The following is a 576716-nucleotide window of genomic DNA, read 5'->3' as shown; positions in this document are numbered from 1 at the left end:
TTTTCTTGTCTACGCATAAGTACATTTACAAAAATATATAGGTGCCTATTAGGGTTGCCAGATGGTCGGGATTTGGCGGGATTCTCCTGATTTTTTTCTTCCCATGTGTTCCCGATTCCCGACAAAGTGAAAATTGTCCCGAAAAACAGCTTCACGTTAAATAGTGAAAAAGGCGAAAAAATTGTAAAATCGGTAAAAAGTAACATAAAATACATGTGGCAAGCGCAAGCTAAGAAATAAATTAGTTCCTTTTTTTTATTACTGATACCTAATAAGTATAAGTATGATAATATAGGTAGATAAAGAGAAGTCATTTTTTTGTTTGTTCAAGATCTCAAATAATTTATACTATTTTTATATAAAAACGCAGAGCAGCTGGCCTGACGTAGTGCCAATAATGTAAAATATCGTTGTTTTTGATACAATTACTGCTTTTTTCCCGACCTAAGTCCCAAAATCCCGAAAAATTGATATGAATTCCCGATAATAGCGCCTTTCGATCTGGCAACCCTGGTGGCCAGTAGCAAGAAGATAGGTTTTATAAAGAGTTAAATATTTCAGCACGACGCCATCTTCCTGTTCCTGTTACCTAATACGTTGAGTGAAAACAATGCCATCTAGTTAAAAATGCGTTAGTAATAGATGGCTTTGAAATCAGTGCCATCTAGTTGTTGGCATTAGGATGACTTGTGTATAACAGCGCCATCTATTAAAAAATGCTTGCAACACAATGAAGAGTCAGGAAGCTTATTATACGATTAGATCTATTCAACAAAAGGTGCCTCTAGTATAGGTGGCTTCGGTAAGTCGTTTATAAAACTAAAGCATTCTACTCGGCAACAGATGGCGTTAATATATCAAAATTTGTGTCCAAATGTTTCCATTGTACCTAACTAATCATATCATGATATCAGTAATTTGTCTGCTTCTGATTGTAATAAAATTAGAAAATTCTATATTTTTGTTGTTGTATAAAGCTCATCATTTTCAATACAATTCAATTCAAAATGTTTATAACAAACTAAAATGCCCATAGATAATACAAAAAATATACTTGCCTAACAATTAAATAAAGAATTATTTTTATGTTCGAGATAGGATAGGTTGTTGTTATAAAATTATTGAAATTATGTACCTATATACCTATTCGTTTAAGACCTAGGTATAGTAAGATTTAATGTAAGTTTACTGTAATCTAGTAGGTGGTAGCAGCAATTGGAACGGATAACCCGACTCAACAAATTTCCAAGTTAAGTACCACCTTTTTTTTTTACATATTTGTCCAAACGGCTGGTTGAGGTCACTGGGGACAAAAGAGCTGGCAGCTTCCTCGCTCAACGAATAAGCGTTGCAATTCAGCGAGGAAATGCTGCCAGTATCTTTGGTACTTTGGTACTATGCCCCAGGGGCCCTCTTTAGATATAGATTTTTAGTTTTCCTTTTTTAAGTAGTAGTTTTAGTTTTGTAGGTAGTTTTAATTTGATTTAGGTTACTTTATGTTGTTTATGTTGATATAATAAATAAATAGTACCTACTTAATTATTATATTATATCTATGTATGTAATTTAATAACGTAATAACCTACCTCAATTCGGAACCGTCGTACTAATAACGACACACGTTTATTTATTTGTGTACAATGGAAATGCGCCGTTAATCGTAGTAAAATAGTAGTGGGGCCGCCTTGCCGTCGGGGCTGCAGGGCAGGGCGAGTCAACTTCATTCATTCATTGGCGCTGTGCCGGCCGGCCGGTCACAAGCGAACGGAACGGAGCGACACGCGCGCGTGTAACGAACTTTTTCGACGTTTAAAAATAAACGAATTTGACAGTTTGAAAAATTGAATTTATATTCCATGTTTGTGCATTGACGTCCGTGGTTTTGAAGTGCCATGTGTTTGTTTTTGTGTAAAGATGTTTATTTTGAATATGTGCTGAGCTGAAATGCTTCTTGGAGAACAGTCACCGGCACCGCGAGTGGTGGCCGGCCTGAGGAAGTTACGTCCGGAGCTTACTCCAGGACCTTTTCCTACTCCTACGGACCCTAATTTAAGGATATCAGGTTTGTTTAATACGTTTGGTTTTTCTCAACCCAGCATTAAGTTGTTTTGAAATTTTTGTTGGTGGATCAGGTTACTGTTATATTTATTATTCAATTACCGGAATTACGGATTCAATCCAATTTTTAAAACTTCAAGGTGGGCAAATTTAAACCCCAAAAACGTTAAGCAAAAACAGCTCAAAGACACATAGGTATTACCTAAACCAGGGCTAAATAGTTATAGCTAGCCCCAATTCAGGCAATTTAAATCTTATTCTCTTTTAATCCCAATATTTATTATTATTATTCTTCTCTTTATTTATTTTTGGTCTTAAGTTAGGTTATTTTATAATATGGATATAAAAATAAAATACAAAAACACTTACAAAAACAATACAAAATACTTATAAACATATTATAAAAAACCTAACCTAGGGTGCCGCCAGCAGCGGGGCAAGGCCCAAGCTGCCGGTGGTCAGGGCTGCAGAGAGAGGAACCGGCGGACTATCCGCGCCGTGTCCAAGATCACCGCCTTCTGCATCTGACCCTTGATCCAACCACCTAGCGAGAGTCTCTCAAGATGTTGGTCGAGACTCTTCGCTATTAGACCGTTCACTGAAACGACTATCGGGACAATGATCGTCGAATCAACATCCCACATGGCGGTTATCTCGTGAGCCAAGTCTAGGTACTTGCTGGACTTGTCCTTCTCGGCTCTCACGAGATTCTCATCATGGGGGATGGTGATGTCAACGAGCACGGCCCGGCGTTGCGATCGATCTATTATCACAATGTCAGGCTTATTGGCTACAATAGTCCTGTCAGTGATGACAGATCGATCCCAATAGAGCGTGGCACGACCATTCTCGAGAACTGGCGCAGGTGAATACTTGTAGTACGGTACTTCGCGGTTCACAAGGCCGTATAGAAGAGCAAGCTGCTGGTGTATAATCCTGGCTACGAGATTATGTCTGTGCAAGTACTCGCCGTTCGCAAGATGAGAACAACCGGAAATGATATGCCTGAGTGACTCTCCAGGACGACGGCATGCCCGACAAATGTCGACCGTACCGTCCTTCAGGATATATTTCCGATAGTTGTTCGTCATCATTACTTCGTCCGCAATTGCACAGGCAAAACCCTCGGTTTCTCCGAAGAGGTCCCCGAATCGTAACCAGTTCACCGACGCGAGCAGGTCCACATCGGGTCCCGTGAGGGCCTTGTAGAACCGCCCGTGTAGCACCTTACTCTCCCATGCCGCCTTGCGATCCGCAGTACTTAGTACCACAGGTTTGCGCCAGTTCTCGTTTGCCAAGGAGAGCGGCGTGAGGTTCCTGTCTACTGCCACCACATCACGATGCATCCCACAGTCGTTGTTAAGGAAATAATTCCTGAGATTGTACACCTCGCGGTTGTGGAGATCCTTGGCGTTTAGGAAGCCTCGGCCTCCACATTTCCGTGGGATGTACAATCTCATAACTGACGAGCGTGGGTGTAGCATGCGATGCGCGGTGAGCAGTGATCGGACCCTCCGATCCAGGGCATCCAGCTCGGTCTGAGTCCACCTTAGTATGCCAAAGGAGTATATGAGCAGGGGCATTACCCAGGCGTTGAAGGCGCGCACTTTGTTGCCTCCTGACAAAAGACTGTTAAGGACTTTTGTGAGCCGACTGAAAAAGCGCTCCTTCACCGACCGTCTAATACCCTCGTCCTCAATACCCAACGACTGTGACATACCAAGGTATTTATAGGTTTCTGACTCAGAGATAGATCTGAAAGACATTGTCTCAGAAGGTTGTAAATTTGTTGAATTTACAACCCTCCCCCGCTGTACATGCATAACCGCACATTTATCGACACCAAACTCCATGTTGATGGCACTACTGAAGACGTCGGTGGTTTTCAGTAGCTCCAACAAGTCTCGGCTATTTGGTGCAAATAATTTGAGGTCATCCATGTACAGAAGGTGAGAAATGACTTCACCCCCACTCCGGAGCCGGCAACCTAGTCCCAAATCCTTCAGCAGGGTGCTGAGGGGATTCAAAGCTAGGCAGAACCACAGGGGACTCAGACTGTCGCCCTGAAAGATTCCTCGCTCAATCCTTATAAAATCCTGCGGGCCAGGGCGGTCATCTCCGCCTCCTGGTTGACGAAGGACTGTGGTCCACTGCCTCATACACGCGCTTAGGAAGGCTCTCAAAGCTGCATCAACTTTATAAAGCTCTAAGACCCTCCCCAGCCATGAATGAGGCACCGAATCATAGGCCTTCTTATAGTCAATCCAAGCGACTGAGAGGGCACCCCTGTTCCGCCGGACTTGTTGGCAGATGGTCATGTCTATGAGGAGGAGCTCTTTAGTACCACGGGACCCAACCCTACATCCATTTTGAGCGGAAGCCAGAATATTGTTTGCGACAATGTGCGCGTTGATTTTTGCTCTCAAAATGGATGTAAGGAGCTTGTATAGTGTAGGTAAGCATGTGATGGGTCTGTAGTTCTTCGCTTCCGTGGTACTACCGGACTTATAGAGCAGGAAGGTGACACCAGTTGTTAAGGAAGGTGGGAGAGAACCAAGCTCGAGGGCTTGTTGAAATTGTGCTGCCAAGCGCGAGTGCGAGCATCGGAACCACTTTAGCCAGAAGTTGTGCAATCCATCCGGCCCAGGACTTTTCCAGTTCTGGGCCGTGCGGATGGCACAACTCACGTCATCGGGGCTGATGGTGACTGCCCCCATGGATTCGATGGACTCGCACTCACGCTCGACAACACTCATCCAACCCCCCTCGGTGTGTCCGACAGGCACCGACCAGATGCTACGCCAGAAGTCAATCATGGCAGTAGCATCCGGTGGCTGCGTGTCGGACGCACGAAGGTTGGTTTCCTCCCACTTTCGGTATACCTTCCTTTGGTCACTTTGAAAACGGCGATTCTGCTGGAATCGATCCACACGCTCTCTGTAGCGGCGAATACGGTTTGCCCATGCATAGACTTTCTGCTTTAGAAAGTCGATGCGCTCTGTGACATTGGCCATGTAGTCGCGGGGCCTGATATCCGTCCCCACGAACGCCTGGTTCACAAAGCGCATTACTCGGGGGCGATTGTTGCCCCCCCTGAAGCAGATCAGCTTTGCGATGAGAGTCCTAAACGAGCTGATACGTCGCTCAATCCGCGCTTGCCATGCAGGGACACCTCCGACGGTCCTAGGTGCACGTTCAGCGTCCGGAAACTTGACTCGAGCAACACGGCACGCCGCGATGGCTCCGCAGTACATGATTGAGTGCGTATCATCTAAATCTTTACTAGTCCGTAAATGTGGCTCTAGTAAAGCGTTTAGGGCTCCCATTAGCGCTAGATTGCGTCTATTCATAGGCAGACGTGGTAATCGGGGCCTAGAGTTGGTTGTGGCACGATACTGCGTAATCGCCTCTTCCAAAGTCCTCCTCAGTTGCTCATTAGCAGTTGTACTCACATTCTGACTCGCAAAATCCCCCTCATCGGTGCAAAAATCAACCCGTGGCGCCCCCCGTGCCAGGTCGGGTGCGGGCACCGGATCCGGCGACATGGCGGGCAGATCTCGCACCGAGGTGGAGTCCGCGCGAGCAGAGAGAGCCTCCTGGCGAAGCCGATCAAGTGTCGCGTCATCCAGGCGCTTTAGCCTCTGAATGACGCGCACCTGATCCGATAATCGCTGCTCCGACACGGTGATGGTAGGTTCAAGAGCCTGAAACAGAGGCAGTATTCTTGAACGATAGGCGGATAGCTGTGTTCCCCCCTCTGTAGCCCCATAATAGGCGCGCATGACATTCTCGTTCATTTCTCGAGTCCATCGCATGCGTCGCACTATACCACCGGCAGCGGGAGCCGTGGGCGGGGCAGGATGTCCCGCAGGCCCCAAGCGTGCCGGCAGCGGTGGCCGCCCTCGTCGCGCAGGTGGTCGTGGCGGCGGCGGCGGCGGCCCGCTCTCATCACTGGACCCGTCTGTGTCAGGCGCCGTTGCGAACTCGTCGCCTGACGATGGTGTGGACGAGGAACTGGACGAGGCGGGCGGGGGTGGTGGGCGTGCGTTGTTGGTTGACTCCGCTGCACGTCTTTGACTCCTCGTAATCATTGTTTCATACGTTTTTTACCGTTTGCTGTAATATTGTGTTGACCGTTTTGTCAAACAAATGTCATGTCCGTGGCGTGTGAATATAATTTGAGTCACACGTATTTATAGTGGATATTTTATGTTTTCACATATTTAGCCAGGTCAAAGGTTCATTTGATGGCAAAGTACACAATAGTTTTAACAATAAAAACGTATAAAAATATAATTATAGCAAATAAAATTTACGAGACGTCTGTCATTGTCAGAGCGGTTTTTTTTTTTTTTTTTTTTTTTTTTTTTTTTTTATTATTATTATTCTCTTTATTTATTTTTGGTCTTAAGTTAGGTTATTTTATAATATGGATATAAAAATAAAATACAAAAACACTTACAAAAACAATACAAAATACTTATAAACATATTATAAAAAACCTAACCTAGGGTGCCGCCAGCAGCGGGGCAAGGCCCAAGCTGCCGGTGGTCAGGGCTGCAGAGAGAGGAACCGGCGGACTATCCGCGCCGTGTCCAAGATCACCGCCTTCTGCATCTGACCCTTGATCCAACCACCTAGCGAGAGTCTCTCAAGATGTTGGTCGAGACTCTTCGCTATTAGACCGTTCACTGAAACGACTATCGGGACAATGATCGTCGAATCAACATCCCACATGGCGGTTATCTCGTGAGCCAAGTCTAGGTACTTGCTGGACTTGTCCTTCTCGGCTTTCACGAGATTCTCATCATGGGGGATGGTGATGTCAACGAGCACGGCCCGGCGTTGCGATCGATCTATTATCACAATGTCAGGCTTATTGGCTACAATAGTCCTGTCAGTGATGACAGATCGATCCCAATAGAGCGTGGCACGACCATTCTCGAGAACTGGCGCAGGTGAATACTTGTAGTACGGTACTTCGCGGTCCACAAGGCCGTATAGAAGAGCAAGCTGCTGGTGTATAATCCTGGCTACGAGATTATGTCTGTGCAAGTACTCGCCGTTAGCAAGATGAGAACAACCGGAAATGATATGCCTGAGTGACTCTCCGGGACGACGGCATGCCCGACAAATGTCGACCGTACCGTCCTTCAGGATATATTTCCGATAGTTGTTCGTCATCATTACTTCGTCCGCAATTGCACAGGCAAAACCCTCGGTTTCTCCGAAGAGGTCCCCGAATCGTAACCAGTTCACCGACGCGAGCAGGTCCACATCGGGTCCCGTGAGGGCCTTGTAGAACCGCCCGTGTAGCACCTTACTCTCCCATGCCGCCTTGCGATCCGCAGTACTTAGTACCACAGGTTTGCGCCAGTTCTCGTTTGCCAAGGAGAGCGGCGTGAGGTTCCTGTCTACTGCCACCACATCACGATGCATCCCACAGTCGTTGTTAAGGAAATAATTCCTGAGATTGTACACCTCGCGGTTGTGGAGATCCTTGGCGTTTAGGAAGCCTCGGCCTCCACATTTCCGTGGGATGTACAATCTCATAACTGACGAGCGTGGGTGTAGCATGCGATGCGCGGTGAGCAGTGATCGGACCCTCCGATCCAGGGCATCCAGCTCGGTCTGAGTCCACCTTAGTATGCCAAAGGAGTATGTGAGCAGGGGCATTACCCAGGCGTTGAAGGCGCGCACTTTGTTGCCTCCTGACAAAAGACTGTTAAGGACTTTTGTGAGCCGACTGAAAAAGCGCTCCTTCACCGACCGTCTAATACCCTCGTCCTCAATACCCAACGACTGTGACATACCAAGGTATTTATAGGTTTCTGACTCAGAGATAGATCTGAAAGACATTGTCTCAGAAGGTTGTAAATTTGTTGAATTTACAACCCTCCCCCGCTGTACATGCATAACCGCACATTTATCGACACCAAACTCCATGTTGATGGCACTACTGAAGACTTCGGTGGTTTTCAGTAGCTCCAACAAGTCTCGGCTATTTGGTGCAAATAATTTGAGGTCATCCATGTACAGAAGGTGAGAAATGACTTCACCCCCACTCCGGAGCCGGCAACCTAGTCCCAAATCCTTCAGCAGGGTGCTGAGGGGATTCAAAGCTAGGCAGAACCACAGGGGACTCAGACTGTCGCCCTGAAAGATTCCTCGCTCAATCCTTATTATCCGTATTATTATTATTATTATTTATAAAGCAGGCAGGCAGTTGAAATAACTGATAATGCCTGTATCCAGAGTCATCAACAGAGTTTTCCGTGCTGAGTAGAATTTGCATGTAAGCCAATTACTAATCAGGTACCTGATAGTACCTACCTAACTAACACAAACTGCTTTCGGTATAATGATTACCTACACATTCTTAGTAGGGACCTATTCATATTCACCTATTAATGGGATTGAAACGGCCTCCTTTCATAGAAGTTCGTTGACTCAATGAACCGTGAAGATTAGAAGCCTTATTTGATAAGCTGATTCGATTTTATGGAGATTACCACTACCATTACAACCCTATATGCCTAAGCAGAAGCAATTACTTGCATTATATTATATATGTGCCTAGGTTGGATTATCATAATTGCCCCATGAACCTATTCTAGGTCCATGAATTGCCCTGTGATGTGCATAATAACATCAATAACATACCTACCCAGGTAACACACATAGATCTAGGAATGTCTTTCCTGTTCCCAAAAGTTAAGACCTTGTTCAAAATCATACTGAATGGAGTGAATGGAATGGCTTAGAAAAATCTTGTAGCTGCAAATCAATTGTAAATATGACGGTTGATAGGTTGTTCTTTTTAGACAGTACGAGGGTGAAATCTTCGAAAAATTTAATGAGTTTGTCCCCTGTCTCTTACAAGAGGACAGGAGTGACGGTCTGATCAATTGACTCATCAAATCCTTCATCTGAGTAGTCATCAACAGACTATTAGGGAATGACCAACCAAAGAGGTATATAACCTAGCTATCTATATTGTCTCTTATGATACGACCGCAAAAATTTCTTTGAAACACCAACCGAGTACACGGGATATAGTGAATCATAGATAAAAATTGAATAATGTGCAATGGTAGGTAGTACGTACCTACACCTCTAAGTTATAGGTGTACTATAGGCTATATCTAATCTAATACCTTTAAACGAGCAATTCTTGTTTATTTATATATATATATATATATATATATATATATATATATATATATATATTTCGGGGATCTCGGAAACGGCTCTAACGATTTCGATGAAATTTGCTATATGGGGGTTTTCGGGGGCGAAAAATCGATCTAGGTAGGTCTTATCTCTGGGAAAACGCGCATTTTCGAGTTTTTATACGTATTCCGAGCGAAGCTCGGTCACCCAGATATTAACCTATAACAGAGTAATTTTATATTAAAAACAAAATAAGTTCAACTTATTTCGCGTTTTTTATTAAGTGAAGGGTTATTATTTTTTCATCACACTCGCTCAGTAAATGTGGAATTGCACGCAGGCTTAGCGGGAGTAATAGAAAAAGCGTTTTCCCTAGGGAGTAATGAAGTTTCTAGTACCATAATTAACAGTTTTTTTGTCTTTATACTTCATTTTTGTATCGCAAGTGTGATGAAAAACATTGTGTATAACTCGGGGCGTAATAATATTGCAAACTCGAGTCTATAAGACAAGCCCGATATCGATATTGTCCGGCAAGCTGTCGCGATTTAACTTACTCTCGTTTGCAATATTTAACCTACGCCCCATGTTGCACAATGTACTATAACATGTCGGGAGTCAAATAAAAAGACGGGCGAACCGAGTCGAATCGTGTGTTTCTAGCAAGCTACCATAATACCATCGCTAATATCGCTATCATGTACAAATACAATATCCAATAGCCTTGCAAATGTGAATAAATTCGGCAACTCCTCTAACATAAGAACATACAGAAATCACGTCCTTTAAACATACCTAGCTTAACAAGTTAACCATGTTTATAGTATTGGCATAAAATGTAGGCGTTGTTTTCGCGGGAACTCATTGAACTTATTGGAAACTGATTGAAGTACTGTTAAACACAGTTTGTAGATCGCAGCCAAGATAAGGGGTTCCAAACATCTGTTGAACATTAGGAGCTGATGGGGTAACACATGCCCTCAGCCCGCCAATCCTGTGCCTGTCAGCCGTCAGCTGTTTTACCCACTCTGGTCTTTAATTACGATTCTCAGTCTTTGGGATAGCTGAATAAGATTCAAAGTTGCATTGACGAATAGCAAGCGGGGTTTATACATATATACTTGCCAGTGTTTATTCTAATGATACCTACCCAGTTAAATTATTATACGACATGGGTACTTATATGTCAAATGGGGTAGGACGTCAAATTAAGTCTTATTAATCTATGACTATAATTCAACTATAATTCAAAAAATTAGTCGAAATAAAAGGATATTTTATTTATTTTTATTTATTTTATTAATCTATGAGATGTTACGAAAACAATGTTAAAATAATACAAAATATAATGTACCTACTTGTTTCAATTTCAAATTAACTTCCGTAAGTTTTATAAGTATGTATGTACATATAATAGGTATTTAGGCTAGGTATTTCTGTTTTATTCTTACTTATTAATTTCAAAACATGAACATCCAAACTTATCGTATCAGGAATATAAATGCCGAAATTACTTATGTTTATGCCGATAATTTAAATGTCAAATATAAAACAGATGAAATTAGCGGTAATGGCGGAAAAATGTTACTTATTATGCGACTACCAAATATTACGTCGTGCACAAACAATTAATAAAGATAAATAAAATAATGATGGATCTATATCCGGTTCGAAAGACCAAAATTATAAAGTTCCTCAAAATTCTAAAAGTCAGTTACTTACGTACGACAAACTTTATAAGTATCAGTAGGTAGAAAGCTAAAAACTGGTAAAAACGGAAGGTGTCTACGTTTATTAAATTGTACAACGGGACTTAAGCGCGTAACTAAGTTTTTCTACTCGTCGACTGCAATGCTTGAATTAAGACTTCGTATACCAAAGTGAAATCGCATACTTTTTTCACTATGGGACCCAACTCAACTATAATATTCATTTCGATACAGTTTAGTCAACTATAATATTCATTTCGATACAGTTTAGTCAACTATAATGAAATTGACCAATCGAAAGCGCGGAGCAAGTACTAGGGCCTCATGAGTTACGAGAAGGTGTCGTTGACCAACCGGCCGGGGGCGCGGGGCGCGGGGGCCGGGTCGCGTACGAGTATGAAGGTATCGCGGCTGCTCGCGCATCTTAGCTGTATACTTTTGTTTTTTTTTACCTACAATATATGATTCTTCTACTAGTTTTTAGTTTTTTTTTTGTTGACTCGTAGAAAAAGTATTGTATACAATAGTGATATAATCAGCAAGCTTCGTTGCCTAAACACGGTACTCGACTGAAAAGCTCTCCATTATATCACAATTGTATAAAATACTAATTTAAGATTTACTTCCGACATTTCGAGGACGGCGTTGTCCCCGTAGTCTCGGAGAAGACTGGCTTAAGGTGACATCAGCATCTTCTAACCGCGCGAGTTTTTCGAACTACCCGCACTTGGTCTTGTTTATCAACTTGAACGTTTTGCGCACTAGGGATGTCACTCTATCGACACACAACACTAACTATATTCGATTAATGTGTAAAAATCGTGAAAGTTTAAATCAGTGTTGTGTCTACGTTTTACTTTCATATTTGTAAACAACGCAAAAAGTCACGGCCAAGCGGCCAGACCAGACCACACCAAAACAACTATTTGCACACCAACAAACAATACGTAATACCTGTTGATTGTGATCTATTTTTTTCCTTATCCTTAATGGTTGTTGACTATAAAATACTACCAATTTAGTTGTTTGTCGCATAGCGGTATTGGTGTATTCATCTATTATCGATTCAAATTAGTTAGTGGAATCGCATTAGGTAGGTAAATTATTTATTGTGCAACATGGTTTGAATTCTTCTTTAGTAATTAGGTATTATGCCTACTTGGGATGTCGCTATTTTAAGCTTTAAAGGTTCCGTCACACAGGCGTGTTATCCGGGCGGGGCGTGAGCGGGTTGTGAGCGTTTTATATGTAAAAGCGGTGCGCCCCGCTCACGCCCCGCCCGGAAAAGGTCTGTGCACACCGGCTGCGTGTGCGTGACGTGCACTGTTGGATGTTGGAGCCGCACACGCACACGTCACGCAAGCGGTGTGCCGTCTCTCATAAGGATCTGTATAAGTTTAAGTACTACAACGCCGCACGCGCACGTGCACGTCACGCACACGCAGCCAGTGTGCGTGACGTCAGGCCTTAAGGTCAAGGTACAAATCAGGGATGTTGCGGATGCCGATTTTTTGACATCCGCGGATGCGGATGCGGATGCGGATTTTTAAAGGCTCACATCCGCGGATGCGGATGCGGATGCGGATGTCAAGATAGGTACATAAAAAACGTCAAATATTACATTTTAGTAATTTTTATTTCAAAAACCCGGCCAAGTGCTAATCGGACTCGCGTTCCAAGGGTTCCGTACATTAAGTCCCACTCACGCTTGACTGCTCATTTCTAATAGGTTTTTTTGGCTAATGACTAAATTACCTAGCAGTCTAGCACTTACGCCGATGCTAAGACGTTCCTGTACCTACCGACTTGTTCGACATCCGCATCCGCATAAGCTCCGCATCGATTTTATGCGGATGCGGATGCAGATGCGGATGTTGAAAATAATGTGGATGTTCCGCGGTTGCGGATGCGGATGCGGATGTTCGCAACATCCCTGGTACAAATGACAGAAGGTTTAGAAGAAAGTTCTAGGTTGTCAGTGTAAATGTCTCTTTTATAATAAGTGCCTACACTACCTAATAGTGTACCTAATCCTGTTTCTGGCAAATAGGTAAAATTAATATGGCAAGCAAAGTCGCCGATTTTATACAGTACCAGCCAAATTTTCCACTGAATCTGGGGTGATCTGGGTTATCCAGTACGAATATGATTGTTTAGAAGGCCCAGTATAGCTCTTTATAAGTCGGGTTTTTTGTAGACCTTGCTCTCCGGTTGACACTTCTATAGAACGTGACAATTATAAGCAGCGTACAGCGTTTACCAAAACCAAGGTCATAGGCCGAAGCTGACAGACTACGGCGGTCAACCACAAAGAAACAGACAATAATCCCTTCTCTCTTCCGCAGGAGTCCTCCGCCAATACTATAACGATGACATGGACTCGTATGCCTGGGTGCGCGCCGCCGTCCGCGGCGGCTGCCTGCTGGCCTGGCGCGACGGCACCCTCCCCCGCCGCCCCGCCGCCCGCCTACCCCTCCGACACCTGCACCTGCGCCCGGCGCAGACGCTGCCCAACGCCTTCCAGCTGTCCAGATTGCGAGATGACGCTGCCGTCGCTACATTTCAGGTAAAACGAGATCCTAATCTGTTCCTAACTCTGAGTGTACTAAACTTGGTTGATCCTACTTCCTCTACAAAGGGGATCCACGACCAGATACAGGCTATAGTGCTTATAGTAGATTGCTAAGCTGAATGCAATGATTATGGTTTTCCTCGGTCCGGTCTGTGTTAGTTAATGGTCGTCTTCTAGCTGACGCGATTATGATATGATCCTACTGTCTGAACGCCGAACTCCTTCCAGCCTTTATAGCTTTTGGAAAGAGAGGGCGAGATTTTTTCTCCTGTGTTGAAGGCGCGTGAGTCGTGACACGTCTAATGACCCTAAGGGCTCATTTAGACGGTGCGAGAACTCGCATGCGAGTTTCATTACATTGCGTCATTTGATCGCTCGGCTGAATTGATGTCACCTCAATGGTCCGCAATGTAACTAAAATCGTATACGAGTTCGCGCGCCGTCTAAATGAGCCCTAACTCCTTAGGTATGCAAGGGTGAAACGGGTGCGAGAGAATGAGACGCTCCAGCCTTTACCTGAACTATAGCAATATTTGTGTCGTTTCGTTTCCAAGCAGAAAATCCCACTTTGTCGCTTGCCTTAAGGACGCTTTGACAGGTTATTCGTATCTGCCCCGCTGCACCTTATCACATTTTTATTACGACCAGGGGAACAGGTCCACGTACTGTAAACCAATATTGCGTATAAGTGTTATCGACAAGCAAACCTTGTCCTTATGGTAAGCGACAAAGTGGCACCTTTGACTAGAATTCGATACATTTATTACAAAGTGACTGGTAAACTCTGACACAATCAACCCCATACATGTCCTCAAGGATAAAAGTGAAATCAGCGCTTTAGGGAAACCGTGCCAATTACCTACTAGTCGGAAAGCCCGATTTCCTGGCGCTCGCCCTGTTGTTGATGGCGACATAAACTATAACTTCCTTCCTGGCCACTTATCTCGCTCGGTATGCGAGACACTTGGATTTTATGGTCTCCTTGAAATAAGTGTATAAATGGCCTTAAAGATACTCGGCCAAGGACCGTCCAAGTGTCCTACAATTTCGTTATTCCGATAATCAAATGAAAGTATAGGTACTACCTACTTTCAATATATGCTAAACTCTTCAGCTTTAGCCTACTCACACTTAAGTAGGCCAAGCTATAAGAGTGAGACATTATGTACCTGTTTGAGCTGTACAGATTATACCAGCACGTGCTAGGTTGACATAGACTTATTTACATAAACAATAGCATTCGTAAAATTGTTACCTATAAACAACATATAACTTATTCATATTAAACGCTATTATTTACCAAGATTTATTGTACTGGTTCGTAGTAAACAAGGAAGGTATTAACCATTAATGTTATAATTGATATCGATGTTGCATAATAATGTGGAATTATATGTCACGCCAGATTGTACAGCATTCCGACACATAATGCTTAATTATAAATTCAATTAGCACTCGTAAACTATAGGTAAATAATGACTTACCTTAAACAAGCATAATTAATCCTTAATATATAAAACAAGCATAATATGCTTGCAAGTTTAAGAGACTGAATCAAATCATAAAACTCGATGCTAACGAAGATTCGATCTCACGACTGCCAATTTCAAAATCGCACACCTATAGTTTTTCTTCTGTGATTGTAATACATGCCAACATACTATACTATGACTCGCGCGACATTATAGCAAGTCTCCAGCTGATTAATGGTTATTTTCGGCAACAAAAAAACTAGTTAAAGCTAGGACATTACGACCACAAAATCTCCGACGGTTTAGTTTTTGTATTCACAATGAGTATAATTACAGTAGTCACGTAGCCGGCCATTGTCCGACGACACAATGCTTTCATAAATAATTAACAACAGTTATTGTATACAATGTATACATATGTTATGTGACCATAGTGGCAAGGAACTAATGGAGAAGCGACACATTTTTTTACACGTTTACAAACAATTGAATTGTCGGAGATCAATCGCGCATGAAATAAGCTAATAATTACCGCTGATGCAGACCGTACGTTTGGCCTCTGGACTCAGAGTAACTACTACTTATAAAGCAAAGCAAAACATAGTAAAAAGCAGCAGCGGTTACTAAAACTAGTTCATCAATTACATTTTTAGGGTTCCGTACCCAAAGGGTAAAAACGGGACCCTATTACTAAGACTGTCACCAGGCTGTATCTCACGAACCGTGATAGCTAGATAGTTGAAATTTTCACAGATGAAGTATTTCTGTTGCCGCTATAACAGCAAATAGTAAAAGCGGCCAAGTGCGAGTCGGACTCGCCCATGAAGGGTTCCGTATTTAGGCGATTTATGACGTATAAAAAAAAAACTACTTACTAGATCTCGTTCATACCAATTTTCGGTGGAAGTTTACATGGTAGTACATCATATATTTTTGTTAGTTTTATCATTCTCTTATTTTAGAAGTTACAGGGAGGGGACACACATTTTAACACTTTGGAAGTGTCTCTCGCGCAAACTATTCAGTTTAGAAAAAAATGATATTAGAAACCTCAATATCATTTTTGATGACCTATCCATAGATACCCCACACGTATGGGTTTGATAAAAAAAAATTTTTGAGTTTCAGTTCGAAGTATGGGGAACCCCAAAAAATTTTTTTTTTTCTATTTTTGTGTGAAAATCTTAATGCGGTTTACAGAATACATCTACTTACCAAGTTTCAACAGTATAGTTCTTATAGTTTCGGAGAAAAGTGGCTGTGACATACGGACGGACAGACAGACGGACAGACAGACAGACATGACGAATCTATAAGGGTTCCGTTTTTTGCCATTTGGCTACGGAACCCTAATAAAAACAGAATAAAATAAAGATTTAAGTGGGGCTCCCATACAACAAACGTGATTTTTGACCGAAGTTAAGCAACGTCGGGCGGGGTCCGTTTTTTTGCCTGTTTTTTTTGCTTATTTTGCTCTATTTTTTGTTGATGGTGCGGAACCCTCCGTGCGCGAGTGCGACTCGCACTTGGCCGGTTTTTACTTAAGTACTTAACATAAGACGAAAGCCTTCGTTTCAACCAGTCAGTCCATCTCCAACCGATCAGTTCGGTGATGGTGCGTGGTGCAAGTGGTGCAACACATGCACAGAATAAATAAATTAAATAATAGTACTAAGTACAGAAGACTCACTCTCTAACAAAACGCGTCTGTTACGATCAGCACAGATATGGCCGCTAGGAGGAGCCAGCGCCACTCGCGGCTTATGGCTTTCCCCAAAATTGGGGCCGAACGGTTATACTTTTAGCTACCTGTAGCAAAGCGACGAAATCGCGAAGTGAGACACGCCTGCCCGATGTTAAAAAGTTGAAAAGTAAAGAGTGCAACCCGATATTATAAAGTTGAAAAGTTGAAAAAAGAGAGAAAGTGTAAATTTTATTGTGAAAACGTCGGTTATTATGACCATGATATTGTAATTTGTTATTTTGTACATTTAGAACAAGTATTTAATGCGGTATTGTCTTGGGTCGTCCCATTTTTTGCCAAGTTCATAAATTAGTCCTATTCTACTTTCTTCACCCATTCTACATTCGTCACGTTCGTCGGTGGTCATAATTCATAATTCATATATTTATTGCATCTATGGTAAGTAAATACAGGTGTTACATAGGTAATAGTAGTTTCACATGGGCCCAGGGTAGGGCACGACAATATTCTTAAATCTATTGAGTTTATTGGTTTCATTTTAAATATAGAAATATTATATCATTATTACTATCGTCAAATAATAAATTATCAAAATATATGTCACTAAAAATAAAAATATCATGCTTAAAAAATTGTTACAGTTTATGTCAAAAATATCAATAGGTATATAATGTTAATTTAATCTAATTTTTAAAATTCAAATTCATAATTGAGTCATATGTCCAATAAATATAACTACTAAACTACATAATAATTACATTTCATCTTCCAAGAAGTCATTAAGATTATAATAACATTTGTTAATTAAAAAGTCCTTCAACTGCTTATGAGTTCTTTCTCATCTTTGGTCATATTTGTTGTTTGCCTTTTTCTTATTCCGGCTCATTCCGGTATTCGTCATTATCTTCTTTGGGCATGTTCGATGTTAGTCTATCTCGTTTTCAGTCTCATTCGTTATTCGTCATTATTTTTCGACACGTTCGTTTTTGGTCCTATTCGGTTATTGACAAGTTCTTAATTTGTCTTATTCTATCATATTCTTCATTCTTTACTTTCACTGGTAGTCTTTGTCATCTTTGGCCATATTTGTAGATTGTCTTTTTCCCAGTGTGGTTATCAATTTCCTCCCGTTACTTTAGTTGACAAACTTATCAAGAAGGTTGACAGCAGTTACCAACGCTTTTATTAGTCTGAAACTGTCTAAGTAGCCATACTGCCGTGCCCTGCTCTAAGACCAGGCACGGCACGACGGAGTAAGACGGAATATATTTTAAGTAAAAAGATAATTGTTTATGGAATCAAAACAAAAAACGCGACAAAGAGTGAATGGGACGAATATCGAATGGGAAGAACTTGCCAAAAACGAATGGGATGACCCAAGACGATACCTTATAGGTTATAGGTATTCGCGGGCTTGGTTTCCGCAACTCGACGTCATATTATTGCGCCTATTTTGCGTGATGGGTTGGCGGCCTATTCCTGCCAACCCAGCTCTACCAGGAAGCCTAGCAGACCCTTGACGTTGCTGACGACTTCTGGGAGCGACCCCGGTGAGCCGAGGTGTTGTGCCCGGTATTCTGCCACCCCTGGGCATTCAAGAATGACGTGGGCGGCTGTCTCCTCTGTACCTTTACGACGATACCTTTAATGCCTAATAATACCGTTCTGCCTGCTTCACCTGTGGCGGAGTGTAATGTTTTGTACTACATCGAGTACCTATTGCTTTATTTAGTTTAGAATAACTTTGGCTGGTGCTGGTGCGTTGGAATTGGCATTCGTAATATAAAAGCCGCAGCCCGCGAAACTTACTTTTTTGTGCCCTAATGAGATTGTTGACCAATATTGGATACGTGCTCGTGCAATTTTACTCGAATCAACCAAGTAATTGACAGGCAGGATTGATCAATCCGTATCGTACCTTGCCAGTGCTGTTTGCAAACTAGGTATGATTAGGATTTCTACACGTTTTCTGTTGAAATATTAGCTTTGTTAGTGTGGACTAGAGTTACTGTATCGGTAAAAAACTTTAAAAGTGAGTTATTGGTATCTTCCCTACAAAGAGATCCACTTTATTGGTATTGAAGGTATTCTTAAGAATACAAATACAAAACATATTGGAATAACTAAGTAGTTATCAAGTAGCAGACTAAGTAAAGCCTAAATAGCTGGCTGTACGGGCTGGCATATTGACCTACAATCGCCGAGGTTATATCTTATGAATCATACTTATTTTATTGATTAATCCACGTCAGACAGTAGGTAGGTACTCGTTTGTTACTCCATATACAACATTAGGAGCTTTACTTTTTTAGGAATCGTAATTACTAGCTGGCCCGGTAACCGCCAGTTATAATAATTTCAATCCAACGGACTTTGCGTAACAAGCAGTTTTTTTACCTTTTAGAGGTCATAGTAAATACAAATCTTGTAAGACGTTCGGGTCCCCTTCGGGCCCGCCTTTCTCACGATTCGCTCTTTAATAGACCTCTATAAAGAGCATCACCCGTAAATCATGCTTTTGTGCCGAGCGACCTTTCATGTGACTATTACCATAAGAAGGGCTAGATGCGCGAAGGTGTTGACACGTAAAGGAAACACGTTTCGAACGTCTTGGCCAGACATAATAGATTGAATACTAGTAATGCGAGCCAGAAGTACCAGTAACTCTTCTATGAGATTTGCATATGAATTTTCGTAACTCGATATATTATAAAGTTGTAGCTGTCATCGTGAATCTTATTGCGAGAGCTAACGTCATGTTTCATTGTTACAGGCTTGCAACGCAACGGAGTACGCACGTTGGGTGCGCGCGTTGTGTGTCGAAATTCTCGGCCAAACGCCGCTCCCACAAGTCCGGTTTTTGGATGTGCTTTCCGCCGCGGACACCGCAATCCGGGAGCCGAAAAAACCCCCCCAGGATACGCCTTCATGCCCACCAAGACCGCCGCCGCGCGCCCGACGAAGGCTCATATCCTCGCCTGAGACACAGCTGCCCCGGGACCACTCCCCCGCTGCCACGGACGAGGGCATCGTCGTCGAGGACGACGACTACGACTCATCGTCCGACCGCAGCCTCGACCTCTCCCTCTCACTGTCCCTCGACGCCTTGAAGACCACGGACGTGGTCGATGCGCCCGTAAGGAAAGCGGAGGTCGTCAAATGCGACAATTGCAGCAAACTGAGCGCGCCGCAACATCACACGCTGCCGCGCGCTGCGCGATCCGGCGAAACGGAGCAAGGTCGCCACCGGTACCTCAAACGTTGGGAGGGGACGGCGGGCGGCGCAGAGCGGGGCCGCTACGCTTTGGAAGCGGCAAGGCGGAAAACTTCATCACTAGAGCACAGAGCGAGGTCCTGCTCACCTAACGCACACGAGGCTGTCACTCAGTATGTTCCAGTGAAGGAGCGTAAAGCGCTCTTCGAGTCTTTATCCCAAAGTGGAAACAGTTTAGCGAGGAGTACCGAACAGCTGACGCGATTAGTTGTAGTTCCAGAGACGACTCCTCGCAGGGCGGCGTCGTTGCACGACTTACAAGCCCCGCCGACTCGTTCCGTGAGCGATCTCAGGCAGTTCTTCGAAGCGGTAGCTCGAGGCTCTGGCTCCACACCTTGCGCTTTCATGCAAAGACACAGCGCACCGCCTAATCCTGGACCGAGGGGCTTTACGTCACTCACATGCGCCTGAGTTGACTTATTCGGCATCCCCGTGTAGTGTAACAGTGAAAGTCTTTTTCCGACAAAAGAACTGAAAGGATATTAAAAGTTACAAGTGCTCGGCCCCTTATCTCCTATTGTACATACTATTGTAGATAAACTCACGGCATTGACCGCCGGCTGTCTCACTAAGTCGTTCGTTTTAAGACTGTTAAAAGTATTGTTATAGAACTACCTAATATAAATAAATGAGATGTATCTATCATAACTTTTTATTTATTTTAGACTGAATACTACCTCCATATTTTATAGCTACGTGATTGCTTTACAACATCGAAAAATGCTCAATTTCCTGATATAACTAGGTAATGCTATGCCAACTTCGTAACTGTAGGAGAGAAAAACCCGAACTGCTGTATTCCATAATAGCGTAGCAAGCTAACGAAACTGATAGCCCGCGGCATCCAACACCAAGCTTACAGTAGTTGTGAAACTATTACAGTAACTGCTGCCAAGCATGCGAGACTTCTTTATTATGAAACTAGATAGCTTCATTCACTCATTTTACTGCAATTTCTACAGCATAGCCTACTCGTAGGTATTCAAAACTGTGCGAGTCTTCCCTTAAAGTTACTTGACTGCAAGATTTTTACTAGGTATACCTAGGTACAACTAATCTCACCTTTAGGTGGTAGACTGCCTAAACTTGCGAAAACTCACCAACAGCAATTCAACTTTTCAGCTTGAGTTAGATTTTTTTAGGTAGATAAGTACCATGAATATTTTTAGATCTTCAGAGGTCTTAGGCTGGTTGACATGATCACTATTGTCTATTATATTATTCTCTAAAATCTTTAAATCGAGCAACATTAGGAGTAAGTACTTACACACTGTACAGTAACAGCCTGGTGTGAGCTCCAAACATTTCGAAATTTGAAATGTCACTCGGATCGGCAAAGGTCGCTTCGGGTTTAACTCGTCCTCCACTTGCAAAACATTAAAGAGTAAAAACAACGTCTTAAAATAACCAAATTCTATCGTATTCTTAGGGATTAAGGATCAAATTGGGTTGACTGGTAATAAACCTAAACTTTTCTTTGGTATGCGCCTATCATACCAATATTGTTTGAAAATACTTCGTAAGATCTGTTCTTGCAACGAAATTTGTGCTCTATCGAAAACTTTCATGTTTTGAATAGTGTATACCACACAATACACATTAGGTAACACAGCTTTCGTAGGTACCGTACCTAAACTATTTTATTGTATAGGTACTTACTTCATAATCTAGAGCAAATGTACATAAATACTAAATACAAAAATATTAAAGATATCATTGTTTTGAAATTAAGCTTCTGTTTGTCATGTTCAAAAATTAATTATATTTATATTTCATATTTCTTTATTCATAAAATTACAAACTTTATATGTCAAAAATTGATACTTATAATTAGTCAATTTCAATTCATTAATATAATATTCATCAGTTACAGTAAATTTATTTATTTACTTTACTTTATTTCTTTCATAAAGTATCCATGCAATTTTGCAGGAATAGCGGGAAGTAGGCCATGTAGGTAACTAAATAGAAAAGATACATATATGTATCTTTTCTATCCTCTAATTATCAATGTCATATTACACTTCAGCTTCAAAACAAGGCATTTTACCATCGTTTCGAAATAATACCCAAACAAAATTCCTTAGCACTGATGACCCTAATTCTCTGTAAAAATATATAATGACACACATTCCAGAGCATAGGCAATAAAATACTAGACATCGAGTGTTGGACAATTGTGCCAACTAGACAATTAATTAGTGGGATCAGAGGTGACATAGCAGCTAATAAATCTTCAATTAATTCCATGGGCAGTGTCCCTAATAGCACTTCCATTACGATATCATGTAACTGCTGAGGATAAAAACAGAATTGCTGTAGATACAACTGAATACTCGTAAGAAGAATAAGAGAATCTGCATTCATTAGAAAACAGTATTGTAGGGGCTACTGTAAAAGGGAGAGACACACATGCGACACTTAACTGAAAACATGATATAATTGCTGACATTGTACCAGAAGCAGTTAACCTAATTTAGGGCTTAGAGTATTTAGACTTTATCCTGGCAGATAAATTGTATGTAGCAAAAGAGAGTAACTGAAAATAATATAAAATAAATGCATCGTAACATCAGCACTAATGTCCCGTAAAGTTTGACTACAACGCGTGATTATGATTACTGTGATCACTGAACAAACTTCATCATAGTCCAAAGTACTTACTCCAAAGAAAAACAGTAAGAATGTATGAGTTGCGTACAGAGATACTGCCTTTGAATGTTGTAGACAGTGTAGCAATTAACACATTACCTGATTACTCTGATGATGTAGACGTTACCACATTTTGTTCACATAACGGCATCAATTAAATACTTTGTACTTAATTTATGGCGCCTAATGCTTAAATAACCAAGAAACAAAAAATATGTAGTATTAAATATAGCTAATATGTACTTACATAAGTATTAGACAATCCAAACCCTAAAATCGATATAATGGTGCTTTGTAACTTCAAAACTAATGACTGACTTTTAAATTGTTCTTATATTATTATTTTTTTTATCAAGAGAATAACAACAAGGCTCTCCTATTGCAGCACAAAAATATATACAAGAATTTACGATATTTTTTACTTATTAGTACTTAGTAACAGGAAAGTTCGCAGTAAGTAAGTAATAACATTTAGAAAGCAAACGCAAAGCTGTAGTTAAAACGGCAGTAACTGTGTTATTTTTATGCTTTCCAAGATTACTCGTACTAGTGCAGTGTCAGGTGAAGACCGCAGTCCATCCGGTTGCGACCACATAATATCCTTACGTATTACTGGCAACCTTGATTCTGATCAAGGCATAACATTTAGAGCACGTACCTAACAGTAAATAGAACAAAATAAGGTAAAAGGTTTCATGTTTTTGTTTGATAGATCGTGACTTCGCTAATCTTGAAATAACTGCCTTATCACGAAATTGATTTCTTTGACGAAATGCGAATGATGGTCAGCCCGTAAAAAGTTGGAGCATAAGTACATACTTTGAAGACGAAGAATATTAGAAATTAAAGGTATCTGTCTGTATCACCTAATTGTATGTGTACCCAATCATCTATTTCCAAAAAAAATGCGATAATTATGTATTGGTTAATTCCAAGAAGAACGTAGTGAGTACCTATAGTTTGTCAAAGGACTGTCTCATTTCAAACATAGACAGAGAGAATCATACTATCTTTGTCTTACACTAGTACTAGTAGCACCCCAAAAGAAAAGGATGAGTATAGTTTTTTCTTCTTATTTACTGACAATTTGGTTTGACCAACTATATAGGTATTCTATTTGAATAAAAACGAACTATGAACATACATAACATGAAGTTCAATCTATCAATGCATCCATAATTCCATACTAATACAGAAAACATGACGTTTTTGACACAAAATATAGCGAAATAAAGGTCTCCGAACTGACTTCTTAGAGGCGGGCAACTATTGGTAGGTAGCTAGGTAGGTAAGAAAATAACTACCTATAGCAAAGTACTTGTTCGTGACCACATATCGGTTGCTTTTAAAAATGGGTTAAAGTTCAATACATACCAGTTATTTTATTCAATTCTCCGTTGTACAGTCAGCTGTTCCTCATTGTTAAATAACTCCTTTGTATAATCCCCTCCTCTCCCTTGTACACGTGTTTGTTTGATCCAACCAAATTATAGGAAGGAATGTGGCCGTGTCTAATAGTGGCTGCACCCTCACAACCCGTAATTTAATCGTAACAAAAAACTGGACAAAAGGAGATAGAAAGGCAAAAAATATCACAAAGGAGCCGGGGGATGATACAGGGGCCTTATTCGACATGCCACTTTTGACGTCGCATGTTGAAGTTCATTTGAATCTGAACAATCATGGGTTGTCGAATAGGTAAAGTGTGTCACCTGTCAGTGAATCTCATGTAAACAAATCATTTCATCGCTAGACTTGGTTGTCTATTGGTATGGCCGCCATGTTTGGATTTATGACATTTAAAAGGGGATTCTATGGCATAGAGTAAACTGCATTTCTATTTTCTATAGTTTTTTGATTCCCCTACTCGACGCAAGATGGAGTTAACAGTCAAATTTCGATCTTGGCGTTATAAAAATAAACCGCAAGAACATGACATGCAGTTGCGTTGGTGTAGATCTATCATGAAAACGAATATATGACAATTGTCCAGAATTAAAAAAAACTTGACAATAAACATACAGCAATACATATACCACTAAATGTCAAAAAGAAAACAGATTTAGTATAATTACTAGGTAACAAATTATATATAAAGTTTAAATTTTAAACCAATCGTCGTGGGTCCTAACCCCGGCTCTTAGCAATGAACTCTTGTAACTTGTGTGAAAAATATCATTTGATATTACACCAATTACTTTATGGTGAAGTAAAATATCATGAGTCATGAGGTAGACGGAGTAGCCAGTAGCCACAATAAGCTATATTTTTGTCCTCTGGGTTAGATGGCAGTGAAATAGGGAGAGATAGTGAAGAATGCGGCAAAATAAGCATTTATTGTGTTGTTAGTAGTTAGTAGACTAGTTTTTTTTTCTAAAAATGAAAATTGACGCAACAGCAAGCTCATAGCCCCCTATGAGCCAGTCTGTTAGGTGCAGGCTTAAGGGCTAATCCCGGGGGAAGCGGAGCGTCGGCGACTAGCTGGTGCATCTGCTTATTAACCTCTTCTCACTTTTACCTCAGGTCCTTTGATTAATAAATTAAGGTAAAATTCGTAAGAACTAGTGCCTGTGTCATATTCTAAATTGGACGCTATGCCTAATTAGTTGTTATAAATTAAATACAATAATTATTTATTTAATTAAATTTATAACAACGCAACGTAGGGTTATTCATGATGAATTTTAATGGCTTATATAAGACAGCGGTCGTATATTGCCTCAGAAATTTGGATTTTGTCAGTTTGAATGAACAGCAAACTGGAGACATTGAGATTAATTTTAAACTTATTATTTTAGGTGTTCGTAACAAATATGGTATTGACAGACATTGACGGAAAATCGCGAAAACCCGGCCAGGTGCGTCGGACCACGCAAAACGGAGGAGGATTCCATACTTACTTCTTCTACTATGTATCCATATGCCAAAATAGCAACAAAAAAGCCGAACAAAAATACCGTTTCTTCGCAGCACTAGATTTCAGTCCTTTTTTTTAGAAAAGTAATATGTTTAGGTACATAATATATATATATATGTAAGTAATTTTGTTATGTGAAACTTATATGTTGTGTTACGAGACTTACGAGTAGGTAACTTTAAACTTTAACAGCCTAACAGATCCCAATAAGGCCTAGTTTACCCTCTGGGTTGGAAGGTCAGATGGCAGTTGCTTTCGGAAAAACTAGTGCCTACGCCAATCCTTGGGATTAATTGTCAAGCGAACAATAGGTTCTCATGATCCGTGGCAAAATCGAGATAACGCGAGGAAGAATAACTTTGTCACAAGAATATTTGGCCAAATATAAATCCTTACTCTCGTGTATTTGACCTACCTACTCGTATTGAGTCGTATTTTGCCACCTAGTAGCCTCGAATTGGTTGTTATATGTGGCTTTCCATAAATTAAGGGTCCTTATGCTTCAATAAGGACGTTTTCATGGGGTCCCGTTGTTTCCCATAAAGTTTTAAGTCATAATAGATTTGTTTTATGGCAATCCTGAAAAGTGACGCGTTTCTGAACCAAATGAATTATGACTAACGAAAATTCGAGCAAACAATACATTATGGCTTAAAACTATTTGGGAAACAATAGAGACCCCGTTTTCATCTGAAGTTGCAATAGAAATTGAAAAAGCCACATTTTTCAAGCTTTTACTTAGTTTCATCTGTCCCGTTGGTTGTCTGTCTGTTCCAATGTGGTTCCAATCAAATCATGCAAATTAAATCCCAACAAAAACATAAATGTGAAATGAGAGCCAAGTTCAATATTCAGAATACGTGTCGTTGTTGACTCGCCGACAAAAGAATTGAGATCTATATGGGTGCCAAGTTCTGTGCTGTGTAGAAAATCCTGAAATTATAAAGGATTTGTCTTGGCAGCAGCAGTTTGCCTAAGCTGAAAAGGAGACCCTCGCTAACGCGCGGTTAATTGTCAAAAAGTTTCAGTTTCACATTTTTTCTTTTGTATACGCCTTATAGTCTACTTTCATTCCAAATATCAAGTTTCTAAGTAATCTAGAAGTGGGTTAGGTTTTTGGTCTATAAGTATTTTTTTTTTCCATCGATATATCAATAATTTCCAGTTTTCAGATTTTTCCCTCTATATGCACCTAATAGTCTACCTTGATGCCAAATATCAAGTTTCTAAGTCATCTAGAAGTGGGTTAGGTTTTTGGTCTATAAGTATTAATTATTTTTTTCCATCGAAATATCAATAATTTCCAGTTTTCACATTTTTCCTTCTATATGCACCTAATAGTCTACTTTGATGCCAAATATCAAGTTTCTAAGTGATCTAGAAGTGGGTTAGGTTTTTGGTCTATAAGTATTAATTATTTTTTTTCCATCAAAATATCAATCATTTCCAATTTTCACATTTTTCCTTCTATATATACACCTAATAGTCTACCTTGATGCCAAATTTCAAGTTTCTAGGTCACCTGGAAGTGGGTTAGGTTTTTGATCTATATGTCAGTCAGTCACAAAAATGCCGGTTTTTAAACGTTAATTTATCAATAACTGTTTGAGCTATGTTTATGAAATAGTGTATTTTGAACAAGCTAAGGGACTTGAATACATGTGCCAAATTTCATGTGTGTAGGTTAAGTAGGTTTCAAGTTGTGAAGGGGTCAAAAGTAGCTCGAAATGGTTCGTGTAATATTACACACGGTTGCTGCGTCGCCAGTTCCTTTTTCTTTGAACTTGGCTGGACACGCTACCGCGTGTCTAGTTTGACCCACTTCTCGGGTGTTCAATGAAGCTGAAAATTTACATAAGTACATAATATGTAATATGGGTGACAATACAATATTTTTATGGTTACCATCGAGCTGATCTGATGGTGATGATACAGACAGTGGTCTTTTAAGTCTTTTTAACTTTGTGATAAAACAACGCAACTTAATTATATTTGAAAATATTTAAAGAAAAATACAGTCAGAAATTAGAAATTTTGTTATCTAACCTCTCTATCACTCTTGCATATTCGAGCGATAAAGCAGGCAAATAGCTGAGTTTCGATTTTCGCACTTCCCGATAGGCCCCTTTGTAAACAAACCGCCTTGATGTGTCTATGTCAAATTATTAATTGTCTGTGAAAACTTGTTAAAAAAAAGTTTAAAACAAAGGCGTAGGCAAAGAGTAGTATAATATGTATATAGCTGGTCAACCAAATCTTGTCAGTAAAAAAAGGCACGAAATTCAAATCTTCCATGGGACGATTTCACTGGGGACGATATCCCTTCGCGCCTACATTTTTCAAAATTGCCGCCTTTTTCTACTGTCAAGATCTGGTTGACCAAGTATACCTATATAGCGCTGGCGGTACACCGAGAAATTCAGTAAAATGCTGCAAATGATGTTAAAGGTATGAAAATCGGTACGATTGATCTGTAGAACATTTGAAACAATTTGACCCGAAGCACCAACAAATAAAAAAAAAACGAGAGGAGTTATGACGTCATCTTTTTTTGTAAGGAATAAAAAAATATTGTTTAAAAACCTATCATGTTTGGTATTAAACGAAAGGGCTTTCTGAGCCGATTCCAAACATATATCACATCATTACATTTCAGTATTTTTTTTTTTAATTATAATATAAATAATTTTCAAAACATACCAATTAAGTTTGGGTTTCTCCAGATACAATACGGTAAGTTTTTTTTGTAAAATATACCTCTAATCTTATACCTAATATCCTCATATCTAACCCTAATAAAGCAATTTTGAAATTATATACATTTAGGTTTTTTTTATTTTTCAATTTTACATAGTGTGATCTATGAATCTCTCAATTAAATATTTAAAAAGAAAGCATAAAATTAATATATAACGGTTTTTTTCAGAAAGTCGCTTATATCTCGGAATCTATAAGTCGTAGTGAAAATTGTCTATGTAATAATTAAGAAAGAATTAACCGAAAAAACTCACCTTTAACGTCCCCCCTTTCCCGAGTTCTCCACCCCCCACTCATCAGAACTTTTTCTTACTTAAAGCTTAGATATTACCAAAGGAACATGTAATAGTATTTTATGCAACTGTTGTTTAAGAGAGGTCAAAAAAGGCGAGTGGCGTGAGTAACAATAACAACAAACAACAACCGAAAATTGTTAATAAAGACGCCACTAGTATTTTTTGACTCAGTTAAACAACGTTGCATACAATACTTTTTCTACGACCAAGCACTTACTTTGAAATGCAATGAAATAATAATAAAAATGGATGATGATGATTGTTTCATGTCCTAATGTGATAGGTTGTTCAGTGCGTGGGATTCTTAAGGGGAACGAAAATTTTATTATTTTTGCGCTACGACGCACGGTTTAGGAGATACAGCCCTATAAATATTTTTCTTCCTCTTTTTCTTTTTTTTTCTTTTTTTTTTCTTTTTTTGTGTTTTTTAAATCTTACTTAGGGGTTTCTTAAAGGGGAACGAAAATTTGATTATTTTTGCGCTACGACGCACGGTTTAGGAGATACAGCATTATAAAGTTTTTTTTTGTGTTTTTTAATCTCTTTTTTGTGTTTTTTTTTTAATATGAATTAGGGTTTCTTACAGAGGAATGAACATTTTAATATTTTTGCGCTACGACGCACGGTTTAGAAGATACAAAAAAAATTATGGTATTGTATCTGGAGAAGCCCAAACTTGGTATGTTTTGAAAACTATTTTTATTATAAATTATAATTTAAACAAAATGACTGAAATGTAACTATGTGATATATTTTTAGCATTGGCTCAGAAAGCCCTTTCGTTTAATACCATACACGATAGGTTTCTAAACATTTTTTTTTATTTCATACAAAAAAACTTGACGTCATAACTCCTCTCGTTTTTTTTATTTGTTGGCGCTTCGGGTCAAATTGTTTCAAATGTCCTAAAGATCAATCGTACCGATTTTCAGACCTTTAACACCATTTGCAGCATTTTACTGATTTTCGCGGTGTACCGCCAGCGCTAGAAGTGGGCAGCAAAGAGTAGTATAATATATAGAACAGTCGGCAGTCAACGTTTGTTCCTAATAAATATAACATTGATGAATCAAGGCGGTTTGTTTAAAGAGGGCCTGCCGCGATACCAATTTCGTTATCTGCCACCATTAAATTTCGCTCGTATATGCAAGAGTGATAGAGAGGCAGATAACGAAATTTCCCCCCACCCCCCTTTGGATGGTTCTTGTTTGAGTTATAATGTCACTGTATTGAGGACTCAACCTTTCCATTTTTAAAGTGTTTTTATATCGACATGACACTGGCTACTGTAGTAAATGCCAAAAAAGAAAAAAAAACGCTGTCATAGTAATCGTCAATCGAAATAAACAACGTAATATCCAAGAAAAATTTGCAAAATAGTATATGATAAATATGTAAAACATCATTAATTATCGAATTAAGATTACATACAACTTTGTGTAAAAAAAATTGAGGCAATTATACAGCCCGATTATACGGGTTACATTTTGAAAAAGATGATTATCTTGGAAAGAAGAGCAAATATACATAGGTGAACATAATGGTGAACAAAGGTATAGTAAAATAGGTAGGGACATAATTCAGGGTTTGCTTGTCTGGTCCACGCATGCTGTACCTATCACGACCACGGCACGGCCGTCTCCTGCTAACTTTTCGCTATAATAGTAAAATCATAGGTCTAATACCTATGATTTTAATATTATAGCGAACAATATTTCATGTTCATGATCTCGAATTTAAGACTTTAGCTTAGATTTATGGCGTGCGGCCTAACGCGCGTTGCCTCTATGAGGAGCTGTCAAAGCGCTTTATATCTGTATGCTTTTGATGATGCGGATCAGCATTCTTATCCAGCGGGGCAAGCGGCCAGCCTGCAGAAGGGCACCCTACCGCACTTGGTAGGTCACTACACTCACTACCAGGATTTAGGGCTAATAATTTATTTATAAGTTTTAATACCTTTAAACGAGCAATTCTTGTATATTTATTTATTTATTTATATGTATATATATTTCGGGGATCTCGGGAACGGCTCTAAACGGATTTAGATGAAATTTGCTATATGGAGGTTTACGGGGGCGCAAAATCGATCTAGCTAGGTTTTATCTCTGGGAAAACGCGCATTTTTGGGTTATTATATGTTTCCAGAGCAAAACTCGGTCTCCCAGACATTAAGTTTTTAATTTAAGTGTTTTTATCATGTTTCATATTTAAACTTACAGATGTGAATCACCAGCAGAGTTTTTGGAGAGGTGTGGTTTTCTTATTTCCTGTTACCAACCTGAAACACCATACCTACCTAAATATCAGAAAATAATAAAGTGAAGAAAATTAAATAAAGTTGAATGCTTAAAAACTTTAATGTTTTATTAAAATTAAACGAAAAAAAATGTGTAAACTGAAATAGATCTAATTTTTTTATTTGTAGTTGAATAACATATATTTTATGTATTTAATCTCCTTTAATTAAAAATCATCTCTGAGTAGATACATATTAAACAATAGGTACTTTTAGGTCTTGGTAGTAATGTTAGGTCTTATGACCTACTGTATTTGACTATATTACTTACCAAGACCGGAGCCTAACCTGTCAGTCACCAACTATTTTGATGCTCTTTGTAGGTAGCATCAAAATAGTTGGTGACTGACAAAGTTACCAAGTTACTAAGGTAGTAGGTACCTATATAGTAGGTAGCAGTAGCGCAATATTTAGTCAAAATATTTTGACTAATTTAGATTATTTTTATGCCAAAAAAGTAATACAAGCTATTCATGTTCCACTTAGTAATAAAATACGGACTTTTCTGAATATGTGGTTTACGAAATGTGTTAAGGTACAACTTGTGGTTTATTAACGTGGTTTAGAAATAGGCAGCTTGAGTTGAGAGAGGTGATGAGTAAATTGTTTCATTTTTTTACGATTTTGAGCGTTTATAGGAGAATGTGTGGAGCAAGCATTATTTGACGTGTAGGTGTGGGTTCAACAAAAAGATCGCTTGTCAATAAGGCATTCTTGCTGTTAAAATTCAATTATTAATAGCCTTTATCGACCATCAGCAATGTAGTCCCTTTTTGATTGATGGAAATTGTCACGTAAGTTCCACTACTCGCCGCCGCATCGCCTACAGCGCATTCGTTAGTCTATCGCTCACAAGATGTCATTAATTCATGTAAACTTACGTACTGAAAAAAAAAAGTTTTACTCTTTGCTATAAATTACCCTTTCGCACGTCAAAAACTCCAAGATGGAGCCGAAGGTCATAGAGAAAAAAGTCTACATTTGGAATCATTACTTGTCAAAATTTGACATTAGCAATCCACAGTTAGGTGACAACCAAACCAAACCATTATAAACCTTAAAGTAATAATAAAACAAAGTTGTTTTTTGTTAAATTATTGTTTGTACCAAATGAACTTCAGCACTTGATGAACTTCAAATGAACTTCAACAGTTGAATTTCAAATGACGCGAAATTTGACAGTTGCACATGTCGAATAGGGGCCCTGGTAGCCGCGATGTAAGAGAATTTTTGATTTGGACATGGTGTGTTAAATTAATATTACCAAGTATGTGTGAATTGAATGTGAAGAAAACCAGCATAATCGTGCTATTAGATTATAAGGAGTTTTGGCGGATCTTGAGACCATAGTTATCTGGTTTATATGAATGTTAGACTCGCTTGAGACCAGTCAGCAACTGAAATACACGACATCTGATATAATGCAAGCGGACGTCTTTGATGGTCATAAACTGACCATTTGGGAGAGTTAGCGTCAGAACTCAGGCGATCAACTTTGTAGTTTTATTATCCATTAATTAACTTCATCAAGGACTCCATTTTCATGTTTTACGACTACTTTCATTTCATCAGGGATGTCCGCTGTTCCCAATGGTTTTACATCAATTTGCACTTTGCAAATGAAAACTTTAGAAACAAGCTGTACATTAAGGTGGTATTTAGTTCACTGGAGCGTGTTGGCAGTCACATTTATGATATATCTAATGGTTAACTATTCCGTGCTAATGGTAGAGTAAGGAGATACAGCAATGCGCCCACTTCTGTTGTCGGAGTGCTTTTGCTGTTGGTAGAAAAGTTGTAATCGCTTGGCTTTAGAGTTTTGTTTCATGGTTGTTTTTCTACTGCACGTAACCGCATATCGGTATCTATCTCGGTTAGTGAATGCCTTGGCCTTGAACGTGACTGACCGATGTTTGGGTCCCGTTGATGCCTGGGCTTGTAACTATTACTTACCAAACACTTCTATGAACCAACATAAGAGTGATCTTCAATAAAGCTTACTTTTTATGGATCTTGAGGATATGTAAGTTGGTTAGCCTTAGACGAGTGCTTATTAAAAATAGGAATAATGCAATTGGGGTGATGCGTAATTAAATCAAGCGTGGGAAGACTTGATGACCCTAATGCGGCGGTTCAAAGGGTGCAGAGAAAAGTAAAAAAAAATAATGAATAGCATAAGAAAACACTGGCATAATACATACCTAGTATTAACAACTCATCAACTCAGCAGCGATGTAATGTAGTGTTTTTTTTTATCGAAATTTGTCAGATTATCATACCTTTTATTGGACAACGGTAACATTTTGTTAACAAGGTGTAAAATAAAAACAAAAAGGCATACCTAAACATAAAAAGAAAATTCTGTTAAAATTAAAAAGCGGTCCGTAAGTGGCGTAAGTACCTTTTATGAATTGATATCTATAGAGATAGGAGGTGCAAGGTAAATGTACTTGAAAGAGTTTTACTTGGAACAGATGCGCATGCAAAATACAGCATGACGTTTGACGTCCATACTGACGTACAAGTTGGGAAGTCGGTTTGTATCTCCTTACGCTACTAATGATGATTGCTGTAGTCCATTCTAGTATCACACGACTTTTAAGTAGCAACATAAAGTAGGTATACTTACAGTTACATCAGCCTACTTTGTATATCTGACGATCTGCGTATGATGATGTTAAAGGACACGTCGAAACAATAGACGATTTGTATAATGGTCATGCTCATCATGAGGCCTAATCACGCATCTCGAACTTGACCGGATTTTGGCCGGCGGCGGACAGAGTGCAAGGTCGCACTGAGGTTATGATTATGACGTTTCGTGATCGATTTTGTGAATGTAAAGCATGTACATTGAACTCTTTGTTAGGTTCTGTTTGGGATTTTCTACCTTATCATAATAGTCGTAAAGTCTATAGTACAAGAGTATTGCGCGAGAGCTATGTTTTAAATACTTACTGAATTTTCAAATTTTAGTTTGTAGTAAAGATGAAAAAATAACACCATTTTGTCAATAACAAATATAATTAATTCACCTATACTTACTTACCTGTTCTTTCCTCGTTTTGAAGGAAGGAATCTTTCGATATTTTTGTGATTGATTTTGTGAATGTAAACAAGTCTTTTGTTTTGATATCATTGCTGATAGACTCACTTATATATTATGTAATGTCCAAAACCAAATTGATTGGGAATTGAAAATCAGAGTACCTACAAAGGAACCAGTATATTTGCTCAAAATTGTAAAATTATTATTGAGAATAAGATCATATCGATTAGAATAGAGAACTAGAAATTACATCCAAAGGAAATAACACAAACTTGCAATGTTTCCTCCCTTTAACAAGCTTGTAGGTTTGCAGAGAAAGCTAATAATAATGCAAGAAGCGTTTTCGAAAGTATAATAAAATTATTACTATATCTGACCACGACGCGGTAGCTAAAATTACCACTTTTGTTATTTCGCACCCATTCAATGGGTGTTTAACCCAACAAATAAAGTATAAGCCCTCTCAAACGTGACCTATTCTTTGCAACATTTCACAGGGTGACCATTTCTCTCAAAGGATTCAGATAACCCGATTATACTCTTTCAATAGCATCCCTTTGCTGACCAATAGGTACATGTAACTAGATCTGCATTCTGAATTGACTTTCTCATAGTCACAAAGACAGCTGTATTTTTCTAGTTTACCGGTTCTTTCGTCTTATTACAAATCTATGAGTTGTAAACTCTACTGAGTCAGTATTAAGGGTTAATTTTGCTTAATCTTTTGCATCAAACTAGTCGTTGTAAGTAGTAAATGTATGAAAAAACGTATAAGTAACACCTTGTTACTAACAGGTTTGTAACAGCTGGTAAAACGAGCGAAGGCCTGCATTTGCTCTAAAAGTGTGTCATAATATACCTACAATAGTGTTTTCGCTGTAGTTAAGTAATTCGCGCGATTAAATTGTTGTGGTTACAATAATTAGTGACCGCGTTGGTCAAATTGAACATTTAGCATTGAGAAGAATTCAATAATATGTGAACATTTTTCCGTAGATAAATATTAAGGGATCATCCATTAATTACGTCACACGAACTTCTAGGTTTTTTTACCCCTCCCCCCCTCCTTGTCACACTTGGTCACATTTTGCAAAGACTCCCCCCCCCCCCGTGTGACGTCACATTTTAGGCAATTTTGTTTTCAACGAAATCGACAATTGTCTCGGCATTATTTTTTTAATAAAAAAATATTTTTGATATATAAATATTAGTAATTTTATAACACAACGAAAGTTACATCCAAAATCTCATTATTTAACTGTACAGCGAATAAAAAAATATAAATTAATTTTCGGTTACTGATGAAGTTAAAGTGACATCACAAATCACAATGTTTGTGACTCCCCCCTCCCCCATGTCACATTTTCTTGACCCCCTCCCTCCCCCTAAACGTGCGACGTAATTAATGGATGACCCCTAAGTGTACCTTAGGTTACGCCGTATCTTCAATTAGTTAATCTGCAAAGTCTATATTAGGCAAATAGGTCATACACAATTACACATACAGTACCTAATCGTAACTATGTAGAGTAGAACATCCTAAGGTTACTTCCAAATACATGCAAAAGGCATAAGGTCGATGTGGCTAATTCCGTCTACTAGCGTTTTTCACGAACAACGATCAAAATTAATAATTTCATCGCCTCAGGAAACCAAAGCAGATGTTTTTTTTCCTACGATTGAAAAAACAAAGAAATATACGCTCGTGGACGGAATAGTCCCTATGACGGAATTAGTCACATTGACCTCAGATTATTATGAATCGTTCTCAAAAATGATTTACAAGATGATTAATAGTAAGTGAGGTCTTTGTTTGAAATTCCCGTTAGGTAGGACAAAAACTGTTGTACAACAATGTAGGAGGTGCACCAAATTGCTAGCGGTACTTATTAAAGAAGCACAATGCTTTAGTTAATTAATATTATTTTTTTCGCAGTCAACCTGTTTTGCATGAGTTAATGTCATAGACCACCACTTGTAGGTTCCGCATTATGATCTATTGACGAAGCGAAGGCTCGCGTTCATCGTTCATGTACCTAATAGGCATTGGTGGGATGGAAAGCATGCCCCCGCGCGGATACGTAGCGGCTACTGCTAATGATATTTTCCGAACTTGCATCAATATGTACTTACACTTACTATTAATTATCTTTCAATTTGATATGTTTGCCAAAAGTTATCACACCGTTGCGAATCCGAACGCCCATCCAGTGTGTAAGTCTTGCTTGTAGGTACGTATATGTATAGCGAGGTCACACTCGCATACTGGATCGCTCACTATATTATAATATAATACAGGGTGTTTCCTGTAACAGGAGCAATAAATGTCTAGTATATAAGTACCATATACAAAAAAATGCATATAGGTATAAAAACATTCAACATGCAGTTTGAGCGTAGTAACTTTCATAAGTTTCTGTGGCGCATCTTAGTTCTAAGTTCTTTGTATTATGTTTTTGTGATGTGTAAAATAAATAAAAAAAACCGGCCAAGTGCGAGTCGGACTCGCGCACGGAGGGTTCCGCACCATCAACAAAAAATAGAGCAAAACAAGCAAAAAAACGGTCACCCATCCAAGTACTGACCCCGCCCGACGTTGCTTAACTTTGGTCAAAAATCACGTTTGTTGTATGGGAGCCCCACTTAAATCTTTATTTTATTCTGTTGTTATAGCGGCAACAGAAATACATCATCTGTGAAAATTTCAACTGTCTAGCTATCACGGTTCGTGAGATACAGCCTGGTGACAGACGGACGGACGGACGGACAGCGGAGTCTTAGTAATAGGGTCCCGTTTTTACCCTTTGGGTACGGAACCCTAAAAAAGAACTGTAGGCTGTACTCCTCAAACTGACCAACATTTGTTCAGCAACTTTTGAAAATAACTCATGTTTTGATTTTTATTACACTTTAAAGTTTATTCTAAGACGCAATGTCATGCAAATTTTGTTATGTTTAAAGCGTGACAAGCAACGTCAAACACACTGATGTCAGCGTACATTGAAGGCAATATTTATTTTGTATGAAAAAGAGGAAGTCTAAAGAATTCACAATTTTTAAAAGTTGCTGAACAAATGTTGGTCAGTTTGAGGAGTACAGCCTTTAGTTTAATTTATTGCTCCTGTTACAGGAGCACCCTGTATAATAAAGCCATTCCGAACAATATAAATCACAATTGAATATTTTAAAATTACAATACTCATACTCATACTCATTTATTGATAATATTCTTAAAATATTACATGTCAACATCAGAACATACATTTATATTGTTAAATCATTAAATTATCATAAAATAAATCTCTCAGTTCCATGTGCCGTAAAGCATAGGCCTGTGGCAGGCGTGGCTCACTCCGCGATTTCGTCGCTTTGCTACAGGTAGCTAAAAGTACATCCGCGTTCCACACCAATTTTGGTGGCTAGCCATAAGCCGCGCGTGGCGCTGTCGCCACCTAGCGGTCATATCTGTGCTGATCGTAACAGACGCGTTTTGTTAGAGAGTTTCTTGTGTACCTAGTACTATTATTTATTCTGTGCCTGTGGCCTTCTCCAACTCTCTCCATTGGGCTCTGTCTGCAGCAATCCTCATCCATTAAGGCTCACTATATTAATGCTCTGTATATTGGATCGCTCACAATAATGCTCCGTCTATTGGGTAAGTGATCAGTTGTTAATAATGAGATAATGGTTTTCTGCAGCTTGAATTGGCAGATGCTAGAGGCTATTTTTAATCGACGCACGTGGCCGTACTGAGTACTGTGAGTACTATCACAGAATAAGTAATAGTACTAGGTACAGAAGACTCACTCTCTAACAAAACGCGTCTGTTACGATCAGAACAGATATGGCCGCTAGGTGGCGACAGCGCCACACGCGGCTTATGGCTAGCCACCAAAATTGGTGTGGAACGGATGTACTTAAATTGTAGCTACTTAGCTGTTGCAAAGCGACGAAATCGCGGAGTGAGCCACGCCTGGTACTATTTATAAGAAATATACAAATAAAATTTGTGCAATATAGTTTAAATAAATGAATAAATATATAGGTAGGTAAGTGAGTTATGTATCTGAACTTCTTCCATGACCTCATTGGCCTCTGAATAAAAATACAATAAACATTCCTGGACAATTATGTATTAGTCCAAAAAGATAGGAGTAAATGGTAGGTATAAATAAAAAATAAAAATAAGTATGACTAATTAAATTTTTTCTAAGGTGAAAACTTTGTACAGTCGCCATCAGATATATGGAAGCGACCAATTGCCCGGCCCGGACCGGTATTGATAAAAAATTTGCTCAGATATTTCAGATATTTGTGAACTCATTGGCCGCTCCAATATATCTGATGGCGACTCTACCTATATTAAAACTAAAACACAAAAAACCTCTAGGTATATTCATACGTTGTCCTTATACGGCCTTGTATAGTGACGTGTAAAAATGTCCCAAAGCGGAAACGAGATTGAATCACAGGTTTAATTGTGAGTCTCAATAAATTAGCTCTTAGTGAGTCACTGGCCAGTTCACACAGTTACAAAGAAGTTTGAATTTGGATAGGCGTTAATAAATTAAAAGTTAACGGTATACCGTAATCAGTAACTGACAAGGGCTGTTGTTGTAGGTACAGTCACTATCAGACATATCGGAGCGGCCAAGGCGTTCACAATCACTCTAACGCCGTGACAATAGAGGCGTGCTCAGATATTTGTGAGCACCGTGGCCGCTCCGATATATCTGATGTGTACTAAGACTTACAGAGAGCGAAAACGCCAAGGATAGACAATCGATAGCTTACTCCTACGTACCATCGTCAACACTGTTAATTAAGGGCCGGTACAGACGGACTGCAACCTGACTTCAACTTGTATGCGAACTGGTTGCAGTTCCCATAGGTACAAGTCAGCAGCAGTCCGTCTTTACCGGCCCTAACAGATCGTAAACCTTACGTAATTTCCACTGATGGTCAGATAAGGCTGCCTTAAACACTGAGATGAGAGCTAAATTTTTGCTTGATTGATTCCTGCAATCCTTAGTACCTACGTAGAAACACATGAAAATTTTACTTACCTTTAGGGCGATTGTGCACTACAATTAATTTTACTGTCCGGCAGTCCGAGTTTTTACGATCCGATATGGCACGCCATTAAATGTATATAGTATCTTGTGCACTAGACGTAATTTTACCGTCCGACATTTTACTTTTCCCCATTCCGGACAGTTTTTTTCCGGTCCGAGATGACAGCCATGAAAAACGTGTTTATGCTTGTGCACTGCGTCTGGAATTAGTATAATTCATGACTTGGCCGAGCGGGGGCGGGCCTCTCTTTTAGTAAAAAGACGGACATCAAGTGCACAAGCCAATCATCCGTTTTTTTCATGACACTGCGCCACACCTGCGAGTAAAAAGACGGACAAGTCCACAAGCCAATCATCCGTTTTTTTCATGCCATATCGGACCATGAAAATTCGGACTGCCGGACAGTAAAATTTATTGTAGTGCACAATCGCCCTTACAGGTAGTCGGGTAGAATTAATACATTTGACGGCTTTTAGAATACAGAGAGCCTAGTTAATTGAAGACAAATAAAGGTCCGATGTACGCAATTAGGTTTGCCATAACATCTCCATTAGTTTTAGTGTATTTAGGACTTTTAAGTAAATGTTTATGTTTATTGTTTAGCCGCCTTGAAAACGATTGGCTGTGTCTTTTACAAGGGCGGAGGAGTTAAGATGACAATGTGATGAGTCATTCTGTAAAAAACATTATATTTTAATTATTAGTGTTAATTGAGGATCTATACCTATCTGAATCCCTAAAGTCTTTTCTCCTATCTTTGCATTCCCTAATATTGTTTGTCATAATGATCAGTTGTCCTAACACTAAAACCCTAATTTTGGTTTTCCTAATTATTGATTACTTATCCTAATGTTATTAAGCATATCTGGGGGCACGGTAGTGCCCCCGCCAAGACGAGCAAAGCGAAGCGCAAGGGCACTACCTACCTTTTCTCGAAGCGCTTCGTCGTTTTTTTGAACCCTCATAACTTGGGTTTGGATTATGCCAGATAAACAAAATTCTCGGGATATGATGTCAATAGTGGACTTATTAAACGGAAAAAATTTCAATTTCATAGCTCTTATACTTAAGATTTTATTAATATCTAAAATACCCCAATTTCGTCACTGACTCACTCACTCACTGTTGATCATCAAAACCTCTAGGGTACTTCCTGAAGTCCTAGGAAGCTGAAATTTGGTATGTGAGATAGTATTAGTACACAAACAACAAAATAATTCAAAAACTTGAAATTTTTTGCCCCTAAGGGGGGGAAAAGGGAGGTGGAAATTTGTATGGGAAATCAATAACCGCTGAACCGATTTAGTTGAAATTTGGTATGTAGATAGTTTTTGTAATGGGGAATGGCATTGAATAGTTTTCAACCCCAAAATCACCCCGTAAGGGTGAAAAGGGGGTGGAAAAGGCGTTAGGGGAAAAGGAGGGTTGAAGTTTGTATGGGGAATCAGTAAAAATCAGATTGTATAAAAGATGCCCCGAGGTACGTATTTCAGGATTTTTAATAGTACCTTAAATCACACGCGCAACCCTTTAAATTAGGGGATGGAAGCAACTTACAAAAAGAAGTGAAATCCCACCAAAAACATTTTCATGTAAAATGTTGCCAAGACGAAACCATAAGGCTCGCACTGACAAAAAGTTATCAGATCTCTTGTAGAGCCAAGCTTCTAACTCTACAAGCCCTAACTTCACAAATTATACACCTTAGTCAAAATATGTGGCTTGGCCGTTTCGTTACTCCAAGAACTATTGTATTATAAAAAATAATGAATAGTGAATACATTTTTCACCTTACGTCCATGTGACAATAGCGAAACGGTCAAGCCACATATTTTGACTAAGGTGTAGAGTTTGTGAAGTTAGGGCTTGTAGAGTTAGAAGCTTGGCTCTACAAGAGATCTGATAACTTTTTGTCAGTGCGAGCCTTATGGTTTCGTCTTGGCAACATTTTACATGAAAATGTTTTTGGTGGGATTTTCTTTTTTGCGAGGGTCGCAGTTCTAACCTAATCCAGTTTTGTGGCAGCAATTTCTAAAACCTAACCATTTTTCAGAACCTTACATTATGGAAAATAATCGTTATGACAATTGATCGTTAGGGCATGTGCCCATTAGGACAAACCAGTTATTAGCAGGGCCCTAGGCAGTGCAATGCTCGGGGCCCCCTTACAGTCAATTCTACATACATAATGTTCAGTTGTTCAGTACAAGGATGTAAGTTTGCGATTTTAATTTCAACCTTCAGGTGTCAGTTGAGCCGATCCGAATATGCCGAGCGACGTCTTTTTCGCTCTTATTGCGTGGATATAAAGCTTTTTTCTATCAGTTTTTGCCGATTCCTTTTTGCGTCATGTACAGAGTCAGCCTGAAAAGCAGCAAAAAACGCAAGCACGAAATTTTTTGTGAAATAATTGTGAAAGCGTGTTAAAAAGGCCGGGCCGGGCCTAAAAATCCGAAGTTCCCAAGTGAGGCGTGCTTTCATGTGAGGTCAAAGCCGTGTTTCAGGATAAGCTCGGCTAGAGCATAGACGCCAACCAATGTCCATTGTATTAAAAAGCGAGGCCGCAGGCCGAGCTTGGCACAGCGAGGCCAAAGGCTAAGCTGAAGAAGAGGAAATTTGGAAGACAAACCAAAAATTGAGGTAAAAAGTGAGGCTGAAGGTCGAGCTCAGCAATCTCCACATTACTGACTTTCCATTGATAACTTTCCATTCATAATCATCTAATGTTTCTGTGTCTGAGAAACTGATATTGGACATTAGGTATGAGTAGATACCATATTTTTTTTTTATGAATTTTGGCTATGTGGAACAAATATTTTTTTACGAGCGCAGGGCCGCCGGGGCCCCCTAGCCGAGGCGGGGCCCATAGGCAGTTGCCTACTCTGCCTTAGGGTTAATCCGGCCCTGGTTATTAGGGCAAGTGACTTTAGGACAAACGTTGTTAGGGATTCAGAATGACACGCGTTAATTGAGATCTCACCATTGATGTCGGTTCTGATGCCACACGGCACATCAGTAATTAGTTCCACTAATAATCACCCTAAAAATATTATTACCTTATTTATGAATGATTAAAAAAATAAGAACTCCTAAAATTCTAAGACTGGCTAAAGGCGGGTCATAATTATTAAGACTTAAGTATTCTTTAATAGTCTTTATAATCTAAAAGGTTTAAATTTCAGTTGACCAAATTGAAAATGTTCTAAATGTCTACTACATATTGGTATTCTTAAGTGCGTTACGTGCTTCATCTTTCAAAGTGGCCATAAATTCATATGCACCCCTTAACGTAAATATTTCTACATTAATGTGGAACAGGAAGCGAGTATTTATCCATGAACATTCTTATCGATGAGAAATAATATCGATCTATTTGTACCTGACCCCATTTAATGGACACTTCCTTTCTTTGTGTCGGCACTTGTATCACTTTTCTTTATTAACTTTCTGATAGGCCAGGCCTGTTTCATGGTACTAAGGTTTAATAGAAAATTAACAATAGGCACCAACAACAAAATTGCACTATCCAATAAAAATATATTTTAGAACTTTTAACTAAGTACAATATTCTTTGTTTAGCATTTTTCCCATACGATTTTTTGCTTTTATCTTATTGGGAAAGAATCTATCAATTATTTTACAAATTATTACGAACTCTCAACTTTCTAGGATTCTGATCGAACCACTACAGCTACCCTTACTAACTGAGCTACCATATTTTTCAAAATTTTAGTGAATATGTCCATAATATTCTTCATTCTTTACATGCCTCATAGTTAGTTACATACTAAACTCGCAGACAGTTCTGCTTAATTAGGTATCAATTAGTTATCTTTGCACCAGAACTGGACGCTACTTTCAGATGAATCCAACACACTTTCACATGACGAAGTAAAAGCATACAAAAGTTCTGATCAATACCCAATTATGTGCCGATGAGCTCTGCGCTGCCAAAAACAGTCTCTCCTTTATTGATCCCAATTTAACCAATCGTCTCGTGAGTCACCTCAAGTAGGAGTACCGCACATACTGCTTGCTGACGATACATAAACCTTATTGTAAACGCATAAGGTTCATCGATGATCAGTTAATTGTTTCTCCTACATTAATCCTGAGCGCGACAGACTGTAGATGGCATTCGGCGCCTGCTGATTACTCATTATGTACATTCATTCATTATTTTGACTCTTGAAAACCAAAACAAAGTCTGCCCACTCCCAACCTTCATTTGGAATGTAACGAATGTTTTATTGGTTTGCAGAGGGTTCTACTTTATACTTCATGTACTTTTATATCTTTCTATATTTGCATTGGTTCTGTAATAATTAGTGATTTAATTACTGAAAATTAATAAGCACAGTGTCCTAGGACCTCTAGCTTTGTAGGCAGGGTCACTACTGACTACGCTAGGAAGCCGTTCGTTAATTTCATAGATTATAGTCTTTATTATAACAAACACCCCGCTCCCATCATTATATTTTTATCAGTTTCTCAGAGGAAACTGCGTCAGTTGAGCTGCAACTGCAAGCTGCAGGAATTATTTCAAACGTACTTAGTACCTATTGACAAACGAGAAATTATTTATGAACTGACTTTTAGGCTAGTCCTAAATTACAGAATAATTTCATAGGTTCTAGTACCTTACCCTGCGGAACCCCACTTCCATCCCATTTGTACCAGTTCTCAAACAAGCACCATTTGGGTTCCAACTGGAGTTATGGGTTATTTCACGCGTATCAGTGACTAATGACAGGGAAAGTATATTTCGGTATAATGAAGTGGCTCGACAAAGACAAATGGCTCTTAGAGACATTGACCTTAACCATATCGGGACTGTTATTCCTAAAGCTGACAAAACGCTTTGAGCCGAACTAGTTTAATTAATGGTGATCTCGAGATGAGATGGTCTATGAGAACTGAAATATGGGCCTAGCCAAGATGACAATCGTTGAAAGGAAACGCCAATCTAAACTTAAAATATATATGAAAATTGTCACGTGACTTTTCATAGCACCTGCCATCCCGATACATTTTGTCGTTTCATTTGGCGTTTGTTGATGTACGATTGTCATCTAGTAGCAGGGCAGTCGATGGTAATAAAAGCCTGGTTAGGATTGTGGGAAATGCTAAATTACGTTTTCCATTAGGTAATCAATTTCCTCGAATTGAAATAGATTACGGAAATATATCTGCTGGAGAATGCTCCAGTTTACAGGAGATAATTCTCCAGCAAATATTCAGACTATCGACCAAACTATACTCAGATACTAAAATACAGATGTATGCAAGAGTAATTGCTCGGTACAAGCAAGCTAAACCGTATTCCACGTTACAATTAACGACAATTACGTTGCAACAACAATCACAATTAAACTTGTTTGCGTTAATTGTTGTGCTCGTGAGCCGGGATTAGTCACCGTTAATGAAGATTTAGATAATTGTTGAACTGGTTGAGAGGTTTTAGTACAAACACTATGTTACAATCATAAGTTAGTAGATTTACACTCAAGAGTAGGGTTTGTATAATATGTACATTACATCCCTAAGGCCGTAAAGTAAGAAATGCCTTTGCTTTGCCTCGGCCGACAATTACATGTAATCTGAGGCTTTCTTATTTACTGGCGTGTCTAATTTTCTGTTCGACGAAGTCGGAAAGCGATAACTTCGTTGAACTGACTCTTTCCGGTCGGAGGGCAGAACAATATTTATCATATTTTTAACACGCTTATTAGGTCGACCTGTATGTAACTATGTAGGTAATGCAGCGGTCGGCAACCCGCGGCCCGCGGGCCGCATGCGGCCCGTGAACCTGTCACTTGCGGCCCGCGAACCTCCCTGGCTATTTTGTATGTAATATTGACAAACGACAATGTCTAGTCTAGTCATAAATATTAATAAACTGCGGCCCGCGTCAACTTCGTTACCTACTATGTGGCCCTTGGCTGCTAAAAGACTGCCGACCGCTGATGTAATGGAATCTTGCAAGTTAAATTTGATCCACTTTTCGGTTTCCGATTGAGCTGAAATTTTGCATACACATGTAAGTCGGGTGACAATGCAATATTATGGTACCATCGAGCTGATCTGATGATGGAGACAGGAGGTGGCCATAGGAACTCTGTGATGAAATGAAACAACGCAACCTAATTGTGTTAGGGGTTTTTAGAATTGTCTCGATGAGTAGGTATTAGTTGTCTGTCGTACGAAAAGTACAGTCAGCGATAAAAGCTTGTACCAAAAATGAAATTTTTGCCAAAAACTTTTTTATGTTTGAAATTGACACTGCCTATTTTTAGGACAGAATTATTCTTATTACCTACCTCTGCTATTGCAGACATTATACTGGAACTTCTGTGCTATATCTTGTCGCTTCGTCACTGTTACTCATGTATTTTCGTCTTCCAAGTCATCGGCTCCTCCAACTTTAAGAAAGAGATCCTTCGTTACATCGAACTTGGAAACTTTAATATGGGAACGTTCCAAAATAACGCAGTATATCACAAAAAATAAAACAAATCTTTTACTGCTTGCGTTGTTACTGCTGCTAGTAATCGCATACGACACTGGGCTATAACCGCGAAAATCTAAGTTCACAAATTGCATTTTTCTCTGTCACTCTAATTACGCCTTCATTGGAGTAAAAGAGAAAGATCCCCGCAGTTTGTGAAAAACGGTTTTCGCGGTAGCCCCTCTGGACTGATTTGGATTGGGGCATGTAAAAGATTAGAAAAAGGTTATCTAGTTTCAAGAAGGGCCCTGATTTTTTGTCGCCTTTTTATGTATGCGGGATTAAAGAACATTCGATATGATACGAGTGAATACTTAGGAATTATCGAACCAATCTCGTTTCTCTTGGTCATCCTACTGCTGTCTATTATTAGTTTAATATAGTAGGCCACATTTGCACATGAAACCGTTTAACATAGTTATAGTTAGCCGAGCAATACCATTTCCATTTAATGTTTTCCTGCATCTCGTTCAAGAAAATAGTTGCAAAATTGTGTGGAATATAGTTATTTGTACAACAAGAGATCAAAGTTTGATATTTCTTCGAGTGCTTATTTTGAGTCCCGTGCAAGCGAAAGATTCTATAATAGATTCACGAGCGTAGCGAGTGAATCTAATTTAGAATCTTGAGCGTAATAAGGGACTCAAAAGTGCACGAGATGTAAATAACTTTGATCTCGTGTAGTACACAACATTTTTCACCTCAGCAGTGAGAACATATTAGAGAACCCGAAAAATGTATTCCTTCTTCATCACTTACCTCTATTCACTCATGTTTTCTTAAGATATACCAACAATTAAATTTTCACCTCAGCAGCTCGAACAAGGGTACTTTGCTACTTAAAAACAGTGAGCAAAATCGCATTTTGCTCATTTTGTCTCACTCAGTGAGCAAAATGCGATTTTGCTCACTGTTTTTAAGTAGCAAAGTACCCTTGTTCGAGCTGCTGAGGTGAAAAAATTATTTCAATTATGGAAATGTCTACTTTATACAGTTAGTTAGGTAAGTAGGTATGAGGTAAGATATGAAACATATTGGTACAGTTAGCTAGTGGGCGATCTAGTAAACAAGTAGCCTTTCATCGACTAATGTCAAGACAGTAATATTCACAAAGCTTGCTACTAATTCTCTACAGTCAAACCACTATAAATCAAGTGTCCGACAACACATAGTTATTAGGCTCAGAGTCAAACTGTATTAGAAACGCTTTTACAGTCGAGTAACTGATTATTTTGAATAGACAGACAGGCTTGCTCAACCGTTGGTGATGTGTGTTCACCCACGCCCGTACTTTAGGGAGCACTTGCAGGTATACACAACCATTGGTTCTATTTGGAAGCACAATGTGATACTTTGTGGGAACAACGGTGACCTATTTTGCTTAGTTTCACGTGGAGCTGTCAGGTTTAGTCAACCAATGGTGTTGTGTTTTCACACAGTCCCCGGTCTATAGTGAGAAGTTCCAGGTATAAACAACCATTGGCTCTGTAGGTGTTTCGTTTTATAATGATGCTTTGTTGTGGGAACAACAGTTAACGAGATGTATTAATTTTGTTTTGTTTCTTGTTAAACATATCCTCAACGGATGAATCTCCTCAATCACCGGTGTTGTTGCTCTTCCTGACCCTTCCTTTTCTTCGTGTCTTTCAGCACTCGATGTTAACACTGTCAGATTTCTGACAGTGTTAACATAACATTTGGACCTTACCTCTAGCTACCTAGTTTTTAAAGGTTATGTAGCATAATTTCGAAAATCAAAAATCCTATATACGATATTCCTAAAGACAGAACATCGAAAAACAAATTGTCTAATGTACGAAATTCCTATTTAATATCTTTAAATTGTCTAATAACCTTTTTAAATGATGTTTTTCCTTCAAACAAACTGCGTTCTAAAGAATATTTATGTCTAATCTAACGACTTAAGTAGCCAGAGTGGTGCAAGATTGCGTCCAAATTAAATAAAAGCGGATTAGGGCCCAGACGAATAATAAATTGCTTTGATATTTCGCGCAGTTCCCAATTGCCATAAAACGCGATTTCTGAGGCTCAATTTTCATACCTATATAAGTATAGGTGATAAATACGGGTAAGATGAAAATGTATATATACCTAACTACGTTTTGACTTTGACTCTTTCTCACGCTTAAGGTCTAATACATATATTTATTTTGCATAGAATATTGATTTACATACATTATGTCTGTTAACTACATAATACCAACCGGAAGGAAAAACACGTAACTCCAAATTTGGCCATCAAACGTGCGGAAACAAAAGCTAACACTATATAATTGGTAAAACCAACGAATTCTAATATCGTCGGCTAAGAGAATCAGCACACATATAGTGATGGGCCTACAAAAATAGATGTGCAATCTTCAATAATGGTTTTAAATTTTTGAAAATTTCAGGAACATTTTAAAGGAAATTAAAGAAACTTCCATTTTGGAACCGCAAAATTTCGACCCTCATACACAAATAGATATGAGTAGGTAGTTTCCGAAATTTTCAGTACCTAGGTATAGTAATTTCGGTAATTTAAGAAACTTTCCGACGGCACATCAGTAGTCGCCTTCCTTGAAGAAATATTATTGCCTTTCAATAGGCACAGTCGCCATCAGATATATCCGCGGCCATGGTGCTTAAAAATATCTGAACACGTGGATACTCTAACGCTTTGACAATAACGGCGTGTTCAGATATTTGTTGTTTGGCGGTTCCACGGCCGGCTCCCTGACACTGCGGGGTTGCGAACTGCATTGCAGCCATAATTGTGTGTTTTTTAGTCTAAAGATATATTTTATAATAATATGTAGGTATGCTAGTTTTAAGATATTTATCTATGGGCCAATAGTTGCCTGAAAATAAAGATTTTTATTTCATTTCATTTGTGAGAACCTTAGTTACTCCGATATATTTGATTGCGGCTGATGTACAATTTAATGTTTCTTGAAATTATAGACAAATTAACGGGCACATCACTACAACACCAATCGACGTAACATCAAAGAAACACGTAGGTTTATTATCTTTTGTGTCATGTCAATAATCATTTACATAATCACGCGTCATGCACTTTCGTCACACGCCTGTTCCAAGAAATCATTATGAGATACAATACGGTACTATAGTGACAGCTTTTTGAATACGCTTCATCAGGACTAGAAGGTTACATCTCTACTCGAATCTTTGAAATTATAGAATATTTGATACAAAATTGTTGGATATGAATAAATTTATGATCATCAGGTATATATTTAAATATGTAATTGTATTATTTGCTTGATATTAAATCATTAACAAAAGGCACTCACCTTGATATAACATTATCAAGCTAAATGTTATTGAGTCTGTCGTCCATTGGTTTCGTTCGTTAACATATCGGATGACGTAGAAAACGACTGTTGCTTGTGAGGTTATTGAACTAAAAATTACTTAAGTATCATTATGTTCGGCTTAATTTATGCAGATTATAATGAAAATATAATCGGCTTCGAAATGTACGAATTTTGAATAACAATGATGTATTGTAAGTATGGATTTGTCACAGACGCCTCGGCAACAGAGTATTATATAAATGTGTTGTCAAGTGCCAACAGGAGCTAAGATTTAAATATTTTAGGTAAATATACCCGTCTCGCTAACGGAAGCGGCTCCTAAAACTAGTGCGATAAGGACAAGGCGAAAAATCCTGCGTAAAAATATCAAAAATCGAGGTTTCGTACTCGACTGTTTCCTCCTCCAAAACTTAACCAATCGTAACCAAATTTGGAAATCTAAATGATTATGATATTATCTGTGTCAGACCGTTTTGCTTTTTTGACTAATTGATGTCAGTTTTGAATAGCACGCCTCTCATTGCGGCATAGTCAATTAGGCCATTTTGGCCATTTTTGAAGGGCTCTAGCGCCTTAAAAAACAAAAATATCAAAAAAAAGCAAAACGGTCCGACACAGATATTGACAATATTAATCTGTGTTGAAAAAATCATTGCTCTAGCTTTAAAACCCACGGAGGAAACAGTCGAGTACGTTTGTATGGAGAAATGAAGAGAATGTCATCAAAGCATTGTTTTAACTATTTGGTATGCATGTGTTAAGTTTTATATAGTACAACATAAACTGATGGAACTATGTTTCCAAGGTAAATTAAGCTAAATATCCAGTGAATAAGTAAGCACTAAAAACCTAAGGTAATAATTAACGTTACAGTACTAGGAAATATTTTGATGGAGTTTATATTGTTACTGTAAAAAACACGTTTTTAGTGAAAACGTGATTTCTCACTTAAAAAAAATATGGTTGTCTGTAAAGTCGGTTTATGGACGATAATTTTGCGTGATAACATCATAAGAAAACATTGATGAAAAATTGCATAACTTTATACGTTACCATGGAGATCCGTTCGCAACGTTACCATGGTTCTGTCCAGAACGTGACACTTTTTCGTGCATGCTACCGGTGTTCATCGATTTTTATCACGTTATCACGTCAAAAGAAATGTATAACTTAGTTTTAAATAATTTCGCTATGTAAGTGTCGGCGGCCGATCGTAAGACCAGGTAGATCGTAATGTTCCTGTGTAATGTTTTGAGGATAGTGACATTAAACCAATATATAGGTAGGATAGGTTCGTTAGGTTGCTTTAGATGCCCGAAGGGCCAACTGCCCAGAAATAGGAGCCCCGCGTATCGTCGACTCAGGGAACGGGTCAAAGATTTTCACGTTTCACGATATGCCTAGGAATTTCACGATATGCCTGATCTTACGATCGGCCGCCGACATAAGTAATACGTGAGTGTTCTATAGGGAAACCACTTGAACAGTAATCGGTCAATCACCACATCCACAACCTAACCTAACAATAATTACATTAGATAACATTCACGTCGGCTCAATACAACTAATGTACATACCGGTACATAATTGAGAACCCTTATTTACTTACGTTTAAGGTTTATTTTATATGAGCAGGGCTGTAAAGGATTTTGATAAGTATAGGAGACAGAGACACGCGGGACAGGAAGTTTCTGGAGAAACGCACATGTTGAGGACTGCCAACCACAGAACTATATTTCTGTGCTGCCAAGCATATACCTACTTAAGTGGTAAATTTTGATTATCTTGTTTATGTTACACATAAATACAGTTACAGATCGTACAGTTAGTATAACAAACTGCAAGTAACCACTTAAAAAATAATGTACACCTATATAAACTACCTCTAAAGTTCTAAACCTCTATTCAATTCGAGTAAAAGATTCAAGTACCGTGGTATTTAATGGCTCAGAACATAGTTTCGATACTTTTCTCATATACTAGAAGACAAAATATAGCGAAGCAAAAAACTACCATATTACTTGAAGACAAGATTTAATTTCGAAAGGTAAAAATAGACGCACAGAGCAAAGTTGCGTACAAAACGTAATAGTAATAAAAGAGTCATAAATCGCATATATATATAAACATAGTTTTACACGTCCGTCCGTCTATTCAGGACGCTGTCGTAAACGGTAAAGCATTATGAAAGCATTACAAAATGTACGGGAAGTGGCTAGACGTCTAGACAATGTAAAGTTGTAAATAGTACCTAAAGATGACTCTACAATTCTACATTGTCGTGAAAACCCAAGTTTTGTTTAGCTTTAGGCTTCCATTTGTCCAGTCATCTTTAACCTCTTCGACGCCGTGTCAAACACAAAAGCTGCCACGCTGACGCCACGTCACCGAAGTGTCAAGACTGAAATTGAACTTTATGCATATGCACGTAGCTCTATGTTGTTCTGTGGTCGGTCGGTCTTTGGCGTTGAACCTACGGATATATCGGTCATTGGCGTCCAAAAGGTTAAAGGCGTGGCGTATTTTGCTAAAACGTCCTAAATGCAATCAATTCGCGGTCTATTATCACGAACACAAGATCACTAGGTATTTAAGTAAACAACGATTTTTTTTTCTGCTCATCTTTGGCGATCAAAAATGCTATAAGTACATCTATTTATTAGAGACAGGTGGTTGTGCGTGATGAATGTTTGAGGTTTTGTGAGAAGATGGATGCACGTCCTTCTACAGTTTAAAATGGTACATTATCGTATGTTAATATTGTGTAATTTGTGAACCTGTCGAATCCCACGATATGACGTCACCCATAAGCGTTCTGGCTCATATATGAGCCACTGGGAGCTGACAGATTAATTGTATATTGTTTTCTTTTTCTTATAATATTCTGTGTAAGTTAGCAGTGGTTTGGTATTTATACTGTTATGCTGTTATGTTATAACTTGTTTTGAAATAAAAATAAAAATATAAAAAATAAATTACATATCTCCAGCGTTTTCCAGTCAGCTGATTACGTCAATTATAAAATTCTCATTCACTTTCAGTTTCATTGTCAGTTCATTACTCTCGATCGTTTTCCCATAGAGCAAGAAGCTGGCATTGTCACAGCATAATAGTAGGTACGATTGTGTACAATTGCGCAAAAATGCAGTAATGAGAACAATACTAAGCAATAATTACTGAGACGTGAAAGTGCAGATTTTCACGACACAAACTAGGCGCAGAATAGGTAGGACAAGGTAATGCACTATGTACTACATCATTATCACTGTCCACATCATCTATTGCAGAGGATTATTGCAGTGTCGGGTAGGATCAGGTTAAATGTTGCGGGCAGTGGCGTAGCTAGGCGTGGGCGAAGTGGTCCGTCGCCCACGGCCTCGCGCAACAAGGGGGCCTCGCGCCAGGCCCCTTCGGGCACAGTGAAATAAAAGGGCCTCGCAGATGCGATTTTGCCCACGGCTAGATTAGTTCATGCTACGCCACTGGTTGCGGGGAGGTTGATCGCAACGTCTGAGATGACTACAAAATCCTGTACCTCTACCTACCACAGGCAGCTGGTAGCAGATGGTCTGGCAGTTCGGAGCATACTTTTATTTTATTATTTGTGATAATCTAACTAATTTGGACTAGCTTTTTTGAACCACAAACCAACACATGTAACGGCATTCGGTTAAATAGAAAATATTCAAGCCAGTGTTTTCCTTTTCTCGAGTTTTTGATTCGGAAACTAAACTTACGATATAATTTGGTAAAATTGTGCGACTTTTTTTACTGCCTACTTGAATAAACTATCTTTTTATCTTTTTTATCTTTATCAGTCCTTTGATTTATGACCCGGAATAAACGATCCTGATATAATAGAAGGGCGTAGAAAAACTATAAGAAGCAAAATATGTAACATATCCTTGTTCTTTTGACCCCTACAATTGCCTAATTGCCTTAAGATGCCGTTCAAAACGTTTGACATTTACATGAGTGTCTCTCAAAATTCTTAAGTTCCGACACACAAAACACGATGTTTGGGATTTTTTTACATATTTCCAATTTCAATTTTTACCAGTAGGAAACTTATTTTGTGGTCAGCAAGTGATCCATCTGTTTTGTATGACAGCTGCGCCGGCGCCGGGGGCACGTAGAGGCACGATTGTAAACAAACCGAACCGCGAACAAACGTGCAATGTAGACTTAATAAATATTTAGTAGTGACAGAAAAAAAAAACAAATGATGAAGAAGTATCCTAAGATACCCATCTGAAGAGCAGTGGACTGTTGAAAACGATAGAAAATTGGAGAGGTAACAATTATCGTACACTTAAGGCTATTTCCCGAGTTGTTGAGGAGTACTCAGTGAAGTAATTAAGCAGTATTTCAGCTTACTGGGTTTATGCTTTTTTTTTACTATTATTATAGTTGTAGGTTTATGCTCAAGAGTAGGTCGCTTTTGCACCCTACCCTTGTCAACTTATCACAGGGAAAAACTTTTTTTGGTTTTGAATGTTCTTAAAATGCTTTGATTGTTTTATTTGTGGGCACTGCAGTTAAAAAGTCCACGACAATTTATTGCTCGTTACTTCACGCCATGTTGCAAAAATACCATTGTGGAGAAAACTGCTTTAAACCCTGGAACCTGACTAGGCTACGATAATCACTTACCATAAGGCGGGTGGACAGAAAACAGTGGCGTAGCTAGGCGTGGGCGAAGTGGGCCGTCGCCCACGGCCTCGCGCCCCAAGAGGGGCCTCGCTCAAGGCCCCTTCGGGCGCAGTGAAAGAAAAAGGTCCCGCAGATGCGATTTCGCCTACGGCTAGATTAGTTCACGCTACGCCACTGACAGAAAAGGTCAGTTCAATGTCTTATTTTTGTCTAGTCTGTACAGGAAACTTACTTTTATAAAAAACGAACACGCGCCCCTTTCCCAGAGGTTCCAAGGTCTGTACGCAGAAAGTGAGAGTATGAGATGCGCCGTCAATGGAGGCTGATTAGTGATTGACTAATCCTATACACCGTCATATCTGTAAACATGGTCCTTTGTTACAATGTACATGGATGTTGGACACTGAAAGGCACGATTATTAAAACTTTACCAAGATATGGAGGCTTGTTCTGATTATAACTCGTTATGCGTTTGATCAGGGTTATTTATGAAAATGGTCTGTTAGCTGCAATTAGTGACATTTTTCAACTACAAATGTCACTGTTGACAGCTAACAGATCACATCTAAAACAAAACTAATCCGGAGCAAATTCATAATAATCATAATCAGATAGGGTGGCATTGATGCTAACTGAATAGATACAAGTAAACCTAACAATAATTTTGATTACGTATACCATTTTTTTTATCTGTCACTTTAGAAATATAAATATGTAATCGTATTTTGACTGAATTTTCCAAGGTCGGTTTTCCGTAACTATGTTTTTAGGTTATAAATATTTTGGGGGGTAAAACAAAATAAACTCATTTCATTATACTATAATTGCGTTTACAACCATAATACGCAAGTACGCAGAATTAAAAAACTTATCTTAAAAATAAATTCGTTCCAAAGCATTGCTTCTACGAAATCATTTCCCGCCTACCTTATACCCTAAATTACGATCAAACTCCGTAACTACAGGTTTTAGTACAGCTTCTAGTATTTTTATAAACGACCATTAAACATCTTCACACATTAAACACCTTCCCTATTAGATCTTATTTTAACTTCTTCTGCTGATTTAGTCGATTCTTATGGACAGCTTAATGCTGCTGGTTTCTCGTGTCACGATTTAATATACGCGTCCTTTAAAATTCGTCCTCCCAAAAAAAGACATAAGATCGTAATGCGTCGGGACCTTCGAAATATTGATTTGCAGGGGCTCAATGTTGATATAGGCAATGCCGATTGGTCTAGAATCGATGGTGTAGCTGACGTCGACTTAAAGTTGGGGGCTTTTAATGACACATTGCTTGCGATTTTTGACAAACACGCTCCGCTGAAGCCAATGCGGGTGAGGCATTTTCCAGCTCCGTGGCTTACGCCAGATATCAAGTCACTCATGGCCAGGAGGAACAGAGCCCGGGTCAAGTATAGGGCAGTTCCTTCAGAGGAAAACCATCTCTGCTACATCAATTTGCGAAACCGCTGCAACAAATCCTGTAGGGACGCTAGGCGCCGTTATATTCATAAATCAATTAATGACTGCCCCCCATTCAAGTTGTGGAAGTTCTTGAGGTCGCTTGGGGTGGGCAAAGTTCCTCAGCGTTCCTCAAACGCTCTAGATCTGGACTCAATCAATCGGCATTTTAGCACATCCCCGGTGACGTTGGATCCTACCGTCAAGCAAGCAACTTTATCTTCACTTGCCAATAAATTTCGCTCTGACTCTGACTCTACCTTTGTACTGGACAATATTTCACCACATGAGGTTGTTACGATCCTAAAAAATGTTAAGACGAAGGCTGTCGGTGAGGATCGCCTTAGTCTGGACATGCTTATGCTCGTGGCGGATAGAATTGCTCCAATCCTATCCAAAATTATAAATTTTTCCTTTTCCTCTGGTACATTCCCAGATATGTGGAAACTTGCTCATGTTATTCCTCTTCCTAAAACTTCTAATCCCACATCTTTTTCCCAATATCGGCCCATCTCCATTCTCCCAGTTATGTCGAAAATCATAGAACACTTTGTTAATCGTCGTCTCCTTTCACACCTCCACAAGTATGATTTGTTGAATCGGTTTCAGTCAGGTTTCCGCCCCGGGCATAGCACTGTCTCAGCTTTGGTAAAGGTCACTGATGACATTCGTTTTAACATTGAAAATAAAAAGCTCACGGTCCTCGTACTTTTAGACTTTAGTAGTGCCTTTAATACGGTTGATTTTGATATTCTCCTTCATATCCTTCGTACGTTTAATGTTTCACATGCAGCTTTGTATTGGTTCCGTAGCTACCTCTTTGGGAGACGCCAGTGTGTCAAGGTTGACGACAAGGTCTCCGAATGGTGTGAGCTTTCTGCTGGTGTCCCCCAAGGAGGGATACTATCTCCTCTCCTTTTCTCAATCTTCATTAATGGCATTACTGAGTCTTTAAATTGTAGCTTCCACCTTTACGCGGATGATTTGCAGATTTACGCGGCGGCTAGCATCGATGATCTCCCATCTTTAGTTGATAAAATCAATGGCGACCTTGAGTCAATTCGTTGCTGGGCGAGTAATTTTGGTCTAAAAGTTAATGCAAAGAAATCGCAAGCGATTGTCATTGGTGGTCCCTACTTTGTGTCCAAATTGTCGGAGATAGTGGTACCCAAAGTGCTTTTTGACGGAACAATTATCCCTTTTTCTTCGACAGTTAAGAACCTGGGCATCATTTTTGATCAAACGTTGTCCTGGTCAGCTCATGTTTCTGACATTAGCAATAAACTGTTTGCATCTCTTCACTCATTGAAACGTCTTCAAAATTTCCTTCCTCTTCAAACTAAAATAACTCTTGCTTGTTCACTTTTACTTCCTTTGTTAGACTACGCTGATTCTGCTTTTTTGGACCTTAATGAGGAGCTACTAGACAAACTCGAGCGTTTGCAAAACATTTGTATTCGATACATTTTCGGTCTACGTAAGTTTGATCATGTATCCCAGTTCCGATCGCAGCTTGGCTGGCTTCCGATTCGTCGTCGAAGAGATGTGCATGTCCTGTCATTGCTTTTCAATGTACTATTTAATCCTGCTTCGCCACCTTACCTTTCCGAAAGATTTAGTTTCTTAGCTGCTGGTAGTGGTCACCGTCTTCGATCAAGCGCCAACCTTTCACTCGCAGTTCCACCCAATATGACGCGCACATACAAAAAATCCTTTACTGTCCACGCCGTAAAGCTATGGAACGAGATACCGGTGTCCGTGAGGCAATCCCAATCTGTAGCATCACTCAAGGAGAGGCTTAAAAAATTGTGGCTTTCCGATACATAAGTAGTTCGGTTTTCCTCGATTAGTACTTCTTTAGTTTCCTTTACTTTTCTGGTTCGAGCTCATATCTATTTGTTTTATGATATATATTGAGTATTTATTTATTTATTTAATTTAGGTTATATTTATATATGTACGCTTTATTTTTATTTATTTAAGTATTTCTATTTATGTTTATGTATATTATTTGTAACAATGTGTATTCAAAACTTGCATTTCATTAACTTTAGTGATTGTACACTATTGTTTTGTTTGTCATTCATCGTTACTTCTGTTTTGTTTTATTCGTTTCCTCAAAGGTTAACTGGAAGAGATCCCATACAGGGATAAGTTCGCCTTTGTTGTATTTAATTTACTCTGTAACTATGTTTCTCGTGTTTTTATTTCTATGTGCAATAAAGTATATACATACATAAACATCTGTAATAGCCGGACAGATGGGCAATTTAACAGTCACCGTGCTAAAGTTAAAAAGGGCTTAATGTGTACTGAAATGAAAGAGTACTTGTGTCGTTTTGAATTGGGTAGGTTAGAGGTAAACAAATGCATTGGGCATTATGAATGAGCCGGCTGGGCCACTTTCACTAGTGTGTTATTCTCTTACGATAGAGACGAGCAAATAGTAAAGACTAAATTGGTTCGCAATAATTCTAAATTTTTCATTTTAATTTCACCGCATATACGGTCATTAGATTATCTGATTTAAAATGTAATTTTTCCTACATTCCGGTAGGTTCATCTTTTGTAATAATGGTATGTATGATGTGTAATCAAATAGTTATGTATTAGTATTTTTATAATTTTGCTTGTTTTGCTTCCTTATTTGGCACATTTCTTTACATTCAGGAAATTTCGTTATATATTCTGCTATTGCATGCAGCGGATGCAGTCTCTAAATTGGGTACCTACTTATGTGTATAAAATGAATAGGTACTTAGGTGTCATTTCACCTCATTGCTTGGAACAATGAACGTAGTATATGTGAATGAATAAGAAGACTTCAAGTTTCACATTAATATGTACGAAAAGTAAGTATGCATTTGAAAATATGTTTATTTTCCTGCTTGTCAAGTTATAATTGATTTTTAAGTCGTAACGCAGTTACTCGTTGATTAGATTTTTTTTGTTTCTAAGAAAAATATAATTATATAGTGTATTTAATCTAGATCCTTTTGTTAAAACTACACAGGTAAATCGCAGGCAGTAAATAAAAGGCTCTTTAGGTACAAACATTCAAAATAGCGTTTTTCACAATTTATTATTTTTGTCTGAACTAAATTTAGTATTGTAAATTCTTAAATAAATGCTATGTTTATGGCTTTACTTTATAAAATACAGGGTGGTCTAAAGAAGCTAAGGAAACTACAATTGTTCACCTGTGATTAACGAAGTTCCACTCAGTAATTTCACAAAACTGATTCTCAACGTTGAAAGAAACGTCCATTACGAATCGCGATAAAAGTAGATTTTAACACAACAATACAATAAACGTATGAAAGCATAAAACGCGGATTTACGATCTTGAAAAGTATATGCAAAAACTTGACGGGAATTAACCGAGTTTTTGAAAGATGCAGTAATGAAAATATCAAGGTACAATAGAATAAGTTTAAAGAGCTTTTGAATATTCAATTTGGTTGAGAAAGATGGCCGATTAATGTGCTGGAACCGGTCCATGGGATTCAACAATGAGTACAATGCCAATATTTCCGAATCATTACCGGCCATTTGAGAGTGGGGTCGTTCTGTTCTCGACGAGGAAAAAAGAATTCTCAAAATAAAGATATTTGATATTTAAATATTGAAGTAAATAGGTACTTACCTATGATAAAAAATGTATTAACCAGGAAACTGAATAAGCGTAAATATTTGGCAAGCCAAGTTGCTAAAACCATACAGTAGAAATTGTACTTAATAGCTAAACAAATCTAATTGTCATCTATGTCTGAGGAGCATAACCCAATTCTTAATTAAAATTTCTCCTAATATTTTAACTGCCCGAAAATACTAAAATCTTAACTAAAGGTGAAATACGACGCGCTGTTGCATATTACATTCGTATTTATTACTAACTAAATAAGATGAGATGGAATTTATGATAAAATTCTAAATCAGTCCGTTTTCCTATTATTATTTCGGTTTCTGCCTTGGTCTACTTTCCTGCATTTTGTGCAATTACAGTCGTCGCCTCTCAAACCATATCGTTAAAATTAAATCTGACTGCACAAAGAAATTCTTTCAGCTCGACAATTACTAAACATTGGGTTGAAACCCGAATCACCCAAATCACTGCACGTTCTATCATCTATTCATCTACTGCGGGATGCAAATTCAACATTTCGGTCACATATTTAATTCCCAGGGCCCCCTCGTCCCGCATAAAGGGTGAGTCCCCTTAAAAAAAAACATTTTTTCAAACCACCGTCGTCGTTTTAATGATACCTTTGCTTTCTTGTTTACTTTGTGCGTTTATCTATGTCTTTGTGTGTCTTTTTAGGGTGGTGTCTTTGGACAAGGAATGAATGATGTTTTTTTTCTATAATTGTCTAGTTGTTCCTTTTGCCGTTACATCTCGTTTTGGTCTATTAGGGCTCCTCTTGGGCGGAAGGAAGCCGGTTATGTCCTTATTCTTAAATTCTCATTTTACTGACGTAAGAAATGGGAGGTGCTCTATTCGACACGTTCGTATTCATAGATGTACAACCGTTGGATTAATTTTTAGGCCCCTATTGGATTTGGAATGAGGAGTGTCTTTTCAAAAGGGTTTATTTTTTCTGGGAATCTATTTCTAAATTGGACCTTAAGTTTTCTTGAGCAAGGTTCTCTCTAGAAGTACCGCTAAGAAAAAGTAAACCCTTTTGAAAAGACACTCCTCGAATATAAAACATAATTTTAACTGTCATTTTTTTGTTTATCCTTATATTCAAATTTACTTAATCAGCGATTTTGTACATTGAGTCGAAAAATAGTGCGGATATATTCAGGAAATTCTACAAAAAATTAGGAATAGACTAGAGTTGTCGAACTTGATAACTGCACAGCATAGAAATTTTACGAATTTAACCACTTGTAACGTTTTAAGGATGACTCACGTTAGACCGGACCGGGGCAAGGCCGGAGCTTCCGGAGCTTCGTTTTCTAGACATAGACATAGACATAGACATTATTTATTGGTAATAAGGTATTACAGGTCACAATTTTCAAACATATTTCTGTACATCTTACATCTATTATTTACACTAATTCGGATAAGTATTACACTATTCTTTATAATTCTACGGCGGAAAAAATGACATCTCGGACGCTTCAGCCCGGACCGGGCGTGGTCTGGCGTGAGTAATCCTTTACTTTTATATTGTGAAATGATAGAATAAAAAGGTACCTACTTACTTTTCATCGTCTCACGTCTAATTATATTCTTCGAAAAAACATTAGTCACTAAACAATATTATATGACCGGTGTCATTACGACGTACGACGTACGAAATATAGATTTATCTAAACATTCCCACACATTCCAAGAAAATATTGTAAACTAGTAAACAAATTAGGAGCATTCCTAGCGTTACTTGACGTGACTAATATGGTCTCGTATTTTAAGAAGAGACGATTAGAACGAATGGTGAATGGATATATACATAAATTCACACAAAGATACACGAATATGATAAGAATTCCAAATTTCTAACTGTTTTACACACAGCTCGTACCAATAAGTGTCTCAGAACTTATACAGGGTGTCCCAAGAAGTAGTGATATACTGAAGCTGGGAGGTAGAGGACCTAGAGGGCTATCTGAATCACCCCCATGTACGTTCCGCGATTTTTAGTATTTTCGGAGTTATGATTTTTTTTAATTTTTCACCTATCGCCGAGTACGATGAGATTTTTATTTATGGTGACGTGAATTATTGCGGTAGATGCTTGATTTTTTTTGTGTGCTAAGCTGATAGATAGGCCAATTCAGTATGGTAACATTTACTATCGTTAGATCTTTGAATGGAATTAAAAAAAAAAATTAATGCCAAGAAAGATAAAATTACCCAGTATGTTCACAACTTCAAGGGCGCTTAAAAAAATAAAACATACTGGGTAATTTTATCTTTCTTGGCATTAATTTTTTTTTAATTCCATTCAAAGATCTAACGATGGTAAATGTTACCATACTGAATTGGCCTATCTATCAGCTTAGCACACAAAAAAAATCAAGCATCTACCGCAATAATTCACGTCACCATAAATAAAAATCTCATCGTACTCGGCGATAGGTGAAAAATTAAAAAAAATCATAACTCCGAAAATACGAAAAATCGCGGAACATACATGGGGGTGATTCAGATAGCCCTCTAGGTCCTCTACCTCCCAGCTTCAGTATATCACTACTTCTTGGGACACCCTGTATAAGAAATATCATTGCATATTTACCAGTTTTTGCTTTCCGGTAACGGAAAACACCATGTCGAAATCTGAATACATTCGCGAAGAAATTCAAAGGTGTATGTGAAGTCCCCAAACCCATTAGGGCCAGTAACATTAGTTAAATCACGTATTAAATATGTATAGGTAAATACTAAATATTTGACATAAAAATTGTGAGATAGGCCTGTAAAATTGCCGCACTTCCCTTGCTTTCCACGCAAAGTCGAACATCAAAGATTCCTAAAATTCAAATGCCTCACGCCCCATCACCAGAGTCACTCTGCTACGTATTGAACTCGAAAGTAGACCCACATTATCCTTAATGGGTCACACTGGCTTCATTCAATCAACCTTGCAACCTCGTATCTCCACAATTATTTACTTCATTTGCAACTTTGTTTAATACCAGATAGAGTGCATATTTCTAGAGGAGGACGATAGATTATGAGCTTGGGAAAAAGACATGTTTGATATCCTATTGTGTCCTCACTCGCCTGTCAATCCGCGTGATGCCCGTGAAATCTGTTGACGTTTGTACTTAAAGACCTACCGCACGATGGTTTATCTGAAAAGTTTAATGGATACGATAAGTGATTCCGTGATTGGGACACAGGATGGTTGAATACAGTGATGCACTGTTCGGTTTGAGATGGGTGAATAATCCGGGACCGTTATGGAACGAGATATGACATCAATCTTAGGCCGCTTGTACACTGGAAAGTCAATTAGGTGCTTATCAGTAAATATGACGTTTGCGACAGTCCCGATATCGGGAATAACAAATCCCAGAGTTAATTCCAATTATAATGCGAAACTGGCTTGAAATTGTACTTTCGCCATTTTTGCTCTACGCGACAACATTTCCATCTTCGATTAGGGCTGAGCTGAGCATAATGCTGAGAGTGCTGACACGCAGGCGACGCAATTTCACGCAGCGCAGGGGGCAGGGTACAAATTGCGGGCATTTTTCTCTGTCACTCTAATTACGCCTTCGTTAGAGTAAAAGAGAAAGATCCCCGCAATTTGCGAATTTCGGTTTTCGCGGTAGCCCCTCTGAGCAGATTTTAGCAACGCACGCTGCGGCGCACAGACATTCCATACTTTACAAAATCTACTGTCTGTTTTAAATGGCTTCTGTTATTGCCAGGCCGTGAGGCGATGTCCCCATGTCTTCATCCCATTGAAGAAGCATATGTGATCCTACATCAGTACACGGACACGCTCCTCTCTCCTCATCCCAACTCCTGCCAACTAGGGACTTGGCCCTGGTTGGTAACCTGAAACACAAATTATTTTATTAGGTACTCAAATAAGTAACACAGCATCAACATAAATAAGTATTTAACTCTGGGATACCTACACAAGGGCGCAAGTGTCCCGCGACACCTGTCGGCGACATGTCAAGCGAAGTCATACCTACGAGTTCTCGAAACTGACATATCTGGCGACATCGCACAACTTATGTATGAACACTGGCGACACGTGTCGCGCGGTCCTTCCAGACATGTCGAGCTACGTCGAGCATGTCACCCGACGTCACGGCGACACGTGTCGCGCGATCTTGCCAGACATGTCGAGCTACGTCGAGCATGTCACTCGACGTCACTGGCGACACATGTCGCGCGATCTTGCCAGACATGTCGAGCTACATCGAGCATGTCATCCGACGTCACTGGCGACACGTGTCGCGGAATATTTGTCGCCTAGTGCATCCCTGACTTTCTAGTACATATTGTATTGCTCTTAACTGTATATTCGCCTTATAATATGCAACCACATGTGACACTTGTGAGATGCTAAACATGTGCAAAGCTAATGCACACATGCTATGAGGTCAGCGAACAGTTAGTGTCAGCAAATATTGCAAATTCTGAGCTAATATTTACATGGATACCTAGCATTCATTGCGAGATTTAGAAAAAAAAACGCAAGTACATAAACAGACGAGTACCTACAGTTACAGAAATTGGCAGTTATCAGAACACACAAACACACTATTCAATGAATTTACGTAAACCTCAAGTATCGGTCGACAAGTTTTGAGTAGGTAAGTAAAAATAGGAGACCCTTATCCACATAAGCGTGTCCTTTTTAACTACCTACGTACGTACTTATTATATTTTTCCTAATTTATGAAAGAGCAAAAAAGAAAAACACTCAGCTGCTTTTGGCCGTATGTTTTTACAAATACATATCTACATGTGTAGATATGTATTTGTAATTGTAATTGTACCTATGTAGGTACAATAGGTAGGGTTAGTTGTTTATCAATGAAACACTAAAAGTTCAAGCCTTCCTATATCTGGTGTTTTTAAAGTTATGAGTGTGATATTTCGGATGAAGATAAACAATTTATTTGGCTATCATATGGCGTTCTTGGTTTCTACTTATTTTTAACAGTTTCTGTATTAAAGCTTTTTTTTGAAAAATGAGTTTTGTTTCATTGTGTACTTGTGCATGTTTTCAATGAAACACTCTAATTTTTACAGTGAAACAGATGTAATATATATAATCTACCATGAAACATCCTTAATAAACATTGAAACGTTGTAATAAATAAGTTACATTAATACATACATCCTTTCAATCAGTTAATGAGAAAGGAAAGGAGAAAATAGTGGTAGGCTGAAATTTGTTATTTAAAAGGTTTCCAAAATATGGAATCGTTATAAGATTGCTGAAATATCTAAAAGCGAAAGACTTGTTTCATTGTACGCACACCTAAGTTTCATTGTGAATCGAAAATCTGGTCGGCACTTACGGCATGCTGCGAGAAAGGCGCCTTTTATGTCCACGGAGCATGATTGCCAACTAGGTGGACGCGGAAGGGTTTTAAGCATCTCCATGCTTGATATCATACACTTTCTTGCAACATAGATAAACGACTGTTTCAATGTTAGACATGTGACCTTAACCTTGCCATCAATGAAACATTCAACATATAAACTATCCTATCTCAGCCATTTCTAAAGTTAAGTATCTTATATTTTGTCATATGATAGACAAATTATTATCAATTTTCATGGTATTTTAGTTTCACAAATTTCGCACATAGTCTTTATTTAATTAAAAAAATTATGAGTTTGTTTCATTGTGTACTAATACTGGTGTTCAGTAAACATCATGTTTCATTGTTTACTACATAAAAATGTTTCATTGTGAGACTAGGGGGTGTTTTTTGAAACAATTAAAAAAACTGCACCAAAGAGTGAAAGAAATTTAAAAATATTCAGCTCCAATAGTACATTATTGTCGAGGTTCGGAAGTAGCTACTTGCAGGCTGAGGATTCGTTTTAAACGAACGACCTTGGGAGTCCGTTTAATTGAATCCGAAGCCAGCAAGTAGCCTTCCAGCCGAGTCATATATAGTGCTTTTCTCAAAAATGGTGCAAGAAATAGAAATATTTTACAGAACTTACAGAAGCAACGTTCTAATTTTCACAGAAAAAAATACAACCATTAAAAAAATTGCTTGCCGCCTTTAAAAAAAAAGAAGTGTAATTTTCTGCTGAAAATACGCCAACCTATTTGAGACACCTAAATAGTCGCGGTACCGACATTAAGCCTGTAACAGACTATCGCACCGCACCGCGACCTTGGAGCGTCGCACCCATAAGTGAGAGCGAGAAAGAGATATCTGTTTCTCGCTCTCACTTATGGGTGCGACGCTCCAAGGTCGCGGTGCGCTGCGATAGTCTGTTATAGGCTTTATAATAATAAGTGCTGATCATCTGTTTGGCTGTTTAAGGGACCTATGCTTTCATTTGATATGGCCATTTAAAGTTTTAAAAAGTTTGGAACTCGTTAAATAATGGAATTTGTATGCGACATTGCAGTCCCGAAATCGAGACTGCAATGTTTTTAACTTTTTAATTTTTTGAATGACCATAAACTACGCACTTCGCGACCTATTTTTAACCGGCAACGTCGACTTTGCCGTCCATTTTTGAGAAAAGTAACTTTAATACACATAGAACACAACAAAAAATGAAATAACGCCAAACTAGACTCTATATCTTAGTAAAAAATTGCGAAACATAAATGAAAAATATTACTTTTGTCGCACGAATTCACAATAACGCTCGTAGCAACGTGCTCCTTCTCCGAGGCGCGCTCGCGTATTGGGGAGGTGCTGGGGGTCCCTGAGCCTGCCCTTGCTTGACAGACGGCACTAGCTGATAACACCTAGTTTCCGAGATATCGCAAAGTTTCACTGTGTACGATTGTTTCAATGTTCGACAAGTGACCCTACTTATATGTATTGTAATTGATTTATGAAGCATGAGGTGATATCTGCTGAAAAATAGCCTAACCATCATGTGTAGAATATAAAGTAATATCCAATTTTGCTAGTAAATGACAAATTAAGTATATCAATGATTTCGTGACAGCTAATGTATCGGTAGCGATTAACGGTATAATACTACTTTCCTAATTGCGCTTTTAATATGTTAGTAGCTAAACTTTCTACCGCAATTAGACTATTGCAACTGAAAGGAACTTGTTTGGATTAGAATTCCATTTTTTGCCATCATTAAGTAGTTGTACCATCTATTGATCCGGTATTGAAATATTATGATTGCGTTTTTTAAGTGTTATTTACTTGTGGTTTGAAGTGTTACTTTACATAGTTTCGGTTGCTCTTATGGTACCTCAATTGTAATGAATATTGTAGCATTAAGAGGAAAGTGGGCGGCCGCGCTTGTATGTCCCTTGTGTGACTGAAAATTATTTGAATTTGAAATCGAAAAAACCTGTTGGACACCTGTACTTACATATACATATTATGGTAAGTATGTGGTGCAAAGGCTCATGAACGGCATTTATATCAATTATCACAGCAACGCCAAAAGTGTCGGTATCGGAATGCTGATTGCCATCTTTTAATAGGTAATTAGCAAGTATCGAGTGTTGAACCGCAAGGTGCCCAATAACGATTATGTAATTAACGTTAACTACCTACATGTTAGCCGTAATAATGCCAAAACTGTTCGCCGGCTGAAGTAATGAAGAGAGAAATTGCGAAAAATAAACAATTGCTATTAACATAATCTATTTCAAAATCTACATGTCGGTGGGCGATCTTATTGCGAGATCTTGAAATTCGGAGGCATATATATCATGAAACGCCTCAATTTCACGGTGTGATTAGCGACCATCAGTCATATCATTCTAAATTCATCATTTAACAATTTTCCTAATAATCTACTCGTATTCTGTGCCCCGTGAATGTTTGTTTTGTTTTGGTTAGGATTAATTTATCTCAAATTCTAGCATATATGTATTTTCGACCACAAACAAACCCCCTAGAATTGTAGTGTAGGCTTCCATTGGAAACGGTCACAGTTTGTTGCTACCAGTCGGGCTGTAGGCTTGTTTACCACCGTTGTGTTGTAAAAAAAGATACAGCTCCCAACCTAATCTCCATGTAATGATTATAATTCGCGTAATGTTTTGTTGTACAATTTCATTGTTTTGTTTGCGACATGCGCCCGCGCGTGTAACTGCAACTCTTACGACAGCAACTAAAACGCTATTGTCGACGAGGGATCTAAATAAATTAGTTTAGTGTTTCTTTCCCATAACCGATTTCCATTTGATGATCCGATTTTACGGATGTTTTACGTTAATAGCGAGGCAAAGTGGAATCAACATTTTTGTTATTTAACGTAATTTAAGCAAGACTTTTTTAGCAGTACCCGTACCACTGACAGTGTCAAAAACTCAAAACTGACATATATACGCTAACGTCTACGTAATTTCCTTTCTATGCATCTCGCTCGCACTAATATGCGAGTACGAGCGAGATGCATAGAAAGCAAGTTACGTTCTCGATAGCGTTTATAGAAGTGCCAAACTGGTGATAGCCACACAAATAGGTACGTAACTATATCTACTACCATTTAAAATCTAATCCGATCGCTCTGGCTGAGCCATCGATGCTCACTCGAATTCAAAATCAATAAAACAATTTTCATATTTTAAAAACTATAAGTATAATCAATCAGCCATCTTCATTGCGGGCCTGCTGGTCTAAGTGATTGTTAGAAGTTTTATATAATCTAAAAAACAATTAAAATTATATCATAAAACAGTCACACACATAGTGCTAGTGTTTTTAGTGAAAGTGAGATACCTATCTGTTAATGCTCATGTTTCCCCGTCTATTTTCATTGCCTTTAGATTATCGTAACAAGTAGAGTGATAAGATACAGCAAGCCGACAAAGGGAAACATTTTATATTCATCACGTGCCTACGTCAACTAAAAGATAGGTATGTACGTTTTTGCGCTTAATATTTAAAATGTATTCTTGAATTTTGAACAGTCTGTCCGGTCGGTCTGGCTGTCCGTCGTGAACTGATCTTATTTTGTCGTGTCGTTGTCATGTCTAATTTTGAATTTAAATGTCCGTAGTTCCAAATATGTATGTCAGTCAGCCAGTCAGTCAGTCAGTCAGTTAGTCTATGTCAGGTCGCCACGGAGGTTGGAAGCCACGACAAATTTAAATAAAAAAGTAGCTGTGTGTTGTTCAATAGTGAAACTTTGTCATAAAACAACTAAACAGATAACAATGTCGGGATATAAACCTTCAGTACTTCATGTATGTAGGTTCATTGTAAGAACATTCAAATTTGAGTAATACCTACACTTACACTTTTTCAGTTTTCTTACAATTAGTTACATATTTTTGTGTATTTTCACTAAATTCCTACTAAATAAATCCCAATCTCTCAATTTAAAGGTACCTACCTAGGATCTTGGAAAATGGTATATTAGATTTGAATATAGATAGATATTAAAATTAGTATAGCATACACACTGCCGTATTCGAACTTCAAGATATTCACAAGGAACGACACGTATTAGATCCATTCTAGATACGTTATAGTTTAGATTTCAATTAGTTCTCTTTTGCAGCGCAATTCGGGCAACCAATGTCACTTTTACGATAGATCGTGTTAGATATCTATTAGATGTGAATTAGATCTCTAAGTAATATCTTGTGGAAATCGTTCAAGAGTATCTCCAGAATCGCGGAAATGTCAAATTTGACAGGTTAGTTCTTAAACATATCGTTATCGTATCTTGGCGATGTCTTAAAGATATCTAATAGATGTCTATTACAAAATCCGAATCGGGCCCACAATGTAAATACATGTCGTAAATATTTGCAAATTCACATGCCTACAGTATATGCACTGTGACAGCAAATTGAGCACATTGGTGTCTTTCTCTGTCCCCTCATACAAAACCCGGTTGTTTCCGGAATGTTCCCCCTTTCCTGACAAAATTAAGTGTTTATGATGAGTTGTTATCTGTAATAATAATTATATTTCTAATTACAATATCCCACACACTAAATTTTGAGAATACATGAGCTGTCTGCAATATGCTTTAATAGCAGTCAATGAAAAAATGAAAATGAAGGGAAAACCATAATTTTCAAAAGAATCATATTAAAGAATCATATAGCGTTGACTGTATTAAAGTTTCGTAAGTCTAAATATGCTATTAAGCCTTATCTCTAACCTTTTACGAGTAAGTACCTTGAAATTACTTGGTGAGATAATTTCAATTTGCATGAGCAAATTGAATGAAATGCAAATACTGAGCTATCACCGGCCTTGCACGCCCTCAAGGCTTTGCGTAAGATAGCAATTTAATTCAACGAAATTTTCGGTGAAGGTTTTTGTGACTTTTAGGGTTCCGTACCTCAAAAGGAACGGAACGGTGTCTGTCCGTCTGACAATCCCCCCCCCCCCCCTTTATCTCCAAAACTACAGGGTCTACAATTTTGAAAAAAAAAATACACAAAATAGTTCTTTACCTGACAGGAAAACCTATTAGAAATGTGCGTCAAACGTGAGTCGGACTTAGTGGACGCGACTCGCACTTGGCCGGTTTTTTAGAGGCTACCGTACTATGTAGGTACCTACACATATAGGAAGGATTTTCAACATGTTTTATTTATAATATTACAACTACATACGTATCTATTTTTGTTATATCGGACAATATGATGTAAAATGTATTGTTCTGACCTTCTACGTTGATTACAAAACACAAATTCTTGCACTGTGCATCGTCCAAACATAATTTCAACATAGGCATTCTTAGTACATCATTATCATTTTTGAAGTGAAAACTTCTTTAGTGGCGCTGGGCACTTTTTGAGGTGGGGAAAAAAAATGATAAACTCGAGACAGCGTAAGGCGATCACGTGACCGTAAGGGGCGTAAGGTGGCCAGTTGGCCACTCATAATTTAGATGGCATTTAAATCCATAAAGAAAAACTCAATGTTATTTGACATTTATGTTGCGGACTCCTTTTCAAGACTCTTTACCTAGTTCAAATAATTTGACGTTGTCATGGCAGTATGTAAATAAACATGTCAATGAAAAAGTGTGATCTTATTTGAGAATGATAATAATATGTAACAAATAAATAGAATACCTCCGCTAAACGTATGTATCGTATTACCGGGCGTCGGTAACTTAGTGAGGTGAGTTTTCACTTCTATCGGCACTCCCGGAGTGCAACCGTTGTTGCTTTTTATCCATATTTTTTAAGCCTATGCAGCATATCATTATTAGACTCTATTACATAATGTCAGTGCTGGACATAGCAGAAGATTTAGACTCGGTTTTAAATATTAGGTACTTGTCATGAGATGGACTCTCCTGAGGCGTGCACAGGTATACTTAAGCCTGCAAACTTTAATATAATAACTTTTAACATTCGTAGCATAAGTAAAAACCTCGATCAATTTCTATTATCTTTACATAGATTTCAGTCGACTTTTGATGTTATCATTTTGACCGAGTGTCGGTTGCAACCGCTAACCGTAATAGAACCTATTCCGGGTTATGTCTCTTACTGTTCTAAGCGTAATATTAACCAAAATGGGGGGGTAGTAGCCTATATAAAAACCTCTTGGAACGCTACCGTGTGCGAACCTCCATTCAATGAAGCCTGCTGCCTCCAAATTGACATACCTAATTGTTTAACTGTTCTGGGCTTATATAGGTCTCCTTCCTTTAAGAATACTGCCAACTTCTTGCTCGCTCTGGATGAATTAATAAGCAATTCTAATAATACGAAGCAATTATTATTGCTGGCGATATTAATATCGATATACTTTCAGATGATGTGCACAGAGCTAATGTTAGAGAATACTTGTGTCTCATGAGCGAACATGGGTTGGCGTCAGCTATAAGTAAACCCACTAGAGAGCGCGCTTGCTTAGACCACATTTTTGTCAGATCGAAATTTAAAGTAGTAGGTATGGTTTGCGAATCTGATATAACAGACCATAAGATGGTTGCCGTTGGTATCACCTTAACCCGACCCAGGCCATTAGTCAAGAATAAGCTCCGATCACTTATCGACTTTGGTGGCATTGCTGCTGAACTTTCATTGGTCAACTGGGCCCCGGTCTTGGAGGCAAAATACATGAATCTGGCTCTTGATATATTTATGTCAACCTTCGGATCTGTAGTTGCAAATAACACGCGGGAAGTAACTACAACCTTCTAAGGAAGCAAAAGCACGAACACGAACAAAGCCTTCTCTTGACCCATAACAAAAACCCCAAGAAGCTGTGGAGTACGATAAGAAACATATGCAACATCCCAAAGAAACCGACTCAACACGCTGACTTAATTGATCCTAGTGACCCCGAGCAGTCTTTGAATAGGTGTAATAACTTCTTTTCGTCGGCGGGTAAAAAGCTTGCAGATACATTTTTGGCTCAAACTGGGGATTGTGAGAAGACTTTAGCCGCCAAGGTAAATATAAGAGAAAGTCCCTCCGAATGCTTCTTCATGCACCCTACAAATGTCAATGAAATCAGGAATATTATTTCGCAGCTTAAAAATAACAGTGCGCCGGGCCTAGATGGTCTCAGCGGCGACCTGATCAAATCTGTTGGCCACTTATTATTGCAACCATTAGTACATATTTATAACCTAAGTTTAAGTACGGGTCACTTTCCAGAGCAGTGGAAAATAGCATCTATCACCCCCATATATAAGGACGGACCTAAGAATGAACCTTGTAACTATAGACCTATATCCCTACTCAGTGTACTCTCGAAGATTCTGGAAAAACTGGTCAATAACAGACTCATCAGGTTCCTAGAAAGGAGTGGAGTACTGTCTGAGAGACAATTCGGCTTTAGGGCACATAGGTCCACTGAGGATGCCATCTCGCTCTTGGCCAATCTAATTTCTGCCAACTTGGACAATAACATAAACTGTATCGGCGTCTTCTTGGACCTGGCCAAGGCCTTTGACACTGTGTCTAGACCAATACTCCTTAAAAAGCTTGAAAAATTGGGGATACGGGGCGTGTCACTGGCCTGGTTCGAAAGTTATCTATTGGACAGAAGGCAACTGGTTAAAGTGGATTGCCACAAGAGCGAGCTGGATAAAGTGGAATTTGGGGTCCCGCAGGGGAGCGTGCTTGGTCCTACATTATTGATAATCTACATCAATGACATTCACAACATTTCCCTTTCCCAAGCTGAAATAATATATGCATATAATATATGTGTATATAATATATGTGTATGCTGATGACACAGTGATCCTGTTTAAGGGTGATACTTGGGAGAGTGTTTTTGCTGCAGCTGAAAAGGGTATGAGTAACGTCGCCTGCTGGCTACGAGATAACCTTCTAACCCTAAATAGCAAAAAGACTAAATTCCTGTGTTTTCATAAATCTGCCGCTTCCAGCCCCTCTAAATCTAAACAATTAATCAAAATTCATAATTGCAATAATGTCAATAGCTTATTATCATGTTCATGTTGTTGTTGTTGTTGTCCGATTGTTGTGACGAACAATCGGACTTCTTCCCCGTTACGTGCGGGGTGAAGCAAGGTTGCGTCCTAGCACCCACTCTGTTCGCGTTGTATTTTTCGGTCGTAGTCAAAGAAGTCTTACTCACATGCTCTGAAGGTGTTCGCGTCCGCTATCGCACTAACGGCAACATTTTCAACCTGGCCAGGTTTAAAGCACGCACAAAAGTCTCATACGCAGTGATCACAGAGATCATGTATGCAGACGACTTGTGCTTTGTGACTGAGTCCCCGGAGGGCATGCAGCAGCTCATGTCCAGCTTCGACGAGTCCTGTCGCAGATTTGGGCTCAAGGTCAGTGTCAAGAAGACTGAGGTGATGTCGCTGGACATTGTCAGTCAACAGGCACTGGTCGTTAGACTCGGCGAGGACCAGCTGAAGCAGGTAGACAAGTTCCGCTATCTGGGGAGCACCATAACATCCAAGTGCGACCTTGATGCAGAGATTAACAGCCGGATCGGGGCTGCGGCTGCAGCTTTTGGCAAGTTAGACCACAAGGTCCTCAGCTCACACGACTTAAAACTGGCCACTAAAATATCCGTTTATATGGCAGTCGTGCTGCCCAACCTTCTATACTCCGCTGAAACGTGGACCGTTTATCGCCGCCATATTCGCATGCTGGATCGATTCCACCTCAGATGCCTACGCAAGATACTGAAGATCCGATGGTCTGATCGTGTTCGGAATACCGAAGTGCTGCGTAGAGCAAATGTGGGTGGTATCGAGGTATACCTCATGCGACGTCAGCTTCGGTGGTGCGGTCACGTTTCGCGGATGAACGACCAGCGTGTGGCTAAGCGCATCTTTTATTCCGAGCTTGAGGAGGGCAGGCGGAAACAGGGCGGCCAATTCCTCAGGTACAAAGATGTGCTTAAGCGGCACATGAAAAAGTGTCGTATAGAGCCCGCGCGATGGGAGCAGCAGGCAGCCACACGAGCGGAATGGCGGTCTGCAATAAATGCCAAAGTAACTGAATATGAATCGCGACGGTGCTTGGAGCTGGATGCCAAGCGCGACGAAATAAAAGCCAGACCACCTGCGGCAATACATTATAATTACACAAATGGTGTGCTCGCATGCCCGCAATGTTCGCGAACTTTTTGTAACAAGATCGGCTACGTCAGCCACTTGCGAGCACACCAGAGGCAGCAACGGAGTTGAAGCAGTCGCCGTGGCCGAATCGGCCGTGGAGTCATTAAGATTAAGATCATGTTCTTGTGAAGTAATATGTCGTACCGACTCTATCAAATATCTCGGCTTACTTATAGACGAAAACTTAAATTTCAAAGCCCATATAATATGTCTCTCTAACAGAACTAGGAAAACGATGTACATAAAGTCCGTCAACCAAATCTTGTCAGTAGTAAAAGGCGGCAAATTTGAAAAATCGCGGGTTAGCAACACTGTGTTCGAATAATTCCAAAATGCGTGTCATCTGTGTTTTATCTGTGGAATGTGGATCGTGAACGACAGCCGTCACCTTATTTGTTTTCATTTGGTTTTCATTCTGAATCGTTTCTATTTCAAGAGATATTTCTGCTGTCACCATTAAATACCAATACATTAAATAAGAATAAGCAATGCTAAGGGGCCTACAATGTACAATCATGCTCGTTGATGGTAAACATTACTAAAAATTGAGGTTATGACAAGTACATACTGGAAGAACTCTTTCGAACTTTTAAGATTATGTTCAGTTTTTTTGTTTTAGGGTTAAAAGGCATAAATAAAATTAAAACGTATGCCTAAATCTATCCAACAAGACCATAAATTGTGTCCTGGAAACCGTCCATAGGCCCACATGTCTAATATTTTCAGCAATCAGTTGTGACTATTTACAAAGGTAAACCTTTTAAACAGTATTAAGAGCCTTGATTATATCGCCGTTCTTTCGCAATATCTACCTAATCCATACATGTTTGTTGCAGGATTAAATCTTGCCCAATATAAGGCGTTCGTAGTAGAAAGTATCTCTTCAGACAATACTTACCTATGGCGGTTTATATACGTGTACAACGCAACCAAGTCGAAAAGTGCCCCTTATCTTATTTACCTTTAAATTAAATAAACACCCAAATATCAGTTGTTTTATTTTTAATATGTATATTGTACAATATATACCAATCAAAAAAATTACACAGGTATGTCATATTCATTCAGAACAGTACACTAATTTACATTAACAAGTGGCATATTATATTGTAAATAACAAATATATGCACTATCTAATTATCTGCATTTTGATATGATTTTATTTTAGTAAACTTAGAAGACATAGGGAACAAAGAGAATATAAGCACTACGATAGAGAGTTGTTTTTGATATCTTTAAATTTGTTCATCATTTTGATTAACATTGTTTTAACATCGCTTTTAAATTGTCCGTCCATGTTTCAATTTTTTTCAATAAACCGCGAGTGACAATTTGAATTGACGTACGCAGGGCGCGCTCAGCGGAAAAAAAATCTTATGGTTCGATGTACATTGCTGCTTTTCTTAGCGCAATACTGCTCTTTGAGTGTTGCCCTACTTTAGTTTGCTTTACATTGCTACTGACAAGATTTGGTTGACGGACTATATTTAAGAAACTAAGACATTCCGCAGACTTGAGACTCTTAAAAAAAATATATATCTCCCTATGTCAGTCTCTAATCACATACGCCATCTCAGTATGGGGCAGTGCCGCCAAGACGTCAATATTAATGGCTGAAAGAGCTCAACGTTCGGTCTTAAAGGTAATGCTCAAAAAGCCCTTCCGATATCCGACAAGCAGCCTCTACCAAGAAGCTAAAGTACTCACAGTCCGCCAGCTCTACATACATAAAGTCTGTCTTTCGATACATAAAAACGCGGCTAAGTCTGAAAATTATGCACGCAATTATTTCTAAACGCGTATTTAAATTACCTATCCCGAGGGTAAATTCCGCTTTTGGGAGACGATTTGGCGACGTCCTTAGTTCTTTGATCTATAATACGGCCGTAAAGTTCCGGAGCGAATTAATTAATTGCACTGTGCATGTAGCTAAAAGGTTACTTTTTAATTGGTTTTATAATGAGACTGAGATATTACTTCTAAAAATTGTTTAACACAATTCTCGAATAAATGTAAAACTAACTAAACTAGACTAAAATTGTATAACTCTAAAAACTGTTTAACTGAAAACTTTAATAGATATAAAAATAACTGATTAGACTGAGATATTACAACTGATACTAAAGGTGAACCTAGAACCTAGAAAAATTAGTAGTAATGTAATAACAGATAGACTTAAGTACATAGTTTACACAATTGTTAAAATTAGAGTTAGGTATCTTTCTCCTCTTAAGTTAACTTGCATGACATACAATGTACATCTGGTCTCCCGCGATACAGGCCTAGCCTAGTGCGGGGACTCCTGGAATTTCGGCATGTCAATTTAGTTATGCACAACTCTTACCAGTAACTCGTGTTGTAACCACTGTTGTATCCTTTCCGTGCAATAAAATATATTTTTTATCTTTTATCTATATACCAGTTTTTGTAAAGTTATTCATGACTGCAGATTTCCCTTGTGAACTGAAAGTAACAATGACCAGCAAAATCCTCCCGTTATTAATAATTTTCACATGAATTCCATCCCCTGACTAATTTCCCTATCAAATTCTCCCCATACTCGAATCACGAGTATGTGCTTTGTCTCATAAATAGTTCCCACTTTCCCACGTCACTTGCAGTACTCGCATACGTGTATAGATCATTTCCTGTAGACTCCGCATGAAACACTTTATACTGACCGCGAATTAATTTGCGTGGAACGTCTTTTCTCATATACACATAAGTAAACGGTTGCATCATACATCCTTTTATACTACCTAGTAAATACCTAGGTAACCCATTTTTACGTTGTTCCCCATAAAGTTTTAAGTCATAATGTATTGTTTATCATAATATTATCATTACTTAGTCATAAAACTGAAACCGTTAACATTTCAGGATTTTCGTTAGGTTATCCTATAGATAGGTTAGGTTAGGTTTGTTTTATGGCAATCCTGAAAAGTGACGTGTTTCTGAACCAAATGAATTATGACTAACGAAAATGCAGGCAAAACATTATGGCTTAAAACTATTTGAGAAACAATAGAGACCCTTTTACAAGTCCTATTAAAAAAGTCGCAAAGCAATCAACATAGCCCCAGGCCGGAAATATTTATCTGTTTAGCTATAGATATATACGTTACATCATATCATACTTTTTACTTTTCAATTATAGTTGGTTATCAGTAGTAACAGACAGAAAAGGGCCTTAAAATACGAGCATCAGCTCAAGGCCTTTTTCGACGTGGGTCTCATTGCTCCGTCTAGTGGCTAAGTGATCAGTGCTCACATTGGGTGACGTAGCACATAATTACTCTACGGGTGGTCCGGTAGCGAATGTATAACATCCCTCAAGTCGTAAAGGACTTGTGTTGGTAATTGATTTCGGAAGTTGATCGATTAAAGACTCTTCTAGGGGAATTGAACAAGTTAAAAGTTTTACTTTTATAGGAAAATGTATAACGTTCGGACTTCAAGATTCACATGAGACGACACGATCCATTATAGATAGGTCATATTTTAGATATCAACTAGTTCTCTTTTGCAGCGCAATTCGGGCAACCAATGTCACTTTTACGTTAGATAGAGTTAGATATCTATCAGATTTGAATATCTTGTGGAAATCGTTCAAGAGTATCTCCAGAATAGCGAAAATGTCAAATTTGACAGGTTAGATCTTAAACATATCGTTATCGTATCTTGGCTTGGAGGATATAATCAAACGGAGACGCCATGTCTGTAATTTTCTGTACAAAACAGTCTGCCGATTTTTGCGGGGGAGGGGAACGTCAAATGTATGCGTAACGTAAAAATAGCCATGTCAGATAAACGTCAGTCCATACATTGTGTATGACCGTTGGCCGCCTATTTTCGACAGAGGGGAAAGCCTGTTAATGGCTACTCCGTTTAGTTGTATCCTCCAAGTATCTTGGTGATGTCTAAAGGATATCTAATAGATGTGTATTTCAAAATCCGAATCGGGCCCAAAGTCAGTCGTAAAGGGCTTGCAAATTGCTAATTGATTTCGGGAATTGATTGATAAATACCCTGCTGGGAAATATTGAGTTTACTTATAAAACTTTTTAAAAGTTTAACACGAAAGAGTTTCTATGCGTCGTGAGTAACCTAACCTGGTTATTTTTTATCGCTTACACTTAGTCAGTTATTTATGCGGTCTTTAGATAGGTATACTTAATAATCTTATCGACATCGACTTCTTTAAGTTTCACTTGTCCTCGCACTTTTTAAACATCAAACCAAGTTGCACCCGTCAAACCGGGGTTGCATATACATACCGGGTGGTGCCTGTAACACGAGCAAATAATTAAAACATTTTGTACCATTTTGTACCATTTGGAGCTGAAACTCTAGGTCCATGGGGTCCCAGCGCGCATAAGTTGTTCGCAGAAATCACGAAGCGTCTGGTTGACGTAACTGGTGACCGAAGAGCTGGCGGCTACCTCGCACAACGTATCAGCATTGCGATACAGCGAGGAAATGTCGCCAGCATCTTTGGTATAATGCCTCAAGGGCCTATTTTAGATTTAAGCTAGTTTTTAATTTCTTTTAATAATACACTGTATATATCTTGTTTGTAAATAAATGATTATTTGTTTGTAAATTAATACATATTATATTATACTCCTCAAACTATAAAGGGGCCCACTGATTAACAGTCCGCCGGACGGTATCGGCCTGTCAGTTGTTCGGAACTGTTAAAATTTTGTTCTAACTGACAGGCCGATACCGTCCGGCGGACTGTTAATCAGTGGGGCCCTTAAAACTTTATATAGTTAAATAACTTTTAAAAATTATGAATCCCTTAGACTTCCTCTTTTTCATACAAAATAAATACTACCTTCAATGTACGCTGACATCAGTGTGTTTGAAGTTACTTGTCAGGCTTTAAACGTAACAAAATTTGCAATATATTGCGTCTTAGAATAAACTTTGAAGTGCAATAAAAATCAAAGCATAAGTTATTTTTAAATGTTTCTAAACAAATGTTGGTCAGTTTGAGGAGTACAGCCTACAGTTTAATTTATTGCTCCTGTTACGGGAAGCACCCTGTATAACTCAGTCTTCTGCAGTTAGCAGAATTATGCAATCCATGTAATAGGTAACCTAGTCCGTGCGTTATTATTTTGCGTGTCAATAGAACATGAAACTGCCGTAAGCGTAACATGTCCTACGTAACAAAATCCCGTGCTATCCTCTCGTGTTACGGTTATAAAACATGGTTTACTCTCAGTTTTGCTAAACGGTTTTTACTTTTACTTTCAAGTCGTGCCTGCGGGCGATTGTGATCTTACTCGGATATCCGTTAACTGCGCTAACAGACGGAAATTAATATCAATGAACTGATCAACGTTAATGTTAAACATGTTGGCGGCAGCTGATAATGTAGAGAGAATTACGATGTCGTTGACAAATGGTTTGGTTTGGTGCTACCGGCCAAGCATTGGTTTTCAATTGTTTTTTTTTTTTGGGAAATATTTTGTCTTAATATAAACATGCCTAAACGTTTGAAGTCACATGTGCGAATCACACCATACGATTTTTGGGAGCTTCTGTAGATGAAGTAAAATTTTCTAAAACGGTATATCTAGTATATGTACATACATATACGAGTAGATAGTAGATACCTTGTATAAAAAAGTCTTGCCTAAGACAGTAAAAGTTCAAAAATAACCCTTGATTTTCCACTTTTTTCGATAATTTAATACTCTTGAATAATTTACTACGTCTTTATATAAAGGTACTTATGGGTACTCTACAGGGTGTGAACCGCAAACCACACACTCAAATTGAGAGGGTTTGCTGAATAAATAATGACCCAAAATTCCTTCGCTCTTATATCAAATTCTTTAAGAACCAAATCATTACAATTACTCATCCACGTAGAAATGAGTCGAGTACCTCAAACACATCTAAAAGTATTATCTTACTTAGGTCATAGTTCAAAAGTCTACCCTATATCAATGCATTACAGTTTAATTTACAAAAGTGTTAATAAAGCATCGTGCAATACTATGAGCCTTCGACATACAATTGAATGAATCCTAAAAGCTTTGCGCATTCTCCTCAAACAATGAGCTTATGTAAGGGTTATTCGATTATAATTGCTGAACGATTATGTGTCTTATGTTGGTGGAAAAAAGATTATTTTCATTTGCTAGGTGCAATTCATTGAGATTTCAGAAATGTTTGCTTCAGCGCGCTTGTGTGGTCAGGGCTGGATTAGAAGCTTTACAGAAATGTAATGCGGCTTTCTGCACATGAATTAAGTGCTTATTCATAATAAGCACCATACACGTATACATATTATATTAATATTATGATTCACCTTCTTTAGGTAGACTATTTGGTATACCTGCAATCAAACCACATAGGTACACCTAAGATCTATCACACCAAGGCGGCGTGTAAATGCTTCTACTTATAACTACCAAACTCCCGTTGTCTGAATTTACTGACAAACACCAACTAAGTAGGACTCTTCAATGAAAGAGTTAATAGGTATACTAAACAAGTGAGATGTTCTGACGTTTGATTTGTACGAGCATTCTTTTGTTTTAAATTATTTTTCCTCTAAATAACATTATGCTCTATGGTTACATGTTGTTTATTATTCATTAAGTTATTTTATCTCCAGTGACGTTAGCGACCGGCCGCGGTCAGCCCCAAGGTTCTGTCGTCGGTCGCCACTTCCGTTGGTTACAGATTATATTTACTTTTATTTCTATACCTAAAGGCATATAGGGTAATTCGCCAGTAACTGGCCACTTTTAGTAACTGGCCGCCCTAAACAAAAAATGAATTCTATTCACCTATAAACAATTCATTTTAGTATAAGGCGGCTAGTTATTGAAGGCTGGTCAGTTATTGAAGCTATACTAAAATGAATTCTGTTTATAGGTCAATAGAATTCATTTGGTGGCCAATTACTTACAGTGGCCAGTTACTGGCGAATTACCCTATAAACTAAAAACTATACAGCTCTAGTGAAAAAATTCACTAGGGCTTATAACTCTTATAAGGAGTAAGTCCCGTTTCCGTAACTAATAATGAAGAAAAGATGAATCAGAAACTTAATCTGTGTATGACCTATATGTATATCCTATTCCGACCCTGGGCTGGGGGGGTGCGTATCATAATGAATACGCACTTTTGGTATAATTTCAGTTCACAAACGTTCAAAACGTATACTAATCTTATGTATAATGCACTAAATCTATATTTTCAATTAGTATAACATAAAAATAATATAACATACAATATACATACCGCTGTTTCGTATAACATACAAATAAATGAATTACATTTAATATAACATTCATTATGCATATAAATTAAAATAATGAATAACATCTCATATAAGTATTTGAACAAAACATCAGTAAAATTATTTGGATAGCTCAGTATTTCATAGGTCATCGAAACTAATTACTGTCAGAAAAGTAGGTTAGGTTAGGTTAGAACTGTGACTCCCCAGAAAAAGAAACTGCTACCAGAAAAGTAGGTTAGGTTAGGTTAGAACTGTGACTCCCCAGAAAAAGAAACTGCTACCAGAAAAGTAGGTTAGGTTAGGTTAGAACTGTGACCCCTCAAAGAAAGAAACTGCTACCAGAAAAGTAGGTTAGGTTAGAATTGTTACCCCACAGAAAAAGAAACTGCTACCATAAAAATAGGTTAGGTTAGGTTAGAACTGCTATGAAAAACTGCTATCAGAAAAGTAGGTTAGGTTAGGTTGGAACTGTGACCCCTCAGAGAAAGAAACTGTTACCAGAAAAGTAGGATAGGTTAGGTTAGAATTGTTACCCCCCAGAAAAATAAAAGGTTAGGTTTATTGAGTGGTATTTGTTTTGTATATTATATTATTTCAACGTTATACCTTTTTATACTTATCATAAACGATATTATATGTAAAGTTCATTAATCATTATAAAATTATAGAATTCATTGTTATACGTATCGCACGTTATACTTATTGCACGTTATGCCATTCAAAATTATACTAATTGAATGTATATATTCTGAGCTATATGTTATAGGTTTGTATACGTTCTATTACTTACCCGGGCTGGGGTACCAGGGCGCGCGATGTACGGAAAAGGTCGCAGACCACGTAAGGCTTTCACTATATGCACGTATGTGAATATGATAAACAGAACACTTATGACTTTATGAAAGCCTGTTAGCAATCGATACGACACCGTGTTGAAATTTTGATCCGGAAGGTATTGAGGTATCAATGTTACCAGTAAGTAGTATCGGGAGCACCCAAATATTCCGAAATATGTTTTTCCGACTTTCATAACCTCGATTTTCATAATCCCGATTTTTTATATGTCCGAAATATCGAAATTACGACTTTGAAAACCACGAAAGAAGAAAATCACGACTGTTTTATTTCCGAATACTTAAAATCCGATTTTCATATGGACGAAAGCTTAAAGTTCCGATTTAGAAAAAATCCGAAAATATTTTTTCCGAATTTGTCTATTCTGAAAAATCATTGACCGATCGGAAATAAAGTAATTCGGTATTCAGAAATTCGATCTTTTGTAAACTCGGAATAATGAAATTCGTGGTTTTCAAAATAAGACTTAAACGCACTTTTTTAAGTCTAACTAACCAAAATCCGAATCGGAGTACCCCACTATCCACGTGGTCTGTCCTACCCCTACACTGTATGTCCTCTGGAGGCGCGGAGGGGAAGCAGCCCTCGGCCGCCGTAGCAAAGCGCAGAGCATTAGTGCCTGCGCTTTGCTACGCAAGGGCGAAGAGGCTGCTATGCCCGTAGCGCCGGAGCAGATGCTCCGTAGATGTCCGTAGCGCCCAACAAAAAAATTGTTGCCAGAAAAGTGGCTTAGGTTAGGTTAGAACTGCAACCCCACGAAAACAAACTGTTGCCAGAAAAGTGGGTTAGGTTAGGTTAGAACTGCGACCTCACGAAAACAAACTGTTGCCAGAAAAGTGGGTTAGGTTAGGTTAAAACTGCGTCCCCCAAGAAAACGAACTGTTGTCTAAAAAGTGGGTTAGGTTAGAACTGCAACCCCCAATAAAACGAACTGTTGCCAGAAAAGTGGGTTAGGTTTGGTTAGAACTGCGACTCCACGAAAACAAACTGTTGCCTGAAAGGTGGGTTAGGTTAGGTTAGAACTGCGACCCCCAAGAAAACAAACTATTGCCATAAAAGTGGGTTAGGTTAGGTTAGAACTACGACCTCACGAAAACAAACTGTTGCCAAAAAAGTGGGTTAGGTTAGGTTAAAACTGCGTCCCCCAAGAAAACGAACTGTTGTCTGGAAAGTGGGTTAGGTTAGGTTAGAACTGCAACCCCCAAGAAAACGAACTGTTGCCAGAAAAGTGGGTTAGGTTAGGTTAGAACTGCGACCCCACGAAAACAAACTGTTGCCTGAAAGGTGGGTTAAGTTAGGTTAGAACTGCGACCCCCAAGAAAACGAACTGTTGCCAGAAAAGTGGGTTAGGTTAGGTTAGAACTGCGACCCCACGAAAACAAACTGTTGGTCGCCGAAGGCGACCAGCAAGCCGAAGCTGCGGAGGCGAGCATTTATTGTGCCTGCGCTTTGATACGCAAGGGCGAAGGGGCTGCTTTGCCCGTAGCGCCGGAGCAGTTGCGAAGCACGAATCGATAAATTCGGAATTTAAAAAATGGGGATATTTAAAATAGGAGTCACGTGGAATCGGAATTCAAATTTTCGGAATAATGGCATTTCGGAATTCGTGATTTCAAAAATCGTAAATGTTTAATTCGGTGTTTATCACTATCGGAATTTTTATATTCGGAATTATGTGGTTCGGAATTTAAAAAAATCGTCTTTTTTGCTATTCGGAAATATACGCTTTCGTGATTTTCGTCGTTCGTAATTACGACAGTCGGAATGTTGATGGGTCGAGCATTTAAAAAACGGAATAATAAAATTCGATATTCTAAAATTCGGCATAAAATATTTCGGAATTATGTAGTGTACCCAGTAGTATCATGTCGCAATCATAATCTTTAGTGTTTAGTTATATTTTTATAATAATATGTAAGCTAGTTTTAAGGTATTTATGTATGGGCCACTAGTTGCCTGAAATAAAGATTTCAAATTTAATTTCGTTTCATATATCACCAAAGTTCACTATAATCGGTTGAGAAATGCGACCTGTAGAGGAGAACATCCAGACAAACATAACTAATAGAAAAGTTTAAGTAGTTCATAATTTTATTAATTTATGTATAATTAATGGTCTCTAATTCTTTCAATAACGATTTCTTTAGTTTTTAACGCACCGCCTACAATCTTTTCTGCTTTGCCCTGAGGTTGACTGGTAGAGAATGCCTCATGGCATTAAGTTCGCCTTTTGTACATTAAGTTTGTGCAATAAAGTTTAAATAAATAAAGTAACTTGCCCAAGGTGAAACGGAGACCTTCGCTCCCGCGCTTCGACTGAGGCAGAGTCCCTATACCTAAATAACATTTTCCTAAAATTACTTATTGTTACGTGCAATCTCTCGCTTCCCGTATCTACTCCTCTTATTAGGAGCAATTTTTCTACATTACATAAGAATGAAGAAGTATGACGCTTATGGCATTATGTGAAATCCCGTCTGCACTTTGCAATGCATTGTGAATTGTCTCGGTGACCTTTCCGCTTTATATTTGTGTCGATGTGTGATTATGGTACGGGCTCTATAGAGAGAATGAAGTGGTTTTCTGTTTGATTTTAAGATCATTTTCTGGTTCTTAAAGATCCATATGAAATAATAAACTATACAGAAACACTGCAGAATTTGTCATGATCATGATCGTTAGCATACCTACCATACCGTGTTAAATATATTTGTAACAAAATAAACGGCGTGGAAAACTTTATTCACGGAGCACTTAAGAGCCCGTACTATGAGTCACTGACAGTGTCAAAACTGACATTTACGCTATCGAGAACGTAATTTACTTTCTATACATCTCGTTTGCACTAATAAGCGAGTACGAGCGAGATGTATAGAAAGTAAATTACGTTCTCGACAGCGTTTATGTCGGTGCCAAACTGATGGTAGCCGTACAGGGATCGCTTCGATCTTGTAAACAGAAGTTGATCTGTCGTCTAATCTGTCAGAAGAAAAATTAACGGTTCATGGTAGGAGGGCTTTATTATACTTAAGTGTGATGTTGTACCTAATCGTCAAACATCATTATATTAGAAAACAGGGGCTAAGCCTAATTTGATTGACAGTTAGTTAATCAGGAATTAAATCATACGTGACTAACGGTTGACTCGTATGTTGCACGCGCGATACTTCTTCGGCTTACGTTACTTTTGTAGATTACTTCCTATGGATGCCGCATTTAGGTATTTCAAAACAATAGGTACAATAACTCTTTATTGCACACTTCAAACTCCACTACTAGAGGTTATACTATACAACAGGCGGTCTTACCACTAAATAGCGATATCTTGCGTCTAAATAGCGTATACAACCATGAATGAACTTCGGCATCTACTAACCGCGTAACGATGAATATTTGAGATAGAATAGATACGCGTATTACTTACTTAGAAACTAGAAACCTACATCTACATGGCGCGACTATGCCTAATATGAGTTGTGAGCGCGTATCACTATGGTAGCTAGACATTATATTAAGTAGGTACCTACCCTTATCCTATAGCCGTCTAGACTTCAAAACTTGCCAAGACAAATAAAATCAAAATACAGATCAAAATAGAATTTAATGGTCCCTTTTAATGGATCTCTGGTCGGATATTAATTCTCTATCTAGTGAATAAGAGACCAGTTCAATGCAATTAATGTTGAAACGTCTATCGCCGTTGCGTAGTGTTGCGATGTGAACTATTATTGTTTCTTCAATATGAAGAAATGGGCTGTAAAGTTTTAATTTCCTTTCACATCATTAAACGGATTGTTAGGAAATGGTGGATGGAGAATGGATTCGCGTATGTAACTAAATACTGCACGAGGAACAAGTGTGCTATTGCAACATTCTAGTCTAGTAGCTTCTGCCCGCGACTTTGTCTGCGTGGGTTGATGATGATATGATATATTTTTTTTTTCGTGGGCCTCGAACTATCTTCATCCCAAATTTCATCTAAATTGGCTAAGCGATTTAAGCGACAGAGTCAAGCATGACTCACGTTGAGAGAAAAATTTTGTAGAATCAAGTAAAAAATATTAATCATTAGTAAAATTTTAGTGAATCCCATGACAAGTAGATTACTAACGGTTATGAACCAGTTTTACTAATTATATTTACTAACACCAAAAAAAAATTCCTTTTTGGAACAACAATAGGTACTGTTTACTAAATACAAGTAAACTTTACTAGAAATTACAAAAAAAAGTCATGGAATTTATAAAGCTGAGAAGTTTTTCTAGTGTTTTGTTTCTTGGTTTTACTAATCCCGTGACTAAAATTCACAATAGTTTGCTTGGAAACAATAAAGCAGCACTCTTATTTTCAGTAATATTTTTACTAGAAATTACAAATATATAATATAGAATAATTCATGGGATTCAGTAAGCACCTGAGCCTGATCCAAACGATCCAAACGCTATCGAAACGTACCAGACATATTTAGATCTCGTAAGGAACGATCACTTCTTACGTGATCTAAATTTGCGTGGCACGCTCCAATCGCGCTTGAATGGATTGGATCAGGATAAGGTACGGGTGCATCTGTAAATTGCAATTATGGTTACTTACAAGGGCCCTTGTCAGTGCCAAGATACCGTCGGTCCTCGAGCCCAACGGTCTGGCCAGGGACGATGGCAAGAGGCCTGACGGAATGACGCTGGTGCCTTGGAGTATGGGTCGGCCACTTGTCTGGGACGCTACCTGTGTAGATACCCTGGCGCCGTCCCATATTCCAAGCACCAAAGTTGGTGCTGGTGCGGCGGCATCCTCAGCCGAAAGCCTCAAACGCCGCAAATATGCGACACTAGGTAGTAGCTACATATTTACGGCGTTTGGGGTGGAAACCCTGGGGCCGTGGGGACCTAGCGCACGTAGCCTCTATAAGGAGCTCTCAAAGCGCCTTATAGAGGCTTCTGGCGACCAGAGGGCTGGCCAATATTTTGCCCAGCGGATCAGCATTGCCATCCAGCGAGGCAATGCGGCCAGCCTTCTGGGTACCCTACCGAGCGACCACGACCTAGGCCAATTTTTTTATTTATAAGTTTTTATTTTTTAAGTGTTATTAAGTTTTTCATTAATACTTACAAGTCGCTGGCCCAATTTTACAGGTTTCTTTGTTATATGTTCAACGAACTTCAACGTAGTAAAAACTAGACTTAGTCATAGTTCCATTCAACGACACACCACATGCACCAAACATAATTTCTCCGATGAGCTCCTTTCGCCGATGAGGTTACAAGCAAAATGGACGAGTCAAAGATGGATACGGAGTACGCGTGCGGGGGGAGGGGCGACTAGTGCGTTTAGGAATCTTGTTATTAGTACACTTTACTAATATCTATAAAGCTATTTACTATTTACGGAAATAAGAATAAAACTCATAAGAATAAGAAAGGGACTTGTTATTACAAGATTACCAAGTATAGAAATCAGAATTGACTTATAATTATTAATACTCATTTGTAGCCACCGATTTTAATAAATCCCATTTGTATTATCTAGTAATCTTTACGTACTGTAACTAGTACACCATTTATAAACTCAAGGAAAGTTTTATAGAATTTATACAAATGTGTTATTCCGAGTAAAGAATATTAATTTCACGATTAAGTAAAACCGTTTTGTATTTCCTATACTATGAAATTAATAAAACTTACTTGAAATTATATTATTTTCTATCGCCTAGAAAAAAAATGTAAAAAATAATAAAGTTTGATAATCCCGCCTTTTAGAAATGAGGTTTTTAATTCGAACAATATTTTTTTCTCTCCGTGATAGTTCGTTTTTTTAGCATTAGAAATAAGGTAAACAATCTTGATGTATCTTTTAATTGAAAAACACATTTTAAAAATAAGTTACGGCAAATATGTAACAATTATGAATCTGATACGATCATTTATATTCTTCTGCTTTCATAAGTAATCGTTTTTGATTTTTAAAAAGCGTTTTTCAATTAAAAGACATGTCAAGATCGCTTACCTTCTTGCAAGTTCTTTCTAATGCTAAAAAAAACGAACCCGGCCGGAGGTTCCAGCGCTTCGTTTTCTATGGAAAGCATCACGTGATCACGTGTCATCTGTCATAGAAAAGTAAGCGCCGGGTGCTCCGGCCCGGATGATCCGGTCTAACGCGTTATTCTTTATTTTCGCATTAGTACCTAATCTGCTACTAAAAATACTTATTCAAAATCATCGTTAATGTAAATAAGTACCTAAATATGCAAATGGCAGAACGGTATTCGTTAATATATTTAACAAGTTCATTTACATTTCTCCATTCCCCGAACGTCATCGACTCAAAAGTTTCCCAACTCAATGATCATAAGTTTTAATTGGAAAACTTTTCACTGAAAGTACCTACAAATTAGATAATAGAGATTAATTACTTATTCGCTAGAGATTGAGACAAGAGAAAATAAAACAACGTATCCAAACATTATTAATTTTATACATTATAAAAAACAAACTATCCTTACCTGTCAACGTGTCAACTCAACTATCATAGAGGGAATAGAGGTTCATGACATCAGACTATGCGTCAAAAGTATCTTACCATTCTCTAAGAACTTAACAAAAAGAGATAAATATGTCAGTTGTAGAACAAGTAGCTGTAATAGTTACCTTTGACCACGAACTGTAAAGATACTTATAATATTTAAATATTATAACTCTAATATTAGGTATTTGAAAGAGTGGTGCTACTATTTTCCGAAAATCGTTTTTTCTTAGTTGCGATTTCTGTCATTCGCAAATTTTACCACTTTTTAATTCCTCAATAGGTTCCTTTCCCGATAGCATCTCTAACCAATTCGCATATTTACCTATATATTTATTTTTCAATAGATGATTTCCCTTACAGGATTTCTAACCATTCGCATAATTTCCCGCTATATTTCATTTGTTAACAATCACTAAATCGAGTGTCATTTGACAGAGCCTAGTTAGGTACGACGACGAGCGAAGCGAGGAGGAGTGTGTTAGGTGAACTGCGACCAAAACAGTGCCAACATATTTTATTGAACAATATTGATTTACATTACAGATAATAAGAAAAGTTATCCAAATTATTCGAATGGTTTGAAAACGTATCAGGAAAATAAGCTATTGAAATATAATTATAATAGGAAAATATGCGACTTGGCTAAAAATGTTTCCGGGAAAGGAAGCTAGTGAGAAAGAATAGAATGGAAAATTTTGCGAATTGAAATATTTCTTCCAGTAAAATTCGATTTTCGGGAAATAATCGCTACTCTCATTTGAAAGAGTATTCCAGTGACGGATACTTTTAATAAAAATAAAAAAAAAATCATTTATTTCAGACTAACCATACATGGTTAGTGAACGTTAAAATCAAAATCTTATTACTAGTGTTAGTATGACATAAAAATAGACTAACTAAAACTAAAAACTAGGCGATGACTGCATGCAGTCTCTGCCAACGGCTGAGCATGGGGCCGTTTTCGCGCTCCATAAACACGCTCAGAATGCTGTTGCTAATGCGTTGTTGTAACTTTTATCCGCTACTACTGATGCTGACTGTATGTACAGTCAGCTGAAGTAAGAGGAGTTTGTTTTCAGAGAGTCACAGGTCACAACTACCTAAATACCTATCTTTACGAGCACTAAATTTGTCCGCTCATTTTTAGGGTTCCGTACCCAAAGGGTAAAAACGGGACCATTACTAAGACTCCGCTGTCCGTCCGTCCGTCTGTCACCAGGCTGTATCTCACGAACCGTGATAGCTAGACAGTTGAAATTTTCACAGATGATGTATTTCTGTTGCCGCTACAAAAACAGAATAAAATAAAGATTTAAGTGGGGCTCTCATACAATAAACGTGATTTTTGACCGAAGTTAAGCAACGTCGGGCGGGGTCAGTACTTGGATGGGTGACCGTTTTTTTGCTTGTTTTGCTCTATTTTTTGTTGATGGTGCGAAACCCTCCGTGCGCGAGTCCGACTCGCACTTGGCCGGTTTTTAGGTATAACATCTAAACAACTGAGTCATGCTTATTCATCACCATAATGCTCACTATATGGTGTGCTCCATATAGTGAGCATATGGTGATAAACCTGCCTTATCTTGCCTGACCTTATCGACCTGTCCTAGCCACCACGTGTCTATTGATTTAGATTATAGTTACTATAAATAAACCGAGATTCCTGGAAAGTAAAGTAAAAGATCGATAACCTATTACATTTATTATACTGACTGCTTATGCGTATCCGTATTTATGACTGATTACATAAATGAGACGTAAAGTCAATTGGTTAAGTATAATATTATTTATAATTATAACCAACTGTGGTGACCAAGCTAATGACGAAGTGATCCATGCGTGCGGTTTATAAACTATTTACTTATGTATCGTATGTCCTATTCCTGGCTTTTACCAATGAGATAGTTACAGTGGGATTGTGAATTAAATATTTAATTTTCACAATCAATTAATTGTCCAGTAAGAAAAATATCCGCTGCGAAGAAATGGCCAACATTCTGTTCCCTCACATTAAAAATACAAATATGATAACATAGACCAATATGATAGCCATTATCTTAAAAGTAGTAAGAGATATAACTACCGAATTTTAAGTCGATCGGAAAAGAGTGTTGGAAAATAGTTGCAAATCACTAACAAGCTACCAAATAAACTTAAAATAATAGCGGAAATACTTAATCGTATATAAATGCTTGTAAAAACATCCAGACTGTTTTGGTCACGTAACTTTGTATCAGTGTCTGACTTTGGATAACATTGGAATGTCGATGTCTTAGGCCCTTCTCTCACGAGACTATTCAAAAGCTACGCGACTGACATGCAAACCATGATCGCTTACTGGTATGCTGTATGCTACTCGTTTCCGCACACGGTGCTACGCAAATTAGACTATTTTGTATCATTTGCGGAACAACATTCGTGCGCCGATGTCTAGTGACTCCAGCGATGAAGACAATCTTCTTCTCTATTCTTAATTCTTTATTCGTCCAATTATTGTGTATACATTTAATTGAAATAAAAATATAATTCCTGACCTGTCAAATTGATTTTTTTTTCCAATCTCAAGCCACGCCTTTTCTGACACATCTTTTCTTACATAATCAGGCAGCTTATAATTATATAAGCATGGATACTTTTCCACCTCTTGAACGAAATTTATATTAAAAACTTGTTCCGCCGCCATCTTGAGTATACAACGCGTATACGACTCGAGTCGCGTGCGACCAGCAAGACAGTAGCGTGCGACTGATATCAAACGCGTCTCGTCGTGTGCGAAACGTAGGAAATAAATATGGCGGGTACTCACAAGCGACGCGTAGGATACGCGTACGAAACACAAATCGCTCGAGAGTAGCCTCATGAGAGAAGGGCCTTATTTTTATATTCGCATCCTGACCAGCCGGCTTAGCCAAGGTGACAATCGCTATCGCTTCGATAACGAAACGCTTTGGGTCTCTCTATCACTCTTCTGTATTAGTGTGACAGTGACAGTTGCGTTTCGATCGCTACGGAGCGTTAGCGATTGGCACGTTGGCTACGCGGCCAGAATACAATTATGTACTAATAAGGTCTAATCATTGTAAAATATTTAGTCAGACGTGAATGATGTGGTTTTTCTTCTTAGGATTTTTTACAGTCATCTATTCTTTTCTTGTATCTAATCAATAAATAAAACTTACAAAAAACGCAACCTCCTTTAGTCTGATTTTGTTCAAATCGTCTCAATAAGTTATTATTGACCGTTCAAAAATAGTTATTTGTTTTACGTCACCCTAGGCCCGTAAGTGGGATTTTCTCCCCGCTAGGCGAGGAGAAAATCTCACTTCCTGCCCAAGGCAAGACGTAAAACTTTAGACAAACCACGGGCGGTAATTCGTAAAGCCCCAGATCGCATATTTATGGCCTCACCTTCGGTTCGGGCCACAAACACCTGCGATCTGGAGCATTCACGAATTCACCTTCCTAGGTATGTAATGTACTAGAGATGGGTACCCGGGTAAATTCCTGAGAGCGGGTATTTACCCGGTATATACCCGATATTTACCTACCCGCGGGTACATACGCTGGTATTTTCATTTTTCTTCTAAATTTGTTGTGTTTAATGGTATGTGAGTATAAATAAGATTAATTTAAGTATTTTTTTATAATGTTACATAAAATGTATGTTCAAACGAATTACGAAAAGGTTGCTATGAGCTGAAGTTCGATTTTAACATATAAGTCAAATTATGAATATCGTGTAGAATCATTCCCTGGCTTCCGGAAATGTTTTATAACGCTTTTAATATACATTAGAAAGATGAAAATAAAGACTATTTATGAATGATAAGAAAAAAATAATTGTGCAGTGTCACAACTTGGGAAGCTCATAAGTCAAATACAGTTAGTTTTAGGACAAAAATGTGTATAACCTTTTTTGTAGGAAATTCTGTGTGATTTAGTTTGTACATACAACACTTTTCGATATTAATGACAGATTCCAAGAAATATGAAAAAGTTCACTTTTACCCCCCTCCCCCCAACCACACCCCCCGCCGACTGAAATTCGAATGTGTATTATCAACGTATAAGTACTCTTATGACGGTCTTTTTTTTTAATATTTATCAAAAGTGTACTAAAAAATCCTTAGTTACAACTGCAGGTTTCACTAAACCTTTTCATTTTAAATGACACACATTAATTACAACCATTAACTCGGTTTATATCTCCACTTTAACACAACTCGACATGTGCAATAAGAAATGAATCTACCCGTCCATTTGGGTAGATACGGGTAAATACCGGGTAGATGGGTATTTACCGGGTATTTACCTGGGTGGGTAAATTGGGTAAATACCCACGACCCATCTCTATAATGTACTATAACAAAGCAGCTGCTAGTAGCAGCCTAGGCTAAACTATATTTAAAAAAACGTATCCCTCACATACAGTTAAACTAAGTAATAACATAATAAGTAATATCAAGTTGCAAGTAATTAGCAACGCAAGTCCAGACGAAGGTTATCTCGGGGTCGGGCACTGCTATAATTGGTGCATCCAGCTGCGCCATTCATGCGTACGCGCAAGTAACTTGGCTTTTAGCTGTTCTTGATAGTGAAATGAAATGAAATGAAATGTATTTATTTGTCAGAATATGGTACATTGATGTGATCTTAAATTAGAATTAATGCAAGTTCCATCATATTCTACCGCGAAGACGGTGTACAAATATTTTTACTTATATCTATTTCTTACATCTATATCTTTGGTTTATTTACACAATATATTAAAATAACTAAGTACAATCAAACAGCTAAACTATGAAGCTAATCAATTTGATCCAGAAACTCTTTTACACTTTTAGTGTCCGGTTAGGCAGGGCATTTGACGTAATGCCCAGGGAAAAAAAAGTTGTATTTTCTGTTGGTTACTTACAAATCAATCTTAAGTTTGTTTTTATTTTTCTTTTGGTTAAGTTTTTGTTGCTTACAAAAATATAAAATTTACCAGCAGTTAAGCGGTTTCAATAGCCGTCGGTCCATTTTAGTTGATATTCGGCATATTCTCAAATATTATCGAGCTGAACATAGGTTTTGCACTGATGTTTTACAATAAGGCGTCAGGTTAACATTACAAATGTGTAAGTATATTATACACGTCATCCTCATCATCATATTCGCCGAAAGATGTTCTAGACACCCCAAGCTAATAGCTTCCCCAAGGATCTTCACAACAACCGGTCATGCGCTGCTCTCATCTAATGGTTCCCTACGATCTTAAACAGATCGTCATTCCATCTGGTTGGAATTTCTGCAGCGTCAGATGCGATCCTGTTCCATTATACACTTAGTGCTCTAAAAATAACTGTCAAGCCCATTGAACTTAAAGGAAAAGAAACTTCATGCCTGCACAAGAAAGCGAACTAACGCTAGGTTTCACTTTTGTTGACTTAGTGCAAGGGCTGACCCTAATGTGGACAAATGAACGCGCGTTCACTTTACTTTATTATGACAATGCTCAAAGAAAACGAAATTCAGTTCTGGGTTAATGTTCCACGGTGTCAACGTGGCCATGGTAAATGGATTTTATCATTTACCTACTGACTTTTTATTTCGATGTTTCTTTTTATGTTTCTTCCTAAATTTTCCTTTTGTGATCTTACAGCTTTCTTTTGTTAAACTTTTGGTAATATTATACTGACTATATTATAGCAATTATTAATGTATTTTTATACTTATCCTTTAGGATAGATCTCGGGGCAGAGGAAGTAAAGACCAAAACGGAGATGGCGGGACGACTTAAACACATATTGTGGACAGCGGCGCGAGTGTGCATTGGACAATTAGGTACCAAATGGTGGGAAAGAGGGGAGATCTTTGCCCAACAGTGGGACACTCTTATAGGCTAATACAAAAATACTAACAGCTCATAGTCTGGCCAACTAGTTTCGCCACCAATAATGCGCAAAATTATTTTTTTAAAGCGAAGAATGCGTAAGAAGAATCAATTTGAACTCTTCTTAGATAGATCATTTTCGCCTTTTTTGTGACGAAAATGGTCTGGCAGACTATACCAATAATGTAGCATACTAATTAATAGAGTGACTGGAACATAAATACAGAGGCAACACGCCCCATGATTCAGGCCTCTACAATGTAGCAATCTAGCAATACGGTGAAAGGAACATTGTCTGTAAGGGTCGGAAACTGTTCAACTGGACGTGTTATAGATAAAGGTATCGAGATAACTTCATTAACAGTCTTACTTAGTTGTGCTGACATGTTATTTACGATGAGTATTTTGCATCTATGTACCCATTTTTAAAAAGCTTTGCTCGATTAAGAACTTGTTATAATAAGTAAAAAACGCAAGTAGACTTCGTCAAATATAAATAGGCACAGTACATTGTAACGTTGAATTGCCAACTAGATTGCCCTGAGGCCTAGTCAAGTGACAATTTAAATGAATTGTAAAAATCGTGGTATATTAAGACCCTGCTTCCCTTACCATAAAGTGGTTTCAGCAAAGAGAAAAATTGCAATATTTATACTCAAAATCAAGAAGATTGTTAATCCTTAGCAATGAGAGAGCAAACAAGAAAAAACTGTCATCCTAGGGGGTCTAATCCACCCCAGATTGAACAATTCATCTTTACATGTCACAGGGGTGGGCGTAGTTACTTTACATAATAACGTTTAATATTCTCTAGCACATTATTTTATCCTAACAACAAAGCACTTCAAATTACTTAGCATAAATACATGACAAATAGCCATCGCATCCTTACAAAAGGTATAAATATGATCGGAATAGTAATGCTACTCATATGTCACTAGATTTTATTCAAGACCTCACGTTATACTTAATCTTGATTTCAACCTTAACACGTTTGATATAAAGTGCATTGTTGAATATAACTTTGAAAGGAGATACGAGGTTTGATAAGTTGCCAATAGACTTGATACGGTTTATTGTGATGGTGATAAAGTGTCGTGGCTGCGGCTAAGAGACGCATAGTTTAAGAGCTAGTTCTTTCAAAATACGATATATGCCTTATAGCATTAGCCTTTTGTACGATTGTATTTTCTTTTGTACAATAAAGATTACCTAAATAAATAAATATATAAGTTGCATTATGATAACTTCGAAAGCAGGGCTATAACCGCGAAAATCGAAGTTCGCAAATTGCGGGCATTTTTCCCTGTCACTCTAATTACGCCTTCATTGGAGTAAAAGACAAAGATCCCGCAATTCGGTTTTCGCGGTACTCAGGGTAATTTTGAAAATGGCAAAATATATAAACCCAGAAGCACTTCATGTTTTAGCAACACTTCAGGGTCGTTCTCGCATTTCGTGCAAATCGGTGTTTTCGGAAATTTACCAAAAATGTGGTGGCGTTTTCGAATATCTGTTAATGCAAGGTTGTAACATAGGGCCTAAAGTATATGTATCTCCAATGAACAATTCTAAAAAAGTTAGTATTTTCTTTATATGTACAATTAACACCCAATTTTTTCATTCATCTCTATATGTAACGCATGAAGATATAACTTTGACCTACATTTTAACCTTAAGATACTACAAATAGAAAATTCGTTGTTTGTGCAATAAATGACTTATTTAGTTATGTTTTAAATCGTATAATATTAGAAGCTAGAAATAAATAATAAAAACTATACAGCCTTATAAGTGTATGGTTCAAGTAATTTCTTCATTACCGACGCGAGAAATAGATTAGCTATATTTTGCTACATAGCGAGGGTATATAGCGCCTACCGCCGATGCAACACATTGTTCGTCAGTCAGTTGGCCGCATGATCTCGTAGCGGATGCCCGTGTGCCACTGTTAGCGAAAATATATACGATCTCTCGGGTCGGGAAGGAGTGTGGTTCTCGATAGTCTTCATCGCCATCGCGTGATTTATACAGTAAGTAGCAAGTGTACATTATTATAATTATACGTAATGAAGTGTTTTAGTGTCGCCTTTCAGATGGTTTATTCTGCAAAATTAAGGTCTGATGCCAACTGATGTAGGCGACAAAAACTTCCAAAACTTCATTCATATCGGTTTCATTCACTTCTTTTCCTTCCAATTTTACTGGGGAAGGTAATGAATGACTTAAGAAGGTAATGATAATATATTCGAGGCAATAGGGGAGCCTTTGTAGTCTAAGATGGTCGACCTTCACCGATATGTCTGACGGATGAAACTTACATATTATGAAAGAAAATATGTTCCTGAACATAAATAAATAGGGTTGCTTAAAGAAATATGGTCAAGACTATTTTTAATTATTTTTTGAAAAAAAATTTTTTTTTTCAAATTTCACCGATCTGTCTGACAAACAAAATAAGTTCCAATGGAAAGTATACAACTTGTACAATATAAATCAACTAGGTTGCCTATCTTTTCCTGGTCACTATTATGTGGTTATAGTGTTGCTTGAGAAAATCCGATCACAAATAAGGGTTGCCAGGCTTTTAAATAAAATAAGAAGGGAAGACTTTTAGCGATAACTCATAAACGGCTTAACTTATCAAGTTTGCTTTAATTTTGTTTGAATGAGTTTATTAAGCACTATTTTTATGATTTTTTTTTTCATATTTTTGGATCGATTTTTCAAAAGTTAGAAGGAATAACCGTTTTTTGTTCTTTCTAAATTATTATTTCCGAAATGATTCACTTTATGAAAAAATGTTGTTTGCAAACTCCTATTTATTTTTAAAGACCTATCCAACGACACCCCACACTATAGGGTTAAAACGATAAAAATAAATTACATAGGTACAAAACGCGAATGATTTAAATATATTTTGTCTATGCTAATTTTTGAAAATTTGAAAACTACGTTTTATGTGATATGGTGCGCAGATGTTCAAACCGACTTAACAAACACTTGGGGTTGACAATCTCGACTTATAATGATGATAAGTAAATGGTAAATGTACCATCTAGCTTGAACATTATAAGTTGAGATTGTCAACCCCAAGTGTATGTTAAGTCGGTTTGATCATCTCCACAGTGCTTAAGACACATGTTTTTAATATTGTCGATTTTAATTGGTGTTAATTTTCTTGAAATACAGTTTTTTTATGTTCGATTTCATAAGTTTGTTTCATTACCGTCCACAGATAAAATTACCATCTCGGCCGATTTCATTACCAGCGCGTAGTTCATTACCAGTAGCCTTATTAAATGAAAAGTAATAAGGTTACAAAGGTGCCTTTAGCAGAAAAATGTTAATAAATGAATCCACAAATTGACGAAACCCAAAAGTTTACCATTTAAAAGAAAAATTACAAATCGAGAGAATCTCACCGATTTGCACGAAATGAGAGAATGACCCTTCAACGCTTACCAGGGCACCTTGCTTACTGTTGCTACATTAAAGTGCCTCTAGTTTAGTAGATATTTGTAATTTTCATAATTAACCCGCTTTCGGACTTCGAAGTTATCCCAATGCACCCTAGATGGCATATTTAGTTAGTCATAAGAGGTTTTTGGTTTGATGGTTTGCTCGTTCTGTTTAAAGACAAATCTTGAAAGGGAACTGTCAAATCTATTGTCTATTCTATTCCATCACTGTCGAATTGCCTTAAAATCGCTTAAAAAGGCTTAATCATTAAGTTCATTAATTTAATAAACTTAAAAACAATAGTAATCAAAATATACTTGTCATTAACCTATTGACCACCAAATATGCCTCTGTCTCTCCGCCTATCAGGTATTAATTTACGAGTCTAGTACATTCCTAGGCGTAGTATCATGAATTATCCATGGAGTTACGCAACGAGACCTTGGTTGACCGCAGGTGGCTACGACATATTATGTGTTTATGACTAGGTTATAGATCTATAATATTAATATAGAATCAGGCGACTCTTTGAAATGTATACCCAGTAAATATCAAATCAAATCCAGCCATCTGCATCATCTTCCTCGCGTTTGTCCCGCTTTTCGCCACGGCTTATGGGAGCCTGGGGTTCGCTTTGCAACTAATCCCAAGAAATGGCGTAGGCACTAGTTTTTACGAAAGCGACGGCCATCTGGCCTTCTACCCGGAGGGGAAACTAGGCCAGCTTTAAATATTAATCCAACAAGATTTAGGCACCTCTGGAGTTGCAGGCGGCCATGGGATACGGTAACCGCTACCATCAGGCGGGTCGTATGTTTGTTTTCAACGGACGTGGTATAATAAGACAAAACCAGTAAAACCAAAAAGAGAAGATTATACTTAGGGACGGTACATTTCTTGTTTTACTTGACCCTATAAGGTAACTGGTGCTCGACGCGGTACCAGTACATGTCATCTTGAAACTTAAGTCATTGTCAATAGAGGTGACAGCAGGGTATCGTCTATTGGGCATTAGCATGTCGAGCACTAGTACGTTTACCTTAACAGTACTAAAACGTCATCATCATTTTTAAAGTAAGAACTTACTCAATATCACTTTCTCTAAAAAAATCTCAACCAAACAATTCTCCCACAAAATAAATTTGAATAAACTTCAGAAACAAACAGCTTTCCCTGGGAGATTAAATCAATTGTAATCCTTATTCATGATATAATCCGGTACGTACGGCTTTCATTGATAAATTAATAAGCGGTCATTCATAAGCGAGTCAACAAGTCAAGGTAGCTGGGAAAATGAAGGTGGGAAAGATTCCATTCATACAGTAGGTACGACTACGCAAGCTGTTTACGCATAGTAGGGATGGGCAAGGTTAAAAACGAGAATTTATGGTGATTGAACGTGGGGTGAGGTGAAAAGCGGTAAATAGGTAATATTTATGGAATGGAAAGTAGAACTTATTTTATATAAGTACTTATATAGAATTTTTGAATAGACACTTATACATAAATTGTTAAATACTATTCGTTGGACTCACATTAATTTAAAAATGACCCCAAAAATGGGAAAAATACCGGCTGATTGCTTGTCCGACCAAGTACAAAAGATTGTTTTAGTCGTATGCATAACGCAATCCGATAAAAGAGCATATCTACACGGATATTTAATTTAGCTTTTTGAAAGGGCAATTTTTCAGCGATTACTTACTCAAAAACAACAACAAAATCTATTCAAAACGATTCTCATCAAAAGTATTATGTATTTCAGTGATATTTTCTTAATATTTGTCTTTCTCCTAACAATATTGATAAAGAACCGCGACTATGCCACCAGGTCTAACCTCGCTTTCGTAATTCCCTGTAAGCCTTCGTGATCTGCTACTTTTAATATAATTATACCTGGCGAGCCTCGTGTGTGGTAGGTATTGGATAAGACGTCCATGTTGCAGACTCTTTAGTTTTTATTCTTTTTTCCGATTATAAATTCAAAAGAAGAAACTGACACATTAGATTTGTAGAGATTCATTGATTTGGTTGTCAAACGTGTGGTTTTCTGATCCTTGTAAATATTAACATAAAACGTAATTCAATATAGAAATATCAAAGGTAAAACTCGCTTTTATTCATTTCATACAGTCCACCAGTTCCATCCTTTTCAGTCCTCATAATCCGGCCTGGGAAACCACCTGTTAGCTTGTTAAATCGTGGATCCACACTTGTCGGATTACCGATGACATGAACTTCTAGTCCACTGTTTACTTTACAACTCGCAACTTTTTAAAACAGGCACAATCGTAAATGAATCTTAAGAGTATAACTTTTAAGTGTGAATTTAGAAACACGGAGATCTCATAAAAAATTTAAGTATGAAACAAATGTCACAGATTGATATTACGTGACTATGATCAAGTTTCTTTACTAAACTTAAAGGGATTTCGATATTGCGATTAGCGGCCCGATTCGGATTTTATAATAGGTAATAGACATCTGTTAGATATCTTTTAGACATCGCCAAGATACGATAACGATATGTTTAAGATCTAACCTGTCAAATTTGACATTTCCGCGATTCTGGAGATACTCTTGAACGATTTCCGCAAGATATTACTTAGAGATCTAATTCACATCTAATAGATATCTAACACGATCTATCGTAAAAGTGACATTGGTTGCCCGAATTGCGCTGCAAAAGAGAACTAGTTGAAATCTAAACTATAACGTATCTAGAATGGATCTAGTACGTGTCGTCTCTTGTGAATATCTTGAAGTTCGAATACGGCAGTAGCTATAGGTATCTGATTCTCGGTTTAAGCGGTTTCGAATCTGTAAAATGACGTATTCTTATTTGACCTAAATCTAGGTAAAACCCTTAACCACAAACAGGTTACCTTCTCGGCCGAATAACCGAATGATTCGGATGAATAATAAATTGTTTTGATTCGACTATCCCGCCCCGACTCAGGAATTACCTCTGACTCAAGAGTATTCACCACATATTTGTCTTGTTATACAACTGTTACGCATTGTCTAACGCACGGAATATAATAATTAATAATTACTTTTCTGTCTCGGTTATTAACTTGGTAATTAATTGGTTATTTAACTCAAGAATTGGTGCGTTACTATTTAATTTGTTAGGTTCATGTTTAGAGTTGCATGTGAGCTCGTCGATTTAATTGAAACAAATGCCAGTCTAATAAAAAAGTAAATATACTTAATGATAACCGCTTTCGCTAACACGAAATGATGAAGAACAGACGAAACTTTCATATACCTAAGAAGTATATGCCAAAAGTCTGAAGGGCCCGTAATAACCGGAACGAGCATGTAATAACCGCTTAATATTTTATTTATTTGGGCATTTATTTGGCATATGCCACCGAAGTGGTATAAAAATCAAAATAATTTAAATACTAGTGGCTCTATGAGCTGTAGACCTCGCGAGCAAAATACTAAATACATATATGAGAAACTAAATAAAATGTACATGGTCCGTTTTGAAAAAAAAAAAAACAAAAAAGTAAAAAAGTAGTTCGCAAAATTTTACGAAAATCTGGAATTGCGACTTGTAGAGGAGGACATCCGGACATAGGAAAGCATTTTTGCTCAAGCTGAAACGGGAACCTTCGCTAACGCCCGGTGGACCACAGGACTCTAAAAAAACTGGAAATTAATATTAATTATTATTTGAATTTCGATCCGATACGGTCTATTGAAGCCATTGAAGGCACACATGCATTTCCGTAAGGCCATGCCTCTTCACGCAAATAACAAAGACTTGGCCGTCGATAGCGAATTGGGCTAAACCAACAGCCTTCAGATATTGAGCGCATCGTGTTATTGTTCTACGCTAAACCAAAAGGACCAATGTACGTTTAAAATACCTATCTTGCCGTATCGATCGCAAGCGAAGCGAAGTCTTAGGTAAAGTGTAAGTAACCCCCGTATTCATAAACGTGCTACAAACCTCAATTAGCTAATAATAGTCGTTTGTCCTTATCTGTCATTTTGACTTATGTATTTATAAGAAAGAGATAAAACATAATATAACTAAATCAGGTCCGTAAAGTTTTATGAATAAGGGGGTCTGTTTGGCTACGAATAGCATCTGAACATTTAGTCAGGGGCATGTCAGGGGACAAAATATACCGACGCAATAGTCAATAGTTAGACACTCACACACCATCACTGAACTGGTCCTACTTATTTCAGCGCTCCCGCGGGCGTATAATAGAATAAAATTGATGGATGACTTTACGAGTATCTACATTATAAAATTCACCCATTTTCTCACAGTCATGAGAACTCATGATGGATTCACTCGCCCGCGCTTGGCAAGAAATTGCAATGATACATGTAAATAACATACATACTCGTATGTATATGACACCGTAAGATTGTGAACCCGTTAGTTTATAATCTAACGTAGGTTAGGTTAGATTATAATCTCCCTACCGTCAGTTTATAATGTAACTAGCGAGATTACAATATGACGAGTGTTTACAATTTTACGGTGACATATACACTACATAACACCTTCGTGAACCAGACGATGTTTAAGTTTGTTTTCAAATGACCTATGTTCTTACCTACATATATTTATTTGGAAGTTTAAATCAGGCACCAAGGCCGTATTACAAATACCTTACAGACTAACATACATATTTATTTTATAAGCTTAAAAAACTAAACACTATTTAGGCGACAAAACGGCGTGGCTCCGTTAATCGTCGGTCTTGTGTTGTGTAATATATGTATTGCACTTTGTAAAATATTAACCTTTTGAATTGAATCATCGCGGTAGTATCGGAATTGGAAAATTATACGTTATTCACGGTTTTGAAATAATGATTGGTTTTATTTCCGTAGTTTTGGAGGTAAACTGGTACAAACGATGCATTGCATGCATAATTAAAAGAGGATGCTACCGTTAACTAATACATATATTATGATATACCTACTTACCTACAGAATGTTTGGTGAACCTACACCTTCTTTTATATTTCCTTCTCTTTTAATAAAGTTGCATATTATACAATGCATAAACATTGCTACAACCATTTAGGTATCCATTGTTAACATAATATATAGTCGAAACGGCTAATATATAATTTCATCATCATCATTTGTAACAAAGGTTTTACTAATTATGTCAGCACATTGCATTATAATGTGTGTTCTCATACTAATTGACAGTTTAACGAAACACTACTATTGTATTCTTAACTGTGCTGATTTAATTAAGACGAGTAGATGAGGCAATTTCAGACACCCCTCTTTAAAATATTAGGTAAGTACCAGAAGATTTTGCATAGGTAGGTTTTGCAAAATTAACATTCAATAAAATGATTTACAACGCACAGCCACGTGAGACAGACGTCTAATGAATCAATCACGGATTTGTTCACACCCAGATCGTCGAAACAATGAACACATAATGTCAAGTTTGTTTAACGGTATAACAGATCCCAACTCAATCAAGCTCTACATAAATGATGTCTACAGTGAAAGAATTTAAATACTTGGGGTCGATAATCAGCAACGATGGTAAAATTGATAGAGACGTAACCCATAGAACCACAGTAGGCTGGATGAAGTGGAGGCAGTTGACCGGTGTTATGTGTGATAACATGTGTGAATGCCTTTAAAAATAAAGGGTAAATTATATAAAACCGCAGTACGACCCGCCATACTTTATGGAACTGAATGCTGGGCATCCACAAAACAACACGTTCAAAAACTGCATACAACAGAGATGCGCATACTTCGCTGGTCAGCTGGAGTCACCCGGAGGGATAGGATCCGCAACGAATACGTGAGAGGCAGTTTTAAAATCGCTCCTATTGAAGAAAAGCTAAAGGAAAAGCGACTACGCTGGTACGGCCACGTACTCAGACGGCCTTCTGATCACATGGTGCGAGTGGCATTGGATCTACCAATGACGAAACGGGGCCGTGGAAGACGCCCTGCTACTTGGCTGACAACGGTCCAAAATGACCTGAAAAACACAAATATTGACGCCGGAACTGCACAAAATCGTTCTGTGTGGAGAAAGAGGACAAGGAGAGCCGACCCCAGATAATGGGAAAAGGCTTAGGTAGAAGAAGAAGAAGTAGATATTGTACACGCATATGTATGTGAGGGATAAATGTTGATGGACAGAGATGGAGAGAGAATGCGGATGATGGAAGACCCAAAAAACGATGGATGGATTGTGTGAAAGAGGATATGAGAAAGAAAGGAGTGAGTGCTGAGGTGACGCAAGATAAAGGAGAATGGAAGAGAAAAACATGTTGTGCCGACCACACATAACGTGGGATAAGGGCTAGAGGAAGAACAGATATTGTACACGGATCACGCAGTAACAAACAAGTTCATATATCTCTACGGGCTAGTGTGTACGCAGCTTTAGCTGATCGCGGGGCCTCAATACATCGTGTCTTCATTTATCGCCAGTGCCATCCGACCTTTAGAACCTGTTGTTGCATCCTAGGACCACAGTTAAATGTGAGAAGTAGGGAACAATTTTCTGCTTTACCCTAGGGTTGACTGGTAGAGAATGCCGCATTGCATTATGTTCACGTTTTGTGCACCCAGCCGCAAAAGTATATACATGGCCACTTTATGAATAAACGAACACATCCCCAGAACAAATGCGAACCCTTTGAGCGATCTATTCCAATTAACCTTTGATTAGATGAGAGCAGAGAGTGATTTCGACATAAAAATAAACTTGCCCGTTTTTACAGGACACTTGAATGTAAATCGCTGATAGTATCAAAAAGTAAGAAACTGACATCAATTATTTATTTTTATTCATGTCAATTCAAATCCACATGACATGAACCAATTCCCAATGGATGCATATTAAATTATGATAATACGAGCAACTCACACGCAACAGGTGGCCTACTTTACTTACTACACTGCGAGCTCTTCACATTGCCCAACACGGGAGCTCCTTTATATTGCTTAAACATTTCAACAGTATCGGATTTAAGGTGTAAACTGAACGTTTACTTTGCTTCGTAGTTTATTTCAAAAGACGCTAATAATATATTAACTAATATAAGTAATATAAGCATTCTTAAGAGTAAACGCGAGCCGGCGTTCAGATCAAACAAACACTACAAGTACGAAATCCGTTTCGACTATTTTTTCTTCCAAATATGTGAATGATTTTCATGTACATCAAGTAGACATTTCAAAGGCTGGTAAATGTTGATATGATTTAATTTATAGTTCTTTAATTACTGAATTAGGGATGTTTATAATTTATGGCCAATTTTTTGCGATCACCTGTCTTAAAACTCAATAAATGGCCCCACCCATAGAGTAAAGTAAGTATATCACCATTTTGGAACACATCCAAAAACTAAATCGTAAAAAAACTACTTGATCATCGAACCTGGTCACAAAATTTCACGAGAATCGGATGACAATGGCGACCTGGAGGCCGATTTTTGAATTTCGACCGCTCGATTTCGTGTATTTCGTTCAGTAATATCTCCACTACTAGGCATATAAATTCTACTAATTGAATTGTAAACGAGTGGTCAATATCAATCGATTACAAATTTCTACCACTCGTATTTCAAAAATTAGCATTTCGCCGTTTTCCACCGATTTTCGAGTGACGAAATCGAGCGATCGAAATTCAAAAATCGGCCCCCTGTAGAGGAGAACATCCGGACATACGAAAGCATGTTTGTCCAAGCTGAAACGGAGACTTTCGCTTACGCTCGATCAATAAAATGGCCCCGCTAGGTTTCCCCTTAAGAATTGTACAAATATTTAAAGTTCATAGGTCATAGTCCTCCACAGATCGTGATCGCATTCATTACCAGCGCCATTTGTCAGTGTTAATGCAAATCGGCAAGTTATTTATTTGTTTTGGCATTATTTCGATACTTTAGGCATGCTAATCTGACCATTAAACGTGCTGTACAATGGCTTTAAATTCCCTTATAAGGATTTAATTATCATCTGTAAAGACGTTTTACAACTTGGATCACAATTAGGTATGTTGTACTCATACAATATATTTTGTGCCAGACCTGTCGCCATCAGTCTATTCGAAGAGAGAAATCTCATGAAAATATATATTCAGTACTTTTTTAGTCTATCGCGAATACATACAGATAGACAGACGTGGAGGGGAACTTTGTTTGATAATATGTCGTAAATTATGATTAATAAGTACCTAAGTGGGTAATATAGGTAGGTGGGTAGGTAGGTAGGCGTGGCGCGAGCTTGTGAAGGCCCTTAGCACAACCTCCGGGGTGCCATAGAACAACAACAACAACTAGAAGTATTACTTAAATGATTAATTGTAGACATAGCGCCTCTATGTACGTTTTTAGGCCAATTTAAGGTCCTTACCTTAGGATTTAGGTACTCAAATAACGTACTGTAATTTAGCTTCTAAAGTCGGCGATTGCATCGTAACTAGCTAACTAATAGTAGCAACGCGCAACGCTCCTTACGCGTTATAGAAAAGGCGTTCCACAAATTTCCACCAACTGTTTAGTACTTATTTACATTAAATTTAGCCTCGACAGTCGTGATACATTAATGAGTTATACAAGCCTCGTGATTCGCGAGTTACCCTCGGTGCAACGGCTGTTTTGACAGCCTCTTGATAAGTAGGTAATGTCAAGAGTAAGTCACGAGTTTTCAATCTGTTTAGCAGCTAATAGGTTAAGGAGATGATGTCTAGGCTGTATAAGTATTTACATAAGTTCCGTAGTATCTAATCATTGAATGACAAGCAAAACTTTGTTCACTCACAAACGTACCTGAACAAGTGAACACTTTAATCTGATTGAGAGGGTATTTTTTCACAAGTTCAATATTAGCGGTCTGGCTGGAGTTCCGAGTTCTGCATTCAGAGTTCTGCGTTCTTTCAAATGTACCTACTTACGTGAGTCTTTACGATAACGCACACAGCAGACGGTCAGAGAACGCTGTGTGCTCACGGACATTCGAAAGAACGCAGAACTCTGAACTCGCAACTCGGAACTCCAGACCGCTCTCTGTTTGCGCGGGCTCAGTTCACCAATATCATCTGGAAAGTTTTGAAACAGGTGGAATAACCCATCAATATTAACGTGTGTGGATGTATTCATTAAATACATTGAACAATTGACACGCGGCAAATTGTTTACAAGCCTACATTCGGTGTTGATCTCCTAAACAGCAATACATCAAATTGATTGAGCATCCCATACATCATATCCGAAGGTCACGGTCACGTTTCTGACATATTGACGGCTATGTAGATAATTCCTACCTACAATCGATAACTAGGCATAACTTTAGAAAGCTCGTACCTAAAATGTGATTCCTATCGGCATGAGGGCGTATAATACAGTAACTTTATAGGTACTTACCTACATTCACGTTTGCATCAAACCCGGCTGATTTTTTGCAGACTCGTTTATGCTGTTGGCCCAAATAATAATCCAAGTTTGGGACCTCTTTACGCCTATAATATATATGTAGTCGGTAGTAAAGACAATTTTAAAGTTATCTCTCAATATGTAGATACATGTGTGCAGATGATAGTAATCCTTGTCAGATATAGGTAGAGACAAACCAAAGAAAGTCTGCAGCGCTAGATTAAAAGTAGTTTTTAAAAATCAGTATGCGACAACACCACAGAAAATGGATTAAATAGTCTTGATACTTGTGAAATTTCTACCATATTTACCGTCTATGAAAAAATTAAGCTGTATGCACAGCTTAATTTTTATGGTAAAATAAATTTCATTCCAACAATAGATGTCGCTATTAATATGTAGACATATACTAATATTGATAAATAATATTGGGAGAATGTGACATTTGGCTTCATCAAAATTAATAAGCTTTTGTAATATCCGCGACGGCGGTAAATAGGTACAGAGGGCCTACCGCGAACTCCGAAGTTCTCAATATGCGAGCATCTTTCTCTTTTACTCCCATTAAGGCGTAATTAGATTGACAGAGCAATTGCCCGCAATTTGCGAACTAAAGTTTTCGGAAAAACGAAATAAACCATTAAAACAATAAACATATATTAAAAATTAATTTTAGCTTTAACTAGTAGGTACCCATGCCGTGAGCATAAGCATGGAGGTTGTGGGTTCGAGCTCAAAACCCTTGGAGGATACAACTAAACGGAGTAGCCATTAACAGACTTTCCCCTCTGTCGAAAATAGGCGGCCAATGGTCATACACAATGTATGGACTGACGTTTATCTGACATGGCTATTCTTACGTTACGCATACATTTGACGTTCCCCTCCCCCGCAAAAATCGGCAGACTGTTTTGTACAGAAAATTACAGACATGGCGTCTCCGTTTGATTATATCCTCCAAGTCAAAACCCGGCTAGTACCAATGAGTTTCTCGAAATGTTAGAGGAAGTTCATAAGTATGCCTATACCTATTAGGTGTGTTCAATTTGCTGTGAAACCTTAGTCTAAACCAATATTATATTATCTAAGTAGGTACATATGGTGAAGTATTAAGATGTTTCATTCCACTTACCCGTCATCAACTCCAAATTTTGTAAACATTGTCGTTTTTCAGCTTGAATCGCCTCGTGCTGACTTTTTACAAGTGTAAAATTATTCGTCATGCGGAAAAATAACTCCCGCACGCCGGTTTTGTAAGGTTTCACCATGTTTATTCCGTTCATCACAAAACACAATGAATATTTAAACGATTTTGACAAACACATACCATAGTGCATGACGTTTACTGACTGCTTAAAAAACATTGCCATATGTAGTTTTTTAATTCGATGTCAAATTATTGCGCTGCAGACTTTCTTTGGTTTGTCTCTACGCTATTTCATCTTCTGAGAAAAGTTTTGTTTGCGCCACGTATTAAATACTTAACCTATGAATTCTGACCTCCTTGTCGGGTTTTCAATATAGACGGCAAGGCGATAATAAAAAGAGAAAAAAATGTCACATGTCACATCAATACATGTAAAATAAAACTCGATTCGATATATTGTGTGTTGAAGAAAATTGAAACCAAAGGGATCCCTATAATTAAGTATAAATACAACAAAATAAAGTGCCGCCGAATCAGTGGAGACTGGAGACTCTATAAGGAGGAAAACGCAGAACCAGTGCATGTAAGTTTTTCCGCATCCCCATTTTTTGGCCTTTGAACCGGTTTCCAAATTTACCTTTAAAAATATTACATAATAACCTTGTTGCTCACTGAATCGCGTAGGTACAAAATATAATTTCGGATTTCCTTTCGGTTTCTTAATTTTCAAAAAAATGTTCCCGTCATAATTCTATTTCAAAGTACGGTCAGTAAACTAATTTATTTTTATTGTCTGTTATTTTTATTTCATATTTCATTTACGCGTAGCGTGTGGGATTATTCATCACGCTACCTTATAAATGCGTTACAAATAATTTTCGTATTTTGTAACTGTCATATTGTGACATAATTTTCACGGAACATTTTTGCACACCATATTCGTTAAGTATATAATTTCAGTGTATTTTAAGTTACTAAATACACTCTACTAAACTGAAAGCTACGGGTAAATTATTTCTAAAAGCCTCAGTTTTTCATAAACTGTAATTAACCTATTGCGAAGGTTACACTTGTATTAAGGTATTATACAAGCGTAACGTTCGTATTTACTTCATTTTCCTTCGACTTGCATTAAGGTATTATACAAGTTGAATATAATTTATAATTATTTGTGCATCTTAGCACAAATTGTTCATATTTTTTCGTGCTGTCATAGTAATAACTAGGTAACCATGGCAACGCGACTTAAGCTCGCGGAAGCAAAACGTGCTCAATGTTTCATGCGTTTACAAAATATTTATGACATGATTCCAAAGTTAAGCAGTGACAAGAAGGCTTTCTCGCAGTTCATCGCGCAAGCTCGATTGGTCGATCAACTGAGAAAAGAATTTATAGAGTTGATGGATGAAGTCAATCTTCTGAACTTGGAGTTGGACCCGGAGTACATCGTCAACTACAGCGCAATGAATGCGTTTGAAGATCTCTACTGCGTAATCAAATGTCAAATTTCGAAAATTGATGCACCTGTTCCGAGCCTCTCGGCATCCAGGGATTCGAGCCATTCATGTAAGGACGACTCCATTAAAATCCCTCGGATTGAACTTCCTTCTTTCGATGGAGATATTCAAAACTTCCCATTCTTCTATGAAACATTTAAGCGTGTCATACATGAGAATAAAAAACTTACGGATTCTGAGCGTGTTCATTATTTGTTTAGTCATTTGACAGGAAAGGCAAAGTCGATCTGTGCGGGAGTTATACCTGCCGCAGAAAATTACAACACAGTTTGGGAAGCATTGATCGCGAAATATGATGATAAACGCGCATTAGCTACGTCATATTTAAACCAGCTGTTTTCGATGAAACCTGTCAACATCAACGGTCCTTCGGCATCTAATTTAGAAAAAATAATTGATTCGTTTGCTGCTACTATTTCAGCAATAAGACAACTCAAGCTCGAAAACTTAAGTGACTTTATTTTCATTCACCTGGGTCTTAAGTTATTAGATTCAGATACCACAAAGAATTTCGAGATGTCTATTCGGAATTCTTCTACAATGCCTACATATGACGAATTCATTTGTTTCGTTAGGGAACAAGTGAAGATTTTATATCGGACATCGCAACGAACGCCAACTAAGGCTGAAAGCGGCTCCGCTGCCAACACTAGCAGCGTGCGAGCTCCCCTCCCTCGCACGCCCCAAGCGTATGTTAGCACGCAAGGGCATGACAACGGAAGTTCATGTGCTATGTGCAAGAGTAATGATCACTCGCAACTTTATAATTGCAATAATTTCATGAAACTCACGCCTAACGAAAAATTTAATTTCGTTAAGGAAACTCACGCGTGCACTAATTGTCTGAACACGCATCATACTGCATCGAAATGTTCCTCGAAGAAAACTTGTCGTAAATGTAAAGGCAAACATCATACAACGTTACACTTCGAAAACTCAAAACCTGCAATGAATAACAACGAGTCCAAGTCTTCATCTAAGGATGATAGTGAAGCTAGCACAAGTTCATCCGTAAAGGACAACGGTGCCTCTGTATGTACTCATTCGGCATCGGGACAGACTACATCACCCTTGACGGAAATTCTCGCCACTGCTCAGGTACTCGCTAGTGGGCGTAACGGCAAGGACAAGGTTTTGAGATGTCTGCTGGATCCAGGATCACAGAAACATTACGTTACATTGAAGTGCTGCAAGAATTTAGGTCTTCCTGTACACAGCAGCCCAGTGACGTCAATAAATGGATTAGGTGGAACAACGATAACACAACCCATCCGAGGAAATGTCAACTTAACATTTAGGTCAAGATATGATCCTAAACATCAATATACTATCGAAGCGCTTGTTTTAGATGAGATCACGCCTGATTTACCGACCTGTCATATTGATCAATCTGCAACTGATCTGTTTGATAATTTACATCTAGCAGATGACTCTTGGGCGATTCCAGGTGAAATTGACGTACTTCTTGGTGTTAAGTTATTCACCAAATTGTTAATGTCAGATAAAATTGAAAACGAGCCTGGTTTGCCTGACGCTTTAGAAACTACACTGGGGTACATCATACTAGGCGATGCTCCCGCAGTTAACGCTTCCTACTCAGCAGCTGGGTATTTTACTTCGGTTGATGTCGGAAATTTAATGCAAAAATTCTGGGAAATTGAAGATTTGGATGGAGGAGTGATTCATAGTCCAGACGAGAAAAAAGCTGAAGATATTTTCAAGAATACAATCAATCGTTTGGAAGACGGACGTTATGAAGTAGCACTTCCGTTTAAATTGGACCCAAGCAATTTAGGCGATTCTTACAAGACTGCTGAACGCAGATTTTTAGCGCTTGAAAGAAAATTCGTCAAGCAACCTGAATTAAAACCAGCTTATGATGAAGTTATCCGTGAACATATCGATAAAAAATATTTATCTGAGGTTCCAAATGATAAGTCAAATGATGCTTATCACATACCCCACCACGCAATTGTCAAAATTGACAGAATAACCACAAAGGTTAGAATTGTGCTGGACGCTAGTGCACAGACCACAAGCGGTTTATCGTTAAATGACATACTTCACGCAGGACCAAGTCTTCAAGCTGACTTGTTCTGCATTCTCCTAAACTTACGATTGTTTGGTATTGCTATCACGTCTGATGTACGTCAAATGTATCTGTGTATTGACGTACGGGGGGAGGATCGTCCTTATCAGCGTATACTTTATAGGTTTAATCCTGAAGAAACTATAAAGGTATTTCAGTATAATAGGGTAGCCTTCGGTCTACGTAGCAGTCCTTTTCTGGCACTGCGAACTGTTAAACAGTTAGTAGCTGATGAAGGTGATAAATACCCACTCGCAAAGGAAATTGCATCTCGTGATATTTATATGGATGATGTAGCCAGTTCCGTTATTGATGAAGACCAAGCTATGCAAGCGACTAAACAACTGCTGGATTTGTTCTTGAAAGGTGGATTCCAACTGGCAAAGTGGTCGTCAAATTCTGCAGCTGTTCTGAAAGAAATACCGAAAGGACTACATTTATCCCAAAGTGTCACCTTCGACGATGATACAACGTTGAAGATTTTAGGTCTGCGTTGGTATCCTGGTGAAGATGTATTCAAGTTCCAGGTTAGTCCCGACGATCGACCGTGTAGTAAAAGAAACATTCTTTCATCGGTAGCTCGACTATTCGATGTTCTGGGCCTAGTTGCCCCTGTAATTGTGTTCGCTAAGCTTCTAATAAAGGAGTTATGGCTTTTGAAAATTGATTGGGACGAATTGCCGCCTGATCATATTGTACGCCAATGGCAACAGTTCCAAGGTGAACTACCGCTACTATCTAACATTAGCATTCCCAGACATATTGGTGTCATTGAAAACTGTTCATTAACTATAGTCGGCTTTTCAGATGCTAGTGAAAGAGCTTATGGTGGAGTGGTTTATGCCTACGTCACTTTTCCTAATGATGACCGAGGTGTCATTAATTTAATTTGCGCTAAATCTAAGATAGCGCCCGTGAAGGTTGTCAGCCTAGCAAGACTGGAATTATGCGCAGCATTGCTATTGTCACAACTTATAAAAAGGGTGGTTGATACCTACTCAACCAGATACCCAATCGACTCTGTGTTGGCCTTCTCCGATTCAACAGTGACACTTTGTTGGATTCATTCGTCGCCTCATCGATGGCAAACTTTTGTGGCCAATCGAATTACCAAGATCCAAGATAACTTATCAAGCGATCATTTTTATCATATTAAGGGAACAGAAAATCCAAGCGACTGCCTGTCTAGAGGCTTAACTCCAGCTCAACTGGTGATCCATCCTCTATGGCTATCAGGCCCTCCATGGATGAAACTCCCGAAAAACGAATGGCCGATTCAGGCGTTTATACCAGACGAAGTCAACGTTCCTGAAGAAAAAACGGTTTCTTTAGTGACTTGTGACAATTCGAACGACAACTTAATTTATGATTTGTCTAAACGGTTCTCGTCATGGGTTAAATATGTACGCACAGTTGCCTATATCTTAAAATTTATAAAACGATTACCTAAAGGCCCTATTAGTGCTGATGACTTAACAGCAGCCGAATTAGAAATCGTACGAGCTCTACAAAGAGTTTATTTCAGTCAACATATTTTAGATATGACCCTGAAAAAAGGGTTTACAAAAGCTTTAGCAAGCCTGAAGCCATTTATTCAAGATGGAATCCTTCGCATCGGAGGACGTCTCAGTAATTCTGATGAAGATTACGATTATAAACATCCTTTGTTATTGCCACGTCGTGATCACATCATTAACCTACTGGTCGATTATTATCATCGACACCATTTACATGCAGGACCTGAAACTCTTATATCTATTATACGACATCGATTCTGGATCATAGCAGCTCGATGTATTATTCGTCATCGCATTCATTTATGCAATTACTGCTTCCGGACCAAGCCAAAGGCTAACTCCCCAATGATGGCAGATTTACCAGCGTGCAGGGTAAATCAAGTTGAGAAAGCCTTTATACATACTGGCTGTGATTACGCTGGTCCGTTGTATTGTACACCTGTTCGACGAAGAGGCGTGAAGAGTCAAAAGGTTTATTTGTGCTTATTCACATGTCTCACAACGCGAGCAATTCATTTAGAACTTGCAACTGACTTAAGTACAGCAAGCTTTATGTCAGCATTTAAGCGGTTTTTATCCAGACGTGGTCCTGTAAAATATATGTACAGCGATAACGGAACCAACTTCCAGGGAGCCAATACATATTTGCAAGAACTTCATAATTTCCTTGCGAATGAGTATCGAGACGCTTGGGAAACTGAACTATCAGCCAATAAAATAATTTGGCGATTTATTCCCCCCAGTGCTCCACATTTTGGAGGATGTTGGGAAAGTAACGTTAAATGCGTCAAATCACATTTGTTTCGTACGATAGGTAAACAAATCTTGTCATTTCAGGAATTAATGACAATTCTATGTGAAATTGAGGCTTTATTAAATTCTAGACCGCTATCCGTGTTAAGCTCTGATCCAGCTGAACCTTCCGCATTGACGCCAGCTCATTTTCTTAATGTTACTCCATTGAAATATCTTCCAGCTGCGTCTGTTGCGGAGGTAACATCTGATCATCTTTTGCAAAGATATCAATTATTAGATCGCTTAACGCAATCATTTTGGAAGAGGTGGCGCGATGAGTATTTGCACACGTTGCAAACCAGACAAAAATGGAATACTCCTTCTCAGCCTATTAAGGAAGGAACTGTTGTAGTCATCCTTCAAGATAATGTTATGCCTCTACATTGGCCGTTAGGTCTTATAACTCAACTCTTTCCAGGCAAGGACGGTATTGCCAGAGTTGCTTTGGTTAAAACAAAATCAGGCACACTTAAAAGACCTTTGGTCAAATTATGTCCTTTGCCTTCTCAATAATATAATTTCATATTTCTATTAGTATTTAGTTATCTCTCTCAAGTTATGGAGGCTTCATATGTTTATGTCAATTTAGTTTTCTCTGAGCAATAAGGATGCTATTATGTAGTAAATGATTTATTTTAAATAACTTTTTGAAAGCTATTCCTTTCAAGGCCGGGGGAATGTTTGCGCCACGTATTAAATACTTAACCTATGAATTCTGACCTCCTTGTCGGGTTTTCAATATAGACGGCAAGGCGATAATAAAAAGAGAAAAAAATGTCACATGTCACATCAATACATGTAAAATAAAACTCGATTCGATATATTGTGTGTTGAAGAAAATTGAAACCAAAGGGATCCCTATAATTAAGTATAAATACAACAAAATAAAGTGCCGCCGAATCAGTGGAGACTGGAGACTCTATAAGGAGGAAAACGCAGAACCAGTGCATGTAAGTTTTTCCGCATCCCCAAGTTTGATTGACATTATCCGTTGGTAAGAGGATGCGAGTGATTTTCTTTTGTGCTGTGACAGGCGTGTAAGCGGTTAGTTAGATACCTAAATACGTTAGGTAGATATTGTGGATTATAAATTCAACTAATTCAATTGATACTACTTTTTTTAGTTGGTTAAAAAGCGTTTGGACCGGTATTCCAAAATGTCACAAGTTTTCTTGCCCGAAGCGGTGAATTCTTTTGCATAACTAATTCCTTTATATTTTTAAGTCCAACTTAAGAGTACGAGTACAGAGATGTCATTTTTTGGCCACTGGTTAAATATAAAAAAAAAATAAGTCAGGGATTCTCAAACTTTATGTCACGCCTCCCTTGTGCTGTTAATCTACATCCCCCTTTACTTACTAATAAACATAAAATAATAATTAAACGAAATATATAGTTTGTCAAATGACTGTCTCATTTCAAACATAGACAGAAAATCATACTATCTTTGTCTTACACTAGTACTAGCACCCAAAAGAAAAGGATGAGTATAGTTTTTTTAAGTTCTTATTTACTGTAAAATTGGTTTGACCAACTATATCTACGTAACTAACAAACACACAGAAGAAAGTCCATACCACGAACCATGGTATGGGCTTAATCCTCCCGGTGTATGCCCAAAATACCCATAAGACTCCATATCAAACAATTTATAATCCTAAGTACAATGTTATCAGTGAAAGCATCTCCATAAAGGACCCGCAATAAATAAAAGTCAACATTTTGATCCGATCAGGCGCATGGACAATCGACAGATTCTAAGAAATACTTTCTTTTTGATAATATACGGTAGTCAAAACTTTTTGTCTGTGTCAGTAAATTTATGCTGGATGATCATGTCTCCCTATCTTATGTTAAGCAACGATGACTGAAATTAAGAAAGTTTTTATTCTTCACGATCATTACGAAGAGTCGAATACTTTATGTGAGTACAATATTATGGTTTTTTTTTAATAATAAAACAACCCTATCAAATATTTAATAATTTTTCGGTTTAGACTCACTTAATATGTGACTCACGAGTGACTAAAAACTCGCGCGATATGTTTCGGAGACAAGCGAGTCAAGTGAGTATGCATGATGTGCTTCTTAGTTGCTAAGTCCATCTTTTGTGCCATATTTTATGCTTTTATGCAAAATACAGATACCATTTGATAATTTTAACCCTAAAATTATTCAATGTTGGTATGTCTCATATCAAACATGCTACATGCTCAATACAATGGACCAGTGTGGATTGTAGTATTTCTACAAATTAAGCACACACATTGGTTACACTTTTGGTATAAAAATACGAAATTGTGTGTCGTTTTGTAATACATATAATTATAGCAAAATTGGCCTTAGGTACTTGGTCGTTTTTAAATCTTACCCAGGAGTAAACTTGTAAAATTACGTAACATAAAAAACATGCAGCCAAGTTTTGTCACCAAGTTATTGAATATAATATCTCGCGTAAGAACGGTGGTAAGATTAATTATAAATATTCTGTAGATATCACCATATAAATGCATATTATACAGAAAGCTTTAATTATTATCTCATTGGTAAATAATAAAACATTGGCCAGCTACAAAGGAGCTGTTTATAATGAGAAACAACCCTGTGAAAGCTCACGTTATCAGACTAATTGGCAACCGAGTGTAAACAACGTCACTATCTCGGAACAAAAGGCACTTTGAGAGTTTGAGAAGGGCTGGACATACACCTAATGAGCATTAGAAAGTTTATGATTTAGCTATAAAGATAGACTATTGAGACTTAGTATATGGCTTCGATTTGTTACGATATCTAATAAAATAAGTTAAAATATGTAAATATTTAAATTCAGTGTCTGTAGGTAGTTCTTTTTCTTTGCGGTTGTTACATGTATTTGAATATTCTATGATAAGTATTTTGACCGAACTTTGGGTTTTATTTACAACAAATTAGCCTAACATGCATACAATCATTAGTTACGTGGCTAGGGTTCGATGCTAGAACAAAGTGTGAAAGTGTCACTCTAAACGTCTTATTATTATAATCAATTAGCGCAGTGTTAGTGTAAGGCCTGAGTGGACGCTCGAGCCGGGCTTACAGCGGGGCGGGGCGTGCGGCGTGCATGTTAAACAAATGCAAATGTATAGTAGCGGCCTTAGTGCACGCTGCTCAAATTACTTGTGAGCCCGACGCCACGCTGCACGCCCCGCCGAACGCTCCGCTTCGAGCGTCCACTCAGGCCTTACTTAGTGGTCTGACTCTTGCTCTTTTTGAAAACCGAGTTAATAATATGCTTATTAAATTAATTTCCTATATAGGTACCTGTGCCAATAATGTTCATGTTCTATGTTTATATCATAGTATAATCATAAGCTACTGCGCAAGTGCGCATGATGGATAGCAATGATCTATAAGGCATTGAAACTGGCTTAGGACTTTCAAACAGGCTTCGACAATGGCATTTCTCTAGTTTCCCTGCCGGTCCCTCGCTAGGAATTCCTTTATCTCTTAATCAAGGCCAGCATGATTTAGAGTCGCAGATTGCGTCAGGAACCTGTATCTACGTAAAACGAGGTTGGAAATTGCATTCGTATCTCTTTTACGCTGAGCGCTGAGCGGTGGGAAAAGGATGGAAGGGCGGTTTCGCTTTTCGAGATGCGTTATTCTATTTAAGCGAAGGAGAGGTCACGTCGGCGTTAGTGCGACCAAAATAACTAAAACTTCTACACTATAAAGTGAAAGCCGATTTTTTGTCAATTGCATAGAGTCCGTCTACGCGAAGTCTGGACGCGGACGCCAAGTGCTAGTTCGAGTACGGTCATATATTCTTTCTGCGAAGCCTGTGCAGGCGTGCTCTAAAAAAAAATGGCCACAAGTAGGTACCACAGCTTCGAAAGCACCTAATGAAGAACGCCACAAAGAACGGGCTTACAATAAAATTGCACTGAGGGCCTACCAAAATTTAAGCAGATAAAGAAATTTCGATTATCCTTTTTCGCCGTAGGGCCTCTGGTTTCCCTAAGCATTGTACTCGCTTTCGCTCGGCGAGTGACAAGAATATTAGCTTACCTGTGCGCCGGCGCCGCGCCGTCTGCGATGCTCATTAGTTTTCATTAAAAACGCTATAAAATCAGCCCCGCATGAGCTTGCGCAATCTCACGGTCGGCCGGAGCCGGTTTTGTTCTTGTTTCACTCCCTTCATGAATATTCCGATAGCTACTTAATTCTATTTATGGTATGACTATTTAAGGATATATATATAATTTGACTGGTCCGAATGGTGTATAGAAATTCATTGTATTGATTTTTTTAGAGCACATTTACTGTCCTGCCTCAAAAATATGCAGTAAAACCTCCCAACTATGGTCCACAAGTTCAAAAGGAAATTAAGTATCAATACCAATGTTCCTTTTGGTATACCTACTTCGAGTTTTTTTATCCATTTATCCTTTGCCATAGAACTACAAAAAATACAGTAAAAGACACACCTGAAGGAAAAAAATTGTTACAGTTAATTTTGGACCATATTTGGGAGCTTTAGACTGTAGTTGGGAGGTTTTACGGCATTAGATTACTTTGCCACTTTTATGGATAAAATGCAACTTCTTTATACCTTACTACATAACTAGTAGTTACTTATAGTCTCAATTGCTAATCGTCCGTAAGCAAATAAATTACCATAGATGTTACGTTAGTCACTCACTATTATGTAGTTATGGGCACTTAAGTAAGTTAAGTAGGTATGCAGTCTTGAATCATGTATTGAATAATATTGGATGTTTGTTCCTATATCACGCAAACACAGCTGATGTGGGTGGATGTCCATTTAAAGTCGGCACACAGTTTTTAAGCTGAAAAGAACTAACGACATTTTTTTTATCTCGGAACTAACCCCCTAAGCAGCGAAACAGTCTCCTGGCAGTTTTGGGGTCCCAATACCATGCTATGGACACGTTGTCAGACGGGAGCTGGACAACCTTGAAAAGCGCATGATGGTTGACATGATGGATGGAGGACGGGGTAGTGGACATCCACCAACCCGCTGGGTGGACACTGTAAGTGTAAGGCCTGAGTGGACGATCGAAGCGAAGCGTTCGGCGGGGCGTGCAGCGTGGCGTCGGGCTCACAAGTAATTTGAGCAGCGTGCACTAAGGCCGCTCCTATACGTTGGCATTTGTTTAACATGCACGCCCCGCCCCGCTGGACGCCCATCTCGAGCGTCCACTCAGGCCAGGCCTTACACTAAAGAAGGCCTGCCAGGGATCTACACAGGAGGATCTACTTATGAGGAAGGCGGGAAATCGTGCAGAATGGAGAGCCTTGGTGCACGTTATTATAACGACCTCATGTGGTCGCGACCCTCAGTTATGAGGATTCGAGGAAGAAGAAGAATAACATATATGCCCATTACCATACTAAACTATCGGCTCTGAATTATCTCTTGAACCGTTTGACATAAGGCATAGAGGTAGGTTAGACTATTCAATTTAAATACACTATTGGCTTGTATGTCGTACCTAATAAATAGACTTTGTAATTGAAAGAGGAAATGACGTGGTGTAAATAACATGTTGACACCTCGACCATGAGCAAACAAAAAATCTTGATAACGTCACATTAAAACGAATAATTAATAAAACATAGATAACCCATCTGAAAAGTCCACGCCCCAATCAGTTACTAAATATAAACAGTCAAGTACGACGAGTTCGTTGCCCCGCGGGAGAGATATGTAAAGCAAAATAACTGGCAATTCGATTCTAGTAGTGTTGTACCTACAAAATACACATGGTAACTACCCGTATCCATTCCACTCATATACCTATACCTAGTGGTAAGTATTCTGAATAAGCTGAACTGTAGAAATATTTTCTATAAGGCAGACAAAAAAAGATAGCGGGATGACCTTGACTCTTTTTGCAGCGACTGGCGGGAACATACAACAAACCGTGATGAGTGGCGGAAGAAAGAGGAGGCCTTTGCCCATGCAGCAGTGGAACACGAAATAGGCTATAAAAAAATATTTTTTTGCAGTAAAATAAGCAACTGTCATAAAAAATGGGTTCAAAAATGTGGATTGAATTCAAGTGGATTTGATAAATTTATTATAGGTATTAGTTATTTCAACAGCGTGACAATTTACTCAATTTAGGTTACTTTTCAAGTAAAACGTATTTTTTTTACTACGCCGCAGTTCACAGTTTGTATTAACTTTGTATTAGTACTACCAGTTTAATTTTTAACAAGCAGAAACGTCTGTGAATGCTATTAAGCTTAGAATAAATTTAAAAGTGAAAAAATTACTGTCTTGGGTGAGACTTGAACACACGGCCTCTGGATCGATACTCCAGCGCTCTGCCATCTGAGCCACCAAGACCTCATCCATAGCCAGCAAATCTTTCCACACTATACCAGTCTTTACGCTTCAAAAGTCCCCGCCTCCAGTCAGATCCTAATTGGTTATCATTAATGAAGACGCCGACGATATTATTGTATGAACTATCTACCTATTATTGCATTCCACTGATGCCCTAATTTGTTCCATCGTCAACTATTCATAAACCTTATTGTAAGGACATAAGGTCCATTGATGGTCAGTGAAGTGCTGTTAGTTCCTAATGATGTGCAATGCTGCTGGGAAAAGTAAATAGATGAAATTAATGATTTAGGTGATATAGTGCGGCGCCTGTGATCTTATATAATAAAGACTGGGTTTGCTAGGTTTTTTTTTGTATGATATATAGGTGGTAACCAGGACTAGACCACCAGAGGGCGTTTAAGTTTGAAGTACGCTCTTTGTTGTGTGTTGTGAGTTGTGGTTTTTCCTATCTCATTTTGACGATTTTTTAGCCGTAAATATTAGGCTAAAAAATCTATATCTACATACAACTACAAAAATACATACCTACTTATAGTATTGTTTTGAAAGAAACTAAGAAGGAAAATATTTAGTAACCTCCTGAGGAAGGAAGGAAAGACGAATATTCTAAGTCATTCATCCCTGACGTTTTTCTGTGGTCAACAAGCCTAGTAATCTCATTTGGATACGAATATACTTACACATCGAGACCTCAAAGACCTTTTTTTATGTCAAGACGGTGGCAAACAAGTCTACGATATTCTGATGGGGTAGGACCTGGGGGACGATTTTTGAAATTCGATCGCTCGATTTTGTCACTCGAAAATCGGTGGAAAACGGCGATTATGCTGATTTTTGAAATACGAGCGATAGAAATTGGCAATCTAGTGGTATTGACCACTCGTTTTCAATTCTATCAGTAGAATTTACATGCCTAGTAGTGGAGATATTACTGAACGAAATACGCGAAATCGCGCAGTCGAATTTCAAAAATCGGCCCCCTGTTATTTATTTAATCTATGGCAAAAATATAAAAACGAAAATACATCAGTTATATGTCACAAATTCATTTTCATTGAGATGGACTTGTTGAATCCTATGACTAATAATAACTATAAATACGTAAGCATATAAATAAATAAATAAATAAATATTGGGGGACATCTTACACAGATCAACCTAGCCCCAAACTAAGCAAAGCTTGTACTATGGGTACTAGGCGACGATATACATACTTATATAGATAAATACATACTTATATACATAGAAAACATCCATGACTCCGGAACAAATATTAGTGTTTATCACACAAATAAATGCCCTTACCGGGATTCGAACCCAGGACCATCGGCTTAGCAGGCAGGGTCACTACCCACTAGGCCAGACCGGTATGTCATATGTGTTTAATCTGACACAAGGCAGCAGTAAAGCGGTCATTCACCCTTAAGGGCGAGATGATAGCGTGATTAATTTGGTTTTCACACCACCTATTCGGAAAACAGCTTTTTCTTCTGCTAGGAAGGATCAAAGTGCCACTTTTCCTCCCTGCTAGGAGGGATCAAAGTAACACTTTTCTGTTCTAGCACACTATTTTTACATTTTTTGCATATTATTTTTTTAGCTTAAATAATCTGTTTAAGCATGCTTAAACAGTCAGATTGTGTCAACACTAAGATTTTTTTATTTTCCTTATAGTTGATGTGAAAAGCAGTATGTGTAACACGGTATCAAAATTATTTCGTCTTGGGCGTTAACACTTGAATCCCTTATTACGCTCAGGATTCTACTTTAGAATCCATCGCTTCATTCAGTATTCAATGTACGCCCTTGACGGAAATATATCATTTTGATTGATTGTAACACAAACTACCTACTATTATTCGATATATCCATATCGGTTATAATGTACATTATACAACTTATCATCACGTATGTAGTACGTTAGTTGATCGTAAGTACGACTACTTACCACATGTATGGATACTTTTTACCAGATTCGAAAAAGATAAAGTAAGTAGTATGTATTTACCATTTTGGTAGATTATTTCAGTTCTGCCAAAATGTTAAATCATTCTACTTACAGTCCCTAACAAGTAATCGATGATGCTCTGTTGGAATTGTAATATTTTTACAAAGCCGTTAATTTCGCCAAGACCACATATTAAATATGTAGGAAAGTTTCTCTTAAGCCTTTCTCAACCTTTCCTTTTTATGATTTAACTTTATCTCTCAAAGTAGGTACTTATATAAACATTATATCTTACTTTTTATTGAGTATAATTACAAAATATAAACGAGTATCAAACGAGCACTTAATTTCTGCAAATGGTCCTTAACTAAGTTTTACTTTAGGTAAATACTTATATTAAAAGTTGGCTTTCTCCTCGGAAAGTAAAAATTAAGGCACAAATCTCCTTATTAATAAAGTAAACGTCCCCAATAATCATCATCCCTCAACTGTCATCACTATTGACAGTAACTTGAATTTAATGATGACCACTGATGATGACATGTAGGTACTGGGACAGATAAGAGGAAGAAAAAAATATATAATTAAAATTCTATGTATGATTTTGTCGCATCAAATTTCACGTTCCAAGGAATAGAGAAGAAGGGGAAAAAATCGTGAAAGAAAAATGGAGATTCTAGAGTACAAGTGTTGCGGGCGATAGTGGATATGGTACAGGCACGTAAGGGCCCGGCCACATGTCAGCGGTGCGGCGCCGCCGCCGCCGCGCGGCGCGGCACCGCAGAAATCTGCGGCACCGCAAACCGCTCTGCGGCGACGCCCGCCGCAACGCAAAATTTTGCGGTGCCGCGCTGCGGCGCCGCAAAGCGGTGCGCGGCGCCGCGCGCGGTGCCGCAAAGCGGTGAGTTTCGCCGCGCGCGGTGCCGCCAAGCGGCGTGCGGCGCCGCGTGCGATGCCACGCTGCATAGTAAAGAATAAAATTCGACTACCAGTTGTTTAATCAGACATGGATCCCTTCACACGTGTTCTGCTCTTGCTGTTGTTACAGCGATAGCGGTTCGCCAAAAAACGCTGCAAATGGTGTTAAAGGTATGAAAATCGGTACGATTGATCTTTAGGACATTTGAAACAATTTGACCCGAAGCACCAGCAAATAAAAAAAAAACCAGAGGAGTTATGACGTCATCTTTTTTTTTTATGAAATTTAAAAAAAAATTGTTTAGAAACCTATCGTGTGTAGTATTAAACGAAAGGGCTTTCTGAGCTGATTCCAAAAATATATCACGTCATTACATTTGAGTCATTTTTTTAAATTATAATAAAAATATTTTTCAAAACGTACCAAGTTTGTGTTTCTCCAGATACAATACCGTAAATTTTTTTTTGTTAAATATACCTCAAATTATACCTAATATCCTCATATCCATATCTATTTATTATGTATATTCATTGTATTTGTTTATAGCCTGACCAGTAATATATGATAATTGTCAAGAGGGCGCTGTTATTCTCATGTATAGGATGACAATTCAGTGTAGTATGAAAAAAATAATTCCAGTGAAATTCCGCAACATGGCGCACCCTCAATAGATCCTGGTTCACCTATAGTTGTGTATAAGTAGGTACCTACTTTGTTTTGTAATTATAACATGATATTGCACCGCCTACAAGTTATCTGATTTGCCCGAAGGTTGACTGGTAGAGAATGCATTTTAGCATTAAGTTCGCCTTTTGTACGTTTGTATTTTCATTTGTGCAATAAAGATTAAATAAATAAATAAATATCTAATTCTAATAAAGCAATTTTGAAAATATTTACATTTAGTATATTTGTTTTAATTTTTTCTACTCCCGTACCTTTATTTGTCATTTAAAAGGTCGTACACACACCTTTAAACCCCTATGTTATAGTTGTCAAGACAAGTCTTAAGTCTATTCCCCAAAAAAGTATTTGTGCATACACGCAGTATCTTTTTGGTACTTTTACGATACTTCGTGTAATCACCACTTAAAAAATATTGTATGAAATACATTGTTGCCAACCTAATTTTAATTGTCATCGCTGACAGATGAGTACTAAGTGCATTGCTGCTAATTTACAAAATATTCATTAGGTTCTATAGTAGAAACAATAAAATTCCTTCAGAAGTCAGAACGCGCATGTGACACCCGTAATATAGCAAGATCCATAGACTACGAACACCGCTTAGCGTTGCTTGTTAGTCTCCACAGGCTACTGTGGCCAAAATCGAGAAAAAAAACTATCCAAAATTGTAATTTAATTAAGAGCAAGTACCAGGGCCTCATGAGTTACTAGCTAGAAGGTGTCGCTGACCATACGGCCGTGGGGCGCGGGGCGCGGTGGCTGGGTCGCGTAGCTGTATACTTTTGGTTTGTTTACCTACATATATGTCCTATATGATTCCACTTGTTTAAAGTATTATTTTTTTGAATGAAAAATATTTGTTAAATTTACAATTTTTTTCAAAGTAAGTGCTTGGTCGTAGAAAAAGTATTGTATGCAACGTTGTTTAACTGAGTCAAAAAATACTCGTGGCGTCTTTATTAACAATTTTCGGCTTCGCCTCAAATTGTTACTCACGCCACTCGCCTTTTTTGACCCCTCTTAAACAACGGTTGCATAAAATACTATTTCAATTTTACAAAGTGTAATAATACCCCTGCCGAATTACTCATAATGTCATTCGGGTAAAATAAGAGTATTGAAACTTGGTTTACATGTTCCTTTGGTAATATCTAAGCTTTAAGTAAGAAAAAGTTCTCATGAGTGGGGGGTGGAAAACTCGGGGCAAGGGGGGGGGGGTTAAAGGTGAGTTTTTTCAGTTAATTCTTACATAGATAATTTTTACTACGACTTATAGATTCCGAGATATAAGCGACTTTCTGGAAAAACTATGCTTTCTATTTAAATATTTAATTGAGAGATTCATAGATCACACTTTGTAAAATTGAAAAATTAAAAAAAAAAACTTCATGTAATTATTTTCAAAATTGCTTTCTTATGGTTAGATATGAGGATATTAGGTATAATTTGAGGTATATTTTACAAAAAACAAAATTGAACGGTATTGTATCTGGAGAAGCCCAAACTTGGTATGTTTTGAAAATTATTTTTATTATAATTAAAAAAAATGACTGAAATTTAATGATATGATATTTTTGGAATCTGCTCAGAAAGCACTTTCGTTTAATACCACACACGATAGGTTTCAAGACAGTTTTTTTTTAATTCCATACAAAAAAAAGATAACTCATCTCGTTTTTTTTTATTTAATGGTGCTTCGGGTCAAATTGTTTCAAATGTCCTAAATATCAATCGTACCGATTTTCATACCTTTAACATCATTTGCAGCATTTTACTGAATTTCTCGGTGTACTGCCAGCGCTATTAAGAAGGCGCAGAAATAAAAAACAATTGAAAAGAAAATTTTGGGTGAACCCATATCTTCGTATAATGAATGAAGATGCAAATCATTTCAAAAGAAAATACCGGCGCGGCACCGCAGAAATCTGCGGCGCCGCACGCCGCTCGGCGGCACCGCGCGCGGCGAAACTCACCGCTTTGCGGCACCGCGCGCGGCGCTGCGTACCGCTTTGCGGCGCCGCAGCGCTGACATGTGGCCGGGCCTTAAGTACAGGATCACGTGAAAGGTCTCGGTATAAGCCAGATGAAGATTTAGTTTCGTTGCCTACTAGGTACTGTAGTAAGTAGTCAACGGTCATCAGTCATGAAATTCATTGGATTAATATAATTGTACAATTATATTAATGAAAGTATCTTAGAGTAATTTATTACATTAAAATCATTTTCAAAATAAAATGGGGACGGAGGAGCGTATGGGGTTTTATAACAAGTTCTAAGTCGCGGACAAAACCTAGTAAAGATATAAAACAGCAGTATTACAATAAAACGTTGTATTCAACGTGAGTAATCACATAATCATACGATAGACATGTTACATAGATGCACTCGTAAGACATCGTTCGTGTTATGCATAGTGCAACCCAGGAATGTGGAGCAAATGCGAATAATGTGCAAATAAGCTAAGACTAACAATCGTGAGAATGTAAATAAGTTTATACATATTAGCATGTAGGATTAGATTGATATATAAATGATAATTTTTAGGTGAGACACCTATAACTGGTGAACATTATGTGAAAACCTTTAACCATAGTAACGACTACAGCTGGCATTCTTCATAAACCTTTGTCAATAACAATCGTAAAAACTCAAACTATCTCTTTACCAAATTTCATCTAAATCTGTTCAGCGGTTTTAAGCGTGATGAGGTAACTGACAAACAGAGAGAGAAAATTACTTTCTCATTTATAATTTTGCAGTAGGGATTTGAAAAGCATATTATGGTTGGCAAGGTGGATGAAGGACGGGGTAGTGGACATCCACCAACCGCTATCCGCGAATCCGCTGGGTGGACACTGTAAAGAAGACCTGCCAGGGATCTACACAGGCGCCTATTATTAGGAAGGCGGAAAATCGTGCAGTATGGAGAGCTTTGGTGCACAAAATAACGACCTCATGTTGGTCGCGACCCTCAGTCATGAGGAATCGAGGAAGAAGAGTAGGGATTTACCGATATGGATCCAGATTTGGTATGGAGCAACCTCGTTGTGTATACATATATACATAAGTAATATATAGATAATGTAGTAGGCAATTAAAAAAGCACGTTCTCAATATGCGAAGAGCCATAACCGTGCACACTAACACCTATAGAGGTAATCTCATCATAAACTCACGAACAAGTCTATCCATGCCTTTATTACCCGAATGCCTATTCAATTACGTAAATAGCCAGTTTATTGCTAAGTTTAATTCAAGTTCTTGCATAAAATCGGTGTAAATCTCCATCGCCTTTATGAAGTGGGTTCAAGCGAGTCAAACCTGTCTGTATTTGATCATTTCAATGGTGTTATAACCAGTGATCGTTAATTTTACAGCAATTTTGGTGCGGCATTGTTGGTTAAAAGCATCTGTATGCCCTACTCTAGGTGGAATAGATAATTAGGGCTAATAACAGTAATATTAACCTTATCCAATCCTCTCCCTAAAAAAAATTGAAGAAAATCCTTTATTTTTACTATGCTGCACCAAAATTGTAGGAAAATTAACGATCACTGGTTATAACACATTATGTAGTACGTAAGCTTGAGTAAATAAAGATGTATTCAGCTGCGTGAATTTGTGTTTGTAGAAAGTATGCAAATACATTTATGTTGTGAAATATATTACACCGCTATACTGCTGGAACCGAAGTAAATTTAGCTACTTATCAATAATAATGTGAGCCTATATGCGTCCCACTGCTGGGCACAGGCCTCCTCTCATGCGCGAGAGGGCTTGGGCTATATAGTCCCCACGCTAGCCCAATGCGGATTGATACTTATCAATAATTCGAGTATAATTTTACGAGACATTATAATCGTAATATTTGAACTAGCGAATGTCGTTACTTTCACTCATGATTATTTACAGAAAAAGTAATTGTATTTTTTTATAAGTGCCGTTTTAAAGGAATTTCTTTCTGTATGTGTTCTTTACGCTTAATTGAATATTGTTTATCTGATAAAAATGGGAAACCTAAATCTAAAACATTTCAGTATTTAAATATGCTTCTCAGGTCAACGCTTCCTAGTAATAGTGTTTCACACATGTGTGATCTATATTTATACAAAACCACTAGGGAAGTTGCAGCAATCCTTTAAGTACACATACTAGTCCTAATCATAAATATGAGAAACCTAAATCTTAAACATTTCAGTATTTTACGAGTATGCTTCTCAAGACAATGCTTCCTAGTAGGAGTGTTTCACACATGTATGATTTATATCAGGGATGTTGCGAATATCCGCATCCGCATCCGCAACCGCGGAACTTCCGCATTATTTTCAACATCCGCATCTGCATCCGCATCCGCATAAAATCGATGCGGATTTAATGCGGATGCGGATGTGGATGTGGATGTGTGTGGTCGGTACAGGAACGTCTTAGCATCGGCGTAAGTGCTAGACTGCTAGGTAATTTAGTCATTAGCCAAAAAACCTATTAGAAATTAGCAGTCAAACGTGAGTGGGACTTAATGTACGGAACCCTTGGAACGCGAGTCCGACTCGCACTCAGTGGCGTAGCTAGAGGATATGGCGCCCGGGGCAGGCACCAAATTTGCGCCCCCCCCCCCCCCCAAACGAAATGAACTAACGAAAGGGTTACTTTTTACTTATTAAAGATTACTTTTGATTTAGACAAATAAGTGTTTTTTTAGTCCATCAGTGGCTAACAAGCTTACGACTCACCTGATGGTAAGCGGTCACCGCATCATATGGACGTCTACACTCCAGGGGCGTTACATGCACGTTGCCGACCATTTTAAAACTTATACACTTCTTTTTTGGAGATCTCCTTAGACTTGAAGATTCAATATCGCTTGTAAGTTTGGTATCGTAGACTATTCATAGTGCGCCTTTGGACTGATTTGAATGGACCAAGGTGGCATCTAGGTGCTCCTGCCCAAAGGTGACAGCAGTACTCATTATATGGGATCTGTCCATGGTCGTACGCAGCATTTTTTAAGGGGTGGGGCAGAAGTAGGGGAGGCTGGGGACGTTGTAATAGGGTACGGTTGAAACAGAGATTCTTAGCTTATGGTCAGAGACCAGGGTGGGACAACTGCCCCACCTTGCCCCACCGTGAGTACGCCTATGGATCTGTCTGCCCCAGAGTAAAGTATCGCCTCCCTTTATTGAGCACACCGAGTTTTTTGGATACGAGCGCAGCCTACCCAGCAAGGTGGCTACGAAATTATTGGACGTCACTGATGGAGATGTCAACACCGAGGCTCCCAATACTCCCTGACATGGGAAAAATATGGGAAAAATGAGGTTTTCTTAGCGGTAAACGCGCAAAATTGAGCCTTGGTGGGATTGAATTGGACTAAATTCTCCCGATCCCACACCGAAACTCTGGAAAGCATGCTCTCAATACCTGACACAGGTTTTTCACGGCATTCTAGTATCACAGAACGAGCGATGTTGGCACGGCATGTGTTATACAGGTTGGTCCAAACCTTGCCGTCCAAAAAATTTTTTTAGATTCCTCACGCTGTGGGCTATCAGAATATGTATGTTAGCCGACGTTTCGTAGTTTTCGAATTATGATTTTTATTTTTATTACTTTTAACTATTGTTGAGAAATTCCGGGGTGAAGCAATTATTTATTTAAAAAAACTATTGAACTTTTTTGAATATTTCTTTTTGTAACATACTTAATCCTACACAAACCGCGCAGTTGCTAAAAAAAATCAGGTTCCTCACTTGGCTGAGTTGGGAAAAAAAGACAAACTTTTACGTTCAAGCATGTCAAGCTTAGATTTTTCCCTTACCTAAATAAATAAAAAATACAAGCGATTTCAAGGACTTTTGGTTATTTTAGAAACTGCTAGACCCTACGTTTTTTTAAAAGGTCAAAAAAGTGATACCTACTTAATCTGGGGGCACGGTAGTGCCCCCGCCAAGACGAGCAAAGCGAAGCGCAAGGGCACTACCTACCTTTTCTCGAAGCGCTACGTCGTTTTATTGAACCCTCTTAACTTGGGTTTGGATTATACCAGATAAACAAAACTCTCGGGATATGATGTCAATAGTGGACTTATTAAGCATAAAAATTTTCAATTGCATAGCTCTTATACTTAAGATTTTATTAATGTCTAAAAAACCCCGATTTCGTCACTGACTCATTCACTCACTGTTGATCATCAAAACCTCTAAGGTACTTCCTGAAGTCCTAGGAGGCTGAAATTTGGTATGTGAGATAGTATTAGTCCACAAACAACAAAAAAATTCAAAAACTTTAAATTATTAGCCCCTAGGGAGGTGAAAAGGGGGGTGGAATTTTGTATGGGAAATCAATAACCGCGGAACCGATTTAGTTAAAATTTGGTAGGTAGATAGTTATTGTTATAGGGAAGGATATAAAAAAGTTTCAACCCCAAAATCACCCCGTAAGGGTGAAAAGGGGTGGAAAAAGGCGTTAGGGGAAAAAGGGGGTTGAAGTTTGTATGGGGAATCAGTAAAAAGCAGATTGTATGCCCCCAGGTACGTATTTCAGGATTTTTAATAGTAAATCACCCGCAACCCTTTAAATCAGAAGATTGTCATAAGCAACTTACAAAAAGATGTGAAATCCCACCAAAAACATTTTCATGTAAAATGTTGCCAAGACGAAACCATAAGGCTCGCACTGACAAAAAGTTATCAGATCTCTTGTAGAGCCAAGCTTCTAACTCTACAGGCCCTACCATCACAGACTCTACACCTTAGTCAAAATATGTGGCTTGGCCGTTTCATTATTACAAGAACTATTTTATAATAAAAAAATAATGAATATTTTTCACCTTACGCCCATGTTACGAAACGGTCAAGCCTGGTAGGGCCTGTAGAGTTAGAAGCTTGGCTCTACAAGAGATCTGATAACTTTTTGTCAGTGCGAGCCTTATGGTTTCGTCTTGGCAACATTTTACATGAAAATGTTTTTGGTGGGATAGTCATAATTTGTCAGAGTCGCCGGTCAAAGGAACTGAGGTTGAAAGCTTCCAAATTAGTAATGCATTACAAAAATCGTCTTTTGTTATTTCTACTATTATTTTATGGGGTCTCTTCCCCATCGCTATTTCATGTTATCAGTGCAAATACCACGAACAAATTATTAGAAGGCATAAAAGCAACGCAAAGCTTGACCCCGGAATTTCTTAACAAAAGTTAAACTCGAACAATGAAAAATCGGCTAACATACATGGGGTATATTCTGATAACCACCGACGAGGATTCTAAAAAAATTTTTTGGACGTCAAGGTTTGGACCACCTGTATACAGGGTGGCTAAAAAATAACTGCATTTCCGTTGCCAGGGAGGTTTTGGGATTATACTGAGCAATTTTTACTATGAGACCAACCTACATTCCTACATTCCTACGTTTTGGCTGGTCCATTTTCTATGGGAGGTCTCTTGCCCATTTTGGCGCCCCCCCCTTGAACGGCGCCCGGGGCACGTGCCCCCCCCAGCCCCCCCCTAGTTACGCCACTGCTCGCACTTGGCCGGTTTTTTGAAATAAAAATTACTAGAATTTAATATTTGACGTTTTTTATGTACATCCGCGGATGTGAGCCTTTAAAAATCCGCATCCGCAAATGTCAAAAAATCGGCATCCGCAACATCCCTGATTTATATTTATACAAAACCACTGGGGAAGTTGCAGTAATCCCCTAACCACTAGTCGCAACACTCGCAACTAAAGTGTCGCGTACCTTTGTTGCGGTATCTGATCATCTGATGGTTGCCGCAACCTTGCGGAGGCAGCTCAAGTGACATGATCACATGTAATAATTATGTTATCAAGGTACTCGCACCAAGCTGGTATCTGGTTAAGGGACTCCTACACTGGCGTTCAATCGTTTTGTTCGAAAACCATCAACTTAATTTTAATTGTTGATGGAGTTGATGAATTGTTGTAACCAACAAGCGTAACTATTGACACAAAAACAACCTAAACAACAGTTATTCATAACAAACATTTTTAGAATTTTTATTCTAGTCTAAAATCCATAAACATCCGTCAAATAAATATAACCAAAGTATTCAAAACATTTCCTAGCAAACCTAAAACAAACATAAACTATCAAGAAATTAGACCCATATGGCACGAAAATTAGTAGGTATTATAATACACATACCGGTCTCAATGAACTGATGCCTTATTTATAAAATATTTACAGTAAAAACCTAGCTTGATCATATAGACATATGTATAATCCTTGTCAAGATTGACTTCAAGTATGGAGTCGCGCGCGGTAACGCAAGTCACCCTAATTTGTCTCTGATATGATATGGTACCTAGCTACTCGTAATATTTGGTACCTAAAATTGGACATACCTAGTTAATAAACGGTAGTAGCGAGTTTAAGCCTCCTTAGCGCTCAATAGTCGTAATGGTTATGACTTTAAAAAAGTACAACAGAGGGTCAAAGTTTATGTCCAGTATTTTGTATGTTGTCAAGTTAATTAAGAATTAATATATGCGAAGGCAAATCTACCTATGTGTAACAAGCTTTACACTTGCTTTGTTATCTAACAGATGGGCAACCCAATCCGTCTGCACTTGTCGCCGGTGTCATGAACGATTGTCGTGGTATCGTTTGTATGGCAGGTTTGATGGATCGGCCAAAGGAAAGTAACGCAATTCAAATAATACTACTTGTTATTGGATTATATGTAACACATGGGTACATAAGTAAGGTTAGTTACATCACTTAACGAAACGAAGAGTGTTATTTAACTTTTCATTTCAGCCTATTATCATGCGCTGCTGAGCTGTGCACTTGTTTCGGTCCTGACTAATGATATTTCGTACCTGAGGAGCATAAAACATACTTCCATGTTTATTCCTGTGCCTACGAACAAATCTGTTATTTTTTATTAATGTTCGCATTCCATCCATCTTTGTCATACTCGTTGTTAAACATAAGCTCGTCTCTTTCTCTTTCGGTGTGCGGGAGCTCGTTGGCATGTACACATTGCTCGTGTGCCCAGGTGCGACTAAAGGCAACTTGTACAATTTGTCACAAGGTAAGCGCTTCAATTTTGGAACGCCTATAACCTATCTTGAGTTATAAATCATTGGTCCTGACCGAATCTGATTCAGAAATTGCCACAATTTTCCGAATGTCAATGCGACGCTACGCATATCTTTCTTCCGAAAGAAAGCGTCCACCCATTTGTCAATATTTTTATTAAATTTAAAGCAAACCAACGGAGTCGTATGTAGACTCTGACCACCATCATACCATTGCACAAACTTCTCTATCAGCTCCATAATTAACGTAGCTTTTGGCATGAAAACTCAGCATGGTGAAACTCTTGAAGGAAAGAATAAAAAGACTTTTACTGAACCTTTAAGTGAGCTTCATCTTAGGATTTCTCACTTTCTATGTGATTGGGTCAATAGCAGGGCAGTCTAGTAAAAATCAAATAATAATACCGAAACGTCTGAAGGAAAATACTAAAAAATTACAAAGTGACAAAAAATACGCGAACTCGATTAATGATGGTCATCAAAAAGTAATTAAGATCAGTGATCGATGTATTGTGGGAAGCGGAAATTAAGTAATCAATCGAGCTACCATGCAGATTTCTGCGAACGGGGAAAACTGATGCGAATTGTAATGTCATCCGTTTAATTTCAGTTTTAATTACTTACGTAATTAATCATTCTTGCATTGAAAGTTGTTTTCCGTCGTTCTTACTTAAAGGAATCTTGTTTACATTGATTTTTTAAATAGGTAAAGGCAATGCGGGAAGCTACCAGACCGATCACAATCATATGTCCTTTTTTCAGACCTCAAACTATCTCCATACAAAACCTAATCTAAAGCGGTTCAGCGGTTTAAGCGTGCAGAGGTAACAGACAGACCGACAGTTACTTTCACATGTATAATATTGGTAGAGTAGAGATGTAGGTACCTATCGATTTTTAGTGATTAAAATAAGTATGTTTAATTTCCATAGTTAACGCCCGCGCGGGGTGTTTCAAGGCATCTTTGATTACCTATTTGAACAAATAAAGGTTATCAATGTAGATCATAATTCACAACTTCCTTTAGTTACAAAGAACACCTTTGTTTCCGCTTCAACGTAAATTCTAAGCATCACTTGTAAGTGTGCATGAAACCTATCATTATTAGAACTAACTTTTTGTTCATCTACTCCCGCCTCCGCGTTATTTCGTCGACCTTCTAAATGAATGCTGAATCAAAGCAGCCATTCTCATAGCATACCCCTGAGAACCAAATTAAGTTTGATCTCGCGATCCGTAACAATTATTCGTACTCAGAGGTCCTACAAAATCTGGTTTTCTTAGATCCAGTGTTTGGTAATCAAATAGATGGTTAGAATAAAATTTTGTAAGACAAAGAGCGAGGTCGCCGAGTAATCTGCCATCATTACTGTCAAGTGTTGGTGGTTACCCCCAAACTCTCCAGACCCCCAATTCCTACAAGACATCCTACTTATATGGTTCTAGAAATATTGGATGCTGTGGATGCAATAAGCGCACATTACTATTGTTGTAGGTACACGAAAATATTAGATATCGTAATTTAAGACTACTTATTTGCCCACTCGAAGTGATAGTTAATTATGCGGTACGGAAAGTTGATTGCAAATAACTGTATTTAAATAGGTACTTACTGGAAGGGATTAGTTGGACAGTAAAAATATCAAATGTTAGGGTTCTCGATAGGATTAAAGAGAAAAGAAATATAATAAAAACAATAGAAAATAGAAGAGGAATACTAATTGGACATCTGCTAAGACACGACCTGTTCCTTCAGAACATCATCGAAGGAAAAATAGAGGGAAAGAGAAGGAGAGGGAGACCGAGGAAAAAATATTTCAACCAAATAAAAGAAAAGGTTCAGGTCGTGTCATACCAGAAGGTTAAGGAGTTGGCAGAGGACCGGATGAGTTGGAGATTGCTCCACCGACAATAGCACAGCTCTTAAATAACAAGAAGAAGAAAATAGGTACTTATACCAATCGGAGTACGGAATCGGTGGGGCTCTACATGATACCTCAGACACCCGATTTACATGATTCCTTTGGCCCAGCATCTGTCTGCACTAATCAGGACATAATACACGTAGGCACTTACAGCACGTTGCACAGATTCCTTAATGCCAAATCAGCAAGCCTCAGGATTTGTACTTGAAGATTAATGGTCTTACTAATATGCTAGTTTAAGATTCGGTACATATGTATTAGTATGTATTGACTAACCTACATGTACAAGGTTAAAATAACATTACCAAGATAAATTCCTTGTCCCTGTCCTTCCCGTAATTATGGAATCCTAAACATGGTCATTTTCTTCTTACTTTAAAAATTTGTTACTGGGCTTTCGGCTGTAATTATTTAAACTACAGTTCATAGGATAAGAAGTGAAGTGGCGCACAAACCAAATAGGAAATGAAAACTAAGTCTATTTAAATCAAACACTTACTAGGATGCTATCGCATCGCTGCTATATAATAAAATAGTAATTACCGCACTTCCAAAATCAGTCTAAGTGGCCTTAGTGCGTGTAGAAACTCCAAAAATAGTAAGTATTTCGGTTTCTGCTTTCTTCCGTAATAAAATTAGCCTCAAGATTTATAGGCGTTGTATTTATTTAGATCTATTAGTCACTTCGCGTCGGGACCGCGCCTGCGTTTAGCTGATTAGTGATTAGGTAATATCCGTTTATTTTCTAACTGTCGTATTTCGTTAATTAAAACACTGCTAAACTAAATATATATGCAAATTGACCTGTATTTGTTGTTGGTGGAAAATGCATTTCCGCAACCGTAAAATTTGTTAATTTTTGTTCCGTTTTTGTTCATTTATATTTATAAGTACCTACGAGTAAGTTATTAATCGTTTTAAAATGGTTCTCATATTTCTCTATTGGTTTCGAGGCTGTACCCGCTACTCTATAATTTCTGAGAGAACTAAATTAAACCATAAGAATGTTGCTATTACTAACATTACCTATTACATATATGACTATGGATAATTCCTGCCGCTGTATTCTGCAATATGAATTCGCAATAATAACTTAATTCTACAGATTATGATTACTAATAATACCTACATTACATCTGCGAGCCACTATGGCTTTTTGCAATTCAGCCCTCTCATCATTGTTTACATACTGTAGAATTACTTTAATGTTAAAATTACTAGACTAAGTTACATTACGCATATTCTCGTTACAAAAAATGTGAACTGGCACGTTTGGCCAAACACAGAGGGAAAAAAGCGGCCAAGTGCGAGTCGGACTCGCCCATGAAGGGTTCCGTATTTAGGCGATTTATGACGTATAAAAAAAAAACTACTTACTAGATCTCGTTCAAACTAATTTTCGGTGGAAGTTTACATGGAAATGTACATCATATATTTTTTTTAGTTTTATCATTCTCTTATTTTAGAAGTTACAGGGGGGGGGACACACATTTTACCACTTTGGAAGTGTCTCTCGCGCAAACTATTCAGTTTAGAAAAAAATGATATTAGAAACCTCAATATCATTTTTGAAGACCTATCCATAGATACCCCACACGTATGGGTTTGATGAAAAAAAAATTTTTGAGTTTCAGTTCGAAGTATGGGGAACCCCAAAAATTTTTCGTTTTTTTTCTATTTTTGTGTGAAAATCTTAATGCGGTTCACAGAATACATCTACTTACCAAGTTTCAACAGTATAGTTCTTATAGTTTCGGAGAAAAGTGGCTGTGACATACGGACGGACAGACAGACGGACAGACGGACAGACGGACAGACGGACAGACGGACAGACAGACAGACAGACATGACGAATCTATAAGGGTTCCGTTTTTTGCCATTTGGCTACGGAACCCTAAAAATGGCGCCGAAATGTGAAAGGCGCCGGCGGGGTTAGTGCAAGGTGCAAGTGTCTTCATTTTTTAATTTTTGACATTCGTTCCGGTGACATTCCAATCTCTAGCCGAGCTTAAAGATTCACTACCAGTATAAAAGCTCTACGTAGAAATGCTTCGGCCCGTGGGATCACATTATACTGGACACTAACTATGTATTTGACTTGCCTAAGCTCGTGCATCCAATGGGAACAAACTACCAGTGCTGTTCCATTTGCTTTGCTCAAAACAAAGAGGTTTTTATCTTTGGCGCCGGCGGACATATGCGATAGATTTGTCGCCTGTCAGTCGAAACTTTATCGCTACTTTGGAGGTCAGTTCGTCTGTTATATATTGCTGCTTCGGAATGACTGACACTTTTAATTTTAATATGTCTAATATTATTATGCTAAGCTCATAACTTTTTCTTAGACAGCGAAGGCGCGTATACATTTAACGGTAAGCGAAGGTCAATATAATTATTCAAATGAAAAATCTAACGCAACATATGTAATTTAATTTGATATGTTTTATTAATTTTAGTTGTAAATTATCTACACAATAAAATTAAAAAGCTTGCGCTTTTAAAGCTTGAGGGCTGCTGCAGAGATACTTATGAATTAATTTTTATTATACATATTATTAAACTTGTAGACCATCTTACCATTTTACAGTTAAATGCATAGACGATCTTATTATCCGTTAACGGTCAGCAACAATATTTTAATACCCTACTTAAATTTGAAGTCGTAAAATCCAAACGACTCACAATGAGATGTTTAATACTGCTCATATTTTATCCTATTACGATTATAACTATTATAAGGTCCAGCTTATTGCTGAAATTCATTGACAAAATGAAAGATTTAACGCCTGGTAATCAAACTGGGCCGTAAAAATCACAATAGAATAGAAAAATCCTGGAGATATAAATTATAAGGCTCGTAAAACGATCCCTTTTATACCTACAGCAGTTAAACCGGTTTCCTAGATTAAGTGTTAAATCGATTGTTACTTAATATTCAACAGAGTGAATTTGGTTTTTAATGTATGGCATCAGAAACACAATAATTTTAATGTACTCAATATCAGGGATCGAAACCGGTTTTTGCAAAAACTTCGAAATAACCCTATTTTTCGAATTATTTTATACCTACTTGAAATGTAGGACTCAGTTCTGTTTTTAGGTTACGACTTCGTATTATTAGATTGCCCAATTAGAAATGGAGTAATTAGCAAAGAACGAAATAATACCGTTTTCGTTCCCATACAAAAAATACCGGTATCCGATCCCTGTTCAATATATCTAACCTGAGCAACCTAACTAATACATAGTCCTAGTTTAACTGTTGTTTTGAGTTAAGAAACAGGTCTAAGTCAATTATGTAGGAGACGGTATAGTTGGTCAAACCAATTTGTCAGTAAATATTAAGAACCAAAAAGACTATAAGTACCTACTCATCCTTTTCTTTTGGGTGCTAGTACTAGTGTAAGACAAAGATAGTATGATTATCTCTGTCTATGTTTGAAATGAGACAGTCTTTTGATAAACTATAAATTGATATAAAATTGGGGAGCAAAAGCAATGGAAGCCAATAAGAGAGGTGCTGGAGGTGCAGAGAGCGACCGTTGTTCAAATGTGAACACACCCTTAGTTATACTAAACATTCTGGCTAAAAAATCTCAAGCTAATCTGTCACTTGTCTAAATTCAAAACAGATCCCAAATGGAAATCTATTTATTATCTATGCCCGTGTTGACATTTCTGACGATACTGGCTACTAACAAACTCCCAGGCTTAAAAAAAAAAGAAAACATGTCATATATCATCGGGGAATGGTAAAAAAAGAAAACATGAGGGGTCTAATCGCTTCGTTGCACTTCGGTCGCTACCTGATTTTTTAAAAATGGAATTTCTTAGGCGAGTAATGGAATGAATAAAACCGGAGACCTGTTACGTAATATTATAATCCTTAAGGAATATTTGGGAGGTTTCTAATATCAGGATATTTAATCCGTGGACAGAGATATTAGTGTGGACAAGTAGATAGGTAGAGATATGGCTGATTGTTTTTTACTCGTAATGTCAGCAAGGTCGTATATAATGCAGAATTATAGAAATTTCTAGCTGATAGATGTCTAAGGGGTCTACCGTGTAAATCGTAATTTCTTTATCTGCCTCTCTATCGCTCGAATATGCAAGAATGATAAAGAGTTTGATAACGAAATTTCCATAATAATATTCGAGGCAGAGCTTCTGAGATCTGCAGCACAGGATTTAAGTCCTTATGCTGTATAATGAGATATATGACTAATATGACTATAGCTTGCCATAGCTTTTCGAGCATTCAAAGTATTCCGACGCACTTCTTCACATAAACATTCCAAATGAAAATATTTTTAATTTATGAATCTTTAGCCTTCTGTTTTACGTTCCAAATATTATCATCTTTAAGAATAGGTAACCGAAACAAAAAGGAGAAAGTAAATGTTGAAAAGGGTGCGTATCTTTTTCCATTAGTTTAGACAGAATTCCAAAAAAAAACAAGCCACCGCTAATGCAATTACTCATAAGCCTAAGCCCACTTAAGTCCGTTTTGTGACAACTTCACACCTCGCATCAAATTAATCTTGTTTTTCAGGAAAAAACAAATAATCTTAAGATCTGAATGATTTCTAAGAAGGACTGGCTGTCAGCGGGATCAAAGTTTTAAGTTCTCAAATATATCCGAAGAACTACAATTTGAATCTTATATGAAACTTGATAGAGCTCATATTTTTTCAACACATCGTTGCACACATTTTTTTTCTGGTCGCGGGACATGTGTCTGGCAGTTAAGATTTGATCAACAATTTTTTGCAAGTTTTTAATCTTATGACATTGACATAAAGTCTATATTGTCTTCAATATAATTTTATAATTATAAAAGTGCAGTTTACGCACGATTTGCCACCCTCCATAACGCAAGGTCCACACGACACAAAATATAAAATTATGTCCTTGGGAACCGACCCTCACCTTAGGTGTCCCGGATAAAATAAAGTTAAAGAATAATGCGGTTTTTTTAATGGTTTGTATTTCTTTTCATTCAATACTTAGCGCTATTTACGACCTTGTATTTTATGGATTAATATTACAAGTCCCGACCTTTACTGAAAAAATGCAGGCTTAGTTTTTTTGAAACGAATAAAATTAGAAACGACGCAATAGTGCCTAACGATATTTATGGGTATTATTTTAGGACAGTGTCAGTTTGGGTCGGAATCATCTAGAAGGGAATCCTCCCACGTATCTTATTTCTGATCTTTTAGAAGATGTTTTAGTACTTAAAGTTAATGTAAGCGCATTCTAAATTTTAAGCTAATTTACTTACTTCTTACTTACTTCCGTTGGCGCTACAACCCTTTGTGGGTCTTGGCCTCCTCCACAATCTTCCTCCAGTTGTCGCGGTGCCTGCATGGCGGCCTTCTTCCAGTTGGTAAACTTTCTCATCTTCCTAAGATCTTCTTCTACACAATCCATCCAACGCTTCCTAGGCTTGCCTTTCGGTCTTTTTTGTTGCGGCGTCCACCTTGTCATGACTTTTGCTGCCCTCTTGTCCGGCATCCTTTCAAGGTGACCCGCCCATCTCAGCCGCTGCGACTTACAGAACCTGACGATGTTCTCGTGCTCTATGAGTACATCCAACTCGTGGTTCATGCTAATTTACTCGTAGCTTAAATTTTTTTCATTAACAGGTAGGTATCACTACATAGTATAAAACTGTCAGTCTGTCTGTCTGTATGTATGCTTAGATCTTTAAATCTACGCAACGGATTTAGATGCGGTTTTTTTAAATAGATAGAGTGATTCAAGGGGAAGGTTTACGTATAATTGGTTAACCCGTGCGAAGCCGGGGCGGGTCGCTAGTTTTGTATAATTAAAAGTTGTTAAGAACATATTACACTTGCACGAATTTTAATGTTTATATTATTGGCTATAAAAATTAAAAACCCATTTTAGGTACTTAATCCGGTCAATATTCTTTAGGAGGAGATGGTCAAAGTTTCTGATTGGCGGAAAATAGCGGAAAATAACTAGTCTATCTGGGGGCACGGTAGTGCCCCCGCCAAGACGAGCAAAGCGAAGCGCAACCTACCTTTTCTCGAAGCGCTTCGTCGTTTTTTTGAACCCTCTTAACTTGGGTTTGGATTATACCAGATAAACAAAACTCTCAGGATATGATGTCAATAGTGGATTTATTAAGCATAAAAAATTTCAATTGCATAGCTCTTATACTTTGGATTTTATTAATGTCTAAAAAACCCCGATTTCGTCACTGACTCATTCACTCACTGTTGATCATCAAAACCTCTAGGGTACTTCCTGAAGTCCTAGGAAGCTGAAATTTGGTATGTGAGATAGTATTAGTCCACAGACAACAAAATAATTCAAAAACTTGAAATTATTAGCCCCTAAGGGGGTGAAAAGGGGGGTGGAATTTTGTATGGGAAATCGATAACCGCGGAACCGATTTCGTTGAAATTTGGTATGTAGATAGTTATTGTTATGGGGAAGGATATAAAATAGTTTCAACCCCAAAATCCCCAAAAAGGGGTGGAAAAAGGCGTTAGGGGAAAAAGGGGGTTGAAGTTTGTATGGGGAATCAGTAAAAAGCAGATTGTATATAAAAGATGCCCCCCAAGTATTCGTATTTCAGGATTTTTAATAGTAAATCACCCGCAACCCTTTAAATCAGAAGATTGTCATAAGCAACTTACAAAAAGATGTGAAATCCCTCAAAAAACATTTTCATGTAAAATGTTGCCAAGACGAAACCATAAGGCTCGCACTGACAAAAAGTTATCAGATATCTTGTAGAGCCAAGCTTCTAACTCTACAGGCCCTACCTTCACAGACTCTACACCTTAGTCAAAATATGTGGCTTGGCCGTTTCATTATTACAAGAATTATTTTATAATAAAAAAAAATGAATAGTGAATACATATTTCACCTTACGCCCATGTGACGAAGCGGTCAAGCCACATATTTTGACTAAGGTGTAGTCTGTGAAGGTAGGGCCTGTAGAGTTAGAAGCTTGGCTCTACAAGATATCTGATAACTTTTTGTCAGTGCGAGCCTTATGGTTTCGTCTTGGCAACATTTTACATGAAAATGTTTTTGAGGGATAGATACTTTTTAAAAGGGTTAATCGTGGTATAATAGGATAAGCACATGGTGGGTTATAAATTATAATGGTAGGCTATAAGATGTTTATCGGATTAAAGTTCATTGTTTTCGTTTACTTTACAAAATAACGCTTTCACTTTAACAAAATGTACGTGATGATTAGCCCACATAAGGGACTGACTATATGTTCCCAAATCTGATTATAATTTTGATATCATATTACGCTTAACATACCTTATCATAAACATAATTGTAATGTAAACCGTAAGATGATAATTACAGGGTTGTATTCAGGAAAGTATTTTTAAATTTCAACTTAAACATAATATGTGACGTACAGTCAGCAGCAGAAGTTGCTAAGCGGACGGGGTGTTCAAAATTACCCTGACGCGACTTTATTGTTAAGAGAATAAGAGCGTGTCATGGTTTTTTTGAACACCTCGCCCGCTAATGAAATGAAAATGAAATGAAATTGTTTTATTTCGGAAATCGCTTCCATAAAATTACAATAATATAAAATTAAACTATTATTCTGTACAATAAAATGAAATTATTCACTAAAGTCTACAGATAAATACAAATTAAAACTTAATATTAACTAGACTTAGGGGCGTGTCGCCCCGACCCCATGGTGACAGGTTTGTGGTAGGTCCTCCAGCGCTCATGAAGCGGGCTACCGTCCCACTCCCTCACTGCGGACAGCAGCGTGTTGGAGGATGCATATATCGCCCTTCTGGCGGCGGCACTCCTCGCTCTTAGCAGCGCGGCCCAGCCCGGTGCGCGACCCTTCGCGAACATGGCGCTCGCGCTGCACCAGCGCGGCAGCCGGAACAGCGCCCGCCAGGCGTTATTATACTGTACGCGCATGTCTCCCACTGCTGCACAGGTGTAATCCGACCACAACTCCACTGTGTAGACGCAAGTACAAAAACTCAGGAATAGCTGCCGTTTCACGTCGTCGCTGCATTTGGCGAATCTTCTGGCTAGCATGTTCGCTCGTACTGCAATACTCGTAGCTCGTCTTTGCCTTTCAACGTCCCTGTGGTCTTTCAAACTAGACAGCAGAATGTGGCCTAGGTATTTAACCTCGTAGACTCTCCGCAGTTGAACTTCATCAAGTACCAGTGGCGGTACGGCTAACGGCATATTTGCCGCTTCCATGACCATAAATTCCTACTTGTCTGGATTATACTTCATGTTGTGCCGGCTGGCGTATTTTCCGCATTCCGCAAGTAAGTCTCGCATAGCGGCTACTGATGGAGCAAGCGGGACCATATCATCAGCATACGCTAGGTGGTTTGCCATTGTGCCGTTGATGGAGCAGCCGACCCCGGTTTTAGTCAAGGCCTGTGAAAGCCCATCCATGAAGACACTGAAGAGGGCTGCCCCCCTGCCTCACCCCGCAGTTTAGCCCAGTAGCGGCGGACAGAGTTGACTTCCAACGTACCATGTTCTTTTGTTGGGAATACCACTTTTCCAGTACCTTGATAATTGGTGGGGGCATTTTTCGCTCTTCTAATTTCTTCCAAAGGAGTTGGTGGTCAACTCTGTCGACAGGGGTAGACAGGGGTTTTCCTAGATTTGTAGTAACCTACTATCTGCTTAAATGCGTAGATGGCCGAGGTTGTTGATACGTTACTCTTAAATCCAAACTGGTTATCGGAAGTGTCCAGCTAAGCAACTTCTGCTGCTGACTGTACCGTACTAATTCCAGTTGCTTATTCAGATGTCACCCCTCTGTTCATAAATTAAGATTAAAGAAGCTTAAAGTACGTGATTAGTATGAAATGTGGGCGCTGCACATAGGTAATATATAATTAATAGTGTTATTAAATGGTAGTCAAACAAGCAGTTAACAAGCGGGTTATGGACTTAATCCTAAGTGCTGGATGCCGTCAATGGGATTTTGTTCAGGTATTCATGGATTTGTTGCATCACTTCCATCTATTCTCAAAAATGTTAAGTTGATCTGCACCTAATACTCAAAAATGTTAAGTATAATATTATGTAAGATAGCTAACATATGTGCGTTCTTAACTAATACAGCAACAAGTTGGGCTTACAAAGAGGGTTATAAGAGCATCTTACATTTTTTCGAAATTACAATACAATACAATACTCTTTATTGCACACCTCACATACACGTAGTTTACAATAAATGTACAATAACATAAACAAAGACAATAGAGGTAACAACAGGCGGTCTTATCGCTTAAGAGCGATCTCTTCCACCTCTTACCTTTACCTTTGGGTATCGGAGACAAAATAATTAGAATATACGGTAGGTGGCGCAAAGAAAAAATATGAAAAGTCGAATTGAATATAACCAAACAACACAAAACATTAATAAAGATAAACATACTTAAATATGTATAACTATAAACATACATCTAGACATACATACATACATACATAAAAACTATATATTAAATAAAGAAACAACAGTGTCAATTATTATAAAAATAAAAACTAAGGTAGGGAAAGATAGTATTCCTTAAGGTTTGATTTGAATTAGTGTAAGGTGATAAATTATCTTTTCACACCTCCTATTCAGAAAAGAGCTTTTTCTTCCCTGCTAGGAGGGATCAAAGTGGCACTTTTCCTCCCTGCTAGGAGGGATCAAAGTAACACTTTTCTGTTCTATTCTAGCACACTATTTTTAAATTTTTTTGCACATTATTTTTTTAGCTTAAATAATCTGTTTAAGCATCAGATTGTGTGTTTTATTTTCCTCATAGTTGATGTGAAAAGCAGTATGTGTCACACGCTATCAAAATTATTTCGTCTTGGGCGTTAACACTTGAATCCCTCATTACGCTCAGGATTCTATTGTAGGATCCATTCATGATTCAATGTACGCCCTTGACGGAAATATATCATTTTGATCCCTTGTAACACAAACTACTACGTATTTTGCTTGGGCGTAAGTTCAGGTTCCGAAGAATCTCAGTTCATGTGATACTTATATATTTGGTAGGTGTATTCATTGTTATAATATAAAACGAATAATCAAGTAATGATTTACAAATTATTGGATTTTTTGTCATGTAGACGCTGAACCTTTATTAAAAAGGTACTTTTGCCTTCACTTATTATGACAACAAAGGTACACTACCTACAGGTAACAAGGGCAACCATTAGTCCAACTTTTGTTCTATAAACCCGCTTTAGTTATTAAAGTAGTATGTATTACAAAGGTGAGCCAAATGCTCGACCTGACATACTTTTGGCAGCCCTAATCACATCGCTTGCCGTCCACATAAACAGTGACTGACCACTATACGTCTGATCTGCCTTTAGGCATATTTGTTAGATCTAGGGGTCAGAGGGCCTACCGCGAACCACGTTCGAAGTGTTACCTCCCTGTCACACTTACGTACGAATTTACAAGTGCGATAGAGAGGCAACACGTCGAACGTGGTTCGCGGTAGGCGCTCAGATTATATTAGATACGTGCTATAGGTTTGAGAGGTACGTTTTGTGAATGGTTAAATAGAAGCCCCCATTTTTTGACGTCGCGCGTCCATCGCGTGAACCATGGGTGTCTTACAACTCGGAAGCGAATTCAACATTAAAGTAGATCCAGTATAGTGCGTTCTCAGTCTCTGCATATTTTATATGGATGTAGAGGTCAATGTTATAATGGTATTTAGAGCCGTCGTATTTGTAAGCATTGGGAATACACGACCAGTGCCTGTCCCGAAATTAAACACGCACCAACATTTATTTACTGTCATTGTTATTGTAAAAATTACGCCTAAATTGTGATCAAAGTCGGTATGTGGTCCCTTGTATGAAGCATGTTTCACAATAGATCCAGAAACGATAATATGTTTTTTTCGGTGCGTAATATTTGGCACTGCATTGTAAGTCAACAAATTTTTAGTATTATTAGTACTTACATCGTCAACCCCTTTACGATTAAAACTACTATTGTAATTTTGTACGAAGTTGCTTTCAATGTTAGCGTGTACCTACATAAATACTCGTATTATATCATTAGCACACCAGGAACTATAGCACCAAAGATGTTATTAACTCTTTTGACATTGTAATAATTCATACTTGTAGCTTTATGAAATTGTTTCCATTACAACAAAGTCATGTTTACTTCTTTACTAACGGTGCCACTGGACGTAAATACGTATAGTTTTTTGTTACATTTCTTTCATTCATTGCTTATTGTATGACCATAATAAGCATTTACATATAAATGGCGTGGGCTCGAAAAGAAATTGTCTCCAATATCGCTCAGCAAAAGGTAGGCACAAATAAATTAAATTATTGCTTATTCATTCCAACATTCGCCATTGTAAGTGATCCCAATAAAAAAGAGCAAAGAAAGTAGGTACGGCAAGTCCAAATGGTACCTTCAAACTTTCTTGACAAAATAAGCGCAACTTCAAAATTAATCTTGAAACTTTGACAATAAAGTTCAAATTCCATAGTCAGAAGAAGAGAGATATGACATGTATAAAGGCAAGGATAAATGGAATCTGAATGTCAGACCTTAATGCGATTTATTGAGGCGATTGAAAGCTTGGGTCATGCTTCTGGGGGTATTCTTTCTCGGAAGTAATAGTATTTTGTGAAAGGATAATTTTGCCGACATAATAATATGCAAGTCGTAACATCGAAACGGTAACGGAACTTGAGTTGCCTATGTCAAAAATATACATTTAATATAAGAAATGATATTTCTGAAACAATTGTAAAAAATCTGTTGATTTCTAGCTAATTATGTATTTAATATAAATTTGTACTTTTTTCATAACTGAATTTTAAAATAATTAATGAATTTTAAATAATAGTTTCTCTTTATCATAATACATGAAAAAATTACTTATTATAGAAATCCGTACATGTTAACAAGCAGCTGGGACACTAATAGCGTTATTCATACCGCGTTACAAGCCTCAATTTAGATACGAGCATTATATATCTAATCATTTGTAATCTGTCATTTTGCAATGCTTGTAAAGTTTAATGGATAAAGGGGTAAATGTTTGGTTACAGAGGTCTCGTTTTGCAAAAGCTTGACTAATTTGAGAAAATGAGCATCTTTTCAGCAGTTTAAAAAAAAATCCAAATCATTATGTTGATACATTATAAAATAAGCTTGATTTTTAAGTCTTGAATACCATCGTCTATGTTATTAACAGACAATTGTAAACCTTATTGCAAAGATATAAGATCCACCAATGGTCAGTTAAGAGGTATCTCCCGTTATGTATGTCTAAACAGTGTATGCAGTTATTTATTCGATCCGTAACTGAGGGCAATATAACGAGTTTAAAAGAACATAATAAAAACCTCAGACATACCTCGTAAAGATCCATAACTATAAAATAAATAAAGTCTCAAGCGGCTGTCTTTTCCATATTTAAACTAATTAAACCCTCTCGGATATTAAATCTAACGTCTTTCATCGAAGGAAATTAAATATCCTGTTATCATCCATCCCATCTTAAGGATTAGAGAAAACGATATACGAATTATTGCTACAAAAAATCCTTTCAATTCAATTATTTTTATGGACTTCAAAAACCATAATTACTTGAGATACGATCTACCATGTTAACTGACGCTTTGAGGCGATGAGATAAAATGAAAAATATTTTTTTTTATGTTACTGATAAGGGAAGATAAATTGATACAGGTTTTAGCAAGATTTTATAGGTCCAGTTGTACTAAATTTATTTTTTAAGTTACGAAGAAAAGGCAGATATGGCATGTTTTAATGGCAAGTTTGTGACGGCTTTTATGAAATGCGAGTGTCAAGTTTTGTTGTCGACTTACGTTGACACGAGTAGTCAAAAAATTATGTTTCTCACTGAGCAGTCAAAAAACAAACTGCTATCTCGTGATATCAATATACTTAACTACATTATTTTGACCACATGTAGATGCATACAACAAAATTCTCCAAGGATGCCTTTTTCCTGGCCACAGTGTATGCACATATGATGTGTAAATCCAATATTTCAAAATGTTTTAATCAAAAACACGATCATAATCATATCGCGTACCATCATAATAATTTAACTGATAAGATATAAGTACATCAGTTAAATTTACACCTCCTTTGTTTTCAAGTACCTAGACTAAAAATAAAATGGCAAACTTTAACTTTTGGACGGTCATAACCCGACGTGGTGTGTCACACGACGTTATTTTTAACTGACCCAAATAAATACTACTCCTATTATATTATTCATTCACTTTGTGATTAGTTTTACAAAACATAAGTATTACATACCTTTTTTAATATAAGTACATCCTGACTGACGCATCATGACACATTTAGGCCACTGATATGCACTGAAGTAAATACTAAAATACATTTTCAGACGAAAATCAACAAATCGATAAATTCGTTATACATTGTGATGTTTCTACATAGCAACCGCTTGTACTGCCTAACAAGAGCAGCAGTGGTTATAGTTTTAGTAAATAAGTGGTGGTTTAGTGTCAAGTAACGATGCAGGGGGGATGCTGACTGGGGAACCACGCGTGGACATATTTTTAGACTCCCTATCTTTCGTTAGTCATTTTGTTACTGTCCATTTGTACTTGTTTGTTTTCGCTTTTAATAAATCTGGTTATAACTTTGTTTAATTAATGTCGAGACAGTTGTTTTAGAGAGCATTCTGTCGTTCTCTTTACACAAACTGAAAGACCGATACATATAAGGGTGCCTAAACCTCGAAGTGATACGAAGTCCCATACTACACAAAATTACCAATATTACTGACAAGTTAGTTTAATGAAAGGTAAAAAGCTAGGCCCTGGGAGTTACCTTGCCACGTGTAAAAGTAATATCCTTAAGCCGGTCTCTTAGTTTAGTCTAACCTAACTCCAAAGCCTTTCTGTAATCCATGATAATGTAAACTACTATCGGATCCCTACCATTACCTTATTCTAAGACTTCGGCTGTAACATCCTAGACAAAATCTCTCTCTCTCTCTCTCTCCTTGGCATTATTATTCCGATAATGAATAAAAAAATTCTAGAGTTATCGTGATCTCACTGTGATACGCCAAATGCATATCCAAGAATAAGTACGAATACGACCAATACAGAATATACAATGATTGACAAATAATTATGGTACCATCGACATCCCACATGTATCAAATAAACGGTCTCATCTCGCACTCGTCTTATTCTGTCTGGCGTATGTTTGTCCATCTGTCTGCCACGCCAATTGCACTCAACTATTAACCCTCTCTAAATGTCAGCTAAATTAAGACGGGCAAGAACTAACCCACTACTGACAGGAACAAATTGGAACTAGGGACATAAATCTTTATGCAACTTTGTAGACAATGCGTACTTAGATGTTCGAGATGCTGATCCTAGGTTTGATAACTGAATTATAGATAGTAACCATATTATCTTTATTTACATGTACTGGAGAAAAAGATGCAACACGAATATTTAGACATAACTACTTACTTTTAAAATTTTACCACACGTTAAACACTAATTAATACCGATAATAATTACACCTACTAATATTGACATAACACACTTCCTTTACCGTATTAGCACATAAAATATAATTTCCTACTCAGCTTTCTCCAATTTCCTCAAAACTTACGATTATATAAGATAAAGCTAGACTTTGCACCGATTTGGTAACTACAAGGCATACATATCCCGTAGGAGCGCCATACTTGGAACACTTGGCGTGAAAACTTAGCGTGGTCGGACTCAAGTGATTAGAGCCATGTGGCACGACGTGTGAAGCCGTTGCCAGTTTTTGCCTATCTTTTTTGTCCCGCATTCCATGTCCGAAGTAAGTATAAAAAATAACCGTCCGATTATGTCTCATCATTGTAATTGTGATCACGTCCTGTAGACCTCGTTTGGAAACGAAATTTTCAATACCAACATGTTTGTCACGCTCGCAATGTGCGCGTTCACTCTTTCCGCACAGACTCTATGTACCTACTTATTCCGATTATTGTTCCGAATAAACGGATCTGATGTTAAATCACAATTACTTACCGTAAAAATCCGGTTTTATTATTGGCTTACGTCAATATTGACAACGACTTTGTACCTGTTATTTTAATACTAATGATAATATACTAGCTGTCAAGACATTCTTCTTACGTACACAAGTACGTTCTTTAAATAAGTTTATGCGTCACTATTTGACATAACCTCCTTCCCCCTCCCCATCACCCAGTTGCTGTGACGTAATATGTGGATGAACCCTTACTTGCGAATTATATCGTCAATTTAATAGTGAAAATAAATAAATTAAGATCTATCTTAGTAAATAAGACTTAAGAAGATACCTATAGAATTAAAATAATGGAGGTTAGGAAAACCGAATAAAATTCCGATATAATTTTGATACGCCGAAACGTCTGTACGTGAATGAGGCTCTAGGTGTCGTTGTCGTTCATCGTAGACAAGCCCAAGGGCGGTGTGGACGAAGCTTTATGATAATGGATATAAAAATCGAATAGCTCACAGCCTTAGAATATTTGATCAGGCTGGTGTCAATGGCGTAACGATTCTAAGGCGTATTTGTAAGCTGAATCTAAACGTAACGTGCTTTAATAGAGGTGTTGTTAAGTCGTAAATTTACTCTGGTATTTTGCTACAAATACGTGGTTTGATATTTATGGCTTTTGTTTAAATAGACAATTGTGTAATCGCATTCTCGCAATAAAGGTATCCAGGTATATATAAGGTGCCTTAGTGGACTCTTTTGGGGTAGTGGGGCACACAATTGGGTACTTCAACCCTAACAATAAAAGTGGTCAAACTTGTTGTATTTTTTAGTAGCACATACCTATGAGATTAACAAGTCTTCTAAAGTATTTTGTTAGTGTTGTAAATTGTATTGAGATAAGATTAGGCAAAAACATCAATTTACAATATAACTAAACATATAACACGTATTTAAAAATATATTGTGAAAACCATTGTGAACTTTTGGTCTAACCTAACTAATATTGATGAACCAACACCACCATTCTTCCAAATATAAGAGTGGCGCCTAAAATTATCACAAAAAATCTTTTGAAATCAGTTCAACAATACATAATCCCTAATTCGAAGACGGTAACTCATAACCAAATTTTAACAGTCAGGTGCTAATATTTCACACAAAAGTAAAAAAATGGGGTCGAGCCACGCCCGACTTTAAAAAGCGGCACAACACAAAACTAACAAATTTGAAGCGATAATAGACAAACGTGCCGACTTAAGTTTGCGTAAAATGTAAATTTATAATTTTAAATACTAGCCCCCGCCTGCGAAATCTTTTTTTTAGACTACATATTCTAGTGCATTTCTCTATAAAAATGGTACAGTTACCCCAGAGAACGAAATTGCTCAAAGTGGCATTACCTTACCTGTTAAGCCAATTAGTTAGTATTTTTAACGCCCTTATGAAACAAGGCATCTACCCGTCCATCCTAAAGATGGTAAAGGTTGTACCTATTTACAAAGGCAAAGGACAAAATGATGACATTAAAAATTACAGACCTATAAGCATAATCCCGGCAGTTGGAAAACTGTTCGAACATTGTCTTTGTCAACGACTTACATCATTTTTAGAACGTTCCGGCTTAATCAGCGATAAGCAATATGCTTATAGAAAAAACAGATCGTGCATAAACGTAATACGCGAAACAATACAAAAAATCATGGTTGCTAAAGAAAAATCATCTCACGTAGCCATTTTACTATGTGACATGACTCGCGCCTTCGACTTATGTAACCATGATGTTTTGGCAAAAAAAATCCATCACTTAGGGATCCGTGGCCCTGCCTATCAACTGTTGCTAGAGTTTCTGAAAGATCGACAACAAGTGGTGTCCTTGCAAAACGGCCAGGTACAATCAGATTTAGGTGGCATCGACATAGGCGTCCCGCAGGGGTCGTCATTAGCTAATTTATGCTTTCTGATACAGGTCAATGACCTACCCTCAATCGTCCGTGGCGACATGTACCTATTTGCTGACGATGCATGTGACGTAATAACAGCCAATTCTGTACAAAGTCTGGAAGAACTCATAAGTGACGATATAAGACAGATGCAGTATTGGTTCACCAATAACGGCCTAGTTCTAAATTTATCAAAAACACAACTCCTACACATAAATCTCGGCGGCAAGCCTCCTAAGCCCCTAAACGTTCAGATCGACGACACAAATATCGGACAAGTACACAATACGAAATTTCTCGGTGTCACCCTAGACTCATCCCTTAAATGGGACAAGCACATAGATGCTATATGCGGCAAATTGTCAGGTGCATGTTTTGCGCTCGGAAGGTTAGCTCACGTGCTACCCCAGAAGCAACTGCGCACCAGCTACTTCTCCCTGTTCCACTCAACAATGTGCTACGGCCTTGAACTATGGGGTTCAGCAGCAGAATGGCATCGCGTGTTCGTCTTACAAAAACGTGCGGTCAGAATAATATCCATGTCCCCACCAGGATCACCAGCCAAACAACTTTTTATTGATAACAACATTCTAACGCTACCATCACAATACATTTTTAATATTGCCAAACACGTACACACATACAGACACACATTTAATACAAGCAAGCTCACCCGTACCCGTCTAGGAAGCAAAGAACGCCTACTCCCTGCCAGCCACCGACTGACTAAGTCCTCCAAGACCATGCAGGTACTGGGCCCAAAAGTATTTAACAAATTGCCCATAGACATTACTTTAATAGAATCGTCGAACTCATTTACGCGGGAATTGAAAAAATGGCTCTTCTCCCACGCTTTTTATAGCCTGAATGAATTTTACAATTTGAAATTATGACTCAATTTAGGTATATTCAACATAACATCATGGATCAAATTTAATTTTTATTTATATAACGCTTACTATTGTAAAATTAATTGACATATTTAACTATAACCGAAACTGTAATAATAATCTAATCTCTGTAACATTAAACAACCTAGTAATCTATCTCATGTAAATAAAATTGTGACGTGTATAATAATATTATGAATAAATGAGTATGAGTATGAGTATGAACCAGTCCGTATCTCAGTTGCGAGCTTACGTAACCATGGTAAGCAGTTTCGTCCGCGAGTATAGTTAGTCATTAAAACCTTCAACCCTTTCTGTTTTAATTAATACTTTCAAGTTCAATTAAAAAATCTTTTTTGTAGAGCTTTACAGCATTTGACTAGGACAATTCATCATTCATTATTTCCATCAAATACCTATGAGGCATAAAAAAATATTTTTATACGGTGTCTCATAAAATATTTTGGGGTTTTCTTGTTGGTTATAATAAAAGTGAAAAATGTACTGATATCTCCATTATTCTAAATAAACATTAAGTGAATGAATAGGAGCTAAACTTTTAAACCCAGCTACTATTAGCCCCTCAAGATTTTAGCGACAAGTTTCCGACCTTTAATTCCCCAGCGTGTTTTAAAGTAGGTCGCACTAGTGAAGACAAGCGTGCGCTTTGTTGCTAGCGCGAACATTCTCACATGTACGAATGCCTAGGTTTCATCAGAAGCTTACGAAGTCTGACAACACACAAGAGCTTCTTTGTAGTGTTTAGCTTGTATTTTTAGAAACTGTCTGTATATGCTTATACCTTTCCGTGCGTGTCTGTCCCGTAGTTTTTTCTGGTTAAGTATGAACAAAAGCTCCCAACTTTAGGTGTGTGTATTGTTCGAGTTTTGTATTGATACTTAATTAAATAATTACCCATTGAAGTTCGGGATGGTGGATCATAGTTGCAGTATTGAACTATACTTGGATGGTTTTACGGTAGTAAAGTTTGTATATACGTATCATAAAATGTTACCATTTCCATGATAGACTATACCTTATGCAATGCAGACCTCTGGATATTAGGTACCTAATTGTATCTGAATAAACAACATACTAATTAACAATCGCCCTATATTTAAATAACATACATATTAGGCCAGTTTTTTTGTTAGCCTGGCTAAAATTAGGTATGGTAAATTTCGTTCTAAATCTAACAAAAACGAGGTTAGGGCAGTTCACAAACACTAGTTTTAAGCTAGGGTTAAGTTCCACGGAACTTAACCTGAATAAACAAATTGAAAAAGTCATCTTAATAATAGGTAAGTGTCATTATACATCGGTAAACTTTGTGTAATGTCGACTAATCTAGCACCGAATTATACGAAATTACGTCTCGCCTCCATCGCCATTACGAGCCACAATCGTCACGCGAATCTTTTGACACAACGAATGTAGTCAAACTGGATGGGACAGGACTCACCGTCGTCAAAAACTAGAAATAGGCTAAAATAAGATACATTTTTCTAAAATATACACCGTGACTTACGATAAATTATTTTATCAAATAAAAGATGATTCCTCCTGACTCCTGATGACCTCAAGATTCACTACAGCGAATGACCCTTATCCAACAGTCCGTTGAGATTTTATCCTGGTCCTGAAAATAGAATATACTAGCGACCCGCCTGGCTTGGCACGGGTTAACAAATTATACATAAACCTTCCTCTTGAATCACGTTACTCTATCTATTAAAAAAACCGCATCAAAATCCGGTGAGTAGTTTTAAAGATCTAAGCATACATAGGGACAGACAGACAGCGGGAAGCGACTTTGTTTTATACTATTGACAATGCATGTGATTTTTAGGGTTCCGTAGCCAAATGGCAAAAAACGGAACCCTTATAGATTCGTCATGTCTGTCTGTCTGTCTGTCCGTCTGTCCGTGTATGTCACAGTCACTTTTCTCCGAAACTATAAGAACTATACTGTTGAAACTTGGTAAGTAGATGTATTCTTTGAACCGCATTAAGATTTTCACACAAAAATAGAAAAAAAACAATAAATTTTTGGGGTTCCCTATACTTAGAACTGAAACTCAAAATTTTTTTTTCATCAAACCTATACGTGTGGGGTATCTATGGATAGGTCTTCAAAAATGATATTGAGGTTTCTAATGTCATTTTTTTCTAAACTGAATAGTTTGCGCGAGAGACACTTCCAAAGTGGTAAAATGTGTGTCCCCCCCCCCCCTGTAACTTCTAAAATAACAGAATGATAAAACTAAAAAAAATATATGATGTACATTACCGTGTAAACTTCCACCGAAAATTGGTTTGAACGAGATCTAGTAAGTAGTTTTTTTTTAATACGTCATAAATCGCCTAAATACGGAACCCTTCATGGGCGAGTCCGACTCGCACTTGGCCGCTTTTTTTTACTATCAGGCGTGTCTCACTCCGCGGCTTATGGCGAAAGCCATAAGCCGCAAGTGGCGCTGTCGCCACCTAGCGGCATATCTGTGCTGATCGTAACAGACGCGTTTTGTTAGAGAGTGAGTCTTCTGTACTTAGTACTATTATTTATTCTGTGGTACTATATAAAGTACCTATTATATTGCAAGCCTTGTGGTATGGCACCTGTTTCGTGGTTATTTAAGCACAGATCTGTGGGTGCAAGCTGCAATTACTAATTTCGCACATATAAGTTAAAAACCAAAGTATTGCTTTTAATTCAACTTAAGCACTAAGTATGTATTAATTATGATCTTATGGATTTATATACAGGGGATTTCAATCTTCTTTATTGACCAATAGGCAAATTAGGTAAAGCATGTCTTATCTAGGAGTTTAGTTTCACGTTTTCTGAGACGTCCGAGCACCCTAAATAAGGACAATTACACACGAGACCGTCTGTAATGCGTCCTCTATTATTATGTCATTAAGGCCCGTTACACACGGTCTACATGTCTCCACATCAGGGATGGTGCAGATGCCGATGCGGATTTTATAAGGCTCACATCCGCGGATGCGGATGCGGATGCGGATGTCAAGATAGGTACATAAAAAACGTCAAATATTACATTTTAAATAGTAATTTTTATTTCAAAAAACCGGCCAAGTGCGAGTCGGACTCGCGTTCGAAGGGTTCCGTACATTAAGTCCCACTCACGCTTGACTGCTAATTTCTAATAGGTTTTTTTGGCTAATGACTAAATTACCTAGCAGTCTAGCACTTACGCCGATGCTAAGACGTTCCTGTACCGACCTGTTCCACATCCGCATCCGCATTAAATCCGCATCGATTTTATGCGGATGCGGATGCAGATTCGGATGTTGAAAACAATGCGGAAGTTCCGCGGTTGCGGATGCGGATGCGGATATTCGCAACATCCCTGCTCCACATCGCTGTGGTCAAATAATCTGCGGATATCGGTCAGATTTGCTGTGATTGCATGCGATCTGACTGCGCTTGCGTGATTAACCTACTTATTTGTAATGAATCTGGTCTGACTTTTACTATGTGTTTGGTCTCTTATTTCTAGAGAATACTAAGTCTAAGAGATAAATAAGTACAATTTAACTTAATACTTAATAAAATTGTGTTTCGCAAGCCTATCAAAAGACCGGGATTTATAGGCACGTGAATTCAAAAATGGAGAAACAAAATTGTGTTAAATACCTATAAGTATATCAAAATGCACTAATGCCTAACTCTAAAACAAAACCCAGTAGTTGCAATACTATGTATATATATACTTACTCGCCGTACTGCCAAAGTAGGCATGTTATGAACTTACATCATTTGCAATTCATTTTATTGTTTCTTTCACCAGTATTAGTATAAATACAACGCTAATTCAGTTCATACGTATGACTCGTATGAGCCATTATCTGGCGTATAGGTATCTGCGATACAAATTGATTGCTGATAATCAATCACCCGATATCTTGATAGACCACGCCTTTCAGTGGCCACACGTTCCTGGTGTTCAATTATAATCATCATTTTTAAAACGATTTAAGCAACTAATGACCAGTAACTGACATAGGATGTTATATTATAGGATTCTATTGTGTTTGTACTGATAGTGTTAGAATGCTGCCTCTGACTTATTTATTAGGTACTGGACAGGACATGTTGATAAATAACGTTCGTAATTTGCTATTGTATTTTTCCAGTTACAAGTTCAAATCAACCGATAGCGTTTTCTAGCCGATATACTTACCGCTCATTGTAGGGTGAGTAGATGATATAGGTTAATTAATATAAGTTTTCTTATAAAAATCGACAACATTCGAGAAATAATTATATGTATATTTGAAAGCCAAAAAAGTTGGCATAATTATGTTTTGTGTGTAAAATGCATCGAAAATGCCGAAATAACCATAAGTAAGTGGCAAATAATGTTGATACCTACAACTTTTCATGAAGAGTTGCCAAATTGATATTTTATACGTTATCATTTCATAGACTGATATTGATATCTCTCGGATACCGGGTGCATGGGTTATCCACTTCAATCCTCTCACAACAAGGTGAACTTGACATTCAAACCTCTTTACCTTGTTTTTCGCATACCAATAAACTGCCATTAAGTCCTTCGAGTTTCCTGCGTAAAAATCTCACCTTTAAAAAAACTAAGCTACAAGCAAAACATGCCATTCTAATTTGAATCTTGATCTTTTGTTATTAAGTGCGATATTTAAGTAGGGGTTTTGTTTTAATTCTTTTGGAGCGATGTTATCATGGACAGCATACGCATACCAAGCATTAAAGTGTAAACAAATACATATAAGTTGGAGTTGGTGCGTCCATGCGAAACCGACGTCCTTGGGGCCGCCACGTGCTCGCGTAAATAAACACAGGAGGAGGCTAGCATGGGCAGGCGTGGCTCACTCCGCGATTTCGTCGCGTCGCTACAAGTACCTAAAAGTACATGCGGCCCACGCCATTTTTGGTGTCCAACCATACCTAGTAGTTGCCGCGCACCGCTACGGAACGGAGTCGGACGCCTGCTCGCGCTTGCGCCACCTATCGGTCATATTTTTCGTAATAGACGATGTTTTGTTAGAGAGTGAATCTTCTGTAGGTACCTAGTACTTAATCTTTGGCATGGGCGAGAATAAAGAAGGCAGCTCAGGGAGCCTAGCCAAGATGACAATCGTTGATAGAAGACACCAATCGAAACTTAATTAATGTATGGAAGTAGTCACGTGACTATCTGTTATCACGATATATTTAATTTTTATTTAACATGCTCATCTATGAATCCTAGATTGATTACAAAATTTACAATACCTAAGCAGTTTTTTTGAAAAAGTTCTTGTATATACAATGCATGTCCCCTTGTAATCCTTGTATAGGTACCCTTGTAGGTATACTCTTATGTCATATTTTATACCTTTAAACGAGCAATTCTTGTATATTTTTCTACTCCAGCACTTAAATGTGTCAATTAAATGACTGACAGTGATATCTAAAGCAATGTCATTTGAATGCTTTGTCTATAGGCTCATAAGAAGACTGCTAGCAGTCATCTTATGAGCCTATAGAGTATAATACAACTGCTTTATTTTTTTTAAAGATACAAGTTCCGATCATCTTGATTGAAAGAGGTATGTTTTCATTTACAATAATAACTCTTTTTTTTTAAATAATAACTCAATTTTTTTTAAATAATAACTCTTTTTTTTTAATAATCTCTTTTTTTTTAATAATAACTCTTTTTTTTTTTTTTTTTTTTTTTTTTTTTTTTTTTTTTTTTTTTTTTTTTTTTTTTTTTTGCTGCAGCTGTCATAGAAAAAGTAATGTATGCAACAGCTCATAATTGGTTCTCAAAATTCTCGGGTCTTTTTTTACAAAACTCGACTACGTCTCGTTTTGTAACTTCGACCCTTGAATTTTAAGAACCCTTATTATATCACTGTTGCATAAACTACTATTATATATTTTGGGGATCTCGGAAACGGCTCTAACTAATACATACCTATAAATAAATTAAACATTTCCGTGATAAAAAAAACTTCGCTACAAATGATTTGAGAAGAATGTCCATAACCAGAGCATGCTAGGCCTCTCGAAGTGCGTTTCCATACCGGTCTGAACAGACACTCGCATACAAATGTGCGTTAAACACTTTTTTGCGCACACGCAGACCCAAGCCCATGCCATTTCACATCTTTGATTACCTATATAATAAAAAATGGAGTCCGTTTTGGGCAAAAAATTTCGGCGCCCATCTTTCATTGTCGCAGATTTGTAATAAAAGCTTTGTCCGAAATTTTCATGCCTCATTTAAAATTTATTAACATTCTAAAAGTTACAAAAACGTGGGACTAAAATAATATCTGATAAATATGAAGAGACTCATAATACAAGAAGCTAAAGTATACATAATCAAAATACAATAGGACATCCAAACATAAATACAATACAATACTCTTTCTTTATTGCACACCTCGCCATACTCGTAGTTTACAATAAATGTAAAAACATAAATATCTATATACTAAATTAATTTACACAACCTGTCTAGGTCTAGGTGTAAAGAAGATCGTGTTACAAATAAATTTACCTACATTTCTCTTAAACTACCGAAACCAGGTTTTTGGTTTTCTGCAGTATTAGGTACTTACTTATCCTCTTATGAATAGACATCCTTTTCTGAAGGAGTTTAAAGTCGGTTACGAAATTTCCATTTAAATGTTTAGGTACATATTTAATTATTTACCTGTTACCCGTAATAATGACTTCATTAACATTTTTTTCTACTCCAGCACTTAAATGTGTCAATTAAATGACTGACAGTGATATCTAAAGCAATTTCATTTGAATGCTTTGTCTATAGGCTCATAAGATGACTGCTAGCAGTCATCTTATGAGTATAATACAACTGCTTTATTTCTTTTTAAAGATACAAGTTCCGATCATCTTGATTGAAAGAGGTATGTTTTCATTTACAATAATAACTCTTTTTTTTTTTAAATAATAACTCAATTTTTTTTAAATAACTCTTTTTTTTAAATAATAACTCTTTTTTTTTAATAATAACTTTTTTTTTTTTTTTTTGCTGCAGCTGTCATAGAAAAAGTAATGTATGCAACAGCTCATAATTGGTTCTTAAAATTCTCGGGTCTTTTTTTACAAAACTCGACTACGTCTCGTTTTGTAACTTCGACCCTTGAATTTTAAGAACCCTTATTATATCACTGTTGCATAAACTACTATATTTAATCTGTTATAACAAACAGTCCAATCTATTTATTCTTAAACATTAGCAATCGTATTTGGCGTTACCTTGAATCGGCTTATGCAAATGTAAATAGTCAATAGTCTTAAAAATTGTCACAACGACCATGTGCGAAGACCATGGTTATTGGTAATAAAACTAATAAATCACAAATAATTTAATTGTTTTTACCTTTAATTCCGACGTTTCAGCTGAGTTGCACCAGCTGTGGTCACGGAAAGACTGACGTCCCAACGCGAGAGTTTATATGGGGGGGGGGGGCATTTCGTGACACTTTATTTTTCACTTTGTTATTTCTATGTATGTCTTTTGTCTGTGTGTTTACGAATAAAAAACTATTCTATTCTATTCTATTTAGGTTATCTAAACCAAACCGGGGATAGGTTCGGTATTTTACTGCTGTTTGTTTGGGTTATGTAGGTATGTTCCAGGATGAAACATTAACAAAACTTTAGGAACTACATATATATAGGTAATAAGAATAAGCAAGCTGTCAATATAATCATAATCTAAACTGTTTTTACTTTGAAATATTGGATCACGACATTGTAATTCATATCTAAGCAAAAAATATTTAAATACTGCCTATCCTATAAGTAGATTATAGCCTTATTACAAGCCACCGAATCGCCGACAAAAACTAAGTCGTAGTTAGTTATACATATTAAAAGTATAACAGATTAAATCGTATTTATAACATCTGTATCGGTTATAATATGGCGTAGTAATTCGTAGGTATATAATTGTTGTTTATTAGACGAATAACGTAACAGTTATTACTGAGGTAATATAGGAACTTTTTGCTCCAGTATGTAGGTACCTCTATTTATTAGGTTCGTGTACCTATGTAATAAGGTCCATATAATAGAACTGCACCTAGTTTGCTAACTGCTAATGTATTTTGTTAATAAATGATATACCAACGAGATTTCCTAATAAAATAGAATACCTACCTGTAAACTATATTAAATGAAGATATACCCATAAGGTAACGTTACTTCGACTTTAGAAATTGAAATAAATATTAAATAGAAGATAGCACAAAGACATCATACAACAACTATGCTCATCTGATACTATTCTCAGAAAACAACATTAACACAGAAAATAATAATAAAAAATAAAAACAAACCGAATAATCTATAAACAGCCCAGCGTCACGAAAAATGGAATAATATGCACTTTCACCTAATTTAACTGACACCTAGGTAAGGCAAGAAATGTACGATTCATAGATATATAATTGAAGATAGTTCCATGGGTCCTTTCACTGGTTAGAATCAATTTCATACTATAATTTTTTTTGGTTCTAATCCGAATTAGTTCCTCTTTCAATTCCAAATATTGCTTGTTCTTGAAACCTCACCTCGGAAGACGAGTGCGAGTCTAATCGCAAATCAGACCGATTAATTCAATTATTACCAATTTTGTGACCGGTTGTTGTGGATAGTCAAGTGCCTAGGAAATGCCTCGTGAAAGTGTGCCGGCACTAATGAGTCGAGCGTCGGGCACTGTCCTAGGTGATTGTTCCCATCGCATACTTAAAATTAGCCTCTGAAAGTTCCTGTGCTTGCTCCCAATTCCGATATGTGCTCGATGTTCGAAAACCGAAATGATACCTTGAAATGCATTCTCAAAATGAAATACTTTTCTTGACAGATCACATAACAGAAGTACACGGGTTTACTGTGAATCTCAGATTAAAAGTTATATTAGATCAAGCATAGTTGATACGAATCGCGAAGTAATGGGCTAGTGCGTAATTGGTTACCGATCGTAAATTATGTACTACCAATTGACACAGTTTCGTCGCATAAGATTAAATACACTAATACACTTACATAATTTCTAATCTAATCCTAGTTACAATCATACGAGCTTAGGAACAATTTTGCGCGATGAAATCTTATTAGGTACATATTATACGTACTCTATGTACGATAAAGGATAATGAGGATACGTCTTACACTGGTCTCCTTAAAGCAATCCTTCGCTTATAGGAATAACAGCCAACACGGTAGTTGTTCGCTTGAATCGCTTGACCACAGGTGAAAGGTGTAAGTGCACAACGACTAACTAACATTCTACTTAATCCAAAGGAAATTCTCCCTTATTCCGAAGACAGAAGATCGTATGCACAGGTCAAGGTGGCTGGACTTGCAGTAATCGTTCAAACGTAAAACAGCTATTGGCTGATCTAGTTCTAGCACGCGATACAGTTTAAGTCTATCATTGTTGTTTTTTGTGGTGTGGTATTTCGATTGGGTTATTATAAGCAACGCGAACAGTAGGTGTCTACTCTGTTTGAAATCAAATGAATTATATTTTTGGGGTCTCTATTGTTTCTCAAATTTTTTTAAGTCATAATGTATTGTTTGCCCGCATTTTCGTTAGTCATATTTCATTTGGTTCAGAAACGCGTCCCTTTTCAGGATTGCCATCAAACAAACCTAACCTAACCTATCTATAGGATAACCTTACGAAAATCCTAAAAAGTAAACGGTTTCGTTTTTATGACTGACATTATGATTTAAAACTTTATGGGATACAAAGGGACCCCACCCCATATTTTTGAGTTAAGTAATAAAAAAGAAAAACACAACTCTCAACTCAACTCTTTTCTGAGGAAAAGGAAAGAAAGTAAATCTTTCCTAATTAGATTTTATGACCAAATCCCATCAACAAAGATTGTATTTATCCACTCTATTTATCCACATGCTCGATGAAAAAAAGCGGCCAAGTGCGAGTCGGACTCGCCCATGAAGGGTTCCGTATTTAGGCGATTTATGACGTATAAAAAAAAAACTACTTACTAGATCTCGTTCAAACCAATTTTCGGTGGAAGTTTACATGGTAATGTACATCATATATTTTTTTTAGTTTTATCATTCTCTTATTTTAGAAGTTACAGGGGGGGACACACATTTTACCACTTTGGAAGTGTCTCTCGCGCAAACTATTCAGTTTAGAAAAAAATGATATTAGAAACCTCAATATCATTTTTGAAGACCTATCCATAGATACCCCACACGTATGGGTTTGATAAAAAAAAAATTTTTGAGTTTCAGTTCGAAGTATGGGGAACCCCAAAAATTTATTGTTTTTTTTCTATTTTTGTGTGAAAATCTTAATGCGGTTCACAGAATACATCTACTTACCAAGTTTCAACAGTATAGTTCTTATAGTTTCGGAGAAAAGTGGCTGTGACATACGGACGGACAGACGGACAGACGGACAGACGGACAGACAGACAGACATGACGAATCTATAAGGGTTCCGTTTTTTGCCATTTGGCTACGGAACCCTAAAAATTGACCTCGATTAAGATGAAAAAGCGAAGCTGTACAGAGAAAGGTATGTTTTGTTATAGGCTATGGCCATTAGTCGTTTGGGAGTCTCAAATGTTTAGGTAATATAGTTAATTAAAAGATAGAAATAAGTATTATGTAACGCATTAAGTCAGAGTAGTCAGACACAAATCGCTATTAATTTAGTTTAGGTCAACCACTATACAGGGTATTTCCTGTAATAGGAGCAATAAATTAAACTGTAGGCTGTACTCCTCAAACTGACCAACATTTGTTCAGCAACTTTTGAAAATACATATCTCATGTTTTGATTTTTATTACACTTTAAAGTTTATTCTAAGACGCAATGTATTGCAAATTTTGTTATGTTTAAAGCGTGACAAGCAACGTCAAACACACTGATCAGCGTACATTGAAGGCAATATTTATTTTGTGTGAAAAAGAGGAAGTCTAAAGGATTCATAATTTTTAAAAGTAGCTGAACAAATGTTTGCTCCTGTTACAGGAAACATCCTGTATAAAATATGTCCTATTTAAAAACAAAAGCCTCTCATAATTAAAAATTTAGGCAAAACAGCTATCAGTGCTAATACACGCCCACGAGCGATAAAGATAAGGTGGCGCAATTCCGACGGCGAAAGTGTTGATAACAGCTGACAACCGCATCTAATACTTTTTGGACTTTAATGTGTCGGTATTAAGATTCAAAATTGAATTTGTAGATTTTAACATATTGGCCCGCATGTTTGAACTGCCGCAAAGGATGTTATGAAAGATTCCGCAATATATGGGATTGGGTAAAGCTGATTTTATACACCTAAGGATATGGTGAACGGATTTAATGCAATAGGTATTTCTTATTACGAGTCTGTAATACAGTACTTCTATATGTCGGCGGCAAATCGTAAAATCGGCCATATCGAGATATTCCTAGGCATATCATGAAACGCCGCCATTTCATGATCTGACTAAGATTAACGCAGGCGTATCACGATCTGCCTTATAAAAGAGGCGGCAGATCGGTCAGACCAATGTATTCGTTGATATTCCTAGCTTCATACCGGGCGCATCGTTAAATAATTGATGAGATATTCCTAGGCATATCATGAAACGCCGCCATTTCATGATCTGACTAAAATTAACTCAGGCATATCACGATCTGTCTTATAAAAGATTCGGCAGATCGATGGGAGCAATGTATTCGTCGAATTCCTAGCTTCATTCATACTGATCGCATTGTAAAATAATTGCATTTTTTGCCACTGGTGGCGGCATTCTATATGGCGCTGCGTCCGAGTCCAGTGTTGCCAGATCGTACCTTTTAATACAAGTTTACGTTCCTTTTGAGCCTTGAGGTTTGCTCGATATGGCTGGTGGTCGCTAGGCAGATCATGAAATGCCGGCGTTTCATGATCTGCCTAGGAATATCGCCCCTTGAGGTTTGCACGATATGGCTGGTGGTAGCTAGGCAGATCATGAAATGCCGGCGTTTCATGATCTGCCTAGGAATATCACCCCTTGAGGTTTGCACGATATGGCTAGTCAACGCTAGGCAGATCATGAAATGCCGGCGTTTCATGATCTGCCTAGGAATATCACCCCTTGAGGTTTGCACGATATGGCTGGTCGTCGCTAGGCAGATCATGAAATGCCGGCGTTTCATGATCTGCCTAGGAATATCACCCCTTGAGGTTTGCACGATATGACTGGTCGTCGTTAGGCAGATCATGAAATGCCGGCGTTTCATGATCTGCCTAGGAATATCACCCCTTGAGGTTTGCACGATATGGCTGGTCGTCGCTAGGCAGATCATGAAATGCCGGCGTTTCATGATCTGCCTAGGAATATCACCCATAGAGGTTTGCACGATATGGCTGGTGGTAGCTAGGCAGATCATGAAATGCCGGCGTTTCATGATCTGCCTAGGAATATCACCCCTTGAGTTTGCACGATATGGCTGATGGTCGCGCTAGGCAGATCATGAAATGCCGGCATTTCATGATATCCCTAGGAATATCACACCCTACTTATTTGATATGCCTAAACGTCGCTAGGCAAATCGTCAAACGTTGATGTTTGAACGATATGGCTGGTATTCGCTAGTCAGATCATGAAATGGCGGCGTTTCATGGTATGCCTAGGAATATCTCGATATGGCCGATTTTACGATCTGCCTCCGACATATATACTCTGCTATTAATATTTAGGTAGGTACTCTTAGAAAGTATCATACACAAGAAGAAATGGTACCTACCGTTAAAAGAATAAGATATAAAAAGACCTAAATTTTTGATTTTTAATTGTCTTTAATAATGCAGCATATGTGATAAATTTTCTTTGCTTTGCTTTACTCACTTCAAGTGCCTATCGTAACCTACCTATTCTAAGCTGCTAGATCTTATCATGCTAACAAAACAAACAAACAAGTTTGATTGACATGAATTAGGTCACTGCCCCGATGGCAGATGATCAAAAAACTAACGTACCTATTGTTAACAAATGTGTAAAATTTAGAGCTAATCTGAGTTCCGACTCACAAGGCCAGTCGACGACCCTAGGCGGTTATTTTATTATCATCGCTGACATAGCACTCTCCTCAGGAAACACGACATTTAAACCAGAGTAAGTGCCATCTGCCATCAAAAACAATAGATATAATTTAAGCATTTTGACGTAGGAAGGGTATTGTTCAAATAGTCGTATCGATATCATAAGAGTATTTTCTTTTTGAGACATATTTACATAATAAATGGCAAAAAATGCAGAAAAATTGTATTGCTGGTTTAGGCGGTATTTAGATATTTAGTTTGTACTCGAGAATTGGTAGCCGAATTTCGTCAGCTTAGCTAAGAACTGTCATGGCGCATTTTGTAAACAATCGCTTTTTTTTGTTTGCACACAGAAAGTCTGGGTTCGATCCCCAGTAAGACATAACCTTTTGTATTTTTTTTCACTTAAACTTCGTATTTTTTTAATAAATTAAAATCTTTGTATTGTTGATTGATCAAACCGCTGTGTGGCGCTGTCATCGTGCACGATCCCAATAAGCTATGCTCACGAGGTCTACAGCTCACAGAGCCACTAGTTTATATAGGATATAGGTATGTTATAGAGGAGTCTAAAATAACAGACACATATTTTTTTAAGCTGCCCATACTTAACCTACTGGGAGAAATTGGCCTCTAACGTACTGAAAAGTGACTTCTGTAGAGAGTTTTGTTCAAGCAACGTAACGTAATTAGAGTAACAGAGAAAGATGCCCGCAATTTGCGAACTTCGATTTTCGCGGTCATAGAGATCTCAAAGTCACAGTAAGGCTGGTCCGTTTGAGATTATAGTTTTGTTGTAGGCAAGGCAGAGATATAATATCTAGCATCGCGATTCTAATGGTAATGTTATACCTAGCATAAGTTCACACAATTACACTCATTATGAAGACGAATGCTCTAAGTAATGATATCAAGGTAATATGAGGAAGAAATATCATGCACGTTTTCAGGATGTTAGTGACAAAAAACTTAATGGAACATCCTGTTGTTTTATTATACGGTCTTTAGTTTTTAGTACCTACAATGCCTACTTCCTGGGTGACTTATCATTGTACCCACTTTGCTTGTTCTTAGTAATTAGTTTTTAACCTATAATACTTTTATTAACCTATAATAAAAAAATAAGCCCCTGAGATACGGAAAAAATCACTAATAAAGCTGGTACGAATTCAGTCATCCAAAATATTAATAAATTGACCAAAATGTTTAAATCAATTTAATATTTTAAGTTACTAACCCGGATTTAGAAAGGCAACAAATATAAGTATTTAATAGATGAATCAGGTACTATTTTAGGTATTGTAAATAAGATATATATGACATTTGTTATAGAACAACAATATTCCACATCATCGTAAGTCTAGCAGACCAGTACCTGCAACAGCAGGAGGCTATTATCATACTAATGTCGAAAACAAACGTAGGTACTAAAAATCTCAATAGTTGGTTTTCAGTCTCTCACAAGTGTAGTGTTGGAAAGAATATCATTATAGGAACTGGAGGCCTAATAATCGAGATGAGAATAGTTGATAATAAACGCCAACTTGATTTTTTGTAGCATTTGTCATCCCGTTTGATATACGATTGTCATCTAGCCCCTGATCAGTCATTCATTTGTCTCGTCATCAAAACATGTTATCCGCGATTGCCTACTCACCAAATACCAGGGCAACCCGGTGGAGCTGTTCACCCTAGACAACAATGTCACCCAATGGATCCAGATCCTTTTTTCTGTAACTAGAAATGGTTAGTCCTATCACCAGAAAAAGAATCAGGCACTTTTAATATTTTCATCCATTCCCCATTGCGCGTACTGCTATAATATATATACCTGTTACCTATATCACAATGAACGATTCTATTTTTGCCATACGAATAAATAAATAAATCAAACCATGCACTATCACACGTGAAGTCGAGCAGGAAACGCGCGAGATTAGTGCGCGCGAAACGTGAAGGCCGCGGTTAAACGCTTCCGAGACACGTGGTTAGAATTAATGTGACCCTTTCTTTTTCCTTAATATCATCATCATAACAGCCAAAATACGCTTCATCATTCGCTTGCTCTTTTGGGGTCGGCACAGCATGTTTTTTACCTACTCTTATCTGCCGTTCGTCATCTCATCTCATTATTCACCCTGCTTTCTTTTCATATGAAAAAAAATATTATAGGGCTTATTACACCGGGCACCGTAAACCTCTCTTGTCAGCCTGTAGGTCATCATGTAGGTCGTAGGTCTCACTCACATCGGTATATTCAGCCATAAAAAAGTCGTCTTCCTGGTGTTAACCTATAAATCGTCTGCAATAGACGAAAGAGTCAATTATACTGTTGATGACGAATACATTTCTAATCGAAAATATTATTTTCTAGGCGACGGAGAGTTGGAGACAGTCCTACCCTAGGAAAGTATCTCCTCAACGACCGGTTGTACGACTCCACATACAAAAGTTCTCTACGATTTTGAAGAAGAATCTTTCTACCCCAGCGGCCTTCAACTCTACGAGTAATATGCAACAAGTGTATGTATCTTCGTCATTCAGCTTCCGTACGAGTAGGTTTAGGTATGTCGGATATAAGAGCTATCAGCATGGCTTATCACGGACAGCGGAGGATGAGTGACGGCTGCGAGATAATGCAAAAGTATTCATTGTGTTGGTGTTGGGACCGAAATGAATATTCATGTTGGTTGTACAATACTAACTCGCATTTTAGTTAATAATAATGTCTGCATTCCATGCCTTATGTTATAAAATTGGAAAATAGCTACCCATATTTTGTAATTTTATTATCTTTATTTCATTTGGGTCTTAAGTTAGGATTTTACAATGTGAGTATAAAAGTACAATAACAAAACACTTGTAATTTTATTATTATTAGATAAAACAATAATCTTTAATAGAAAAAAACCGACTTCTCTAACTACTAGCCTAACCCACTTACGGTGCTTATACTTTATTTGGTAATATGTATACATTTTATGGTAATCATAGTGGTTGATTTAGTTTAGGTATCATAGTGGTTTTCCGGGTCAAGGTCCGGGTCTGGGTCCGAGTCCGAGTACGGGCCCGAGTCCGGAGTCCGGGGCCCAATCCAAGTCAAAATCGAAATTGAAAATCACAAAACGTGTACTATGCGTCGTTGAGGAGTTCTGTTCTGATCATCATCAGCAGTTCCACTTCATCAAATGCCACAGTTTTTAATGTAAATGCTTGATTTTCTGATGAAAATATATAAAATTCTATACGGATGCCTTTAAGATTTGAGAAGTTCCCTCGATTCCTCATGGATACCATGTTCAGGACTTGAGATTGACATAAATGTGCCTAAAAACCTAACTTGCTTAACAAATATAACGAAAAGGACAAATCGCCAAATGCGAGCTATGCGTCGTTGAAGAGGTCCGTTATGATCATCATCAGCAGTTCCACTTCATCAAATGCGACAGTTTTTAATGAAAATGCTCGATTTTCTGATGAAAATACAAAAATCTCTATACGCATGCCTTTAAGATTGGAGGAGTTCCCTCGATTCCTCGTGGATCCCATCATCAGAACTCGAGCTTGACAAAATTGTGGCTTAAAAACTTAACTTGCTTAACAAACATAACGAAGAGGACAAATCGCCAAACGTGAACTATGCGTCGTTGAAGAGTTCTGTTCTGATCATCATTAGCAGTTCCACTTCATCAAATGTCACTTTTTTTTATGTATATGCTTGATTTGTTGATGAAAATACAAAAATCTCTATACGCATGCCTTTAAGATTTGAGGAGTTCCCTCGATTCCTCATGGATCCCATCATCAGCACTCGAGCTTGACAAAAATGTAGCTTAAAAACTTAACTTGCTTAACAAACATAACGAAGAGGACAAATCGTCAGACGTGTGCTATGCATCGTTGAAGAGTTCCGTTCTGATCATCATCAGCAGTTCCACTTCATCAAATGTCACTTTTTTGAATGTATATGCTTGATTTGTTGATAAAAATACAAAAATCACTATATGTGTGCCTTTAAGATTTGAGGAGTTCCCTCGATTCCTCATGGATCCCATCATCAGAACTGGGTGTTGACAAAAACGGGACCAATCTGTATGCATATACATACAATCAAAAAAATAATTTTCAAAATCGGTCCAGTAATGACGGAGATATGGAGTAACAAACATAAAAAAAAAAATAAAAAAAATAAAAAAAAACATACAACCGAATTGATAACCTCCTCCTTTTAGATTTGGAAGTCGGTTAAAAAAGAAAGAAAGATAGTTTATTTTGGCTGAAATAAGACTGTATTTTAATTTACTCGTACGTGTGATGAAAGTGAATGAAAAATGGTGTGCACGAGTGATAAAAATTGTATACCTACTCTTTTGGCAATATTGCTCTGTCCTTTTCTAATTAGGTTGTGTTATTCGAAAATTAGGTACTTATGCGGATTAAATTGTGTTTTACGATGAAATATGCAACAAATAGCTACAAGGAATGGAATAAACCCCAACTGTTCAGGCAAGCGCATGATATATTAAACACATCATTATATACTAATTTTGTGGTTGCATACATACATTACCACAATTATTTAATTACCTAATACATAGCGGTTAATAATGACCTACTCAATTAATAATACGCCGACCTTAAACTTTGGGTCAGCGGAATTGCACAATCAATCCCAGCTTGAATAGTAGGGTCAGTGGTCATATGACCCTAGAGGTAAAATAATTACAACTATCGCGTTACGTTGGTTTTAAAAACATGCGCACAAAGAATGCCGAAACCATTCGTAACCAGACCACACGTTCTGTTTATTTTACCCAAAGTGTACAGCACATTTCAGCGGCATTAAATTTCAAGGGACCGCTCGAGTCCCAATAGCATTATACCATTGACCCAACATGTGTTCCGCTTCACTTCTCAGAATGGCAAATTGTTGACCCTTGAATCTCCAAACTCATTTGTCATTACCGTTCGTGTTGTAACAGGTTTTGTCACTTTTGTTGAGCTGCAGACTATCGGTGGTGTTTCTCAGGGTTCGTAGGTTCGACGCTATGCTGTCACACAACCCGTCTGTGAAATTCCTTAAGAAATATACTTACTAAACGTATCTATAACTAGGTATGGGCGCCAGCACGCTGTACAGCGTACGAAAAAAAGGTTAAGCTAGAATGAGATAAAGTAAACTATTTCCTTGAGCTTGAGACAGTTATGTATTCTAAAAAAACTATCAGTTAGTATAAGAAGGTAGTACAAAGGATAACCTTACGCTATTATTATGTATCTAAGCTTAATGCTATTACAGTAGACTGGTTACGCAGTCTACATTAAAGTTTATCAATTTCTAATCACTGAAGTGTGCACCGAGCATTCAAAGTCTATAGAGAGGCCACTGTCGTGTTTGCTAAAGTTTTAAAATTAACTGAGAGATTAGATTGGACCACACCTGAGTCACGTGTCTGTAGCAGAAGGCAGTGGAGCCGTGGCCACGCTGTTCCAGTGGCGTGCCGAGGATGCAGCCAAAAGTCGCGGTGACACGCGTCGAAACCGTCGGCGCGCGTCCAGTTGGCTGACTCCCCAGTCACGCCAACGTCGCGGTGAGCAGCATGGACCACGAGCCCAAGGCTACAGCGGCATCCAGCATTGACACGTGCCCGGAGAAAGAGTAAGCGTGCCCAAGTAACGGAGTGGACCGATGGAGGGACGGATGGACCGGCATCAAAGCTAAAGAAAAGAATTATCATAAGAAACACGTCACACCTTGACTATGCATGTGCATTTCCTGCCATATCCTACAGAAATAAACCCAGCAATAATTAAAACTCCCATCTTACTTCAAGAATTTACAGGAAAACTTACAATCTGCCACGTGGTCATTTGCCACATATGTACAAAGACGGAAAAAGGAAAACTACACTTTCTACAATAAATATGCGAATTCTTACCCGGATTTTTATTGAAACTGTCGATACTAAAATCCCGACATATGTAAGAATGAGTTTTAACTTGACTTTCCTAAGGAATGACGGTACACGACGCCATGTGTGTGCTGTAACAAAAGGAATGGAAAATCAGTAACGTTGCAGAGACCGAATTACATTCTTGTAACACTAAACTTTCGAGTTGCTACTTACCTTGCTACAAGAAGTGTGGGTGCATGTTTTTAAGGGATGCCTCCCAGGACGAATTGACTCAATGACCACGACGCTGTTCGCTCACATGCCGCCGGATCTCAAGTGATGAGAGGATCGCGTTCGACAATCGATTTCCTTTCATTCTTTTTTAAAGCTTGCGTCTATGACGCGGAGTCGAGAAATTTTGCCATGTAGCAAGCGATGTCCCAAACAATATTTGAAAACAACAAATTAAAAGACTAATTATATTGCGTGTCAATATTTTCGAACTATTAAACCTAAATATTTAAACTCTAAAGAAGATATCTAAAGTTAAAATAATAACCATAAACAATATAGAAATATAGTTGACTTTCACCTGATCGAGTATCTCTGGATGCCAACAGATGGCGTTAAAATTAATCCGTGACGACAGCTATTCCGCCACTAGATGTCGATAGGAGTATCATAACGAGGTCAATATTACCATAGAATTTTGAACCGTTACATTACCACCTAACTTAGATAAAAAAAAATGTTTAACTTACATTTTTTTTTTTTTAATACCCTACTAACTATATTCACCATACCATGAGGCATATGCAACGCTAACTATCAAGTTAAAATATGTTTATACCTAACATGCAAGAAACTATTGACTAATGAGAAGATTGGGAGAGTAAATCTCGGCGGTGCAGCGAGCGAAGAAAATTCTAAGCGGGGTGCACGTCCGAGCTTCGCCTACACCACAACCACTAAAAGCTAAGAGTTGACTGCAGGAACACCACAGTGGGGCGTACAGACAGGAAGAAAACAAAATTTCGACCCTTGTCGACTTCATGGAGATGTGCATCAGAATAACACGAACTCCCCATGCACGGACCGCAAGCGAGAATCCAATGCATGAAATAAAGTAGACCGCGACTTAGCAGTCAAACCCGTTCCTAATTAAAAATAAACTACAAAATTATGCTAAGTGTCGAAACCGGTGATACATTTTTCCCTTATCTCCCCTTTTGTACCAAATGTGTAGAAACACACCGAAGACTTCCGTCCCCTATCAGAGATACAAAGAGAAGTATTCAGAGTCAAGTATTTTATCAAGAAATAAAGTTACGTAAGTATTTGTCCCTCAGAATTTGTCCCAGAAGTGGAAACAATATCCCCGTACACTGTTCATAGAGAGAGAAAACAGTGCACAACAAGCAGAACGTACCTACTCAGAAATCTTCAATTTCCAATTAAAGTTTAAAGTCATCACAAAAAATTAGAGTTTTAAAAGAGATGAGCACCGAATTGCCTCAGTCTCCCCTTTTCTAGTGTCAAAATGTGTAAGAACACACCATGAAATTATTTTCATAATATAAAACACAAGAATAACCCTTGATCACAGATGCAATTAGGTTTTTACGTGAAACGGAACGCATATAGCTTGACGTATAGGCTTCCCATTCCAAAAGGTCATAAGCGCCAAAAGAAACGGAAATGGAGGCTATATATAAGTGCTTAATGAAAAATTTCGCTCCAGATGGGACCGAAATTTCCTCCAATGTTCAAGGGAACATGGATAAACACATCACTGCACTTATAACCACCATTTTCACTTCACAAAGCACTTTATCACATCACTTTATTAAATGAACAACTGACCTTCAATTCAAGACAAGAATCCAGGAAATCAGCTGACGCCTTAAGCATCAAAAGACGAAGTCACATCCAAATCTCCTCAACAACGAAACATCGATGTCAAAAGCAATAGTTACAAGCCAGCAATATTCTCCCTATAGAAGAATTTAAAGTGAAATCCAACATAACAAAAACACTTTATTGAGTTATGGGGAATAAAAAAGTCAAGTTCTAGATATGTTTTGTAAACAGTGGGCTCCGTGCCAAACTATTCAAACATGTAGTGATATTAAAGTAACTAAATAACTTGCATTGTTGTTTTGTTTACAACCATGTTCATGGAACATTTAGATAGCAAAGTTATAAAGTTTAGTGAGACCTAACCTAACAGTATTCTAAGTAAACAGTATTTACAAGAGTAAGTAGGTATTTGTACTTTGCAGAGAGGCAATAGTACAGCGTTCATTTTAGAACAGAGAGAAATACCTATGCAATATTCCTTTGTTGAATATCGCTTAAAATAAAAGAGATAAGTTTCTTAAGAGAATAACTACACCTATAATTAATATTTAAGTTGTCTTGTTTACAGTATACCAACGACTTAGAAAATATGGTAAAATTATAACATACCTATTAAAGTAAGATAAAAATAATATCTAAAGCTAAGAGTAGGTATCGAGTACGGTTATGTTCATCGTTAGAACACAATAGAGATGAGTAACATTTTCTTTATAAATATTACTTCTAGTAGGAAAAAAAATAATTAGTTTCTTAGACCTAACTATAGTAAGTAAGTTCGGAGTATCAAGAAAAAGTAAGGCGGTAATGGAAATTACTTTAAGAACTAAGTTTCCTTAACAAAAAAATATAATTAAGTAGGCATTTGCATAAATGACTACAGTAGGTACTAGCAAATGGCTTGGTACAGAGTTCTTATGTTAGAACATAGAAAGTAGCTTCACTTTCAGTAAGTATTGGTAATAAAAATAGAACGCTTTAGCCCTAAATTGCAAGGCCTATAAAGCAATAAATAAATAAATATAAGAATAGTTATAGTGAGACAGAGCGAACTAACTTTGACCTTCGAGTGGAGATGACCTGTGCAGAGAAGACCAGAGACGGCTGCGAGACAACGATGAGAGGTATAACCCACCAACGACTTCTGCAGACCTGAAATTTACCAGCGACCAACAAACTTGAGGAAAAAAAGAAGCAGGTTAATTTTAGTGTTGTCGCTTGGTGCATTTTGAAAAAAATAATGTTTTTAAGTTTTACTTAACAGTGGTCTCTTTTTACATAAAAAAATAGTGCATCTTTGAGCAAACAGTAAGTAGTTATTTATATAAGTCTGTCTTACATACAGAGTTATTATTAAATCATTGAGATAAAATTTAGGTACAGATTGGTACAGAGTAGTCAATGTTTAGAGTTTCATAATCAAAATTTAAAGAAAAAATACAGTTTCTTGTTTTTAGCAAAAAAGTATCACAATTTATAAAGTTGTAGTATTAGAAAATAGCTTTATCAGCTTTTAATATATTATGTTGACATACATAGTCAAAGGTCAAAGTATTAAATAAGTTGTAGGCAAGCAAGCAGAACAAACCATGGCGTCTTAAGCTAAAATTGAAGGTGTGCACAGTGCATTAGTGAGCTCAAAAAAATAGCAAAAAAAAAGGATTTCTTTCAGAATCCACAGACTGCGACAGCAATATAAAAGCGAAAGCGTAGCCCCACGTTGGGCGCCAAAATTGTAACAGGTTTTGTCACTTTTGTTGAGCTGCAGACTATCGGTGGTGTTTCTCAGGGTTCGTAGGTTCGACGCTATGCTGTCACACAACCCGTCTGTGAAATTCCTTAAGAAATATACTTACTAAACGTATCTATAACTAGGTATGGGCGCCAGCACGCTGTACAGCGTACAAAAAAAAGGTTAAGCTAGAATGAGATAAAGTAAACTATTTCCTTGAGCTTGAGACAGTTATGTATTCTAAAAAAACTATCAGTTAGTATAAGAAGGTAGTACAAAGGATAACCTTACGCTATTATTATGTATCTAAGCTTAATGCTATTACAGTAGACTGGTTACGCAGTCTACATTAAAGTTTATCAATTTCTAATCACTGAAGTGTGCACCGAGCATTCAAAGTCTATAGAGAGGCCACTGTCGTGTTTGCTAAAGTTTTAAAATTAACTGAGAGATTAGATTGGACCACACCTGAGTCACGTGTCTGTAGCAGAAGGCAGTGGAGCCGTGGCCACGCTGTTCCAGTGGCGTGCCGAGGATGCAGCCAAAAGTCGCGGTGACACGCGTCGAAACCGTCGGCGCGCGTCCAGTTGGCTGACTCCCCAGTCACGCCAACGTCGCGGTGAGCAGCATGGACCACGAGCCCAAGGCTACAGCGGCATCCAGCATTGACACGTGCCCGGAGAAAGAGTAAGCGTGCCCAAGTAACGGAGTGGACCGATGGAGGGACGGATGGACCGGCATCAAAGCTAAAGAAAAGAATTATCATAAGAAACACGTCACACCTTGACTATGCATGTGCATTTCCTGCCATATCCTACAGAAATAAACCCAGCAATAATTAAAACTCCCATCTTACTTCAAGAATTTACAGGAAAACTTACAATCTGCCACGTGGTCATTTGCCACATATGTACAAAGACGGAAAAAGGAAAACTACACTTTCTACAATAAATATGCGAATTCTTACCCGGATTTTTATTGAAACTGTCGATACTAAAATCCCGACATATGTAAGAATGAGTTTTAACTTGACTTTCCTAAGGAATGACGGTACACGACGCCATGTGTGTGCTGTAACAAAAGGAATGGAAAATCAGTAACGTTGCAGAGACCGAATTACATTCTTGTAACACTAAACTTTCGAGTTGCTACTTACCTTGCTACAAGAAGTGTGGGTGCATGTTTTTAAGGGATGCCTCCCAGGACGAATTGACTCAATGACCACGACGCTGTTCGCTCACATGCCGCCGGATCTCAAGTGATGAGAGGATCGCGTTCGACAATCGATTTCCTTTCATTCTTTTTTAAAGCTTGCGTCTATGACGCGGAGTCGAGAAATTTTGCCATGTAGCAAGCGATGTCCCAAACAATATTTGAAAACAACAAATTAAAAGACTAATTATATTGCGTGTCAATATTTTCGAACTATTAAACCTAAATATTTAAACTCTAAAGAAGATATCTAAAGTTAAAATAATAACCATAAACAATATAGAAATATAGTTGACTTTCACCTGATCGAGTATCTCTGGATGCCAACAGATGGCGTTAAAATTAATCCGTGACGACAGCTATTCCGCCACTAGATGTCGATAGGAGTATCATAACGAGGTCAATATTACCATAGAATTTTGAACCGTTACAGTGTTACCATCTGATCATTATCTGGGTAAGGAAATATTTAGGTTTCAAGAAAGCTATAATTCAACGAAAGTCATCGCTTGTTGTAAATTACGAATGTATGCATCTTTTAACGAGTTGTATAATACTTTTTTTTACAGTTACACACATATTTTGTGGCTTTCGCGCACATTGTTGATCAATATCTTTATGACAAGGATGAGCGATGGCGAAAACGCTGTCAATCAGAAGGCGGAAGTTGTATCGTTTACATAAATATTTATTGTAATCATTACTTTGATTACGGAGTAATGGTAATGACGTGGGTATAATTTTCAATGAATTCCGTTAAGTTTGACGGACTCGCGTGCAATTACTGTGACATTTGCCTCGATGGTCCGCTAAAGTTCAGCGAGGCGTAATTTTTGCGAACGGTGAATGATTGCATGTGGTGTAATAATTGGGCTATATTGCAACCTGTGTTACTCTTCGGCAGAATAAAGTAAATAATTAAAACTACATATTATTTCAATGCCAAAGGTGATGATAAAGTAACTCCATTGTAAAATTATATTCGGGTCAAAAGATCAACTCCGACAGATTACAGAATACTAAGTAAATAGTTAATATGACACGTAATGACACGTAATTATAGTATTTATTATACAGGCTTGAATCAATATGCACAAGCACAACAGCGGAGTACCTATTAATTTTCTTGAAATAATTTCCAAATTTTTATTTTTTAGAATTAATTTGACAAACAGACTTAACCACTTGACCGTCCGGCCCGCGAGACTGTTTTCCTCTCAACCGTCCGGGTTTTTTTAGCGTCGCACGCCCCGCGCTGCATAGACGGAGTTTAGAGCAAATATTTCATGAAACCGATGCTACCAAAAATACGAGGGTGCGGGGGACGAGGTGAGCGAATCCCGTGCCGTGATTCACTGATCCGTGATTCATTGATCACGGCACGGGATTGACTCGAAGATGGAATAAAACTACCGTATAAGTGGCAGAGGGGGTAGCGTTACTATGCTCAGTCTAGAGGATATCTTGTCTGTATCTACGAAATACTGAACTTTAAAAAAATGTTTTGTTTCATTTTGTTTATAATTTGTCGAACTAGCCTCCTTCACCCAAAACCTCAAGTTTATAATTCTACATGTAACCAAAACAGTTTTACCTAGTTTCTGTCACAATGACGTAAATAAACGCAGTATTATAACTGTAATTTTCACGCAAATGCGAAACTGTTCAGACGACGCCCTGAATCGACACGGAAGTCTACTAGAGGTAAATATTTCGTCCAGTACACAGTTACATCCTCTTCTTTGTATTTTATACCACTCGGACACCGACCAAAAACGTCTTATAGTGCATATAATTCTGTCTGTGTTAGGTCATTCTAGTTCTAAAGCCAGTAGCCGGTCACCGACGTTCGGCTATTGTGTACCTTTAGGTATTTTGTAAACAGGACAAGATGTTCACATTATTATCAGACGATTTATTACGGGATCAAAGATGTTCCGACGAATTGCCGAACACAATTATTTTAATGTGAGACGTAATTTTCTTTAATTACGGGGAAGTTGAGTTGTAAATACTTACAACATTATTAAATAACGATTAAGCGCTATGAACGACCTGGCTTGGCTATGATCGTTCTGTACTTAACCAGTTGTACGGATTTTTCAATTTAATCAAAATCTGACCCTGCAACGGTACAGTCACCTGCAATAATATGTTACTCTTCGAAGGCCGCAAAAATATCTGAAATCACGATCTTATAAAATTTGTAGAGCGATAAGAGTGTCACATATTTTTGCGGCCTTCGAAGAGTAACATATGATTGCAACTACAGTCAGTTGACTTACGGGAAGAAATATGCCTCCTTGATTTCATATACTTCTTCTTTAGAATTATATTTACTTTCCTTGGATTAATTTAAAACAGTCAACCTCTCGCTTTCCTTTGTGTTTGCAGTATACAGTTTTCCAAAATAAAAGCCAGACCTATACGGCTCACATGCCCGCAATGTTCGCGAACTTTTTGTAACAAGATCGGCTACGTCAGCCACTTGCGAACACACCAGAGACAGCAATCTCTCATCGGAAGATCAGCTCTGGAAGTCGCCAGCAACATGCTGAGATGGGGCCATTTCGTGACACTTTATTTTTCACTATGTTATTTCTATGTATGTCTTTTGTCTGTGTGTTTACGAATAAAAAATTATTCTATTCTATTCTATTCAACGGAGTTGAAGCAGTCGCCGTGGCCGAATCGGCCTTATTATTACTACACAGTTTTCACGCAAATTTTCCTAGTTTCAGGCCTTGAATTTCAAGTTCAAGCAAGAGGCATGGCATGGGCAAGGGGTAAGCACAGTGGGAAGACAATGCCGCGGGGCAACGCTCGCCGTGGGAGGACGACGCTCATTACACACAAGCCTGGGTACTACAGTAGCTCGTAATTTGGAATTTAGTTATTTATCTGTAAAACATTTCAGGGGAGAGGGAAAAGTACCTAAACCTAAATAAGTTAGACCATCCATTTTAATTACCTATACCTATACACTGAAGCTTAATAAAACTGAAGGTTTGCTAACGTGCCATGGAGCGCAGCATTTTAGGTGTTAAAAGGACCGATTGCGTCCGGAACACGACGCTGCGTTCTAGAACTCGCATTGCTGACGTTGGCAAAAAAACCGCCAGGCTCAAAAGGGACTGGGCCGGCCAGGTCTATCGCATACATCCGGATAGGTGGGCTAACATAGCCACCAAGTGGATGCCGACGAAGAAGCGTGGGCGGGGCAGACCAAGGCAGAGATGGCGGGACGACTTTGACGCCTTCCTTAACATCTGGCCGGAAGAAGCGCTGAATCGGGAGTCGTGGAGAACCAGGGGAGAGGCCTTTGCCCAGCAGTGGGACACACAAATAGGCTAAGAAAAAAAAAAACCTATACACATTTTTTTGTAAATCGTTCGCGACTTGCCTGCAGACATCGCAAAGTGAAGAAAATCAAAAGGTAATTTTTACGTCACACCCTTAAATCTTTCCGTACTTGAAGCTCATATAAGAAAATCGTGCCATTTAACAGTTTTTTTTTAAAGATGTTTGATTTTGTGATGGTGCATGGTATGTTAATCTAAAGAGCTACTGGTTCGAATAAGTTCGGTTAAGTAGTTCGATGAAATATGTAGATGTTGATGTCAACTTTAGCCAGTCTTATCCGAGACCACGGAGACAAAGCCGTCCTCGTAACGTCGGAGGTATTTAAATTTAAAAACTTAATTATACGCGATTAAGCCCCGATTTTGCTAAATAATAATGAGTAAAAAGCGTGAAAGTTTAAATCCGACCTGATTTCCGTAAGTGTCCATATTTCGACACCATTATCGTACCAATTCAGCTAGCTCCCTCAACACCCATCAATTACTCACCAAACCTGCAAGCCTAGAGATTTTATCACTCTCATGCATGGTTTGCTAACCTAACCTACTGTTTCCCTTTCTCCAATACGGCTCACGACTCTAATTGTATTCAAACGCATCATGTGCTAAACATCCCAGATGTGGGTGCGAATCTATGGAAGGCTCAATACGCCATTAATCTTGGAATACCTCGCGCCTTTTAAGCGTTGTTTTGCAAAGGACTATTGTATAAAATCAACAATGCATTTTATTTACGGTACACAAGACGTGTGGAGGCGTCTGACTTAGGTATATTTCTAATGCTATTTACCTTGAGGATTTAAAAAATTCCGCATTCAGAAGCGCCCAATCAACTCAAATTCTTCGTCAGCTTCATGACTGCAAGTGTCTGTGTGCTGAAAGTGTCGTGGTACCTGCATGGCCGCGTAGCCAACCTTACGCTCCGTAGCGATCGAAACGCAACTGTCACTGTCACGCTAATATGGAAGAGTGATAGAGAGACACAAAGGGATTCGATCGCGAAGCGATAGCGATTGTCACCTTGGCTAGGCAGCCTGTACCCGTGTCCATCACCATTCCTCCCGGGGAAATCTGGCATAAGGCCACCCATGCGATGGACCGCCCAGATCAAATCAGCTGTGGGCGGACTCTTGGGCACTCAAGTGCATCAGCATGACCTCCAAACGCAAAAACAATGATCGATTATATTACAAGGTACATCTGTGCATGATAATATTCTACCGGTTGACTACGACACTAAAACAACAAAGACTGAGATGAAGAAAATATCTAAAAACTTGCCCAAACAAATTAAACGTTCTTATACAAAAACATGAGAAAATAACTTTAACCATATTTTAATAAAGCTTGAGATTTTTTTTAGTAGCATAATCTATACGAAATTTACTTCATTTCTACGGATTACTCACTAAACTACATTAGAACTAAATTACGTTACTCATTTTATATTATGGGGATTCCATATTAACAAGAAAGGCCTTCGAATAAATTATCTACTGGATTAGATCTAAGAACGACTGACATATTGGAGGTACCTAAGTATTGTAGAGTGAGTAAAGCACTGTCATAAAAAGCACCCATTTACTAAAGGTTAAGGCCCTCAAAAACCAGTTACATTTCATTAATACTCCAGTGACTATAACTGTGCCATTTTTTCACAAAATCAATTGCCCGCCTCATATCACTTGTGCCATCAAACAGAAGCAAATAATACCAGTTTTACAGTTATGAATCTACGATCTAATCATCAGATGTAACAGAATATACATGAGACCAACCGCAAACTAATCGATTTAATTACATACCTACCTGAGGTAATTACCTATTTTTCTTTGACCGTTGTCCGTTGGATGATTTAATGGTTGTTCTAGAATCGTATTACAAAAGAAAACATCAACTTCTCAGACAACTTACGTTCAATATAGATTCTTCTTAGTTAATCTCTGTCAAACAACACTAAGCTTTTAAACCGAAGACCTTCCTTTCCATAATTATCTCGTGTAAAACAGTTGAACTGTTGAAATTCTGTGAAAGATGCGTGTTGAGAAGATTTCACCTGCACGGCTAGCACATGATTACCCGCGGGATAGCTCGCGCCGCGAGAGACGGCAGTCGCCCGTCACAAATTTCTATCTCTATCTGTCAATTCCTCGATTTTGGCAGCATGAGTTCGCACATCGAGAAAAGAGTTCCACGAGAGAGAGCCATCCCGCGCGCGACTTAGCCAATGTGGCCATTTATACATGGAACAAACTTTTCATTCGTGGCAACACTGAATCGGTAAAATAATAATCGGATAAGTAATGAATAGTCAGCCTTAGAAACGGAGCGTCCCTAGTCACGATAACTTTGTCTCTTTCTCGCAGTATGAAGAATAAGAAATAGCAAATATTATTTTTAAGTCGAAAATGTCAGTGTCAATACTGTCAATCAAAATTTGATTCGCTTTGTCGTTACAAGTTGGAATATAAAATATTATTATAATTATCTAAAGATTACCTACCTAATCATTAAAATACAACTCCTTACGAATAATTGGCGTTTTGTTAAAAGTTTTGGCTAACAAAATACCATCTTTACGAAGAAGTCAAGTTGTAAGTACTTACGTACACAATTCAATCTTCATAAAGCTCTTTTCCGTTGTCTTTTGCAAAAAAATTACATTCCTTTTAAATCTTATTTACAGACTAAATATCTTATGCTAATCCCCGACATATCTCCCTTATGGCTGGCTAGCCGCTGCATTGCTGGCTTCGAAGATAGATTGAATGACAATCATGCACAAGCCTATCATCAAACACGGAGGTATTCTCTACACCTAAGCATGCTGCTGCTAACCGCAGCCCTCCTGCCATCACGGAGGACATAGAAGGGCTCAAGTTGGGAACCTACTCCGTGCAAGGACAGTCGAGTGTTGATAACACTTCTCAAATAATGTGACTTTTAAATAAATACTACCAAAAACTTTAAATGATTTTATTTACTTTGACCTTTTTGAGATAGGTACTCAGATTTAAGTACGATTCGTCGGAGTCGGAGCGCATTTCACATTTGTATGCCCAAAGCCGGTCGGCTGCTTGCAGATCGGATGGCTCCGGACGGATTCTATCGCTTCTGCCACACATTATGTAAATAGGTACACTGAAAAACGTTCCGGCGCGGCCCAACTCCAGCCGGTCGGTGGGAATCGTAACTTAAGGATTAGGCTAGTACCAACTCGTACACTACAAAGTAAGTATTACGGCTGTGGTCTTCTGTGAGGTGGAGTTTGAGTTGAGCTGCCAGATCATTATTTGCATTCTTTGTGGAATGTTGTTTCACAAAATTTCGTCTAAATCGGTTCGGCGGATTAAGCTTCAAGAGGTAACATATAGTCAGCAGCAATAGTTGCTAAGCGGGCGAGGTGTTCAAAATTACCTTGACGAATTACTCTTATTCTCTTAACAATAAAGTCGCGTCAAGATCATTTTGAACACCTCGCCCGCTTAGCAACTATTGCTGCTGACTGTACATAGGTATTACAGATTTACTTTTGCATTTACTTATTATAAGTGAGGTTGATCGCAATATTCAGGTCGGGATTGTGTTGTTTATATCCCACAATGAATGGAAACACCTAAGGAGCGACATAATATAGGTTGTCAACAATAATTGCATGTAAAAATACGCGTGTAAATATAACGGGTTAGCACTGATTGATAGCACGTAATTGTTTCCCGGATTAGCAATGTAATATTTTGGTATCAATTATTTATGTTTCTATTAATTATCCCCCAGTCAATTCGCCACCAAAGGTTTGCTTTGTTGATGTGGTCGTGATCGTACAATCTTAGGCTTAGATTTTTTTCTGCCGGATTTTCGTTTAACTTAAGAGAACAAACAAGTCATTGTGAAAAAATATAATAATTTTGATATTAATGGCATGATCATGAAACTCAAGATTCAAATTATACTTAAACAAAAAAGTGTTGTAGTATGAAATAAATATAAAATATGGAAAATTATCTTTCTTTTAGAACAAAAGTCAACAAAACTTCAACCAAATGCGCTTGTCGCCAAACTCAGTACCGGGAGCAAACCCTAGTCGCGACCCTCTAGCCTCGAAGACAATTTCTCTCATTTTGACGTTCAAACGCGGGACATTTTGTCTCCCATAGTACACTCGTGCTACGATTTTCGAGAGTATCCCGCGTGGAACTGTCAAACGACAAAATTATGTCGCTTTGACATTTGTCCGCGAGACAGCGGGTTGTCGCGCGGCTCTTATGCTACCGATTCGCGAGAGAGCTCTATGTCGCGGCATTTTCTCGCCTGTCGACTGTCGCGCCCATCATGTGCTAGCCGTGCTGGCGCGGTGCGCGATAACTCTGTATCATGCTTGCAAAGAATGTTTACTTACCATGACAACGGAGCTAGAGCTATCTCATACTTATTTTCATAGACAGCAGCTCACAGTAGCACTACAATCTCTCCATCGAATTTCTCTTTTGGTAAGTATATACCTACTATATACTTATGTAGGCAACTTATGTGTAGCAAAAAACCTCAAACCTATGTACATTGTGGAAAGTAAACCAAATACCAGGCAATGGAGTTCCGGTGATTTCTATCTGAAAGATGCTCCGATAAACGTTTAAATCGTTTGTAAGTAATACACAAAATTGATCGATCATACAAGCTCCACTTGCGTTTGTCGGCCTCATACACTTTTTACTCGCGTATCTACTTACCTACCTACAGTTAGTTTTTGCCTGCATTGTATATTCATCAGCTAAGTCGAGTCAATTAGCCGCGAGCATGATTTATCGTGTGCGCAATGACAACTGTGAAGACTTGGACTTGTATACGAGTACATCGCTCATCGAGATCTCATGATAACCAGTATAGTGTGATCTCCGATTAAGCGTAGTTGTTACTAACCCCGAGGTCATACGAAAACATGTCATTTGAAGCGATATGCAGACAGTGTCTGATCAATGATCATGCAATACGAATAGCCCAGGGGTGTTTTTCGTACCCAACCACATGCGAGTCGAATGATCAGAAAACCCAGTGTAAGAGATTTCTGATTACGTATAGTTATGATTACGGAGCTTCAGGTCAAAGTAAGCTGGTAACACTCGTTTTTTCTCTGCTCGCAATGGGAATAGAGCTATACTTTACAAGGGTTGCCAATCATTATGACAAATTGATCGCGGCAATATGTTCAAAGAGAGAAGATTCGTACATAAAAAATGTCTTTTTATTTTGTATGATTCGCATGTAACGTGTTGGACATAAGTGATAAAAGTTGTTCATCGATCATGAATTATGTTGCTAAATGCATTTGGGACATAATAGTTACCTATTGAACAATTTATATTGCTGACTACGAGTAAATCATACTGTTAATAAATTGACCAGCTAAACATATGCGCATTTTATTCTGCGTACTTTTCAATGTCCCATTCCAAAATTGGTAATAATGAAACACTTATGGCAACCTCTCGGTGTCTTTCCTTCTGCCATAGGCGTATTTTGTATAGGTAAGTACACAAAGTCATAGGCTAGTTAACAGTAAATCTAATCTTAATAAAAATTTCTAAAGAAAGCAATTCCATCAGGGTGTTGATACCACTTAAGCAAACTTCTACCTCATTAGGAATCCTAGGCTATAAATTAGATAGAGATAGTATCAAACTCCTAACAATTCGCTAGCAGGCTCGCCTGACACAGATACTTCTAGAAATTCTCCGCGTTCCGCCAATAGTCCTGGACACCGCTACAAGAACGTAACATCATTAATCATTGCAAGTATTTACAATGACATAATATCATCAATTATACGATGAATCAGATGTAATAAATAATAATAGTACATTTTCATTTGCTACATGATATATTACCGATTCATGTAATGTGTAAATGACACATAAAGGTGTGTAATATCATAGAGAAATATATTTTTCTCTATAAGTAGGTAGTCATATGTGGACATACCTATATTTCATAACATAAAACTTATAATTATTAAGAAAATAATATTGTCTTATCACCGGTTTGCCACCAAAATGCTAAAATGTTATTAAGTTAAGTGTTGATATTTTCAAAGGTTTTTGTATCTATATAATTTAGTTGGAAGGTGTTTATGTTGTGTCCTTTGTTGCCTAGTACATATTAAGAATATGTGTAGTTTATAATCGACTTCTTTTATATTGGTATTATTAGCACTTGGAAAAAAATAGATTAGAAATGACAAAACAGATGTGATATTAGACAAAAGGTCAGCACGAGGTTTCTATCAACCGATGAAATTAGTAAGCTGACCTGGTTCATTTCAGCCGCATGTTCAACTAGCAGCAGATGGGATTAGTACTGAATTGAATTGACAAATTTATTTAGCAAGGATCTAAAATGAAGTATCCAACAAGGTTGATTTTTTGCAACGGACGTGCAGTCTAAAATGACGTCTGGTTGATAAATGGCAACCCTGTGGAGTAAGATCAATTATGCGTGAGCTTAATAATGTTGTTTGATGACGCAATTCGCTCATTTTGCTCGAGGTCGATGACCGGTTAATATTTCTAAATGAAAGAAACATGCTAATGATAAGTTGATAACATAAAAAGTTAAAATATCAGTAGTGACATAGGTATTTAACAACTTAGATACATTTTATTATTAATATGAATAAAGCAAGTCACAATTTGATGTACGAAAACTTGCTAGAGTAAGACCAAAGAAAGTCTGCAGCGCTAGATTAAAAGTAGTTTTTAAAAATCAGTATGCGGCAACACCACAGAAAATGGATTAAATAGTCTTGAGACTTGTGAAATTTCTACCATATTTACCGTCTATGAAAAAATTAAGCTGTATGCACAGCTTAATTTTTATGGTAAAATAAATTTCATTCCAACAATAGATGTCACTATTAATATGTACCTAGACATATACTAATATTGATAAATAATATTGGGAGAATGTGACATTTGGCTTCATCAAAATTAATAAGCTTTTGTAATATCCGCGACGGCGGTAAATAGGTACAGAGGGCCTACCGCGAACACCGAAGTTCTCAATATGCGGGCATCTTTCTCTTTTACTCCTATTAAGGCGTAATTAGATTGACAGAGAAATTGCCCGCAATTTGCGAACTAAAGTTTTCGGAAAAACTAAATAAACCATTAAAACAATAAACATATTATTAAAAATAAATTGTAGCTTTAACTAGTAGGTACCCATGCCGTGAGCATAAGCATGGAGGTTGTGGGTTCGAGCACAAAACCAGGCTAGTACCAATGAGTTTCACGAAATGTTAGAGGAAGTTCATAAGTATGCCTATACCTATTAGGTGTGTTCAATTTGCTGTGAAACCTTAGTCTAAACCAATATTATATTATCTAAGTAGGTACATATGGTGAAGTATTAAGATGTTTCATTCCACTTACCCGTCATCAACTCCAAATTTTGTAAACATTGTCGTTTTTCAGCTTGAATCGCCTCGTGCTGACTTTTTACAAGTGTAAAATTATTCGTCATGCGGAAAAGTAACTCCCGCACGCCGGTTTTGTAAGGTTTCACCATGTTTATTCCGTTCATCACAAAACACAACGAATATTTAAACGATTTTGACAAACACATACCATAGTGCATGACGTTTACTGACTGCTAAAAAACATTGCCATATGTAGTTTTTTAATTCGCTGTCAAATTATTGCGCTGCAGACTTTCTTTGGTTTGACTCTATCCATCTTGTAAAGATTTTTTGTGAGGTTTTGTGAGAAGATTAGCAACATTTATAATATAATCATCACTGCTTTTGAATTCGGGTGCAAACCGATTTTGAAAGATTTTAGTACTATCACCTTGGTACAGTAAAACTTAGATTATCCGAATGTTGACGCGAATTTGTTGCTCACTGCTTCTGCGCATTGGTAGGTATTGGTTGGGCATACCTATTGAAACGCGTTTAGTTTCATCAAATGTCGTTTTAATATATGTACCTACTGTTTTTCCTGTAAAAAGTATTATTTTAATTTCATTTCGTCCAGACGATAACATATTTCGATTAACCGAACTTTGTTGATTATCCAAATTTCTTGTTTATTTATTTAAGATTTCTACAATATTTGTAAACGAGTATAGTTAGGGCAAACTTCATATTGTCTTCTACTAAGTATTTTAATATTCGCTGCTCATAGTTACCATGAATCCTATCCCAAGATCCATTATCCTTGATGTTATCGACCGTCACGGCAACTGGAGCAGCCTGGCAGCCGTCCAACCTATCACAGCAAACACATACAGGGTTAGTGAACTTTACACGGGTCTAGACTCCTGGACGGGTGCCATCCTCCACATTAAGTCAACTCAATAGGTACTTACTAAACGGTATAGAACGGTATACATAGTAGCTGCTAGTACAGTAGTTGTTCAGGTAAATATAAGTCACTACCAAAAATTCAAGTTCACTCCTTTGTTTTATCAAAAAGAAATAGCGTTTTTTTTTATTCTGCACCCATTCCTTATTCCTTAGGTGCTAAAGTTTGGAACAAACTAACAATGCTCTGACTTTAACGTGACAAACTGGGGACGTGCCATAATAAACGTGAAATTTTTATAGAAGCCAAGGTCACATTTTTAGTGACCTTTGCACCCTTTGTCATAGCAAAGTCTGTGCAGCTAGCTTGGTCCGACTCTATAAACACTTAAGGCATTCAATAGCATGAACTGAAGCTATCGAAATATCATTACACGTGGTCGCTTAATGGATTAGCCGTAATAGAGATAGATGAGCTGTTGATAATGCACTTTGTGACACGCATGCATAATTTAATTCACCTACCGTGGCGCCTTAATCGCTTTTCGCTATTAGTTTAATTAAAAAGATAGATGAGGGACAGAAATGAAGTTCATGCAATGCAATTGGTTTTTTGTAAGGTCAATTGAACTTAATTAGTTTCTAATATAATTATTTTGTTCTCGCAGAGGAACGGGACTACCTGTCACAAGTACCTGACACTTACAAGATGGCCCCAACGAAAATGTTATTTGCGATGTAAGTATCATTAAGGAAATATGTAAACTATTTTAATCTTTAGTAACTTATTATTTAGGTAGGTATATATTTACCTAATCTAAAATTGGGGGCACCAAATATTCTTTCCATCATTCATACGTTTCTGTTAGGAGATTTGTAGACCAAATTATTCTTGATGTGGAAATGAACTAAAAAAAATTGTAAAACGGCTTTCAACAGGCACCATTATAATAACAGACATTAATTTATTGTTACCAGATGCTTCTTTCCTTACTATCTACTAAATTTTTTGCAAGATTTGTTTAATAGTGTTTGACCTCCAACAAAAAGAAAAATTAAAACATTACTAATATTAACTCTCTACATCAATTAAATATTCTATTCATCTTTGCATTCATTAAAATTAATTTAGGCCTACTTGTTTGCTAAATCACTCCCAACACAATACATTCAATACAATACAGAGTACCTGCTCTCAATGTCACGTCGGGATTCAGAAAGTGCTGTGTCATTGACATTTGGCCGTTCACTTACAACTGTAGATATTATCGTAAAAGCTTTTAGCATTTCATAATAATTACTGTTATTTGAGTGATGAAAATACGATGAATCAAGTGCCGAATTACGGTGAGATACCGATACAGGTGCACAATGAATTGTATCTACGATACAAAACAGAGAGATGTCAATAATGCAAAGAAATGAATCGGTCAAGTGTAAAGTATAGGCCAAGCAACAAGAAAGTATACAGGGAAAATGGGACCTTTAAACCCCTTTTTTTCCCCCTCTGCTCAAGGGCTAGGGCCCGGGGACTTTTGATATGTTCACCTCCTAACTAGTCCAAATAAAGTTACGAAGTCAAAAATTGTTCGTTGCCCGGCCTAGTACGACTTGACAAATGAAAAGTTAATAGGTATGTAACTTATAGGGACCGCAAAAAAAGATAAAGTGGGTATTGATGTTACTTTTTGCTTTTTTATATGGATCAAAACTATGTTTAAAGCGAGCCAAACAACAAACATGTAAGTCGTAATAGACGACTTGACTTGACCGGATCAACCCTGAAATCGACAAAAAAATCATCGTCTAGATACTACGCCATAAGCAAATTAACTAAACAAAGCAAATTAAACTAATCTCATAATGGTACTTTATAACAATGAAGTTAGTCACGACGTTCTCAGAAGGATCACTATCGGAACGTTCTGCATGAGCCCTAAACACGCAGAACGCAGGTGCTTTTGACATTTCAACTTGCAGATGATTCAATTACCGCCAAATACACTTTAAAACTTATAATCTCAACCTTAAGGTGATATAAATTAAAATTACTAGAATGCAAAACTAAGTTATGTTTTTTGAAACCATAAATTTCGTTCTTGTTACCTACGACATAAGGATTATATTACTTAGTATATGTAATAAGGCGTGTTGTACACGGTTTTTCTTTGTGCCAAAGTGGCCAAAACAAAGGTCTTAGATGGTGTTTAAGTAATGATTAGTTTTTTCGGCTTCCTGATTAGATTTAATCGGATGACTATTAAATTTGAGGAGCGGAGTTCGGAAAAAATGAATTATACATTGTTACAATAACTATAGCAATAATTGACCCGGAAGCCTGTGTTTTTACCAGAAAAACATGCGTTTAGTTTAGTGTGAAGTCCATGCATTTCAGCTTTAATGAAGTACATAGAGCTCTTTTCCACTGACGTCCAGCTTTCTGATGATTCTTATTAGGTTCTTTTATGTTTTACCAATTATAACCTTCGTAGAATAAATAAATATTATGGGATAATCTTACACAAATCGACATAGCCCCACCCCCACGCACAGTAAGCTCAATAAGGCTTGTGTTGTGGGTACTAAGTTCTTTTTTTTTAATAACACATTTATTTTTAATCATATCAAAAATAAAGTTCTAATTTTCTACTCGAACATAACAAACACCATATATACTATCTAAAATTAAAAACTAAAATTAAAACTAAAATTAAAAATTAAACTATTTTAAATTAAAATAAATGTAATAAATACTTAGATACATAGAAAACATCCATAGCTCAGGGACAAATACGAGTATCTGTGATGAACACACAAATAAATGCCCTTACCAGGATTTGAACCCTCCTGCTATGTATAGGCAGGGTCTCTTCTCTACCAACAAGGCTAGGAGGCCGTTATAAACAAAAAATGTTTTTTTTTGTCAGTGTTCTAGGACATGATGACGAAAATCTTAGTTATCCAGTCTACACGCCACGCTATGGAGGCACCATGGTCGATTGTACATACATATAGAATTAGTTTCCTAAGTGCTAGTATGTAAACTCTGAGTCATCTTACACTTAACTAAAGAGCAATTCGAAATGCTCTGTTGCTCTTAAAAGTATGTTCCTAAAAATTACTTCCATTACAGCATCTGACATTTACAAATTCAAGACAATACCGTCTGCAAGAGACAGTCAATAGTCATCAACAAGCTTTAGAAATACCAATTACCTTTAAACAATGTAAGTACCCCACAGAAAACAATATGTTTGCGTAATCTTATCAGACATTGTTATCAGGTTTCCAAAAACCATTCATTATCTGGAGTGGACACTTCAATACATATTTGGACAACTACGTAACAGCAACCGAGATCTAAAAGGTGCCTTGTCTTTGTTATCTGACTGGATAAGGTTGATGCAAATATCTGTTTAGAATTGTATAGATGTACTTAGTCAGTATCAGTTGGACTGGATGTAAAACTATTACTTATTCTGTAACAAACCTAATAAATAGAAAAAATAATACTAATACTCCTGGACCGAATTGACAGCGACAAAGTTTGAGACGCCACTATTCATCATATAGGAGCCTTTTATGTTGGCGCTATCACACCCCGTTGTTTACTAAGACAGTGTAGAATTAACTTACATGTACGATTCTGAAGGTGACGTTTGGATGTCAACTGCAGCTGACGAGTGACGGAATGGACGTCATAATCAAGCCAGTAATGCGGCGGCGAACGTCACTCATTTTATCAAGGAAATTGACAGATACAGCGACGGAAAAAACGACACCGCTTATTGTAGGTATAAAAGAAGCAAATCAAAGACACGAGCCATCTCATTGTTCCCTTCACCGTATTGGCGATGCAGATGAAACAAATTGAAACTGTTGTTGAAAACGAAAGTCAATATATAATCTCGTGCGCTTCATGACTTCATCGCTCAGGTACTTTGAATCGAGTAGAATCGTTTAGGTACTTGGCCGTAATATTGAGTGATGTATTATATGGGTCGATTATTATTTACTATCGATTTCCTTTTTCGTTACATTTGAATAGTTTAAAGAGCTTCAATCTCTGCTCGGAATAAATATGAAATCCCAATTTGGGACAAAAAAAAAATACGTCATTTTCCGTTGGGCTACATTATCATCATCATCATAACTTAAGAGCTTTACTCTTGTCGGTGGAATAATCTACCATACATTATACGTTGTCCTAATCCAGTGGAAGATATTTTATAGCATAGGTACGGTACGGTGCGGTTGCGCTTATTAGGTATTATTAGACGAGAAAACACCATACATCATTAAATAAAGGATTTAATACATAAAAACATGGAAAACAGGCATAGCTTAGGTAAACCACACTCCTACGCCGTAATGGCGGTCGATCCACACTGACAGTTAGAGCCGCGCCAATCGTAGTCTTCCCATCGACACCGACCGTATAGGGTTGCACTCGAGCAAACCACATAATCGGTTATCAGTATGTACTAAAATAGGGAACTATCGAATATATCGATTCACCAAATTTTATAGAAATCTAAATGCCACTTTATTACCATAACTTGACAGCATGTAGACACAATGATGCGGAACCTGAGGGCCTACCGCGAACCACGTTCGACGTGTTGCCTCCCTGTCACACTTACGTACAAATTCACAAGTGCGACAGAGAGGCAACACGTCGAACGTGGTTCGCGGTAGGCCCTCTGTAAACGTCTCAAAAGTATTCAAGAAACGTAATTTATCGCCAAGATACCAATACGGCGGCGATCGAGCGTGCTTCCGACGAATCGATTCACTCTTACATTCCAGCATACAACTCATTTGCACGACCATTACGTTCGACACGTTTTGAAATATTTACATGCGATTTAAATGCTCTTAAATATGCAAAATTGATACAAAATTGCAACGGACAGCCTACACTTAAAGTGTCGTTTGCAATTACGGTGTATAACTGAATCCTTGGAATAAAGTTTGCATGACAAAGACGGTTTACGATAAAACGTGTAACTACTAATAACGTGAAATTATGATGATGGTTTACACTCTTTTCAATTACACTGTTCTTTAGGCTTCAAGTTCAAAATGATATGATGCTCCTATTTTATCTTCATCACATCATCCTATCATTATCGTTCCTTAAGATCTGAATTTATGATCCATACAGATACTGGCCGCGTAGCCAATATGCCAATCGCTTTACGTGGCTTTACGCTCCGTAGCGATCGAAACGCAACTGACACCATCATCTTCCTCGCGTTGTCCCGGCATTTTGCCACGGCTCATGGGAGCCTGGGGTCCGCTTGGCAACTAATCCCAGTAATTGGCGTGGGCACTAGTTTTACGAAAGCGACTGCCATCTGACCTTCCAACCCAGAGGGTAAACTAGGCCCGTATTGGGATTAGTCCGGTTTCCTCACGATGTTTTCCTTCACCGAAAAGCGACTGGTAAATATCAAATGATATTTCGTACATAAGTTCCGAAAAACTCATTGGTACGAGCCGGGGTTCGAACCCGCGACCTCCGGATTGCAAGTCGCACGCTCTTACCGCTAGGCCACCAGCGCTTCGCTGTCGAAGCGATAACTATTGTAACCTTGGCTAGGCCGGCTGGCCTATCAGGATTTCACTCTTGGCTTTGAAAAAAATTTAAGAAACACAACGAACGTTTCGTATTATGTTCTGACCTGTTTCTTCTGTAACCTGATAACGTCCTAGTTGGATGATGTAAAAGGTTGGGAACCCAGTGGTTCTTTCGTATGGGCGTACCTACCCATACGAAAACACGCAAGTTCATTAGTAGTATTAGTACCTAATTAGGTACTGCAAGTTCGTACATTTGCTACTTGCAGTAGCAGCAAGTTGTACATCTGAACTCAACCTAAACTTGCACTAATCGTAATCTATTCAAATTGCAATTGCAATTCAAAACTATTTTTCCTTCCAATCAAGCAAAACTTAAGCGATTATCAGTTGTATAACTTTAATTATCGATGATCTTAAACAGATTATCTTAATTTGTAAATTACTGGCACCTAACATTATGTACAAATGACTCTTGAACTGGTTTCCCTTAATTGGGATTCAGCAAAATTAGCGCCAAAAATTATAAAACCCGTTAAGACAATTCACTAACGTTTTGTTCAATTTATCGCAGTCTATGTGGGTTGATTACTCGTAAAACCTGACTTAATGATATCAAAAATACGCATTTTGTCACGTATTCTTTTATTTACTAAGTCAAACTTGCTGGCCTTAACTCAGTTCTTGAGGCAAATGTCATCGACTTATTTTGGACAATATATTCCATAATATCCATACTCATCAGAGGTAACAAGTTCGGAATGACATTGTGAGTAGCTATTTGCAAGTAAAATGGTTTGTATAAGTAAGCTCGTATACCAGTATTATGTAGTTAAGTGGTACCTTCAGTCAGACAATAGAACAAACCTCTTAATTATTTTTTCTGTACGCACATTGTTGATAGGTTACATACTTAGGTATGTTACTTTATCACTTTGTTACATATTTGACATATCTTTTAACGTCATATTTATAATGCTACTAAAAGAGTATTACGACAAGTTAAATAAAGACTAGATAAGTTATAAGAATCGATAGTTTGGTTAGTATATAATGCGGCTTGGTAAAAGTATAGGTAAGTACCTTCATCTTTTATTTTGAGTTAGTAGTGTAAAACATCAATACATTTTCTTACATATTGCCTTTATATTTTGATTACGGTTGTTTCTATAAAACAAACTGCTGGTTACAAATATAGTGACATAATTATGTGGTAAGCAAATAATTAACACATCAGTTCACATCACGTAGGTCCGTACGAAGATTATTTTATGTCAAGGTACAAGTGACAAGTGGTAACTCTCCACACCCCTAGGGTACAAAAGAAACAAACTTTGTAATTAATACGTATAAACTATATAAAGTATTACCTTTAGAAAAATACAGTTATGTAAATGTAGGTCAGAATACAACAAACACAGAACGCACTACGACTCGTACTATAATCATTAACTGCATTACATTCGAATATAGGGAATATCCTCTTTATTTACTTGCTAGGGTTGTTTTTGGGCGTTTTTAGGGTTCCGTAGCCAAATGGCAAAAAACGGAACCCTTATAGATTCGTCATGTCTGTCTGTCTGTCCGTCTGTCTGTCCGTCTGTCTGTCCGTCTGTCTGTCCGTCCGTATGTCACAGCCACTTTTCTCCGAAACTATAAGAACTATACTGTTGAAACTTGGTAAGTAGATGTATTCTGTGAACCGCATTAAGATTTTCACACAAAAATAGAAAAAAAACAATAAATGTTTGGGGTTCCCCATACTTCGAACTGAAACTCAAAAAATTTTTTTTCATCAAACCCATACGTGTGGGGTATCTATGGATAGGTCTTCAAAAATGATATTGAGGTTTCTAATATCATTTTTTTCTAAACTGAATAGTTTGCGCGAGAGACACTTCCAAAGTGGTAAAATGTGTGTCCCCCCCCCTGTAACTTCTAAAATAAGAGAATGATAATACTAAAAAAAATATATGATGTACATTACCATGTAAACTTCCACCGAAAATTGGTTTGAACGAGATCTAGTAAGTAGTTTTTTTTTTTATACGTCATAAATCGCCTAAATACGGAACCCTTCATGGGCGAGTCCGACTCGCACTTGGCCGCTTTTTTTTTTGTGTCCCTATACACTTTTTTTTTTCAAATTTGGGATTTTTTATGTTATTTCTACTAAGAATCACGAGCTCTTTCTATCCTAATAGGAGAAAAAAAGTGTCCTAAGGTTTTTATTTCCATTAGGTACGTCACCATTTTTCATAGACTTTGTATGGCGGTCGCGGAATGGAAAGATCGAATAATGTATGAAAATTTTGGGACACTTTTTTTCTCCTATTAGGATAGAACTCGTGATTCTGAGTAGAAATAACATAAAAAATCCCAAATTTGAAAAAAAAAGTGTAGGGGACAACAAAAAAAACGCCCTTCTGCGATTCACTAACCTCATACAGCCAAGGGCTGTATGTATTTATTGTTAGGTAATTCATGTGTGCCGGTTTCTGGGATTACATCCCAAAATCCAAGCGTGCTAGATCGTTCCCGGCCGTTTCACAATTATATTCAGAACACAGATGAAGTTGTAAAGAACTACCCAAGATGGCTTTCAGACCATTAAGCTCACGGGCTCATTGGAAATAGACGCGGCAGGTGCTTTCTTGGCATTTGGCACCCTCTATTAATTGGCTATTATTGGAACAGGTTCCTCTCTCTCTCTACCTGTTAACAACAGTTTTAATGTTACCTACCATGGATGTAATAGATAACGTCAGAGTTTAATCTTATTTATTACTAGTTACCTGTTCTATTTTTACGTTTTTACTTATGAAGTGTGGCAATTTTACTTAATTTAAGTCTTTATAGTACTTAAGTCTCGTCATCTATGGTTGAAACAACACTGTTAACGTAATGTTTTTAAAAGTATGAGCCTATATGTATGTTTGTTTACAATAGAAATAGGTTTTTACCATTATAGGATGAGTATCTTTAACCACTGTCATATTGTACAATAATTGGGAATTTACATACTCTACTCACATTGTGAATCATTTGGTTTAAATGAAGCATGTAACCAGTACGTAATTTATCTTTTATCTTCCATTTAAACTTTAGCTGCATGTTAAACTTGGGAGCATGTATTATCTTCAACTGGTTGGACAGTATCGAACACTATACATTATTCGATTGGTATTTAATGTAACATATACCTGCCTACCTAATTTCGTAGATGTCTCTACTCTGAACAATAAAATAAATTAATTAAAAATTAAAAAACACGACTGCAGTTTAAAAGCGAACTGAAAAGCTAAAAATAATTTTTAGTTATGTTAGGTACTCAACTTAATGAATGTAAAATATAATATATAAGTGTTCTGTCAGGGTCGTAAACAGCAAACGGAAAAGTTTAGGCTCATTTAGGATCGTGACTGTACCTGCATATTTTATTTCGATTGCAGTCGGGGACCTTGATATATTGAATTTTTCCCATTCACAGGTCCCCGACTGCATCGAAATAAAATATACAGGTACAGTCACGATCCTAAATGAGCCTAAACTTTTCCGTTTGCTGTTTACGACCCTGACAGAACACTTATATATTATATTTTACATTCATTAAGTTGAGTACCTAACATAACTAAAAATTATTTTTAGCTTTTCAGTTCGCTTTTAAACTGCAGTCGTGTTTTTTAATTTTTAATTAATTTATTTTATTTTATACATTTTAGTGACCATACAAACCAACCACATTTTTATACTTAAGTTGCTTCAAGGAGCTTTCATCATGTTGATATTTGATATTATGTTAGCATAAAACGTGCTTAAAAACCTAAATAGGTCGGACCCAAAAACCAGACGTATTGAAAAGTGCTATGGCTTAATATCTCTGCAACTACATAATTATTTCCCATTAGTTGGCTTTCGGCCTTCGCAATTAAGATACTTAGGGAAGCTGCAGAAAGCATGCACCTTTCTTACGTTCCCGGCCTTCGGCCCTACGTGAAGCTCGGCCTTCGGCCTTTGCAATTAAGAATCTTGGGGAAGCTACAGAAAGCGTGCACCTTTCTTATGCTCTGGGCCTTTGGCCCTACGCGAAGGTCGGCCTTCGGCCTTCGCAATTAAGAAACTTGGAAAAGCTGCAGAAAGCGTGCACCTTTCTTACGCTCCGGGCCTTCGGTTCTACGCGAAGCTCGGCCTTCGGCCTTCGCAATTAAGATACTTCGAGCTGCAGAAAGCGTGCACCTTTCTTTCGCTCCGGGCCTTCGGCCCTACGCGAAGCTCGGCCTTCGGCCTTCGCAATTAAGATTCTTGGGGAAGCTACAGAAAGCGTGCACCTTTCTTACGCTCTGGGCCTTCGGCCCTACGCGAAGGTCGGCATTCGGCCTTCGCAATTAAGATTCTTGGGGAAGCTGCAAAAAACGTGCACCTTTCTTAGGCTCCGGGCCTTCGGCCCTACGCGAACCTTCGGCCTTCGCAATTAAGATACTTGGGGAAGTTGCAGAAAGCATGCACCTCTCTTACGCTCCGGGCCTTCGGCCCTACGCGAAGCTCGGCCTTCGGTATTTACAATTAAGAAACGGGGAAACTGCAAAAAGCGTCCGCCTTTCTTACGCTCCGGGCCTTCGGCCCTACGCGTGCTCGGCCTTCGGCCCTACGCGTGCTCGGCCTTCGGCCTTCGCAATTAAGAAACTAGGGGAATTTACAGGAAGCACACACCTGCCTTACGCTTCGGAGCGTCGACCCTATGCGGAGTTCGGCCTTCGGCTTTCGTTTTTAAAATACTCGGGGAAGTTGCAGGAAGAGCCCATCTGTCTTAAGCTCCCAGTCTTTGCATCTCGTAAAATATTGTTTCACAAGAGTAGCACGTGTGCTCCGGAATTTGCAAAATTTGTCGGGAAAAATTAAAATCATCATCAAAGACCTGCCTTCTACAGTCATGGTAATAGTGTCGCATACCTGAGAGACTTTCTTCATGAGAAGAAGGTATCTCTTGTGAACGTCCTGACGCCGAGTACTCGCGGCTTTGCGTCAACCTCGTGTCACGTGCTGTGGGAGACTCTAGGTCCCGGACAAGTGATGCGTGTTCACGCATCTGAGTAAGTCTTGCCTCGTGTGCAGCATGAGACTCTATCTCCCTCATCATTGAAGCATACTCTCGCTTCTGTGCCAAACGCTTATCACGAGATTTGGGAGACTCATGCTCACGCATTAATGAAGCGTGTAGGCTCTTCTGAGTCAGCCTCTTAGAACGCGCAGACAAGGATTCCTCTTGTCGTCTTTGTGACATTTGTGAGCGATTTGTAGCTAATCTTGCTTCTGTTTGGTTGTCTATTCCACGCCTTACTAGGGAATACCTATTTTGGGCAGATTTTTTGGAAATACTCTGCTTTTGTTCGTTAGACAGTTAAGAATAATGTTTAGACATGTTTTCTTTCACGCTGTGTAGCCTATTTTTGCATGAACGCGGCGATTCATTCATACGCTTATCGATAGCTTTACGTGCCCTACTTGTTTTTTTCGAAAGAGCCATTTTCCATAGAAAACTGTTACATTCTATTCAAAGTCTCAAGTTAAATCTTATAATAAACAGCACAATATGTTTATTCAGAGTACCTGAGCATTTCTCAAATAATTTGTAAATTTCGATCACATCTTAAATTTCTATAAAAATTGGTATGCTGGTAAAGTACATGAAGCTGAACAATTTCCACCATATTTTCCAAAATGTCCAAGAATGTTTATATGAAACATTCCTTTTTTGTTACCAAATGTGTAAGGAAATCTGGTAACAAAAAAGGATGTTTCATACAAACTTTCTTTCAAAATCGTTCAAACCGTTCCTTTCGTATTTGACACTTTCGCAATTGAAAATAACGTAAGCGCCACGTATGACGTTGTCTGTATAGCTGCAAAGAGAAATGTCATTAGCGCGATGTAGAACATTTCGTATTTTCTCTACAACGATACAATTAAACATATAACTTATATATATTCGTATGATCGCCTTAAAAAATCCTTTCTTTTAATATCCCATTCAATAGATTTAGACAATTCATTTATCTTTGCGTTATACTTATATTTTGTAAAAGCTTGTCCTACCAAATGAATAGTTTAAACCATATTTTGTGTACAGTTTTAGAATCGTCTTTCAAAATCCTTTATTTTAATACCCAACTCGATAGGTTTATAAGGTTTATTTTTGTTTCGGTTGCACAATTTGCAGTGCATAATCCGCCATATTGGTTTTGTGATGACGTCACATAGCCTATGTTACTCGGGATGACATAAGGATTCCAATGATATCTCAAACACCTAAATCGGTTCAGGCACTTAGCTGTTATGGTGTAACAAAGAAACTTACATACCCACATACAAACATGAACCCTGAAAACAATACACTCTTTTTTTGGGGCAGTCGTGTAAAAAAGATTGTCCGCAAATTCTAAAACAACCAACTGAAGTGGTTCAAACAAATAGCTGTAATAGTTACATACTTAAAATCAATGTTATCACCAATGATTAGCTTATCGTGTTATGTTAACCCGTAAATGACTCACATTGAGATAGTGCATTGTTAATTAGGTTAACAAACAAACCGATTAACTTAATGCACTTGTTTATTCTCGAACCAATGCTTTTTATAGACGGTTATTTATAGATTGCATATTAATTATCTTGAATGACGTCTTTTCACAACATAAGCGAACAGCATTTATCCAATTTTACTTGATCCTGAATTACTTAATATTTTTATCTTCAATTAATATTTATTTGTGTAAAGCAGAGACACTAGAGACAGAGACATGAGAGACATATATCTGTTAAATGATACCGCAATCTTTGAAATAAAGGAAAAACGAAAAATTCAATACCTCGTGCAAGATTTGAACTCGTGTCTAAGTACGGGATACCAACTCTCCACTCTACCAACCGAAGCTACCAAGATGCGCTAATTTTTAGGGTTCCGTACCCAAAGGGTAAAAACGGGACCCTATTACTAAGACTCCGCTGTCCGTCCGTCCGTCTGTCACCAGGCTGTATCTCACGAACCGTGATAGCTAGACAGTTGAAATTTTCACAGATGATGTATTTCTGTCGCCGCTATAACAACAAATACTAAAAACAGAATAAAATAAAGATTTAAGTGGGGCTCCCATACAACAAACGTGATTTTTGACCGAAGTTAAGCAACGTCGGGCGGGGTCAGTACTTGGATAGGTGACCGTTTTTTTGCTTGTTTTGCTCTATTTTTTGTTGATGGTGCGGAACTCTCCGTGCGCGAGTCCGACTCGCACTTGGCCGGTTTCTTATTCTTTTCTTTATTTGTTACATTTCCTTTACATTTACGGTTTTCTCTCTAGGGTCATTCTCTGTGAGAATAAGTCTGTGGTTGCGTCTAATTTCCATGACTCGTTTCATACATTTTGTAAGAAAATACATGGGTCGCGGTCTAACCGCAGACATATTACTTGAGAATTACCCTCTAAAGAGTCTAAAGGCTTACCCATCTTAGCGTTTATTCTGTTGGTCGCATCCTCAGTTAGGTTAGGTACTACTTCGAGGCCCATATTTTGTACAAATGTTTATAAAAAACTGACATTCCTAAACATAGTAGGTATAAGCACCTACTACTACCAGCAAAGACAATAACAATTAACTGATTTGCTAGACCGAAGTGATCCCATAAGTGTTCCGCGAACAAAGTTTTTTACGGAACACTAAAATAAAAATACAGTCTCATCGTCAACCGTCCATCGGACACCGATGTGACGACAGGCGATTGTTTTCGGGAAGCGCGCGTGCGCATACGCGTTCACGTAGGCAGGAAGGAAAGTGGAAACCTGTCAATACGCACACAGCCATCTCCTTACAAAAGGTCGTAAGCGCCGGGCCATTCCTATAAACATGTCTTTTCTGTACACAGTGCCCAGTGTAGAAATGGCTAAACGCGTTGGAAACTCTTTTCCAGTTATGTCCTTTTCTGTACGCACTACGCTTAATAGATACAAGGTCGTAAGCGCCTAGTAATTCTTAAGAAGTTGGGTCGTTTTTCATAGAAAACAATGTGAAGCGTGTGCGAAACTGACGCCTCCGTAAAACGGAAACAATGATAATAAACTGCGTGTTGTTTAAGATCGCAACGCTGAAATTGATGACGCAATGCGAGTACCTACAGTCGGTTCGGGAAACTGGTGAGAGGCCTACATCTAAATTTCTAGGTTCTCGACGATGTGTGTCCAACCATGCTATGTTTTCACGGCACGCTGCCGTATTCGAACTTCAACATATTCACAAGAGACGACACGTACTAGATCCATTCCAGATACGTTATAGTTTAGATTTCTACTAGTTCTCTTTTGCAGCTCAATTCGGGCAACCAATGTCACTTTTACGTTAGATAGAGTTAGATATCTATTAGATGTGAATTGGATCTCTAAGTCATATCTTGTGGAAATCGTTCAAGAGTATCTCCAGAATCGTGCAAATGTCAAATTTGACAGGTTAGATCCTAAAAATATCTTTATCGTATATTGGTGATGTCTAAAAGATATCTTATAGATATCTATTTCAAAATCCGAATCGGGCCCACGGGCTGTCAAATATGGCGGTCTCATACCAGGTCTCTGCCAAGTCGATGCAAAGTTACCGTACCTTTTGGTGGTTCTTTGTATTGCCATTTACCATTAAGTGTAAGGCCTGAGTGAACGCTCGAGTTGGGCGTGCAGCGGGACGGGGCGTGCGCCGTGCATGTTAAACAAATGCAAACGTATAGGAGCGGCCTTAGTGCACGCTGCTCAAATCACTTGTGAGCCCGACGCCACACTGCACGCCCCGCCGAACGCTCCGCTTCGAGCGTCCACTCAGGCCTTACACTAAGAAATACTGTTAAATTTTAAAGACCAGCAGGCACGTGCTTCTATGACGTCATAATCCCGACAGGATCCGAAAAAAAATGGCGCCTAACCACTCACCTCATTCAACATTGCCACCGCTGCGATAACTTTAACAACTTATCGTTTATTGATTTATTATCCTTTGCAAACAAAAACCTACCTCAAAACGCATTTTATCACGACGCTAAAATACTTAAAGCTTTCAAACTATTTTAGAAATGTTTATTCGTTATCTATTCACTTTCGTTTTTAAAAGGTCTATGTTTATTGTCTGTGGGTTAGTAACTTTTTAAATTACCTTCACGCAGTAACTATAAAACGGTCGATGGTAAAAGTGGAGGATATAACCACCTCGTCTGTTAGTATGATCCTTAAATTTTTATACATACGATTTGTACAAAGTAAATGTGAGCACACAAGTGGTACAGTTTTATTTGTTAGCGATATTTTTGATAAAACTACATTCAAACAAATGACGGGAACAGAATTTGCCAGCAGTGTTGTAAACGGTAAAAGTTTGACCTGAGGTATCATCTTTTCAGGCGATCTGCAAATTAATGTTATGGTAAGTATAAATTAAACTTTCTTTATAACTAAAAGAAAGTTTAATTAAATTAAAAGAATATTTACTTAGACTACCTTGGGAACGCATAGACTTTCATTATAAACGAATATGCGTGGAAATGAGGTAACACGAAAAAGGTAAGTAGGTATTTTCATACACGTATCAGGTATAATTTTTTTTAATTTTTTATACACGTATGAACTAAAAATGGCAGCACTTTAGCCACCGCCTGTACGCTGAACTGTTTACGTTTCGTAAGCGACTCTAATGCACCTTTTACGACCTAACCTTACCCACTTTTGTTTTAACGTCCGTCCGTCTGTCCTTTACTGAGTCGTATCTACTAAAGTTTATGTTGTACACTTTTATTACTCACATCGGAGACCAGTGAATTAAAGACAGGTGGTCTCCATACGTATGAAGTAAACGAGAATGATATAAACCAGGAAATGTTCTACAAATGTGTACATTAAACAGGGCGCATATAAACAGTATTGATACAATTAAATGTACTTATTTTAATTACAGGAAATTAATATGAGAAATAAAGACAGCGCTTAGCTATAGTTCGTTTTTTTTTAGCAGTAGAAATAAGTTAAACAATCTTTACGTGTCTTTTTATTGAAAAACATTTTTGAAAAATAAGTCACGGCAAATATGTAACAATTATGAATCATATACGATTATTTAGGTACTTACTTACTTTATTTCGCTTTCATAAATAATAGTTACTGATTTTAAAAAAGCATTTTTCAATTAAAAGACACGTCAAGATCGCGTAGTCTTTTTCTAATGCTAAAAACGAACAATAATATGTGCTGCAAGCTGCAAGACTGCTTCTGCTAAGTGTCTACACTACAACACTGGTTTTCAGTTTCTGTATACATACTTATTAGTGTATAGATGGATAAAGAAACGCAACTTTACATGGATATTGACAGTCTTTATTACGATTTGTCTCTACTAACGCCTAGCAATGTTACAGCAGTAAAAGCTAAAGTCATGAGAAACGTTTTAAACTATTGGCTGTTGTTTGTGTTGGTAATGGCGAACACGTCTTAGGCTTAATATTATGACAGATTTATTCCTACAAGTTAGAACATTGCTTGTAGAAAGTGTTTAAGTTATCTGTTAAGTTAACCAGTGAAAGGATGCTTAAATTTAGTGTTAAGTAACACTAAATTAATAACAAACAAAGACCCATTGTTAGGCAATGAAACAAGAATAATATTCTAGTAAAATTAATAAATTAATACTTTAGTGACTGGTCAATACTTAAAATTGTGGTTAGGTAAGTACCTAAATGTTTAGATTTTATAATTTGCTACTGATTTTGTCAAATACATACTAGTAAAAATGTTTGTTGCAACAAACTATTTTTTCTTTGACGTTAAAGTTGTGAGTCATATAACGAACAAAAACTGCCCTTATTTTACGTATAATCTAAATAATATCATACCGATGGAAAACACGAATAAGTGACCATTATCTGTGAAAAATCTCGCCTTCCGCGCAGCACAAAAACTTAAGTGTTTGTTTACAATGTTTACCACGGAAAAAAACAGTGAATAGACAGTTTTCTTGTAGTTTAGTTTTGCAGTGTTTTGTGCTCTTTCATACAATTGAACTGATACCGTGAAGGTCGGGCTGGGTTTCCTGCCTGTGAAAAACTGCTAATTTAATTAGTATTAACTTTGTCCCTTAAAAATGTACCTACTTAATCGTTCTTCCAAAATTTTCATCAGCTAATATGTAATAGGGTGTCTGAGTGAACAAGATCCAAGGTAATATTCTAGAGAATCTGGCTAGAGTAATACAGGGTGGCCCAAAAATACGTATACCTACCTAACAAAAGATTTTAAACGCTTGTCCAGCAGAGGCTGTTACGTATAGGTAATTATAATTGATAATAGGGCAGGGTAAACCAAGATGCAGTAGATGCATGATGTAGAAGAGTAAGATGTGGGTAAGATCGTGCAAAAGCATCGGAAATAAAATTAACTAATCGCCACAGATGTCCTGAATCAGCTAATAAACAAGTCAAACCTTTAACTATAATTAACGACAAGTAATTATGGCAAGTAGCAGTCACTTTCCGCTGGCCATATTAGTCTCGTTTCCTCGAATAGAAAACGAGATGTATCTACGGCGGTGAAATACGGATCGGGTTTCTCTTGTCGCGTGACAATGTTGAACATCGGAAAAGTTTCAAGTAGAATCGAAACTCTAGGTAGTCTTTTTCAACCCTTAGGCAATATTTCGCTAGGTAATTTTTTTTGTAGAACATAATTTAATTATTTGTTACGTATGTAGAGACTGTGTGGAAACAGGAGAGTCGTAGAATGTAAGGAAGCCCATACATTTCATAACTTATATCATACATACATATTTCTAAAGAGATAAAAGATACGCACAGACTCTACACGTGAACTCCAACATCGCGAGAAAATATTGTCAGTTTCACACATTTCGCCAACTGGCTCTTGAAGTTGCTTATGGAGAACTTCACTAATCTAAACATCAAATATCTATTAAAATAATATGACGTTTGTTATGGCACTTCCACATTGTCATAATGTCACGTCAAAGTTGGTGCTGAGTTATAGGTAAGTATACCCTGAGATTTTTATCGTGTACCAAAAAAAAAGAAATTAAAGGGGGAATCGAACAAAATAACAATATTTTTAGTCATCAATAGGGATTCAACGAGGAAAAATCAAATCATTATCTAGCAGGATCTGACATTGTTCCGTGGTGGGCAAAATTCAATTTTGCTGACTGGTAACTAACTACACTCCCGTCTCGATTCTTGCATTGTGAGTTTGGTTGCACTTAGCCTATTAGTGTGTTCATTGATGCAATGCAAACGGCAACTTCGCCTTTGAGAATCACACCCTCTCTTACCGGCACTTACACGGGTTATAGGCTTATAAATACCGGAAACGTACTTCCTACAAAAGAAAGACCCTTCCAAACGCAGAAAGTTAAAGCTTTAAAACAGAGCAAGTATTATATTTAATTAGTTAATTCTACTTGATTTAAAAATCGGTTGTGCAAATTTTACTTTCTTTAATTTTTATTAACTTATCCATATTATTATTACTTATAGTTTCAACATTTAACTTTAATTATAATTTAGTTCGCACCTCGATGTGGATTGGTTTTATTATACGTGTATTTTAAGCAAAAGGCTTGACAATTTTTGTACCGATATATGTATCCATGAATTCCTAATTATACTTTACGTTGTCTCATTTGAAGTTGCCAGCGCCACCTAGTAGCGAGTAGCCAAACTAGGGCCATGCTCGTTACAGCGCCACCTAGTATCGACTTGCCAAACGCTCGCAAGTACACTCTTTTCAATCTTAGATATTTTTGTTAAAAATAAACATATGTGCAGTTGTTTTGAAAACTGTCAGATGTTTCAGACGTTTCAATTCGGAGCAGTTTGGTATCAGAATACTTATACCGAACCTTTCAATGATTTACAATAAAAGCGCATGACGTTCGCTTTATTACCGTGTACTGGTATTTTGGGATACTTATCAGCGTATTAATAATTTTACTGTTTACAAAGATTTGTTGATGTACAGTCATTTGTTGTAGTGTTGTAAACACCATCAACACCATAAAATAATGTTTATTGAAAGCGGTGAGATATTTCAGCCACCTTCTTATCAGCTGCGGTGTCCGAGTGGTTAAGGAGATGGACTTGAAATCCATTGGGTTCTACCCGCACAGGTTCGAATCCTGTCCGCAGCGTTCTTTTTGTTTTTTTTATTTATTTTCGTGATAAATATTACAAAAGATCAATAAAAAATAATCGTAGCGATGTTTGCGCAGGGAACTTTATCAGTCCTTACCGGTCAGACAAGAAAATACTCTCGATTTTTTTTAAATATATTTTAGTTTTTTTTCATTTTTGACTATGTGTTTGTGGATGACATTTAATTTAATGCTGGAATTTATTAAACAAACATGTGGTGAATGCGTTTCAATAATATACACAGTATATAATAGTTCTTAATAACCTTAATGTATTAATTACTATGAGGCTTACTATATTTATTAAAAAAAAAATACTTTAGTAAGGTAAAAAATAATATGAAAAAAAAAAAAACAAAAAGACTCCTTCGAACCGGATTTGAACCAGTGACCTATGGATGACAGTGATATACCTCTACAGTCCACCGCTCTACCAACTGAGCTATCGAAGGTTGATATCCTAGATCGAAATTATGGTACACTCTCCATATTCTTACACAACTAATGAAATTGTACAAGATAGTAGAATGCTAATTTGCTGAATTAACCATTGACTATTGCACAACTCACAGAGATGTTTTCGTTTTTAAAATATCAGTATGTTAGGTATTTAGTGTTTGGACTGTGAAGTATTTTTTTTCTCGATCAATTCTGTGTGTATTTATCAAATGGTTGACTGGGAGAAAATGCCTCAAGGCGTTAAGTCCGCCATTTGTACTATTTTTGTGTAAATTTGTAAAATACAGTTTAGCTAAATAAAAATAAATAGCGACAGAATGTTAATAATGGCACAGAATAAATAATAGTACTAAGTACAGAAGACTCACTCTCTAACAAAACGCATCTGTTACGATCAGCACAGATATGGCCGCTAGGTGGCGACAGCGCCACGCGCGGCTTATGGCTTTACCCAAATATGGGAATGCTGAATGGACACTTGCTATTCCGGCGTTACAAAAACCTACTTAATCGCCGCCGTCAGGCGTGGCTCACTCCGCGATTTCGTCGCTTTGCTAGAGGTAGCTAAAAGTACATCCGTTCCACACCAATTTTGGTGGCTATAATGCTATAGCCATAAGCCGCGCGTGGCGCTGTCGCCACCTAGCGGCCATATCTGTCCTGATCGTGACAGACGCGTTTTGTTAGAGAGTGAGTCTTCTATACTTAGTACTATTATTTATTCTGTGCCGCCGTACAATCGAATAAACCTTCTTATTTATAAATGAGGAAGAAATCACATGAAAGTTGGCATGAACATTCAAGTACTTCTAGGTCTGATACTGGTATTGTTTAGTCGCCATCAGATATATCGGAGCGGCCAAGGTGCTCAAAAACATCTGAACACGCACTCTAACGCCTTGACAATAGAGGCGTGTTCAGATATTTGTGAGCTCATTGGCCGCTCCGATATATCTGATGGCGACTGTACAAAGGAAATAGACTATAGAACGAGTAAAAGTGTTACATCCAAAACTTATATTATTAAACATTAATTCTGTGTTTTGGTTTCTAAATTCCAATATAGTTCTGTATCGAACTAATACAAACAAAAACTAACCAATTCCAAACCTAAGCACACTATTCTATTTCGAACGATGCCACAACGTTAGGTTCTTTATTAGACACGGTTCAAGAGCGCTGACCGATCGTATGCAAACAATGGAACGGAAATAGGCACCTTAAAATACCTTATCGTATCTGTGATTCCGAGATTCATACAAATCGAAACCGTAGTTCGACGGTACTTTTAGATATAGCAATTTTCGACTATTTTATTATTTGTCTGTTATTTAGGGCTACGAAATGGTAAAATACTGCATTGCAATTATTGCAAATGATGACACGAATACCTCTTGTGAATTTAAAAATGATATTCGCTTTTCTGCGCCCTCTGGCTCGTAGAACCATCTAAGAATGTGAAATATGGACGGAGTTTTAGATTTAACTGTAACAACCTCCTGCTTAATTTTGCTCATAAATAATATATGAGCAAAATTAAAATTAGCATCATTGTACATACTAAAATTACAGGCGCTATTTTCATCCCGTATAAGGTATTCGAGGGACGGGTAAAGAAAATACGTAAACATAGCCTTTGTAGATTTCACAATTGGTTTCCAGATGAGCGCGCGTTCATCTTCTTCAGCACATTGACGTCATCAGAACACAGCCGCTGGAGCCACTATTGTCAAACACATACAGCGTGTGCAGTGCGGCACACGCAACGCTCCACCAAAAACAATGCAACTAACTACCCTCTCCACGCCAAAATAGTCTCAAATACCTCTTAATAAGGCGTACTATCCTGGAGGGATACTACAGGGGTTGGTCCGTTCGGGAATCAAGTGTTTTTAGCCCAACCGATCCTGTTTTGAAGTACGCCTGCGCGAAATACACTCGACGCTCGGAAAGCGCTTTCAGTCAAAGTACGGCGGCGCGCCGGCTCGCGCGCTCGCTGCCTTGAGCCGAGCCTGGTACGAAGGTGTTCAATGAAAACCGGTTTTCATCACTAAAACGTGGCTCCTTAGAGCTTTATTGGCACCCATGCGTGTGTAAAACATGTCAATTCACCGCGCCGCAGATGGACGGTAGGCGAAACCTGCGGCAGTGTCTTCCGTTATACTTGTGAATGTGATTGACTGCTTTAAGAGTGTGCAGATATTTTGATGAGGTGAGTTCTAAGGTCGAAGGTTACCTTAATGTTCGTGTATGCGAACGGTCATGTGGCAAATTACAGAGTTCGCGTGACATTCAGCCTCGGAATCATTCAGCGATTTACATTTAGCCCCGGCGGGTTGCCCCCGTAATCACTGGCCCTGCACAAGGCTACAGTTTAAATTGGAATAAACAAAGGAATGCCAACACTTTTTAATTGCATGCATTTTTTATTTATGGCTACATGCATGTTGCATTATCATTTTACCTGATTGGAAAAGGGTAAACACGTGATTATTAAATAAGTACCTACTTACTCTATTGGCATAAGGATACCGATTGGGTCAAAAAAGTTCGTTTCGCATTTTCATAATATTAGTAGGGTTAAGAAATAGTAGGTTCAAACATGCCTATAGATAAGGGATTTACTTTATGATGTTCACAGGAAAGACGCATAACCTTTACTCATACTAAAAAAGGATTGACCCAACACTGGTTTAACCTACCAAAAAATCGCCTACTAACCTTGTTCCAATAAGATTACATAACTAAACTCCAGCTATTCCGTGGGTTAACCCACGAAGGTGGACATATTGATTCCGTGGACGTTTTGACCCTTGGACATTTTGGCACTTGGATATAGGTATTTACTAATTAGACTTGTTGACTCCTTGGACACATTGACTCTTTGGACATTTTGACATTTGGACATATTGACTCTTTGGACATTTTGACACTTGAGCATATTGACTCTTTGGACGTTTTAACTCCTTGGGTTTATTGACTCCTTGGACGTTTTGACCCTTGGACATATTGACTCCTTGGACGTTTTGACCCTTGGACATATTGACTCCTTGGACGTTTTGACCCTTGGACATATTGACTCCTTGGACGTTTTGACCCTTGGACATATTGACTCCTTGGACGTTTTGACCCTTGGACATATTGACTCCTTGGACGTTTTGACCTTTGGATATAGTGCCCTGGAAGGACTTTATCAGTTAAGTAATTAATAAATTATTTATTAATTACTTAAGTAAATAAGAACTGTAAAAGTACTGACATGTATGTGGGTTAGTAGCACATTGGTATTTTCATAATGTAATATTAAGAGACGATACTTATAAACACATTCATGTCAAAAAGCCCTAAAGTCGAACCAACCTAACTCTACATGGCATTTGCAATGACAAAGTGCGGCCATGTCAAACTTCTATGAATATATGGAATTTATAATAACGTTCCCACACTCGGTTGTCTACAAGTCGGTGCAAAGTTAGATTAGATGAACTCTAACACTACTTTATATTCACGAAAAAATAAGTAGGTACATTTACAGACGTTTCATGTTTTAGAGCAAAAATATGAGAATAAGGGCTCATTTAGACGGCGCGCGAACTCGTATTACGATTTTAGTTACATTGCGGACCATTGAGGTTACATCAATTCAGCCGACCGATCAAATGACGCAATGTAGTGTAACTCGCATGCGAGTTCTCGCACCGTCTAAATGAGCCCTAACCTCTAGCCGCCCAGAGACCTATAAAAAGGTCTCCTGTTCCATTCTAATTTGAACTTTGTGTTGACAAAATAAAATTTCATTTTGCTTGGCAAGGTTTGACGGTAGGCATAATGGTAGTAAAATTTCGCCCTCCCCGTCCACTCGGACCGGATGTAAATTGCTCCTCATCACGCTACTCTGTAGGCTAGACGGGCAAATTACTTTGAAAGGTTTACGATACTGCGATCAAAAGCTTGACAGTGCATTTCCATAATACACATTAGGGGGTTCAAAGGATTTTATGAGTAAAAAAGTACAAGGTCGTCTCGGGAAGAAATATATAGACTTTGATAGAACGGAATATCAACATTTTTCTTCATTGTCTTGTGACACAATACATGTGAATGCCGGTTGTCTATTCGTAGTCGCTTTCCTCTACAAAGCAGAAAAACGCGTAGCGCTACGAAAGCTTTAGCAGTGAATCAGGCGTATTCTGATTTTAATGACAGGTTATGAATTATTAGTTATGGATCTGATCTTTCAGTGTCAAAAGTGACGTTTTTGGTCCTACGGTCCTACCTACGGTAATGATTCTACGGAGGGTTTTCTTTTCACTACAAAGAGAGAAGTATCTGCTACGGGCTACGGCGGCGTAGCGCTATGAGAAAAGCTAGTTTAGCAGATGAGATACATGCATGTAGAAAAGATGATACCATACGTAGGCAGTATACGATAGGTACACTGATTTCTAATTTTCGGAGACTATAGAAATTCTTTACTTACAGGATATACTATCATAATCATAATCATTTTATTCATAAAACCAGTTTACATGTCACCTAAAATATACCTAATAATTTATCATAATTTTCGGTCTCTTATCGCTCTTCTTTCATTCTTCTAGTGCACCACTTATCCCCAGTCTTGAGCTTGATGTAATCTTACCTAGAAGGCCCACGATCTCCCGAATGTCGCCAATACGTTACGTACCCAATCTGTAATATGACGGCGATGACATAATGCATTTTCCATCGTATTATGCTCTTTCTGAAGTTAGCGTTATATGGAAGCGAGACGTGGACATTAACCCAGCGTGATAGAGACAGATTGAGCTCTTTTGAAATCTGGACATGGAGAAGAATGGAAGGTATAAGCTGGAAAGGAAAACAAATAGGTACGGAAGTATTAAATTTGGTAGGTGAGAAGAGATCTCTGCTGAGAACAATTGAAAACAGAAGGGGAACATGTTGGAGAACCTGATACGGCACGATACTTACATCAAGTGTATAATTGAAGAAAGAATAGAAAAAAAGAGAGGCAGAGGAAGACCGAGACGTGCGTTTTTGAACCAGGCCAAAGAGAAAATCAACAGTGACGTATCAGGAGCTCAAAACAGTGGCAGAGAGAAGAACGGAATGGCGGTTACTCCACCGACAAGAGCCAGGCTTTTAAGAATTATGATGATATGTACGATCCATCATAGTTTTGTCAAATACTTAGATTTTCGTGAGGAAACCGGACTAATCCTGTATATAATAAGGCCTAGTTTGCCCTCTGGGTTGGAAGGTCAGATGGCAGTCGCTTTCGTAAAAACTAGTGCCTACGCCAATTCTTGGGATTAGTTGTCAAGCGGACCTCAGGCTCCCAGGAGCCGTGGCTAAAATGCCGGGACAACGCGAGGAAGATGATGATGACTTAGATTTTACTGACAAACACACTTTTTCCTGTATTTCTTCTCTAACTAACACAATCTATATTCCATCGCATTTGCATCGAGTCATTAAATTACCATATACATAATTGCACTTAACTCTCTTTCCGGTCATATTTATTCAGAGGGGTTTTTCTTTGTCCATTCCTTTGTTGTTGTCAAAACACGTAAAGCTGTTGATACCTACAACAAGGATTGTTCATTACATAAATCATAATAGTTACAGGGTTCGGTTACCCATGGAACATGCTGAATAACAGTTATTATATAGCCATTAGCACATCGCACCTGAAAGTCAACACCCACGTAGAAAGCTTTTATAAGCTTGCTGTCGGTCTTGATATAATACTCATATAGGTTCTGAGAAATCGTATGAACAACATTTTGCAAACAAAGGTCGAGTAGTTGAATCATAAGGTAAAGGTTAGACATAATACGTACGAGTAGTAACTTTGCTTTACAAAGGGGCAAAGCTTTTTGCAACAGTGCAAATTGATACTCAGCAAAGCGAAAGATTCCAAAGTTGAAAAAAGAGCGTAGCGAGTGGTTAAACAAACTTTGCTATGGATTGAAACACAAAATGAAATCCAACTGAACGCTATTAAATATTAAATCATTCAAAATCATCATTTAGTTCTACGCAGTCAATTAATAATACCAGCCAAGATGAGGAAACGACTCAAAATCTGCATTAAGTACATTACTTTGCCACTTTTGTGGAAAAACTGCAACGTTCTCATTCGTTTTTAGGGTTCCGTACCCAAAGGGTAAAAACGGGACCCTATTACTAAGACTCCGCTGTCCGTCCGTCCGTCCGTCCGTCTGTCACCAGGCTGTATCTCACGAACCATGTATTTCTGTTGCCGCAATAACAACACTAAAAACAGAATAAAATAAAGATTTAAGTGGGGCTCCCATACAACAAACGTGATTTTTGACCGAAGTTAAACTTGTTTTTTTTTTTGCTTGTTTTGCTCTATTTTTGTTGATGGTGCGGAACCCTCCGTGCGCGAGTCCGACTCGCACTTGGCCGGTTTTTTGAAGATTTTACGAGCTAAAATGTGACGTTCCACGGCAAAAGGTACCTTATGGCACTTGGCGCTTACGTCGCATAGCGCCGCAATAATAATAGCGCGCGGCGGCGGAGCGGCGTTAATAATAGCGTAAGCGCCAACGGCCATTAGGTACCTTTACCCGTGGGACGTCACAAATATTATCTTGATGAAACTGTCGAGTAGAATCTCGGTACAAGTAAGTAGGCAATACATTATAAGAAAGCCGTTAGAAATCGGATTCAACAAAAGTCAGACAACAAATCCGTGATAAGATCTAATGCGATTTTATGTGATTCATTGATCTAATAGGCTTGTATATTGGTAATACTTACTTACTTTTTCGCGATGATTAAATACTGCGATGAATAAACTGATAAATTAAATTAAATAGGTAGGTCGGGAAAACATTTTCTCGGTACATAGACCAAGAAAGATGTATCTAAGTAAGCTGTATTTGGGTTAATTCCGAAAAGTTCAAAATGTCGGGTAATTCCAAAAATAGACTGTAATATGATGGACTATGGGTGCTTTTCGGAATTAGCTAACATTTAAATCCAAGTCACATAATAGGTACATGTACAGACAAGTACGGGCGAAATACACGATGACTACCTAAATGACGTCATTCAGATATCATTTTGATGTCAGTGTATGTTCGAATTGACCTGTAATTTTCTTTGTTTGAGCAAAAAAGCTTAATGGCGTTATTCAGGTTATTCATAAACCCGTTACAAGCCTGAATTAGCTATGAATCGTTTGTCTTTATCTGTCATTTTGACTTATATATTTGTAAGAAAGGGATAAAACTAAATCAGGCGGCCTAGCCAAGGTGACAATCGCTTGCTCGCTCTAGTCTGTTAAGTTTTACGAATAAGGGGGTACCTATCTACGTATATAAATAAATATCGTCCCAGTTACCTTGCACTTCGCAGTCACGAAGCGGACCAAGGGCTTATCCTTAATCGCCAGTAATTAACCTTCACAAAGGCGTCCGTGGGATTAACGGTAATTCTGTAAACCCGGGGACGTAGGTAGGTAGCTAGGTACCTATCATTGTTAAGCACGTTTCACGGATATTCGCGGTGACGTCTCTTTCTTTAGAGGGATTAGCTATAGCTAGGGTTTGCAATCCGGATCCGAAATGTATGAAATTATCCGGATCTGGATCCGGATCCGCGGATATTCCCATACATTTCGGATCCGTCGTGCAAACCCTAGCTATAGCTATACCACAGCTATACGTTATACATGAGTACGGGTTTTTTTAGCCTTGGCCAAATTTTGCGAGATGAATAGGTATAGGTCACGAAATTTTTTATTCACGATATTATAAATAACAATATCATACAATCCGCACTTAAACTGTTTAGAGCTTTAGACGACAACGGTTTCACTCACTTAGATTTTTAGTCGCTATTGCAAGTGCAGAAGCCGCGAGCACTCGAGCCTGAGGAAAGACCCCCGAAGGGCCCGAAACATTTCGCCAATAGCGACTAAAAATCTAAGTGAAACCGTCGTCGTTTAAACAGTACAGTCGCCATCAGATATATCGGAGCGGCCAAGGTGTTCACAATATCTGAACACGCAGGCTAACGGCTTGACAATAGAGGCGTGTTCAGATATTTGTGAGCGCCTTGACCGCTCCGATATATTTGATGGCGACTGTACTTATAGTTTTTTATCTACATGCCACTATGTTGTTACAAGGTCCTTGCAGAAATAGACTGCTTTAAAATAACAGTAAATTTCTATCCCGTTGGTGAGCTGCTTGATGTAAATGAATCCCACAGGCCACCTGTACAAACAGAAAGCCGCTTATTCGGATCCACCTGAAAGGTCAGGAGTAGAGACAGGTAAATAATAAAGACATCTAGTCTAATTCGAGATTCCGAGATTCAGAGTTAACTGTTAACTGCGAACAGTGCGAACTAAGTGCCTAATGAGAACGCAAGCTAATGGAGCCTACAGATTACCAGTTATCAGCCTGTCAGTTAAAGGCAAAAGGTGACAGTTCCGAATAACTGACAGGCTGATATCGTTCGGCGAGCTGGTAATCAATCTGTATGTAATTGTTAATCTTGACAAACAAGAACCGACTAGAGCTTTTTCTGAATGCCACATGAGCTCTTTAAAAACCTGTACACTCCCTTATTAGGATGAGATGAGAAGGATGATGGAGACATTATAATATCTCTCGTGATATTGACAGTCTTTCCTATTTACCTTTCTCTCGGCATCGACTAAAAGGATTTGCAAAAGGGCATGATGAATGACACGACTGACACCAGTGGCAGTGCGCCCTTTGTCTGTTGTGGTACCATCGCCCACACGTTAACTGACAATTCGTAAACCTTATTACAAAGGGCATAAGGTCCATCGATAGACTGTTAAGAGTGTACTTGTGGTCGATGACGAGCAGAGCTGCGGATTAGTGTCAGTTGGAATTGGATGAGTTATGTTAATTTCCCTTTGTACATTATTCTGATGTAATCGCTTGTTGCAGTTGGTTTGAGTTTGTTTTTGTTTATTAAATTACATTTACCAATCAATTAAATGTACTTTTATCTATCCGTGACGTAAAAAGCTAGATTAGCATGGCGACAGGTCACGGGAATTATCTCCGATACCCAAATGGCGGATATCACTTCGATTAACAAGAAGTGATGCAAATTATGAGATGACGGGCGACAGAGAGAACATAAAGACGTGCTGATTGAAAGATAAAGACATGCTGCGTCGAACCTTGTATGCTACATTTGTAATATTTACTTACTTACGTAAAAGTAGGGACAAAGTTATTTGTTAGAATGAGATAACGATATTTATCTTTCAATCTGTAGTATAGCTGTGTCCCTACTTACGTTACAAGTGTATCTTGGGCCTAAGGGCAAGTGAAGTGAGTGATGGTGAGGGTATTACTAAATCTTTACAAATAAATGCACAGTACAGTACAGAAATGATCGCATTGATCAGCACAAACTGCAGTTGTTGACAATGAACTCTGCGCCAAATTGGGATAATTTATAGCTGCCCACAGTACCGTAGCTAAAACGTAGTATGTGACAAGTGTACATTGGCAGATACGACTGTTTACAAATGAGAAACTGCTATCGTGCCCACCAGCAAGTGAGTTTGATTTGCTAGGCCGCGTGTGTTGTTGGACAAGGCAATATATTACATTTTCACAATAGATAGGCTAGACAATAGGGACAATTAATACCTAATGCTTATTAACTCACTAAACTAGAGACCCTAAATAGTCAAGGTAGGTACCTAGTCGACATATACATAGCTCAAAAAGTTACGATCCGAGTGAAGTGTAGCAAGAGTTAGAGGCTTAACGGACGAACTATAGAATGACGCCATACTTGATTTTAGAAGAAACATCCACGTTAGTCCGACTATTATTAGCCATGCATGTCCAAATTTATAAAAAAGACATATTATTAGGTATTGATACCAAATCCAATCTAGATTTCTATAACTTCAAGCGCGTTTTGTTCCAACTTTCCATGTAGGTACAACCAGGCGTGTCTCACTCCGCGATTTCGTCGCTTTGCTCACTTACTTTACCTACTCTTTGGCTTTGCTACAGGTAGGTAGCTAAAAGTACATCCGTTCGGCCCCAATTATGGGGAAAGCCATAAGCCGCGCGTGGCGCTGTCGCCACCTAGCGGCCATATCTGTGCTGATCGTAACAGACGCGTTTTGTTAGAGAGTGAGTCTTCTGTATTTAGTACTATTATTTATTCTGTGGTACTATATAAAGTACCTAGTACTAAGACTATTATTTATTCTGTGGTACAACTGAAAAGTTAGTTGGATCATGACATCCATGCCAACGAGTTCCCGTTTCAATCAACAGAATCGAGTCAACAATCAGACTCGTCTGACTACAGACAGAGACTAGTAAAAGACAAAGACTGGAGAGACAATAAGGTAGCACGGCTCAACTTTTGTAGGACTGTCACAACTGTCACAAGCGAGGTGTTAGTCATCTCATGTCTAATCCCCGCCAACATCGTTGAGATTCTAAAATGCCTCTATTTTCTAAAATGCTTGCACTTGGCGTATCTCCATTTATTTTAACACTCTCAGATTGTTCTATTGATGGACTTACGATGTGAAGACTACTTACTACTTTGACACCGTTTATACGTCTCGCCTAATGATTAAGCTAGCCTATGAACTCAACTTAATTTTATAGTTTATAGTTAGCTAGGTAGTAAATAATTATGTACCTATAAAGGTAGGTAATATAACACGAAATTTGGTAGTAAATAAATGATTTTTTTACTAACTTTTGGAGTGTTACCCACTTGATATTGCCAGTCCTTATAATTCAATTGTCTCCACCACAACTAATTACATCAACTGTTCCATTCAGTAGTTTCCACTTTGCCAACTAAAACGTTATTTCGTGAACCCATTCAAGTCAACTTTACTTAGGCCTACCATACAAACGAGGTTACAAATCGCGCACGCGATTGTGCCCCGTAAACATAATTAGGTTGGACCCAGATTTGCTTGCTTTGATTCAAACCTGTAATTTCTCGTTATTTTGTGAAGAATCTTGTGAATTAATTATCTGCTTCGAAAGCTAAGGGCTTTTAAATTTTACAATTAGGTTAGGGTGATGGTTTGAATGAATTTGTGAAATAGCTAACGTGCGCGTAAGTTACTTTCTATGCATAACGCTCGCATTCGCATATTAGTGAGAGTAAGATGTATAGAAAGTAAGTTACGCAGACGTTAGCGAATATGTTAATTTAACACTGCTAAGCCAGTCGTTATAAGGCTATTGTACAGACCTAACCTAACATATATATGTCGGCGACGGATGGTCCCGATGGCGGTGGGCGCGTGGGGGTAGTACCTAGATGTATTACTTCACAGCCAAAATAGTAGGTATGCTACAAACGCATGAAATAAACATTCGGACTCATTAACCATACTAGTGCCTACTATATTTCAGTACTAAATGATGAAAAGAACTAATTGCTATTAGAATGTTGACTGGTTAAATTGCAAATAAAAAGATCACATGAAATCGTTCAAATCTTTATTTCAGTCAAACTAAACCGGTTCCAACCCTACACCTCTGACCCGAGAAGATTTAACCCGGCAACAAACTCGGCGGGACACATCTTTTCAAAACAACACATAGTTTCTTTATTTTACAAAAGTAAGCTTCTAATGGCACATAAGAAATCAAAATAACACTTGGAATAAAACACTTAGCTAAACGGTTAAACAACGTGAGAATCTATAAGCTTTCAGAATAATCCTTCAGGTGTAAGCCTTCAGGAACGTAGCGAATTAGGCACGAGCTTGGCTAACGTCCGATCTCTAGCGCGGTCCGATCAAGAAGAAGGAAGCCAGTTCCAGCGGCGGAGCCAACCGCTCCCGCCTCCAAATTCAAGTTGGTAAACCTGCCTGACCAGTCTACCAACATAACGACAAAAATGCCTGCTCGTGCCTACGTTCACTCAAGATACCCCTCTTGACGTTCCAAAGCCTTCTACCTGTCATCTTAGTTCATCAATACGCCAATAGATGGTGGCGTTACTCTCTACGCAACTTTAGGATTCCGTTACAAGCAAATAATATGTAGCCAAACATTGCTAATCGATTTTATACAGGCGTTTAAAGCTATGAACTGTAACACTGCAATACGTCCTTCTGGTGTCTCGCTCCGACACGGCCGTCCTGCGCTACACACGTCCTCGTGTGTGGGTGTACGCATTTGATTCTGTAACAAAACATACAGCACAGTATCTCATCGCTCGGTCATTCCTGACCAACAAATTGGGTCTCACTCAAATTACTATTAAAATCAAACTTTGTTATCAATCAAACCAAAAAAAATAATTGTTCAAAATTACTTTGACAATCCTCAATTCTCAAGTCAAAAATAGTCCATCGAGCAACGACTAAATAAAAATAATCATCAGTAATCATCGCCGCTATCTAACGGATACACTCCAATAATCATCGCCTCCATCTGGCGGGTACTCTCAAATTTATGTAAAAACAGAACAATCCCAAACATCAAAAACAAATCACAACAGCTCTAATTCATTGCTCGACAGTATCACTACTATTGTCGTCAATACCAATTTACGAGGAAATTAATCTGGCATAAAAAAAAATTGGTCATATGTGATCTAAATTTTTGTAAGACATCTTAAAATAAATAAGATTTTGAATTGATAGTTCCAATTTTACTAATATGAACACAGTACATAAACGGGAATTCATTTTTAACAAAACAACACCAGTCCTTCGGTGCATTGCCAGTCCTTCGGCAGATACCAGACCCTCGTCAGAAGTAACCATCTCAGCCGCGTAAGTGCTACTCCTCGCAAAGAGCATTCTGCACATAAAAAGCAGACCACGTGCACCTCTTACATGCTCCGGCACTTCTGATGCGGTCACTAAACAATACCCAGTCCATCGGGCATACTTTCAGTCCATCGAAAGCAAAACAGTATTGCCCAGTCCATCGGGCGTGCCTTCAGTCCATCGAAAGCATGACAGTATTGTCCAGTCCATCGGGCGTGATTTCAGCCCATACGAAAGTACAAGCTTTCAGTCCGTCGAAAGCAAAACAATGTTAACAGTGAATTCCAAAAAAAAGAAAATAAAAACAGGTCTTTAAATCATGTTACTCAGAACCATTGGTACTATCAGCGTCAACTGATCAACTGAAACTGAACATTACTGATCAAAATCACTAAAGATAGCTTTCTTCTTTAGCTTTAACAACAGAAACTCGCTCAAGACTTCTATGCAGAAGTAAAACATCTCAAAATAATCCCAACAAAATGGGAACTGCTCACCAGCTTAACAAAGTATGATGCACGCGACCAAGTCAAAGGTGGTGGTGGTGAGGTCCAACCCAAGCACGGAGGCTGATCCTTTCCGCTTGCCGTTGCCGTTGCTGCGGCAGATTGCGAGAGACACGATGTGGTTCAACATAGCTGGCTGTTACTGAAATCATCATTTGCACGGTATCAGGTTTATCATGTATGCAGGCTAAACTCAAAAGGTTTATGAAATGCAAGGTAGCAGACACAAAACACATGTTTCCAATGTATACGGGACTTCAAAAATCTCAGAATAAAATTTAAACTTCAATGAGTGAGTTTTATTTAATTCCATGAACAAACAAACACGTGTTCCAAAAATAAGTAACACGGTAAAATGGGCCAATACGAAAAGTGACAGCTTATTAGTTACGTTCGACTGTTATGCTTCGCCATTACACTCAAAATAAAATTCACTAATAAACAATTAGAACGAAACCTGTCCTTTTATTTCCAAATCTCCAGCACAGAAGATACTGCACAGCTGCTTCTGTGTCACGGGCGTAATGGTGTCTGCAAAGTTCGCTCGGCTCTGGCTGCAGGACACTGTAACATTAATTTTCATATGCGTAGCTCATGTTGTGATCTATCACGGCATTACGAGCAATAATTTGTCGCAATTTTATTAATTACTAAACGTTACAGGGTAAAGATTACATAATCCTTGCATTGGCAAATCAGCAGGATCAATTTCTAACGGTGCATTGTATTTTCATGAAAAAAAATATTTTTTGAGGGTAGATGCACAAGTGAGCGATGAAATAATATCACGTCGCGACAGCCAATATTTGATTTTAATTAACAATATGGATTTCACATCAAAATAACTTAAGATCACTTAGATTTCAACGGATTTTAAAAATTAATTGTATTTTCAAATCAATTATTGAGGGTAGATTCACAAGTGAGCGATGAAATAATATCAGGTCGCGACAGCCAATATTTGATTTTAATTAACAATATGGATTTCACATCAAAATAACTTAAGATCACTTAGATTTCAACGGATTTTAAAAATTAATTGTATTTTCAAATCAATTATTGAGGGTAGATTCACAAGTGAGCGATGAAATAATATCACGTCGTGATAGCTAATACTTGGTTTTAATTAACAGTATCGATTTCAAATCAAAATAACTCAAGATCGCTTTGATTTAAATGGATTACAAAAATTAATTATAAAGAAACGTGGCGATACCAGAGATGACGTCACGTAACGACCGCTATGCTCGACTGCCTCAATCATAATTCACAATTTCACAATAATTCTCACCAAATAACAATGAATTACACTCACCTTTCAATGAAGGTTAGACACGTGAGCTTACCATTTACCACGTGTCCAGATTATGGAATATAGGTCACCAGAAATACACCACGCTCCCAGGTGGCTGTGTAAGCAATACATGAAACTCCGCATTCATCCCACTTGCTGATGTCGGCGACGGATGGTCCCGATGGCGGTGGGCGCGTGGGGGTAGTACCTAGATGTATTACTTCACAGCCAAAATAGTAGGTATGCTACAAACGCATGAAATAAACATTCGGACTCATTAACCATACTAGTGCCTACTATATTTCAGTACTAAATGATGAAAAGAACTAATTGCTATTAGAATGTTGACTGGTTAAATTGCAAATAAAAAGATCACATGAAATCGTTCAAATCTTTATTTCAGTCAAACTAAACCGGTTCCAACCCTACACCTCTGACCCGAGAAGATTTAACCCGGCAACAAACTCGGCGGGACACATCTTTTCAAAACAACACATAGTTTCTTTATTTTACAAAAGTAAGCTTCTAATGGCACATAAGAAATCAAAATAACACTTGGAATAAAACACTTAGCTAAACGGTTAAACAACGTGAGAATCTATAAGCTTTCAGAATAATCCTTCAGGTGTAAGCCTTCAGGAACGTAGCGAATTAGGCACGAGCTTGGCTAACGTCCGATCTCTAGCGCGGTCCGATCAAGAAGAAGGAAGCCAGTTCCAGCGGCGGAGCCAACCGCTCCCGCCTCCAAATTCAAGTTGGTAAACCTGCCTGACCAGTCTACCAACATAACGACAAAAATGCCTGCTCGTGCCTACGTTCACTCAAGATACCCCTCTTGACGTTCCAAAGCCTTCTACCTGTCATCTTAGTTCATCAATACGCCAATAGATGGTGGCGTTACTCTCTACGCAACTTTAGGATTCCGTTACAAGCAAATAATATGTAGCCAAACATTGCTAATCGATTTTATACAGGCGTTTAAAGCTATGAACTGTAACACTGCAATACGTCCTTCTGGTGTCTCGCTCCGACATATATGTATTGTGTTTTTAGGTAACGACTTCGTATTATTAGATTGTCCAATTTTATTACTATTATGAGCCCATATTGTCCCACTGCTGGGCAAAGGCCTCCCTCTTATTCTTCCACGTATCCCTATCCTCGGAACTCTCGGAAGTCTCCCACCAGTCTCCGTCAAAGAAGTCAAGCTCGTCCCGCCATCTCTGACGAGGTCTACCGTGACGCCTTACAATTAGTGGGATGAAATTATTAGCAAAGAAGAATTTGTGGGATGAAATTATTAGCAAAGAAGAATTTGTGGGATGAAATTATTAGAAATGAAATAATTAGCAAAGAACGAAAAAATACCGTTTTCGTTCCCATACAAAAAATACCGGTATCCGATCCCTGATGTAAATAATATATGTACATCTAGGTTCCTCGAAATCAGCGTACGGTCCGATTTCCACCGCTCCGTACCGTAATCTGAACAACGGTCGGTCCGTACTTCCGCAGAACTTCCTTGTTTACCCACTTTTGATTGGAGTTTGTGTTTGTTTTTTGATATTGCGTTGATACAAAGTTGGAAACTGGGGCCTTCGTGGTAATAGTTGCAGTTCCGCCTACTGAGGTAATATAAATAACTGTTGTTATGCTAATATTAAATTATAAACTGCATATTACTCAATCGCGTTGAAATGTATTAGAACAAGTAACGTTAGTCCACACTGAAACTCGTATCACTACTAATATAATACGCAAAGAAGAATCTAAAGACGCTAATAAGTATATTAAAATCAATCAAGATGTGCCAAAGGACAACACATGGCACACGAAAAGCGTTATCTTATCACTCTTCTATTGTATCTCTGTGTTTTGTTTCCAAAAAGTTTAGGTATGTTGGTACTACATATAATGGTATTTGTTTTATGTGTCTAGAGTTTAAAATCTTTCTCTTCTTTAGAATTCAAAATCAGCACTTGCTCAAGAAGCAACAAATGTCCAAAATTGTGCTCTTATCCACATAAAAAACCTACCTTACCGTACCTTTTGTTTCAGTACATCTTTTGTATTGTATTTTTGATATGTTTATATGACTGTTTGGTTTTCTTAATAAGTAATAAAAAAAAACGGTAATATCTAACATTCTTATGGGGAAAAAATTTACAACTTCCAAAATAGAAAGTTCTTTTACTCTTGTGATTTTGTCCAGAGATTACCGATGACATATGTAACTTTTTGCCTAAATGATCAGCATCTGTACCCATACCTACGCCATTAAGGCCACTATAACCACTTAAGGGATATCCCGATTACGTCATAAAACTACAAAAAACGAATAGCATGTCAAGTCACGCTCCAGTTCCCTGTCTTTATCGATTATCTCGGACTAGGTTTGTAATGCCAATTGGTAGGCTCTTCGATATATTTTCCATGAGGTCGCGATTCCCTTGAAGTGGGGGAGGTTAGTCTATGGAAGTGGGTGAGGGGTCGATGAACGTAACACTTGGTGTTAAGAGGTCATACGGTGTTAATCGTCGTAATTTGATTTGTTTCTTTCAAAACGCACGTAATTTCTTGGGTGACTGCTTATTTCATAAAACGTGAATTGATGTTGGTTAATACTTGAGGTACATATGTATAATTATTTAGATTGGTTTATCTACATAGACTGACATAAGCAATAGGAATACATCATCCTAACTTATTTTATGGTATGCGGTAAGCGATAATAGTGTCTTTGTCACTATTAATAAGAGTTATCACATAACCGTAGATAAATTAGTACTTTTCGCTGCCAAATTAAACTGCCAAGCGACAGTAGTCTCTCTGTCGGTGTGGTAAAACCTACAGACATGTAAAGCTAATTTGGTATTTCGGTTGACCGCTGTGGCGCGCTGCGGCAGCGGAAATTGTGACGTCATCGGACCGGACAGTGCAGTGGGAAGCCGTGGAACAAGTAAAAATGCCAAAAGTCGCTCTTAATAATGTTCAAAGTGAAATTACGATCCAAAGTGAAATTAAGATATTGATCGAAATTACATACCAAAGTGCTTACCTAAATTTCCACTATTTTCGTTGTATAATATTTTTTTTTGCAACGAAAACTAATACCAGTGCCCTGTTTATCAAAAGCTTGTACTTAACTTGTAATACAAGTGGAAGTCCCTTTCTAACAAAAGCTGACAAAAAGGGACTTCCACTTGTATTACAAGTTACAAGCTTTTCATAAACGGGGCACTGATATGATATCGATATATAGGTATGCACCTACATATATGTTACGTAAGTGTTCATGCCAAGTTTAATGTAATTTAATTTAAGCATGTCATTTTAAAATGAGAGCGTAGGTAAGTAACTCCAATAATTGTATGGGAGCGGTTTTGTCGGCCGAAATGTTACCATCGCGTCAATATTTAAAACACGTGTGACGTAGGTAAGTACCTACAATGTCTAATAATGTAATAAAATAACATTACCAATATCTAGAAAACCTTTTATACGGCAAACATGAAATAAATTGACAAGAGACACGTACAGTATTTAATAATATCACGAGAACAAAGGCCACCGTTTCCGAGGCGGGACCGAAGTAATAAGGGCGGTGAAAGCCTCATCTTGTCAGTGGAGTAAAGAAAGAGATCAGAGTAACAGCAACACGTTAAACTGACAGTTGTAGACTTAATACAAACAAATCAGATAACCGTGCTGTCGTGTGGGTGATGTGGGTATACCATAACTCCCAAGCATCATCTCTTTTCAGACATTCTAAAATAGGCAAGCTTTCTTATAGCTAGGTATACTTACACGTTTTTAACCTGTAACCGCCGACAAAGAAAACCTTGCCAAGACAAATGCAATTTTGACTTGTCAAAATAAAGATTTAAAGTACAATGTGATAGAAGGCTTTTTTATAGGTATTTGGGTGGCTACAAGTTAAATACTGGAGACAAAAGATAATGAGTATAAGTCAGGACTTCAGCTTGCCTCCTTCGGTTGGATTTCACCTCTGAACTAAACCACTCTGCTATTATGAATACGACTTATGCAAACTGCAGAGTACATTCTATAATCATTTCGCATCATCAATTGAGATGGATTAGAAGATTAGAACATACCTAATACAAATAATTAGCAGTTATTAGTTATACGTTGTCGTTACTCTGATGCTTTCTTTACTCCTGCATTGACTTTCGCCATTTTTGTTGAAAACAGGGAAAACAAAAGAAGACATTTCAGCTCGATGCTTTCAGCTCTCATGATGAACACTAAATTGTGATTGAGACCTCTCCAAGACCTATTAGAAGGTAGCGAAAACTAGGTATCCTAGTATTGGAAGATACCTAAAATAATATTTTCATAAATAGAGAAAACAATCGCGATACTGACAGACAAAGCACAGCCTAAACCATTTCATTTTCTTTCTTCAAATATTGCAGAACTAGAACTAGGTACCTACACTAAATAATTACCACGAATTAATTAACCAGACATTATTATTTGTAGATTTGTTATTCAGTGTATTTCAGCCTTTACACTTCCATATTATTGCAACCATAGTACTGTTACGCTAGCCATATGCTAAAAGATGGAAGATGGTAAGTATAGTAAGACTTTACTGAAATTAATTTTCTGTGGCCATGCAAGCCTGTTGATAGGACCTTTTTAATAAAATGTTTTAACAAATTTAAGCTTTATAAGAATATTTATAAATTGGATCAATGGAAATACAATATCGCCGTTTACCTCAGATCAACACAATTTGATCACCAACTCACCTAGTCAAACTGTCTCTGCTCAAAACAAACATCCATTTAAATATTCCTCGCTGCAAAGTAACGTGCAATACCCCTGAGCATAAAGTGCAAGAACAAAAGAATAAAAGCTTTGTAAAGAGAAGAATATTAAAAGAGTTCAGTTGGAGACAGCGCATCATGCCAGCTTTACCCACCGCTGTTTAAAAGTGAACTTTATTTCCCTAATCCTAAGGTAGCTTTTGCGATTGAATGAGATACGATCTAGGGTAGGTAAGGAGTTGGTTCTCCGCACTAGGGCCCCAAGTTCTTAGCTACAGCTTCTCGGGATTATTATTGCCATCTTTACTCGGAGACGCTGAATGTTAGCGTGGTTTAGTTTCAACGAGGTTTTATTTTAATGGAGGTGTAGAGCTGTTCGTAGTATTACTGATGGTAAAAAAGGGAGGTCATGTTTTTTATTTTATTTGTATACGAGTATTTTTATAGTCTTGTATATTATTTTAGCACACTCGAGAGTTCAAATGCCTTAGCGTATTAAGTACTAAATTAGCGCGTTAGATAGGTATACGGTACCTAATAAATATTTTGACTTCTGCTAAGTGTTATTATTACTTATTATATCGACGGCACAGTTAACTGACTAAGCACTCCAAGTCGTCCTTATAACGTGACAAAGTCTTCTAACAGGCACCTCTGCGTTTTCGTTTGAACATATCTGCTTTGATCATGTGAATAGTCGTCAAGATCAAACAAAGCTACGCTAGAAAGACATTCCAACGTCCCTAAGTAACCTCATTTGGCTCTATTCAACGCCTAATCAAAGGGTTGCTTTTAATAGATTAGCCTTTTTGAAGGTCTCTGTATGCTCTGGTTTGCGCCACAGCAAAATGGAAATGTGGAGCGGTTAAACCTTTTTTTTTCAAATGTCTCACTTTCCAACATTCCAAATGAGTAAAGTGGCTTTAAGGTAAGAAAATTGAGATTTTTACGTGCAATTGTGAGGGTAGCGCATGTCTTATTTATAGACTTTAGCGATATAGCAGCGATAATAAGTTAGCTGCTAACAATTAATAAAATCATAATAGCCAACTTACATTTGTCACAACTAGGCATAGCGTAATTTTGCTTAAAATATGTACGTTGATAATGAAAATAGTTAGCAGAGTTATACCTGAACCATATAAAACGTTTAGTAAGTTTTAATTAAAGCTCTTAATACAGCTCACACAATACAGAACACATACCTTGATATAGCTACAGTGAACCGCGTACAATCACCTGTATCAGAATCCCGAGAGACTGCCATATATTGCACACTATACCTGCGGGCTCAGCACGGTTCCATTTTTACCGACTATCACTATGCCCGTCACTTTCGCACTTACATACTTGTTAGAACGTGACAGGTATGGTGATAAACGATAAAAATGCGACCGTGCTACTAGGGCTGGACTTTAATTAAATATAAACTGGCAGTCTAGACCGGATAGTAACATTCCTATTATATCGTAACGTATGGCGTTATTCATAAACGGCTGCTAACTTAATGAGTTGATGATCGCCGTTTGTCCGATTGTCACCGTCGAGTTGACGATGATCATCAACTGATTAACTTAGCCAGGCCCGGATCTAGGGTAGAGCGAGTGGAGCGGCCGCTCTAGGCGCCGGATGGCAAGGGGGGCGCCAAAATGGCAAATGAGAAAAAAAAAGTTTTAAAAGACGCGAGACGCGACCCAAAATACGCTTGAAAACTTGAACGAAGGGCGCCAAAACCCGATTTCGCTCTACCCTGATCAAAGTGATCAAGGCTCGGGCCGGCACTGAACTTAGCAATACCTATCTCTGATACAATAAAATGAACCTTATGATCAAGATAAAGTAGCGAAGAGAGAGAAGTTCTAAAGTAAAAAGTAAGTATTCTAATGGGAAATACCAAAACCAGCGTGAATGACTTTTCACTCCGCACGCTCTATTCACTCCAAGCGTAGAATCGCAGGGGAAAAATCACAAGTCAACCATCGAAATAACAACGACGTATACGAGCATGGAGATTTAACACATAGAGCGCTGTTCTCCCAAAGGTGAACGGAATGGTAATAAACTGAAATCGTTATTTTCCGAGCGCCCGTTATTTTTAATTTCACGCTTTTTCAATTTCATTTCGAATGTGAATGAACAAGGTATTGGGATTTGAGTCACTGGATTACTTTTTTAACTGAGCATTCATGGATTTTATGTGTTTGAAAACTTTGAAATAAGGTTTCGAATTGTCATCTAACAGTGTGGAGTATATCAGTGAAGCAACATATTTAAAAGAGTTTTAGAGCAATACCAAAGTGGGCTATTTTGGTAAATGGATTACATCCTTTCCATCTTGGTTACCCATTTAACTTTAGCTTAAAAACTAAGCCGCCATCAGACATTAAGGCCAGCGATGTAACCACGGCAAAAACCACGTAACAGCCGAAATAGCGTTAAGCCTGTTATCCAACGATCCGATCAACGCGTTACTTCGAAAAAATCGGGATTGAACCTTGTCTTTATCACACTTTATGTTTCAAACTAAGGTGCAAAGGAGACGGAATTTTGAGAATCGCGAGAAAAGATATAAGTTATTTAGTTGCGAACTCCTTTTTGATAGTTCTTTAGAAGTGTTTGTTTTTGTTTGACCTTTGAGAAATGAGATTGGATGCGAAATAGTGTTTGCATCTTGGAGCTTTCATACTAATTGAACTCGAATTCGATTAAAATCGGGATCCTGTTTCCACGAGTTTGCAATTTTGTATTTATTCCCACAAAATTCTTGTCATTTAATCAATCTCCAATCTTTGTCCAATCTGTGTCCTTAGTTAAATAAGTTACGTACCTTTGTCCCATATTTTAGCAGCATTTTGATCTATACGTATAACTAAGTAAACCACGACAAACTTTGGAAATACATTATTGCTCTTACTTTTGTTCTCAACATTACCAATGAGCAGGCAATAGTACTTTTGTTCACATATTTAATTTATAAAACACCACTAAACTACCCGAAATTAGTTAATAAAAATGTTCAAATGTTGAAACCAGCGGATATATCTTCGGACCAGTGTGCGGATACTGTGAGTGTTGCGTGTCGTGCCGTGGACAATAAACATTAAACTTTGACGGGTAGCTGAAATTTCTTTGTCTACCCCGAACATTTTTATTAACTAATTTCGGGTAGTTTAGTGGTGTTTTATTAATATCTCCGTTGACATTTGTTGGGACGTCAGTCTTTCCGTGACCACAGCTGGTGCAACTCAGCTGAAACGTCGGAATTAAGAGGATAAGGGAGCTGAGATTTAAATATTTTAGGTAAACATACCCGTCTCGCTAATGGAAGCGGCTCCTAAAACTAGTGCGATAAGGACAAGGCGAAAAACCCTGCATAAAAATCTCAAAAAACGAGGTTTCGTACTCGACTGTTTCCTCCCCCAAAACTTAACCAAATGTGACGAAATTTTGAGATCTAATTGGTAATGAAATTATCTTTGTCGGACCGGTTTGCTTTTTTGGCTAATTGATATGACTCATATCAATTAGCCAAAAAAGCAAACCGGTCCGACAAAGATAATTTCATTACCAATTAGATTGAATACCACGCCTCTCATTGCGGCATAGTCAATTAGACCCTTTTGGCAATTTTTGAAGGGCTCTAGCGCCTTAAAAAACTAAAATATCAAAAAAAGGAAAACGGTCCAACACAGATATTGACAATATTAATCTGTGTTAAAAAAATCATTGCTCTAGCTTCAAAACCCACGGAGGAAACAGTCGAGTACGTTTGTATGGAGAAATGAGCACTCCTGTTGACTCTTAAAGCTAAAAACAATGAAATTATATCGCGGTAGACCCGTTTGTGTAATTAAATATGTGTACAAAACGCGTGAGTTTAAAGTGTTATAGTACTTTTGTTGTCAACATTTTACATTAATTGCTCTTACTTTTGTTCTCAACATTACCAATGAGCAGGCAATAGTACTTTTGTTGAAGTTTAGTTTTGTTCTTAACATTACCAATGAGCAGGCAATAGTACTTTTGTTGAAGTTTAGTTTTGTTCTTAACATTACCAATGAGCAGGCAATAGTACTTTTGTTGAAGTTTAGTTTTGTTCTTAACATTACCAATGAGCGGGCAATAATACTTTTGTTGAAGTTTAGTTTTGTTCTTAACATTACCAATGAGCAGGCAATAGTACTTTTGTTGAAGTTTAGTTTTGTTCTTAACATTACCAATGAGCAGGCAATAGTACTTTTGTTGAAGTTTAGTTTTATTCTTAACATTACCAATGAGCAGGCAATAATACTTTTGTTGAAGTTTAGTTTTGTTCTTAACATTACCAATGAGCAGGCAATAGTACTTTTGTTGAAGTTTAGTTTTGTTCTTAACATTACCAATGAGCAGGCAATAATACTTTTGTTCTCAACATTACCAATGAGCAGGCAATAGGCGATCGAACGTCACATGTCTTGCCACAACTCGACGTCGATGGTATCGCTCGGGTACCAGGGCGCTCTGGCACCAACTTCGGGTGCTTTCGATTTTCATGGGGGCTAAATATAGAATTATAATGTCTTTGCTATGCAAGCCAGGAAGCTTCAGCTACCTTTATATATTATAGTTAAATTTTGCGTGGACATTAAATTAAAGACCCACCAATTTGGAAGATTTTATTTTTCGAAAGTATTAAAATGAAAACTTCATGTAACGATAGCGAAACTGGGAGGGGAGGGGGGTTACTACCTTACTACAAACTTTTTCGACCATTCGTTCGTCGTCTATTTGAACCTCTAATATTGCTCTTGCAATTATTATAATTGGAGCGGTAAAGAGAATAGACGAACGAACAAAGTGGTTTGCAGTTATAGACCTGTGTCTTAGATTAGTCCTAAATGGTTTATATTTATTTGTATGTGTTCCGTCTTATTATTTATTGCTAGAAAGTTAAAGTCATACAATACCACTACCGTTTTTGTTTCTATCGCAAAACATAAAGATCAAATACATATAACGGCCGTAACACCGCAACAAATAACATTGATAGACAGCAACATTACATTTCCAGAACAATTGCGTTCCATTCGAGCAAATCCAATCATCCGTGGCTCGTCGCACGATAAAGGAAGCCTCGGAAAACTTGTTCCACATTAGGGGAGAGTAGGGCAATCACGAACGCTTTGCTGTAAACTAGTTAGCGAAAAACAAAACTTGCTACAGAAAATTTTAGTCACATGCCTAACTGAAATTACATAAGGATGTAACAAAATAATTGACCGAAGCGTAGCGAAGGTCTACGTTTTGACTCGGGCATTTTGCTTTTGTATGTCCGGATGTTCTCCTCTACAGGTCGCAATTCATAACCGATTTTCGTGAAATTTTGTAACCGAATTCTATGACTAAATAATTTTTTTTTGTCGATCCGGTTTTTGGAAATTTTTCAAAATGGCGGAGTCGTGATAGCTCCCGCCTAAACAAATAGTCGTATCGGTATCATAAGAGATTTTTCTTTTTGAGATATGTTTATAGATTAAATGGCCAAAAATTCAGAAAATTTGTATCGCTGGTTTTGGCGGTATTTAGATATTTAGTTTTTGCTTGAGAATGAGTAGCTAAATTCCGTCAGCTTTAGTAAGAACTATAATGGCGTATTTTGCAAACGTTCGCTTTTTTTGTTTGCATCGGGAGGTCCCTGGTTCAATCCCGAGTAATTGTATACTGCTACATAACTTTTTGTATTTTTTTTAATACTTAAATTTCGTATAGTTGTTTTTTATTTTATTTTTTTATTTTGAAAAAATGAAAAATTTCGTATTTTTTATTGATCAAGCGCGCGTTAAGCGTATTCGTTTAATTTTTGTTTGTAGCTTTATGTAGTTTTTAATTTTTTGTTTATATTACATGTACTATACCTATATTTTAATAAATATTTTTGCCATACATTTATTCAGTTTTAAGCTCTGCTCGCGAGGTCTACAGCTCACAGAGCCACTAGTGTAAGATTTTCCGAAGAGAGAATCCGGTGACAATGTCATGTAGGTATCTAAATATATGTTTTCTAACTTAAAAGCTAACTTGAAACATTATTAAAAAGAATAAAAACTATGTACCTAGAGTCTAGAGTTAGTAAAAATACGAATGGTTTTATAGTAATTAAAACGACTAGTTGCAATTTAACTCAAAATTACATTGAAATTTATAAACGTCATTGTCATTATACTACGGAAAAGTGACCACTTTTCCTTCACTCTTACGGCTGCGAAGTTGGATCTAACCAGATTTTTCTGATGGATATTTAAAAAGCCAAGGAAAACTACCACGATTTCTTCAATGTTATGCCCAGGCTCTAATTTATACTTTTTGTGTTATTTGAAAAGTCTCCTATCCTTTTCTATACCTGCCTAAACCTAATGTTCATAATTTATATTTGGAATACTCCCGGTACTGAGTTTGTATGGCGAGAACCGGGAATTCCCGGTACCGGTAGTGTATTTGTATAGAAACCCAGTACCGGGAGCATTCCTTCATATTTACCCGCTGGTCGTGATATCCCGTCTCTCCCGTATCGACACTGACAGCCGCGGAGCCAATTACTTCCCGGGACGATCCATCAACTCATTGCCTGCTCATTAGCTGTATTTCGGTCCAAATTGCCGTATTGGCAAGTTTGTTAAAAACTAATTTTCCGCGATAATCGAACGTTGCCGGCGTAATTGAAGGCTTCGAGGGGAAGGTCAAGTGGGTTACCGATAAATTGCAGCTAATATGATATAACAGGGCGGGGGAGTATTATATATTATGTAGGAAGGCGTAGGAGAATCTATGTTTAATGAATGCTCATCTTCAGAGCTAAAACATACTAACTAATCCAAACATCCACATCTCGCATTGAATATAATTATTAATTATGTTCGTAATATGATAAGGTCTAAGTATAAGTCTCAACTCGAAATTTGATAATGTCAAACAGGTCATAAATGTAATTAAAATGAGGAAATTACACAAATTAACAATTCACGTCGCTCGGAGCACTCGCTCCTGATACTCGACCGAATTGTTCAATATAATCGTCCACCGAATACGTTGTAATTACAATAACACGAGCCGTTTCTGTTTACATTATACATTCATAATTAAAATGTATTGTTTCATTGCAGGTGGCGCAACCGGAACGCTGTGTAAATATACTAAACATTGGTCTATTCAAGCAATAACTTAGAAACCCCGTAGTTCTAGACTAAGTCAAATTCTTCCATGCGTGTAAACTGTGTTGTGTCAAAATGTGTGTAAACTGTGTACTGTAGTGTAAAATGGTGGTAAAATGCCTGCGCGGTCGTCGTCGAGTTTGATGCGACCATTCGTGGTGCTGGCCCTGCCCGGGATGTATTTGCTGTACAAGTACAACCAGTACCGACAGCAGCAGATGGAGACCGCGCGGCGCCGCGTCACTGAGCGGGAGCTTATGCACCTTAACACCAAAATCGTGAGTACCTTAATTTTTTCCTTGTCTATGTCAATACCTAATTTTAGAAGGTCGTACGTACTGTAACGTACTACCATCAGTCGCTCTGTGTTGTTGTCCATACAAGCCGATTTTCTGCAGTTTTACGCGCGTAACCTTAATATGGCATCAAACCAGCGAGTGTGTATCTTTGCCACTCCCTACGATCACTCTCTACTTGATTGACGAGCAACAAGACTCACACCGAGCCAAATATCCAAAGAAATCCAGGAAGCCACGGCAGACAGTGAAGAGACGAGTTTAGATCTTGAAAGTTTACTAAATTAGTGCGATCCAACGTTAGAGCGGTTTACTTTGCTGTCCGATCATACCAGATGCTCACCAACACCACTCTCTATCAGCTGCTATTCTCCAAGGATCATCCGACAATTCCGACATCCGATTTTTGATCGGACAATGTGAAAACGCTCTTAGTCCGATCGCCGTTCAGAAGATTCCTAACATTACTCTAAACAACATAATGGAATGAAATCAAAAGAGAGCTAGTATTCTAATTCCAAACTTCACGTATTACCCCGACTTTTCACAGTCCGGAAGAGCTTTATCTTGCTCGAGCGATCTTATCGAACTGGATGGCTGCCATTCATGAGCTCGAGGGCTCGCAGCGTATCCGATTGTTGAACCACTCGGGTGCTTTTTATTTTATTGGATAAAGGAAAGCATTTGACCACAATCTCACCTTATGGTAAGTGAAGATGTTGTCTAGGATGGAGCACGCTTATTGCTTACCTCAGAGATGTCTATTCACTCTCAATTTGAAAAGATCCAAGTTATAGTGGGCTGGGAACGCTGGGAATAGGTTAGCAAGAAGTGAGTTACACGCCTCTTGTTTTCTTTGACGTTATTTATTTATGTAATAACCATGAGTAGGTAGGTACTTATGGTTACTACAATTGCTACAATTTTGCTAGCTACTTTTGGTTTCTTTTTCAAAAGTTAAGTGTACAATGTTTAGATGTAGGTAGTTTTATCATTATTTTGGGCATTATCTATGAAAAGGGACCTTATTGTCAATGGCGCTTACGCCGCACAGCGTCACGCGGCATTGTATTTATATCGGAGCATCGTTAATAATGGCGTAAGCGCCATCGACAATAAGGTCCCTTTTCATAGATAACGTCACATTTATGATGATTATTCACGATAAGCTGTTTACATAATAGTGTTGGGCCTACTGTGAAACTCCTCGGGCAATCATACGATTAAAGTTAAGCGAATCGGAGCGCAATGCGTGAAAACTATTAGGTACAACACTAAATGCGCTTTTCAACCCATCAATTAGCAGCGTTTACCGTAATTGGCGGCAACGAACCGGTTGCACTAGGGTTACCAATTACAATAATGGCTGCACTATCCTGTGGTAGCCGGATCGTTCAGGATCTGTCATTGAGCAGATTAGTGGGAGAGGAAAAGTGGAGCTCTGATATATAAACTAATATTACTTACTAATTTTTTTTTTTTCAATTTATTATTTAACAGGACCTTCATACATTTGTATATATCGGCCCTATGGTCCGCTTCCTATGAGTACTTCCAAAAATTACAAAATTCAGTGAATATTTAAAATAATTTAAATGTATTAAATAAAACAAATCTACCTAATTACTTACTTACTAATTAATTTCTCGCAACTATAAGTTGGTGAAGGTCCTTGTAGTAAAAATATATAGACATACCAAACACCATTTTTCGAACACCACCTGTGAGTATTACGAACACATTTGCAGTCAGTACATGGCCATCAATCTTGCTGGCATATTCTGCGAGTAATGGAAATTGGCAAGGTCAAGGCACCTACTCGTATAGTACTAATATTCTTACACAATTTCATACCAAAATTCTTTCACAAGTTTTAGTTCAATCTGGAAAATTGATTTCCTTCGAAATTTTCGTTTCAGTACGTATTTTCGAACTACAAAACGCAATAAATGAGGCTGACATGATCACCTAGAGTGTCCAAAGCCTTATTAAAAATCAGATTTAAAAAAACGCAATGAATATTATGTCAGTTAAGTACCTACATATAATTCCAAAATCTAAGTTTACCGAAATAATTGGGTTAATCAACTCTTTCTTGTTGTTATTCTGTCCCATCAGCGAGGAGACAATAGTAGCATAGATTGTTAGAAGAACTGCTGTACCATGTTCTACTAACATGCTCAGTAGAAAGGTCTTATAACTACCATAAAATGCAAGTTTGGTTCATTTAAATACGAAAAACCTAGAACTCAACATTTTTAAGAGAATTTTAAGAGTGACTCAGGAGACCGTAACCATAGCAACGTGTGACAAGAAAAAGTTGATTAACCCAATTAATGGATCCTCAAAAAACATTTGAAAAATGCTTATTATATCCTAGCCAAAAGATTACTAAAATGCATTGTTTAACATTAACACTTGATTCTTTCGCTACTTTTATCATATTTGTGACATTTTGAATTTTGTGAAAACAATTCTACTTACTTTCGAATTGATTCCTATTTATTCCTTTGTCTTATATCTAGCCCGCATCAGGAATACCGCCAAAAGCAAACCCGATCCGTATTCCTAACACGAGCTATCGTGTATCGGATTTCTGAAACACCTGACTCACTGGTAAATCCAGTATTGAGAAATCGCGTGCTGCCTAGCCCTCGGCCTTGATTCGTGACTACAGTGCCGTGTTTTACAGGCTAGTTCAGCGAATGACCTTACCAACAGTCAACTTATAAATATGTACATAATTTGCACTTTATTCCTCCGTGATAAGGTCCTAAAGTGCGTAGTTATTTATAGTGCATACTGAAATTACTGAACGCCAAAAGGTTTCCCTTAGGAAGTTTTATGTTGTAAGGACGAAGTCTGACACGTGACGACATGTGTTCGGGCTAATGTTGAGTCACATGTAAACCTAGAGTTAGTTGAAAAACTACCTTTGCTACTGAGCGCTCAAGAACATTTTCACACCGACTTTGATATTTCAATATACTTTCGGAGAATTTTGACGTTTAAAATAACCCTTGCACAGTCTGGGCTATCAAAATCGCTGCCAACTTAGCTTGGTCTAACTCTACCTTCCAGTGTCCTACACAGCAGAAAATTTCCTAAAAAATAAATTCAATTTCTGTGTTTTATTGACTCACTTTTTAGTCTTTAACGGCCTTCACTAGCCAAGAATTCGTGTGTCAATGGAAAGTGTAATCCTATGGGAAAATTCCCGAAAAGGGGTACCAAACCTAGTATAATAAGCGGCTTACAATTTCCGCGGCCATAGTGTAACGTTCTTCGGGAATATATATAACGAAGAAAGTGGAACCGCAAAATGTCGAGCGCGCTTACTTGTCCCATCTGCGAGATAAGTGATGTAATAGAATGGGCACGTTTCGAGCTTATAAATAATACGACCACATTTTCATCAATTAACCGCAAACTTAGGTACGGTCCAGCTGCTTATGTAATTGTAGGTGGGTTTGAACTTTGGACGATGACGAGGCATTATGAAACTTCTTCTTCTTCCTCCTGCCCTTATCCCACGTTATGTGGGGTCGGCACAACATGTTTTCCTCTTCCAATCTCCTCTATCTTGCGTCACCTCAGCACTCTGCACTCCTTTCTTTCTCATATCCTCTTTCACACAATCCATCCATCGTTTTTTGGGTCTTCCGTCCGCTCTGTCCATCAACATTCATCCCTAACATTCTTTTGCCTATATGGCATTCATCCCTCCTCATTACATGCCTATACCATGCTAACCTACTACTACTAGTATTATGAAACTTACTTTTCGTTTAAACTTCCAGTTATTCCCTCAGTAAAAGTTTTACCCTACTTTGTTCTTTAGAGCAAGTGTAACTCCATAAGATAGTGTAAGGGTAAATATAATAAGTTAATATGTATAGGTAGTTTGCGCAAGACTTACCTGGAACAAACAAGATGAAAAATATATAGAACGATATGTATATTTATACTTAAATACATAGTAGAAAACACCGATGACTTAGACAGCCATCACCCGTGATCCTTGTAAGTACCCACGTCACCAAACTAATTGTATAGAAAAGTGGATACTCATGTTAGGGCATATACCTTGTCGAAATTAAAATATCTTCGTTAATCCAAGTTAGTCTCACAAGTCTATTCTGCCCAAATACTACGAACAATTTTAGATAAGTGGCAAGGAAACCAATAGCAGATGAGTGAACTATAAATACAGCAATGTCAAGGCAGCACGTTGGCCGACCCCGGCCGCTTTCCCTCTCCGTTGTTCGACAAAGCCTATAAATAAGTCGGAAGCTCCATATTGCCTTTGCATTTATTAACTACAGTTATTGGAATGCATTCAGTCGGAATTGCAATGTTGCTTCAACTGAATGGCTGAGATAATTACGAAACGGAAGGGGTTGTATACCTTGCCTGCCGCATTCCTTTGTTGTTGTTGTAAGATTGTTGAGGAATTAAACACACACAATACAAGAGTCATTTTTTCGATATTTGTAGGAGCTGCCTCTATGTTAAGTAAGACTGTGGAAATCGAGCTATATTGGCAAATTGCAGGTGACACACACAGTATACATTGAGGGTATTTGTTGTATTTCAACTATATATCCGATTAGAAAGTTACAATTTTGCGATGTTACCGCTACGAACCGCTTGCTTACATACTCGATATAATATTTTGATGTTTGACATCGACATGACATCGACAAAAAAGACTAATCCTTGCCAGTATACGAAATGAGAACAAGAATTACCAAATCGAAATAGATAGGATTGAATGTTATATTTTACTTTTACTTCATCCTGTTTCGAACAATCCTGGCTAGTGGTAATTTTTTTTATACAACAAGAAGAATAAACTCCGAGAAAACGTCAAAAACTGTCAATAACAGAAAACTTTCACCGCAGCATGCCAAATTATCCAGCAACTGATAAAAATATTGCAAACCCGAAAACAAGATGATATCACTCACAGTATTAACCGGTTGGCAATCTTTGGCCAGCCTCAAGACCCGTTCGAATCTCGTCGTTTGGAGCGTATCCTCACTCCGGGGGTACGCGAGGCATAAGCCACCATGTGACCCTCTTAAAGAAAACCCTCCATGTAGAAGAGCGTATGATGATATACCACCAGCCGTAGACCCCAACTGTCCCGAACCTTGTGACCCGTACAAGAAAAAGAAAGGCATTTTGCATAAGATTAAATTACGGATAACTGAAGGAGGGACTAACTTTGGCAGTAAGTGTGGTTTCTAGTATTGTAGAGAGAGTTGAAAATAAGCTAGATATAAAATATGTAGTATGTAGTATCTGTAAGTATGTAGTATCTGTAAGTAGTTGGACGTCAATATACCTGATTTTGATAATAACCTATTTATTAAAGCACTAACCTGTCCCCTACAGAATGAAATATTATTAACAACCAAATGGCAAGGTTTGGTTACCACTGTTGACTATAAATTTAATAATTATTTAACTAAAAACACGACACCATGAAATGACCCAGCATGTGATAATTTATAAACGTCATAAATAATATATTTCCTGCAGCTCCATTCCGCTGGCTTGACTGCAAGCCATGCAAAGCCGAAAAAGAAGAGTCAGAAAAGGAAGAAACGACTAAAGCACTTGTGAAAAAGCCTAAGAAACAGCTTATTCCCTGTGAGGAGGAGAGACCAGGCCTGCAGGTGTCAGTGCTCGGCGCAGACACTGGGGTTGGGCAATATGTGGCGCTGTTGCTCAAGCAGTGCCCGTACATGAAAAAGTAAGTCGAGTTAGAGCAGCCTTTCAACCTCACCCCAATTTCACATCGGTGACAGGTGCGACAATTGTAAAACATCACTGTTGCTGACATCACAGGCATCCATGGGCTAAGCTACGATTACCGCTTACCATCGGGCGGGCCGTATTCCTGTTTGCCACCATCATTGTATTATTTTTAAAAACTTTATTATATCGGAAAAAAACAGATATTTCTCTTGCGAAGTTCATGACAATTGTCACAAGATTTAAAATAATTTTCGGTAATTCTTGACTTGAAATCAGTTCTATGTCGGAATTTCGTGGCGTTTCTTGTGACAATGACAACTTGTGGTAGGAATTTCATGTCCGGACTCCGGACCCAGTCAGCGCGACACTAAAACCAGCCTCAATGATACACGACATTCAACTGTTTGGAAGTTAATACTGTCGGATTCAGAGGGTGAGAAAAGAAGAGTAAATTTGGACACTTTCTTCCATGGACAGTGGTCCACGGACCACCGGTTAAGAGACTTAAGAGCCACGGTTTTCAATCTTCCGACGATGAGGCACCACTGAGTGGTCGTCTCTTGTTTAAATCATGCGTTATCGTGTTTAGAAAAAGTACTAGTCATTTAAACAGTTACAATCTCATTACAAAACTTTTTACAATCTCATTATTACTTATGTTTGGTTACCTAGACCTTATACTCAACCTACATAATGAAGAAGTGTAGGTAGCAGGGATGTTGCGAACATCCGCATCCGCATCCGCAACCGCGGAACATCCGCATTATTTTCAACATCCGCATCCGCATCCGCATCCGCATAAAATCGATGCGGAGCTTATGCGGATGCGGATGTCGAACAAGTCGGTACAGGAACATCTTAGCGGCGGCGTAAGTGCTAGGTAATTTCGTCATTACCTATAACGAAATCGTCTAGATCCAGAAAAGTCGGCGAAGTTACTGTTTATTAAATATAACGCACCTATATTCTTGCTCAAATACTAAACGTTTGGTTTTTTAAATAAAAAAATACTAAAAATGTAATATTTGACGTTTTCTAAGTACCTAATCTTGACATCCGCATCCGCATCCGCATCCGCGGATGTGAGCCTTTAAAAATCCGCATCCGCATCCGCATCCGCGGATGTCAAAAAATCTGCATCCGCAACATCCCTGGTAGGTAGAGTATTAAGCTCTAAATAGCTTAGTAATGTACCCGACAGCTTAACAACGTAAGTACTTGCCTTTCAAGTGGTCTATTTATACAAGGCATTTGACATTTCTGGACGCAATATAAACGTTAGCCATTACCGTCCCACCAACTTCCTAAATGTCACGTACTGCGAACATTTCCCTAAGGGTGTGCCCTGATTGAAGTAGGTAGCATATTCCAACAGAATTTTAGTGAAACCGACTTAACACTTTTAACCCTATAACATATGCATCCCCTAGGTATGTATGTTTCGTATTTTGTTTTATCTATTAGGTATGATGGATGTTCTAGTTTCATGCGTGCATTATTCAAGACTTTTCGTCTTTCTACATGTGTCAGTTTCCAAATTTGTAACAATATTCCCAGATATATTACCCAAGATAAGCTAATTTGCCAACAAACTGTTATGTCTTGTATAGTTATAGGTACCGCGCGGGGGCAGCGAGCCGTGACGTCACCGCTTCACGAAACAGGTCGCTTATTACCATTACACCCGCGAGGGCAGGCGAGTCTGTCTTATGCAAACCAGTGTAACGTGTCATCCGTAAAAACTATGCGTGATCGGAGAAAGCCCTTATAACACAAACATAACAAGATTTCCATCTTCCCCACTTAAATCGTTGGCAGTCCTCAACAGTGCATTTCTCAAGAAACTTCCTGTCTCGCACAGTTAGACTGTGCGAGAATGAACTATCGCCCCCGGTGTTTCAGGTCCGAGACGACCTTCAAGCCTTAAAAAAAGAGCGTACTCCCATTTTTAATGCCGGCTTGCAACAGTTGCAACACATTTGGTCTTGCAGTTGTCCATGGACGACGGTAATTGCTGGCGATTCGTCTGCTCATTTGCCTCGTATATCATAAAAATAGTGCTTCGCTAAAGTGGCAATGTTTCCCACGCTCGGTAAACGACTGGAATAAGGTGCCGTCCTGCTTGCCGGCCGCCACAAGGGACCGTTCCGCGCCGGTGTCAAAACATAATTTTGTACAGGACTGCGATAAAATTTATCTTGCTGTACAGGAACGTTTCTGCATTGCTTGAATCGATTGGGTGATTCTGAAATTTCAAAGTTACAGATTTGGCCATTTACGAAGATTTCAGTGTAGTACTTATGAGTTTTCCAATTTTTTAGTAAAATAAGAGGGTAATGCGCGAAAATTTTCTCGTATCCTACGGTACAGTCACCTGCAATAATATTTTACATAATAAAGGCCGCGAAAATATCGGACACGATCTTATTTGTAATTTGTAGAGCCATAGATTGAGTGTATCACATATTTTGCGACCTTCGAAGAGAGACATATTATTGCAGGTGACTGTACAACAAAAACCAACTTGACCAATAAAAATTAAAAATAATGATAGGTAATAAATATGTACCCATATGGGTACCCATATGGGAAGAATTATATTAGGAATATTTCTAATATAATTCTTTTAAAGGTACCAATGTTACGCTTGCTCAAATACCGGTATTTCCACCCAGGCAATAGTGTCTGCCTGCGCAAACACCAACGTAAGTTAAGTACATAAAATGAACTTTAAAAATGTAAGATTTGTATCCAGACGGGACGAAGTTAAAATACTGAAGACGCCTTATGAATCCGTGATGGTCTCTCGTGGGCGTCTGCCGTCGGCTTTTGTCTCTCGCTATTGATAATCTGTTGGTACCTATATTGCACCCGTAATGCTGCTTGCATTTGACGATTAATATTGGAAAAAAATATTTGCGGAAAAATGTCATGTTTAATTATTTCATTCGTTAGTTGTGATTGTTCTGTGTCATGCGAATGTTGCTGAAGTTTTCATATATGTATAATATACAAGACAACAGTGTTAACAGTACATTACTCTACAGCACTTTCATTGCTAGGATCTGAAAAATCGTTTAAAGTAAACAACACTGATCACACGTGGGTTGTACCTTTCATACCCAAACAATATTATGTATTGTGGTTTTATACAAGCCAAACAAATACGTTACTGCTCTCGCTTCATACGCGATACGCGATAACACTAACACTTAGATTCATAACGTTGCCGAGTGGTACTAGTGGTATAGGTTATTACTACTACATTCACTCGTAGGTATTAGAGCCGGCGACAAATCTGCCGTACGCTCGCGTGCTAGTGCTGGGCGTATATTTCTTCTCCATTTTTGCACAGTATTATCATAAAGCATTTCTCTCTCTCCGCCCTTTTTATTATTTATCACTCACAGTCACGCTACGACATGTTGCAGAGTCGGATATGATGGTCGTTCTTGTCTACGTGACAGCGTGATAAAACGGTGTCCGTCACTTTCTTTCCCACGGTGTTAAACAGTGACAGTTATTTTATCACGTGGATAAAGATGGATAAAGCTATCCATAATAGGCTGGCAGGGATGACCATAAACGGCATATGTATTGTATACTTACTGCTCGTTATAGGTAACACAATTAGGTTGCGCTGTTTTATCACACAGTTCCTATGGCCACCTCCTGTCTCTATGATCAGATCAGCTCGATGGTACCATAATATTGCATTGTCACCCGACTCTTCATCGCTTCAGCTCTTCATCGGAAACCGGGAAGTGGGTATTTAACTTGCAAGATTTGATTTTGATTTCAGACAGACCACGGTACAGGTGAAACTAAATAAAAGGTTGTAAAAACTTTCATTTCAGGCCAAACTTTGGTTAGTGCCGTTGCCGTGCCACGTCTATGCCGTTAATCAATTAAGTATAACATTTAATTACAAACACTGATTTGAAACAACTGTCATTAAAGACACTGCTTTACTTAAGCCAGCTATCCGCAAGCTACCTTTTCATAGATTACATATATGCGATACATGCTTAATAGTATAAAAGGCGGTAATAGCCATTTTCACAGCGTCATAAAGGATATACCCAACATTCCAACACTACGCTACACACACGCACCAGCCGTCATTTACGATTCGCACGGCGTTGCGATCGCGTAACTATTCGAGGACCATACATCAAACTTTAACAGAAGCCTTAGACATGCCTTTATATGGATCATTCGAGTGTACGTAATAAAAGGCGTTGAGATTTTACGAGCGGCCGTGACTCGCAGTCCCTGCTGTTTATCACATACTTTTTATTGCTAAACCTGGCTGTACATTCCCTTAACTTACCGATACCGACCACTCGGCTCAGATGTTCTTGTCATATTTACTCTTGATAGAGTGAAACATATATGTTTAGAACAGGCTATCCGGAAAAATATGTGAAGGAGCTAAACAAAAGAATCTAAAATAAAAATAAATCTAAAATAAATCTAAAATGTATTAATAAAATGCAAAACCATGTCCCTAATTCCAACGCTCATTGCAGAAAATTGAATATCGATTGTGCAGTGGTAACACTGATTTAATACCTATTTAGTATTACCTACGTAGGTAGAGGTACAACTGGAAGGTCCACTGCCCAACGAAACACTATTATTTCTATGATGAAGCGAGTAGGCGCCATTCATAAGTCATCATCATTAATCGCTAGTATCGCTACTCGCTAGTCACCTCATTTTCCTTTCACGTTGTTCGCCGCATTCTCGGCTCTAACCACTTGGCTCAGGTCTTTCTCATCTCTAATTGTTAAGAAGTCCCTCTAGCCCCAAAATTATTTCTAGCTTAGTAAACATTTGCACCACGGTGTTTGAGAATGTACTTTTAGATACGGAGACCTGCCCATAGAGGTTTTATCATTCTGCTAGAGTCCAAGATAATCCAAGTTTCTGCGTCTTACCATCACACCCCGCTTATATTTCAGATTGCGTCTGTATGAATCAAAATGTCCCGATGGCTGCACCCGATGCTTGGCAAGTGTAGTGCAAGATCTGCTGCACATTAACACCAACTGCCGCGTCCAGGCGTACAGTTGCCAAAACAATGAGCTGGAAAGATGTTTGCAGGTGTGTGATTCTTCTGTAGGTATTGTCACCCAGTCCACACGGGATTGATATGCAGTTTAGAGTTCTTGCTAAATTGGAAATTCTATAGCGTTAGTATTGAACAACCAATTTTGCAAGGACCTTAAATGGCGCAACAATCGCGAAGCGTGATGGTACATGTTTGGAGCGTTGGTAAACAGATGAAATATACAAGTAAATTTAAATTTTTAGAACGCAATCACTACACCTTATAAAACAAAGTCCACTGTCGCGTCTGTCTGTTTGTATATGTTCACGTACCTACAACTCAAAAACTCCTGAAGCGATTTTCATACGGTTTTCCCCTATCAATAGAGTGATTCTTGAGGAAGGTTTAGATGTACATTTGTTAAGGTTTTGTGCAACCCGTGCGAAGCCGGGCCGGGTCACTATAGTATCTAGTAAAGCAAACTCAAATAGCGTGTCCACGAGTTCAACTGCCAGGCCAGAACATTGAGCCGGTAAGGTGTTCCTGGTTTGCTTATTGTCCTATTGGTAGATATAGATTTAATAGATAGGTTAAATATTTATTGAATGCAAAATCTATCAAGCATCAAGCAAGCTTATCAAGCATTTAAATAATGAATATCTTCCTAATTTAAGAAAACCTGTGCAATACTATTGACATAAAAATGCAAAGCGTTTGAGCCGCAGATTCTAGGTTTTAATGCAGCTTGGGTTTTATGTTAAGCGGCTTCATGTAATCCTTATTAAAATCTGTCGTAAAATCTTCATATTCGACTCGATTAGGACGGCGTAGGGACCTACGACTTAGTTGACTGTCGGTACCGATTTATGGGTTCTGATTATTACAATAGACTCCCTGAGCTACACACTACGAGCTCTGTGAGAATCATAGGAGAATGATAACATAAAAAACCTTGAGCCTTTAGATACGCTTAACCGATTACTTATAATCTTAAATATCTCATAAATGTTTTTGCTTCCAAAATATATGTTTACTAATCAACCAAACCCTCCAATTAAAAAGAGACACAAACAGTATATGTAAAGACAGACAAGAATGAAACAAATTTGGAGGAGGCCTTTACCCTATATGGGGTTCCTAATTTCTATCAAATCTTAGTTTAAAATACACAAATATAAAAATTAAGTCTAACTAATTAAAATAAGCTTAAAAAAAAGAAAAAAGTTAGTAGATAAAATAAATTAAGAATTAATAGTATGTACCTAAACGATACCAAGTTTGTAAATAATTGATAAGGAAATAAAGAGGCTTTTTTATTTATTTTATTTAATCAACCAAAAACAGCTTTAATTCCGACAAAAGATGGCTCCGTTATATTTTAGGGTAAATATACTAGTTTTTTGGAGCAAGACCCAGTTGCGAAGCTAACTAATATAATACACAATCAAGTAGCGACTGAGGATGGGAAATACAGTGCTAACAAAAACCCGAATTTTTCGTTTTTTATACAAAACATGTAGGTATCGTTAGTATAAAGCTAACGTAGCTAGGTTATTGTATTGTTAAACCTTACCCGGCAATTTTTAGGGTTCCGTACCCAAAGGGTAAAAACGGGACCCTATTACTAAGACTCCGCTGTCCGTCCGTCCGTCCGTCCGTCTGTCACCAGGCTGTATCTCACGAACCGTGATAGCTAGACAGTTGAAATTTTCACAGATGATGTATTTCTGTTGCCGCTATAACAACAAATACTAAAAACAGAATAAAATAAAGATTTAAGTGGGGCTCCCATACAACAAACGTGATTTTTGACCGAAGTTAAGCAACGTCGGGCGGGGTCAGTACTTGGATGGGTGACCGTTTTTTTGCTTGTTTTGCTCTATTTTTTGTTGATGGTGCGGAACCCTCCGTGCGCGAGTCCGACTCGCACTTGGCCGGTTTTTTGAACGACGTGATTTCCTCGGTAAACTGCTGATTCAAATATTAATCGGCGCCCTAAAAGCGAACCCTTTTCCTGGGAATTTCACAATCTTTATCCCTTTTACGGTGTTTAAACAGATGGCACGTTTGCATGGTAAACGGGCCTAATTAATTAGCATAATATTCATAATATCTATTTTCAATTTAATTGGTCTTTTGTTTTTTTTTTACTTAACAAATTTCGATTAGATCTCGCTCATGATACAATATTTCCACATTGAAATTGTTATTATTTAGCATATCGTAAAGTTCGATTACTTTAAATCGCGAGAACCAATGTAACCGATTTTTGAGAAGTACCTAGTGAATTGATTTTTGAACTCAAGCTTAAGAATTGTGTGATGTGCTTGGCAATCTTAAGAGAAATATATTAAGTGATAAAATCGTTCAGAAACCAATTCCTTATAATTTAAATGTTTCCCCGCTATTAAAAAAGACGTGTCAACCGGGACATAAACTCTCTAGAACTAAAAAATATAATATTCAATCGTAATAAATCGTAATCGTAATCGTAATATGTAAATTACACAGGAATAACAAAATAAAACATTTTAAAATTAGGTTTTAGAAACTCATTATAAAGAAGAAGATTACAGCACATTGTGAGGTCACATGGTGTGTCTTAAAAATTTAAAGTAGCAAAATTAAATCGTCTAGATACTTCAGGTAACTATTAACGTATTATTAATTATTATGAGCTCGAGGAATCTCCTTTAAGATAAATTATTATTTTGCTAGAAAATAAGCTCTTAAGGGACCCACTGATTCCCAGTCCGCCGGACGATATCGACCTGTCAGTTATTCGGAGCTGTCAACTTTTTGTTCTAACTGACAGGCCGATATCGTCCGGCGGACTGTTAATCAGTGGGCCCCTTTAAAGAATGGCAGAAGTAGTATCCAATAAACAATAAGTAGTATTCGTTTGTTGGAGCATTATTCGCAGAAAGCCGTCGACCTCTGAGGGACAATCGATAGTACGTCCTACAGCAAATACCAGTCCACGCTCTTTATCGTTTGATCTACTTTACGCAAATATTGTTATTAGCTTTATTTTGTCAATATAATACTTATTTTACTGCCTGAATGATTCTGCTGTGTCTACTGATTTGCCGACGAACAAACGGAAAATCTTTAAATTTTTCGAAACGATTTTTTTCAATTTCCAATTTGGCAAGTGTTATTTTTTTGTGAAATTCCCAGTCCATGAGCTGTATTTTTTTTTAATATGCATGGTACATATCTAAACTACGTATCATTACAGAAGGCCTGCAATTGTAAAGTATATAAATATAGGTACCTATATTTTTACGTAGGTAATCTACCTAAAAGATACAGATAATTCAAAGGCCAAAATTCCTAGGTCTCGACAGGTTTCACGTTCCAAGATAAATCGGCGTGAAATGTTAAATAGTTTTAAAACGAGCTTAAATTGAGTGTACGGGCTAAAGTGGTTCGGCGCCAATCTGTCTGGCTGCGGCGGGGATAAATTCCCTTCTCTTGACACTCCCATACGAGACCCGAGGCACAGATTATTTTATACTATAACAGAAACACCACACGATAACAACATGTCTTCGCGGCAATTCTCGGCCATGAATCTTCCGTGCAACATCTTTTGAACAACGCTGGGAATAAATTCTGAGAAGAGGCTCCCGAATGTTAATCAAAAAGTGACGGCTATAACCAGATAATTTATGCAAATGACTAATAATGGAATTGTCTTTGAACGTCCGGCAAAAGTATTGTGGTATTCCAAAGGGCCTACTTGCGAAACAGAAATCATACATTTCGTTTTTGGTTTTTCGAGGTAGAACCTCTGCTATAGAATTTTCAAGTCCGTTAGATCACTTCGCTACGTTTACACGCATATGAGTACATTTTTATGCAGGGGGATAATTGGGGCAAACTTTTGTATGAAAGTGGCGCATCTGTCACAATATCTGTAATCTGCGGCCAGAGTGCTAGGCAATATTCAAATCGGACAGATTACGTCGGTACGTTTTGTCGGCTTGGAGAGTACGCAGCATTTTCATATGTGAGAGGAATAACAAAGGCGCAGAAGGCGCTACACTAACATACAAGGTTATAATGCTGCGGTTAGAATAGGGTTAAAATATTCGACAGGATTTCTTGTTAGAACAATTCGAAGTCGGGACAAAGTTTTATTTAAAGGAAAGGTATAGGTACTTGGTTAAAAACTTTTCGGGTTACATAGTAATAGGTAACTTCGCTCACCCCCGGTACTGGCAGTATGAATAATTGGTAAACGGACGAAGTGTTCAATATGATCTGAACACCCTCCAATATTTTTAACACACATAGGATAAGCGGAGCGCCATGCGGATCCACATCAGTGTTTAATTGCATTATTAGCCCGACCCCAATGCTTTGTGGCTCCTAAGTGCATTCATTTAAATATGATGATTAATCCTTACTTTAAAACTGTTTTAAACCCTAACTTTTTCACAGCAGTTTTAACCAGAAAATCATTACTTTGCAGCGGATTTGATCAGGTAATCATAACTTTTCACAGTTTTGACCAAAAAATTGTAACTTTGCACTTTTGTAGAACTCGGACATAGTGCTAATGTTGGACTCGGCCTATGTGACCAGAGACATGACACTAGAGGCCCGGTTCGCTGCGCAAGCGCCCCTGGTCAAGTGCTATACGGACGCTATTGCCACCGAGTGCCCGAAGGCGTTTATTATAGTTGCCGCTACGCCTATAGAGTGTATGGTGCCTATTATCGCTGAGGTATAGTTAATTTTTTTTTTATTATAGGAAATAACTTTTGTTTGATTTTTTTTAATCTTTTGTTCTAATTAAAAAAATATTACCGTTAGAGCATTTCTGAGAAGTAACCCTACGTGGGATTTTAGGGTTTGTCCAATGGCTAAGGTCACCCTGTATAAAGCAACTTTTACTCAGATTATAATTAAACGTAACACTAATTACTACTACTAATTACGATTTGGGGCTAAATGTATGGACAGAGTTTTTTACTTTTGGGCCCACTCGAAACTCCAAAAAGAAAAAGGTTATCTAGGCCACTCTCAAAAAAAGATCCGCGTTTGCATCTTAGGTTAGACCGCAAGCAGCAAGCACTTTTTGTGAATGATCGTTTTATGAAACGACTAGGTATTTTAATTACGATTTCTTAGGTTAAGTTAAATCATCTTAAGTTTCCGCCACGAAATAGCCCAAAGTACTAGATCTAATTTAAAGCAACCCGTATATAGATAACTATTAGTAAGAAAATATTTATATCATTTTCACCCATGCTCCATATGCAGTTACCTGAGCATTTTTTTTTTGCCATTTTTATATAGGTATTGTGACCTTTTTTTGCCACTTTTGTATTATTTCTACTCAGAATCACGAGCTCTTTCCATCCTAATGGGATAAAAAAATGTCCCAGAGTTTTTTCCCTATCGTGTTACCATTTCCAAGTATATGGATAAGTAGTAAAGTTGTATGGCGGTAACAAAAAGGAAAGTTTAAAAAATGTATGGAAATTTAAGGGCACTTATTTCTCCTATAAGGATGAAAAGGGCTTGCGATCCTGACTAGAAATAACACAAAAGTGGCAAAAAAGGTCACAATTTATAAAAATGGCAAAAAATAAAAGTAATGCTCACCTATGTTATGTACCAAACAACGCGTATAAAATCAAAAATATCTGGCTGGCTACTGGGCCTATTTGTGAACACCTTGGCCGCTCCAATATATCTGATGGCGACTGGACAACAAGAAACAGAAACCCTCAAATTCAGTAAAATATGATAGTCCTTATTTAAAATGCAATACGCATTATTCGCGCTCCAGTTTGCAATCTGAAATGGTTTCGTAAATCTAAAATCAATACAGTGGCGATGTCGTCTAACGATGACGAACCGCTTGCGTGACAAGGATACGTTTAATGAATTTAGCATCTGAATTTTTAGGGCGTTGACATTATATGTACTGAAAAAAATAGTTATTTGTTTTACAAGGGGGCAAAGTTGTTGTTTAACCGCTCGTGCTATATAATATTGATACCCGAGCAAGCGAAAAATTCCAAAATTAAACCACGAGCGTAGCGAGTGGTTCGAAAAATGGAATCTTGAGCGTTGCGAGGGTTTCAAAGCACGAGGGTTAAACAAAATTTCCCCCCCGAGTGAAACACAAAATTTTTCACCACACCAATCCGAAGCAAATATTAAATGTAAAATATCAAACAAAATAAAACCAAATCAAATCCAAATGAATATTATTAAATATTTATCATCCAAAATCATCATTTAAAAGTCAGTTCTACCAGCAAACATAAGAAAACAACTAAAAATTTGCATTTGATTACTTTGCCTCACATGTGAATAAAATGCAACTTTGCTATCAGTTTATGAAGTGCAAAGTAAGCCTTTCCGAGCTGGTGTGGTGTTTTTTTTTGCTACGGTTTTTACAAACTGAAAATAATAGGACACGTTATTGATGGCATTATATTGGAAAGGATCAACATCTCATATTCCGGTTTTTTGACAGGAATCACTGAAACTAATAACAGAAAAGAGGAACATACGATAGGTAGTCTTTTTCGCCCTGGGTTTTTCAAGTACCTATGCCAAATCCAGATGTTCTTCTTGCCCGGATCGATTTTCGTCTTAGCTCACTATATTTGATCGACCTAAGTAGAAAATTAGGGCGATATCTAGTTATCTATATGTACTTGTTTGTTCGCTAGGTTTTTAGAATTGTGTAGGTCCCTACAGGTAATATCGGTTTGGCATTTACTGACAAATCCAATTTCGCTTATGAAAGCATACTCAAATGTCACGACCCTTCAGTCAATATCGACGAAGAGCATCAAAAAGGTCGGAAAAGGTTACGCTCTTACAAATACGATTTCAGATGAATGAATAATCAATAACATTTTCTGCTCCTGTTTTCAAGGCTGATATTGTTCTCTTATCTTTGATATCGTTATGAATGCTATGATAAATAACCCTCTTCCTATTACCCCGGTCTTTCCATATCTGCCACATTTACAAACCTCTTTTTACTTTATTTCGTACCTAATACAAGATTAGCGCTTTTGTGGCCACAAAAGCGCTGGTCAGACGACATAGTTGAAGTAGTTGAAAAAACGGGAAAAAATTGGATGAAACTAGCTACAGACAGAGAACAATGGAAGGGACTCGAGGAGGCTTTTACCCAACAGGGATCAGTGAAATGAAATAATAAAACAACATAATAAAATAAACAAAAATTATATTATATCAAAACAAAAAAAAAACTGCTATATAACAAACTGTACACATTTCGCTGAAATAAATAAAGCTGTAAATAAAAATAAAATAAAAAAATACAAGATTAATTACAAAAGTGCCTATTATTTATCTACTTACCTATAACCCCTATACTACCTTATTTTTATTTATTTTATTAATTAACATTATTAACTAATTTGTAATTTAATGCTCGAATATTTATTATAATTTATGCAAGCCGTTATTATCTATTATATTTTGATTTAATTTCATTTCTTTTTAATTTCAATTTATTTATTTATATTTTGCTACAAAATGACATTGTATAGTTTATAGAGCATAATACTAACAATATTTTATAAGGCATAGTCGTAAGTACTAACAAAAATGATCCCTGATGGTCCTGTAATAAATGAATTTATTTATTATTATTTATAACGTTACCATATTTAACGTAACGTGTAACGTTATCATTTTTGTAGTTGACCAGGTAAAGAAATTTACAAAAGTTTCTTACAGACCTTTTTTTTGTAAATTAGGTACTTAATGCTTCAATTTATTAATTGAAACATGGTGATTTGCAAACTACACCGCAAAACTGTTATTTGTTTACCCGTGATAGCGAGCTAGTTACGGAGTCCGTAGGCAATAATATTTTTACCGCCTGGTAGTAGAATTCTTAGTTTATGAGCGATGCTACGAGCCGTAAAAATTCTAATATGCATGATTTCTGTTGGCCTATGTATTAACTGACCTATCTCGCTACACGCTAGTACAGAGCTAATATCTTGATGGCATTCTCTATTTTGCGTAGGTACTTTTAGTCTGCTAAATTATTCATTTACATAAACATACTCGTAATATACCTACACAATTATTGCTGGACCGCTAATCTGGTCTTTCTTTGAAAGCCAAACATTAAACTCTGAGGAACCAAACTCAACACAAACGCCTTCTTGGCTCTTTGAGCTCATACGGCTTTGCTAACTAGTAGTGTCTGATTATGAAATATAAACTTAATTATAATTAAACAAGTCGTATCCTTGTGGAGAACACTTGTATGCACTAATTTAGATGAGTTTTGTTTGACACTGAGCCAAAGATTACAGACGGGTTATTTTTCTTAAAGCAATCGTACCTAATCGCAGAAAGAGCGAAATCGAAGCAATTTTAGTATCCAAGCCCGGTTGAGGTGAACAAGATAACATAAATCATTAAGGAGAGGGAAAATTGGGATAAACCCCCGCAGAGGGTTCCCTTTTATCGCGAAACAAACGCAATCACTGGATGATAAATATTTTACACACCCAGTGGGCCGCGTTATTTCAATGTGTTGGGTTCCGACAGTTTGATCTGAACTATACAGATCCTAAATATTAACTGCTTCATTTATGTCAGAAAATTCCCTGGTCGTTTATTGTGCTAGCACAAATATAGCTCGCATGTAGCTCTATGCATTCGCAATTGCGATGAATCACGATTGGGCCTCAAGAGTTTTCCACCACCACCACTCTGCCACCTGGTCTGGTCTGGCCTGGTCTGTGCCACCGCTCTGTCCAATATGGACTTAACCGGCTCTGGCTTGGATTGTGGTGAATTGCACTATACGCCCCTATAGTGACCCTATTCCAGGTTTATTATAAAATTTATAAACTAGGTCTTATCGGAATCGTCGTTGGAACTTATTATTTTTATACTTCCTTCTTCCATCTCCATTCAGTTTTCTAAAGTCATGATTTTCTTGATAAAAAGAATCCTCCTTTTTTGAGTGATTGAGTAAATAATATCTTCATTTTCATATCTATAACATCACTAATGGGACTAGTAGGTAAATCAGATGAGAATCCCTTCACAATAATATTCCAATAACAGTCGAACCCCGATTGATGGTCGTGTAAACAGATCAATGATAAGGCAGGAGATAAAAGCGGACGGCGAACACGCTTATTGACCATCAGTCATAAATTCGCTGAGGTATCGGCGTTTTATGAGAGGAAGCTTATTCGAATGCAAGGTTATCTTCTAGGTGCCCGTGACTATCGTAAGTCTTATTAGGGTGATGCCTTTTACTCTAGGATTTTTAGGATTGTGAACGCATCTGTACCAAATCTTAGGTTTAGATAAATTGCGCTCCAAAAAAGTCCGAGTGGCCTAGCCAAGGTGACAATCGCTTGCGCTTCGGCGTCGAAACGCTTTGTGTCTCTTTATCACTCTTTCATATTAGTGTTGCAGTGACAGTTGCGTTTCGTTGTCTACGGAGCCAGTACAAAAATCTTTCAAAAATTCTTAAAGTAAATGTTGTTAGGTCCAAGAATACCACAATCTATTTTACAAGTTACCAAGAACATGAACTAAGTAGGTACTTAAGTTATACTAATAATCTTTACAGTACACATGGTGCTACTTTCCCGCACTAGTGCGTAAATAAGCACTTTTCGTTGCCAAATATTTCATGTCAAATATTTAAAGGGGCATATGTACTTACTGTAAAACATTGTACGATACACGTGCGAATAGGGAATTCGCAGCTCGTGTCGATTTAAAACACTCCATGCGGTCGTGTTTTAATATATCGCCACTCGTTTCGAATTTCCTCTTTTCCGCACTTGTATCGTAAATAACTATTATTATAAAATGCATCTCAATCATTTTAGGTATAGTCTAGAGAAGACAAGAAAAGAGTACCTACTACACTGTTGGAATGAGCATATTTTTTCATGATCATGTTGGAATACAAACTAAATAAAAAATAATCACAATTACAGACGCTAAGATCAACCGGCTTTTACGACCCAGCGAAAGTGCTGGGCTCGCTAGCCGTGCCCGAGATGAGGGCCAGCACCCTGGCCGCGAAGGCTCTTGGCCTAGAGCCCCGGTACACGAAGGTCCCGTGCGTTGGAGGAACGGAAGGAGAATCCTTAGTGCCGCTGTTTTCTAGGGCCGTCGACTACTATGAATTTTGTGAGGTAACAACTAATATTATTTTACAGAAGACTTTTAGGTTAGCATTGGGATATCAGAATCAATTAGCTTTAGGAGCTATCAAAAGAAAGAAAATAAATCAATATCCTCGAATTCAATTTAAGTACTGCTTTCCCGTTTCATTTGTGATCTGCTGCAACTCTGTCGTATTGAGAGCAAGATAACAACTTACCTTAATCCTTATATTTAGCAAGAATTTAAAACATAAAGTAATCGTTAAACCCACAATTATCAAATACTTACCATACCTTTCTTCCCATTTCCTTTTTCTTCCTAAACCCCACCTTCTTCCCAGCAAACCGCTGAGTACATGACAAACTGCGTCCGCTCAGCCGACGAAGACATACTGCGATGCGAGGGCCACTGCGCAAGAAGCTCAGACCTCAGCGAGGCGCATGCCCTGACCAGGCTAGTCAGCCAGGTTGCTCAAGCGTTGTTATGCATCGACATACCAAGAGTCACGGGTTTTGTTGAGACGAATTCCGTTCAACTTGTATCACCAGCTAAGTAAGTCCTATTGTGTCGCTACATGTAGAAATTTTTCCTAGTTATTAGTAGAATGAGACCTTTACTCTTGAGAGCTTGCAAGCTATCATAACAGTTATTGAGACAAATACCTACATACCAACTTTTTCACTTTGTGTGTTTTAGAACCCTCTGATCTCATTGCGTGGTATGGTATTTCCACTGGTATTTCCCACGTACAACTGTGACACCGATTTCGAGCCTCTAAGAACGTAATTGCATACCCGAATATTATTTCCAAGTTACAAATACTATCGTTGCTGTATTATAATAATAATAGAATCAAATTAATCCCTCGTCCCTCGGCGCTCAATTCAATAAACCTTCCTTCTTCCCCGCATAAATATACGGTTAGATTAAATCCTTCGTTAAAAAATACCTATCATTTCGTCTCTTCGTGGTGAACTGTTGAAATCAAGAATACATGAAGCCATTCTTCTGCCGCCAGATTCATCGCGAACCCAGTTGAAATCGGAGGTAGTGGTATCCGGAGAAGCCTGGGCTTGCAGAAGCTCACGGAGCGGGAGACGACGTCCGTGAATCTCGCTTTGGAAGTGATGTGGAGAAGGAACGCGATGGTCGAGAGCTGGTGCTGCAAGTATTGCAACTGGCCAAAGACTGATGCCTGCCAGAAAAACTTCTTCTACCCGAGATACCAAGACTATGCTTATGCTAATGTGTGCTGAAATATGATGTTTCGAAGAGATTGTAAAAATTTTGTGATTTTTTTACTTTGATTTTTGTAGCAAGTTCTGTTATGGGAAAATTAAGTGTTTTGTGCAACGTTCTATAAAATAAGCGAGTGTTTTTTTTTGGTGTACCTTGAATGTTGAGCAGTAAAAGTTTTCCATTAAGAAAATAGTTTTTCATTTTAAATGTAGAAAAAATACCTGTTCGCTGGATATTAATGAAAAGTAAAAATATCTTATTTTGTTTCTAAATGTTATATTTGTAACTGATGTCCTAGTATCAAGTGATAAAGTTACCATGATACTTCAAATAACTAAAACTTCTCTCACCTAGTTACCTCGCCGTCGAAGTCATCCTAAACAAACACGGGATTTGCCACCAGTTCGATTTCCCCCGCCATATGAACAACTACGAAATACTCCTCCTGGAGCACGCCATGGTCTACATAACGCACAACGTCAACGCGAGTAGATCGTGGATCTTCCAGAACCAGGAGGCAGAACTGAGGAACGGGAAGATGGGCATGATAACACAGTTTGGGTGGCACAGGAAGTATGATCATGTGTGCCGTTGCCGCTCTTGCATTCACTGAATCAAAAGTACTTATATTATATCATAGGTACGAATTAAAAAGAATTCGCTCGACAACTATTCAGAAATATCGGCAGGCGATGCTAAAAGCTTCAGAGTCGAGCAAATTTACTCCGAGCACTTTTTTCGCAGCGCTTGGATAAGAGTGATTCATAGGGTTGCCACGTGATTATATTACGAATTGCTTAATGCTTATACATATTTGAAAATCGCCAAGAACTTCGTTTGGTCACTCTTGCTTGTACGCAACTTGCTGTCAGTGAAACTTAAAAAAAAGGGAAAAATGTAACGTAATAATAAAAAAATTGGAAGCGATTTCGTATCTTTTATTGTTTTTCGATTTGTATAATATCACATAAATTCATTGGCATTAAGATCACTAACGATATCATATTACCTACTCAACCACAAAATTATTTGTGGAATATTAAAATACCATTCCATTTATACGCTTGTAACGACAGTAACTAAGCAGCAAAAGTTCACAAAAGTTCTTGATCCTTATTATTAGACTACTACGTACGTCTATACAATTCTTTAATAAGTATTTTCTAAGACACAGGGCGGCTGTTTCCTGAAGCTTATGGCCCGTTTCTCGCAAAAGGAGGGCTCTCATTAGTCTCCAAATACATTTTTCCGCTGAGGCTGAAAACATGAACATATTATGGCCTTATTTTTTTACCTAAATTACTCAAGTAAAAGATATTTTTAAAGCAGACTTAGAAAATCGACCAAATCTCTACAATTCTCCGGATTTTTCTAATCAATTAACCGCCCTCTGGTCTCAAGACGTACATCAAACGGCTCGTCCCGTCCACGCACACGTTTATGTCGAGCACGTTCCCGTTATTGCACTCCTAAATCGGCTCCTGAATCCACAGCGGGATTCATGCGCGCGACGTGACGCGTATAACGCTCGTAAACCCAGCGTTGCCAGTTTAATCAGACCCTTTGATTGCGATATTTGCGGTTGGGGATGAATTATAGATTTTTAGTGGTGAAATTTAAGATTTTGTTTTGTCCGTCTTCGTCGTCGGAATTCCGCAAGGACTGACTTCGAATGCGTTATTGTAGGAGATATTAGTAGTTATTTTTAACGGATTTTTAGGAATCCAACAGGAAGATGCTAAGAGGAGCTTGTTCCTCTTAAACATACAATCTCGATTGTTAAATTCTTAAAGGACATCTATTAGAAATATTTTGGGAAATCCAAATGATAATAGTCTTGTCAAAACTATCCGCCACCGTCAGTCAACGAAAAACTCTAAGTACCTACTCGTTGTTGCTATAGGCTCCTCAGCGATCCCCTTGTTTAAATAAAGCATGGCGCCTACCATAAGTACCAAGTCCGGTAAGCACCAAACAAGCTTCATCAACCTTCAAACTAATTTACTCACGGTGGGCGCGCTCCAAAACCCATGTATCCATCAACTCGAAAGCTACACAGACGTGGCGAGCCCCTCCACTGCCGGCACAGCGTCGCCGGGAACCCTCCTGGGTTTAACACTGATTCTGCATACAGACGCCAAGCTCGGTTGTGGCTGCATCCATCTGAAAATATACAAGATGAGCTTCATCAATTGATTAACTGCTAATGATTGTAGCATTTTCCCCCAAAAAGCGCCAATAACGAAGTTACTCTGGTAAATCATCGGAGACACCTTGTTCGGGTCTAACTATCTTGGTTCTTTATAGTTTCATTCTGAATTGCGTTCCTCACTTCTGGTCTTCTTATTTGCATGAATTCTGAATTTTAATCTGTTTAGAGTGGTTATTGGATAGATCTTGATTAGATTTGCATTTGAAACGACTGCCCACACACAAAAAATATGACGAAATGCAACACACGTTTCGACTGATGAGTATTTCATGCTCTAATATTTTTTTGCAGAATGGCTGCATACGTATGAACTATGAACTTTCATCGAAATGTTCAGCCTCCGGTCATCTGAAATTTTTACCTCTACCACATAGGTATTTACATCGCAATTATATGGTCAAACCAACATTTAACTGACAATAGCAGATTATTAACCAAAGGGTGAAAGGCACTCATTTCTGCCGAGGTAGTTTTGTGCTGGAACGCAGTGAGAGCGCCAATAGTCCGAGGCTGAAATGATGCATTTCACCCGAGTTAAACACTCTACTTTTCATTTCGAATACGAGGAAAGTAAAATGCATGTGATTTAAAAAAAAACATGACAGAGTTTAAATTTTTATACTGTTTCTTGAGGGTACATTCAATTAACAAAAGGTAAAAGAATCGTTATTCATGGAATACGGAGATAAAAATCAGAATGGAAATTGTAAAACAAATCAATTTAAAACCATATTTCAATTGTTTATCTTTAAAAAAATGAAAATAATTGTACTCGGAAAGTTAAATGCTCTAGTGCAGAAACGTATCACTTTCTGCACACCTTTTAGAACAACAATGACCCTCTTTCAGAGCATGAGAAATGAAAAAGCTTTTAATTTTACACTTGTTTTGATTAATTGGTTATATAATGCATTCAAGTCCGGTCGTTAATCAAAACTAGCACAAAAGCTTCCTTTGCGGTGGGATTGGAATGAATTCCCAATTCCATTGAACGCTCCCATTCGTTACGAGATGATTTAATTAAATGGCTTTTGATATATTTCATTGGTACCGATGATTGAATTTTGTGGGGCATGCGAGGGCGTTAATGAAAGGATATTAAGGTTAAAACTAATTGATTGTATGTACAGTACCTATCGATAAATATTGCACATCGAAATTTCGGCTTGGTAGAGCGTTGTCTCTTTCTCTCTCTCATTGTCTTCAATATTATTTTTCTAAAGACCGATTTAACAGCGGAACTATAGGTACCCCAATTGTAACTTATTTATTCGCAACGCAACCTACTAACATTTGCTTCGTGGTCTTATCGCTGGGAGCGATAGCTTATACGTAAGCTATTGACATTTTAGGTTGACGATCAATGTTTGGCAACGCGCCAGCAAGGCTTGAACTCAAGATATCGGTAACATCTACCTGACAGTCTTTCATTATAAATAAAATCGGTTCCACTTCCTATTTCGCGAGAAAAGTCGCTTATAAAATGGATTCGTTATTCGTTATTTTAAAACTTGAATAAATCGTTATTTGCATACTTTTTGAGACAAATGGTATAAGAAATAAGTCGTAATATTCCATGAATTGCAAGTAAACTGCAGAATACACTGCAATACGTATTTTCCAGACCACTGACTTTGTTCTGTTGTGAATTGTAAATGCAATTTATAACTTAAGACAATAATCCTTTGCCTTTAAATAGAACAAAGGATTGTCAGAAGAATGCATTCAGAACAATAGGTTACTAAGGATTATTTTTGAAGGGATTTACTGGACTTTCTTTACAGTAGTTTGTAAATGTTATACAAAACTGGGAATATTCGTGCCTTGTCGCGGTGAGTTTCCGAGCAAACGAGAACCTCAGGATCAGTTTGCTCATACATAGCTAGCTTACCAAACTCTGGACTCCGAGAACCAGTATAAGAACGTACCCTTTCCCATTAAGCCAGGGACAGAAGACAGGCAAATTCTAGGGGAGGCCTTGGCCAGAAGGCAAACTGACAAGGAAACATCAAGTTAAAAACACAATTTAATATATGTATATAGATTAAGTTTAAATGTCAGAAATAAAGGCTATATTGTTATTGTTGTTTCCCATTACGCTTAGTTCATACTGATTTAGAGATCAGGGCTCCACTGGTTTGTTCAAGAACTCGACTTGCTGAAGTTTTGTAAGCAATCAGAATACACAGTATACTGCCGTCGGCGGTTGTCGAAGTTTCCGCAGCTGATGCCGTTAACAATTGTAGAACTGTCTTTGTGATCTTTGGCTGCAACACTTGGCAAAGTCGTATCTTTTTTAATTGCTTTAATATCGACCTTAGGCCTTTCGAATAAAGCTGTATGTAGCAATAAGTAAAGTTGTAGCAATAATCTAATGCAGTATCAACGCGGAATTCCCAGCTAGAGTTAGATCAACAACAGGTATTTTACTTTCAAGATATCAATTGAAACGAGTTACTTTGAATTAGGCATAGAATAGGATTTACATATGTAACTGGTCGTATGCCTATTACAAAATATTAACCTAATTTGTTCATTACAAAACACACAAACTAGAAAGAAATACCTTGAATACTAAAATCCCTTTCAGTCGCGTATTTCATGCATGATTCCAATGAATAATGTCACAATTACAACTTGAAGTGCACGTTTCGTATTTCACCACTTGTGGTTTCATTAAATATATAACCCACTATAAATTTTTTGCTATTTAGATTAATAACTTGCGTAAAATAACCATCACAAGTTGAAACTAACCCAAATATGTGAACTTTTGGCATTAGAATGACAGTGACATTGACAGCGTGACGTTCGGTCGTATTGAAGTCTGAACTCCTAGTACAGAGTTAATACAAACAGTCCAAAACGCCTAAGATTTTAAACTTCCCGCTATGTTTTGAGTATGTTTGCTACTGGTGAACGTAAAATACTTCCACACAGGAGTGTTTTTCGGAAAGAGACTAAAAATATCCCAAAGTAAAATAATGCTTGCAGGTTCGTGCGTGTAGAGGGGCCATAAAGCGTTCCTTTTTATTACAATTTAGTCTACTCAAACTGACTACCCGATTATTGCCTGTGAATGTGTGCGTAGACGTCATTGAGAATATCTCCGTCTTTCTCTAAGACGCAAGCGTGAAAGGGATAGATCTTGGTAGCATCGAACTTTACGACTTTTGACCTCTTCCTCGGTTATGGTAGCCTGGTACTTTTGGTAAACATTTGTCTTAATAAATCACTGGTCGTCGGGTTGCATATCGCTAATAGGTACGGGGCAAATAACCTCTTCCTCAGTCATGGTATCCTGGTACTTTCTGATTAATGTTTGTCCCAGTATGTCGCCATTAAGTCGCCAGTATGTCGCCAGTATGTCGCCAGTATGTCGCCAGTATGTCGCCAGTATGTCGCCATTATGTCGCCATTGTGTCGCCAGTATGTCGCCATTATGTCGCCATTATGTCGCCAGTATGTCGCCATTATGTCGCCGTTGTGTCGCCAGTATGTCGCCGTTGTGTCGCCATTATGTCGCCGTTGTGTCGCCGTTGTGTCGCCATTATGTCGCCATTATGTCGCCGTTATGTCGCCGTTATGTCGCCGTTATGTCGCCGTTATGTCGCCAGTCGCCAGTATGTCGCCGTTATGTCGCCAGTATGTCGCCGTTATGTCGCCAGTATGTCGCCAGTAAAAGAGTATAAAAGGCAGGAGCGGACCGCCGGTATTGATTCATTCTTCAACCATCGGCTAGCAGTGACTCTGGTTCTCGGGCGTTTAAATATTCGGTGAGCAAAGTTCCTCTACTACTGTTACTATGTTTGTTTTTGCCGGGAATTATCCTGGTGAATTTAAACGTGGAAATGGTGTCTGTGTTTGGTTTTACGGGGACAATATCGTCGTAAAGCTGATCTTAGACTTTTGTGGAGATTCTTTGTTACCGTGTACGGGATTTAAATATAGTGAAGTTTCCTACGCAGTGTTTTTCTAAGTGCCGCCACGTTATGCAGGGACAATATCGTTGCATAGCAGGGGCTTGGAAAGCGTGTTTGTGTTTGGTTTTACGGGGACAATATCGTCGTAAAACTGAACTCAGGCTATTGCGGGGATTCTTTGCTACTGTGTGTAGTTATAGTGAAGTTTTCTACACTGTGTTTTCTAAGTGCCGCCACGTTATGCAGGGACAATATCGTTGCATAACAGGGCTTGGAAAGCGTGTCTGTGTTTGGTTTTGTGGGGACAATATCGTCATAAAACTGAACTTAGATAGCGGTGTTTAAGGGAATTTCACTTCTGTGTTTAGTTAGTTTGATTTTGTGAGTAGTTTGGTTCGTAAAATTGAACCTAGTTATTTTAGTGTTTCACTATGGGGTCTTTTGCTATATAGTTTAAAACCAGATCATTGTTTGGACTGACTGTTTGTCCGACTGGACCGCTCACCCCTTGCGGTGTTAAATGTGAGCTGTCTAGGAGTCTTTTTGCTCCAAGATGAGGGTTATCTTGGCACCTTCTCTTTACCAACATAGAAGATGAAAAACGTCTCCCTCCTTAGCTCTCCAATGTCCAGCTGTTAGATGAATAATGGGGATGTCACGTGCGCATCATCCGGAGTAATCTGGGCCCATTTGAAATCTACAGTATTTGGAGGCTTCGTATATAAAATATATTTATTTATACCACTTATATACATAATAGGGCCCTGTCTTACCCATGTTGCCACCCTGCCTCTGTGCAACCCGCCATGGGGGGAGACAAGACCACGAGCTGTTAGGTTGCATTCTCGGAATCGCTCGCCGAACTCTTACAGCTTCTTAGTAGGGATACACTTGCATATATTCCAAAGTACCAGGTCGATGGTAAGTACGAACTGTGCTTTGGTTATACTAGAGTAGGGACAAGGGTAGGTTTAGGGTAAATTCACACACTAATTATTCGGAATTTAGGGTTCGTTCTAGTCTTGGTCTGTAAAACTGATGTATTTCTCTTTTTAAGGGACTTCAACTACGGTCTTGCTAAACTAAAATTGTGCGTAAATAGGTATAGGGTTTCAACTGCTTAAATCTTCCAATATTTTAATTTATTTGGGGAAAATAATTAATGTAAAATCTTATCTCTATTTTTATTTATGAAATTCTGGTTTTCTGGTGTAAAGACGAGGTACTGAGTATTACAATCATGTTTCTAAGGTATTTACACAATAAAATCTTAAATATCAAGCTGGGATTAGGAACACAGTCTATTCGGAGATAGAAAATCGACGTCTAGCTGTTTTAGGGAACCTTTGGCAGGCATGAGTAATCCAAAGGATGATTTGAGTGAAATAATGCTCATCTTGATATTTCAGTCTCATAAAATATAGTATATTTTTAACAAATAAACTTAGTACTTCGTTTATACTTCTAAAAGACTAGAAATACAGTTTATATTTTAGTTCTGGGGAATGGAAATGGGATTCGCATCCCTAGCTTTTGAAATAAAAAAGAATAGTAATTTTGATGACTGATGGATACTTTGACACTTCTCTTCATAGTCATCTAGGCACGCATAGGTTCCGAAGTGTTGGTCATAGCCCGTCTGGCTAAAGAGTAGGGTAGGAGTTCCAATTGATCTTGCTGATTGGACTAGGAGCCCCCAATCCTGCATCGAGCGTATGGGTAGCATATTTCGTATAGAAGCTGTTAGTTAATAATATTAACTTGAAATGCTAGGGTGTAAATGGGCATACCCCAGGAGTGCTACTCATATGTTATCCCGGAGGCTTAATAGATTGTGGCAGGCTTTTACCAACCCCATTTTTAAACTCATTTTATCAAACATATTTCTTTTATATTCATATTATCATATATGCTGCATTTACCTAAATAACATTATTTGAAGTAAAATATAACAACATTTACATTACAATAATAAATTCTGGTAACTTTCAGTACTATTTCTGTATTTTAATAAATTATTCTAGTAAGTTACTCGTTAGCGTCATAATAAATGTGCTTCCAATATCATAATATACTTTTCCTAAAGTCCAGGTAATTGTAAATAAAATCAGAGTCCAAAATTTAGCTGATACTCATTAAAGAACCTAGGGTAACGCGGTTCACATCGAGGGGTCCTAACGCTAGACTAGACGATCACGACTAAATTACTTGGCCATATTTCAGGGGTAGATTAAAAGGGGGGTTTATATTATGGTTAGTTAAGTAAGTAAGTAAGTAGGTAGTGGGAGGTTACAGATACAAAGTACCCTGTTATCATTACCTACTTAAGTGTACATTAACGATTAAAGCGAAGATGTTACGGATAGATGTCTCAGATGTCTGTCTCTGTATAATAATTTGAAATTTATATTTTAGAAGAATCTGACAGATGAAACATGAAATTAAATCAAGTTATAAATAACGATAACCGTAAACAACGTGGGCAATTTTAAACAAACCTAGATGTCTCCCTATGTTTATTTTAAGTCTCATATGACATATATTTAAATATCGTCTCAGCTTTTTAGATTGAACGTGTTAGATATCATGAAATTATTCCTTAAGTAACGCACCTGCTCTGCTGCTGAATTGCTTTGATCTTGATACATTTGTAAAAAGGGAACGACGAATAAAGTCACTCTCACCCCAGGCACAGCCCCAAGGGCTTAACTCAACCGAAATACGAAGAAACGTCGCGCTTAACTTCTTTATTAAGTAACCTACTTGGGAGAGACTCGCAAAATGCTACCCTAGCTTATGAGTAATACAGTTTAAGGTGGACGTAATTTAGAGTGGATTGGATGAACAAAGTTGAACTGGCTTCTTAATTTTCGAAGTTTAAATTTAGTTTATAACAGTAAGAAAATAGTAAAATAATTAAATTAAGCCGCCACGTACAGTGCAGTGCAACAGCAAAGATGTCTAGTTTACACACGGGATCTTCATTTACAGTATGCACCAATATCGTTTCAAGCGCATAGAAATACGAGGTATTCCTTATATCTAGGTATTCCTTTTGAAGTGAACACTTCTTTAGCGGCGCTGTGCACTTTTTGTGATGGGGAAAAAATGTTAAAAATGTTAAACTCGTCGCAACCGTAAGACGTAAGACGGTCACGTGACCTGCTCGAAAAACTGTTACTTCAATGTCATTGAGTTTTTCTTTATTGATTTAAATGCCATCTAGTGAGTTTCGATCTAACTGATATTAATATAACTCGAGTACTAACAGTGATGTGCTTAGGGGTTTCAAGTAATGCGACTAAATAAAGCTAGATGGCGTTAACCTCAATTATACAAAGTGCTGCAGACATTTTGCAACAGTGATTGAGTTTTCACTTCTGCCAGCACTCCCGGAGTGCAACCCGTTGTTTTTTCTGTGTCCTGTGTGTTCTGTGGCTGTTTCTTTTACTTTGTTCCTCCTAGCAGCAAGGAAGATAGCAGAAAGTGGTCGGCGAAAGTTCTTATTCTCTTTTTCGTTGCCGGTGTCTTAAATGTCACGCTACCGCAATGTCTTAATCTTATTTGTCGCCGCACAGTTATAATGCTAACTGTACCTACAATTCTCGTGTACGTATGACAATGTAACATTAGGGCCATGGTGGGGCCATGCCACTAAAATATGTTAATAATTTTTGCGCAGAGCTTAAAATATGTGCGCGCGTGAGCTCATCTGTATTTATGAATTTTACGGAATATTTTTTTTTGTTTGAGCAACGTGTTCTCACTGCAGCTGTTTTGTTACTGTTCTCGTTTTGTGGATATGGGGCATCATAAGCTTAATTATGAACATGTAAGCTAGGCTAGTGTTCTGTATATAGCAGAAAAAACATGGACTTTTTCCCCGATGCTGAAAATTCAAGACCGCCTATTGTGGATTCAGGAAAAGTAGTATTAAATGCTGGCATCGTACTAAATAATAATAACTATGCCTTAAATGTTTTACGGAAATTTAAGTTAGGAAAATAAGTTACAGTGACATTATTTTAAAGTGGTAAAATAAAGATATTTTCTTGAATTATTAATATCCTCTTGTGGGAGTTGTAATAGGTGTATAGGAAACGCCTTTCGTTGTTTTCATGCACAATTTATTAATTATCAAGTACAATGATAAATGTAATAAATAAAGTGACGGATCGATGTTTTCAGAAAATGAATTTAGTAAAATCATGGATAAGTATATACATATAGGTAGGTATACTAGGTACATACTTTTTAAGACGACCGGTGCGGTGCAGTCACCTTCAGTCACACTACAAGGTCCATTAAAATTTCTGAACACTCCTTTCTAGTCAACGTCAAAGTGTGTGCTGTGTTCTAAAGCCTCTCTCTAAAATTCTATAGCTTCACGCTAAAGTATGTGAAAGATATCTGCTTTACATTCCTCAGTAAACGCGTCCGCCGTATGCAGGTTAAAGGACGCAAATATCCATAAACTCAACATAAAACAGATCTAAAAGGATATGCAAGGTACGAGATAACCCACCTCGTTATAAACCTGCCCTAACAGCCTCTAATAATAGCATTTTAAACGGCAATAATTTGGCCGATCCCCGCGTCCTTGGATGTGATTTCGATCCCTTACCAAGAACGACCGAATGCTCAGGATGAACAGTTTAATTGCCTCCGAATACGTATAACTGTTAGGGATCTTTAGGTCTTTTTACAGTGGTTTAAGCAAACATTTGTCCGCGATCACGCAACCAATTGGGATACACGGCCTTGGATGTTATTCATCGTTCCCCGCATGAAACCACCATAAGCGCGACCTCCAACTACGCAAAGCTGTTAAAGGTCCCTCGGTTGCAGTTAGACTGGTTTAGTTAGGATGGGGATACAAGGCCGCCTCCCAGCCTCCCTCTGACGTAACGCATCGATCGCACGAATATGCGGTTATTGCTGATGCAGCGTTTTAGAGTGATAAAGCGCTTTTTAAAGAGCTTAACTTTAATGATGCTTTTTATTTGGAGATAAGTCAACGAATTCCGACTAGAGCAGGGACAGACCAAAAAGGAGATTTCCTCCTATTTTTATAAGGTCGACTATAGAGGGAGAACCCGCGCTACACTAAGTAAGCTATTTCACCAAAATCGTTATGAGATTTAGAGTAAAGTAAAAATGTATTTGTGTTAGACTAAACCATTTCGACAGAGATACAAATTAACGTGATTGTGTAATTACTAAGTTAGACTGTGTTCTAGAGAACAATTGCCACATTAATTATACTGTAGTTTTATCTCTGCACAGACTTTTAAATTTATTCAAAGTACCGAGGCTGCAATAAAATACGATTTAGCAAACGAAGCGCCGGACTTGAGACATTACTTTAAAGCTTAAAGAAGAATAAATCATAAACTATACTACGTATGCATTGAAAATCGTAGTGCAACGGTCATTGAACGTAATGCAAGTGAAGACAAGGAAATACTAAGTCAGGTGTTGAGAAATCATACAACATGCTCGTAATCTCCCTCAAGTCTTCAGTAATCCTGTTTAACATCGCGCTACGTACGCAGGTGCATACTATTTCTTAAGATACAATTATATACGCAAACAAGGAGATTAAAAAAGTGTATGTTGCGCCATTTACCTTTCCTTGTTTTACTTCCTCCTTCCTTTCCTTTTATTTATCTTGTTTTGGAGGATCTGAAACTCCTAATTAAACCCACCAAAAATACGTAATAGGTACCAGCTATTCAGCCTCCATTTCCAGCCTTGCGAGTAGGTACAAATTGGCAGGTCTGTTTATTACATACCCAGTAGGGAAAACCTTGGCTTATCGGTGATACTTGGTAATTCGGTGATACTCCGTTATTATCTTACACAGTTCTCACCATGAGGAAATGCGAGCTATAAAATCGTTGGCAGCTGTCAGTTTTGATGCTTGCAGCAATTTAATTGCTTACATTTTAGCATTGTAAGCTCAGCGTAAGATAACAACGCATTAACACCGAATTACCTAGTATCACCGATAAGCCAAGGTTTGCCCTTCATGCTATTGAACGCAAAGTTACGACTGCAAAACAGTCCTGATCGTCACATTACCCCTTATGAATTTACCCTTTATGAATATTTATTTTATCAACTTACACATAAACCCGACCTCCCGGTTCCTGATGAGCTGGTCGACCCAGCAGCCCGGCTGCACCCAGCTCCCCGGGTTGGGGTAGAAATCCACGTCGCCTATTGGCCGGGGGAACCCGAAGACCCCAGGGTTCGTGTGCAGCACGTCCACGAAGGCTGCATCGCCTCTTGCAAGATGGCCGTCGCTGTTAGTTAAACCGTAGCCGGGGTAGGCGGGATCCAGGCCTGTGAAGGTGATTTGTAGGAATAGATTTTGAGAACCAGTGAAAGATGCAGTGATGGACTCCTAGCTCGATTATTATTCGACGTTCAGCTATGTAATGTAGCCGTGTTGCAAGATTGCATTATTTTGCCACTTACGAAAGAACGAGTATTTTCTTCTTATTCTATGAAAGTGCGCAGTGCTTGCTGGGCGGGGATGAGTATAAAGGCTTCGTCACACAGGCGCGTTTTCCAGGCGGGGCGTGAGCGGGGCGCGCGGGGCGCGCGCGCGCAGCTTTAACATATAAAACGCTCTCGCCCCGCTCACGCCCCGCCCGGAAAACGCGCCTGTGTGACGCAACCTTTAGGTAATCCTGCTTAGGATCTTGACGCGGTAACATTTTATTTCTCTTCCATGTCTAGCGCTGCACTGTCGCTAGCTATGTGAAAAGGATTTCAGTGCAGTCTCCGCATGTCTTAAGATAATACATTATTTTTTCTATACACATATATCTGGCCTTGTGAGCGGTATTTTGGTAAAGTATCTTCTCTACCAGAAGCAAGAGTTGATGTACGTTTCGAGCGCTATTTCGGTCTTGAAGTGTCAATAAACAAAACACTATCTCTTATTACCAGTAATCCTGCCCAGCAACAGCCCTCTCTTCCTCAATTCCTTCCCGCCGAAGCCAGCTGCCTCAGCTCCAAGCGAGAACCCGATGACATGTAACGAGGAAGCACGGACTCCTGCGCGCTCCAAAAACTGCACGAAATCCGCTAAGCGGGCTCCCATGTAGCGGGTGTTGCGGACTGCCGTTATATACCTGGAATGTTTTAGGATTCGGTTCAATAGAACCTGGAAATGCAATTAAAACTGGAAATGCATTTAAGAGAATGATAGTGGAAACATTTGACGCAGATCGCACAGGTCTGAACCCATAATACACGAGCCTACTCGTGGTAAGTTCATCAGGAGGCGTATTATGTAATCTACGACTATACGAGTCATTCCGGTATACGAGTTACGGAGGGGGGTATTGAAATTTTTTCTAGCCAAAAGTAGTCGCGTCATGGACACGGTTGAATATCACTGTTCTAGAGTATTTATACTTATTCAGTACCTAAGTAAACAACTAAAAACATTTGATACATCACAATTCACAGATAACGGTATTCTTCTGAATGCAACGATAAATTTCAAACTCTCCGTTAATCATGTGCTCTGAAACCTGACTGTAAACGTGTATTTGTATTGCGCTAGAACTTTCAACAGTTTCGACTATAGGTATTCCTCATGTGCATAATTCAACTACAGTTTACAAGTTCTATACAAGACTTAATTATGCGATCTACAGACGTAACTATCACAACATTGTACTGAGGTTTAGCTGAGCGACAATCGCGTGATGTCAGCTCTGTTAATATAAGTTAGAGAAGGTAAACTTAATTATTATGGTAATACATTAGTCAATTTCAATCTATTTATTTTCTTCTCTAAATCCATTTTTTTCCACCGTCTAAAAAAACTTGTTTTAAAATGCTCAAACTCTTTAAAATAATACTACTCTTGACCTAGTACGAGTAACAAGACTTTGAAATTATAATTAAAGCTGGATTTATTTTCAAACTAGGTACGCTACTCTGAGAACCACCTCGCTACCTTAGCAACCGATAGAGTAGTTGTAACACTGGTTGTAACTAATTGATCCACACAAAGAAAAGAGCCTTGTGAACACAGTACACATATCTCTTCCGTCCCACTAGCTTCAATTACTTGAAACAATCCGCTTACGTAGTTACCTACATAACCTTATGTGGGTGCATAAATCTGGAGCAAAACTTGGCACAATTCCATGAAGTTATAAACGTGCAGCTTAAAACCGTCCTGAAGAAAATAGGCGTGCGGTGTTCCCTAGTCTAGAGAAAATTTATGATACAGACTGTCAATGTTCATATATAGTTTCATTCAAAGAAAATATTCCATGATAGTTGCATTCCTCATTGATGTGGTAGTTGAGTTTGGCAGCTTAAAGTAATACTTCGGTTATTTATGCTGGAAATTGAGCAAGTTGTCAAAACTATATTTTATATGGCCCTTTGCTTAATTTTGTAACTGCTCCGTATAGTAGGTACATACTCATAAAGACCTAAAATTAGCTTTCGTTACGATTTATAATCGACGCTATTCAAAATATGTATAAGAATTGACCATAATTATGAGGTATGCAGTTTTGTATGAATACAACTCCTGTTGAACTCCCATCAAAGTAACATGACGTAACTACCTTCGCTTTCCTTATAATAAACTGCCACATTGACAAGTTGGAAACCTGTTGTCTGTACTATTTACAAGTCTCTGCTCTGTTTGCGACAAGCGTTTGCTTTTAAAAGCTTTTAATTCATGCCCGGCCATTTCCATCTGCTAAATGTTCTTGTTCATTGCTTGCGATGATGATTTGTAGCGCAGCCATACAAAACATTGTGCATTTATGTCGGAGAGATTTAACCTGTCGTGTGCTAGGTACTTACTGTAAATTTTTAGCTGTTCGAATATGATATTAGAGTCTGTGTGGCAAGAGAAGAGTCGTGGAATGTATGGGGCCCAATACATTCCACGACTCTTGTCTTTCTGAACAGCACAGACTCTAGTAAGTTTATGTTTCGAATAGCCAGCAAGATTATTAATAACATCATCAGCTTGGTAGTGAGCTTGTCATTCTAAAAAGTGAAATACAAAATCTGCTTCAGTTCCTATAATCTTGTGGTTTTTGCCGAGACATTAACTTGTTTTTTTTAAATACAAGATAATGGCGTGCTGACTGCAACTACTGCAACACTCTTAACAGTCTTATCTGTCAGTGGACCTTATATCTTAGCTATAAGGTATACTTACGAATTGAACCGGGGCGATAATAGTATCAATGCATAACTTACCACGGAAACGCCACGAGACGTGCCCAGTCGACCGACACGAAGTTGTAGTCTCCCCTAGATAGGTATGCTGCAACATTTTTGGTAATAGTCAATACAATATTTATATCACAGTTGTATTAAGCACCTATAAAATCGTTCAGAAACAATATAACCATTCATTACTTTCTTTATTCCTTTAAAACTCCAAAGAGAATAGAATAAGTTACGTAACCGGGATTTATTTTCCAATTATGATAACCTATTATTAAAACCATTGCTGCCTTTGTTAGTTAGCAGTTAGAATAGAGTAGGTACGTGTTTAACTAGTATTTATCTGTGATGCTTTAGGTAAACGCGTTTACGACTAAGATATTAATTTAATACTTTTATACTCACCTAATACATAAAAAATACGTACGTACTTAATCAAAAACATTTAAACAAATATTATAGTCACAATTTTTTTTTTCGAGTATTGATAGATGATCATCGGTTATTTTAATCCTGGTGCATTTTTTCGAGACTGATTCGTCTTAACGAGCTGTAACGATTGAATCAAACAGACTTCAGATACGTAAGATAAGTCAAGTTTACTGACAATCAAAAATTATGTGACTTTTCACACATTTATAACATGTTATATAAATATAAAGGTATCAACTACTTTATTAATTTCGAGCGTATAATATATGTATATCGTATTACGTTTACAATAGACCTGCATGTACGACACCTGCTCCCATTTATGCATATCCTACACATTTCGGGCAAGATTCTCGTTTGGCTCCATAAGTAATTGATAGCGCTATTATAATACCATCGTCAGGGTAATAAAGGCGCTCGTAAAGTAATATTACTACCCTCGCTTGCCCTATGGCTTCAGCTGGAATAATAATAAGTACATACCTATAATTTAAATACCTAGTGGAGGAAAATTTAAAACTCAGTGTGAACTCAGTGCTTGCGTCGAAAATCAGCTAAGTACTCAGGTTACAGGTGTATGTACCTAAAAGCAATCTCAATAAATGGTTATATACATATTATATTACTATACAAATTAATCCTACCTAAGTATATTGAATTCTGGCTATACCCTTTATAGGGTGCCATGTGATTCTATGATTTTACTAGCTGTTGCCCGCGACTTCGTACGCGTGGATTTGTATATTGGTGGTTATATATTTCTACATTAGCTTAGAACATTGTGCAGCAAGTGATTGCGGTAGGACGGTTAATCATTTGTTAATTATTAATATTATACAACGCATGAGACTTTGTCTTTCACAACCTACGAAGTTTCAAGCCCCTAACTGAATAAAATTGTCCTCGATATAATCCCTCTAAACCCCCTTAGAAGATTTTCATGTCCTCTATTTAATAAAACCTACTACCTAACTACCTATTTACGAAGTTTGAAGTTCCTAGCTTTAAATAAAATTTGAACCCTATACAAACTTTCAACCCCTTTTTAATCATTTTAGGGGATGATTTTTTAAAAGCTGAAATTATTTTTCTTGTATTCTAATAATATGCCTTTATACAACGATTCAAGTCCCGCACTCAAAAAAATGTTTGGCCTCCAAACAAATTTTCAACCCCTTTTTCACCACCTCGGGGGATGAATTATCAAAATCTCTGAAATTAGTTTTCTTCTCTTTTGATAAAATATATTTTTACAAAGTTTCAAGTTTGTAGCTTTAAATAAAATTTGAACCCTATACAAACTTTCAACCCCCTGTTTTAACCCTGTTAGGGGATTCATTTTACAAAACGCTAAAATAACTTTTCCTGTCTTCTAATAATATCCCCAAATAGAAAGATTCAAGTCGAGCGTTCGAAAAAATGTTTGATATCCATACAAACTTCCAACCCCTTTTTCACCACCTTAGGGGATGAATTTTCAAAAACGCTAAAATTAGTTTTCTTGTATCTTAATTTAATACCTTTTTGCAAAGTTTCAAGTTCCTAGCTTAAAATAAAATTTGCACCCTAAGACGAACTTTCATCCTCTTTTTATCCCCCTTAGGGGTTGAATTTCCAAAAAATAGCAATTACTTTCTTGTAATCGGCTATTATGCCTTTCTAAGAAGTTTCAAAGCATTTGTAATGGATTAAAACTTTCAACCCCTTTTTAATCCTGTTGGGGGATGAATTTTACAAAACGCTGAAATTATTTTTCCTGTATTTTAATAATATCCCGAAATACAAAGATTCAAGTCCCGCGTTCGAAAAAATGTTTGATATCCATACAAACTTTCAACCCCCTTTTTACCACCTTAGGGGATGATAATTCAAAAACGCTGAAATAAGTTTTCTTGTATTTTAATAACATATATTTTTACGAAGTTTCAAGTTCCTAACTTAAAATAAAATTTGAACTCCATACAATCTTTCATCCCCCTTTTAACCCTGTTAGGGGATGAATTTTACAAAACGCTGAAATAACTTTTCCTGTCTTCTAATAATATCCCCAAATACAAAGATTCAAGTCCCGTACTCTCAAAAATATTTGATTTCCGTACAAACTTTCAACCCCGTTTTTACCACCTCGGGGGAAGAAGTTTTAAAAACGCTGAAATTAGTTTTCTTGTTTTTTTAATTAATTATCTTTTTACGAAGTTTTAAGGTCCTAGCTTAAAATAAAATTTGCACCCCAGGACAAAGTTTCATCTCCTTTTTTACCCCCTTAGTGGTTGAATTACCTAAAACGTCGCAATTCCTGTTTTTTGTCATCGGCTATTATGTCTTTCTAAGAAGTTTCAAAGCATTTTTAATGGATTCAAACTTTCAACCCCTTTTTAACCCTGTTAGTGGATGAATTTTCAAAAACGCTGAAATTACTTTTCCCATCTTATAATAATATCCCCATATACAAAGTTTCAAGTCCAACACTCACAAAAATATTTGATCTCCATACAAACTTTCAACCCCTTTTTCACCACCTTGGGGGATGAATTTTCAAAAACGCTGAAATTACTTTTCCCGTCTTATAATAATATCCCCATATGCAAAGTTTCAAGTCCAACACTCACAAAAATATTTGATCTCCATACAAACTTTCAACCCCTTTTTCACCACCTTGGGGGATGAATTTTCGAAAACGCAGAAATTAGTTTTCTTGTTTTTTAATTTAATACCTTTTTACGAAGTTTCAAGGTCCTAGCTTAAAATAAAATTTGCACCCCAGGACAAAGTTTCATCCCCTTTTTTACCCCCTTAGGGGTTGTATTACCTAAAACGTCGCAATTCCTTTTTTTTTGTCATCGGCTATTATGTCTTTCTAAGAAGTTTCAAAGCATTTGTAATGGGTTCAAACTTTCAACCCCTTTTTAACCCTGTTAGGGGATGAATTTTCAAAAACGCTGAAATTACTTTTCCCGTCTTATAATAATATCCCCATATACAAAGTTTCAAGTCCAACACTCACAAAAATATTTGATCTCCATACAAACTTTCAACCCCTTTTTCACCACCTTGGGGGATGAATTTTCGAAAACGCAGAAATTAGTTTTCTTGTTTTTTAATATAGTACATTTTTACAAAGTTTCAAATTCCTAGCTTAAAATAAAACTTGCACCCCATACAACCTTTCATCCCCTTTTTAACCCCCTTAGGGGTTGAATTTCTCAAAATCGCTTCTTAGCTCTTATACATTTTATAAATGCAACCTAGTGTCCAAATTTCAACTTTCTAGCGTTTGTAGTTTCGGCTCTGCGTTGATGAGTCAGTCAGTCAGTCAGTCAGTCAGTCAATCAGTCAGGACACGTGCATTTATATATATAGAAGACTAGCTGTTGCCCGCGACTTCGTACGCGTGGATTTGTATATTGGTGGTTATATATTCTACATTAGCTTAGAACATTGTGCAGCAAGTGATTGCGGTAGGACGGTTAATCATTTGTTAATTATTACACAACGCATACAACATATATATATTATACAACGCATGAGACTTTGTCTTTCACAACCTACGAAGTTTCAAGCCCCTAACTGAATAAAATTGTCCTCGATATAATCCCTCTAAACCCCCTTAGAAGATTTTCATGTCCTCTATTTAATAAAACCTACTACCTAACTACCTATTTACGAAGTTTGAAGTTCCTAGCTTTAAATAAAATTTGAACCCTATACAAACTTTCAACCCCTTTTTAATCATTTTAGGGGATGATTTTTTAAAAGCTGAAATTATTTTTCTTGTATTCTAATAATATTCCTTTATACAACGATTCAAGTCCCGCACTCAAAAAAATGTTTGGCCTCCAAACAAATTTTCAACCCCTTTTTCACCACCTCGGGGGATGAATTATCAAAATCTCTGAAATTAGTTTTCTTCTCTTTTGATAAAATACATTTTTACGAAGTTTCAAGTTTGTAGCTTTAAATAAAATTTAAACCCTATACAAACTTTCAACCCCCTGTTTTAACCCTGTTAGAGGATGAATTTTACAAAACGCTAAAATAACTTTTCCTGTCTTCTAATAATATCCTCAAATAGAAAGATTCAAGTCACGCGTTCGAAAAAATGTTTGATATTCATACAAACTTCCAACCCCTTTTTCACCACCTTAGGGGATGAATTTTCAAAAACGCTGAAATTAGTTTTCTTGTATCTTAATTTAATACCTTTTTGCAAAGTTTCAAGTTCCTAGCTTAAAATAAAATTTGCACCCTAAGACGAACTTTCATCCTCTTTTTATCCCCCTTAGGGGTTGAATTTCCAAAAAATAGCAATTACTTTCTTGTAATCGGCTATTATGGCTTTCTAAGAAGTTTCAAAGCATTTGTAATGGATTAAAACTTTCAACCCCTTTTTAATCCTGTTGGGGGATGAATTTTACAAAACGCTGAAATTATTTTTCCTGTATTTTAATAATATCCCGAAATACAAAGATTCAAGTCCCGCGTTCGAAAAAATGTTTGATATCCATACAAACTTTCAACCCCCTTTTTACCACCTTAGGGGATGATAATTCAAAAACGCTGAAATGAGTTTTCTTGTATTTTAATAACATATATTTTTACGAAGTTTCAAGTTCCTAACTTAAAATAAAATTTGAACTCCATACAAACTTTCATCCCCCTTTTAACCCTTTTAGGGGATGAATTTTACAAAACCCTGAAATAACTTTTCCTGTCTTCTAATAATATCCCCAAATACAAAGATTCAAGTCCCGCACTCTCAAAAATATTTGATCTCCGTACAAACTTTCAACCCCGTTTTTACCACCTCGGGGGAAGAAGTTTTAAAAACGCTGAAATTAGTTTTCTTGTTTTTTTAATTAATTACCTTTATACGAAGTTTTAAGGTCCTAGCTTAAAATAAAATTTGCACCCCAGGACAAAGTTTCATCTCCTTTTTTACCCCCTTAGGGGTTGAATTACCTAAAACGTCGCAATTCCTGTTTTTTGTCATCGGCTATTATGTCTTTCTAAGAAGTTTCAAAGCATTTTTAATGGATTCAAACTTTCAACCCCTTTTTAACCCTGTTAGGGGATGAATTTTCAAAAACGCTGAAATTACTTTTCCCATCTTATAATAATATCTCCATATACAAAGTTTCAAGTCCAACACTCCCAAAAATATTTGATATCCATACAAACTTTCAACCCCTTTTTCACCACCTTGGGGGATGAATTTTCGAAAACGTAGAAATTAGTTTTCTTGTTTTTTAATATAGTACATTTTTACAAAGTTTTAAATTCCTAGCTTAAAATAAAACTTGCACCCCATACAACCTTTCATCCCCTTTTTAACCCCCTTAGGGGTTGAATTTTTCAAAATCGCTTCTTATCTCTTGTACACTTTATAAATTCAACCTAGTGTGCAAATTTCAACTTTCTAGCTTTTGTAGTTTCGGCTCTGCGTTGATGAATCAGTCAGTCAGTCAGTCAGTCAGTCAGTCAGGACACTTGCATTTATATATATAGATAGAAGATTGTAACAAATGCACCAATAATCGTTTACGTCGAAATAAATTATTCACATCTATCCCTTCACCTTGGTACGCAAGTTTAAAAAAAAACCGTTGAGGGTATTATGTTTTTACTTACCATCGCGCAGTGTAGTAGTGCTCCGGCCAGTACTGGCTTCAGTGAAGCCCATAAGATATATAATTGTCGGGTTGGACACGTTGAAGCGAGTCCGCCGCAGAGACGCTCTGTTGCCTACTGAGATCAGGTCGAAGGTGGTAGGATTTGATCTGCAAAGCATATAGTCCATAATTGTAACCCTTGTCTTAAATGCCAGAGGCGCGGCTCATGGGTCATTTCATTGGTCACAAATTATGAGTGAAAATCGTGAGTGTAAATCAACAGCACTAGAAACCTCCCCATTAGAAAACATATCTAAGCTATTACGTTGATGAGGTTTATTTAACCACATTAATTGACAAGGTTAAAGTTAATCCACTGCACGGCTTTGAGCGTATTAGGTCATGGTCAATTCATCATTATTCATTACCTAATAAAAATATATTCAACTACATATAAGTATTTACGAAGTACCTATTAGGTATGGATATATCGTAAAATGACGATCTAGATTTTATTTGGATGGAATAAATAGTTTATCAATCTATTTTGAATAAGTATTCAAGTTTTAAATAAAGCCGGTTATGTCAATAGAGAAATAAAGAGGTCAGGAAATGAGAGTTACCTATACGTAGTCAACCAGATCTTGACAGTAGAAAAAGGCGGCAAATTTGAAAAATGTAGGCGCGAAGGGATATCGTCCCATAGAAAATTTGAATTTCGCCTTTTTTTACTGACAAGATTTGGTTGACCAGCTATAAGTACCTAGTAAATAAATGTAGGTAGGCAGTTGGAGGATATGCCAGATATATGGCACCACTAAAATATGACTTTCTGTCTATGTTTGAAATAAGACAGTCCTTTGACAAACTATAAAAGTACTTACCTAGTGAACAGTTTGTACTGTATATCCTGCACGTCATCATGGGGGCAGCAGTAGTAGCACGGCCCCACAGGCGCGCTCATGAAACATATCTCCGAAACACCTACGACAAAATTATTATCCCCAACTGAACCAACTTTTACAGATGCTCCACAAAGCACTCGGGAAACGGCTGAGGGAGGCAACGGGCGACCCCCGCGCGGGCAGCTTTCTCGCGCAGAGAATTGCAATCGCAATCCAGCGCGGGAACGCTGCCTGCGTATTGAGCACCCTCCCGAGGGCACCAAATTTTGATAGGTACCTATTTTTAATTTTAGATATTTTAATGGTAGTTAGTTTTAGTTTTCTATTCCTGTCTATGTCTTTTAGTAATTTATAATAATTTTGGTTCGTATTTATCTCACAACAAAGCACTTTATACCATTTTGTGTTTCTGACGCGTAAAAACACATAAATACGAGTATGTTATATCGTAGGTAAACCAACTTTTACAGCTACTTTCACTCTAAAATAGACGTAATGTTTTTAAACAAACGGTTGGATTTAGAAGATATCGATGCTTGTGTGAAACTTCAACTAGATACCTACTGAAAGGAACGCTCAGAGGAGGTGCGGATGTTTTGTGACTTGGCGACTCGCCAAATTACTTTGACACAATTGATATAAATTTAATTGAAATTTCAATTGATATAAAATCAATTGCCATTAATAACTATGATCTAAGTATCTTCCAACTAATTAGTTCGGTACGAAAGTTATTGTTTTCATTCTGAAATATGTAGGTACTATACGTTAGGTACTTCTAATTGAGCACGCTTTCGCTCTATTAAAAAAAATTAAACATAGGTAAGGTTTCCTTCTACCTATTTAAGATTTGTCAAAGAAGCAATTAGGTAGACACGTGTTCCAATTACTGAAGAATGTTAACTAAACCCGAGCATGAAACTTGTATGAATTTCATCCGAATTTACAAGACTCACCAATGAAGAAGGTCGTCAGCCGACACGCGGACGAGCTCAGCAACATATTGCCGCTATTCAGCCGCTACCCCAACCCCAGCCCGCGACAAGTCGGAAAACATTAAAATTCATCTCGAAACACGCCGGTGCATTTTCTCGCGTAACGAGCCCGAAGCCCGGAATCCTAGGCACAATAGACGGGCACAATGCTTCGGAACTCGTTAAAAAACTTCCCCGAGAATTTTTTTATTAACCGCTACCGACTTATTGGTTTATTTTCACAGGCCACTGCAGATGCCGGTTAAACCTTGCGGTTAACCTTAAACTTGACTATGAATCTTCACTACGGTACATTGTTTTTCTTGCTGTCTACGCGGAGTGGAATAAACGACTGATTAGGTTTTGATCTTAACCATGGCGTGCTCGAACGACGGTGACGCAAACTATGTAACAATATCAATCGACGGAAATTTGGGCGTGAAATGATTGCGTTGCCGAAATTAAGGCTAATGCATAGACCCTTCAAACGGTTACATTACTTTGGCTTACGACAATTTCTTATGGCAATTTCGCAGCGTTTTTATCTAAGACTTGATACCTTCAGCGGAGATCAAAAGAATAACGTCTGTAAACATGTGACATATATTTATACTTCAGCCGCTTCACTTAACCTATCAGTTTCCTCATTTCATAGTTAACCACATTATTGATCCGGGCTCGCAAACTGAGTTAATTTAACGCGGTTGAAGTCTAAACCGAGACGTTATTAAATTAGGCACGTAAACGATATTGCAGGCTCCAGCACGGGCATTAAGCTGTCTCGGAAGAGTTTATGGAGGCTGTATAATCATTTCTTCCCTTAATGAATATTGGATGGTGATGGAAGCGAAACAATAATTTACAAGCAGACGAGGTGTCTCGCGCCTGTCTTACTAACACATCTTATCTTAGTGTTCATCCTTGACTTTAGAATCCAACAACACACTTTTTTACTCGCCATGGTTGTGTTTACCTCTGACACAGTAGCCACGACTTGGGCTAGTGAAGTAAGGTTAGCTGGTGATGAGAAGCACTTTTAAATTATTAATGGGAAATTCGCGAACCCTTCTCAGCTGGCCAAACGAGTGTTTTTCGCTGATGTTTTTATGTGATTATAATAAGTATGTCCCTTATGAGATCTTTTACAAGACCATCTCATTCGTACAGGAAATTAAAACGAGGTTTAATGTGTTTAACAATTATTACTCTCGGTAGGTACCTACCTTTATAAAATTGAAAGCGCATATCCATTTAACTTCAGTGTCTGCTACAGAAAGAACTTCATAAAAGTTAATAAAATCCCTAAGATATTTACGCAATTTAGTGTGCGGGTACCTACTCGTAAGTTAAATAAGCATCGGCTTAGCGCCACTTGCACCAATCCATTAATCCGGGGTTAACCGGTTAAACCTGTCGTTACCATGGTTACCAGTACTATTTGGCACTGGGTTAACCGATTAACCCCGGGTTAGTGGGTTGGTGCAAGTGGCGCGTACAAGTTTCCTGGACATTGGCAGCCGCGCCGCCGCACCCTAGCTGCTGAGCCGAGACATAAATAAGTCGGCGAACGCGAAATATGAATATTCTCTCCGACGATGCAAAAATACTCTTAAAAATTTAAATCCAATTTACCATAAATTTAGTTGAATAAATACAGTTCTAGTTTGCCAAGATATCTTACTTAGGAAGTTTGTATGCAGGAGTTCGTAGTCAGTATACCTATACCTACGCATAGGTACCTCACCTATAACAGTAATGAGTATTTTTATAGTAGTATTTCGAAATACTTAAACATTTTGATTGTTATATTGTGAATAAATTATTAGCCATAAGTGCATCAATTTGGAAAATAACTCGCATGCATCTAGATGAGACAATATAATTGCGGTAATCAGAATGACCTTTACTTACTTACTTGATTTTTATCGTATCGTATTTTCTAGTGGGTAACTGGGTACAAATCGGTCATGTAAAATGGTCTTATAATAGTCGTGTAAGCAATTTTCCACAAATAGGCACTTGTCTAAAGTGCAGCTGCAGTGATTCATACAAGTAATACCTAGAAGCTTACCTTTGCTTTACAGTGGAATTTTAAGCTGCACTTTTCTCTGTTAACCTTCTGTAGGTATAAGCTTATGCAGAATTTATTAAAGCTGTTTTTCTTTTGTTACAGGATAAGTTGCTCAATAAGCTAGAGGAGAATGAGCCAGAATTAGCATCATCGCCCGAAGAAGAGGTAAATATATATAATTTTCTACAGTTTAAAGTGACATTTTCAGTGCAGGTAGAGCCTAGTGTCACGCGCCACTTGCACCATCCCACTAGCCCGGGGTTAAGCGGTTAAACCGTTAACCCAGTGTCAAAATATACTGGTAACCATCATGGTAAATCCAGGCTTAACCAGTTAACCCCGGGTTGGTGAGATGGTGCAAATGGCGCTAACAGTTATTTTTGATCCTGTACGGGTACTATGAAATTCCCAGTAGTTGAAAAATATGCCTGGATATTTCGATATTTTCATTATAGGAACAAAATATCAGTTTTGTACACTATGATTTACAATATGATGTTACATAGTAAATGAAGCATTTGATCAAGCCATACCGTACATAAAATATCCGCCAGTTTGGGTCTGAAAACACTGATTAATAATAATATATCACGACCTTCGTCCAAGTTTGAAGGTTACAATTTCATTGTGATTCGGTCCGAAAGCGAGTCTGACCCTCATTGCGAAAGTTTCGTGATTACGTCTATCTACGCCGCGGACGGCTAAACGAAACGCAATCTTTTTATTTACCTACTTTTATTAGGTGTGCGAAACAATAGGCGCCAATCATAGACAAATCAATCTGCAGGTCTAGAACAAAAACGCCACTTTATGCGCGTAAAGTGGCGTTAAAATTTGTAAAAATTCAGGGAACTCTTCAAACGTAGACTCTCGGAAAACTAAATTTTGCCAAAGTGGGACAGCTAAAGATGACCATAATAAAGTAATAGAGTCTGCTCGGAAAAAGAAGAGTCGTGGAATGTATTGGGCTCCATTCCACGACTCTTCTCTTTCCGCACAGACTCTATATCTATTAAACAGTCTTTTTTTTAAGTCGTGCCAGGAAGCTCAACGAGTTCTCTGTTCTTATTAGTCGCTTACCTCTACCAAGCGGGAAAACGCTGAAATCGGCTACGAGCGTAGCGCTGCGAAAACGTTGGTAGCGTCTGGTAGCGTTAACCTTTTCCACGCCGTGTCCAACACAAAAGCTGTCACTCAGACGCCACATCATTGTAGTGTCAAAACTGAAGTTGAACTTTATGTATATGCACGTAGGTCGATGTTGCTCTGTGGTCTGTGACCGATTAATCGGTCTTTGGCGTTGAACCTACGGTGCGGATATATCGGTCATTGGCTTCCAAAAGGTTAAAGGTTATATGAGCATTTTCACTTAACTGAGCACCTTAAAGCGCGACTTAAGTCATGTTTCAGACTTCAGTAACATCTAACCGTTACATTCCTGACAAAATGTATGGGATCAGAGGGCCTACCGCGAACCACGTTCGACGTGTTGCCTCTCTGTCGCACTTGTAAATTCCTACGTAAGTGTGATAGGGAGGCAACACGTCGAACGTGGTTCGCGGTAGGCCCTCTGACATTGACCGTCAGTTTTGTAACGATTGCTAACCGGCCGTTAAAGGTGCACAGTTACTTAAGTGAAAATGCCCATATTTCCCAAATGCCCAATTTCACGTGTTCCATATTTTATTGTTCCAGTGTGTAATATGTGTGAACGCAAAAGCGACGATGCAGACCTCGCCGTGCGGGCACCGCGTGGTCTGCCGCCGCTGCTTCGTGAAGACCATCCAAATGGCCGTCAGCCAACGGTTGCTGCCGCTCCGCTGCGTCATTTGCCGCGCCAAGATACTGCGGCTGCGGCAGGCGCCGCGGCTGGTCACTAGCAAGAGCTGGCAGGTAAGAACATAATTGATAATTACTTGCTCTAGGTAGTCAAGCAATGTGGGTTGACAAGTACCATCCAAATGGCCGTCAGCCAACGGTTGCTGCCGCTCCGCTGCGTCATCTGCCGCGCCAAGATACTGCGGCTGCGGCAGGCGCCGCGGCTGGTCACTAGCAAGAGCTGGCAGGTAAGAACATAATTGATAATTACTTGCTCTAGGTAGTCAAGCAATGTGGGTTGACAAGTACCATCCAAATGGCCGTCAGCCAACGGTTGCTGCCGCTCCGCTGCGTCATCTGCCGCGCCAAGATACTGCGGCTGCGGCAGGCGCCGCGGCTGGTCACTAGCAAGAGCTGGCAGGTAACAACATTATTGATAATTACTTGCTCTAGGTAAGTAGTCAAGCAATGTGGGTTGACAAATAAGAAGGGGGGGGGGGGTGGAAGAAATACGCTTGAAAACTTCAACGAAGGGCGCCAAAACCCGATTTCGCTCTACCCTGATCAAGGGCTCGGGCCGGCACTGTTGTGCGCCCAATCACCCATACCGCCTATCAACTGTTCCTCTTCTCCCGAACAGGCATTTTATGTACCTATCCATAACGCATTTGCTTGTCACTGTTAGTAATTAACTCTTTGATACTTTCCCATCTTATTATCAAATAAATATACCTTTATTTTTGAACAAGCAGAAACGTCTGCAAAATTGAAACGTGGAAAAATTACTGGTCTTGGGTGAGACTTGAACTCACAGCCTTTGGATTGATTAATTTTTCCACTTTTAACCTATAACTTGCTGACGTACCTGTTTAAGAGAATTGTGTGTGCTTACAGGTGTCAAGCGGCAGCGGCAAATCATGGGGCGTGCCGGGCTCCGTCTCCAGTTACTCGGTGGGCGCGCGCTCCGTGCCCGCCTCCGCTTCGCTTTACTCTGTCACCAGCGGCGAGTCTTCCCTCTCTGGTCAGTATAACTGTAGTCAAGGGTTTCCCGTGTTCAAGCCCCATTTGCCTTTACTTCGTTAACTTTCATCCCTTTCCATCATCATCACTAAGTACCTTATATAAATCTAATAACCGCTTGTGAACACGGTAATGCTGATAATGAAATGAGTAGGTAGGTACCTAGTGAGAATGTTTTCCGGAACTTCCCTGTAGTTAACTACCAGCTATTTGATCAGTCTGCCGATCTTGACTTAATAATCATTTACAACTTGTAAACTTCCAGGAGTGTCTTCCGTATCGTCAAACAGCGGCGGCGTGAGCGTCGGCTGCTCGACGAAGCTTTGCGGGGGCGCCAAGTGCGGTGGAGCCTGCCTGGGCGCCGTGCCGCGTGCCTCGGCGCCCGCGACCGCCCCGCCGAGAGCTAGGCAGCCAGCGTCGAATTCGCTGCGGCGCTCGCAGCATCATAGCATGAAGGTATTGTAACTATACTATTGTTAGTAAGTATAACTAGCATGACAGTGTGATGGCCCGTGACCTACTCGCTGCGGGCCAAGCAGCATCATAGCATGAGGTAGAGGTTAGTAACTATGGTGTAAGGAACTAGGGTTATAGGAAGTTATCTATGGTCTTGTATTGGAAGCCAACTCATTTTTGGGTCGTCGCGCCAAACTAGTAAGTTAAGTAAGTATCTATACCTTGACGTGGCACTATGAAGTCTCATAGAAGTCATAGTCAGTGAAAACTACCTAGTCATAACAACAACTAGAATACAAATGACACCTGGGTATAAATTGCCAGTCAACATCTCAACCATCTTTACGAAAGCTCTAACCAGTATTGTCATGATTCCAGGCCCGCCTACAAGACTACCAAGTGCACAGCTACACGGGCGGGCCGGGGCCGGCGGGGGAGCCCTCGGGCCGGCTGCCCCCCATCCGCGAGTTCCAGCGCGAGTTCCGAGAGGGCCGCCGCGAGAGCGCCGCCGCCTCCGCCTCAACTAGGATAAGGTAACCAGAGTAACCAGTAACCACTGTACATATTTATGGGCCTTTCTAACTATCTCGACACTACAGGCGACCTAGCCAAGGTTACGATTACGGCACCGCCACTACTCGAGAGTACCTACCCATGGGACAACGAGTACAAAAAACAGAAACTCCATAGGCAGTAAAAATTCTATTTTTTTAAGTTTGAGCTTTGAAACTAGGTACGATATATGTAGTTGTGCTCCTCAACTCGGTCAACATTATTCTTTGAGAAGGTAGTTTGATACCTCCATCAATTTAAACTGTTTGCTTATTATTTTTATTGTTCCAGATGCGCCCAAAAAATAGTAACACAGTTAGAAACGTCACCACAAAAAAACAAGGACCACTTCTTTCGACCGCTCAAAGCGCCGAGCAAAGACGACCCGCCCAAATCCAGAGATCAAAGCAAAGAGACTGAACGGAAAAAAGATAACCCCAAAACTAAGCCCAAAAAAGAAGATAAGAAAAAGAAGGAGGAAGAGTCTACTAATCAAGAAGATAAGAACAAGAAAGATGAAACCACTGACAACAGAAAGAACGAGATAGCGGAGCGGAAGAAGGAAGAGAAACTAAGGCTTAAAGCGGAAAAGGAAGCTAAGAAAGAAGCGAACAGGCTGGCTAAAGAGGAAGAGAGACAAGCTAAACTCTTAGCCAAAGAAGAAGAGAGACAAGCTAAACTGTTAGCGAAGGAAGAGAAGAAGAAAGCCAAGAAGGAGGCAAAGCTCGCGGCGCAAGCGGAGAAGGAGAAAAACAAATGAAGAACAGTTTAAATTTTTACAACGTAGTGCATGTAGCCGTCTAGAAACTAGAGTATCGTTATTGGGGGAATCGTAAAACAATTTTAATAGAACGTATTCAACAATACTAATAGTCCATAATACACAATTATGATTAACTACAATAACAGATAGGACGTAAATAATAAACCGTGAATTTTTTTGACGTTACTTCGTTAGTCGTTGCTTTGATACTCATTAATAGGACTTTAATTTATTTATACTTTTTTTACAAGCAGAAACCTGTTGTTTAATTTAGGAATGTTTAGTTGTAAGACTTGTAAGATCTTTAATTATGAGAAGCAATCTAATGCATTAGTTGGGTCATAGTTGAAACTCTACAAACTGTGAAGACTGAACGAATGGGATAAAGCAATCATATCGTTATGTAATTTACTTGTGTAACAAAGTAGTTAAGAGCTTTGTGCATCCGGCGCCGCCAAATGTTTGTTTGTGACAATTGTGACGATCTCAGGGAAAGGGACCCAAGTGCGACAGATGCTTATACTCCGATATACACTCAAGAGTAATGAAATAGGTCGTTTTGCTTGATAAAATCCATGCAAAGTGACCCATTTTCATAACCCTTGAGTGTAAATTCGACGCTTACCTGTACCCAAGCCGCTCGAGACGATAATTATTGTTTAGCACGAGCCGTTCGAATGCGACTATTGAAAACACCCTTATCGTGCGCTAGTCGCACTTAGGGCGCGATTAGGCTGGGTTTACACCAGAGATGTGCGAGGATGTGTAGAAAAGGATGTGTTTATTAAAAACCAATAGAATCATTTCATTTCTATATCCTCGCACAACGCAGCTCTAGACGATACCCTATTCGGTTTAAATTAACAAACACATCCGCACGTCTCTGGTGGAAACGCAGCCTTACACTGGGTTGTCTTCGACTGTCTGTCGCATCACTCGCCTTTAGATCTCATTCCTCTAAGAATGACACATTTGATTACATAGGTACTAATTTCTTGTACTTAATTTGTCTGTAAGTAAAGCTTAAAATACGTATATTTAGTCAATTATTTTTTCATCATTTTAATATGAATTATGATCCACAAAGGATACAATAAAATGTATTATGGGAATATTTGTTATGAATAGTGATTTATATTTGTTTCAAAAAAATAATCAAACGACTCTATAAATATACACATACATTAAAAAAAGGATTAATTATCATTCATGCTATTGCCTAAAGCAGCGGTCGGCAACCCGCGGCCCGTGAACCTGTCACTTGCGGCCCGCGAAGCTCCCTGGCTATTTTGTATGTAATATTGACGACAATGTCTAGTCTAGTCATAAATATTAACAAAGTGCGGCCCGCGTCAACTTCGTTACCTACTATGTGGCCCTGGGCTGCTAAAAGGTTGCCGACCACTGGCCTAAAGTCAAATAGTCATAACAGACTCACTCATATATTTACCTCTTGTCATGATGGATTGAGACTTGAGAGCTGTGACAAGCAGGGATCGGATACCGGTATTTTTTGTATGGAAACGGAAACGGTATTTTTTCGTTCTTTGCTAATTACTTCATTTCTAATTGAGCAATCTAATAATACGAAGTCGTTACCTAAAAACACAACTGAGTCCTACATTTCGAGTTTAAAATAATTCGAAAAATATGGTTATTTCGATGTTTTTGCAAAAAACCGGTTCCGATCCCTGGTGACAAGTACTAATTATGCCAAAAAGGTGCCCTAGCTTTTGAACCACACTTCACTGTCTTGGAAGAATGGAACCTGCAACTGCTTGCCAATTATAATACTATGCGCCACTGCGGAACGAGAAAGATACCAGAAAAGAATTCATAAGGAAATTAACTACCATTAAACTCAAGAGTAGCGAACCTCAGTTAAATTTTGTCTTTGTCTAACAAATACAAATGTCAAAAAGACAGAAAAAGGCAATCTTTTTATTGACGGGATTTAACATTTAGGAATAACGCCGAAACTACACAGGACGCAAAAGTATGTTGCATAATCATTTGCCGGGTCTTGAAATGGCCCAGAAAGTGTTTTCTAAAACAAAGAAACATCAATGTAATTAGTGACAAAAATGGTACAATTTAAATTCTTACTATTCTCATTTTCATTTACAAATAAAATATCATCATATTTTAACCCATTGTAAGATTAAACGCGTAGAGAATCATATCAAACCACATGTAGCATTAAAATGCTAGGTAAGTGTTGAATATTAATTTTGTAAGGATTCCAACTGTTGGGATTTATTGTCAATCGTTAGAATTTTCCTGTAAAATAAATAACAATGTTACCATATTTATGCAGTTTTTTATTTGCCTAAAACTCGACAAATTATTGCAAAGTCTCATAAATTAAGTTACACAAGTCATAGTAAACCTGACTGTATCGACATGACATAATAAACTGGATGGGAGGCCCTTCACACTAGGCATGTATGCATGTCTAAGTCAAACAGGACTCGAAACTTTTTGGGACATTCTGAATGATTACATATCCATTAAATTAGTCAAAATATATGTTTTATCAGACATCTATATTTTATAGCTTCTGTATATTCCTGATAACCAAAACTGTCAAAACACCAGTTTAGTCTTTCATTGCATGTTATTTGTAAAATATGTCACCACTTTATAGAGTGTGATTAACAGAGGAGAACCGCTTTGGAGTTCTGCAGTGTCCAATTTAATGGATAATTTTGGATTATTTATAGCAGTATCCTTTCTTAAGCTTCCTTACGTCCTGTTTCAAATAGAGAGCCATACAAATCATGACACCATTTCACATTGAAACAGAAAATTAAGCAACAATTTATAGTTTATTAGGTATCTACATGTAACAAATCACTTGAACTAATATACTAACATCACTGAGTTGCTTAATCCTTGTAGTCATCACCGATGCGTTCCTGAAATTCTTCGCTGATCTTCTTCTCGATGCGGAGGTATTTGTTGACCATGGGGCGGTAGTAGTATGCCTGGTAATCTTGACGTTCGGCCATCTTGGCTTGGATTTCCGACTCTAGCTTACGGAGCTTGACCTTCTGCTGTTCCTCATCAACCCAGTGCATGAATTTTTCGTATTCCTGAAATATTAAATGAAAATAACATAATTAAACAGGGAATTAGAAACATAAGTTTGCTTCCTCTTTACTTGACATAGTAAAAAACTAGTTTGGATTTGCTAATTACTCTCCAATATTAGACAATCTTACATTTACCTTGCTATTAGGTTGCCAAAAAGGATTTAGACGTGATAAAATTTACACTTTGATACCCTACAAACTAAAAACACTTTCTTCACTGCATGAACGTCTCCCACCTCTTCGAATACTTTCAGAAACCTTAGAGAAATCAATGATAATGTTTAGACGTTAGGTTAGTTGTATGATGCTGCTGTTTACCTGCTGAGGGCTGTTGTGGATGTAACGCGCAATAAACCTCGTGATGGGATGGCGATGGTACTCCCAGTGCTTAGGGTTGTAGTCATCAGGGATCGGCTCCAGCTGCGCCGGCCCGATGAACACGTTCGTGTAGAATATGATCAGCCCCACGGGGATCAGCCCCACCAGGGTGTAGTAGTGGAACATATCCTTGAACTTGATGTATTGCCATCTGAAAATTTAGGTTATGTTTTTATTTTTTGACGGACAACCGCTAATTTCACGGAAAATATCAACTAGTTTTATAAGTATATGTTAATATTTCACATAGGTTTAAATTGCAGGTTGTGTTAAGCATTTGAACAATTCATAACAAATAGCAAATGGTTAGGTAATCACTGTCAGTGCGACCGTACCTTGATGGCTGCAGTGGCATTGTCTTGTGTTCATGGCCGCCAAATAGGACTTTGTTAGTTGATAGTTTCACATTTTGGACTACGATTGGCTTAGTGCCTTGATTTTTAAGTAAACTAATGCCGAAAGATCGGCCTAAAGCACTCCAAGATACCATTTTTATTGACTACTATTTTGACTTTAACATATAAACCGTAATGTTGCCAAAGTTGAAATCCGAGCCGGGAATAGCCATATGTCACAGGCACAGGGCAATAATCAAAATTGTGGTGACTGTCATGGATAAGCAATTATTTTTATTGTTAGTATAATATTCAGTTTTATTTATATTTTATATTACAACGATATTCAATAAAATAAATAACCATAGACAACGTATTTTTTTTAAACCATTGACATTTCAGTCTCAGTGTTCTCAGCCTCAGAAATCCGGTCAATATGAAGATTAATATAGTTGGTCAAACCAAATTGTCAGTAAATAAGAACAAAAAAAATAAACTCATCCTTTTCTTTTGGGTGCTAGTACTAGTGTAAGACAAAGATAGTATGATTCTCTCTGTCTATGTCTTAAATGAGACAGTCCTTTGACAAACTATAGTTGCTATATCTACTATCTAGCGCTATGTTGTATTATAGAAGGTCAAGCAAATCTTGTCAGTAGAAAAAGGAGCGAAATTCAAATTTTCTATGGGACGATATCACTTCGCGCCTACATTTTAAATGCGGTTTAGACTCTCGCGCAAGCCACGAGACGAGCCGCGAGCCGAGCCACGAGACGAGAGTGGAAGCGGTGGGCTCGCGGCTCGTCTCGTGGCTCGCAAGCTCGTCAAGCTAATATAATTTAAACACTAACGACACGGCATAAGGTTTATAACCGAATGACAAGTCGAACGCGAGTGTAAGCGGTGGACTCGCGTCTCGCGGCGCGGCTCGCGGTTCGTCTCGTGGCTCGCGCGAGAGTCTAAATCGACTATTACAAATTTGCCGCCTTTTTCTACTGACAAGATCTGCTTGACCATCTATATTTAGCGGTATATTATGGGATTTCCTTTTGCTCGTAGTTGCAACACTGGCAATGTCACCTGTCTGATACATGTCTGATTAATCATGGGCGGGTAAATTTAAATAATAAATGGTTTTATTTATATATTTCTTTTATACGTTGGTGATTATAATAATATTTAGGATTTAAATGAACATATACAAATTCATTGCTTTCGCCATACATTTTTGCACCAACTTTAGTTATTACAACTTCAGTAAACATGCACCCAAATTACGAAAGTATGTATCCCTTACAATCTTATATCAACTTATTGTAAATTTATTTAATTTGTATGTAATAATTATCGAATGCACTAGTAGTATTTTGCACCAACAATACCACCTGTTGATTCTACCATTTTCAATCGCAACCATCTGAGGCGAGATATTGATTTTTAAACGGAGCATGCTCGGCCGTACCTCAACCACGATAAGCAACACCCACACAAAAGCGCGCATGTAACGCACTTATTAACTAAAAATATTCCATTTTACTTATTAGTGATTGTGTTTGGTATTAACGTGTGTTATGCGTTCTGTGCAGTATGGAGGAACTGCTGCAAGACATTTTTAAAGAAGCAAACGGGCCCAAGTTGAACGCGCTAAGAAAAGCTTGCCAGGATGCATTAGGTAGGTAAATAAAAAGTTAACCAAATACACATTAAACGTCTCACGTACGTCAAATCAGGAAAAAAATAGATACTTAAAGACAAATATAGGTAGGGATGACCTTAGTGGAGAAGCGCAGTGTCTGCATATACTTAGCATATTTTATATGTACCTATGCATGCCTATGCGGTAGTTAACATATTGAGCAATGATTACAGGAAAACTCACTCAAGTGGTAAGCCTTATTAATTTGTGACGTCATACATTATGGTGACGTCTGTGCTGTGTGGGGCAGGCGGGAGCGGGAACTGAGTGAAAACAACGTGTTAGGACTACGTCTCTTTAATGACTGTCTTACATGGAGTCGCGTCTTATGCTTAAACTATATCTATACTTAACTTACTAGCTACATACCACTACACCTCTGGGGTGAAAAAGAAAAAGAAAAAAAAATAAAAGTTTTTTTTTTTTTTACATTAAGAAAATGCTATTATTCGAAATACTGTTTTATTCTATTTTTATGAACTAATTCCACTTTACCGTCCTTCAATATTTTAATATTAAGTCCACAATCTTCGACGACACTGTATGGTCCTTGAAACACTTTGTCCATTTTCGTGCCTTTTTCACTTCTTAACAAAACTAAACTGTCTTTTTCGTACACATTTGATTTAGCGTTTTTGTCATACACTTCTTTACGCTTAGTTTTATCTAAAATTAATTTTCTACGTGCGTCTTTATTAGCTAATTGTATCCTATATCTTAACTCTATAGCATAATTGTCAATATTGTAAACCGGTTCAACAATATCATTACTTAATCTACTTGGTAAAATACATTTCTTACCGAAAACAAGTTCAAAGGGTGCATAGGATGTTGAAGTATGTACAGTGTTGTTATATGAAAAACACCAAAACGGTAGCCATTGTCCCCAAGTATCTATATGTTCATCGCATTGTATGCGCAAGAAGTTACGTAAGCTTTTATGAGAGTTTTCGAGGGCACCCAAAGATTGGTGGTGATAAGCTGTGGAATACTGTTTGTCAATTTGCAATAACTTACATACCTCTACCATGACTGAAGACATGAATTCTGCTCCTCTATCAGTCGCTATTGCCTTGGGAACACCGTATCTTAGTATAAAATTACTTACGAACGCCTTTGCGACGGCCACGGTGTCCTTCGCGGGTAATGCATACGCCTCCACATACTTACTGAGCTCACATTGTATTGTAAGTATATATACATTACCGTCAATATCCTTATCTAAAGGGCCGACGATGTCTAAATATATTTTGTCAAATGCCGATTCAGCCGTTGACGTTATGGCCATTGGCTCCTTCAAAATAGGTGAGTGTTTCATTATTTGGCATTTGGAACATTTTTTTATAAACATTCTTACATCGTTCTCTAAAGTAGGCCAATAATATTTCCGTTTTATATTATTCGTCATTCGCCTTACACCCGCGTGCCCACTCGTAGGCAGCAAGTGATAGTCTTGTAATATAAATGTTTTCTCATCATTGTCGACAATTTTCCTAACACCTTCAACAATTAATAATTGAGGACCGGTCCATTCTTTTCTTGAATATATTTCAGTCGAAATTTCTTTTATAAATAACGCGTTTTTAATATCTTTTACTATGCATAGTTTTCTTATATTATTTTTTTCGCAAAAATCTTTCAATTCGCTCACAAATACGTCTCGCGTGAAATGTGACTGGAATTTTAGATTTATATATATCGTTTTTTCGACTGCTACAAACACTAAACATTTTTCTTCTGAAGTTACTTTATTTTGACGTCTTAACTCGTTTATAGTTTCTTCGTTCACAAACGTTAAATCGATTATATCGCTCGGCTTCCGTAATATATCTGCAACTCGAGGTTGATCAGGCCTCTCGTCCGAAGATATGTTAGGGTTACCTTGCGTATCCTTCCTTACATCATGTAATCTCTTTTTCTGTGCTCTAGTCAATACTGCTAAAACGTTATGGTTTATCTCTTTTAAATCATCGGAAGTTATAATTACTCTTGACAGTGCATCTGCTATTACGTTATCCTTTCCTTTTATATATTTTATCTGAAAATTGTATTCTTCTAGCTCTAAACGAAATTTTGTAAGTCTACTTGAGGGATCCTTCATCCCAAAAAGATACAATAATGGCCTGTGGTCGGTCATTATTGTAAATTTTCTACCATAAAGATAAGGTCGGAAATATTTTATACTCCACACTATAGCTAAAAGTTCTTTTTGTATTGTTGGATAGTTGAGTTCCGCTTTATTAAGGGGTCTGCTCGTATATGCTACTGGTCGCATATTTGAATTACATAGTACTGATGCAATTGCGTTACCGGAAGCGTCTGTCTGTAATATGAATTCGTTATTTTCACTGAAATCCGGGTACTGTAAAATTGGTGGAGTAACTAATGCATTCTTAAGATGTGTAAACGCTTCCTCACACTCCTTAGACCATACGAAAGGTACATGTTTTCTACTTAAATAATTTAATGGTAATGTTATTTCTGCAAACTTGGGTATAAATTTTCGGTAATAATTACAAAACGCTACGAATCTTCTTACTTCCTCTGCGTTTGTGGGTACTGGGTAATTTTGTAGTATTTTTGTTTTCGCTGGGTCGGGTAAAATTCCTTCGGCAGAAACAACATGGCCAAGGTACAAAATATTTTTCTTAAGAAAGTCGCACTTTAAGGGATTAAGCTTCAAATTAACTTGTCTGAATCGCTGAAATACCTTGATTAAATTTTTGTTATGCATTTCCAGATTTCTACCAAATACAATGACGTCGTCACAATATACGAAGCATTTTTCGTAAGTTAATCCTGACAGTGCAACTGACATTACCCTTGAAAACGCATTCGCTGATATCTTTAAACCCATCGGGAGACGCTTCATATGATATTGCCCTGTACTAGTGTTGAATGCTGTGATTTTCCTACTTTCCGGCTCTAGGCTTACTTGGTAAAACCCTTGACTTAAATCTAGATGACTGAAGTAAACACTTCCTGACAGTGCGTCGAGAATTTCCGTAATATTCGGGAGGGGAAATTTGTCATCCTGTATAGTTTCATTAACTTTTCTAAAATCCACTACTAATCTCCATTTTTTATTACCTGTGCTATCCTCTTTTTTTGGAACTAATAATATAGGACTTGACCATTCACTATTGGATTTTTCAATAATATCTTCTTGCAACATTTTATTAATTTGTTTATTTATTTCTGGTTTTAATGATTCTGGAAGCCTGTATGGTTTGGTATATACAGGTTGAGTATTGGGTTTTAAAGTTATGGATTGAGTCATGATATTTGTTGTAGTTAATTTATCTCCTTCTAAATAAAATATATCTGAGAATTTTGCGCATATTATTTCTATTGATTTCCTTTCTTCTAACGATAAGTGACTTAAATTTATAAGTGGTAATAATTGTTTCACCCTATTAACGTCCGGTTTAATTTTATTGTCCGCGAGTGTACATAATACAAAATTATCCAAAATATCCGTCTCTATGTCAAATACCGGTAATCGAATTTCTTTTTCACTTGTATTTAAAATTTGAACGGGGATTTTCCAATTTTTCGGTCTGACTATACCTCCTGCCAAAAATATATTTTCCATAAGGTGTTTATTTCTAACTACGTAATCGCATTGTTTATTCGTATGAAATGGTAGTAAATGCATTGATTCACTCCGCGCTGGAATTACTAAACAATCATAATCGCTACTCTTATGAATTGGTACCACACTCTCTCCCTCACTAGTAAACAAGGTTAAAGTATCGTTTTTATAGCTGATATCCGCAATGTAAGTTCTCATGAAATCTAAACCTATAATACCATCCTCTATAAATGGTAATTCGTCGAATAAGTGGAATTTATGTTCGAACACGTCCTGGTTCTCAAGCGTTATCATTATGTCAGCATAATTATTCGAGCGAAGCGGTCCACCTATGCCGTTAATTATAACAATGTCTTTGTTTACAATATCGGTCTCGGATATCACGTTTCGTTTTAATATAGATATACCTGCTCCAGTATCTAAAATTAAAGTTCGTTTCTTGTTGTTAATATAGATCGTAATGAAATCGTAACCGCCGTTATAAGCAAACACGTTAAAATCGAAAAAACTGGATCGATTCATTATTTTGTGAATGTTCCCTATTTACGTCGTTCGGCCTGGGGATTGCTGTTAAAATGGGTTTGCCTCGGCTGCCTCGGGAACCCCTATAATAGCCGTATCTCCCTCTAAAGTTTTGCGGATGTTGTAAACGAGGTTGTCGCACATACTGGTTACCTCGATGAGCGAAGGTTCCGCGGCCTGGCGCTGCACCTGGATACCTAATATCATAGCCTCGGTAGCCTCTGTTCGTGTAACCCTGATAAACGGGTCTGTGTCGGTTATAAAAATAGTTGGACTTACCTCTGCTTCCCACGGAGTTCAGAAATATGTTTTGCGATGGCTGCTGGGCCGATTCTTCGTCTTCGGCCGCTCGCACCGCGTCCTTGAGGCACTCGTAGTTCCGGGCTGAAATTATTGTTCCTAGCCTCCTATTTCGTAGGCCATCTGCAAATCGTTTAACCGCCATTTTCTCGTTTATAGGTCTCAAAATTTCGTAAGCGCTGTCATTGGAATCCGCTTGCGAAATCGTGAGATTTACAAACATTTCCTCGATTCTGTCACCGTATTCCTTTACCGACATTTCTTTCTGAGTGATATTGTTAAGCTGTGTTAAAATGGAACATGCCGATTTTTTTGTAAGCAGGTATTTTTTCATATCTGAAATTAAATCTGAAATCTTATCATAATTTTGTTTTAACTTAAGCTTTGCAGCTTTGTTGAGACGTGTTTTTAATACGAAAGAAATCAGCAATTTTTTACAACTATCATTTGTCAAACATGTTTCATACATTTCTACGCTTTCTATAATTTTTTCCGTAACTTCCTCCGTGCCATTCATTACGGGGATTAAAGTGGCTGCCGCTTTGATATCGAATTTATCCATTGTGGCTGTTTTACTAACAATTTCTTGATTCTCAAATGACAAGATTTTTTTATATATTAAATTTATATTTTCTATAACTAAATCTAAAATATACGCACTTTCGACGACTATCTCACTATCTAATAAGCTAACAATATTTTCATAACTATCGTAAAGTGATTTTGCTCTATCTATTTTCTGTCGTACATAATCTTTTCGCTTTAACCGTTTATCAATACCTAACTTTCGTAGATTAACATGGATTAACTGTAACTCACTGTAAATGTCCTGTAACCGTTGCTCCATCTACGATTATTTTAAACTTCCGCTTCTCCTTCTGGTTGCTCCGCCTTCCTTTTCCATGACAATCTTCTTTGCAGACCTTGTAACACCTCCGATCTAATCTGGCGCCTAATCCATTTCTTCTGTTGCTCCTTATATTTTCTGAATAAATACACAATTACGGCTAATCCAATAACAGCCAAAATTGTACCCAGAAGCCAGTTATTGATGTGTATTTGTTCTGACTGGTCCGTAGTTGCTGCATTACTCCCGGCTGCATTTTGAGTGATGATCACCTCCTTTTCTTCTTGTTTTGAATATGACTTGCCCATATTTTATAAAATAAATTATCCACGACGTTTGAAAATGCACCACAAGAATGAAAAGTTCATATAACACATAATTAATTTGAGTCCTGCACTTTTATATATCTGTTCATTTTTAGCACTTCCTTTTAATTACAATTAATGTCCTTGTAGCGAAGCGAAACGCGTTCGCGCGTCAATGGCAAGGTCGCCATGTGCTGTGTGGGGCAGGCGGGAGCGGGAACTGAGTGAAAACAACGTGTTAGGACTACGTCTCTTTAATGACTGTCTTACATGGAGTCGCGTCTTATGCTTAAACTATATCTATACTTAACTTACTAGCTACATACCACTACAACGTCATCGTTTGTCTGGCTATATAATATGCATATAAAATTCTATAAAGATATGATTAGGTATTGTAGGTACCTACATAGGTAGTGTACCTTGAATTTGTTGTTAATACTTTGAATTCTTGTATGTTTGTATAGGGTAGGTCTGGTAGGCCATACGTTTACTTGTCATCATCGAAGCTTAAAATCTTTAAAAATTTGCGCTGTATCGGATTGCATGTAAAACGTCTCACGTGATGAGGTCACCCTGGTACGTTTGTGTTAAAGTCTCTGCCTTATTTTTTTTACAGAAGCGTTATGCATACAAGAAAGCAGCGGGCGCCGCGCCTCCTACGAGCTACGACGAGTATGCCTGCTGCCTCTGCAAGTCGCGCTCGAAAGCAAGCGACCGCGCCTCGTCGCGCTCTCTCTGCAGGGCTTCCATGTACGTAGCGTTATGTATACAACTTATACAAGAAAGCAGCGGGCGTCGCGCCTCCTACGAGCTACGATAAGTATGCCTGCTGCCTCTGCAAGTCGCGTTCGAAAGCAAGCGACCGCGCATCGTCGCCCTCGCTCTGCAGGGCTTCCATGTACGTAGCGTAACGTTATGTATAGAGACCAGCGTCATACGAGTTGCATACTTGCTGCCTCTGAACTCTGGTCACGCCGCTCTTCGGAAAAGTGCTGAAATGGTCGAATGTTTGTCACATTTTCCGCCTTTGTGCGAAATTCATAAATTATAAGGTACCTAGTAGTCGTCATCATTGTCTAATCTCCGTTAGTATTTAATACACCTTTGAATACTGTAACCAACTGGAATTTTCCCTCCACCACATTAAAATAAAAATATATCATTTGTCTCATCAGAAAATACTCCGCGACGACCGGTTCCACCGCGGGATCGAGCCAGAAGACGACTCATTATGGATGCCTTCTCAGCTGTTATGTGCTACCGCTTCAGTGATGTACCACTTGCCGGATACTCAGGTAAGCTCGAAGAATCGGATTCGGAGTGGCACAAAAGAAAAACAGCGCGTAATGTGTATTATGTGTAGCCATGAGATGTGACGCATGTGTCACTGGGTAAGACTGTCTATTTTGGCAAATAAGGACAGCTATGTGATAACTTTTCTGTTGTCTACTGTTTCGAATAACGTAGAATTATATTCTCTGTATGAATATTCAGGATCCAGAGTGTTAGATTCAAAACTTTGATATAACTTGTGACTGATTTGTGTCAGGTCCAAATATTCCGCATGTACCTGTCTCTGGCTCTGTCTCCGCGACGCACGCTGAACGGGCGACTCTGCGTGTGGGCATGCGGGCGGTGCGCCGAGGCGGCGGGCGCCGCGCCGCATGTCGCTGCTGCCGCGAGGGCTGCGGCCGCGCAAGCCCTGAGAGCTTATTGCGCACAGCTCGGTAAGCACACGTTTAACTCACTGTCAGCCTATCGTATCTAAAGCGTTATGTTAAAGCTTTAAGCTTTGGATTCCTCCGAAAACGGTGCCGTCATATTACGGCCGCTATATAGCGTTGACTGACGTCACTAGAACGTTGTCTATGTAAACAAGATGGCGCGGTTTCCTAGACGGCGTTACGTTACGTTGATTGTCAACGTAACGTAAGATGACGGCCGTCATGACGGTGTCGATAGTTTCGTGAACGTTTTATTAGATAGCGGTGACGCCATTTTGAATAAATTACACGAGATTTGAAAAATGATTCCGTACTACGATTATTTTCCTCTTCTGATGATATTTCATCCTCCAAGTAAATTATAGATGATCAAGCAAATCTTGTCAGTAGGAAAAGGCGCGAAATTCAAATTTTCTATGGGACGTTATCCCATCGCGCCTACATTTTTCAAATTTGCCGCTTTGACCATGGTGGATGACGGTGTGTTATGACGCCGTGGTACTTTCCACATGCCGCCACCGTAAAGACCGCCGTCTTTTGCGGCCGCTATATGACGGCCGTCATATGACGGCACCGTTTTCGGAGGAATCCAAAGCTTAGCGAGACCCCACAGCCCCACACAAGCGTGTTTTGAGCGTCGTCTAGTCAGCGCTATTTAAAATAGCTGCGCCGTTGCTCTAACGTTGCGTCGAGCAGCAGCCATAGATTTTACCAGACTCCGACGCTCGGGAGAGGCTAGTGTGGGGTCTCTCTAACGCTGAATGGCTTTGCGGGTGTATTCATTTGTGAATGAATGATTCATATGAAAATACATATTCCCATCTGTGCCCTGCGCCCTGCGAGGCCTAATGGAAATACACCGAATATTCCTTTTGATTTCTAGCCTTGGTCTTTTCTTGTTCTCTTTCCTGGAACTATCTCTTGTTCACTTTCCTATGCCCTGAACATCAATCGTGCACAGGTTAGATGCTCAAAGACACATACTTACCTGAACAATGTTTCTGATTTTAGATGAAGAGTGCCAAGAGTTGTTATCTGACGGGTCCCCTCTGGGCCGCAACCATATTGTTGCTGTGGGCTGCTACAGCGAAGTAATACCCGTTATACAGTACCTATGCGGCCGACTCTCTGAGACACAGTTGTGAGTTCCAACATCGCTTGTATTTAAACAATAGTTTTACTGCTTTCCCGCGTATTTTTTTAGGGTTCCGTAGCCAAATGGCAAAAAACGGAACCCTTATAGATTCGTCATGTCTGTCTGTCTGTCTGTCTGTCTGTCCGTCTGTCCGTCCGTATGTCACAGTCACTTTTCTCCGAAACCATAAGAACTATACTGTTGAAACTTGGTAAGTAGATGTATTGAACCGCATTAAGATTTTCACACAAAAATAGAAAAAAAAACAATAAATTTTTGGGGTTCCCCATACTTAGAACTGAAACTCAAAAATTTTTTTTTTCATCAAACCCATACGTGTGGGTTATCTATGGATAGGTCTTCAAAAATGATATTGAAGTTTCTAATATAATTTTTTTCTAAACTGAATAGTTTGCGCGAGAGACACTTCCAAAGTGGTAAAATGTGTCCCCCCCCCCCCCCCCCCTGTAACTTCTAAAATAACAGAATGATAAAAAAAAAATAAGATGTACATTACCATGTAAACTTCCACCGAAAATTGGTTTGAACGAGATCTAGTAAGTAGTTTTTTTTTAATACGTCATAAATCGCCTAAATACGGAACCCTTCATGGGCGAGTCCGACTCGCACTTGGCCGCTTTTTAGTTAGGTACCTATGAGCAAAATGTTTCGGAGACCCGTAATCTATCTAAGCTCTGAGAAAGCTGTGCCCAGTCGTGAGAGCCTCCCGCCTCTGTTTGCGTTCCTTTCCAAGACGATTTCAAACCTATCCGCAACGTCTTGCATAATTTTCACCCCTGTACCGTTACTAAATAATAGCTGTTGTGACCTATAGTGTGAAAGTCATTCCTGTGATCCAATAGGTAACTTATTTATTCAGTCGGTTCTCTGAGATGGGTACTTTGTAAATGCGACTTGCCTTGTATTAAACATACCTACCCAAGAAATATGTTTAGTCCGGTCTTAAATAATAAATGACTTTGCTGATTTCAGGATACCAAAACAAAATCCAGTGGCTCTTTTCTTCTTGGACTGCTTGTTGACGCTGATGTCAAGTTTGTCTGAGAGAGTTAGTGGCAACTCTCATTTCATGACGTTCCTCTGGCAGAAGTTCTGCCCCTCGCTTATATCTTTTCTTGGGACTCCGAGAGTTGACAAGAATATAAAATCCAGGTAAGAATCCTTTTTAGTGTTCCGTACCCAAAGGGTAAAAACGGGACCCTATTACTAAGACTCCGCTGTCCGTCCGTCCGTCCGTCTGTCACCAGGCTGTATCTCACGAACCGTGATAGCTAGACAGTTGAAATTTTCACAGATGATGTATTTCTGTTGCCGCTATAACAACAAATACTAAAAATAGAATAAAATAAAGATTTAAGTGGGGCTCCCATACAAAAAACGTGATTTTTGACCGAAGTTAAGCAACGTCGGGCGGGGTCAGTACTTGGATGGGTGACCGTTTTTTTGCTTGTTTTGCTCTATTTTTTGTTGATGGTGCGGAACCCTCCGTGCGCGAGTCCGACTCGCACTTGGCCGGTTTTTTATTTAAATACAGTCAGTTATCAGGTACATATTTTTTTAAACAATGTTCGAGGATTCATTAAATATTTTATATGTTTTAGGGAACATGAAGGTCACCTGGTTGATGATTCAGGCAGGGGTTCTGGAGCCCTCGTGTGTGCTCCCAGCTTCAATAGCAAACAAGCTAAAGCTATTTACAGGTATTATATCTACATTTACATTTTCATTCAAACGTACCCATACGTGTGTATTGAAATAGGCAGAGTGCCAGGAGGGGAGTAGACACCAAACTCAGGTTACTGTGTTATAGTTTATCTCATGACACTATACAAGTCACCACCAATCGCCCCTAGTAATTCTAATGATCAACTATATATATTGTTAACTTACGTGTCTTGAAGAGGAAATCCCTTATCGGATGGAGAGGTGTTTTATCTGTTTATTAATTCGCTTAGTATCCACTACGTGGTTTACGTGTACTACGTGAGCTACGTGTAGATACGCGCATCTGCCTATCACACCTCCCCTGAAAAGGTAAGGGGTTCCCTCCCTCTGGAAATGGGTATCAGAGATATGTTGAGTAGCAAAGGGTGTGTACTCTTTGCTACTCAACATATGTCTGATATCAACCAGACGTCAGAAAATTACCAAAATTACGAAATTTCTCATATTTATGTATGGGGGATTGATATACTCCTTTTCCAAAATGAAAGTTTCCTTAATTGACGATGAAATTCTCCTAAAATTTCCGAGAACTTCGCCAACTTTTTTGCGACTTTTCGCAGCGAAATATATTATTAATCCTGGCGCGTCCTTAATTTTTTGGAGTCAAATCATCGATAGATGAGACTGTGCTTTATCTTCACAGCATAGCTAACCAGCTGATCCGCCTAGTGGGTTCCACCTCAAACCTCCGACCGGTTCTCGAAGCCCTATACCATCGGATGCTGCTCTACCCTCCCATATCGCACCGAGTGGAACCGCTGAGGAGTACAAGGGAACTGCTACAGAACCCGAAGAGGTTGTGCCAGCTGGTGCTGCTGAAGAAGGCTGAGATGGAGCGACATAGTGACGATATGGCGATCATACGATTGTGAGTATCTAATGTAAACACGTTGGTACCTATAATTTGAGACAATCATAATCTTTAACCAATTTAATCCGCCTGGTGGATTTTTCCTTAAATGTCCAGTTCTCGAAGCCCAATGCCATAGAATGCTGCTCTTCGCTCCCTTATCGCACCGAGTAGAACAAATATTAAATAAATAAATAAATAAATATATAAATATTGGGGGACATCTTACACAGATCAACCTAGCCCCAAACTAAGCAAAGCTTGTACAATGGGTACTAGGCGACGATATACATACTTATATAGATAAATACATACTTATATACATAGAATGACTCCGGAACAAATATTAGTGTTCATCACACAAATAAATGCCCTTACCGGGATTCGAACCCAGGACCATCGGCTTCGCAGGCAGGGTCACTACCCACTAGGCCAGACCGGTCGTCAAAACTTAAACAATGGTCAATTGGTTAATGGTTCAAAACTTGAACATAAAATATCCACATCGACCAAAGCAAAAAAGTATCTTGTTTTCAACGAATAAGCTTTCTTCTAAAAAGTACTTTATCAGCTATGTAGATTTTTCTATGCAATACACTTCTGCAAAAATTAAATAAATCTTAGGTAGGAGATTGAGATTGAGATTGAGATATTTATTTATAAAATCATAAATAATTTTACACGTCACAAAGCTATATACATAATTATTAATTTATCACTAGATTAAATAATATCATTTTTGGACATCGGCAGTTCTCAACATAAATTCACTTATAGTGTAACAAGCCAAACCAATTAACATTTTCTTAAGTCTACTTACAAATATTGCCTCACTAGCTGAGTTAATGACCTCTTTCGGAAGTGTGTTATAAATTTTTACACCCATGACACCGAGTGATTTCCGCACCTTGGCCAGTCGGCAGCGCGGGACTAGCAGAAGGTGCTCGCCGCGCGTGTTGCGGCCGTGGTTCTGCCCACGAGTTGTATATAGCCCGAGATTAGACCTTACATATTTGCAGGCTGTTAGTATGTAAACACATGGTAGCGTAAGTATTTTGTGTTCTATAAATAATGACTTAGCTGGATAATCATAGGGTTACTTTGAGATTATCCTTAGGGCACGTTTTTGTAATCTAAATAGTCTATCACATTCAGCTGCAGTAGCCCATAGTTCTACACCTTGAGTTAAAATTGAGTGGAAGTACCCACAGGTAGGTACATCATAGAACTTTTTCAGAATAATGGACGGCATAGAAGAATGTGGCCGCAGCGGGAACCCCGAAGTGGTCGGCGCGGCCGTAGAGTGCGTCGTGTCGCTCCTCGACGCGCTGGAGAAGCTCTGCTCCGGCACCGCCGAGCACCTGTCGCCAGAAGTCGCCGCTCTGATCCTGAAGAGCTGGCCGAGGTTGCAAGATGCCGATTATAGTGGCCCGCTCACGTATCAGACTTTGGCGCGGTTGCCTAGTCCCTACAGGTAAAGTTGGAATCACAGCATGTTCTAGTAATCATTAATCAAGTTTTTTTACTACGAGCATTTTTTTGTCTTATTTTTAAATTTGATGAACCAAATAATTGATAAAGAATTGATAAAATTATACTATTTGTATTTTTCATCTAATAGTATAGGTATTTCACTGAAAAATTTTATCTGCTACTGGGCGGAGGAACATTATCCAATCTGGTGATACCTACACGGAATTTTTTTAGACTAACTACTTTTCACTATCTAAGTTTTTGTGTATTGAACAGGGACGTGGTCGCAGTTCTTCAGAGTAACGAAGAAAAGGACCACGATTCCTCAGGTACATTTTCAATAAATATTCCTTATCAGTAATTTACTTCATTTGGTCTCAAAAATTACTTGACTTTTGTATTTCTGTAAAAGACAAATTATGGATTATTTATAGAATCATTTAAAAAAATTTTTTCATTATGTGCTTTGTAAACTACCTTTTTACTTTTGTGACATGTACTCATTGTATGACCACTACATCTCTCAGACACCTCCGGGCCTGAGAACATGAGTTCGGGAAGTGACGCCGAAGCTGATTCGGACGCTGATAACGTATTCCTACCCTCCCGAGCCAACCATCCTAACCCCGCCGCCGACACCGAAAGCGATTCACCCCACGAGAAGACCAAGACCATACCAAGGACGCTAAATCTTGGAAGGTAACTACAAATTTGAACGCCTGTAATATATTGTTACCATCACCTACTCATACTCGTACCAATCCCACCACCGACATCGTAAGCGACATGAAAAGAACAACGCCGGAACAGACGCAAAATTAGAAAAACAGTCGAATTTAAAGGAAAAGTCGGAAGGAAAATAACTATCTATTTTTCCATTGATCGCGCGAGTTTTCTCTCAAATTGTTCAACTTCAACTTCTGTTCCGACAATCTCGAAACTAAACAGCCAAGTTTTAAACTTTATTGCTATTAGCTTCTGGATAGCTTAAGATTTCACAGCTGCATTGAATCATTTCAGATACACCATGACTGAATGCAACGTAGATCTAGAGCGCCATAACGCAAGACAGTTCGTCAAAACCCTACAGAACTCCTTACTTCCTAAACTGTTAAATTTGCGAACCTGTATCGAAGTGGACGAAGCTATGCAAGAGTTCGCTTCCAAGTGCTGCCAACATAACGCAGCACAGCCACCGGCCACGGCTTGTATTATGAATGCTGATGGGGTTTATCTGGCCACTTATGCTGCTTTGCTTCTTACTTTGCGGCAGAGGCGGACTGATTACTACAGAGAACCTAGCGTGAGTTTAAAGACCAATACTTTCATAAGTATAGAAAGATTTCAAATTCCGAACTAGTAAAATTGATATTTGGTAACGAGATTAAATAATGAGGATCGCTTTGATAAAAATATAAAATAGTAAATTCCACGAGGGGCAATTAGATTTTTGAACGATAATAATTTGTTTATACAGAAAATTCAAGTGTCCTTGACAGAGGACGAGTTTGTCGAAGAGGTACAAGGCAGCGGAGTGCTAGTCTACCTTTCCGCAACGTGGCTTCGAGAGCTGTACCAGCAGGTCCTGAATAACGACCTATTGAAGGATGTCCCTAGCTCCGACCATCCGTTGGTACACTTATTGTCAGGTAAACATGTGAAGAAATGAATACAGTGGAGTTATAGTCGACCAAGTAGCTCAAAGCGCTGTATCAATTGAATTACGGGAAAGAATGATTGGTTTATGTCGTGTTTAGAAGCAAAAATGTTGATTTCCAAGGAGATACCAACAGTATGATCTCCTTTTTCAGACCTCGGTGGTTTGGATCAGAACCCCGTGATGTCAGACTGGCAAAAGTTGAAGGAAGTGTCAATGATGTACAACAACACTAACGATTCGACGCAACACCAGGCCAGCTTGCGATGGGCAAGAAGGTATATGAATCGCAATTCAATACATATGTGACGTTCCATGCCTAAAGGGTTTTTACGCTCCATGTGCTTAAGAACCCTTTAGGCATGGAATGTCGAACGTCACATATGGTAATAAGAAGTCATACTGTCACAGCACCAAAAAATCAATGCCAATATTCAAAGTATTCAAACCCACCATAATTGAACAATTATATGCGGTTGAACAACCGCTATTACAACAAGCTATCGAATCATCCATTCAAATCAACGATTTCTTCACACTTTTATATATCGACATCATTTCTTTTTTTGTCTTACAGAATTTTAACCTGCATCTGGGACTCAATGGTGACAGTTCTAAGCGTGCCTTTGACTGGATATAGGAATAGGAAGCAGAAACTGAATGTTATCATATCGAAGAAGATTAACACGTTCGGCAAGAGGAAGAGGATCGCGTGGGAAGGGCTTACTATACAATGTCTCGAGGGGTTGCACAAGGTACAACCATATTATTTTTAGCATCTAATGTAGTAGAGGTAAAAGTAATATCATTCTAATTTTGAAAGAAAGAAAAAAGAAATCTTAACTTCCCAATTTTGTCCCGATACCTTTTTGTCGCACTGAAATCATCAGATAGTTTCGCTACGTCTTATACGTATTCAATATTCAATAACAGATCACAAAAATGCTTACCCGGCATAACATAAGTGCTCCGTGAACAACGTTTTATACGGAACCCTAAAAACTGATTTTTACTAGAATTACTAGTACTAATGCTTTATAAATTAGCTTGGAAAGTGCAAATCGTTGTATCTTTTGGATTGTAAGATATTTCTGTGCTAAAATTTCAGGCCGCAAGAGTGAGCAATACATTGGGGCTTCAAAACCGGTGCAGCAGCATATTGGCGCTCTTGGCAAACTCAGCAATCTCACAGCCACCGAATGGAAAAATTCTCGCCACGCACGCTTTATCGTTGGATATTTTAATCACAGGTAAGGTTACTGCAGAATTTATTCGGTAATTGAAAATGTATATGGTAACAGATATGTTACATTATAATTCGCTACTTTGGCCGTCACTTTCTGGTTGATGCCAACTGTATAGGTACGTAACATTGACTCTCTCCTCGCAGACGTTATCTAGTCTAAGTCCTATGTTGGGCGCCATTTTTACTATCTATTGGCCTATCTATTGGACTATTGATGTAATCATAATATTGTTCTCATTACATCACGCATCTTATTTGATTGCAATAATGTTTACAAACAAACCTCGCACTGTGAAAATCCCACGTTGGGAGCCACAAATAAAATGGATTTTATTTTTATTTTCGTTTCTAGGTGGTCTGGAACTGGGTTCAAAGGCCCCCGAGTGCTGGGAACACATATTCGCAGCTTGCCAATACGTTTCCAGCTTCGAGCACTCGCTATTCGGACACCAGGGCAATAACGCCACCCCAATAGTGGCCATGCAGACTGGCAGGAATAAAACGGTGTCGATATTACAAGCTGATGCTAAACTGGGGTTGGATAGCCGGGATGATGAGACTTGGTAAGAAAATTATTAATTAACGATTACTAAAGATCGAACACTTGAGTGCTTGTATGAGTAAAACAAAACTAGCATACCTACTTTTCAAACGTCATTCTTGGAATATCATATATACCCCAGAAAAGTGGTAAACTAGTTACTTATTTTAATTGGTAACACTATGAAATTGATAAGATGTATTCAGGTACTTTCGTATGTCAGATAATTCCGATATCATAAGAGCCCCTTTTTTTGGAAATACTCAACGATTTTCAACTTTTTGTTTCCTTTCAGTGTGGATGTTTTTAATTACCTGCAACCGATGATGGAGAACAATCTGAATAACGATATGTCTGTTGCTAAAATAGTCGAAACTTGTCGCCAAGAGGTTAGTTACTTATTTTTTTGGTGCACAGAAAATCAATATTAAACAAAAACATTTTTTCACGGTCATTTCAAACTTCAAGTCCGACACCGAATTCATGAAGAGATGTGTCTATTTTCAGATATTAACTAAAAAAACTGTTGTACTCGGTACACTATTTAGTCTCAGGAGCAGTCAGAGGATTAACAGAGTACACTTGTATTTAATTTATTAAGAATTATTTTTTGGTCAGGGTGGCAACGTGATCTCAGGCGCGGGTGCAGCTCGCGTGTGCTGCGCCTTGTCTGCTGCAGGCGACGCGCTATTCACCCGTCTTGCTGCTACCACTACCCTGCCCACTCTTAAAGCTGCTCTGCAAAGGCTTGTAGCACATCATCATAGGCTGGTAAGATCTTGTGTATTTGCAATTGGTGCCGTGACCAGGATCCCACGCATGCAAAAAAAGTTATTGTAAGTAAGTAAGCTTTATTTGCGTTAAATGTGATTAAAAAAAGGTCTTACAAATTCAAAAAGCATCACACATTGAGCTGAATTGCAGTAGCATTGTGAAGTACTATAACTTTGTTTCATATTTTGTACGTAAGTACGAATAATACTCATAATTTAATGGTGTCTTTGTTTACCGCGATAGTTAATCATGAAATGAAACTATTTTAACATGTTAAAAATATCGCGTATAATGATTTTAAAATACATGGTTCAAACGCTCTACAGCTTTCGTGATCAATGGGAGACTGAGGTAGGTAAAATATGAGATGTAAATGATGTGGGTAATGCAAAAATAATAACCAAAAATTATAAATTTAAGTCTAGTTATACATGCCAAAATATGCTCATATGCATTACAACGGTATGACGTTCAACGGATATTTCTGTTAACATTATTCTTCTTCTAGTTATTCTCGTGTTGGGATCAAGACGTGGCCAACAATAACCTGCCGTGGTGGCGGCGTGGCAAACATTCCGGGTCAAGTAGCGGCGGTGAAGCGGCCAGAGCTTTGTGTCGTGCTGGGGACGTCGCCCTGCGATGTCTTAGAGCCGCTAGGCCTTTGGCTCATAGAATGTCTATATGGACTGTGGTTGGACCACATTTCATGCAGGTATGAGCTAAATATATTTTTGATGACCTACATCCTCGTAGCTTATCATTCTTTAAGTAAGACTTAGCTTCTTGATACTTGTTGTTCATTTTAAAAAAATTGATATCAGACAAGAGCCCAATTTGTCTGTAACAAGGGCAGTTAGAGTTACAGTATAAGGTTATATTCAAAATGTTCTAATGTTACGTAAGAGCTCATGCTATAGCCTAAAGAAGATTTAATGCGCAAAAAGTCTAACATAAATGATACCTGTTGTGTTTTAGGCGGCTTGTCACAAAGACATCCAGATCTCCAGCCTCGCGATCCAGTGCCTCCATGACTGCGCCACAGCGCTCCTCAATCAGCAGGTGGAACTGCCTCACTTCCATTTCAATGAAGCATTGCTGAAGCCCTTCGAGAATCTTTTGTGCTTGGAGTTGTGCGATGATGATATTCAGGTACCAGTGCACTCAATTCTGAGAATATGTTCATCACATCCCTTCATTATCTCTTACGTTATCTTCTAATAATGAACATTCAAATTTTATTTTCAGGAGCAAATTATATCTTGCATCTGTGAATTCGTGGAGACCAACAGAATGGAGATAAGATCAGGATGGCGACCTCTCTTCAACACGCTGCGTGCTGCTAACAACTCTAACCAGTACTCTGCCATTCTGGAAATTTTCAAAGTGTTCCTCAATACAGACAACACTTTAGTCTTCGCTAATGCTGCTTTAGACTGTATCCTCTGCCTTCTCAGTCACATAAAAGGTCTACACTACGATGAAACTCAAGCCACTGATGCCAAGCCAAAGAAAGCTACAAGCCCAACCCAGCCTAAACCGAGCTTAAGCCTCAAATTTTCTAAGAACAGCAAATTCATACCCTTGAGTGAAGAAAAAACGGAAAAGGTCATAGTTGACATGTGCAAAGAAGCTTTGTACCATTTAGAGAGCTGTGCCGATATCTTGACTATGATGTACAATATGCCAAAGTGCCCGATTTTCAACACAGGGAACAGGATAAAAGGAGACATGCCTTTAGCTGTTGTGGATCCCATAATTCCGAGCAACTCTCTTGATATAACCAAATACATATCAAACGAACATTGCGCAGAAGATTTAATTTCCTATAGAAAATTATCTACAAGTCTTTCTCCTGCACATACTACTAACAACTGCCTATTGAAGCTTGATAGACCTAGTAACATTTTGAAGGTGTGGTATATTTTAATTGAAGGCTTAATATCGGCCACTGTCGTGTGCTCAAAGAAAAACCAACCAGCAGCTATGGAAACCCTCTTCAAATTATTAAGAAATACAATAGATGTCCCCGGGACGCATTTTGGTCTTCATTGTATTAACCACTTGCTCCTACCTACAGTGCAGAATTGGCTGCGGCAAATCGCCATTACCAATACCAATTGGGATAGCGTAATGCCAAATTTTAAGCAGTGTTGCGGAATGACTACAGACACTATAGTCGTATACTTGCATCATTTACAACAAATAAACGTAGAACGTTCAACAGATGGCAGTTCTGATGATGAAATTGAGATGGTCGAAAGCAGAGAGGCCACATTTGCTCTGAAGCAGATTTTACTAATTTTGGTTGAATGCATTGCGCAACCTCAGGAACCAATCGCCAGACTAGGAGCATCGTGTATACGGCACATTATTCTAACATCAGGCCATCTGCTTACTGATAATCAATGGGAAATCGTGTGCACAAGTCTTCACAGAGCTTGCAACGTTTGCTTGACGCCATTGAAGCAACTTACACACGCATTCAAGGAGAACTCAAACAGCTTTTATGGAGATTTGGCCATGGTGAAAGTAGCTGCAAGACGTGACTGCTCTGTTAACGATAATGTAAGATTACATGCAATGGCCCAACAAGTGTTCCTCAACGAGCAGCTAAGGGGAGATGGTCATGCAAAACTGACCCCTAAGAATTCTTCCAACAACATGATGCTTATCGACGACAGGAGCTACATTTTCTTGATCTACCTTCAAGAGTCCACGAACTCTCAAAACCCTGAGCTATACACGGTTAGGATTCCTCATAGAGGCTTAGTTGTGGGTTTATTGGCGCATCAAATTTTAGTCCAAATTATTGCCACGGTGCTGATCCAGGCTTCTTCTGATGTCTTTCACGGTATAAACAGTATCCTACTAGAAAGTTTTAAAGCAGGTTCAAACATCTGCAATTACAGGTTCTTCCTAAATAATGATAACGTGGACTTGTTACTAAAAAGCTTAGAGCTATCTTACACGAGGGCGATGCAGTTTGACTCTCGACCCGGATTAAAGTTCCTTGTACAGAAAGTATCGAACCTCGACTACGCCGCCAATCTATACAAGCAGACAACATCATCCTGGCTCATAAAAATCATAGCCTTGACGGATGTATTTTTTACCGGAGTTCATTTATTCAAATTAAAGCCTACAGACGTGCCTATAATACTACATAATTACACGACGACATTAAACCTCACTCTGGAATATGATCGATTCATAATTAAAATATTTGATCTTAAAGCAACTTGGGAACTACTATGCAATAATTATGTGAAGCATTTGATAAATGTCTTCGATGAGCCTGAAGTAAAAGATAGAGCATCGTGTAGTTCAGTTGATACAGATTCATCAAATCACTTCGATGACTATTACGCACAAACCACTACCGAATCATCTGAGACGGCAAAACAAGAAGACTCAAACATTACATCAGAGAGTGACCGTCCTGATCAAAGTATGGAAAAACCAAAACCGTTTACATTCGCAGATTTTAAGGCAAATAGCACTGTAACGAAATCTGAAAACACTTATAGCGATGAGACCACTGAAGTTACTGGTAGTGAAACTGTTAATGAATCTGACACTGATATCGATAGGAACTCTGAAAAATCTGATCTTGATAAGGTAGTAACGAAGAAAGTAAGAATAATGGAAAGTGAAAGCAGTCCAGTGAAGGAAAAGAAAGTGAGCGTGTCTGATGAAAGCCATTTGGCAACGCGCAAGGTAAACATTACGATATGTGATGGACCAACGTACGAAAAGAATAAAACTGTTGAGCCGATCATCCCGCCTCAGCCGGTGCCGCCAGAAATTGAACAACAACGTGCTTTGAGCATTAGCAAGGTAGGTTAGCTTTTGAGCTTTGCGAATTTGCTAGTAAATATCACTTACATAAAATGAGCATTAAAATATTCCCAGTCACTTATTATTTAGCAAATTTAATGAAAAAAAAAGTTTCCACGTTGGGCGCCAAATATTATGAGCATATGGGATAAAGTTGGGTTCTTTTAGTATTATATTTTTTTTATCGAGCCTTAGGATAGTAATGAAAATAAAACGATTTCTCAATGAAGACGATTTTTCAGTGAGTTCAAAGATAAAAGTATATTATACGGTTCCACGTTGGGTGCCAATATATTTTCCCTTTTATGTTGCAGGATACGGAGGTGCAACGGCACTGTTTCCAGAACATCCTAATAGCATATCTGGAGTTGATCCTCACGTTCCCCCTGGAGAGGTTCCAGCTCATCAACCCCGTGCTGCAGGACGGCTTCGCTCAGCTCGCCAAGACAGTCACCGACCCTCAGCTACTCGACAGAATCAATATATTTTTCGACAAAAGAGACTTAACCGAATTTAATTATAAGTGATCAATTTAATGTGATAATATAAATTCACATTTTAAACGTATATTCCTCGATTATTCTGTGTTATGTGAGAAATAAAGAAATATTAAAGAATAATGTGTTTAAGACCTAGCGTGGTGGAGAGGTGGGAATTAGTTGGTTATCTATTAACCACGTCAGGATTCAATACCTAATTGTCAGGGTTTAGGACCTGAAATTATAAGATTAAACTTGGTATTTCTAAATATTCATTTAATTCTCTTTTGAGCTGTAGGGGATAATATTTCTCTTAATTCTAACATTAATATCATTTATTAAATTGGTTATATTGCAGATTTTTGGTTGGGTGACTACCTGACTAATACGTCATCATAAAATTGTCTTTCATGTAAAATGCTATATCAGTCTATCGGAATATTATTTATGTACAATCAACGTAACAAAATGGCACCATGAACTCACTAGTCACAATAAGGCATAATCTATTATAATGTGCCATAATATACAATATTAGATCAAAATGACAATATATCATTACAAGTAATCTCATAATGGCACTAATATTTGGTGTATTTCATTCACTTATTTACAATTAAAGTTACGTACATATTTACAATAACAACAATTTTTTTTTCAGTTTTATCTTAAAACAAAAATACTTATAGAAGAAATCATAACTGCTAACAGAGATACACTTAAACTAGATGCACCTTTGGTTGGATTCGTATGAACAGTTAACGCATACGACAACGCACTTAAACCTAAATCACTTGATATAATCGGACTCTCCCGATTTATAAGTTCCGCCAGTTTCTCAGCTTCTAATACACACACGCGCAACTGTAGATCAGTTGGATTCTCTAAAATCGTCTCAACGGTTACAAATATTTCCGTTTCAATAGTCAAGTAACCTCTTAAAGCGCATTCCGCTATTTTGACTTGCCTTTCCAAAGCGCTTAAGACATTCTTTAAGTTTATCACAGAAGATGATATGTTAGTGCCGTATAGGGCTCTGTCTATTTGCTTTTTCGAATAAAGAATCCTTAGAGCTCCTCCACATTTAGGGCAGCAAGCACCAGGAGGCGTGAAACCCAGACAGTTGGGATTTATCAAAGGTGGGCAGACTATCCTGTCGACCTGGCATTTAGGCTCCATGAGGTCGGATATAGGTCCTACCGCGAGACAGGGGCCGCGGTAGTCGACGCTAACGTACTCTGCCCACGCAGCACACTCCGATATGTACGTGATGCCATTTGCCCCGCAAACATGTCCAACCTGCAACACAAACAAAACATATTTTATATCTCCAAAGTAGCTGGACGAAGATTAAAAAAGATTATTCTGATAAGTTTGAAAGCTAGTAGGAGTTGTAGAAGAGTGACTAACTCTGTGTATGTAACTAATTTAAGCCAAATCCTCAACAGTATAGGTAGATTATACAACTGATCTGGAAAATGTAAGTGAATAGGTCGGGTCTATGATATACAGGGTGGATAATATACATATATCTGATGACTGGTGTGTGTGACATTTTATTACCTTTGAGCACCGCTCCAAACATTGTCCCCAGTAGGCAAACATGTTCCCGCTGAGGACGAGATGGCACGGGTTGTTGTGTGTTTGGCCATCAGTGTCACATACCGGCATTGGTGGCTGGGCGTTGCAGTGACTTGTGTTCACTATGGACAGAAAACAATGATTGAATATATATTTTTGATTAACCATCAGCGAACTGAGCCAATACGTTGGTCGCAATACGCAACTTCATTGCCCTAACAAGCCACCTAGCAGTAAGGTCTTACCGCAGACATGTTGCGGGCAACTAGCCTGCAGCCGGGACAGACACACGTTGCGCGCGGGCAGGCACGTGCGGCGGCCGCACGCCGCGCCCGCGCACGCGGAGCGGATCCCGAACTCGATCTCTGCGTCCGTTGCGCCCGCACATCTGTTATTCACATTTAAACATTTATTAGAAAGTGATATTCGATAAGTAACATCCATCAAAATGGTCGATTGAAGAATAGATAACTTAGCAAAAACAGGGTATTGCTATCTACATTTTCGGGTATACAATTAAAACGCTGGAACCTAAGAAAGATATCATTTACTTATAAATATATTATAGTATGTGGGTGGATCAACTATTTCTTGTTGTTAATCTGTCCGGTCAGCCAAGAGACAATAGTAGCATAGTTTGTTAGAAGACATTGTCCACCATTTTCTTTTGACACGGTTGGTAGACGACCCTCTATGGAAACGGTTTACAAGTTTCACAAAAAAGCGTGTTTGGAGTATTTAAATGCCTAAAAATCAGGTTTTAAAGAGTGACCCAGGGCCTCTACCTCTGTATTTTGATGGGCAGGTTCCAGGAGTAGGGTGAGGCTAACTCGGTCGTAGAATATAATGGTGTATTTCTATTCGTTCCAGGGACAGGTGGGAATGATTCATTTAAATGCACATAGGTGGGAATAGTCCCACTCGTGCCCGGTGGGGATAGATGAGAATACACCAATATGTATAATACCTACCGGGACCATAACCCATAGATGTTATTTAATGACGCAGGCACTAAATGCTACTCATTTTGTACAGCAGTCCGGTGTGTGCCGGCCCTAATCGAACGAGCGAGCGAAGCGAAGTGAAGTTCTTACATTCGACTTGGGACACGCGGCTGGCTAGGGGCGCGTCCCGGCATTTCGATGTTTTGAAGCTGAACTATCAGAGGATAGTTTGATACACAATAACTTAAGTAGATTTGGTCTAATTTAAATGAAATTGGGTAAACGTGTAGTTGAGGGCATTATATTTTAGTCATTAAATTATGAGCAGGCTCGATCAAGGGGTTATTGAGCTAGAAGAGCTTAGAAGACTAAAAAGCTATTTGTGAGGGGTCTTGCTATTCTGGTCATCTTATTTGCAAAAAAGTAGGGACCTATGGTCGAGTTTGGTATTAAATGAAAGTGCTCGGTTTAGATATTAGTAATATTATTATTTGCACGTGGTTTTCTATTGTTTTCGATCCTTTGCCGACTAAGTAGGTGCATTAAATTGATCTATCTTTTAGGCGAACCGCGAGTTCTCAGTTCGGGGCGAACTACTAGTACTTACTTGGCGAGGCAAGCGTTGGGATACCGGCGGCCGGGCGCGGCGACGGGCAGATGGTGCGGCGGGCAGTTGCAGGGCAGCCCGGTCAGCAGCGCCGCGCGCCCGCACGCGCGCCGCGCGCACACACGCTCGCCCAGCACGCAGGCGCACGCGTTGCACTCCATGTAGTATTTGTCACCTGAATATACGGTTATACGTTACATAAGGCAAATCAAGGAAGAACACGAGGAGGGCGAGGACACTTACTCGTACATGTATTTAGGAAAAATTCATCAACATTAAATCACGTAACAATTAACTGCAACCGGTACAAATCTTCCACCGACTCTTGCGAATCGATATGTTCTTAGAACGTATGCTATGTTTTACTCTTCGGAGCGGAGAAAGGAATGGAAAACGGAAATAAGTAGTAATCGGCAATAAAATATTACATATACTCGGTCAAGCAGATATTGTCAGTAGAAAAAGGCGGCAAATTTGAAAAATGTAGGCGCGAAGGGATATCGTTCCATAGAAAATTTGAATTTCGCGCCTTTTTTACTGACAAGATTTGCTTGACCAGCTATAGTTAAAATATACCAAACACTCAGAAAAGTAACAGGACATACTTATTCTATGTTATTGACAAGATTCTAAGAGCGGTGAAATCCAAGCAATGTTAGTCTTACCATGTGTGATAACTTTCTCATGAAGTCTGCAGTTATCCACCGCCACGCAGGGCAAAGGCTGACATTGCCCCAAGCCCTTGGCAGTGCAGTGGCATATCTTGAAGCAGGCCTTCCCCGACGGACCGGCCATCGGAACTCGAGCCCAAGACCCGAGCGGGACTAAAATTGGACTGCCATCACCTATAACAGTAATAATAAAATGTTTCAGATTGTTGGTTTATATTATCAATCCGATATATACAAACATTCCTTGCGATTTCTAAGAATACGAGTACCTATGTGACACTTTTATTGTAAATTTTACGACCAGAAAAAATAAAAACCAAGCGCATTATCGCACTGTCTTCGATTGTTTGTCTACATCATAGTCTTATTCTCATCACTTCCTACCGTTACAGGCCGCGTAGCCAACGTGCCATTCGCTAACGCTCCGTAGCGATCGAAACGCAACTGTCACTGTCGCACTATTATGGAAGAGTGATAGAGAGACACAAAGCGATTCGATGGCGAAGCGATAGCGATTGTCAGCTTGGCTAGGCCGGCTGATCTTAATAATGTCTACTTCTGCGGTGTTGTCAGAACCTATCAGTCCTATCACCATGGAATAGCATGACGCAATCCACGCAAATTCATACGTGGCAAGACGCGTGCTATTTCAGAAGACTAAATCAAATACCTAATTTAAAAAATTACAAGAAACTTACCCAATGGACAACCATCGATGCAAATGTACCGTGAGCAGTACCCGCCCTGCAGACAGTTCCTGTTCACCACGCACACTTGGCTCGCGTTACACGGCGACCCTGCACATGGCGACGTCACGGCTTCACGGGATGACAACAGCGGTGGGTGTGTGCCTGTAAAAGTGAGTTCAGTTTAATATTCAGGTAAGGTAGAATTCCATTCAAACTACCAGGAATTCGTGGGTGTGTAATTCATACCGCCCCATAATAGGGATGTTGACATGAATCGCGAATATATAACATGTTATGTTTTTACCATAGCAGGGAATATTAGAACGCGGAAAATCATATTTTGCAAGTGTAAATATGCGTAATAAATTAATTAAAAATAATCATAAGTATTTAAAATAATGCCCAGTATCACGTGACTGCAAACGCCAATCGCAGCGCGTGACGTAATCACAGTGGAATCACCAAAGACAAGTTATAAAACCTGCCTAAGTGTCTACAGATTATCGTACCGAAACGCGATCTTGGTGCGGTGCGGCGCACGAATCGATAGTGTGTAAGGTGTTGCGTTAAGGACGCAGCTATAAGTTAGAGCGAGAAAGAAGGTCGCTGTCCGATGCGGTAGTGTGTTAAGGCTTTAAAGAAAATTTGTCAGTTGCCATATAAAGAATTAAAAAAAATGACTGACAGCCGTTTGTTTAAAACGCCGTTACGTCATCAAGGTCACGTGACAGTTTGGAGCGTTTAGACGCGAAATTTAAACACGAAACTTATTATACATGATTTTTTTATTCAAAATTAATGAATATATTTTTTTAATATTCTTTTCTGTAATTATTACGTGTCTATCTACAAAATGAAACCAGTTCCAAAAAATTGTCAACATCCCTATTGCATACCCCATAGGTATTACCCCATTTGCCCCATCCATTATTTGGGTGCATCGATTCCCGAATACTCAGCGATTTTTTTCTAGCGTCAACATCTAATAATGATGCCGTGGACTTACTGGGTGACATGTAGTCTGTGAGCGCCACGCAGGGCGCGGCTGGGTCGGCGGGCGCGAGGCGCGCACAAAGCGCGGCGGCGTTGAGCGCGGGCGGCGCGCGCGACCACTCCACGCACGACGACACTAGCCGCGCGCAGTCTGCGGCGCACAGGAGGCTGACGTGGTCCTACGATAACACAACATCACATCGTTAACTATATATTGTTAGCAAAAAACCGGCCAAGTGCGAGTCGGACTCGCGCACGGAGGGTTCCGCACTATCAACAAAAAATACAGAAAAACAAGCAAAAAAACGGTCACCCATCCAAGTACTGACCCCTCCCGACGTTGCTTAACTTCGGTCAAAAATCACGTTTGTTGTATGGGAGTCCCACTTAAATGTTTATTTTATTCTGTTTTTAGTATTTGTTGTTATAGCGGTAACAGAAATACATCATCTGTGAAAATTTCAACTGTCTAGCTATCACGGTTCGTGAGATACAGCCTGGTGACAGACGGACGGACGGACAGCGTAGTCTTAGTAATAGGGTCCCGTTTTTACCCTTTGGGTACGGAACCCTAAAAACTATACTCATCCTTTTCTTTTGGGTGCTAGTACGAGTGTAAGACAATGATTGTATGATCCTCTCTGTCTATGTTTGAAATCAGACAGTCCTTTGACACACTATATATTTCGTCAGTAAAAATTGCGGCAAATATGAAAAATGTGGGTGGGTCGATCTCGCATAAATTGATGTCTAGGTATAGGTAAATTGTCTAGTCAAAGCCGATGAAATGGCCTTGCGAGGACGGCCTTCCAAGAGACCTGTGGGTCGACCAAGAGACAAGTCACATAGCGACCTTGCCAAGATTTGAACCTGTAATACCAGGTAATACTAAAGTCATACGGCAAGACCAGCCGAGTATTAGCCTAGAAGCCTTATGGTCAACCTGATCCCATATAATCCTACCCAGAAAATATTAGAATAGGATATGCTTACCTTAGCAGTGCAAGGTTTGACATGCAGTGCGCAAGCGACGTTTTTCCAAATATCGGTTGGACAATGCGAAGAGTTCTTTAATGGTAATGTCAACCCTGATACCTTTACAGACCTGCAACAATATAATAACATCAGAAATTTTCTTTTCAGAGATATAACTAGGTACCTAACATAACTTAGGCATGAGTAGTAATGCAAAGTTCTACATACCCACTGTCTTTTTGTTCTGCCACAGCCAAATGAGCATCAAGATCCGCTTGAGCTGAACAGGATCTAAATAGACTAGTCGGTCGGTTGTTAAGCTGACTACAGTACGTCAATCCAGCGCAGCCCAGCGAACATGGAGCTTCCACTGAAAAACAAAATAGTTGTTAAAAAATTACCTACACGTTTTTTCTTCTGACCCATTGAACAAATAATCAATGGGTATATTTGACAGTAAGTAGTATTCTAACCTTCTTCTATACATTGCGTCAAATCCGTCTCCTGTGGATTACCCAGGCACTCCGAGTCGAATTTCTCAAAATTGTTCGGCCAGTCTGTGTTAAATGTGTTGAAGCAAAGTCTTCGGCAGTTTATCGTTGTCGCCTAGAAGGAAATATTAGATACCAAAATAAATATACGAACGATCGAAATAAATACACACCACAGAAGCACATTTACAGAAAATAAAATATTTACCCTGCTGCAACAATGTAGTTTAGCAATATCGCGCGGTATGAGATCCTTGGTATCAGGCGGCTCAGCTCTCCTCAAGAAGCATTGCCAGAGTCCATCATGGATGGCCGGCGCCCCGCAGTCTTGGTTCAGAGCCTCAGCGATTTCTCCCGAATCTCCGGTACGACGGAGTACTGATTCGCAAGTTGACCTACACTCTTGGCTTGGAGATTCATGACAGCAAGGTAAATCTGGAAAATAACGTTAACGTTTAGAAGCATTAGAGCAGCCCGTCGAAATAGTAAGATTCCTGAAACAGTATAGCAGCAAGTCACCATTGCTCGCAAAGCAGTATGCATTCGCGTACTTAAGTTTCAGTCAATGTTAGGCGCGGTAACCTTTCGCCGTACCTATCACAGACATTTAACACATACATAGCCTATCAGAACTAAAGTGCCTAAGTGAAGGCTACCCAACTAAGCACATTAACTGTGTCATGAAACGGGAAATCTCAATTGAATGAGTAGTAAGGTATTCTCGCGCAAAATTGTTCAAATTCAAGTGGTCTTTCAATGTCTGTTACAGCTGTCGTGGTGGAGCAGAGTGGTGTCCTCGCACTTACATTTGGAAGCATCAGCGTGTACCGTTGAAGCAGTCAGATCCCTCAAACAGCGCAGCAGCGGCGGGGACTGCTCACAAGCTTCAACAGCACGCTCCCGGGCGTTTAGTTCCACGTGCGCGGTACCCACTCGCCAGAGCACGCGCTGGCAGGCTTCGTTACACGTCAGCGACTGCGTCTGCGCTGGAAATAGTAAACATACCTACTTAATCAAGGTTTATTTTGTAACAGAGCTTCGGTAGGTATTCATTTGGAATATCTTCTTATTTATTAACAAAAAGAAGGTCAAATTATATTTTATTGGAACATAGGTAATATAAAATATCATAGAGCAAAATCATTGCGACCAAGAATACAACTTCGAATTTGTCAAGTCGGATGATAAGTTATATGTTAATACTAACAGCAGCACGCTTGCGCCTCCTCCTGCCGTTTGACGCAGTTGAAAAAGGCGATCTCGTCGGACCGGCGGCAGACCGACGCCAACGCAGCGGTGCCGCCTGCAGTGGCGCATGCCTGCCTGCACGGCGTGGAGCGCCCGAGCGCGCAGCACGCTCGGCCCCACCAGCCTGACCCTGACACCACTTCTGTGAAATTAAGAAAGGTGTATTCTGGTGATACCTACCCAATACTTCAGAATGTATCAGAATCTATCATAGTAGAGTCCGTTTTAGCAATGACATTATGCAGCAAGTATTTGGAAAAACTCGAATTGTCCGACTGTGGTATTATTAAGGTCATGTGAGGTAAGAGAAACAATAAATGAGAATTTCCAACAAGTGTTTATAATATAACTAGCGACCCGCCCCGGCTTCGCACGGGTTAACAAATTATACATAAACCTTCCTCTTGAATCACTATATCTACTAAAAACTTCCGCTTCCAAATCCGTTGCGTAGTTTTAAAGATCTAAGCATACATACAGACAGACAGACAGCGGAAAGCGACATTGTTTTATACTATGTAGTGATGTTTCTCCTAATATATTATTAGTATCTATGACTCATAAAAGTTCGAAGTAATAGGTACTTAAATTACAGTCGGGTAATAAAAAGTTTATGCAATAATTACGTTGTGGATACCTAATATCGTTAGTTTGGGTGTTTCGTAGAAAAATATGAATATTCATGCAAAAATTCATAATTCCAAACAGCTTTGACGAATAAGGCAAAGTTCAATTTAAAAGCTATTTCGTCAAAAGCAGCATGTGAGTACTTAATTTGACAACTCACCTTGAATCGTCACGTTCATGCATATCCAGAATTCGGTCTGCAAAGCAATTTAATAGACAACATCAATCAATAAATTAAGGATCCGTTTTCATAAATGTCTTTTGTACATCCTTCGCATTATGTCAAGTAACTTGATACTGTGGTAATCTTAAACCATTTCAATTACAATACAATACTGGTGGGCGGTTTATTGATGAATGGGTCCCATAACCGCTGCGGGGAGTAGAAAAGGATCTTAATAATGGCGCGAGATATCACCTTACTACACGCGAGCCTAACGAATACCCGTAAGAAAAGGAATAATTTTGCGTTGGCAATAGATTTGTAAACGAAATCTGTCAGGTGTCTTGCTCATGCGACGGCGTAGGTATAGGGAACTTATATTTGATGTGCCCGTGACCGTGTGCACCTAGCAATAACTGAAGGTGACATTATTTGAAAAATAAAGAATCTTTAATTAGTTATGAGGAAAAACAAGTGCGAGTCGGACTCACGTTCCAAGGGTTCCTTACATTAAGTCCGACTGACGCTTGACTGCACATTTCTAATAGGTTTTCCAGTCATCTAAAGAACTATTATCTGGTAAAGAACTATTTTGTGTATTTTATTCAAAATTTTATACCCAGTAGTTTCGGAGATAAGGGGGGAATGGTAATTTTTGGCTATTTTCTTAAATAACTTCTAACCTGTGTATTTTAAAATTATAAGAAAAATATATTTGAAATTCTCAAAATGAGCTCTTTCATTTGATATATAACACGATATAGTTAGAAAAAAAATATTTTTTATCTTTCTCATTTATACGCAAAAAGTGGCCCCATGTATTAAATTCGTTTGTTTACGTTACATGTCATTATTGTTACCATTATCTACTTAGGGAATGCCAATCGGTTATTTTCGGTTATTTTTTGTATGGAAATAATCGATTATTAACCGAAACCGCAGTTATTTCCATACAAAAAATAACCGATTTGCATTCCCTCTACTTTAGTTTCAAGTATTTTACCGGTCTAGAACGCCAATGAAGTCAGTTATTAACAATATTATTGCTTCATGTAAGTAGGTACAGTACTTACTTACAGAATGATGAGTAGCTAGGTAATTAACAAGCTCCGATGTTATCATATAGCTTTACAAAAAGTGAATCCTTGGAATCATTCCTCTGAACTCTCTACTACTGCTAACTGGTCTTCATTAACTTAACGTTTACTCGCAACTAAGTAAAAGCAACTCAAGTAGGTACGTAACTCAATATATTTAGTTATGTGTTAGATAACAGAGACACAGGCGTACTTTACAAAGATGCAGAGATAAGATAGTTACCAGAGAAGGCGTACAGAACTTATAGATGTTTTGTATCCTTTCCTCCCTCATGGAGGCGTTGGACGCTATCTCGACGAGCGACATCTGAAATCAACACAGATTTATAGACAAGTGATTAAGGTAATCAAGGATTTGATCTAATACTAGTCCTTAATTAGTCAAATTCCCAAAAAGTTATTTATATTTTACTAGCGATCCGCCCCGGCTTCAAACGGGTTAAGAAATTATACATAAACCTTCCTCTTAAATCACTCTATTAAAAAAAACCGCATCAAAATCCGTTGCGTAGTTTTAAAGATCTAAACATACAGACAGACAGACAGCGGGAAGCGACTTTGTTTTATACTATGTAGTGATAAGAGTCAAGCCAAAATTATATCAATAATTTGGTGTTAACATTAATCCGTGGCTTGCTGTCAAAAATAATTTGAACAAGCCAGGGCTTGAGTTTTTTACTTATTCTGTGGTATAACTAATTATTTTCTCGGGCGTACAAAACAGTTCCAGTAAAGTAACATCTTCATCAAGTAGAAAATTAATAAGATAAGGATAACACATTAAACTGAACTTTTATTTCGACAAGTACCTACGCATAATAAAAATCATCTATGGTTACATTCGTTTTTATTAATTAGTATTAGATAATTTTGTTTATGTTTAGTTTATCATTACTGAAGTCAATGAACCAATAAAATAATTGGGTCACGAACATCTTTGAACTCCGCATCCAAAGAACCAAACGATATTTATTAATTAATCGTAATAATTTTACGACTAGTATTTTATATAGATTTATCTGATATCAAACGAGTAAATCTATCTAAAAGTAACTAACGAGTAATATAGTTTGTCCAACTGTATGTTTACGCAAACTGACGCATGACTTTCGCAAACTCTCATTCGGTCGTTCTGATTAATCTAAATTAGACTTTAATGGTATGAAACAAAGTAGCATTAAAGTAATCTACTGCTTAGATAAGAGCTTGCGGCTGCTATTCCAGGAACACGTGTTCCATTGGAGTCTTCATTAGTTTCTTTAAGGAATTAATTGACTCGGCAGCGCTACATTTACGATCCCCTTTTAAAATATCGCGTTACTGAGACTAGGTTACATTTGTTTTACATTTAAAGTTTTATTTAGACTTAAGGCTAAATAATGTACCTACAATCACTGACGTAAAAAGCTTTTGTTAGCTTAAAATACCTGAACAAGTGACAGGGGACGTCTTTACATTTATATTATAGGTAGCGTTGTTATTTTTGTATTAACACCATACTAAATACTAGCAGATACTAGGTACACTTTTCAGATGTGTGTATTTTTTTTAGACACGACAGCATAGACTTAATATCATCTAATATGTAGAGTAGACGATCTGTCTTATTCACAGAGCACCGATCTTTTTAGCGTGACAGTAGGCCCTTCATCTTTCAATTTCTTTTGGTAGAATTGCAAGACAGTTGGGTCATTTATGCAACATAACCTTAAGCTATGTTATTTTTTCAAGTCAAAAGGGCTCCACTCCAAGTTACGATACTATACACGTTGAACTATATAGTATACGCAGTTACGCACGCAACGGTATAAGTAGGTATTTATACCTAGCCAAGCCAAGCCACAGATTATATAATAGGCGAGCGATACGGTCATCTCTCTCTATCACTTTTCCATATATGTATGAGTGGGACAGAGACATTGACGTTTCGTTCGCTACGGAGCGTAAACGATTGGCATCTTGGCTAGGGACTCAGGTTATGTTAGACAACGAAAAATAATCCTTAAAACCATTATACTTATTTATGTAATGTCCAAATGCCGGCATAAATTATTACGACAATATAACTTGGTTAATTTCAGGATGTCGTGTCGTGACGAATGAAGACCAATATCATCCCGAGAAATATGCGGGCTGTATCGTCAATTAAATACTTGCTCCAGAATATAAAAAGAAAAGATACAGATGCAGGCGCTTTGCATTAAATATTAAATTGGTTCCAATCAACACGGCTGTTTTTTACGTGACTGGCGAAAAAGGGTTCTGCCAGCCTGTTATGGATAGCTTTATCCATCTTTATCCACGTGATAAAATAACTGTCACTGTTTAACACCGTGGGAAAGAAAGTGACGGACACCGTTTTATCACGCTGTCACGTAGACAAGAACGACCATCATATCCGTACTGGGTTGGGTATTCGAGTAAGAATCTTTATACATTTTACATCTCACCCTACTCGTAGGTACGTGCCGTGCGTAACAATGTAGGTAATACATAAACGAATTATCACATGGTCAAACGGTCAACAAAAACATAAGTTCGACAGATGCTGAAGCACCGCCTGAAATCTCGTAATCCACCATACGAGACGGCAAAAATACTGCGGGAATTTGGGTTCAATATAAATGAAGAATAGAGAAAGGACTGGAGGACAGATCCACCTAGACGGTGCCTATCGGACTTCGACCCTACAAAAAAACCAGGATGTTTTTCTGCTCCCAGAATGGAATGGTGCCAAGATCAATCGATTTCGAACTGAACATGGACGCTGTGCCGACTACATGTTCAAGTGCGGTTGGCGAGATTCGCCAGAGTGTGACTGCGGAGCCCCAAAGCAGACTATCCACCACATAATACACGACTGCCCGAAAAGCAAGTTTAATGGCAACCATACAGATCTACTCGAGCCTAATGAAGACGCAGCCCTATGGGCCAAGACATTGGATATATAGCTCTTTAATTTTAATTTTTTATATACTATAAGCGACTCAAATACTGCCATACAATTAAATAAATAAATAGTAAGATGCTTGTGCATTTAAGTAGGTACTAACTAGGTATACGAAAGCGAATGCATATTATACAAACATACAGTAAATATAATTCGGTCGATGGTGCAACTGACATTATCGCGCTGAAGGCGTCGCAAGTGCAGAGGTTATCACTGTTATCATTCAAGTCACTGATTGACAACTACTTAATTAACTTTGTTTTCTTGGTTAACTGCTTTGCACACAAAACAGGCTGTTTGCTTTTTGTTTTCAGTAGAACGCGGGCCGTATTTGTTTAGAATACTAAATCTCTTTAATTATTCCTAAGGCTAGGCGGGTAATAAATAGTACAGTTTTAAAAATTAATCCGCAAGAAATTAATGCCTACTATCCTACTAACGACTGATACCTATTCTTGATATTTACTTAATTATAAGTCGTAATCGTACTTTTGCAATAGAATGTATCTCTATCTGTTTTACAAACATGTTAAATTTACATAAATTTAATAATTACAGTCGAGGAAACTTGCCCTTATGGTCCCAAATTAGTAAGTAGGCAATCAATACTAAATTGCATAAAAAGCAACTGCCTCAAATTATATTCTTATATTACTTCCAATTTTGATAAATTGCTATTATGTACTTTCTCAACATTTCACTACAATTGTCATTTTGTTCTTACTGCAAACTATTGCTGATACAAATAAGTACGAGTCACTCAAGCTTGTCGAGAACACATAAGTGGACATGATTGCATCGTTCAGGCCAAGAGACAGTAACAATTCATAGACCGAGGAGCTTATTCACGAACGTGCTTTTGATGCAGCAATATAATATCGAAATTGTATTGATAATCTGCACTACGGTCTTAAGATATGGAGTGTAGTCACATGTGTGCGAGAGAAACGCGCTACGGTGTGCTACAGTCTTCTGTAAAGATCGGTTTTCCTAGGATAGCGGTGCCGTCATATAACGGCCGTCTCCATACTAAATAATACGGCTAAATATGGATGTCGTAGTATTTGTATGGAGACGGCCGCTATATGACGGCACCGCTTTCGAAGGAAACCAAAGCTTTATTCATGTGCCGTCAAAAAGTTTTCAAAATTACGAAACGCAACACCACACCTGCCGGCCTAGCCAAGGTGACGATCGCTTTCGCTTCGCTATCGAATCGCTTTGTGTCTCTCTATCATTGGGTCCCGTTGTTTCCCATAAAGGAAGTCATAATGCATTGTTTGTCATATTATCATTAGTCATAAAACTGAAACCGTTAACATTTCAGGATTTTCGTTAGGTTATGCTATAGATAGGTTAGGTTAGGTTTGTTTTATGGCAATCCTGAAAAGTGACGCGTTTCTGAACCAAATGAATTATGAGTAACGAAAATTCGGGCAAACAATACATTATGGCTTAAAACTATTTGGGAAACAATGGAGACCCCTCTATCACTCTTCCATATTAGTGCGAGAGTGCTACAGTGACAGGTTGCGTTGCGATCGCTACGAAGCGTAAGCGATTTGCATGTTGGCTACGCGGCCTGTTGAACCCACATCCATGTCCACATTATTGACTTTTGTGATGATTGGGATCTTCAAATTTATTGTGGATATAACAATTCTAACTATAAATAGTGGCTGTAACACTAGAGTTAGGCTAGGTATAGGTATCCTTTTTAGGGTTCCGTAGCCAAATGGCAAAAAACGGAACCCTTATAGATTCGTCATGTCTGTCTGTCTGTCCGTCTGTCTGTCCGTCCGTATGTCACAGCCACTTTTCTCCGAAACTATAAGAACTATACTGTTGAAACTTGGTAAGTACATGTATTCTGTGAACCGCATTAAGATTTTCACACAAAAATAGAAAAAAAAAACAATAAATTTTTGGGGTTCCCTATACTTAGAACTGAAACTCAAAATTTTTTTTTTCATCAAACCTATACGTGTGGGGTGTCTATGGATAGGTCTTCAAAAATGGTATTGAGGTTTCTAATATCATTTTTTTCTAAACTGAATAGTTTGCGCGAGAGACACTTCCAAAGTGGTAAAATGTGTGTCCCCCCCCCCCCCCTAACTTCTAAAATAAGAGAATGATAAAACTAAAAAAAATATATGATGTACATTACCATGTAAACTTCCACCGAAAATTGGTTTGAACGAGATCTAGCAAGTAGTTTTTTTTTAATACGTTTTAAATACGGAACCCTTCATGGGCGAGTCCGACTCGCACTTGGCCGCTTTTTTATTGTATACCGTAGACCGGTTGATTGTGACACTCACTAATCTAATAATTTTGTAACATCTGTAAACTGACATGCACAATCTGACAATAAATGATTACTTACTTACTTACTTTTCTCATAAAAGTCAATGAAAGATAAACCTGAACAAGACAAGTGAACAGGGGTCCTAGCCAAGATGCCAAACGTTTGCGCTACGATAACGAAACACTTGATGTCTCTCTATCACTGTTACATATCAGTGCGATACAGAGACAGATAGCGGTTCGTTGTCGCAACGCAAACGATTGGCATCTTGGCTGCCTAGTCAAACAAATTTGTGTAAAAGTTATGGTATCTGAATAGACCCATAGTCGCGTGCTTCAAACCCTGAATAAGTACAAAGGTCGTATCTACATCCAGCTCTTGCTAAAAGATTCATCAGTTGTTAGTGGTGTGGAACAAACAATGATCATTGTATACAAATAGGGCGCCATTAAACGGGTCTAATTCGGGCCACACCATCGGCGTTCTCGGTTATTGTTCGTGATTGCTTTGCCGATTTAAATTGACGCCTATTTCTATTGTTTGGCATGTTGGCAATGCAGATGTTAAAGTGTAAGAGGTCTTCGAGAGAGCAAAAATAGAAAAGTATTAAATAGTTTTATTGTTTATACTTATCATAATTTATTTTCAAACGTAGGGATGATAAATTGACGCAATAACTTTCGCAGTGATAAATAACCCTAATAAGTGAAAAAAGTATAACTTGCAGTTGTTTTTTTTACACACGCACTTGTCTTAGAGCAGAATAAAAGAACGCCACTTCCGCCCCGGCGTGTCAACTTGGCACCAATTACATGTTCTCGTGTTACTATTACAATTATATGAATGAATGTTTTATTTATATAGTTTAACTTTTTAGTATTTTTTACGAGTAGCTTTGAACCTTTGATAATTTTTCTTAAATTTCAGTTAGAATCGAATAGAGACGAAGAATCTAAGAGTGTTATGTAAGTATTAGCCAATAAGTTTATTGCGCTGAAATCTTTGTGATATAGGTACTTAATATGTATCCTAAGAAGTTAATAAAACATTAAGTACTAACATAAAAGCTTTTTAACTAACACGAAGCCCGTGACACGACAACGGAATCAAAGCAGCTAAAACTCAGCTTTAATTACAGCTTGCAAGATCTGTTTTGGGAAATGAAACAAATACCTAAGCATCTGCACGTAATTTCAATATTTCAAACGCTAAAGCAGTTCTCGGTATCGTCACAAAAGTCACAATGTGCCGAGCGATTCCGATGCGACTCCAGTCGCTACGACCCGGGGTATTTTTAATGCACTCGCCCCGAGCATTCGAAAACATCGCTTATTATTCAATCCGCGGCGACCGTTTGTCAATGGCGACAGAATAAAAAGTTCAGTTGAATCATAAGCATAACGATAAAGAGGAATTAGCATGGAGACAATCGCGGGAGGGGTTGACATCACCACCCATCATAGTTCACGTGTCCGCTGTTATACGTGGAAGGAATTCCTCGAGTGTTTTTATGACGGAATTATTCCTCACGCTTCCTCGAACGTACGGGTAGAACACCCCGCAGTCGAACTATGAAAATCGTTTCAAATGAACATCGCCGCATTCAAACTCGATTCCAGAGCCAGACTGCATAATCGAAATCTGAATAGCAAAAGCTTTTCTTAATGGAAACGAATCAACGGCGAAATCTGTGCGATATGTAAATGAAGTTCAAGAACCCAAGCAACTGTGACAAATTGAGACATTACAAGAAACCCGTACGACAATGAATCTATTAGGATTCAGAGCGCCGTCTGCAACCATTTTGCATGTAGGTCCTCGTACGAGCGTAGTAGTAATAGCTCTAATGAAATTTAACGGTCCTCTCTGCATTCGGGAGTCCGTACGCGACAGATGCAGTTTACACATTGTATTTGGTATTTAACCATCAAACAAATAGCCGAGCATCGACCGCTGGAACGCGCTGAAACTAAACTTTAAACTCCAGATTACACCAATAAAAGTTAATTAACGCTTCTCACAGCCGCAACACTCAATAAAGGAGCTGCCATTTCAGTGCTAATTAAAACACAAAGGGGCTTTCAGTTGACAAAATAAAATAACGCTGAAGAGCTCACCGTCAGACGCCCTAAATAGTTTAGCAACTACCCGCCGTAATTATTGTGGAGAGGCCGACAACTTCATCCAGAGGGTTGGCACGCGCGGGATTATTTACGAAGAAACACCGTTGTCGTGCGCTGTCGTCGCCTTGTCTTGATAAAGCGTCTGTGGAGAAATGATCGTGTATCCATTGTTTTGTTTTTATGAGTACATGTGGGTTATAAGAATAAACTTTAGCGACTGCACGGGGCAGCCCTGCGTGGCTCCTATAGGTGCGGTTCGGAAATAGCCGAGCGGACCGCGCGGCAATCAAAGGACAGAATCAAATCGCTACTCCATCACCGCTTTGATGTTTCTTTGTGAATTTGTCTGAATACCATTTCTCCCTCATTTCAATAACAAAACACTGTTTATATTCGTCTTGGTCTTTGATTGTGTTAGGATTGAGCGTTCATCTATTATTTTCTATGGTTTCAACACGTTTGAACAGTTTTCTTCGACTTTGTTCTTGACTTTGATTTAGCGAATAGTCCGTTTCAATAATTAACAAACGAAACAAATGGTTCCAAAATTGGGGCATCGTTCAAAAGTATCCAGATATTTTTAAACAATAACTTTGGTAAGTATAGGTAATTCAAAAGGAAAAATTCTAAGAGATAGAATAGATAATCTAAGCAGGGATCGGAACCGGTTTTTTGCAAAAACTTAGAAATAACCAAATTTTTCGAATTATTTTATACTCGAAATGTAGGACTCAGTTGTGTTTTTAGGTTACGACTTCGTATTATTAGATTGCTCAATTAGAAATGAAGTAATTAGCAAAGAACGAAAAAATACCGTTTCCGTTCCCATACAAAAAATACCGGTATCCGATCCCTGAATCTAAGAATTTCAGTTAATATGGTACTTTTTTGGGTGCGAAACCTACATTCAATTGCCTTTAGAAACCAGTCGTCATATCTCAGTGAGCTAGCGTGACGAGACAAGATTGGGCAAGGAGACATTCTTGGTGACAGCTTGATTAACGAGCAGAGCTGCTGACACCCTCCCACCCTCCGCGCGAGGAAATTACCCCCTCCAGGCCAGCGATAACGCTTCTCGGAACAGATAACACGAAGCGATATTTCGTAAACTGTAGTTCGTTTTCGCTAATGCGTTGTTTTATGCTCATACAGGGGAATAACCTATCAATTAAGCGTTGTTGAGCCATTATAAAATGTAGGCGTTATCTATTAGCCACTTCAAATTAAGCCGAATTTGGCCAATCTGCGGAAATAATTCGTGTAGTTTTGAAAATTGGTACAGGTATACCTTATGATGTCCAGATAAATATACTAAAAATCCTCGAGGGTAGGGGGTGTGCTGTTAATATTTTTGCTCATACATACAGATATTCGAGATATTATGAGCATAAATATGAAAAAAAGGCAAAACTACACGAATTATTTCCGCAGATTTATCTAATTTGCTTAGGCTATATGTCGCAATATTTTGTATCACATCTCATTATAGGTATATATAGCAAATTTATATAGAAAAGCGGTGTGATGCTAAATCAAAATTGTCTGTTTTGAGAAGGCGCTACTGCTATAATTATCAGCTTGCAATTAGAATTCGAAATCATGTAGATGATTGCACCTATTACACTATACAATAAAAAACCGGCCAAGTGCGAGTCGGACTCGCGCACGGAGGGTTCCGCACCATCAACAAAAAATAAAGCAAAACAAGCAAAAAAAAAAACAAGCAAAAAAACGGTCACCATCCTGACCCCGCCTGACGTTGCTTAACTTCGGTCAAAAATTACGTTTGTTGTATGGGAGCCCCACTTAAATCTTTATTTTATTCTGTTTTTAGTATTTGTTGTTATAGCGGCAACAGAAATACATCATCTGTGAAAATTTCAACTAGCTAGCTATCACGGTTCGTGAGATACAGCCTGGTGACAGACGGACGGACGGACGGACGGACGGACAGCGGAGTCTTAGTAATAGGGTCCCGTTTTTACCCTTTGGGTACGGGACCCTAAAAACAACGTGGTAAATATTGCCCCAAACCGTCGCAAATATTGAACGCATTCTCGTAATATTCTAAAAATTTCATTCCAATACTACATAGTACACTCAAGAAAAATGAAAATGGTAGTGGCTTCCCGCCCGCCCAAGAACGCATCTTATTAGAGCAGAGCAGCAGCTGATTACTTTTGCAAAATTTAGTACCAACTTACCTGTATTTTTTTGTTGTTGTTTAGAATTTAGTATTCATTAATTTAATACTGGATAAAAAACAGAAACAATTAGTTACGAAATGCCAGGAAAACATTAACATGTTAGGTACCTTATAGTTTTTTTTTTGCACAGCTGCGGATGTTTTATATTTTCCGACATCTACAAATGCTAGAAATTTAACACTGACAACGGTCATTTCAATCTTTTTGTAACAAAGTGTCATCCTCACGTAACTACTTGCGCGTTCCAGGGTTAGCAAACTAACTCTTATACAGTACAGTTTAACCCTGTATAAATGGTTAACTCCGAGTTAGTTGGCTGGGCTAACCCTGGAACGCGCAAGTGGCCCTAAGCCTACGTCTACATAGTGCTTCTAAACAGTAAGTAAGTAGGTATCTTGAGTTTTGACTTAACTTCGTACCTACAAAGGCAAAGCAGTAAATTCGTAATTATCTTTTTTAAGTATTTATACTATTTATACTCGAAATAAAACCCCGAGGTGTCGCGGACGTGGGAAGAGGCGGGACGGACATGAAAGGGTTCGACTTGTGTCTATTTCGGCCTCTTTGAACTGTCGCCGCTCGTGGTTGTTTGTTTTCGCGACTTAAAGGGAAAGTAACGTGAACTGGGTGTCCAAATTAATTTCCGTGTATTGGTTTACAGAATTATGGAGGCACCGAATTAAGCCCACTATTAAAGTAAAACAAGTGACTCGGTGGAGAATGTTGCCACGCAAATAAAGTGCTGTTTTTGTATGAGATCATTTTAAATATGCAGTTAAGGCGACAGATATGAAGATATATTGTATGAAGAATATTTTAAAAGTGAATGAACAGATATGCCGAGATTCTAGTAAGTGGAAATTTGTGATCGATATGTAGAACTACGTCTTATTTCACCTCGGTAACATTGATAGCGATTAGGTAAATTAAATTGCTTCAAATAATCTATGTGCTCAGATAGTGCCTGTCTAACCATATTAATCTCTCCCGTGTGTCTATTTACTTAATTAGAAATTGAGTTCAATATTAGCTAAGCAAACTAAGAACACATCGCGCACAAGTGATAAATCTACGTAAGATACGGGATAGTCTAGATACGGATAAGATAGGTACGGCTAGAGGCAAGTAATGCGATTAAGTTAGTCTCCGCCTGGAGCTGGCCGGGCTTTATGTATGGAATATCTTTCCTTCAAAATCAAGCGAATTGTTTTACTTAAAATGAGTAGAAAGCCTATTAAAATTAACAGTAAATTTTATTTGAATTAACTTTCAATCTTTGAATTCACAATGAATAGTCCTACATTTTCTCTATAAGAATAAAATGCTTTGTGCTTTATGGGTTAAAAAAAAGGTTCCAGGAAATTGATTACAAGTATTAGATTTTAGTTTTCCTATATAACAACATGAGAAATGATCATAAGCAGCTGTTTGTTACAATTTTACCACGTTCCACCTGAAAAGCGTAGCGACGTAAAGTTTCATGCCAAGTTGTCAACTCGAGTTACGACCACTACCGCAGCCGCTCTACCGCTATTACGTTTCAAAATCGTAACAATTTTTATATCGATAAATGGCTATTGAATTTTCAATCCGGCAGTTGAAGTTGAGGTAAAACGGCTGTGAGGCGCTGGCGCGTGTTTGGCGTGTAAACTGGGACGCTGTTCTCATAGCTTCTGAGTGTACGCGAGCATTCGGCTCAGGCGATCCAAAAAGTATCCGCTCCGTGCATGGCTATGGCGCCGCCCTAGTGGGTGTGGGACATATTGCTTATTTGACAGTTAGCAGCTGCCATACTAACAAAAAACCCTCGACTCGGCCATGTTTAGTGAGATACCTAGATAGCCCTAGAGCTAGCGTATTCGTACGCCACGCACGCCAGTCCCGAACGCCGTGATTATGACGTCGGAATGTCAATCGTGGTTAACGTGGACTGTAACGTGTCGTGGGTGAAGTAATGATGTCTGGCGGACGCGATGACTGTTGGTGTTAATTTATTTATACTTCGTTAATGCTAAAGTTATCCCTATCTCCAAGAATTACGATAATAACTGAGCCCTCGACTCGCCCCTTATTCGTTAAAGTAATACAAGGCCTGGCGTATTCGTACGCCACGCACGCTGTTCCCCGGACGCCGTGATTGTCACGTTGGACAGTGTCAAGCGCGGTTACGTGAAGCGTCGTGACGTGGGTGAGGCAATAATGTATGACTGGCACAAGGAGAGTAATGGTTTGAATTGATAGGCATGAATGTTGGACGGTAATGGTGTGAATTTTGACAGACACGACATAATATTGATCGCGAAGATTGTGACAATTGATGTGAAAATAAAAATTACATTTTCTAAACATTTGCTACATCCAAGCCCTATCAGTTTCGTTTTTCGGCATTACATTGTCCTCGACCACACCTATTCATAGTGTCCGCACCTATTCATATATAGAAACTTAATTGAACAGAACAAAGTGGGTTGTCATTATAAAAGTCATATTTTCATAGAAATTTGACTATAATGATGACATTACTACACTTTCTCATTGCAAATGCCACGCAGTGTTAGCTTGGTCTGACTCTAGCAAAACTATAAAAAAGCGCAATCAAAGAAAATTACATAAGAACGAAAACTTCAAACTTCGTATAAATAGATTACTTATTTATTAAAACAGTAGCATTATCATAATCCCTTTGATGTCTGCCGCGTGCGACCCATTTTTTCGCTCAACTCCACACGTGACGCGTCATGGCGTCATGTTGATCATGGAATAATTAGCACTGAAACTAGCGGATCAAAGGCGGCGGCTTGAACACTGAACCGCCGGTCACCGCATGCCATAAATACACATTGAAACTTGGAGTCAACAGCAAAGTTTTAACTAATGTGATCCCGTGAGACTAAAACATATTTAAATAAACGGCTCACTCAATTAACATTAGTTGTAGTAGTTTTAGGTAGAAATAGGATCGTATAGTTTCAAGAAATAACATTATGGAAAATTATTGTCTGACTGGAAAATTATGATCCACAATTCTCAATTACCTAATACCTGTGGGATACTGCTATGATGGTTTTCGCGTATGGTTAGGTATACCTTAGTAGCTGCCCTCAGGATGCATATTAAATATCCATTTAAGTAACTTTTAGGGTTCCGTAGTCAACTAGGAACCCTTATAATTTCGCCATGTCCATCTGTCTGTATGTCTCTCTGTCTGAGGTTTTTTCTATAGGTAGTAAGGTCTAAGTAAGCTAAGTAGGAACATTAAATTTTCTAAAAGCTAAGACCTAGACTTGTTTCAGATTACGCCTTAAATACTGCATTTTAAACAAAGTTTAAAATAAGTTACCTATGTATTTTATTTTTAACTAAGTAACTTCTAATTGTTAACGACAGGTAAGATTTTCGTTTCCAAATAAGAAATAGCTACCTACATTCTAATTCACTCCGTGTCTCCGAAGAAGGAAGCCCTAACGAGACGGCATTAAATAAGGATGTCCTAGCCCAACTGTCTCGTCTCCACACGTCCTAATCATTCGCTTTATTCCACAGAACTACTACTATTAGATAGGTTTTAGCTCAACGAAGGCACGTACAGTCGACGTTAAAATATTATGTTTACACTTATGCACCTTACTCCTTTGTAATAACTGTAATAATAAGGCGAAAAGTGTAAACATATCTGTGACGTCGACTGTATAATACAACACAAGCACGTTTAAAACATCATTTTCAAAAATCATACCGACTTTTAATTTGTTGCAAGATCTTGTACATAGTAAAATAGCGATAGCTATGTACGATGTGGTGTTCATAAGTGAACTAGGCAAACATTCCCTTGTCCCATAGAAAAGGCAAAATTCCTCCATCCTCAACTTTTCTTTTCATCCCTGAACTCAACTTCAATTTGTTACAGAAACCTCTATCCATCCATGTATAAATGATCATTTTCATCATAATTTTCATAAATATGAATTACTTATAGATGCCAGGGTCATCCCAACCTAACCGTTTGGATACCGTGAACAAGAATGGTGTAAAGTTACTTTAAAATGCGGCTTGTATAGGATGTAATCTATGCTTTATTCACTCAGCGCGTTCTTGGAACACCAGCCAGCCCCTGTCGTGTGACGTGATTTTTGATTAGAACATACATACGTGACGGCTCTATATTGTAATGTCATAAAATAACCAATACCACGGCGTAACAGGAAGAGCGTGAATCTCATAACAAAAGAAACTTATATTTGTTTTAGTAAGCTACATCAAAAGGGTATCCAGATTCAAAGAAATCTTTTGTAATATTCGTGATAGAGAGTACGAGAAAATATTGAATTACCGCGCTGGGCGACGACAGAAATATCCTGGAAATATCCGACCGAAGTTTTACGGAAGCGATAAATCCAGTTAATTAGTCAATTTGGCTTCCCACTGAAAAGTTTGATTGAAATCCTTGTAGACGATTAAGATTCCTTGGACACCAAGGTTTGATTGGATCGTAAAGGAACGCTGCGTTACTAGGTCACTCCCGGACATGGGAAAATGTGACTGATCGATTGGACATGAACCACTGATAATTGCATAAAACGAGCAAAACTAACCGCTGTTTTAACGCAATAAGGTCGAGGAGATGTGTAAGATAAGTTGGTACGAGTCGTCTTCAGTGCCATGTAGGTATTGTAGGTGCTTGCACATGTCGCAATGTCATTAACATATCGAGGATTCCGATCGGGGATGCCGCCGCGTAAATGATTCAGGCCCCCTTTACGCTATATTGGAAAATCTGGAAATGAATTAGTTGGTATGCCAATGAAAATAAAATAAAACCTATGATTGAAAAGAGATTGGCGTAGGTCGGTACTTTAGGAAACATCAACCTAAAATAAAACTATCCTACCTACTTACTTTGAAGGTAGCAAAAGCAACAGACAAAGGCGCCTACTCTAATTTGCCTTTGAGTAAGTAGGTACTCAATAAAAAATAATTAAAGCTGCCGGGGTCCCGTTGTTTCCCATAAAGTTTTAAGTCATAATGTATTAGTAAATATATTAATAAAATAAATTAATTAAAAATTAAAAAACACGACTGCAGTTTAAAAGCGAACTGAAAAGCTAAAAATAATTTTTAGTTATGTTAGGTACTCAACTTAATGAATGTAAAATATAATATATAAGTGTTCTGTCAGGGTCGTAAACAGCAAACGGAAAAGTTTAGGCTCATTTAGGATCGTGACTGTACCTGCATATTTTATTTCGATTGCAGTCGGGGACCTTGATATATTGAATTTTTCCCATTCACAGGTCCCCGACTGCATCGAAATAAAATATACAGGTACAGTCACGATCCTAAATGAGCCTAAACTTTTCCGTTTGCTGTTTACGACCCTGACAGAACACTTATATATTATATTTTACATTCATTAAGTTGAGTACCTAACATAACTAAAAATTATTTTTAGCTTTTCAGTTCGCTTTTAAACTGCAGTCGTGTTTTTTAATTTTTAATTAATTTATTTTATTTTATACATTTTAGTGACCATACAAACCAACCACATTTTTATACTTAAGTTGCTTCAAGGAGCTTTCATCATGTTGATATTTGATATTATGTTAGCATAAAACGTGCTTAAAAACCTAAATAGGTCGGACCCAAAAACCAGACGTATTGAAAAGTGCTATGGCTTAATATCTCTGCAACTACATAATTATTTCCCATTAGTTGGCTTTCGGCCTTCGCAATTAAGATACTTAGGGAAGCTGCAGAAAGCATGCACCTTTCTTACGTTCCCGGCCTTCGGCCCTACGTGAAGCTCGGCCTTCGGCCTTTGCAATTAAGAATCTTGGGGAAGCTACAGAAAGCGTGCACCTTTCTTATGCTCTGGGCCTTTGGCCCTACGCGAAGGTCGGCCTTCGGCCTTCGCAATTAAGAAACTTGGAAAAGCTGCAGAAAGCGTGCACCTTTCTTACGCTCCGGGCCTTCGGTTCTACGCGAAGCTCGGCCTTCGGCCTTCGCAATTAAGATACTTCGAGCTGCAGAAAGCGTGCACCTTTCTTTCGCTCCGGGCCTTCGGCCCTACGCGAAGCTCGGCCTTCGGCCTTCGCAATTAAGATTCTTGGGGAAGCTACAGAAAGCGTGCACCTTTCTTACGCTCTGGGCCTTCGGCCCTACGCGAAGGTCGGCATTCGGCCTTCGCAATTAAGATTCTTGGGGAAGCTGCAAAAAACGTGCACCTTTCTTAGGCTCCGGGCCTTCGGCCCTACGCGAACCTTCGGCCTTCGCAATTAAGATACTTGGGGAAGCTGCAGAAAGCATGCACCTCTCTTACGCTCCGGGCCTTCGGCCCTACGCGAAGCTCGGCCTTCGGTATTTACAATTAAGAAACGGGGAAACTGCAAAAAGCGTGCGCCTTTCTTACGCTCCGGGCCTTCGGCCCTACGCGTGCTCGGCCTTCGGCCCTACGCGTGCTCGGCCTTCGGCCTTCGCAATTAAGAAACTAGGGGAATTTACAGGAAGCACACACCTGCCTTACGCTTCGGAGCGTCGACCCTATGCGGAGTTCGGCCTTCGGCTTTCGTTTTTAAAATACTCGGGGAAGTTGCAGGAAGAGCCCATCTGTCTTAAGCTCCCAGTCTTTGCATCTCGTAAAATATTGTTTCACAACAGTAGCACGTGTGCTCCGGGATTTGCAAAATTTGTCGGGAAAAATTAAAATCATCATCAAAGACCTGCCTTCTACAGTCATGGTAATAGTGTCGCATACCTGAGAGACTTTCTTCATGAGAAGAAGGTATCTCTTGTGAACGTCCTGACGCCGAGTACTCGCGGCTTTGCGTCAACCTCGTGTCACGTGCTGTGGGAGACTCTAGGTCCCGGACAAGTGATGCGTGTTCACGCATCTGAGTAAGTCTTGCCTCGTGTGCAGCATGAGACTCTATCTCCCTCATCATTGAAGCATACTCTCGCTTCTGTGCCAAACGCTTATCACGAGATTTGGGAGACTCATGCTCACGCATTAATGAAGCGTGTAGGCTCTTCTGAGTCAGCCTCTTAGAACGCGCAGACAAGGATTCCTCTTGTCGTCTTTGTGACATTTGTGAGCGATTTGTAGCTAATCTTGCTTCTGTTTGGTTGTCTATTCCACGCCTTACTAGGGAATACCTATTTTGGGCAGATTTTTTGGAAATACTCTGCTTTTGTTCGTTAGACAGTTGAGAATAATGTTTAGACATGTTTTCTTTCACGCTGTGTAGCCTATTTTTGCATGAACGCGGCGATTCATTCATACGCTTATCGATAGCTTTACGTGCCCTACTTGTTTTTTTCGAAAGAGCCATTTTCCATAGAAAACTGTTACATTCTATTCAAAGTCTCAAGTTAAATCTTATAATAAACAGCACAATATGTTTATTCAGAGTACCTGAGCATTTCTCAAATAATTTGTAAATTTCGATCATATCTTAAATTTCTATAAAAATTGGTATGCTGGTAAAGTACATGAAGCTGAACAATTTCCACCATATTTTCCAAAATGTCCAAGAATGTTTATATGAAACATTCCTTTTTTGTTACCAAATGTGTAAGGAAATCTGGTAACAAAAAAGGATGTTTCATACAAACTTTCTTTCAAAATCGTTCAAACCGTTCCTTTCGTATTTGACACTTTCGCAATTGAAAATAACGTAAGCGCCACGTATGACGTTGTCTGTATAGCTGCAAAGAGAAATGTCATTAGCGCGATGTAGAACATTTCGTATTTTCTCTACAACGATACAATTAAACATATAACTTATATATATTCGTATGATCGCCTTAAAAAATCCTTTCTTTTAATATCCCATTCAATAGATTTAGACAATTCATTTATCTTTGCGTTATACTTATATTTTGTAAAAGCTTGTCCTACCAAATGAATAGTTTAAACCATATTTTGTGTACAGTTTTAGAATCGTCTTTCAAAATCCTTTATTTTAATGCCCAACTCGATAGGTTTATAAGGTTTATTTTTGTTTCGGTTGCACAATTTGCAGTGCATAATCCGCCATATTGGTTTTGTGATGACGTCACATAGCCTATGTTACTCGGGATGACATAAGGATTCCAATGATATCTCAAACACCTAAATCGGTTCAGGCACTTAGCTGTTATGGTGTAACAAAGAAACTTACATACCCACATACAAACATGAACCCTGAAAACAATACACTCTTTTTTTGGGGCAGTCGTGTAAAAACGGGTCACTCACGTATTTTAAGTCGAAAAACGCTCGACATGTTTCACTTCGTACCGACACAAGCAAGCAAGCTCCTGATGACACTTCTCGGTACGAAGTGAAACATGTCGAGCGTTTTTCGACTTAAAATACGTGAGTGACCCGTTTTTAATATATTTACTATGTCTTTGTCTCACGGAAGTTTTGTCATAATGTATTATTGTTTTTTTTTGTTTTTTTTTTGTTTTTTTATTGATAAAATATAATTTTACACGTTTTTTTATTGATAAAATATAATTTTTTTTTTTTATTGTTTGTCATATTATCATTAGTCATAAAACTGAAACCGTTCACATTTCAGGATTTTCGTTAGGTTATCCTATAGATAGGTTAGGTTAGGTTAGCTTTGTTTTATGGCAGTCCTGAAAAGTGACGCGTTTCTGAGCCAAATGAATTATGACGAACAATAGAGACCCAAATCTGCCAAATCAATCTAATTTCAACTCGTACTTTCCGTGTGTTTATTTTAAAATTAAATTTCATTATGTAAAACGAAGTAGCTCATTGACAGAGAGGTATATATTAAGTTGACACTTTCCTTTATTGAACGGCACGGAAATGAATAATAAGATGAACAACTTACATTAACTACCAGCATTCATTAAAAGCTGCCTACTTAAACACCCAATAAAGATAAACGCACCCCATGAACCCCATCGTTTATTTTAAGTAATTGGTTGAAACAAAAATAAAACATCTGTGACATTCATGAAACTCTCCAACACTTTTAAATTTTATACTTTTAAAACAGAGCATATTAAAGAGTATCCGGTTTGAACTTTAACTCTAAAAGTCTAAACTAAACTCGAATTAGTTACAATTTAAATTACCTATCTGTTACAGAGTTGCCTTGCCTACCTATCTATATTGTCTATATTGTGAGTCAATAAATTTAAAGTATAAAAGCTCCCAACCCCGCGTCACTTGTCGAAGCCAATCTAAATAAAGTGGCTCCTTGTTAAACCTACCATTAACTCTATTTAACCCCTTTGTACGGCCCTTTCAAGAATACATTCTACAAAATGAAAGCAATACTTACTGACGATTGTAATTAAAGATAGCGATACATTGACGTGTAATTAGAGAATGAACACGTTCGTATTGTTTGTCATATGTAATTGGCGCGACCTACTGTTATATCCCTAGAACTTTTCGAGTGCAGAAACGTTGGCTATATAAACGTGATCCCTAAGTACTATAGTTTATTTGCATCTTTAGGTCACAATATACTGGTTTGGCTAGAACAAGCGAAATGACAGCCCTGCCTGGATGACAGGGGAGGAAATAATGACTTAATGGCCGACGCCGTACTGCCGCGTGGACGGGTAATGACACTAGATAATTTCATAGCAGTTTTCCCTGAAACTGCTGAATAATACATAATGTGTGCTACTAAAACACTATCGACACAGATACACAGGAATAATAAGGTACACGAGTATAGGCTCGTGGAGACAGAAGAAGAAATACTAACATATTAAACAGGGGTAAAGTGGACGAGATACGAGATAGTTAAAATGGGAATGCTTACCTTAAGGTTCTGCTGCCAAATCGGAGAAAATACAATTGTTTCTAATAATCAGCGTAAAGTCCTGAATGTCATTGAGGAATATCATCAATTTTGCATTATTTCGACTTTTCTTGTAGGAGCGCTCTTAAGTATAGAACCGAAATGAGTAAAAGGCATACGCCAAAATCGTTGTACCACTTGTACCAAAAGTTAAAATAATAAAATCCGTGATTTACATGTAGTATGTATATGTATGTATTTTGAATAAGTCGATCTGTAGCGAAAATAGTTAGAAATGCGGTCAGATTGATAGTCGTTATACATCGTGGATCACTCTGGATTTATGTGAAGTAAGCCTAATCCAGTAACATTAGCAACTTCGTAGTTCGCTTTGCGTCATTTAAATTCAAACTTTCTCTCCTTGATATATGATTGCAAATAGTAGCTCGTAGATATGAGATAAGAGCTTTCTAAACAACATTTGCTTCTGTAGCTTGTTAGTAGGCCGCCTGCATCGGCTGCAGACCCTACATTCCCACCGCTATCATACTACGTTCGACTCCGATGTACCAGAATAATTATGACCTGGTGAACCGCAATTTTATCTAATCAGAGATCACTATTAACACTGGTTTACGAGATACCACTACTTGCGTGTTCTCGGAGAGCTATGAGAATAACCCAGAGGAATTCGTAAATAAAGTGTTCGTAATGTATTGGTGAGTGCGAGATAGGCGTGCGAGGAACATGCTGTTTGTAATCGTGACGTTATTATACTCGGTAATGTGTCTACGAATCAAGTGTCTGCGTAATGTAGATTTATAAGCTCATTTACTTTAAGGGTTGTTTGCTTGCGTGCATGAGAAGTCACACTTCCTGGTAGAGACAACACCGAATGCAGAATTCTTGTAGATGACACATACCGATTGATTTCAACATTAAATAGTAGGTATTACTGGTGCAACGAGTTTGCCCTAAATGCCCTAATCTAGTTGACCGAAGTGTGACACACTTTTTTTTGCAAAATCTGAATATGTCTTCGATATTTTATCGTAGTAAAAATAACCTGATACCACCTACTGGCGCCTGGTTTAGTTTTACATGTAGAGTATACGCCTCGAAGAATACAACAACCTAAGTCTTTAACATCCTAACTCAGCGTAAATACATACCTAAAGTGCACAAGAAAAATGCCACCAGACGCAAATCCACGGGGAGGGTGGTTTAGCCGAACCGAAAGGTAGTTTTTTAAGCGCCCACAGATCGATTTCAGATCTAGCCGACCGATTACTTCGTAATGGATGCCCTGCTTACTGAGCGAGGGATTCGCCTTCAGTCCAGAGATAAAGAACTGATTTAAATAGTTCCGGCGATAAAATAGACTTTACCCGGATATCTAGTTAAATTAGAGATTCGTAAAAGTTATAAATTAGACTAAAATGGCTGTTCAAATGGATGGTCCGCCAATTTCACAACTTATTTGATAAGAAATGGTTTAGTTTATGTACCTACTTTTTCACAGACGCTTCGGCAGGTCCCAGTCGCCTTGGCACAGCAGGCCGATATGTCTGAAACAGAAGAATTTGTCACCTGTGATATCGCAGACTATCTAGACAAGATCTTTAAGAATGAATATAAATAAATAAATGCATCTTTCCTTAAATTTCTCGTATTATGAAATGAAATGAAATGAAATGAAAATTATGAAGATTTAAAGTTTTTATTTCCATTCTCGTCGAATAGAGGCCCAATTTGATGCCCGTACAATAAACTCTACGACACTCTCATCGAGATGCCGTTTGATCTATTCCCGGTTTATCAACGCTTTAGCGTTACAACAATAGTCATTAAAATGATCATAAAAAAAGTATTTACGTTCTATTTGTCAAGCGTCATCGTTATAAGATTAAAGAAACTATATTTTATTCACACCCATATTTTTTTTTGCCTAATTATCATAATCATCATCATAACTTAAGAGCTAATTTGCTCTTGTCGGTGGAGTAATCGTCATCGCCAATCATTTCTTTCTTGTCTTATCTTATTAGTTATTATCATATATACTTAAGTTAATACTTAATTAGTTAGGGTCCGTACGTATAACGAACAGCTTTATGCCTAGATACCTAGGTATTAAAAAATACATTTGATGTTAAAATCTCATTTGCCACGTCAATACATTTTTTTGAGAACTAAAATTAAAACCAGAAAGGAAATGTGATGTGATGAATTTTAAGTAGACGACATTTTTTACACAGAAGATACCCACTTTAGCACAACTTTTGGTCGCCAATTTTCTAAACATCTGGTTTGTTGTTCACTTATGTGACTAAACAAGTGCGAGTGCGAGTCAAATCTTCGAGCAGAAACCAGTATAATAGGCTCTCCCGACTACGTATATTGCCATGGATATCAAAGTGCTATTTACCCATGAGCGATCGACTCGCTTTAGTTATATTAGCAAGGGAATACACGGCATGCCCCTTGTTCGCTCTCATTAAATGTGTTGTGTAGTGTATGTCATTACTGTCATTAGACGTAGACACTCTCAGCTGAGATAAGGACGGTAATCCAAATCGCTTACCGAAACTCTAACCATAGACAAACCAATATAAGTTTATCTGCGTTTACACATCCTTATTAAAGTCCTAAAGTGCCGCTTACACTGGCCATCATGAGGGTATTATAGAAAACACCTATAGTATACCTAGTAGTGTCTTGATAAAGTTTGACGACAACAAAGTTATACATCACGGGCTAAAGTAAACAGCGGCGACCAAAGTTGGAGTGAAACGATACATCATACTTGCGTGTACGGTCTGGTACAGTCAACAGGATATTCTTAGTAAGTAAACAACATGATCAACGAGGTTTTGAAGAGTTAGTAAAACTCAAGCAAGGTACTGTACTTAGTCAGATTTTTCTTGACTTGGAGAAGAGACCTATTCCCAACAGTAGGAAGAGACTTTTACTAATAACAACAGAAAAACTCTTATGAGGATATTTAATTTAAATTCATAATGGTTGGTAATGTACGAGTAATGTAGGTATAGTCGTAGAAGACACTGGAAAACTCATTTCATTTTTTACCGTAAGTATTATCAAACAAAATCAAACTTTTTTATACTTAAATGCGAGGCAGAGGGCAGTGGTAATGGTAATCCACTGTAACGTCAATAATTTCCGTACTAGTACCGACATATTATATTTTGTATAGAAATTTACTAAAATGTATGTGATCGCGACTGTACAATCAGGTACTGCATATTCCGCTCACCCGCTCACTTTCAAAGGTACCTACTTAATAACGGACAGACAAACTGCAGTATAATTTTAATAAAGGATTAAGGAGAAAGTAGGCAGATTACGCGAGCCCGTCCAATCAGAGCCCTCCAGCGGTTCTATGAAGTCAAATTATAATACAGAGTACTTCACAGTGATTACTGCAACCGGATCATACAGGGTGGAATAAGTTCCATCCAGTAATATATTACCCTCGTAATGTAGTAGGTATATTAATATCGTGAACTGTAATTTTGTTGTAGAATAGTGTTGAAATCTAGTTAAATACTTTCAGCGATATCTTTTCAGCGACCGCTTTGACCTGACCTGATTTGGACCAGGATTAGGGACCCTGGTCCTGCCTGTTTATTTCTTGAAGTTTGATTTCTGAATTATGTATTAATAATTATAAGTCATTCAGTTTGAGTATCATCGCCTAGTACATTTACATATAGCGCATGTTTTCTTTAGATATGGAACAAGTTGATGTATGAAAGACTGTCTTTAAATATTTGAAAACACAAAAAAAATTGCTTAAATTTTCTTTGTCCTTAAAGCCGCCACTATTTAAGACAGTCAGAGCACTCTTTTCTAATTTTACGTCTAAATAGTAATGGAGTTAAACATATAATCGTACTCACTATATAAATATCTCCCTGTATAGTCAACGTAGCAGGATTTGCATTATAAATCTATTAAACTAATGCCTTCATGTACTACCTAGATTACACCGTTTCACCAAGTAACTACACGATAATAATCCGCTCGAGTTGCATTGATAAATTAGACGGGTTACTTGAATCTTAAACGTCGCCATTAACTTTTCAAATTGGTATCCTTTTTATATTGGCAGAGATAGGGAAGACTGGTTCAAAGCGTGCAATTTAATGCTCAAAGTTATTACCAGTTTCTAGCTTTCTTGCTTTACTATTCGTAACTTGGTATGATTTTCTCCAGCTAGTATCATTTTCCCTGTTTTATACAACTTTAAATATTCAAAGACGTGATATTTTTTATTGCATGAAATGAGAAAACTAAGATAAGAATAAAGTTCTTCTAAGTCGTTATTCTAAGGGGTGCTTCGTTTTATTCATAGACTTTAAGGAAGTGACACACCCATTGGCTGTGAACTAATAGGTATTATTACGAGCTCCATTTATTTTTATTTACTCTTTTTGTTTAGCCGTATTGATGTTTGATTAGCTCGCAAAAAATATGTTATGTTAGATATACATAATATAACAAAGGATCATGGCTTACCCTGTGAATTAGCGCTGGCTATTGCGAGTGCGAGGAATAAGAGCCTCGACTTCCAGCAACGACCTCGCTTCGCACCCCTCCTTCTACGAGCTACGGCACTTGCCATTTTCTCTTCTTATCTTCCTCGCTGCTAGGGCATCTGCAAAAAAATTTAAAAACACTAAAAAAACTTTTAGACTGAGAGTGATTGCCGATTGCTCTATGGAATTACAGTAAGTCCGCCTTTAGCATTTATTGATCACACAATAAATTAAAAATTAAAAAAAAAACAACGCAATGAAACGGATGAACCAATTTTGATTAAGCATGTTTCTTTCAGCACTAGACAACATAATTTCATTAAAAAAAAATTGTATGTGAGGTACAATTTATTTAATTAACAATTTGCCTCCTGAATAAAAGGATCGTCTTGCCGTGAAGTACCTCGGACTTATCATGATTACCTTGTTATTGGTTGATCGAATTAAAATAAAACGAATCGCCAACATCAAATAATAATTAAGAATCAAATAAAATTAATTAAGTAGGTAACCTTAACATATTTCCACGAAAAAAGTTATTATACATAATGTTTGTTTGTAGCTTATTTATGAATAAATAATGAAATGTTAAACAGAAGCCGGTAATGTATCATATAGTTGTTATGTTTATTACGGCCGCTAATTAGATTGTTCGCCCGCTTTTACGGCGCCGTAACTTTTATAGCATTGTCCATGTGTTGAACATATTATGATGGACTAAGTATACACTTGTTTGTCGATGCCGAAATTTTACGACTTGTTTAATGTTGTTTAATAAAAATTTACACTTTTTCTAAGCCTTAATATGTCATTAATTAATTATCTACTCGTTTAAATATGTGCCTATGTAAGTTGTAAGTTATGTGTGTTCTAAAAGAAGGGTTCCTTATCTAAAATTCATGTCCCATAAATTCAATAACTTTAGAATTACCATACTTACTAAGTATTGATGCTGACTGTATCGCTGTAAGTCTGTGTATAATATAAATAATCGAATTTCATATAGTATTTCAGACTTGTGTATAACATTAAGTTGTGAGGAGAAATGGGCTCTTCAAAGCAGCGGCAGTGTCACGCGCGCAGCCCAGGAGCGGCAATCGAGCTTAAAAAGGCTGTTTTTGATCTGATAGAAATTTTCATTTCTCGCAGTGCATCTCCCTCGTACTTATATTTGTGCGAACGAAGGACAATGCTAGCGATATCTGATCAATTGCAAGTTCTTAACGCCCCAATGCCGCACCATGTTACGGCCAGCTCGTGCTTTCGAAACAGTTTTCAGCGATGTTCGCCCGCCCGATGGAATGCAATCTGCCTTTATGGCGCACGAGCAAATTTACAACTGATATAAAATTAAACGTTAATATCATTTGGGACACGGATCGTATATTATTTCGCTATTAGCCTCTACAGTCTACAGCGCTGTTACGGGCGTAACTCCAAAATGAACTTTTAAGCAGAGAACACACAGTGGTGCGACTCTGCTGCATGTATTTTCAAGTACCTACATTACTATCTGGGCCATAACCGCGAAAATCGAAGTTCGCAAAATTCGGGCATTTTTCTCTGTCACTCTAATTAAGCCTTCATTGGAGTAAACGAGAAAGATCCCCGCAATTTGCGAAAAACGGTTTTCGCGATAGCCCCTCAGTATGTATGTGCACACTGCACAATCGTGCAGTCAGTGCAAAAAGTCGCACAATTAATATATACCTACAGTCGGTGGCCTATTAAGTGTCACATTTTTGATAAAGTTAGTATGGCGACGTGGGTACTTAAGTTAGGCCACTTACTGTACACTGTACAGAGCCATAAACAAGCAACAACGGTTGCACTCCGGGAGTGCCGATAGAAGTGAAAACTCACTTCACTATGTTACCGACGCCCGGTAACACGATACATACGTTTAGCGGAGGTATTCTATTTATTTATTATATATTATTATCATTCTCAAATAAGATCACACTTTTTCATTGACATGTTTATTTACATACTGCCATGACAACGTCAAATTATTTGAACATAGGTAAAGAGTCTTGAAAAGGAGTCCGCAACACAAATGTCAAATAACATTGAGTTTTTCTTTATTGAATTAAATGCCATCTAAATTATAAGTGGTCACCTTACGACCCTTACGGTCACGTGATCGCCTTACGCTGTCTCGAGTTTATAATTTTTTCCCCCACCTGAAAAAGTGCCCAGCGCCGCTAAAGAAGTTTTCACTTCAAAAAAACTCAAAAAGCCAAATGTTCAAAGCAGCTCCTCCTAAAAGCCTTTCCCCGTTGATTATGCACATACAGAAAATGCAAGCCCCGACCACTTTTCACCGTAAAGGGTGCAATTCCCGTCCCGTAGTTTATAAAGTAATTTTCGCCGTTCGGGATAGCGCGTGGAAAATATAGTGAATATTTATTGGTCATAAACATCTGCGCTATGGGTTAGGTCTCGTTCGTTGGCGAAACTTTTTCTACAAATCACTGGGGAACGCAGACGGAGGGGTTTCGATAAAAAGTGCCGGCCCGCGGACGCTCCGAGTAAGTATGTTAGGAGTTCCCTTTTGAAAAGTTTGTGAGAAATATGCGCCGTGCCTAATAATTATTATCCGGGAATATGATTGGATTAGTTGTTTCCGTCTTTTAGCCGTGTCCAAAAGGGACGAAGTTCTCAATTCAGTGGGTATTTTTTGTCTGTATTTAAGCGATTATTTTATTAAGAAATTTAAATATTTTTTTTTCATGAAATTCATTTTCTGATTTCATTTATCTGTAGGTTAGAAGTAAGGTAAGTTTTTCGTATATAAAATATGAAACTGGATCTTTCATTCGATAATTTGCGCACATCGTGATCAAACGAAAATGATTAGCATTAAAGTCATTCAATTTCTTTGATGTTGATAAAATAAAATATTTTTACAGAAAAAACGAAAGAAATAATATATATTGGCTCATTAATGTCACCTAGTTTTCGGCTACTCTTTATTGTAATATGGGGTGATGAGATGTAGATCGCTGGCGCTGAATAAACATCGTTATGTACTCGTATGTAAAGGAACCGTGTAGATATTTATGAGACTATTGATGCATTGTATTCTGTAAGACTTATATTTCTGTAGAAAACAAAAAAATAATAAGCTTTTCCGAAAAATAAATGGGAATATCTTTATGTTCATAATTCGGCTAGGAAAATATATGTTGATGAGACAAAAAAATACTGCGAGATGAGACATAATATTGAGCGCAAGCTGCGCAAGTATCTTTTTGAAAAGTCTAAAGATTGAGTATCTTCATAGTAAATTTAGTAGCAGGTTTATATATATATATATTTATATATAATTATTGTATACATATACGTATATATTATTGTTGTATATATATTTATTATATCTTCACATTACATTTATATTTGTGCCTATTAATTTTAAGCATCAAGTTTTAGTGTTCTTTACATACCCCGCACCAACTATGTTTCTCTGTTTGGCCTAAAGGTTGACTGGTAGAGAATGCCGTGTAGCATTAAGTCCGCCTTTTGTCACTGTATATTTTTACTGTTAATGTTACTGTTTTTACTGTTTACTTTATTGCAAGTTTAAATAATAATAATATTGAACGATGTTTCCATCAGCTAATAAAGTAAAATTACTTACAAACAATTTAACCACTTTTTTAAATGTATTTTTTGTGTAGGTAAATATTTGCTACACTTACCTAAAACCTAAACTGACCTAAAGGAAGCGGGGAATCATAAGTATAATTTCAACGAGTGTCAAAAACGTTATAATATTTCCGAATAAAATGAAATAAATATTTCTGGCTGGTTAAAGGATAATAATTAGCTCCAACATCAACCCCTATAATAAAAGGATCCTTTTACTACTACCCTAACAATGTCTGCTATTGCTTAAACTGAAAATAAATAAAAGAATCTACTCACTCCGAAGACGAACATTAATCGTTACTTTTAACAACCTACCATAAGGGATTTCACTATCAATTAATTAAATAAATAAAATTATAGAAAAAGTAAATTAATTTGTACAAAATTAGTTACCGTTCTAAATATTGTGCAAGCTGTAGTTATTCTTGATATCTTGGCTATTTTCAGTTCCTCTCATGTCATGTATACGTAGCTTGCTCCCGGCATTCGTTATCTTCATGTGTTTTAATCTCCCAGTTCACACAAATAACACTACGACACTTATCCCGTTTATTAAAATAATAAAAGTAAATGAATAATATTTTAAAATTATTAACACAATATTTTTTCTAATGTTCCTTTATTATCCGCACCAAATTGTTTTCTTATTAGAAACACACACACGTACGTATATAAATTCGCGCGCTTTTACACGATTTGAGAATACCTCTACACACACGACCGTACTCGCGCCAAATTGACGCGTAACTAAATGGACCGGCGTAAATTCATTCAACTCCAAACTCTCATGCTTCCTTGTTACACCGATAGCTTTATATATAGGATGTCTCTTTTGCTCGCTTCCGCCTGATGAACTCTATTGAGCTCGTTAGTCATTAATTAATTCTGCATAAGAAAATTAGTTTTAATTTAAACGGTGCCGCAGATGGTACTGATTGGGAACATAAGCCATAAACTACGGTCCTGGGAGGCTAATAGCGAACTTTACAAGTCTACGAGAAGTTTATGAGACAGATTTAAGCCTATTTTATATCGACAGGAAAGATTTGCTTCGAGCTCTTGTAACAATTTATTACCTATATGTATTTAAGTGCATGGGTACTTACGTGGTGGAACTGGGATACAGGAGAACTGCCTATCTACTTTTTCACATATACTAGTATTTTTTAAACGCCTTAAAATGATTGTTATACATATTTAAACATTTATTTTAATTTTTAGGTATTTTTTGTGAATTTAGTGGCTGAGTGTGTGAATGGCTGAAAATAAGTTTGTTTAGATAAATATACTTGGTCAACCAGATCTTGACAGTAGAAAAAGGCGGCAAATTTGAAAAATGTAGGCGCGAAGGGATATCGTCCCATAGAAAATTTGAATTTCGCGCCTTTTTTTACTGACAAGATTTGGTTGACCAGCTTTATTTAATTTTTAATTTCAATTTTATTGTTTTATATTGTAATCTTTTAATAATCAATTAATTTTATTATTACCTATCAATAGGCTACATGACTAATTTTCATTTATGGTATCAATCAATCGGGTTTGTTTTTAGTATCAAATGTCTATACGGGACCCATTGCATTAAAGTAACACAAAAGCACACAAAAGTCAAAAATTGTAGGAAATTGGAGTCGCACTTCACTCGCGAAACGCCCTAAACAAAACGGTAAGGGAACGTGACGTCAAGGTCTCTGGGAGCCCATCTTGTAGTATGGACAAAACAAGAAAATTGCGTTTATGTCGGTGTAATATTGCGTTTATGTACATATATAGTTGCTATACAATATTTTTTTGGATGAAATGTAAGGAATCGAATGGTACCCTTAGTTTTATCGTTTTTGGAAGTTAAAAAAAAAACTTAAATTTTGAAACTTTCAGGTCCTGTATTTTTAATATTTTATTTTAATATCCACATTATTGTAATAAATTGCTCATTTGCTATCTATTTTACTAGATTTTGTTATAAAATTCAACATGTGTCATCATCCCTATTAAATCATTTTACAAGTCAATAAATAAACTCAACAACAACAATACAAGCAAACGAATGAAAACCAAACGATAGGTCCAAACCCGGTCCATATTCTTATGTAGGTAAGTACCTACTCTAGATATTAACTTTTACAACTAATAATGATGGGCCAAGTGGATGGAAAAAGAAGTGCGTAATATCCGGAAATTGAACAGAATCATCATTATCATCAACCAATCAAATGCCGATAAACTTGTCAAGCTCCACAGAAACGTGGAAAAGTCTGCCAAACTATGTAGAGGCATTAAAAAAATAATACAGTTAGACACAATTCCATGGTGGACGAAGATTAAATTCCGATTATAACCGATTTATTACCTTATAAAATACCTACGTCTACACTGTCTTGCATAAGAAACTAGAGGTAGAATAGTTTCCGAATCCGTATATCTCTCGTTGTGTCGAAGTCTCTACCAACTAAACACGGCAGGGTTATTTACGTCCAGCGTTTGAACTTACATTCGCATTAGTTTTGTTCTCGATCCGTACGTCTTCATTACGTCTTACATTTCGAATGAAGACAAACGCGGCCACCTTATCCTAGTACAGTCTTCAGATATATCGGAGCGGACACGGGGCTCAGAAATATCTGAACATGAACTTTAACGTCTTGATAATAGGCGCTTTGTTCAGATATTTGAGAACAACTTGGGTGCTTCGATATCTGGATATGACAAATCGGCCATTTTGTTTTATTACGCGAAAGCCTTTTAGATAAAGTCGGCTCTACCATCTCTACCTACGCCATAGAATGTTGAAATAATCTTGCGATCTTTTATTTGTAGGTATTCACTATTATTGACATAGACTCTATAACAGAGAGGAAAGCTTAATTCACTATGTAATAAAGATTTGCAAAAGTAGTTTTATTTTCAGTTTTAGTTGCCTACATTTTAAAAAGAAGTTGAAGAGTAACTTTTACAAGCTGAAATCCTTGGCCTTTACTCAAGGGAGTCTCTATGTTGCTTGGCGAATTTTATTTTGACGTATGTGCACCTACTAGAAAATAAAAATAGATAGAGTCTGTTCGGAAAGAGAAGAGTCGTGAAATGTATTGGGCCCCATACATTCTACGACTCTTCTCTTTCCGCACAGACTCTATAATTGTTTATTATGATTACAAGTAATTGTACATTCAAAAAATAAATAAACTAACTTATTTATAAAATAAAATACCTATCCCTAATCATAGAGAAAAAAATACATAGAGTGCTCACTCCATACATCAGTTTTAATTTCAATATCGGAACTATCAGTACTGCTACTTGACAATAGATGTAGCACCGACCGGAAAGTCTTATGCTGTTGAGATAAGGCTTTCCGGTCGGTGCTACATCTATTGTCAAGTAGCAGTACTGAAAGTTCCGCTACTCGATGCTAGATGTAGACACTGAAATTAATAGTCTGAACTGATGTATGGAGTGAGCACTCTTGTCTTACTATATTTCTCTATGCCCTAATAAATAAATATAGGTATCACAGGTAACAATATCAATAAGAGTTTTTACCTTGTAAATCATAAGGTACCGTTCGGATTCAAAACTACACCAGCATTACAGCAGCATGACATTACTCCCGCCGGTCGCATTGCTGCCGCAAATGTCAAAAGTCTGGTAGCAACGTCGATTTTGACATTTAGGGCAGTAAATGCAGTCGGCAGTAATGTCATGCTGCAATAATGCTGGTGTAGTTACCTTTAGTTTTCGTAACGTCGTAGCCGTGTCGTAGCTGTGCTTAATACTACCTATCCCACAGAATAGTTTCCAAGTTACTGCTTATAAAGTATTCTATACGAAAGTTTGGACACCATTTCGCTATTTTCAGTGTCCTTAAGGGGCCCATTCAGATCAGGTATCTTGGCCGCTGAAGCAGAACTGTCTCGTTTTCCCGAAACTAAATTGTTATGTGAAAAGTGAAGACCAAAGTTGGTCCATAACATCACTCGTAGTCAACGTTATCGTTTGCATGCTCGGATACTCGCTGCTTCTATAGTCAGGTACAAGTACAGGGTTTCCACCGGCAGACTTCCGATTTCAAATTGAAATAATTTTCAAACGCGAAATGCGTAGTGTTGGTTTAAATAAGTATATGTTTTCTTTTTTTCTTAATAAAAAGTTAAATTCTCAAATTTGCCGCTGGACATCCTGTATATTATGCCTTCCATATATCATCTTATCTCATAAGTAAAGTCACAACTTTTAACTTTAACCGCTTGTCTGTGATAGATGATAAAGGATCCTGACCGATATTTTTGTTATTTTCTGCTTTATACATATTTAAATCCACGTTACCCACGGTTTTTGACCACACACATATGAAACATTATAATAAGGTCTTGGAATACATTGAGAAAAAAATATATAGGCTATGAATTCCTATAGCGGTGCAGACAGGACAGTTTAGTATTCAATAGGTAGGTACCGCGATGACCATTTACGTTACGAAGGTTCTTTTTTGCATTTTTACTTGCTAATAGTTTTGTACAAATGAAAAGCGATATTTAAAAAACAAGCTACTATTCTCTCTCTACTAACTCGCAGGGGAAAATGTATAACAGACAATGTCGTATTACAGTCGAGCTTGTTAGGCAGTTCACTACCTGCCGCTCAAGTGGCAAGGGACCCGGTCAAGTGCTCGTGGCGCCTGCACTGTTCTATCGTGCACTCGTGAGTATACACCTAGGGTATTCAATTATGCACCTTGTTGTGTTTAAAATAAGTCAAATAGTTGAAATATGTGTGCTATTGCACTTCGCTAAACTTTTAACGGCTAGATTAGACCAAAATATGGGGAATTTATAATAAGATGAAGGGCAAGGTTGCACCAACCACAACTAATGGACTGATGAATGTCACAGTAAAATTTAACCCTTAGAACGTTTTAACTGTGACTGACTATTTAGTGTAATATTACATCGGAAACATCATTTATCGATTTTATCTCACCCGATGGGCGCTACCGGTTATTCCATGAGTTTATCTTGCACGTGATTTAAGACTAACATTAAACCTAACGCCCCTATTTGTCAGCCACCGAAGCCCCGAACCGATATGATATATTCGATTGGCAAGTCGGCGTGAGTGACATGTAAATTTATTCATGAAACAGAATCCCGCCTTGATGCGGACTACAGCCGTGTAGGTACCTACTAGGTACCTACTGAGCTTCACGTCTACAGTAATGGAATTTATTAAGCATCTAACGTGGCTGGATATGTAAAGATGGTTAAATAATGGTCCTACTCGTATTCGTCATAGATGTCGGCGGCCGATCGTAAGATCAGGCATATCGTGAAATTCCTAGGCATATCGTGAAACGTCAAAATCTTTGACACACATGCATGTTCTCCATAAGACATAAACTGTTGTAACTTAAACATAAATTACTTACTAAAGTTTATTTTTTTATTCGGTAGACTAAAATGACATTTCATTTTATGAAATTTTATTTTTTGTTCATATTATGAAATGTCATTTTAGTCTAGCGAATAAAAAAATAGACTTTAGGTATGACGCGTAGTTAAATTAAGAGATACTAAATTATTATTATTTATTTATACGGCTATCAGCAGTTCAGGACTTAGGTATTACTAAAATATCTTCTGTAGTGAAAATGAAAATGCTTTCTACAGAATTCCCATGCAAAATTCACCTGTTTCAATCGGTGGCAAGTGGTATGGTAACCTTTGTGAAAAAAAAAAACATTTTTAAAGTCGAGCTGACCCACTTCACTGCCAATAAAAATGTGTCCTCAAAAAGGTCGCCAAATTGCACAGTACGTATAAAAAACAACTCCGCTCTACATTTCTACAATGGCGCAGACCCGAGGTTTTATGGCGCCTTAGGTAGTCGTAACTTGGTGATTTGTATTTCCATTAAATTACCCAATTAGCCATAAGTATTTTCCTCGTATTGGTGTGGTGTAAAATGTTGTGTTTCTTTGCTTTCAAGTCTGTTTAACTTTTGTGCCTTGAAACCCTCGTGACGCTCAAAGATTCAACATTGCGAACCACTCGCTACGGTCGTGGTTAAATATTGGGTTCTTTCGCTTGGTCGTATTAATATTAGCACGAGGGGTTGAAGAAAAACTTTTATCGTTCTAAAAATAACTTTTGTTATTACTTAGTACCTACTTAGATCAATTAAAACAAGTGCCGCAGTGAGCTACCCTGGAACTATGTCAAATAAAAAATGTGAGTTATGATTATGAATCAAACCATCACATGATAATGCATATTATGCCTCCATTTGTGCAGCTTATATCCATTGCGACGCCAACAACTTGCAAGAATTTGCCAATGTCTAATAGAACCGAATGTTTTAGAAAAAATTACAAACAAAAGCCAAACATAGGAATACCCTATAGGTACAGCTTCGCTAATACGAGCTGAAACGTATATTAAACCGGTATGCCAACGTAAAATTCCTTCATTCGTTACAATTTCTCTCTGTCCATTCCTCGCCGTACTAGTTATTTTTATGCAAAAATATACTGCAAATAACGTCTCTGGCGACAGTGACGGATGGGCCGCGCCGCCTGAAATGGCGCGAGGCTTGCCCGTTGCCGCGCTCGATTTCCTATCTCACTCCATAAAGTTACTGTGCTTTTTTTTTAATTTGTGAAACAGCGCTGGCTGAAAACGAATCCATTAAGTTTTAATTTGCCGCATGTAGCGGATCGGATTAATAGGTTTTCCGGGAATCGAATTATTTGGTTCCATAACACAATAACCTAGTGCGGTAGGTATTAACAAAAACACCAGTACGTGAAATAATTTACTTAGTGTAAGTAAGGTTGTAAACAACATATGAAATCATCATATTACTGTAGCAATAACACCGCCTGCTGTTAGGTAATTTTATGTTACTTACATGTTTTCATGAATCGTGAATGTCAGACGATGTTTATCTAAATCCAGAGCCACATAGATTAATAAACAATACTTCATTACTATAATTTCAGACACATCTTGGAAAAAAACAGATTTCAACTGTAACTAAAACACTTATTAAATTATGGGACGCTTCGCGCCTTTACTGATTCCCATAAGCGAATGGGAGAGAATTAAAAGTCAAGCAAATCCAGAAACGGAACATAAAACGCCTTGCCATGTAGACATCGAATCTATGAACGCACAGTCCCGAAAATGGACCAGCACCTGGCCAGATTCCTCACAGGGGAAAGTCAATAAGATGACCAAGAAGAACAAGAAGGCTCGGTTGGAAGAAATGGTGGAACTCGAAGCTTTTTATAAGAAGGAGAAACGCGATAATGTGGCTGAAAACTTAAGACGGGCTAGGAATACGATTTTTGAAAGAACTGGTTACGGCAGGGAGTTGTTAAGGTGAGTCGCCCTATGGTGCTAATATTTACAATTTCAGTTTATTTGCTAAATGTCCATAACAACATATGTATAGGTATTACATAAACACTATACCAACTAACCGTAGGCGGTAACTGAATTAAACCAAGTTTTATTGCAGTGCTCTTGTAGAATCAAAAACGTTGGAGGAACGAGACATACAAATTAAATTTGTTAAAGACATACAAGAAAAGGAAAAGAAAATAGAAGATGCTAAATTAAAAGTAGACAATATTATGTACGCTGAATTTGAAAAACGAGAGAGCGATAGAGTTCTTAAGAAAAGGAAAGAAAGAGAAGATGCAGAATGCAATAAAATGATGTAAGAACTGTTCTCAATTTTTTTACGGACACTTTATAGAGAACAGAGAAGTACATTACATGTCTTTTTAAACATTGTATATTAAACTAATATAAATCATTCAATGGTGACGCTCTTGACGGGAGCGGGCTATCAAGACTAACTTATTTAGATTCTTATAATACCTAATTTATAAAATTAATTACATTATTCTACTTACTACATGATTGCTCATAACTTGCAGAGCAGAAATGAAAAGGGAAGACACTTTGAAAGCTGCTGAAATGGAGAAAAAGAATCGCCAAGAAGATGAAGCATTGATAGAAAAGTTTCGTCAGTTACAAATTGCAGAGGAGGTACCTCACATGTATTTTTTTTTTCTTAATGTGTATGCGCTATCTAGAAGATATGTCTGCATTAGTCAGAGTAGGCAACGCGCATGTGACACCCACTAAGCAAAATGCTGCTACAGTAACCACAACTACTAACCATAAAACGCACCATAATGGTGGGTATTTAAAAAAATATGACGTTTATTATTTCACAATTCTTTTTTTTTCAGAAACACGATCATTGCCTTGACAAGGAAGCCGATAAAATATATGAAGAACAAAACAAAGCCATCAAAGAGTGGAGAGAGAAAAGAGAGGCTCTGGATCAAAAGCTAGCCGACTCGTGGTGCAAGCACCAGGACAGGATCCGACGGAAGGAGAAACAAGTCTTCGACCAAGTATTGTTTTGTTTTAAATTAGAAGTTTTAGAACAGTGGGGAGCGCTCCTCTGATGTCGTCTGTCTGTATAAAATATCTGTATTTAGTTAACGAGAGAACTACAGCTAAAAGTGAACCTACCCTGGCTAGATAAATAGCTGATGATGATGATAGAGTGCGCCTCCTAGCTTCGTAAGGCCCAAGCTCCTACCTATAGTACTTCTTCAGGTCGATGAAATTTAAATCATATTCAATTGGAATAGAGTCGCTTTTGCATTGTTTCGTTCGGTTTTCAAACAGCGCAAAATCAACTCTATAGGTTCAAATTTCAGTGGCAAATTTTGTATTTTTTCTAGTGTCCGACCGAACCATGTTTTTTTGCCGAAACCGAAACCGAAACCGAATGTTCGGCTTTGGCTCTAGTTTCGGCCGAAACCGAAACCGAAACTTTTGTAGACTTGTTAAAATCGTTGAAAAAATGTCATAAAACCGCTTTTACACACATATTATGGGGCTGTCAACACCCAATGTCCTTGAAATTGATGTTACTTAAACAGTTTTTAATGAAAATTACTAGAGTTAGACCAAGATAATTCTGCAACGATTTTGATAAGTTGATAACACACGCAGTGCAAGTGTTATTTTAAACGTCAAAACTTCTATGAAATTATGACGTATAAAGAACATTTGCACTAGTTGCACTGCGTATGCTATCAAAATCATTGCAGAATTTTGTTGGTCTAACTCTATTCATTCACCAGTCAAGCTAACATGTAGACACAGGGTCAACCAAAAACGCGAGCGCAGCGAGCGCGAAATTTTTTGTTAACAATATCGCAAGGCCGGGTACCGATCTTCACCTGGGCCGAAAAGTCCGAAGTGCCCCATTGAGGCGAACTTTCATGCGAAGTCAAAGCCGTGCTTAAGGCTTAAGGATAAGTAGTTGAGCACAGACTCCAACCAATGTCCATTGTATTCAAAAGCGAGACCGCAGGCCGAGCATGGCGCAGCGAGGCCAAAGGCTAAGCTGAAGTAGAGGACATGTGGAACACAAACCAATGGTAAATTGAGGTAAAAAGTGAGGCTAGTTTTCTTATTATTATCTTGCCCAGGGCCCAGTAACATGCGACAGTGCTATCTCATTCACTTATAGGTATTGACAGCCTCTTAAGACTGCGTCAACCGTCCAGTGGCGCCCTCATTAGTGGAATTGTGTTTTATAATAAACCAATTAATGTCTGTACCTAATATACATGAATCAGTATATGTAGGTATTAATATTGTTGTCCTACTTATTCCCCAACTTTTGGTCTTTGTCCGAAGTACGATTTCGTAAGTTTCGGCCCGGCCGAAAGGTTCGGCCGTTTTTTGGCCGAAACCGAAACTACAGCCGAAACATGATTTTTTGGCCGAAACTGGCCGAAACCGAAACCGAACCTTCGGTCGGACACTAATTTTTTCATTTGTATGGCTGGGCCTTAGGCTAGGCTAGAGGATGACAAAGTAAGCATTTCCAACGACGAAACACACCTACAATTATACTTATTCCATCACGAAATTTAACAGGCAAGAGGAACCGTTTTATGAAAAAGAGGAGCTCGATGCAAGAAAAGTAACTCCAGATTAAAATATTGTCGTACTAAACTAGAGTGTTTACGACAATACCAATGGTTTGAAAAGTTTTCGACTAACAGTACTATAAGAAGGGCCTATAAAGATAGTATCATAGAAACCATGTTTTTAGATGCATAAAGAAAAACACAACTCCGGACACTTCAAAGAAAATTATGAATTGGTGCAACGCCTCCAAGAAGAAGAAGAGAAAAAATACAAAGATTTTGTGGATAAAGGAGTAAAGAAGTTAGAAAAACGGTAACGAGCGACATCTTCCATGACTTTTTCCACGATTTTTCGATCCACGTATTTTTCTTAGATTTCATACCTCCCGGAACTCCGGTCCAATCGCTGCTCCCTTACCAGAAGCGTTACATTCTTACGGGTAGATGTTGCTATGCGCCTCCCTAATTCGCACGCTTATTTATCGTAAGCCTCCGTAGCTCAGTTTATATCTTTTGTACTACTAATAAGTCGTTGATTCATTAAAGAAGAAGAAAGAAAGAAAAAAGAAAGCATTTATTAGCACAACAACATAACCTTAACCAAAATGAAAACTTGCGCTAAATGGTCCTCACTCAGCTAGGTGTCACGGTATGAGCCACATGGCACATTCCGCGACGTTGATTTTCAGTCATATTTAGTGAGTCATAGTGAGTCATGTATTAATTAATTATAGTTAGGAGAACACTGCCCTGGCCTTATTGCACTTGGATCCATAATTAATTAATCCACCATTTAATTAACCAGATTGCAAAAGAGGGAAAAGGTAGAACAACTGAAAAGAGACCAACAACGAAGTATGTTAACTTCTCAAGCTCAATCTTCGGAGCTGCCTCATCAGCAGAGGTGTGAAGAGTATCAGCGGAAAATCTGCGTCGACAAACTGAGCTTCCTACCCACGAGACGTGGGAAACATGACTCTAAACCAGGTTCACGCAAAGGTGAGAAAACATACATGAAATGTTGTTATATCTATCTATTGTGCGCGATATCAATGTGATAAGTATAAGTTCCACCGCCACCCATTTTGCATGTAATACGCAATATTAAAAATATCGATATCCATCGACTACCATCCAGTCCAAATCTCGTCATCAACTCTCATCATCATCAACTCTCCATAAACCCAGGCAAAACAGTGGTAATACCGTTTACCAGGAAAAAGACCCTTAATGGCATGAAGCAGCTGAAGCTTTATGGAAGGGTCCTGGAAATGTCCAATGAAGTGAAATATCTAGGCGTAACACTTGATAAAGAACTGAACTGGAGAAAGCATGTCGAACTCACAATCACCAAGGCACTTAGAGTGTTTGGAATGTGTAGATCGGCTTATGGCAAAACGTGGGGTCTAAACCCCAAGGTACTAAGATGGATCTATACCATGATGGTAAGACCAATCATCTTGTACGGATGCCTGGCATGGTGGCCAAGGACACTAAAGAGAACATGCAGGGATGCCCTTATGAAAATACAAAGAACGGCATGCATGGCTATTACTGGTGCGTTTAGAACGACGCCAACCGCGGCGATGGAGGTACTGCTAGACCTTCCACCGTTACACCTAGTGATACAATCTGAGGCGCGGAAATCGTTACACAGGTTGGCCCTAACAGGCCTCTGGAGCGATAGCAAGCCAAAGACCAAGCACACAAACATGGAATGCGACAATTTCGTGAAAAGGATTACGAACATGGGCTGCGATAAAATGCAACCCAAGTTTGTATTCCATAAGAATTTTAACGTTAAAATTCCAACAAGGGCAGAATGGACCGAAGGTCTTGAAGCACCAATCCCTGATGAAAACGACATCATATGGTACACAGATGGGTCTAAGACAGAATCTGGTACGGGAGCAGGCATTTATGCAAATGACTTTAGTAGTAGTATAAGCATGGGCAATTACGCCACTGTCTTCCAAGCTGAGACTTTCGCTATAATTGCCTGCGTGCATGAGAATATAGTTAGGCAAACCCAAGGGAAGAATATCTATATACTCAGCGACAGTCAGGCGGCACTCAAAGCGCTTGAATCGCACAGAGTGGACTCTAGACTGGTATATAATGGCGTCCAAGCTCTGAACCAGCTTGGAAGGCAAAACAGAGTGCAACTGGTATGGATCCCAGGGCACGAGGGATTCATAGGCAATGAAAATGCAGATGAACTTGCCAGAACCGGATCTGAAAGCAACTTTATAGGTCCGGAACCATTCGTGGGGCTCTCACAGGGAACCATCACAACGGCTATTAAAGACCATGCCAAGACCAAACATCAGGAAGAATGGAACAGTCTGACGGGTCTAAAGCATGCAAAGCTCTTCATGCAAGGAGTAGACTCCGGCTGGAGCAAAAAGCTTTGGAAACTTAGCAAAAGACAACTCCAAATCATAACGGGGGTGTTCACTGGTCATTACGGGGTCAAGGGAATTCTGACCAAGATGGGACATTCTGACAACACCGATTGTCGTATGTGTGGCGAAGAGGAAGAGACAGTGAAACACTTAATGTGTGAATGTCACGCCCTCGCCAGACAAAGAATGAAGGACTTTGGAGCAGGATATCTGGAACCAAAGGACTTTAAAACGCTACCCATGAGCTCCATCATCCGACACATGGATATGGTGGAAAAAGCTCTTGAGTAGCTGACGGATCTTCTCCAGGGGGTAATTGCACAAAAGATCCCTATGGGTCGAAGTGTATCCGTAAGGGCCCCCGAAAATAATAAGATAAGATAAGATAAGATAAGTCCAAATCTCGTAGTTACAGCGCTTAAGGCTGCGTTTCCAATGTGAAAGGATGCGTAGCGAGGGATGTGTTTGTTAAGAATCAATTGTCGCTGAGCGAGGATTGTGTTGGAAGTGGAGTGGAAGTGATTCAATAGGTTCTTAACAAACACATCCCTCATTACGCATTCTCGCACATCTCTGATGGATATGCAGCCTAAGTGAGTTCTATATGTACTTACTCGCTCAGAATGCCGCCGTATCCCGCCGCACCGAGATTTCACGCCAAGAGCTCGATAGCTGCATGAAATCAAAGGATACCGCCCCAGGATGTGACGATATTTCTTATTCTATGTTAAAGTGTTTACCCGATTGTGGCAAAGAAATCTTATTGCGTCTGTACAACATAATTTTTAAGAGTGGTTGTGTTCCGTATCAGTGGCGAGATATTGGGATAGTGCCTATTCCGAAACCTGGTCGTGACCTACAATCCGCTAATTCACTTCGCCCAATATCATTGATATCATGCATTTGTAAGATTTTTCATTCTATATTGAATAAACGTCTCGAATGGTACTTTGAAAAAAATCTGATGTTTACTGAGGTTACTACCGGGTTTAGGAAAGGTCGCTCATGTGTTGATAATTTGAGTCGCTTTGTGACTGACGCGCATTTGGGAAAAGCAAAGGGTCTCATGACTGTGGGGTGTTTTATAGATCTAGAAAATGCATACAATAATGTCGACATATCTTATTTGGTAAACACACTAGACAGTTATGAAATAGGAGCTCAAATATGTAATTATTTATGGAATTTCCTTAAGGAGCGTGTACTTAAATGTCTGATTTCAGACACTTATACCGCCAGACATACCGGTCGAGGCTTGGCACAGGGTGACCCCCTCTCGCCTTTGTTATTTAATATAGTGACGATTAATATCTGCAGAGAAATAACCAATGTAACAGTATCGCAATATGCTGATGATTTCGTTTTATACACTGCTGCCAAGAACGTCAATGATGGTATATTTGAGATACAATCGGCTTTAAACATGTTGAATAATCTATTAAAGGAAAAGGGGCTATCAATTTCAGGTTCTAAGAGCAAAATATGCATTTTTGGCAAGCTTATAAGGGCCGAGACAATAAACATTAGCGTAAACGATTCAGCCTTACAAGTAGTTGATAATGTTAAGTACTTGGGGTTGTGGCTTGATCGCGGATTGAGATGGAAGCGACATATAGATGAAATAACACAAAAATTGAATAAACTTATTAATATTCTTAAAGTTCTTACAGGACCGCGTTGGGGTGTACATCCAAAACACTTAAGGCGATTATATATAGCTCTTATACGTAGTCGATTGGATTACAGTAGTTTCCTTTATGACACGAGTGCAAAATGTCACTTATACAAATTAGATAAAATTCAAAACCAATGTATGCGAGTGATTGGTGGATTTATCAAAAGTTCCCCTATACATGTAATGGAAAATGAATTGCATATCCCCCCACTACACATTCGTAGATATTATCTGGCCAGTAAATACTATTTAAAATCTAAGTCCCTTTTGAATAATCCTACAATTGATTCAGTTTGCAATTTATCTGAAGTTCTTGGCTCTCGACAGTATGGCATTAAAATACCTCTTTTAGTTTCGATTCACAATTGGCTAAAGGATGTCCTAATTCAGTCAAAAGAGCAACTGGAAATGTTTACCTTAGATACTTGGGTTAGTAATATAAAAGTGTCTGATGTCATTAAAATAAATTTAGAACCCATTACACAAGCCAAAAGACTATACGACAAAAACCAACTTAAATCTAATTGCACACAATATTTGGACGAAACATATAGGTTGCACTACAAAATATTTACAGATGGTTCCAAAAATAAGGAAATATCCGGTGCTGCCTTTTATGACCCCCAGTGCAAGGTATCGGCTAAGTTTAAAATATCAGCCAATGTATCAATTATGCAGATCGAACTAGTTTCTATTTCAGAAGCATTATCTTGGATTGAATCAGTGGATGGAAAAGAATTTGTAATCCTGACAGATTCAAGAAGTGCCCTTCAGCACCTGGCTCGATGCACCTCGAATTATCGAGGAGCACCGATAGCCTATTCCATACTAAAAACAGTTCGCACGTTAAAACAATGCAATAAATCGATTACCCTTCAATGGATACCATCCCATATAGGTCTCACAGGTAATGAGGTGGCAGATACTTTAGCAAATGAGGCGGTTAGTGATGGAATCCCATTTAGTATTGTACCTACATTTATGAATAAAATTTACCTAGCCAAAAAACAATGTAGGCAAATGTGGAGTGAATATTTTGATTGTAGATCGGTAGATAAGGCGATATGGTATAAAACGATCCAGCCACAACTTTTAAGGAATCCATGGTTTGAAGACTCGGGCATGGGTCGACGCGAATTAGTTTTAGCATTTAGATTACGTTCCGGACACATCCCATTAAATAAGTTTGCGTTTTTGATGAAAAAGGTGCCGTCGCCAAACTGTGACGAATGTGACATTTTGGAGGATGCATACCATATCATCATGGAGTGTGTCCGGAATGAAAGTGAGAGAAAGGATATTATGAATGAAACCTTATTTGAAGTTGGGGGTTGCAACCAAATTTTGGGGCACCCACTATCTGAGGATGCAAAATGTATATATAAACTTGTTGCGGTAGGATTAAGTAGAAGATAAAGTTACATTTTTGTATACTTACAGAGCGACATTGTCACAAAAGTGACCAAGCTCTTTAAATAAAGATATAAAAAAAAAAAAAAAAAAAGTTTGTATTCCATAAGAATTTTAACGTTAAAATTCCAACAAGGGCAGAATGGACCGAAGGTCTTGAAGCACCAATCCCTGATGAAAACGACATCATATGGTACACAGATGGGTCTAAGACAGAATCTGGTACGGGAGCAGGCATTTATGCAAATGACTTTAGTAGTAGTATAAGCATGGGCAATTACGCCACTGTCTTCCAAGCTGAGACTTTCGCTATAATTGCCTGCGTGCATGAGAATATAGTTAGGCAAACCCAAGGGAAGAATATCTATATACTCAGCGACAGTCAGGCGGCACTCAAAGCGCTTGAATCGCACAGAGTGGACTCTAGACTGGTATATAATGGCGTCCAAGCTCTGAACCAGCTTGGAAGGCAAAACAGAGTGCAACTGGTATGGATCCCAGGGCACGAGGGATTCATAGGCAATGAAAATGCAGATGAACTTGCCAGAACCGGATCTGAAAGCAACTTTATAGGTCCGGAACCATTCGTGGGGCTCTCACAGGGAACCATCACAACGGCTATTAAAGACCATGCCAAGACCAAACATCAGGAAGAATGGAACAGTCTGACGGGTCTAAAGCATGCAAAGCTCTTCATGCAAGGAGTAGACTCCGGCTGGAGCAAAAAGCTTTGGAAACTTAGCAAAAGACAACTCCAAATCATAACGGGGGTGTTCACTGGTCATTACGGGGTCAAGGGAATTCTGACCAAGATGGGACATTCTGACAACACCGATTGTCGTATGTGTGGCGAAGAGGAAGAGACAGTGAAACACTTAATGTGTGAATGTCACGCCCTCGCCAGACAAAGAATGAAGGACTTTGGAGCAGGATATCTGGAACCAAAGGACTTTAAAACGCTACCCATGAGCTCCATCATCCGACACATGGATATGGTGGGAAAAGCTCTTGAGTAGCTGACGGATCTTCTCCAGGGGGTAATTGCACAAAAGATCCCTATGGGTCGAAGTGTATCCGTAAGGGCCCCCGAAAATAATAAGATAAGATAAGATAAGATAAGTCCAAATCTCGTAGTTACAGCGCTTAAGGCTGCGTTTCCAATGTGAAAGGATGCGTAGCGAGGGATGTGTTTGTTAAGAATCAATTGTCGCTGAGCGAGGATTGTGTTGGAAGTGGAGTGGAAGTGATTCAATAGGTTCTTAACAAACACATCCCTCATTACGCATTCTCGCACATCTCTGATGGATATGCAGCCTAAGTGAGTTCTATATGTACTTACTCGCTCAGAATGCCGCCGTATCCCGCCGCACCCGCCGCGACCGCAGTTCCTCTTGCCATATACCGCACTACGAGACGCGCTGATACAACGCCAAGCCCAGCCTGGCGGTTGGTCAGGGACAGAAGCCGCGCATAAGCAATTTGCAAGGCACGCTGCCGCAGCGCTGAAGGAAGCTGTGTATAAACGCCCTGTGCAAAAAGTCATTGAGGTATGTACATGTACAATACTGTCCTATTAGACTGCGGACTGGACGCAAGCGCGCGCACGCTCAATCAAATGTAAGACTCTCTGAGGCGCTGAGCCGCGCTCCGCTTGCGTCCGTGGCTCTCGTAAAAGTAGTAGCTCCGGTGAACGAAGTTCCGATCGCCATCAATCGCACTACAAGACGCGCTGGCGGTTGGTCAGGTACAGTGGGCCAAGAAAGTGGTCTACCAGTTTTGACAAAAGTTTCTGCGAGATCGCTAAGGTTGACAATTGTCACTGACATTCATGTCAAATCGACCTTGTTGTCTCATTACGTTCAAACGAACCTCAACCGTAGGTAAACCACATTTTTGGCCGACTGTACAAACGCAAACCACCGCCACGCTAAAAGATGCTGTGTATAAGCGGCCTGTGCAGAAAGTCATTGATGCATGTATAACACTTACCTAGTAACTTGTTCAGAAGGGTCTTGCCCTCTATCACTCGACAGGCTGTTCTGGTAATCGCCACAGATACAGTGATACACTAAACAGCGTCTTGTTATCTTTTTCAGAGTTACTGCAAAACGAATAATGTGAAGGCGCTGCGAATTCCAAATCTTTGAAACGCTTTATAAGTTTATATACACGTATAATTCTCGAAAAGGAGATGAAATAAAATAAAATTTCGACAATCATTATACTACGTTTATTTTATGCTACAATTGTTTACTATATACAATACAATAACCTGTTGTTACACGTCCGTTCTCAGTAGCATTTCGTTCGTTCCCTTTTACTATGTTTTATTTCATATAATTTGAGGTTGGAAAGTTTGGAAAGTTGAAAACACTAGTTTATCCTTACAATAAGAAAATAAATAGCTTCAAAATCACAATGTACATAGTCGAATTCACTAAAATTGCTCTTAGATAAAAGAATGAGTGAGTTAAGATTCAACTATAAGATGCTTTTCTGAAGTATTTTCTTCTAAAAAATGATTGCAGAAAGGCAAAATAAAAATTTGTTATTTTATTACCCTAGAAGATATCTGCCGCTCGATTGCTGTACTATAAACAATTAATAAATATAATAATCGAGCGGTAGATATCAGGAATATACTTATTAAATACGCCGCATTTGAAAGTCTAAGTCGGGTATTTTCTACCCTATTTTATGTAGAACTTTTTTCAAAGTGCAGAAAAAACGTTGATTATTAATTATTATTGATAATAAATATATTTTTAGATATTAAAACGTCACAGTTTCATCAGAACTACGCGATCGTTGCACCCTTTCTACTTACATCATAACGCGTACTAATGGCGCCCAACTTTTTTATTTAGCTGGCATATCAAACGTTTCGCTTCTCCGTTCAAAAATGTGCTCTAAGTTCTACAAAATAAGGTAGAAAGTACCGTAGTGCCGGTTTAATAAGGCGACGCCTTCTGCTTGATGACGGCCTGCACGCACTTGGCCATGGTGGGCGAGGCGCGCGAGATGGCGTCCGTCATGAAAAAGTCCTCCAGCGTCTTGAGTTGCACGTCCAGCTTGCCCGACACGGGCTTTTGGAGACTCTGTGGTGAGCGAGATAAGGGTCAATTTAGCACAAACTTTAAATTGGCTTTTATTATTATCTAGAAGGGAAAAAAGCACTATGTTTTCTTGATGGAAGATCTACGTGTACTGTTGAATGTCCCACGATATTTCGTACAGAGTTTTAGATTCGAATATGTAATCTCAGATTTTTTTACCGTAGACGGAATGGAGATGGTATATGCATTCATGAGAGGCAGTTTGTTTGTGCCCACGAATTAACGTTCCCGTTTAATTCTAAATTCCAAATTTTCGAAATATCAAAAACTCCCAGGAGTTAAAAGGATTTTAATATTTCGAAAGTGGTGGGATTTGAGGGTTGAGCAGGCTACGTATAGGCCCTATACATTTATACTATCCTCCTAAGGCCTAAGGTAGTACCTACAGTACTTCTTCAGTTCGATGAAATTTAAACCATATTCCATTGGAACAGAGTCGCTTTTGCTTTGTTTCGTTCAATTTTCAAACAACGCAAGACTCTAAATCAATTTTTTAACAAGCAGATACGTCTGCGAGCGATACTCCAAATTTTATATTAAAGGAAAAAATGGAAAAAAACGCAAGATTATTTCCTACACTACAGGATCGTAGCTTAGATTATTGATTAGTATGGTTACGCCTTAGGAGGCTATAGTATAGGGGATATAGTGCAATAAATAATGTTAATTGTGAACATATTGTATGGTATACCTGGTTGAGCGCACGCGCCTGCGCGAAGTAGTTGTTAGCCTGCACGTCGCCGTACGTGAGCAGCGCGGGGCTCGCCTCGCCGAGCCGCAAGCGCACCTCGTCTAGGTTGTCGTACGGCAGCCGCGCGCCTACCACCTCTGATAGGGCTCTGCAAGTGAAACAACAAGTCAGTAAGCGTTCGTGAACCTTATTGCAACGAGATAAGGTCTAACGGTGAAGGAGAGGTATTTTATACAAATTAGACACGTGCATAGAAGCGAAGGATTAAAAAGGCGCGCTAGACGTGGCGCTCTCTCAATATAGAAATAGAAATGGTTTATATGGTGTCAAATCTTAACCTATAATACAATATATATTATTCTAATACAAGACACCAAAATGGATGCCACTCAGCATCTGCCGATGACTATTGTTCTTAGCCATGGCGCTGGTTTTCAGGGCAACCAATTAAAATTAAAAACACAAATAATATTGAATAAAATTAAATGCAAAACTTAATATGTATGTACAATATGTGGAAGAGGAGGTGATAGATTTATTTGACAATAAATCTGTACATAATTCCGTGCTATAACAGTAATAATATCTAGCGCAGTACGTCAGCTCATGTGTTGGAAGTTTGAACATCGGTTAAATACTTTTTTATTTTACTTTTTAAAGTTGCTATTGACGTAGAATTTCTAATTGGAGGTGGCAGATTGTTCCAACACTTCGTGGCGGCGTATCGAAAGCTGCCACGAAAAGCAAACGTACTGTGCTTCGGGCCAACATCTAATGATCAAACTTCCTGAGTGGCACCAACGAGAGTCTAGCAGGCGTATTACGGATAACTTTATCTACGTGATTGAAAGAGACGGACGCTGTCATTATAACGCCGCTAGTCGTAGAGAAATACGAGCATCATATCCCTATAGGACGGGGCGGTTAATCAGCCTCGGGCGTTCACATAGCTGGCAATCTTCTCCGCGTACGCCGCGCCTGCCGGGCTAGCACAGGATTGGCGCGACAGTATCTCGCGGCAAGATAGGCTACCCGTCCCTCTTTTATTAACATAGTGAGTAAAAAACGGTTAGTCTATCTCGCCGCGAGATACTGTCGCGCCAACCATATGCCAGACCCAGGTGCCATAGGCTATGTTCCGAATCACGCTCACAACGCTTACAGTGCTGGCTGCCGATCCGAATCAGTTAGATAACTGAATATTTTTTCACGTCTCTCCTGTCATTGTCAAACGTCACCTTGACGTTTACGCTCAAGGTGCTCGCCTGGGAGTGTGAGCACCGTGAGCGCCGTCCATTGACTTCACCAATGACGTCACGATATCTCATGTAAGCGCTATGAACGTGAATCGGTCCGGTCGTGAGCGTGCTGTGAGCGCTGTGAGCGTAATTCGGAACATCCATGATGTCCGCGATCTCAACCCCAACTCTACCGTATTGTGCTGGCAAGTACCGAGTTTTCTTCCACTTATAAACATACCTAGCCTTAGAACTACAAAAAATACAGTACAAGATACACGTGAACGAAAAAATTACAGTTAATTTTGGGCCATAGAAGGAAGCTTTGGACTATAGTCGTGAGGTTTTACGGTACCTGATGATCTTCCAGTCCTCTCGGGCCTTGCCGGGCGGCGTGACGGCGGGCAGCGTCTGCTGCGCGCGCCCCTCCGCGTTCACGTACGTGGCGCGCTTCTCCGTGTACGCCGCGCCGGGGAGCACGATGTCTGCCATCTCTGCACCCGCGTCGCCGTGGTGACCTACACAAACCATGAATCTAGTATTTTAACTGGATCGGGCATGAGGGGTGGGGGGAAATGACCGAACGGGATAGTCTTATGTATCTTTCAGTAGGAGCAGCAGCGAAAGCGCTATTATTGTTTGTCCTTGTCACAGTCTCACATTTTTTTTTAGTCCCCACCGTAAATTAGTATGGATTATGGTGGGCAACAAATAAATTCGACCAATCATAGCGTCGCATTGCGTATGTTTTGTCCCTCACGGAGGCACGCGTATACCGCTTCTATAGTATCCTACCTTCTATGACACAAACAAATATACGTAATCAACAGGAGCGTATTAACACAATCCGGACTTCACGGCCAGTTTTGAGTGGCTGTGAGATGGCATACTTTACAAGCTCAGGGTCCCAAATCTTAAAAATACGCTCATTAACAATATCAATACGAAATAGTGTTGAGTCGCTCACTCGTGAGGCACCTCATTTGTACCACTCATTTTGTTAATTTGTCGCAATACTTCGTACCGCAAAAATGTCTTACTTCACTCCTCTATTCATTTTACTCATTCACTCGCGCGCATCACAAACAACTACCTATAATACTGTAGCGTATAACAATATATAGATAGATAGATAGATTTATTTATTTGTAAAGGAAGTGATGAATACATAACATGAATATACATTAAAAAAATTGTCGCTGTTGGAATTAATGGAATAGTCGACGCTGAAAAGATGCTAGTACCTCACCTCATTTGAAGTAAGACATTGTAACACCTCATTTTAGAAAATGAGGTACTCATACAAACTCATTTTAAATTGATGTCCTACCCATCACTAATACGAAATGCAACGATTTTAAGCCAGGGACCGGTAAACCGCAACCCGCGAGCCGCATGCAGCTTTTTGAAGGTAGTACAATTGCGGGTCTTCAAATCACCTAACAACAGGTTTAGGTAGGTGGTCTCACCACCTTCCTTCGGTCCAACGTGTTTATATAACGACAGCATCCTTGGGCAGCTTGTCGCGTGTGACGACCCCTGCGTCCGCGCCCAGCAGGTACACAACCTTCGGTCCGACTTATTGTCTCACCTTGATATATAACGACAGCATCCTTGGGCAGCTTGTCGCGTGTGACGACACCTGCGTCGGCGCCCAGCAGATACGCAACCTTCGGTCCAACGTGTTGTCTCACCTTGATATATAACGACAGCATCCTTGGGCAGCTTGTCGCGCGTGACGACCCCTGCGTCCGCGCCCAGCAGATACGCAACCTTCGGTCCGACTTGTTGTCTCACCTTGATATATAACGACAGCATCCTTGGGCAGCTTGTCGCGTGTGACGACCCCTGCGTCCGCGCCCAGCAGGTACACAACCTTTGGTCCGGCGGCCAGAGCTGCGTCTACGCCGGGTTGGTAGCCGATGTCTAAGGCCGCCACTTGTGACGCGGTCCTTTGAAGCACGTTCAGGACCTAAATACGACCAATAAATTAATGAAATGGTTATAGTAGAAAATCAGAATGGTTGCCACTTCGATTTCTGTTGTTATGCACTTTAAAAATGAACTTGTGACTCTGAATATGAAGGAATAATCTAGAAAGTATGCTCTGAAATAACTTTTTGGCAAAAATTTCCTTTTTGGTACAAGCTTTTACTGTAATTTTTACTTTTCTTTCCACATGAAACTTATATTCATCAAGACAGTTCTAACAAAGCTCAAACACAATTAGGTTGCGTTGTTGTATCACAGAGTTCCTGGCCACCTTCTATTTCCATGGTCAGATTAGCTCAAGGGTACCATAATATTGCATTGTAATCCGATTAACATATGTATGCAAATTTTCAGTTTCAGTTTCAGTTTAGAACATGACGATCATTAAGAGATACTCGTACTTAGTTATTCCCGTATTTTGTTTTGACATGAATTGATAAAATTGTTGACAGAAGATTGATTATTTTTAAGACATTTTTAATTTGTATCTAATAAATAATATCATGTTAATGTTAATGACGATCATAATATAAATTCATGTAGATTAGTTTAGCATAATTTATAATGTAATTTCATATTATGAGAATAAATATCTAAATCTAAATCTAAATCATCGGAAACCGGGAAGTGGGTTAATTTTAACTTGAAATATTTCATTACAAACAAACAGACAACAGCACAGATGAAACTAAATAAATATTCACCCACATCGATCCTACCACCGACTGCGCCAAGTTGATCGTCACTTTATCTTGTCACTTTTACCTTTACACATTCAGTGTCGAAAACCCGACTATCGGGTATTTTATTATTTCGTTCCCAGGCCGAAGGACCCGATAGTCGGGATCGTGGTACTACAGCTTTATATGAAGAATTTTTTGTGGCCTGGCGCGAGTGTCTTGTTTGGCTGGGTGGCAATGAATGTGTTAACTTGCAAGATTTGATTACAGACAGACAGACAACGGCACAGGTGAAACAAAATAAAAGCCTGTAAAATAGCAACGGATTTTCACCCACATAGATCCTACCATCGACCGCGCCAAGTTTTTTTTATTTATTTTTATTTTATTTTATTGATTCATAAAATTTACACAGCATTACAGCGGACTAATGCGCTGTGAAATTTAAAATAGACAGTATTTATACAAACAAGGTACATGATACAGTCTAGAAAGTCTGAAAGAGCTACGAATTTGTATGATTCCATGTACATATGTATGTGTATGTATATTTTCTAAATCAAATTTCTATTACACCTTATGTGTATAATTGCATGAATTCTATAGTAATTTAAATTGTATTTTTTCCCTTATTTTCTCGTAATGCATGTTAATTATAAGATGTAATTATTTTTGAAAAGATATGTCCCGCCGAGTTTGTTGCCGGTCCCATATTGGGATACCCTCCTCCAATTGAGGGGGGATTTAAATCTTCTCGGGGCAGAGGTGTAGGGTTGGAGCCGGTCTACCTAGCTTTATTTGACGTTCATAAGCGCATTGTAATTATGCCCACTTGAATAAACTATCTTTTATCTTTATCTTATCTTTTAAAAACAGAACAAATGTGGGAAAGAAAAACTAATAAAAGACAGAAGATTCACGCTTATCCATCGCCTCACAGAGTTCATACATTCTTTACACAGATCCAAGTTATTATCTTGTCACCTTTACCTTTTCAAAAATGAACCTATTCTGATGATTCTATGACCCACCTTCCAGTCCTTGTCAGCGAGTTTGTCCTGCAGCTTCAAGGCGAGCTCCTGCGTGTGCGCGAGCAGCGCAGCGCCGCGCTCAGCTGGTCAGCGCCGATGATGACTACAGGCCGCTGCGCGCGTTCTAGCCGCTTGAGGACCGGGTGCGAGGACGAACCGGACGCGAGCTCTTTCACGATCCTACCACTGACTGCGCCAAGTTGGTCGTCACTTTATCTTGGCACCTTGACCTTAATTCAAGAATGAAGCTATTCTGATGACCCTATGTCTCACCTTCCAGTCCTTGTCAGCCAGTTTGTCCTGCAGCTTCAAGGCGAGCTCCAGCGCGTGCGCGAGCAGCGCGGCGCCGCGCTCAGCTGGTCAGCGCCGATGATGACTACAGGCCGCTGCGCCTGCTCGAGCCGCTTGAGGACTGGGTGTGAGGACGAGCCTGACGCGAGCTCTTTCACGATCCTACCACTGACTGCGCCAAGTTGGTCGTCACTTTATCTTGGCACCTTTACCTTAATTCAAGAATGAAGCTATTCTGATGATTCTTTGACCCACCTTCCAGTCCTTGTCAGCGAGTTTGTCCTGCAGCTTCAAGGCGAGCTCCTGCGTGTGCGCGAGCAGCGCAGCGCCGCGCTCAGCTGGTCAGCGCCGATGATGACTACAGGCCGCTGTGCTTGATCCAGCCGTTTGAGAACCGGGTGCGAGGACGAACCGGACGCGAGCTCTTTCACGATCCTACCACCGACTGCGCCAAGTTGGTCGTCACTTCATCTTGGCACCTTTACCTTCATTCAAGAATGAAGCTATTCTGATGACCCTATGTCTCACCTTCCAGTCCTTGTCAGCGAGTTTGTCCTGCAGCTTCAAGGCGAGCTCCTGCGCGTGCGCGAGCAGCGCGGCGCCGTCCGCGCCGCTCAGCTGGTCGGCGCCGATGATGACTACAGGCCGCTGCGCTTGATCCAGCCGCTTGAGGACCGGGTGCGAGGACGAGCCTGACGCGAGCTCTTTCACGATCCTACCACCGACTGCGCCAAGTTGGTCGTCACTTCATCTTGGCACCTTTACCTTAATTCAAGAATGAAGCTATTCTGATGACCCTATGTCTCACCTTCCAGTCCTTGTCAGCGAGTTTGTCCTGCAGCTTCAAGGCGAGCTCCTGCGCGTGCGCGAGCAGTGCGGCGCCGTCCGCGCCGCTCAGCTGGTCGGCGCCGATGATGACTACAGGCCGCTGCGCGCGTTCTAGCCGCGCGAAGACCGGGTGCGAGGACGAGCCGGACGCGAGCTCTTTCACGATCCTACCACCGACTGCGCCAAGTTGGTCGTCACTTTATCTTGGCACCTTGACCTTAATTCAAGAATGAAGCTATTCTGATGATTCTTTGACCCACCTTCCAGTCCTTGTCAGCGAGTTTGTCCTGCAGCTTCAAGGCGAGCTCCTGCGTGTGCGCGAGCAGCGCGGCGCCGTCCGCGCCGCTCAGCTGGTCGGCGCCGATGATGACTACAGGCCGCTGCGCTTGATCCAGCCGCTTGAGGACCGGGTGCGAGGACGAGCCTGACGCGAGCTCTTTCACGATCCTACCACCGACTGCGCCAAGTTGGTCGTCACTTCATCTTGGCACCTTTACCTTAATTCAAGAATGAAGCTATTCTGATGACCCTATGTCTCACCTTCCAGTCCTTGTCAGCGAGTTTGTCCTGCAGCTTCAAGGCGAGCTCCTGCGCGTGCGCGAGCAGTGCGGCGCCGTCCGCGCCGCTCAGCTGGTCGGCGCCGATGATGACTACAGGCCGCTGCGCGCGTTCTAGCCGCGCGAAGACCGGGTGCGAGGACGAGCCGGACGCGAGCTCTTTCACGATCCTACCACCGACTGCGCCAAGTTGGTCGTCACTTTATCTTGGCACCTTGACCTTAATTCAAGAATGAAGCTATTCTGATGACCCTATGTCTCACCTTCCAGTCCTTGTCAGCCAGTTTGTCCTGCAGCTTCAAGGCGAGCTCCAGCGCGTGCGCGAGCAGCGCGGCGCCGCGCTCAGCTGGTCAGCGCCGATGATGACTACAGGCCGCTGTGCTTGATCCAGCCGCTTGAGGACCGTGTGCGAGGACGAACCGGACGCGAGCTCTTTCACGATCCTACCACTGACTGCGCCAAGTTGATCGTCACTTCATCTTGGCACCTTTACCTTAATTCAAGAATGAAGCTATTCTGATGATTCTTTGACCCACCTTCCAGTCCTTGTCAGCGAGCTTGTCCTGCAGCTTCAAGGCGAGCTCCTGCGTGTGCGCGAGCAGCGCGGCGCCGTCCGCGCCGCTCAGCTGGTCGGCGCCGATGATGACTACAGGCCGCTGCGCTTGATCCAGCCGCTTGAGGACCGGGTGCGAGGACGAGCCTGACGCGAGCTCTTTCACGATCCTACCACCGACTGCGCCAAGTTGGTCGTCACTTCATCTTGGCACCTTTACCTTAATTCAAGAATGAAGCTATTCTGATGACCCTATGTCTCACCTTCCAGTCCTTGTCAGCGAGCTTGTCCTGCAGCTTCAAGGCCAGCTCCTGCGTGTGCGCGAGCAGCGCGGCGCCGTCCGCACCACTCAGCTGGTCGGCGCCGATGATGACTACAGGCCGCTGTGCTTGATCCAGCCGCTTGAGGACCGGGTGCGAGGACGAGCCGGACGCGAGCTCTTTCACGATCGACGCGTCCTCGCCGACGTGCTAAAAGGATATTGATAACTGTTATTCCGATATTGCGATAGCAGTCCGCAAAGTGAATTTATATCGAACTAGCGACCCGGCGGCTTCGCACGGGTTAACAAATTATACATAAACCTTCCTCTTGAATCACTCTATCTATTGAGAAACCGCATCAAAATCCGATGCGTAGTTTTTTAGATTTAAGCATACATACAGACAGAGGGAAGCGACTTTGTTTTATACTATGTAGTGATATTAACAGTGTACCTAATATAATAGCAGTAGTAAAGAGATAATAATTACTAAAACTTATATTCTATTTTAGCTAATGCAACGATTATAACAGCAAACTTTGTAACACTTGTGGGGCAAATCGACCAAATACAATCGCGGCTCGAGATGCCGCCCAAAAAATTCAATTAAAATAAAATAAAACTGTAGTCCCATTCCTGATTCCTGAGACTGACGCTTTCTATGCGGTTGGCTTTTTCTTGTCAAAAGTTTGCCAACCCCTGTCCTAGTTTTAAAACACAAAAGAATGGCTGTGAAGTGGGCACTCACAATGTAATCATAGGTGAGATCGACCTTCGGCCCGATGAAGGCCACATCCGTGTCGCGGTGGATGAAGGCCTTGCGGATGCGCGCGTTGAGCAGGGGGGCCTCGAAACGGACGTTTGTGCCGACGAGTAGCACTAAGTCCGCCTCTTCAACGTCTGGGTAAAAAAATAGAGGTAATCGTTACAAGAAAAGGTTGTAAGACTCAATACAATTTAGATCTATTGATGTACAGATTGATCGAGCCAATCTAAGCTATGAAATTTGACGTTTATGTCTCAATAAACTCATTTTGTAATAGTTAGTACAGAGTTTAGTTTGCTTTGTCAGCCTCTTAGCGCCTTTTAGCGGCTGCAGCGAAGATATATCACTACTTGACAGAGTGTGCATTATTAAATTTTTTAGGTTATTTATTAGGTTACTCATTGTTACTAACATACTTAAAATCATACGCTATAACTAACAAATGTATGGACCATAATATATGTTGCCTTAAATAAAGAAATTTTAAATTTATATATCTCTGTGAGGCGATGGATAGGTGGCTCAACTGTTTCAACGTAATTTGTCTGTGCTAGTGTAATGTACTATTATTGTTGTTATAATTGTTGTTGTTATAAGTATTGTTATTGCTGTTAGTCTAAGTTTCGTGACGCATTGGTTTAACTGTAAAGTCATGTAAACATTTTTATCAATAAAATAAAATAAATTAAAAATATCTTCGTCAAGGTAAATTGAGGCTCTCTTTGGTTGCCAAAGTTGCAGTCCCTTAGTCTGTCTCTTAGTTTACAGATTTATAGAACTTATTTGTGGTATTTTCAAATCCTTGAATTGATTTTTTTTTTACTGTGACTGAATCTTTTTGCGCTAATATTGCCGGACCATATTATCCGACGATAGCCCGCTCCTATACTCACTGGCGATCTTAGTGTTGAGCAGGTAGGAGGAGCGCAGGTCGGTGCCGGCGCCGGCCGTGGGGAAGCCCTGCTCGGTGCAGGCCGCCTCGCTGCCCAGCTTGTTGGCGAGGTCCTTCAGACCAACGATAGCCTGGTCCCATACTCACTGGCGATCTTAGTGTTGAGCAGGTAGGAGGAGCGCAGGTCGGTGCCGGCGCCGGCCGTGGGGAAGCCCTGCTCGGTGCAGGCCGCCTCGCTGCCCAGCTTGTTGGCGAGGTCCTTCAGACCAACGATAGCCTGGTCCCATACTCACTGGCGATCTTAGTGTTGAGCAGGTAGGAGGAGCGCAGGTCGGTGCCGGCGCCGGCCGTGGGGAAGCCCTGCTCGGTGCAGGCCGCCTCGCTGCCCAGCTTGTTGGCGAGGTCCTTCAGACCAACGATAGCCTGGTCCCATACTCACTGGCGATCTTAGTGTTGAGCAGGTAGGAGGAGCGCAGGTCGGTGCCGGCGCCGGCCGTGGGGAAGCCCTGCTCGGTGCAGGCCGCCTCGCTGCCCAGCTTGTTGGCGAGGTCCTTCAGCGCCACCAGGGCTTCCGCGTCCGCCAGGGCGCCCGCCACCACCACCAGCTAACAACATGTATTCAGTAAGTGTAAAGCTTTGGATTCCTCCGAAAACGGTGCCGTGATATGACGGCCGTCATATAGCGGCAGCAAAAGACGGCCGTCTTTACGGTGGCGACATGTGGAAAGTACCACGGCGTCATAACACACCGTCATCCACCAAGGTCAAAGCGGCAAATTTGAAAAATGTAGGCGTGATGGGATAACGTCCCATAGAAAATTTGAATTTCGCGCCTTTTCCTACTGACAAGATTTGCTTGATCATCTACAGGGTGCTTCCTGTAACAGGAGCAATAAATTAAACTAAAGGCTGTACTCCTCAAACTGACCAACATTTGTTCAGCAACTTTTTAAAGTGATGAATCCTTTAGACTTCCTCTTTTTCATACAAAATAAATATTGCCTTCAATGTACGTTGACATCAGTGTGTTTGACGTTGCTTGTCACGCTTTAAACATAACAAAATTTGCAGTACATTGCGTTTTAGACTAAACTTTAAAGTGTAATAAAAATCAAAATATGAGTTATTTTCAAAAGTTGCTGAACAAATGTTGGTCAGTTTGAGGAGTACAGCCTACACTTTAATTTATTGCTCCTGTTACAGGAAGCACCCTGTATAATTTACTTGGGGGATGAAATATCATCAGAAGAGGAAAATAATCGTAGTACGGAATCATTTATTCAAATCTCGTGTCATTTATTCAAAATGGCGTCACCGCTATCTAATAAAACGTTCACGAAACTATCGACAAGGTCATGACGGCCGTCATCTTACGTTACGTTGACAATCAACGTAACGTAACGCCGTCTAGGAAACCGCTCCATTTTGTTTACATAGACAACGTTCTAGTGACGTCAGTCAACGCCAGAGATGTGACTTATTTGAAATACTTGTATTTAAAATGCAAATACTAAATGCAAAATACCTATTTTGTATTTTGTATTTAAATACCTTTTGAAGAAAACTATTTTGTATTTTATTTGAAATAGTTTTTGGGACCTATTTTCTATTTTCAAAATACAAAATACTTTATAGTAGGTAATGTAGGTGTTACAATGTTACAATTCTGATATTACAATCCTGGCAACTCTCTCATACTGTTGAATCTGTTTAGTAACGTCGCACATGACCACAAGCGTAGCGAGTGGTTAAAAAAGTGGAATCTTGAGTGTTGCGAGGGTTTCAAGGTACGAGAGGAGAACAAACTTTTCTGCCCTGATGAAACTTTTCTGCACAAACGAGACGTTTTCATCACACTAACGAGAGGCATTATACTAGCTGTAAAACATTACAAATCTAAATTAATGCTTTTAAAAATTGTCCGTTATAAACCATCATCCATCCATCCTTCCGGTTAATATGAGCAAAGAACTAGAAATTTGCACTTAGAGGACTGATTGACACACTGTTTTCAAAGAATGAAGAGAGTCTTTTCAATTCGGATATTTTGAGTAATACTTTTTAATTCAGACTAGGTATTCACTATTCAGAGTACCTTTTATCGCAAAGTATTTGTATTTTTAAAAAGTATTTTGAAAATACCTATTTCGTATTTTGTATTTTAAATACAAATTCAAAAACTATTTTGTATTTTGCATTTGAAATAGTATATCAAGGAAGTATTTGTATTTTGTATTTAAATACTTTTTATAAAGTATTTTTCACATCTCTGGTCAACGCTATATAGCGGCCGTAATATGACGGCACCGTTTTCGGAGGAATCCAAAGCTTAAGGCCTGAGTGGACGCTCGAGTTGGGCGTGCAGCGGGGCGGGGCGTACGGCGTGCATGTTAAACAAATGCAATAAACGTATAGGAGCGGCCTTAGTGCACGCTGCTAAAATCACTTGTGAGCCCGACGCCATGCTGCACGCCCCGCCGAACGCTCCGCTTCGATTGTCCACTCGGGCCTTACACTTAGTCTCAAGGATTCATCAATTTGAAAAAAAAAACCGCAAACAAGTTACACGAATTTTATGAATTTTTAACCCGTTGTTTGGCTGTATACTAATCTATGGGTTAAGCTTTGGTTTCCTCCGAAAGCGGTGCCGTCACATAGCGGCCGTCTCCATACAAATACTACGACATCCATATTTAGCCGTATTATTTAGTATGGAGACGGCCGCTATATGACGGCACCGCTATCCTAGGAAAACCGATCTTTACCCAATGCTTATTATATGGTAAAGGTTGCACCGTGCACGGTGGTTGGTGCGTAAGTTTCATAATTCATAAATATACTTGGTCAAGCAAATCTTGTCAGTATCATTTATATATTATCTGTGGAACTGTTTCGTTTACATTTCATCGTTGTTCAATGTACATTACTGCTTTTTGTTCGTTTCCTAGGGATACCATACTTTAATTTGCTTTACATTGCTACTGACATATCCGGCTTGACAGACTATAAGGCCCACTGGCACCATTTCACTAACCCGAGGCTAACCGGTTAAACCTGGAGTTACCATAGTACAATTTCACACTTGGTTAACGATTTAACCGCTTAACCCCGGGTTTGTGGGATGGTGCAAGTGGGCCTAAGTAACATTTAATACTGCGCTCTGCAACAAGCGCCATCTCCCGGACTGTCTTCGTACCTTGCACTGACAATCCAACCTCTAGACTGAGCTTAGGCCAATTCTTTAATGAAACCGATGCTGCCAAAAATACAGGGGTGCGGGGGGACGAGGTGAGCGAATCCCGTGCCGTGATTGGTCCGTTCAAAGACACGGACCAATCACGGCACGGGATTGACTCGAAGATGGAGTAACGTTACCGTATGTGTGGCAGAGGGGGTAGCGCGACTATGCTATGTCTAGAGCACAGAATAACTAATAGTACTACCGTACAGAAAATTCACTCCTTCACAAAAGTCAGATTAGGTATAAAATTACACCTATATCGCCGCCTGCAAGCAAAATTGAAACTTATAACCGCGCACGAACCGTGAATCTCCTTTGCGCGCCGCAGTTTTATGACCGAGCTGTGAGTGTCGGCACGGGGTTATCACTTGACAAGTTTTTATACCTATACCCACTGATTTATTATTTTTAAGATAAATATGTAGGAATTACAAACGTTGATTATGTAAACATACATATTTTATCCGGAGATAGTATGCCTGAATCTCACGTAAGTAAGTTTCGAAGCCATTGTGTATTTTTAATTTTGCGCGAGCGCCGCGTGACACGACTATCGTGCGCAAGAGCGGCAGCCCACTGCCATACGCCTGTCCGATGGGCGCGCCGGCCAAATGTACCTAAACTGCGGAGTGACACCCCCCTGTCTAGAGGTTGGATTGTCTGTGGTACCTTGTCTCCGGGGCAGTCCCTGAGCGCGCGGCCGGCCTCCACCAGAGCGTCCTCCCACTCGACGGGGGTCAGGTTGCCGCGCGAGTCCTTCAGCATGGGCGTCACGAGGCGCTGCCGCTTCAGCCCGTCGCACGCGAAGCGAGACTTGTCCGACAACCACTCTTCGTTGATCTCCTGAGGGCAAGATATGTTTTTTCACACCACCTATTCGGAAAAGAGCTTTTCCTTCCCTGATCAAAGTGGCACTTTTCCTCCCTGCTAGGAGGGATCAAAGGAACACTTTTCTGTTCTAGCCACAGACAAGACATCCTCTAGACTGAGCATAGTAACGCTACCCCCTCTGCCACTCATACGGTAGTTTTACTCCATCTTCGAGTCAATCCCGTACCGTGATTGGTCCGTGTCTTTGAACGGACCAATCACGGCACGGGATTCGCTCACCTCGTCCCCCCGCAACCCCGTATTTTTGGCAGCATCGGTTTCATGAAATAATTGCTCTAAACTCAGTCTAGAGGATTCCTAGTCTATGGTTCTAGCACACTATTTTTACATTTTTTTGCAGATTATTTTTTTAGCTTAAATAAACTGTTTAAGCATCAGATTGTGTCAACACTAAGATTTTTTTTATTTTCCTCATAGTTAATGTGAAAAGCAGTATGTGTCACACAGTATCAAACTTATTTCGTCTTGGGCGTTAACACTTGAATCCCTCATTACGCTCAGGATTCTATTTTAGATTCAATGTACGCCCTTGACGGAAATATATCATTTTGATCCCTTGTAACACAAACTACTATAGTTGTCATGCTTAGCTAAGGATGATATTTCACCTATCCAATTTCTTTGTCCAGTGTGCATTGTGTCTCACTCTCTTATTAGGCAAAATGTGAGATGCAAATCCACATTGGACCAAGAAATTGGACAGGTGGAATACCACCCTAATGAATGGATCTAGATTGAAATGGACATGTAAACCAATAGTACTCAGCCAGCTCACAACTTTGAAGCCACTATTGCACGTGTCTTAATGAAGACATTCAATGCCAGCGCTTGCTACGCGCTTCGATCTAAGCCGATAACATGGCAAAAACCGTATGTAGCGAAAAGCGACTACGGAATATAATGCACGCGTGCTGGCAGTGAATGCGTTAATTAAGACTTAAAATCTTAAAACAAAAATATTGTGTATAAAAAACCTAAACCTAAATTTATTTTAGGTTTACCAGTTGAAAATAACCTAGATTATTTTGTAGATATCAATTAGTACTTACAATAGTTATGAAAACACTAATTTACTTGCAAGACAGAGTGGGTTCCATTTTCACTTTGTCGAAACCACAGACAAGACATCCTCCAGACTGAGCATAGTAGCGCTACCCCCTCTGCCACAAATATACGGTAGTTTTACTCCATTTTCGAGTCAAAGAGTCGTCCATGTCTTTGAACGGACCAATCACGGCACGGGACTCGCTCACCTCGTCCCCCGCACCCCAGTATTTTTGGCAGCATCGGTTTCATGAAATAATTGCTCTAAACTCCGTCTAGAGGATTCCTAGTCTATGGTTGAAACCAAACAATAAAGTCCCATCAGCAATGTAAAAACGAAAAAGAAGTTACGACTCAGTGAACCTGGTGCTTCCTGCTGACGACAAGAAAACCAATAAATAAATCCATAGCAGTCCACTATGTCTAGCAAACTTCAAGGATATTTGGAGTTCTGTTTTGTTAAAGTACCTACGTCATTTTTAATACGATAAGCCAATGAAATCATGAGAAAATTGAGAGTTACCGATCGGATCGAAGGTCATTGGGACCAGGTAACCCATTAATGGAAGCCAGTTACTAGAGAAATTTAAGTTATTATAGCTATGCTATATTCATTTACAAACCCTATTTTACTCACAGTCTATTCAAAACAATACGTAGTTCATTGACCAGCAACCTGGATTGATAAAATTTTCAAGAAAAACAACAAATTAATGATTTTTCTTAAGAAAACTGAAATCAAGGTCACGCCGATTTCACGCCGAAAACACGCCGCCGCCGCCGATTTTTTGGCAAACGCCGCCGCCGATCATTTTTTAATCGGCGCACACGTTTAGTCCCAATTTTCACTTGAACTGAATAAGTGGGTTGTCAGGAATACGTGGTGTGATCATTTAGGTACCTCGTTGGTCCGGGGCAGGATGCGCAGCACCTCGTTGGTCCGCGTGGCCACCACGATGTTGCTGCCCAGCGGGTCCAGCACGTCCACCGAGTCGATCTACAACACACTCGTTATAATATAAAAAGAAAAAGCGGCCAAGTGCGAGTCGGACTCGCCCATGAAGGGTTCCGTATTTAGGCGATTTATGACGTATTAAAAAAAACTACTTACTAGATCCCGTTCAAACCAATTTTCGGTGGAAGTTTACATGGTTATGTACATCATATACTTTTTTTTAGTTTTATCATTCTCTTATTTTAGAAGTTACAGGGGGGGGGGGACACACATTTTACCACTTTGGAAGTGTCTCTCGCGCAAACTATTCAGTTTAGAAAAAAATGATATTAGAAACCCCAATATCATTTTTGAAGACCTATCCATAGATACCCCACACGTATGGGTTTGATGAAAAAAAAATTTTTGAGTTTCAGTTCGAAGTATGGGGAACCCCAAAAATTTATTGTTTTTTTTTTCTATTTTTGTGTGAAAATCTTAATGCGGTTCACAGAATACATCTACTTACCAAGTTCCAACAGTATAGTTCTTATAGTTTCGGAGAAAAGTGGCTGTGACATATGGACGGACAGACAGACGGACAGACGGACAGACAGACATGACGAATCTATAAGGGTTCCGTTTTTTGCCATTTGGCTACGGAACTCTAAAAATATATTCATGAAAAAAGTTGAATAATTATATTGTATTGGGATGCTAAAATGGAAAGTCCAAAAAATAATGCTATACAAATCACGGCTGCCTCACGTAAATATGGACAGGATTTAATTGACGAAGTATACAAATATGTTACACCCTTTCTACTCTTTTTAGGGTTCCGTAGTCAACTAAGGACCCATATAGTTTCGCCATGTCTATCTGTCTGTCTCTGTCCTGTGCTAGAAAGCTGCAATTTAGCATGGATGTAAATCAATAAATCCGACAAAGTCGTACAATAAAATCTAAAACAAAAAACATTTTTAGGGTACCGCTCCTACCCTACACGTAAAGTGGGGGTGTAATTTTTTTTCGCTTCAACCCTATAGTGTGGGGCAATCGTTGGATAGGTCTTTCAAAACGAATAGGGGTCTTCAACAAACATTTATTTGATAAAGTGCATATTTTCGGATATAATCGCTCCGAAAGAAAAAAACTTGTGTCTGTCCCCCCTAAATATCAGGTATGCCTGTTTAATAAATGTACGTTACCCTGCGCGTCTCCCAGGGCCGGGCCGCGAAGCTGTACGGCTTGGAGGTGAGCGCCCCGACGGGGCACAGGTCGATGATGTTGCCCGAAAGCTCCGACAGAAACATCTTCTCCACGTACGTGCCGACCTGACGACACAAACACCATGTACCATGTGGAACCGAACCATGTTCTTGCTTGTATTCTTACAAACTATCTGGGAAACCGAGCTCGACGAAAACTCAAAAATGCGCGTTTTCCCAGATCGATTTTTCGCCCCCGAAAACGCTTATATAGCAAATTTCATCGAAATCGTTAGAGCCGTGTCCGAGGTCCCCGAAATATATAAATATACATAATTATATACAGGCCCTATGCACCTCCGGGGTGCCCTAGGACAGACAACAACAATTATATACAAAAATTGCTTGTTCAAAGGTATAAGATATAAAGATGTGTTCTGAAACTCATGTAATTATTTGGTTATATTTATTAGGTTGAAATTTAGTGAGGAAAGCTTATTTTCCCACCTACATAATTGGTAAAGAAAGGTGGAAGACTTATTGTCCTCAAAACAGGGACGTGTGCGTTGGAAGGTCTGCCACTACATAAATCTAAAACTTAAAGTTGATAGTAAAACTTCACGTCAATGAAGGAGATGCAGACCACTACATTTCATGCACGTTCCCTTACGGCAGCGGTTCTCAATCTTTTTTTTTGCTTCAATAAGCAGGGTGCTGCCCCCTATTTGAACGCTGCCTATAAAAGAATGCTAAAATACAAGTTCATATTGCATTTGTAAAGTAACAGTATACCTGCATGTCACCACCACGGCCGGTCGTCCCGAAGTCATCGACGCCGGCGACTTCAGACGCGAAACGGATGCAACGCGTGCAGTGGATGCAACGCGTCATGATGGTTTTGATGAGAGGCCCGACATCCTTGTCCTCGACGGCCCTAGCAGGGAAAAACATGGTGTAAAACTAGTATTCGACCGAAACCGTATATTTAGCCTAAACCGAAATCGAAGATACTACATATTAGTAGAACAAATAGTTTTTTCGAAAATATTCTGAAGATTCGTTTTTTTCTAGTTTCGGCCGAAACATGTTTCGGCGAGGCCGCAAGGTTCGGCAGTTTTTTTTCGCCGAAACCGAACCTTCGGCCAAAATATGATTTTTAAGCAGAAACCGGCCTAAACCAGAAACAACACTTTGGTCGGAAATCTTTATGGGATATTTATTGTTTAGTTATGTTATTCGCCAAAGTAGAACTGTACAAATGCCATAAGAACACATTTAATAATAATAATATATTCTTTATTTTAGACCAGGTCCATTTAAGTCAAAAACTATTTGTTATCCAGGCTAATTTAATACTAGTTCATTGATTTGAATTTGAAAATTATCTGAGCCCCATTCATTAGAAACTCAATACTAACTGACATTCTAGGATTCAATAAATTCAACACAAACATACTTGCTGCAGCAATTAGTGTAAATTGTAGTTAAGCATACTTTATATTTTAGAATTTTCAGAACAGGACTGCAATATTTAAGTGTATGAAGAGTACCAACTTCTTACCTCTTTCCTGAGAAATGTATGTCAGTGAAGCGACTCTTATCAGATCCAAAAGCCATTGATTGATCCTGAAGATCACATTCTCCACCCTGGTCGCAGATGGGGCAATCCAGAGGATGGTTCACAAGTAGGAACTCCATGACACCTTCACGGGCCTTCCTGGTCAAGTCCGAGTTGGTTTTGATCCTCATGCCCTTCATGACCGGCATGGCACAAGCTGCCGCCGGCTTTGGGGACTTCTCTACTTCTACCAGGCACATTCTGCAATTGCCGGCTACGGCCAGCCGCTCATGGTAACAGAAACGAGGGATCTCTACGCCCACTTCTGCAGCAGCCTAAAATATTAAATATACTTACAATCAGTTATTCAGGTTGGCAAATAGAGGCAAGGTTTTCAAACTTTTTTTAAGATGTGTGTAATATGTATTGAAAGCAAACTTGAAATATTTTGCTGCTTCCACCAATTTATCAGAATTTTACCAGGAATTTATCTTAGGTGGAAATATTCATTTAACATAAATCATCTGACTTATCAAACACTTCACAATAAAAACGTGGAAATGAATGATATTATGGAAATGATGATAATGGAAGGGAAGCTCTTACTCTATGGTATATGACCGTTGGTCACATGTCACACACATGCAATAGGCATGATTTAAATCTAGGCCTAACAAGCAAACAACAAGGTTTAATCTTAAAGTTCCATTTGTGCATTTGTTTACCTTCTTTAATAATGTATACTGTAAGTACTGTGAAAAATGTAACTCTGTATGTAGGTTCTAGAATTACATTACTTTTAACTCATTTATAAAATTCTAAAATAGTATTAGAGCAAAATCATATGCGTAGTTGGCGCAACTCACCTGCAATATAGTGGTGCCAGGGAAGACATGTACAGGTTTGTCGTCAATGAAAACTTCTATCTTTTCCGGTTGTTTCTGAACCTGGTCGGCGTAGTGGCGCGCGACCGGAGCCACACGGGGCGCCGCGGTCAGCGCTAGCGCCCGAGACAGCGGCTGGCGCAGCATTTTCTGCACAAACACAACTCCCGTCAAACACTTACGCACAGCTTTCTGACCACTTTTGTACACTTAAAAACTTCTACACTGACTCCCACGGAGTGAGGCTAACTGAGATTAGGATAAAAGGCCCTAATAATTTATTATTTAGCAAGATAATTAGACAAAATTATCTGTTATTGTTACATAAGAACGGCTAACCTATATAGTAATTATTATTATAATCAATTATGGATTATTATAGCACAATATCTCCTAAATACCGTTTAGATAAATGATTTAATTGTAGAATTGCGTCGTTTCTTATAAAAATCGTACCTAAAAATACAAATTTCGATTAGTTGGATTGAAATGACAGCTCAGTCAGAAAACTGTCAAGGGGTAAGGGTGAGTTGGTTTCAGACATTAATTAGACCGATTATTTTATTGCAATGCAAAATTAAAAGTATTCAATTTATATTTTTACTGACTAAATATTTACAAATGAAAAAGAAACGTACGTGAATTTACTTCATATTACATTTTGTTCTAACGAGTTGGGTATAACGTAAACAAAATTGACTTAAACAGCTTGGAACAATAATTTAAACCGATAATCGATTCCATCTACTAAGAACATGTAATCGATTCAAAAATTACGTTAAAAAATGATTCAGTACAACTCTAACTAACGACATCTCTTTCTAAAAAAATTGTCTCTTTCTTTTTCTTTGCCGGCCGTGTGGTTGTGGTTGCTCGAACAAATCAGGCTAATCTATATAAAATGGCTTTCGGAGACGTTAAAACCGCCCAGGGTCTCAATGACCTGAACAAATATTTGGCTGAGAGGAGTTACGTATCCGGGTATGTGTTTACAATATTGAGCTATCTTCCTAACCTATAAAAGTCTACCACGTCAACCCCTGGCCTTACGACCTTGATTATTTTCTACTATCAAATGAACAGCTGTTATGTACTATCCACCTATTACATTGTAAAACTGCCGACAAAATGCTTCCAAAGTAATATTGTCGCCTAGTATTGATTGAGTGTTCACATTCCATAGGTGGGTGCCTTCTCAAGCTGATGTTCAGGTGTTCGAGCAGGTCGGCAAGGCGCCGGCCGGCAGCGTGCCGCACGCGCTGCGCTGGTACAACCACATCGCGTCGTACACGCCCGCCGAGCGCAAGGCCTGGGCGGCCGGCGTCAGCCCGCTGACCGCCGGCGGCAAGCCCACCGCCGCGCCCGCCAAGGTTGAGGATGATGATGATGATGTCGACCTGTTCGGATCTGGAGATGAGGAAGAGGTAACTCAATTTATCCATTATTTTACATATTAAGATAAGATTGCCAAATTAAAAGAGAAAGTCTACTAAGAATCCATCTTGAATACATTTATTTAAGTCTCATGATTTTGATGTCAAAAAAGCTATAAAGAAACATTTTTTCAATTCATTATGTACATAATTACATATTGAACAACTAAGTTAAGTTTCATAAATTATAAATATTAATATATTATATTGTTTTAGGATGCGGAAGCTGCCCGCATCAGGGAAGAGCGTCTTAAGGCGTATTCAGAGAAGAAATCCAAGAAACCAGCCCTCATCGCCAAGTCATCTATCCTCCTTGATGTCAAACCCTGGGATGACGAGACAGACATGAAGGAATTAGAGAAGCAAGTCCGCACTATAGAGATGGACGGTCTCCTGTGGGGTGCCTCCAAACTTGTCCCTGTAGGCTACGGTATCCACAAGCTGCAGATCATGTGTGTCATTGAAGACGACAAGGTCTCCGTCGATCTTCTCACTGAGAAAATCCAAGAATTTGAAGATTTCGTCCAGTCTGTTGACATTGCTGCCTTCAACAAGATCTAAATGAAATGTCTAAGCCAGTAAATTATTTCTAAGTTATGTTTTGAATTAAAATCACATTTTTCTAACATTCATAGTTTTATTTTAACCAGATGTTAAGTAACTACATACAAAAGCTATGTACTTAAGTTGTATTGTAACCAAGTAATTATTCAGTCAAAAGAACAATATGTAAAAGCCTGTTACACGTCTACATCTTAGTTCTATAAAACACACAGAAACGGTCCTATGTAAAACTATTCCTAATGATAAAAAATTATCACATTGATCTCTCAAAATAGCTCAACACTCCAATGAGACATGTGGTGCTGGAAATTACTTAGGGCCTTTAAATTCCTTGTCAAAACATTTGCTCCCTGTATGACTTACTGTCTGACTAGTTGTTTTGACAGAATGCCTATTACTCATTGCACTTGAACACTTTGTGGGGTTGGAATTGGAACATTGTCACCGACATTAGCCTGTAAGAACATGCTTGGAATATCATTGCCAAAGTATATCTTATTGTTAATAGCAAGTGCTTCATATCTCTTCAATTCCAAGTACTCTTTGGTTAGTAGTTGCTTATTGGCCTCTGCTTGTTTCTTGAGATTGTAGAACTCGGCCTCCGCTTTGGTCTGCTGCTTGGCTTTGTGGATGCTGTCCTCGATGAGTTCTATTTTCTGTAGAGATTCTTTTTCCATGATTTTCTGTTCGTACTGGATCTTGGCCACCTGCGCCTCTTTCTCGGCCTCGATGACCGCCTTGCGCCGAGCCGTCTCTGCTTCTTTTTCTACAACCTATAACAAGAGATTTTAGAAGTGTTATAAGATGTTATATTACTTGCTTTATTTACGCCGTCTAAGGGCTGAATTAGACGGCGCGCGAACTCGCATGCGATTTTAGTTACATTGCGGACCATTGAGGTTACAACAATTCAGCCGACCGATCGAACGACGCAATGTAGTGAAAGTCGCATGCGAGTTCTCGCACCGTCTAAATGAGCCCTAAATCGGCCCTATCTCTGTTAAGTCGCGCGCCGGCCAATTAGTCACAATGCAAATAACACTGCTATCTCGCGCGATTAACGATTGTGGACTTAACAGGCAGTCATATAGTACGACGTACTGGTTCAAATCTTGTAAACCAATGACAATTTAATACCTTCTGATGTTGGGCTGCAATTAGGAGCTTCGACTTCTCGGCCTCCATGAGCTCGTAGTTCTTGCGGATGGCCTCGGGGATCTTTGGTTTGGTGACGCGCACTGCCTGCACGCGTAGCCCTGGGGCCATCTCATTCAGGTCTTTTTGGAGAGCCTGTATAAAAAAGCACAGTTTAAGCCCAAATAGTTTCTTATGATCTTCGAAGTTTATAATCGAGTGATATTACCTACTTAAATTTACCGTTACAAATATTTCAAAATATCAATATCTCACAGGAACTTTTTATCTAATCATGATGCTCTATTTATAAGGCAAAAGCTCATATTTGTGATGTACTTACTGTCCTGAGGTTCTCGTCGATCTGGTCAAAAAGGTCGATGTAGACCTCGTGCAGGCTGTGTGCGCTGCAGAACTGGTTCAGCTCATGGTGCACCTTGTTGAAGATGAGTGTTTTGTCGTAGTCTGCGGTGAAGTTGCGCACTACGTCCAGAACTGTGACAATAAAACAAAATTCGTTCATCATCAATCTTTCAACCCATCCAGTTTGGTCTCATTAAAAAGGTTTTGATGAGAGAGGAAGTATTATGTATTTATAAATACTTATGAGAATACGTTCCTATACCTGTATTTGGTTCCAGCATGTTGACAACCTCAATCCTTTCGAAGTAGATCATCACGCCCCCACTGGTTCCACAGGGGACATTTTTCACCTCATCAGTCTGCAGAGTTGTCTAAAACAAACATTTTCACTCCTTTCAAACTTAGGATTTTACAATGAACACACTAATGGTTGACTGGTGGATAGTGCTCAGTGGCGGCGCGTCCATAAAAGCCGATTTCCACCGGCTTGCCTGTTTTTGGACGTTTGAGCAGAGTTGTAAAGGAAATATGTTAGCCAAATTAGCTCCGGTTTGCCTATGGATATGTTTGACGCGCTGCCACTGATAGTGCTAAAATGTAGTTATTATAGTTTTGTAACACATTACGAGTTGGAATTTATTTGAAGTGCAACTAAATTAAAATTTAGTTTATGATTTCATTATGTTGTTTCTCTTCAATTAAACTATTGATTGAAGATATTGACTAAGTACACAAGTTGCAATGATGGGATAAAATGATCAACATTTTCTTGTTTACCTTTGTACACATATTATTTACACAACTACCTACATAAGTAAATGAATACAGTTACCTGTATGGCTTTGTATGATGTGAGTAGGGGAACCATCATGTGGAACCCCGGCTGACTTGTCACTGGCAACAGAGCGCCCCCCTGGAAAATACATTGTAATTAAGAAATTTACAATAGATTAAAAAATATCATGAAGGTTAATTCTATATTTTAATTGAGTGATACTAATATAGGGCCTGCCACCATCAGACTCTAGTCTGATTACTGTTATGAGATAGAATAGATAAATTACTAATAAAAGACAATCAAAAGAAAAATTAAGTAATTACACATCTACTTTTCTTATAATACAACTGTTAGAAGGTCAATATCAGTTGAATGAGTTCATCAAACTGTTAATAGATTTAACAAATCTGTTAAAATGATTTTGAAAGTACAAGATTAGGTTTCAGATTCAGCAAAATTGTATACTATAGACTTACCCGGTAATAGACTCCGACATGGCCCTCCTCGACCTTGTGCAGCGAGAAATGCACAGTGACTCCGACCGCCAGGATCACGAGCGCCAACACCGACGTCTGATCAGCCATCCTCACACCAAAATCACTAATCCACTACTATAGCACAGTATAATAAAGAGTACTAGCGTGTGTACTATAGTGTCTCACGAACTACTATTCTGATGCTTAGTTATATTATTGCCGGATAATATTAGACATTATATGGAGCGACTAACGAGGAAAAGCCGAGCATTTAATTACAATAGTGAATTAATTTAACTAAATCGCTAGCGCACGTTCGAATGAACGTTCGATGTTCGGCGGAACTAAATTGAGTATTTTATTTTATGAGACTCGCAGGTTACGAAAGGGTAATTAACTAATTACTGATTAAATCATATTACAGAGGATGCCAATTTTTATTTTTATACGCCGGGAAAAGCAGGCGAAAATTTGACAGTTCCTTCATTTGACAAGAGACAGATAAGGAAACTGAAGATTGCGTTTAGTTATACTCAAAGTAAGTTTAAGCCGTATCCAGACGAGCTGGGCAAATCGACCGATTTGATCAGGAAAATAATTGGTGCCAATCTCATCTAGCGTCCACACGTACACAATTTAATCACCAATTTGCATTCCATAGATAGTAACTTCGAAAATTACCATTTTTGTGTCCGCACCTGCTGATTTGATCGGGAAATTAAATTGGGTTTTGCGTCCGCACGGCCTGATTCGATCGGACAATTTCATCAGATTGGCGAAAAATTGTATCGTCTGGACCCCACTTTACTTAAAATAGGTTTACGGGGTTTACCTCCTTTTGCAATAAATATTTTTAGGTAATTCCCCTCAATTTAATTTTCCATTCTTGTGAGAGCTGAATTCTGATTGAGCGGCTAATATTATTTAAACTGTTTGCCGTATGTGTGTGTATGAGTTTTCGGATAATTCTTATATATTTTGATAAACAATGCACCGAATGCTTAAGTTCTGACTATCTCTATCTAATTCTATATCTATATGATGATGATAGATCTTCCAATGTGTTTTTTTTGTTACCTTTTTAGGAACACGAGGAGGAGGTCAAATAAAACAAGATTTAGAAAAGGTCTTATAAAAGTATAATTGTATTTGTATAAATTTGCATTATAATGGTACCTAATACTAAAGTGTAATATTAACTACAGGAAATGTATATTTTCTTAGAGATTCTGGAATAAGTTTGACTAATAGTATATACTTGCACTCGATGCATGGTACGTACTTAGAGCAAGCACACTTTTACACCATTGTTTACACGAATATATAACCTGCACAAGTTTTCAACTTGCATAAGCTATTCGGCTTTATGCGCCGTAGCAACCCTTGTACAACGATCAGAAAGCATACGACATATTCAACCGAATGACTCTTTTACGGTTATGGAAACGGAAACATCTACAGAACATTCTTTAGAACACTTCACATGCTACTGAACAGTCGGACATGTCTGTGTCGCTTGTCCGTTCTGAGCCGCCGAGACGTAAGTCTTGCCATCAGCATGGATGCCGTCCAGCACGGTGCCCATGGTAGTCTTCAGAGCCCTGTATTCTTCTAACGCCTTCGCGCACAGCTCGCCCTCGGGCGAGTTGCCTGGCTCTATGAAAAGCATTTGAAGTGATCTCTTTAAGTATTTTTCCGCGCTGACTAGTTCATCCTGAAAATTAAATCTGTTAAATTCCGAGAAACCTATTTCTTTCAGACTTAAAACCTACCTATGTAACTTTCTGCCGACGTGGTATTGTGACGGTTAGAAATACAAATAAATACTATTCTGAGAGCTAAATATATAAGACAATTAATAAGTTTTTGTTTAGTTACCAAATATGCGGATCCCGTTATTTCTCGAGAGTCTAACTCCTTTTTAGCCAGTTGCACCATCGCGGCGTGAATCTCGTATAGGGCGATGGCTGAAAAGTATTAAAATAACATTATTTACATGTTACATGTAACTTTGTATGAGCAACATGTAGCTGACATCATGATGACAATGATGATCCCACGAAGGGATATAATACCAGGAGCCCAATACATTCATAGAACTAACCTTTGGCCCTGCTGATCCCCGGAGTAAGCACTTCCAGCACAGCTAATATCTCCCTGCACAAATGCAACTGCCTCCTTAGTAACCGTTTGGTGGGTCTCGGTTCGCGCGTGATGACGTCACGCAGCACTCCGGCTAGCCTCTGCTTCGCGTCCAGGAGGAGGTAGTGGTTCGGGGCCAGGACTAGGGAAACGTTCTTGATGTATTCTTCTAAGTCTTTCTCGTCCTTTTTGTCTGTGAAGTAAAACATACTTTTTAAGACGCTGTTGCTTTGGCAATAGAGCCTACAGCTCCGTAGCACCGACCGCACCGCTGGTCATAGCTGAGAAAATTTGATTAAAATATATAAACATTTCTGTTGATTGTTCGCGGCTTGGACTTCGATGATGTTGGCGGCTCGGACTCCCATACATTGCCTCGGATATAATGGGTTGTTTAATATTCTAGATGTTCCTGCAATTAACCATTTCTCTGACTTCTTTAACCTCCTTCCAGAACGAAGGGGGTTTTCTGTTTAAAAATGGACTCATTCGAATGTCGAAAAACGTGTGATTTGAATTTACAATCAGGTATTTAAAAAAAAAACATAAAAAGTGAGATCCTGACTCATATTTGGATTATCAACCGTGCTTTCTCTAGGTTATGATTTTTAGAGGCTTGTCACTATACTAACGTCCAATTTATCCGAGCAACATTGGACCTTATGCGCCATAGACGAAGCTTCAAATTTCTTGTCACACCCATTACCCCGTTACAACTCAAAGTGTCTCCCGAACTGGACATGTAGCCGCGACACTCGGAACATATAGCTGAGCCCATGAAGGTGCCGACCTCGATGGCATCGCATTTGAAGTATTCCCCGTTTAGTAAGTGATTTAAGGATACTCACTAATAACATCTAGTTTGTCCGAGCAACACTGAACCTTGTGCGCCATGACCGAAGCTTCAAATTTCTTGTCACACCCGTTACAAATCCAAGCGTCCCCTGTACTGGACACGTATCCGCGACACTCGGGACAGATGGCCGAGCTCATGAAGGTGCCGAGCTCGGTGGCATCGCATTTCTCATATTTCCTGTTTAGTAGGTAAGTTATTTAAGGATACTCACTAATAACGTCCAATTTATCCGAGAAACATTGAACCTTGTGCGCCATGACCGAAGCTTCAAATTTCTTGTCACACCCGTTACAACTCCAAGTGTCCCCTGTACTGGACACGTATCCGCGACACTCGGGACAGATGGCCGAGCTCATGAAGGTGCCGAGCTCGGTGGCATCGCATTTAAAGTATTTCCCGTTTAGTAAGTGATTTAAGGATACTCACTAATAACGTCCAATTTATCCGAGCAACATTGAACCTTGTGCGCCATGACCGAAGCTTAAAATTTCTTGTCACACCCGTTACAACTCCAAGCGTCCCCAGTACTGGACACGTATCCGCGACACTCGGGACAGATGGCCGAGCTCATGAAGGTGCCGAGCTCGGTGGCATCGCATTTAAAGTATTTCCCGTTTAGTAAGTGATTTAAGGATACTCACTAATAACGTCCAATTTATCCGAGCAACATTGAAACTTGTGCGCCATGACCGAAGCTTCAAATTTCTTGTCACACCCGTTACAACTCCAAGTGTCCCCTGTACTGGACACGTATCCGCGACACTCGGTACAGATGGCCGAGCTCATGAAGGTGCCGAGCTCGGTGGCATCGCATTTAAAGTATTTCCCGTTTAGTAAGTGATTTAAGGATACTCACTAATAACGTCCAATTTATCCGAGCAACATTGAACCTTGTGCGCCATGACCGAAGCTTCAAATTTCTTGTCACACCCGTTACAACTCCAAGCGTCCCCTGTACTGGACACGTATCCGCGACACTCGGGACAGATGGCCGAGCTCATGAAGGTGCCGAGCTCGGTGGCATCGCATTTAAAGTGTTTCCCGTTTAGTAAGTGATTTAAGGATACTCACTAATAATGTCCAATTTATCCGAGCAACATTGAACCTTGTGCGCCATGACCGAAGCTTCAAATTTCTTGTCACACCCGTTACAACTCCAAGTGTCCCCTGAACTGGACACGTATCCGCGACACTCGGGACAGATGGCCGAGCTCATGAAGGTGCCGAGCTCGGTGGCATCGCATTTAAAGTGTTTCCCGTTTAGTAAGTGATTTAAGGATACTCACTAATAACATCTAGTTTATCCGAGCAACATTGAACCTTGTGCGCCATGACCGAAGCTTCAAATTTCTTGTCACACCCGTTACAACTCCAAGCGTCCCCTGAACTGGACACGTATCCGCGACACTCGGGACAGATGACCGAGCTCATGAAGGTGCCGAGCTCGGTGGCGTCGCCGCAGCGCGCGCACGAGCATTTGAAGTATTTCCCGTTTAGTAAGTGCTCTTGGCGCAAAGCTGTGCCCTGGATGACAAAGACACACGATTACTACTTACAAGAAAACTTTAGTTTCAAATTGAATGCATGTGATGTGATGCTGATGATTTCTCTCCTGAGTGACTTAACCTCCTAAGGCCCAGCCATACAAACGAAACATCCAAAATTTGCCACTGAAATTTGAACCTAAATTGTAGGAAATAGAGCGAGGAAGGAAATAAAGGAAAAAGCGACTCGAACTGAATAGGTACTATAGGTATATAGGACCTTAGGAGGTTAATTGGAACTTGGTGCTCTTAAGAAGTGCAATGAAGCATTCCTACGGTAAGTGTCACTAGGCCCCCCAAGGCTTGTATAGCGTAGACAACCTCTCTAACTCAGACCCTTCACAGTTAGCAACCAATTGTCATTTAGACGTGTAAGAGCTAAAGAAAAACAAAATGTTTCTAACCGCGACTCACCTTCATAGGATCCGTGTAGTTGTAAAATATCGGCTCCCCCTTCTTGATATCGACGCTCACATGGCACACCAACAAATTATTATCATTTATAGACATATGCGTATTCCCCACGCAGTCATGCGCCAACAGAGCTGTTTTCAGATAGACTCCCCGCAGTGGCTCGCAGCCGAGCGGCGCGGGCGGGCCGCGCACGTCGAAGCTGTTGATGTCGATGGCGGCGCAGACTTGCTGCGCGAGCTCCGGGTCGTCGTCGGCTGCCAGCAGCCCGAGGGATTCGATGAACTGCAAGGATATTCAAAAGTTACAGTCTAGTTATTTAGCGATATGAACATGAAATGAGAGTGGGGTGCATGAACGCGTTAAGCGATCGTCAATCTTTTTCCATCAGTGGAAATGATAGAATCGAATTCTTACGGTGAAATGGTGAATATGCAGTGACTATAGGGTTTGCACGACGGATCCGAAATGCATGGGAATGTATGGGAAGATCGGCGAATCCGGATCCAGATCCGGATAATTTCATACATTCCGGATCCGGATTGCAAACCCTATTAAGTGACTAGTTAACTAAATCACGATAACTAAGTGGATGGAAAGTAAGTCCGGTCAGTCTGGTCTGGTGTCATCTCAAGAAAAATCTTGATAGCGCGATTCACGAATTTGATAATGCGATCCAGGATTTCCACCTCACGGAATAGCGCCATCCAACGTGAAATTGGTAAACTAACAACAACTGTACAAGTCTGGGTCTTACAAGGAAGAGCGACATCTAGCGTGCAATTTGGTAGCACCTACAAAGGAATTCGGGATATTTACGACAAGATACAGAACAGCGCGTGGTTTTGTTTGTTTACGTCTAAACATACATAGCATAAGTAGAACATAGAAATAAGTGCAAGGTAATACTCTATTCAATCAGACCTTGACAGTATGCTGATTGTAGTTATAAACGTCGGTCCCACGACGCTGGTCCATATGCGTCTCCAGTCTTGCAAACTCCTCCCAAGCCGGAGGGTAGTCGCGCCGACGTAGTAGAGCCCTTAGTACTGCCAAGGCCCCAACGTAAGGGACTACGGCCATTGCGCTGAGACCGCGGGACTCTCGCTGCAATTTGAATAGCTCGCATTCGGTCTTGCTGTGAAATTCTGAAAACGAAAAGGCGGTTGGATTTAGAGATAAATTAAACATGTTAAAAAAGCCCGAGGACTAAATTCGTTAAATTTTCTCCATGTATTTACACCCTACTGCCCCATATTTATATCAATACATAGAGGTCCCAGAACTACCACGTCACAGTGACACCGGAGGTAGGTCAACTCAAGAGCAACCTAACCAGCCTAACATGACCGAAAAATAACATGAATTTCAACTTTATGGTATGATAAGTTTTTTGGACAGCCTGTAGATTGGTACCTAACTACTTTGGAGAAGGCAAATCTTACCTAAATATTCTAGATAGGTATTATTCCTATACCTACCCACTACGTAACCGAGTTTAAGTAGGTATTATATACCTATTATACATTCGCTGCCCATGCAGATACCTACATATAAAAGTTGATTACGAGTATAGGTGAACATATAGCAGACTTAAAATTATAAAACTCACTAGCGAGATGTTGAGGGCAGTCAGGGCAGACCGGCGCCACGCCGCAGCCCCTGCACGGCACGAAGCGGCTGACCAGCGGCAGGTGGCAGGCGAAGCAGACGAGCGGCGAGTCGCTGTGCGGCGCCAGCAGGAACGGCTATAGGCGAACAGTATAACTGACTTTAAATTGTACAACTCACTAGCGAGATGTTGAGGGCAGTCAGGGCAGACCGGCGCCACGCCGCAGCCCCTGCACGGCACGAAGCGGCTGACCAGCGGCAGGTGGCAGGCGAAGCAGACGAGCGGCGAGTCGCTGTGTGGCGCCAGCAGGAACGGCTCCTCGGAGAGAACCGTGTCGCCGGCGCGCAGGTCCATCGCCGCCACCGCGTATCTACGCTTATGCAGCCGGGTTAGCACATGATTGGCGCGACAGTATCACGCGGCGAGATAAACTAACCGTGTTTTTTTTTTAAATAAATAAATATTATAGGACATTATTACACAAATTGACTAAGCCCCACGGTAAGCTCAAGAAAGCTTGTGTTGTGGGTACTCTGACAACGATATATATAATATACAAATACTTAAATACATAGAAAACAACCATGACAGGAACAAATATCTGTGCTCATCACACAAATAAATGCCCTTACTGGGATTCGAACCCAGGACCGCGGCTTCACAGGCAGGGTCACTACCCACTAGGCCAGACCGGTCGACAAATCTTTTACTATGTTAATTAAAGAGGCTACCCGTCCCTCTTTAATTAACATAGTAAAAGACGGATAGTTTATTGCTCGCCGCGTGATACTGTCGCGCCAATCATGTGCTAGGCCTACAGGTACAAATTTATTATTTAACAGGACCTTTGTACTGTATACTTATTATAGAGATTGATCCGTAGTCTGATATTAATAACGCACACATTTATCTGCCGTGTGCGACGACTTAATTAGAAATTGCGTTAAAAATGCAGTTTGTAAGTCATACTTGTTAAAGTTGTATGACGCCACGAACACACGAACTGGCACCTTTACCCATTGCAATGTAGTGATTATATTCTGATTCACGTAAAAATTTGTAGGTAGTATACTATACATCGAGAACGAAGTAAGAGGTTGACCTATTTGTAGGTAAATATGTACAGTCAGCAATACTATTCACTTAGCACCTTTGCATACAAACTTCTATGCAGAGGGGGTACCTTTTCTCTGCAGCTGACTGTACCTACATGTTTAATTCCTGAACATTTTACTTTGCCTTCGCGAATCTTCTGGAATGTAGTGCACCGCAACCAGCGAACACGGTACACGTAAAGTAGGTAATAACATTATTTAGGTATTTTTATAGTTTCTACCATCTCGTATAATTCCTAATAAGTAACAACCATAAGAAGGTATCTGTGGAATACTTTTAATTACCTAAACGGTTTAATTTAAATATTCATCTTAGCTCCAGGTTGCAAAGCCCAAACATTAAATTCTGTATTATAGACTGTGGAGTCTATAATACTAGTAGTAGTAGTAGTAGTAACTTAAACTAAGTGTGTAACGAGTGACCCACCTGCCAAGTTTCTCACATTGACGCACTTCGAACCGCGGATTCATGCTGTCAGCCGCGAGAAGCGATTAATAACGGCGCAGCACACGGAACTGCGGCCCGAAACTAACACGCGCCGTATTTATAGGAAACTCCCTACGCGGCTAAATATAGCCACAAGACAATATCCCATACCTACCTGTGATGTTCTTCCCAACGCCAAACTGGGTTACGAGTATGTATAAGCTAAACCTGCGACTTCGCAGAGTTATTAAGAATCGACGGGTCAAATTAGACTAGAAACGCAACAAGTGCAAACGTTTCTTTACGTGAATAAATGCAGATGATGTATTCGTGTAACTGTCATGTTCACTTACAGAAGACATCGCTTTAGGAAGACCTGCAGTTTGAGGATTCGCTGAAGCTTTGGATTCCTCCAAAAACGGTGCCGTCATATGACGGCCGTCATATAGCGGCCGCAAAAGACGGCCGTCTTTACGGTGGCGACATGTGGAAAGTACCACGGCGTCATAACACACCGTCATCCACCAAGGCCAAAGCGGCAAATTTGAAAAATCTATAACACGAGAATTGAACGAGAGATTGAAGAGAACGAATGACACGAGATTTGAATAAATGATTCCGTACTACGATTATTTTCCTCTTCTGATGATATTTCATCCTCCAAGTAAATTATAGATGATCAAGCAAATCTTGTCAGTAGGAAAAGGCGCGAAATTCAAATTTTCTATGGGACGTTATCCCATCGCGCCTACATTTTTCAAATTTGCCGCTTTGACCTTGGTGGATGACGGTGTGTTATGACGCCGTGGTACTTTCCACATGTCGCCACCGTAAAGACGGCCGTCTTTTGCTGCCGCTATATGACGGCCGTCATATGACGGCACCGTTTTCGGAGGAATCCAAAGCTTTACCGTGCGTATCTGTGGACATCCTTGGCGGTGAAAGAGGGATTAATAATTGGGCTTAATCGTAGGTCAGGCTTACACTCGCGTGGCGATGGTGTATAAATAGTATGCGCTAGTAGTAGTAATAGTTTTGTAAATTAATAACAAAAAGTTTACACTAATTGCAAACATCCTTTTTGGAGAACTGTTAAAAATGTAGTCTACGTTTGGTCTACGTGTCGAAGGTGAAGTAACGCTTGTGTGAGTTTGTCATTTTAGCTCTGTGATAAACAGATGAACGTCACCGCATTATTTGTTTTGTAATGAGGTCGTCGACTTATTTTCAGACGGTTGAATGCACCCGAATTGCTTGCAGGTAAGATGCCGCTTGTTATACGATATTTTTACATTTTAATTTCATTATCTTTACAGTCATCTCATAGCTGGTGGTGCCAGCTTTGGCAATCGAACAGCGGCTCTAGCGGCTGGCCGCCATAGCGGCCAGCCGCTATATCAACCGCGTCGGGCGGCTGGCCGCTCAAACGGACCGCCTAAGCGGCCAGCCGCTAGTGCGTATGGGGCCTAACTCAGCTGACTATGACATATGAAATGCACATTTTTCTCTCGTTTGACTTGGTGGGCGGTGGCAGGTTGTGCATGTCGGCTGTATTCAAGTAAAAAGACGAGGTATACATATAAACATTGCATTTATTATATTATTTCTATAAACATTTATTACCTTAGTCTAAAGGTATAAAATAGTTCTTATCGCTAGTAGGTATTTACAAACAGGCCTATACAAATCATTCATTTAAATTCCATAATATTCAACATGAGGTTTATAGACATTAAAAATGCAAAATAAAAATCTGATATTTGCCTACAGCTTTATTTTACTAATATTTACAAAGTTAGAAGTAATAATGCATTCCATTGCGTTTACACTACAAAATTCCACAGCAGTCTTCAAGTGACAATCAATAATAAAACCCAATTGCTAAGCAATCAGCAAAAGTTTTAAACTTGTATACATACTTTGATTCAAAATTATGCGATTTAATCCATTCGTACTTTATACATGATTGATTCGTTTATTGGCTGATTACAATATCACCACAGCCGCGTTTATACGCTTTGTTGGTATTAGTTAAAAAGTTAAGCAAAGTCACAGAATAAATAATAGTACTAAGTACAGAAGACTCACTCTCTAACAAAACGCGTCTGTTACGATCAGCACAGATATGGCCGCTAGGTGGCGACAGCGCCACGCGCGGCTTATGGCTTTCCCCAAAATTGGGGCCGAACGGATGTACTTTTAGCTATCTGTAGCAAAGCGACGAAATCGCGGAGTGAGACACGCCTGGCAAAGTTCAAAACGTTGCATTTAGGTACATTATAAATCTCCCTTACAGGAAAGGGTGTTTCGACACCACTGTCATGATCGTTTTATTCAGTAATGATTGGTCGTGACAAGTGCGCCCACGGCAAGGAAAAGGGAACTAACCCTTACCCTCTTCTTGGAAATTCAAGATAGCTACACAGTCAGCCTTTAACTAATTTTAAGACGAAATATTTCCAAACCGATTGCTATTATCAATTAAATATTGCGAGTTTGTAACTGCGACAACTGGGCGTAGCTCGCCTAAATTAGCAGTCTAAACTAGTAAGTAATGTTTAATGCACTCACGCCACGATCCTCACAGTTTGACTCGCGTCCACTCACACTTATCTTAATAACAAACAGTATCACGTTTCAAAATGGCCGCTAGCTCCGACTACGCCTCGCCCCCTCGAATATCACGCTCGACTCTGAAACAAAATTCCTATTTCAAATCTCTTATTCGGAAAACAATGTTAGCCTGTGCTGCCTGAAAAGGAATACGTATCATATTTATTTGACGGTGGCTAAGGGGTTAAAAAGAGACGAGCTTCCGTTACAAAATTAAAAAAAGCGGCCAAGTGCGAGTCGGACTCGCCCATGAAGGGTTCCGTATTTAGGCGATTTATGACGTATTAAAAAAAAACTACTTACTAGATCTCGTTCAAACCAATTTTCGGTGGAAGTTTACATGGTAATGTACATCATATATTTTTTTTAGTTTTATCATTCTGTTATTTTAGAAGTGGTAGACTATCCATAGATACCCCACACGTATGGGTTTGATGAAAAAAAAATTTTTTGAGTTTCAGTTCTAAGTATGGGGAACCCCAAAAATTTATTGTTTTTTTTTCTATTTTTGTATGAAAATCTTAATGCGGTTCACAGAATACATCTACTCACCAAGTTTCAACAGTATAGTTCTTATAGTTTCGGAGAAAAGTGACTGTGACATACGGACGGACAGACGGACAGACAGACAGACAGACATGACGAATCTATAAGGGTTCCGTTTTTTGCCATTTGGCTACGGAACCCTAAAAAAGGGAACGTTCGCCGTCGGCAAGACGTTCATTCAGAATGTGAACCCTGAAACCTGAGGCACATTATATGGTTAGAGTGAAAATTCCACCCGGAACCGCCTCATCTGTGGAAGGAACTTCCTTTCAAAGTTTTCTCGAGGAATTACAATGTCGAGTTCATGAAAAAAAGCTTTTTTAATAGTCGGCAACGCGCATGTGACACCTCTGGTGCTGCAGATATCCATAAGCTACGGTAACTGGTTGCCACCAGACTTCATAATTATATTATGCTTGTTAGGCACCAACTTGAATAAATAAACCGCATTAAATCACAGAGTGTGACATTCTATACGCCGTTCTGTTTGGTTTGGACTATCTAAATGCTACAAGTGTCTTGAAGTGTAATTGCGCGCGGAGTAAGTACCACTTCTACGCTTAATTTAACTATACGGCATTTTGATTGCGACGAAATTACAAATGCGTGCCGGTTACAAGCGAAATAAACTAAAAGGGACCTTAAGGATATAAACATAGAGTATGTTTGTAATTCTTTTAAAATACACACTAGAGAGAAACAAATAGAGAACTGAATGGACTTACTGTTGGCATTTTCCGAAGTCATGATTCATATGCTCATGTTTAGTCGCGTTATAAATCATTTAATTTTGTTTATACTTATTTAATTTATTCCAGTGAAAGCGCCACTTACATTTTTAAGTGTAATCTAAAGATGACATCCGAAGTTAACAAGGACTTAGAATGTATGTTCAACAAATGTCCATGTCACGCTTCTGCAGAGTGTTAGCTGTTAGCTGGCATCATTCCACGTGAATACTTCTGGGTGCTCATAAACGCCGTTGCAATTTTTAAGAGTCGTATAAAAATGCTATTTTATTGCAAGTACTTCATTTGTTGGATTGAAACACTGGATTGCGACTTAAATAGTACATTACATACCTAGGGAAGTGAATTCGTGAATGCTCCAGATCGCACGTGTTTGTGGCCCGAACCGAAGGTGAGGGCCTTAAATATGCGAATTACCGCCCGTGGTTTGGCTAAAGTTTTACGTCTTGCCTTGGCCAGGAAGTGAGATATTCGCCTCGCGTTGCGTAAATGTATTAATCACTGAAATCTCTGAATTGATATCGCAAATGGATACGCACAACTCTAGTCGATCCCAACAAGCTTAATTGCGTTCGTTTGTCATGATTGTACAATTCTGTCGCATTTATTAACGACTAGCGACCCGCCACGGCTTCGCGCGGGTTAACAAATTATACACCTAAACCTTCCTCAAGAATCACCTATTGATAGGTGAAAGCCGCATGAAAATCCGTTCAGTAGTTTTTGAGTTTATCGCAAACATACAAACAGACAGACGCGGCGGGGGACTTTGTTTTATAAGGTGTATTGATGTATATCACGTATGATGTAATGCAGGATCGTACGTAGCGTCCGTGTCACCGCACCCATTGCTGCGAGACGTGCATACCGTGGAGGGTTTAGTCGGTATTTAGCCCCTTGGCCACGAGTCCGACATATCCGTTCTAATTCCCCGGATACGCGGAATGCCTAATGTTACTTCATGTAAAAAAAACCGGCCAAGTGCGAGTCGGACTCCGCACCATCAACAAAAAATAGAGCAAAAAAAATCGTGTTTGTTGTATGGGAGCCCCCCTTAAATATTTATCTTATTTTTAGTATTTGTTGGTATAGCGGCAACAGATATACATCATTTGTGAAAATTTCAACTGTCTAGCTATCGCGGTTCATGAGATACAGCCTGGTGACAGACGGACGGACAGCGAAGTCTTAGTAATAGGGTCCCGTTTTTTACCCTTTGGGTACGGAACCCTAAAAAAGGATGGTACCTCGTCCAGCATGGGCGCGGAGTGGTGCGCGGCGTTGATGATGTCCTGCAGGCAGCGGCTGAACTCGTCGATGACGTCACGCACGGGGTCGGGCTCCAGCACCGCCAGCTCCGCGCCGCCGGGCTCCGCCGCCGCCGCGATCAGGCACTGCGTCACCGCCTCGATCACCTCCGTCGTCATGAAACTGGAAATGTCATGGATCACATTATATTGTCACTAAACTGGTTTGAAGAGACAGGGCGAGCAAAGCTGTTCTAATTTCTAATACGTTTTCCTGTCATCTATAAAGCTTTGGATTCCTCCGAAAACGGTGCCGTCATATTACGGCCGCTATATAGCGTTGACTGACGTCACTTGAACGTTGTCTATGTAAACAAGATGGCGCGGTTTCCTAGACGGCGTTACGTTACGTTGATTGTCAACGTAACGTAAAATGACGGCCGTCATGACGGTGTCGATAGTTTCGTGAACGTTTTATTAGATAGCGGTGACGCCATTTTGAATAAATGACACGAGATTTGAATAAATGATTCCGTACTACGATTATTTTCCTCTTCTGATGATATTTCATCCTCCAAGTAAATTATAGATGATCAAGCAAATCTTGTCAGTAGGAAAAGGCGCGAAATTCAAATTTTCTATGGGACGTTATCCCATTGCGCCTACATTTTTCAAATTTGCCGCTTTGACCTTGGTGGATGACGGTGTGTTATGACGCCGTGGTACTTTCCACATGTCGCCACCGTAAAGACGGCCGTCTTTTGCGGCCGCTATATGACGGCACCGTTTTCGGAGGAATCCAAAGCTTTAGGTAGGTATATAAAGTTAGTGGCAGCATATAAAGTAAGTGTAAGTACGTACTTGATGTGCGGCAGCGCCTGCGGGCGGAACACGGTGTCGCGGCGGTCGCGGCGGCGCGCCAGCGACTCCTCCACGTTGCGGCAGCCCACGCACTTGCACATGGCCGTGCACGCGATCTTCGCCTGGCGGGGAAGGGTACAACATCGTATACTTGAAGAGAAACGACTTACCGAACTAAACCGAACCTTCTACTTTGAAGCTACATTCGATATTTAACACATTCAGTACCGAAAACCCGACTATCGGGTATTTTAAGATTTTTTTCTCAGACCGGACGACCCGATAGTCGGGATTGTGGTACTACAGCTTTATATAAAGATTTTTTTGTGACCTGGCGCGGATATCTTGTTTAGCTGGGTGGCAATGAATGTGTTAAATAAAATATTAATCCTTTGACTCTAAAAGATACCTTATAACTTAACTCTAGCGACACTTCAAAATATAAGAATCTGAAACTCCCAGGCATTTTCTATAAAATTACTTGACTGGATATCGCAATGGTGGGAGTTAGAAGTAACTTTTTTGCCTACGCAATATCGCAACGATGGAAGTTGAACGATTAACAAAAACACTTAATGAAATTATTCAAACGTACTATAATGATAGCAATATAAAAAACAGTTGTTTTCTTAATTATTTCCTGACTCTTGGATACCACAGTGGATAAAACAGACCCCGTTATAATTTTAAATCCTGTTTGAATGTTTACATCTAAAAGTATAGCCTCCTAAAGCCCAGCCATACAAACGAAACATCCAAAATGTGCCACTGAAATTCGAAACCTAAACTGTAGGAAATAGAGTTGTTTTGCGTTGTTTGAAAATTGAACGAAACAAAGCAAAAGCGACTCTGTTCCAATTGAACATGGTTTAAATTACATCGAACTGAATAGGTACTATAGGTAGGACCTTGGACCTTAGGAGGATAGGTTATAAAAAAAAACCGGCCAAGTGCGAGTAGGACTCGCGCACGGAGGGTTCCGCACCATCAACAAAAAATAGAGCAAAACAAGCAAAAAAACGGTCACCCATCCAAGTACTGACCCCGCCCGACGTTGCTTAACTTCGGTCAAAAATCACGTTTGTTGTATGGGAGCCCCACTTAAATCTTTATTTTATTCTGTTTTTAGTATTTGTTGTTATAGCGGCAACAGAAATACATCATCTGTGAAAATTTCAACTGTCTAGCTATCACGGTTCGTGAGATACAGCCTGGTGACAGACGGACGGACGGACGGACGGACGGACAGCGGAGTCTTAGTAATAGGGTCCCGTTTTTACCCTTTGGGTACGGAACCCTAAAAAATGAGTAGTGTACCTCGTAACACTCGCAGTAGTTCTTGAGACAGCCGCTGCGCTTGCAGTTGCAGCCCTTGTTGTGGCGCCGCATGATCTCCGGACCGCCGCTCTTCGCTTTGCCTATCTTCGGCCTGCGAATAAAACGCCATCTTAGTATACATGACACTAGGTGCATGAGATCATTGCGCGTGTAAACTGAGTGACGTAAACTGTTTGTACGACAACGGTTTCACTCACTAACAGTGAAACAGTCAGTGAGTGAAACCGTTGTCGTATAAACAGTTTAAAATATATATCGCACATAAGTTCCGTCATGAGGGACGCTTCCTTTCTCGCTCTTAATTATTGCTCGGAGCAGTCAGCGATTGTTTCACCACTAGCAGTATGTTTTTTTTTGTGGCATGTGCATTCGTCATATTTATTACATTTAATTTGTGTTTTTGGTGAGATGATAGACCGAGAGACCAGTTGACAGTCTTTCCACCACGATACAATCAGTTGACGATTTTTATTCACAAGTATCTGACAAAGATTCAATCAGGATGCGATGACTTTTTTTTACATGTTTATGGCTGCTGTTTCTCAACCCACCGACAGAGCGACAGCTGATGTCTACGAGGATTCTTTACACCTCGCCCTTAACCACTTTACGTGTTTTCGCCCGGGAGTTAGCTATTGGTCATGGAAATCTGTTCCTGGCTGGTCTACGATATTTAATCGGTGATCAAAACCAATTTTTCTAAACCAGTGTCAAGACACGACTTAGTGTAAGGCCTGAGTGGACGCTCGAGTTGGGCGTGCAGCGGGGCGGGGCGTACGGCGTGCATGTTAAACAAATGCAAGCGTATAGGAGCGCCCTTAGTGCACGCTGCTCAAATCACTTGTGAGCCCGACGCCACGCTGCACGCCCCGCTTCGAGCGTCCACTCAGGCCTTACACTTAAATAGTCTGTTTTGACAGATTGACAGTTACCTGAAGGCGTTGGGGTTCCTGTCGAGGCAGCCGCGGATGGCCTTCTGGCGCAGCTCCTCGTTCTCCAGGTTGTTGTGGCAGTTGTTGCAGTTGCACTGGTGGCAGAACTCGCCGTTGGCGAAGCAGTCGCAGTACAGCTTGAGGCACTGCGACTTGGTGCAGTTGCACGCCTTGCGCGGCCGCATCCCTAAATCTGATGCCATTATGTCTGCAAGGAAACAGATAACTTAGAAAAATGCCAATAGGTTGCGTAATAAATAATCTGTGTATTTTCCTTTCCAAATAATTACTAGTGGCTCTGTGAGCTGTAGACCTCGCGAGCATAGCTATTGGGACCGTGCACGATGACAGCGCCACACAGCGGTTTGATCAATCAACAATACAAAGATTTTAATTTATTTAAAAAAAAAATACGATGTTTAAGTGAAAAAAAAATACGATGTTTAAGTGAAAAAAAAAATACAAAAAGTTATGTCTTACTGGGGATCGAACCCAGACTTTCTGTGTGCAAACAAAAAAAGCGATTGTTTACAAAATGCGCCATGATAGTTCTCAGCTAAGCTGACGAAATTCGGCTACTCATTCTCGAGTACAAACTAAATATCTAAATACCGCCTAAACCAGCAATACAATTTTTCTGCATTTTTTGCTATTTACTATGCAAATATATCTCAAAAAGAAAATAGTCTTATTATATCGATACGACTATTTGTTTAAGCGCGAGGTATCACAACTCCTCCATTTTTGAAAAATTTCCAAAAACGGGATCGACAAAAAAAATTATTTACTCATAGAATCTGGTCACAAAATTTCACAAGAATCGGTTGAGAATTGTGACCTGTAGAGGAGAACATCCGGACATACAAAAGCAAAATGCCCGAGTCAAAACGTAGACCTTCGCTACGCTTCGGTCAATAATGGTGCTAAAACATGGAAACCGTTCGCTTCCGAATGCGCCTCAAGTCTAGAGGCCATTCATTGATGCTCGTTTTTAACGGATTTAAAAAATAGAAGGTAATAAATATGTCTGGAACTTTCTCTTTGGTGTGACTTGATTTGTTTTTTTTTTTGTTTGAATGGATAATTCCTACGTGGTCCAATTGTCGTCAAGTAAATTTCTCGAAGAAAACCTTCGAATATTATACGCACACCTAGAATGATTGGGATACTTTGAATGTACCCGCAGGTTTGAATATTAGCGCAGGTTGAAATAGGTATATAAAATGAAGTTTACCGGTCTCCGAGGCAGGTTGCGGCGTGGGCGGTGCCTGGTGGTACGAGTTGAAGGTCTGCATGTCGAAGTTGTGAAAACTGTTCCTTTCGTCCTGAAACAATTCATTATTAACAATATTGTTGAAATGCTGAGGGTGCACAATTATGTCTCTTTCTCAAAACATCTTCTGAACGAAATATCTCGTTTTATAATTACGTCTGATTTTTAAAAAGCAACAGTCCCTTTTTACACCTCTTAGAATTTACTTCTATTTCGTTGATGGGACATGAGATAAAGGAGTTCTTAGAAGATGTTTAAAAAAGGGGTGTTTCGCGATTAGAAGCCTTTTTTGCGAAAGGGTCTATTAAGTAATGGAACGTTTAGCGAAAGCGACTAGATTTTACATTAGATTTGTTTTTGACATACCCTGATATTGAAGTCATCCGGTAGTAGCTCCTGTGATTTAAGATAGTTGGGAATGACGATGAGCGGCTCCAGGGACTCCGGGGTGGGCTCGGGGCTGTTGGACCGCGATTCTTCTTCACTCTGGAAAATTTATATTTCGTTGTTGACATGACCGGGACTGACATTTTATTTGACTATGTATGACTAACGCAAAATATTGCCACGGGGGAGGCCCTTTGGACCGACCGTATCTCAGGGCTAATTAGAATTTTGAAGCGTTTGCTAAACATGAATTAATACGATCGACGCGCCATTCGTGCCGAGATACGGCTGGTCATGGAACGGCGGCGTTTCATGATACGTCAAGAAATTTCATGTTCCGGCTGATTTTACAATCGGCCGGCCGTAGAAAAAACAAGAGTCAACTCACCCGTTGTCTCTCAAACTCGACCTCGACTTCAGCGTTCTGCGGCGAGTGTCGGTCCCGGTCCTGGTCCCGGTCCCGGTCCTGGTCCCGGTGGGACGCGTGCAGCAGGTCCCGCAGTGCCGCCTTGCTTTCCGCCTCCTCGGCGGCGGGGGCGGGGGGTGGAGGGGCGGGGGTAGCGGCCGGGGCGGGCGACAGCGGCGCCAGCAGGCTCTGCAGGGGCCGCACACTTGTGGTCGACTGCTGCTGGGACAAACGTTCATTATTTTACGTCTTCGCGGTGCGCGGCAACTGCCACTGCTAGACACCAAAATTAATGTGCCCGTATAAAGTTGCCGTCAATAGAACTTGCGAACTATGTAAACAAACAATGTAACTTTGTTTTGAGACTGTTTCTCCTTGAATTTTCACACTACCCCATCAAACACAATTCACACTATACACTATTGAAACGGTCCGTTCCGTAAAATACATGAATATATAACTGTATCTTGGATATTTAATTAAAAGTTTTAAATGGTTTCATAAGTTAGGTTATTAGGACCTGATGGAATGACGTTTTAGTTTCTTTTAAATTCTACAATTGTCTGTGATGGGTAGTGTTGTGTGATATAACCCCGCTACACACTACCCAACTCACGCTCTGTACCTACCGCCGCGGTTGTAAAATACATCAATACATCATTCTTAAGTACCAATTTGTCTTCTGATCGTGATTAAACAAATTAAAAATAAGTAACTACTTGTTTTTTAATTTTGGTATTTTATTATTCGATATGGTTTGACATTAGTAAAGTAGTAAGTAAAAGAGTCTTGCCCATCACTAGTAAATTCATCATTCAGAGACAATTTCAATATGACGGTTTGTTTACATAGTTCGCAAGTTCTAATGACGGCTACTTTATATTTGTAGCGGAGCGATGAAATCGCGGAGTGAGCCACGCCTGACAGATGATAACTTACGGTAGCAGCGAGCGCGGGCGCCGATCCCACGGGCGCGATGCGCACCAACTTCTGCTGCGACCGCGCCGGCACTGCGGGTGCGGGACATATTATATTAGTATATTACAAACAGACAGTATTATATCATGTGTAACATTAAAAACAGAAAAGCATTTTCATGGATTGGAAACGTGTCCGTTGTTGTTGTAATATTGACATAATTAAAAAATATATGTTTGAGAACATTTTAAATAAAAATAAATATTTTTAAAAGGAGTTTCTTTACGTTTCATATATTATTTTGGACGTTTATTTCTCTCAAGAATTTCATACAGAAGTAAATCTTACATTTATTAATGTTAATGGAGGAGGTGGATCCGGCGATGACCAGCGGTGGGGGTTGTGCACTTTGCACCTTTTCAGCCATTTGAAGCACATTTCCTACACACAATGACATTATTAAAGTCCGTCAACCAAATCTTGTCAGTAGTAAAAGGCGGCAAATTTGAAAAATCGCGGGTTAGCAACACTGTGTTCAAATAATTCCAAAACGCGTGTCATCTGTGTTTTATCTGTGGAATGTGGATCGTGAATGACAGCCGTCACCTTATTTGTTTTCATTTGGTTTTCATTCTGAATCGTTTCTGTTTCAAGAGATATTTCTGCTGTCACCATTAAATACCAATACATTAAATAAGAATAAGCAAAGCTAAGGGGCCTACAATGTACAATCATGCTCGTTGATGGTAAACATTACTAAAAATTGAGGTTATGACAAGTATTGAAAGAACTCTTTCGAACTTTTAAGATTATGTTCAGTTTTTTTGTTTTAGGGTTAAAAGGCATAAATAAAATTAAAACGAATGCCTAAATCTATCCAACAAGACCATAAATTGTGTCCTGGAAACCGTCCATAGGCCCACATGTCTAATATTTTCAGCAATCAGTTGTGACTATTTACAAAGGTAAACCTTTTAAACAGTATTAAGAGCCTTGATTATATCGCCGTTCTTTCGCAATATCTACCTAATCCATACATGTTTGTTGCAGGATTAAATCTTGCCCAATATAAGGCGTTCGTAGTAGGTAGTATCTTTTCAGACAATACTTACCTATGGCGGTTTATGTACGTGTACAACGCAACCAAGTCGAAAAGTGACCCTTATCTTATTTACCTTTAAATTAAATAAACACCCAAATATCAGTTGTTTTATTTTTAATATGTATATTGTACAATATATACCAATCAAAAAAATTACACAGGTATGTCATATTCATCCAGAACAGTACACTAATTTACATTAACAAGTGGCATATTATATTGTAAATAACAAATATATGCACTATCTAATTATCTGCATTTTGATATGATTTTATTTTAGTAAACTTAGAAGACATAGATAGGGAACAAAGAGAATATAAGCACTACGTTAGGGAGTTGTTTTTGATATCTTCAAATTTGTTCATCATTTTGATTAACATTGTTTTAACATCGCTTTTAAATTGTCCGTCCATGTTTCAATTTTTTTTCAATAAACCGCGAGTGACAATTTGAATTGACGTACGCAGGGCGCGCTCAGCGGAAAAGAAACTGTTGGTTCGATGTACATTGCCGCTTTTCTTAGCGCAATACTGCTCTTTGAGTGTTGCCCTACTTTAGTTTGCTTTACATTGCTACTGACAAGATTTGGTTGACGGACTATAATAATATTATATCATTACTATACAACATATCTTACAATACTTTAGAACACAGCAGATGATGCCAATTAGGGCCAGTTGCACCAACCGCATTTGACGGACTGATCAACGTCAGCCGGCGCGCCCCGGCGCTTTACTATGAAACTTTTCATACGTAAAAATTTAGCGAACTCGAACGATACCTACGAACAGTTTGGTGCAACCGACCCTTAGTCGAGCATTACGACGTCCGGGGCAATCTGACTTAGGACTTTTAGATTTTTAGGGTTCCGTACCCAAAGGGTAAAAAACGGGACCCTATTACTAAGACTTCGCTGTCCGTCCGTCCGTCCGTCCGTCTGTCACCAGGCTGTATCTCATGAACCGCGATAGCTAGACAGTTGAAATTTTCACAAATGATGTATCTCTGTTGCCGCTATAACAACAAATACTAAAAATAAAATAAAATAAATATTTAAGGGGGGCTCCCATACAACAAACACGATGTTTTTGCTCTATTTTTTGTTGATGGTGCGGAACCCTCCGTGCGCGAGTCCGACTCGCACTTGGCCGGTTTTTTTTAACGCCGTAAGCAATCAACTAGTCTATATAGGGCCCGTAGCCAACGGGTCCCCTTGTCGGTAGTAATGTGAGCCCGGTTAGACAGGTGAAGTAGTCCGAACACGTACCTTTGGCGTCGGTAAGCATGACAGCCTTGGGCGGCGGCGCGGGCTTGAGCCGCGTCGCCGAGCCCGGGTGCGCGCCGCTCGTCACCAGCCGAATGTACTGGATCTGCACACACACCACCACACCACGTCAGCACATCACATGATAACTTCAGGAAAACTATTTAGAGCTTTTGACTTGAGATAATATGAAAATACTAAAACACAAGACGTCCTGTCACACATTACCACACACTTAGAATAGTATGGGTCAAATACGGTCGCCATCAGATATATTGGAGATGCCGAGGTGCTCAAAAACATCTGAACACGCACTCTAACGCAATAATAATAGAGGTGTGATCAGATATTTGTGAGCGCCTTGGCCGCTTCGATATATCTGATGGCGACTGTACAGAGGCTACTTTAACAAACTCCAGAATAAATCCCAGCGTTTGATTCCCGGATTCCTATTTTTTAGACATTAATAAAAAATCCACGTAATATTTAAAATTTCCCTATAGGTATTTTCAACAAGTTTTAAAAAGTAATACAATTTTTTCGCGCTTCATTTTTAGTGCTCGTAATAAAACGATGTTCGTTTACACTTACGCCTTTCCCTGGAACATTTATCTGATGCAGTTGCGTTCTCTGGCCTTGTATAGTTATGTTCCCATCCTTATTGACCTAAAAACAAAAAAAGCCATTACAATTCTATTTGTTTAATAATCACACTTCACAAGTATAAAGCTCTTTAAAACAAAAATTAAATACAAACTTATTAATATTTACCTGTGGAGTTTTAGGCGGAGCAGTCGTTTTGAGAATAACGTTTTGTGTGGGAGTCGCAGTGATGACCACTTTCTTTGGGCCCCCTGAAAATAATGTAAATTTTATTAGGTATAGCTGGTCAACCAAATCATGTCAGTAAAAAAAGGCGCGAAATTCAAATTTTCTATGGGACGATATCCCTTCGCGCCTACATTTTTCAAATTTGCCGCCTTTTTCTACTGACAAAATTTGGTTGACCCAGTATATAATCATTATAATAGATATTCTTACCGTCTAATCCATGTGTGACCATTCGTAATCCTTGTATTATTCGTTATAATAAGTTTTACGATTGGCAATGAACAATATTGATGACGGTATAAAATAAATACTATAAATAATCAAAGACCATTACCTGTTTGTGACGTTGGTATGAGTTTGGCGGCGGTGGGCGATTTGATCTCGACGATGTGTTGCTTTTTCGTTATCCGCACCGTCTGTTTCGTGGGCGATGCCACGAGAACCTATAAGAAAAACGCCTTTGACATTCTCAAAACTTGTTCAGGTTGATCTAAATTACAAATAATTATTAAAATAGGTCACATACTCATATTTCGGATCCAAACATTTGACGGATTTTTTTATATCCATTATCACTTGTGTTGAGCCAGGAGTCAGTATGGCAGAGTCATTACTGATTACGTTTTATCGAATAAGACACAACCACAGAGCTACATGTTTTAACTTTTCACTAGTCGCTTTGAAGATCTCTTATAAATTGAAGAACAATAGCACAGAATAAATAATAGTACTAGGTCCAGAAGGTTCACTCTCTAACGCGTCTATTACGACAGATATGACCGCTAGGTGGCGCAAGCGTGAGCAGGCGTCCGTTCCGTAGCAGTGCACAACTATGGCTAGACACCAAAATTGGTGTGGCCCGCATGTACTTGTAGCGAAATCTCGAGTGAGCCACGCCTGACAATAGTCCAACTTTCAAGAGGCGGTTTCCGATGTCCTTCCGTACAAGGATTTAGTTGGCGTAGGTACAGTCACGCTCCGTGATTGTTCCGCCGTTTAGGGTTCTAGCTAAATTGGACATTCCATAGCGTAAGTATGGAACTACCATTTTAGCTAGGACCCTAAATGGCGTCAATGTGGTGACTGTACCTTGTTGGGCATGGAGATGGGCACGGTCTTCTGCGTCAGGGCTCCTCTACACGATGGGCCAGCGCCGGCCACTCCAAGGGACGCATTTATGCGTTAGAGGGAGCAAGTGATATTGCTATCTCATTCTACCGCATGGCTGCGTCCCTCGGAGTGGCCGGCGCTGGCCCATTGTGTAGAGGAGCCATCATGGTGACGAATTGGCGTACCTTGTTGGGCATGGAGATGGGCACGGTCCTCTGCGTCATGGTGACGAAGCGGGCCTGCGGCGCCGCCGACACTAGCTTCGTGATCACCGCCGGCTGGTTCGACGGGTCGCCTGTCTGCCCTGTTACAGAACACCACAAACTAATCTGAGATTTTACACCACTTGACAAATTATATGGATATTACTAATTTTATTTATCATTTATTTCGAACCCGTGGATCCATATAATGTTAGTAAGTTCAAAACAAACTTAAAATTAATTAATTAATGTTAGTGTCATACAACTGTTGACTTGAAAATAATAAAAAGACAAAAACGAATACCTGAATGAAATGGCTAATTGGGTTGGGAGGTGGCCTCATGAAACGATTAAATTTCCAAATCTATAACATAACAGATACAAACCTTGTATGATGAATTTCGTTAACATTGGCTTCGCTCCAGATATGCTTTTGGTAGTAATTAGTTGGGCCTGAAAAAGAAATCGTAAAGTTAAATTATTTCTTAACTAATCACTCATTAAAATCTGTAGGTATTCAATGAAATATTACCTGATCATTTGGGTTGGCTCGTATGTATTGTATGTTGGAAACTCCACTCGGGGCTGCCACCAGCTTGATCTTCTGGTTGGTGCCGGGGACCATCACCAGTTGTTTGCCTATCTGAGCTGAAAATTATAATTAAAAATGTAACGATCTACTTCAAGAGCACTGTGTAATTGGCAAAAATTATCAAATAATAAATACACAAAAAATTTCACACGAAATAACCACAGAAAAGGCGCTAGACTCTAGCCGAGTTTGTTGCCAGTCCCATATTAGGATACCCTCCTCCAAAGGGGGGATTTAATCTTCTCGGGGCAGAGGTGTAGGATTGGAGTTGGTGTAACTTAATTGACATTCATAAGCGCATTGTAATTATGCCTACTTGAATATAAACTATATTTTATCTTTATCTTATCTTTTTTATCTAGAGGTTGGACAAGGAACAGTTTACAATAAATATATGTATTACTTAATACCATAACCCTCAGACACGAAGAACAAGAATAGACTTTATAAAATGCAGAATCTATGAAATTCAAAACAACAAAAATCCAGGCAAATTAGGTAAACGTTTCTTGCTTGTAAAATACCTACCTAACAAAATAAGCAACTTACCCAAAACAGTCTTCCCCTGCGTAGCTCCCGTGACGCCGGCGATGGAGACCTTCTTGACGAGCTGCGGGGGCCTCGCCGAGGCCAGAGTCAGTGGCTTGAGCCCCAGCGACTTGGGCACGGGCTTCGGCGCGATGGCGACCTGCCGCGGCATCGCGTGCACCACTACGGACTCCTTCTTCGCTGCGATGCGCTGCGGTAGAGCAGCCTGCAACCATGCCATTTATAATTTTATTGATCTAGTTGTATATTGTATTTGACCCATTTTAATAAGTGCACAATACACGGGGTTTGTTACTACAGTATGTACAGATTGGAGTAAACTAATTTATTTTAAGCCTAATGCTTAACTTAAATTATCAATAAAGCCAGTACTAATGTGAGAAGTGATGTTCAGCATTTTTCTTCTTTCATACCTCTCTGTCACCTTTTACACAGTTTCCTCGGTTTTACTTACACTGCTATAAGACACTAGACTAGACACACATAAGACAACAATATAAAAATTACATAATTAAGTAAGACAACAGAAATAATTAATACATTCCCCATAATAGGTCATGTGAGATGTAAGTCTCAATTACCTTGACTGAAATAATTTTTGGCTGCTGCACTTGCTGCGGTTTAATTTCAACAGGTGCTGTGGTGGTAAATACTTGCTGATCAAACTGCATGTCCAGCAACGTATCCACTTGCGACATAGGCTGTTCCTGCAAACATGTACTCACATTTACCCCTTACTAATATAATAAATATGAACGCAACTCTGTCTGTCAATTCGCAACTCAGTCTTCACATTTAAAATTGGCATGGCATAAAATTTGAATCCCAGGGATAGTTTTTATCTTGGAAACCATCATCATACACAGACAAAGTTGCAGGTAGAAGCTAGTATAATATGTGCTTGCTTCATTTACCATTTATGTATGCTTAATTGATCAATGCCGTACAATTAATAGGCCAAGGACAAGTTGTTATGTTTTAGTTAAGGCTACAGAGAAAACAAGGTGTAACCATTTGCGTATTTAATGTAAGTTTTAATTTGGTATTTCATGACAGAAATTTCGTGCCGAACTTACTACTGGAAGTGTATCGGAAAAAACTTTCTAGAATTTGATTGACAAGTCATCATGAAAGCTTGCAAAACATACTGCATACAGATTTCCAATTGTTTTTATAACAACATGTAAAATGACTAACATTGATATCGGTGCCCACAGAGTAGTAGGTTTTAGGCGGCAAGGTCAAGACCTTGAAGGCTATCTTGGCCTTGGCAAGCCTTGTAGACTAAATAAATAAAATCAGTGAGCAATCTGCACAATATTATTGTTAATACATACACTGGAGACTACAGTTGTGTTGGCACCCGTGTGATCCTCATGATGCTGAAAATCCTGAAGATTGAACTGGTCATCGGAATAACCTGAAATATCACATTTAAATATTATGCAATGGAATTGTTTACACCAGGTTTTATTTATTATAATATATTCACAATTTTTTGAACAATACCAAATGTATATATTTAAAAAGCTATTTAAAAAGAATAAACTTACTTACTGATAGTAAAAACAAATACCAAATATTTTAGTTAATAGTACACATTTTTTCAAAATGATAACTGCAGCATGCTACAAGATGTACTTAATAGTTAACTTTACCAATAATTTGTTCACTTTCAGCATCCATGAGCATTGGTTGCTCCTCAATGGATTCAAACTCCATTGGCATGTTGGCTTCATGCGAGTGTGCATCAAGTGAGATGTCGGCTTGGCTAACCACAACATCTCCGGGAGGCTCAAAGTCCACCTTTAAATTATAACAACCATTAACTTCATTAATTTATACATGTACATGTATATGTACTTATGTATATGTATGTATGTAATTTATACATGTTAATGACAATACAAAGAAAACATAGTAAGTTTGAAATGTAGATGTCAAAACTAATGTATTTCTGTATCTGAGGTCTAATAGTGACTAAAAGGGTTATAGTTACTCATGTAATTCACATATATTAAAGCAAACACCACCAAAATCTGTCTACGCCGGCGGCACCTCAACAATAATGAGGAAAAGTGGTAAACACAAGCAAAACAACTTCAATACTCACTCCCATAGCGCTGTCCAAATTCAGTGAGTCATCCAAATTGTGATCCATCTTGAGGCAAATATATTTCTCACTTTACACTGCAACTTTAACCACACTTTCTGGGTCAACACCACGCAAAATATATCAAAAACCCTCTTAAAATTTTGAGTTCAAACGAGGCCGCCATTTTAAATTGTCAAATATTCTGAACTCCCTCGCAAAGTCGCCACGGTTGAAAACAAATTGTCACAATTTATTATTTACGGCACTATAATGGATAATAATATATTGTTTTCACACACGCACTTGAACGCTATTATAAACTTGTATTTGCCAATGATTTTCCACGTCTAATCAATACACGAAAGAAATTATCAACATAAAACTGCACAAATCCCGATGGCGCTTCTTTCAATTTTATACGGATGTCAAACTTATGTGTAGCCAACATAAGAAATGTAACAATGGACGCGCTGGGTGCGTTCGTAATAAACCAAATAAAATAAAATTATATAAATAGAAATACAAATCCTACAGAAATAAAACAAACTGATACTTGATTTCATAGCTGTAATTTAATTAAAGAATATTATTATACACTGATTATTCTACAATTAAACAACTGTACCGATATTCGGAACCTAAAGTAATATATTGAGAGTGGCAACACTGTAGTTAGTCGTATTGTCCTTTTCTAGCATATACGTCCATCTCTCTCCCACACCCCCACCACTTCAGGCAGTTGCGTTTGACAATTTTTACAGTTAGAAACAAACGCAAATTACCTCATTGGCTTGCTGTTTTTCCATCTGGAAGGTCGTGAAGCTAAACTGCTGGTGAGTTTTTGAATTTGTACCCCAGTTTAGCTGACTATATTGAAAAACAGTTTCTAACGGCTTTTGCCGTTCGAAATAAATATTTAAATTTAGTTGTCCGTTAAACTATCTAGCAAATAAAAATGATCCGGAATAGTGATGTGCAAGTGTTTTCAAAGGCTGCCTGCGCGCACCGTGGCTATGCCAATGAAAATACTAAAACACATGGTAGAAAACACATCGAGCTGGTAAAGCGTGCACGTGTCACCATTATAATTTAATTTTATTAAGTCTCTTCCGAGTCTTGTTAGTTTAAATCTTTGTGTGTGTATAATAACGGTTGAAATTATATAATACTTAAATGGTGATGTGTGGAGGTATACCCTTTCAAGTGATTTGTGTTTTCGAATACGAATGGATCGGATAGTTAATATTACGTAGAACCTACGTATTAAGGTAGAAGCTTATAGACGTGTAGGTTTTTTATCTGTCCAAGTATCTATCAGCAATTTATCTTTTTATCCCGTTCCGGGTTAATATAATATTTCAAAATTAATTTTTTGGTAATAAACTTGCTGATAAATAACGTGTACCCGAATAGGAGTCGACGATATTTTCGCTCTAAGGGACACAAGGTAACGAACAAACCTACATCGCAAACATTGCATTTATTTTTGTGGAAAGTGAGTACTTCGGCAGTACATAAACTTAAATCTGACTAGACATAGAGAGAGATTAGCATGGCTCTGCGCAAGAATGACATGCGAATTCGTGAAGTATTTCACTCTGTATCTATCAACTTATATCTCTCCAACTAGATCTTTGATTTATGTAGGTAGGTACCTACTTAAATATATAACTTAGCAGGTACTTACAGCTTTAAAGGTTAAGGAAAAGAACTCTTGCATGTAGGTGCTATATGTGCTTGTGTTATTTTGAATTTGAATAACTTGATTATTAATTCTATACGTAACTACATACAAGAGGGTCAATTCTTAAGCCTACTTACCTACCTACATAAATAGTACACTTAAATTAAACGTTTCAAATAAAATCGGAAGCCTGTGACATGGAAGGGCATTAACGATACGGGAATCTTTAGATTGATTCATTGACGAAGACGCATGGTTTGGTTCATATTGTCAAATTATATTAGTTAACTGTAGAGTTAAAGTTTAGTTTTGGCAAATCTGCGCGTCACCGTGAATGACACTTTCTAAAAGTGCCTGTTAAAGCCGGCGTAAAGCCTTTCACCTTGTCGAGCAAGGAACCCGCAACTTAGGGAATATTACCCATAAACTCAGGGTATTTGATTTGAATGATACTTATTCTTAAACTTACGTTTGTTATGGTTCCACCTGCTAAGGTGCGCCTAAGAGAATCTTTTATTCGTTCACAAACTAACGTCAAGTTATTTGTGATGAAACCAATATATTATGTACCTATCTAAACCTGCGCAAGGCTGCCATGTTTACACCTGCGTAAGGTGTGCCAAAAGAATCTTTGATTCGTTCACAAACTAACGTCAAGTTATTTGTGATGAAACCAATATATTATGTACCTATCTAAACCTGCGCAAGGCTGCCATGTTTACACCTGCGTAAGGTGTGCCAAAAGAATCTTTGATTCGTTCACAAACTGACGTCAAGTTATTGATGATGATATTATAACCTATGTAAGCCTGCGCAAGGCACGTCAGACATATTCACAGAAATATAAATGATATGGTCATAACACAGGCGTGCGAGTAGACCACAATCACAAAAATATTACAAAGATTAAGTTGTAAATATCTCTTTTTAGAGAATGTAAAAATGGTTTAAAATAATGTTTTGGGTAAAAATCAGTCGAAATAGGCAAGGCTTCGTTATTAGAGTTTTCATTTTTGTTTACCAATCTATTTCAAGGGTCCCGAACACCCTATTGGCTAAACCCGAAATTGGGCTAATTAACTGTGGTAAAAGTGAAAACTGCTTTCCATTTACATAACATTTCTAAAATTATAATAGGTAAAATAAAAACCTAAGATTCCAGGCCTATCTCGACTCATTTTTATTTTAAAGATGGAAAAAATCTTTGCACCCTAATATAAAATTGTGGTCTGGAGACGCTAAGCCTCATAACTTGGGTGGCATAGATAATACTAAGAGATTTAGTCACCTAATTTCGACTATAAGCCCAGGCAGAATATTGATAATTAGAATAAGGAGTGGTCAATCCTCCAAGGTCCATACAATCTGTGGACTCTAATTAAATCAGGCTCGGTAAGCTCACGACACGACAGAGCTTACGATTCCATTCTGAAATAAGCTATGTTTACAATATATATTACCCATGGTGTGAAACAAACAGCCTGCTCAAGGTGTACAAAGGGTCCGTTTAACGGCCCTATAAACATCTACAAACCTTTGAAGTCTAGGCCTGCTACAATATGACAGACTAGAAATAAATACATATGATCCCAATGTAAGAGCAGCTCACAGTTGCATAAATTATATTTGGCTGGAGAGCACTTGTCTTTCAGTTAACATGTTTACGAGTACCTACCTATGTACACGACATGACCAAGGTTACCTACCTTTTTACATAATTATTATATCCCTGACTGCCATGGTATATTAGGAAAATTATCATGTGCTGGCGGTGCTGCACAAGCATGTTTGAAATAAAATATACAAAACTGGCCTAACGGGCGTTTATGAATTATGTATTTTACACCCTTGTGTCTGTATTGTGACCCTGGAAGTTTTAAACCACCTGTATCGTAAGTGCTCCTATGCACGGATTAAGTTTATAATAAACTACCCATGCCCTAACCTCAAGGGCAAGTGCTTCTATGCACGGACCAGATACTGTTGTCACTTATTTCACTTATCATGACTTGTCATAGTTTGATACTACACGTTTAATAAATTTAAGACCGTGGAATGTACCCACTACAAAAGGTTTTTAAAAATAGTGACTGAATGGTTTGCACGAACGGTTCTAGCACAGTTTCTGGGCGGTCACGTCTAGGGCATGACCCTCTAGTTCTCAATTTATACAAAATTATAGCATTGTGATACTGTTCGCTTTGCACAATAAAATAGGGGAACAGGAGCACGCCTTGCGAAAAGGCGAAGCTATTTTGAAACGCAAACCTTTCAAAAATAGATTGAAATATATAAATAATTATGTTTTTGGTGTGGAACATGTAATTGTACACCCAAACAAATGCAATCATTTATTATATGTTAGCAAAACTCTGCCAAAGTGTTAGTCTGTCTCTACAGTGTAACCTGAAGGCATGAATGCACATGAATCTCTTGAAACATGGTGGATTAACTAATTTACACCCCGTCTGTGTCTTGCTCCTACCAAATCCACAAGTTGAGGACCTCAACCTATCTAGGCACCCTTCTTGCTCGAGACCTGAAAAAATAATCTCATGCAGTCAAGTGTCGGAAAACCAGGTCCACACTCTTAGCACTACCGTGAATATATCTAAGAAGTCTGTATACTGCCTTCCAGGAGGCGGGATGTTAATAGACTAGCCTATATAGTAGGCCAGAGATATAGTATACAAAAGCACACTGGCCCAAATCCAGTAATATTATATGCACTTCAGAATACAAAATAATTGACTATTCTGCGTATATTTGATATCAAAAAGTTACAACTACCTACTCTTAGGTCATAAGGAGGATAAATATACATAAATATCAAATATATTCGACAAAGTGTTGACCCTAGCATTGGATAAAATAGAGGTTCCTCTTAAACGGCATCTGCGCTGTTGGCTTTGGGCCCACGGGTGCCCGGCAAAAGGTCGGGGACCCCATGGTTCCGCACAGTTATTGCAAATAATGTAAAATCACAAAATAAACACAAATTTTCATTTTGGTTAAAAACACATATGCGATGAGCTAAGGTTTCGAATTAAGTACCTTATTCTTAATCTGGAAAGAGAAGACTGAATATTCAGAATTAAGCTATGTCTATGAATGGTTTACATAAATTAAGCCACTTTAGCGTTCAGAAACAATCAAGTTTATGTCTACTAGTAGGCACCAGATAAGGTAAACTACTCATACTGCATATATAGACAATAATGAGTACAATTAAGGTCACTTGATGATAGCTAAACATGAACATAAGCAGAATGAGCTGCACGTATACAAATATCATTGATAAAGCTCTGTGGCAATTCTACATTTACCATTTGAACGCCAAGAGCACCAAAAAGCGTCGTAACTAGTGCCCACATGAGTATTATGATATGGCTTAAGCTCTCAAAGTAACCTTCACAATTTTAAGTAAGGTTTGTTTAGGTCCATTAGCTCGCGTTCGCGTTAGTAAAGCGTACAAACGATTAAATGCATTTTATAGCTATAACCAAATAAATAGCTCACACTGGCTCACAGTCAGACATCAACTTTGTGGGTAGTGATAGTGATATAACGAATATTTAAAATATTCGTCTACTTAATCCTGAGGGATTCTGGAAATAAGAAAGGTCTTGTCCTTGTTATATCCTGCAACTGCTTACCTTACTAGATAATTATTATCAAATTTGTCAATAATTGGGAGTTATAAATAAAAACTACTCGAGTACTTTATGATTTTTATCTTTTCATATTTTAATTACATCACTCCATATCACAGATGTTGTATGCTCCCTGAAGAGTAGACTGACTTATCTTCTTTTACATAGTCTCACATACATATAATTAAGTACTATAGCACCCTTGTGGTGACTCACTTATTTTCGTTGAAAATGTATAAGTACCTACATTAAATACGTATATAAAATGGAAAGTTAGTATCATAATATAATGGTATATAAAATTGTATGCTTTACTAAATACCTCTCTCCTCACATGTATTAAAATAAAGGGTGTACTACATAATTAATTAATTAATTAAACACTCCTAATATAATAATATTACATATACATAATATGTAAGTACATGTATAATCACATTGGCTTGGCGTCTTCCCACCACCAGGCGATAACAAACACGTCTCAATATATTACTTTAGGTTCCGAATATCGGTACAGTTGTTTAATGACAGCGTTTTACACAAAAATAAAACGCTAATTAAATAACTTACCATATTCGGAACCTAAAGTTTTAATCCTGCCTGGTGTAAATATGTATAATTTTGAGACAATGAGGTAATTTGCGTTTGTTTCTAACTGTAAAAATTGTCAAACGCAACTGCCTGAAGTGGTGGGGGTGTGGGAGAGAGATGGACGTATATGCTAGAAAAGGACAATACGACTAACTACAGTGTTGCCACTCTCAATATATTACTTTAGGTTCCGAATATGGTAAGTTATTTAATTAGCGTTTTATTTTTGTGTAAAACGCTGTCATTATATCTATTTAATCAGCGTCGCCAAGGCGTCGCCTTGTTCAAGCATACCAACATAATGGAAGCATACGCATGCGTTCAAAAATAATTTTCATAGGGATGTGCAAAGATATGATGTGTTCCGGTTTTTTTTGTTGAAAATGATAACCCATCGATTATAATTTGTATCCTATTTCAAATCGATTTTTGGCACCATTCGTTTCATCTGACAGATCTATTTGATAAAAAAAAGAGAAAAGTCAAAACGAAACACTCGCTCGCACTTCAATATTTTATTTTTATTTTACTTGAAGAATTGTAGATTGTCGGTAGATTAAAGAATTTAGGATATTGACATTTATCCCATTAATTAAATAGAAATAAGAGTATTATTGTAGATTGTGGAATTATTACGCTTTTTCAAGATGCCGCTGAACTTACAATCAGTCCGGCAGTATTTGAATGAACTGAGGAATTCTGGAGGATTACACAAAGATCAAGCAGAAAAGTAAGTTGAGACTAGATTAAATATATTTTTTATTAAAATTGAACATCAGTTTATATCGTTTGTTTTTCCTAAAGGTATCGCAATGTTCTTATGGAGATACTCAAAAATCCTGAGGGTGATTTAGCAGACTCGCTCAAAGCATTTGTGGAAGCAAGTAAGTGTACATTATTTTAGTGTAAGTAATTCATTAGGTGAAGTAGTTGTGTAAAGCGAGAGTCTCCGGACCAACCTGCCAGGCCTTCTAATCCAGCCTGCAAAAGGAAGCGGGAAAGCCAAAAGTGACACTATCTGGCCCATGTACAGGAAGCTAGAGAGCCGAAGGCTTGGCAGTGACCTTTGGGTCAACTGTTTGAAGACCCCAGTAATTTACCCACTATCTATTATATCTTTCTGGTTTTTTTTAAATTATTTTATCAATGTATTGACTAAGTTGCTTTATTCTATTTACCTTACAATAAAAATGTTTTTCAGTTGTGAATGAGAATGTGAGCCTCGTGATCTCCCGACAGCTGCTGACGGATGTCAGTACACATTTGGCCCTATTGCCAGACCCTGTGTCACAGGACGTCTCACACTATGCATTAGATGTCATACAACCAAGAGTCATCTCATTTGAGGAACAGGTAATAAAATAAAATAGCTTTATCTAGTATTCACAGATCAGGAGTTGTTGGTTCATGTTTGTACTGTTTAATTTATTATTATTTTATTTTGAGAGCTTTAATACAGCCTACAAGTATTCAGATCACTTTGCACATGTGCACCTCAATTACACTAAAGGAGATCTCTTAACCTAAAATATGATGCATGCGACACACATGACATCACACAATATTTGCATGTCTCTATGACCAAACATGTAGCTCTATTGTATTAGTATTTAAGACCTGTATATACCATGTTTAAGCAAATAAAACTCTGAATCTGAATCTGAATCTTATATCATTTGTCTGCAGGTTGCAAGCATCAGACAACATTTGGCCGACATTTACGAACGCAACCAAAACTGGAAGGAAGCTGCAAATGTACTAGTTGGAATTCCTTTAGAGACTGGACAAAAGTATGCTCATCAATTGTTATTATTGTTGCAAACTTTTCTGATTTATTGTGATCATGATACTGAAAAATGGGTCAACTTTTAAGATATACACCAACATATAGACAGAAATGCCAGGAGTATGAAAATCATAAATAGGTTGTGTGAGGTTCACAGTGTGAATTCATTTCACAGTGTGAATTCATTTCACAGTGTGAATTCATTTCACAAATTTTAGTTATAAATTGTTAAACCAAACAAATGCAGCCACTGCCACAAATGCAGAGATGTAGTTAGAGGATGGATGCGGTCACTTATTCTTTGGTCCATCCATTTGATGTTATAATTTTTATTGTAGTATGAACTGTGACTACTTAACAGACAGAAATCAAAATATTTAAATAGATTTGTTCCCTTCTTGTTCAGTGTAACCAATTCTATTTATTATATACTATATACTCAACACTTATATATCCCAATATGCATATGCAATACAACTTTCTTCAATTTCATTGTATTAATTTTGTTTCAGGCAGTACACAGTAGACTACAAACTAGAGACTTACCTAAAGATCGCGCGCCTCTACCTGGAGGTGGACGACCCTGTGCAAGCGGAGGCCTACGTCAACAGGGCTTCGCTGTTACAGGCGGAGACCACTAATGAACAGCTGCAAATATATTACAAAGTGTGCTACGCACGAGTCTTGGATTATAGGAGGTTAGTAAATACTTTATTTTTAAATGCAGACCTTAGTAAGTTTTACGACTAAACAAACTAATAGTTTTGTTTCCTGTGAATAATTATTACACAACAATAATGAAATTAAATTTACGGAAATACATGATCACACATATTCTTCTGCTTTCCGACTTTAATTATTCTTTGTGTAAGAAATTCGTAAATATTACTTAAATGCTTTCTTCCACAGAAAATTCATAGAAGCGGCGCAGAGATACAACGAGCTCTCGTACCGCAACATCATCCACGAGGACGAGCGCATGACGTGCCTCCGCAACGCTCTCATCTGCACCGTGCTGGCCTCCGCCGGTAACCATTCCTATTAAAATTATTTTATTATTTATTATTTTATTTGATACACTAGCAGCTCTTGGAGCTGATGCGTGTATATCGAAGCACTTGTATTTTATTTTATTTTGCACTTTTTAAAGTTCTAAAATGTGTATCCAGTCTATTTTTGAAAATGTTGATGTTGTCACATTCTAGAAAATGTTGGTATATTCTATGAAAATGTTGTCATATTCTTTGAAAATGTTACCCTCTTCATATACTATGTCATTCCCAAACATTAGTGCCAATAATGTATTGTTTTCTGACAACCACTGGTTTTGCACAAAATTTGTTACAAAATTTGTAGTACAATGTTTAAAGCTGGATTGTTTTCCAGGTCAACAAAGATCCAGAATGTTAGCCACGTTATTCAAGGACGAGCGCTGCCAGCAACTACCCGCTTATTCCATCCTGGAGAAGATGTACCTGGACCGCATCATCCGCCGCTCCGAGCTGCACGAATTCGAAGCTCTCATGCAGACGCATCAAAAGGTTTATTGTTTTATCTATTTAGAACATTAAGTTAAAGCAATATGTTGTTGAAAGTAGTCTGAATACATTAGGGTCAAGCGGGACGGCGCGAGTTGGAGTTGGAGGTTGGCTTGAACCCGCACTAGTGTGCAGGAGGCGGCATTATTTAGTGCCACTCGACAGACGACTGATCAACGTCAGCCGGCGCGCTGCGGCGGTTTACTATGAAACTTTCCATACATTTTTCTTTTTATCTGATTTTTATTGAGGCTTTGGACACTCTAGGTGAACATGTTACATACAATAAAATTTAGCGGAGTCTTTAACGATGACAAACAGTTTCTAAGGGCCAGTTGCACCAACCACATTTGACAGACTGATTAACGTCAGCCCGCGCGCCCCAGCGCTTTACTATGGAACTTTCCATACAATAAAATTTAGCAGAGTCTTTAACGATGACAAACAGTTTGGTGCAACCGACCCTTATTGTTTGGATTTGGATGATCGAGTCAGATCGGTCAGTCCTCGAATCCGTGGCTTGAACCCACACTAGTGTAGTGTGCAGGAGGCATTATTTAGTGCCACTCGACAGACTACTGATCAACGTCAGCCGGCGCGCTGCGGCGGTTTACTATGAAACTTTCCATACATTTCTTTTTATCTGATTTTTATTGAGGCTTTGGACACTCTAGGTGAACATGTCAGCGTCATACAATAAAATTTAGCGGAGTCTTTAACGATGACAAACAGTTTCTAAGGGCCAGTTGCACCAACCACATTTGACAGACTGATTAACGTCAGCCCGCGCGCCTCAGCGCTTTACTATGGAACTTTCCATACAATAAAATTTAGCGGAGTCTTTAACGATGACAAACAGTTTGGTGCAACCGACCCTTATTGTTTGGATTTGGATGATCGAGTCAGATCGGTCAGTCCTCGAATCCGTGGCTTGAACCCACACTAGTGTAGTGTGCAGGAGGCATTATTTAGTGCCACTCGACAGACTACTGATCAACGTCAGCCGGCGCGCTGCGGTGCTATACTATGAAACATTCCATACAATAAAATTTAGCGGAGTCTTTAACGATGACAAACAGTTTCTTAAGAGCCAACAGGAGCTGAGATTTAAATATTTTAGGTAAATATACCCGTCTCGCTAACGGAAGCGGCTCCTAAAACTAGTGCGATAAGAACAAGGCGAAAAATCCTGCGTAAAAATCTCAAAAATCGAGGTTTCGTACTCGACTGTTTCCTCCTCCAAAACTTAACCAATCGTAACCAAATTTGAAAATCTAAATGATTATGACATTATCTGTGTCGGACCGTTTTGCTTTTTTGGCTAATCGATATAAGTTTTGAATAGCGCGCCTCTCATTGCGGCATAGTCAATTAGGCCATTTTGGCCATTTTTGAAGGGCTCTAGCGCCTTAAAAAACAAAAATATCAAAAAAAGCAAAACGGTCCGACACAGATATTGACAATATTAATCTGTGTTGAAAAAAATCATTGCTCTAGCTTCAAAACCCACGGAGGAAACAGTCGAGTACGTTTGTATGGAGAAATGATCACTCCTGTTGGCTCTTAAGGCTTGACCAGACACAGAACGCGACTTGGCGCGACGCAGCGCCGCGTCCGCGCCGCGTGATGCCGACGCGATGACTGTTCAAACAGGGCGCGCGCGGACCGCGCTCTCAACACGCCCTCATCGCGCGCGCCACCGCTCGCTGCCTAACGTCCGATCCGACTGATGTGACCCAGCGCAACGCGGCGGCCCGCGTTGCGCGGACGCAAGGGGCCGCGCGGCGCGGGGCGCGACAGAAGCGGGGCGTGATACCGGCGGGACGCAGTCTGTTTGACGTCGGTAATCTGTTAGCATGTGCCGCGGTCGCGCGGCGCGGACGCGTCGCTGCGTCGCGCTCTGTGTCTGGCCAAGCCTTAAAACTTGTATTGGTGGTGTCAGGCGACGACGCCGGACGGCTCGTCGATCCTGGACCGCGCCGTGTTCGAGCACAACCTGCTGTCGGCGAGCAAGCTGTACAACAACATCACGTTCGAGGAGCTCGGCGCGCTGCTCGAGACGCCGCCGCCGCGCGCGGAACGCATCGCCGCGCACATGATCTCCGAGCAGCGCATGAACGGGCACATCGACCAGATCAGCGCGAGGGTGCATTTTGAAAGTAAGTTTTGCTATCTGGGGATCGCGACCCCTCCTTATAAAGCCAGGTATTAGGCAACTTTTGGTAATAAACACTGTTTAATGACTGTTTATAAACAGTGTTGCACGATGTTTCATCATCTCTGTAAACATGTTTATAAACAAGGATGATGAAATATTGTTGCATAAACATGTTGCTGTGCTCCCCACTCTAGGTGGAGAGCAAGACAAAATATTCAGTTTATAAACAGATGTCATCGAGTGTGGACGTGTGTGACGCAAATTTAGAAACATGGAAAATCCTCGGGCGACATCCTAGCCACAACTAAACTAGTGTGGACCGCTAAGTTTCAGAAACAGTGTTTACGGTAAACTTGTTGCAAAACATGATGATCAAATTCATAAACAGTTTATTAACAAATGTTGCCTAATGAATACCCGGCTTAACACATTCAGTGCCGAAACCCCGACTATCGGGTATTTCATGATTTCGTTCCCAGGCCGGGCGACCCGATAGTCGGGATCGTGGTATACAGCTTTATATGACGAAATTTTTGTGACCTGGCGCGGATTTCTTATTAGGCTGGGTGACAATGAATCGGTTAAGCCACCGCGATCCTTACGAAAATCCTTAGAGCCTGTCCCGTCTAAGCCGTTTTGCGCGCGAGTACACGCGTTCCCGAGATACTAGAGCCACATACACTTCGTCCTGGTGATCTCGTGCGCTTCCATCTCACGGGTAAAACGCCCGACTATCGACTCGCTCGCTAAAACCGCGCAAATACAACCATCTCAACGTCTCATCTCACCTATTATAAAATTGTCTTCTGGTTGCCAGCACGCACTTTCTATGCTTTATTATTCAAATATTTTGGCCATTTTGACTTTATCAAATGATGATATGTACGAGTATTTACATAATTTCGTAATCCACCCAGCCCGTGAGATCCTACCGCAGTGGGACAAACAGATCCAGAGCCTGTGCTACCAGGTCAACAGCCTCATCGAGAAGATCGGCGCCGCCGAGCCCGAGTGGATGGCCAAGATCGTCGAGGAGGAGATGATACAGTAATCGTGAAGACAGGAAAATATTTTTTATTTCGAGGATAATTAGTGTAAGAAAGGTTGCGTACCCCTGCAGCAACTTGACTAGACGAACCAGTGATGTAATCTATGCTTAAATATAAAATACACATACATTATAGTGTTCTTTTTAACCATCTATCAAAAAGATACTCTTTTTGACGTCCTTCCTCTCCTTTTCCTAAATGATATCCCTGTCAGAAACACTTAAAAAACGATCTGAACTAATCCATCCTGGCATGGATTGGCGAAGTATAATTTATAGTAAACACAGGCTCATATTGGCTATGTGCAAGACTGGCGCCCGTAGGACTGTTGTCATTATTGGAATGGCAATTTATTATACCATGCATTTTAATAGTAGTTTATGCAACAGTGATATAATAAGGGTTCTTAAAATTCAAGGGTCGAAGTTACAAAACGAGACATAGTCGAGTTTTGTAAAAAAAGACCCGAGAATTTTAAGAACATTATATTACTTTTTCTATGACAGCTGCAGCAAAAAAAAAAAAAAAAAAGTTATTATTAAAAAAAAGAGTTATTATTAAAAAAAAAGAGATTATTAAAAAAAATTGAGTAATTATTTAAAGAAAAAAGAGTTATTATTGTAAATGAAAACATACCTCTTTCAATCAAGATGATCGGAACTTGTATCTTTAAAAAAAATAAAGCAGTTGTATTATACTCATAAGATGACTGCTAGCAGTCATCTTATGAGCCTATAGACAAATCATTCAAATGACATTGCTTTAGATATCACTGTCAGTCATTTAATTGACACATTTAAGTGCTGGAGTAGAAAAAATATACTTAATCGCGCAAATAGCGTACTTGCGCGATTTTTATGCGCCTGAACTCCTAAAGCGACCAAGTTTCGCAGAACTACGGTGTATTCTCATCGTGTGAATGAACAAGGTAAAAACTGCATACACATTTTAACCTCGTACCGCTCACCATACAAAATTATAGCCAAGGAAGTTTGAATCTTGTTGTATTTTCAATTGGGTTGAATTTCATTTGTTCGAAAATTTTACGAGACAAATGAAATGCTACCTATTTCGATTTTAATTAAGGTTGAAATTCCATCGAAACTGAGTGTACACCCTAAGGTACATTGGGCGGCAAGAGGTTAAAAGCAACGACGAGCGGCGCACGAGGCGCCAATAAAACAACGGATGGTGATTCCAACAGACTATTCATTTAATTCACAATCAATAGGGCAACACCATAGGTGCTTATTTACAAGATATATAGGACTTACGGATCACGTAATTTGCACAATTAAATTATTTAGCAATACAATAGGGATGCAATAATGTCGCGTGCTTACATAATACCTAGGGAACGGTATTCCGAACGTCGCGTTCAACGCTTACACAGACAGACAACACTCGAGAATACTATGATTGAAATTGATCTTTCTATACTCTTTCTATTATTATATAACAGTAGATGTGTTATCTACGCGTGTTTAGGGCTCCAGCTCGAGGGCGACGCCGACCTTGTGCCCGCCGGCGTTGAAGTTCTGGCCGTCGATGGCGGCCGAGAGGGTCAGGGTCACGCCTGCAACAAATACAAATAAATAAAATAAAATAAAAATAAAAAAGCCTTTTATTTCTTGCAAGTAGTTACAATGTCGTTATATCTAGATTTGAATTTAAAATTTAAAAGGAATATACATTATTATTATAGTTAAAAATTATTCGTAATTAATGTCATTATTATCACTAAATTAAAATTAAAATTGCATTAAAATACCACTAAGCAAGAACCCCTTCTCGGGTAAAGGCCTCCTCCAGAGAGTGCCAGTTAGCTCTGTCCTGTGCTGTTAGAGTCCACTTTGAGCCGGCAATTTTTGAAATGCATTTCAAAAATTTCAACAAATACAAACACGACACTAATTATAATATTTAAAACTTTCGCGTTCTGAACACATATTAACTGACATTTATAGATGGGTCTAATATAATAATTTCGCGATAGACCCGTCTATAAATGTGAGTTAATATGACATCACTAATTGTTTAACAGTGACCGCCAAAGATGTCAACTGTCACGTGGCTACAGCCCAATATCAACCATCGTGCATTCTAACAAGGTTCACGATGACGCGCCGCTATGATAGGCGTGGCGTTCAAAGGGTTAACTCCTCCACAGCGTAGCGACGTTACAAAGAGTTTTTCATAAAAACCGGCCAAGTGCGAGTCGGACTCGCACACGGAGGGTTCCGCACCATCAACAGAAAATAGAGCAAAACAAGCAAAAAAACGGTCACCCATCCAAGTACTGACCCCGCCCGACGCTGCTTAACTTCGGTCAAAAATCACGTTTGTTGTATGGGAGCCCCACTTAAATCTTTATTTTATTCTGTTTTTAGTATTTGTTGTTATAGCGGCAACAGAAATACATCATCTGTGAAAATTTCAACTGTCTATCTATCACGGTTCGTGAGATACAGCCTGGTGACAGACGGACGGACGGACGGACGAACAGCGGAGTCTTAGTAATAGGGTCCCGTTTTTACCCTTTGGGTACGGAACCCTAAAAACCATGTCGATTGTCATAGATTTCCAGTTTTCTTCCGATAACATAACGAAGTCGACATTTCAAAATGACAATAAGACTATGGGAATTACCTATAGGAAATGCATTTAATTATTCATAGCAGCCATGACTAATATTTGTTACTGGTTCGGCTTTACTACACAATTGTTATTGGCATCTATGCGAGTGTGAGCAGACGTAACGTAAAGACGTTCTATATTTGTGCCAATTTTTAAATCGATTAGTTGTCTGAGTGAAAACAGGTATGACGTTAACGTCGGCATTCCATAATAAGGACTTCCGTGTGCGTAATACAAAACTACATCATACCCATACTTCCGACAGTACTTTTAAATTCATATTACTTGTTGTAAATGATTGATGGAACTACTCATTCCAAAATAGTATAGGTTCTATTGTCTAAAATAAAAGTCCAATGCCTCTTCTCCCTTCGTTGCTGTTTGTTAAATCATCTTCATCTCCCAAAGGCCCGAACCGAACCGAAGACCCGACTATCTCGACTTATATTTACTCGACAAACAATAGATAAGTGGAACGACACGTGACAATCGTACGATATCTCGATAGTGCGTAAGGGTGGGTTAGAACTGTCTAGTGTTTACACATTATGATGGATGATTCTAATCATTTCAGTATATTCTTAGGATAGATAAATATTATGGACTTTCACTCTTGATTGTGATTATGATCTAATCAACTCGCTATATATGATTATAAGTTACACTAAAGGCTTCGTCACACAGGCGCGTTTTCCGGGCGCGCCGCTTTTACATACAAAACGCTCACGCCCCGCCCGGAAAACGCGCCTGTGTGCCGAAGCCTTTATGTTTACTTTAATGAGAGTAACATGAAACATTATGGCTAGCATAACTACATAAAGATACGACAAAAGTTATATTTTGATTATTATAATATGGCACTTAGGTATTCAGATAAAACTGAATCACCCAACTGATATTGGACCGTGACATAGTCATATCTTGAATATACGAATTCTCAATAAACAATCGATATACAGTACAGGGGCGTGTATACAGTAAAGGTAAAATAAAAGTAGGAATAAACTCGAACCAATCATCAAGCCATCATATTATGAAAAGTGATAATTTTATACTGAACAATACTTGTACAGCTAATAACTTTAGTAGTAGATTCTAAAATGGCAACATTAATTTCTGACCTTAAAGTCCTTAAACTCACTATTATCACGCGATACTCGCATATTGAACAAGTCATCACGTAACTATTGAAACGACTCTCAGCTAAATCCAAAAAAACCGGCCAAATGCGAGTCGGACTCGCGCACGGAGGGTTCCGCACCATCAACAAAAAATAGAGCAAAACAAGCAAAAACAAAAAAAACGGTCACCCATCCAAGTACTGACCCCGCCCGACGTTGCTTAACTTCGGTCAAAAATCACGTTTGTTGTATGGGAGCCCCACTTAAATCTTTATTTTATTCTGTTTTTAGTATTTGTTGTTATAGCGGCAACAGAAATACATCATCTGTGAAAATTTTAACTGTCTAGCTATCACGGTTCGTGAGATACAGCCTGGTGACAGACGGACGGACGGACGGACAGCGGAGTCTTAGTAATAGGGTCCCGTTTTTACCCTTTGTGTACGGAACCCTAAAAATATTGAAATATGCGACCCATTTCACAGGTACATGTGATAAATACTGACCAGGGCGCAACTTCTGCTGGTAGCCGAGACCGATGAGCGACTTGTTGTTGATCTTGGCGTGGAGCGACGCGTCGGCGTCGAGCGCGAACTTGGCGCCCACGCCGAACAGCGTGTCGGCCGAGCCCGCCGACCACTTCATGCTGACGCCGCAGTCCAGCTTGTCAGACACCTTCTGGTAGATGGAGCCACCGAAGTCCTTGCCGTTGTCGCTGAATAATTACACAATACCATATTATATTGATTTTAAAATAGCAGGAGTTTTTTAAAGTTTTCATTTTTTTTTTTATTAAAAATGGGCTTAAGCTTTGGATTCCTCCGAAAACGGTGCCGTCATATGACGGCCGTCATATAGCGGCAGCAAAAGACGGCCGTCTTTACGGTGGCGACATGTGGAAAGTACCACGGCGTCATAACACACCGTCATCCACCAAGGTCAAAGCGGCAAATTTGAAAAATGTAGGCGCGATGGGATAACGTCCCATAGAAAATTTGAATTTCGCGCCTTTTCCTACTGACAAGATTTGCTTGATCATCTATAATTTACTTGGAGGATGAAATATCATCAGAAGAGGAAAATAATCGTAGTACGAAATCATTTATTCAAATCTCGTGTCATTTATTCAAAATGGCGTCACCGCTATCTAATAAAACGTTCACGAAACTATCGACACCGTCATGACGGCCGTCATCTTACGTTACGTTGACCATCAACGTAACGTAACGCCGTCTAGGAAACCTTGCCATCTTGTTTACATAGACAACGTTCTAGTGACGTCAGTCAACGCTATATAGCGGCCGTAATATGACGGCACCGTTTTCGGAGGAATCCAAAGCTTAACGTAACGCCGTCTAGGAAACCGCGCCATCTTGTTTACATAGACAACGTTCTAGTGACGTCAGTCAACGCTATATAGCGGCCGTAATATGACGGCACCGTTTTCGGAGGAATCCAAAGCTTTACTCATGGCCACAGACTAGCCGAGGCGAAGACGTGACCTACGATGGAGCGAGTCTGCCCAGAAGGTACCTGTTCACCCTTGATTTGAAGGTCATTTGTACTTTAGTCCCACTTTAGTTCAATATACCTATAATAATGAATTTACGGAAAGTATTTAGTAAAATTTACATCAAGTCTAGTAGCAACTACTATGATTTATGTGCTTATGTGCAGCAATCTTCATCTAATGGTTATTTAACTAGGATTCAAGAAATTACGGAGGTAATAAATATGCAGGCCGATTTATTTCTTCTGCATTCCAACTCTATTTTATTATGATATTTTAACATAATATAAATAAAAAGATATCTAACTAGGTATTCTTAAGATTGATCCGTTTTTACTAAATTATAAATTATTATTAATATTTACCGGTCATATAAGACGTTTTCTTTAAATACTTTCACGCATCGCGTCACAATCTCACAATTGATCTAGATTACGTAATCCCAAGAGGCATATTTACATTAGAGAGCAGTACACGTCACGATCTCCAAGTACCATTTTACAAGCATACTTAGAGAACAATAGTCAGTTATATTATCCGAAGTCATCTGAGCGCTCACTGGTTTTAACTAGTACAAGTTATATGGAGCATCCTCTACTAGCTTATGTTGAAAAATCGATGTTCATTGACCCTGGCTCTACACAAGTCCTTAATTGTAACATTATATAAGAGGTCTAGTTTAAGAAACTGACGATTTCGTCTACATTCCTGCTATTGCTAATAAAAGTGCCTGTCAGGCTGATTTAATATTTCACTTGTGTGTGTATCCCTTTACCCTCGTTTGACCTAAAAACTAGCTTGGTTATTGACAATCAATAATTCATGTTGTATTAAAGTAAGTTTTAAGAGTTTCATATTGAAATATTAAACTTTTTCTCTATGATATGATCACTGATAGATGACTTTAGGAAAGTCAAAACCACCAAACTGAGAGATTATCTTCTAATTATACAATCCACAGTGATTTCTTGTTGGACACCACATTTACTGTCATTGTCTTTTATTAATCCACAACAAAATGTTAGTGTCATTTAAAACATCTAAAAAATCGTATAACTATACTTACACATTGGTGTGTAGGTTGAAGTCTCCGGTCTGGTATCCGAAGGCGAAGTTGTTCTTGGCGAACTTGGCCTTCTGCGAGTCGAACTGCGTGTGCGCGCCGGCGAGCCAGCCCTGGTACTTGAGGACGGCGGCCACGTCCACGATGGGTCCAGCCAGGTCCAGGTCCACGTTGGTGTTGATGGCCACAGTTTCGTTCGCGAACGACGACTTTAGTTTACCGCTCTTGCTCCTGCAATTGTTACTTGTTTAATGACTTGCTTGTTAAATTGAATAGGGAAATTGTACCCAAGATATGAAAAAAAAAACTGAGGTCTCTATTACAATTTAAAATACTTCATAACTTGTAATGTTTACACATCTGAATAATAAACATTATCAATCTTGTATAGGTATCCAGTTATGGACACAGAGGAATCTTATTTCTTTCCTACAAGAATGAATTTACCTGTAAGTAGTTTAGTGTATCAAAATTGCAGGTATTGAATATGTTCTTAAATAACAGCAACAGGAAACACAAATTGGCACTTAAATAGATCTATGTCTGACCCATATAGTCCGCCTCGAGTGTCTAATATATTACAATAATTATTTTAGCTCATTAAACGTAAAATAGATAGAAGTATCAACAGCTAATGGCGGACTGTTCACAATGCTGCCAATGATAACTTTCTAAGCCTGTTTCTTTGATCTCTGGCCCTGCTCACTAATAGTTGGTAGTGAAAGAAGTTTCCCGTGTCTTACCCGGTCTGTGGGGCGAAGGTTCCCTCCAGAGTAACCTTGAGACCAGCGGCGATCTTGTCCTGAATTGTGATGTCAGTAGCGAGTGTGTTGTCCGTGTTCCACTTCTCTGTGAATGTCAGGCCATAGTCCTTCACGGCGAATTTGGACGAAAGGCTGCCAAACACCTATGAAAATAATTGATGAATGTAGTGAATAATTGATGATCATATGCTGTACTATAGCTTATACTTTATTATTTATAAGAAAACTATAAGGTTAATATAAATATCTAAAATGCAATGTTTTACATTTTCAAAGAAAATCATCAGTGAAAAAGGGTGTGCATGTATAAAATTATGGTCTGGGACACATTAACTTTAAAATGAATATTGTCTTAGTTAAATAGGTAAAATAATAGCCAATATCATAAAATAGCTATTATGTGAATGAAATGTGTATGTGTTCTTACACTGTTTGGCTTTTTGGAATCTCCATGAAATGATAACAATAAATATTTAAAAAAATGTGATCCCTTGCGTTTTCTGATAATGACTTTCCACTGTAAAATAAATGAAGCCTCTTAAATTAAATAATCTTATCATTAACGCGTATTTTTTTAAATCTAAAAATGTGTGTTTTCCTCTATGAAAGCAATCTAAGATATATTAAAATTATTCAACTCAGATTTTATACAATGTTCAATATAACAAAAGTGTAGCAAATGGAATCATGAATGTACAATTAATTCACAAGAGCCGGCTGATAACTGAACTGAATAACTTGCAAGAGAACCAAAGATGAATTACCTTTCCACTCTCCTGGTTGGAGGTGATGCCACTGGTGAACTCCACACCAGACTCACTCTTGGTCTTCAGGTCAAGTTTGAACACTCCGAAGTGGTAACCCTTGCCGAATACATCATTGGCCTTCTTGCCAAGATCGGCATAGTAGGGAGGAGGGCTGGAACCCATCTGTAATGATTCATACTTGAGCAACCTACTCCTATATGGACCCTAAATTTTGTTGTAATAAAAGTAAGCAATACATGTCACATGACCTTATGATTATTAGCTGTTAATATCTAGTACAAGGGGTAAGTCGCAAAAATTAACTATCAGTGCCAGCTGTGTCAGGGTCGACTCGGCTTCGCGAACTATTTACAATCCTCATTCAGTACTATTACATAACACTCAGGTAATAAGGGATTTGGGCGTCAATGTTCCAGAAGAGTGTCCAACGTGACATTCTTCCTTCGGGACACACCTACTGGCCTTAAACTTGACCTCTATAGATAGGAGCTGAAATTCGTATCAAAGGTGGAAATCACATGCGTCGTCCACCTCCACTGACGTTTCGACCTCTTCACCCAATCAATTATATTTTTATGACATACATTTTCTAAGATCTCTAGTCATTTGAAACAAACTTAATGTAGATATTGGTGATAAAAATAGGGAGATACGAAAATAATATGGATTATGCGAAGGGTGACGTCGATACTTCTCATTGAAACCGGCTGAAGCGAATCATTTTAACCTCAATCTAAAATCTATCTTTACACCATAACCAGTCTTTCCCTTTATATACAAAGCAATTACGAAAAAAGCTATATTACTCACTGTGGTTTATAAGGTATAATTTGAAATGGAGAACGTGGAACAAGGCAAATAAATTGCCTATTAGATGAGTGGAATCTCCTTCACCGCACCACAAAGTTCTGGTTACTGAAGTAGTCAACAGATAGCGCGACAGTGCGATGGCGTTTTTCACACCGGAAATAGTGTACAGAATGAGGTATTTTAAATTATAATACGTTAACTTGTATCATATTGAGAAAAACTATATATATAAATAACAGCAATACTTTATTTATATTAGATATTGTAAAAAGTCAACGGTCTTAGTGGTTGAAATGTAATTTCAATGTAACATAACAAGTCCTAAAACGACACTACTACGTTGACGTCAATGTCACAAGTAGTAATCAACACAACTGCTAATAAATTAATAAATAATAAATTTCACCAGAATTCCATAGAAAAAGATTAAAACAATAATTTATAGCAATATAATTAATACTTAAAGTTATCAGTTAATAAAATCGAGTAACTATTAACAACGAATATGTATATCTATGATAGAGTCTGTGCGGAAAGAGAAGAGTCGTGGAATGTATCGGGCCCCATACAATTCGCGACTCTTCTCTTTCCGCACAGACTCTATCTGGCGGTCTAGCATGAGTTGCGTTCTCGCGGGCGACTCCATAATCGGCTATTAGACTCTCGCGCGAGCCACGAGACGAGCCGCGAACTGCGCCACGAGACGCGAGTGTAAGCGGTGGGCTCGCGGCTCGTCTCGTGGCTCGCAAGCTCGTCGAGCTAATATAATTTAAACACTAACGGCACGGCATAAGGTTTATAACCGAATGACAAGCCGAACGCGAGTGTAAGCGGTGGACTCGCGTCTCGTGGCGCGGCTCGCGGCTCGTCTCGTGGCTCGCGCGAGAGTCTAATCCGCCTATACATCTGGCGCGACTTCAAGTATGGACTCGCGCGCGAGAACGCAACTCATGCTAGACCGCCTGAGGGGTTGTAGGGTTGCAATTAAGTGCTTGGTAAGTGCGTTGCCGGCCTTTAAGATGGCACTACGCTCTCTACGCTATTTACGTTTATTTAGGTACACTTTGCTATAATGTGGAATCAAATTAATCATCAATCGGTTCATGTGGCGACAGCGAATAAAAAATCAATCGGTGTGTGGCAATGACAGCTAGTCTTAGTATACCCCTATTCTAAACAACCAAAATATCCCTCATCTTATAAGGATATTTTGCTATTAGGCAAGTATTTAAAATGTAAGTACATAATACGAGTATGAGATATCTCAAACTTGCTAAAAGTAGTTCGTAATCTATCATATTACTGCGGCAGTTATTAGGTACCTATACTATAACTACCACAAGACCCATCTATGTTAATTGTCTCCTAGCACTTTCATTTCAGCAACATTACTTCTCAAAGTGTCATGATCGACTATCCACTAGCTGTTGCACGCAAAATATAAAAGACACTTCTATTTCCATTGCTATGGTTATAACTGGCACGAAGCGATAATGTAAGGTTTCGACTGTCTGATGCAACTTTGCTGATCATCAGTCTGCTGCACTTGCTTAATTATCAAGTAAAGCCAAGAAAAGTCAAACCTGTATGTATATAACTATTCACTCCTATAATTCTAACATTTTTTGTTTTTCTTTCTATAGATACTAGTACCAGAAAGTTAACGTTACTGGTGGCTAATTTCTGTTTGTAACTCACGTCGCACAAAACCGGCCCCGGTGTAGTTTTCGGGAGTATCAAAATCTTGAGCATTTATATCACCAGTGTTCCTAACTTTGGGTTACATCTATGAATCACCAGGTTGTAAGCTCAAACCTTAGAATCTGAAAAGCTCCAGAAGGCAATCCCAAAGCCGCCGCCGTGGCTGTCACTGCCGCCATCGTCATCGTATCCGTCGGGGCAGGCCACCTCCCGTCCCTTGTCGAAGCAGACCACATGCTCGCCCATCGATCCATCCTAGATTCATTTAATCAGGGCTATAACCGCGAAAATCGAAGTTCGCAAATTGCGGGCATTTTTCTCTTTCACTCTAATTAAGGAGTAAAAGAGAAAGATCCCCGCAAGTTGCGAATTTCTGTTTTCGCGGTAGCCCCTCTGAAATTCGTCTGTGTCAAAGATTGCCGCATTGGCATTATAAGAAAGGAAATAATTTTTCATTGATATCTGGAATCTATACATATAAAGTCTATTTTTTTATTCGGTAGACTGAAATGACAGTTGCGAAGTTGAACATGAAATGTCATTTCATACTATGAAATGTCATTTTAGTCTACCGAATAAAAAAATAGACTTTAGGTACCTCTATATGTTACAAGATTTTGGTAATGTATTAAGCTACATAGTTAATTTAATATATACATTTGATTCGTTTAATATACCTACCTACTACCTATTAGATTTACCTGCACGTTAATACGGTCTCTACACCAACTGAGGGTAAGTACCAAGTTTTGTTACGTCACTGTGACAAAGTTCTAAATTGTTCAGCACTTTCGAGGCTGCAGATTTACACAAGAAGTAGGGTAAGTAGTTAACTGATACGATAACATACCACATACCTAAACATATAAGTAGGTATTTATTATTATCTAGGAAATAATTGTACCTATATATAATATTGTACCTACCTAAAGTGTAATAATTTTCATACGAGACCTGCGTTCGCCGAGCTCTACTTTCTTTTATAAATTTACGTAATCCATCAAAAATAAAAGTAGTACCTAAAATCTAAATAATGCACAAGTTACACTCGGGAAGAGTCGATATTTTATTTTTATCCACGGCAACGGCGTCTTGATATTATATTAACTAATAACTAATATGTATGTATGTTGTTATGTCGTGTCCGCGACAGGCGTTAAAGTGAAAAAGATAAAAGTAGTTTTTGGCACGCAACCGAACGCAGGTCATGTTGTCCTTTGGTCGATGGGAATGTTGAATTTTCTGGATAGTCGTCGAATTTTCTAGCAAAGAAAATTCTGGGTTTTCAAAATTTAAATGTACCTATTATTGTCAACGCGAGAAAATACAAGTAAAATAAGATGAATGCGCAGTAGTTAATGCAGTAGAGATAGAGGGATTTAATAACTATTAGGTCATTTCTTAAATACTTATTCTTTAAACTACCTACCTAGTAGGTAATATACCTTATTATGCTTATTTAAATACTTACTTCCCGTACACATGGTTTTCTTTCATAAGTTACCGCAGAAACTTTCGGCCACCTCCATTCAAATACACTATCACTGTTTACAAAACTATATAAACTCTCAAAAATAGACATATTAAAGATAAAACATTAAATAATTATATTGGTTATATTTTTTTTTGTGACAATTACGTATACATAGATTTTGAAAATTTTGTTACAGTGAATCTATTTGGCTCTGATGGTAATAAATTCACATTTAACATTTCTCCCATAAATACCATTTTAACTACTAGGTACTTATCTGAAATTAAGTTACTAAACGATTAATAATATAACGTTTGATGTATTTGTCCTGAAAGCGAAGTATCAGACAAGACAAGTATTCATGTAACACGTCATGTTTTACTATGTCTCCCATAAATAATTGTTAGCCACGAAAACGCGGGATCTTAAACACAATAGGCGATGGGCGACCTAGTTCCAAAAGTAGTTCCAACAGTTACAACTGTTACAAGTCTCGTTTATAATTCAAACTAGTTAAATGCCAATTCCGCAAAGTCTAGAAACACATAGCAGTAGTCTCGCTTATTAAAACGAAACTTTGTAAGGGGTGTTACAAATGTAGGACGAGCATATTTTTATATGTTATACTTATTTGAATGAAATTTAATTAATTACCCTAACAATTTTTTTGCTTGGCGCAGCGTAGCGACTTTGGTGAATTGAAGAAGACATTGTGCATGATGTGTTTTATTGGTTCTATGACATAGGGGCTATTCATAAATTACGTCATTTCAAATTAGGGGGGGGGGGGGGCTGGACATCGGATGATGGTAGCAAGAAGTAGGAGGAAACGGGGTCATTCGAAGCATGATTTTTGGATGATTTTAGGGGGGAGGGTGGGTCAAAAACCGATGTCGTAATTTATGGACAGCCCCATAGCATATAGGCAACTATGGCATCTATGGGAAACTAAGCTGCTATACAGTAGACTGTATAGACTCATAAAGTTTTGAGTTATTAGGCAAGTGCAGTCAGCAGCAGAAGTTGCTAAGCGGGCCAGGTGTTAGTACCTATAGGCAAATCGGAATAAAAACGCAACTGCCGGGAATTCGTCAATAGATTGTGTCATAAGGGAGCAAAATGACCGCAGTTCCTTTGGGTTACGCAGATACTTTTTATCTGCAGATTTTATTATGCGTTGCCGCTTATCCCTTACCTATTAGTTGCGCCTGTTCTGTCCACTAGATAGGTAGTTTCCTGTAGTTTACTATTCCTAGAGTACCGTATCAAAAACAAAAGCATAATCAACATAAACATAAATAAACGCGATCCCAGAGCGGCCGACATCTCGGATCTCGAATAGTCTGGATTCGACGTCTTATTATTAGCCGCCGGTCGTGTACATATGTACTTCTCACCGGTCAGAGATTTCAGTCAGTTCTCGCAACGCCTGCCGTGTTGTCGTGAAATATTTTAGTGCTAATTACCTGTTACATAGCAAAGTTATGGCACAAGACGTGAGCTCGTACGATATAGCTCGGAATGAGAAATATGGACGATATCTGATTGCGAATAAAGATCTGGAGGCCGGGGAGTTAATTTTCACGGATAAGCCTTTCGCTTTTGGGCCGAAACCAGGTAATTTAAGCAGAAACAAGTATACAAATGATGTTGAGTATCGGTATTTAAAAAAAAATATCTTAAAAACTAAAAATATACAACGTAAAATCTGCCTTGCGCAAAGCCTCGTGGCTAAGTTAAATAGTATTCCTGTGATAACTATTATGCATTTTATAAATTTTTAAAAACTGTTGTTATAAAATTACTGGCTTGACTAGGAAAAATGTATTGTTATATTCGTTAAACATAACGAAAAAAAAAGTTGAATCTTGAGCGTAGCGATGAACAGGATGAATTCGACTACTTTAGATTCCTAAAACCAATACCTATATTGTACCTAGGCTAGGAACTTTAAGTATATTATTTCGTATGTCTTTTAACTTCAGTCATGTCTAGTGTTTAAGAAGGTACAATTTAAAGTGTCTAGAAATGCTGATTATCAATGCTTGTGTCTACAGACAGCCCACCGCTGTGCCTGGGTTGTTACTGCCCCGTGCAGGGCACGCTGTGTTCTCGCTGTGGCTGGCCGATCTGTGGCGCGGAGTGCGAAGCGGCGCCGGCTCACGCGGCGGAATGCTCGGTATTCGCGGCTGCTAAGGTGCGCTTCCAATCACCAGACGACTGGACCGCCAGTTCACCACAGCTGGATTGCATCACACCCTTAAGGTAGGTTGTTTCACAAAATTTGACACAGCTTGGGTATAAATCTTTAAGCATAATAGCATATACCTACGTGTTACTGCCCTTGTAAAGGGCTACCTGTTTTCGTAGTGAATAACCGGCGACTTGTGGTAGAATGCTCAGTATAGATAATAGCGGCTGCGAAGGTGTGCTATCAGAAGACTGGACTGCTAGAGTTCACCACAATTGTTTCCTGTATAATAATTAAGAGCTCTCCTTATCGTCATTCGATCTCCCGTTCCGATTCGATCGTTATGATTAACAAAATTTAATATATACCAAGAACAGTCATCGCACTAACATCACGATCACGACCTGAGGAGGACCTCCCCTCATTAAATCTGTAAAGCGCGCGTTATAACTCCTGGCATCCATCTAGGTCAGGCTTGGGTCTATTTCTTATAATTTTGTTGTCTGTTTCAGAATGCTGCTAGCAAAAGAGAGGGACCCCGAGCGTTGGAAACGTGAACTGGAGCCAATGGAAACACACTCTGCGGCGCGACAGGAGCGGCCAGCGTGGGCCGCCGACCAGGTCAACGTGGTCACCTTCCTCACCGACCACTGCCGGCTCGGCGCGCGCTTCGACAAGGAGCTGGTGCAGCGCGTGTGCGGCATCCTTGAGGTAACCAAATGAGACATATAGATGGTCAAGCAGATCTTGTCAGTAGAAAAAATTTGAAAAATGTAGGCGCGAAGGGATATCATCCCATAGAAAATTTGAATTTCGCGCCTTTTTTTACTGACAAGATTTGGTTGACCAGCTATATATTAATTAACCTTGCAATTTGGTAAAGGCGCAAAAAACAAAACAACGGGTTGCACTCAGGGAGTGCCGGCAGAAGTGAAAACTCAATGACTAGTGCAAAATGCACTATGTATAATTGAGGTTAACGCCATCTAGCGTTAGCGTTAATTACTTGAAACCCCTAAGCACATCACTGTTAGTACTCGAGTTATATTAATACCAATTAGAGCGAAACTCACTAGATGGCATTTAAATCAATAAAGAAAAACTCAATGACATTACATGTTACAGTTTTTCATGTAATGTCATTGAGTTTTTCTTTATTGATTTAAATTCCATCTAAATGTCTTACCCTGTCTCGAGTTTAACATTTTTTCCCCACCTCAAAAACTGCACAGCGCCGCTAAAGAAGTTTTCACTTCAATAAAGTGAACCCTATAGGTGCGTTTACCTTAGATCTGGCAAGTTTGCTAATGCTAGTACCTCTGTAATTACTATTAACAGCGCACAAGCAGTTCACGACACGACAGGTTACCAATCGGCGCTGGCGACGTATTCGCTGGAAAAAATGCAACACGTGCCTATATTAGTGATGCTGAGTTGCTGGAGTCATTTTACTAAATTTATTTTCAGGTGAACGCAGTGGAGATCCCATCTCGCGGTGGATTCAGCATCCGTGCGGTGTACCCGCAGCTCGCCATCGCGGCACACAGTTGTGTCCCCAACATAGTGCACACTATACTCCAGAATGATTATGAGTAAGTATTACCTCACCTACTACTGCTGTCACCTCACCTATAACTCACCTAGGTGCCTCAGAAAAAAATATGGACAAAACAATTAGTTATTCACGGTTTTTCATTACTGCCTCGCCTGCCATTAGTGCCTCGAGTAAATGAGTGGTGCGTTTCATTTGAAATGTGCAAATTGTGTGGCGGTATAGGTGTTTGGGTTATAAAGTACAGTAAAGTAGGTCTTTTTGCGGTGTGACCTACTGGGACAATCTAACAAAATAAGTGGTACAAATGAGGTGACACACGTAGGTACCCTTGACTTGTCATGATGAACAAATAATATTCGTTACTTATCTATCTCTTCCTCAGGGTCCAGGTGCGAGCCGCAGTGGGCATCCCATCCGGCACTGCACTACACCTATGCTACACGCACGTGTTGTCCCCGACGCCCGTCCGACGCGATTACCTGCTGGAGTCCAAGTTCTTCGCCTGTGACTGTCCCCGCTGCGCTGACCCTACGGAACTTGGCTCGCATCTCAGCACTCTCAAGTGCAGCAAGTGTGATAATGGCGTCATACTGTGCAATAACCCCCTAGGTATGTTTGCTTCAACGATGTCTTTCTCATCTTAGCATTTATTCCGGTTGCGACTACTTGCTGGAGTCCAAGTTCTTCGCGTGCGACTGCGCCTGCTGAACTGACCCTACGGAGCTCGGCTCGCACCTCAGCACGCTAACGTACAGCAAATGGGACAATGGGGCACCATACTTAAGGGGTTATTGCACAGAATGACAAATTCTGTGCAATAACCCCTTAGGTCTGCTTGCCACGACTTCGTCATCATTATTTGATTAGCCTCTCTGTATTCTTTTCTCTGCTTTCTCCACAGCGAGCATGACTGTCAGGCATGTGAGGAAGCTAACCCAACAAATTTTCACATATGTAGGTATCTCTTTGTGAAGAATACGTAAATAGCTGAAGGTCTGTTATAATAAAAAGCAGTGTTTCTGTTCATCACCCATGGCAAACGTTTGGAAGGAAGAGAGCGCCTTCATAGTCCTTTATTCCGTTTTCAGATAATGAATCACCCTGGCAGTGCACCGACAAGAACTGCGGCTTCCAGACCTCGAGCGCGGCGATGAAGAAGATGCTGGCCGTGGTGCAGGCCGAGGTCGACCAGCTGGACGCGTTGGAGGGCACGCAAGCTATCGAGATGCGAGAGGCTACGCTGAAGAAGGTAGGTTAAAGTACCTCAGATGGTCAGAAGTGAGACTCGTTTAACAAATCATTTGAAAGATTTCGACGCCAATCCAAGTCATTGATTAAGTCGCTAATCTTCATCGAGTATGTTGTTCCGATATGAGTAAAGAGAAGAAAAGCTTGGGTTGCCCTGTTATGTTACCTACCCATTATACATTCCGTATACGAAGGTGTCGATACACCTTTGCCGCCGATGCGCTTTGGGGTGTCCCATTTACAAAAACCGCTCGAAAAATAATGACTCTATGGCCGATTCCGCCACGGCGACTGCTTCAACTCCGTTGCTGTCTTTTGTTTTCATTGTCCCTTTTGTTTTCAGTACAAATCGGTATTCCACCCGCGCCACGGCGTCCTGTTATCCCTGAAGCACGCTCTGGCCACGCTGTACGGGCGCGTGGAGGGCTACGCCATCGACGAGCTGCCGGACCTGCTGCTCGAGCGCAAGGCGGAGCTGTGCCGGCTCGTGCTCGACACGCTGCAGATGGTCGCGCCCGGGGAGACCAGGATGCGCGGTGAGTGTGCCATATGTACGTGGTGGTGTTCCTTCACGCTGGAGCACGCTCTACGCCATCGACGAGCTGCCGAACTTGCTGCTCGAGCGTATTAGTATTTCTTATCTATATTTACACTTACCTAAACAACCACTTTTTTCGCAGGTATGATGCTATACGAGCTCCACGCGCCGGTGATGTTCCTCGCGCGCAGCGAGTTCAGCGCCGGCCTCATCGACCAGGACAAGCTGAAGGAGCGACTGCAGGAGCCCATCCGACTGCTCGCAGAGGCCTCCAAGATCCTCAGCAGGGAAGACCCGCAGAGCCCCGAGGGCATCACGGGCGAGATCGCACGGCAGTCCATGGAGCAACTCCAGGCCAGCATTGAGGCGCTGTAGCTAGTACTGAACGGATGCGGTGACTCGTTGTTGAGGACTCAGAACCTTAGCCGAGAAGATCAACTGATCTCCAAAGGCCTTAACGTTTTGCATTTTACGTTTGTTTTATTAAATATGGCGTAGACGTTTCTAATAGGTACCCATTTTTTCTCTAGTTGACATTGTTGAAATAGATCAGGATGTAGTGTTGATAATGTGGAAGTTTGGAAATGAGTAAGGTTCGGTGAGTTAAACCATCAGAATTGTTTATCCAGGGTAACTTTTAAAGAAAAAATACTTAAAGTATTCACCATATATTCTATGTTCGTTTATGAATCTAATCTTGAAGTTAGGCAAAACTTGGGTAAACAAGTACCTCCAATTAATTTAATTTCAAATATTCATTTTGTGTGTAGTATGTACTGTATTATTCTAAAAAGACAAATATTTATTGTATGATCTCTTGGAAAACATTTAGCAAGGGTAGGTATTTTGAATGTTATACAAATTTTACTAAAAGTTCAAAAATATATATTGCTGTATAAGTAGGACATATATGTTTATCTTTCGAAAAATATAACAAAATATATACTTACTGTTACAAAAAACTATGTGATTAGAGTAGAATATTGTATTGTATATGTTACATCATTGTATTATGTTGGGTATTAATTAAATGTTTATAAACATTATCAGTATTTTTTATTTTACATTAAAAGTGACCAACAAACATTAAAATTTAATCTTCTTGGGTTGCTTTTTCGCTGATTCAGTAGAATTCGTAACTTTTACCTGTTGGCCTATGTCTTCTATGTTGTCTGCACTCTCCAGAGTGCCGAGTTTCAGCGATGTGTCTTCCCTTTGGCCTTGCGTCTGTAAGTAAAAAGAAGAACATTGTTGAACACTCATGAACAGCAAATAACATATAGGATGACCATGAAACTCTCAGATATATAAGATCCTAGGCTAAATGTATCTTTAATCTAACTGGATTTGGCCAAGATAAAATCAAATTAGTAATTTTGTAGTAATGTTATGATGGAGACATACAATTTTATATACATCAAACATTTGCAAATGCAAGAAGGCCAGGCTCATGACAAAATTTTGGGTTTAAAATGTAAAAAAAGAAATAATTTTGCTATGGAATCGCACATATTATCTAGGTCTACAACTCTACATGTACCTAATATATTTACAGAGATTAAACAAGTGTATACTTACAGTAGGACAGTCCTTCCTCAAGTGAGTGACGTCTCCACACAGTTTGCAGGATCCACCATTGGGGTATAAACCTTTGGGGTTGTCCGGGCACTGCCTGGCTAAGTGACCCTGAAATACAAAACAAATATATTAATGTTAATAAGTCTGTGTCTAATATGTGCATACCAACAAGGTAGGTTTTGGCTGATAAGATTATAAGCTACATGAGGTGCAAAATACCTACTATGTAACCTAAACTCAACACTCAATAAAATATTTGATTTCAATAAAAAAGGTTCGATTTTTCTTTATAAAAAAAAATAATGAGCAGACTGATAAAAACTGACATACATTTCGCCATTTCATATCATTTAACACTTGACTTTCATCCATTTTCAGTTCTGTTCATTATAGGGTTATTAATTTCGATTAAAATAATAATTTAATTTTGTTGGATAGACTCACCTGTTCCCTACAAATGAAACAAGTTGCAAATCTAAACTCATTGTCCCTCTGAACCTTGCACTCAAACTGCCTGTGCTCTGTTGAGCCACATTTGAAGCAAATTCCGTCTGCCGCATCTACTCCCGGTATTTTTGACTTTAGTTCAGGGCAGTCCGAGAGATTGTGTCCTCCTTTCCTGCAGTTGTAACATACGTCTCTCTTCAACCGTGCAAGAGCCTTCTCGGCTCTCCTTCGTTCCAACTTCATGGTCCTCTGTACCTCGCTCTTCGGTATACCTTTCTGAATCATACTTTTCCTCAGTTCTGTAAGACGCTCAGCATCTTTTTTCATTATCGGGAAACCATCGAACCTAACCAGTTCAACTTCTTTAGTGTTTACTATCACTTGAAAACTCTTGTCATTGATTTCCTTTCGTCTGACAGGTTTGCCATTAACCAGTTTAGTCTTCTTTTTCTTTTTCATGTTATTGTCAGTTTCATAAGGCTTTGGATTGCCCTTATTAATAGAGGATTTATGCTCAGAAGTGTCAGGAGCCTGTGTTTGTGGGACATTGCCATTGCTATTAACCGTTTTTTTCTTTTTATTCTTTTTCTTAGGTTTCTTTTCAGTTTGTGGTGCTGCCGTCTCAGGAGATGCAACATCACTCTGATTGGCCTCTGTTGGTGAGGTATCTGTTAATTTATTTTTCTTTTTCCTTTTATCTTGTGGTATGGTGGTAGCTTCAGCAGATCCATTTACTTCATTAATATGAGAAGGTTCTGGTTTCTCTGAAGTGTTTTTATGTTTGTTCTTCTTCTTCTTTTTACTTTTTTCTTGAGGTATGGTAGATTCAGCAGACCCATTTACTTCAATAATATGAGAAGATTCAGGTTTTTCAGTGGTCATTTTATTCTTGTTCTTCTTCTTCTTAGTCTTTTCTTGAGCTGTACCCTCAACAGACCCATTGACGTGTCCCTTAATGTTTTTTTCTTGCTGGTTATTTTCTGCGGGCTGCTTTTGAGGAAGAAGCCTTTTTTTGGGAACTTCTTCAGGAAAATCACACCAAGTGGCTTTTCGCTTGGACACTTTCTGTTCCTTCAGAAAGTTTTCGTAATTTGTGATACGTTGATTTTCTGCCTGAAAATATTCACAAACATTGTATAATTATCATACCCCGCAACGGAGCTAGCAAAACCGTAGCAAATGACAGTTTTGTGTCAGGGTTGGCGATTATGATGAACCATTTTGCTTTAACTTTATTGTATGTAAGATTAATAAAATTGATCGAGAACCCTGTTGACCCTCTTCCGATATAACTCGGTTTAATTTACTGTCAAATAATATAAATTAACAAATCAATGTCAATATTAGATGCGTTTCAATGTAGGTATCTGTTATTTTGTTTATAAAATCACGTTTTTTTTCGCATTTCTTTCAAATATTAACATGGAATTTTCATTGCTTGAAAATATTGGTGTGTTTGAAAACAAAGAAAAAATATTTTTTGTAAGTACTTTAGTTTATGCGTAGTAGTGATAACCCTGACGTACAACTGCTACAGATTTGCTAGCTCGGTTGCGAGGTATGATAATTATACATATGTTGAGTTAAAGAAGTTGTTATAATGATAATGATAATACACAGCAATTAGGTTTCTCTGTGGAGGTATCCGAAGATTCCGAAGTAATAAAAATCCTTAATTTACTGAGTGAACCCGTATGAAGGCGTACTCCTTTTCTTTCGACCTGTGTGATACTGGTAAATTCATTTCTTATATTATATTTACGAAATAAATACCTCTTGTCTTTTGCTTGCGTCCTCTTTTTCTTTTTTGGAGTGCATAAGTTGTTCTTTCATTACTTCCCATGGTGTACTGTCTTCAGGGGCCCTTTCGTTCGAGGCTTTAGAACCTTTAGCTCGAGCAAATCGAGTCATACTGATAAAGGAATAAATTTATTTCTAATTATCTATATTTCTTTTTTTACAGAAATTATAAAAATCCACGTGCGTAAACCTCGCGTAATCTAGTTCGATAAGAAACGTCAGTGCCACTACTGTCACTGTGACATATTAAAGCAATATTTTAAGACCCAATTTATACCTGGTCAACCAGATCTTGACAGTAGAAAAAGGCGGCAAATTTGAAAAATGTAGGCGCGAAGGGATATCGTCCCATAGAAAATTTGAATTTCGCGCCTTTTTTTACTGACAAGATTTGGTTGACCAGCTATAGCTTCCAAGCAAAGAATATAATATACTTGGTCAATCAGATCTTGACAGTAGAAAAAGGCGGCAAATTTGAAAAATGTAGGCGCAAAGGGATATCGTCCCATAGAAAATTTGAATTTCGCGCCTTTTTTTACTGACAAGATTTGGTTGACCAGCTATAAATAATAAGTTGCAAAAAGTCTGAACTTTGCGGTGAATAATTCAAATTTTATAAAGAACTAGAACTGATTTATGTAAATTTTATGTAAATAATCAAAGCAATTATAGTTTGAATATAATAGATTATATTATATTATATACTTGGTCAACCAGATCTTGACAGTAGAAAAAGGCGGCAAATTTGAAAAATGTAGGCGCAAAGGGGTACCGTCCCATAGAAAATTTGAATTTCGCGCCTTTTTTTACTGACAAGATTTGGTTGACCAGCTATAGTTTTAAATTCATTAGAAAAATCCACTTAAAGTACGTTTATAAACCAAATGATAATATTATTTTATTACCAAATATTCTGGAAATCTGAGACTTAATAACATCTTAATAACTTCATTCATTTATGCATCATTATGTTTTATTGACCTAAAACCATCCTAAAACGTATATTCCTATTTTTTGAACCCTTTGCAAACTTTGAAGCGTTAAAGTTAAAATTCAAGCTTCCGTATTTAAGTACTTTGTATAACTCTCAGAACGCACCTTTCATTTTTCAAATCAAAATGTTTAATTCAAAAAGGAGACGAAATAAAAACAATTTTAGCGGATTTTGGTATTTGTTCAGCGATAAAATAGCATAAATTGTATTTTTGGTGAGTAGAAAATATCAATTTGCTATATTTAATTATAATTGCTTACATGTAAAATGTTTTAAGATGGTTTGAAATAAAAATATTTAAGATGGTTTGAACTTGACATTAGACGTTTTCTTGCAACTACCTTTTTGAATCTTATACCTTTAAACGAGTAATTCTTGTATTAGGTCAATGTAGCTAATTCCGTCATAGGGCCTATTCCGTCATAAGGATGTGTTGTAGCCTTTGTTGGCTCTCCTATGTATTTTTGAGTTAACAGACTACTTGACCTTAAGCCCACTCCACACTCGTGCTCGAATCGCGGCGCGATGCTGCAAACGCAAGGCGAGTGTGGAGTCAAGATCGCAGATCTGCGAAATCGACTCCACACTCACATTCGCGGCTTCGCGCTGCGATTCACGCACGAATGTGGAAGGGGCTTGAGTTGACCTGGAGATGAGGTCCTCTGTAAGCCTTACCTAAACTTGTTTGTTTCCGTCCCATTGTGTCCAAACAGAATGTTTTGGTTTGGACTTCTGCTATTAACAGTTACTGTGATGAAATATAATGTGAGGCAATATTATTTTTAATGACTTCCTAATTGCTTTATATTTGGCATGAGAACATGTCAGGTGTTTATGAGAAGATTTAACATGGTGCATTAGTGCAATTAAAAGCCAGAAATAGAAATAATACTACATAATACCATACCAACATTTTAAACATAAACATTATTTATTGGGTATAATATACATAATATATGACTCCAGAATCATTCCTAAAAAGCTTAAGTGAAAAACCTTATAGCCTTATAGCATAAGTAGATAGTAGTAGTGTACAGATGTAGTGCACAATTATTTTACATCATATTTTCAGGGAAACATACAAACATGCCTTGCTATTGTATTTCAGTCAGACTTGGTACAAAAAGTACTGACGTTGACTAAAGTAGCATGGCAAATCATCATGGTCATTTCTGAGAAAATACAATGGAAAATAATTATGCACTACATCTGTACAAAGTGCTCAAAGTTAACTGCACAAAACACTTTTATCACAATAAATACAGTAATGTGCAGACAATTTTGACCACTTTACCTACGTAGTTGCTTTTACTGCTGGTGTACAGACTGAAAAGTAACAACCAAGTAGATTTCTACTCGGCTTTCGTTTTCTTGCTGAGCCTGGCATCTAGCAACTTGACCCAGTCCTCATATTGCTTGTTGTCTTCCTCACCCAACTCATCAATAAACTTGTCAATGTCTTCTTCTGTCACTTGTGCTTCCTCGTCATTTAACGATGGAGCCCCCCTCTTTGCTTTGCTTTTCTTCTTTGTTTCGTTATTTTCTATTTTGGGTACTATTTCTTCATTTTTAACCTCATCAGTAAAACTATTCTTGTTTTTCTTTTTCTTTGAATCTTCTTTTGGTTTATGATCTTCTATTTCAGGGACTTCATCCATTTCCAGTTTAACATCTTCATTTAACATTTTATTTTTCTTGTTTTTTTTCTTTGGGATATGTACTTCATCTACATTTAAGTTATTATCACTATCATTTTGAACTTCTTCATTTAGTACCTCATTATTCAAACCTCTCTTTTTCTTTTTGATTGCACCATCAGCTGGGGTGTTGCTTTCATCTATTTCTTCACTTTTTATTTGCGCAGGTGTATCTACACTACCATTTAAGTCTAGTTTTCTTTTCTTTTTAGATTTTTTCACTGAATGTGTACTGTTATTGGAGTCTGAAGGAAAATCACTTTTCTCAAACTGTAGTTTTCCTTCGTCGGATATTGGAAGGTGAGTCTCTTGTGTTTTATTAAATTTTTTGCTTTTTTTACCCATTTTCATAACAATTTTAGGTTATTGTAGTGATAAAATGCATGAGATGAGATTGTTTATTTTCTAGGTTATATTCAACTTGCACGACCAAATAAACGTCAAATGTCAGTGTCGCTCAGGATTCCACAGATTACGTTATAAAATTGTACTTATTGTCTGAAACATTTTTATGATAACGTTGGTAACATGGATCTTATTTCATAACAAAAATTTCTTCTCGATTTCATGCAACAAGGCTCACTTAAGCCGCGTACACACCAGGCCTTCGGCCAAGGTGCTTCGGCGACCTTTGTTGGTCTCGTCTGAATAGTTTATAGTCCAGAACCTCGCAGGCGTGTATACATAAGGGAAGGAATGGAAATATTTGCAAAGCGATTTAGACTCGCGCGAGGCACGAGACGAGCCGCGAGCCGTGCCACGAGACGCGAGTCCACCGCTTAAGGTGAGTTCGACTAAGATCGGACACCGGGTAAGATCGTATGATTCAAATTTCTGCCTGTTGCGGGGCTTGCAATGCGCTGTTTTGTCCCGGGACAAAACAGCGCATTGCATGAATTGCATCACCTTGCCAGCATTAAAAAAAAAGCCCCGCAACAGGCAGAAATTTGAATCATACGATCTTACCCGGTGTCCGATCTTAGTCGAACTCACCTTACACTCGCGTTCGGCTTGTCATTCCGTTATAAACCTTATGCCGTGCCGTTAGTGTTTAAATTATATTAGCTCGACGAGCTTGCGAGCCACGAGACGAGCCGCGAGCCCACCGCTTACACTCGCGTCTCTTGGCGCGGCTCGTCTCGTGGCTCGCGCGAGAGTCTAATCCGCCTATGCGAGATTCTAGTAACTAAGTATTAGGCTTCCGTAGCTCAATTGGTTAAGAGCAACGCACGGATTGCGGCGTTTACGTTATTACTAATAGGTAACTTATTCGTAAGTTAGGTACCTACTAAGTTCATACACCGTCAGCATTCATAAAAACATAATAATGTAAGACATCACAGTCACAAACATACGTAAGCATATTAGTTATTTATTGATTAGTAGTAAGTGAAGGCAAACCTACTCCTACTTGAGCCACCTTACAGCCAGGCGAATAGGCGATTAGTTACTAAGTATATGAAATTAGGCTCTTTAGTTACATAATTAAATTAAAAAATAATTACAATCTACCAAAATCTTCCTTTAATTTATATTGGTAATTAGTACGTACGTAGGTACTTACTTACCAATATAAATTGAAGGAATATTTTTTGTGTAATTACACAACAATTAGAGCGGATAACAATAGTTTTGAATACGTATCTAAAACTATTGTTATCAGCGCCAATTGTTTTGTATCTATCAACAGGATTATTATTTGGTGTTAGTCAGTTAATCGCTGAAGTGTAAGATAAACAAACTGCCACTCGTGATAAACGTCCTGTTTACGTAACAAACGCGAGGCCGCTATCTCGCCTAGCTAGATTAGCTAGAATGAAATAAGTAGCGCTCTCCGGTGCGGCGACGGCGCGCGACGCCCACCTCCCGCCGCGCGTCGCTCATGACCGGCCGGCCCGGCTGCCGCAATCTAGCAAAAGCAATCAAATTCACTTGTCGTCTGTCAGCTTTGTTTGATCTTTACCTCGCGGTCTAAACAAGTGTTCTATTAAAACATAACTATTATTCGAAACTGTGACCATGGCCGACAAGGAGTATATTCTCGGAATGGACATAGGGACCACTTCAGTTAAAGTGTGTGTATACGATCCCGATACGAAAGAAATAATTGCTAAGCAAAACAAGGATACTGCAGCCAACATTCCCAGTGACCAGGGCATCGAGGGGAACAAGCAGGATGTACCAAAAATAGTTTCAGCTGTACACTACTGCGTGTCTCGACTGCCGAGGGATGTTCTGCGGCATGTTAAGAAAATCGGTGTTTGTGGCCAGATGCATGGAGTGGTGCTGTGGAAGAACTCGGAGAACAAGTACTTACGTTAAACTATTCTAAATTTAACCCAACACAAAAAATCCAAGAGTAAAATTATATCTTCAAACCACACCTGCACAACTAAATTTTTCAACACTTCTCGCATTCTTAGAGGCGATGCGGGTAAATAAAAAAGCGGCCAAGTCCGAGTCGGACTCGCCCATGAAGGGTTCCGTATTGCGGTTTACGATTTATGACGTATTAAAAAAAACTACTTATTAGATCTCGTTCAAACCATTTTTCGGTGGAATTTTGCATGGTAATGTACATCATATATTTTTTTTAGTTTTATCATTCTCTTATTTTAAAAGTTACGGGGGGGGGGGGGACACATTTTACCACTTTGGAAGTGTCTCTCGCGCAAACTATTCAGTTTAGAAAAAAATGATATTAGAAACCTCAATATAATGTTTGAAGACCTATCCATAGATACCCCACACGTATGGGTTTGATGAAAAAAAAATTTTTGAGTCTCAGTTCTAAGTATGGGGAACCCCCAAAATGTATTGTTTTTTTTTCTATTTTTGTGCGAAAATCTTAATGCGGTTCACAGAATACATCTACTTACCAAGTTTCAACAGTATAGTTCTTATAGTTTCGGAAAAAAGTGGCTGTGACATACGGACGGACAGACAGACAGACATGACGAATCCATAAGGGTTCCGTTTTTTTCCTTTGGGCTACGGAACCCTAAAAAGTGGAACAATTAGTTACTGACAGAGTAATTAATTAGGTAATTTTCTTCTACAAGACTTATTATTAATAGAACTCTCTCAATGTTATTCAATGTTGTGTTTGTATTGTTCATCTGACTTATTTAATTAAAGAAAACAGTACATCGATTTTAGTCACGATGAAAGTTATTTTAAGACCGCTCTAATCTACTAAAATTGTGTTTGAAATTAAAACCTCGTTAATATGCATTCCATGCCGCAGATACACGATTAATTTTCTGAATGATAATTAGTTACATGTCGTATTAAATACACAACTAAACATGTGGGTGGTCTTAAATGACACGCAAAGGGAAACTATAGGAAAATTTGCTATCTCAAGATTCTCAAGGAAACGTATCCGGTTCGGGTTGCCGAAAAGTACGGTCGGGGTAGATGGTTTCGCGCGTATCCCTTTCCCTTTTGGTAACCTACACTACACTTAATCTTAAATGACCGTAATAAAAGCAAGCCTTGAGAGTAAATGAGTGTTCGTTTCATTTCAGAGCTTGGGACAAAGTGGAAAAGGATGGAAACGTGATTAGATTTGAAGCCGTTAGGGAGAACATGTCGGCGTTGTACACGTGGCAGGACACGAGATGTAAGCCGGAGTTTTTGGACGCACTGCCCAAGCCTGATTCCCACCTCAAGTGTTATTCAGGATACGGGTGCGCCACGCTCCTGTGGATGCTTAAACATAAACCTGAGAAATTGAAGAACTTCAACTGTTCAGGCACTGTAGAGGACTTTGTAGTGGCAATGCTTTGCGACTTGGACGTTCCCGTTATGTCCGACCAAAACGCTGCCAGCTGGGGTTACTTCAACACTGAAAAGAACGAATGGAATGTTGATATATTAGAGTCGATCGGCTTTCCGGTCAACCTCCTTCCGAAAGTTGTGAAAAGCGGGGAATTCGTTGGTAAATTGAATTCTTCGTGGAACGGCATCCCCGAAGGCACACCAGTAAGCGCGGCGCTAGGAGACTTGCAATGTTCGATGTTGGCGACTCTAGAAAATAACCAGGACGCTGTCTTGAATATTTCAACGTCAGCTCAGCTTGCTATTATCGCCAATAACATATCCGACCTCGGTTGCAGCACCGTTGAGCATTTACCATACTTCGGGAACACATATTTGGTCGTAGCCGCCTCGCTGAATGGAGGAAACGTTCTCGCAACATTTGTAAAAATGCTACAGCAATGGATGCTGGAATTCGGTTTCCCTATTCCCCAGTCGAAGGTTTGGGAAAAGCTGATTACGATCAGCTCGGCCGCCCCGCCGCCGACGTCCGAAATGAAAATAATACCTCATTTATTAGGCGAGAGACATACGCCGACAGCCAAAGTCTCCGTGGGCGACATTGACCTGTCCAACATTCATCTGGCTTCGGTATTTCGGTCTCTGTGTGACAGTTTGATTCAGAACTTGCACTCCATGATGCCTAAAGAAATATTACGCAACGCGAATATTAAAAGAATAGTTGGGAACGGGTCGGGATTATCACGCAACGTAGTGTTGCAGCGAGCCGTGGAGCATTATTACAGTCTGCCGCTGGAGTTTACATCGGGGGGAGATGCAGCCAAAGGTGCGGCCGTAGCCGTGGTGGGGAAATAAACTATTTTAGATATAATAATTGCCCACACGGCCGTCACTATATCTTCCATAAAACCCCATTGTGATGTAAGCGCTATATATAAGCAAAGAACCTTAGAGCTTTGTAACCTTTGTGGTGTAGATACCTATAGTTTAGTACACAAGGGTCCTACAGTCACTGTCAAAACATGAATAGGTATTAGGTACAGTACAGTCACACACGGGATTGTTACGCCATTTAGGGTCCTAGCTAAATTGGTTGTTCCATGCTTACTCTATGGAATGTCCAATTTAGCTAGTACCCTAAATTGCGTAAAAATCACGGAGCGTGACTGTACATATTTTTTACACTTGGAAGGCAATATCATTTATTTTTAAGGTTTTGACCATGCACGTCATTAGACCAAGCACGGTTGTATACCGCTAGAAGTAGACAATAATTAGGCAAATCAATTCCCTAGCTGTTTATAACTTTTATATGGACATGTTTTAATAATCAATTCAATTTGAATGCTGTGATGTGATGTCTGTTGTATTTGCTAGGATACCTGCATGTTAAATGTGTATAATTCTATCTCAATGAGATTGAGCCATTAATGTGCCTATGTTGTTTACATGTTACATGTGTAGGCTAACGAAATGATGTTACATAAAAGTCTTTTTGAGGGTTCCGTACCCAAAGGGTAAAAACGGGACCCTATTACTAAGACTTCGCTGTCCGTCTGTTTGTCTGTCCGTGTTTGTCACCAGGCCGTTTTTTGCGTAATGGTACGGAACCCTTCGTGCGCGAGTCCAACTCGCACTTGGCCGGTTTTTTTATGCTACAGAGTAGGTAGCTATGATGATGATCAAGATTAGTGTCATGAGTTAGGTCCCGGCCTAGTCTTGAAGGCTCGAGGTATTTAGCTTTCTTATTCTCAGAAGGGTGTTTGAGCTTGATCGGGTTTTATTTATCTTGTGAATGTGTATAACTTTAACTCTAATGACCAAAACCTGTTATATTAGTAGGTATAACTAGCAGCTCATCTCTCTTATTAAGTTATTATACATATTATGCACTTCAACAAAACTGTATATAGTTTATGACAAATGTAGAAGTAGGTATTTATGACTACGCGGTAAACCTGAGTATCTGGTACGCGGTAGAAAATCGATTTAAGTACATCAACTGGGCTGATATTACCGTACCTACCGTACATTTTATAGATATCATATTTGCACTGAATAGGTACTGAGTATAGGTATATATAGTAACGGCACCAGTCATGGGACATTTAAGAGGAAATTTTGAGTATTTGTGATATTTCCCTGATACATGTAAAAGTTCTACCGCTTAGCTTGTTAAAAGATGAATATCCTATCCTTCTTTCATGTTTCAGGCGTGTTGTATCAAAGATACTGCAGTTAGTTTCCACATAATTAATAAATTAAAAGTATGGTTTTTTTCTCCAGTCATGGACACCAAAGCTCCAGTAATGGAACCCCGGTAATGGACGTGGATCCAGTAATGGGCCCCCTATAATGGGCATACCCTATCAGTATAAGATATTGGAATAGGGAATAAGTTTTTAGCAAAAAACTAGTTATTAGTCATTTTTGTCACCCGATTGCATTGTCATCCGATTTGCATACGTATCCAAAATTTCAACTCAATCGGAAATCCGAAAGTGGCTCAAATGCCATTTCCAAGATTTGAACCACACTAACTAATACAGGATGGATTTTCTTTTTGGGTCAGTGAGGGCAGCTACCAGATCCCGTGCTGCTACGAGAAAACGGTCTTAGAAGACCTTCCCTCGATTTCAAATTAATGAAGATTGGCTTTTACAGATTTTGGAAAAAACATACAGGGTGCGAGGAAAAGGTAATTTTTGACAAACTTTTTTTTTGATGCCAATCGATCCCATTCCTATTGAGGATCAAAAGCTTGTATGGAACAAAAAAAAATTCCGGCTAGAAAAGCCACAAATCGAGGAAAACATTTCCCATACAATTTGTATGAAAATGAAAACTTATATTTTTCACATGCTATTTTTGTATGCCAATCGATTCCATTCCTATCCAGTATCAATAGTTTTTTTGGGGTCAATGGAAAAAGTTTTTATTAATTTGTGGCTTTTTAGTACATTATCGTAAGTTGACCCCAAAGAAACTATTGATACTAGATAAGAATGGAATCAATTGTCATAGAAAAATAGCATGTGAAAAATAAAAGTTTTGATTTTCATACAAATTGTATGGGAAAAGTTTTCCTCGATTTGTGGCTTTTCTAGCCGGAATTTTTTTTAGCTCCATACAAGCTTTTGATCCTCAATAGGAATGGGATCGATTGGCATCAAAAAAAAGATTGTCAAAAATTACCTTTTTCTCGCACCCTGTATGTTTTTTCCAAAATCTGTAAAAGCCAATCTTCATTAATTTGAAATCGAGGGAAGGTTTTCTAAGACCGTTTTCTCGTCGCAGCACGGGATCTGGTAGCTACCCTCACTGACCCAAAAAGAAAATCCACCCTGTATACAAACTAACAGGGCAAGTTAAATAAAATTTTGTAAAAACGATATTAATTTATCCGAAGTACGAGAAGACCTCCTGACATAGTTCGTACGAGTAACTACATTATACTTCTGTATTGTTTAAACATGAAATTACGCCATGGCAAGCATCATTATGTAAATTATCCCATCATAGGAGGTATGCAGTTTTACAGCTCCTATAATGGGATTGGGCAAAATACTACTATTTTTTATACATCTCTAGAGTCACAACATAATGTGTTGTATACCTTATCTCATGGTAAATGCAATTAACAAAACACATTCTAGTTTACACCAAGTAATAATTAATTACAATTTAATATATGAACTCACCTCTCTTAGCGAAGTTGTTAAGAATTCTTACTGGTTATTTTTTCCAGTGACACGACAACTTTTGGGTTGGCGCCAATTTCTTAAAAATTAACCGAAATTAATAAAAAGTCAAACTTAAACAGCTCTATGACTCTTATTTATGGTAAAATATTGCCAGTGTTTATAAACTACTTTTACATACTTATTTTAGAGGATTTGTGGTTTTATGTCCCATTACCGGTTCCACGTCCATTATAGGGTCCATTACGTTAGTTTGCTTCTTACAAGTTGTACGTCGAAGCCAAACATACATACTTAAGTGTAAGGCCTGAGTGGACGCTCGAGTTGGGCTTGCAGCGGGGCGGGGCGTGCGGCGTGCATGTTAAACAAATGCAAGCGTATAGGAGCGGCCTTAGTGCACGCTTCTCAAATTACTCCTGACCCCGATGCCACGCTGCACGCCCCGCCGAACGCTCCGCTTCGAGCGTCTACTCAGGCCTTACACTAAGATACTTCGCCTTATTACAAGGCGGTAAGGTGCAAAATTGTAACCATATCTTTGATGTCAAAGGCGCTTTGTAGATGTAGACCTATCCCGAGATAATGCTATATACTTCTTATCCTTAGTAAAATATTACTCATTTAAACGTACCAAAGTTATAAATTGGCTTTTATTTTATTCCATTTACGTACATTGCCATTTGCCATCATATTTAGATAGACAATAATAAATGTCTGTTTAAAAAACAGAATTACAAGGTGACTTAGTGAATTTGTATATCGGTATCGGTAATAGTATAATTGAGGTCAAGCCGTAACTATTTACTTCTTGGCTTGTGGCTTGTGCTTTGGTCTTTTGCATGAGTGTTTATTATACTCGGGTGAATAAACTGTGTACGATACCACCTTGGAAATAACCATTTCATTTTAAACTGAACTGTCGCCTGGTGAGGTGATCATGGGTGCTAATATACATATTATTTACTAGCGACCCGCCCCGGCTTCGCACGGATTAATAAATTATAAGTACATAAACCTTCCTTTTGAATCACTCTATCTATTAAAAAACCGCATCAAAATCCGTTGCGTAGCTTTAAGGATCTAAGAATACATAGGCATAGACAGCGGGAAGCGACTTTGTTTTATACTATTTATTTATTTATTTAAACTTTATTGCACAAAATACAAATAAAATGTACAAATAGCGCACTTAATGCCTAAAGGCATTCTCTACCAGTCAACCATAGGGCTAAACAGAGATGTAATAAAAATGGTGCAAGAAGAAAAGTAAGAGAATTTAGTTAGGAAACAACTAAAAAACATAATAAACTAGTAGTTCGCCCCGAACTGAGAACTCGCGGTTTGCCAAAGAGATCAATTGAAATTGAATGCACTCGACAAAGGATCGAAAACCGCGTGCGATTTATTGCAAGATCTGTGGAGCCCTTAATTGATAAATTTAAGGCACCATAGAAATTAAAATAAACTGTATCTGTGGTTAAGTCGTAATCTTTCTTGTCAAGTGTCAAATGAGCGTTTTCCAAAAAAAGTGTACATTTCATTCATGTCTTTAAAATATTGACTTCTTGGGCTCATTTTACTCAGAATCATTTGTACATTTACGCCTCATACATAAAAAAATGTGTCCAAAAATTTCCTTTCCTGATCGTCACATTCTTGTATGAAATTTTTTTTTATTTGTATGAACGTGACGCACTGAAAGCATACTGGGACATACAAAATTTTGGGACACATTTTTTCATGTACGAGGCGTGAATGTACAAATGATTCTGAGTAAAATGAGCCCAAGAAGTCAATATTTTGAAGACATGAATGAAATGTACACTTTTTTTGGAAAACGCTCAAATACTAATATTATGGTTATTTTATTTCGTTTTTAGCTTGCTAATTATTTTAAAATCTTAAATTAAAAAACAATATTATAAATGTGTAAACCGAGCACATTCATTTGATACCAAACTCGACCATACTTTCTTGGAATTAAAATGACCAGAATAGCAAGACCCCTCATAAATAGCTTTTTAGCATTTTAAGCTCTTCTAGCTCAATAACCTCTTGATCGAGCCTGCTCAAAATTTAATGACTAAAATATAATGGCCTCAACTACACGTTCACCCAATTTCATTTAAATTAGAACAAATTTACTTAAGTTATTGTGTATCAAACTATCTTCTGATAGTTCAGCTTAAAACAACATCAAAATGCCAGGACCTGCCCCTAGCCAGCCGTCTGTTCCAAGTTGAATGTAAGAACTTCACTTCGCTTCGCTCGCTCGTTCGATAAGAACTTCACTTCGCTTCGCTCGCTCGTTCGACTACATAGGTACCTACATATACAATACACAGATAAAAATAATAAAATATATAGGTACAATGAATATACTACTAAGTACAGTCGCCATCAGATATATCGGAGCGGCCAAGATGTTCACAATATCTGAACACGCACTCTAACGCCTTGACAATAGAGGCGTGTTCAAATATTTGTGAGCGTCTCGCCCTCTTAAGAATTTCGCGCCTTTTTTAGGGTTCCGTACCCAAAGGGTAAAAACGGGACCCTATTACTAAGACTCCGCTGTCCGTCCGTCCGTCCGTCCGTCCGTCCGTCCGTCCGTCCATCCGTCTGTCACCAGGCTGTATCTCACGAACCGTGATAGCTAGACAGTTGAAATTTTCACAGATGATGTATTTCTGTTGCCGCTATAACAACAAATACTAAAAACAGAATAAAATAAAGATTTAAGTGGGGCTGCCATACAACAAATGAACAAACGTGATTTTTGACCGAAGTTAAGCAACGTCGGGCGGGGTCAGTACTTGGATGGGTGACCGTTTTTTTGCTTGTTTTTTGTTGATGGTGCGGATCCGACTCGCACTTGGCCGGTTTTTACTGACAAGAATTGCTCGCAATATGGCGCGTGATCTGGGGGCACGGCCGTGCCCCCGCCAAGACGAGACAAAGGGCAAAAGGCATCATATATTACTTAAAGTGTCATTCAATAGAACTTGCTAACTATGTAAACAAAAGTTACTAGAGTCTGTGCGGAAAGAGAAGAGTCGTGGCAGAAATGGGAACTAACATTTTCAATTTTATATGGCAATCAAACCTTTGACAGCTGTCTTGTAAAAAGTAAACAAACTTCTGTCATTGTATATTTGTATTTGTATTAACAATAACCGCAAGTGTTTTGTATAAAATATTTTCAAAACACGATAAAACCGTACATAAAACAACAAGGAAAATTATATTTAACATTGTTCGGTATTGTCAGCGGGGAGAAAACGGCTAAAAGCCGACTATCGACTTACAAAAAGTCGCGGAACGTGTTTCCGATATTGACGGGTATTGGTGTTGTATTTAATATTAAATAATTACCTATTTAATAGGCCCCCTAAGTTACTTGTCTCTGGTACATAATCGGTAAGTATATTCATTCAAAATATATTCATTTTCATAAATATGCAGGTCATTCATGATCTTGAAAATAACTGACAAATATTCTTGATACTTGCCATTTTATGCATATGTAAATTTTTTGTTTCAGGATTGAGTAAAAATACTTACGGTATCTCGAATAAAAGACCACTAAGTAGGTAATATGCAATAATTTGTAATCTATACTTGGTCAACCAGATCCTGACAGTAGAAAAAGGCGGCAAATTTGAAAAATGTAGGCGCGAAGGGACATCGTCCTATAGAAAATTTGAATTTCGCGCCTTTTTTAACTGACAAGATTTGGTTGACCAGCTATACGTACCGGATTAAAGCACATCCAATTCAATGAGTCTCCCTGGTTGTTCTGATGAAGCTAGCTCAAACATAAGTGACATTGAATAACCACTTCAGACTTCGATTACCAAGAATAAATCTTTTTCTAATAAAATATTTATTTATTTGTAAGTTCGTTTACTAGGTTCTGTTAGTTACAAAATTATATTTCATATTTAGCAGTGACTTCGGCGAAGTAAAATATCGTGAGATGAGAGAACCGGACATATCACAATAAGGCCTATCTACTTATGCACTATTTTTATATCCCAAATAGTAAAGTTACAGTTGTATTGCCCAATTTCTACCCGATCTACCCGGTTTTGTATTAAAATAACTGTTGGACTACACAGATTAGGCAGTACTTAAATGAGACTCTATCTTGTTTGGTACTAAAATGACAGTTGTATTAGGCAGATTCTTAACTAGTTTTAGTAGTTTTGTCAATCGCACTGTCACTTTAGTATCTGAGACATTAAGACAAGTTTTTTTTTAAATAAGAAGAGGGTAGAAGAAAGCTAGTGCCTGCGCTTTGAGTTGATGAGCCGACACCTCCACCAGGCTCCTTTTAGTAAGCCGTAGCAAAAAAACCGGAACAAAGGGATTTAAGTATCATGACCTTTAGTGTCGTACTATAATCACGTGATCAGTGTTGTCAGCATAGCAAAAACCATAAAATAGCACTGACGCGCCCTCAAATCCCACGACTCTTCTCTTTCCGCACAGACTCTAGTATATTGACATTCAATATCAATTTTAGTATGGCGGTTTGTTTACATAGTTAGCAAGTTCTATTGAATGACAGTTTACGTATTACAGGCTTTACCTACGTATAATATGTTGCCGCGCCCTTGCAGGCTGACGCAACTAGGAACAAAAAAAATTTTTGTATGGAAGCTGGTGACCTGACCATAGCCAAAAAAATAAAATAAAACATCAGTGCTATTTAGCTGTCAAGTCAACTGTCAGCCATATTGCGTTGCTTGTCATGGATGTGTCATAGCGCCTTGCATGTGTTACTCGCGTACTTCTTGGAGTTTAATTTTCAAAAGCCTTTACCATTTTCAAATACAATCAAATGTGATAAAAACATATAGTGACTCCATAGATGTTGTGTGAATGCCACCGAAAATCAAGGTATTTAAATGCGAAATATGTGGCAATCGCTACACTCGCGATGTTCCCAAAAAATGAAAGTTCATGGCGAAATTTCCGTTGGATGAAGACCGGTAAGTATTTCTGTATACTTTTAGCCTTATTTTGGTGTAGCAGGCTATAAAGTTTATAGCCTGCTACACCAAAATAAACACATCGAAAATAAGATATTTCATATCCATTTTAATTGTCAACTAGGGATGTACTACAAGTATCGATAATTGCAGCTTTATTTGTTTATCAATGTAAATAATATTAGTAATATGAGTGAAATTTCCTGATAGAGTTTGGCCAAGAAAAGTCTGCAGTGATTTTTATAGCCCACGCGGTGCAAGTGTTATTTATACGTCATAATTTCAAAGACGTTTGACGTTTAAAATAACACATGGTCTGCGTGGGCTAAGTATCAAAATCGCTCCAGACTTTTCTTGGACTAACTCTATCTTGCATGCGATATGACTATAACTAATTCCCCGAAAATTTTCCCAGATGCATATTCAGGAAATTTTCCTTTTGCCATTATACTTAGTCACATAATTTCCTATCTTTAGAATCTCTCTTTCACGCTACATTTTCCTTGCAAATAGTAATTATATAACACATTTAGATGTTTTCTGTATGTTTTCTGGTGCAAGCAGTGGATCTTATTTCTTGGAATTAATTGAGAACGAAGACCTGGAAAGAAAAGTTACATCCATTAGAATTTGTATGCGGAGACCAAGAGACCATTTCGAAAAAAAAAGCTTTTAATAAAAAAAACATGTGTCATTTTCTTCCAAAATATTTCTGGTCCACATTTATGTCCAACCATGTATTAGTCCACTCAAAGAACAATATATAAATAACGTACGACTTAAATGTGGACTCGATCCTAACCTGAGGGCCTACCGCGAACCACGTTCGACGTGTTGCCTCTCTGTCGCACTTGTAAATTCGTACGTAAGTGTGACAGGGAGGCAACACGTCGAACGTGGTTCGCGGTAGGCCCTCTGACTACGAAATTTGTTGACAGGAGCCTTGGAGGATACAACTAAACGGAGTAGCCATTAACAGGCTTTCCCCTCTGTCGAAAATAGGCGGCCAACGGTCATACACAATGTATGGACTGACGTTTATCTGACATGGCTATTTTTACGTTACGCATACATTTGACGTTCCCCTCCCCCGCAAAAATCGGCAGACTGTTTTGTACAGAAAATTACAGACATGGCGTCTCCGTTTGATTATATCCTCCAAGACAGGAGCCTATGTTTCAACCATCCCGCACCATACGCAAGCGACACAATGCTACACTATTTAAGTCTGTTATGTTGGTAGTGTTGTTCTTTGACAGTTCTTTGTCGTACATGTTGGTAATGATTGGAGAACCAAACATACACAGACTGGAAAAATTGATTCAAATCGCTAGTATGGAAGTCCCGTCTCTTAAAACGTAGTGATTATATTCTCTTTGCGCCCTTGTAGGATCAACGCTTTATTTATGCAATTAAGCTTAAAACATCTGTGGCACCATGGATTGCGACGAATACATGATTATGATTACATGCGCCTCGTGCAATTACTTAATTTTTATGTGAACTAAACATTCCCAACAGGAAAATGTCACTGTCGACGGTCAACTGTCACCTCTCTGTCAAGTGTCAAATGGTTTAGTCGTGTACTATTTTGAAAGGGGTACCGTAACGTAAAGTTTTGTATCAATTTACATTATTTGCATTAGAACGAAAATTTTAAATACAAACCTTATTGACCTACTTAATGATCACAGTCTTCTCACAGCACTGACGATGTATAACCAGGTCACATACATGTCGCGTTAAGTTTCATGCCACAGTGAATAACTCGAACATTACAATGGAGAGCGACAAGAAAGTTGAAGACATGGATATTCCTACTGCGGAGGGGAATCTCTTGGAGCAGCCCGTGGAGGCGCGGGTATCTGCGCGTAATCCGCTAATGAAAGTGCACACTTATGTGGTGGCGCTGCGGCCGTGGTCGCTGAGTGCAAGCTTACTGCCTACACTGCTAGGTGCCGCCCTGGCCTGGCGTCTGCCCGGCGAGCAAGCCTTCAGCTGGCCCGCGCTGCTGCTCACGCTCTGCACAGTGCTCCCAGTGCATGGCGCAGGCAACGTTGTCAACACATACTTCGACTTTGTTAAAGGAATCGACAATCGCAAGTCAGATGACCGAACACTCGTCGACCACCTCCTAAGCATTGATGAGGTAGTCTCCCTTGGCGCTATATTGTACCTGGCTGGCTGTGCCTGCTTTGTTCCCCTGGTAATGGTGTCTCCGGCTCGCATGGAGCATTTGGCACTTGTGTATTTTGGTGGATTATCATCCTCCTTCTTGTACACGGGAGGCATTGGTCTCAAGTATATAGCATTAGGTGATATTTTAGTTCTAGTCATATTTGGGCCAGTGTCAGTGGTGTTTGCCTTCCTAGCACAGACAGGGAGGGTTGATTGGCCTATAATTTACTATGCAATCCCTCTTGCTCTCAACACTGAGGCTATTCTGCATAGCAACAACACAAGAGATTTGGAAACTGACAACAAAGCTGAAATTGTCACATTAGCCATATTGATTGGAAAGACAGCATCTTATTTACTTTATGCATTTCTATTATTTATCCCTTACATAATGTTTGTAGTGGCATCGGTGCGGTGCTCTCTGTGGTTCTTGCTGCCCATGCTGACTCTGCCCAGAGCATTTAAAATAGAAAGGATGTTCCGACACCCGGACACAATGAGATATGTGCCTCGGCAGACAGCTAGGCTCAATTTCTACTTTGGTATGCTCTATATGATTTCATGTTTGTTTGCTTATAGATTACCTTTCCTCTTGCCTCGATAATCTTAGGTAAGAAAAATTCCCAATTTACATATCTTACTCTTGCACTTACTGAGCTTATGAAGTTAGCACTCTTATGTGCATTGACTGCCTTTACTATCATTATAAAGTACCCTTGTAAATGAAGATGTCCTGGGAAATTCGTCAGTATACCTATCACAACTTCTGTACCTTTGCAAAAAGTCAAGACTCGAGTTGAATGAAAAGCTGCATATTGTACAACTAGGGAACAAATCAACTTAGTTTTATTAAATATATTGATTTTTGTTCTTAAGTAGCCACACCACTATGTAAATTATAAACTAAAATGAAACATATGTCTAAAATGAAAAAGTGACCAAGCCCTCCAGTCCCTACGGTCAGGACTAGTCAGGACAATGACAATGTTTCTATATTTTGTAGTTGGCCTATATTTGTCAATGAACATAATTCCATTATGAATCAAGTGAATAATATTATTAGCATTTATTTATGTTTACATTTTCATTATTGTTTAATCAGTTTTAATCTAAGCTTTTAAATGGCAGATCTGACTATGTTGTCTTAAATGTTGCATTATATTCTGGTAGGATGTGTTGTAAGATAATAAACTTGTCATGGCATGTTTAAAATACTTCTAATCAGTGATGTGTATAAATATGATGTTCAGTTGTGAGTTTATTTGACCAAGTAATAACTTTAACCCTTAATTTGACACAAAACAGGGAAGGCAGTGAGTTCAAACCTCGGCGCTCAATAGTAGTAATGATTTTGATTAAGAAGAGAATGTAAAAGAGGGTCAAAGGTAATATTTATTATTTTGGATGTTGTTGAATTACGGGTTGAAAGATTAGTAAAAACTACCTCATCAATCTCATCATTAGTATGTGTGCTTCTCACAATTTTGATTACTGTAAGTGTGCTCGAAGAGACTTTATGCCAAATCATATCAGGCATCTTTAGTCAACTTCTAAGAGATGCCTATAAGCCTTAACTGTCAAAGCAAATGCCTATTGTTGTAATGCACAATGTGACAATAATTAATTTATTTTTAGTATATAAGAAATTTAATAGTGTAGTTTTTAGTCAAATATAATGTTTTAATACTTACAAGTTTTTTGATTCTCGTTTTTTTGTTACAATGAGATTCTCATAAATGTGCTGATAAGTGATAACTGTAGTACCTACATATATTCTAAACAGCTTGGGTACAGTGACAGATGTCATCTCAATACAATTTTGCGTTTTAAGGTTATAAATTGTATGGAGATGGCATCTGTCACCATACCCAAGCTGTTGGATGTCTGCTGATTTGAATTGAAAGTTAACCCTTCGTACGCTTAAACACGGATCCGTGCGTGAGAATTTAAATCTATTGTTTTAAATGTCAAGGTCACTTTTTCAATGATCAAATTTGACAGGCCGCATACGAGGGGTTAAAAAGTGATAGGCTGATAGCAAATAACTTGTTGAGTACAAGTATGCGTTGGCTTTGTTTTTTTTTTCAAAGCTACATTGCTATCATATTGACATTTTTTACTCACCAATCTGTTATTTAAGTCAAATGGCTCCTCTACACCATTGGCCATGATGGGCAGGTGATCCCGATCGTGTGGCGGGCTTAATCATTGGCTTACAGTGGCCCATGATCGACGATGGTGGAGCGTAATCGCCATTCTGTCGGTTTTCGGACAAACATCAAAGAAAGTGACGGCCATAATAGTGCGCGTGCTCACATGGTGCCATCTTTGCCCATTCTGTAATGGACCATCATTGCCGATGGTGTAGAGAAGGTAAAAGATATCGCAGACTTCAAAACATGAAAAGAAAGAAAACCCAAAATACATTTATTATCTTTTATTGATATATCAACATAAAGAGACCTTTATCATAGAATCTTTATAATAATATAAAGATAAATACAAATCAAATTATAATACAGGTGAGACCATTACGTTCAGAAAATGGGTTTCACTTAGGTATGTTTGACCACAATTAAATGATGATTTAATTTAGTGGCAGTGAGCAGGATTTTTTTGCTAATTTGAACTATTATCAATATTACAACTATTGCCTATTATTATGCAGATCAATGCTAAATATCTACGTAATTGTAACATTCTTAAATGAAAACCATTTCGAGTGATGATAATGATAACTAGGGTAAAGGAACACAATTACACCATTATCATATTAAATTCATGCTAACAAAGACTAAACATAATATCACTATATGCAAATAGTAATAAAATTTTGCACAAAATAAGTCTTGAACATTCCATAAATACATAATTCATCACACTTGCCCGTAAAAGGTGCATTTTTATTCAGGCGCGCAGGGAGTACATTGAATGACTCCCAAGAGATTATTGCATTTTTAATGATGTCACCCTGTCATGCGAACCAAAAATAAGTTTTAAATAAGTGAAAATACTATTCTGTTTCTATTAATATTCATTTGTGCCGAATGGCTCCATATTATCGTCAAAAATTTACATAAAGGCGGACCAATATTATATGATTTCCTCGCAAGTGTGATGAAAAACGTTGCGTAACACGGGCGCTATTCAAATTCCAAACTCAAGTCGTAAAAACCCTTCAGCCTGCGACGTGCAGTATCTATTGGACTCTCGCTAACATCAATATCTGCCATATCGCCCTGATTGCACAATGAACTATGAAAGTAAGTCATTACACTAATGAAGGGTTTTCAATCGAGCTAATTAATGTTAAGCCCCGTCTCCATATCGCGCGGCAAACCATCGAACATTGGCTCGCGCGGCAGCCGCGCGCAATGGATACCGGGCGCATCGAGTTGGTTGCCGCGCGAGCCAATGTTCGATGGTTTGCCGCGCGATATGGAGACGGGGCTTTAGGGCTTCTTTAAAACTTACAGAACGTGACGCCTTCATATTGCTACTCGACGAGGCTTTACATTACTCGAAATATTGGGGTCAGGAACGAGCACCTACTAGAAGGATACTGAAGTCAAGATTCCACATGAGTAAGTAGGTATCTGAGAATTTAGGCCTTTGATATAAGTGACGTCAAGATATAAAGCTACACGCGAACGGTTATAACTGCGATCAGATGTTGGAACAGCTTGTCAACTAACTAAACGATGGGGGTTTAGTCGGAACAGCATGACACAGGACACACCATACTTAGAATAATCTCACATTCATGCCACGGACAATAGTCCTTCTGGAAATATCCAGTCAATAGTCTTTATATATGCGATAGGGTAGATATATACATCAGACTTTGTTTGTTGGCTTAAGGATCTTGCGATGTCGAACCTTTCTTTTCGCGCTGCCATTGGATGATTCTCTCTTTTAGATCGGCCGCTGAAATAGAGCAACATATGGTCAGTATCAATTTTAATATTACTTAACTGTCTATCCCATCCCTGCAAAGTCTTGTTCAGTAGTTTAGCAGTGAGATGGTAACAGAGTTCATTACCTATACAAATATAGCATTCCAATGAGACAAATATCCAGACAAACAAGAACTACAAGAATCAATCGAATTGGAAACTAATATGAAGGTTCTGATAATACGGTAAAGTCTACTGGCGTTATTCATAAACGGCTGCTTATTTAATCAGTTGATTGTCGTTTGTCCCTGTCGTTATACCATAGAGAGTGACAAACGACGATCATCAGCTGATTAAAGCCGTATCCAGACGAGCTGGGCAATTCGACCGATTTGATCAGGAAAATAAATGGCGCCAATCTCATCTAGCGTCCACACGTACACAATTTAATCACCAATTTGCATTCCATAGATACTAACTTCGAAAATTGGCATTTTTGTGTCCGCAACGATTTGATCGGCGAATCAAATTGGCAAAATTCGATCGGCAAATTTCATCAGATTGGCGAAAAACTGTCTCGTTTGAACTCCACTTAACTTAGCAGACGTTTCTGAATAACGCTGTTAATCAGTGGTCAAGAGTATGAAGGAAGCGAGTTGGTACCTGGACGCAGCTGGTCTTCGGTGAGCGGTTGCCGGTTGAAGGGGTCGGTGGAGCTGTTGAGCAGGTGCCGCAGGATCACCGACCGGTCCATTACCTGTTCATAAATCAAAATCTAATTAGAAAAATCTTAGGTATCGTTCCCATTCAACGCCGAAGGTGCGACGACAACATTACTCGATACTTTTTAATTTCATCAGCTTGTCTGCGAGTTTTTTCTTCTCTGTTTTCTATTAGAAAATGTACTCGTAATCAGAGATTAGAGATAAATGTATCCCTTTTATTCAAACGAGATTTAGAAGAAATAAGATTTAGCAAGAAAATAGTCAATGGTTACTCGAAACTCTGCTTTACAACATTTTTAATAATAAGGTATTTAAGAGCAGGGATGTTGCGGATGCCGATTTTTTGACATCCGCGGATGCGGATGTCAAGATAGGTACATAAAAAACGTCACATATTACATTTTAGTAATTTTTATTTCAAAAAACCGGCCAAGTGCGAGTCGGATTCGCGTTCTAAGGGTTCCGTACATTAAGTCCCACTCACGCTTAACGGCTAATTTCTAATAGGTTTTTTTGGCTTATGACTAAATTACCTAGCAGTCTAGCACTTACGCCGATGCTAAGACGTTCCTGTACCGAACTGTTCCACATCCGCATCGATTTTATGCGGATGCGGATGTTGAAAATAATGCGGAAGTTCCGCGGTTGCGGATGCGGATATTCGCAACATCCCTGTTTAAGAGTCTCCCCAGATATGTCGACCGTCGACGCGGAATCGGAAAAAGCCGATAAGAAAAAGCTTTATGTCTGCGCAATGAGAACGAAAAAGTCGTCGTTCGGCTCGGCTCGCATCGGCCGGCGCGTGCCGATATATGTGGATGTCAGGAATTGTATTCAACGGTAATATAATACGTGATAATGAACATACCTTCCCGGAAGGCAAAAGAACGGGGTCAGTCATGAGAGTATCCATGAGTGGATCTCTGAACTCTTCCGGGGCGTCTGCGAACTCGTCACTCTTTTGTTGATTCGACACTGAAATAATACATAATTATGTCCATTATAATGTGCACGTACGATCGAGTATATACCAATGTATATCTAGGATATATATCCTAGGCCATCCTCAATTGATATCAATGGGGTTGGCCGGTCGAAGTATTTAGCAGATGGCGCCATCATAGCTTGCCCTGTCAATCGCTAGAATTGAGTTGTTTTTTTAATGCCCTGGATGCCAGCACTTTAAACCAAATCTCATAGAAAAAGAGGCAAGCTGTGATGGGGCCATCTATGCAAACCTTTGACAGTTGCCAACCCCATTGGGACCCCAAATGCGATTTATATCTAGCAGTAACAGTTGACGTGTAAAGACTGAATAAATTCATGAATATTAAGCGATGGTCTAACATAATTCGAATATGTTCCACAATATATATATATATATATATATAGTTATCCATGCCGTAATCGGCAACGGCGACCCTAGCTAATTACGAGCGTGAGCTCTGATATGGCTGGCAAAGCCGAACTTATTTTTAAAAACTCTATCGCAGGTGGGGCAGTAAAGTTGACCAGAATTATTGTACGTATAATTATAGGAGGGTTTTGGCCGGGATTTACGTATCTGACGTTTCGCATCAAGATCAGTGAGACGAGCGTCTTCAAAGTTCTTTACGCTCAACTTAACGCGAGAACGCCATTCTGGCCGCTGAGAAGCAAGCTTCTCCCATTTGTCAGGTGGTATACCGCAGGCAGTTAGGTGGCGCTTAAGCACATCCTTGTAACGTAGGTGCTGCCCACCTTGCTTCCGTTTACCAGCTGATAGCTGGGAGTAGAAAACGGCTTTCGGTAGTCTGCAATCACTCATACGCCAAACATGCCCACACCATCTTAGCTGACCCTTCATCAAGAGCGCCTCCATGCCAGGCATCTTGCAGCGACGAAGTACTTCAGTGTTGGGAACGCGATCTTGCCATTTTATACGCAGAATGGAACGTAGACAACGCAAGTGGAACGTGTCTAGCAAGCGAATGTCGCCTTTGTACAAACACCATGTTTCCGAAGCATACAAAAGAATCGAAAGAACCATGGCTCTGTACACCGACAACTTCGTCCGCAGCTTTAGATCATGCGATCCCCAGACACGATGCGTTAACCGACCGAAAGTGGACGCAGCCTTAGCAATTCTAGATGGGATCTCGGAGGCTAGTCTGTTATCCTTTCTGATCTGGCTCCCAAGATACTTGAAAGAGGACACTTCGGTTAGGGGTTTCCCTTCTATAGTTAGGTCGGAAGTGTCCGCTTCGCAATTACGGGCTGGTTGTTTAAGCACTTGAGTCTTGGATATGCTTATTACTAAGCCAAATCTAAGGCACGACCTTTGCAGAGCATCCATGTAGGACTGAAGCGCCTCCATGCTATCGGCCATCAAGCAAACGTCGTCGGCATAGAGAATCTCGAGAACGGAGAGCTCTGTGGTTTTCGTTTTAGACTTAAATCGAGACAGGTCGAATACACTTCTGTCAGAACGGACGCTAAGTTGTATTTGTCCAGAGCACGCAAGAAGTGAGTCCTCAAGCACTGTGGAGAAATACAACGCAAAAAGAGTTGGAGCCATCACACAACCCTGTTTGACACCGCTGGTGACTGGAAAATGTTCCGAAAACTCGCTTTCATGTCGAACTGTAGCCATCATATTTTCATGAAACTGTTTGACCAAGTTAACGAACTTTTCGGGACACCCAGTTTTTTGCAAAACAAGCCAGAGAGCTTCGCGCGGCACGCGGTCGAAAGCCTTTTCAAGGTCCACAAAGCACATATATAGGGGACAATTTTGTTCTAAGCTTTTTTCTTGGATTTGTTTTAGAACAAATATAGCATCAATAGTGCCCCTATAAGGTCGAAAACCGCACTGGCTCTCCGGCAAGAGCTGTTCTGCTAGGCAACCTAAGCGGGTGTTAAGTATCTGCGCTAAGATTTTACCGGCAGTGGATAGAAGGGAGATGCCTCTATAAGAACCGCAGTCAGAAATCTGACCCTTACCCTTGTACAGTTTACAAATAGAGGCATCTCTCCAATCTTGAGGAACAGTTTCTGATTCCCAAATCCTCAGTATCAGTTCAAACAACCTGTTGTTAACGTTTGGTCCGGTGTACTTAAATATCTCTGCGGGAAGGCTGTCTGAACCTGGTGTCTTATTATTTTTAAGTTTCCTCACTGCCGCAACGTACTCGTTGTAATCCGGAGGTAGAGCAAGGTTATCTGATAAAGGCTGGTTCTTCAAGGTACGTATGTAGGCTAAATCAACGCTTTGGGTGACAGGGTTTAAGACGTCTTTAAAGTGTTCTGCCCAACGAGCTAGCACCTCATGCTTGTCTGTGAGACGTCTTTCCTTGTCACGCGAATAAATAGGCGCTATTTTCCTACATTTCGGGCCGAAAACCGCTTGAATCCACAATAAGGTCAATAAAACACAGATAGGTACAGTCGACGTCAAAAACATGTTTACATTTTTCGCCTTATTACAAAGGAGTAAGGTCCAAAAGTGTAAACATATCTTTGACGTCGTCTGTACCTACAGTCAGCAGCAGAAATTGCTAAGCGGGCCAGGTGTTCAAAATGATCTTGACGAGACTTTATTGTTTAGAAATTAAGAGCGTGTCAATATAATTTTGAACAATTCACTTGCTTAGCAACTTTTGCTGCTGACTGTACATGAACACAGAAAGTAGCGTTATGCTTTGGTTTCCTCCGAAAGCGGTGCCGTCACATAGCGGCCGTCTCCATACAAATACTACGACATCCATATTTAGCCGTATTATTTAGTATGGAGACGGCCGCTATATGACGGCACCGCTATCCTAGGAAAACCGATCTCTAGTGGTACTGCATGGTACTGACCTACGATCCGGTAGGCGTTGTCGGCTAGTGCGAGGAAGCGCTCGATCTCGGAGCGGCTCTTGATGTTGTACTTGCCGAGCCGCACGGCCGCCTCCTCGAACAACTCCTTGCGGAACGATCGCTGCGGATTTTGGACACGACAAATCAGTGAAAATGTAAATAACGGTCTAAGAAATTCTGTAATATATAGGTACTCATCTTCCTCGAGTTGTCCCGGCATTTTGCCACGGCTCATGGGAGCCTGGGGTCCGCTTGGCAACCAATCCCAGGAATTGGCGTAGGCACTAGTTTTTACGAAAGCGACTGCCATCTGACCTTCCAACCCAGAGGGTAAACGACCTTATATTGGGATTAGTCCGGTTTCCTCACGATGTTTTCCTTCACCGAAAAGCGACTGAAATACCAAATGGTATTTCGTACATAAGTTTCGAAAATCTCATTGGTGCGAGCCGGAGTTTGAACCCGCGACCTCCGGATTTCAAGTCGCACGCTCTAGCTAGACCACCAGCGCTTCCCAATATCAATTGAAGGTATTTCAATGTTAATATAATATTTTATGTTGAATTGATAAAGTAAGTGTAAAGCTTTGGATTCCTCCGAAAACGGTGCCGTCATATTACGGCCGCTATATAGCGTTGACTGACGTCACTAGAACGTTGTCTATGTAAACAAGATGGCGCGGTTTCCTAGACGGCGTTACGTTACGTTGATTGTCAACGTAAAGCTTTGGATTCCTCCGAAAACGGTGCCGTAATATGACGGCCGCTATATAGCGTTGAATGACGTCACTAGAACGTTGTCTATGTAAACAAGATGGCGCGGTTTCCTAGACAGAGTTACGTTACGTTGACAGTCAACGTAACGTAACGCTGTCTAGGAAACCGCGCCATCTTGTTTACATAGACAACGTTCTAGTGACGAAGATGACGGCGTCATGACGGTGTCGATAGTTTTGTGAACGTTTTATTAGATAGCGGTGACGCCATTTTGAATAAATGACACGAGATTTGAAAAAATGATTCCGTACTCCGATTATTTTCCTCTTCTGATGATATTTCATCCTCCAAGTAAATTATAGATGATCAAGCAAATCTTGTCAGTAGGCTTTTCCTACTTTTTAATTAGCGCGAAATTAAAATTTTCTATGGGACGTTATCCCATCGCGCCTACATTTTTCAAATTTGCCGCTTTGACCTTGGTGGATGACGGTGTGTTATGACGCCGTGGTACTTTCCACATGTCGCCACCGTAAAGACGGCCGTCTTTTGCGGCCGCTATATGACGGCCGTCATATGACGGCACCGTTTTCGGAGGAATCCAAAGCTTAAGCTTAAGCGTTACGTTGACAATCAACGTAACGTAACGCCGTCTAGGAAACCGCGCCATCTTGTTTACATAGACAACGTTCTAGTGACGTCAGTCAACGCTATATAGCGGCCGTAATATGACGGCACCGTTTTCGGAGGAATCCAAAGCTTTAACGTAAGATGACGGCCGTCATGACCTTGTCGATAGTTTCATGAACGTTTTATTAGATAGCGGTGACGCCATTTTGAATAAATGATACGAGATTTGAATAAATGATTCCGTACTACGATTATTTTCCTCTTCTGATGATATTTCATCCTCCAAGTAAATTATAGATGATCAAGCAAATCTTGTCAGTAGGAAAAGGCGCGAAATTCAAATTTTCTATGGGACGTTATCCCATCGCGCCTACATTTTTCAAATTTGCCGCTTTGAGCTTGGTGGATGACGGTGTGCTATGACGCCGTGGTACTTTCCACATGTCGCCACCGTAAAGATGGCCGTCTTTTGCAGCCGCTATATGACGGCCGTCATATGACGGCACCGTTTTCGGAGGAATCCAAAGCTTAAGGCACACTGCACGCAATGTAGCGGCTGGGTGTATGTGTGTGTGTATGTGATGATACCTCGTCAGCGGCCAGCGCGGCGAGGAAGGGCGGCGAGTCGAGGTGCAAGTAGATGTCCACCAGCTGCGAGAGCAGCCGCCGCGGCTCCCACCCGTACTTCTCGGGCCGTCGGACCTGCGCGTTACATATTGATAAGTTGCGCATTACAGTTTTATAAATAAATTACAGTGTCAACTGCACATTCTGTTGTATTCTGCTTCGGTTTTGTTTTTATGTTCTGTGTTGTTTTGTGTTTGTTTTAAGTGTCAATGGGTACACCGAAAATCAGCGTCGTAACACAACTCATGTGCTACGTGTGTCGTAGCACTGTGTTACTGAGTGTTATCCTTTTCTGGAACCCCTCGCAGCACTGTTACTTACCTACTAATTTACCTAGATTTAAGCCTATTTTAGTGTTGTTGTGTATGTGTGTTTCGAATAAATTATCATTCATTCATTCATAAATAAATAAATAAATATTATAGGACATTATTACACAAATTGACTAAGCCCCACGGTAAGCTCAAGAAAGCTTGTGTTGTGGGTACTCAGACAACGATATATATATAATATACATACACTTAAATACATAGAAAACAACCATGACTCAGGAACAAATATCTGTGCTCACAAAAATAAATGCCCTTACTGGGATTCGAACCCAGGACCGCGGCTTCACAGGCAGGGTCTCCTACTAGGCCAGACCGGTCGTATAAACGTCATGTAATAGAAATACACTCGAAATTAGCTGCATATGTTACTATAAAATACAGTGATCTACTGGTACAGCAATCGTGTACAGTCAGCAGCAGAAGTTACTAAGCGGGCGAGGTGTTCAAAATTACCTTGACGCGCTCTTATTCTCTTTACAATAAAGTCGCGTCAAGATCATTTTGAACACCTCGTCCGCTTAGCAACTATTGCTGCTGACTGTATTTCGCTCACAAAACTGAAAATGCCCGGCGGTAAAACAAACATGACACGTATACGACCGTTCGACACAAAAGTAGGTAAGTTCACGTGAAAACGTTTCCCCGGGGTCTGATGAGAAATGTGTTCAGTGGTAAGGCTGTTTTTTTAAAGGTATACGTCCTATACGACAATCACTATCACTACATAGTATAAAACAAAGTCACTTCCCGCTGTCTGTCTGTCCCTATGTATGCTTAGATCTTTAAAACTACGCAACAAATTTTGATGCGGTTTTTTTTAATAGATACAGTGATTCTAGAGGAAGGTTTATGTATACAGTAAAACCCGCTTAATACGATCACGTTTAATACTTTCCCTCATAATACGCCATTTTACGCCGGTCCCTGCAATTTTAGGCCTGTTTTCATTGCTTTTTTTACGGTTAATACGACTCGAGTCCCGCTTAATACGCCATCTAAAATTATATATTACTTATCCGTCCCATTACGTACCATCTGTACGTTTGTGTTTTTGTCATCATAACCGTCGTATTGTTATGCAATACGCCGTTAGCCAACATTTTTTATGTGTTTATTACCTACCTTAGGTTTTTTGTTTTGTCTAAGTAATATCTTTTGTCGGGTCCTTATCGGCGTGAGAAGGCGATGCCATCTGCTTGACCATTATGGAGCACGGAGTGCAAGCTATCGCTCCCAAATTTATTTGCAGCCAGTTTCTCCAAGACTTTCTAGTTGAGCCTATCGTTAGTGTTCCTAGATTATTTAATTTATACCTACCTACACTTAAGATCACATTCGCTCACTATCATCCATTATTATAGTTTTTTTTTGTTCACATTTAATACGATTTCCCGTTTAAGACGCTTTTTTTTTGCTAGGTCCCCTCAGAATCGTCTTAAGCGGGTTCTACTGTAATTAGTTAACCCGTGCGAAGCCGGGGCGGGTGGCTAGTAAATGATGTAGTACCTTGAGGTTCTTGCACTTGGGCCCGCAGAGCTGCTGCAGGTTGAAGTTGAGCATGGAGGCGAGGCGCTCGGCCAGCTCGGCGCGCAGGAACGGCTCCTTGATCTCCACCGTCAGATACTGCAGCATGGCCACTGTTTCTCTGCAGTAAATGATGTAGTACCTTGAGGTTCTTGCACTTGGGCCCGCAGAGCTGCTGCAGGTTGAAGTTGAGCATGGAGGCGAGGCGCTCGGCCAGCTCGGCGCGCAGGAACGGCTCCTTGATCTCCACCGTCAGATACTGCAGCATGGCCACTGTTTCTCTGCAGTAAATGATGTAGTACCTTGAGGTTCTTGCACTTGGGCCCGCAGAGCTGCTGCAGGTTGAAGTTGAGCATGGAGGCGAGGCGCTCGGCCAGCTCGGCGCGCAGGAACGGCTCCTTGATCTCCACCGTCAGATACTGCAGCATGGCCACTGTTTCTCTGCAATACATGATGTAGTACCTTGAGGTTCTTGCACTTGGGCCCGCAGAGCTGCTGCAGGTTGAAGTTGAGCATGGAGGCGAGGCGCTCGGCCAGCTCGGCGCGCAGGAACGGCTCCTTGATCTCCACCGTCAGGTACTGCAGCATGTCCACTGTTTCTCTGCAAATTACATATTTACATACAATATTTATGTATGTACATATCAGGGATGTTGCGAATATCCGCATCCGCAACCGCGGAACTTCCGCATTATTTTCAACATCCGCATAAAATCGATGCGGATTTAATGCGGATGCGGATGTGGAACAGGTCGGTACAGGAACGTCTTAGCATCGGCGTAAGTGCTAGACTGCTAGGTAATTTAGTCATTAACCAAAAAAACCTATTAGAAATGAGCAGTCAAGCGTGAGTGGGACTTAATGTACGGAACCCTTGGAACGCGAGTCCGACTCACACTTGGCCGGTTTTTTTAAATAAAAATTACTAAAATGTAATATTTGACGTTTTTTATGGTACTATTTTGACAAGTCTTTAAAAATCCGCATCCGCATCCGCGGATGTCAAAAAATCGGCATCCGCAACATCCCTGGTACATATTATAGAAGATTCTTATACAGATTGACTAAGTCCCTCAGAAAGCTCAAGAAGGCTTGTGTTGTGGATACTCAGACAACGATATATATAAGATACAAATACTTAAATACATAGAAACTAATCATGACTCAGGAACAAATATCTATGCTCATCACACAAATATATGCCCTTACCGGGATTCAAACCCGGGACCGCGGTTTCACAGGCAGGGTCACTACCCACTAGGTCAGACCAGTCGTCAAACACATTAATCGCCACCTAGCCAAAACAAGACATCCGCACCAGGCCACAAAAATTTCTTTATATAAAAGTGGAGTACCACGATCCCGACTATCGGGTCGCCCGGCCTCGGAACGAAATCATAAAATACCCGACAGTCGGGTTTTCGGCACTGAATGTGTTAAAAGGTGTTTTACCAGTTTTCATCGCAATGAAAGCGAGTACAGAAGTATATCCCTATTCCTTCCCGATGGGGACCAACGGGGATCGAAAGTTACTTTCGTTCAAATTGATAAACGAGACTAGTTTCCCGTTATCTGTCGAGTATCCGTTTCGAAGGGTCGGTAAACTATTTAGTTTGAATATTTCATAACGTATGTCAAATGGGTTTATGGTGATTTAGGTGTGTAACAACTTGACGACGCTGCAGCGGGTCGCTTAATATAGAGTGTGAACAAACCTCGCGAGCGTGAGGTAGAGTGTGAACAAACCTAGCGAGCGTGAGGTAGAGTGTGAACAAACCTAGCGAGCGTGAGGTAGTGTGAACAAACCTAGCGAGCGTGAGGTAGAGTGTGAACAAACCTAGCGAGCGTGAGGTAGTGTGAACAAACCTAGCGAGCGTGAGGTAGGAGCGGCACTGGCGCTCGTCCTGCGCCAGCGCGCGCGCGCGCGCCTCGGCCGCCGCGCCCGGCGCCGCGCTCTCCTGCGCCTCGTGGATGCGTTTCAGGTACTGTGGGGTGGTAACAAAAAATATTAAAGGAAATAATTAATTTTTTACCTCAGTAGCTCGAACAAGGGTACTTTGGTACTTAAAAACAGTGAGCAAAATCGCATTTTGCTCACTGAGTGAGACTAAATGAGCAAAATGCGATTTTGCTCACTCAGTGAGCAAAACGCGATTTTGCTCACTGTTTTTTAAGTAGCAAAGTACCCTTGTTCGAGCTGCTCAGGTGAAAACTTAATTGTTGGTATATCTTAAGAAAACATGAGTGAATAGAGGTAAGTGATGAAGAAGGAATACATTTTTCAGGTTCTCTAATATGTTCTCACTGCTGAGGTGAAAAGTTTTGTGAACTACATGAGATCAAAGTTATTTACATCTCGTGCGCTTTTGAGTCCCTTACTACGCTCAAAATTCTAAATTAGATTCACTCGCTACGCTCGTGAATCTAGTATAGAATCTTTCGCTTGCACGGGACTCAAAATAAGCACTCGAAGAAATATCAAACTTTGATCTCTTGTTGTACAAATAACTATTGCTGAATATCTTCACAATAATTTTATTTATCACAAGGAAGGAATTTCCATGGTCTAATAAAACATGGTCTTCCCTTCCCAGAGTGTCACTTGCCTACGTCACAATAACATTGCCACTTTATTTCAACATAACATGTTACATGGATACATTATATCTATGGTTAATAAGTTAAAATATTTCTTTATAATTTTATAATTTTCATTTATTTGTATTTTATCTTAAATTTTACAATAACACGTCATTTTTAATTATTCGTTAGCAATATCTTCCGATTCACGAAAGAAATTTCAGACGTTCGGGTAATTCTGTTTACACTACTGGCAACACAGGATAACGCTGTCACATTTGACAATCCGCCATTTTGTCCCTGACCGTCATCCTTGTCGAACGCGTGTTAATTGTTATTTCCTTCTCGCTCAGTGTCAGCAGTCGCAGTGTTTTCCAAACTTTTCACGTCGTAAGCTTGGTAATTAATGTTTTGTTACAAAAATGGTTGGCTGTTCTATTCGGAACTGTAAGAGTAGGGGTGAAAAGGGCAGTATAGATTTGTTTTATTTTACTATGTTTCTAGATGAATAACTTAAAATTAATGCCGTTAAAATAATTTTCACCGTTGGTTAAAATTCTCCCACATTTTAAAGTTTGAGAACCTATAAACAGCATGATGACGTAGGCAAGTGACAGTTAGGTCATTCGCGAATCTCGGAAGAGAGTACCAGGCGGAGTATATTATTATACCATGGGAATTTCTAAATCAGAACCACTATACCTATTCAAAAAGCCAGGCAATACCTAAAACAATACATACTATAAAAGCTTTTGGTCTTTAATGGTATTTAGTAGTAGTTACCGTGAGACACTCGTCGAGAAGGAAAGTGGTGTCGTTCATCAGCATGTTGATGAACTTGACGAACTGCCGGCCGGACCGGGACTCCTTCACTATGGCCTGAAATAAACCATCACATTTAGATTTTTTTTATGTCCAAACATTTTAACAAAATTCTCCAGTTGATATAGATTCGGAACTTTTTGACAATAGAACGCAACTGTTGTTAACAGCACCATTTTTTTAGACTAAGCATTCTGTTACACTTTTCCAGTCTCAGATACAAAAATATATAGATGTATAAATAACAAAGTTGACTTACTTGTTTGTGGATCGGCCGATCCCACATTCCCTTCAATATAATGCTAATGTGGAATCTGATAGTAAATTTATCATAAAACTCCGTGCTCTGTCCCGTCGTTTCAATGTCCGTGTAGAACTTCATCAGGGCGCTGGGCAGGGCGGTCTGCGACATCGGGTGGTCCATGAACTTCTCGTACACGTTCTTCAGCTTCAATGGCACGGAGAGGTTGATCACGAAGAGTACTTCGACGATCTTGGCGACTAAATACGGGTTCTTAAGGAGATGGGAGTTGCAGATGGCGCTTAAGAGCCAGGTGATGATGGGGTCCTCGATGTAGTCTGCTACCACTTGGGGTACATATCTGAAAGGCGGGTTGTTACAGTTAGGTTAGCTTTACAATTTGGTGCCGTGACCAGGATATATCGTAACGATTAATGTTTATTAATTTTATGAACAAAATTCGTTGTCTGTAAAACGGGTGAAAGGTGAATTATTATTAGGTCTGTACAATTTTTTTTTATTAAAAATGGGCTTACTCATGGCCACAGACTAGCCGAGGCGAAGACGTGGCCTACGATGGAGCGAGTCTGCTCAGAAGGTGCCTGTTCACCCTTGATTTGAAGGAATTTGGTGTTGTGATAAGGGATTATTTAAAAATTTGAATAATGTTTTTAATTTCATCAACAGATTTCTATGTTGGTATTCTATGTTGGTCAATTCTTTACAGTTTAGTGCCGTCACCAGGATATGTTGGATAGACAATATTTGTAATTTGATGAATATGTTTATTAGTCGGGTAAAACGAAGTAACTCAGACTTTTGACCATAGGTATCGCAGATATAAACATGCTGAGATGGGGCCATTTCGTGACACTTTATTTTTCACTTTGTTATTTCTATGTATGTCTTTTGTCTGTGGGTGTTTACGAATAAAAAACTATTCTATTCTATTCTATAAAGTGAAAAGAGACTCACTGCACGGCGAACAGCATGAACTCGGCGACGTCCTCGACGTACCACTCGGGCAGCGCCCGGAAGGCCTGCGCGGCGCCGGCGCCGGCCGCCCGCGCCGCGTCCAGCCGCGCCGCCAGCAGCGCGCACACGCTCGAGTAGAACTGCACGCTGCGCCGCATCAGCTCGCCGTCCAGCAGCGCCGTCTCCGCGCATTGCTTCGATCTGTTCCATACACAAATCTATTAACATTTTTACACACAAAACTAGTCTTTCTTAGCTTTGGATTCCTCCGAAAACGGTGCCGTCATATGACGGCCGTCATATAGCGGCAGCAAAAGACGGCCGTCTTTACGGTGGCGACATGTGGAAAGTACCACGGCGTCATAACACACCGTCATCCACCAAGGTCAAAGCGGCAAATTTGAAAAATGTAGGCGCGATGGGATAACGTCCCATAGAAAATTTTAATTTCGCGCCTTTTCCTACTGAAAAGATTTGCTTGATCATCTATAATTTACTTGGAGGATGAAATATCATCAGAAGAGGAAAATAATCGTAGTACGGAATCATTTATTCAAATCTCGTGTCATTTATTCAAAATGGCGTCACCGCTATCTAATAAAACGTTCACGAAACTATCGACACCGTCATGACGGCCGTCATCTTACGTTACGTTGACAATCAACGTAACGTAACGCCGTCTAGGAAACCGCGCCATCTTGTTTACATAGACAACGTTCTAGTGACGTCAGTCAACGCTATATAGCGGCCGTAATATGACGGCACCGTTTTCGGAGAAATCCAAAGCTTAAGCTAACTCCGCACCGGCTTCGACGGAATTGTGGAGTGTCATTATATTAGAAGTTACCGAATGCTTGCAGCTCCATCATTCTTCGACTTAGTTATTTGACCCTTATTAAAATCATGCAGAAAGGAATAGTGTCAAAATATTTCCACAAGATGCCCAGGATATAAACGGCCATCGATGATAATTATTCATCATTGAGACAAACATGCCCCCTGCTGGATATATGCGTCCCCTAAAAATCTCTAAAAACGAACCGTGTGCTCGCTACACAGCACCTACAAGAACGCTCTATTGCTGCGCCTTCTACCACAGAATAAGATAGAGTACTACCGTACAGAAAGGACACTTCCTGCAAAACCGAAGTTTGACAGCGATTCAGGGTAGAATCATGATATCCCTTTCTAACTTTTGGCACTATCTCTTTCGGCTATTTAGGGTTATCAAAATTCAAGTCACCTTATCTGGGGCATTCCACGAGAATGTCGCTTACGTAACGCTTTCGCCTTGTATGGCAGCTACCTTAATCAAATCCCTAAAATTCTAGAATATACTGCCAATTTCTTAGCCAAGTCGTGAAATATTAACAGACCCAATATAGCTTACTCAGCATTTTCAGAAGTATTAGAATAATGTCGTTACGTAAGCGACATTCTCGTAGAATGCCCCATGTGTGGTCGTGCACGCAAAGGGACGTCAAATTTTATCAATCATAATATTTGCTCGGAGCAATGCTGAGGAGCCGAGTTTGCCCGAAGTCAGGAGTGTCTCGTGTCTCCCCACGAATTTCGCAATTGCCACTCAAAAACCTTTCTGCAGATCAGTTCCATGACCAATGTATATTGTATAGTGTCTACTGTTATTAATCAACTCTTATGGCGTTATTTATAAACGGTTGCTAACTTAATCAGTTGATGACAGTCGTTCAGCTCATTAACTGATTCTCTATCAGCTGATTAACGCTGATTACGATGCAACTGAAAAACTTCTAAAAATTACTGTTCGAAGTTAAAAGATATAAATACAAAAACGCTAACTTCAATAATGTCTGACAAAAAAAAAATTATATTCCTCCAAAAAATGTACCATCAGCTCATGCAACGCTTGATGTTTTTAACTTCATATTTTTCTGTATACGTTGTGCTTCCCTCACATACATTATTACATATAGCCATCCATACATGCCTCACAGTCTTTGGAATCTCCCTGGTGATGACAACTACACACACACACACACACACACACAAACATATATTTTTTGTTTTCTTCTTTATCTTTATATAATGCGTAAATACTATGTATAATGCGTCTAGACTTAATAGATTGAATGTGATCCGGGAGAGGTGGCGCTTCCTGCCGTCATACAGTTTTTACTAGTACGGAGGAATCGTTTCCTACTCTTATGAACAACATGTTGTAATGTTAAAATTGTATTTAAAGGAAATAAATAAATTGAATTGAACTTAGCAGATGATGTTTATGAATAAGGCCCACTTGTACCATTCTACTAACCCAGGGTTAACCGGTTAAGCCTGGAGTTACCATGGTTACCAGTACAACATGACACTAGGTTAACGGTTTAACCGCTTAACCCCAGGTTAGTGGGATGGTGCAAGTGGGCCTAAGGGGGTTAAACAATAAGCTTACCTGTGTAGCCTCTTGATCTGCCGCCGCCACCGGCGCAGCAGCTCGCGGTTGCGCAGCGCCGAGAGGCTGTTCCGCCACTGCGGCTCGGCGGCCATCAGCTCCTCGATCACCTTCTGGAGGTCGCGGAATGCTCTGTGGAAACAAGTGACCGTCAACAATATTTTTCGATACACACTTTTATTGCTGACTGTACTTTCTCACCTTTACATGTCTAAAAAGTGCTTCTCGAGATCTTTCTAATGAGCCTAAATTCAATGTGTTTATGTTATTCCATTGAAGAGTTCCTTTGACTATATTCCGACTGCATCATCAGATGTTGTGTTTTTAGGTAACGACTTCGTATTATTAGATTGCCCAATTAGAAATGAAATAATTCGCAAAGAACGAAAAAGTACCGTTTTCGTTCCCATACAAAAAATACCCGTATCCGATCCTTGGTTCGAAGACAAGTCGGTCAAGACAATAGCTTCTTTTAGGATATGCAAAATAACATAAAGTCTTCTTCTTCCTCGCGTTGTCCCGGCATTTTGGCCACGGCTCATGGGAGCCTGGGGTCCACTTGGCAACTAATCCCAAGAATTGGCGTAGGCACTAGTTTTAGTAAAATAACACTAGTTAGCAAAATAACATAAAGTAACTCGAAAATTGTAAAGTTCTCTACAAGTGACGAAATATTGCAAACGCACAACGACAGCTAAAAGTGACGTGCGTCGGGAAAATTGTTCGAGGGATCAGGAAATTGGCAAGCCTCGGAAAACTTATAAGTAAATGGGCATTCTTCGAAGTGAGCAACTGTGAGTTGGTTGGATAATACATTTAACAGGAGATTCAAGGGCTAAGCTTTTAGTTTTATTTTTCAAAACGTCCGGGTTCGATTCCCGAGCCGAGTACACATTTTTTTAAATGTATGAATGCAGTTTTTCTTCTTATTAAAATCGATGACATGGTTCCTAAGAACAGATCTTCGTATGTCTTATAGTTTCAGACATTCCCATACTGACCGATTTAAATGAGACACCCTGTATACGCAGGTGATTGCGTCTATCCGAAGGTAAGTACGCTCTTGCAAATTGCGCATATTAAAATGGAAGTGACCGCGTGTATGGGTCTGAGGGCCTACCGCGAACACCGAAGTTCGCAAATTGCGGGCATCTTTCTCTTTTACTCCAATTAAAGCGTAATTATAGTGAGAGAGAAAGAAGCTCGCAATTGCGAAGTTTGGTGTTCGCGGTAGACCCTAAGTTATATGTTATATGTGATGTATACTTGGTCAACTAGATCTTGACAGTAGAAAAAGGCGGCAAATTTGAAAAATGTAGGCGCGAAGGGGTATCGTCCCATAGAAAATTTCAATTTCGCGCCTTTTTTTACTGACAAGATTTGGTTGACCAGCTTTATATGTTACCGGATGCGGCGCTGGTGCGTGTGCAGCGCGGGGATGAGCGCCACGTGGTGCATGTGCAGCGTCAGGAACCAGCACACCGTCTGAAACTTGGCTTCCGGCCACTTGTGCGCCGGGTCTTTGTCTGCAAGTCATTCACTTTATGTTACATATCTTTAAATAAGATAAAAGATAAGATAAGATAAAATTTATTTCATTGAAAAGTATCCAACAATTACAAACAATCATAATACGCTTAAATAGTTACTTAAATATTATAAATGTACAATCATGGTTTAGAAAAGAAAAGAAATTCATACACACTTAGATTTCATCAGAATTGGATCCGCGACACACAAGATATTGCCTTACAAATATCTCGAACATACATGAAATTCACCTTAACCTAGCGAGGTTCTTTGACCGAGACTAGCTTGAAGCCATTTTATTACAAATACAGCATACTGTGTTATGTGCTTCAATATAAATCAATAAAGATGAAGTGAATTTACGACTCAATCAAGAAGCAATTCAACCAGTTAAGAAAATGTCTGTACACCTCGCGCAGTAAAGGACAGAATCGTCTCGTCTCTTACGAGTTGACCGTTTCGGTTGCATGTTCCATTTTCGAAAACATTTGGCTGTGGCAACGAACAATTATTTCATGACACGACAGGCGTGCCTTTTTACGCCATAGAATATGATGGCACGCCTATCGTGTCATACGCCACACGTAAAAACATTGATGACACGCCTGTCGTGCCATCCGCATCGAAACGCGCGGTTAAATAAACGTATACATGGTACTCATGTTCCAGTTTAACACGGACTTAGAAAAAGGAGCTCTGTAATTCAAAACAACCAAGAAGCAAACCCGCTTACTCAGTTCATCGAGCCAGTCCTGAGCCTCTTGCGCGGTGAAGTAGAGCCGCGTCTCGTCCCGCACGTTGGCCCACGAGTCGGGCGGAAGGCGTACAAGGAACACACTCGCTCCTGCTATGTGTAGTGTAGTATAACTTACTTAGTTCATCGAGCCAGTCCTGAGCCTCTTGCGCGGTGAAGTAGAGCCGCGTCTCGTCCCGCACGTTGGCCCACGAGTCGGGCGGAAGGCGTACAAGGAACACACTCGCTCCTGCTATGTGTAGTGTAGTATAACTTACTCAGTTCATCGAGCCAGTCCTGAGCCTCTTGCGCGGTGAAGTAGAGCCGCGTCTCGTCCCGCACGTTGGCCCACGAGTCGGGCGGAAGGCGTACAAGGAACACACTCGCTCCTGCTATGTGTAGTGTAGTATAACTTACTCAGTTCATCGAGCCAGTCCTGAGCCTCTTGCGCGGTGAAGTAGAGCCGCGTCTCGTCCCGCACGTTGGCCCACGAGTCGGGCGGAAGGCGTACAAGGAACACACTCGCTCCTGCTATGTGTAGTGTAGTATAACTTACTCAGTTCATCGAGCCAGTCCTGAGCCTCTTGCGCGGTGAAGTAGAGCCGCGTCTCGTCCCGCACGTTGGCCCACGAGTCGGGCGGAAGGCGTACAAGGAACACACTCGCTCCTGCTATGTGTAGTGTAGTATAACTTACTCAGTTCATCGAGCCAGTCCTGAGCCTCTTGCGCGGTGAAGTAGAGTCGCGTCTCGTCCCGCACGTTGGCCCACGAGTCGGGCTGGAAGGCGTACAAGGGGTACACGCGCTCCAACTTAATGCGGACTGAGAGCAGCTGTAGTACTGAGCACACGTTCAGCATGAAACCATCACCTGGAAAGGAGATTTATGATTAGATAGTTCAAAAACCTGTTCTCATACCTAGTTTTCCGGCAGAATCACTCTTGAAAACTATTGTTTGAAGAGGTCACAATTCATTGCAGCTCTAATTGAAATAACAACTTTTTTGTAAGGTGTTATGTTAATATTATCTGCTGACTGGAAGATTATTTTTAAACATATACCATTCTATGTATACTGTACCTAATAACTAAATAAAAGACAACGGAATTGTAAGTGTTTTTCCCAACAACCTATACGCTGAAGTTTAAATGAATGTTTACTTTTATGAAGTATTTATACAGCAAGTTGGTTACCTAAGATTAATAAAAATTGAATCTTCTGAGAGTTCACCCGTTACATTAGTGTCTGGAAAATGATTTGTCAAAATGGAGTGTATAAATTCATGATGGACAGACTGAACAGTCATGAATGAAACATTAGTGGTTCAATCGTTAACAAATGATAGCATTCGCAGATTTATTACGAAATCAATTACTTACGAAAAGTGAATAAAACACTATTCATGACGTACGCTTTATCTAAATTATATGGATCATTTATTCTGATAACTTAGATAATGAAATTGGGGCACCATTGTATACTGCGAAATATATTTAGCTATGTCCCAGAAACTAAACATGCAATAAAATATTATAACGAAAGCTTTTGTGCGAAACCGCGGAACATGTTATTTCGAGTAAACCGTCTGCGTCTGCGGCACAAATGTTAAATTATCTTATTTGGGGCAAGTTTGTTTACATGTATGTATTGCTGTATACCTACGTGACGGCGCATTTAAACAAAGGATGAATCACGTAGTTCGACAAAGCGTTCTGTTCGGGAGATCGCGAATTAAAGAGGGTGTCAAGGCGACCGGCGCTATAAAGCGCAAGGTAAAAGCTCGTACGAATTTCATCGACGCGCCAAACATTATGCCATGGCTTTTTGTACACGCTGTAAAATGTAAGCAAGGGTCACTGTTACTATGGAATCGAAATGGTGCCACATTGATAGAAGGTAATGAGTTACCGAGTTGCTTCAGTCGTGTTTCATAGTGGTCCATTATAAGAAATGAACATGCCCGAAATTGCAGTAAAGCAAATATGGGAAAAAGAATGTAGAGTAACGTATACACGTATTACATCAAGCAATTTCTCATGTAAAAGTTAAAGCCATGCAACTGAACAAATATTTCCTTGAAATTTTAATTCTGGGCCACTTTGTATCATGGCACAATGACAATAATACGTATATCATTCAATCTCCTTAAGTTACAGTTCGTAATCGAGATAAGTAAATTAAAGCATCTAAATTAAAACGTAGCATTAGACGCGTCGCGTCTGTTAGCTATAAAACAATTGACGACGCACCTATTCTCGCAACTTCCTCAAAGAACAAGTAGGTAAACATAAATATTTTCACAAAATCTAACGAGTCAATCTGGACACTGAGAAGTAAATAAATTGGAGCGGTTCCAATACAAAATTGTCTAATAGCAACGGAGGTGAGCGACATTTCGGAGGAACATGCGCGCTATTTTCGCCAGTCATTAAACAGTCTTGTTTTTATTATCCTAACAAGCTTAGGGCGTAGTACTACCGTCGTATATTGTACACGCGCACATAGACGTATAAGGGAGCTCCACCACGTAGTATCTATTATTCAAACTGACCTGTGCGGGTATTTTTATATTGGACGTCCTTGGTCTTGGCCTAAAAGGTCAGTTTTGTTTTGTTGGATAGAAAATGATGAAATGCGCATTCGAATGTGTTCAGGAAATTATAGTTTATACTGTATTTGCCGCAGTGTGAACTTGTTGCACGCTGCATATTTTATTTACTGATATTGCATAAACACAAGTAATCGGCTACCAAAATTCTTAGGATAGGTAAAATTACCTACATATATAAGTGTATTAATTTGTTTACTACTCTGTTAGCAGTGAAAATCGACAGCGATAACGAATTTCCAATACCTATTTACGTCAAGTCATAGTTGCGTGACGTAAATAGGTATTGGAAATTCGTCGAAACGACAAAAGAAAACTTTTCCTTCGCAATCATACTCCTAATTAATGAACGATAGACGCTCAGACGACATTTCATTAGCACCTGCTCCCGAAAACCGTTACTCAAAAGTCAATGTCGTTCGAGTACATAGGCGTTGTGACTGCCAAGAGTGAAAACACCACTTGCGTATGATTGAAATGTTTCGGGATGAACGAAAACAAAAATATCTCCTATTATAACTCCTGCTGCTTACACATTAAAGCCGATTTCAGAATGGGTTCATTTGTTACAAATGTTATCTCGAATAATTTCTACGTTAGTATTTTTGAACAGTGAATAATGACACTTCGTAGCAACCGCCGTAAGCTTTGGAGTCAATGCCAGGTGGATAAACTCTTCTGTAATTGCCTTTTTACGATTTTCAGGCATCACATGTTTCTGAGAACAAACCAATTTGTTCCTGACGGTCTAGCATGAGTTGCGTTCTCGCGCGCGACTCCATACTTGAAGTCGCGCCAGATGTACGCAACTCATGCTAAACCGCCTGGACAATGATATTGTTTTTTATTGTGGCCACTGAAATAGAAACGTACCTACGTACATGTCAAAAAGTGATTCTACATCCGAAAAGCCATTTATAAAATCATGACAACATGTATATTCGAGTGCATTCATTGTCAACTTTCTAAGTTACAGATATATTTCTAAAAAGCCGAGAAGTTTCCGAAAGACGCGTAACTAAATGAGTTATTGGCAAAGGTATTAGATATATTAATGATAAACGACGTAGACTACACTCGTACCCAGTGGCGGTATAGCTAATCCTACAATACAAACGAAGAGCCTTCTGTCTGTAAGTAAACCTTAAACCATTGCAATAAGGTTCAATGCTGGTTGTATTCTAGTTATTAAGTCACTCACCGGCCAGCGATCTCTCGTCGGTCTGCAACTGCGCTCTGCGCTCATTCCTCTGCAGGAGAGCGGCGAAATAGTTGAGGAAAGGCTCCCTCGCGTCGGGGCACAGCAGGATGTTATGGCAGATGTTGTGAAGCGTATTCCTGCTGGCTTCCACTTCGAGTTGTAACGCGAAGGCTAGGCTGCGGTCGCCTGAGCCCGTTGCGAAGAGACGCTCGGCAAGACGGGGGTTTTCTTCCGCGAATAACGATATCTGAAATAAATGACGTGGGTTAACATGGTATTCGTATTTATACCATTCGTAGGATGAATTGTTTGTGGAAATCCCCATTACTGCATGCAAAAAAAATTTTGAAATTTGAACTTAGCTGTCAGTAGAGTTGATTATCATATCCGCCATATAGGTATGGCTTCGTATGCCTGTAGGTATATTGTTATAGATTAGCATAAATGTTATGGCGCTAGCGTAATAACCTTTGATATTGTTTCCTTCTTTCTAGTAAATTTTAAGAGAGTTACAAGTACATATGCTTGGTTGGCATAAAGATTGCACCGAATAATCGGACACGATTCACTTGAGCGCTCGCGTAATCACTAGAAAAGGTATATTAAGATAAGTCGTATTTTTAAAACAAGTAGGTAAATATTAAATACATGTTGAGATTTCACGATAGCATAAAAACAAATATTCTAGCGAAAACACTGTTGACGTAGGTAAACATGCACCCGATCCAACAAAACTCTGCACTAGAACAAGATTTAAAAATAGTGTAGATACACTAGATACGTAGAAATCTATTTTGTAGAGACAACAAATTCAGGAATTTTTGAGAATCAACAAACTAAACAGTAGGTACACCTTTCAAAGAAATTTTACTATGTAGATTCGGTTGAAAAGTGTGACCTACCCAGAGGAGAACAGTCGTAAATACAAAAGGATTTTTGCCCAAGCTGAAGCGGAGACATTCGACCTCGGTCGGTCAATAAGCGTCCGTCTTCATCGCCCTAATCATATCAATTCATTGAAAATGAAAGACCAAGGATCATCCCGGCGACTAAGTGATAATATTTCTACGACGACATGGAAAATATCAAAATATAGGTTTAGTAGTATGCCCTTGACATTGGACCCGCTTGGTCGTGGCCCAGAAAGTTGTATGCTACCCGTAACCTAGTTTTGAATGGCGCATATTGATTGACGACGGGATTTGTTTGTAAGCGGATGACCCCGCATCATAACCCGCATTCGACAAGTTTTTAGTTCTAACGCTCTATTTCTTAGTATTAAGGTACTAATTTTCCGTAGGTAGTGATTTATTTTTTCCTGTATTATGTTTTTTTGTTAAACTAAAGATTCTTCATTCATCTTCTTCTTTTCATCTGCAGTTACATAATACGAGTGGATTAATTAATTACTCGTGCAGGAAAGGAAGAAATTTTATTTACTGCACAGCAAAGAAGGGACCGGATTCAAGGCTGTGTCGGATGATCATATCTCATCGCTGGAGCGAATGTGCATGTACTTAAAGATACCGGTAATTCTAACTTTGCTAGGGATTGTAATTAGATATCACTGGATTTAGACGATCTACTGTCCTAGACCTTGAGACGGGTGGATTAAACATGAACCTTAATATTGGTGCCTGACCTGAAGCACCTACAAATGTCAATGAGATCTTCACTTCACTACACAGAAGACCGCAAGCAAACCACTGAATAACTGGGCTAGAGATACGGCAAATACCGGAACGAGCTAGACCTTGGGCGCCGCTGCTGCTATTGAAAGACGCAACTGAACCAACTAAAGACCAAGGCTAGAGCTTCGGAAAAGAGCAATAGGGATGTTGACACATGTTGAATTTTATAACAAAATCTAGTAAAATAGATAGCAAACGAGCAATTTATCACAATAATGTGGATATTAAAATAAAATATTAAAAAATTACAAAAATACAGGACCTGAAAGTTTCAAAATTTAAGTTTTTTTAAACTTCCAAAAACGATAAACGTAAGGGTACCATTCGATTCCTTACATTTCATGCAATAAAATATTGTATAGCAACTATATACATAAACGCAATTTTCTTGTTTTGTCCATACTACAATATGGGCGATGACGTTTTGTATAGGGCGTTTCGCGAGTGAAGTGCGACTGTCAGCCTTTGACTACAATTTCTGACTTTTGTGTTACTTTAATGCAATGGGTCCCATATAGACATTTGATCCTAAAAGCAAACCCGATCGATTGATACCATAAAAAAAATTAGTCATGTAGCCTATTGTACTCACAGAGAAAAAGGGTCCTAGGAAGCTGACGCGCGCGATCTCGCGGCCGGGCGCGGTGGTGACGGCGGGCGGGCACAGCGCCGGCAGCCGCGCCACCAGCTCGCACACGGGGCGCTGCGCGTGCCGCGGGCCCGCGCGCAGCTCGCACAGCGAGCGCAGCGCGCGCAGCGCCGGCGACACGCAGCCGCGCATCTCGGAGCGGATGCCCATCAGGAGGGGCACGAATACCTGCGGAAACATTTCTTGTTCATCCGTCACACAAAACTAACTTGCAGCTGAAAAACAGACCTGTTTCTGACCGTCGCTCTTGAAAAGTCAGTTGAATTCGATTTTATAAAACGCAACGACTATTTCACATTTACCTTAGGCCAGCCTTTAAAATCTGTGACATACCTAATTTCGTTTCTGTAGATGTTTGTACTATAAATTAGTGAAATTTAATTAAGCTTTCGCTGTAAGTGAGAATATATGTCTTACTAATATTTTGAAAACTGTGTTTGGTTAGTACGATTAATAGAATTTGACTTACATCTTCAAAAACTTCTTTGTCCAAATACGTGGCGACCAATAATTCTGGCACAAGCCCGGTAGGCGCGTTGCCGATAAGTAAATATGGCAACAAAGGCGACTTCCGGCACTTCTCCAGGTCCATCTTGTCTCGTAGCACTAGCACTAAATGACTCACAAGTAAAGTTCTTAAGTTCTGTAACAAATCACTCAAAGGCGGCTCCGAACTCTTCTTTGGATGCTCTCTTTCATATATGTTTATATTGTTGTAGAATCTTAATATGTAACTAACGGCTAGCCCCTGGGTGGGGATCGTTTTAGGGATGGGTAAAGAAGGCGCCGGGCAACCCGACTTGTCCGGATCACTGTCTGCAGACAACGGGCCACCTCCAGTTAAAGTGTCGTCGCCACAATCTTCGTTCAGTCTTTTGGTTGTTTCGGAAACGGCGATGAGTTTTTGATTTAGGGGGTCAGCGCCGTTGGATATCTGGAGGATGACGTCCATAAGAGCCTCTGACGCCATCTCTTCTAAACTAAGCTTAGGGTTGTCGAGCAGCGACGCCGCGACTGAAGGTACGTAAATACCGCCTGCAAGAAAACATTGATTTCAAAACCCCCTTTTGCCCAAATCATCTCAAAACAATAAGAAGCGAGATATACAATTGATATACATTTCATTTGTTATGAAGTTGGGGGAGCAATCCTAAATAACGACGACGCCGATGTATTGGTTTATACTTTATTCCAAACTCACACAAAGATATTGACCCATCTGCAATGGCAAGGGGAAAGACAAACCATTGCACATGTATTTTTCTGTCCTACTTACCAGCACTGTCTTCTGACCAGGACACCTGCATGATCTTGCCCACGATGGTCCGCAGCTGTTCCTCCGTCAGTTCTGTGCAGCTGACCGTTCGGGAACGGGAAATTTTTCGTGCCGGTGAAGCGGTCGAATCATTGTCTTCCACCTGATAGCAACGTTACATGAGAACAAGCTGTTATAGTTCGTATGGATAAAACAGTTAAGGACACGTACAGTCAAAGACTGATCCTAGAACTGAAACTAGCTACCTACCTATAAAAAAAGTAATACAGTTCCTTTACTTCCTTTTTACACGACTTGACTTGAATCACATGAAATTCTTTCTTTATGGCAACAGGATTTAGATATATCGTTCGCTATTCTCTGCTCAGTTACGTTAATAAGTCCGTCGATTGCGCTTGAATTAGAATTTTCAGGACAGAAAAAAAGTCTACAGTATTTCTATCAAATCACACTATTGAGACCAAAGGAGATCGTTGTATTTCGTTCTTAGTACCTATAGCGATAAACAGAACCGCCATACTTGTAAATAATTCAGTACGGTACATCATAATCTGGTAACCGTTGAGCGATAGCGCATTTTGCGACTAAGGCGTAAGTAAACAAATCAGTTTCATCTCAATATGTGGTTTTGAATATTGTTCGGTACGCTTTTACTTAAAGTCTAGTAAAGAATTTTAGGGTTTTTCGTAATACAGTAGGTACTATGTTACTGTGATGTACCTACGCACGATCTATTTTGCGTCGGATGCATTTGCTAAGTACTCAAACGAACCTACGTAACCTACGCAATACCTTAGTGTACCTGAGTGATGTGATATTGACCTATAAGCGCATTGAGTCCTACGACTCCTACGGACCGCCCACCCGCTCCCTTGACCGCCATTTTGCTCAGGCAACGCTACTAACTTTGATGCAGATTGTTGTGTTTATTGTCTTTTCGCTTTCGATTAAATTTGTATTGTATTTTTTAACCATTTCAATGAGCAATAAAATGGTACGGGAGGGAAGTAATTCAAGTGACAGAAAATGGTAAACAAAAATATAACCCCGAAACTGAACACTTTTAATTATATTCGAGCCTGACGCACTTTTGATCTGCCCCCAAATTATAATGACTGCTCTCTAAATTCTTAGCAAGCTGTTTATTACCCTAATTCCTAATACATTTTAAATGCTGACATAGATACACGCGTACAAAACAATGATGTGGAAACTCACACCAACATACAACGTGAACATTGAATGTGAGGATCGCCGGCGGTCTGTGGTTTCCTACCCCAGTGCCGGAGATACCTACACGACACGGCATTAACTTTGTATCGATCGATATCTATACTGTTAATTACAGCGACTCGACGACCGTGACTCTTTCTCTGTCCATTAGTTACGAGGCTAAATGGCTTAGAACAATTTTCCTTATTATTAGGTTATTACAATGTATCACTGGAAAGGTACTCTGAAAAGGTAAGTATCTATCTATATTTCCTTCAGAAGTTCTATTTAAAATGACCAATCTTCGTTGTACCTAGTACAGTAAAACCCTCTTAAGAAGATTCTAGAGGGACCACGCCAAAAACATGTCAAGCGTATTATCTATCCCCGTAAAGAAGTTGCAGGGACCGGTGTAAAATTACGTATTACGCGCAAAATCGTATTAAGCTGGAAGCTACAGATTAATCCCCTTATTCATAAACGTCTGCTAAGTTAATCAGCTGATGATCATCGTTTATCCCTCTCTATGACATAACGACAGATAGGGACAAACGACGATCATCAACTGATTAAGTTAGCAGCCGTTTATGAATAACGCGTGAATAATCCTTTACCATCGTATTTTCACGGAAATGCACGATAGGCTATTTCAGTCAATCTCAGACTCTCATTACAAAAAGTACTGAGGTTGACTGAAGCAGCATGACAAATACGAACGTTTCCGAGAAAATTCGATGGCAAAGGATTGATTACTACATCTGTAGAGAGTCTGTACTTTCAACGATCATTTATATCAATTAATATCTGAACGGAGCCGTTTTGTGAGGCCTGTGAGCCCTAAAAGGGCTCGGAATTAAGGAAACTACGCAAAAAATACGGTGTAAGTCAAGGATTGACTTCTGCCGTCAAGTTTACCGGTCAGACCTTATGTGTTATTAATTGGTCTGACTAGTTGGGATTTATATGAACCAGGTCAATGGTTTGTTAGTGAAATATCCCGTAAAGAAGTTGTTGTTCCTTGAGGAGTCGACCTACATTCGTGTCTTACGAGAAGGGTTTCATATATTTATGAAGGGGCGACAACGAACCTACATATACCTACCTAGCATTTCTTAAGTAGCAAGCGTTCATATGAACAAATGTTGTTGATTGAAGTCATCAACGTGCATTATGCTAATGTACCGTTAAATGTGTCACCAATGTTGCTGCCCTACCCCATAAATGTTTCACAATGCATATTTTATCAGAACAAAACAATCTCGGAACACTTTCCGAGATCTTATTGTAGTTCGGGCAATCTAGAAAGCGAACAATGAATAAATGATGTAATAGGTGCGCCTACGAAACGCGGACATTATATTGTGACGTCACGAGCGTGTGTCACGTAACAGAAGCTCTGGTTAGGTTTGGTCAGTACGCAGTGCATGGGTTATTGCGTGCCAGTGTGAATGTGATCTCTGATTGTATGTAGTTGTTGATAGTCTCGGGGTCATGTTATAGGGAACTGCCTCAAAGTCAAGATCAACTGTTTTGTCGAGAGTGAATATAATGCGTAACTTTGTTGATACGAACTATACAAAGTCAGTGGCGAAACGTTGATCAAGCCTGAGTTAATTTGACTTTCTTTTTCCTTTGAGACATCTAAGAAATAAGCGCTCACTTGTATATTTGTATAGGTAACACTAGGCAAGTCGATAGCTCGCTAGCGCGGAAACCTCCTACATAGGAGAGGAGGCCTGTGCTGTGCCCACAGCCGTGTGACGTAAAAAGTCGAATAATCACGTCAGCCACGTTTCAAATATTCACGCACGTTTCGTGTCTTTAATATTTGCGGATTTTCGCTGATTCCTGCATTTGGGGAACTTTCAAAATATACAAAGGGAGTTCGGAGGTACCTATAGTTTGTCAAAGGACTGTCTCACTTCAAATATAGACAGAGAGAATCATTCTGTCTTTGTCTTACACTAGTACTAGCACCAAAAAGAAAAGAATGACTCATTTCCTTGGCGGTAATGCCACATATGTTTGAGCGTGTAACTGCATCATTCTGGATTAACCGTTTAGCTCCGGTCAAGATTAGGTCTACGATCTCCCCCGCTTAAGGCGAATAAAAAGAGGTCATTGGGGTCAATAGTACTTATATTTTGCGGTAGAAGCCATAACTCGACTAACGACCCCAGATAAGAGTGCCAGGACGAACCTATTATCGTTGACAAGATAAGGATGCTAGTGATTTCATTTAGAGGTGAATATGTACCTAAAATACCCATAGCCCAGGGGTCGCAAAACTTTTAATACCTTAAATGCCAACGCATTAGAAATTTTAAATTTGATTTCAGGCATTTTCGGATGCGATCTACAAAGCGTGAATCAAAAAACTGATCATTTTAAGCCTGATGGAAAGGAGATGTGGTGTGTTCAGGGTATCGAGATGGTTTGGCATTAAGAAATCGGCTGGCGGTAGCGCGCACCGCGCGATAAGTCGATAACAAATATGGGGTCGATATTGGCTAGGAATAAGAACAAACGCTAAAAAAGGCCTGTGTAACTATAGCTAAGATTGACTGTTCAAGTGTACACTTCTGATTTAACCGTGTTATCTTGAGCGTGTCATGTCACGGTATACAAACCTTTTTGAAGAGCATTAAACATGGAAAACAATGTTCATAAGCAATTAAATGTAAATGCGATGTAGGAATTTACATTTTAGCATTGTAATGCTTTAACTGACACCCATTATCATAAACGTGCGTAGCGTCTTATATAATGTAGCAATTAACAGTGTCAAGTTATGAACTTGATTAATTACCATTATTTAAAGCCTTTCACTAGCAGAGTTGCTAAAATAAGACTAAGGAACTTTTTCCTAGAAGACTACAGTGTGGATGAAGTTTTTTATGAACTTAATGGACATCTTCAAAGGGTAGGGTAATAGAACCCTATAACCTATAGCATAGGGTTAAGAATGCAACACCCTGAACTTCTTCCAAGTATTGAGAATGCACAAGTAGCGTTGTTGGACTTTCAAGCAACCATAATGGTAATCATCAGGCAAGTTTGTACCCCAAAATGTAAAAAACAGCTTATTTTGAAACTTAACAAGATGCATGCTCTAAGGCGAGATGGGAGATTTGGCTTAAAGGACTCGCATCCAGGCCATACTTGCTAAAAAAAGGAGAATTAGAGATGGGTACCACCGTGAACGGTCTAGTGGTCAGGATGTTAACCACGTAAACTGAAGACGCCGTTTCGATTTCGGCCCCATCACTTTTTCTTTAATCATCATCATCTTCATCGCGTTTGTCCCAGCATTTTGCCACGGCTCATGGGAGCCTGGGGTCCGCTTGGCAACTAATCCCAGTAATTGGCGTGGGCACTAGTTTTGACGAAAGCGACTACCATCTGACCTTCCAACCCAGAGGGTAAACTAGGCCCGTATTGGGATTAGTCCGGTTTCCTCACGATGTTTTCCTTCACCGAAAAGCGACTGGTAAATATCAAATGATATTTCGTACATAAGTTCCGAAAAACTCATTGGTACGAGCCGGGGTTCGAACCTGCGACCTCCGGATTGCAAGTCGCACACTCTTAACGCTTCTTTAATATATGACATCTATCAGTTTATAAGATGCATGTTATGGTTATATAGCATAATTTCTAAAATCACATTTCCTAAGTACGAAATTCCTAAAACAGAACATCGAAAATCAAAATGTCTAATGTAAGAAATTCCTAAAGACGCATGTCCTAATAAACTTTTAATCAAACGATCTCATTTTCGAAAATCAATATTCCTTTGTACACAATACCTAAGGACAATACTTTGAAAGTCAATATGTCTAGTGCTCAAAATAGCTACGTTCAAAAAGCCTAATGACAATATATTGAAAATCAATATTTCCGAGAACATTTCCTTTACACCCTAAGTTGACGGAGCCCCGCTACGCGGGGCTCCTATTTCTGGGCGGTTTGCCCTTCGGGCATCTGAAGCTACCTAACGAACCTAACCTACCTACCTATTGATTTAGTTTAGTGTGACGTCCGTGAAAACAGTACACTTTGGGGGAAAAACCGAAGGGCAAACCACCCAGAAATAGGAGCCCTGCGAAGCGGGGCTCCGTCTAGTTAAGTTGTAAAGGAAGTTTTTTGAAAATAAAGTTGCGTACGTTTGACTCTTTAAGCTAAGGTCAGCTAAACGTAGGACAAATGTCGTTAGAAATTTCGCAGTTTATACATTTTAAACTTAGGTCAACTGAACGTAGGAAAAAAGATCGTTAGTATTTTCGTGCACTAGCAGTATTGTACTTTAGACATTTAAATAGTAGGTTGATTAACCGTAGGACATGTATCTTTAGGAATTTCGTACATTAGACATTTTGATTTTCGATGTTCTGTCTTTAGGAATTTCGTCCTTAGGAAATTTGATTTTAGAAATTATGCTACATAACCCATGCTATTGTATGGCAGTGTATTTGTTGATGGCAATTGAAAATATATAAGCACTAAGCATGACCTGATCATTTAATAACCTCCATAATGGCCATAAGGGTTGATCCTATTGATTTATTTAAAGTATTTAAACGGATATTAGGTAAATAAAATTATGATGATATTTTGAAGGGATTGAATGCCAATATCGGCCACACATGCATGGCTCAAATGAAAAAAATGATTTTCCGTTGTCCATTTACACAAGTCAATTAGTTTTATGAATAGCAATTTATATGGATAGCAACCCAAATAAAAATATGAGACAGGCAAGTACATCTTCATTTTACCCTACACTTGTTATTTCATACATGTTTACTAATTACATGTTTTATACGGGGTCCCCGTTGTTTCCAATAAAGTTTTCAGTCATAATGTATTGTTTTTCATATTATGATTAGTCATAAAACTGAAACCGTTAACATTTCAGGATTTTCGTTAGGTTATCCTATAGATAGGTTAGGTTAGGTTTGTTTTATGGCAATCCTGAAAAGTGACGCGTTTCTGAATTAAATGAATTATGACTAACGAAAATTCGGGCAAACAATACATTATGGCTTAAAATTATTTGGGAAACAATAGAGACCCGTTTTATACACTTGTTTAAGACCACGGATTTAGAGTTAATAAACTGGATCGAGTACATTGACCAAAAAGTGTGTCCACATGAGAAGTCAACCTAGAGCCCTGCATCTCGTTCTAATTAGGGTGACCATAAGACATCTGTATGTAGGATATTAGGATAACATGAAATATATCAGTAGGGTGTGTCATTTTCTAAATAAAGTGAAATTTTAAGTAGTCGGGTTTTTTCTTTCATTTGTAGTCGGCCTCTTTAGGGAGCGTTCAAGTATTACGTAACGAATTTGGGGGGAGGGGGGGTCTTGTAAAACGTTACGAGGCGTTACAGGTGCGGGAGGGGGGGGGGGGGTTTGAACTACGCGTTACGTAACATTGTTTTTTAACCTTTCAGAACTTTTCGCCACTTTACGGTAAGTACTTTACGCCACATAATTGTGGCCTTTAGGTAAAAAAATGGTCACTTGGTGGTTACGTAACGTTTATTAAATATTATGTATAAATGAGAGTCTGTAATGTTTAAGGAGTTAAGCACTTTGGTTTTTAATTTTGGCAATTGAAGGGATGTTTACAAAAACAACATAACTGACTACACTGGTTGACACATGAAACGATTAACATGTTCTTAAAAAAAATGACAACCGCTCTAAGCAGTTATGTTGTTTTTGTAAACATTCCTTCAATTAGGTATTCTATAACAAATCTTAAATTAAACATGCCGAAATAAAGACATACCTATTAAGTTAAACTTACTTTTACATTACCTACGTTAATAATAAGAATTCTGTGAGACCGATTCACAACGTGCCGACATCATAGTCACCCTAATGAGTTTGACAATGTTGTCTTGTATTTTTATAGTAAAATGTAATCATTGTGGCTTTCTTGTGAAACAATATTCCACAATTAGCAATTATTTCACTCCAACAACCTTTAACACAACATTTCTTCACAATTTTTAAGAAATTTCGCATTCACGTGTTTTGAAGAAATGTCATCAAATTGGGGATACCAATTAATATTTAAAGTTACTACAAATCCTACCATACTAAAATTTAGGTTTTTTTTGCTGTGTATGCGCTTGGTTTAATCAGTTAATAATATTGGCATCACAATTATTTACAAATTACTTAAAATATATCAGAACTGTAATCTGAATATAGCACTAAAATTGTATAAGAAGGTAATTAAATTCAGTAGTTTAATGATATAATTTCTACCACAGTGGTATCTTTTTAACATTGGCAACATGTGCGAGTGAGACACAGGGCTCGGGTTTTTCTATCTCAAGTGGACCGTTTTCTCTAGTCTGGTACGAACAACTTTCTGTCTCGGTGATAAGGTTCAAATTAGTATGGCAAAAAAAGTGACAACTCGCTCCAGTTTAAAAAATATAACTTCATGTTTAAGACTAGTAAGATTTGTATAACATTCTTATTTGAATGAATCTTATAAACATTTTTATCTTATTTTGAAAAGGTGCAATACACAGCTGTACTGTAGCTTTAACAAATCTTATTTGTGTTTGTGTCAAGTGAATCTAATGCCTGCTTTGTTTAATTTAATTGTTCTGAATTCAACGCAAGTCATAGTAATAAAAACTAAAAACAAATGGAACACATACCTCCATGGGCTCCTGTTGTTGCTCAGACTGGGAATTCCTCTCTGACACATCATCCACTTCCATAGAAAGGGAACGTCTGGAGCAACTCGGTGAGGCATTGCTAGGCCGCGGCCGCACTGGTGACGGCTCAACAAACTGTGCCGGAGATATCGACGGGGAGGTACTGTTCTCCCGCGGTGTGCCTTGCTCCACCCCAGTAGGTCGAGGAGAGCTTCCCACCCGCACTGAACCACAACTAACCAGTGTATCATCACCCATAGAATCAAAACTATACTGCCTCGTCTGAGACAGATCTGTCATTTTTGTGTCTGGCATCTCATCTAGTAAATTATTGTCTGTCTTTTCTGTAACAATTAAGCCATCAGCGGGTATCTCTGTCTGATCATCACTCTTTTTAACTCCATCTGAATAGAATGGCTGTTTGTTGGCGTTTGCGATGTCCTCCGGCGTGCTGGGCTCCGTGGAGGGCGCAGGCGGGCTGGCGGGCAGGGGCGCGGACGCGCCAGGAGTGGCGGGTGGGCTCGCGGGCGCAGCACTGCCTGGTCCGCTCAGCGCCGCCAGCCGGGCCAGTCTCCGTCTCCGTATCTGCAACAACCATGAGGCTGCAGCACGTGCGACCAAACAAACTCGCGCGATCACCGAACGCCAAGGCTTTGTTTTGTTACGAAATTAGACTTCCCATACGCACTATGCTGGAGCTCATCTACGGTTCAAAATTTAGACTCACCTCCTCCTGACTTAGTTCACTCATTGTGGCCGACGTTTATCTTGACTGTGAACTAAAACTACTGTATGCACTGTTTCTCTGAATTTCTTAAAACGTTAAACAAGAACGAATACGGAGCAAGCTACACAACGTCAAGCAGTCAGTCACCTCTCAGCTGACGGTGCTGCCAGGTACTGATTGAAAGTTTACCCTATCCTACTGATTACATGAAGGTCAAAAAACAACACTTTCAGGTGATGTAATTCAATCTGTACAAAAACATATTTGTTACTTCATTTCAATTTTACTTTAATGATTTATCATAGAAAAGGGAAGTGAAATATTGCAGTCTCGAAGAAAGGTTAGAGTTTATAGTTTAATAAAATGGAAAAAAACAATTTATTTCTGACTATTACAACGTACAATTCCTGAGGAGTGTGGTTCTGATATGGGGGTGTATTACGTTTAAAGATAAATAAAGATAATTCAATATTCAATTACTGCTGTATAAACTTTTGAGATTCTCAGATTTACCCTTTGTTTGAGGACTATCTGAAGTATGGTATTACTCAACTCCAATTCGTTGTTTGTGGTTGGTGGATGGATGACAAGTAGAAAGTATTGAAAATACACGCGTCATTCTTGCTTTGTTTGATTGCACTTCTACAACTATTTCAATAGATGGCAGTGTAAACAAATATTGATTTCTAGATATACTTTTTCATATTTTTTATTTGTGCAGATTTATTATTGTCATTAAAGCATTCTTTCGTTCTTTTTTTTTATTAATGTTATTCTAATTCCGTTATTGACATGTTTGCGTCTGTGTCAGTCATCGCAAGTGTTATTATAACTTCATTGCATCTTCATTGTTATCTTTATCTGTACCAAGTGTCACTGTCATCAGTCATTATGTTTATGTCAGTGAGGCCGCATGTTTTGCTGTATATTTTTGTTTACACTTTAAACAAATTTACCTTATAAAGAAAAGAGTACTAGTATTATAGGTATCCGGTTTAGTAGTGTTTTATATTGCCATATCTATAATGGCTAAGCGATAGAGCTTTGGTAAACCTATCTTCTATTCTAAGTAGTCAGTTTGTTATTATGTGAATACTCATACTCAGTGTTTGGATGTAATTAGGAGGATAGCCCGTTAATTAATAGAAATGACGGGGCTAACTGTGTCCGAGCTCGTGGCCGGGCTGAAGTCACGGCACTCGGAGACGAGACATAAAGCTATCCGCGAGCTGTTACACTTTGCGAAGACAGACTTGCGGGAGCTGTCCCCGGAGACGTTGGCGCAGGTGCTGGATGAATTCAACCAGCAGATTCATACGCTCACGTCCAGCTACGACAACAATGAGAAGAAAGCTGGAATACTCACCATTGGTATGTGTAGTTGTATAGGTTATATTTTAATTGAATCAATCGATGGGCCCTGTTTGTACGGGCTGTTTCATAAAGTTAAAGAGTGTTTTGTGTTCATTTAAGTCTGTACGTTAAAAAATGCACCGAATTTGGTAAACATTTTTTGAAATTTTCAATCTGGCATACTATCTATAGCTTTATAACTGAAGTTTAAGTAGGTCAACATCTTATGTGAAGTCAATATGTATTAATGTATGCATGTAAAATATAAATTCAAGCTTAATTAAAGCTGAAACATTTAATAACTAACTGTACTGTATGGTCCTTCAGTTTGTATAATATGTATAAATACTATAAATCAATGGTTTATCCTCCAAACATATAAAATTATTATGTTGTTTGCAGTATGTTTAATTGGAGGCGATACGGAAACAACAAAAACCAGGACCATTCGCTACACCCAGTATTTAAGAAATGTCTTCCCTTCCACCGACATTGGCATTGTTGAGCTTGCAGCCAAAGCAATGGGGCGATTAGCTGCCACATTGGGTGTAAAGAGAGGGGAGTATGTTGAGCAGGAGATGAAGAGATGCTATGAATGGCTCTCAGAAGAAAGGAATGAGGGGAAAAGGCTATCTGCAGTCCTTATTCTAAAGGAACTGGCTATTGCTATGCCATCATGGTTCTACCAGCAAATTACTAAATTCTTCAACCACATCGTGATAGCCTTGAGAGATCCAAAAGATCAGATACGAGAAGCAGCAGCCAAAGCACTGAGAGCAGCTTTGGTGGTCACTGCTCAGAGGGAACAGCCAGAGCAGATAAATAAAATTCAATGGTATTCTGAATGTTATGAAGAAGCTATGACATCTTTTACTGACCAGCCAATAAGAGAGAAAGGTCTAAGTAGGGATGACCATGTGCATGGTGCATTATTGATTCTCAATGAACTCCTGAGATGTTCCAACTCGGCCTGGGAAAAGCAGTACACAGCCCTAATGCAGAAACTGGATGCTGAGCAGGACACATCTGATGAGATAATGTCTCTGAGCACTAAGATACAGACTTCATGGAGTCAGCAACATTTTGCTGAGGAGAAACATCAAACTGTTATCTATGAGTCCAATATTTGTAAACAACTTATTACTGAAAAATATGAAAAGATTTGCTCAGGTAATTATCTGCTCCTGATTAAAGTTTTTAAACCTGCTGAAGTAACTTTGCCTAATTGAACATTTTATCAGAACATTATACATGCCCAAAAGTTAAGTGGCTATCGCTATTTTTAAATTGGTCAAGATTTAATATTCATAGGGACGGTGATGCTGATGTTACAAACTTCTGAACCTTGCCTAATTGAGCATGTTAACTTCATAGATTTAACTTTTCATTATATGTATTTATTTTATCAGTATTTAATGGTACTCTTTGTCTGTTACAGATGTTATGGCACAGCAAATATCCAGAGCTCACAATGTCCATCAAATGCTGTTGCTAATGATACCTCGACTGGCTGCATTTAACAGAGAAGTGTTTTCCAAAAGACATCTTAAATCCACCATCAACCACCTGATCACGTTTCTAAGAGGAAGAGAAAAAGAAAGGGCTATGGCGTTTACTACATTAGGCCTCATTTGTGTAGCAGTTGAGACAGACATCCAGACATACTTAGGTAGGATTATTGAGATTATTAAACTAACTTTACCCCTGAAAGAGACTCCTAAGAAGCGAGTAGGGTCTGACACACCCTTGTTTAACTGTGTGACCCTATTAGGCTTTGCTATGAAGGAAAATGTGGCCAATGAAGTAAGAGAGCTGTTAGATCCAATGTGTGCCACGGGATTGAGTGCTCAGCTGACAACTTGCTTTAAAGAGCTAAGTCAAAATGTACCCTCACTAAAGAAAGATATTACTGAAAAACTTTTGAACATGCTGTCTTTAATTTTGAGGAAAAAACCTTACGCTCCAAATAGTTCAGAGCAGCAGATCGTACATTTGTTATCTTCAGCATTGCTGGTTGAGCCCCATGACGCTAACAAACTAGTCTTAGCGTTACGCACGTTAGGCGCATTCGATTTCGAATGGAACAATACATTGATGAGTTTCATAAGAAGATGCACAGATCATTATCTCCTAAGTGAGCAACACGACATCAGGATGGAGGCTGTAAAGACGGCCGCGAAACTTCTTATCAAAGCCATCGAGCGATGTTCAGTCACAAACTCGAGAACTCTCCATATGCTTATTGATGAGTCTTTAGGAAAACTTCTCGCTCTAGGTCGCTCAGATTTTGACCATGAAGTTCGATACAGAGTACTGGAAATATTCACAAATCCCGCGTTTGATAAGTATTTGGCTGTAGAAGAACACCTAAGTTGTCTGTTTGTGGCTATCAATGACTCCAATGTCGAGGTGAGCGAACTCGCGCTGTGCGTGATTGGGAGACTCAGCAACATTAATCCGAGCTACACAACGCCCACGCTCCGTCAACTGTTTGTTCAGATATTAATGGAACTACAATATTCTGAATCTGCAAGAAACAAGGAACAGTCATTGAGAATGGTCAACAATATAATTTCGCATGCACCACGAATTACGAGACAGTTCGTTGACACCATATTGAAAGTGCTCGTACCTAAACTTAGAGAAAAAGAAAGCAATCCTATAATGATTTCGTCTATTCTTAAAGCCATTGGAGATTTAGCGGAAGTGTACGGCGGTGGGCACGCCCTACACCAGTGGCTGCCAGAACTCATCTCCATTCAGCTTGAATTGCTATCAGATCCCAATCAACCAGAGAAGAGAAGTATCGCTCTGTGGTCATTTGGCCAAGTCATCAGTGCTACCGGCCACGTGGTCACACCTTACATGGAATACCCTCAACTGATGGACATGCTCTTAAGCTTTTTGAAATCGGAACAGCAGAGCAGGGACAGGCGCGAAACTATTCGAGTCCTAGGTCTTCTGGGCGCCTTAGATCCATATAAGCATAAGGTTAATCAGGGTTTGATAGATTTTCAAACAGTTTCGACTTTGATACCCGCCATCGACGAGACGGCGACTACTGATAACTTTGACTTGAACACGAATGAGATGTTGGTAAATATGTCGCCGATAGTGCTAGATGAGTTCTACCCGGCCGTTGTGTTGACATGCCTCATGCGAATCCTGAGAGACCCTTTACTGGCCCAGCACCACACAAGCGCTGTACACTCAGTAACCTTCATATTCCAGTCGCTTGGCATTAAATGTGTTCCATACATATCCCGTGTCACGCCGAGCCTCTTATACGTCATACGCACAACAGAGAGCGCTAACTTCCGTGAATTCCTCTTCACCCAGTTGGCGCAACTGATAACGGTCGTTAAAATACACATTCGGAACTACTTGGAAGAGATTTTCGATATCATCAGGGAGTATTGGACTCCAGACACTCCTCTGCAACCGACGCTGATAATGCTCGTCGAACACATAACAGTTGCCATAGGAACAGAGTTCAAAGTTTACTTGCGAAAGGTATTGCCGAATATTCTGCGTATCCTCAGATACGACAGGAGCAAAGACAAGTTCTTGACTGAAAAACTGCTATTAACTATACAAAAATTCGAGAATAATCTGGATGATGTACTTTTGTCGATAGTACCAGCAATTACTGCTTTGTTTGATGGGAGGAACATTCCGCAATCTGTTTCGAAGCTAGCAATGGAGACAATTGAGCATCTATCGATTTACTTGTACTTCAAGCCTTATTCGGCGACTATAATTCAAGCACTAGCCCGCGTTTTGGACACCAACCCGCCGTTGAGACAAACTGCTATGAACACACTGTGCGCGCTCATCATTCAGCTCGGGAGGGAGTATGTCGACTACATACCTTCGATGGAAAGGCTCATGATGAAGCACAAAATCCAATGTCCACAGTACATCGTATTGATTACGCGATTGCAAGTGGTTTCTACTCTGGCCTGCGATGATGATTACATGGACGAAACTCGTATGCGGCTTCGGAAGAAAGACGTGAGTTTTAATTATTTATTCGTAAATTGGTTTAATTAATCTACAAATGTTTTTACTGTTTAATACAATGTGGCTACATCTTCTGCAGGTGGTAGCTACGAACGAGATGCAAACGATGCAGAAGCTATCAGTAAACCTGTACGAGCTGCGGAAAAGTTGGGCAGTCAGCAGCCTCATCACTAAAGAGGACTGGTTGGAGTGGCTGCGGGATCTGAGCGTCACCTTCCTTAACGAGTCCAATAGCCCCGCTATCAGGTAACATCAGCATTCATATCAGGGATGTTGCGGATGCAGATTTTTTGGCATCCGCGGATGCGGATGCGGATGCGGATATTTAAAGGCTCACATCCGCGGATGCGGATGCGGATGCGGATGTCAAGATTAGGTACTTAGAAAACGTCAAATATTCCATTTTTAGTATTTTGTTATTAAAAAAAAACGAAACGTTTAGTATTTGAGCAAGAATATAGGTGCGTTATATTTAATAAACAGTAACTTGGCCGACTTTTCTGGATCTAGACGATTTCGTTATAGGTAATGACGAAATTACTTAGCACTTACGCCGCCACTAAGACGTTCCTGTACCGACTTGTTCGACATCCGCATCCGCATAAGCTCCGCATCGATTTTATGCGGATGCGGATGCAGATGCGGATGTTGAAAATAATGCGGAAGTTCCGCGGTTGCGGATGCGGATGCGGATGTTCGCAACATCCCTGATTCATATATTTGGGCTCACACCTATTATTCCGCCCTTTTTATGTGGCTTTCCTCCCAATCAAAGGGGCTGTCCATAAATTACGTCATCAATTTTTGACGATTTTTGACGCCCCCCAAAAACCATCCAAAAATCATGCTTCGAATGACCCCGTTTCCTCCTACGTCTTGCTACCATCATCCGATGTCCGATGTCCCCCCCCCCCTAATTAATTTGAAATGACGTAATTTATGAATAGCCCCAACATTCCATTAATTACTTCACAATTATTTCAGTCTACTTTTTAAAGGAAATCACGTTTCGTAATTATGTAATTTATATCTAGAATGTGTATTATGTCATTTTAGGGCATGCTCCACCCTCGCCCAAAACTACCCTCAACTCGCGTACGACCTGTTCAACGCGGCGTTCGTCTCGTGCTGGACGGAGCTGGGCGAGCAGTCCCGACGCTCGCTGTCCAACGCGCTGGAGAGCGCGCTGGCCGTGCCGGACGCGCCTGATGTGGCGCTCGCTGTGCTCACGTTGGCGGAGTTTATGGAGCATTGCAAGAAGGGAGAACTGCCGATATCGATTAGGTTGTTAGGAGATACTGCGATCAATTGCAAAGCTTACGCGAAAGCGTTATATTACAAGGTAAGTTAGACAGCCTGTAGAAAGTAGAAATAAAGTGACGCTAGAAATTATTTAAAAAAAATTGTGACAATAATCAAACATAACATTGCAGGAAGAAGAGTATCGCAACAATCCGTCCACACAAGTGGTCGAAGCTCTCATACACATCAACAACAAGTTACAACAGAAAGAAGCGGCCAACGGTTTGCTAGAAAAAGTTATCATGCAAAAGAAGGATGGCGACTGCTCGCTAAACGTACACGTCCGCTGGTACGAGAAGCTTCACAACTGGGACCAGGCTTTGGACCTTTATAATAAGAAGTTAGAAGTCGAACCACAGGATGACGAGTCGAAACTAGGCCTTATGAGGTGTTTGGAAGCGATGGGGGAGTGGCGTAAACTTTACAATATCACATCTGACCAATGGGACACCTTGTCTGATGAAGTTCGAAAGAAATCGGCAAAAATCGCAGCGGCAGCTTCCTGGGGCCTTCAAGAGTGGGACGCTTTGAAGAAAAATGCTGATTGCATACCAGAGGATACTCAGGAAGGCGCTTTCTACAGAGCTATATTAGCAATCCACGAGAGCCAATGGCCCGAGTCCAGGCATTACATCGACTTGGCCAGGAGTCTTCTTGATACGGAACTGACGGCGGTAGTTACAGAAAGCTATCAGAGGGCTTATGGCGCGCTAGTCAACGCGCAGCTGCTGACAGAACTCGAAGAAGTCGTCACCTACAAACTGGTAGAAGAACGGAGAAGCACTATCCGTAAAACGTGGTGGTCGCGCCTGCAAGGCGGCCAGAGACTGGTTGAAGACTGGAGGAAATTGCTGCAGATAAGAAGTCTTGTTCTAAGTCCGCGCGAAGATTTCCAAACCTGGCTGAAATTTGCATCTCTATGCCGGAAAACTGGAGCTTTAAATCAAGCGCATAAAATTGTCCTGTCTATAATTGGAAGCGACCCGATCAACAACCCAGATGTTCTACTCCACACGCAGGATCCTAGGATAGTTCTAGCTTACAGCAAGAATCTTTGGGAAGCCGGTAACAAGAGATACGCCTACGATATTCTGCAGAGGTTTGTGGATAGTTCTGAACCCGACAATGAAGAGCAATGTCGTCTGCTCGCGCGCTGCCATCTCAAACTTGGGTCTTGGTGCGAATCCCTTCAAGAGATCAACGAACTATCCATCCCAGAGATTCTCAGGAACTATTCCGCTGCTACTATTCTAGCCCCTGAATGGTATAAAGGCTGCCACGCCTGGGCATGTATGAACTTCGAGACCGTTCTGTTTTACAAACAGCAAGATAATATGTCCGAAAGCAGCGTAGCCGGTGGCTCAAGCGAGAAGAAAGTATCCAGAGCAGACTTCATAAATACACACACGATACCCGCTATTGAAGGCTTCTTCAAGTCCATCAGCATCTCCAACGGGAGCTCTCTTCAAGACACTCTAAGACTGCTAACCCTATGGTTCGATCACGGCCACAACCCTACAGTTTACGACGCGCTATTCGAAGGGATAAGGCAGATCGACATAAATATATGGCTCCAAGTGATACCTCAGTTGATCGCCAGGATAGATTCGCCAAGAAGTTTGGTGGCAAAGCTAGTCCATATACTGCTGATAGATATCAGCAAACTGCATCCTCAAGCGTTGGTTTATCCGTTGACAGTGGCAACGAAATCTTCATTCGTGACGCGTAAGAATGCGGCACATTACATTTTGAAGACGATGTGCGTGCACTCGCAGAACCTGGTGGATGAGGCCGCCATCATATCGGAGGAGCTGATCAAGGTGGCTATATTGTGGCACGATCAAGTGTTTATTGCGTTGGATGAAGCGTCAAGGTGCGTGTAATTTAACTATTGATTGGTTTTATCAATTATATTAGTAGCACTATATGATTTTTTATAAAATTGAAGTATGTAGGTATCAATAACAATAGTCTAGCTACTAGGGGCAAGCCTAGGCTACGTTAAGGTTCACATCTAAGCTATCGCTACAAAACACAACTCGTTGTTCCGCGTAAGTTTTTTTACAAGTCGGCTACCGGCTACTACCTGTAAACTCAGCCTTATTTTAAGTGGGATAATATTTATACATATCTGGATTCTGATTTCGTAAGAGTCGCTGTTATTGCCTTCAAATAAAGCCCCTTTTTGCCTGCAGACTATATTTCAGCGAGAAGGACTACAAAGGCATGGCGCGCACACTAGAGCGTATGCACGCCATGCTAGCACGACCCCCGCAATCTCTGAAGGAGGTCTCGTTCCTGCAGATGTACGGGCGCGACCTGGACGCGGCGCAGCGGTGGGGCGAGATGTACAAGGTACTGTGCTGTAGGCAGTACCTAGTACAGTCAGAAGTTGCTAATTTCGGCACGGTGTTCAAAATGACAATAAAATCGATAAATACCTTTCTCCCTCAACCTCACTACTCACTCACCACGCCCTCTTAGCAACTTCTGCTGCTACATATATGTACTGTTCATTTTCTCGAGTCGCGCCTCCTTCATCTAAATGTATATAGACTTGAATAAATCTGTTTTGAATGAAAGCGGCCGTCATATAAAAGTTACATAAAAAGCTTTCCCCACCGTGTCGCCACCGGTATTCACAATACTTACATTATGAGTACCCATTGATATAGTATAAAGAACTGGATACCCAATCAGCCGCCAAAAATGGCCCCACAAAAGTGATGTCAAAACAGATCATGCATTACTTTTTCGTTTAGTCTTGTTTGAAACGCTCAAATGTGAAGTTGTCAACAATTACGAAATGTGCCGTTAAAATATGTAAAAATAACAATGATAAAACAAGGAAAAAGGATGGAATGTATTTCTTTCGGTTAGTTCTTTGGATAGCATTACATAATTTATGTAATCTGGTGGTAATTTTATGTTTTGAATAAATTAATTTGTTAGTACCAAAGAAGGGATGTCAAGGAACAAAATTCTATTGAGTCGATGTGAGGTCAATATTTTTTTATATTTTTATATGGAATTCATAAGAAATAATATTATGTTTAAATTGAAGATTTCCAAGAAAACCTATGTGACGTGCAAAGTGGACTGCTATTTAATTATAGCAAGAGATAGGGGTGATGCAGTTTTAAACAAGGCAAAACGGCACTTGTGTGTTTGGCCCATTTCCCTGTTTCCGACATATATACCACCAATAAGGGCTTATATCGACTAACTGTAAATGCTAAACCTGTCGGAACACAATGACAACCACAGGATTTTTTTTTTATAAAGTATAGGTAGACTTTATAAAAAAAATCCAATCAGTATCTAAATGTCCCCGTGCACCCGTGCTATGAGTAAATGTAGATCTTAAATACACAGTTATTTAATAAGTAGAATTTATTTCAAGGAAATTAGTATTTAAAGACGTATACTTACGAATTAAAAATTTAATTTGTTTGAATTTGAACCACGAATTAATTTTATTTGAGCTCCCGATTAAATTAAATTTGTTTTTTTTATCACTTCAATTTTAATATTTTCCTGTACAGTAATACATATTAAAGTGTACCAAAGTGACTCCATTCGTTCATTATTCTCGTTTGACGTTGTTTGACGTAAATACGTTACGTTTAGTGCCATCGGACTAAATTTTTTAACAGTGTTGGTACTTATGTTTGCAAATTTGACACTTAATGCTTACGACATTAAGCTCTTTTCTGTACGAAACATTTATCTTGACTCAAAATTTACGTAAGCGTTTTTATCATCAATGCAAATGGTGCGAAACGTCATCGGGATCCACATTTCTTGACGTTTTTGTTCTGCTTTGTGTGTCTATTTCTTTTATATTAAGTCAGTGTGAGTACCTAATGACATTACTTTAAAAAAAGCGGCCAAGTGCGAGTCGGACTCGCCCATGACAATCATTGAAGGGTTCCGTATTTAGGGGATTTATGACGTATTAAAAAAATACTTACTAGATCTCGTTCAAACCAATTTTGGTTGGAAGTTTGTATGGTAATGTACATCATATATTTTTTTTAGTTTTATCATTCTCTTCACTTTGGAAGTGTCTCTCGCGCAAACTATGTTTAGTTTAGAAAAAAATGATATTGGAAACCTCAATATCATTTTTGAAGACCTATCCATAGATACCCCACATGTATGGGTTTGATGAAAAAAAAATTACTGAGTTTCAGTTCTAAGTATGGGGAACCCCCAAAATGTATTGTTTTTTTTTTCTATTTTTGTGTGAAAATCTTAATGCGGTTAATTACCAAGTTTCAACAGTATAGTTCTTATAGTTTCGGAAAATATGGCTGTGACATACTCGGACAGACGGACGGACAGACAGACATGACGAATCCGTAAGGATTCCGTTTTTTGCCATTTGGCTACGGAACCCTAAAAATGACATTACTGATGATAGTATAGTGATTGGAATGACGTCAAGTAATGAAGTTAGTTTAAATATTATGTTCCTTACAAGATTGGAGTAATGACACGGTTTTGATTTGCACTATTGACAGTGTAATGATTGGAATGACGAATAACAGAGAGAATGACGCAAGATACTTGTAACTTGATTAAATTTGTCACTTATCGTTCAAGCAGTTAATATTATTACTGTTAGTAGGAATGTAGGAATCAGCAGCAAAGTAAATGTAAAGGCGTGGGCATAGTTATTCATTTATTAGGAAATTACTTACACATTAGTATCAGACGAGATAATTTTCTGACTTCAGACTCTACATTCATATTAAAGTTATATGTATATTGAAAATTAACATTTTTACCATAACATACTAACAAATAATAAAAAAAACGCCTACTTTATGCATGATGCCAAGTACCTATGCAACTAAAATTAAGTTTCAGTCTTAAGACTCTTAAGGTTTACTTAATAAAAAGAAAATAATACTTCATGTTATTACTTATTTTTTGTTGGTTTTGCCTGTAAATTTACTAATCCACAAGCTATTATGAGTATTTGATCCATATACTTTATATGCTCGGACTTGACATTGGTTAACATTTCAAACTGTCTCAATTGCTTAGTCATCCTCTCAAGTCGTACTCTTAAATATTTGATAGCTTTTGCTTGAGCAACCTGTTCTTGTGCAGGTTCAGCGCTAGAGTTAATACCAGGATGGTTTGGGCGAAGAAGCCTCACACCTTTCGTCATCAGATAACTTTCAACACCCACAAAACTATTTTTCTGCCATTCTGCCATAACTACAGCATTAGGGGGCAAAATGTCTGTTAAATTGCTCCTCTCTAGCATATCTTTGTCAGAAATCCCACCTCCATAACCTTTGGAGACAAAAGCCACAAACCCTTTGGGTGTATATCCAATCAAATATTTCAGTATGTTGTTATATTTGTCTTCTGACCAGGTTTGTGCTTGATGCAGTTGGTTTGACTGTGCTGGCATTTCAATTTCTATCTCAAGGCTATGTAATATGCACTGCACATTGGGATATCTTACTTTGAACTCAGGTGGCAGTTGTGCTTCTATTTGATGTGGTGCGGGTAGATAGATCAGGTTTTGGAAGAAGTTTGCAAGACATGCTGTCCCTTTTACAAACATGTCTGTTATTTCTGACTTGGGTATCTCAAACTGGTCACCAATTTCTCTCAAGCATCCATTTTGCTTTATCTTAAAAAGTGTTATAATGAGAGTGAGTTCCGATAGTTCACTGTCGTTTTGCTCACAAATATATTTCAGGACCCACTGGAATTGCTTTGGAATGCCTAAATTTCCTTTTGGACAAATTAGGTTTATAAAGAAATTATCTTGCTGTAAATTGTTCTCGGTGATACTGTTTACAGATTCCAACTGTGATGTTGCACCACATAAAGATGGTTTTTCAGACGTGTCAGTTTGTGTTGATTGTGATGTCTTTAGTTTTAGGCTATTGTAGTTTGTAGTTTTATCTTCAGTTGGTATTGGTTCGCATTGAACACTCACAGAGGCCACAGAATAAGATATAGCCTTTGGAGTTGTGGAATCACGTTTCCTCTTGGGTGCTGATGAAACATTGTCTTTGCTTACAAGAAGTTTCTCTGCTGAAGGCTCCGTGTCCTGCAAAATAATTGTGATAAGAAGAATATGAAACTGCGCAGCTGCGTTTTAATCTCTATTACATTCTGAATGCAATAGCTGGATATCTATCAAACAATTCAAATTTGGACCATGCTAGCATTCAGTGGATAGGTGTACATTTATTTATTCCAAAATAGTAAAATGCAATAAGTACTTAAAAATAATTGTATACTGCTTACCATTTTGATTGAAATTTCCAAAGCCAAGGTCACTTAATATATTAATCAGTCCAGATATTAATCAATCCAGAGACGAGTCATAAATAATTGGATAGAAAGTATGAAATTAAACAAATATTTAAAAAACATACAAGGAAACAATCGTTTTCATTTCAATTATTTGGCAAATTGGCAATGAGCAATGACAATTTTGACATTACAGCGACAACGGCCGGCCAAATGGATGGGCCAACGGCATTGGCATTTACTATGAATCTAGTATTAAACTGGATTGGGCATGAGTGGTGGGGATAATTGACAGAACGGGATAGTCTTATGTATCTTTCAGTAGGAGTAGCAGCGAAAGCGCTATTATTGTTTGTCCTTGTCACAGTCTCACATTTTTTTAATTCCCCACCATAAATTAGTATGGATTATGGTGGGCAACAAATAAATTCGACCAATCATATCATCGCATTGCGTATGTTTTGTCCCTCACGGAGGCACGCGTAGACCACTTCTATAGGATGCTACCTTCTATGGCATTTACGCGGGAAATGACAGAACATCTTTGTGTTACCAGGAACGAAAACAAATATGTTATTTTTAAGCCTGTTCCACAGTTATTGCATTATTCGCGTGCTGAAATCTTTTATGCATGCTAATATGCTAATAAACACGGCGCACATATATAGATGGTCAAACCAATTTGTCAGTAAGTAAGAACAAAAAAACTATACTCATCCTTTTCTTTTCGGTGCTAGTACTAGTGTAAGACAAAGATAGTATGATTCTCTCTATGTTTGAAATGAGACAGTCCTTTGACAAACTATAGTTTGGCAAGTTATTTCCGCCACTAGAAAAAAGGCGGCAAATTTGAAAAATGTAGGGTCGGTGGTCCATACAAAAGTTTGAATTTTGTGCTTTGTTGGGTGTACTTCAGTATAAATGGTGCAATATGTATGTAATGCTCAATGGCTATTTTAAAATAATAAAAACATCGATACACATACACAATAAATAGCTCACCGCTGAAGCACCTCTACTAGTAGTATACTATCCATTACTAATATGTAGTACGATTTTTTTTACCACGTCGGTGGCAAACAAGCACACGGCCCGCCTGATGGTAAAGTCACCGCACTGGTTGTACCTACGCCTGCAACTCCAGAGGTGTTACATGCGCGTTGCCGACCCTAATCGCTGAACTATTCACGCAGGAATCCAACGACGACCGACACCTCAATGAGGCATGGGACCTGTACTACCACGTGTTCCGCCGCATCACGGCGCAGTTCCGCTCGCTCGCCTCGCTCGAGCTGCAATACGTCAGTCGAAAACTGCACTCATGTCGGGACTTCGAGCTGGCTGTACCCGGCTCGTACGTGCCCAATGAGAAGATTATCAGGATCTCCCATATACACAGTCATTTGCAAGTAAGTTGTGTGATTTTGACTCGAAATTGTTTGTATTGGGCGGTACTAAAACAAAAAAAGCGGCCAAGTGCGAGACGGACTCGCCCATGAAGGGTTCCGTATTTAGGCGATTTATGACGTATTAAAAAAAAACTACTTGCTAGATCTCGTTCAAACCAATTTTCGGTGGAAGTTTACATGGTAATGTACATCATATATTTTTTTTAGTTTTATCATTCTCTTATTTTAGAAGTTAGGGGGGGGGACACACATTTTACCACTTTGGAAGTGTCTCTCGCGCAAACTATTCAGTTTAGAAAAAAATGATATTAGAAACCTCAATATCATTTTTGAAGACCTATCCATAGATACCCCACACGTATGGGTTTGATGAAAAAAAAAATTTTGAGTTTCAGTTCGAAGTATGGGGAACCCCAAAAATTTATTGTTTTTTTTCTATTTTTGTGTGAAAATCTTAATGCGGTTCACAGAATACATCTACTTACCAAGTTTCAACAGTATAGTTCTTATAGTTTCGGAGAAAAGTGGCTGTGACATACGGACGGACAGACAGACGGACAGACAGACAGACATGACGAATCTATAAGGGTTCCGTTTTTTGCCATTTGGCTACGGAACCCTAAAAACGTGTTTCAGGATTTTTAACGATGTTTTTTGAGAAGAGGTACCACTTTTCAGACTGTAGTTGATTGATACATTAGCACCGTGTATAGTTATTAAGTCAGAGTGATCAGGATTAATTTGAACCTTGTTACCCAGGTAATAAAGTCGAAGCAGCGCCCCCGCCGCCTCACCATCCAAGGGTCCGACGGCAAGCAATACATGTTCCTCCTGAAGGGCCACGAGGACTTACGGCAAGACGAGCGCGTCATGCAGCTGTTCGGGCTCGTCAATGCTTTGCTGCAAGCAGATACCAACACGTACCGACACGATCTGGCCATACAGGTAAACGACTAGAAAAACAAGAGCTGCTTCAACTGCAAGCCCGGGGTCATTAACTCATGGTTTGACGTAAAAAATTGGTCTTAAATGGTTACATCAAGAACACTTAGCGCCACTTGCACCATTTCACAAAACCGGGTTTAACCGGATAAATCAGGAGTTACCATGGTTACCAGTACAATTTGATATTAGGTTAACGGTTTATCCGCTTAACCTTGAGTTAGTGGGATGGTGCAAGTGGGCCTTAGGAGCAAAATTTCGGAGTATTACAACCATCGTCGACACAGTTAACTGCCCAAACATTATTGCTATAAGGTATGGTCTATGTCTATAACTAAATCGTATATTGACTTTTTGGTAAGTATACAGATGTGTATAAATGAGGAGTGTCTTTTCAAAAGGGTTTATTTTTTTCTTAGCGGTACTTCTAGAGAGAACCTTGCTCAAGAAAACTTAAGGTCCAATTTAGAAATAGATTCCCAGAAAAAATAAACCCTTTTGAAAAGACACTCCTCAAATAGGCAATTTTAAACTTTGCATGAAATAAACCGGTTATAATGTTTTACTCATACCTTGACGGCAGTGGCGTAGAAAGGACTCTTCCCCGGAATCTCTAGTGTCAGAGGCCAAGATTTTTACAGAGTCACAGAGCCCGCGTTGTTAGTTATTACTATCATAACTGCTTATATAATTTTCTAATTGTCTGTGCTCAGAGATACGCCGTGGTCCCGCTGTCGCCCAACTCCGGGCTGATCGGCTGGGTGCCACAGTGCGACACCCTGTACAACCTCATCATCGACTACAGGGACAAGAAGAACGTCAAGATAGGCCTCAACACCGAGCAGCAGATCATGCTGAGAATGGCCTCGGACTTCCCCAAGCTCTTGTTGATGCAAAAGGTGATTTATTTTGGCACCTAGCACAAAGTTTAGTGGCCAAGATGACAATCGCATCAACTTCACTACATCGTATAAAACAAAGTCGCTTCCCGTTGTCTGTCCCTATGTATGCTTAGATCTTTAAAACTACGCAACGGATTCTGATGCGGTTTTTAGGGTTCCGTACTCAAAGGGTAAAAAACGGGACCATATTACTAAGGCTTCGCTCTGTCCGCCCGTCCGTCTGTCACCAGGCTGTATCTCATAAACCGCGATAGCTAGACAGTTGAAATTTTCACAAATGATGTATCTCTGTTACCGCTATAACAACAAATACTAAAAATAAAATAAATATTTAAGGGGGGCTCCCATACAACAAACACGATTTTTTTGCTCTATTTTTTGTTGATGGTGCGGAACCCTCCGTGCGCGAGTCCGACTCGCACTTGGCCGGGTTTTATTTTTAATAGATAGATGAAAGTTTATGTATAATTTGTTAACCCGTGCGAAGCTAGGTCGCTAGTCAACTTATAAAGCTGTAATTAGTTTCCACGGAAAATCCTAACTGGAACCTTCTTCCAGGTGGAAGTGTTCGAGCACACGCTATCCCAAACGCCAGGCAACGACCTGGCGCGCCTGCTGTGGCTGAAGAGCCCCTCCGCCGAGGCGTGGTTCGAGCGCCGCACCAACTACACGCGCTCGCTCGCCGTCATGAGCATGGTTCGTATATCATACCATCGTTGGCTACGTTCACTGATCATACGTAAGCCTTATTGAAAAGACATAGAGCTCAAGTTCAATAATAAAAAAAATATAAATAAAAAATAAAAATCGTTTATCTCAGACTAAGTATGTCCATAAAAATGTTAGTTGTATTACAAACTTAAAAAAGGCTATGTTAGTTAAGAATCAGCAAAAACAAACAAAAAACAAAATTAATAAAAAAAAAAAATCTAATGGTGGTGGCTCTATTTGTACCAAATTCCGAATAGTTCTATGTCTCAGCCACGAGAAACCATCGTCGGTAAGTTCACTAATCATTCGTAAACCATCCGAAAATGTCTCAGCCCCGAGAAACTTCTTAAAGCGGAATCGCTTGACGCTGACAGTATCGACCGCTGAATTGAGCTGACCGATGGCTTGAAGGAGATAAGGGATTTGCGACTGCAGCCGACAATACTTAAAGCTGGAAATCGCTAAACTTCCTTTGAAGGAGATGGGAGGTTTGCTACAAGATTTTTTTGTTACCAATTATTCCTTTGTTCTGTCAAATTTATCATTTTTTTTATAACCAGGTGGGCTACATTCTCGGGCTCGGAGACCGACACCCGTCCAACATCATGCTGCACCGAGTCACGGGGAAGGTCCTGCACATAGACTTCGGCGACTGCTTCGAGGTCACGCAAACGAGGGACAAGTTCCCGGAGAAGATCCCCTTCCGGCTCACGAGGATGCTTATCAATGCCATGGAGGTGAGGGAGATATTACTGACATTGATGCAGTGATATAGAAAGTGACATATTTGAGAAACGTCGCCAGTTGTAGGGCCTTACGGTGCGAGTACTATTCTTTGCGCGTAAAGCACGTTGAGAGCATTTTTTGTCTAATTTACGCACAGAAAAGCAATAGCTATGGAGTTTATATGAATTAAAAAATATATATAAACAAAATAAATAGAAATCCAGTCCAAAAATTACTGTGATCTACGTTTTCCAATAATTTTCAAGTGCCGTTCAAGAAGTGTAACGCTCTTACGGTAGATGTCGCTAGGGTCCCCTTGACCCATATAGTGGAAAGATTTGCTGGCAATGGATGAGGTCTTGGTGGCTCAAATGGCAGAGTGCCGGAGTATCGATCTAGAGGCCGTGAGATCAAGTCTCACCCAAGACAGTAATTTTTCCACTTTTAAATTTATTCTAAGCTTAATGTTCAACTGCTTGGTGTTAATTAATTTAATTTGGCTACAGCAATATTCCCTGTTTTCAAGTCGTTTCGAAGTAAAACACTCGCCTCCGTTTATGTCTCACAATACAGTCACTCGTTTAGCTTACTACGTCGTAAACCACAGACGTTTTTCCACTCCCAGGTAACGGGCATCGAAGGCACCTACCGCTTCACCTGCGAGGCCGTGATGCACGTGCTGCACAAGCACCGCGACAGCGTGATGGCCGTGCTCGAGGCCTTCGTGTACGACCCGCTGCTCAACTGGCGGCTCATCGACAACGACCGACACTCCCTCACAGAGTCCACCTTCTCGTCCGACATAGACTCCTCTCTTTCCCTCCCGAGCAGATCGAGAAACCATCTACACTACGAATCTGTCGAAATACCGCCGGAAGCTAACCTCAACAAGCGCGCGCTGTCCATACTCAATAGAATCAGAGACAAACTGACGGGGCGGGACTTCCCACAGATTGAGGCGGTGGTGAGCGTTCCAAAACAAGTGGATCTACTTATTAAATTAGCCACGAATAATGAGAATCTATGCCAGTGCTATTTGGGGTGGTGTCCCTTCTGGTAGTTTTGAAATATGTAAATAATGGTTATCCTGAGATCATGCCATTATTATTTTGTATAAATATAAAAAAGCCTCTAAGCTGTCGATAAAGTAATTTAAAAATCTGTTAACACATTTTCACATTATGGAAGTTATTTACTATAGAAGGATTCACTGTAATAAGTGACTGGTTGTTTCTTTACTTCGCTAATATGAGTATAAACAGCTTTATTCAGATTTAATTATTAAGTTTACTAATTTGATGTTCTGTATTCTTCAGTAGCTTTAATTCCGTCTTAAATATGTTTTATTATATGCATATTCGACACCTGTTACTGCCGTGTTAAGACTGATTACATATTATTTTATTTAAATCAGTAACTATTAAAACCCATAATTACATATACAATGGTAGGAATAGTTTTATTCAATTTACCATTCTATATCTGGCGAAACAGGCAATTCTTCAAGAGATATGTTATGTTAATAAGCCATCTATAGCTTTCCTATACAACTAAAGTATTGTATTAAAATATGCTGATAAATATTAAAATCTAAAGTGAGGCATGACTACACCGATTATAATGATAACGATTATACGAGCTTGCAAAAATTATACTATAACAACTTCAATCGGAATGAGATTTGTATCCTTTAAATTTACTCCACATCAGGGGCTATATAGTTCGTTTTTTTAGCATTAGAAATAAGGTAAACAATCTTGATGTGTCTTTTTATTGAAAAACATGTTTTAAAAATAGGTCACGGCAAATATGTAACAATTATGAATCGAAATACGATCATTTATATTCTTCTGCTTTCATGTTTCTTTTGAAAATATCCCCTGTTTTTCTAGTTACGTTTTTTGTCCTTGTCTTTATCGTTTGTAGGTGAGCATTTTTGCGATTTATAAAAAGCGTTTTTCAATTAAAAGACATGTCAAGTTCGCTTACCTTCTTTCTAATGCTAAAAAAAAACTAACTATAAAGAGGATTATTTATTATTGTACTATCGACTCTATCGAGGCACATCAACCGACACCTTAATTAAAAACAGTCAAGCTGTTACTGCCAAAGTTATACTTCTATTGATTTGAAAAACATTACTTTTCCTTTTAGTAAATATGATTACGGAAATATAGAACCGTGTCGGTATTGTTATGAAAGCAGTATTTTATGATCACTTTTCCTTCCATTGTGCTGGTAATGGCTTATTGTGAGACTTGCTGAATCGATCTTTTATTTCAATGACCGTGTTATGTTTTCGTCGACTCATCGCCGGGGATTCCCCCAGGTTAGGGAAAAGCGTTTTTGAAATTTTTGTTTATTACTGGCAACACTGATACATGAGGTCTGTAGTGTTTGTTTAAGTTAGGCAGTTATCACACTGATGCGGTTTTATAATGCGGTGCCACTGTGATAACCGCCTTATATATTTTATCAACACTTTGTGCACCTTGATGAGATGATAACGGTTGGAATCCTAAAATTATTGGATACCTAGTCGAAAAGGAAGGAAAGCTTTGTACAGTTATAATTTTATTATTAGATATGAATAAGATTTATTTAATGTACAAAATTGTAATACTAAATATGACAAAGTCTTTTATCTTTTATTTTAATGTTTAAAATTGTTATTGAATACAATCAGCTGCACTGAGATCTGCCGCCTGTACATAGAAGATGGTACCTATGTATGTTTGGCCAGATATCTGTAGTTGACTATACTCAAAGTCCCACTCCTTTAAGCCGCGTATAGACTATTGCTATTACATTATTTACAATCATTTCTATCACTTTTGTGCCATAGACTGGATTGTCTATGGAGGCCTAAAACCAGAAGCCCACTGCGGCATACGGCTAAGTTTCAGGCATTTGTTAACACCACTTTGTACACTTAGGTATGTACATTAAATACACCGTACGAATCAAAGGGTGCGTCCAGAGCTGGTAAAAGTGCATCTACCTCGCTATTCGCGAACGATTTTAGCAAGGATCGCTAAATTCTCGTGTTGGAGAGTGGATCTGAACGCACCTTAACAATGGGCCACATCCACAATCCACATGGCTCACATCCGTGCGTGGCGAGCGCCGCAGTGGGTCTCCAACTTTATCTGACTAATCCACGACATCGTCACTCGCACCCTACCACCGACACTACGTGATTATATTGTCTTTTTGATAGTTAACGAACGAAAGCGGAAGTAGTCTGGAAAGCTTCGTGCACAAAACTTGATCCATGGTCGGCTTGCTAAGGAACACGTCCGTGTCACCGTCCGTCGAGACGAACTCGCTGAGCGACTGCCTGCAGAAGCCGCAAGGCGCCGTGAAGTTCTGCTGGTGAGCTACCACGGCCACCATCTTGAAATGCGTGTAGCCATCTGCCACTGCTTTGGGTAGGGCTGCCCGCTCCGCGCATATGGTCGGAGCCAGGGCTGCGTTCTCGACGTTGCATCCCGTGTAGACCTTGGAGTCTTTCTCGGTGAGGATGGCGGCACCTACGGCGAAGTTGGAGTATGGGCAATAGGCTTTTTTTCGGATTTCTACGGCATCCTTTATTAAACTCTGCACGGTTTCACCTGAAACAGGATATTTTTCATTATGATTCAAGCTCGACAATATAATAGAGGTACCAGTACCATTGGCTAATGCATATGCAAAAACTCCGAAAATAGGTTTCTGTAGGTACTAAGTCAATGCTTTGGGTCACTTTATCTATATTTGGATTATCATGACGAAATAAAAATTATATATTTGGCAGTACATTCTATATATAATACCTTTAAACGAGCAATTCTTGTATATTTATTTATTTATTTATATATATATATATATATTTCGGGGATCTCTGAAACGGCTTTAACGATTTCGATGAAATTTGCTCTATGGGGGCTTTCGGGGGCGAAAAATCGATCTAGCTAGGTCTTATCTCTGGGAAAACGCGCATTTTTGAGTTTGTATATGTTTTCCTAGCAAAGCTCGATCGCCCAGATATTATTTATTATTAGAGATAAATTCTAAACTCAATTTGAGGAACCCGTTACGTCATTTGAAAAGAATGAATACTTAGGTCTATTACGGTCAGAATAAGTTAAAGCAAAATAATATTAGGCGTTCATCCACCCGGAAAAATACAAATCTAAGGTCCTTAACTAACCAAGAAAAGGATTTAAAAAATCTAGGTACGTTATTCAGAGCGGGAAGACCATAACGTGCCATAACTGTCCTGCTATTATCTTTATTAGGTTTGTTGCGTCAACGTTTCTCGATCGTTATATATAAATGCATAATACCTAATTAACTTTCGCAAGGTCGCTGATACCGTTCGTAATCAATAATCCAACTGATAATGAACAAAGGACGAGGGTGTGTTGTCATGATTTCCTGCTTTTACTCGGCCCGTGGTCATAAACAACATAATCGATGGACAGAAGGGTCGCTCGTGGATCGTAAAGATTTTCTGATAAACAGTCGTATACTTAAAATATGTGTTGTAGTTTGATTATGCATGGTTTTAAATTTTACGAAGGGGAATTTTAAATATTAAGTAATAAACCGTCTAATGAAAAACAAAGTTTTAAAATACTTACTTAGAACATAAGATTGCAATTTGAAATGAGGAAAATAGAAAACCCGTGGCAAAAATTACAGATGTTCAGATTAGGTAGATATAGGTAACTTGAAAGTCTGGGTTAGGTAGGTACTTGGACATATTCAAAATAGAATAGAAATACTACAGGCCTAGTAGGTATAGTACCTATGGCTTGAAATGCTTCAGGATCTTTAAAAAAATCAACCTAATAAGCAACGTTCTCTGGAACGGAATCCAAACACCCTGTTTATGGGTACCTCTACAATAATCTTCGTCTTGAATTAATGTATGTCCCAAGAGGATATATGACAGTGCGGCAAAATATGAGTAAGTAGGTAACAAAAACAAGTAAAAAACGAAAATTGTAATTTTCTTTCAGTTAATGTTTTAAATACGATTTCAACTGTTTACAGATCGTTTGTTTATTTGCGAAACTAGCGGCCGTTCTGTTTTGCTAACAAATTATTTATAGTGTCATACAGAAATTGGGTCACTAGTGTGAGCGAAAATAGCTAACTCATCTGTGCCAGTTTGAAAGTTTATAAAATTGTAGCAATTAAATGAAAATATTAAATTGCCATTTGCAAACAGTCTTATCGATATGCGAGAAAAATAAACTTGGTTTATGTCAAAAGTGAGTACTTACTCAAAGAGTTGAATTCTACGATTTCAAAGTTTTCCATGTGAGCGATTTTCCGAGGCTAGAGGAGTGACGATCGCGTGCGGAGCGCTCGGCGGGCGACGACCAACTGAATTCAGTGAACTAATCCAACTTTGTCGCTATTCCAATCTTACCAAGCGTAGGCGAGTCACACAATTAGGTGAGTCAGTAAAAGAATTCTCTCTGGTTGCGCTTGAATCTTGAGGAGCACACAATAAGCTAGTTCGCTAAGAGTTCGACTCCCCCGAGCTTGGCAATGAGAGTCGACGGGAGACTGAGCGACCGGCGGCTGCCACTGATTAGACCTAATGATCGCTGATCGGCGATTGTCTGTTATTATATGATCTGGCGGTCTAGCATGAGTTGCGTTCTCGCGCGCGACTCCCTACATCTTGCGCGACTTCCAGTATGGAGACGCGCGCGAGAACGCAACTCATGCTAGACCGCCTGATCAGATACAAGTAAAGATTCATCATAGCCGTAGACCGTTGTAATCACAGATTGCAATACCAGCATGGCCGAAAAAGTGTGTTTTACCTACTTCTTTTAAATTTGCAATACTTTATTACGGCACTGCAATTTTTTCTATGTTTGTTCTGTACATACAATTCAAGCCAAAAACTCGACTAAATCGAGCAACCAATCAGAATCAAATATCAATCAATCAGACTCAGCTGATCGGGAGTGCGTCGACTTAATGCATCCTTTCATTCCGACTACATTGAAGAAATCGTTGTTCTTTGATTTTATCAAGCATAATACCATAATTAATTTTATTTATAAATACAAATCTTAAGAGTCCTACGGTCACGATATTGAGTCGGCGGAAAAGTTACTTTTAAGGCTGCCATTTCATATAAAATGTATGATATATCTTAAACACCTGGGACTCCAGGAGTTAAGCTAATATGGTTTTTCAATTCGCTATGATAAGATGAATAATGGCTTCTCAATTGAAATCTGTGACTCAGAAATAAGTAAAAACTAGATTATCTTTTTTCTACTGGATTTCTATTAATTTCGTTTACATTTAGATTACCAGTTTGCGTTGTGCTGTGTTTGATTAAAATAAAATAGGTATAATAAAATGTTTCATAAAATTTATTAAATTTATACTATCCCAATTTACATATTAACTATGTAATATCAATATCACAACAAATGCATTTGCACACACGAGAACGTCTGACAACACAGACACCAAAATATGGAACCGTGCGGCGCCATCTTCTTTAGCTGTAAAATCACTTAACTAGATAATGTTCGTTTCTATGGATACGTACACATACCGTTCATAATATTATTACCTAACAATATTTACACGATAAGATGCTGCACTTAATTCTAAACTAACGACTAATTTTACAGCTATTAGAAAAATGCATAGAAATTTGTAAGAGAGGTACTAAATATTGTGTTTGCAGAAGCGATAGAGCGACAGTGCCTGCCCACTCCCAACGCATGTGACGCATTGTCCAAGTAGGTACAATCAGATATTATATCAGAGCGACCAAGGCGCTTAAAAATATCTGAACTCACCAAAGTGTCATTTCGCGTATGTGTCAATCTGCGGAGATATGTCATTATCAGAGATCGGACAAATTTGCGACATTGCTCGCAATAATGTGGGCAAGACTCCGAAATTGATTAAATAATTAATCATTTAATTATTTTAATTAATTTTTTACTTGAGATTTAATTTTGTTCCCTCGTCAATAAATAGCACTTAAATATATTATTGATATAAAAAATGAGTACCTACAGAAAATTTGGAATACATACTGATTAATTTCTTTAATAAATTTACATTATAAGAAATCTTTGTGTTTTTTATTGATTAGGAATCAAAATTAAACCTCAGGTAAGAAATTAATTAAATTATTAATTATTTAATCAATTTTGGAGTCATGTCCACATTATTGCGAGCAATGTCGCAAATTTGTCCGATCTCTGGTCATTATGCGTGTAATCGCTAAATCGATTATTGTGTTTGCAGAAGCGATAGAGACAGTGCCTGCCTACTCCCAACGCATGTGACGCATTGTCCAAGTAGGTACATTCGCCATCAGATATATCAGAGCGACCAGGCGCTAAAAATACCTGAGCTCCACTCTATTGTCATGGCGCAGACATATTTGAGAACCTTGGCTATTCTAATATATCTACCTATCCGATATGCAATCAGTAATCCGTGATTGACTCGACAGTGGTCCATATTAAGATCATGTCATCATTATGATCATTATCGCCATCGAAAATAGGTAATTATAGTACATTACTGCAGACGCCGGGAAAGAAGGGCTTGCCGGGTGAGTAGGTATAGCCGGCCGACCGTAGGGAGGCCGGATAGTGATACGAAGCCGGCAAGACCTTTTCACGGCTAGGCATGTATAGTGCTTTTCTCAAACATGCAATGAAATAAAAAAATAGACCACTAAAAAAAACAAATTTATAATCTTTATAATAAAAATCCAACTTCACAACAAAAGTTTTTTAATTTTCCTTCCAATCCCGCCATAATCGTTTTTTTTTACGGAAGTCGTCCGTATTTCGCGTGTGTAGTGTTCGAATAGACCTTATTAGGGCCATTATACACAATCTGATAATAAGAATCTCAATTTCTATAAATAAAATAAATGCAGAGGATTTTAAATATTGTCTATGGTCTCTGGTGACTTACGTATAGACAAAATTTTAAATTTATTCATCAACACATTGAATCATACAGATTCGTATTCTTAATATCAGTACGTTCGTGTATAACAGGCGTTAACACGGATATTTTGGTCCGATAACCATTCATTCACTAAAAAAAAAAATATAATTCGGCTGTTTAGCCTGTTCATGGACACAGACCCCATGTTTACATTAGAATTTAAAAAAAAATTACTTCCCGGCCTAGGCCTTCAATTTCGTATGAAATTCCTTTACAGTTCTCTGGAGTTGCTCCGCCCTAAACGTGATACTTCGAAGCCTGATATAACGCCCGGAGCGACGACATTTCATTGCATGTTTGAGAAAAAATGATTATTCGTTGAAAACAATTTGGGCGCCAGTGCTTGATTTTAAAACAATGTAAAAACACACGTAAGTTGGTCGTTCGGTCAATACGGTATATTGAAGATGTCAAATGGATATAGTCGGACCAATCTATCTCTGCATGCCATTTGCAATGACAAAGTATGGCATCATTCATGTATTTTTAGGGTTCCATACCTCAAACGGAAAAAAAGGAACCCTTATAGGATCACTCGTGCGTCTGTCTGTCTGTCTATCCGACCATTCCCCTCCCTTAAACTACTGGGTCTACAATTTTGAAAAAATACACAAAATACTCAAAATAGTTCTTTACCTATAGATGATAGGAAAACCTATTAGAAATGTGCAGTCAAGCGTGAGTCGGACTTAATGTACTTGGATCGCGAGTCCGACCGCACTTGGCCGGGTTTTTTTAATGAAAATATTGCGCTTGTCGTGTCATGACACTCCCTCGGTCACTTTGTTCTCTTCAAGTCGGCCGATTGACCGAGTCACGTAGTCTTTTTTTTACATTCTGTTATTAACGTTAATTGTTCAAGGGACCGACATTTGTGAGAATACATGAGAATTAACAAAGCTTTGGCTTAAATAGTTAAACCTTAACCTAGACATGAAATGGCAACCATTGGTATAGGCACATCTATTTCGTATAAATTGTTACAACATACAAATCTAGAGCATTAACATTAAGCATTAACTTACAGTACTTACACATTAATAAATGACTTCAAGATCGAAATAAAGGAACGTATTATAACATTGATTGCTTATAATATATCGTCAGTTGACAACCAACACTCGCTTTGGTACAGTCACATCTAAAAATATCGACACGGACGAAGTGCCAAAATTATGTATATGTCGCAGTCGGATCGTATAATCCGCCGTATTACATTACGGCTAGCCGTTTTCTAAAACAGGGGCGTTTTGAAATGCGGCGGTTTAACGATTAGCCAGATTGAATGCGGCTGAATGAGAATCCGCCGGAACGTATTCCGGTATCTTCAGATGCCCGAAGGGCAAACCGCCCAGAAATAGGAGCCCCGCTTGCGGGGCTCCGTCTATTTAAGTTGCGAAGGAAATGTTTTGGAAAAGAAACAGATGTAGTGCGGTGGCACCATGGTAAAAATAAATTAAATTGCAAACATTGTCAAACTCCGGTTACGTAGGCGACCGAAAGAACTGGTCACTCTACAATCTAAATAGTAGATACGATGCGGCTAAACGTAGGCCGCCTTATTGAAGAACGTATCGCAATGACAATCCGGCTAATCGTCGAACCGCCGCATTCCAAAACGCCCCTGTTTTGCAAAACGGCTAGCCGTAATGTAATACAGCGGATTATACGATCTGACTACGACATATATATACTTGGCACATTTGTCCGTATCGATATTTTCAGTCGTGACTACCTACTATTCTTGCCGTAGAACCAAGTGTCAGGCACCGTACCTTATACGCGTAATATTACCTGTACTACTCGTACTGTTGCGAGTCTAACTCCATAAGGCCGTGCAAGTGCGAAAGAGATAGATTCCGATACTGACTCGCCACTTAGTTTTGCGTCAAGTATAGTATGGTTAATTAGTCAGTAATATCTTATGATTACTTGATTAGGCTTACGTTATATACATCCAGTGCAATATTTTATGTTATATACCATAATAATAAAGAAATACATAAATGTAAGTATTAACATAGCATATTACGGTGGACAACAGGCGGTTATCGACAATGGCTGACTTATTTGATTTAGCGTGACTTATTAAATAAACTAAGTATAACATTTACCTACATTTAATTGAATTTATAGGTACCCATATGACTGCATAAATTCAATATTTCGGTATGTGACAGCATGGGAAATAATATAAACAAACAAAATCACGAGACTAGGCTAATGACATAATAGCTTAGATATTTTTTGTAGTCACGGTGATAAGTATTATGCATACATTTCTCTTATTTATTTACATGTCATGAATCAGTGAGAGACATTTAACTCAAAATCGATTTTAAGACTTTTCTATTTAATATCTAGCTTACCTAGCGGGTTATTGGCAGAGAATGTGATAGTAAAACGGAAGCGTGATTCTACAACTTCTCAAAGTTTAGCTAATAAAACAGATTAACAACAGGCACAATAGGAAAACATCGTGAGGAAACCGGACTAATCCCAATAAGGCCTAGTTTCCCCTCTGGGCCAGAAGGTCAGATGGCAGTCGCTTTCGTAAAAACTAGTGCCTACGTCAAATCATGGGATTAGTTGTCAAGCGGACCCCAGGCTCCCATGAGCCGTGGCAAAATGCCGGTATAACGCGAGGAAGAAGAAAAACCGGCCAAGTGCGAGTCGGACTCGCGCACGGAGGGTTCCGCACCATCAACAAAAAATAGAGCAAAACAAGCAAAAAAACGGTCACCCATCCAAGTACTGACCCCGCCCGACGTTGCTTAACTTCGGTCAAAATTTACGTTTGTTGTATGGGAGCCCCACTTAAATCTTTATTTTATTCTGTTTTTAGTATTTGTTGTTATAGCGGCAACCGAAATACATCATCTGTGAAAATTTCAACTGTCTAGCTATCACGGTTCGTGAGATACAGCCTGGTGACAGACGGACGGACAGCGGAGTCTTAGTAATAGGGTCCCGTTTTTACCCTTTCGGTGCGGAACCCTAAAAACAGGCGCAACAGGCTTTACCAAAACGGACACCATCCAATATAACACTGACATAGATTCTCATTGCTCGTCGCCTGCTGAATCAGCAGTTCAACCTGCTTCTGCACTGACACCGTCTCGTCTATGTGCGGGAAGTCCCGTCCGGTGAGCTTGTCCCGGACGCGATTGACTATACCGAGCGCTCGCTTGTTCAGGTTAGTCTCGGCGGGCTGGTCTAAAGCCTCGTTGATGGCGATGGGGATGCGGCTGCGGCTGGGCAGCGGGGAGCCGGAGTCCTGCGCGTCGTCGGCGCGCGAGCGGCGGCCGGCGTCGATGAGCCGCCAGTTGAGCAGCGGGTCGTACACGAAGGCCTCGAGCACGGCCATCACGCTGTCCTTGTGCCGGTGGAGCACCTCCATCACGGACTCGCACGTGCGCCGGTAGGTGCCTTCGATGCCCGTTACCTGGTGACGATAACGATATTGTAAGTCTCCAAAAACCGGCCAAGTGCGAGTCGGACGGAGGGTTCCGCACCATCAACAAAAAATAGAGCAAAACAAGCAAAAAAAACGGTCACCCAGCCCGACGTTGCTTAACTTCGGTCAAAAATCACGTTTGTTGTATGGGAGCCCCACTTAAATCTTTATTTTATTCTGTTTTTAGTATTTGTTGTTATAGCGGCAACAGAAATACATCATGTGTGAAAATTTCAACTGTCTAGCTATCACGGTTCGTAAGATACAGCCTGGTGACAGACGGACGGACGGACGGACAGCGGAGTCTTAGTAATAGTAATAGGGTCCCGTTTTTACCCTTTGGGTACGGAACCCTAAAAAATAACCGATGCTGTTGATGAAAGTATATATAATGCAATTGATTATAGGTGGATAACGGTTGTACAAAATAACACACGGATACTCGAAATTTAACTTTCATGAAACATATTTTAAACTCCATATTTGAAACATGTCGCCAATAGCGACTAAAAATGCAAGTATAGTTTGTAGCTTTCTAGTAGACCCCGAAGGCTTATCCTATTGTCTATTGTTCAGTAAAACCGCACGTGCTACTTACCTGCAAAAAAGGGTCCTAATTATTATATTTGGCACCCGAGCGCGGGCTAGTCCAACGCTCAAAAAACCAGTGTAGGTGCGCTCTCCGATAACGCGCCTTTGTTACGCATCTCGATGACACATTTTAGACTGGTTCTGTAGCGTTCGACTCGCCGGCACTCAGTAACCGAAGTACCGATTTTTTATGCAGGTGGTTGTGGCACGTGGCACGAGCGGTTTTTCTTAACAATAGACAATAGGATTAGCCTTCGGGGTCTATTAGAAAGCTACAAACTATAAGCGAAACCGTTGTCGTCTAAACAGTTATACACACACACACACACGGATACAGTTACTTTTTTGTCAGTAAAAATTGAACCGTATCACTGACAGACAGGTTATCCTAAGACATTAGAGCAAGTCGGCATATTGTCAAATGACATTGTTAATCCCGTGAGATCTTTTAAAATACGATTCTGTAGTTTAACTTATCTTTCGATCACACTATTTGGTCGTAGAAGATAGTCTGCTGTAGGAATAAGTTCTGCGTCAACGGTTGATGTTTTACGAGCAAATAGTCTAAGAGCTACTAGCTACGGAAATAGGTATGCAATTTATAGAGCTCTGAGTTTGGTGTGATATTATAGCTAATTATGTAGGTATTTAATTCGAATATAACATCATCGAATGTAAAATCAATTGAAGGTGTGCAATTTATAGAGCTCTGAGTTTGGTGTGATATTATAGCTAATTATGTAGGTATTTAATTCGAATATAACATTGCCAGGCGTTTTAATTGATGGAAAAGTAGTGCCAGGATAGTATGGCACACTAACTAGAGAGATTTCGTTGCTCTATAAATTGCATAGCTATTTCCGTAGCTAGCTCTCCATCTAAAAGTGGTCGCCGTCTTGTTAGACGTGGAAGGAAACATAATAATAATTTTATTGGAAGGTAAAATTTTTATATTTACCTCCATGGCGTTGATGAGCATCCTCGTGAGCCGGAAGGGGATCTTCTCGGGGAACTTGTCGCGGGTGACGGCCACCTCGAAGCAGTCTCCGAAGTCGATGTGCAGGAACTTGCCTGTGACGCGGTCCAGCATGATGTTGGACGGGTGCCGGTCGCCCAGCCCGAGAATGTAGCCCACCTGACAACAAAAGATAGATAGAATACTCTTTATTGGCACACCTCAGTAAAAAGATAAAACCGGCCAAGTGCGAGTCGGCCAAGGAGGGTTCCGCACCATCAACAAAAAATAGAGCAAAACAAGCAAAAAAAACGGTCACCCATCCAAGCACTGACCCCGCCCGACGTTGCTTAACTTCGGTCAAAAATCACGTTTGTTGTATGGGAGCCCCACTTAAATCTTTATTTTATTCTGTTTTTAGTATTTGTTGTTATAGCGGCAACAGAAATACATCATCTGTGAAAATTTCAACTGTCTAGCTATCACGGTTCGTGAGATACAGCCTGGTGACAGACGGACGGACGGACGGACAACGGAGTCTTAGTAATAGGGTCCCGTTTTTACCCTTTGGGTACGGAACCCTAACAAAAGAAAAGAACAATTGATGATACAAAAGAATGTTGGTAACAAATAGATCATTGGCTAAAATCGCAAACCTATCTTCTTCAAACAGAATTAAGCGGTTGGCATTAGGTATTCTACTGACTGCTGCAGTCGCAAAACCCTTATCTCCTTCAACTCATGGGTCAGTTCAAGGTGAATTCAAGCGTCAAACGATTTTGCTCTAAGCGGTTCCTCGTGGCTGAGGGTGGTATAATGAGTGAGACGCAATGACTTTGGACAAAGAAATTGGACAGGTTGAACAAAGACTATAGTTGAACAGGTAACTATAGTTGAATTTGAGCTTTATGTCTTTTCAATAAGGCTTACGTATGATCAGTGAACGTTGCCAACGATGGTATGATATACGAACCATGCTCATGACGGCGAGCGAGCGCGTGTAGTTGGTGCGGCGCTCGAACCACACTTCAGAGGAGGGGCTCTTCAGCCACAGCAGCTTGGCGAGGTCGTCGCCCGCCGTGTGCTCGAGTGCGTGCTCGAACACTTCCACCTGTAAGATAAAATGAGATTTAAACGCTTGAAGAACACGACTGCTATGAGCATTAATTAATGCTCAGTCTAATAGATAGTAAATAAATACGGACAAGTGCGAGCCGGACTCGCCCACCGAGGGTTCCGTACTTTTTAGTATTTGTTGTTATAGCGGCAACAGAAATACATCATCTCTGAAAATTTCAACTGTGACAGACAAAGGGACGGACGGACAACGGAGTCTTAGTAATAGGGTCCCGTTTTTACCCTTCGGTTACGGAACCTTAAAATGAGACCGTGTAATGCGTTAGGGAGGGACAAAGTGCCCTATGCCCTTCCGCTGTCAAACATAGGTTCTGTTAGATAGTACGAATTCTTATTCTGTGGCGTGTTATGGCACGATAAAAAGAGGCCACTTACACAAAATTATGTGGAACCATTTCACGCTTAAAATTCTTATCTTAAACACTTTTTTCCTGGCGTTCCTTGTTCCATTCACACACGGGGTCCATTTCTCAAACGATTATATTATTAATCCACGAACTGTAAACCATGACAACTTATTTGTAATATTAGTATTCTACGGTTTGAAAAATGTGCGTCTTGTGACATAACTTTCATTCTTCCGCATCAAATGTTTGAACCTTTTAAAGTGCAAATTTCAGAGTCCCTTCTTTGGAACCTACGCCCTAAATGGGCGTTTATATTGTTTTGTTTAGACGCTCAAATCTGTTTTGTAGCTGCAAAATAATTGCGAGCTGAAGAGTGTTAGATGATAATGTAGAAGGTTGTAAGAAAATAATTGAGAAAGTGAGAGATGATATTATGAATACCTAAAGGAACGAAGTAGGGGAAGTTCAACCATATTTTTATATACCTAACACTCATATTGGCAAACTTATATGTATACTTTGAAGAAAAATAAATACAATAGGTATGTAGCAAATATAATCATGTATTTATCAAAACATATATAGATAAACAAATATTAAAGATTAACACTAACAAACAGTAACTAACTAACAAACTAATAAATAACGAAAAGTCAGAAAGCGACAACCTTTCGAACCTCTCCTTGTAGGAAGCTGCGGAAGACAGAAGCTCCCAAGAACACACTGCATCAACAGCGAATGACTTTATCCCTGTAGCTGGCAACGCAGCGAATGCTCATATACCTATAAATGTTCAGCACCTCTGTTATAGCAACATGCAAGCTGAGGCCCTATCGCTAACATCGAAAAATCGAAAATCATTCTCTGCGTCTGTATAATCAAGCGATAACGATTTTCGATTTTTCGATGTTGACTGTAGGCTCGCTTGATATAAAATCACCTTATTCATGGGTAATAACTTCTCGAAGTCCGGCGCCATCCACAGCATGATTCTGTGCTCCATATTGTAGATGACTTTCTTCCTGTCTTCCGCTGTGGTCTGAAACCGACCCCCCATAGACAACCACTATCAGTGAACTTACATTCACCCAACCTGCTCGGAAACGCTTCAGATATCGTTCGAAAACGCGCAAGTCAGTTTTTCCGTTAGCGTAAATAAACATTGAACATAATTATGCACATTTCGCGAAATTCAAAACGGTACTACATTTAATTCCTCAACGTAGACGGTTATTCTCATTTTCAGTTTTAAGTATTTTGGGATTTTCACGCTGGCGGTTAAAGATAACTGTAGTATTTTCCTCGCGGCGGTGAGGTGGATATTTCTGCATTTCACTCGGCAGCAAAGTTCCGAGTATAATGCTAATTTCAATAGGGATTTCAGAATATTACGGTACGTTTTTAAGGTTTTCACTATGATGCGCTAGGTATGTATGCGCTCTCGTAAGATTATGACAACTTTGCAGCCTTGCGTATATATAATAGTCACTGATTTGGCTTGAAATGGCTTTCACTCGGTAATTTGTATCGAAGAGGCATCCTAAATAACAGACTTTAGCTTGGAAATGATTATGAGTCATTTGTAAACATTTTATGGAAGTATACATTAAATATTGCTATTTCTCTGTAATTTTGAAACAGAAATTTGGGATACAGTATCGACATTACAGCATCTATTCGTTATACCATTTAGCATCCAAGTTTTAACGTGTTACTCAGAAATAAATAAAAGAATATGCACTTTGATAAGCCAAAGGAAATAACATAAGGTAGGTAGGCAGGATTTTTTTTTCACTAAGGGGTACATAGTACGTAAAAAACGTACAGTATTAATTATGATAATTTTAATTTATTTGATTTTTGCTTGAAATAGGAAGGATAGCAAAAAAAAATTTGGCATTACAACTGATGGGTTATATTACTAATTTTGTTTAAATTTACTTAAAAATTAAATAAATATACCTATCTTAATTCCATATAATCTTTAAATCATTTTGTGGTAGTAGTCTAGCTAACTTGATGATTATATACCATAATAAAAAGTATATAATTAGATAAATACTTTTACTATGAATGAATATGAATGAATATATTTATTTTTGTATGATAAAGTCGTTAACAAAACACATGTATCGTAAAAAAAAATTAGAAAAGCATATAATATTCATACATTTCATACAACATACTGCATAAAAATTTTCCAATAAAATAAATTATAACTCATCAGGTTCAGATAGGTGTAGATACCAAAGGTGCAAGCCATTTCAAGCAAAAAAGTACCTTTACTGATTGCAGTGCGTCTACGGAGAGTCGACGACGAGGTAATCGTGGATTTGCGTACCTATTTCCATAGCCATAATTACCTTACACAAATTACACATCACCGTGAAGATAAAACAGGCAGCCCATGGGCATTCGAAATTGCTTTGAATTAGCTGAATTCCTGGCACAACTATTGGAATCCTCCTGCTCACATCTAGAAGTCAAAAAAGGGCCGCTAGCCATCTTAGAAGAATTGAGTTAGTGCCAACATCAATAGATGCATGATAGCCTTTGAGTTGCGAAAACTAGCGCTTATAAAACTTATAAGTATAACCTACCTTTTATTTCGTCTGTAAAGGAAGAATCACTTCTGTGACCACCAGATACAACCTGCAAGTTGACATCCGTTCAACTCCGTGCTCAGTGTTGAAGTTACTTTCTTGTCTCAAATATACCGACGATTCTTTTCTCAACTAACTTTCACAAAATCACTAAAGAACCCACTCATTAGTCCACCACAAATGATTATATTCATTACCTTCTGCATGAGTTTCTCCAGGTATGAGGCCATGCGCTGAATGATTAAGAAGGCACTTGGTTTCCTCCCGGTAGTCGTAGATGAGGGAGTGTAGGGTGTCGCAGTGAGGCACCCAGCCTATGAGACCAGGATTATAGTCGACAGACGGGTCACATATATCTACACAACGTTACCTTCTGCATGAGCATGAGTTTCTCCAGGTCCGAGGCCATGCGCTGCATGATCCGGTGCTCGATGTTGAGAAGGCACTTCCTCTTTTCGCGGTAGTCGCGGATGAGGGAGTGAAGCGTGTCGCAGTGAGGCACCCAGCCTATGAGGCCGGGATTATAGTCGACAGACAGGTCACACATATCTACACAATGTTACCTTCTGCATGAGCATGAGTTTCTCCAGGTCCGAGGCCATGCGCTGCATGATCCGGTGCTCGATGTTGAGAAGGCACTTCCTCTTTTCGCGGTAGTCGCGGATGAGGGAGTGAAGCGTGTCGCAGTGAGGCACCCAGCCTATGAGGCCGGGATTATAGTCGACAGACAGGTCACACATATCTACACAATGTTACCTTCTGCATGAGCATGAGTTTCTCCAGGTCCGAGGCCATGCGCTGCATGATCCGGTGCTCGATGTTGAGAAGGCACTTCCTTTTCTCGCGGTAGTCGCGGATGAGGGAGTGTAGCGTGACGCAGTGAGGCACCCAGCCTATGAGGCCACGGTTATAGTCGACAGACGGGTCACATATATCTACACAATGTTACCTTCTGCATGAGCATGAGTTTCTCCAGGTCCGAGGCCATGCGCTGCATGATCCGGTGCTCGATGTTGAGAAGGCACTTCCTCTTTTCGCGGTAGTCGCGGATGAGGGAGTGAAGCGTGTCGCAGTGAGGCACCCAGCCTATGAGACCGGAGTTAGTCGACAGTGGGATCACGGCGTATCTCTGGTAAAAAAGAAAAATGCATAGCATTAGTGGTCTTCATTGAATAGAAATATGGCATAAAAATAGCCCGGATAGGTGGTTTATTTGACCCATCGATGTACAATTGCATCAACCGTGAAATGATGATTAGTTTTTTTTTGTCAGATTCTATTACTTAGGGCGGTTTTTATTTAGTGTCAATCCAGGCACTTGACTAAGGGTCGGTTGCACAAAACGTTCGCTAAGTGTTAAAGTCTGGAAAGTGTCATAGTTCTCTGCTGCTTGACGTTGATCAGTCTGTTAATTGTGGTTAGTGCAACTGCCCCTAAATTTGCCATCTTTTAGGCAAGGTTTCTGTTTGACCCGATGGGTGACTTGTATTAAGCTCGTTTTGAAGTCCCCGTGGCATCAGCAGCAGTACGTAGTGCTTGTACCTGTATGTTGAGGTCTCGGCGGAAGGTGTGCGGGTCGGCCTGCAGCAAGGTGTTGACGAGCCCGAACAGCTGCATGACGCGCTCGTCTTGCCGCAGGTCCTCGTGGCCCTTCAGCAGGAACATGTAGTCCTTGCCGTTGGAGCCGCGCACGCACAGGCGGCGCGGACGCTGCTTCGAGGTTATGACCTGGGGAAACACATTCAACAAATACAAATAACAGTGGTTGCTCTTAAAGACTAAGAATTTATAAAGACAAGTGGTTTACATTAATTAAATTCAAGTATCAAAGAAGCGTAAAAAGCACCCTTGGTGATATGGGATTGGTGTTCTTTCTGGACATGTTTTTACTGAACCTTGTATTGTATACTAAGATTTTGAGAGGTTCAACCTATCTGTCATTTCAGATTAAAATCGTTTCAAAAGCAGAATGATTGGATAGTAGATTGCGCATTCAAACTGAATGAACGGGTTGTCAAATTTAAATTCTAGCTCCAGGTGGCGGCAGTTGAGCACCCACCTGCAGGCTGCTCTGTATGTGCGCGATGCGGATGAGCGGCAGGTCGGGCACGTACGAGCCCGGCACGGCCAGCTCCAGGTCGCGGCAGTTGAGCAGCCGCGGGCTCACGTACTGCAGCTCCAGCGTCGTCAGCTGCGGCAGCTGCCGGCTGATGCGCCGGAACACGTGGTAGTACAGGTCCCACGCCTGGTTCAGGTCGCGGACCGCGTTCGTTTCCTGCACAGAATTTGGTTAAGGTTCCCTGAGTCCAACGGTTGCGATATCAGATCAGCAATCTAAAACATAATAGATTCCTCAACCATTTTCATCTCTTGCGTCCTCAACTTTCAAATTATACTGCGTCGCATACGACTACGATGGCAACAAATGCCTAATTATGAAATGCTCTATTGAATGCTTATACTTGGGTTGACTGTGGATTTAGCTACGGAAATATGTATTCAATTCCCTGATTGATTCACTTATCCACGCTTCATCAGTTTCCTTTTATCCCACCAACTCAACCAGTAAAAATAAAACCTTTCAAATTTGTAGAACGTAATATTTTCTTATAAATACACAATTTAATTCACTGAGCGATTCAATTAAGATTGTGTTTAGAATAAAACGAAATATTATTAATGAAATGCATACCTTGAATCTATTGCACCATTCCTGCGCCTCGTTCAAGTCTCTTCCATAAGCCTGCGTGAAGGACACCTCCTTAGTGGTCTGCGCGCCGCGCTCCAACATACCATGCAAAGGCTCCAGCGTCTTAAACATGGCTTTAACATCGTGCTCGCTAAAGTACAATCTAGAAGCTTCTTCCAAAGCCTCGTGCCATTGCTCATGCCAAAGTATAGCCACCCTAATCAACTCCTCGGATATCATAGCTGCCTGGTTCACCAAGTTACTGGAATGAGTGCACATGGATTTTAAAATCTGGTTGGCGGCGTTCTTCCGAGCAATGAAGGAAGATTTAGATGCCACCGTCAGAGGATAGACTAACGCCTGCGGATGCGATTTTCCTATATCGATTAGCAAAGAATGAATCAGCTTGCCGACTAAAGCGCGAGGCGTATCGATTCTGGCGATCAGCTGAGGTATCACTTGCAGCCATACGTTTATTTCGATGGTTCGAATACCATCGACAAGAGCCTCGTGGACGGCCGGGTGGTGACCGTAGTCAAACCACAGAGTTAGCAATCTGAGCGTGTCCTGTAGAGAGCTTCCGTGGGAAAGATTGATAGATTTAAAGAACCCGTCCACGGCTGGTACTGTGTATTGTTCCTCGAATTCTGGGTCTTTCTTGTCGACGCTTTGAGCGTTTTCAGGGTTAGGATCTTGGTTTTTGTGGAAGAGTACACTCTCGAAGTTCATGTAAGCCCAGGCGTGCCAGGCTTTGTACCAGTCAGGAGACAACTGTGTCGCTGAGGAGTAATTCCTAAGTATTTCTGGGATGGATGTCTCATTGATGCCTAGTAGAGATTCGCACCAGCCTCCTAGTTTCAAATGACAACGGGCGAGAAGCCGACTGTTGTCGGGGTCTGCGGATTCAGCGGATTCCACGTAGCGTTGTAACTGGTTGTAGGCTAGTTGCTTATCGCCGGCCACCCAGAGATGCTTAGCGTAAGCGAGCGTGAGGCGCGGTTCGTGGGTAGGGAGCGGCATTTCTGTATTTTTACTTGGATCCGTTCCTAATAACATGACTAGAGTCCTATGCGCTTGTCTAGGAGCGCCGCTCTTACGGCACAGTGAGGCGAACTTCAGCCAAGTGGCCATGTCTTCATGAGGAGTCAAGACCAAGCCGCGCACTTGCAGAATCTTCCGCCAGTCTTCGACCAGCCTCTGTCCGCCCTGCAACCTCGTCCACCACGCCTGTCTAATCGTGTCTCTTCTCTCATTAATCAGCTTGTAAGTAATGACTTCTTCTAATTCAGCTAGGAGTTGCGCGTTGACCAGCGCTCCGTAGGCTCTCTGGTAGCTTTCCCCTGCGACGGCCGTCAGTTCGGAGTCAAGTAAAGTTCTCGCCTGATCTATGAATTGTTTAGAAATGTCAAATTCGCCGTCATGTATGGCGAGTACCGCTCTGTAGAAAGCTCCATCTTGAGTATTTTCTGGGAGGAAACTGACATATTTAGCCATCGAGTCCCACTCGTTAAGACCCCAAGCGGCCGCGGCGGCAAGTCTCGCAGCTTTGAACTTCTCATCGTTGCTCATTTGAGGCCACCTCTTGGAGACAGTGTTGTACAATTTGACCCATTCTCCTAGAGCCTCGAAGCAGCGCAGTTCACCAAGGTACGCATCCATATCGGTGGCGTCGTGGGACAGTTTCTCGCCGTAGAGGTTTAAGGCCTTCTCCCAGTTGTGCAGTTTCTCGTACCAGCGCACCTGCACCTGCAGGCGCGTGTCGCCGTCCTCGCGCTTGGCCATCACTCGCTCGAGCAGCCCCTCGGCCGCCTCCTTCTGCTGTAGTTTGTTGTTGATGTGGATCAGCGCTTCTACCACTTGAGACGTCGCGCCGCTGCGGAACTCTTCCTCCTGAGAGAAAAGTAAATTGAGAAATGTTTTTGTCGAATAAGAATGAAGTCAAGAATTAATTGTTTGCTTACCTTATAGTGCAGGGCTTTCGCATAGGCACGGCAATGCATCGCCCTCTCCCCGAGCAAGTGCGTAGATATAGGTAGAGCGCCCGCGTCGCAGTGCTCCATAAATTCTGCCAGGTTCAACACGGTGTGCGCCAACTCTGTTTACAAAATTATAGCTAGGTATTAGGTACTTATGGCGTTATTCATAAACGTCTGCTTACTTAATCAGTTGATGATTATCGTTTGTCCCTATCTGGTGTCATGCCATAGAGAGGGACAAACGATGATCATCAGCTGATTAAATTAGCAGACGTTTATGAATGGGGAGGGGGGGGTTTGTATAGGAAGCGTGCATGAACTGCAGCACAGAAGCTCCTTAACCCGTGGAGCGCCCTACCAAAACACGTGTGCCGGTAACAAGTATAGGAGTTCCATACTACAGTAATTCTGGGGCGCTCCATGGGTTAACAGTCGGCAGTAGTGTATATGTATAGTACACATGGTCGCATGTCACCTGGCGCGTCGGGCGCCGTGAGCGCCTGCTCCAGCGCGCGCTGCAGCTCGGCGCGCGCCGGCGCCTCCAGCTCCGTCCAGCAGGACACGAAGGCCGCGTTGAACAGGTCCCGCAGTAGCTGCGAGTAGTTGTGTGCTAGCGCCAGGCACGCCCTGTGGAGGAAGACGTTCTTCAAGTCTTTACAGAAATAGATTGATGAGAAAAATACAAAATATCGTCCGCTTGTAAATTAGAGATAATGATCAGTGAATTCAGTGATCACTTTATGAACAGCTACATATTTTCTGGCATGCGTAAAACAAAAGCGAATCTATCGAAATCATACCAAAGTATCACATCATAGTCTCATATCATAGTCATATCAATAGTCATCAATCATCACAGTCTAGTCATAGACCATAGTCAAGTGAAGTCAAACCGTAGTCAAGTAGTAGTCTTTATTCCAAATCCAACTTCTACCACCTTGATTTTGGACTACCTTTGAACTTTAAATAGGGAGTTAATTTCGCAGAGAGTTCAAGTTGTGTTTACGAGCTGTGAGCGATGTTACCTGAGCGCGGGGCTGTGGGACTCGGTGAGCAGGCCTATGCTGAACCGGCGGAGCCACTCCAGCCAGTCGTCTTTGGACACGCGGCTGCTCACGGTCCACGCTAGCTTCAGGTTGTGAGCGTTCACGAACAGCTTGCGGATTGACGACGATGTGTCGCACACCACGATACGCGCCTACAAAAAAATAGTTATTTACGATACGAGTGCGAATTACCTATTCGCACGTGTATCGTACAACGTTTTACAGTATATATGGCACTTTAAACTTTCGACATACGCACGGAAAGTGCTATTTCCAGCACTAGTTCGGGAAAGTAGCACCATATGTACTGTACAATTGTTTTACAATACACATTTATTACCAAGATCATATTGTGTGAGCTAAAAGTTTAAAGTAAATTCAAAATTCATCAATTCACGACTAGCCTGTTAAGATGTAAAGGTGTTTATAATATTATAGGAAATGATGTACGAAAAGTGTAAACAATGAGGATAAGGCAGCAGCACGAATTCTTTGCGGCTATATATTTAATTGACAATGACACAGGGAATGAAATTACCTCTTGATTATTATTCCTTGGCTTCCTTCTGGTACTCTGCAAAAACTCGTCAACGGACAATGAGGAATTCGACTGCAGTTTCGACATCAGAAGCTCATAATTCTGGTGCTGTATTCTATGCTTGGTCACTATCTTCTGCACCAGTGGTATAAAATCCAAGTATTTTCGGCTCAGTTGCACTATTAGAGCGCAGAGCGTGTCCATAGCTGTAGGTCGCAGCGGAGCGCAGATATCCATGCTTCTCACTAACGGATGGATAATCCTCGACACCAACTCATTATAGTTCAAAGAATCTGACAGATAATCCACTGTCTCCATGGCCACTTTTGCGACTGAAATAGGACAATCAGTCGCGTCAAAAAGTTTGACAATTGATGGAATTACTAGATGCATGTAATCGTCTAAGTTGTCTTCGAACTTCTGCAACGCGAACAACAGTTTCTCAGTAACCATTCTATCCTTGCTTGTGTCGTGAGCCAAAACACGTAGGATTTGAGGCATCAACTGGGGCAGGTAGACTTTGAATTCAGATCCCAACGCTACAGCTATGTGTTCCACCAGCAATATAAGTGTTGGTTGCAATGGACTGTTAGGAGTCCAGAATTCCTTGATCAGGTCAAAGATTTTGTCCAGATAATTGCGAATGTGTTGCTTCACGATAGCGATAAGTCTCGCTAGTTGAGTGAATAGGAACTCCCGAAAACTCGTATCCGCCGCTCGAGCGACGTAGAGCAAACTCGGCGTGACGCGGGATATGTATGGAACGCACTTTATGCCCAGCGATTCAAATATGAAAGTCACCGCTTGTACGACACTAGTATGGTGCTGTTGAAGCGTTGGATCACGAAGGATTCTCATTAGGGTTGATATCACAATAGCGGGGTAATACTCGTCAAGAACAGGCGAGGACATGTTCACAAGCATTTCACTAGTTGTCATGTCGAAATTATTCTCGTCAGCCTTGCTATCGGCTACGGGAACTAGACTAGAGTCTGGCTGTCCATTGATTAAGCCCCGCGTCAGTTTATGCTTGTACGGGTCTAAAGCGCCCAGTAGTCCAAGGACGCGAATAGTTTCTCTCCTGTCTTTTGGTTGCTGTTCCGTTTTCAAAAAGTTCAATAGGACATCCATGAGATTTGGATATTCCGTGTATGGAACTACGACATATCCAGTAGCACTGATCAGTTGGCCGAAAGCCCAAAGGGCGACGCTTCTCTTGTCAGTCGCGCTAGCATCAGATAGCAGTTCCAGAAGGATAGCTAATAGCTCTGGCAAGCATTTCTTAAGTCCGCTGTTGTCTCCATTCACATCTGCCAAATCTCCAACAGCCTTTAGTACACTGATTACGACTCCGGGATTTGCTTCAGATTCCTTTAATTTGGGCACAAGAACATTGAGGATTGTTTCCATATAGGGCCTTACGAGCCTTGGAGCATGCCTTATCAGGTTGTCTAACATTCTAGCTGCCTGTTCTTTGTTCCTGCTCATACCTGAGTGTTCCAGCTCAGTAAGGAACTGTATCAAAGTCTTTCTGAGTCCAGGCATCACGTAAGCCGGATTGACGGTGCTCAGCCGCCCCACGGAGCAGATAGCTAGCTCTCGTATATCTAGTTGTTCATCATTCATAGCAATGAATAAGAAATTCAAATTTTCTATTTGAGCCAAGTGAGAGTCGAAGATTTCATTCAGTGAATCCAAGACCCAATAACGCACTTCATAATCTGGGTCTGTCACCGATACTACCAACAACTTTCCTACAACTTCGGCAGTTAGTATAGTGAGTGTGCGGGATGGTGTTTTCAAATTTCTCACTGTTGCATCGGCAAGCAGTTTTGCGGCAGTTTTGACAGCTTCCAATCTGACTTCTTGCTGATCACTTTGAAGGAAATGATCGGCGCAGCGCCTCACAAAAGTCAATAAGCTATGTTGCCCCTCAAATTGGAATGTGCCGAGTGTTCTCAAGGCTAGAACAATGCTAGCGGTGTCCTGAGGTTCCATGCCCATACTCATGGTGCTCATCTGCTGTTCCAGGCTTCTTGGTATGCCTGGATGTAAGAAGGGCTTATTTCTTAGTACAAGTGACAACATATTCAGCAAACCTTCCGATATTTCTCCCCTGAGAACTGGAAGATTTTCACTTAGTTCTTTCAGACAGATGGTCAATGATGGACTGAGTCCAGTGGCGAACATTGCGTCCAGTAGTTCTCTGATGTCGTTTACTACCAAATCTTTGACAGCACTGCCCAGTAAAGCAATGCACGCAAAGATTGAGGGGTCTATGTACATCCTTCTCTTACTCTGCGTGTCTCTGACAGGAAGGGCTTGTTTGATCACATCCATGATCCTAGGAATATAGGCTTTGATTTCACTTCCGATCGCGGCGGCCACGAGGCCAATGGTAGTGAAGGCCATGTTTCTGTCTCTTTCGCGACTGCGGAGAGTCGACAAAGATGCCAGCAAGTAGTTCATGGTAGTACTAAAGTACTTCTTTAAGAAATATTCCTTGTTGAATGCTGCCAATCGAGGTATTATTATAAGCAAAATCTGAGGTACTCCCTGAGTTTTAAGCATGCGCTGAGCCATTACATCTGTAACAAAATTTGAAATAAACTTTAAGATCACCAAATATACATCAATTTTTTGAGTTTTCTTTTCAGAACATTTTATGACCAATTTTTGACATGAGCATGAAAATGTAAGAAAAAACTTACCATGGCATATTCTTTCAAATTTTTCAGTCAACAGGGTTCTGCATACAGCAGATTCATATATAGAAACTGGGTATGTAACATTTTCAGTCTTAAATCCATCACACAAATACCCTCTCTTCACAGACGGACTGTGCAGCTTTGCACTCAAAAAAATAATGTCATCAGACTTGATGTTGTCCTTCCGTGTCTCCAAACTCTGCATAAGTGTTGTGTATTTCTTCTCCCATGCAGCGTTAGAACATCTCAGGAGTTCATTCAGGATGAGTAGGCCTCCATGAACTCTATCTTCTTTGGTGATACCTTTTTCTTTGGTTGGGATCTCTTCAAAAGAGAGCATAGCCTCTTCATAGCACTGCATGTACCATTGCGGCTTGGCTGTAGATTGCTTGGCAGATTCTCTCTGAGTTGTAACCACTAAACCTGCTCTTAAAGCTTTGGCCGCGGCCTCCCGAATTTGTGATTTAGGGTCTTTTAAAGCTACAAGAATGTGGTCGAAGAATCCTGAGACTTGTTGGTAGAAGTAAGTAGGCATTGCAATGGCCATTTCTTTCAGGAGTAGGACTGCGGAGTGCCTCCTGCCTTCATTTCTTTCCTCCGAGAGCCATTCAAATGCTCTTTTTACCTCAAATTCAACATACTCAGCTCTTTTTACTCCTGAGACTGTAGCCAGTCTTCCGACAGTCTTGGCTGCTAGTTCCATCACTCCCACATCTGAAGATGGGAGCAGGTTACGGAGATAGTTAGCAAACCTGGTAATCCTTGTCTTAGTAGTGTCACAGTCTCCGCCAATTAGACACACTGAAAGAAAAATACTTAATTTTGAAATTGTTCATCCAAGCAAATATTTTTCAACCATAAGATTTATCCAAGCAAATATTTTTCAACCAGTTAAAAACTGACTTCAAAATATGGGTTTAACCAAGTGCTCTCCAATCACTGGCAGTCTTGCAAGCCAGATCTGGCCTACATAATTAAAAAAACCAGACAAGTGCAAGTTGGACCTCATATCTTCTGTGAGGGTTCTGTACACATTTAACTAATTTATTTTGAATTTATTACACATTTAAGTTTTTAGATTTTTCCTGTATTTGTGGTGTAAGATGATATTGCATGCCAAACTTCATAGTTCTACGTAAACGCGAAGTACCCTATAAACTATGAGTGTCGGAATTTACGTTATTACAGTAAAAAATATTTCCAATGTTAAAAAAAATATTTGTTATCATGAAAGCATTTGTAAGTGACTTTGAATTGTTTAAATCCAATGAGCACTTTTGTTAAAGGTTAATGGGAGATACGGTATTCAAAGCTAATCGTAGAATAACAAACGTAACTACGCACCGATAGCGAGCACCCCTCCCTTCTTCTCGTGGACGTCGCTGCTGGATACCATCTCGAAGATCTGGTGGTTGAACTCGTCCAGGAAGTGCGTGAGCTCCTCCTGCGGCACCTCGCGAAGCTCCGTCTTCGCATAGTGGTACAGCTCACGAGCTGTCTTGATTTGTAGATCCACATTCCGCGACTTGAGCCCAGCCACGAACGGGCCTACTTGGTTAGACATCTTTTTTGTGTAGAATACCGACGAAACTACACTCACATCGTACTTTAATCCATGATATGGATTTATAAGAAAGTAACAAAACCGAGTTCACTGTTTTTGAGAAATATAAAATAAAAATAAAGTCTTCGAAAATTTTGCAAATATTTCGGCAGTGATATTAAATTTGACAGACGAAGACGAGTTAAACCCAAGTGTACATTATTGCAAACAAGTAACTTAACCTCTCGCTTTATATAGAAAAATATTAGTTTAAACGTTTACGTCAATTAAATAATGCTATTTTGTATCATAATTTCAAAACTACAAACAGATGCGTTTTAAATATTAATTTACACTGTACATTGCATTTGATTGCATTAAAGTAAATTATTTTGATAGTGTATGCCTTCCTTATACTTTTTTTTTACGTCTAGTTCTATAGGGATGTAGGTGTTTCGGTGGTTACCGTTAAATTCCAAACGAATTATTTTATCCGATTGTCGAGTCCACTTCAACAATTATCGATAGTTGATGATGTCAGTTCTTCATAGACTAGTAGAGCAATAAACACGAGCGTCTATGGTTACATGGCCGATATTTCATTTCATTCATTTATAGCTTCCTTTTCTGGCTTATAAATGATTATCTATATACGGGTGGTCGTCGTTCAAGATTTCTGTATAAATTGTTAAATGAAGGTGCTATAAGCGTTTATTTTATGAAAAAACTGTAGGTTATAAATTGTTAAATAATGATCTTACTCGAGATCAATAATAGAATTATAGAAGAAACGCTAACAGTAAAATACAAAAATGCACTGGCGCGGTGAGTACGTTACGCTTAGAAAGTTGCTGTTTTTGCAATCGTAGTGTGTTTTTTGTGCAGTGTTATTGCGTGTGCGTACCATTCGTATGTTAGGTAGGTATTGTGATTCGGGTCAACTTTCTAACCGGGAGGTGACCGCTTAGTATAACCCTTTTTCGGGAGCAAGTTGAACTTGTCAAGTGTCAAATTCCTGGGGTGGGCCCACGTTGGCCGCCTCTCCTTAATAGTGTTGGTGATGAAAGCAATAAGTTTTTGTGGATACAGTGAGAAGTCGCAGCCGGCACCGCCACCGCCTATCGTTACGTGGATGAGTCATTCTGTTGGTACCTACTCGCGCGGCGCGCGGATATCATCAAGTGTTTTGGATGCCTCTGAACCCGTAGTAAACAATACATTGCGTGCGATGTGTGCAGCCTACATGACACACCTATAATTACATTGACTTATCTGTCCCACAGGATGTGCCTACCAATTGTGTTATTTTAAATGAAATTGTATCTCTTTCCAGTTTAAAGCCAGAATCCATAGATGTGACGGTTGCAGATTTTGATGGAGTCCTCTTTCATATATCCAATGTTAATGGAGACAAAACCAAAGTTAGGGTAAGATAGACAATTTTATATACAATTTTTGCTCATACTTACTAATATCCGTTTTTTTAAGTAATAACTAACCATATAGTTAATATGAAAATGTCCTCTTTTGGTAGATAATAATGCAAAGCTAATTTACTATATACATTTTTAATCATTGAATCTCCACAGTTTATAATCCAATAGGATTACTTAAAAAAACTTCCTAATATACATCCCTATTAAATATTACTCATTGTTAATTGAGTTTAGTCAAAATTTTACTTTTATGATTACTATAAATTATTTTTATTTAGTCTGCAATATATTTTAATAACAAGAGAATGAGGAAGTTTGACCATATAAAGCCAAAAGTACTCAATGCTACAAAATTAGCAACATTAAAGGTTCCGTCACACAGGCGCGTTTTCCGGGCGGGGTGTGAGCGGGGCGCGTCACTTTTACATATAAAACGCTCACGCCCCGCCCGGAAAACGCGCCTGTGTGACGGAACCTTAAAACTCCTCTGACAATGACATGTGAACTTAATGTTTGCAGGTTAGTATATCACTGAAGTTCTACAAACAATTAGAGGAGCATGGCGCGGATGAACTTCTCAAAAGAGTTTACGGACCTCTCCTCACTGAGCCGGAGTCAGGTATGAGACTGAAATGAGTACAATAACATCTCAAACTGTAATATTACTTATCTGATGAAAGTGTCTTCTTGTGCAATTAACTTGCAAAAACAGTCTACGCATCCATTTGACTCGCGAGCGTGTATAAAATATGTAATGTGCAAATTTCAGCATTATTGTAAGGCATTTAGACATATTTTAGCTTGTGTTGGACGAATTTGGTATGAAGTGATGGTTGAATGGATAATGCATGCCTTTTACACTTGCAGCATAGAAACATTATTACAGTATTAATTACAGTTTCCTTCATGCTTCAAGGAAGACTTAGTTTCAACATTATGACCACTCATTACCATATAAGTCCATATTTTCCTTATACAGTTTCGTAGGAAAACGCAAATAATAATGTTGATGTATAAATAAAAGCAATAAAAATAAAACCTGCCTGGAAACATTACATCCTGTTTATGATTCACAGTGAATAATGCTCATGTAAAATTGTTAAAAAGTAAATTTATATTTATCGAGTGAATGCTCTGATGATAAGATATGTTGTTATTGCTTATAGACATTTACATTGATAAGATTAATATAATCAGCAAGTTTTGGCTTGCCCTTATCACTTTTAAAACTTTTTGTTGTAATTTGAAATTTGCTTACAATTTAATGCAGGATTGTGCATAATAAAGTAAAACTTGTCATGGACACAATATATACCACACAACTACCACCCCAATACCACAGCCATATACTGCTCAGAGAATTCTTTGTTCACTTCTTGTAACTCTTTACATATATGTATTGCCTGAAATCACTATCAGTATATTAATATAAAGCCTGATGTATGATTATTGTCAAGAAGGTGCTGTTATTCTCATGTATAGGGTGACAGTTCAGTATAGTATAAAAAAAATAGTTACAGTGAAATTCTGCAACATGGCGCGTGGACATAATATATTCCTGGTCAGGCTTTAGATTAAACTAATTCTGTTTATCCTCATTACTTTAGTTAGGCCCAACCCATTGTGCATTAGAATCCACGCCATCACATGCAATTTTATACTTGGTTCAAGATATTCAGCTCTATTTATTACAACATTTTGTACGCCTAATAAGGATAAAATAAGATACCTGCAATGCTATGTTTATAGCTCACTTTTTGCATTCACGAGTGAGGTCAACTGTGAGGCAGCCTTTAAAATATTTATCAAGTATCTTAAACACTCCCATAAGTGGATACTTGGATAGATGTGCCTTGCCCTTATTAGTCATAGTCATATCACTCAACTTGAATTGAAACTTCATTTGATGTTGATTGGCAAACAGTTGTTCTGCATCTTAAATTGCATTTGTGTAATTTGATTACTGTGTTTCAATTACAAACCTTTAATTACAAAATATTGATATGCTGTAATTATAGCCAGGGACTAATGAGGATAGATAGAGCATAGTCACAGAATAAATAATACATAGTTGCACAGGAGGAAAAATAATTTATCAGCTTATGTAAATTTAGAGTGGTTTCCCGTTAAACGTTAGACCATTAATTTATCGTATAAAAATATCTTTGTTGCTTATAAAAATAGTTTCCTTTTTAAATATATCTTTGGCTAATTTATATATCTAGGGTTAACACAAACAAACACATAAGCCTAGGTGAACTTATCTATATGAAATTAACTATGTTTTTGTAACCATAAATAAATATTATACCAAATCAGTCAAAACAACGGTGCTTTTCAATCATGAGGCAGAGCCGGAAATTTCAACCTGATCATACCTTTTTATTTGTCCAGGTTACAACGTGTCCGTCCTACTGGACCTGGAGATGATCCCCGAGGACTGGGAGGAGACGGTCCGGAAGGTGGGGCTGCTGAAGCGCAACTGTTTCGCGTCCGTGTTCGAGCGCTACTTCCGCCTCCAGGAAGACGGGGACGTCGCGCAGAAGCGCGCGGTCATCAACTACCGACAGGATGAGACGCTGTGAGTAGTAATCGTATATTGGGGAGTCATTCGTGTACGTCAGGTTGGTGGGACCTGAGGGATTTTGTTTATGGGACCCAAAAACGCGCGGATAATGGACTACCGCACGGATAAGACGCGGTGAGTACGAAGAACAAGCAAGTTTGAAGGTATAATGCGCTTAAAGACAGTCATACACTAATTTACCAGGCTGTCTGGAGATTGACTTATGTCCAAGTTTTTTGAGCATATGTCATTTAAGGTCAGTTTGAGGTAAACTAGTTTTTATAAGGTTTTACACTGTAGGACCTTATTATTCAATGGACGTCAAAAAGGATATGGGCATCCCTTCAATCGAAAACTGTAGTTAAACCTAAACTAAGACGCTTTGAATCTAATAACAAACAAATAGTTATGTGTGGGTGTGGAACTGTGCATATTATGAACTTTAACTAAACATGAGTCACACATACAGTCATCAACTTCCGCAAAGTCAAACTGTGAAGAATTGTTATTGACATTTTAGTATTGGTCATAATGATTACATAATCTAATAAATAAATATGAACATATACAGTTTTACTGCTCATCATTGTATACCATGTTTTTTCGATACATAGCGAATATTGTTGATATTGGTTTGATGGGATGTATTAAACGCGTGTAATAGGTTTTTTGTTTATTTTGAAGTTACTTTAAGGTTGAAATTGCCTGGTACAAAATTAGACATACTTTTCTATTAAGTAAAATTAAGAACAATAAGAATATTCCATCATTGATTGCTACAGAGGCCTTTTTAAAAGACTATCTAATATAGTATTTTGAATTGCCTTTCAAAAGTACATGTGTCTTAGTAGGGTTTTCTTTGTGAGCACCGAGAGGTCAGTGCCCGGATCTCTCACGCAAAATAGACTCCGTATTTTTTTTTCTGTATTAATTAGAAAGAGCCCCGTCATCTCTCGCGCGCAAGTATAAGCCTGACTGAAGTTGTGCTCAAATTTAACCTTTTGGACGCCAATGACCGATATATCCGCACCGTAGGTTCAACGCCAAAGACCGATTTACATAAAGTTCAACTTCAGTTTTAACGCTTCAATGATGTGGCGTCTGAGTGACAGCTTTTTTTTAAATTCATAATTCGTTTATTGTCTGTAGAACATGGGTATATACAATGATGGAACATTAAAATATAGAATCACCATGGTCTTGCCATTAGGCGTACAAACACTTTTGTGTTTGACACGGCGTGGAAAAGGTTGAAACCCATATATTGTATCGCACAGATACGTGGAAGCGCAAGAGGACCGCGTGACGGTGGTGTTCTCGACGGTGTTCCGCCACGAGGACGACGTGGTGATCGGCAAGGTGTTCATGCAGGAGCTCAAGGAGGGCCGCCGGGCCAGCCACACGGCGCCGCAGGTACGCATGCAGGTTTTACATTCAGAGACAGACAGAGGGAAGACTATTTTCTCAAAAATGGACGGCAAAGTCGACGTTGCCGGTTAAAAAATAGGTCGCGAAGTGCGTAGTTTATGGTCATTCAAAAAATTAAAAAGTTAAAAACATTGCAGTCTCGATTTCGGGACATACAAATTCCATTATTTAACGAGTTCCAAACTTTTTAAAACTTTAAATGGCCATATCAAATGAAGGCATAGGTCCCTTAAACAGCCAAACAAATGATCAGCACTTATTATTATAAAGCCTATAACAGACTATCGCACCGCACCGCGACCTTGGAGCGTCGCACCCATAAGTGAGAGCGAGAAACAGATATCTCTTTCTCGCTCTCACTTATGGGTGCGACGCTCCAAGGTCGCGGTGCGGTGCGATAGTCTGTTACAGGCTTAATGTTGGTACCGCGACTATTTAGGTGTCTCAAATAGGTTGGCGTATTTTCAGCAGAAAAACACACTTCTTTTTTTTTTAAAGGCGGCAAGCTAATTTTTTTAATGGTTGTATTTTTTTCTGTGAAAATTAGAACGTTGCTTCTGTAAGTTCTGTAAAATATTTCTATTTCTTGCACCATTTTTGAGAAAAGCACTATATATGACTCGGCTGGAAGGCTACTTGCTGGCTTCGGATTCAATTAAACGGACTCCCAAGGTCGTCCGTTTAAAACGAATCCTCAGCCTGCAAGTAGCTACTTCCGAACCTCGACAATAATGTACTATTATTTATTTAATATTATCGGAGAACCAACAGCTGTTATATTGCTATAGATTTTACACATATGATACAAAAAGCCAATTAAATTACATGTTCTCACCAATAAAATTAATGAACACAAGTATAGTCCGACCACACTAAGTTTTCAGGCCTAGTGCTATGTCATGTATGGCGATGGCGGTATAAATTAATTAGTTTTTTTAAAATAACTGATTTATGCAATCTATCTGCAAATAATTCTGAAATTTGACGGTTTTTGTCGATTTTTCAAGAAATATCATAAATCGTCGAATTTCAAAAAGTAAACCGTCTGCTTTGATACAGCTAAAACTAGCACCAGTTACATATCACTTTCAAGCTTTGTGTGGTTTAGAAACAAGCAAATTTTTAATATTTAAAATCATTTGCGGTAGAAGACGCTTTATTAACGGCCGCTCTATATGTACTTAATTAAATAAATTAATAATAAATAAAAAGTAACGACTGTAACTTCATAGCCCTTTTCTTTTTCAGGTTTTATTTTCACATAAGGAACCACCGCTAGAACTCATGGACACTGAAGCGAAAGTAGGAGAAAATATCAGTTATGTTACATTCGGTGAGTCACCAAGTTTATTTGCTTAAAACTTTCAGGGACTTGGCATTTTTGTGTCTCTACTTGTAATATTTAACACGAATGACACAAAATAATCTCACATGTCGACATCTCCTTTTTCTGTAAATAAAAAAATTTGAAAATCATATCATGCTCTCAGTTTCAAAAGTTACTATAAAAATATCCAAATAACTGTGGGTGTTTCTATAATATTTGAAGAGTTCACTATATTTCTCTAGGAGGGGATCAACTTTGACGCCCCCTTAAAACCGAAAAAAGAATTTACTGGATAGGTCCAGTCGTCTAAAAATCGGTAGGTTATGCTCCCGGTACTAGTTTTATTATACAAAATCAACCCTGCAACCGGAAATTCCCGGTTCTATCCATACAAAACAGTCCCGGGCGCATTTCCTATACCCCGTTTTTTTTAAGATTCGATTTTTTGTAACCTCAGAAGTAGTGATAACGACACTATAATTCAGTTTCAGTGCATAGTTACTCAGATTAATGGAGGAAAAATGTTTCAACTTTGAGGTTAACCTAAAATGTCTAATCTGAAAAAAGATGGACTATAGAAATAAACAGGGGTCGGACAAAAAGAGCCGATGACGTAAAAATGACGTAATCTTGCACACAGGATGATGTTTGAGTTTGTATTTAAACTTCCGTCTGACATGTAGTAACAAAGTAGTATTAATGAAGTAACAAAATAATCGTAAATATATCCATGGAATTAATAATACAGGTGGTAGGGTGATGTAGTGAATAAAATAAATTTCTTCGTTGGTATATCTTGATTACAGCAAGAGCAGTATACGTGTTTGTCACGTACCTCCAAAAACGGAAAATTGCCACAATATTCGAGTACAGATGACATTTTAGAGCGTTTTCTTATACATTAGTAAATATACATTTTAGCTAAATATAATCGTGAAGATACAATAGCTAAACAATAACGAAGTCAATTTATTGTTCATCTGATTGACAATGTGTCAGTCAAAAACGTACTTACTCATTTCAAGTGGCGATATCGTTTAATAAAGAGGTTGATAAATGATAAGTGATAATTGTTTATGAAAATCAAAAATACTATTTGAAATCATCCTATAAGTGGTTTGACGTCATCCGCACTTTTTGTCCGACCCCTGGAAATAAAGAAAGAATCTCTTAATTGATAACATTTGTAATAGGGTTGTTGACACATGTTGAATTTTATAACTAAATCTAGTTAAATAGGTAGAAAATGAACACATGACGTCACGATGTACAGTCTGGGCCAGACTTTGACCATCATTTGTGACTTTTGTATTGCTTTAAGACAATGGGTCCCATACAGACATTTGATCCTCAAAACAAACCCGATCGACTGATACCATTTATAAAAAAATTACAAATATCGTATTGTGATTCGTTTTCCAGTGCTGTTCCCGCGGCACACTTGCTCGGAGGCGCGCGACAACACGATCGACCTGCTGCACATGTTCCGCGACTACCTGCACTACCACATCAAGTGCAGCAAGGTGTACGTGCACTCGCGCATGCGCGCCAAGGCCGGCGACCTGCTCAAGGTGCTCAACCGCGCGCGCCCGCAGCAGCGCCAGGAGAGGAAGACCATCACGTCAGTTACACTTACATTCTTTTTAGGGTTCCGTACCCAAAGGGTAAAAACGGGACCCTATTACTAAGACTCCGCTGTCCGTCCGTCTGTCACCAGGCTGTATCTCACGAACCGTGATAGCTAGACAGTTGAAATTTTCACAGATGATGTATTTCTGTTGCCGCTATAACAACAAATACTAAAAACAGAATAAAATAAAGATTTAAGTGGGGCTCCCATACAACAAACGTGATTTTTGACCGAAGTTAAGCAACGTCGGGCGGGGTCAGTACTTGGATGGGTGACCGTTTTTTTGCTTGTTTTGTTCTATTTTCTGTTGATGGTGCGGAACCCTCCGTGCGCGAGTCTGACTCGCACTTGGCCGGTTTTTTATTAGCCTATGTGTGTGTCCCACCGCTGGGCGAAGGCCTCCCGTTTCCCGTCAATCCAGCTGGAACGCATTCAAGTCGTCCCGCCATCGCTTTATTATTTAACATTATTTAATAATATGTATTTGAAAATCGTTTGAGTTATTTCGATCCATTTCGAGGATCCTCAACCGGAGCAACTGCAGCGAGTGCCCACGTGTGTATACTTTAAGATGTTCTAGTTTAGTCTCACGGAACTTTTGTAGTTAAAATCACGTGAGTCATACGAGTACATATACATAAACCGGATGATCTCAACTGCTCGCCAACTCGGCACTTTCCTGTTTGGCGGAATTCTCTATTCACTAGTTTTCAAACAAGCGTTAACTGACCTTCAGATCTGAGATTCGTCTGGTTCTCTTACAAAATGTTACTTCTCTGAAGAGTGGCAAACTTATCAGGAGAAAGCTTTTGTGGTTTATTTCAAATTAATATTACTTAGCCAGCATGTGCGTACGTCCCTGCCTCGACAGTAACTTACTACACTACTTACCAGTGGCGGCGCGTCCATAAAAGCCGATTCCCACCGGCTTGCTTGTTTTTGGACGTTTGAGCAGAGTTGTAAAGGAAATATGTAAGCCAAATTAGCCCCGGCTTGCCTATGGATATATTGGATATGTTTGACGCGCCGCCACTGCTACTTACTGCAATGTTATATCCATTAAACAACCGATCATTCTTTTCACAAATTGAATAATCGAAATGTTTGTTTCCAGGGGGAGAACGTTCGTCCGGCGGGACTGAGTGCCGGCGCGGCCACCACTAGCCTTATTTATTACGAGAGCGGCCCCGCGTCCGCGCCGCTCCGGCAATGTGCGTATTTCCTTCACTCTGTATGTGTTCCCGATACCTGTGTATTGTAGTGTTCGCGTGCCACGACATGTTAAAATTTGCTAACTATATGTTCAATTTGAATTACCCCTTTGTAAACAGTACAGGAATGCCAAATATTTAAAAATGCTCAATATTCTACCGGTCGCTGAACTTTACAAAACTAAATTATGAAATGTGCACATTGTTTTTACAAATATTTATTGTCAACTCTTCATGCCTAGCGTAAAGTCAATAAATAATGTTGCTGTAGTACTTGTTGATGACAAAATTATGCTTTATTATATGAGAGTTCTATTTACGGCCGGGCCCGCGAATCCCGCGGTCCTTCTCGGAGCCGACGTAATTTTGTTGATATAACCCGATTACCAATCCTCGAGTAGAGTATAATGTAATATAAACCTAGCCTATTATTGTTTCGGATGACAGACTGTAAAGATGTATATCTCCGGACAGGTAACATGCACAAACTCGTACGAATTACTCACTATTAATTTTGTAACTACACCGTCTAGTTTGATAACGCTATCTATGCAATATACGAACAATAATTATTTAAATAAAGTTACTGTCTTACGTTGTTAGGTAGGCCCGATTCAATTATAATCTAAGTGAAAGTGTATAGTATTTCTCAATAGAATCTTCCATAGACCGAGGCTGGGTGGGTGTACAGGCCTTATTGCAGTCCGCTCCGCCGGCTCGATAGATCGCTAGGTTAGATGCGATACTCTGTATCCCGTTTATATGCAATTTCAACACACAAAACTTCAATTCCATATTGCATTAACCCTTTAACCGCCAGAGTCTGATATATAAGACATTGCATATCCAGCTCATTTCGCCAGTCTGATAAATAAGACAGGTCTGATTTGGTTTTTACAGCGCATTTATAACTCCCGTAACTATGCGAACCTTACTCTGCGTGCTACAATTACTGTCAGTGGCGACACGAGCACGCTCGATCAAAAATTGCTGGCGGTTAAAAGGTTAAAGAACAAGATACGTTTATTATCTACAATGATTTATATGTAAAAATAATGTATTAAAATTTATAAGAATTCTTCGAATTTAGTGTCATAGTTCATGAGAAATAGAAAATGGCACGTAATGTGTTAGACCACTTCCGCACCAAGTATTTGCTCAAATCGAACACCAAGGAGCTCTATAGGAATAGTGAACATTTCACACCACTATATTTAGCGTTATTTCTGACGCGGATTCACTTTGAAAGGCAATGTTTGGGATGTAGTGAAGTGGCACTCTTACTTGCAAATCTGAATTGTCTACTTATCTTCTTTACACTCATAAGAGTCATATTGCAATAATTTATATGTATAATAGCGAAGATATTCAGATTTGCATTCAATTTTACTTTAAAGGGAGTGCAAAGAGTAGGCGAGATTAACTACGTAATTTTAGGTGAGATTGTGGCAAAATATCGATCGAGTCATGGACTGAAAGTTATTTAGACTACGAGTATCATTAATGGTTTTTGGATGAAATAATGTAAACCGCTAAGTCATAATTAATATGCATGAGTTGATAACGTGACAAATATTAACAGTTGACAGATTATTAAAAATACGGCAAGTAGTCGAGTATGAATGGAATGTAATACATAAAGCGTGTAGACACAATTTAACTAAAAAAATTAGCTAACTTGAATTTTATGTAATTTTTTTTGCAAGATGTATTATTTATGTATTATAAAATGTAAGTTAAATGTTGCTTTAAAGTTATAGCTTACAATTTGATGATTGTTTTGTCTGTCAGTTGAAGCGCCAGATTATGTAAACTGTGCAGATTATGGAAGTTATTTGTGAATATGTAATTATTCTTGTGATTTAAAATCCGTTTATACTGTATTTTTATTTTCTAGATTAAAGAAAACATCTTACTGCAATTATTTATTGTTTTCATTTCTACCGTTTCCAGGTGCAATGTCACATAATTAATACGGCTTGGTTGCGATATAACATAATTACATAACAGATTAATGTACAGTTAATCTATTCTAAACGACTGACTTATTTATTGTAGTTATAAACAGGTTCAAAATAATATCATAAAATCATAATACATTTGGTTAATACAGAGATTTAGGTTCTAAGATAGCGTGTCTTTTCATCAGTACCCGATAAGTCAAAAGCCCATTAAATGAAAACATCCTAAAACTAGGTCGGGAGCAGATTTTCCCGCTATACTTAAGCCACTACTAGAAATTAGGCTCCTGTGTTCTTAATGTTCGGGAATAAAACTAACTTTTTACAAGTGAATGACCTTACGGCTACCATCAGTTTGGCACTGACATAAACGCCATCGAGAACGTAATTTACTTTCTATACATCTCGCTCGTACTCGCATATAAGTGCAAACGAGATGTATAGAAAGTAAATTACTTTCTCGACAGCGTATATGTCAGTTTTGACACTGTCAGTGACTCAAGGTACGGGCTCTGTTCAGTTTAGAATTGGGAATAATTATTCACATTACTATTTTTTTACATCCTTGATAAGGACACGGGGTAGATAAATGGTAAAACAATGGAAATATAAAAATAGGTATGTTTGTTTTTTCTTCAAGAGTAGCAACATTACATTCTACAAATAGTATTGTATATTTAATACAGTATGCAACTATGCATGCTGTGTTTGTAAACAGACTTGTTAGTATGCAGTATGCTAAAATGAATGTTTACTAATACATACTTCAACATTACATAATACTATATGTATTTGCCTCCTTGTCGTATCCGACAATGATTTTCGTCACACTGGTATGAGATTATGTTTATGCCTAAACTAACAACATGTTTTTCATAAACTATATGTTTGTAATGTTACTGGGTAGTTCGTAATATAACATAAGGTGTGTCCACATCTGGCAAGTATGCCCGTTTGCCATGGTACGATGAGGGGGATAGCCAAAATGACAATCAGAGATAGAAAATGCGAATAGAAACTTAATTTATGCATTTTGTGTAGCATTCGTTATCCTGGCGGCCTAGCCAAGGTGACAATCGCTATCGCTTCGCCATCGAATCGCTTTGTGTCTCTCTATCACTCTTCCATATTAGTGCGACAGTGACAATTGCGTTTCGTTCGCTACGGAGCGTTAGCGATTGGCATGTTGTCTACGGAGCCAGATATATTTTTTGTTTTCATTTGGCGTTGGTTGAAGCTGGTTGAAGTACGATTTTCATCTTGGCTAGGACCTAGGGGCTTCTAGTATGGCCCTGTATGCAGCTTCACCATTCTACTGCAGGACGCGTACAATGCACTAGCGACGCTCGCCATATGTGGACGAACCAGGACGAATACAGTCACATTCAATAATAACTTGCACAACGAAGGCCGCAAACATGTGACCCGCTCTTATTGCGCTACAAAATAAGATGGTGTGAACTATTTTTGCGGCCTCCGTGTAGATATTGCAAGTTGTAGTACAGTCACCACAGGGATTGTTACGCCATTTAGGGGCATAGCTTAATTGCTTGTTCCATACTTGGGTTTTTTCTAAAATAAATATCGAAAACCCGATTCTTTCAAATCTGGACATTCTTGGGCTCATTCTACTCAGAATCGACAGCACTCTCCATCCTACCATTAAAAAAAGATGTCCCAAAATGTCCATTCCATTACGTCACGTTTTTAGTATGAGAAAAATGTTCACTTGTATTTAACGTGACGTAGTGGAATGTACAATTTTCATACAAAATTTTGGGACAATTTTTTTTTATCATCAGGATTGAATATGCTAGTGATTCTGAGTTGAAAGAACCCAAAAACACCAGGATCTGGGAGAATCGGGTTTTCAATATTTATTTTAGAAAACGCCCACTTACGCTATGGAATGTCCAATTTAGCTAGAACCCTAAATGGCGTGACTACATAAGTGTATTTAAAAGTCCATCTTGGTGGGCTGGGGCGGGTCCTGGGTCTTGCCGCCCAGCTTGGCGAGGTGGCTGACCTTGGTGGCGAACTTCACGAAGCTGAGCCCCGCTACCTGCGGCTCGGGCTTCTGCGGCTGCCCCTCGGGAAACGCCGCATCCAGCGAACCTGTTTGTACAATGGTAATAAAACGGTGGTTGCACTGGTGTGGTGGTGGTGGTTGTACCGAAAACTTATTCAACATTGCCTACCATGCCTAAAATGCCTGGCTTGAAATAACAGTTGAGCAAGTTTGGGGTACAAAATATAAAGAATGTATTTATGTATATCTAGCAGTGTTGGCCGAACGTTAATTGCAATTTGACCATTAACCACTACAGTACAAGTTGAACCGTAAACCGTAACGGACGATTACAGTTTACGGTTCAATTTATAATGGTTAACGGTCAAAAATAGTCAATTGCATTAACGTTTCGGCCAACACTGATATCTAGGTTACAGTCAAGGTATTAAATATCGACACGGACAAAGTGCCAAAAATATGTACAATTGTACACAGTACACTCTACCTTAATGTATGGGCAATAAGGTCGTGTATACATATTTTTGGCAGTTTGTCCGTGTCGATATCTATAACTTTACACTTCTTATCACAATGTTTGAGCTTTACCGGGGGTAAGCTGTGGTTTTATATCTCAAATACTAAATTGACAGTTAATAATACCTAGTCAAATTCTACCCATTGGCCCCATTGCAGTGGGCGACGTAAACTATCCCATATCCTAGCTAGCCTATTCAACCTAAGCCCTTTACCAGGCTAAGGGATATAATTATATATATTTTTCCCACATATATACCTACGGCACTTCAAACATGTGTTCTATTTTCGCTGAGTAAGACTGATATTCGGTTGTCATTTTTGAACTGTCAGCCTGGTAAAGGGTTAATAATGAATGAATGAGACTTACTTTGCTGCGGCGAAACGACCGAGCTCTGCTGTGACCCGTTGTTATCCATAGGTTTAGATTTGTCCGTCTTCTCGTAGAGCAACTCCAACGCTGGCAATCAGACAATGCCAGGTAACTTATTTAATTTTATTCTACCTTATCTAGATTCCAGAGCAAATAAAGATAGCGGTGATGAGATAACATTAGACGTCTGCTTGAGACAGAATAATTGCAATGTTTGAGCAGCCTACTGTCCGTCATTTTCTTCGGATTGTGTATTGTATGTCATGAGCAAAAGATAAATAACCTTTCTCTGTCCCTCTAACCAGAACAGAAAGTGTAACGAACGCCATCTTCTTCAGCAAAGCAGCTTTACAAATGAGAACTTTTGGCTTCAGTTAATGCAGAAAAGTGTTAAGTTTGAAGTTTACTAGGTACGACAAAGTAGATACCTACAGTCGCCAGATATATCGGAGCGGCCAAGGTGTTCACAAAATCTGAACACGCACTTTAACGCCTTGACAATAGAGGCGTATTCAGATATTTGTGAGCACCTTGGCCGCTCCGATATATCTTATGGCGACCTGAACCTAACCCATTTTGGTAGTTGTCTCTGCTGCGCAGTAATTGAATGTAGGTAAACTAATAAAAGTAGTGTAAAGTTGTCCAACATCAGAGTAAATATACTATAACTACCAATACAGCGGAAGGGTTTGCATTATAAGTATGTAGGAACTTATAGATAAGTTAAGTACAAACTTAATGAGCCAGCCAGCCCAATTTTTATGTTAACTTAAGTTTAAGTTCCAGATGACCCAGCGACATAAATACTAAACATTTGATTGACAAACTAAGTATCTGCATGCCCGTCAAAATCCGTTCACCCGTTTCTCGTGCTGCAAGAACCAACCACAAACTTTCACATTTAATGACCGAGCGAGCGAAGCTTCTGTTTCCTTTTGGGCAATAATGCCCACTCAACAGTTTTGGAGGAGCACCAATTTAGTGAGCAGAGGGGCTACCGCGAAAACCGAATTTCTCAAATTGCGGGAATCTTTCTCTTTTACTCCAATGATATGAAGGCGTAATTAGAGTTGACAGAGAAAAGTGCCCGGCCCGCAATTTGCGAAATTCGGTTTTCGCGGTAGCCCCTCAGGTTCAATAATTATTCTGTCGATTCAGCTTTGGAAATTGTTCAAAATAGCGGAGCCATGGGGGGTCCGTGAGGTCGCAAGCTCGTAAAGTTCACAGAGCTACTATATACTTCGTTTTTTTAGCATTAGAAAAAAGGTAAACAATCTTGATGTGTCTTTTAATTGAAAATATGTAACAATTATGAATCTAATACGATCATTTATTATATATTCTTCTGCTTTCATAAGTATAAGTTACTGATTTTTAAAAAGCGTTTTTCAATTAAAAGACATGTCAAGTTCGCTTACCTTCTTTCTAATGCTAAAAAAAACGAACTATAGTAATAGGTACAGTCACCTGCAATAATATGTTACACAACGAAGGCCGCAAAAATATCTGACACGATCTTATTTGTAGCGCAACAAGAGCGTGTCACATATTTTTGCGGCCTTCGTTGTGTAACAATCAGTGTTGGCCGAACATTAATTGCAATTGACCATGAACCAGTACAAAGTGAACCGTAAACCGTAACGGACGAATACAGTTTACGGTTCAATTTGTAATGGTTATTGGTCAACAATGGTAAGGTAACAATGCAATTGACTGATGTACAGTCAGCAGCAGAAGTTGCTAAGCGGGCGAGGTGTTCAATCAAAATCACCTTGACACGCTCTCTTAACACCTCGCCCGCTTAGCAACTTTTGCTGGTGACTTTACTAGTAGGGTTCAAATACCGTCAGTGAGCGACATGGCGTCCATCTTGTTGTCCTGTATAGTCTCTAGCTGATGGCGGAACTTGGCGGTTATCTTCCGCCGCTGGTAGTCCGCCTCTATCTGCTGCTTAGTGCGGGGAATCCGGAACCGGAAGCAGCAACACACCATCACGACTGACCAATTAGTCAAATGATACTATTAATATCAACTATATTGTTGACTGCCAACTATCAGAGACTAATCAGACTAAGTATAGGTGCCTATTAGCTGAATATAAGTAAATATTTAGTATTGGCCGAATACTAAAATTTGAGGACCTCTGTACTTGTCGCAGGTGAGGTTATAAATGCCTTACATAATGAAAGGACTTATCTCACTGTGCATTCACTATTGAGATACGAGTTTAAAAAAAAGAGACAGTTTGCTTAGAGTTTTTAGTTAAAAGGTGGTTAAAAGTATGGGTAACAATCTAAATATAGGAGAAATGAATGCCTGGTTACCATGACTTATAATTAAAATGAATCAAATATCTAAGTTCTTTCAGTTTTGCTGAAATTTAACGTGAGCTTGGTATCAAAAGGTTTTAACTGCCTACGTCTACGACAGTAAACTCTTTCAAATAATCCGCGCTTGAATGTGTCAACATGTAATTAATTAAACCATACGTACTCATAACTGTCACCACGCCTAAACAAAGGAACATAATGTGCCAGAGCTTCAGTTCCCCCATAACTTTCTGCTCCAGCCATTGCGGTTCCTCCATACCCGCGAAGATCTTCTCTCCAATCTCCATTGTGGTTATACTTTATTAACAAATATATACAATAAAAACGTTTGTAAATACGACGGGTCCGCTAAACGGTTCACTCGGAATAAAAACTAATTGTCTCTATTCCTAGGAGTGGTTTGCCACACCTTGTATTACGCTATCAACCCCCGGCACTCCCGTAAATTAGTTTTGACTCAACACATAGATTCCGTGTGACGTTTGTTCAAATAACCGGTTCATTAATGCTCGTCGCTGCCCCTTGTGCATTTGTTTTTATTAAATATTAAACGCGTTACTGTATTTGAGTTAGGGCGTGATTCCCATTGAACTATTTCAAATTTCCCGCTATCTATAAGGGTGAATCCACAAACTACTAAGAAGATACTAGGTGAATCAGAAATTAGTGTTGCTAGAGCTGAACTGTATAGTATCGTTACAAAATTAAAGAAAAGTAACCTGCAAAATTGTAATTGAAATATTTACTCGTTTCTTCGAATAATTGTTTATGATAAGTGTGGAATATAATAAATTTAAGGTTTAAATAAATGTATTATCATAAAAAATTAAGCCTATTTTGACATAAACGTATTAACATTTTGTATGATAGTCTTATGATAGGTTAAGCAGATGTAATTAAACAGTTCATACCTATAATCAAATTAATTTATATTAACAATACATAAAAGTATGATCAGAAAATAGTAGCCAGGATTGATAAAACTTGCAATGTCCTAATTGGAATTTATGAATGAAATTCGTATTGGACTGCTGATATTTTTTTTACTGGCAACTATTCGATTTTGTTTCTCTTTCGTTTAACGACTGTTTCACGTTCCCGCAGAAAATAGGGTGTCGAATCTGTCCTATAACCTCCGCTATATTTATTACTATTTAAAGATCGAAGATGAATCTTTTATGATAATTGTGGGTCAATTCGTGTAAAGGTTTTATTAAGTGATGTTGTGTAATATCGGTTGCGTTCTTGCGGTCATTCTGTAGCGTTTGAAAAATTAAACATGGCCTCGAACCGAGGACTTCAGATCGGGTCCGCGTGGTTTCAACGGAAGCTGAACTTGAGGCCGCAGCACCGGGGCGTGCACCTCGTCACCGAGGAGATCCTCAAGCAGGTGCCCGAGTTGTCGCTATTCGCCATCGGACTCTGCCACATCCAGAGTGAGTACCACTATACGCTAAGACGTCGCTCCTACTTCTACATTGCTGCACCCCCTCCCACTTGTCAATTTGCCCTACATTTTAATCTCGCGCGATTTTTGGTTTACAATAAAAGTAATGAAATTTGCATCTATGTCGATAACGCGGTGGTCAGATGACTAGTAGTAGGACTAGGACAGTGCGTGAAATGTCAAAATGCGTAACGTATGTAAACCGGCTGACGAGAGGGCACGTTGTTTTCAGTTATGCACACTTCGGCGAGTCTCGCGTTAAATGAAAGCTGGGACCCAGACGTACGAGACGACATGGAGATGATGCTCAACAAAATCGTGCCCGAGGGACTGCCGTACCGCCACTCCTGCGAGGGCCCTGACGATATGGTAATACTCCACACTTATCATAAACATTTTGTTGTGATCTTCCTTTTTATGCTGACTATTCAAAGTTTGAATTCAAACTTAGAACATTCATCATTTGTTTATGCCTTTTTAATTGTCACTTGTTTGCTAATTTGCGAGTCTTGAAGGTGACCCATAGCATATATGCCTATGCATTGCTGTAATATCTTATCAGCTGTCAAACATTTATAAGCAAAACCTCTGGCTTCAATTATATTGTTGATATGCCAGGATATTATCAACTCTCTTATCATTGTGACCTTGTTTATCAATAGGCCAAATCTGATGACAAGACACAAAAAAAATTTGTTTTATGAAATCTAAATAAGTAGATGGGTTTTGGATGTTACAAAAAACCAAGTTGTGTTAAACATAGTACCTAATCCTAAGATATTTTAAAGAGATGTTATGAGAAATGGTAACCCACTTAACCCTTTAACCGCCTGAGTCTGATATATAAGACATTACATATCCAGCTCATTTCGCCACAGTCTGTTAAATAAGACAAAGATCTGATTTGGTTTTTACAGCACATTTATAACTCTCGTAACTATGCCAACCTTACTCTGCGTGGTACAATTATTGGCGGTGGCGACACGTGCACGCTCAATCAAAAATTGCTGGTGGTTAAAAGGTTAATTGATAACAAACATTAAGATATATCCCTATACACTTCAAAAGTAAATTTTACCAGTGATTTAACCTTACCCCTTTGCAACTTAGAAATTAAGATTCGCTAACTTAATAATGAATTCTAGTGACATGTGTTAAAATTACATTTAACTGTAATCAACCCTCATGATCGTATCAGATCCAGTGTAAAGGGCCACCTGGTCACGTATCTGTCCCATGAAGTAAATGTATAGAATAATTATATATATTAAAGCGTAAAATAGTGTAGATTATCTAATTTATTTGGAATTTTAGTAACTAAAAAGAGAATGTGTTATCCCACAGCCGGCTCATGTGAAAGCATGCTTCCTGGGTTCGTCTCTCACAATTCCCATCACGGACGGGAAACTAAACCTGGGCACATGGCAGGGTGTGTGGCTGTGCGAGCATCGGAATCACGCGGGCAGTCGAAAGGTAGGAATCTATTGCATTTACTACCTACCTTATGTGTTTTTATTCTCATTTATGTTTGGGATAGGATATTATAAGGATGCAGACCTATAATTCGTTCTAGTTGCTTTTGTAATAAATAATAGAGAGCATTTGATGCTTTTGTAGATCCCTGAAACAAGATCCATTTGCAAAAAAATCTGATAAGTCAGAAATCTTAGTACCAGTTTATTAGTAATCAATATAAGGGGTAACATGATGTAGTTTGTAATCTCATATCATTTGAGTCAGCTTGGGTGTGTTTCTTAAATGAGGAACCAGAGAAAATAATGAAATGTGTATTCCACTTGTATTAGGTACAAACAAATAGTCTCATATGAAGATTATAACCGCTAAGTTGTTATTGGAGAGTACAAATCGCATCACTGGTATCCAAATGGTAGAAGTAGAACGCTCAAACCACATTCCATGTCAATGTTCAATGTTTGTATGATTGTACTACAGCCTCTGTCCCGCAGGTGGTGGTGACGCTGTCTGGCTGCCCTCGGGACTCGCCGCTGTCGGCCGCGTCGCCGGCGTCGTGCTCCAGTTAGGAGCGGGGGGGGGGCGCGACCCCCCACACGCACTCGCACTCGCACGAGCGCGTCTCGTCCAAGACCCGGAGGTAAACGGCGACCAGTCGTAGACGAAGAGATACGCGACAATATGTACATAAGATTAATAGTTGTCCCCGGGCTGGCCGCGGCCGCCGGAGGCCCGCGCGTGTAATATAGCTTTTATAGGAATTGAATGATCTCGGCGGGGCCCCGGCGGCCGGCCGCGGCGCCCGCCGGACGGTTTTAACTAATTGTTGTTTTGTTGTTGCGACTTGTCGATATGTACATAGCTGCGCGGCCCGCGCCGCAGGTTCGATTGTTGAGATGGTTGATGTGGCACCCACTTTACCGTTAATCTTACTGAGATAAGGGCGGGGACGGTTTGTATCTATTGACTTTTCACTCCTGCACTCGTTCAATATTTTCCAAGTTCACCGGGAGACACTATATTTTTTAACATGACCGCACGGTAGGCATTTTTATGAAGTCGGACACTCATTTTACTATACCAATTTTGTATGTAACGTACCGGGCCGACGTCGTCGGTTCCGTAATGTAAGAGCTGCGGTAGGTTATCTAGTTAAGTGTGCGTCTACGATAGCTCCCTTCTCTCTCCGTGTTAGGTTAGTCTATACTAGTACGTGAAACGAGTCCATAGCTTTAAATGTGTCACACCCGTTGTATCAACGGGTCCTTCGGGGCGACAATGAGCTAACCTTCAGTACTCCTAGGTGTAGTTGTATATCATTATCTTAAGATCATGTAAGTGCCTCGGATTTATGGGGTGGTCATCTAATCGTTTGTGTCGACGTTACATGACATCGACTGGCTTGCTCTACACTCTTGTCTTTCATTGCGAACGATTATATTTTTACTTACAATATGTACGTAATAGATTAAAGTTTTATTTGGCGACGTGTATAAAGGACGCATGTGTATAGTTGTATGTCTTCCTATGTAAGTTCCATCGCGGTAGAGCTCGGTTAGTGGTTGGGATCACGCCTCTGTTCCTGATTCGGTATTAGGGTATTCGGTATCATCTTATCCGGCCACGTCTATGTTACTTAAATAAGGTAATTTATACTATAAGAGGTCTGAGAATTCATTTTAGGCCTCTCACTAGAGCAGGGGTTCCCAACATTGCGACGTACCGTCTTTTTTTTCGTGCCCCATTTAAATTTTGTAGTGCCATAAAAACAAGAAAATCTACGAGGTATCTTGATTGTTAAACTGCGTCCCCCGTGCACCGTGCCATCGCGATACGCCCTACTGCTGGGAACTCCTGCGCTATTTAGAGCAAAGCGGTCGTAAGACTAGATAGTGTAGTGAGGATCGATTGCTTTCGAAAACGTTCCGGGAACGATCTCAGTTCTGTACATTCCGTTATCATTCCGCTTTACATGTCCCATCGGCGCTTGTGTGGCACAATTTTACACATGAGACTTAGTTAGGAGTTAATAAATTATAAATAGTAGGTTACGGTGTAAGGCACTGAGCGGCGCCGCTTAGAAGTTTTGATACCGCGTGTACAAAGTTAGATGTCGCAGACATGACCGTTCGTCTCATGGACCTTAGACTTACCTCACTTAGGCAGCTTGTACGTTCATACTCGGCCTTTTAGACTCACCTTTATATTATCGACTATACCAGTTCTTTTTAAACTTGTTTCTTATTGAGTAGTTTTTTGAATCGTTATAAACAAAGCTTTGAGCTTGTCTTATTAGTTTTAAAGGGTATCTTTATATACTTCACTTGTGTTTGACGATTTCATATTTTCGCATATTCTACGGTTTTTCATATTTCGTATTCTTTGTAATACCTAAGTTTTTCTCTTTTGATAGATTCGGGGAGTGGGCTAAGGGAAGGTTATTAAGTGCTTTTTAATACATAATTAAGGGATGTAAATATTTTTTGCATTAATATAATGTACATGAGCATTAATCCGTGTACATACTGATCACGTGTAAAAACGTTTCAAGTGCTATTCGTGTATGAGTGTTAGATAAGACACTGCCATTGAAGATTTGCCTCTTGTAATATACTCGAGTTATTTTGTCACGAAACTATAAACGTTTAGTTTCCGCTTTGTTATAGTATCAAAAATAGTAAAGATAATAAATAAATATCCTAAGTAGAAGTTTTCC

At 39.0% G+C, this 576716-nt stretch overlaps 27 protein-coding genes, 2 long non-coding RNA genes and 3 other non-coding genes across 35 annotated transcripts; 16 read left to right on the top strand and 16 right to left on the bottom strand.

Annotated features, from left to right (window-relative positions):
• Positions 1–1725: 1725 nt before the first annotated feature.
• LOC134653973 (uncharacterized) lies at positions 1726–20611 on the top strand. The gene is made up of 3 exons (XM_063509340.1): positions 1726–2062; positions 13286–13506; positions 19463–20611. The coding sequence occupies exons 1-3, from the start codon at positions 1945–1947 to the stop codon at positions 20372–20374; spliced, it is 1251 nt and encodes a 416-aa protein (XP_063365410.1). The 5' UTR covers positions 1726–1944; the 3' UTR covers positions 20375–20611.
• Positions 20612–118615: 98004 nt separating this feature from the next.
• On the bottom strand, positions 118616–126481 carry LOC134654053 (uncharacterized). The gene is made up of 3 exons (XR_010097302.1): positions 126399–126481; positions 118840–118849; positions 118616–118649 (listed from the first exon to the last, which is right to left on the bottom strand). It is a non-coding gene; the product is annotated as an uncharacterized LOC134654053 (long non-coding RNA).
• Positions 126482–206561: 80080 nt separating this feature from the next.
• On the top strand, positions 206562–206643 carry Trnas-uga (transfer RNA serine (anticodon UGA)). The gene has a single exon. It is a non-coding gene; the product is annotated as a tRNA-Ser (tRNA).
• Positions 206644–207010: 367 nt separating this feature from the next.
• On the bottom strand, positions 207011–207098 carry Trnay-gua (transfer RNA tyrosine (anticodon GUA)). Its single transcript is given in 2 exon segments — positions 207011–207046; positions 207062–207098. It is a non-coding gene; the product is annotated as a tRNA-Tyr (tRNA).
• A 1914-nt stretch (positions 207099–209012) lies between these two features.
• On the top strand, positions 209013–286795 carry LOC134654049 (inner centromere protein A). Its single transcript, XM_063509445.1, has 8 exons — positions 209013–209317; positions 233649–233974; positions 281671–281733; positions 283264–283461; positions 284281–284407; positions 284672–284862; positions 285241–285395; positions 285706–286795. The coding sequence occupies exons 2-8, from the start codon at positions 233813–233815 to the stop codon at positions 286172–286174; spliced, it is 1365 nt and encodes a 454-aa protein (XP_063365515.1). The 5' UTR covers positions 209013–209317; positions 233649–233812; the 3' UTR covers positions 286175–286795.
• On the top strand, positions 238929–256833 carry LOC134654025 (malate dehydrogenase, mitochondrial-like). 2 transcript variants are annotated; one of them, XM_063509412.1, is made up of 7 exons: positions 238929–239228; positions 239540–239753; positions 244726–244867; positions 249364–249549; positions 254807–255007; positions 255319–255530; positions 256572–256833. In XM_063509412.1, the coding sequence occupies exons 1-7, from the start codon at positions 238949–238951 to the stop codon at positions 256828–256830; spliced, it is 1494 nt and encodes a 497-aa protein (XP_063365482.1). In that variant the 5' UTR covers positions 238929–238948; the 3' UTR covers positions 256831–256833. The 2 variants fall into 2 exon arrangements, with proteins under 2 accessions (XP_063365482.1, XP_063365483.1); XM_063509413.1 differs by lacking the exon at positions 256572–256833 and adding an exon at positions 255997–256277.
• On the top strand, positions 256309–432824 carry LOC134654030 (COP9 signalosome complex subunit 4). The gene is made up of 10 exons (XM_063509419.1): positions 256309–256320; positions 426852–427012; positions 427087–427166; positions 427484–427635; positions 427969–428072; positions 428581–428766; positions 428978–429096; positions 429455–429609; positions 431549–431765; positions 432682–432824. Exons 2-10 carry the CDS (start codon positions 426930–426932, stop codon positions 432813–432815), a joined length of 1230 nt encoding a protein of 409 aa, XP_063365489.1. The 5' UTR covers positions 256309–256320; positions 426852–426929; the 3' UTR covers positions 432816–432824.
• LOC134653807 (pancreatic lipase-related protein 2) lies at positions 257375–280123 on the bottom strand. The gene is made up of 8 exons (XM_063509172.1): positions 279480–280123; positions 278503–278602; positions 277638–277786; positions 271608–271674; positions 269310–269497; positions 268482–268700; positions 258227–258380; positions 257375–257474 (listed from the first exon to the last, which is right to left on the bottom strand). The coding sequence occupies exons 1-8, from the start codon at positions 279523–279525 to the stop codon at positions 257411–257413; spliced, it is 987 nt and encodes a 328-aa protein (XP_063365242.1). The 5' UTR covers positions 279526–280123; the 3' UTR covers positions 257375–257410.
• On the bottom strand, positions 288927–290180 carry LOC134653972 (NADH dehydrogenase [ubiquinone] 1 beta subcomplex subunit 5, mitochondrial). The gene is made up of 3 exons (XM_063509339.1): positions 289986–290180; positions 289591–289801; positions 288927–289272 (listed from the first exon to the last, which is right to left on the bottom strand). The coding sequence occupies exons 1-3, from the start codon at positions 290138–290140 to the stop codon at positions 289066–289068; spliced, it is 573 nt and encodes a 190-aa protein (XP_063365409.1). The 5' UTR covers positions 290141–290180; the 3' UTR covers positions 288927–289065.
• LOC134654012 (brefeldin A-inhibited guanine nucleotide-exchange protein 3) lies at positions 291438–312856 on the top strand. 2 transcript variants are annotated; one of them, XM_063509385.1, is made up of 23 exons: positions 291438–291657; positions 297870–298003; positions 298429–298548; positions 298803–298980; positions 299989–300118; positions 301106–301285; positions 301735–301833; positions 302502–302726; positions 303946–304182; positions 304458–304510; positions 304709–304880; positions 305202–305484; positions 305659–305830; positions 305993–306116; positions 306416–306593; positions 306947–307088; positions 307437–307647; positions 307921–308014; positions 308244–308396; positions 308908–309111; positions 309375–309548; positions 309645–312236; positions 312551–312856. In XM_063509385.1, exons 1-23 carry the CDS (start codon positions 291573–291575, stop codon positions 312761–312763), a joined length of 6153 nt encoding a protein of 2050 aa, XP_063365455.1. In that variant the 5' UTR covers positions 291438–291572; the 3' UTR covers positions 312764–312856. The 2 variants fall into 2 exon arrangements, with proteins under 2 accessions (XP_063365455.1, XP_063365456.1); XM_063509386.1 differs by lacking the exons at positions 291438–291657; positions 297870–298003 and adding an exon at positions 298020–298151.
• LOC134654019 (reversion-inducing cysteine-rich protein with Kazal motifs) lies at positions 313265–351220 on the bottom strand. The gene is made up of 18 exons (XM_063509406.1): positions 350766–351220; positions 346702–346840; positions 343672–343727; positions 323025–323108; positions 321702–321738; positions 320874–321056; positions 320473–320652; positions 319875–320101; positions 319649–319781; positions 319404–319545; positions 319194–319305; positions 318214–318379; positions 317217–317369; positions 316513–316692; positions 315848–316022; positions 314542–314684; positions 314279–314418; positions 313265–314014 (listed from the first exon to the last, which is right to left on the bottom strand). The coding sequence occupies exons 2-18, from the start codon at positions 346805–346807 to the stop codon at positions 313379–313381; spliced, it is 2853 nt and encodes a 950-aa protein (XP_063365476.1). The 5' UTR covers positions 346808–346840; positions 350766–351220; the 3' UTR covers positions 313265–313378.
• LOC134654328 (mRNA export factor GLE1-like) lies at positions 357334–361903 on the top strand. The gene is made up of 7 exons (XM_063509793.1): positions 357334–357748; positions 357888–358088; positions 358312–358423; positions 358630–358797; positions 360522–360649; positions 361142–361335; positions 361755–361903. The coding sequence occupies exons 1-7, from the start codon at positions 357420–357422 to the stop codon at positions 361901–361903; spliced, it is 1281 nt and encodes a 426-aa protein (XP_063365863.1). The 5' UTR covers positions 357334–357419.
• LOC134653806 (uncharacterized) lies at positions 367193–368110 on the top strand. Its single transcript, XR_010097286.1, has 2 exons — positions 367193–367373; positions 367923–368110. It is a non-coding gene; the product is annotated as an uncharacterized LOC134653806 (long non-coding RNA).
• On the bottom strand, positions 368678–389007 carry LOC134653970 (NADH-ubiquinone oxidoreductase 75 kDa subunit, mitochondrial). The gene is made up of 14 exons (XM_063509338.1): positions 388940–389007; positions 388466–388633; positions 387603–387934; positions 386834–386975; positions 386042–386167; positions 384801–384896; positions 382634–382807; positions 379163–379328; positions 377814–377965; positions 377067–377273; positions 372669–372843; positions 371227–371389; positions 369634–369781; positions 368678–368924 (listed from the first exon to the last, which is right to left on the bottom strand). Exons 2-14 carry the CDS (start codon positions 388628–388630, stop codon positions 368778–368780), a joined length of 2193 nt encoding a protein of 730 aa, XP_063365408.1. The 5' UTR covers positions 388631–388633; positions 388940–389007; the 3' UTR covers positions 368678–368777.
• Positions 389310–390544, top strand: LOC134653969 (elongation factor 1-beta'). The gene is made up of 3 exons (XM_063509337.1): positions 389310–389464; positions 389667–389907; positions 390133–390544. Exons 1-3 carry the CDS (start codon positions 389385–389387, stop codon positions 390475–390477), a joined length of 666 nt encoding a protein of 221 aa, XP_063365407.1. The 5' UTR covers positions 389310–389384; the 3' UTR covers positions 390478–390544.
• Positions 390656–393372, bottom strand: LOC134653968 (erlin-2-like). Its single transcript, XM_063509336.1, has 6 exons — positions 393232–393372; positions 392810–392890; positions 392240–392348; positions 391958–392109; positions 391618–391770; positions 390656–391253 (listed from the first exon to the last, which is right to left on the bottom strand). The coding sequence occupies exons 1-6, from the start codon at positions 393337–393339 to the stop codon at positions 390879–390881; spliced, it is 978 nt and encodes a 325-aa protein (XP_063365406.1). The 5' UTR covers positions 393340–393372; the 3' UTR covers positions 390656–390878.
• LOC134653967 (uncharacterized) lies at positions 394718–401505 on the bottom strand. The gene is made up of 8 exons (XM_063509335.1): positions 401339–401505; positions 399976–400166; positions 399109–399332; positions 398188–398469; positions 397516–397753; positions 395336–395566; positions 395110–395198; positions 394718–394945 (listed from the first exon to the last, which is right to left on the bottom strand). Exons 1-8 carry the CDS (start codon positions 401380–401382, stop codon positions 394718–394720), a joined length of 1527 nt encoding a protein of 508 aa, XP_063365405.1. The 5' UTR covers positions 401383–401505.
• On the bottom strand, positions 403865–420796 carry LOC134654327 (protein lin-54 homolog). Its single transcript, XM_063509792.1, has 22 exons — positions 420373–420796; positions 419918–420065; positions 419597–419679; positions 418841–418966; positions 418260–418464; positions 417651–417766; positions 417505–417571; positions 417101–417219; positions 416140–416248; positions 415746–415828; positions 415566–415640; positions 414978–415080; positions 412957–413049; positions 412630–412700; positions 411673–411909; positions 411264–411383; positions 410859–410949; positions 409625–409832; positions 408672–408783; positions 407355–407476; positions 406494–406677; positions 403865–404031 (listed from the first exon to the last, which is right to left on the bottom strand). The coding sequence occupies exons 1-22, from the start codon at positions 420418–420420 to the stop codon at positions 404020–404022; spliced, it is 2532 nt and encodes an 843-aa protein (XP_063365862.1). The 5' UTR covers positions 420421–420796; the 3' UTR covers positions 403865–404019.
• Positions 421854–421957, top strand: LOC134654392 (U6 spliceosomal RNA). The gene has a single exon (XR_010097324.1). It is a non-coding gene; the product is annotated as a U6 spliceosomal RNA (small nuclear RNA).
• Positions 432825–434002: 1178 nt separating the features above from the next.
• On the bottom strand, positions 434003–444813 carry LOC134653965 (voltage-dependent anion-selective channel-like). 2 transcript variants are annotated; one of them, XM_063509332.1, is made up of 7 exons: positions 444658–444813; positions 443301–443441; positions 440673–440837; positions 439888–440051; positions 439148–439375; positions 437078–437286; positions 434003–434389 (listed from the first exon to the last, which is right to left on the bottom strand). In XM_063509332.1, exons 1-7 carry the CDS (start codon positions 444766–444768, stop codon positions 434298–434300), a joined length of 1110 nt encoding a protein of 369 aa, XP_063365402.1. In that variant the 5' UTR covers positions 444769–444813; the 3' UTR covers positions 434003–434297. The 2 variants fall into 2 exon arrangements, with proteins under 2 accessions (XP_063365402.1, XP_063365403.1); XM_063509333.1 differs by lacking the exons at positions 443301–443441; positions 444658–444813 and adding an exon at positions 441486–441580.
• Positions 444814–445953: 1140 nt separating this feature from the next.
• On the top strand, positions 445954–450567 carry LOC134653963 (SET domain-containing protein SmydA-8). Its single transcript, XM_063509329.1, has 8 exons — positions 445954–446277; positions 446718–446925; positions 447364–447562; positions 448319–448443; positions 448789–449015; positions 449495–449655; positions 449998–450190; positions 450335–450567. Exons 1-8 carry the CDS (start codon positions 446145–446147, stop codon positions 450565–450567), a joined length of 1479 nt encoding a protein of 492 aa, XP_063365399.1. The 5' UTR covers positions 445954–446144.
• Positions 450568–451231: 664 nt separating this feature from the next.
• Positions 451232–454239, bottom strand: LOC134653960 (myb-like protein X). The gene is made up of 4 exons (XM_063509327.1): positions 453991–454239; positions 452215–453330; positions 451771–451878; positions 451232–451419 (listed from the first exon to the last, which is right to left on the bottom strand). Exons 1-4 carry the CDS (start codon positions 454126–454128, stop codon positions 451279–451281), a joined length of 1503 nt encoding a protein of 500 aa, XP_063365397.1. The 5' UTR covers positions 454129–454239; the 3' UTR covers positions 451232–451278.
• A 2117-nt stretch (positions 454240–456356) lies between these two features.
• Positions 456357–457152, bottom strand: LOC134653805 (uncharacterized). Its single transcript, XM_063509170.1, has one exon. The coding sequence runs from the start codon at positions 457057–457059 to the stop codon at positions 456364–456366; it is 696 nt and encodes a 231-aa protein (XP_063365240.1). The 5' UTR covers positions 457060–457152; the 3' UTR covers positions 456357–456363.
• Positions 457153–458559: 1407 nt separating this feature from the next.
• On the top strand, positions 458560–461374 carry LOC134653964 (sedoheptulokinase-like). Its single transcript, XM_063509330.1, has 2 exons — positions 458560–459017; positions 460239–461374. Exons 1-2 carry the CDS (start codon positions 458728–458730, stop codon positions 461344–461346), a joined length of 1398 nt encoding a protein of 465 aa, XP_063365400.1. The 5' UTR covers positions 458560–458727; the 3' UTR covers positions 461347–461374.
• Positions 461375–470759: 9385 nt separating this feature from the next.
• On the top strand, positions 470760–471878 carry LOC134653959 (ubiA prenyltransferase domain-containing protein 1 homolog). The gene is made up of 2 exons (XM_063509326.1): positions 470760–471395; positions 471769–471878. The coding sequence occupies exons 1-2, from the start codon at positions 470970–470972 to the stop codon at positions 471811–471813; spliced, it is 471 nt and encodes a 156-aa protein (XP_063365396.1). The 5' UTR covers positions 470760–470969; the 3' UTR covers positions 471814–471878.
• A 3280-nt stretch (positions 471879–475158) lies between these two features.
• Positions 475159–509207, bottom strand: LOC134653966 (ubiquitin conjugation factor E4 B). The gene is made up of 19 exons (XM_063509334.1): positions 509024–509207; positions 508297–508881; positions 500394–500535; positions 499587–500152; positions 499061–499285; positions 496778–497024; positions 493665–493838; positions 492112–492232; positions 490707–490838; positions 488276–488476; positions 487319–487661; positions 487021–487116; positions 485524–485642; positions 484120–484258; positions 481763–481876; positions 479829–479949; positions 476857–476963; positions 475927–476020; positions 475159–475294 (listed from the first exon to the last, which is right to left on the bottom strand). Exons 1-19 carry the CDS (start codon positions 509045–509047, stop codon positions 475224–475226), a joined length of 3621 nt encoding a protein of 1206 aa, XP_063365404.1. The 5' UTR covers positions 509048–509207; the 3' UTR covers positions 475159–475223.
• A 727-nt stretch (positions 509208–509934) lies between these two features.
• LOC134653962 (serine/threonine-protein kinase mTor-like) lies at positions 509935–527801 on the top strand. The gene is made up of 13 exons (XM_063509328.1): positions 509935–510394; positions 510779–511546; positions 511815–514390; positions 514479–514645; positions 515456–515741; positions 515833–517574; positions 517897–518056; positions 523183–523398; positions 524158–524343; positions 525054–525239; positions 525801–525938; positions 526514–526690; positions 527305–527801. The coding sequence occupies exons 1-13, from the start codon at positions 510172–510174 to the stop codon at positions 527737–527739; spliced, it is 7260 nt and encodes a 2419-aa protein (XP_063365398.1). The 5' UTR covers positions 509935–510171; the 3' UTR covers positions 527740–527801.
• Positions 527802–529787: 1986 nt separating this feature from the next.
• LOC134653957 (cytidine deaminase-like) lies at positions 529788–532071 on the bottom strand. The gene is made up of 2 exons (XM_063509324.1): positions 531953–532071; positions 529788–530293 (listed from the first exon to the last, which is right to left on the bottom strand). The coding sequence occupies exons 1-2, from the start codon at positions 531987–531989 to the stop codon at positions 529872–529874; spliced, it is 459 nt and encodes a 152-aa protein (XP_063365394.1). The 5' UTR covers positions 531990–532071; the 3' UTR covers positions 529788–529871.
• A 5620-nt stretch (positions 532072–537691) lies between these two features.
• Positions 537692–554442, bottom strand: LOC134653958 (serine/threonine-protein kinase mTOR). The gene is made up of 13 exons (XM_063509325.1): positions 554075–554442; positions 552734–553531; positions 550023–552610; positions 549464–549636; positions 548914–549065; positions 548424–548557; positions 546466–548352; positions 545833–546048; positions 545316–545501; positions 544723–544902; positions 540660–540797; positions 539690–539866; positions 537692–538128 (listed from the first exon to the last, which is right to left on the bottom strand). Exons 1-13 carry the CDS (start codon positions 554292–554294, stop codon positions 537703–537705), a joined length of 7275 nt encoding a protein of 2424 aa, XP_063365395.1. The 5' UTR covers positions 554295–554442; the 3' UTR covers positions 537692–537702.
• A 415-nt stretch (positions 554443–554857) lies between these two features.
• On the top strand, positions 554858–563870 carry LOC134653916 (probable actin-related protein 2/3 complex subunit 2). The gene is made up of 8 exons (XM_063509282.1): positions 554858–555098; positions 555607–555700; positions 556229–556328; positions 558104–558290; positions 559553–559688; positions 560952–561036; positions 562453–562651; positions 563775–563870. The coding sequence occupies exons 1-8, from the start codon at positions 555025–555027 to the stop codon at positions 563800–563802; spliced, it is 903 nt and encodes a 300-aa protein (XP_063365352.1). The 5' UTR covers positions 554858–555024; the 3' UTR covers positions 563803–563870.
• Positions 563871–567782: 3912 nt separating this feature from the next.
• On the bottom strand, positions 567783–571598 carry LOC134653804 (transmembrane inner ear expressed protein). Its single transcript, XM_063509169.1, has 4 exons — positions 571244–571598; positions 570595–570747; positions 568748–568837; positions 567783–567947 (listed from the first exon to the last, which is right to left on the bottom strand). The coding sequence occupies exons 1-4, from the start codon at positions 571365–571367 to the stop codon at positions 567790–567792; spliced, it is 525 nt and encodes a 174-aa protein (XP_063365239.1). The 5' UTR covers positions 571368–571598; the 3' UTR covers positions 567783–567789.
• Positions 571599–572057: 459 nt separating this feature from the next.
• LOC134653899 (UPF0047 protein YjbQ) lies at positions 572058–575588 on the top strand. The gene is made up of 4 exons (XM_063509263.1): positions 572058–572516; positions 572760–572896; positions 573872–574000; positions 574495–575588. Exons 1-4 carry the CDS (start codon positions 572360–572362, stop codon positions 574567–574569), a joined length of 498 nt encoding a protein of 165 aa, XP_063365333.1. The 5' UTR covers positions 572058–572359; the 3' UTR covers positions 574570–575588.
• Positions 575589–576716: the final 1128 nt, after the last annotated feature.

This window comes from Cydia amplana, chromosome 14 (genome assembly GCF_948474715.1).
Source record: "Cydia amplana chromosome 14, ilCydAmpl1.1, whole genome shotgun sequence".
In the NCBI taxonomy this organism is placed as follows: domain Eukaryota; kingdom Metazoa; phylum Arthropoda; class Insecta; order Lepidoptera; family Tortricidae; genus Cydia; species Cydia amplana.
This window is presented reverse-complemented; position numbering and strand designations above follow the sequence as displayed.

What these genes read in the sequence shown, in the direction of transcription:
- LOC134653973 (XM_063509340.1), top strand. Translation starts at nt 1,945, where the DNA reads ATGCTTCTTGGAGAACAGTCACCGGCACCGCGAGTGGTGGCCGGCCTG. An exon ending in CCCTAATTTAAGGATATCAG is followed by an intron (nt 2,063 to 13,285) that starts GTTTGTTTAATA and finishes TCTCTTCCGCAG; the next exon opens with GAGTCCTCCGCCAATACTAT. An exon ending in CTGCCGTCGCTACATTTCAG is followed by an intron (nt 13,507 to 19,462) that starts GTAAAACGAGAT and finishes TCATTGTTACAG; the next exon opens with GCTTGCAACGCAACGGAGTA.
- LOC134654049 (XM_063509445.1), top strand. Translation starts at nt 233,813, where the DNA reads ATGCCTGCGCGGTCGTCGTCGAGTTTGATGCGACCATTCGTGGTGCTG. An exon ending in CATCATCGCCCGAAGAAGAG is followed by an intron (nt 281,734 to 283,263) that starts GTAAATATATAT and finishes TTATTGTTCCAG; the next exon opens with TGTGTAATATGTGTGAACGC. An exon ending in TCCGCCTCAACTAGGATAAG is followed by an intron (nt 285,396 to 285,705) that starts GTAACCAGAGTA and finishes TTATTGTTCCAG; the next exon opens with ATGCGCCCAAAAAATAGTAA.
- LOC134654025 (XM_063509412.1), top strand. Translation starts at nt 238,949, where the DNA reads ATGATATCACTCACAGTATTAACCGGTTGGCAATCTTTGGCCAGCCTC. An exon ending in AGGAGGGACTAACTTTGGCA is followed by an intron (nt 239,229 to 239,539) that starts GTAAGTGTGGTT and finishes TATTTCCTGCAG; the next exon opens with CTCCATTCCGCTGGCTTGAC. An exon ending in ACTACTATGAATTTTGTGAG is followed by an intron (nt 255,008 to 255,318) that starts GTAACAACTAAT and finishes CCTTCTTCCCAG; the next exon opens with CAAACCGCTGAGTACATGAC.
- LOC134653807 (XM_063509172.1), bottom strand. Translation starts at nt 279,525, where the DNA reads ATGTTGCTGAGCTCGTCCGCGTGTCGGCTGACGACCTTCTTCATTG. An exon ending in CAGTACAAACTGTTCACTAG is followed by an intron (nt 277,787 to 278,502) that starts GTAAGTACTTTT and finishes TATGCTTTGCAG; the next exon opens with ATCAAATCCTACCACCTTCG. An exon ending in CGTCTCGTGGCGTTTCCGTG is followed by an intron (nt 269,498 to 271,607) that starts GTAAGTTATGCA and finishes AAAACATTCCAG; the next exon opens with GTATATAACGGCAGTCCGCA.
- LOC134653972 (XM_063509339.1), bottom strand. Translation starts at nt 290,140, where the DNA reads ATGGTATCTTGGAGTGCTTTAGGCCGATCTTTCGGCATTAGTTTACTT. An exon ending in ATGCCACTGCAGCCATCAAG is followed by an intron (nt 289,802 to 289,985) that starts GTACGGTCGCAC and finishes CTAAATTTTCAG; the next exon opens with ATGGCAATACATCAAGTTCA. An exon ending in TCCACAACAGCCCTCAGCAG is followed by an intron (nt 289,273 to 289,590) that starts GTAAACAGCAGC and finishes TTAATATTTCAG; the next exon opens with GAATACGAAAAATTCATGCA.
- LOC134654012 (XM_063509385.1), top strand. Translation starts at nt 291,573, where the DNA reads ATGGAGGAACTGCTGCAAGACATTTTTAAAGAAGCAAACGGGCCCAAG. An exon ending in TCTCTCTGCAGGGCTTCCAT is followed by an intron (nt 298,004 to 298,428) that starts GTACGTAGCGTT and finishes TTGTCTCATCAG; the next exon opens with AAAATACTCCGCGACGACCG. An exon ending in GACAAGAATATAAAATCCAG is followed by an intron (nt 301,286 to 301,734) that starts GTAAGAATCCTT and finishes TATATGTTTTAG; the next exon opens with GGAACATGAAGGTCACCTGG.
- LOC134654019 (XM_063509406.1), bottom strand. Translation starts at nt 346,807, where the DNA reads ATGGCAAGTGCCGTAGCTCGTAGAAGGAGGGGTGCGAAGCGAGGTCGT. An exon ending in CATGAACGTGACGATTCAAG is followed by an intron (nt 321,057 to 321,701) that starts GTGAGTTGTCAA and finishes TTAATTTCACAG; the next exon opens with AAGTGGTGTCAGGGTCAGGC. An exon ending in CCCAACGCTTGCCTCGCCAA is followed by an intron (nt 314,685 to 315,847) that starts GTAAGTACTAGT and finishes TGTGAATAACAG; the next exon opens with ATGTGCGGGCGCAACGGACG.
- LOC134654328 (XM_063509793.1), top strand. Translation starts at nt 357,420, where the DNA reads ATGGGACGCTTCGCGCCTTTACTGATTCCCATAAGCGAATGGGAGAGA. An exon ending in AGTTACAAATTGCAGAGGAG is followed by an intron (nt 358,424 to 358,629) that starts GTACCTCACATG and finishes TTTTTTTTTCAG; the next exon opens with AAACACGATCATTGCCTTGA. An exon ending in TAAACCAGGTTCACGCAAAG is followed by an intron (nt 361,336 to 361,754) that starts GTGAGAAAACAT and finishes CTAAACCCCAAG; the next exon opens with GTACTAAGATGGATCTATAC.
- LOC134653970 (XM_063509338.1), bottom strand. Translation starts at nt 388,630, where the DNA reads ATGCTGCGCCAGCCGCTGTCTCGGGCGCTAGCGCTGACCGCGGCGCCC. An exon ending in GCTCAACACTAAGATCGCCA is followed by an intron (nt 377,966 to 379,162) that starts GTGAGTATGGGA and finishes TTTTTTACCCAG; the next exon opens with ACGTTGAAGAGGCGGACTTA. An exon ending in TGCTGTCGTTATATATCAAG is followed by an intron (nt 371,390 to 372,668) that starts GTGAGACAACAA and finishes TGGTTTGTGTAG; the next exon opens with GTCACCACGGCGACGCGGGT.
- LOC134653969 (XM_063509337.1), top strand. Translation starts at nt 389,385, where the DNA reads ATGGCTTTCGGAGACGTTAAAACCGCCCAGGGTCTCAATGACCTGAAC. An exon ending in GAGAGGAGTTACGTATCCGG is followed by an intron (nt 389,465 to 389,666) that starts GTATGTGTTTAC and finishes CACATTCCATAG; the next exon opens with GTGGGTGCCTTCTCAAGCTG. An exon ending in GATCTGGAGATGAGGAAGAG is followed by an intron (nt 389,908 to 390,132) that starts GTAACTCAATTT and finishes ATATTGTTTTAG; the next exon opens with GATGCGGAAGCTGCCCGCAT.
- LOC134653968 (XM_063509336.1), bottom strand. Translation starts at nt 393,339, where the DNA reads ATGGCTGATCAGACGTCGGTGTTGGCGCTCGTGATCCTGGCGGTCGGA. An exon ending in CATCATACAAAGCCATACAG is followed by an intron (nt 392,349 to 392,809) that starts GTAACTGTATTC and finishes TGTTTGTTTTAG; the next exon opens with ACAACTCTGCAGACTGATGA. An exon ending in TCGACGAGAACCTCAGGACA is followed by an intron (nt 391,771 to 391,957) that starts GTAAGTACATCA and finishes TTTTTTATACAG; the next exon opens with GCTCTCCAAAAAGACCTGAA.
- LOC134653967 (XM_063509335.1), bottom strand. Translation starts at nt 401,382, where the DNA reads ATGAATCCGCGGTTCGAAGTGCGTCAATGTGAGAAACTTGGCAG. An exon ending in CTGCCCTCAACATCTCGCTA is followed by an intron (nt 399,333 to 399,975) that starts GTGAGTTGTACA and finishes TTTCGTTTTCAG; the next exon opens with AATTTCACAGCAAGACCGAA. An exon ending in GGGGATCAGCAGGGCCAAAG is followed by an intron (nt 395,199 to 395,335) that starts GTTAGTTCTATG and finishes AATACTTTTCAG; the next exon opens with CCATCGCCCTATACGAGATT.
- LOC134654327 (XM_063509792.1), bottom strand. Translation starts at nt 420,420, where the DNA reads ATGGATCACAATTTGGATGACTCACTGAATTTGGACAGCGCTATGGGA. An exon ending in CTCCATTAACATTAATAAAT is followed by an intron (nt 412,701 to 412,956) that starts GTAAGATTTACT and finishes CCGCACCCGCAG; the next exon opens with TGCCGGCGCGGTCGCAGCAG. An exon ending in CGGATGACTTCAATATCAGG is followed by an intron (nt 410,950 to 411,263) that starts GTATGTCAAAAA and finishes GAATTGTTTCAG; the next exon opens with GACGAAAGGAACAGTTTTCA.
- LOC134654030 (XM_063509419.1), top strand. Translation starts at nt 426,930, where the DNA reads ATGCCGCTGAACTTACAATCAGTCCGGCAGTATTTGAATGAACTGAGG. An exon ending in CGAGTCTTGGATTATAGGAG is followed by an intron (nt 428,767 to 428,977) that starts GTTAGTAAATAC and finishes TTTCTTCCACAG; the next exon opens with AAAATTCATAGAAGCGGCGC. An exon ending in TCATGCAGACGCATCAAAAG is followed by an intron (nt 429,610 to 431,548) that starts GTTTATTGTTTT and finishes TGGTGGTGTCAG; the next exon opens with GCGACGACGCCGGACGGCTC.
- LOC134653965 (XM_063509332.1), bottom strand. Translation starts at nt 444,768, where the DNA reads ATGTCTATTTTTGAGAGTTTATATAGTTTTGTAAACAGTGATAGTGTA. An exon ending in GAAAACCATGTGTACGGGAA is followed by an intron (nt 443,442 to 444,657) that starts GTAAGTATTTAA and finishes AAATGAATCTAG; the next exon opens with GATGGATCGATGGGCGAGCA. An exon ending in GGAGCTTTTCAGATTCTAAG is followed by an intron (nt 440,838 to 443,300) that starts GTTTGAGCTTAC and finishes GAATCATTACAG; the next exon opens with ATGGGTTCCAGCCCTCCTCC.
- LOC134653963 (XM_063509329.1), top strand. Translation starts at nt 446,145, where the DNA reads ATGGCACAAGACGTGAGCTCGTACGATATAGCTCGGAATGAGAAATAT. An exon ending in CGCTTTTGGGCCGAAACCAG is followed by an intron (nt 446,278 to 446,717) that starts GTAATTTAAGCA and finishes TTGTGTCTACAG; the next exon opens with ACAGCCCACCGCTGTGCCTG. An exon ending in ACTGTGCAATAACCCCCTAG is followed by an intron (nt 449,016 to 449,494) that starts GTATGTTTGCTT and finishes TTCCGTTTTCAG; the next exon opens with ATAATGAATCACCCTGGCAG.
- LOC134653960 (XM_063509327.1), bottom strand. Translation starts at nt 454,128, where the DNA reads ATGACTCGATTTGCTCGAGCTAAAGGTTCTAAAGCCTCGAACGAAAGG. An exon ending in ACGCAAGCAAAAGACAAGAG is followed by an intron (nt 453,331 to 453,990) that starts GTATTTATTTCG and finishes GAATATTTTCAG; the next exon opens with GCAGAAAATCAACGTATCAC. An exon ending in GTTTCATTTGTAGGGAACAG is followed by an intron (nt 451,879 to 452,214) that starts GTGAGTCTATCC and finishes TTTGTATTTCAG; the next exon opens with GGTCACTTAGCCAGGCAGTG.
- LOC134653805 (XM_063509170.1), bottom strand. Translation starts at nt 457,059, where the DNA reads ATGAAAATGGGTAAAAAAAGCAAAAAATTTAATAAAACACAAGAGACT.
- LOC134653964 (XM_063509330.1), top strand. Translation starts at nt 458,728, where the DNA reads ATGGCCGACAAGGAGTATATTCTCGGAATGGACATAGGGACCACTTCA. An exon ending in TGGAAGAACTCGGAGAACAA is followed by an intron (nt 459,018 to 460,238) that starts GTACTTACGTTA and finishes GTTTCATTTCAG; the next exon opens with AGCTTGGGACAAAGTGGAAA.
- LOC134653959 (XM_063509326.1), top strand. Translation starts at nt 470,970, where the DNA reads ATGGAGAGCGACAAGAAAGTTGAAGACATGGATATTCCTACTGCGGAG. An exon ending in GTGCCTGCTTTGTTCCCCTG is followed by an intron (nt 471,396 to 471,768) that starts GTAATGGTGTCT and finishes TAATGTTTGTAG; the next exon opens with TGGCATCGGTGCGGTGCTCT.
- LOC134653966 (XM_063509334.1), bottom strand. Translation starts at nt 509,047, where the DNA reads ATGAGTGAACTAAGTCAGGAGGAG. An exon ending in GGACTGGCTCGATGAACTGA is followed by an intron (nt 492,233 to 493,664) that starts GTAAGTTATACT and finishes AATGACTTGCAG; the next exon opens with ACAAAGACCCGGCGCACAAG. An exon ending in CCGCGCTGGCCGCTGACGAG is followed by an intron (nt 479,950 to 481,762) that starts GTATCATCACAT and finishes CAAAATCCGCAG; the next exon opens with CGATCGTTCCGCAAGGAGTT.
- LOC134653962 (XM_063509328.1), top strand. Translation starts at nt 510,172, where the DNA reads ATGACGGGGCTAACTGTGTCCGAGCTCGTGGCCGGGCTGAAGTCACGG. An exon ending in GGTGGGGCGAGATGTACAAG is followed by an intron (nt 518,057 to 523,182) that starts GTACTGTGCTGT and finishes CTATTCACGCAG; the next exon opens with GAATCCAACGACGACCGACA. An exon ending in CGCTCGCCGTCATGAGCATG is followed by an intron (nt 525,939 to 526,513) that starts GTTCGTATATCA and finishes TTTTATAACCAG; the next exon opens with GTGGGCTACATTCTCGGGCT.
- LOC134653957 (XM_063509324.1), bottom strand. Translation starts at nt 531,989, where the DNA reads ATGGAAAACTTTGAAATCGTAGAATTCAACTCTTTGA. An exon ending in CGTAGAATTCAACTCTTTGA is followed by an intron (nt 530,294 to 531,952) that starts GTAAGTACTCAC and finishes ATCCTGTTTCAG; the next exon opens with GTGAAACCGTGCAGAGTTTA.
- LOC134653958 (XM_063509325.1), bottom strand. Translation starts at nt 554,294, where the DNA reads ATGTCTAACCAAGTAGGCCCGTTCGTGGCTGGGCTCAAGTCGCGGAAT. An exon ending in ATTTGAAAGAATATGCCATG is followed by an intron (nt 552,611 to 552,733) that starts GTAAGTTTTTTC and finishes ATTTTGTTACAG; the next exon opens with ATGTAATGGCTCAGCGCATG. An exon ending in CACGGCGCCCGACGCGCCAG is followed by an intron (nt 548,558 to 548,913) that starts GTGACATGCGAC and finishes TTTTGTAAACAG; the next exon opens with AGTTGGCGCACACCGTGTTG.
- LOC134653916 (XM_063509282.1), top strand. Translation starts at nt 555,025, where the DNA reads ATGATCTTACTCGAGATCAATAATAGAATTATAGAAGAAACGCTAACA. An exon ending in TACAAAAATGCACTGGCGCG is followed by an intron (nt 555,099 to 555,606) that starts GTGAGTACGTTA and finishes ATCTCTTTCCAG; the next exon opens with TTTAAAGCCAGAATCCATAG. An exon ending in TATCAGTTATGTTACATTCG is followed by an intron (nt 561,037 to 562,452) that starts GTGAGTCACCAA and finishes TTCGTTTTCCAG; the next exon opens with TGCTGTTCCCGCGGCACACT.
- LOC134653804 (XM_063509169.1), bottom strand. Translation starts at nt 571,367, where the DNA reads ATGGAGATTGGAGAGAAGATCTTCGCGGGTATGGAGGAACCGCAATGG. An exon ending in AGGCGTGGTGACAGTTATGA is followed by an intron (nt 570,748 to 571,243) that starts GTACGTATGGTT and finishes CTAATTGGTCAG; the next exon opens with TCGTGATGGTGTGTTGCTGC. An exon ending in CGCCATGTCGCTCACTGACG is followed by an intron (nt 568,838 to 570,594) that starts GTATTTGAACCC and finishes TCTGATTGCCAG; the next exon opens with CGTTGGAGTTGCTCTACGAG.
- LOC134653899 (XM_063509263.1), top strand. Translation starts at nt 572,360, where the DNA reads ATGGCCTCGAACCGAGGACTTCAGATCGGGTCCGCGTGGTTTCAACGG. An exon ending in CGGACTCTGCCACATCCAGA is followed by an intron (nt 572,517 to 572,759) that starts GTGAGTACCACT and finishes CGTTGTTTTCAG; the next exon opens with TTATGCACACTTCGGCGAGT. An exon ending in GCGAGGGCCCTGACGATATG is followed by an intron (nt 572,897 to 573,871) that starts GTAATACTCCAC and finishes GTTATCCCACAG; the next exon opens with CCGGCTCATGTGAAAGCATG.